Below are 566,237 nucleotides of genomic sequence, written 5' to 3'. Positions count from 1 at the left end.
TATGTAACAGAAGTGTTTTTACGAAGCTGTTACACATGCATGGGATAGACAATCAACTCAACAACGCGAGATTCAAACTGTGGGCTGCGAAGTGGACGTAGACAGCTCTCGCATATTTCTCTCTGATTCGAGCCTGAACACTACTAATGTGTCTTGTCCTCCCATGTTTGCAGCTCTTATAAAAGCCGAAACCCATCAGTAGGTGAAACCGTACGTTCTAGCAGCGCCCTTTGACCTACTTTTGAAATGACTTACGACATTTTCCTATAAGACTGTCTCCCCTTACGATGTTTTCCTGTAAGGCAGCGATCGTCTGTCAATGGGCCCTCAGTGTAATCTACTACGACTGCTACGACCTGTGTGGGACCCTCCTACGATTTTTTTTTAAACGACCTGTGTGGGACCCTCAGTGTAATCTACTACGACCTAATAGGCTTCTGCTACGATGATGGGCCCTGCTACGACCTAATAGGCTTCTGCTACGACCTGTGTGGCCCCCTCCTACGATTTTTTTTAAACCCACCATGACTCCCTACAGAGGACCTCCGTGTGTTTTATGATTGAAGAGAAGAAAAATTTTGGTTAGGAATGGAATGTATAAGAACTAAAAGTTTCCGTAGGGTGCAGCATCTGAAAGAAAAAAAATATCCTCAAATAGTGTACATAATATGATAGAAAAATAGAAAAAAAATATTTAAACATTAGTGTGAATGCAAAAAAATTAGTGTGAATGTGGTGCAAGAAATAATACGAAAAAAAAATAGTTACTTTTTTGAAACAGAAGTCTAATGGTGCGAGCAGATTTCTTCCTCGTCATGGTATCCCCATTCTCGGGTGTGGATGTTGCAGTCCAGTAGCCTCAATTTGGTGTCATGGGGATCAAGCACCACTTTGTTGATCATGGATGTACGCAACTGGTCGATGGTGCTCGTGATGCGATGTTCGGTCATGTGTTTGATGTCTTTGTTGAACAAGCACGACTTGTAATCTTCCACAGTTAGCTTTTTCGTACTCGAACGACCCACCCCCTTTGCCTTCTTTATTTCGGTCTCTTCCTGGATTTTTATGGCGTACATTTTTGCTCGCAGACCAGCAAACTCTGTGATGATGCGGCCGTTGACTTCATCCTTCATCTTCCCGATCGTCATTTTCTGGCTGTTGTCGAAGAGAGCGTGCGTGATCTTTCGGATAATTGGAGAAATCGAAATGCTGGCATTTTGATAGCCGTAGCCGGATGTTTACTACACATTTCATGATGATCTCGGAGTTCTTCATCAGCATTCTTTTTCCCTTGACCGTAGAATATACTCAGGCATCTGTCGCATACTCGAATTTTATGGTGATTTGTGGTAATTTGACTTCTTATTAATTTTGGAAGATTCTGAATTAGACAATAATGATAATTATCATCATCTTCGATCAGGAGTAATCTGATGACATGATTACTTTTAATGTTGCTATGTCTGAGAACGTAGATGGTGTTGTTTTTGTCTAATCCGAAGATGTGTACTGCTATACTTTCGTTTCTATCTGTCTTGTACTGTGTCTCAAATTTACTAATGTCTCGTAGATTTACAGGGTAATTAATGCCAGCCATAGGTTTTTCAAATTCTGAGAGGTATTCTGGCTTGTTGTAGTGGTATAAACGTTGTTTATTATTATTGGCTGGGTGATGATCGGCAACGATGCACCACAAAAAGCATCTGTTATCCTCATTTTGAATGTTGATGATGGCTTTCTTACTGGCTATTTCCGGAGGCAAATTGATGTAACTGGATGCTCCGATCGGGTTGTATCGTGCTACCTTCAAAGTTAAAGTGTGAGGCAAACCGCAAAGTGTCCAACCCGATCCACGTTTTTGCAAAGTCTCGTGCTTGTTCAACAAAGCGTCAAACATCTGGTTGAAAATGGCATCCACCTCATCGACGTCGGCGGCGTGGAGGCTCTTTACACCAGTGTAATGATGGAAAGTTTCTCGTTCTTCTTTTACGTTTTCATAAATGACGGAAACGATGAGGTGGATTTTCAACGAGCATTGCAACAAAACTTCCGTGATAGACGAAATTAAGTTGTTTTTGACCGAGCGAAAAAAGTTGTTTAGATCAGATGTTTCTTCAGATCGGAAAGTCTCCTCGGTTAAAATATTTCGAATACTTTCGCCGGCACTCTTCTGCTTCTTTCGTGGCGCTTGATCGTCAACATCGAGCTTTCTCTTACTTGATCCTTCCCCATGCACATTCTTCCGAAGTCTACTCAAGTGAGAAATGGATATATATTTCCCACAGTGGTCACATGCATGTTTTGCTTCCTTCTTCTCCATTTTTTGCTAAGATGTAAAAAAAAATGAAGTTACTAAATTGCACACTTTTAAATTTTTATGTGGTGTTATTTATATTAGACCCAAGCATAAACGATCTCTGTTTATTATTACCATAGATGAAGTTACTATTTGCGTTTTTTTTGTGGTGTTATTTATATTAGATACAATCTACCACAATCTGTTTGAAAAAAAAATGTTTCAATTTTTCTTAAATAACCAGCATGAATCTTTTTGGTTTCAGAAAGCAAACCAACATGGAAACTGTACACCACACGACAGATAATGAATTACTATCCAAACTCAACGGTCTGTTGATCATTCACCTTAACAGCATTTGGACGAAATTCGACGAGGACGTCGGCAAAACTTTTCACGTCTGCAACAACAATTTACATTTCTACGAAATTCCGATCGGTGGGAAACTTCAAATCACCGTAAATCCGGAGAATGCAGGCGAAATCAAAATTTCATCAGGGAGAAACATTTACCGAATCAAGCACGACAAGATGGATTCCGCGACCACGTACGGTGTTTCTGCAGGAGATTATCTTTACGTTGAACTTCTCGGAGATTACGACAAACTCATTCCTCTCTTCGTGGAATTGAAAATCACCTATCCTATTATAAATAACCATAAAGCCTAACGACATTTTCGGACACACGAAGCGAGTGGGCCATGCAGACGAAATTCTCATGCTGGACATTCGAGTTAAAAAGTTGAGAAGCGACCTGGTTGCTTTGCAAAATACACTCAACACCAGTCTGCAGTCGGAAATAGCCAGTCTTCAGTCACAATGTTTGGATCCCATTCTCAAAATCGATTCCGAACTGAAATCTCTGTTGAAAAATTACATCGACGTGCCTTCGTTTGATAACGTTCAAAATATACAGTTGAGCGAGGATTAGCTTCAGAACGATTAAGCTAAATTGCAACAGTTTCAAACTAAAGATTTGGAAAAATTAAAACTTGAAATCGAAGAGCGAACTTCCAACATAGAAAAAAAATTGTCCGAACTTCAAAACTCGATCGATGCAGAACAGTTACACGATGCCATCTCTAAATTACGCGAGGCCGCGATCGAAGAGGAAGAAATTCACAAGACGCTCGAAGAAAGTAAAAAAAAATGCAGATTTTGGAAGACACCATCACGAATTTACCTTCCACCGAAGAATTGCAAGTGATCAGCAAGAGCGTAGCGAACATCAAGATTCAATTGGAAGCGTATCAAGATTTCGAACACTTTTCAAACTACGATCGCTACGCTCCAGGCATCTTTGGAGTTGATCAACGAAGAGATTAGAAATATTCACGCTCAAGCAAGCACGTTGACAAGCATTCAAGACACGTTAACCACGGTTCAGCATAAGATCGATTATTTAGAAAATTTGAACGTCGAATCAAATCTCAATCATTTTCATCACGTACTGGACAATATACAGCGTGATCGCGAAACTTTGCAGACGAGCCTGCCTTCGAACGAAGATTTGGAAAAATTCAAAACGGCGGTATCCACGTTGTCCGTATCTAGCGACATAAAAGTTTCTTTGACAGCACTCCAAAACACTGTAGGCAATCTTCCCACGTCGAAAGAACTTCTCGCCGTTAAAAGAAGCATTTCGCGCATACTGAAACGATTAGAAAGCGAAGAGACGAACAAGGAACAGATTCGAGATGAAATTGCTTCGCTTCGAGACATGGTGTCCACGTTGCCGACATTGCAGAGTGTGAACGATCTCCACGCTCAGTTCACCGACATGAGAAGCATCATAAACGATCTTGGCGAGAAAAGTTCCAAATTGCATCTGCTGGAAAATCTTCAGCAGATCGTCGTCGGCGTCAGAGAACAAGTTGACGCTCTCGAGACCAATGCCGCCACTCAGGAATTCACGCTGGCCGCTTTCGGTGCCAAGTTGCAAGAACTGAACGAAAACGACAAACAGTTGAACGTCGAAGTAAAAATTGAACCATCATTTTCTTCCGTAACGGATACCATCGTCGAACATGTGTTGCCCATACAAAATACACTGGGACAGCTTCACAGTAACCTTGTTAGTGTCGATACTAAATTTGCGAAACTGCATTCTCTGGATGTCATCGAAATCAACAACGTACCGAATCAGCAGAGAATTTCCACGTTCGTTGAAGGTAACAAACTGTACATGTTACATCCTTATCATCCGTATTACAAGTTTCTCATCGATGGCACTATTTAGATAAACGAATTTTCGTATTGGTCTCACGGCAGAAAAGCTAGCGTTCCCACCATGACCTTAATACAGAATCGTGGTGTCTAGAAAGCAGGAAACATTCCTTTGGCACATTGGAACGAAACACGCAACATATATGAAATACACCAAGACGAAGATCTTACTGTGTTTGACGTGAGTGCAGGTGATAAACTCATCATTCAAAACACAAGTGAGGTACCACCTTCATTGAATCTCATCACGTTAGTCCTTCTCTTAAAACGTAATCTCAATGTCTAGGCAAGCTATCGTCGACGAATTACATAAAGCTGCACGCCGCAACTACGAACGTTTGGCTGTAGTAACAAAGGGCATCGACGACCTATGGCTGTCGTACCTCGTCGAGATGAAAAATATACATAAATTGAACAAGGGCAACAAATACCTCCTCACCGTCATAGACACATTTCCAAATTCGCATGGGCTCTACCGTTGAAAAAAAAACAGGAACATGCGTCACGGAAGAATTCAAAACTATTTTCGGCGAAAGTAAGAGACGACCACGATTTCTACAAACAGACAATGGGAAGGAATTCTACAACACCGTATTCCAAAAGTTTATTCATAAGCACGACATTCAACATTATTCGACTGTCAGTCACTTGAAAGCCAGCATCGTGGAACGTTTCAATCGGACCTTGAAAAGACGCATGTGGAAACGCTTCACGCTTCAGGGCAACTACAAGTGGGTCAGCATGCTCGTCAAGGACTATAATCATACGGTGCACAGCACCATAGGCATGAAGCCAGCTGAAGTTACGAAATCTGACGAGCAGCGTTTAATTTCTACCGTTTACTGCAGCAAATATCGGCACGCGACAAAAAAGCCTAAATTCAAAATTGATGACCGGGTGCGTATCAGTAAATTCAAACGTACCTTCGAAAAGGGCTTTACTAGAAATTGGAGCACGGAACTTTTCACCGTAGTTCGAGTCTTACCCGGAAACCGTCACACGTATATAATAAAGGACAATCGCAACGAAATATTAAAGGGTCGCTTTTACGAAGAAGAAATTTCTAAAACTAAATACCCGGACTTATCTTATCCAAAAAGTGTTGCGTAGAAAAAATAAGCTGCTGGTGAAATGGCTGGGACTTTCGGAAACGAGCTGGATCGACGCGAACGAGGTGATTCTTTGAACTTAACGTGGAACGTTGTAAAACGTTTACCCGATTCGGAACGCGAAAAAAAGACAAACGGCGAGTTATTACCCGACAGCATCCGTTGCCTAATCGTAGGGCCTTCAGGGTGTGGAAAGACGACACTGCTCATTGATAATTTTCTCCTCGCACCCGATTGGTTAGACTAGGAAAACAGGCATCTCTATGTATTTTCAAAAAGTCTCGAACAACCAAAATTCAGGCAACTTATTCATTTGTACGAGGGACTGGGCATTAGTACGTTCTCTTCCGAAATCATTCCACTGGACGATTGTCTCGATAATTACGTTATCATGTTCGACGACATGATCCTGGAAAATCAAAGTGAGATTCGTAATTTTTTCACTCGAGGTCGTCACAAAGGATTAGATTGTTTTTACCTGGCACAAACTTTTTCCAAGGTTCCGGAACAACTGCTACGCGTTAATGCTAATTTCATTTGCTTATTTCGTCAAGACCATACGAATTTAAAACATGCACATGATGATTACGTGGGAGCTGACATGAATTACAATCAGTTTTTTAAATTTTGCTCCGACTGTTGGGACCAAGACGATTTTGGTTTTGTTACGATCGACATGACACGAAAACCTAATGACGGAAAGTACAGGAATAAAATCAACGTTTTTCTAAACGTCTCAACGTTATAAATAACGTCATATGAAACGCAAATTTCAAGAAGACACAAAACAAAAAAATCAACTGTCGCAACGTGTGTATATATATATATATATAACCTTAATATCGAAAAGTGGATCATCTTAAGTTTGGTGACGACATCGGAAAGTATATAGGTTCAAAAAAATCAACGTATATAGAAATAACCATAAAAAAATGCCGAAACGCAAATTTCAAGAAGAGGAATCTCAAGTTGCGGGATTACTTGGTGAAACGATTCAAAGGTTGGAAGTCCAAGAATCGCGGATTCTACGAAGAGAACAAGCGCGAAGGTCAACCTATCATCGACGCCATCAGCGGTCTCGGCAAGGAGATTAAAAATGTCACGGAACAGAACAAGGATCTGATCACAAAACTCGTACCTCTTGCCGCTCGAAATTATGAAGATTTTCCTCCGACGACTCTCTCCAGCTTTCACACTCCTCTGGAACTTAGACAACCGCCAAGACGTCAAGCCATAGGCAGCACTTCCTCGGAGAAGATCGAGTTGGGTCCGTTGGCACAAAACTACCTGAGCACGGGGAAATTCGACAAGGACGAGGTGTTCGGATTATACCCGAGCATGGAAACCAACGAAGGCGTCGTGTGGAAGATTGGAAAATCGAAAGTCACCTTCGAAGGCAACGACATTAAAATTAATTTAGGTGAAAAAAATAGTTGGTCCAGGTATCCAGGTACAGTGGGATTGTGGGAACTTGTTGCCAAAAAATATCCGAAAGATTACACGGACGAAGATTACCAGAGTTACAGGGAAATTTTAATCATGACGGATGCCATGTATCAAAATAATGATGCCACACAGAATAGGGTGAAATCGAACAGCGGAGAGAAGTACAGGAATCTTATCAAACCGATATTGAACGAGGTGAAAAGTGGAAGCGGCGTCAAACGCTACAACACGTTACCGAAAGAATTCGTTTGGGTGGACGACGTGAGAAAACTCATTGACAAATTGTTAGTGATAGCCGGTGAAGAAAATGCCGGTAATCGTAATTTCTACAACGAGAAGATGGGCATCGTGGAAATGATCAGCACCAAACTTTCAAACTTCATCGTGAACGACGACAAAGCTATCGGGTACCTCATTAAAATTATCAACACGCTGCCTCCAAGATTCTGGAACGTGGCCGAAGGAAAAGGTCTCGTGGACGACATCATCAACAAGTTACCTTTCGAAATGCATTTACCAGGTTACCAGTACTGCGGCCCCGGTACCCAAATCGAGAAAAAATTGGAAAGAGGAGACAAAGGAGTGAATCCGTTGGACGCTGCATGCAAGGACCACGATTTAGATGCACGTCACGAAGCAGACAGAAAATTTTGGGACATGCAGCTTTCAGGAGACTCGTCAGCAGAGACGCATCCTTGGGTGAAAGAGTTGCAGCATTGGGCACCACCGTCGCCATGAACGCAAAACAAAAATTTGGGTGGGGTGTATAAATATCATACAATATGTCGAACTGCTATGTAAAATATTAAAACACACTTTAAACGGAGATTGTGAGGATGTTGAGAAACTTGTAAACATAGCAAGAACAACGCTGGAATTTCGTATCCCATGTGAAATGGTTTTCAAACACCATCTTCGGGAGATAAGTGGCATGAGGTGCAGTGATCTCGACACTCTTCTTTCAGCTGCAGGGGAAAAATTAAACGACAGGATGGACGAACTTCACGAGGCGAGGCAGGGAAGAAGACGATACACGGATGATTTGCGCAAGTCTAAACAGGAGACCGATGATATCATCAAGCACATCATCGCGTTTTCCAAAGCACGAACTTTCTTCCTCTAACACACACAAAAAAATATATATAAATAACACACACTGTGAAAAAAAATAATTCTTCGACACATCGTGAAAAAAAAATATTCGATATGAGTGACGTCCAAGCATTAAAACAAATGCTAAATTTGTCAGTCGAGTATATAAAAATGCAGGAATTGGAAGTGGACAAATCTTACACGGTAACTTCCGGTGAAATTGTTGCAACCCAGTATGGTCTCAAAGTACGTCTGTTGCTAAACGGACAATACAGCCTATTTTTACCAGATCGATACGCTAACATGTTATCTGATCAGAAGCTGTATATTTTAATCGAGAACAAAACTCGAATCGTGTACAAGGGGACAAAGGAACTTCCTGGTAAGAAAACGAAGCACGTAATAGAATTTGTTTAACAGCTGCGGAAAAAAAATTCAGAACATATATATAAATAACATACCGTGAAATAATCTACGGTGAAGCCCAAGGGTGTCGTGTACCAGATACCATATTCGAATCTGAAAACGCTGGGTGCCTTCGATGGGTTACTCACCAAGAAACAACGCGAGAAGAAACATTCTTGCTTGACGAAAGGTCATGGAATGAAATTGCTGATCAGCACTCCACAATTGAGAAGGTTGCAGCGTTCACGGAAACAGCAAAAGGCAGGAGGTTTCATATTCAGCATTCCGGCAATTTTAGCGGCTTTGGGGGCTGTTGGAAGTTTGGTAGGGGGTAGCGCCGCCATAGCGAAAACAGTGATCGACTCGAAAAAAACAAGGCGGAATTGGAAGAACAGAAACGTCACAACCTGGCCATGGAGAAGAAGGGGAAAGGCGTCGTGACCAAGTTTAAAAAAAGAAGAAGCACTCACCATCCACGACATCGAATCTCTAATCAAACCATTACAAATCAAACACTTCAGAGGCGTTTTCATGACAGATTCATTACCTTCAACTGTTAGAAATAGAGAATGTGGCGTAGTCAACTTGGACAGTCACCAAAATCCAGGCACGCATTGGATATGTTACCACTACGCAAATAATAAAGCATTTGTTTTCGATTCTTTCGGAGGTGTTTCACCTACAAATTTAGTCAATTATCTGAAGACGAACAACCTATACTACAACGACGAACGCATTCAAGATTTCGGAGACGTGAACTGCGGTCATCTCTGTCTCTCCATGCTCGCGTTTCTCTCTAAAATAAATAACCCTACGATCGAAGATTTCCAGAAAGCACTGTGGAACCTGAAACAAGATGGAAGTGTTTCATCTCACGAGCGAGACTTCGGTCTTGAAACTCACGTTGTACGACGACATCGTCTATCCTAAATCCATAGCTTTACGTTCATTCTACAACATGTACCTCATACCTAACGTCACAGAGCACAATAACAAAATTATCATCGGAAGTGAAAATATCATCATCACACCAGGTCAATACAATCTTTCTACTTTGCAAGCTGAGTTACCTAGAGGCACACCTTTCTCAAAATTCCGTCACGCAGAGAGTTGAAATTGTGTCCGCGACGGAGACGGTGGATCTGGGCACGATAGGAGAACTATTAGGTTTCGAGAACAACACCAAACTCGAAGCTGGCATCAAGCACACAGGAGCAAACATTCCTAAATTTCTAGTCATCGAGACGTTAAACATTCACTGCAACATGGCTGAAGGCATGATCACGAAATCTGAAGGGTTAGGAAGACACAAGCAGACGGGAATCATCGCCACGTTCAAACCCAGTTCCGAGTTCATGGAACCGATCATCTACACACCCTCTTCGCCGATTTTTTTTCCAGTATGTTGCAATCGCATAGATCAGTTAGAGTTAGTGGTCACGAACGAGAAAGGAGACGTGGTGGATTTTGCAGGTGCCACAACTACGGCCCTCGTCGAGATCAACGTATAATAAAGAACCGTACATCATGGAACAGATTGAAAGTTACGAATTGCAATCTTTCCCTCCGAACCGTCGCACGTTTGCCAATCCCAACGAATCGAACCGCGAAATCGAATACGATGTGGACGTAGGCGACGGGTTCGTTCATCCTCACAGAGCGGACCTTTACGTTCAATTCAACGTGGTGAAAAAAAAGCGGAGAAGTTTTCCCAGCCGCAGCAAATTTAAAACTCGTGGACAACTTCGTTCCTTACCTGTTCTCGCAGGTCGAAATCAGGAAACATGGAACGGTCATCGACAGAATCGATTATCCAGGCATCACGTCAACGGCACTAGGAACATTGAAATTATCCAAAACGGATGCAGCATACTATCAGGCGGGGGGATTCGAAGCGGGAAGGAAAATATCGACGAAAAGTCACATGGTGCTGTTTCCCATGCGTCTACTCCCGGGATTCTTCTCGGACTACAAGGAGATCATGTGGAAAGGAGGACTGAGAATCACATTTCGCAGAGCGGCCAACGACAACGACGCACTGATGCGATACAGTATCTTGAACGCAGACGGTACGCCAACACACTTCCGGAAGCCTCCAAGTGCGTCATACAGAGCATGGAATTGAGAATGCCGGTGGTGGAATACGAAACGAATTACGCTCTCAAGTACAAAGCAGAGATCTTGAAAAATCCACAGATACCGATTCACTTTCACGGTTACCAGTGCGTGCAGAAAATAGCGTCAGGAAGTCACCTGGAGTTTGACGTCACGACGCAATTCAATAATATACAGTACGACATGCCAGATTTTGTCGTAGTGCTCTTTCAGACCGGGAGGGACAACAATCAGGAAAAAGATTCCAGTAAATTCAACGACTGCAAGATCAAGAACGTTTATCTCAAGAATGGTAGGAACGAAATGTTCCCGCGCAAGAATTACAACCTCGACATGACAAAAGATGATTATCTCAAACTATACGAAGCGTACTCCGCTTACAAGCGCGTGACCGAGGGAAACGTGGACGTATACTACACACCCAGCGAATTCAAAGCACAAAGACCCATGTTCGTCATCAACACGACGAAGAGGAAGCAGGTGGTGGTCAACGATCGCACCAACATCAAGGTCGTCTGTGAGTTCCACCACGCACTGCCCGAGGACACCGTGTGCAGCGTCATCCTGATTGCAGAGAAATCCTTCATCTATGACGTAAAGAACGAGAGGGTGACGGAGCAGTTTTAAATATTGCAATTTCCGCTCGCCAACAATAAGCCTTCGTCGAGCAAGAATGGTTTTTCTACAACCCATTACAAAACATCTTGAAATTTTAATCTAAAATAACTCACTAATCGCTATCTCTTCAATAGGTTGTCCTTTTCGAATTAGGATCAAAACTAACTTGACAAATCGAATTTCTTAAAAAATTGAGCGTATCTCCGAAACTTGAGGGGGCGCTTGCTAGTTGAGTAGTTATCATCAAAACCTATCCAACAAACCCACAATCATCATCCTAGCTCAATTAGGAGCCGAGAAAATCAATGTCTTGGAAAAAATGTCTTAAGAAAATTTTCTTGGCAGATCGGAAGTAACATCTTGACAGACCGGAAGTCGACTTTCTTAAAGATTAAGATGTTTTACAAGACATTAAGTATCTCGACTACTATGCGACCTACAACAATATAACTTTTTGGTCTAGTGCTCACGGACCTCCCCTAACTCTCGCCTTTGGATTCAGAACAACTCGCATATGTGATGTGGTCAGTACCACGCAACTTTTATGCTCTTCGGTCATTTTTGTTTGCGAATGTCTATTCATCAATTTTTTATTAGCCAAGAGACGCAAAACACAGCAGACAGAAACAACCCCCCCTGCAATCATAGTCACACAATACTTTAGCCTTGAGCTGAAGAAAAAAATACATTCAGCACAATAATCATAAAAATCTATAGTCGGCACACTCGACTATTTTGTGATTTACGTAGTACCTCAAGCCATAAGCTGAGCATAAAAGTTAAAACAGAAATGGGCCTACAGTTTTTTTTCTTTTCTTACATTACAGGATGCAGTTGATCTCCAAAGAGAATGGGGCACTTAATACAAAGAACACTGAAAAATCTAGGCAGTACCTCAAACTCGGCATAGTAGTAAACAACATCAAAATTATAAATAATAATTCCCGCTCCAGTAGTAATTCAGCAACACTAACCACGGAGGGTGGGTGCAATTATCTAAAACAATACCGAATCTAAGAATACGATTAACGTCGTACCCAGAACAAATAATCTTTTAACAAAAAAAAAAAAAACAAATAACAAACTATATGCCAAGGTAAGAAGGTGAGAACATGGATTCTGTGATTCAACAATTCTCTCCCGAAAAGCACAAAGTACGAATACATTTCAAAGAGGTGACAAAGTTGTATAGAGGCAGTTTAACGTCTTACCCAGGACAGTAACCACATGTTACAACTTAGAGCATGTAAATTCAAAACGTTAGATAACAAAGAGGGCAGAGCTCAAAAATGTCTGTCCAACTACACCAGATACGATAGGAGATACAGAAAATATCCCGTGACTTTGAACAACATAAACATATTAAGAAGAAATTCAAGGATTACGTTGACATTCGTATTCTCTTGGTAATATATCTACTTTGCATGAGTATCCGCACCTTTCGTCACGTTCGAATGAACTACTAGAAAACTTACAAGCTTTAGCATAATTTTTGCATAAACTGAACGATATTTGTAGTTTATGATAAAATCTTTAGCATGCGCACTTAATAATTCAAGGTGCCCGCAGGGGAGCACGCGAAACAATTTAGAATTGTTTTTTGCACCGTACAACATTAGAACAATTGAATAATAAAAAATGTTTGCAGGTGGAAACGAATTCACTTTCGAATTTTCTCTATTCTTGATTTGATCGCCTGGGGAAAAATGAAACTATCCGGGAGCAGAATGCCATCTCTGATAGAAAGATCGCATTCATTAGACATATCTAATATCGAAAATAATATTTGTTTCGTTATTCTGAAATTAGAAATGACGTAATTGTCTGTTTCGGTTTCCAACACATCTATTATCTCTAATAAGTTATAATCATCTACTCCTTTTTTCAGAAAATATTCTTGCAATTTGTGAGCTAAAAAAAATTTTAAATTTCTAACAGGACATAACCAGATGCATCGAAAATGATGACATTTGAAAACTCCGGAAACCAAATTACAAAGAAAACGTACGTAATCACATGCCCCTTATAATGAGAAACTACCTTATGGGCCTACAGTTTTTTTTCCTGAACATGAATAGACGTACAGTTTTTTTTTCTGAGCATAAAAGTTAAAACAGTTAAGATCCGAACCACTTCCACTTTGATATCAAACGCAATAAAAAAAGCCTAATAATGTGTCCCGCACACACATTTTCCTATCAACAACGGTACACTATTTTTCACAAACAAAATCCATGCTAAAAAAAGAAAATGTGTAGTTCTGCGAGTGTATTTTCTTCCACAATACGTTAAGACCTGTTAGGCTTGTTTCATGGGAGTCCATTCCAGAACAAACACCATAAGAAAGCATATCATGCAAGCTACGAATCATAGTTACTTACTTTTCTCTGGAACACACTCAACAGGAAAAAAAAATATTTTGTGTTCTGCAAGTGTATTTTCTTCCGCAATACGTTAAGGGGTGTTAGGCTTGTTTCATGGGAATCCCATCCACAATCCCTTAAACGTCTGTTATAATCAACTCGCAGAACAGTCGCTCTAGATGATATGGCAGAGCTTCGGATTATAAGGGATGAGAGGAGTGATATGTTGAGCAAGGATAATCCGCATCAGAAAAATAGTCCCCATTTCAGGTCGCATTGCTTTTGTCTGAACTGAACATCGATGAAAAACCAGGAAGTACCCTTCCGCTCTCCTACTGTTCACTGAACACGAAGATTTTTCCCCCTTCACACAGCACAGTCGATTTCAAATACCAAAAAACTATTCGCTATAATACCATTTTTGCATCATGAGGAGAAATTTACAGAAAAACATCGTAGCAGGGGCCCAAAAAATCGTAGGAGAGGTCCCATTAGGTCGTAGCAGGGGGCCACATGCTAGGAGGGCCCCGTTAGGTTTAAAAAACATCGTAGGAGGGTCCCATTAGGTCGTAGCAGGGCCCATCATCGTAGCAGAAGCCTATTAGGTCGTAGCAGATTACACTGAGGGTCCCACACAGGTCGTTTAAAAAAATCGTAGGAGGGTCCCACACAGGTCGTAGCAGTCGTAGTAGATTACACTGAGGGCCCATTGACAGACGATCGCTGCCTTACAGGAAAACATCGTAAGGGGAGACAGCCTTATAGGAAAATGTCGTAAGTCATTTCAAAAGTAGGTCAAAGGGCGTTGCTAGAACGTACGGTTTCACCTACTCCCACCAAATTGTTCATATTCAGGCCTAAGCAATCGTAAGTATTCAAAATTTTCTGTCAGAGCTTCCGCAGTCTTCTCATATATCGGCATGAATACAGCTGGATCGCGAAACAATTAATGCACAGTTAAAACCCTTCCGTTTCCAACATCATCACATTCGTCTCCGAGTATGATCAAATGCTTACTCATTTATCTACAGTGACGTGCCCAAGGGAGGGTTGGTGGGGTAACCCCATTTGACCCAGTATTCCGTTAAAAAGGAAATAACGTCAAAGACAGGAAAAGATTCTAAAATGAGAACTGATCACCTAAAATAGTATGCGTAACCCCTCTCCCTCCGAAAATCCTGGGAACGCCACTCTTTATCTCGGACACACTTTTTACAATCAACTCACCAGAAGTTTTTATCATTTCGTATTGGAGACTGAAGTAAGATGCGTTCTTCCTGTAGGTTTGGATATGATCCTTTAGTCAATCAACAGCAACGTTTCACACCGTACTATGTAGACATTTTAGCGAAAAATCAGTGGAAGTCAAGGGTGGCTCGGTGGCTCATTTGGTAGAGCAATGGCACGGTATGCCAGAGCCCCAGGGTTGGCATGTTTAAAACAAAAGTGTTTAAAACAACTTGTTTTAATCGTTTACAACACATGGCTTGTTTTTTTACATATGTTTAAAACATTTAAAACCATGTGTTTTAAACATGTTTTTTCAGACTTGTTTAAAACACATTTTGATACTTGACGTTTGATAGTTTGTGGTTATTTGCGTGTTTTGTAACTTTGCATTTTCATTCATTCCGTGTCATTTCGTTTATTCTGCACAAAAATCTGTTGAATGGCTGAAAATGTATCCACACATGGCTGTTTCGGCAATTGAAGATGCCCTCATGGGTGAATGAATGATGCCTCGTCCGTGAAAAGCACATGGCGCAAAAAACGGGGATCGTCGGTACAAAACTGCAACAGTCGTTGACAGAATTCCACACGTCGTGGGTAATCCCAGTCAGCAACGCGTGGACTCGCTGTGTATGATAGGGATACAGCAGATCATCATGAAGGATACGCCACTGTGATACTCCCACTGCACGTGCAATGCTACGGGTGCTAGTGGACGGTGTGTCGTCCACGCGAGCAAGTACGTCCTCCTCGACCGCCGCGGTGCGCACATGTCTTGGGTGACATACATCATTCCCTGCACGTAACACACCCTATTCACCAAGAGTACGGTGCACATTCAAAAATAACCTGCTGTCGGGGTGTCGACTGTCCGGATACAGTTCGCGATACAGGCGTGCAGCTGCTCGACCATTGCCATCTGCAAGGCCGTAGACAAAATGCGCATGGCCCTCAGTTCTACCAATGTGTAGCGTTCCTTGGTACGGTGAGGACAGTGCCAATTATAGAATACTGTACTCCAGTGCACAGGTGGCACACACACACACACTGGTCACAACGGCTTCGAAACAACGTACTTAACTGTCGTACGTCAAGCACACCACCACCGCACCGGCTCTTTCACTGACACGCTCCCTGACGCTGCACTTCCAATCTGGCACTGTGTACGCAGAACAGACGCCTGCAGCCCACACGTCCGCACGGTGCTGTGGTACAATCAGCTGACGTTCCCGAGCCACCCGTGCCTGTGCTCTTCACTACCTGACCACTGCCGTCAGGTGGAGCCGTGTACTTTGGGGGCTTGTCATCGTGGAACACATGTAGCGTCCTTCATTCTTGATCCATTCACCCACAACACGTACTTCGTCCGTCTTGCTCGAGCCGACGGGGAGCACTACGTACGATCGTGTGGTGTTTGTGTACACCAATGTAGGGTGACCCAGCAGTTGAACAGACGTGCATACCCCCACGTAGCTTCATTCCACGGCTGTCCCACGCAGTTTGTCTGTCCAGCCTCGCTCGGCCCGGTCTCGCACCCACGCGGCAGTGTGCGGCTTTAAATTTCTGAAGTTGATTTCAAGATGGCTGCCGACCATGCAGGTGACGTCAATGTGGTTCCCCCTTGGCCAGGCAACGATTGGTCATCGCCATTTTCACGTTCCATGCCGCAGTGGCCTTGTACTGGGGGTGTTAAGTGGATTAATGAGCCACCCTGTATAATCTTCCCGGAAATAGTTAACAAGCTTCACCAGATATTTTTCTGACTGATATGAAGGCTCATGTAAATTCTCGGAATCAATTAACCGTCTTTACCAGATGGCTTTTAGGGATGGAAACATTTGATTATTCAAGGGGTCGCCGATGCGACCTTAATTGTCATACAGTGTATGTGATTACAAATTCGGAATCTGCGCGTCAAGAGCTTTCAAATGAGTGGTCGCAAAGGGGTCTACGACCAGAAATAAAGGAGGTGGGAAACCACTGGTCTTAGAACGATGAAACCAAGTTCATCGGAAAGAGGACTTGATCACAAGTCCAATGACCTATCAACCGTCCTCCTAGCTCAATTAGAAACGAAGATATGGCGATTAATAATAATAATAATAAAATGATAAAAAAAAAACCAGCCCTGACCCGAACAGGACCCGGATCGGATCCGGACAGGGTTGACGGATACCGATCCTAATTGAACACTGTAGGTCCTATCCCATTGCTATTATTGTACAACCGGATTTCGTATATTTCTGTACCGATCAGCCTCAGTGCATAAAACGGTTCAGCCTCGGTGCATAAAACGAATTTCTAACATCAAATTTCAATCCGTCATTCGATCAATCGATCGGACCCCTAAGAAGGTTCCACATTTTCTTCCATGCCGTCGTATATTTCTGCTCCGATTAGCCTTGCTGCATAAAACGGATTTCAAACATCAGTTCAATCCGCCAGGCATTTCACACTTTGGGTTATATTCATTTAAGTGGCATCACTTGTTCCTCGCTGAAGAATTTGTACCGACACAGAACAAAAAAACTCCTGTCAAAATCAGACAAAGAACTGTTATGCCTCACACACACATAGACAAAAAAAACGTTCTGATCTCATATGCAGACTTCTAAAGTACGTTGCAAGCAATAATTAATATGATTGCAGATAAGGAAGTGGATAGATTCCTTTTGCAGAATCCTACCCTCCAGTTCATCTCCTCTTCATCTGTGTAGCAGAATGGATAACCAAGATTTCTTCCGTATTGTAAGTAGCCCTTTTGCATTTTACTTTGTATTCTGTGTCTTTTGACTAATTTGCAAAGATGGGATAAGTGCTAAATAGACATTCACAACCACACCTGAGCAGAATCAGGGACCTCTTTTATGGAAACATAGTTAATTCCTGGATTCGAACCCTGGGTCTCCGGCAACATTCGTAACCATGCCTGAGCGGGATTCGAATCCAGGTTTTCTTTATGCAAACAGAAAATTCCGGGATTCGAACCAGGGGTAACAATCATGCCTGGCTGGGTTTCGAATCCGGTACCTCTTTCATCAAAACATAGTTCATTTCGGGATTCGTACCCTGCTTCTTTGGCATTCTAACAAAATACTAGTTTTAAACAAACACAATATTTTTCTGTACAAAATATTTTATTAACACATTGAAATTCTATAGAAACATCGCAAGTTTTTATAAATATAAACTGTTTTATTTTACAAAAATGGTTACATACAGATGTCTGTTTATCGACACAGTGAATATCTATAGAAGTGTTACAAGTTGCTTTTACAAAAATATCCGCAATATGCCCTATATTTATTTTCTATATACAACATATTAGTCAGTGTTAGATGTTAGTGTATTAGTATGTGCTAGTTACTCGTTCAGTTTTCTTTTTCTCAACATCTCCATCATTCATGCATGCATATTTTCCCCTGTTTCTCCTGTCTTCTTATTTTCGGCCTTCTCATTTCTCACACCGTTAAATACCTCCATCAATTCGAAACATATACTTAAAGATGTATATTTTCCATAAATTCGCCAAACACTGGCGCATCTCGTTTTTTGTCAACAATGTAAGTAAATATTTTGACCAAACAGTCCACCAATACCTCGATATCTTTACATATCTCTTCTATTTTCGACAATAACTCTTCCGCCAGTCCATTTTCTTCACAGAAATTCACATAATTGGCGATGTGTTTTTCAACCTGTCTTCCGTGTATTTTACTCCATAAGTTCCTTCTTTCTTCCGGACCTGCTGTCGTCTCCTTAATATCGCCATACACCAAACTGAATCCAAGGGGGAGTGTCGACATCTGAAAATATACACAGATTATGTTAGATGTATATATTGTATGTAAACCGTGATTACAGTTATACATTTTTTGTTTCAGAACCGGGGGCTGACTCTTTTCGAGGCCTTCCTGCATTATGTGTCTAGCGCAGGAATTCAGGACGAGTGTGAAAGACTACAGACGGCACTCCGTCATATCTGGGAAACAACAGAGGGGATAGACATGGAGCAGCGGGCCGCGAACCATCGTCTGGGTGGTGAATTGGGTGGTATTGCGCAACGTCTGACGGAGATATTCGTCCAGATGTTCGCGGAACACGACCAATTCCTGAACAGACGAAGTCAGGCTGAGCGGGAATTGGAGGCGGAGGTCGGAGGGTCTAACAGGGATATCGAATATTAGCAATTTAGAATTTATACTCGCCGGTATTCTTTTTTTGTAACCTATTGGTTCTTTCGATGCGAAAACTGTTACCGGATATGCGAGACACGTTGTTAGACCTGGAAAGCGCTCCATATACCCGTACATAAGATTGATGTCAACCCTACGTTCCCGTTTCCTCGCACCACCACCGATATTGTCTATCCCGCCATCTTTAATCTCGTCATACTGATGCTGTTCATTGTTTTTCGCTTCCCACATTGTCCGAACTTGTTGTTCCGTCAACAGTCATTCTGAGAATTTCATAACCCTCTCCTTAATCACCAGACACATTACCATTCCAGACACCCTACTTCCCAACAAACACGCCACACATATCACTCAACAGTTACACAAATTCAATAACACTCACACACCATCTGCTCTCATCCATTAACAACCCGGAAATCCTATCACCATCCCGAAACCTTATCTCCATCCCAATCTATCACCATCCCGACAAACACACCACACACTCAACCCTTCCAAGAATTCCGTAACAGACAAACACCATCTGTTCTCATCCATTAACAGTCTGCAAACCTTATCTCCATCCCGACAGACACGCCACACTCCCCGTTCCAAGAATTCCATAACAGTCACACCATCTGTTCTTACAATTTCGAGAACAACATCACGCTCTCAACCGTCGCTACTGATACCGATACCCTCTCTTCCTCCTCCCTAACAACCAACCCAAACACACCTCACAAAATAAACCACACCCATTTTATGACGTCACATCAATCAAAACAAACCAACCCATGACGTCATCACTCAAAACAATACCCTTGCTTGCCCATCAATTGATCTTTGATCGATCTTTTGCAATCAATTGATTTATCGACCTCAACGCGGGTACAGAACTACTGTAACTATGAAATGTAAAAGTATTAATGGAAAATAGTTGTGCTGGATATTCACTCGGCTTGTGGATAGAATAGCATGATAATAATAAACAACAACAATAATAAAATTCGAATAAAATTTATTTAATTAGGTAGTGGCGGCGATTAGGGGGCAGTTCCCCCAACTTTTCGCCACTTTTGCCCCCGCACTATGCTAAACCTTATCTACAAAAAAAATACTGTATTTGCCCCCCCCCCCGCAGTTTTGGCACCTTACCCCCCCGGTTTTGGAACCCAATTTTCAGCAACTGTTACTTTTTATTAGTGTATAACAATAATTTAAGGTCCTGGGTTGTGATCACATCACCCCCACTCACGACCGGATCAAGAAAGTGTAGGCTGTTTCCCCCAGACCATCTATACGCCTTCATGGCGTAGTGCTAAGCACAGGGGAGCACTTTACCTTTACTTTAACAATAATTTTAACCGTAGTAATTAATATTATTTCTTTTACTGTTGCGATCATTTCAACTTTGAGAAGTATTAGTAGGTGGAACCGCCGATCCTAGGCCCATCTTTTGACCTACTTTCTCGCCTTAATGGATTTCTCGCGTAAGGCACGAGCAGTGTTGCCAACTTCTTACTCGAAAAATCACCAAGGTTTTTGTTTTATGCACTAAACTAACCTACAATGAGAGAAAAATGGAGAGAAGAAAAGCTCTGCCATTACTTTTTAAGCTATTTTTTATGCTAACTCGTTTTTTGACCCACATTTGAAATGACTTATGATATTTTCCTATAAGGCTGCCTCCCTTTTACTGTAAGCCCCCCCCCCTCTCTCCCCTTCCCCCCCTTTTTTAGTGTAATCTACCACGACCTGCTAATAGGCTTTTGCTCTCAGCGTAATCCGTTTTACGGGGTAAACTAACCTACAATGAGAGAAAATTAGACAGAAGAAAAGCTGTGGCATCAGTTTTTTTAAGCTATCTTTTACCTTCTGCAAATCTTGCTCTTATGCTACCTCGCTTTTTGACCTTCATTTGAAATGACTTACCTATAAGGCTGCCTCTCTTTTACTGTAAGGCCCCCCCTCAGTGTAATCTACCACGACCTGCTAATAAACTTTTGCTCTCAGCGTAATCCGTTTTACGGACTAAACTAACCTACAATGAGAGAAAATTAGACAGAAGAAGAAGAAAAGCTCTGGCATCAGTATTTTAAGCTATCTTTTACCTTCTGCAAATTTTGCTCTTATGGTGCCTCGCTTTTTGACCAATATTTGAAATGACTTGCGACATTAAACAAAAATATGTTCACTCGAATATGGAGTAGGTTACGAGAATGAGCAGGAAATTACATTGTGTTGGTTTCGAAATACCGGCTTTTTTATCTCTAATGAAATTCTAAAGCTTTTTATTACAATGAAATATCTGTAATGCGAAAGGGGATTTCACATGCTATGAATATTGACGCAATAAGGTAAATTTGACAATAGGTAGGCCTTGGGATGACGGAAGTATATATAGTAATGTCAGTTAGCGGCATAGATGCCAGTGATGCAAGTCCTCTTATCTCTAATGAAATTCTAAAGCTTTAGAATTTCATTACATTGAAATACCTGCAATGCGAAAGGGAGATTTCGCGTGCTATCAACATTGACGCAATAATGCAAATTCAACAATGGGTAGGCCTTGGGATGACGGAAGTATATATAGTGACGTTAGTTAGCAGCATAGATAGCAGTAATGCAATGCGATGTATTATTCAAAATGACGTGGGTGAAATGTGGGGGAAGAATCTTCTAGAGCGGATTGTGTCGGATTTCTATTGGTCCACGTTGCGTTGGCTAACATTTCACTTTTGACCTTATTAGAAAACCGTATAAAACTTAAAGCAGTGGTGTAGAAAGTTCTGTTTTTATTTTAAACGATAGTGAAGAGCATTTCTGCAGTATTTTCCAAAAGTAAGTATCTTTGTTTCTTAGCTTGCATGAGTTGCTTTTGATTTATAAGTATGCTTTTGCATTTGTGAGTTGATTTTTGAAAGTGGACCTACAGTTTTAAGAACCACTTGTACCTCCACCGGGTATCGAGCTCTTAATTACAAAACAACGATGTTATCACTGTACCATCGCAGAGGCTAGTGGAAGTACTAATTGATTTGATGTTTTAAGTCCACTTTATGCACAGTAAGACGAATCGGGGGTGGACCTACAGTTTCAAGAACTACTTGTGGGGGTATCGAAGCCTTGATTACAAGGCAACGACGCTACCGCTGTGCCATCGCAAAGTCTAGTGAAAGTACATAGTTATTCGAATCTTATTTATTTAAAATATTTAGTTTTTATGCATGCTTATTGATATTAAACCTCAAATTAAATAAAATCTGACAACTATATCCAATTATACTTATGGCTACAGAACGAGCATTCGCAAAAAAGTGGTTTGAGATTTTTTTACCACGTAAACAAAATGGGGGCGACATGCCAAATATGAACAGGCTATATAGATTTGAGAGAGAGATGGATAGGAAAAAAATTAATTAAAATTTAATTTCATGATTGCAACACGCGGAACTTAATGATTGATTTATTGATTTAGTTTATTTTAATTCGCGTTTTGCACCTTTGGCTAATTTGCGAAGATTGGGGGTGAGTGATGAAATGGATGAATAGATATTCACAAACAACCAAGCCCGACTGGGATTCGAACCTGGGGCTCTTGGCGTCACAGCGTGATGTGCTAACCACTCGGCCACAGGGTCGGGCAAGTGTTGGTATATACATAGATCAAAGTTACATGGTTCTAGGCCCCATAGGAGCCGAGAAAATCAATGTCTTGGAAAATGTCTTAAGACAAATATCTTAATCTTTAAGAAAGTCGACTTCCGGTCTGTCAAGATGTTACTTCCGGTCTGTCAAGAAAATTTTCTTAAGACAATTATCTTAAGACGTTTTCTAAGACATTGATTTTCTCGGCTCCTAATTGAGCTAGGATGATGATTGTGGGTTTGTTGGATAGGTTTTGATGATAACTACTCAACTACAAGCAAGCCCCCCCTCAATTTGTTTAAGAAATTCGATTTGATCCTAAAAAACATTCTGCATCCTATTGGAGTGCTTTGGATGTGTTTTTAGATTAAAAATTTTGTAATTGGGGAATGTAGAAAAGCTATTCTTGCTTGTTGGCGATATTTTTTAAAACTGCTCTGTGACCCTCTCGTTCTTCACATCGTAGGCGAAGGACTTCTCTGCAATCAGGATGACACTGCATAGGGTATCCTCGGGCAAGGCATCGTGGAACTCGCAGACGATCTTGATGTTGGTTCGATCGTTGACCACAACCTTTTTTCTCTTAGATGTGTTGATGACGAACATCGGCCTGCGGATTTTGAATTCGCTGGGCGTGTAGTACATGTCCACGCTTCCCTCGGTCACGCGTTTGTAAGCCGTGTAAGCTTCGTAAAGTTTGAGGTAATCGTTTTTGGTCACGTCGAGGTTGTAATTCTCGCGCGGGAACACTTCGTTGCGTCCATTCTTCAGATAAACGTTCTTGATCTTGCAGTCGTCGAACTTGCTGGAATCTTTTTCCTGATTCTTGTCCCTCCCGGTCTGAAAGAGCACTACGACGAAATCTGGCATGTCGAACTGTATGTTGTTGAACTGCGTCGTCACGTCGAATTCCATGTGACTTCCCGACGCCATCTTCTGCACGCACTGGTAACCGTGAAAGTGAATCGGCACCTGCGGACTTTTCAAGATCTCCGCTTTGTACTTGAGGGCGTAGTTCGTTTCGTATTCCACCACCGGCATTCTCAATTCCATGCTCCGGATGACGCACTTTGCTGCTTCGGGTAGAGTGTTGGCTATCGGCGTGGTGCCGTCCGGACCTAAAGTAGCGTATCGCATCAGTGCGTCGTTGTCGTTGGCCGCTCTTCGAAACGTAACGCGCAGTCCTCCCTTCCACATGATCTCCTTGTAGTCCGAGAAGAACCCCGGCAGCAGACGCATGGGAAAGAGCACCGTGTGACTTGTCGTCGATATTTTGGTCCCGGCTTCGAATCCCCCGGCCTGGTAGTACGCTGCGTCTGTTTTGGATAATTTCAAAATTCCCACTGCCGTCGACGTGATGCCTGGATAATCTATTCTGTCGATGACGGTGTTGTGTTTCCTCACCTCCACCTGCGAGAACAGGTGAGGCACAAAATTGTCCACAAGTATCAAGTTTGCTGCTGCGGGAAACGCGTCTCCACTTTCTTTCTTCACCACATCGAATTGAAGATAGAGGTCCGCTCTGTGAGGATGAACAAACCCGTCGCCTACGTCCACATCATATTCGATCTCTCTGTTCGCCTCGTTCAGATTGGCGAACGTGCGACGGTTGGGAGGGAAAGATTGCAATTCGTAACTTTCGATTTGCTCCATTTTTTTTTTCACTATGTATGTTATTTATTATACGTTAATCTCCACGATGGCAGTGGTCGTTGCACCTGCGAAATCCACCACGTCTCCTTTCTCGTTCGTCACCACCAACTCTATGTCGTCTATGCGGTTGCGACATACTGGAAAATAGATCGGCGAAGAGGGCGTGTAGATGATCGGTTCCATGAACTCGGAACTTGGTTTGAAAGTGGCTATGATTCCCGTCTGCTTGTGACTTCCCAGTAATCCGTCCGAAGATTTCGTGATCATTCCTTCCGCCACGTTGCAGTGTACGTTCAGAGTCTCTATGGCCAAAAATTTAGGAATGTTTGTTGCCACGTGCTTGATGCCAGCTTCGAGTTTTGTGTTGTTCTCGAAACCTAAAAGTTCTCCTATGGTGCCCAGGTCCACGGTCTCCGTCGCCGACAGGATTTCCACTCTGTGCGTGACCGAATTTTGAGAAAGGTACGTGCCTTTGGGTAACTGAGCTTGCAAAGTGGAAAGATTGTATTGTCCTGGCGTGACGACGATGTGTTCGCTTCCGACGCTAATTTTGTTGTTGTGCTGCGTAACGTTAGGTATGAGGTACATGCTGTAGAATGCACGCAGAGCCACGGATTTAGGATAGACAATGTCGTCGTGCAGCGTGAGTTTCAAGATTGAAGATTCGCTCGTGAGATGGAATACGCCCATCCTAGTGATGCTGTTTGAGGTTCCACAATGCTTTCTGGAAATCCTCGATCGTAGGGTTATTTATTTTAGAGAGAAACGCGAGCACGGAGAGGCAGAGATGACCGCAGTTCACGTCTCCGAAATCTTGAATGCGTTCGTCGTTGTAGTATATGGAGGTTTTGCTTGTTTTCAGATAATGAACTAAATTTGTAGGTGGAACACCTCCGAAAGAATCGAAAACGAATGCTTTATCATTATCGTTTTTGTGGTAACATATCCAATGCGTGCCTGGATTTTCTTGACCGTCCAAGTTGACTACTCCACATTCTCTTTTTTTCACGCTTGAAGGTAACGAGTCGGACATGAAAACTCCTCTGAAGTGTTTGATTTGTAACGGTTCGATCAGAGATTCAATGTCTCGGTTGGTGAGTGCTTCTGTTTCTTTTTTTTATATTTCTTCAAAGCATCGAGGTTGCTTTTTTGTTTTTTGGTTATACCTTTCCCCTTCTTCTCCATGGCCAGGTTGTGACGTTTCTGTTCTTCCAATTCCGCCTTGTTCTTCTTCGAGTCGATGACGGTTTTCGCAATGGCGGCACTTCCGCCGGCCAAACTTCCAACGGCCCCCAATGCTGCCAGGATGGCCGGGATGCTGAATATGAAACCTCCGATCTTTTGCTGTTTCCGCGAACGCTGCAATCTTTTCAATTGAGGTGTGCTGAGAAGTAATTTCATTCCGTGTCCTTTCGACAAGCAAGAACGTTTCTTCTCGCGTTGTTTCTTGGTGAGTAACCCATCGAGGGCACCTAGATTTTTCAGATTGGAGTATGGTATCTGGTACACGACACCCTTGGGCTTCATGTTGACGCTCTATGTGTTATTTTCACGGTATGTTATTTATATATATATTCTGAGATTTTTTTTTGTGTAGTTTTTTACGGTATGTTATTTATATATTTTCAAGGCTTCGCAGTCGTTACACAAATTCTATTACGTGCTTCGTTTTCTTACCAAGAAGTTCCTTTGTCCCCTTGTACACGATTCGAGTTTTGTTCTCGATTAAAATAGATAGCTTCTCGTCAGATAACATGTTAGCGTATCGATCTGGTAAAAATAGACTGTATTGTGCGTTGAGCAACAGGCGTACCTTGGGACCATACTGGGTAGAAACGATTGAACCGGAAGTTATCGTGTAAGGTTTGTCGACTTCCAATTCCTGAATTTTTACATACTCAACTGACAAATTTAGCATTTGTTTTAATGCTTGGAGATCACTCATTTTTTCGGTCGTCATATCAAAAAAAATTTCAGAGTGTTAGAGAGAAATTTAATTGCTTTTTTTTTTTCACGATGTGTGTTATTTATATATACCGAAGATTATTTTTTTTTCACGTATATATATTATTATTTTTTTAACAGAGGAAGAAAGTTCGTGCTTCGGAAAACGCGAGGATGTGCGTAGTGATATCTTCCTTCTCCTGCATAGACTTGTACCAATCATCAGTATACTGTCTTCTTCCCTGCATCGCCTCGTACAGTTCGTCCGACCTCTCCTCCAATTTTTCCCCTGCAGCCGAAAGCAGAATGTTGAGATCATCGCACCTCAGGCCGCTGATCTCCCGAAGAAGATCCTTGAGAACCATTTCACAAGGGATGCGAAATTCCGGCATCGTTTTTGCCATGCTTACAAGTTTATTAACATCTCCGTTAACTACTTTCTTGAATATTTTAGATAGTAGCTCGGGTGGCAAATTAGTTATGTAATCCATGTTGTTTTTTTACGGTATGTTATTTATATACCCCACCCCAATTTTTGTTTCGTGTTCATGGCGATGGTGGTGCCTAGTGCGGCGACCCGTTCACCCAGCGATGCGTCTCTGCTCACGAACCTTTCGAAAGCTGCATGTTCCAATTTTTTGTCTGCTTCGTGACGTGCATCCAGATCCGTCTGCGTGGTGTTGTAGGCGATGTCGTGATCTTTGCATGCCGCGTCCAACGGATTCACACCCTTGTCTCCTCTCTCCAATCTTTTCTCGAGTTTGGTACCCGGTCCGCAGTACTGGTAGCCAGGTAGATGCATCTCGAAAGGTAACTTGTTGATGATGTCGTTCACGAGTCCCTTTCCTTCGGCCACGTTCCAAAATTTCGGAGGCAGCGTGTTGATGATTTTGATCAGGTAACCTATGCCCTTGTCGTCGTTCACGATGAAGTTGGAAAGTTTCGTGCTGATCATGTCCACGATGCCAACCTTCTCGTTGTAGAAATTACGGTTGCCTGCATTCTCCTCGCCGGCTATCACCAACAATCGGTCCACGAGTTTCCTAACGTCGTCCACCCAAACGAATTCTTTGGGTAGCGTGTTGTAGCGTTTGACGCCGCTGCCCGTTTTGACCTGGTTCCAAATCGGTTTGATGAGATTCCTGTACTTCTCGCCGCTGCTCGATTTCACCCTATTCTGCGAGGCGTCGTTGTTCTGGTACAAGGCATCCGTCATGATCAGAATTTCCTTGTAACTTTGGTAATCTTCGTCGGTGTAATCTTTCGGCTGCTTTTTGGCGACGAGTTCCCACAGTCCCACCGTACCCGGATACCTGGTCCAACTATCCTTGTCGCCTAAATTGACTTTAATGTCGTTGCCTTCGAAGGTCACCTTCGATTTCCCAATCTTCCACACCACACCGCCGCCTTCGCTGGTTTCCATGCTGGGATACAATCCGAACACTTCATCCTTGTCGAATTTCCCCGTGCTCAGGTAGTCTCGTGCCAAAGGTCCCAACTCGATCTTATCCGAAGATGACGACGTGCTGCCTATGGCTCGACGTCGTGCAGGTGCATCCTTCAGTTCGAACGGTGTCGAAGGAATGCTCGAAATGGGCGTGGGTACGGTGTAACTTTTAGCTGCGAGCGGTACGAGTTCATTAATCAAATTTTTATTTTGTTCCGTGACACTTTTAATTTCTTTACCTAGACCGCTGATGGCATCGATCACGGGTTGATCCTGACGTTTCTTCTCTTCGTAGAATCCGCGATTCTCGGATTTCCAACCTTTGAAGCGTTTCGCGAGGTAATCGCGAAGCTTGAGATTTTCGTCTTCGATTTTTCGTTTCGTCATGACGTTATTTATATACGTCGTTTCTCACAACGTTGCAACGTTTAGAAAGTCGTTGATTTTGTTTCTGTATTTTCCGTCGTTGGGTTTCCTCGTCATGTCGATCGTCGCGAATCCGAAATCGTCACCGTTCCAGCAAGTAGAGCAGCCTTCCGAAAATTGATTGTAGTTCATGTCTCCGCCTACGTAGTCATCGTACGCGTGCTTGAGGTTGGTGTGATCTTGACGAAACAAACATATAAAATTAGCGTTGTCGCGTACTAACTGTTTTGGAATTTTGGAAAACGTTTGAGCTAGGTAAAAACAATCCATTCCTTTGTGACGACCTTGCGTGAAAAAGTTGCGAATTTCATTTTGATTTTCCAGGATGGCGTCGTCGAACACGACGACTGAATTTTCACGACAATCGTCGAGTGGTTTTATTTCCGAGGCGAACGTTGCAATGTCCAGACCATCGTACAGTTTCATCAGTTGCTGGTATTTGGATTGCTCCAAACTTTTCGAGAACACGTACAGGTGCCTGTTCTTCCAATTTAACCAATTTGGTGCGAGGAGAAAATTGTCCACGAGCAGCGTCGTTTTCCCACACCCCGAAGGACCTACGATCAGACAGCGGATGCTGTCGGGAAGCAACTTGCCGTTCTTTTTTTTTCTTGTTTGACTTTCCGGATCCGGTAGACGCTTCACCACGTTCCACGTACTTACAAGATCACTTCGTTCGCGTCGATCCAACTCTTTTCTGGAAGTCCCAGCCATTTGACAAACAGTTTGTCACCTTTCCTACGCAATACTTTCTCGATGAGGTACGTGTCAGGGTGTTTTGTTTTAGAGAGTTCCTCTTCGTAAAATCTTCCTTTCAAAATCTCGCCGCTACTATCTTTTATTATATACGTGTGTCGGTTTCCGGGTAAAACTCGAACCACCGTAAAAAGTTCCGTGCTCCAATTTTTTGTGAATCCCTTCTCGAAGGTGCGTTTGAATTTGCTGATCCTCACCCGGTCTCCAATTTTGTATTTAGCTTTTTTTGTCGTGGGTGTGTACTTTGGACAGTAAACTGTAGAAATTAAACGCTGCTCATCAGATTTCGTAACGTTAACTGGCTTCATGCCTATCGTTCTGTGTACTGTATCATTATAGGTGTCAACGAGTTCCGGCAGGATGTCGACCCATTTGTAATTTCCCCGAAGCGTGAATCGTTTCCACATGTGTGTTTTCAAGGTTCGATTGAATCTTTCCACGATGCTGGCTTTGATGTGACTGAAGCTCGAATAATGTCGAATGCCATGTTTTTGAATAAACTTTTGGAATACGGCGTTGTAAAATTCTTTACCGTTGTCCGTTTGCAGAAACCGTGGTCGTCTGCCGCCGCTTTCGCGAAAAATTAATTTGAATGCTTCCGTGACGCACGTTCCCGTTTTCGCCTTCAAAGGTAGAGCCCATGCGAATTTCGAAAACGTGTCTATGACGGTGAGAAGGTACTTGTTGCCCTTGTTCAATTTATGCACGTTTTTCAAATTGCCGCTACTCATCTCCACGAGGTCACTTTGCCAGAGGTCGTCGATGCCCTTGGTTACCACAGCCAAACGTTCGTAGTTGCGGCGTGCAGATTTATGCAATTCTTCGACGATGGCTTGCCTAGACATTTTTTTAGAGATTACGTTTCAAGAGAAGCACAAGCGTGATGGGATTCAAAGAGGGTGGCACTTCGCTCGTGTTTTGAATGATCAGCTTATCGCCGGCACTCACGTCGAAAACGGTGAGATCTTCGTCTTCGTGTATTTCATATATGTTGCGCGTTTCGTTCCAACGTGCCAGAGGAATGTTTCCTGCTTTCTGGACACCACGATTCGATATCAAAGTCATGGTGGGAACGCTAGCTTTTCTACCGTGAGACCAGTACGAAAATTCGTTTATCTGAATCGTGCCATCGAGGAGAAACTTGTAGTACGGATGATAAGGATGTAGCATGTACAGTTTGTTACCTTCGACGAACGTGGAGATTCTCTGTTGATTGGGAATGCTGTTGATTTCGATGGCTTGCAGAGAATGCAGTTTAGCGAATTTAGTGTCGACGCCGAGCAGATTACTGTGAACTTGTCCGAGTTTATTTTCGATGGGCAGCAAATGCTCGATTATGGCATCCGTTACGGTAGAAAACGACGGTTTGATTTTCACTTCCACGTTCAACTGCTTGTAGCTTTCGTTGAGTTCTTGCAACTTGGCACCGAAAGAGGCCAGCGTCGATTCCTGCGTTGATTCCAGCACTCCAACTTGATCTCTGATGTTGACGACAATACTCTGAAGGTTCTCGACTTGATTCAATTTCGAGCTCTTCTCGGTAAGATCGTTCACGATGCTTCGCATCTCGGTAAACTGCGTGTGAAGATCGGCAACGCTCTGCGAAGTGGGCAGCGTCGACACCAGCGAACTAATTTCGTCTCGAATCTGTTCCACGTTCGCCGTTTCCGTTTCCAATCGTTTCAGCATTCGAGATATGTTCCTTTTCAAAGCGTGCAATTCTTTGGAGGTGGGGAGATTGGCCACCCTACTCTCGAGTTCGCTCAACGAACTTTTGACGTCGCTCGAATCGGATAGTGCCGTCACCGCCGTTTTCAATTTTTCCAAATCTTCGCTCGAAGGCACGCTCGTCCGTAACGATTCCAAGTCACCCTGTATGTTGTCGAGTACGTGATGAAAATGAGCGAGATTCGTTTCGACGTTCAAATTTTCTAAATATTCGATCTTCTGCTGAACCGTGCTCAACGTGTCTTGAATGCTCGTCAACGCTCTCGCTTCAGCGTGAATATTTTTAATTTCTTCGTTGATCAATTCCAAGGACGCCTGAAGCGTAGCGATGGTGGTTTGAATGTGTTCGAAATCTTGATAGGCCTCCAATTGAATTTTTATGTTCGCGACGCTTTTACCGATGACCTGCAGTTCGTCCGACGATGGTAGGTTCGTCATTGTATCTTCCAAAGTCTGCAACTTGGATTTAATTTCTTCCAACGTGCTGGTGAATTCTTCTTGTAATTTGGAAACAACAACATGCATGCGTTCTGCGTCTATATCGTTCACCACGGTTTGAAGTTCGGAGAAATTCTTTTCTATTGCGGAAGTTCGTTCTTCGATTTCGAGTTTCAATTTTTCCAAATCTTCATTTTTCGATTGAAATTGCTGTAATTTGGCCAAATCATTTTGAAGCGAATCCACGCTCAACTGTATATTTTGAACGCTGTCGTAAGAAGGTACGTCGACATAATTTTTTATCAGCGTTTTCAGTTCGGAATCGATTTTCAGAATGGGGTCGAGACATTGCGTTTGGAGCGTAGCGATTTCCGACTCTAAACTTTTGTTTAAGGTTTCCTGCAAAGCGATCAAATCGGTCCTCAACTTCTTAACTCGAATGTCCAACATGAGAATCTCTTCTGCGTGGTCTACACGCTTGGTGTTGCCGAAAATGTCGTTAGGCATTTTTGGTTAACGGTTATTTATAATAGGATAGACGATTCGTAATTCTACGAAGAGAGGAATAAGTTTGTCGTAATCTCCGAGGAGTTCCATGTAAAGATAATCTCCTGCAGACACATCGTACGTAATGTTAGAAAGCATCTTGTCGTGCTTGATTCGAAAAATGTTTTTGCCGGTAGAAATTTTGATTTCGCCTGCGTTTTCCGGATTCACGGTGATTTGAAGTTTCCCGTCGATCGGAATTTCGTAAAAATGTAAATTGTTATTGAAGACGTAAAACATCTTGCCCACATCATCATCCAATTTCGTCCAAATACTGTTGAGATGAACAATCAGTAGACCATTGAGTTTAGTTAATACGGAAGGTAGAAATTCATGATCTGTCGTCGTGCGGTGTACAGTCTCCATTGTTTGCTTTCGGAAACCAAAAAGATTCATGTTGGTTATTTAAGAAAAAATTAAGAACATATCTAATATAAATAACACCACAAATAGTAACTTCATCTATGGTAGATTATTTATGGTTTTGGGGTCTAATATAAATAACACCACAAATAGTAACTTCATCCATGGTAGATTATTTATGCTTGGGGGTCTAATATAAATAATTACTACAAATAGTAACTTTATCTATGGTAGATCATTTATGGGTTTCGGGGTCTAATATAAATAACACCACAAAAAAAAATGTGTGCAATTTAGTAACTTTATTTTTTTTCTTAGCAAAAAAATGGAGAAGAAGCAAGCGAAACGTGCATGCGACCAATGTGGGAAATATATAACTATTTCTAACTTGGGTAGACATCGGAAGGATGTGCATGGCGAAGGATCAAGTAAGAGAGAGCTCGATGTTGACGATCAAGCGCCACGAAAGAAGCAGAAGAGTGCCGGCGAAAGTATTCGTAATATTTTAACCGAGGAGACTTTCCGATCTGAAGAAACAACTGATCTAAACAACTTTTTTCCCTCGGTCAAAAACAAGTTAATTTCGTCTATCACCGAAGCTTTGTTGCAATGCTCGTTGAAAATCCACCTCATCGTTTCCGTCATGTATGAAAACGTAAAAAAAGAGCGAGAAACTTTCCATCATTACACTGGTGTAAAGAGTCTCCACGCCGCCGACGTCGATGAGCTGAATGCCATTTGCAACCAGATGTTTGACGCTTTGTTGAACAAGCACGAGACTTTCCAAAAACGTGGATCGGGTTGGACACTTTGCGGTTCGCCTCACACTTTAACTTTGAAGGTGGCACGATACAACCCGATGGGAGCATCCAGCTACATCAATTTGCCCCCGGAAATAGCCAGTAAGAAAGCCATCATCAACATTCAAAATGAAGATAACAGATGCTTTTTGTGGTGCATCATTGCCGATCATCACCCAGCCAATGATCACAAACATCGTTTATACCACTACAACAAGCCAGAATATCTCTCAGAATTTGAAAAACCTATGGCTGGTATTAATTACCCCGTAAATCTACGAGACATTAGTAAATTTGAGGCACAGTACAAGACAGATAAAAACGAAAGTATAGCAGTACACATCTTCGGATTAGACAAAAACAACGCCATCTACGTTCTCAGACACAGCAACATTAAAAATAATCGCGTCATCAGATTACTCCTGATCGAAGATGATGATAATTATCATTACTGTCTAATCCAGAATCTTCCAAAATTAATAGGAAGTCAAATTACCACACATCAACATAAAATTCAAGTATGCGACAGATGCCTGAGTATATTCTACGGTCAAGGGAAAAAAAATGCTGATGAAGAACTCCGAGATCATCATGAAATGTGCAGTAAACATCCGGCTACGACTATCAAAATGCCTTCTCATGACATGATATTTTCCAATTACAAGGCGTTACTCTGGCATCCCGTGGTGATATGCGCCGACTTTGAAAGTTTCCAACTTCCACTCGCCACATGCGAACCGAATCCCAGCACATCGAGCACCACCGAAATTCTACATCACGAAGCCTGCGCTTTTGGATTAATAGTCAACAACACGGACAATCTTATTTTACATCGTGGCAATGATGCTCCACAAATATTCGTTCAAACCTTGAAGCGGATGGCCATACAATTCGCTCCTCTACTAAGAGAAGACAAAGCAATGGAGCCTCTTACCCAGGAAGAGAAGGAAGCATACGACCTTGCCTCTCAGTGTGGTGTGTGCGAAAATAACTTCACCCTCGAAAATGTCAAAGTTCGCCACCATAACCATCACACAGGAAAATATGTAGCCCCCCTGTGTAACAACTGTAATCTACAAATCAAGAAACCGAATTTTATTCCAGTATTCATTCACAATTTGGAGGGCTACGACGCCAAAATCTTCATAAAGGAGATGGGATGCGACGCTCAACCCATTAGCGTCTTAGCTCGCACCAACGAGAAATTCATTTCATTCAGCAAGAAGGTGGACGTTGGAAATGGCAATCACGTAGAAATTCGCTTCTTGGACTCCTACAACTTTCTGTCTTCGAGTTTGGCGACACTCGCGTCTCAACTCACCGACGATGATTTGATCGCCACCAGGAAATGTTTCGGCGACCAACATTTAGCACTGTTGAGACGCAAGGGTGTTTACCCGTACGAATACATGACGGATGCTTCCAAATTCTCAGAAACGTCGTTACCACCGAGAGAAGCATTCTACAGTCGTCTTAGCAACACCCGTTGCAGCGAAGAGGACTACCATCATGCTCAGCTCGTGTGGTCTACATTCTCTTGTCAAACCATGGGCGACTATCACGATCTGTATCTGAAGCTGGATGTTACGCTATTGAGCGACCGTTTTCATCTCCATCGCTCGAGAGGAATGGCAGCATATGGTTTGGACCCCGCTTTCAGCTACACCACACCGGGTTATTCTTGGCAGGCAATGTTAAAATCCACGAAGGTGAAGATAGAACTCATCAAGGACGTCAATCAACTTTTGTTTGTCGAAGAGGCAAAACGTGGTGGAATCGTCCAGTGTCCCCTTCGATACGTCAAGGCCAACAATCCATATGTTGGCGATTTCGATGCAGGGAAACCGACAAACTTCTTGGCATACTGGGACATGAACAACCTGTATGGTTATGCCATGTCCGAGACTCTGCCCATCGGAGAATACGAATGGATGAGCGAGCAGGAACTTCAAGATTGTTTGGAATGGAGCGAAGATCATGAAAATGGATGTTTCCTGAAAGTAGATTTGGAATATCCTGCATCGCTTCATCGAGAACACCATGGATTTGCGATGGCACCTGTGATGGAATCGACTCCGGAGAAGAAGCTGATGCTCACCTTCAAGAGCAAAGAGAATTACGTGGTGCATTATCGTCTCCTACAATTCTACCTCCAGCATGGATTGGTTTTGAAGCGCGTGCACTCGGGATTGAAGTTTAGACAGACCAGGTGGCTAGCGCCCTATATCGACGGCAACACTCAACGTCGAGCATCAGCTTCTTCTTCCGCAGACAAAGACCTATACAAATTAATGAACAACAGCATCTACGGCAAGAGCATGGAAGATGCGAGGAAAAGAAGAAATATCAACTTGGTCTCCGACCCGAAGAAAATAAACAAGCTCGTCGCTCAGCCCACGTACAAGAACTTCACGATACTGAGCGACACGTTGGTATTGATCGAACGTGCTCTCCGCCACATAACATTTGACAAACCAATCGCCGTGGGAGTCGCGATCCTCGAGTTGTCGAAGCTGGCCATGTACAAGTTTCACTACGACATCATGAAACCACGCTATGGAAAGGCGATCGAGGTGGCGTACACCGACACGGACAGCTTCGTGTACAACATCCACACCGATGATCTATACGAAGATCTGAAAAACATGAGCCAGCATTTCGACTTCTCTAATTATCCCAAAGATCACGCTCTCTTCGACAACAGCCAGAAAATGACGATCGGGAAGATGAAGGATGAAGTCAACGGCCGCATCATCGCAGAGTTTGCTGGTCTTCGAGCGAAAATGTACGCCATCAAAATTCAGGATGAGACCGAAATAAAAAAGGCAAAGGGGGTGGGGCGTTCGAGCACAAACAAACTGACCGTAGAAGATTACAAGTCGTGCTTGTTCGACAAAAAAATCAAACGCATGACCGAACATCGGATCACGAGTACCATCGACCAGTTGCATACATCCGCAATCAACAAAGTGGCGCTTGATCCCGACGACACCAAATTGAGGTTGCTGGACTGCAACATCCACACCCGAGAATGGGGATGCCATGACGAGGAAGAAACCTGCTCGCACCATTAGACTTCTGCATCAAAAAAGTACGTATTATTTCTTGCACCACTTTTGTTTTTAAAAAAAACACAATCATTCACACTTATTTTTGCATTCGCATTTTTTATATTTTTCTATTATTTTTTTAAAAAAACAATCATTCACACTAATTTTTGCATTCACACTTTTTTTTTATATTTTTCTATCATATTATGTACACTATTTTGAGGATATTTTTTTATTTCTTTCAGATGCAGCACCCCCTACGGAAACTTTTTTAGTTCTTACACATTCTATTCTTAACCAAAATTTTTTTCTTCTCTTCAATCATAAAACACACACATTACACACGGAGGTCCTCTGTAGGGAGTCATGGGGGGGTTTAAAAAAAAGAACCCATGAAACTCTACAAAGGCATGGCTTTGTTAGCCGTGGCCATTAGAACTGTGTTGGGCACCACGCACCCCTGGCGGGATATTTTCTTTTTTTTGGGGGCCAGGGATTTCCTTAACAAAAAATAAAAATTTTGATTATCACACATACACATTGTAGAAGATTACACCTGAGAGTTTTAATAACAAAACATTGTGGCAGATTACGCTGAGAGTGCAAGGTGGTGGTAGATTACACTGAGGGGTCTTACAGTAAGAGGAGACGGCCTTATAGGAAAATATCGTAAGTCATTTCAAATATAGGTCAAAGAACGATGTTAGCAAAATTTGCAGAAGGTAAAAGATAGCTTAAAATACTGATGCCAGAGCTTTTCTTCTTCTTCTGTCTAATTTTCTCTCATTGTAGGTTAGTTTAGTCCGTAAAACGGATTACGCTGAGAGCAAAAGTTTATTAGCAGGTCGTGGTAGATTACACTGAGGGGGGGCCTTACAGTAAAAGAGAGGCAGCCTTATAGGTAAGTCATTTCAAATGAAGGTCAAAAAGCGAGGTAGCATAAGAGCAAGATTTGCAGAAGGTAAAAGATAGCTTAAAAAAACTGATGCCACAGCTTTTCTTCTGTCTAATTTTCTCTCATTGTAGGTTAGTTTACCCCGTAAAACGGATTACGCTGAGAGCAAAAGCCTATTAGCAGGTCGTGGTAGATTACACTAAAAAAGGGGGGGAAGGGGAGAGAGGGGGGGGGGCTTACAGTAAAAGGGAGGCAGCCTTATAGGAAAATATCATAAGTCATTTCAAATGTGGGTCAAAAAACGAGTTAGCATAAAAAATAGCTTAAAAAGTAATGGCAGAGCTTTTCTTCTCTCCATTTTTCTCTCATTGTAGGTTAGTTTAGTGCATAAAACAAAAACCTTGGTGATTTTTCGAGTAAGAAGTTGGCAACACTGCTCGTGCCTTACGCGAGAAATCCATTAAGGCGAGAAAGTAGGTCAAAAGATGGGCCTAGGATCGGCGGTTCCACCTACTAGTATTTTCAAAAACGAAACTGATGGTAGAAGATCAACATTGCCTTGGAAAATATTAGTATTGTCCCTTATATCTGCATCCAAACGATCCGGGAAATTGCCAATCTTTTCGAGGTACCTATGTTTCTGTACATCACTCAAAAATTTCAAGTGACCCATTTTGTTTCCGATCTTTTATAAGAAAATAAGCTCGGTGACGATCTGTATTCCACTTATTTACATTGGAAAATTCGCCAAACCGGAAATTCTTCTCCCGCCATCAATAATCGAATTGTCTGATCGATCATTTTTTGTTTACTCAGGAATAACACCGATTAGCATCTATTACTTTGTTGATGAACAGTTCTTTGCCTTTTTGTACTTTTTCATAATGCACAGATATCAAGCAGATACCACTTAATCTATTCTCCTTCATAGTACCTCTGATCCATGTTTTTACATGCCTAATGGTACTGTAAAAGTAGTAATAACTGAAAATGACGGGGTGTGAATTATCGAGGTCAGATCCCGACTTTTCGTAATCCCGAACAGCCGAGAAATTACAAAGGATCTTATTTAAAAGATTTTGATATTTTGTGCAAGATAAGTGTCTGAAATTTCTTGAAATTAACACTTTTTTATTCCAGAAGTGCAAAAATAATCGCTTGAAGAGGAAATAGTGTGTACAATTTGAGTTTAAGCCCCATCCAGAAATTTCGAAAAATTTCCGACGTGATCGGAAAACGGATTATTTTTTTGTCTCGAACGTCAGAATTATTAATATTTCATTCCAAATCCCGAACCGATCTATTTTTTTCCGTGCTGCACACCCCTACAGTGCAGAAGGAATAACTTGGCAGTGACGTCATCTCCGACCTTCACCTCTCCTTCCAGAAGCGAAGGCTTATTCGTTAGAGCAGACGACAAGGTGACGTGCAAACCAATCGAAATCATTCCGAGAGGGGTGATGCAGGCGTGCAAACCCCCCACACTGCTGTATTAGTCTTTCGAAACAAACCGCAGCTACGAGCGAGTGATTAGCAGGCTATTTTGTTTCTTTGTTAGTGAGGTGTTGTTTTTTTTTGTTTTTTTTTTGCTGGTTTTGTCATTGTACAATGAGCAGTGGCGATGCAAGAGAAATAGTTTTCAATGTGTATGGGCGCTATTCACCGGATGTTTACATTTCTGTGCTTCCTTGGCGCCGGCGGGGACTACACTTCCGGTTTTGAAAAGAATAACATTGAATTCAATGATGTAAAGGCAGTGTCTTCGGAAAAGGCGACAATATTCGTGTGACATTTGGTTTCAACATGATAGAGGGAACAAACAATTGTTCTCAGGTATCTTTGCATGGTTTTTAGACAGACCCAATATTGAAACATTAGTGGATTTAGGCATTAAGGCGAAAAGATTGGACACAAACACGTGGGAGTAGGCTCTGCATTCGGCACCTCATCAAATCAAATGAAAATATTTTACATGTTTCGAAAATTTTAATTGTCTAACGCACATGTGTTGAATCACTGAATGTGGCCGCGGTGGCTCAGTCAGTAATGCGTCTGACTACCATGCTAAAGGTCCCGGGTTCGATCCCCGGCCGGTTCAAATCCGGGAACTTTTCTAACGATGGAAGCGGCCCCGGCGCCCACCCAGCGTCGAATAACATGGGTACCTGGGGGAAACCCTGGGGGGTAAAGGCGGTCAGGGGCGTGGTGCTGATCACATCACCCCCACTTACGACCAGATCAAGAAAGTGTGGGGCGTTACCCCCACACCTCCTATACGCCTTCATTGCGTGATGCTATGCACAGGGGAGCACTTTACCTTTTTTTTTACCTTTTTTACATGTGTTGAATAAATTTAAAACTTGAAACTATTGATAATCTTATAACGCATTTGCCTTTTGGTTGTTGATAAGCGACTCCATGGGCGTCGGTAGGTCAGTCGACCCCTCCTCCCACCCCCTCTGGAAATTGGCATCCTTCATTTCAAGTTACAAAAAAGCAGGAAGTTTATTAGTTTTATTGTTAATAACAGAAATAAAGTTAACTTGGTTAGTATTCGAACAGAGTAATCAATGTAAAATATGCATTAGATCGTAAAAATGAGTGAAAAATACAGGAACCAGGATATTTTTTCATGTCTACCATTTAATTCAAAGAATAAATGGTGCCACAGTTTTCAGAATTCGAAAAATTATAATTTTAGATGAGGTCACACAATATAAACTTTGTTCTAACTTCTAAAGTCCTTTCTTGAACGACACTTGCAAAAGTTAATAGCAAACTACAATATGTGTGTATTTCAGTATAGTAACTATGAAATGTAAAGTATGAATGGAAAATAGTTGTGCTGGATATTCACTCGGGACCGAATAGCATGATAATATTAAACAAACAACAACAATAATATAATAATTAAATTCGAATAAAATGTTTTTTATTAGGTACTAGTGTATAACAATAATTTTAACCTTAGTAATTACTGTTATTTCTTTTACTGTTGTGATCGAAGTATTTCAATGTTTATAATTAATGTAAGCTTCATTTCAACCTGGAGAAGTCTTTTCAAGAACAAAACTGATGGTAAAAGATCAACATTGCCTTGGAAAATATTAGTATTGTCCCTTATATCTGCATCCAAACGATCCGGGAAATTGCCAATCTTTTCGAGGTACCTTTGTTTCTCTACATCACTCAAAAATTTCAAGTGATCTATTTTGTTTCCGATCTTTTATAAGAAAATAAGCTCGGTGACGATCTGTATTCCACTTATTTACATTGGAAAATTCGCCAAACCGCCATCAATAATAGAATTGTCTGATCGATCATTTTTTGTTTACTCAGGAATAACCCCCATAAGTACTTTGATTGCGATGAAAACAAATCCACATCTGTTCACAGAACGTCTGTGTGGAGAATTTTGAAGGAGAAAGACAAAAGTGTTGCGAGTGCGAAATATTTTTCAACGCCGGGCAAAAACCGACCGAACGCCCAGCAACGTGCCACAAATCTGGATTCTTTTGATGAAGCAGTCGTGCGCCGAACAATCCATGATTTATATACGAAAGGCATTGTTGTCACCGTGCATAAACTGATGAAGAAACTGCAAGAAAATATTAATTTTAAGGGTTTGCGTTGGTCGTTGCGTATGATAAGGAAATTAGGGCTCAGATTTAAAAAGCACAGCGTAAGCAACAGGAAGCTACTCCTTGAACGAAACAGCATCGTTGCGTTGCGGCGATCATTTTTGAGTGAATTTAAAGAACTGCGTAGAGAGCAATCCCGCCGGTCTTTCATTTACATGGATGAAAGTTTCGTGAACACACACCACACCATCCCCAAAGTTTGGCTGGATTCCAAAGATTCGGCGGGGTTAAAAGTGCCAACAGGAAAGGGTCCCAGATTTATTATTGTGCATGCCGGTGGTGAAGGTGGATTTGTGGAGGGGGCGAAGTTAGTGTTGCTTTCAAAAACAACTTCTGGGGACTACCATGGGGAGATGAACACTAACAATTTTATTTTGTGGTTCGAATAACAGCTTATTCCCAATCTGCCCCCAAACCCTATTATTGTGTGTGACAATGCTCCGTACCACAAGTTAGTGGAAGAATCCCAACATCAAACAGCAGGAAGGATGAAATGAAGTCGTGGCTGTCATCTTACAATAATGGTTTGCTGAAGCCGAATTATATGAAATAATTAAAATAAACAAAACATAAAATAGACATCTAGCAGTGCTAACATTAAATTGAAGATTGGTAGTTTGCACCACGATCTTTACTGCGCATACTCTTACTCGTGCCATGATTCCTTTTATAGTAGTTGGCAACGCTGACCTATCAGGGAGTGACGTCACTGCCAGGTTATTCCTTCCCGGCTGTAGTTACGGCAGTCAACAAGATTCTAATGTTTGTGGTGAAAACGTTCTTTCGTTACTTTGTTGCATACGGTAGTTAGTTGCTGTAACTGACAGCCTGTAAATCGCAGAAATAAATATTTTTTGTAATAAAATATCGCTACAATTTCACCATTTGAATTACATGAATTCTTTCCAGATATCTGTGGGGAGGGGAGGGGCAAGTCCTTTTCTGGCGCCGTTGGTCCACTCAGTGGCGTATTTGCAGGGTGGTATTTAAGAAATTTCCAGTGGGGGAAATTATACTGACTGTCTAGGGACAGCATAAGATAATGACTTTATGCCATACAACATTCCCCCATGGATAAAATTTATCAAGCAGAGATGGGGACACAAGTACCCAGAGGGGGAAATCCCCCCTACCCCTCTACAAATACCATTGTATTTGATTTCATTTTGGGAAGTAGTTTTCTTGTGTGTGTGTGAAACAGTCAGCAAACTAAACTATTACATTGTGGTTCTAAATACTTTAGAACATTGGTTCTAACCAAGATCATTAAATGTTACTTAATACATTTATGGCGTAATGTAGAAACGGTGTATTTACATTTACTAAGAAAACCCATACTTCACAAAAAGGGCTATCGAACCAGTAACACCGAAAACTTATAACTTTTTGTCCATTTAACCCCCTACAATTTTCTTATGATCGCTTTAATACATATTCGGTGAGGTTGGTAAGATGCAGAATGGTCCTCCTTTAATCCACAAGGCTAATATGTCAAGCATTGTTTCCATGTTTAATAAAACACTCAAACACTGACCACGGCAAAATTTATTGTAAAAAATATACTATAGACGTAACGTTTCCACCCTCTAAGAGGGTCTTCTTCAGAGAAAGATTCCCAATAAATTCACTTTTCTATTCTCAAGGCTGCATACTTTTCGCTGCATGAAAATCTTTGATGAGCAATCAATTATTGGACACGAATAGGCTTTCAATTGTGTTTGTTAGTTAAGAAATGGTGTACTGTATGCTTTCAATTCAATTTTCTTTGAGGGGGATAAAGCATCCCTGGCGGGGATAAAAATAATTTTATTTTGCGAGGATAAAATGTTTTGTGGGAGGAAATCCCCGGAATCCTCCCCATTAATTCGCACACCGCATGTCAGTATAATCTGTCTGCAGCGGGCCAGTCTAACAATATAAATCAAGATAATCCATTACAGTCTTCTGGCCTTTCGGAGTCCCTTTACCTCAAAGGCACCACCCCGGCTGCCCCAGAGAAGAAAATAAAATAAGAAAGATTAGCGCGAGGTATCCAGGCCCGTAGCTAGAATTGATCTCAGGGGGGATCACGGGTTATCAGGGGGGCTTTGTAAACCAAGTCCATTTTTAAAAAAAATATTAAATAAAGGTAAATTATGTGTGTGTGTGGGGGGGGGGGCGCTCATTCATTTATAAATATCATATACTACACAAATACTACATTTTCTTACATCTTTTAAAAATCTCTTGAAGTGTTAATTGACTGATACTGAAATTATCCCTTACACACGCCATACTATTTTAGATGATACAGATATGTATATCACACACAACAGGGACAGTGAAGGTACAGATAAAGAAGCTCCCCTATGAAAGAACTTTCTGAAGTCTAGAGAATATTCTAAATACTTGCAGCTACTTCTGCTCATAAACAAACTGAGCTAATGTAATAGATACTGTTCATATTCTATGGATTTATCCTTAAAGTTGTGAGTTGTCTACATTAACACTCTTCACTGCAAACAAATTATGCAAAATAGTTTATCTAATGTAAAGGGGGGCTGATAGCAGTGCCAGGGGGCTGGCGGCAGTTCCAGGGGGGGCTGAGCCTCCCCTGGCCCCTGCCTGGCTACGGGCATGGAGATATCTTAGAGAAGCACTTCACACAAGGCCAGATCGATTGTATCAGAAAGAAATAGCTTCAGGTAAACCAGCGTTCCTCTGATGAGAGTAAGAGCAAGAGGTCTCCTGCCCCTCCCCCCCCCCCCCGGTTCTTCTTTTTACTTCCATATCCCTATCTTCATCCTACGTGATTTTAAGGAATGCAGTTGTGCTGATGCTGGCGTGTTTAATTTGTCAATTCCTTCGTTGGCGTTTTATTTTATTTCAATGCTTATTACCTTGCCTTGCATAACATTAAAAAGCGAATGAAGATGTCAATGGACAATTTGCCTGGTAAGTTATGCTTTCCATTCTACTTCTTACTTTTGCGAATCGATTCATTATGGTGATTCGTTGAAATGAATCTATTCATAAACGACGCGTCACGCCATGTTAGTTTTTGACCAGTATAAACAGGCACAGTTAAACACCCTCTACATACATTAGTTAAACCCAATCAACAAGACGGGTACAATGCTATTGGAAATTAATGTATTTCACAAGACGCAGCCTGTTTAAATTTGTAGAGAGATAAGTAGTGTTCGTAATTTTACTGAAAATGTGAATTTATGCATCTCACGGTTCATTTGGTGAGTACTTTTAAATATTGCAAGAAGTTCATGGTGCACAGACTAGAGGTTGACATGATCATTGCGTTTGATTAACTTGTAACACGTAGTGTGCATGTGCATTGCATTCATCACCTGATAAAGGTATTACTAGTAATAAGAAAGTAAATGTAGTGAAAAATTGTAATTATGTTAAGTTCTAAGGGTATAATGTAATAATTGTGAAAAAAAACCCTACCATGGTTTAAATTTTTCAAGTATCTACCTGTCAACGTATTTTATAATACATGTGACAGACAAGCAGTGATTTATATTCAGTGTGTAATAGTGAAGATGCAGTCGATTAATAGATGTTCGATAATCAGTGGACATTTCGTCTTAGATTAGTCAAAAGAAGGGCCAAGTTCAGTTTGTTTTATTGCGATTTCATCATGCTACGAATGCAATTTTTACTTGCTTCGATTTCGATGAACGTCTGTTAACACATACTGCTGAGTTTGAGCGATTACTTAAGGTTTTATTCAATATATGCTTTCATGGTTAGGTTAGGCAGGTTAGGTTTGGTTCCCTTAGCATAAATGTAAAGTCCCTAAATGCATTATACTAAGGTTCCGATTTACTTCTACATTCATTCCCACGCTTCTACGATATTCACTGTTGCTTGTAGACTGCGAATATCTTGTCCATGAGAAGTGCGTAAGGTTTTCAAGTTGTTTTGGTACTACTTTACTATAGGGGAGACACCTATAAATAATTTATTTCACATTTTTTTACATAGTACTAACGTACTATTCTGCATTGTGGAACATTTCTTTAGGTGAAATAATGAATTTCTAACTAAAATAATGTTCACATCTTACATTGAGTACTTACTGTTCTTCCTTATTTCCACACACAATATGGCGATAGCTTACTCGTTCATCGCACGTTGTGCCAGTGTTTTGTCGATTTGGAGTGTGCATGCAGTGTTGCAACCTTGTTCACCGAAAAATATCTAAATTTTTTTTAAAAAAATTAACACTTCACAAAAAAAAGTTCAACTTTTGACATATGAAACCATTGACGTTAGCCCCAAAAATTCACGATAGCCCCACGAACCATCACGGGGATGTGGTTAGGTTAGGCCTGTTGGGTTAGGTTCCATTAGCACGCATTTCGTTCAATTTATCTTATACGGACAACATCGGTTTTTCTCGATGAAAGAAAATACACGGAATTCTTTTGAATTTTAACTTTCGACGTTCTGCATTCCACTACTTTCTTCAAGATTCCGTGTTGAATTACAAATTCCATGGCATCTTCCACACCCGGCAACAACTTCACGACGCATCCTCGACACCTCATCTTGTGGTGATAACACGGCGTGGTTTGATTACGGGGTTTACATTATCTAACACACAGATCATTGTGCTCTCGTGCAGAAAGCAAATGGCGACAGCAGCAATAGCACATCGGAAAGAGATTTTCGTACAAAACCACATGCATTTGCATTAAAATGGATCAAAACTACATTCCCGAACTTCAACAACGCTACAGAAAATTATTTGCGTAAGTACTTTCTCCTGTAAATTTGAAGAAAACCATCTCGCCTATAGTAAAGTGTTGTCTTGGTACTAGTTTACTATTGTTCGGACAGATTTCTTCATTTCTACAGAAGAAACTACTTACCGTAATAAGTTCCTGTAGTATTGTCTAACATCGGGAAGGTGTTTTGTGTGATGTGGGAATGTTTCATAGCGGATATTCATGTTCATTGTTGAAAATTAATTCTCTGACTGACAGTAGCCTTTGGCACGTACACCTTCGTACATCATCATGTGTCGTGATTGTGTTTTGTTCATGTTCATTGGATATCCAGTATTTTGAACTGTCTATGTTTGCAACGAAAGTGCCGTGCCATGGATCCGTGGTGAAATTCGTACCGGGTGTGGAATATCCAGTGGATTTTTTAAATTTAATTGAATGCGGGGTCGTGAAAAAGGGAATGTCGAAAATGTGGCAGTGAATGTAAGCTACTCGTTAGAAGGAATGGGCTGTGGGTATATGCCTAATATGACGTGTCGTGGATACGTGGTGAAATTCAGGCAAGTTTTCCGTATCCTGGAAACTGATTTCTTCAAATTTAAAAGTTTGGGGCTCATTTGGGGGCAGCTGACTCCGGCCAATTTCTAACATGCTTTTAACAGGGACTCTATAGAGAAAGCCAAGGAGCCGGAGTGGAGGCGGGTCCGCGTTAGTGGTTGGGGGCGGTAAGTCACTTACCCCAGGGGCAGAGCCCGGAATCAATGGGAGATTTGGACTCAAGAATTTCAAACTAAAATTTTTTTTTAGTTTAAATTTCCCACCGATTCCGGGACGGATAGCCCCGAAAACTATTCACGGAAAGTGCCACGAAACATTACAATTTTCTTCGTAAAACAATGTGAAGGATAGTAAATTTTTACCGGGCAGGCACTGAACGAATAGCGGGTCGTGCGCCTGCGACATGAATCCATGATGGAAGCCATGAAAAACATATTGATGTTACGTAGGTAAGGAAATTTAATGTTATAAAAATGTAAGTTTCATAGCATGTAGACCTCTAAAAATTACCTTCCGCACTTGTTTGGAATAGAAGAAACTTCACTTTGCACGAAAATATTTTGAAATGTGCTTGACATCGAGGGTGGGTGATGTCACCATGGAGCCCTCTTGACCCTCTGTACCCCCTAGAGAAAGTGAAATGTTTTGCATGGTATGTAAATATTTTGTTGTTTATAAGCGTTTTCAGTTGATTTTAGTTCTTGGAAAAGGTTTTTCTGTTGTTATCCCACCTTTTAAACATCTTTCAAATTTCGTCTAGGTTCCAGTCTTTTCTATTCAATTTCTTATTCCTTTCCTTGCATATATTAGCGGCCTATTTATTTGTTGATTTTCCCTTCTAATGACCTCCCTTTTCATAATATTATGTTTTTCTATGATGTGTTCAGATAAACCTGTTCTGGGTATTTGATCCCTAATATCCTTATCCTGTTCCTTCCACCACACTTCCATGTTTCTTCCCATTTGCCCAATATACTCCTTATCACAAACACATCATATTCTATATACACCCTTCTCTTCCTCCTCATTTTTCTTTTCCTTTCCTTCTCTCTTGTATCCGTGAAGTGGTTTTTCGATATTGTGTGGAGCCCTCATACCCCATTTTATGCCATATTCCTTTTCTGTTTTTTCGATCTTTTCAGAAAACCCTTTAATCCCCATACTATTCCTGTTTCCCACATTCATTATCCATTTCCCTCTTCAATCAATTCTTCCTTATGATTGCATAGCTTTTTCACCCTAATATAGAAATTTAAAAATACATTGTTTTTTCTTCTCTTTGCGTGCACAGATTCTTTACAAATGTATAGGTCTCCTGCCAATGCCTTGTGAAATACACCTGTTCTAATTCCCTCTTTTGGGCCTCCCCGATGGCGCAGTGGTAGCGTCCTCGCCTTGTAATCAAGGGGTCCCGGGTTCGATACCCGGTGGAGGCACAAGTGGTTCGGATTCCACTTTAAACTGTAGGTCCAGTCCCGATTAGCCTTACTGTGCATAAAGTGGACTTAAAACACCAACTCAAACCAAACTAATTCCCTCTTTTGTACTAATAATCTTAAGGTTCAGAAAATTAATTTCATCATTTTTCATTTCCTCTTTTGTAAACTTGATGCGGTCTTCCTGTTCCCTTAAAACTTTAAACATACTATTTAACCCTTTTTCCCCACCGATTATCAGTGTGTCATCAACATATCTCCAAAAATATTTGACCTCCTCTTTCACTTGTTCTATGGCCACCTTCTCAATGTAATGCAATGCTGAATACGATTCCGGAGATCAGGTTACCCATGGCTAACCCTTCTTTTTGTACGTATATCTAGTTACTAAAGCAAAAGTAGTTATATCTCGTAACTAGATGAAACCACATGACGTATTCCCATGCGACTATGATGTCTAAACCTTTTTCCATCAGTCATCTTTGCAAACAGTCTGCCGCTTTATCCCTAGGAACACTCAGATATAAGTTTACAATGTCAGAACTCATGATTTTATTGTTACCAGGTGTGCTGGTTAATAATTCTTAATTTCGTCTCTGGATGGCGCTGGAAGCAAGGGTTGGTGCACAGTCTCAACTGTTATGTCAGTGTGTTGCCAGGACAGTACCTGTCAAAATGCCGTGGATGTGCAACCGAGTGATCGTGATATTGGGTTTGTGTGGTAAACATGTCGACCTTCAAACTAAATAAGGAACATGCTCGTCCTGCTTTTCTTGTTCAATCAAAAGAAAAACGTGAGTGAAAACCATTGTATCCTTGTTGAGACGTTTGGTGACAATGTCCTAACGCAAGACGCACGTGTTTGTTGGTTTCGATGATTGAAAAGTGGTGATTTCAACTTGAAAGACACGGAAAGTGATTTTGCATCATGACAACGCCTCACCACACACAGCGAAAAGTGTCAGAGACATCATTTCTTCACTTGGCTGGGAATTCTTGCCCACCATACACACCAGACTTAGCCCCTTCGGACTACCACTTGTTTTCATCGATGTTTCACTCACTTTCCCAGCAACACTTCAACGATTACGAAGATGTCGAACAATGGCTTGCTGACTGGATCACCTCAAAATGTGAACGATTTTTCTGGTAGGGCATCCATAATTTGATGGACAGATGGGCAAAATGTATAGCTAGTGATGGGACATACTTTGAATAAAGCATTTGTTACCTTTCTTTCCAGATACACTTGTTTTCTTTTGGATCAATTAAGAATTATTAACCGGCACACCTGGTAGTTGTTATATCAAGCTTCTCTATTCCTTTTTTGCTCCCTTCAATTAATTTCGTTTTTACAGTCCTCACTAGGGTGATACTTGTTTCCACCCCTTTCTTAATTTTGTTAATTGGGGTTTCCTTTACCACTTCATAATCTTTGCTGCAAAAACATTCTTTAATTTTTCTTTTATACTCATCCTTACTTATAACATCCATTTTTTTCTCCTTATCAGATTGGATCAAAAATACATTATTTTTTTTATCCATGCTTTAGCATTATTTATCTTCCTCTTATAATTGCTGTGTCTATTTTCTCCATCTCTGCTCCCTCCTTTATTTCCCTTTTCTTTAAATTCTCTTTTCTAACCTGTTCTTCTATTATATCATGAATTCTTTGTTTAGCTTCTGTTTTATTGTCCTTATCATCTACCATTACCCCTACTCTTTCCGCTGCAATTATGAATTCCTCTTTTGCAATCTTTTCGTCCCCTATGGCAAACTTTTGTCCCTTGCCCATTACATCTATTAATTCTTCCGGAAGTTCGTATTCCGTTAAATTTAACAAATTGTCCTCCTTGCCCTCCTTTTTCCCCTTTCTTTCCCCCATTGTTCTTCCTATCTTTACTAATTTATTTTTTGTTTTGTTACTTATTTTATTGTTATCTGCTTTGACGTCTTTAAAATGTCTTTCCTCAATTCTGTCCCATGTCACCCTGTCCAATAACCCGCTCAGCTCTAAGTGCATTTGCAAACATTCTTTATTGAGTTTATCAACCATCCCATACGCTTCTCTGATGCATTTTCCTAACATTCCCATTTGTAAATTATTTTTTGTGTTCAACCCCTTTAATGCTCAGAGGTTTATACTCCTGCTTTAGGGAATTTGGAATTAAACCTGACTTACTGCATTCCTTAAGAAACCAAATCCTATTAATAGTATTATTCAACCTAATTTAATTTTCTGGACCTTAAGATTATTAGTACAAAAGAGGGAATTAGAACAGGTGTATTTCACAAGGCATTGGCAGGAGACCTATACATTTGTAAAGAATCTGTGCACGCAAAGAGAAGAAAAAACAATGTATTTTTACATTTCTATATTAGGGCGAAAAAGCTATGCAATCGTAAGGAAGAATTGATTGAAGAGGAAAAATGGATAATGAATGTGGGAAACAGGAATAGTATGGGGATTAAAGGGTTTTCTGAAAAGATCGAAAAAACAGAAAAGGAATATGGCATAAAATGGGGTATGAGGGCTCCACACAATATCGAAAAACCACTTCACGGATACAAGAGAGAAGAAAAGGAAAAGAAAAATGAGGAGGAAGAGAAGGGTGTATATAGAATATGATGTGTTTGTGATAAGGAGTATATTGGGCAAATGGGAAGAAACATGGAAGTGTGGTGGAAGGAACACGATAAGGATATTAGGGATCAAATACCCAGAACAGGTTTATCTGAACACATCATAGAAAACAACATAATATTATGAAAAGGGAGGTCATTAGAAGGGAAAATCAACAAATAAATAGGCCGCTAATATATGCAAGGAAAGGAATAAGAAATTGAATAGAAAAGACTGGAACCTAGACGAAATTTGGATAATGATGTTTAAAAGGTTGGATAACAGCAGAAATAACAAAATAGGATTTCATGTCTTGCTGGAAGTAAACTGCGCAGCCCAGGAAACACGAGATTTCGAACTGGACATGACGTAAGCATAATGTGGGGAGGAGGGGGATATCCACAACGAACTTCCTGTCTTCAGCTGGAAACCACCGGGAATGAACACAGACATGCGAGTAAAGTGGGTTTTTACAGTTTTAAGTTTTAACTTTCATATGTTTCCGGGGGTTTTACATGAGGGAAGAAATAGAAATAGAAGACAGAATGCTTCATTTAGGCATGTGCAAGTTTTCAACTATTTTTTACCAAGTGAATCATTTTACCCTATTCCTTATTCGACATAATTGACGTGGCATGGAGTACTGATACATGCCAAGAAAAAGCGTGAAGAAGGCAGCAGTATGACCCCCGAAACTTCACTTTTATAAACGGAGTATACTCACTATGTTGTTAATTTCTTCCTTAGTCCTTATTCTCCAGAAATTATTTTCGATGATCGGTCCATAATTTTTGCGTATCATCCTTCTCTCAAATCTGTGCAATGCTTCCTCTTCTGTTATATTCATTACCCATGTCTCAGCACCATATGTTAATATTGGTCTGATTAGTGTTTTGTATATGGTGATTTTAAGTTCCCTGTTTATTATCTTGCTCTTTAATAACCACATGTTTGCATAATATGCTCTATTGCCCATGCATATCCTTTCCTTTATAATTCTGCCTTTTTGTGTTGTTTATTTAATTTATAGTCAAACCTAGGTACTGAAATGAGCTGACTCAAATTCCTTCCCATTCATTTTTATCTCTTTCTCTCTATATTTGTGTGATAATCATGTATTTTGTTTTATTGACATTTCGTTTCTAATCGTAACTTGTTTGCAGCTTCTTCCAGCCTTTGATATGTATTCTTCAAATCAATTCCTGTTCTTGCTATTATTGCAATATCATCCGCATATGCACATATTTGAGTTCTCTTTGTGAAAATTGATCCTCTCTTATCTACATGTAGTGCCAATATGAAAAGTGTAGTTGATAATCCTTCTCCTTGTTTGATTTCTCTATAGTAAGGGAATTCTCTGCTTGTTTCGTTCCCTATTTTCACTTTTGTGCTGGTCTGTTTGTCATTTGTATTAAGTTTATCAATTTATTAGTGATTTCTAGTTCTTGCACGACTTTAGTGAGTTTGGTTATATTTTCTGAAACTCTACTATTTGGTAGTCTTCTTGAAGATATGGAATCCTGAGAAATTGTAGCTTCCTGTGTGGCATAGTTATGGAGTTTTTGGGGCTCGAAAATACAAAAAAATTGTCGATTTTTAGTCTGCGCTTGACTCTTTCATGGATAATTGCTCTTACCCTAATTGAGGTAGAGAGCTGGTTGTAGTCTTGTTTGAAAGGACATGAAATAAGCTTTCCAACAGTGTATCACGTCACTATATTTAGAATAAAATCTTTTCTAGGTCATCCACTTTGACCTTTGGACCTTGAACTTTTGAAGATGCATATCTGCGATTGCCTTGGAACTGAAATATATTGTTAACACAAGGTTACACTGTAACATAACCAAATTTGAAGTTGGGACGATTAATGGATAATTAAAGAAAAACAATTTAATTAGTATAAGTGTATTTTTTCAGCCGGTTATTTCTAGTGGGAGTTTGCAATACTGCACTCTTGCATTGCAGACTTGCTAATCTGCAATACTTCTGCAACTAGAAAGTGAAGAATGTGTGCAGCAGTGTTAGTGTGACAGTTCTTATATGAGCTGACTTTTTTTTTATTTTTTTTTTAAGTAAGATACCTTGACCACCAGCATCATGGCATCATCCAGATTAGAAAGCCTTGAAGATTTTGAGATCCGTGGAATCCTTTACAGTCAACATTTTGAAATTAATAAGTATCACCTGGAAATTAACACCAAAGCAGGAACAAACAGTGGATATCCACAGACAGATCAACACTTGAAACCTCAATGAAGTCTGCAGAATTCGTAGAAATTCTAGTTGAAAAAATGTGCACCTGATCGGAAATTCTTTCATGCCAACACGTTTAATTTCTCAAGCATTTAAAAGAAACAGTTCTTGATAGGCACTACATTGTACTTTGTGATTTTGCAGAAAATTACTCCTGTGTGTTGCAAGATGCCTCGCAAGGTTTTCATTGGAACAATGGTCAAGCAACAACAATACGTCCATTCACTATTTATTATGGAAATCACAATACCTCGACAATCATAACTGAAAATTTGGTTTCCATATCAGATAGCATGATAAAGCATTAGTTCACTTACTCCAGAAAGTACTTATTACATTTTTGAAGGATAAATTTGGTTCTGACAACCTGGTCAAGATATTTTACTTTTCTGATGGAGCAGCAGCACACTACAAAAATCTCAAAAACTTCATTAATGTTGCCTACCATGAGGATGATTTTTCTATGTTGTGTGACCAATTTGCTAAAGTTAATTCCATTCCAGGAATCAAAAAGGTTCATGGAGTACTTCCTTAGAAAGATGTCATGCATATGAAATGTTATTCTGCATGTGATGAATTTATAGAACATCATTTCATAATATGTTAAAATGCCTTAGAATGCACAGATATTACTGGATATTTTACTTGTGTATATAGTAACAACTGGTAGCTAGTGTGTGTTCAGAAAGTGTCTGAAGACACCGGTGATTTACAAATTAACTTTCTTCAACCTCATGGACCATCAGGATCATTTTTATGTTCCCATTTGGTTCAACTGGACATTTGTTGGGTCCCAACGATGCAATGTTCTAACAAAAGTGGATCCTTCCACTGCTACAAGAAGAATGTACACTTTAACAACGGACGAAAGCCAGCTTGCCATGCAAAGACTGAATGAATGAATACTGAAGAACAACCTGTGAACTATGGTGTATGCAAGTTATTTCTCAGGAAACAAAAATTCTTGTCCATTTTTCACTACTGTAGATAATCATATTATTCTTAAAAGTAAATAACAACAGTGTTGCAAACTCCCACTAGAAATGACGAGCTGAAAAAATACACTTATACTAATTAAATTGTTTTTCTTTAATTATCCATTAATCGTCCCAACTTCAAATTTGGTTATGTTACAGTGTAACCTTGTGTTAACAATATATTTCAGTTCCAAGGCAATCGCAGATATGCATCTTCAAAAGTTCAAGGTCCAAAGGTCAAAGTGGATGACCTAGAAAAGATTTTATTCTAAATATAGTGACGTGATACACTGTTGGAAAGCTTATTTCATGTCCTTTCAAACAAGACTACAACCAGCTCTCTACCTCAATTAGGGTAAGAGCAATTATCCATGAAAGTCTCGAGCGCAAACTAAAAATCGACAATTTTTTGTATTTTCGAGCCCCAAAAACTCCATAACTACGCCACACAGGAAGCTACAATTTCTCAGGATTTCACATCTTCATGAAGACTACCAAATAGTAGAGTTTCAGAAAATTCTGAGATGGTTGGGTTGTGAACTTTGTTGATTTGGCATGGAATGACCCTACTGTCAAATGCTCTTTGGTAGTCAATAAATAAAATCAGAAGGTCTATTGCATGCTCGTAGTGTTTTTTAATTATCTGTTGTATTACAAATAATTGATCTGTTGTGCCCCTTCCTAGTCTAAATCCACATTGATGTTCTATTATGTCTTCAGTGTATTTTTTCAATCTTTCATTAATAATACCGGTAAGGATTTTATAGAACACATTTAGCAGCATTATTGGCCTATAGTTAGAGCATTTTGTCCAATCCCCCATTTTATGGATTGGACATAATATTCCCATTTTCCATCCTTCGGGCATTTGTTCTACTTTCCAAATCTGTTTCGGGAGCTCATGAATTCCTATTTTCATTGGCGGGCCTTGCATCTTTATCATTTCTATTATCATACCATCTTCTCCTGTTGCTTTGTTGTTTTTCATTTTCCTGATTGCTGTTTTTGTTTATCTTCTCTGATTATTTCTTCTACTTCTTTTAAAGTTCCCTGTATTTTCTCCCAATGTCTTTGGATTGAACCTCTCTCATCTCCTGTCCATCTTTGTATTTTTTGTGCTAGACCCTTTTGATATTTTTGTCTAGTTTCTTCTTCCATTATTTCACATTCCATTTTATTTTTCTCATTTGTTCTGTTCATTTTATTTTCTTGCAAACTTTTACTTTCAGAAGGAAATGGTCCGAGTCGCAATTAGGTCATCTGCAACTTTTGACATCTACGACTGAAGAGGAGTATCTCTGACATACCAGGACATGGTCGATTTGGTTTATTGTTGTTCCATCTGGAGATGTCCATTTCCCCAGGTGTATATCTTCATGTGGGAAACACCATTATCAATTTTCTTCTAATTGCAAACTAATAAAGTAGATTACCATTGTTATTGCTTTCTCTATGTAAAGAGTAAGATTCACTTATTCCTTTTCTGTTATCCTCTTGAACAATTTGGGCATTAAAATATCCCGTAACGATAATTAAGCTTCGGTGATTCTTCTAATGTTTCCTCTAACTTATCATAGAATTCCTCTTTCCCTTGGTCATCCTTATCTTCCGTGGGAGCATATGCTGTTATAATTGTTGTATTTCTAAAATATCCTTTAATTCTGATCTTGCATATTCTGTCACATAACGGCACAAATTGTAGTACACATTTTCTTGCTTCTTTAGTTATTATCACTCTGTCCTGTTTCTTGTTCTGTTCCACTGTAAAAACAATGTGAAGTCTCTTTTGTCCAATCTACCTGTTCCAGGCCTTCTTAATTTCTTGTAATGCTGCTATCTGTATACCTTTATCTAAAATTTCTTGTGCTATCTCCTGCATCTTCCCTGGGGCTAGTATTGTCTTTGTTTCAGGTGGCCATATTCATGTCAGTTTTCCATTTGGCTAGTCTGTCAACATTTTTATCCACTTTCTGAGGCACATGTTGGGATTTCTAAACAATTAAATTTTCCGGATAAGGTTGTCAGCCTCACGCCAACCCTCGACCTGGAGGACCGGCCTATTTTCTGTAAGGGTCTTCTTCCCTTAGCCTTTATAGATCCCTCTACTAACTACAAGGCAGCAGTGTTTAGGACTAGGTAGGTATATTAGGATAGGACACGGTACAGACGGGACATTGCAGAACGCCTTATTCTGGCTTCTCTTCCGAGACCTGTCCAGCATGGGTGACCTGGCCGGTAGAAAATCTACCACTGGCATAGCTCTCAGCCTCAACAAAGCATGCAAAACCCTCTGCCTGCACAGTCAGTGCTATGCTAATGTTGCATTCCCCGGAGGGGGTGTGAAGTATGTAAGTGCATTATAAATGCATATTTTTAAATGTCTAATTTTATCTTATTTCTGAGGAAAACTTCTGCTTAACAAGATCAAGATGTTGAATTCAAGCATTTTTCACCACATAGGGCATGCTAAAACTTTATTGCATTGATGTTATAATGAAGAGCGTTGTACCACAAATGAATGAAAAAAATATATCTGCATTATATTTTGCAGGTGTGGAAGATGCAGTAGTGATGCACGAATATTATGTCTTGTTTTAAATATTCATCATCATATGTGAACTTACATGGCCACATACATTGAACTTCAATACTGTAATTTAAATTGAATGCATTCAACATGGGAGCAGGAAAGTATGAATGAAGACTCCACAACTGAAAAAGAAGAATTTATACAAGGCGTGATGATATCAAATCTGCCCTTGCTGTTTGCTAATGGCAACCCAACATCTTTGGAGAAGATAACATATGTAAGTCCACTGCATTGATTGATTGTAAATGTTCCAGATATAGACACTTAGCCTTATCTAGTGCTGTTAATCAGAGTGATCCAGTGTGTTGATCAACCATGGCATGGTATTAATAACCTGAAAACCTCCTCCATTGGTGTGTTCCTTATTCTTGGTGATGACATGTAGTAGCATCTAGAAATTAGTTAATGTTTCCAGTCCAAGCAGATTCCTTTTTTCATAATATATCAATCAGAATTTGCAATTTCATGTATTCTTATATTTCAGAAGTCAGAAATTTAATTGTTTCAAATGGCCATTTTAGAGGTGATGTGATTGGCATCATACCCCACCTGCCTTTAATCCCAAAGGTACCCCCAGGTACCCATTGATTTGAGGCTGGGTGAGCCCCAGAGCCACTTAATGCAGGGACAAGGCTTAAAAAATTGTGACCTTAGATCAATCACCCTGGGAATGGAACCTGCTCCCACATGGAAGTCGGATGCCCTACCGACTAGAACACCACAGCTCATGTATATTAAACATCATGATGCATTACTGCATCAGGTTTGAATCCAGCCTGGACATGGCTTTTCGTTCTTTGTGAGTGTCCATCACTCATCTCATCTTTGGGATTAGCCAAAAGTGGCAGAAAAGTGAAGTAAAATAAACCCAATCAAATCAAAAGCATTACTGCATTTCACTGCAGAAGTACAAATTTTGATTTCTTTGAGTTCTTCTAAATACAGCGTTATCAATAGAATGTTCATTGTTTGAGCTAGCCAAGACATTTTGTATGTGCAGCAGGGAAGTGGCAAAGTAACACCCGAGGAAGGACAGTAACATGGGTGCATTGCACTTCCATCATTTTTTTTTTAAATTGGCCCACAAAATTCAAATAAATAATATATAAGTGCCACCTTGTAGACATCATGGCACAGAAAACGTGAACTTTTGATGTTGCAGTAGTTGGAAAGTAGTTCCTTCAGTGTTGTGAAGTTTTTTCAATTTTTTTCAGTATGCACATTGGATTTTTTTTTCATTCATGCATGTACTCTTCGCAACATCTTAATTGACCGCCCTGAAAAATTCAAAGTCCTGAATTCGTAAATTTGGCACAAATAGTATCAAACTTAGCAAGAGTTTTTCTTTCTAAACTAAAACGCTCTTGTGAATTTCTTTCATTCTTTCACATTCCATGAAGTTAGAAACCCTAAACCAGTAATATAATATGCAATTAAACAAAAATCGTAAATTGGAAATAGAAATGTGGATTTTTTTAAAGACTATTCATTCTGAAATAGAAAATAGGGGAATTTATGTGAAGTTGGAAATACTGAAATCGTTCTCTACCACCTGGAGAGAATTGAAATCACATATCAATGCAATGAAGCAAATTTCTCTTGATTGTAGGCAAAATTACAGTAAAGATAAATTGCACAATACCGGACGATTCTACAAAGTGCGTCCTTTCCCTGATCTGTGGCGAAACATGGTTTGGAACTCCTTCAAAATGTTATTTCAACTTAGATCAACTTGTTTTACAGGTTTCACGTTAGCAATTCCCAGGAGCAGTTGGTTAAGTGGTCGTCTCGTTTTGCTTTTTCGTCAAGAATGAAACATCGTAGGTTTTAATCTCACCCACTCCTGATTCTTTTTTTTTTATTGTTATTTATGTAGTACAAGTGTTGTAATAATGTAATATAAGATTACATTAAATCACTGTAAATATTTATGCGATGCATACCTCGGAAATGTTTCTACTCATCTTCTGATTTTTCAGTGATTGGCAGGATTTTTGGCAAGAACTTTCTTTTCATTTAGCTGCTAAAAAGCTATGTTAACACACATTAAGAATGAATGTATAATAAATACATGTTCTTAATCAGCATGTTGTAATCAAGGTCTCCCCGTTTTAATATCAGGTGGAGGCTCATTGCACAATGGTTTGGATCCCACTTTAAACTATAGGTCCAGTCATGATTAGCTTTACTGTGCATAAAGTTGACTTAAAACACCAAATCAACCAATACATCTCCTTTCAGAGTGGGCCTTCTACGATACTGTAGTCGGCCAGCATCCGAAAATACACTTCTGCTACGCGTACACCAGAGTATAATAATCATTTAATATTGTGGCTAATTTTACTTTAAAACCACAGATTAAAGCGATAATAGTGTCCAGAAAATGAACCTCAAAGTAGTCTTCACACAAAGTATTTTAATCCATTGCCAAACATTTCAGTTAAGAATGATATTATGCTTTTCCATTGACCGTATTTTCAATCCATAGTGAATTTGCTAAAAGGACCGTGTCAAGAAATCTAAATATGTAAGTTTTACTAGTAAATGCATTTAAAATGCATGAAACAACAGGGGAGGAGAAAAATAAACCTCAAAAAATAAGTAAAAAATTCAACAAAAACTGTTAAGAATACTGACAAATAAACTAAAGGCTGAAAATGCAAAAGAAATGTAAAATAGAAAGTTTTTTCAGACTCTAACTGAAGGGAAACGGACATGATATCAGGTTTGGCATTGTTTTTAAGGGTCAGAAAAAAAAGTTGATTTTTCTTCAACTTCCGGACCCTAATTACTAATTATGACCATTGAAAAAGTTGGAGGGAAGGAGTCGGCTTACTTAAATTTTTCTTGCTGAGCTATCGTATCGTCCCATATCTCCACTTTCTAATACAGAAAAAAATCAAGTTCATATTTCGAAAATGACTTGCAGTTTTCCACCATGAAACTATGTTTTCATAGTTTGAAGTTCGTTAGTATTATCTTGCAGGGTTTCCATTGGTTTATTTTCACATATATTTTATATTTCATACGTTGAATATCCCTTTCCTCTCTCTTTTCATACAGTCTTTGGAACAAAGCTGAAGTTTCTTGGCAACCGGGTTCTGGTTCAAATTACTCCTTTTCGCTCTCCTGTTCCTCTAACTAACTCTCTAGCCTTCTTAAACCCGAAGGTTCATGGCTGCAGCAACACAGGCCTTCCATCTGTCCCTATCTTGAGCAAGATCTATATACTCTTTTCCATCCCTACCGATTTCCTTTAGGTCCATCTCAACGTTGTCCCTCCATCTTCGTCTTGGCCTTCCTACAGGTCTCTTACCATCAGGTTTCCCAACAAGAATCCTGTAAACTCCTCTTTCCTCTCCCATTCGTGCCACATGGCCTGCCCACCTACCTTAAACAAATAACGAAATACTTCGTAACTAAACAATTGCTTGTTCAAAACATGGAATTTTTACACAATTTACAAAATATGACAAAACACCAATAGACATATTCATCATCTTTCCCTTTCATAGTTTCTCGATTTTTTCTGAATTCCTTTCCTCATGAAAATTGCCATGAGGAAATTATAACTAGACATGACATTATGTGTGAATTAGTTTCTTCAAACTGGTAGCTAATCATAACATGACCTACCTGGAGGAAAGGTAGCATGCTTGATTCTCACGAGGGATGTTGTAGGTTCGATTCTCCACCTAGGCAGGATTTTTATCAGGAGTTTATCATTGGGTGTAAAGTTTATCCACCATGCTAAGAAGTTAACATTGGTCTCTGTATTTCACGAGGTAAGAGGAAGTTATTTCGGTGGTAGGAGGAAGTCACGTGCACATGCACAGAATCAAGTTACGTAGAGTTAAGTCTGTAATGGTGGTATCGAATATTGCAAAGTTAGTGGGGAAAGTTTGTTATATCTGATTCTCATACTTTCTGTTCAAAGAAGACAAACATTTTAGATACAAAGGCAGTGACGAATTAACGATCATTATGAGGTTTTGAATTTTTTCTTTGTCACTCACTATATAAATACTTATTAGTAGTTTCTTATCAAATCTGTCTCCGTCACAATAACCATTTACTTATGTTAATTGGCGATTTACTATTATTTTTAGATGCATGGTAAGATGGTGGTGAGGGGATTGACAACACTCAATACGAAGGAACGGACATAAAATTACCAATCTTAGCAATTTGAACTCATTAAACCCTCTCCTTCGTTACAGTAATGCACTACATCAGTACTTAACATAACTGTATATGTTTGTTTTAGTATATCAAAATCAAATAATCAATATTTTAGGTGTCAGTAAAGAACAAATATACATATATGTGATTTATGAATTAATCATGATGTGTGTGTTAACACAACATATGAACAATAACAAAAAAAAAATAACTTTGAAAACTGGAAATCTACAACTTCTAAGGGGAAATATGGGCAGAAGTGATGTCCCTCAAGTGTGAATCGGATTCATTTTTTAAATATTCTAATATCAACGGTCTCTGTTCAGCAAAAAAAAAAATATATGAGGATAGGGTAGGATTTGAACCTATCACGCTTGATGAAAACTAAGCAAAGCAGGGTATATGCAACTGCTCTATGTTAACTTCATGACGTAATACCCTTAAAAACATGTGGACGTTTATGAAGACTCCCACCTTCCCGTGTTCCAAGCACATTGTCTCGACAAGTCGTGAAAAATATTATTTTTTGAGAACTGTTCGATATTATGCAAGCTATTGTAAATAAAATGTCACATAAACTTCTCACAAATTTGCTTCTATCTGCACAAAGTTGATGGCGATATCCTCCAGGTGGAGATAAACTGTATTCAGTGTTTCAAACCCCTCTAATTTCAAGTCGAGCAAGCAGAATCGTAAAAATTCCTCAAGGTTCTTTTTCCAATTTATTATTTCTGTTTGATTGTGTATTATAATAGCGGTTTATAGTTTCTAAGTTCATGGAAAGTGCGAAATTCAAAACCTCTCACCACAGCGTTTTTCGTCTAGTGGAAGGACCAACTCAAAGTTGGCTACTCTCACTTGGAGCCGAAGTGCAATGTTGCTAAGTTTACGAATTCGGAACTTAGAATTCTTTCTGGGCGGTCAAATAAGATGTTGCGAAGTGTACATGTCAGAGTTGGTAACTTCAATTTTTTCTGTATATTTGTCCTTCCATTCTTAAAGAGTATGTTTCAGTAAGTACTGTTGAATGTATTGCAGGGGGAGCTCCAGAATTTCATCCCATTTATGATACAGTGCTCCTTAGGATACGCAGCAGGTGATGCCAATGGAACTGAAAAACCAAAGTGGTGGCCTTCTGAGATACCATTTAGTAAGCTCTCACCATGCGATAAGATACCAGCAGTAAGTTGAGCCAGTAATTTTATGTAGTATTTTAATTCCCTATCCCTCTGCATGATAAATTTGTTTTGATGAAGGATAATGATCTGTTCAGGAGAAGATAGACTATCAGCTTGTAAACCTAAAGACTTCCAGGTGGGTGGGGTGAATGCAGAATTTTTTCTGTAATATTTGCTTTGTGTACGTTAAATGACTTCCAACAACAGGGCCAAGTGAGGCTTCCTTTGAAAATGAATAACATCACACCACTTTTGAGAACAATGGATCATAATTCTGTTGTGTATCAGAGGTAATAGTGTCTTTTCCAAAGGCAAAGTTGTAGCAAGTTGGGTCATCTGAAAAGTTGATTTATATGTTGTGAGACTGTCACTTGGTTGGCAGTCGTTCACAAGGAAGTGCAAATTCACATGCATTTAGTATCTGCTTGATTACTTTCAGAGTAAATGTTCAAGAGCATGCACTCATTTTAATAGGAGCCAATAGAATCTTGATGTTTGAAGTTGAACGCAGGTATGCTTTTTTAACTTTCCTGTAAGCATGACCAGAGAAACCAGCACATTCTTGAAAGGACCAAGAATTGTATTGCTTCAAGCAGGTTGTGCGTGTCCTGTCATCTTTGCTAAATGCCTGAATTTTGTTTTGGGTAATTATATGTGGTGGGGGATTGCTTTAAAATGATCTGAAATTTACATTGTAAAGAACAAATGGAATGTTCAGTGGATGTACATTTAATATGGTTGGTGAATAATTGTTAACTTTCCATTGTTTCTTTTTAGGAAAACTGGGAACCTTTCCTAAAGAGTTTGGTATGTCGGTGCTACACTTACCATGGATGTGAGTACCTCCTGCATTTTTGTACTCAACTGGCCGAGCACCCCACTTCTGACCTCAAATTCCATGATAATTGGGATGGTACAACATCTATTTTTGAAAAGGGTACAGGGAAACTGTTGGTCACTTTCAAGAATGAGAATAGGGTAAGTCTACGTGCTAGAAGTTTCAGTTGCAATTTGCTGATTATTTTGTGACCCAACAAATTTTAATTTTAAATAAAGTGGCATTGAGAGTTGTTCATGTTAGAAGTGACTCCATTGCTTCTTCTCATGTTGTAAAATAAAAAATGGGTGAGAAGGGGCATGGTAATCATTCAAAAGTCATTTTGCATTGATCTACAACACAAAACCATACTTGCAAACAAATGGCTGTATGTACGAGGGTCATTCAGAAAGTAACTTTCGTTTTGGTATAAATGAAACACCAGGACATTGTCAGAGTTTTTATTATATACAACTGAAAGAGACAACTTTAAGCTATTTTTCTACATAAGCACAGTTTCTGTTGAGACACTTGTCATATCGGCGAACAAGGTTTACAATACCCATGTCAAAGAAATCTGCTGCCTGTGCATTCAGCCATGCAGTAACACTGTCCTTGAGCAACTGTGTTTTGGGACAGAAAAGACATACTGTTGGTGGAGTTCCTGAAGCAAGGCACAACAATCAACACCCAAGTGTATTGTGAAACTTTGAAGAAATTGCAACTAGCAATTCAAAACAGGCAACGTGGTGGCATGTTGAGTTCTGGCATTGTTCCCGTGCATGAATGCTCGCCCACGTACTGCTGCTCGAACCAACGACCTTCTTTAACATTTTCAGTGGGAAGTGTTTGACCACCCAGATTTGGCCCCTAGCGATTATCACCTCTTTCCAAAAATGAAGAAGTGGCTAGGGGCACATCACTTCAACAATGACCAGGAGCTCAAGGACAGTGTTATGCATGGCTGAATGCACAGGCGGCAGTTTTCTTTGACATGGGTATTGTAAACCTTGTTCGCCGATATGATAAGTGTCTCAACAGAAACTGTGCTTATGTAGAAAAATAGCTTGAGAGTTGTCTCTTTCAGTTGTATACAATAAAAACTGTCACAATGTCCTGGTGTTTCTTTTATCCCAAAACGGAAGTTACTTTCCGAATGACCCTCGTAGCATGAGGCACAGACTAGTTCAATCAGAATTTTAACTTCTCGGGTGTGCTGCACATTTGGTTTTTGAAAATGCATTTTCTCCCTTACATGGAAAAATATCATCATGACATTTTAGTGGATGCACAAGACATTTTCAAGTTTAAAATTTCTGAAAATGAACAAAATGGTTTGGGGGTGGTTTATGGTATTCAGATTTCAACATTTATTTTCTGCTTTGTGCAAGTATGTACTGTTTTCATTTCCTGTTGCAATGTGTTAGTTTTTGAATGATTTTTATTTTATTTTTTTAAGGTTCAAAATACAGTAGGTAGCCAAGGAAGGGGCTCAGAGTTCTAGTTACTTAATTTTGTGTACAAAGAATTGTGCTTATTTTATTTCATGTTTCAGTTTTTCTTCTTGTAATTAAACACATATATACTCGATATGATCAACAGTGTTGCAAAATAAGATTTGAAATGCTGAATGAGAGCATAATGAATGGGTTGTCTATTTTTGAATGCATTCAATGTGAAGATTATTGAAATAATGTTTTGTGTTCATATACCTTCAAGGGGGTGTAAGGGGTGCTCCTTCCACGTAGTGCACCCAATAGTCAACCTCACTTCCACATAGTACACCCTGGACTGCAGACTAACGAGGCTCTGGCGACTGGCTCCGTGGCCAGTATAATTTTGTTTGTGTTGTCCTCTATTTTGTCCTTATTTGTGCTGAGTGCTCCTTTACAGCCTCAGCTTTTAACGAAAGTCAGAAGATTTTATGATTTTAGTTCTGCAACGTTAGAGTTGTTATGTGTAACGATAAGGGGCTGGACCCCGTATAATGTGACGGGTGCAAAATACCCTTAGTGCTGACACACCCAAAAATTTTAAATTCAAATCAAATCATATACCTTTAAAGAGTAAGAGCTTTCTGAATTACATAAATTTTTGTGTTCAAACTGATTATTATCATAGGTACATTATTTGTGATTTCAGCTGTATGACATGAAAGTAGAACAACAAAGAAAATCATTATTACCAAAAGCTGGGCAGTCAAATGTCTCCGCTGAGACTATGGTTCAACCTCCATTGTATGACATATATTTATGTGACAAATGTGATGCAGAGTTTACTACACTCAATGAAGTAAAGGTAATGCATTTGTTAGTTTATTATGTTGGTATTTTTTATATATGTTAATTTTTTATTATGGGCAATTCAATTAATGCATTACTGCTAAGCATTCTCATATGAAAACATCTACTTTGGAATTATTTTATTGTGTTTGATTTTGCATTAATTGCAGATTATATATATATATATATATAAACCAACTTAACCACTTCCGTTCCCTAAAATTCACCTGGACGCACTCCCCCAACCAGATCACCTTCCTAGATGTGGACGTGCACATGGAGGGAGGACACCTGACTACCTCCATCCACATAAAACCCACCAACCACATGCAGTACCTACACTTCTCCAGCTCCCACCCGCTCCACACCAAAAAAGCCATTCCATTCTCTCTGGCCCTCAGGGGACAGCGCCTGAACACTTCACCCACCTCCCGCCAGAATTATAACCTCCGCCTACACCAGGCCCTGGTTAACCGTGGATATCCCTCCATCCTGGTCACCAAACAAATATCACGAGCTGCCTCACATACCACTACCACCAAGAAACCTGCTGCCACCAACCCACCTGCACTCATCACCCAATATCATCCCCACCTCAACAAAATCAGGCACACACTGCACTCTCTTCTCCCAATCCTCCACAGTGATCCCGAAACCAAAAACATATTTCCCGACAAACCCAGGGTGGTTTTCAAACGCCCCCCTAACCTCCAAAACATCCTGGTCCACAACACTCCTTCACCACACATCCAACACCCCCCTGCCCATAAATGCAACTGACCCAGGTGCAAGACCTGTCCCATCCTCATCACTTCTCACACCCTCCAGGTGCACACGGCCACTGGCAAATTTACCCTCCATCCCAAAGGGACCTGCCATGCCTCAAACCTTATCTACATCCTCACCTGCAACATCTGTGGTGATTTTTACCTGGGGGAAACATCAACGGCCCTCAACCTCCGCATCAATAACCACCCACAGCCTGGACTTCACTGTCGCCGTCCACACCAACCACCACAACATCAGTTTCAACGACTGCTTCCGGGTAGTGATCATCCACCTCCTACCCCAACCAGCCAACACCTCTGTTCGCAAAAGATGGGAGAGGGCCTATATATTGGCCATGAGTGCAACCACTCCACCTGGCCTGAACAAGGCCACCCAGTAATGCCCAACCCTCACCCACCCTCCCGCCCTCCCTCCCAACTCATCCTACACACTCACAGTTTACGACGAGCCTGGTGACGAAACAGTGTTTTTTTCGTTCTACGCACCGCTTCTTCTTCAATGGGGACCTGGCAACTCTGCAGGACCCCAACTTCCGGTTCCGTCTTCTGTTTCTTCTCACACCGATGATGCTATAAATTAGCGAAAATTTTGAATTTTCCTACTGTCCGGTGAGTGTTTCCTTTTACCTTATTTGATTTTTACTTAGCCCTTTTGGCCCTCCTTGCTTTTATCCATTATATATATATATATATATATATATATATACACAAATTATGAAGGAGACAGTAAACACTTACCACACGAATAGAAATAATTCAATATTTCGCGATCTGAGTCGCATTTTCAAGAAGGAAGATAAAAGATCGACGACACTTTGAGTAGAGGCACAGAATACTGACCGTAGCATCTCTACGGTCAGTGTTGCCAGAAACAGTTGAAAGGAAACACGAAATACTTTAGCCAGTGTTTACTGTAAGGTGGGTGGGTAGTTTCGGGGAGGAGAGGAAAGAGTTACTGGTTGGCTAGGTTGAGTCCGGGGGGTATAGTGGCATGCATGCCTGCTATATAGGCCCTTTCCCATCGCCTGCGGAAAGATGTGTCAGAGCGGGGGGATAAAAGATGGATGATGGCAACACGGAAGCAGTTATTGCAGGTGGTGTTATGGCTGTTGGTGTGGATGGCAACTGTGAAATCTGAGTTTTGGGTGGAGGAACGGTGATTATTTATCCTTAGATTCAAGGGGGTGGAGGTTTCGCCTAGGTAGAAGTTGCCGCAGATTTGACAGATGAGGGTGTAAATTGGTTGGATGAGTGGCAGGTGCCCTTAGGGTGAAGGGTGAACTCACCTGCTGCTGTAGGGATCAGGAGGGTGGGGGAGGTGATGAGTATGGGGCAGGTCTTGCATCTGGGTTTGTTGCACCTGTGGGCTGAGGGAAGGGGTGCGGAAGGGGTGGGGGTGTTTCGGACCAAGATGTTTTGGAGGTTGGGGGGGGCGACGGAAGACGACCCTAGGTTTATCCCGAAAGATGTCTCTGGTATCAGGATCACTGTGCAGGATGGGGAGAAGGGAGTGGAGGGTATGTCTGATTTTCATAATGTGAGGGTGGTATTGGGTGATCAGGGTTGGAGTGTTGGTTTTGGGTTGTTTGGTGCGGTTGTGGGAGTTGGCTCTAGTGATTTGTTTGTTGATGAGGGTGGAGGGGTAGCCACAGTTGGTTAGGGCTTGGTGCAGGCGTAGGTTGTAGTTTTGGCGGGAGGAGGGGGATGAGTTGAGGCGCTGGCCTCTGAGGGCAAGGGAAAATGGGATGGCTTTTTTGGTGTGGTAGGGGTGTGAGCTGGAGTAGTGGAGATACTGGAGGTGGTTGGTCGGTTTGATGTGTATGGATGTTTCCAAGTGGTCTCCCGCAATGTGGATGTCCACATCTAGGAAGGTCACTTGGTCTTTGGAGTGGAACCAGGTGAATTTGAGGGTAGTGAACTCGTCAGTTTAGGAATGTAGTGAGGGAGGGTTCGCCATGTGTCCAGAGGAGAAAAATGTCATCAATGAATCTTAGCCAGAGGAGTGGTTTCAGTTGCTGGGAGTCAAGGAATTCCTGTTCCAGCCTGTCCATGAACAGGTTGGCATGGCCATGCGGGTACCCATAGCTGTGCCACGTATCTGCAGGTAATGTTGGTCACTGAAGCAGAAGTTGTTGCAGGTAAGTACAAGGTTGGCTAGTTGTATCAGGAAGTGAGTGCTGGGATTGTGGGGTTTGGGTCGGCTGTTAAGGAATGATTCCGTGGCACGGAGGCCATGGGCATGGGGAATATTTGTGTAGAGGGATGTGACATCAACTGTTGTGAGAATGGTGTTGGGTGGTAGGGATGGTAAGTTTTGGATGATGTTGAGGAAGTGGTTGGTGTCACGGAGGTAGGAGGGCAGGGCTTAGACGAGGGGTTGGAGGTGAGTCTAGAAAGGCTGAAATGCGTTCAGTGGGTGAATTGTAGCTGGACACAATGGGTCTCCCGGGGTTGTTCGGTTTTTGAATTTTAGGGAGGAGGTAGAAAGTGGGGGTGCGGGAGTTGTCAGGTATGAGTGAGGAGATGGTGGAATTGGATAGGCCTTCAGGGGGTCCTCGGGAGAGGACAAAATCCCGAATTTTGTCTAGGTGTGTGGTAGATGAATCAACCGTGGTGGGCTTGTAGGTCGAAGAATCAGAGAGTTGATGGGAGGCTTCCACCACGTAGTCAGAGGAGTTCATGACTACTGTGGTGGACCCTTTATCTGCGGGGAGGATTTTGATGTCTGGGTTGTTGCGGAGGGATCGGAGGGCTTGGTGCTTGGCTGGGGTTAGATTGTGGTGGGAAGAGGGGTTTTGGAGGTATGTACTGTCGGAAACATTGTTGACAACAGAGGTGATGTATCTTTCGAGGGGGTGGTTGTTGGGAAGGGAGGGGGGATCATGGGGGAGGGGGCCAGAATTGGAGGAGACTGGGATGTATGTCTGAGGGATTAGCAGATGATGTGGTAAACCCCGAGTGTCTTCTGTTTGCCCCACAATAGATGAATAAAAGATAGTGTAGTATGCAGCAGTGGGACATTCCTACAACCATGCAAACTTTCATTGAAAACAGGCTGATTCTTGTGTATAAAAATAATAAACATGTACAGTGCCTTTCTTGGCCTAGGTAGCTGTGGAGTGGCGACTAGCATGCCAGAAAGTAAAAGCGCATCTGCCAGCATTTATACTTGCAGCTGTGTGCTGACCTTGGCACTGGATGCATCAGTACTTCATTATTCAGATAGCTAGTGTCCAGTTTGCACCTGTGTGTGTGTTAAGGTGTTAAGAAGTGTTTCAGATTGTTTTGTTTTAATTTACATATTACTGGTGCTCTTTTTAGATTGTTTTGTTTTAGTTCACATATTATTGGTGCTTTTCTGCAGTCTAATAATGCCACACTATCTGTAAACAAAAAAAAATGAATTTTTATATACATCTCTTACGTCATTAGTAATGATTCATTATGAATTCTTGTAGGGAAGTTAGAATGTGTTTTGCAGTAGAATTTCCATATGTTCCTGTTGCACAAATTTAGAGAAACAGGGTCTGTTCTTGATAAGATGTAAAGTGTAAAACAGCATGTGCTTACTGAGAAGAAAGTAGATGACGAAGGAGCACGATTGGAATGTACTCCTCAAAAATCCCTCTGGTGCCTTGCGCAAGAAACAGACATATTCATGACTTCTGGTGATGAACTACCAAGATTTTAAACCTGAAAACATTAGAAAAATTGAGAGAAAATGCAGTTGGCTCTTGATTCAACAACCCTCTTGAAGTAACGACCCTTTTCCTGGGAACCATGAAAAAGTTGAAAAATTGAAGGAAATCGGCCGAAAAATAAGTTTGTTGCACACATTTTATTCACACTCATTCCCTTCACGAGCACTCGACTGGTCGCAAGTGGGTCTGATCTAAAAATACACACCACCACACCACTTTTGAATGATATCCAATAGCACTTGACCTCTACCCTCATCTCCCCCAAGCATGCCAATGTTACCCCACACCAGACAGCCGCTACCCAATGTGCCAGGCTTGTTTTGCCATTGTGATTCGATTGTGCTTGGATGTTATTTTAAATCGACCTTGAATTGTTTCCTTGTCCTAAGAGCTGCTGATAACTCATGGGAGGGGAGGGAGAGCAACCCGAAATGCAGTCTTTGTCAATGTGTATGGCAGGTAAAGCTCTTTCATCGATAAATGCACCACCTTGGAAATATTCACCAGTGTCACATAGAGAAATGCGAGATAAGATCGCAGGAATGTTCCAAAATACAGATGCGTGGCATCTGGAAGTCTCTCCCATCTTTCCAGCTCTGACCTAGAGTTCAGCAGGTTCCCGTGAGCGAGCAACTCTTGGTCTTGTAGCAGACAACTTCTGATAACAGCTTTCATTCCAAACATGTTCTTTGTTTCCTGTAAAACTTCATAAAAAAGCAAAACCGTTAACACTTAGAGTGCTAATCACGTATATATATGGAGTTCCCGAACTTCGCTAGTGTGCGGATCACTTATATATACGGATTTGAATTCAAAATTTATTTCAACGGTCATTTGCCGTATATATACGGAGTTAGCAATCCTGAGTAATGTTTGGACATTGTACTTCCTCATACTGCCACTATATGGTGGGCAAATGCTCATAACGGTTCTGTTCACACGTCGTTGTCTGATAGCGATATACTTGCTTCCCTTTTCTACAGTGCTGGGGATTAGGGGGAGGGGCAAGGGGGAAGTTTGCCCTGCACAATGCTAAATCGTATCTACAAAGGGGAATATACTGTCTTTGCCCCCCCCCCCCACCCAGTTTTTTGGGACCCAATTGCCGCCACTGCACAGTGCCTGCGATTAGGGGGGCGAAATTTTTGCCACTTTTGCCCCTGCACTATGCTAAATCTTATCTACCAAGGGAAATATACTGTTTTTGCCCCCCTAGTTTTGGCATTTTGCTCCCCCAGTTTTGGGACCCAATCGCTGCCACTGCATGTCATATATCTTGTCAACTTTTTATTTTTAGTACATTTCATATCATTTATGATGAAACATTCAAGGTAGCCATGTGGTTATATTGTAACATATCATATATCAAAATAAAGAGGAAGAATCAAACTTTTCAACAGTGTATGATACATATACTTTACATTTTTAGTTTTTGAGATGATTTTTTAAAAAGTAGTGAAAATGGTCAGCATTCTTGGGATGGAAAGCAACTTAGAGGTCAGCACTGTAAGTGTTAAGAGATAATCAAAGCATGTAGGCCAAAAAAATTGTCAACCCGCTTAATATGTTGTCATCCATGTTTCCGTAAAAGTTACTTCGATATTAATGTGCATCATAACTTCCATTTCCAATTTCATACGTTTTCCTAACTGTGCTGATGCCAAAAAAGTGTTCCGTTGGCTGAGTGACTTCTCAATCTTTTCCTGTCAGCAAACGTGCATCCAGTTTCCTGGCAGACACGCTAGTCATCACTCCACTGCCTATTTGGCCGAAAGGCACTGTAGAAGAGCAGCAGTGTTGCTATAATGGAGCCATTGTACTAACAGAATGGTAATTTTGACAAAATCCAGTTTCCCTAATGGCTGCTTTGGTGAGGGGAAATTTTAACATCACTTCGTCCCCAAGTGGTGGGTGTTATTGGCTGTTTGACCACGAGTTCCTTCACAAGTAAATGCTGCAACAGAAGGTCACTACCATAAAGGTGGTCTCCATGCTGGTTCCTGACCGGGTGCACTTATAGCTTATGGAAACAATTTCAAAAATTCAACAGTAACAATGGATATATTTTATGACAGTAGAAAACTTCTTACATCACATGCCGGCAACATATTTGTTAAAACACTAAAGTGACACAAACAGCACGATGAAAAACAATTAGGAGTTCTTCCGAGCTTTCGACTCCTTCACGGAGTCATCTTCAGGGCTGGTTGAGGGAAGACTGAGTGGATGCGGTTGTAGTTCCACTGGCGTTACTTGATGTGTCTGCCGGCAGATGTCGTTCCGGTCTTGCAGTGTTGGTAAGTCTTTGTATGTTTGGATTGATGGTTGGGGGGAGATGGATTTTAAGTTTTACTGTGTTGTACCAAGATGAATAAAGATTTCCACATAAATTGTCATTGAGGTTATTTGTGTTTTTGATCATGTGTACCCCTTCCTTAACATCCCGTTCTGTTTTTCCTTTCACATGTGCAAGGAAGGAAACACAATCCTGTGGAAGTAGGTGGTTGGTTTCTATAATATGTTTGGATAAACCAGAAGAACTTTCTTTCCTGCGTATGTATCCTATGTGGTCGGTGAATCGATCTTTGATGGGTCTTTTGCATTGTCCTATGTATTTTCGGTTGCATTCGCATTTGATGCTGTAGATGACAGAGTTTGTTAAGAGATCTTTGTCATAAGTTTTGAAGCCTGCTAGGTTTTGTCCTATGGATTTGCTGGGTTTATATGCTATTCCGTAATTCCGTTTTTAGTTTTTCCAGGATGTGTTGGGAGTTTGGTGGATAGGCCTGGTACAAATGGTATCCCTAGCCATAATCGGGGATCCTCTTCTTTGTTTGTAGGATGGTGGTTTCAGTTCTTTCTCCTCTCCTTTCACTTTTAGCAGGTTCTGGTCTATTACACTGGGGCTGTAGCCATTGAGGGAGACCTGTTGTCTTAGAATGTTATTCTTCTTGTAGCACTTGGTTGTTGGAACTTAAGTGCAAGACACTTCTGACAAAGTTGTTCCAGATGTTGTCTTGTGGCCTGGTGGGTGGTTGGAATGTTTATGTATGAATCGGGATCCTGCCGTGGGTTTGCGGTAGATTTTGGTTGAAAAACGATCATTTTATCTGAATATGGCGATGTCGAGGAAATTTATGGTACCGTTCTTTTCTTTCTCTGTGGTAACTTGAATAGAGTCACATACCCGGTTCCAGCTGTCGACGTAATCTTCGAACTTTTCTTCATCTTTATATATAATGAGGAAGTCATCTACATATGGGTGGCAAACCCACGGCAGGATCCCGATTCATACATAAACATTCCAACCACCCACCAGGCCACAAGACAACATCTGGAACAACTTTGTCAGAAGAGTCTTGCACTTAAGTTCCAACAACCAAGTGCTACAAGAAGAATAACATTCTAAGACAACAGGTCTCCCTCAATGGCTACAGCCCCAGTGTAATAGACCAGAACCTGCTAAAAGTGAAAGGAGAGGAGAAAGAACTGAAACCACCATCCTACAAACAAAGAAGAGGATCCCCGATTATGGCTAGGGATACCATTTGTACCAGGCCTATCCACCAAACTCCCAACACATCCTGGAAAAACTAAAAACGGAATTACGGAATAGCATATAAACCCAGCAAATCCATAGGACAAAACCTAGCAGGCTTCAAAACTTATGACAAAGATCTCTTAACAAACTCTGTCATCTACAGCATCAAATGCGAATGCAACCGAAAATACATAGGACAATGCAAAAGACCCATCAAAGATCGATTCACCGACCACATAGGATACATACGCAGGAAAGAAAGTTCTTCTGGTTTATCCAAACATATTATAGAAACCAACCACCTACTTCCACAGGATTGTGTTTCCTTCCTTGCACATGTGAAAGGAAAAATAGAACGGGATGTTAAGGAAGGGGTACACATGATCAAAAACACAAATAACCTCAATGACAATTTATGTGGAAATCTTTATTCATCTTGGTACAACACAGTAAAACTTAAAATCCATCTCCCCCCAACCATCAATCCAAACATGCAAAGACTTACCAACACTGCAAGACCGGAACGACATCTGCCGGCAGACACATCAAGTAACGCCAGTGGAACTACAACCGCATCCACTCCGTCTTCCCTCAACCAGCCCTGAAGATGACTCCGTGAAGGAGTCAAAAGCTCGGAAGAACTCCTAATTGTTTTTCATTGTGCTGTTTGTGTGTCATTTTAGTGTCTTTACGAAAATGGATAATATTATTTTGTAATTCAGATGTGTCATACCTGAACAATAAATATGTTGAGTTTTCAAGAAATAGCACGTTAATTGTTGCCACGTGGTGCTGGGATATATACTGGGTGATTAAAAAATCCCAGGATACCTTTTTTCTCTAAAATGGATGCGGTGATGACAGATCCAACTTCACCTAGGTACATCCAGGTAGGAGCCTATGTGCGAGGGGGCTTCTGGGACATGGCCACCATATTGGATCAAGGTCAATTTTTTCAAATGGAAAGGGAGCCATGTGGGGTATCAAAACATGTTTGAATTTCCCAAGAAATGCAGTGCTGTAATTAGTTTTGTGATAGCTGTAATGGTACACTGAAATATGGCAACCATATGCTGGTACATTTTAGAAGGTAACTCTTGTTACATTTGCATTACTTTTCAGTATTCAAATGAACATCAATTTTGAATTATGTTAGGGAGGAGGGGAACTAGATGACCAGCTCGACCTTCCTTTGCCAACATGTGATGATAGTGTTATGATTATTTATTGAAATAGATGAGTAAGTAAAATAAATGTAATGTTGTTGAATTTTCCAGGAGCATGAGAAATTATGTTCTTTAGAAGATGAGCCCTTGTCTCGTCCTGCAAGCCCAGAAGAAGAAAAGTTTTTTACAGACCAAGTGAGTAAAGCTTCCTTACTTCTGCATCTTTATAAAAATGTCAGATTGTACAAAAATTGAAAACGTTAAAAATGTGCAGTCAGTGGATATTGAGGAAAATTGTTTTAATTTCAAGGTAAAATGAACCCATTTGTAGCATCTAGTTCAATTTTTTGTTATAATTTTTTTTTTTGGAGAACATGTGCAAGTAACCCTACATTTTGTTTATATTTTTTTGGTATTATTGTCATTCACTAAATGAATTTATAAAATCCAATAGTTATTGGTAGAGGCATGCATATTTAGTTTTTGACGAAAACACTAAATGTGAAATAACACATTGTAATGTTAATTTTTCATGTTTCTGAAAGGTGTAAGGTGCATTTTCCTACCATGTTTTGTCACAAAATGATGTGAAATGAACTTCAAAATGCGAAAAAGACTCTTAAACATGAAATTTACCATTTATATACTGATGCGACAGCAAAATTTCATTTTATTTACAGCTTTTTAACCTGAAATTGACTCTTGTTTTTATACTGAAATTTTGCTTTTTTATTTACTAAAAATATGTGCCTCTAGTTATTGGTGATGAATGGTGAATCAAAAGAAGGAAATTAATTCACATGTAAAATTATGGAAGCTGCAGTGTATTCAGGTTTCACATGCATGTACAGTCAGGAGAAAACCTGGCTGAACAAACAACAGAAGGGCTTTTTTTGTAAATAGAGAGCATGGCAATAAGAAAGTTGAGATAATTCATGACATCAGTCACATTTTCAGAATGTACAGAATGGTCACAAAGTGGGTGTTCCCCCATCCCCTTATTTTCGACACTATGATAGTTTTGGTTGAATGCTTAATATGCACACGTACCTGATGGTTTGAGTCCAGAACAATGGATGGAGACTGCCATATTTGTAGCACAGCTGAATTCTGCACCATGTTCTGGCAGATGCTTTTGCGGAGATTAATACAGGATCACTTACATGAAGGCATCTTCCACAGCTGCTCGTAACTCGTGTTGTTTGATAGTGGTTATTTCAAACTCTGTCATTGATGATGAAGAACTCCCAGAGGTGAGGTCTGGACTTCTTGGAAGTTGAGGTTAAGGGAGCTGTGTAATCTTCAGAACCTCTTGCCCAAGAAAGGTCTTAATTAGGTAATGACACACTTGCAATGCAAAGTGTGCCAGAACATGGCACAGAATTCGACTGTGCTAAATTGACTGTCTCCATACTGATGTTCTAGACTAAAAGTAGTGTCGAAAATAGAGGGAGGTATGCCCACTTGTTGATCACAGATGGTATACTACAAAATAACACAGTAAATTGTACTATTAATTTTGCTATTAGTCTTCCTGCAACATTTCATCCTGGTTCCATTGAATTTTTTTCAAGCTTGCACTACCAAAATGGACACGTACACACAACCTCATATGGCTAGTAGCTACACAAAATAAAATATGAAAAGTTTTTGTCCTCTTCAGATTTGCTCCTGGGAATACTTGATTTTGCTGCACCTTCGGTGTAGTCTCACCTGCTTGTTTCTCCTCCACTCCATCTCTTCTTCCCCCCCCATTCAACTGTTGTCCTGAAAATTGAAGGTGGCTCTGGAAACTTAACTGATTTCTCTTTCACAAGCTTTTCAATTAACTCTACCCATCTTGTTCCAATTTCCCCTAATTTTTGTTGATTTTCTCTCCCTTGTTCATGCAAATGTGTTTTGTTTCTTTCACTGTTCTCTCTATTTCATTCTCCCTTCTCTTTCATTTGCACTTCCTTCATCCCTTTTCATACATTAACATGCTCACTTCTTTCTGATGTCTCCTATGTTCTCTAATTCTTTCTGATAATTCTCCCATATTTTTGTTTCCATCCACTACATGCTAATTCACAGATCCCTGCCATTGCTAATTTATTTCTTTCCTTCTATCCTCTACTTGTTAATCCATTTCTGAACACTCTTTGGTGGCTTGAAGGCTGCTGTCAGTCTGTAATTTTGATAGATGTCTCCTAGCTGCTACTCTGTCCTCCTTCTGGTAGGTGCACACTCATACTTCACATCTTTTTTGTACGCCCTTGTCATTTTCTCATTTTCCCCTTTTTCCTAAAGTAAAGAATTTTGCATTTTCTTCTCATTTCATGGCTTAAATGATTTCTCCCACTTTGCATCAATTGTATTTTGCTACCTCCAATATCCATTTCATTTTATTCTCATTGCTTGTTTTCTTGTTGAATAATCTTGGCTGCTGTCCACACAAAATTATCTGAAATGCTATATTTTTTTATTGTGTTCAGAATCCTTGTGGATATACTTTAGTTCTTAACCTTTTATTTGTATGGATGTGTCCAAGAGCCTCCCTGATGGCATGGTATTACGTCATCACCATGTAATGAAGGGGTCCCAGGTTTGATATGGTGGAGGCTTCTGTACTGTAGATCCAGTCCTGATTAGCCTATCTTTGCATAAAGTGGACTTGAAACAAAAACTCAAAACTGAAGATGGGCAAGAAAATAATATTTCCATTCTTCATTTCCACTTTTGTGTACTTTTTCTTTCATGACCCTTGTCTAAAGATTTCTTCTGTAGTTTCCTTGACATTATCTACATATCTCTTACACAGAATCACCTAATATTTCAAGGTTTCAATTGCTTCTCTATCAAATGTATGTGTATGTTCACTGACAGACATGGTTAGGTATTCCCCACAGCTAATCCTCCTTCCTCTTGAAATAGCAATACTCCAAAACAAAACCCATTGTAATTTATGCATACATCCACCCATCTTATTATATTCCATACTATCACTTTTTTTCTCATCCATTTTCCAGGGGCATCCAGAGCCATTTCCGTTGGAACTTTTGATGCAACTCTTTTATATCAAAACTCACTGGATGATAATTTTCATCACATTCTAGTGTTTTCAGAACATTGGCTAAGTGTTTGAATTCTGTGTTACAAATTTTGTTTTTGATGTCCGTAAATGATGTGTATTAACAGTGTAACTTTCTTTTGTAATGGCATCATTTATTTTTTAATTATAGGCTCAGTACATGAAATATTTTGCTCTTCAATCTGTAAACTCTGAGAACAAAGAACCATCCCCTCAGAAAGATGTTGCGAGTTCTCAAAGGAGAAGACATTTTCCTGGACTAAGTTTAACTCGTTTTCATGGCATACCCTTTTCTTCACCAATGGGCAAAGAGCTTCAGAAAAGGTCACGCATAACAGTCACCCCTCAGTTGCATTTAGATCGTTATGAACGCTACTGCAAACCTGTTACTCCAAAGCCTCGTATTGGAGGTACTCTCAGTGAGAGAATGCACAATGAGGTGTGGCCTGTATCATGGAAACAGAATTCTAGAAAGAAGGAGGAACCGTGGAGCCACAGCTACTGTTTCTCAAAGAGAGAAAGGAGAGATCGTTTTCTTCATATTACCACAGGTGAGGTGAACATTTTGAAAATAATGCTGGAAAGTCAAAGATGGTCAATGTATTAATGAACATAAAACATTTTTGTTAAAGAATTGATGTCTCACAATCCAAATGGGTGACAATTTTTAATCAAAATAGTACAAAATGTACTGGTATAATTGGAAGTAGGTGATTGGAATCATGCAGTACTGTGGCTTGCAACCAACGGGACCCACATGAAGTGCCTGGTATCTTTCTGTGTGTGTGGATGGAGGGTTAGTCATTATGTAGAGCACACAATAGTGATATATTTTGCAGAACACAGTTGAAACCATGATTTTTCTTTCCTGGATTGCTTTCCCATATTTTATATTTAATATTCTTGGTTCCAACATAGCAAAATGTTATAAGGACAGTATATTTCCTTTGTATATAAGGTTTAGCATAGTGTGGGGGCAAAAGTGGCAAAAATTTGGGGGGGCGACTGCCCCCCTCACCCTCCTCCTAATCGGTGCCACAACTTTGGGGAAAGAAAGATAGTATGGCATTCAGAAATTTTGCATAATTAAGGAATTTTGCTTCTAGTGTCAGCCCTATGAATGCTGGATGGACCAAATCTTGAGGGAAGCATGACAAAAGATCACTCTATATTAGGATATGTAATTCTCATTCCATAGCTTTGGGAAAAAATGGAAATTACAGCAAATGGAAATTTGCCCCCATTTCCCCCCCTGGACCCTTAATTGTCAGATGTTTCTTAAAATGTTGCTTTTTGTTCATTCTTACATTAAGAATTTAAAATTTTCAAAAATTCTTACATTAATAATTTAAATTTTTCAAAAAGATGCAGTGGTTGTGCAGTTATAGCCTTTTATCTTCAATTTATCCCATAGTAACAAAAGGGAAACAAAGTGCTTTTCTTCAGAACCATGGTAAAAATAAGTCACAGTATTCAATAATTTGTTTATCTGTAATTTCGTTTTGCACAAGAAGAAAGTTCTGCAACTTCTCTGTCTTCAACAACCGTATCATCTTTAAATATGATGATGATAAGACACAGCGGAACCCCACCCCCCTTTTCAGGCTGCTCCATACTCCCCCTCCCTTTCTTCAGCTTGTTTGTAATGTTTACGACAGGCGGGGAAGTGTGGCGCCAGTGACTTGTCTGACAGCTTGAAAGATATCAGTTTCCGATCTGCTTTAGGTGCAGATACGACTTGCCCAACATAATGCAAAGAACAAAAGCAGGATTACTTAGCATAGGCCAATCTGGTTCAAGGGTGCATTGCCCATTCCCTGCCTTCTGATGCAAGCAACATAAATAGAATTCCAAGTAGAGTCTGGTCCCCTGGTTGCAACTGATAAGAAAACCTGTAAGAGAATGGGTGGCAGATGTTATCATCATGGAAATCTTAAACTCCAAGAGCAGCATTCTTTCCAGCAAGCAGAGTTTTAAAAATGTATAACTGAAGTCTTTTCCTTGTTGGGACTGAACTCGTTGAACGTATAACTGGAAAAATCGCATATCTGAAAGTTGTGTAACTGAAATATAGGGGAGAGGTGGGTAGTGACTGACACTAAAGGAAGAAACACAGTATGTGGCAACTGAGATAACAAAATCAACGTAATTGTTTCTATTTATCGGATATAGAACATGATTTGTACATATACTGCTAAGCTGGAATCAATAGTTGAAATGCAAACTCAAACAATGGGTTAGAAAATAGTTCTTGTTCTGTTACATGAACAATAAGTGGTGGGTAACCCCGGACACCAAAAAAAAGGTTGCAAAATCATCGTTAATTGGTTACACAAACATCACAAATAAAGTAAATATCAAGTGGCTCCACTCCAGCCTTTACATTGACAACATTGAATCCAGTCTTCCTCGAAGGTTTCTGAACAAATAATGCATACTGTCTTCTCCACCTGAGTGACTGGTAGAGTTGTGCTGCTTTTTCCTTTCTTCTTTTGTAGTTTGGATGGGCCGAGATTGGGGAACAGTTCACAGGCTTACCATTCCTCCTTGCTATCTTCTGCTCCAATGCCACCTTATAAGGGCTTGCTGTTAAATTTCGCTCCTCTTGAGATTTCCTTTTCTTGCACGTTCTTCTCTTTTTGCGGAGTTTCTTGTCCGAGTTTTGGTCGCATATTACATTCATTTCCACTTTTGATTTTTTTCAGTCTGTGTTGAATAGAACTATTAGCCACGCTAAAATACTCTGCTGCTCCTCTTACACTCATTCTCGACTGTAATACATGATCCACTGCCAGTTTCATGATATCCTCGGACCACGAACCCCGGGTTGTAGTTCTTCCTTTGAATTTTGGCATCTTTCTTATGTTCAGTGGCTGAAAGGGACATAAAATGAACTGTTACTGTAGTAAGTCTAACTATAGGCTAAATGCAGCATTGTCCGTGGCTACCCCTTTTCGCCCTGTCCGTTGGTATCTGCCATGCACGTTTCACATTTAACGTACTCCGAGCCTAACATGACGTCACTACAGAGTTACGTCATACGGCATTTTACAAACATATATCATACCTTGTAAACTGTTACTGTCTAGTAGAGTTCGACTTACCAAGAGAGCTGTCAGATACTCGTAAATGTTATCTGTGTAGGTTGTAGTCTTCAATGAAAACACAAAATGCACTGGCGTGACCTCACCTATGACGACATTCAACTCAACTGAAACGCCACGTAATCTCTAGTGGAGGGAAGTCTCACAGTGATAAGTAGGTGTTGCCATCTCATCGCAATTCACGAAAACACATACTATACGCAGCTACCCTCTATCTGCGGGTACCCACCTTCCCCCTAATAGTACACAACCTTAAGGGAATTGGCAGGGACTGCCAGAAAAAAAGCACTATCGTGAAACGTATAATTACGATTTCACTGTATTAAAAAAAAAAAAACTGGCTTTTTTGCAACTACTACTTATGTCTAGCTATGACTTCCATGTTGGTAGTTTAAATTAAATTTACACTCTCTCTCTCATATATAGCAGTAAAAATCAATAAACTTTTATAAATCTAGGAGTTTTTATGATGGCTCGTGCACTACGTGATTATTTTTAGAAGTCACTAAATTCTCCTCTCCTGCTGAAAATTTTTCAGATGTCACACTTATCATAATTACTATCACATCCTTTGAATTAATAGTTTCTGTGAATCAAACACACTAATGGGGAGGTCCTGGGTTTCATTCCTTGTGGCAGTACATTGCACAGTAGTTTGGGTTCCATCCTGTTAAATATTGCATGAAACAGAACACACAAGCTGCACTTGGCTTTCACAGCTGAACAGATGTATTTAGTGGACAAGACACAGGCCTGTGTATTACTCAATTTCTTACATTTTCTGACATATGCACATAATTGCTTGTCCTGGAGTTTTGTAACTCTCTCCGGACTCATTAATTCTCACAGCAGTAATTATTTTCTTTCATTCTTTTAGGATTAAACAAGAGAAGTCGCCAGCTACTTAAGAGGTGCAGAAGGCTTGTAATTTTATTGCAAAAAATGACTCCAGAAGAAATAGAATGCCACACCCAACCAAGTTCTTCCCAAGAGGACTCAGAAGTAGAGTTCATAGCGGAAGTAGTGCTTCCACATAGTGCATCTGTGCTGCAGAAGACATGCTTGAATTCTGCTGTGGCAAGTATTCATCCTCGAAAAAACTACTTGAAACCTGTAGATAGAGAGAAGAGTGACTCCTTTGGTATACCTGTAGTTGATTTGTGCTCTTCAGATGAAGAGGAAGTGTCTTTCAGAATTCCTTCCGACATGGATGTAAAGAAGTTCAAAGAATTTGCAGCTGCCGAGTCTGCAGTGTTTGACCTAATGCAGAAGCGCGAGTTGGAGGAGGAAGATGAAGAAGGTTGTATAAGAAATTTTGTGATAATTGGGCCGAGTGATGTTGACTCTGTTTGCAGTGGAAGTGATTCTGATGATATTTTGCATCAAAAAAACGGGCATAGCCATTGGCCGCATATAATGAACGGTCCCGTTCCTTTCAATAGTGCACAAGAGAATGCGGATCTTGCGGTCAATGGCAAATTAGGTGATGATTACTCTCGTGCACAAGATGTAACTAAACATGTACTCTCTCTGGTTACTAATTGCAATAGAGGTGGGTTGCAGAGTGCTGGACAATTGGCTGTAGAAAATAAGACCAGTGACAGTAAACACTGTTCTTTGAGAAAGAACTTGATACGTCCACATGGTCAACATGCTCAAAATGAAAGACAGCCAATAAAGAATACTTTTGCCTGTTCTACAAAGAAATTTTCCAATAATTCTGGTGTTAATGTCTATAAAAAAGACAGTAGCATAGGTGTGAATGAGAATTCATATTTTAACTTGAATGCAAGAAGTATGTTATGTATGCAGGATAATTTCAATTATTCTGTTACAAAGCCAGATGTACCTGATTTGTGTGTGTCTCCTTCAAAATATGAAGTGCAAAACATGAGGAAGAGAACTGCTTCAACAGTGACATTTCAAGAAACAAATATATGGAACGATATAAAGAACTGCGAGACCTACAGTTGGAGAAAAAAGGGAAAGCAGTGGGATAGTGGGGTTAGTATAAAAAGTCATGTTGCATCATCTGAAGAACTTTGCATATGTTTAAAGGCCGACAAGAACAAAGTTTTTAATTCAAGTGATCCATTGTGCATGTCAAAAAGAAAAGAGCCTTTTATTGATAATGTGCAAGAAGTTATTAAAGAAATGAGAAAGGAATTCTCATGTATGGATTCCAACGAAACATCAATGAAGGGAAGAGAAAATATAGATGCTTTAATGAAGAAAGAGAATTCCAAAACAAGTAGCGATGCTAGAAACATAGAGAACATGTATGTTGTGGCAGAGGACATGGTGAATTTTGCAAGACACAGGAGAAAACAGATGTCTCAAAATCACCACTGTCTGAAATACAAGGGACTAGACGATTTATGTATGTTTAAAACAACTCGGAAGTTCCTTCCTATAAAAATATCTTCCAGCATTGAGACTTCAAAATGTAGAACTGTTAGTTTTGAAGAAACAAGTAAAAATGAAAATGGTGCCAACAGATTGGATAAATTGCCAAAGGACCTGCGACTTATATTAAAGGATGAATGTAAGGAGCTAAAAGCAAAAGGGTTAGAAAAAATAAAGGATGCGACAACGAGAGTTTTGAGAAATAGTAATTGTGTTGAAGTTGTGAAGAAAGTTTCTAAAGGAAAGTCGAGTAAACTTAAAGAAAATTCTTGTAAAAATAACATAGTACAAACTTTTGTAAAGAACATTGAGATGGAGGATGAACTCAGTGTGTCAGTTGCTGATTCCAACAAGACTACAGAGGCTGGAAATACTAGCTGTGCAGATGGTGGGAATAAACTTTTACCTAAAGAGATAAAAATGCTTCTTTCTGATGAATGTAAAGAGTTGCGACGCATGGGACTTCGTCACTCATATCATTCACATCGGAAGTTTGTAAGACATATCCATGGAAAACCTTCTTTATGTTCACGTCAGCCCTTGCATTGCAGTAACCTATATGAAGCTAAGAGGTCATGCACAATAGTTCAAGGTGAGAAAGAAAATTCTGACATTGAAAGAGCCCACCGGAATATGATAATGGATATAGGCACTATGTGTATTTTGACTTATGGTTTTCCAGTACAGTGATTAGCAGTAGCTGTTGTGATTGGGTGCCAAAACAGGGGGAGAGGGAGCAGTTTACTTTTCTTAGTAGACAAAGCTTAGCATTAACAGGTCATAGTGCTGTGGTAAGAGTGGCAAAATGTGGGGCAACTGCATGCCCCCTTCCGTAATCGCTTCCACTGGTGATTAGTTTTATACATGTACATATATTGCCCTCAGGGATAATATAGAGATGTATTTTATTTCACTAGATTTTCATTTAAAAGACAAGCACTATATCATGGGAATATTTTATGTCCATACAATTATTATGTTGCACATGTAATATACACATGTATAGTGGATGAAACAAGGGTAGGTCAGAGGGGCTAAATTAACAAATAAGAGGAAAATAGAAAAACTCACCAGACACTGGAAAAAGTTTTAAACTTTTTGGCTGCAGCCGAATTTTTGAAAAAAGTTTCCAGTGTCGGTTGAGTGTTTCCTATTTCTTTATTATTTGTTTACACACACACACACACACACACATACACATGCAGGGTGTCATTAAAATTAGGCTCAGAGACCACAGAAGCATATACAGAACATCAAAAACAAACAACTTTTCTTCTCGGAAACATTGTTGTCATTGGCACACAGTTTCAGCACTATGGATATTTTAAAAAGTCCATTTTTGCCACCCAACGTAACATTTGATCACATCTATGACATCTCCTCCTGTTGTGAAATTGCACATGCAAGTGTTGCAGAGGGGAGACACGTTCTGTGAAAAATGACCTACTACCAACCACATTGCATTTTGTAAAACATAGTGAGGAATACATCCAGTAATCCAATGGGAGGTAAACCAACAATATAAAAAGTTGTGGGAAAACAAGAAACGTGCCCCCCTTCCCCAAAAGTGAAGACTGAGATAGAGGGGGAAAAAAACAACCACTTGGCTCAAGCATGTCCATAGGCAGAACCAGAAATTGCTGGGTGGGGGAGATCACAGAGAACCAAAAGCATATTTTTTATTAGTTATTTTTCTTGTGCACCTAAAAATTGGTTCTGTTGGATTTCATCTCTCAGCATACGTGTCGTTTATTTGCAAGTAAGATGGGCTCAAACATGTCTTGCCAAGCAGGGTGGACATTTTGAACATATGCTATTTTACTTTCCCTTCTTGTTTGTTCGTAGAACTTTTGTTCATCCTCATTTTGGAGGTGATATGATCAGCACCATGCTCTGGCTGCTGTTGCCTCCAGGTACCCAGTGATTTGAGGCTGGGTCAGCCCCAAAGCCCCTTTATGTGGGGACAATGCCGGAAAAGTCTCACCTTAGACCAGCCACCCTGGGAATTGACCTGGGTCCTAATTTCACCCTACTACTCCCATTGGGTTACTGGACATGTTCCTCAGAATGTTTTACAACACACAGTGTGGTTGGTAGTATCCCATTTTTGCAACACTTGCACATGCAATTTCACAACAGGAAGAGACTCCATAGATGCGATAAAATGTTATGTTGAGTTGCCCAGCATACAGGTTGCAAAATGAGCTTTTTTGAACATTCACAATGCTGCAAGTTGAAAATGAAAGAGATGAGGAGACTGTTGAGTGGAGAAGGTTACATAATTTTGAACTACATAATTTGTATTTCTGTCCAGATATTATTAGAATAATTAAATCAAGACGACTTAGGTGGGCAGGCCATGTTGCATGAATGGGAGAGGAGTTTACAGGATTCTTGTTGGGAAACCTGAGAGACCTGTAGGGAGGCCAAGATGAAGTTGGAGGGATAACGTTGAGATGGACCTAAAGGAAATCAGTAAGGATAGAAAAGATTCGATAGATCTTCCCAGGATAGGGACAGATGGAAAGCTTGTGTTGCTGCAGCCATAAACCTTCGGATTTAAGAAGGCTAGAGAGTGAGTGAATTGGTTCATAGTGTGCCAATGAAAAAAAAATTCCGGAGAACACTGATATCCTCTGTGGGTTACTGTGGTCCCTGGGTGCCGTTTTACACACACACACACACACACAGGAATAGAATGAGTGCCACAAAGGTGTATAAGCAAAAATATGTGAGGTGTAAGACAGTAAACACCACAAATGAGAAATTATTTCTATATTTTGTGATCTTGCCACATGATCACAAAGTAAAAACACAGGCTATTGAAGATGGCATCGGTACATCAGTGTAACCAGAAAGAAGAGTAAGATGATGGGTGTTGATGTGAAGGTGCTTTTGCCAGTGTTTAGTGCATGTTAGGTGGTGGGTGAATTTCAAAGGTCAGGAATGTGTGTGTGGGGGGGGGGGGGGGAGGATACAGAGGCATGCATGGCTGATGTGTAGACCTTTTCTCATTGCCTGCAGGAAGTATTACTCCCATGCACAGACACCTTTTCCCGCAGGTGATGGGTAACGGCCTACATATCAGCGATGCATGCCACTATACTCCCGGGACTCAACGTAGCCACCCACCCTTTCCTGACAAACTGAACTTCACCCACCACCTAACATGCAGGAAACACTGGCAAAAGCACCTTCACATCAACACCCATCATCTTACTCTTCTTTCTGGCTACACTGATGTACCAATGCCATCTTCAAGAGCCCGTATTTCTACTTCATGATCATTTGACAAGACCTCAAAAGATATGAATAATATCTTATTATTTGTGTTAAGTGTTTAATGTCTCCTAACTCACATAATTTTTATCACGGACACAAATGACAGCATGTGCTTGTGAAATTCGTAATCATTCCACTTTCCTCGCTAAAACAATGGACAATTGTTATCTCTGCTGATAAATATTAGGTACACATTAATTTTGGAGAGAACGGGGACAGTGTAAAAAGAATGGCTTCCACTTCATACAGAAGCATGGATAGCATTGAGTAAAGATATATTTGTTGCATCTCTCAAATAAGCTTTTATTTATTTTATTTATTTATTTATTTATTTACAAAGATGATAACCAGATAATCGAATTGGAGCATCTTACATGCAGCGCAGGCAATTTATATTTAAATTTGTTAGAATTCCTGTTTGTAGTGTAATTTTAGATATAAGTTTTGATGATTCCTAGCTAACTTGAATTTAGTTATGTTGGTTTTAAGAGTACAAACTTGTAACAAAATCCTGTAATTTGTGGAGAATATGTTAATCTACCAACTTTTCCTGTAAGTTTTATGCTAAGAGTATGCTGTGTGTAATTATAATCCTTTTGGATCTAGAATGAATAATTCTGTTTTCAGTCTTGTTCCTTTGTAGAAAATTCTCTTCCACATGCTTGCTTAGTTTTTGTACAGGTTAATCTAATTGTATTCAGAAGTTTTCCCCAGTTTATTTGCTATGCAATATCCAGTACAAATGATTGCAAACTTTTGCAACTTATGATCAAAACATAAGTGAAGAGTAACGAAATATTCACATTTTGATGTGTATATTTTAGAATGCAGAATGTAATATATTTCCACAGATTCTAGAGTTTTTGGAACTATAGTATAGGCTCATTATCTTGAGTTGTTTAATTTCTTATGGTGGTGTGTATTTAGTCTAGGTCTTTCCATATGTAAGAAAGATTAAGTTTTTTCATTAAGAAAGAGAACTTGTGTTTGAAATTGTTTTTATTGAAATAATTTTCAATTGTGGGCCTCTTAGGGCCTCCCCGATGGTGCAGTTACAGCACCTTGAATAACGTAGTGTGGAAAACGACCCAAGAAACTGGTTTCTGAGACGATGACAACATAGATGGCAGTGCAATCCGTACAGGTACTAATTTTGTTATGAAAGTAATGCGGCTTAGTTAGTTTTTGGAAAATATTGTGTAGATTTGTTTGTCTTGAAAGACGGTAAGTGAATTGATGGAAACAGTTATATTTGTGGAGTGATTTGCAGTCACGAAATGGCATTAATTTACACAGAAAAACGTTATATATGCAACACAACATGAGCAGCAACATCACAATGTGAGGCTGGACGTCAAACGTTGGATAGTGTACACAAGTTTATTTTTGTATGCTAATAAAATCGAAATAGTGTTATGAAGGAGAAAAAATGTTTCGTGGCGTACAAATACATGCCTTCCCCAAAATTCTGTGGGTACCGTGAGGTTTTCTTTAAGCGAGGGAATGGACAAACTTTCATTAACCTTTAGTCCTCTGCCGTTGCATATGTGCAACAAAAAAGTATGTCCCTTGCAGCCGCGGTTGCATATATGCAACAAACAGCTTTAGATACAATTATCGAGGGTTTGCCACACTTATATTTGTATATTGAGGTTGAAACACTGGCAGTTCGGTCGGAAACAGGTTCTGCAATCGTGTTTTACGAAAATTCCAAATCCCCCCCCCTCCTTTCTCGGAATATGTCACGTGTTTGGGTTTTGGGCTCACGTGTTCGCTGGTCAGTTGACAGAGACAATGAATGCTTGGTATTTACGATGCTGTTTTCCTCCAAGCTTCCAATGCTGTGATTTAGTACTGATAAGGCACACATTCTTCTTTGTGTTTAGACCTGGTTATCCAGCTGAAGTAGTGGCAGGGGGGGGGCAAGGAGAGGGGGGATATGATGAGGTTTGGCGGTGTCAACTTTCTGTCGCCTCTATGTTAGAAATGCAATGAAGCTTGACGATAGTCAGAGGCACCAGAAGCGTGAGTCTATCCACAAGTAGAGACAAAACAAACAATAGCAAAAGCTTCCTTCCCTCCTCTGTTAGGAAAAACAGTTCGTATCATATAACAGCTCATCGATTTCCCTAACGCACAATTGTTGCACAATCGTTTGCTAATCGTTTCCTTCCGGACATATTTCCACAAGGACATATTTCCACAAAGAGCCGAGTCAACAGGGAAGAAATAGATTGACAGTAGCTACACAAGATGCAAGTGCGAATGAAAAAAAGCAAAAGTTCGGGTTTTCTCCCCAAAGTAGCTGGAGAAGAGGGGGCAAACTCCAACTCCCCACCCATAGACACCCCCCCCCCCCCGTGGTTGGGGCATCCAAATTTTACTTGGTTGCATGCACTGATGTTCTAGCTGCAAAACAAAAGTTATCCAAAGTAGATTGGTCCCATAGTGTCAGTTATATAACAATTTTATGAATAGTATGCAAATTGGCTAAAATTCGCTAGAGTTTTACGTTTTGCCTTATTATTCAAATTGTATTGCACCCACGAACATGAATCAAGTTTCATTCTGTTGCGGAAGGTCCATTCTTTGAAAAAAAAAGCAAAAGTTCCGGTTTTCTCCCCAAAGTAGCTGGAGAAGAGGGTGCAAACTCCACATTTTTATGTTTTTTTCATTGAAATTCAGGGAATGCAGCCCCCGCCCGTAACCACCCCATGGTTGGGGCATCCAAATTTTACATGGTTGCATGCACCGATGTATTACCTGCAAAACAAAAGTTATCCGAAGTAGATTGGTCCCATAGTGCCAGAGTTATTATGATTTTTCTCCATTATGTATACGAATTCAAATTTCGCGCTCAAAGCTTATACTGGGCTTACTTTCATCAGACCGCGCGGCATACTAAATGTCAAACTGTTCTTTGGCTTTTTTGCACTTGGTCCACACATTTCCCTGCATTTTCTCTTTCTAGGAACAGTTTTTGTGAAATAATTTGGCAAATTTGGGAATTTCGTAGGCACTGTATACTTTGTTAATAATATCCTCTCCCTTGGCAACCTTACCTCCTTACCATTTATTACATGAACAAAATCTCTGATAATGTATTGTTCATCGAAATGCAATTCACAAACACCAGCTGTGTCACAGAGTTCCTTGTCAGCTCTGGGAATTGCTCACTTCCACTCTGCTAATTTATCTTTTTGTTTGGGAACACTAAATATACAAATAGCCTTTTCTTTACTTGAACGATATCCACTAGAACAACCAGGCACAAAACAGTGGCGACAGTTTCGAGACATGGTGAAAATATAACTCAACCAACGTGTTGTTTACATTTTTCCAGTAAGCTGGAAACAAAAAGTGTCATATTTCAAGCTTGCGAGTTTTTGGGTGGTAAGTTAGACAACATGCGAGTGGATGTTAAATAGATCTTTGAAAAATAAACGAGTATTGTCTGTGTGAATTTCAATAAAAATAATGTTTGTGACAATGACAATATTAATGAACCTTTCAGGATAATGCATACACAATACTAATTCCCGCGGCAATTGTCATATTACGAGTTACGAGTAACAATCAGTTTTCTTCCATATTGTTAATAAAAAAACTCAAGGACAGGTCATGATTGATGGTTGAGAATGTTCTTTAAAATATTTTCGCGACTACTGTTCCAAATATCATAACAATTTTCTGATACAAGGAAATGTTACAAGGAAAAGAATCAGACGTTGCAGCAAAAACTCCATTTACTTCCATTATAAGAAGACGAATGCCATGCACCTGTACCGACACCAGCACCTCTAGCGGTATCATTTCTGAGTGGAACCTGCCAGAGGGGCCAGAACCGTCCGTTTTCCACACTACATTATTCAAGGCACTGTAGTGTTGCTTTTTTATCAAGGGGTCCCATGTTCGATACCTGGTGGAGGCACAAGTGTTTCAGAACCCACTTTAAACTGTAGGTCCAGTCCCGATTAGCCTTACTGTGCATAAAGTGGACTTAAAACAACAAGTCTAATTGTGTGGCCTCCCTTTTTAGATCTTCTGTTCAGTATTTTTTGCATTAGAAAAAAGGAAAATCAACTACCATACAGTGGAACTCAAAATTTACTTGATTTTAACTTATACTACAGTAGAGACTTAACTCTTCCAGTCATAATGAAGCAACATGTTACGATAAAATTTCTTGTATTTTAATTTTCTTTACCACAGCTTCCTGGAAAACATATAATCAAGTGTTACACATTAGTTTCCTTTTCTATGCTATTAGATACCAACCTACATATCTTATTGGGTGTCATTTATGAAGTTGCAAAATATTCCCAGACTGATGATTGGGACATGTAAGTTATAATTCAATTTGGTATTCACTTTGGGGTGTAAAGGATGACTCTTTCACAAGATACCCAAATATCAACCTCACTTCCACATAGCAGACTTACGTGGCTTTGGCATCTGGACCCATGACCCATAATCCTTCATGGGATGTGTGTTATGTGCTGTCCATATGTGTTTGTGAATGTCCCTTCGTTTCTTTCATCTTATGACCATTCATCCTCGTTTTCGCAAGTAGCCAGAACTGGCATAAAGGCAAAGTAAAATAAAACAAATCAATTTGGTATTGAATAGAATATAAAACCAAGGCACACAAATATATAAATATTTTCTGAATTTGAGCTACATAGGACACAAGAAAGGACCTAGGGGCTATTCATTATCCCTTTGTCATTCTGCAACTTTCAGACTTGTTTTAATTGATTTGAAGTTTGGAGATTTGTGTATTATGAAGTTATACTTCTCAATGCATTTGTGTTTTTGTTGAACTGATTATCTTGGATTCCTTCTATTTTTTAATAAGTTATTTTCATTTGTCATTTCCCCATTTGGCCTTCTTCATACAAATTTTCCATAGTCACACCGGTACAGGGTGGTTAAAGGTCCTCCCCAATGGTAGCATTGTTGCCTTTTAATCAAGGGGTCCTGGGTTCAATACCTGGTGGAGACACATAGTGGTTCGCATCCCACTTTAAACTGTAGGTCCAGTCCCGATTAGCCTTACTGCTCATAAAGTGGACTTAAAACACCAACTCAATCCACTGGGATCTGTAACAAGACTGGAACCTTTTTTCTTGCACACTTTAAATTTGGTTCAAGTTGCATATTGTTTTATTTCAATACCGAACTTGGACTGTATTTTAATTGACCTAGAAAAAAGGTTCTGGTCCACTGTAATTAAGGTTCTATATGGGTTCCAAATTGATTTCTCTGCTGTATCTGTACTGATTTAATGTTGCTTTCCAAAGGCGTCCACAAGTAGGTTTTGTATTGGAATGGCTCACACCACAGTTGCAGAAACTGTAGCATAGGGAAGCAGTGAGAGTGCTGTTCTTTCTTGGACCACATAAACAACCTCCCTTGGTGAGGGATTAACCCAATTAGTAAATCTGATGGATTATAAAATGTGGAAAATAGGAGTTATTCTCCAAAAAGCACAAGCAAAGACTAGTGCAATTGCTTCCGTATCTTTGGTTTCATGTACATGGAAATTCCAATATACAGCATATTTGCACAACTGAAAATAACTCCAAATTCACTTTCATATTGACAGAAACTGCATGAAAATGGGTCACAACACAAACACTAATCCGCTTACCTGAAGTACATTATTTGCAGCCACAACCTGAGCATATTTATTTTTTTGTGTTGGAGTCATACTCGAAATACTTCCTTACGAAATGTAAGGGAGATTTCAAAATGAAGCAACAGGTAATAAGTGGCTGAGAGAATTCACATTGAAATGACAAGTGGCATTGGCCCCTTCAGACTAAAGCAAAAGCTTCATCACTCATGCGAGAACAATAGACCAAGGCAACACGGTGGATTGTATTTAGGAAATTCCGTGTGATCAGTTATACCAGAGAAAGAGTGTATCTCACTTTTCGACTGAATCCTGACACCTTTTTTGGCCAAGACCCTCCCTTTGCCTTCTGACGTCAGCCAAAAATTGCAGTGTATTTATGCTAAGAGAACTAAACTTACGTAACAAGCCTAACCTAACAACAAAAGCATTTGATCCTGATGTGAGAATATGAAGGGCTGGGCTTGACAAGAAGGTGATTGGGATCTGTGCAATCAGTTTTGCCCATTAAGGAAATGGCCCAGTCAGAGCAACACACAAGCAACAGCTGACATTTGTTGCTTGAAGATTTCACCAATTGTGCCCCACCACACAGCTCTTCAATAATAGCCAGCGAGTTTGAACGTGAATGATAGCTGACTGCATTTGTTTTTTTTACATTAACTATTGCTCACATATCACTGTTTTAGAAATATTTCTCATACAATACGGTAATGCATATAGACCGATTATTTTTGTAAGTTTGTCTATTTCTCTCATTTCTAATCTTTCTAGATTAATGTGACAATTGGGATGAATGAAAAATTATTTACTTGATAAAAAATATCTAGCACAAAATTTAATTGAAAATGCAAGTTTCTGAACAGCAAGTTGTTCGATTTCCAGGGGGGTGGGCTTGCCCCCCCCCCCCTCTTGCAGATGTCCATGTCGGTCTTCTGTTGAAGTCCAATTGTATGTTAATCCAGCAATGACCCTTATATAATATTCTAGATTATAAGAATAAAACACTTTACATCTACTAGTGCATCTATTGGCATATTTTCCAAGCTTTGAGGTAACTTGTAAATCCACATCTTCCTTTGAAGGCTTCAAATTCCTCACAATTGTGATAAGTGTAAGAGATCAGTGTTCTTTTTTCCTTTCATGTATGGTAATTGAATCAAGCATGTGATTGAAAGCTCATCCTGGGTGAATCTCAAACTAGTAGCACTCAACTGCATACTGCATGCACCACTCCAGTCAAATCACTCTTTTTCAAATTTGTCAATTTCGTATTTATTTCTCTAGCTAGGTTTGCCCAAATTTCTCATGTGTATTGATCAGTATACATTTGATGGCAACAAATTTGAATGTCATAATGGCATTTGTCATCCTTAATTCACTCCAGAATTGGGGTAGTATTACTGGTTTGCGACCTCCACCATACTTAAGACAAGGACTGCATTTTCTTCCAGTATATAAAATGTGATTCATTCTCATATCCACAGCACACTGCATCAATATTCAGTATATCACTGTCCTTCCTGAACATCATAAGACATACGTTACAAATTTAATCCCACATCATCTTCCGATGACATAGCACTAAATGAATGACTAATGCATATTTTGCATTTTATGGATCTGTGTTCCCCGTAACTCTCCATTTCAACAGCTTGATGTGCCCTGTCACCAGCAAAAAATATTGCACTGATACAAAATGAGAAAGCCAACAATGGCATTTTCTAAATGTGGCTGTAGCCTGCTTATAAGGATCATGCTGTTTCATCACTGCCACTTTGAAAATCAACAATGAAAGGCATGAATGGCCAAACGGTGAGTAAAGTTCTTCGCAGTCTATTTTTTGGTAGTGTTGGGACAAGGTTCACAACAAGTTAAATCCAGAATATGTGTACTTAAACGCATGGCCATAAAAATAGGCAGCTGGGCAGAATTTTCCTGGTGCCACATGTGGGAAAAGCAAAGCGAGAGCAGGACAAAAGTTGCTGGTTCCCGCACAGTGTGGCATTGTCAACCGGGCTGCATGGCCTAGTTTGAGCACTTTTGTGTCATCCCTGACCTTCTGAGCAAATACTGTCAGTTTGTATCACATGGATTTCAAACACCAACTCCACAATGAGATCTTTCATTCTCTTAAACCTCCGAACACAGGGGGTTGTGCTCGCACATGGTAACAGTGTGAACTTCCGCCACTCTCCTAATTTCATGGCCATGCGTCTCAATACGAGTTTCCATATCCTTTCCATACATTTTATCATTTTAAGTTCAGTGAAGTTACAATAACATTTTACAATTCTTACCTGTATTTTTTTCAGAAATGTAAACAATTAAATCACCATGAAAATAATTTATAAATATAGTTGTTGATATAACATTTTAATGATTATATCCACAGCTTAGTAGTTCATACAAACTGAATTGTGTTTAAATTTTAATAGATTGTATTGCTGTCAATCTATCTGTTGATGTGGACAGGTATTTTTAACAAATGCTACTTGTTTCTGATGATACATTTATAGTGATTTTTAACTGCACACTTTTATTAAAAATGAGAGTAAGGGCTTTAAACTTTCTTTTGTTTACAATATTAATATGTTAATACCATTGTTTTTATTACACGTGAGATTTCTGCTAGAAAAATAGTGAGAAAACTACTATTTCTTCAAATATATTGTGTGCTTCCATATAGTTATTGGCAAAGAAAGGGAAGCTTTCTGAAGAAGTTATGTATAACCTTTTCGTTTTTATTGTGGGTTGAAAATATATTGAAATAAGATTACAGCTGTATCTTACTGATGTATGTATGTATATTCAGATAGTGGAACATTCATGAACTCTATGAAGTGTGCCTCTGTTTTGAACATGGGTGGCAAACAGCCGCTGACAGTTCTGGGTCATTAAGATCATGTTGAAAGTCAAGGAAATTGTTAAAACCTACATTTGTTTGTGACTGTACAATGAAGAATATTTAAACACACAATTGGTATGTATATAATTTGTCAAATGATTACAGTTAACTTTAGTAATTTAATTGCACCAGGTACTTGAATTAAGGATGTAGTAGCAAGCAATCTGTTAAGCAATAGTTTCCATGTTAAATAAGAAAGTTCATGTTGCATCAGTGTGAAGTTACATGATATGAACATGAAGGTTTTATAGGGTACAGAAATGTCAAGTTTGACATTATTTGTGTATTATGTAATATAAAATATTGTTTTAAAATAAATAATGTTTGTTAGGAACATTGATTTTCAATATTGATTCCTTGGAAGATTTGAAATTTAACCCAATCTTTGTCTACATTGATTCTATCAGTTTCTTTCACAAAGATGATTCCTAATTTAAGTAAAAGTGAAAAAATTACATGGTTAGACTGCAAACATGAAACATAAAACTTGTGTTGTTAAGATAATAATTTTCCACTTCAGGTTTCTACCTTCTGAGGAAAACAGCAGTTGCAATTAAAAATAAGATGATGATAAACTTTACCAAACTAACTCTCTAGCCTTCTTAAACCCGAAGGTTCATGGCTGCAGCAACACAGGCCTTCCATCTTTCCCTATCTTGAGCAAGATCTATATACTCTTTTCCATCCCTACCGATTTCCCTTAGGTCCATCTCAACGTTGTCCCTCCATCTTCGTCTTGGCCTTCCTACAGGTCTCTTACCATCAGGTTTCCCAACAAGAATCCTGTATACTCCTCTTTCCTCTCCCATTCGTGCCACATGGCCTGCCCACCTAAGTCTTCTTGATTTAATTATTCTAATAATATCTGGACATGAATACAAATTATGTAGTTCTAAATTATGTAACCTTCTCCACTCACCTGTCTCCTCATCCCTTTTAGGTCCAAAGATTTTCCTAAGGATTTTATTCTCAAATACTCTCAATTTATGTTCCTCTTTCAATGTAAGGGACCAAGTTTCACATCCATATAATAATACAGGCAAAATTACTGTTTTGTATATTTTAACTTTTAGTTTCTTAGATATTAAACGAGAAGACAAAAGTTTATGAAGAGAGAAGTAACATGCATTTCCTGAATTAAGCCTACTTTTTATTTCCTCTTTAATATAATTTTCATTTGTTAATATTACTCCTAAGTATTTGAATTTGGAAACTGGTTCAAACGAGTTGTTATCAATAATTAGATTTTGATTATTACCTAACACTTGGTTTCGGCCTGTAAGCATATATTTAGTTTTCTCTTTGTTAACTTCCAAACCTATCTCTTTAGCAGTTTTGAAAAATATTTTAGCATTATTCTTAATTGTATTCACATCATCCCCCAGTAAGTCTACATCATCTGCATATGCTAACAACTGAGTCACACCATTTAATTTTAGTCCTTCTTTAGTTTCTTTTACCTTCCTAACAGCATATTCTAAGGCAAAATTAAAGAGCAATGGAGATAATGCATCTCCTTGTTTTAACCCATCATGAATTGTAAATTTGTCAGACATATTAATACCCACACGAATTTTACTTTCTGTTTCACTGGTGCATATTTTTATCATACTAACAAGCTTCTTAGGTATTCCAAACTCTACTAATATATTATATAATTTATCTCTTTTGACCGAATCATATGCTTTTTTGAAATCAATGAATAGTTGATGGACATTTTGATTATATTCCCACTTTTTTTCAAGTGTCTGTCTGATGTGAAAAATTTGATCTGTAGTTGATCTGTTACGTTTAAATCCACATTGATAATCACCTATAATTTCATTAGCATATGGGGTTAGTCTTGTTAAAAGAATGTTAGATAATATTTTATATGTTGTTGAGAGTAGAGAAATTCCACGGTAATTATTGCAGTTCATTTTATCACCTTTTTTAAACACAGGGACAATTATGGATTCTTTCCACTGTTGAGGGATTTCTTCTTTATTCCATATTAAACAAATTAATTTATGAATTTGACATATTAATGAATTTCCACCATATTTAATTAACTCAGCTGGTATTAAATCAATGCCAGGTGCTTTGTTATTCTTTAGCCTTTTAATAGCATCTTTAACTTCAGTTAAGTTAGGTTCTGGAACTAAAGGTTCTGCTGTGTGTACTTCATTCACTACTGATTTATCTCCTACATGGACATTTAAAAGGTCATTAAAGTAGTTCTTCCATCTATTTAGAATATCGCTTGGGTCAGCAAGAAAATCACCGTCTTTATCTTTTATCAAGTTTACTTTAGGTTGCCACCCCTTTCTAAACTCATTTACACCTTTATATAAATCTCTGATATTTTTATTTTTGCTGTTTGTTTCAATTTCGTTAATTTTGCTTTTCAAGTAATCTCTTTTTTTACTTCTAAACGTTCGGTTAACTTCTCGCTTTATTCTATTATAATTGTTTAGATTTGTATCATCAGAGTTATTTAACCACCTAAGTCTAGCCTCATTTCTTATAACTTGTGTTTGAAATTGTTTTTATTGAAATAATTTTCAATTGTGGGCTCTTAGGGCCTCCCCGATGGTGCAGTTACAGCACCTTGAATAATGTAGTGTGGAAAACGACGCAAGAAACTGGTTTCTGAGACGATGACAACATAGATGGCAGTGCAATCCTACAGGTACTAATTTTGTTATGAAAGTAATGCAGCTTAGTTAGTTTTTGGAATATATTGTGTAGATTTGTTTGTCTTGAAAGACGGTAAGTGAATTGATGGAAACAGTTATATTTGTGGAGTGATTTGCAGTCACGAAATGGCATTAATTTACACAGAAAAGTAACATAAATACATTATATATGCAACGCAACACGAGCAGCAACATCACAATGTGAGGCTGGACGTCAATCGTTGGATTGTGTACACAAGTTTATTTTTGTATACATGCCTTCCCCAAAATTCTGTGGGTATCGTGAGGTTTTCTTTAAGCGAGGGAATGGACAAACTTTCATTAAATGTGAAACTATTCTTTGGCTTTTTTGCACTTGATCCACACATTTCTCTGCATTTTCTCTTTCTAGGAACAGTTTTTGTGAAATAATTTGGCAAATTTGGGAACTTCGTAGGCACTGTATCCTTTGTTAATTCCCTTGGCAACCTTACCTCCTTACCATTTATTACATGAAGAAAATCTCTGATAATGTATTGTTCATCGAAATGCAATTCACAAACACCAGCTGTGTCACAGAGTTCCTTGTCAGCTCTGGGAATTGCTCAATTCCACTCTGCTAATTTATATTTTTGTTTGAGAATACTAAATATACAAATAGCCTTTTCTTTACTTGAACGATATCCACTAGAACAACCAGGCACAAAACAGTGGTGACAGTTTTGAGACATGGTGAAAATACAGAAGGTTGTTCGGGATCTCTGGTGACGATTTTGAAAGCCGTTGTCGGCACTGTTATCAACGGCAGTCCGGCCAAACGGTGCATGCTGAGTCACGTCAGTACCGAGAACGCGTGTGCAGAGTGTTGTGCCATTTACCTACAACGATGCCGAAGAAAATTGAACCATACTGGGAGGGCTACATAACAGCCCTTTCCGATGCTAAATATAGCTATTCGGCAATCAAAGGAATGTGCAAGAAGCGTGGTTTTGTGATATCGAAGAACGGGATCTTTCCGGTATTTATCAAAAAGGGTAAAGGCCGACTGGGCCTAATTCCACAGGGAAAGAAACAGGTAAATCCACGAGCAGCTACGAGTCACACACCGGACATAGTGAGAAATGTGAAGGCCCTTGTGTCAGGTTGTAACCCTGCCCCCCAAAGGAGTATCACACGTAAGTTGGGAATGTCTGTGTCGACAGTGAACACCATAATCAAGAAGGACCTGCAACTGGAAATGCGACATAAGCGGCGAGTTCACAAGCTGTTGCCTCGTCACATTGCGGAACGTCGCACGAAAGCTAGAAAGCTCTGAGACCTATCTTGCAGGGGAGAGATGGAAAAATGTTGTGACATTAGACGAAGCATATGTCTACCTTAGTGACTGTCACAAACCCCACGCGATTTACTACCGCCCTCGTGACAAAAACAATTATCAAACATTGTATCAAGAATGCCAGGAAAGTTTTCCACGGGGTTTCATGATCATCGCTGGATACTGCTATAATGGCAAGCTAGCAATTCGCCGTGTAGCTAATAATGTGAAGGTGAACTCCACGTACTATCAGGATGAGGTTTTAACACCCATTTATAACATAGATATCCTGGCACTGGGGGGGGGGGGCTAAAAACCAGGTCTGGATGCACCAAGATAAAGCATACCAGCCATACCTCCCGTTCGACTCGTCTGTTCTTACAGTGAATGGAGGTGGAAACTGGCATCCGTGCAATTCCTTACAGCGACATTCCGGTCAAGGTGCCAGATGGGTCACCCATGGACTTCTGTGCATTTGGACTCCTAAAACGGGCCTTAGGAAAGAGATGTCCACACACTCTCAATGGCCTCTGGAAAGCCTGTCAGGAGGAGTGGGAAAAGTTGGACATGATAACTCTTCGGAAAAGTCTGTTGCAATGGAAATTACATTGTCGGACTACAGCGCGGAATGCTGGTTTTCCAATTGAGCATGATTGTTGGTGGCGACATGGGTTTTCATGAACTTATCAGCCTTCCAACATTGTCCTCAGAGATCCCGAACGACCTTCTGTGTTGTTTACATTTTTCCAGTAAGCATTTCCAGTGTCATATTTCAAGCTTGTGAGTTTTTGGGTGGTAAGTTAGACAACATGCGAGTGGATGTTAAATAGATCTTTGAAAAATAAACGAGTATTGTCTGTGTGAATTTCAATAAAAATAATGTTTGTGACAATGACAATATTAATGAACCTTTCAGGATAATGCATACACAATATTAATTCCCGCGGCAATTGTCATATTACGAGTTACGAGTAACAATCAGTTTTCTTCCATATTGTTAATAAAAAAACTCAAGGACAGGTCATGATTGATGGTTGAGAATGTTCTTTAAAATATTTTCGCGACTACTGTTCCAAATATCATAACAATTTTCTGATACAAATAAATGTTACAAGGAAAAGAATCAGACGTTGCAGCAAAAACTCCATTTACTTCCATTATAAGAAGACTAATGCCATGCACCTGTACCGACACCAGCACCTCTAGCGGTATCATTTCTGAGTGGAACCTGCCAGAGGGGCCAGAACCGTCCATTTTCCACACAACATTATTCAAGGCACTGTAGTGCTGCTTTGTAATCAAGGTGTCCCATGTTCGATACCCGGTGGAGGCACAAGTGTTTTAGAACCCACTTTAAACTGTAGGTCCAGTCCCGATTAGCCTTACTGTGCATAAAGTGGACTTAAAACAACAAATCTAATTGTGTGGCCTCTTCTGTTCAGTATTTTTTGCATTAGAAAAGAAAGGAAAATCAACTACCATACAGTGGAACTCAAAATTTACTGGATTTTAACTTATACTACAATAGAGACTTAACTCTTTCTTGTATTTTAATTTTCTTTACCACAGCCTCCTGGAAAACATATAATCAAGTGTTACACATTAGTTTCCTTTTCTATATTAGTTTCCTTTTCTATGCTATTAGATACCAACCTACATATCTTATTGGGTGTCATTTATGAAGTTGCAAAATATCCCCAGACTGATGATTGGGACATGTCAGATAAGTTATAATTCAATTTGGTATTGACTTTGGGGTGTAAAGGATGACTCTTTCTCAAGATACCCAATATTCCAACTTTTGTTTTGAAAAAAAAATGGAAAGATATTTTTGCACTAGTTAAAGGAACATGTGCAGATAAGAATTGCAGCCACATGTCTGCAAATCAAGTGCAATCCTTTGTCCTCCTCTTCATGGGCAACTCGAACAAGAGTGAAACTGAAGAATCTTAGTGCCTTGCTTGATTTTTAGCATGACGACAACATATTTGGAAATTTGAAAGAAACATCTTGTTCATGGGAGGCCAATGGCATACATGAACATGAATTTGTCCTGGAAGAGGAAAGTAAGGTACTTTTACAGGGGATGTGCCAAACGAGGCATATTTTCCCCCTAATAGTATTGTCCCTTAAATAAATAATAAAAAGAAACACACACACCTTCAATTTGAAGTTATCATGCATGCAATGCTGTTTCTTAGGGGAGAGAGACAATGTAAAATATTTTGCGATTCATAATTTTTCACCCTTGTTTAAAATCGTAACTGGCGTGGACCTATGGCCTAGAACAATGCTCTCGTTTGCTGAAGCAATAACATGTACTTTCCTCTACTTTTCGGTAGCTTCATATTTTGGATTATCACGTAACCTGTCTGCGCCACTTTGCTAGCTGTGTTTTAGTTTCGGAGCAATAGATCCCACGGACCATGCAACGCCCTTTGCGTAAGTCTTTCGGCAAGGAACCTGGTGCGAGAATCTGAGTTGAAAATATCCTTGACACACTTGAATAAGTTGGAAGCGGAAATGAAGTATCAGATCTAGAGTCTAATAAAAGTGATAATGAAATACTTATATCCACTGACTATTGTTACAATCAATTAGCTTTTCATCCTCATTTTAACATTGTGCAGACATTTTTTGCAATTTTGTTTTCTTTGGGTAACTTGATGTACGTTCTGTGATAATTGAACAACTAAATGATTTTTTGTATCTTAGTTGCATGAAAATGTATTTACAGAGCAGTTTACAAAAAGTGGACAGATTTTTGTACTGTTAGATAATTGAGTAATAAAAACCACAATAACAGAAACGGTCGACAAAAGTTTACCATAATTCCATGAAAAAGGTCCAAAATACATAATTTGTGAAAAAGTTTGCTACTGTTTCGAAAACTTATGGAAATAGTGAATTCAAGTTGGTGGCCCACGAGACCAGGCTACGCCGTATGCGTTATGGTTAAAAGTTGTTCAAAGACAAAAATGGTAATCAGGGATCATTTAAAGGAGAGTTTGCATTTAGCACTTTGCTTTCATTTGAATACGTTGATTTGCTCAAACATTTCGGGAGGGGCTGTAGTAACCGCCACTTTTGGTCATTATGTACGCCAGTAAATGGAAGTACAAAATTAATTTATTAATCATAAAATTCTATGAAATCCAACATTCTTGTCATTTCTAGGCCATGTTTGTGGATGTTGAACGTGCAAGTTTTCCAACATTTTATTCAAGAGTAAACTATAATGCTTGTTATACAGGAGATCTAGTGCTTATCTTCCATCACACGGGAGCTGCATCTTCAGTATTTGTCACGCGAGATGTGTTTTGAATTACCAAGCTAAGTGCGCACCACCAGCATTTGTCGAGCAAGAAATAATGGAGCTCAATCATTAGGGTGCCTGACTACCATGTGAGAGACCCGGGGTCGATCCCCTGCGAGGGAGAACCAGGATCTTTTCCACCTATTCAAACTGCTCCGGTTCCCACCCAACATCGTATCAAGCGAATACCTGGAGGAAACTTTGAGGCCAGGAGCATGCTGCTGATCACATCACCCCCACCTTCAGCCATGATCAAGAAAGTGTGGGACCCTAACTCCACACCCCTATACACCTTCATGGCAAAGTGCAGGGGAGCACTTTACTTTTACTTCCTCAAAAATCTGTTCCAACATATCAAACTGTCATAAAAATACATAGACCATGTGACCTACAATTTAAAATAATAGTTTAAAAGCAGAATGGATTATTAAGTTTCAGTATATTTGGCAGAAAAATGTTCTAAAACAAAAACGCGAATTTTGGGAAACGTAACACTAACAAGTAAAAATAAGATAATGCCAATTTTTGGTGCCATAATATATCTGTAACGCAAGATTGATTGATTTAAATTTTTTGGGTGCGTCGCCACTTATGGTCATTATGCACCCTTCAGTATATAAGGGGAAAATTCCATTATCTAAACTCCTTACCTTAATGCATTAAAAAGGGGGTATGGAAAATAACTTTCAAGATATCCCAACTCTCACAAAGAGGCGTAGGTCATGTGACTTACAATTTGAAACAGTAGTTTAAAAACACCATGAAGGTATAATTTCAGATATTTGCCCGAAAATGCGCTAAAATGCCAGTGCCCCGCACTTCCACCACGTACAAAGTCCCAATCGTTTAAATTAAGGGATCGTAGATAGGCTATGTGAAGCCTGATATTCAAAGTTATTTGGCTGCAAGAGGTGTATCCTTAACCCAGCAAGGGGGCTAGCCCCGTGAAATAAGAACTACACTCACGATTAACTTTAAACACTACAATTCACTGGTCTGGCAAGGGTGTGAGAGAATGAAAGACAAGGATAGAGGAACGTTCGTTACCTGTAGATCTCGAAGTGACGATCGACTTGCTGGTTCGTTGATGAAACTCTGATGAACTCTCCTGAAATAAAACTCCTTTCCGATATTGTACTACTCCTCGCTGTAACATTCGGTAACAACTATTCATGCCATAACTTATTTATGTTCAACAACTTGTATAATTCCGAGGCACTAACTGTGCACGCGATAGATTTCAGATACCGACTGATTGAAGAAATATTCTCCCGAGCTATTTAAACGAAATTCGAACTTCGACCGTTGAGAGAACGCGTCTCTCAATAACGGTGCTTTCAGCATAAAACTGTGTTTGCAGTATCTTTCTTGCGATTCCGGAAGAATTCGTATCAGCGGATTTTTACATCCGCTGAAGATCGCAGGTGGCATTTGCTTGAAAGAAGCTCTTTCCAGCTTCTTTCATACTTGGGCCCTTTTTATGAAATAATTAGACTATCGAACTATGGCACCCGGGGTCCCGGATTTGAGTCATGCCTTCGGCATGATACGGTATAATTTCAGATATTTGCCCGAAAATGCGCTAAAATGAAAATGTGAATTTTGGAAAAAATAATACTGAATAGTAAAAAATGAAAAAATACCCTATGACCAATAAAGATTGGGCATACATGGCCACCACAAATAACCACAGACCATAACCTAAGTACAAGGGCCATCAGGTTAGCTTCAGAAAAAGCTTGCGAGAGCTATTTTCCCAGAGACTTATATCCCCCCTCAATTAGAATCATGGGTAATGTTTACCAACCATTTGTTACACTCATGGGAGGGTTAGAAGTGCTTTATTTATAAAGAAACAACAATTTTTAGGCTGACAGTAGCCATCTTGAATACCAAAAACCATGTGCTCCAAATTACATATTTATTAAATCTTTTATCTTTTATTAAAAATCAAAGATAACACTTACCCATAGGTAAAATAATGCCTAATTTACGAAAAAGTAAATTCATTTGCAATTATCTGGCATAATTAAGCCAGAAAAGGTGAGAAAACACTTTTGTTTACACTTTTCAAGCAATTGATAACTCTGCCATCTGGTGGGAGAAAGTGGAACTCCCACAGACAAGGAAAAATCTCCGAGGACTCCAGCTGGCCAATGAGAAGCCTTCAAGGCTGTGACGTCACAGAGGAGACTTTCAGATTGCCTATTGTGTGTTGAGCTTGGTGTGCAAGCTCACTTGCATTCCAGACCCACCTGAGAGCAGGTCACATGTGAAGTTGCTGGCAAAATCCAGTGTGTTAATGGCCGCGTGTGCCAGTAACAAAGTATTCACAAGGGAAACAGGGATCTAAGGTCCAGTTATAGTAAATATGGACCTAAGTGTGTGTGACCAAGTGGGATATTGTGTCCAAGACAGCATCTAAGGATCCCAGTGCAAATTTCGGCAATGTAGCGAGTTTTGTGTCACTCATCAAAAGTGGAAGTTCAGACCACATGGTTGGCAAAACTGACGCCATAGCAGCATCCATGCCAGAAGAGCCAGGAAAGCTAACCCATCACTCCCCAACTGCCTTTATCACTTCAAGGAAGTACGAATTTCCTATTTTTTAGTGGTGTATACCCCAAAATTTCCCATGTCTCGGGATGTGGCTATTGAGTGTGAAATAGTGTGTGTGGCCCCCAGGTATGAAAGGTATATTGTCCAGCAGGCTGGTATGTAAGTACAGAATCCTTTTGTATATCTCTTTGGTGTGTTGTATGTACAGTGAAATGTTCATGTTTGGTGGTGGCTATGCCACAAGCGGTGTTCTTTATGAATAAATGTGTCGTTCAAAGGTGCCTGACCTGTTATCATTGCAGTGAATCATAAGACTATCAAAGCCTCCTCTAGCTACAGTTTCTGAAATTTAGGCTAAAGTTCGTCTGTTGCTTAACAGGTCTCTCAAGCGATACCTGTTATTATACAGAAAACCACACGTGGAATAGGGTCTGCGTGTGGCCGCATACAGCGTGGCTCTCACTTTTTTTTATCTTTCTGACCAAGTGTTGTTTTTGGTTAGTTTTAAAGAAGTCTCTTTTCAACTAAGCAAAACCAACCAAACCATCAATAAGATAAAGTAAAGTCAAAGTACACAAAAAACTTTATATATTATATGTTCACAAACCCACCTTATAACACCAATTTGAAAAAAAAAAAATCAAGGTCCCTACCGATTAGGCATAAATAAAACAAGAATATCAGTTGTAATTTATTGCATTAGTAACCTAATTTTCGGCATAATCACCACCGTTGTTCTGGCATTTGTCGTAGCATGGCACTAAATTTTGTATGTCCATGGCATATGTGTCTGACAGCAGAGACTGGAACTACCTCTACCACTACCTCTACCACAGTGTAGCTGTCAAATCCTTGTCTTGCCAGAAACCTCTTCAGTTGAACAAAGAGATGAAAGTCAGTACATTCAAGGTCATGGATGTACAGGGAGTGGTCCAAGATATCTCACCTGAAGTGATGCAAAGGGCCCGCGTGTACTCGGCTGTATGGGGTTGTGCACATTCGATTGGCCTTCCGTGAATTGTCTGCACAATCGTCTGACCATACTATCACTCACGACGTCCGGTCTGCACACCTCACACGATTGCTGGTGGCTCGGTGCCAAATTCTGAGCGTGCAAAAATCTGATTACCACATGTAGGCTACATTGCAGTCCGTGGGAGACTGTATGAGAGCTGCAATCTTTAACCTAGAACTGTCATAAAACGGCTGCATTGCAACTGTACCAGATTACAGCTACATGCCACTTCTTCCTGCCTGCATGTGTGTGCAGGGTGGCGACAGACCTGGAAAACCGGGAAAAGTCAGGGAATTTGATGTGTCAAAAAAAGTCAGGGAAATGTCAGGGAATTTCGTCTTCATTTTTTTATTTTTTTTATAAAGATATCGTTATGGAACTGCACGGGAACAGGAAATCTCGTTCGCAAGTTTCGGCCTCAACTTTTAGGCCCCTTTTATGCGCAACACAATCATGGCGCCAGAAACCAGTGATGGCAGGAGGAGAGAGAGAGAGAGAGAGAGAGAAATTTCTCTCGTTCGGGCTTCTCGGCGGGTATTTTAAATTCGAACACTCTTTGGAGGAAAATTGTTATAACTCGGGCACTATGGGAGCAATCTACTTCGGATAACTTTTGTTTTGCAGCTAAAAGATCGGCGCATGCAACCGTGTACAATTCAGAACGCCGGACCGAGGAAGGGGGGCTTGGGGGCACGACCCCCGAATTTCAATGAAAAAAAAAAACGTAAAAATCTGTAGTTTGCCCCTTCTTGCCTCGCTATTTTGGGGATAGGTCGCGAACTAGTATTCTTTTCAAAGAATGGACATTTCTCAAGAGAGTGAAACATATTTCATGTTCTTGGGTGCCATACAAGTTGAAATATAAGCCAAAATGTGATTTTTTTTTACGAAAAATAGGTAATTTGCATTTTTGGAGGAAAATTGTTACAACTTGGGCACTATCGGAGCAATCTACTTCGGATAAGTTTTGTTTTTCAGGTAAAACATCAGAGCATGCAACCGTGTACAATTCAGAACGCTGAACCGAGGAAGAGTTCGGGGGGCGCGACCACCGAATTTCAATTAAAAAAAACAACATAAAAATCTGGAGTTTGCCCCTCTTCTCCCACTATTTTGGGTAGGAGGCGCAAACCTTAGTATTCTCTTCAAGGAATGGACGTTTCCAAAGAGATTGATTGAAACGTGTTTCATGTTCCTGGGTGCCATACAAGTTGAATAATGAGCCAAGATGTGAAACTCTGTTCGGAAATGTGGCATTGATATGTTGCGGAGAGGAGGAGAGGTTGGTCATCGATATGAATTTCCCAGGCTTGCTCCAGACCTGTGTCAGTTCCACCCAAATATAAGAGTATGAAGGTCCAAAAAGTACATTCATTTCATAATCAGCACTATGATACCATATGGTATCATCGGGGGAGTAAAGGTTTAGTTTAGCCTCTAAATATTATGTGGAAAATGCATTGAATTATCATTTTTTCTTGTCCGTATGGGAGTAGTAAGGAGTCTTGTCAACAGATGGAGAGGGATAAGAGCGGATGGCGTCGTCCGATAGTAAGGCATTTTGTTGGGCAAACTGAAGGAACATGGGAAAAGATAGGTTCTATTGATACATACTATTTTTGTCGAATATCGCCACCCGACAAAGTATCTCACTACAACATGCGACAGAAATTGCATGGACTGCAACATCCAACAAAAATCGCATGCATAAACAAGAAGAGCTTTACACTGAAAATATGCTGCTGGAATTTTATTACTCTTCTGGCTCACTTCACCTTATTTAATGTAGCAGTGCTTACGAAGGTTTTCTTTCATCATCCTGGCGTATTACTGGTTTCGCACAAGTTAACATATGTTTACAATGGCATTGCACTATTTTTAGATATCAAGAAGAATCCAACCAAACGGGATATATATTGAATACTATCACGAAAAAGTGAAACATAAATCTGCATTGGTGAACGTTATAAAAATTGGCAAGTGCATGCTCGCAACCTCAAATTTACTGCAACACTAGTATTGCAATGAAGTTAACGCCACTCTCTGTCCAGTCTGTTTGAACTCGTGAGAGATGGTCATTAATCTCTCACTGAATAAGGTTAATGTCCAATATTATGAAATAAAATACTAATAATAAATACGTAAATATTTTAATATATTTACTCGAATCATTCAATCATAAAAGCAAATCACTTTCTTCAAGAATTGACTTTTCTCTGCCAGCCCTGCTAAATTTTCACTTTCCATCTACTGATTTATACAAGGGGTGGCCAGAAAGTAATTTCCGATTAGTAGGGAACCGTAAACGCCAAAACCGTGAAAACTGGTAATTGCTGCGAAGTTATGTTGAAGAATGTGCAGTGATGTTTGGACACATTTTTGGCCTTTCGAAATATCGAAATAATGCGAATTTGGCATAAAATGCGAATTGTTGGCGTTTTTAGCTATTTTTTAAAAAGAAATGTCCTAAAACAACGAAACATTCTTGTCTTTTCTTGGCCATGTTTGTGTACATAGAACATGCAAGTTTTCCAACATTTTACTCAAGAGTAAACTATAGTTATACTTATACGTACGTGAAATAATTCAGACAGCCACATTAAATCATGTATTTCCAACGATTTTTTCAACTTCTATCGAAACCATTTGCATCACAGAGCAAAGTGGCAGGGTTCTAACAGGAGATCGAGTGCGTATCTACCGTCACACGAGAGCCACATCTTCATATTTGTCGCACGAGATATGTCTTGAATTACCAAGCTAAGTGCGCACCATCGGCATTTGTCGAGCGAGTAATAATGGAGCTCAGTCATTAGGGCATCTGACTACTATGCGAGAGACCCGGGGTCGATCCCCTGCAGGGGAGAACCGGGATGTTTTCCACCTATTCAAACTGCTCCGGCAACCACCCAGCATCATATGAAGCTGGTACCTTGAGGATACTTTGAGGGATAAATGTAGCCAGGAGCGTGGTGCTGATCACATCACCCCCACCTTCGACCGTGATCAAGAAAGTGTGGGGCCCTAACTCCACACCCCTATACACCTTCATGGAAAAGTGCAGGGAGCACTTTACTTTTACTTCCTCAAAAATCTGTTCCAACATATCAAACTATCACGAAAGCATGGCCATAGGCAGGAAAAAAATTCGGGGGGGTTCATTCATAATTGTTCCCATGGGCGTCGCCAGAAATTTGAATAATAGAAATAATAACAATAATTGTACAATAATAATTAAAATTTCATAATAAAACCATTTTATTACTATATTATTTTAATTCAAATCATAGAGAATAGAAAAAATTAAGTCAATTTCATAGAAGATAATATTGGTAAAAAAAAGGTAAAGTGCTCCCCTGTGCATAGCACCACGCCATGAAGGCGTATAGGGGGTGTGGGGGTAACGCCCCACACTTTCTTGATCCGGTCGTGAGTGGGGGTGATGTGATCAGCATCACGCCCCTGACCGCCTTTACCCCCCAGGGTTTCCCCCAGGTACCCATGTTATTCGACGCTGGGTGGGCGCCGGGGCCGCTTCCATCGTTAGAAAAGTTCCCGGATTTGAACCGGCCGGGGATCGAACCCGGGACCTTTAGCATGGTAGTCAGATGTGTTACCGACTGAGCCACCGTGGTACTTAACAAAACCATACGTGGATCTGTATGAGTTTATTATTTCCATTTGCAAAAACATCGATTTAGTTTAGTTTGTAATTGTCAGGGAAAAATGTAAATTTTGTCCTGGAAAACCTGGAAAAGTCAGGGAATTTCATTTCTGCTTGTTTGTAGCCACCCTGGTGTGTGTCGCTCTCCAACCACTATACGGTGTACGCTTTTAGAAGGAACATGAGTTCAGCCAATACGCAGCCAGTGCTGTCGCGCTGCTGCCAAACCAACTGCTAGCGGAAGGGAAACACAGATAATTCGTTGTCCAATATTCAGCTTTTTATGGGTATAATGCATGCACGTGATATTTGAGTACAATGAAATATATAGTGAAGAATCTTACACAGGATTATATCATATCACTGCAGCATATAAAAGAAACTCGTACCTGAAAGAAGTTTGAAGGTACGTATTTATTGTAGAGGAACTGCAAAGTCATAATCATCGCTCTCGTTTCTGTTTTCTGGCATGTTTCCCAGGAGATTTGAATAGGGGTTCGACGATTTCTGTGGTAGATACTTTACACTCACGCAACACACACACTATTGCACAACAATCGAGCATAAGGGCTGTATTGCACATCACGCTACGACGCCAGGGGTTCAAATCCAGACCTGGGCATGGATATTTTCATATCATCACTCATCCCCATCTTCATAAATTAGCCAAAAGTGGCAGAAAAAGCGAAGTAAAGTAAATCAATCAATAAGGGCTGTATTGAATCCTCTCACAACTGTTCTTCATGCCGTAGCAGTAAAATTATCTTACGCAGCCCTTATGAAAATGCTGAACTCAAAACTGACCCAGACTCGCGATGTTTGTGAACACACAAGACAATGAAAGGTCATTGTGCATATTCATCCGAATTTGACACCCATAGCTTAACCAAGACACAACAACTCATCGGGGACACGTTGGCAACGAAAAAACAACAGACGGAAGGAAAATGAAAGGATCATTGTGTGCGAGTGTAGAAACATGTTGTTTCCCGTGTTTCTTCGAGAAATGATAACTCCGGCTGTAGGCGACGGAAATTCATGGGACTTGGACAGTCAGGTTCAAATTGTCGTGCCCCATCTTATGATGAACCTTAACCTATAGTCCCCCGCCGTTGCACCTGTGCAACGAAAAAAATATGTCCCTTGTAGCTGCTGTTGCACATATGCAACTAACAGCTTTAGATACAATTATCGAGGGTTTGCCACACTTATATTTGTATATTGAGGTTGAAACACTGGCAGTTCGGTCGGGAACAGGTTTGCAATCCTGTTTACGAAAATTCAAAATCCCCCCCCCCTCTCCTTTCTCGGAATATGTCACGTGTTTGGGCTTTGGGCTCACGTGTTCGTTGTTCAGTTAACAGACACAATGAATGCTTGGTATTTACGATGCTGTTTTCCTCCAAGCTTCCAACGCTGTGATTTAGTACTGATAAGGCACACATTCTTCTTTGTGTTTAGACCTGGTTATCCAGCTGAAGTAGTGGCGGGGGAGGGGGGCAAGGAGAGAGGGGATATGATGAGGTTTGGCGGTGTCAGCTTTCTGTCGCCTCTATGTTAGAAATGCAATGAAGCTTGACGATAGCCAGAGGCGCCAGAAGCGTGAGTCTATCCAGAAGTAGAGACAAAACAAACGATTGCAAAGGCTTCCTTCCCTCCTCTGTTAGAAAAAACAGTTTGTATCATATAACAGCTCATCGATTTCCCTAACGCACAATCGTTTCCTTCCGGACATATTTCCACAAAGAGCCGAGTCAACAGGGAAGAAATAGATTGACAGTAGCTACACAAGATGCAAGTGCGAACGAAAAAAAGCAAAAGTTTGGGTTTTCTCCCCAAAGTAGCTGGAGAAGAGGGGGCAAACTCCACATTTCTATGAATTTTTCATTGAAATTCGGGGGATGCAGCCCCGCCCGTAAACCCCCCGCGGTTGGGGTATCCAAATTTTACTTGGTTGCATGCACTGATGTTCTAGCTGCAAAACAAAAGTTATCCTAAGTAGATTGGTCCCATAGTGTCAGTTATATAACAATTTTATGAATAATATGCAAATTGGCTAAAATTCGCTAGTTTTTTACGTTTTGCCTTATTATTCAAATTGTATTGCACCCACGAACATGAATCAAGTTTCATTCTGTTTCCGAAGGTCCATTCTTTGAAAAAAAGCCAAAGTTCCGGTTTTCTCCCCATAGTAGCTGGAGAAGAGGAGGCAAACTCCACATTTTTATGTTTTTTCCATTGAAATTCGGGGGATGCAGCCCCCGCCCGTAACCACCCCGCGGTTGGGGCATCCAAATTTTACTTTGTTGCATGCACTGATGTTCTACCTGCAAAACAAAAGTTATCCTAAGTAGATTGGTCCCATAGTGTCAGTTATATAACAATTTTATGAATAATATGCAAATTGGCTAAAATTCGCTAGTTTTTTACGTTTTGCTTTATTATTCAAATTGTATTGCACCCACGAACATGAATCAAGTTTCATTCCGTTGCGGAAGGTCCATTCTTTGAAAAAAAAAAAGCAAAAGTTCCGGTTTTCTCTCCAAAGTAGCTGGAGAAGAGGGTGCAAACTCCACATTTTTATGTTTTTTTCATTGAAATTCGGGGGATGCAGCTCCTGCCCGTAAACCCCCCCCACAGTTGGGGCATCCACATTTTACATGGTTGCATGCACCGATGTATTACCTGCAAAACAAAAGTTATCCGAAGTAGATTGGTCCCATAGTGCCAGAGTTATTACGATTTTTCTCCATTATGTATACGAATTCAAATTTCGCGCTCAAAGCCTCGGCGACACTGGGCTTACTTTCGTCAGACCGCGCGGCGTACTAAGGGTTAAAGTGGCGAGTTTTATGAAAACTTCTTGCGCGCAAGAAAAACACAGAGCACGGTGTTTAACTCGCGTGCCGCAGTCTCCTAACTGTACAACGTTGCACTCCTGCCATTGGCTGGTCGCCACGCACACCCTCTGCGTGGCTCCGCCCAATATCGCTTCTAAAACCGTGTGTTGTATTGTGCTGCGTATAGGCACCATTGAAGCTTTTTTCAGGATGATCCTCGTATATGAACTTTCAGAAGCTTTTATTATTAGTGTTCCTGTTTTAATGTGTGGTTAGCTAAATCAGGTACCTATACAATTCAATTCTATAAATTCCTTGTGTTAAATTTCTAATACCTACATACCCTTTTCGTCAGCATTAATGGTATAACTGCATGTTGTCAGTTTCACAGTACTTCACTTGGATATACTGTACTGAATCAGAAATCCCATTGATAATGTAAGGAAATATGACACTTTCTTTTGTACAATTCAATTGTTTCACTTATATGCAACAGTTAAGTTGTTTGCTTTGCATCGAAAAATGAGTCCGCACTCATAGTTCTTGCAAGCAGAGGGTTCCAAACCTCGGTGGAAATATCAAGAATGGATGAGGAGACTGATAAATTACAATTGTATTTCTTAATCAATCACTCTTCACTCTAATCTCATTTAGTCGTAACTTTAAGAAATAATCAAGTATTTTATTTTAAACTTAATGCATATGATAAAATTCCGTAATCCTTCCCTAGCTTGTGAATTGTAATAATTTTCCAAATTCACTATTTTGCTGTTTGAATTAAAATCATAGAGAATAGAGAAATTAAGTCAATTTCATAGAAGATAATATTAGTACTTAACAAATCCATACCTGGATCTGTATGAGTTTATTATTTCCATTTGCAAAAACAACGATTTAGTTTAGTTTGTAATTGTCAGGGAAAAATTTAAATTTTGTCCGGGAAAAGTCAGGGAATTTCATTTCTGCTTGTTTGTAGCCACCCTGAATGTTACAGTTCGTTGTTGAGGATAGTGTGGTAGAAGGGATTATCACAAAGATGAAGTTGCTGTGCACTTCACGTTTTGTCCTGACGTTGCACCATGTGGAATTTGCAACTTGTGCAGAGTCAGATACCTGGAATAAAATTCACACCTACCTCCTCCATGCATAAACAAAGAGCTGAATATAATTAAAAGTATAGTAAGTAATTATTATATGTCATTATGAAAGATTAAATTTCGGTAAATAATAATAATGTGCCAAAATGTTTTAAAATTTAGATCAAATATTTGAATTAGAATTTTTTGGTCTGTGGGAAGAAAATTTAAATTACACTAATTTTACAAATCCGTGGTGTGAAAAATCAACAAATAAAAATGTCTCAGCAAGTTTCTCTTTCTGGGGGATATAAAACCTGAATCTGCAGAACTCTCTGGGCCTTGCATATTCATGGTGGTGTGGAATTGATCTTGAACTAGTTTGGTCCTGATTAGTTGAAATGAAGGAGGAAACAAAAGAGAAGTGAAGATTATATTTTTTAAATATTTTTATTGACTCAGCTGTAAGAAGCACTTGAGAGCATCGAATACAAACTCACACTCTCTGTTGCTTAAACAAAAAAGGATGCACACAGTCTTATTTTCAAATAAAACATATAATTCCTCTTGGGTGTTTTTGTTTCCTTTTCTTTTCACACACATGATTAATGTAAATATTTGGTAACATGTGACTGCACGTTAGGAGCATTAAGACTAAAATATGGAAAGATTTAACTAATAGGAATGAACTTACAATTTATTAAATATTCACTGATTATTACACCTGCTAATTATTTCCATGATCATTAAATGAGTAACTTTTGATCTTGTTCAGAGTTCTGTTGTTAAAAGAATTGACTCATTAAAACAAAACTGGATAAAAACTATAAAAAAAAAATAGTTGATTGTAAATTAATCAAGGTTGAAGTGTCAGTGTGCAGTGAAGAGAGAAGTTTCAGCAACAGCAATGATAAGAACACAAGACGGATTCCTATACTTTTCTCCATTCTTGTATGATATGTAATCAGGAGGCAGTAAATTCATACGGGTTTCAATTTCTTTAACTTATTTCCCACTGAAAAAAGTTTCACAAGCATGCATACTAATTGGCACATTGCTGAAATTCTTTGTATGAAATATTCAACTTGAAAATTTTTACACTACATACATGTAATGTAAATATCATTGTAGCTTTAATATTTGCATCATGTGTTTCTGTCATTACTTCAGAAGTTGGTTCAACTGTGAACAAGACCAAAGCTCTGGAATAAAATGCAGGTTAAAGAATGAGCAGGCAAGAAATAACTTCCCTTCTTTGTTGAATAACAGCACTGTCCTAAGCAAAAAGTCAACAAGTTACCACATTTTCCCAGTTTCACTGCATTACAAATAAAGACACTGCAGTTAACCACACATTTTTTTTTTTCAAAACTTTTTCATTATAACTATTGTCTGCTCTGCACAGGATGCAAAAGCCATGAAATTACAAAAATGTTATGGTAATAAACAGAACAAGTCACAGAAATGTCTAACTCCAACATCAATGTTTTCTTCTTGCATAATTTCCATTATGCTGTAAGAATCACAACAAATGGTATGAACTGTTGCGTTGCAAGCCATGGTGGATTTCACATGGCCTTCACAAGAACAATAGCAAGATTACACAAAAGTATTTGAAACGGCATTTAACTCAAATGTTCAATCATTCAGATGCAAGCTTTCATACAGGAAACACTGATGATTATATGGTCATGTACCCACAGGCAGTGATATTTTTTCCTTATATTATTTTGTTCTATTACACAGAAGCACTCCCTTTCATCTATGACAATGGGGCTACAATCATGATTCGAGGTGACAGAAATGCATTAGCAATTTGGACTAAAGCAGAAATAGATATTTCCTCTAAGAAGCAAGAATGCTTAGAAGTATGAAATGTATTGTTTATGAATAGAAATTAAACATCGGCACTAGTGGCAGTAAGGATTGTAATAGGAATCTTAATATTTATTTCATTCTGTGATGCATATTTTTGTTCATACTTCATGTATGAAACATCTTGCGAAGTTCATCTAGCTGTAAAACACAATACTATTACAACAAGCACTTGCTTCTGTATCCACCTACTCCTCTCATGTATAACTTGTGTATCATAGCATCTGAAATTTATTTCATTTAAAAACTTACTGTTATCTTGTAAAGACTAGCATATTGCAGAAACTGGCTCATGTATGTTGTCATTCACATGCAGAGGTAATTGTGCTGCAAAAATTTGCAATATCTTAGCTGCCAGTGCTTATTTTTTCTGCAGCTCTTTAAATACATATATGGATGCATTAAAACAAACATCCACATGCTCTCTCTCACTCTCTCTCACACACATACCCACAAAAACACATAAACATTTCATATTTTTGCTCTACTGTCATAGATGTTCCCTTGTAAAAATTTGATTGGGAATGCATTGTACACTCAATGTAGGTACAATAAAACCATAAACATATGACTGAACATGCTTTGTTTGAATGTGAAGCATCAACGTAAATCAGATCAAAATTTTAAAATCTGCTGTTTTCAGTAGGCACCTGAAGCCAAATTTCTTATGCTGAATCATAATCACAGATTTGGGACCTGAGGGCTGGTCCCTCACACTTGTGCAGACTACAGGAAGTGTTTACCAAAAGCCACCAGACGATCGTCCACCAGGAGGATTCTTAACTCGAATGCAAGCTCTTCTAGCTTCATCATTAATATCATCCGCTGTGGAAGAAAACGGTTATCATCAGATACCATAATTACACATTACAATTTTTCACAAATCAATGTGTTGTTCTCTATACTGCAGCAAGTACATGAAAATTAATATATAATCAAGTCCTCCTGCCATATGTAACACTACTCTTATCTTTTATAAAAACCAAGAAACGGCCAAATTAAGCTTTCCTGTCCCAGAATCTGCACTCAATAACAACATTAAATGCAGACATAGGAGGGTCATTTCATAAATAATGCACAATAATTCACTGCAGAGTGGATGATGCAATCCCATTGAATGTGATCCCTGTTAGTTGAAGACTTGAGGAATCGGCATGTGTGTTTGTTACTTCTCAAGTGTAAGCCATTTTGAATTGAAGGGTGTTAGAAATGTCATCTGCAGGTAATTTGAGCACTGCAATGGTTGAAGATCAAAGATCGCACAACACAATGGAAACTTTATGTGGTGAAAAAGATTGACGAGCAGCATGCAAGGAAATGCCACAAGCTGCTGAGATCCCACCAACATCAGTATTTCTAAATTTGACAAAAGATTTGGTGAAGAGAGAATGCTGTTTTCGGCAGGTCCCTCACTGCTTGACTGCTACATAGAAGCAGAAATGCCTGGACAATTCAACATTACCAGAACAAATATCTGATGCTGAAGATAAAAAGGAAAACCCTGTGTGAATTTCCGCTATTGGTTGAACATGGAATAAAGATTTTGAATCTGAGTTGAAACCAAAGTCAAAGGAGTGGAGACGTCCATCCTCACTACAACCGCTAAAATTTTGAAGAATTCAATCAAAGGTTGACCAAATTAGAATCTTTGATTATGATCGCCATGACAGAGGAAGAGTTCCATGTGGAACAAGCTTGGCAATGGCATATTATTGTGACTGGGCAGAGTTGTGATTGACTTGCTGAGAAAGTACAAGTGCAAAGTGTTGCCTCATGTGTCATACAGTCCAGACGAGTTCACCACTCTTCAACTTTGCACATGTGTGGACACTGTTATTTCTCCAGCAGTTACCTCAGTCGGTGGAGGACCAAACAAAAGTGGTACCCTCAGTGCAATAGCAACCTTCCCAAATGCTGGGTCATAAAAGGATTGTAAAGAGATACTGCCTAAAATAATACGCATTTAAGTAAAATAATGCATTATTTATGAAATGACCCTCATAATTATACTAACAAAGCATCTCCGATGTCAGCCAAAGTTGTAGCATGCTTTGAAAATGTGAAGACACTTAAACAATAACTTCACTGACAATCTCTAGGCATTTTCTTCTTTGTGCAGCATTGTATGCAGAGGTAATATGCCAACAATAAACTAAATTCCACAGTGCAATAACCCTCTGAGGGCCAAGTCCTGTCAAATGGCTTTTCATTGGCTGATGCATGGGCAGTGCACAGAGCCCCATTGCTACTGTTTCCTGGCCTTCTAGATTGGGGCTCACTACTTCTCTTGAAGTAGCTCCTCAATTGTTCTCATGATGCATCCGTGCAGAGGTTTTGAAGCTTCCACCGGGGATCAAACCTGAGACTGCTTACACCAAAGGTGAGGGTGTAACCATTCAGTTTTCTGGAGCTCTAACAACAAACATCCAAAATAATTAATGTGAAAAACATGTTTGATGTATCCAATATTTTCATCAAACAGATGAATAGGAACAACTAAAATGTACGTGAATTAAGGAGGGCAAATATTGCTTGGACAAAAGTTCCATGTCAAATCAACAAAGTCCTCAACCTTACATTTGTTGATTCATTTGAACTTTGGCATGTGAAGAGGTCACCTGAAGCAGGAAAATATGCTTTCCTTTTTTTAACATGTGCACATTGGTTTTATAACATAAAACGGAGCACAAAAGTAGAATAGTGAATAATCAGTAAAATCAGTACCGGTTGAATGAATGTGTCTGTAGAGTCCAGAATAATGTCCATCCTTAGCGAAATTACTATGTTCGATCAGTGTTGCCAGAAACAGTTGATTGAGAACAAAAAGTACTTTAACCAGTGTTTACTGTAAGGTGGGTGGGTAGTTTCAGGGAGGAGAGGAAAGGGTTACTGGTTGGCTAGGTTGAGTCCGGAGGGCATAGTGGCATGCATGCCTGCTATATAGGCTCTTTCCCATCGCCTGCGGAAACATGTGTCAGAGTGGGGGGGGGGGGGTAAAAGATGGATGATGACAACAACACGGAAGCAGTTATTGAAGGTGGTGTTATGGCTGTTGGTGTGGATGGCAACAGTGAAATCTGAGTTTTGGGTGGAGGAACGGTGATTATTGATCCTTGGGTTCATGGGGGTGGAGGTTTCGCCTAAGTAGAATTTGCCGCAGATTTGGCAGATGAGGGTGTAAATTAGGTTGGATGAGTGGCAGGTGCCCTTAGGGTGAAGGGTGAACTCACCTGCCACTGTGGGGATCAGGAGGGTTGGGGAGGTGATAAGTATGGGGCAGGTCTTGCATCTGGATTTGTTGCACCTGTGAGAAAAAACAAGTAGATTGACAGGTTCACGTGATCACGTGACTCATTCTTATTTTTCCTGAACATGGCGAATACTTGACCTCGGCAGTCCAAAACCACTCCCACAAGAGGCAAAAGACAAGAGGAAGCTTTTATTCAGATAGTTCATAACAAGGAAACAAACATTCCCTGGAATGTAACGTTGAATTCACTGAAAACGAATTCATACGATAAGATACCCGATATATTACCTGTGTAGCATATTGTGAATGGAAACCCCATATTTTTCCCTTTTCATCTCTCTAGACTTCAACAGATGGATTGCTATTATTAGAAGATTGCAGTTGGGATTCAGCTGTTCCACTGAACATTGCACCTCGAAAGCACAAGTATAAGTATAATATACAAAGAAGAATTTTAACAGCTAGTCATCCTAAACACAGCTCTTTTCTCACTGCAATATCAGCGATTTTTAGGTAAATAATTGTAGTTACTGAGTAATTCTGTTTGTTTCGAATAATAACATCTACAATCTGGGCACATCTTAACATTACAATTTGGACAAGGTTGGTTCGTTGATTTAGTGTTTTAAGTCCACTTTATGCACAGTAAGGCTAATCAGGACTAGACCTACAGTTTAAAGTGGAATCCGAGCCACTATGTGCCTCCACTGGCTATCGAACCCGGGACCCCTTGATTACAAGGTGATGACGCTACCACTGTGCCATTGGGGAGGCCCAATTTGGACAAGGCTTTTCATTCTTCCCATGTAAAAATTACACTTATGGTGCAACATTAATCGAGTGGGTCAGTTGTAGCAATCTATCTATATGTATATGAAACAAAGAGAGTGGCACATGCATGACGGAGCACATTAAAATACATCTGCTGATATTACTCACAACTTACGCATTTCATTTCAGTGGTTTTCTTCTTGAGATTATTAATGGCTGTGTGATTTATCACCCAACAATTTTCAATTCTTGCACTTTTAAATATCAAGGCTTAGCAGCAACTAAAGAAATCTAAATTCCAAGTAGTCTCGAGTAATAGTTTCAATACATATTTCCTTATTGTCACAATAACAAAGTTGCAGACTGCAAATGGTGTGATGACAATAAATTACATTATGTAGCACCCATTTGGTAAGGAAAAAAATGGAGACTGGGGAATCGAACCTAGGATTTTCGCTTGCAAAGCTGATGTTTATCCAACTTGGACACAAGCTGCGGTGCGGTAAACTTGCTTTTCAAGTAGTTGTCATTAATGTTTCATCTTTAGCTGTTCACCTGCAAACTTATAAAGTCTCTTCTCCCCAATTATATTCATTTGCAGCCAATATGCTTCATCACATGACATCTCTTTAATGTGCATGTGTCGTTCACAGAATAAATGTAAAAGTTGTGTGTGAAGTTTAAGGAAGACCTTTGAATGTTTTTGACCGGTACTGATTTTAATGATTATTCACTATTCTACTTTTGTGCTCCATTTTATGTTATGAAACCAATGTGCACATGTCAAAAAGGAAAGCCCGACAATTTTTATTTTTAAAAATGTACTGTTAAATGAGAGGACAACCATTGACTTATTGTTAAGTTTGCAGGTGTTACCTCCTCTCATGGGCCTCCCTGGCTGTGACATAAACTCTTCTTGCTTTCGGATTTGTATTATCTTTACCATCGCATATTCAGTGCAGACTTTGCGATTCTGTTTGCCAAAGTGGATGTGGAAGGAGTTGATATATTCTTCAAGCCTTCTACTGGGCTAGGAAAACACTTTTTCCGAAAGAAAAGATAAGGGATTTTTTTGCATCATTTTGAGGAATTACAACAGCACTTTTTCCACCTCGCTTATTCTAATTGTGTTTTTTTCTTTCTTTTCATTATTTAGTGTAGCTTTTCTTCCATTTTTGGCTACTTTCAATGATGAAGAGAGACTCAAAAAGAACACCCATGCTCAGGTCAAATTTGAACCTGGGGCCATCGCATTCTTTGAATCTGGGGCCATCGCATTCATCACGAATGTCAAAAATGCTTTTCTTTTTAAAATAAATTTCAGGAATATTTCACATTTACATTACTTTGATTGTAGATGTGGAAATTCCAGTTAGTTAATATTTACGCTGCAACCTTTCCGCTAGCCCTTTTCTCTGAGTCTGAGAGACACAAAATTACCTGCATGTGGTTAAAATGTTTGATAGTAAGCAACACTGCTGCTTTCCGAACACTTACTTTGGCTGTACTGCCAGACACGATCGCCTACGAAGCTGGATTTCAACTCAAACGAGTGTGCCACTTTTTGTGAACAGAAGTGTACATTAATTCGAAAAAGATTGTATTTATATGGTATTTCTTCCTGTTGGACTTTTACTTTTTAATTATATGAATTTGTCTATCAAAATATGTTATCATGCTTTACCTAACCCATCCTACCCTAAATGTAACATATCTTTGGATTCCATTGCATCCCATTTTAAAATTTTGTAGTTATCGAGTAATAGTGTATGTATAACATACAAAAACCCATTTTTGAGAAAATGGCTACCAAATTTTCTTTACACCACCTTCAATTTTTTTTTCACTGGTATAGGCATGTGCCTTTCCAATGCCATCTGAATCTTTTCTATAAATGCTCTGATTGAGGAAATATCATAATTTAAAGTTAACAAGATGTTGAAAAAAAATGTCAATCGCACATTTTGCATCCCTGTAATTTCAGAAATACAAAAGATATGGATCTGCAACTTTGCATATTTTCCTACCTCAGGTAGTCCTTTCAGTATGCCAAATTTAAATTAATCCAAAAATTCAAGGTTGAAAAGTGCCTCTTCATTGGTTGACCCACTTAGGAAAAAAACATTCTACAGAATTAAAAGGTTTGAGAAATTTCCTTAGCATACTCCAGATGTAATGGCAAGAAAAGATTTTATGTAACATGCAACACATACTACATACCTATCAATATGTACGCAGAAGGCAGAGACACTGAAGGAAACAGAAGCAACATGCAAGCAGTGAAAATTTAATTTTTAATGGGTGCAGTAGGGACGGTCAGAAGTGACAAAACAAGTGATGAGGACATTGAACAGGGAATGAAAACAGTGAAGCAACAAGACACTGAACAAGCATGGTTGAGGTGGTTTGGGCACATAAAGAGGATGGGGGCTAGAGAGACCTTCAGTGAGAGCATTCACTCCATAAAGGTATAATTAAGGTCTGCAGTGAAGGGTGTGTGAGGAAGAGGAAAAGGTGAGAAAATGGAAGGAGAGAGAGTAACAAAATGAAGAAACATGACTTCTATGCCTACCCAGCCAGAGACTAATAATAGGGAAGAATATTAACTGTTTACTCACATTCATCTAAGGAAAGAAAAAGAATCAAACATTTTGGTTTGCTACTAAATTAGAATTTTAGAAATATTTGTTAGCATGCACTAACTTTCTTATACTCAAGCATGATGTACAGAGTGGTCACAAAGTGGGCATACCTCCCTCTATTTTTGACACTACGATAGTTATGGTTGAATGCCTGATATGGACATATACCTGATATTTTAAGTGTCTAGAACTATGGTATGGGGACAGTCAATTTAGCACATTACAAGAGTGTCATTACCCAGCACTACTACTGCATAAAAAACAAATTAAAAAAAAAACAACTTGAAATAACCACATGGATAATCAATAGAAGCCCCTAGTATGATAGTTGTACTTACTGGAAAATAGATCATTATATTATCATAGTTCCCATAATTCATTAGATGGGATAGCTGGGGGATGCTTCTTTCATATAGCTAAATGAGCAACAGGTGGAGCGATGCTTTACAGTGGACTTAAAACAAAAACTAGGAAAGGCATCTAGTTGACCGTCCTCCATTCCTCATCATCATTCATCATTTTCCCTCATTCTCACAATTAGCCAAAGTGGCAGAAAGCGACTCTTCATAACAGAATAACAAAATAAACCATTCATCCTCATTGTCATGATTAGCAAAACTTACAGAAAAGCGAAGTAAAAGTAGAAGAAATACATACATTTGGAAACTATATATTAACTAAAAAAATATATAGTTTCTGCAGAAAAGTCAACAACTTGTACATACTTTTTAAAATATCATAAAATATATTGAAGAAACTGATATGTGTGTACCAGAGTGTTCTAAACGTATTATAATTTTAAAATTTGTGAACAAATATTATAACGAAAATAATTGTAATTCCGGAAAGTGTATGTTTATCATTCTTGTAACAATAATTTCTTGATGGTGAGATCCTATGTACTAACAATGATCAATGAATGCTGTTAACGTACTGAGCCATTGAATGCTGGCACTATTGCTTTGTCATTGTCCATCCATTGATCGCTCATTTTTGCACTGCAAGATGTGTTTTACACAGTAATTAATGATTTACCTGTCTCTTACAGGAGATGTTCCTGGGGTGGTGCAAATAAGACCTTTTCTTTTCAGCGGTGCAGCAGACGAGACATGTTTCTCCCCATAATAGCAATGCAGCTCAAAAAACGTAGCTGTTAGCCATAATATATTCATATATGCCAGTTTAGCTTAGTTATCTGGATATTAGGTTTATTCTAAGCTAATGAAATAAATTACGCAGATATCTATAATCTGCGATATCAAGATATTTATAATCTAGATTATACATATTTCCATGTAATAGACTTTGTCTTTATGAACCTCCTGCAAAAGTAAGTGTCATTGTCAAACTTTTCTTTGATGCTGTGGTCACATTGAAAATTTTCCTCAAAATGTAGAGATGGGAATGTAGCTGTAGCAAAATTCTACCTACAACTACAGCATATTTTGTAGCTTCGCTACAGCTACAATTTTCTAAATGTAGCACTGATACAGCTACCGCTTTAAATTTTGTAGCTAGCTACAGTAGCGTGCTATTTCCAACCACTGTCATTATCTAATTAAGACCTTTCTTGGGCAAGAGGTTCTGAAGATTACACAGCTCCCTTAACCTCAACTTCCAAGAAGTCCAGACCTCACCTCTGGGAGTTCATCATTAATGACAGAGTTTGAAATAACCACTATCAAACAACAAGAGTTACGAGCAGCTGTGGAAGATGCCTTCTTGTAAGTGATCCTGTATTAATCTCCGCAAAAGCAACTGCCAGAACGTGGTGCAGAATTCAGCTGTGCTACAAAAATGGCGGTCTCCATCCATTGTTCTGGACTCTTAAACCATCAGGTACATGTACATATTAAGCATTCAACCATAACCATTGTAGTGTCGAAAATAAAGGGAAGGGGGTTCAATTTCTGACCACTCTATACTTCTAAACTATAATGTAGGGATGGTTATAACTGAAAATTTTACTGATTATAATGAAATACTGGTACATAATTTGCCAAATTAATGATGTTTTAATTTTAGGTAGGGAAGCTGATTACTTGGAAGTTAATTTAAAAATACTGTACTTGTTAAGAGTTGTGTTGATCCAGTTGGTAGAGCATCTGACTTTTCGTGTGGCAATTTTGCAGTGTCCCTTCATGAAACAGCTGTGAAGTTCTCCAAGCCTCTAATCAATGAATACTTGGGTGGGGTTTAAAGGCAGCTGTGGTGTGATGCTGATCACATCTCCACTATGGCTGCAATTGAGAATGTATGGTGCCCTACAGCCACAATCCTCAAGTGTTTTCAGAGGATGGTGCAATGCACGGGGGATAGCTTTACTTTCTTACTGGTTCTGAGTTGTTACATAACATTCTTATAATTTACATCTTGTGCATAATATGCCTAATTGATTTATGTCTGATTCTTGTTGGAACACCTGATGGTAAGAGACCAGTAGGAAGGCCAAGACGAAGATGGAGGGATAACGTTGAGATGGACCTAAAGGAAATTGGTAAGGATGGAAAAGATTGGATTGATCTTACCCAGGATAGGGACAGATGGAAGGCTTGTGTTGCTGCAGCCATAAACCTTCGGGTTTAAGAAGGCTAGAGGGTTAGTTAATTAGTAACTGGATCAGAAGGATGATGGGCCTCTCTGATGGTGTAATGGTAACATCGTTGCCTTGTAATCAAGGAGTCCTGGGTTTGATACCCAGTGAAAGCACATAGTGGTTTGGATCCCACTTTAAACTGTAGGTCCAGTCCCAATTAGCCTATATGTGCATGAAATGGACTTAAAACACAACTCAAGCATATACAGAGGTACATATCATGCAATCATTAGTAATTGTGTGGAATTTAGAGAAAGCAACAGATCAGAGGCTATTTGATCGTAAAATTATTGGCAAATTTACTGATAAACTGTGTAGAGATATCCAGTTATCTGCTGATAATTACTAGAAATGAATGATTCAGTTCCATCCCCACTATATTGCTAAGCGTCTCATTCTCAACATTTGACAAATATTTGCAATTCAAGTACCTTTGCTGCTTCCGTTCACTACATATCTCCTAAACTATATCAACCCAAAGCTTGACCCCAAGAAAACATGCAACATACTAGGGTACTCGCCACTGATAGAGAATGTGGTGTCCTGCAGATTACGACTTCCAGCTTTAGTTGGAGGACGAGAGTGCAAATCACCAGGAGATGATGCTGCATTCACTACTTCGTGAACTGGCTTCCGTTCAGGAGCAGCCGTCCCATTCTGGGCTGGTGGCATCACATCGTCGTCTGGACCTCGTACCACTGGCTTTGGAGCTCTCTGCTGTGGAGGTCAAATTTTTATCAGCAATATTTACATATTTTTAGAATATAAAAATGAATGTACATAAAGAAAGACAAACACACCACACTGATCACAAAATAATAATCCAAGGTGGTTTTGAGAAAAGGGGACCAAGGCAACAATTGAGCAATATTGAATTGAATGTCCACATATACAGATAAGAACAGGATTGTTACATTTTGAGGCACATTGTGTAACAAAATCAACAACCATTATGTTGTCAAGTATTCCCCTCTTTATTGATAAAATACAACCAGTATTTGGAAGTAACAGCTATTTTTTTTGCAATAGAAATAACTATCAATAGCTACTTTACAGAATGGAGACTTTGTAGAATATTTGGGGGGACATGCAAGATATAAATGATTATGACTTCTGGATTGTGGCAGTCCAGCGTCAATAGGTACAACTTCTTTGCAATGACTTGCAGACAAACATCCAGAACCCATAAATTGTAAAGGTGTTGTTTTCCATCCGAGAAATGCAAGTTGTAAGAGTTCAGATAGGTAAAATTTCCACAACCCATAATTATAGGTGTGCATAAGGAGGGGGGGGGGGAACTGCCCTTCTAAAAATCAATTCTAGGGGGGCAAGGGTGGAAAACACTGCGGTAAAAGAAAGCAAGACTAGTAGAATTTAAGAGTAGCAGGACAAAAGGATACTCAAGATGGAATTAGTTTTTATGTCTTTCTTGCATTATTTCTTACAGACAGCCAAGAACACCTGCAGGGGTACACCGAGGGGCAATTGCCCCCTCGATATCAAACTTTACACAAATAAAAATACATTTCGTAAAATTTTTCTTGCTCGCTTAGCTCGTAATATCTGCATTTCTTACAGTCTTGTCAAGTTCAGAGCCATAACTAGGGGGCAGCGGGAGTCAGCCCTGGGCACCAAATGAACTAAATGAAAAAAATTGTAAATGAGAATGTCATGGCGTCCCGTGAAAATTTTTGTGTCATATTAAATCAATATTATTTTCAGTTTGCAAAAATTTGGATCTAATAATTTTCTTGCTCGCTTCGCTTGCAGTTTTATTGTTTTCTGTAATGAATTATAAATTACCCAGACTCTTACTAGTAAACAGTTTTGTTTGGAGGAAAAGGAGCACGGCACATTTCAGACAATTTATTTATTTATTTGTTATGGTGCCACTATGTTGCTGCATTATATATATATGTGTGTGTGTGTGTGTGTATATGTTTGTATGTACATACATATACCCATCAATGCAATGAAACTAAAACAGTGAGATAAAATGAGGTTTTCCTTTCCTGACTGAACTTTCATCAATGTTCTTGCCCCCCCCCCCCCCTAATCAGAGGGTCTGTGAATGCCTATGCCCATAATATGTACAGGGCATTGCACTCTCAGATTACAATCCCTTTCGTAGTCTCCAATGTCTTACAGGTTGTAAACTTTTGAAATGGTGTAAACAACATTTTCAGGTTTCTTTGGATGTATATCTGTGGGTTACTTGGAAGTCAGGGAGTACATGTGGAAGGTACTTATTACAATGATGGAAACATACATTCAATTGTTTGTTCTCACAAGAGAAGAAAAATTACCTGATAACTGTGGTAGGATAGTTACAAGGTACAAGGCGATGAAGAACTATCACTAAAATGAAGGATCACAAAGAATGTATAAACAGTGAGGTATAAGAAATAAACAATTTCAATTCACACCCAAAATTAAAAGATGAAAAAAAGGAATTCAAGCATGTACTTTTCTGAGTTATGGTGGTCTAGTCAGTAGAGCATCTGACTGTCATGCGGGAGACCCAGGTTCAATTCCAGGGGTGGGTGATCAAAGGTTGGAATATTTCCAGCAGTTATGGGACTCACCCACCCTCAAATCAATGGGTACTTGGCAGGGTAAAGACAGCTGGATTGTGGTGCTGATTACATCACCTCCAAAATGGCTGAGATCGTGAATATGTGTGGCCCTACCCCCACATCCCCTAAATGTGCCTCCATGGCATGGTGCTATATGCATGGGAAACTTTACCTTTATGTAAAGAAATTATACAAAGCTATATTAGATTTTGATCTTGATATGATTTACAAGGGTTGGATAAAAAGTAATGGCAACACTGCTGTCCCGTGAAAGGGGTGAGTCACAACGCCACAAGCGTTTCGTGGCTGATAAAGGAATGCCAGACGAGGAAGTACAGTGAGTGGGAGCGATTGTATGTTATTCAGTCAAAAACAGCAGTGCTCTGAAGCAGAGGACGAGAGTGCAAGCACCCTAACAATATGTTTAGGCAAGAAGAACAACGTCTCTCAGGCAGACGGTCAATGCAGCCTACTTCTGCACCTTCTTGCAACACCACCTTCGTCTCGCATTAAGAAGGAAGCGACGGCACAGTGTCCCATCATCCTGCTTGACAATGCAAGGTGTCACACTGCGAACAATGTGACGGCGCTCCTGCATAACTGGTAGTGGGAGGTACTGGAACATCCGCCGTATTCACCGGTATGAGACTGTGATTACGACCGTTTTGTCAAAATGAAGGAATCACTGGGCGGGAAGCACTATGACACGCACGAAGCCATCATACGTGCTATAGGGCGGTCACTGCGGGACATCGACAGAGATGGATGCGTTGATGGTGTACAATGCCTTCCATACGTGTGACAGAATGTCGTAGAGATGAGGGACGATTACTTTGAAGGAATGTAACACGTGCTCCTCTGCCAATACAGTCAAGTACCAATTATACCAGTGTTGCCATTACTTTTTATCCAACCCTTGTAGTTTATTTTACTTCACATTTTGTGCCTTTTGGCTAATTTGCAAAGATGGGGATGAGTGATGAAATGATCAAATTGATGAATGGACATTCACAAACAACCAAGCCCGAGCAGGATTCGAACCTGGAACATTTGGCGTCGTAGCGCGATGTGCTAACTACTCTGCCACAGGGCCCGGCGAAAGCTATATTAGAACAAAGAAAGGTGCTAACAACAAAGACCAACTGCATCATCTTAATATGCAGCATTTTCATCTGGTGCTGTTCTGTTTTTGTAAACACAATCTATCAACACTTAACATAATTCATATTTTTACACATGTGTAAAATCTTTAGTATTTTTCATATACTTCTTAGTTTGACACATATTTTGATCACTAAGTACTAGACTAAGTTCTCCATGGCACAAAGTACGTTTTGCGCTGCTTTTGCATACCTCCTCTCGTTCCTTTATCTGATCATATACATAGGGTGAAAATACAGGAGTAGGAATGAACTTTCCAAATCCTTGCACAGCTTTCAACTCGCCTTCATCTACACAAACCCGTCCACTGATTATTACATACTCAGCTGCACCATGACACTCCATGCCCTGCAACACAAGGGAATAATTTTGGTTAATATATAATTCTGTCCATAAATACTATAACTATGTAATACAAATGTAAAGTTGAAAACAAGATTTCTGATTGAAACAAGTGTTTGAATTACCAGCCAGGTAACATTAAATGCTAATGCCCATTTAACCTGGCTGATAACCGGAGGCAACTTGTTCACCAGGAAACTACAATTCCTACATCTAAAAAAATTATAATTATGACAAGTTGTTTGAGAAAAGTATTTTTGAAATATATACGAACAATTGGTAATTATCAAAATAAGTTCACAAGTACATGAAACAAATCACAGATAACTGCTAATAACCAGAGGACAAGATGGAAGATAACAGGAGACATGTTTCTGTGTTGAAGTGAACAGATGTCATAAATCCTTAAGTTCGTTTCTGGAACTTAAATATGCAAACATTTATGACTTTGAACAAATAAGCTTTAGTGTGTTGTATCTATTCAATTTCTCATGCATAGTCGTTACACAAACACACACCTACCTCTCCTTTCTTCCTTTATCTGATCATGCACATGTGGTGAAACCACAGATGTGGGAACAAATTTGCAAATCCTTGTACCAGAGCTAGTCCCCACCCTCTTACCAAACTGTAAACTTAATAAGCAGCAAGCTACCCTGATGCTAACAGACAATCATGAAGTTAAAAAGGTACAATATCGGAAACGATTATAAAGTTACTCTGCTTGTACTTTGTGATTAGTAGAAAATATCTGTATGTAATGCTTCTTGAAACTTCCCTGTACATGAAAGATGGAGTTTCTCTCGGGATATCTGCATTTTTGGACTCACTATTGCCAGCCAAGCCAGATCGAGTTCATACCACGTGTCCCTGTTGAGATTCTACTTTTCCCCATGGATGGATGCTGCTTATTTGATGACATGGTTCCAGTGGCTGGATGACAGATCTCATTGATGAAACATTCTGGTAACCTTCATTTTTCTGGATGGACATTCTTGGAACCTCAATTTTATGTTTTTCAGAGGACCAAGCTGAAAAAACTTAAAATCCGGGAAAACGTACAATCGAGGAAAATTTTATAACATTTTGCTATGTTGGGACCATCCAAATTTAATGTATAATGCAGAAAAATGTAAAATTGAGGAACATCAAATTGGGGTTTCACTGTAGCTGTAGTGTTCAATTGTCCTCAATGTTTATCCAATGTAGGATTTACTGTCGGTGCATGTGACATGGTAAACCCTTAGTATCCGTTGAATTTCATAGGAGTCTCCTGATTTTCAGTTGCAATCTGTGGATGAGCTTGAAATTGTGTTTTGAGATATTGTGGTTGATAACTGCAGAAAGGTCTACAATGCATGGCATGATGCCTGTATTTTGTCCTCTTGGTTGTCTCCTGTATTCAGTTTCCTGAAATGTCTTTGCATGTTTGCTTGTCATTCCTTTGTGCAAGACACACTAGTGATTTATTGAAGCTGCCTTCTGAGCAACCATTCTGCCTGAAGGGGCTGTGTCAATGATGGATATGACTCTGTCAACCAAGCAACACCACATTAAAAATGGCCAGAAGGTCACCAGGAGATGTTCCTCAGCATATTGGTGAATTCTGTTGAAGGTGTTCACACTTGTCTGTCACAGGTTGGATCTGTGTCATCAGGAGTTTGGCAAGTCTGTAAGTTGGACATCCGTTGCATGGAGGCATTGTGTATTTGAGAAGATTGTACACAGTTTGACCCCTCCTGCATGAAATACATAAAAGACAGGTTTACTCATCTCTGCACTTAAATTCCTGAAGATGAAAGTGATGTCAGCTCTCGAAAGCTCAGAAGCCTATCTGGAACTGACCTGACTGACATCCCAAGAGATTCTCTTCATCTGCGTATACATTCAGTCTGCTAATGACAAGCCTTTTGCTCCCTCATAATCAATTAGCAGCTACAACAGATTGTTTTCTGGCAAGAGCAGATGACTTCAGCTACTTCATTCTGGCAGGCCCATGCTCACTAACTCACTCTCTCTCTTTTTTTCTCTCTGTGTACCTAAATTATGCTTAAGCACATAAATTAAATGTATCCAGCTGGAATTTTCTATTGGTTCCAATTGAAATTTCAATTGGAATGAATTGGATGCCTAATATAGGTATTGGAATGTATTGGTTTCAATCGGAATCTCAAATAAAACCAATTGGAAAATCAAGACAATTTCCAATTGTAAGTTTGTATAAATTGTAGAATAAATATGTTATAAATTCATTTATTGACTCAAAGCAATAAACACAACTGAGCTACAGAGTTAAAAACGTGTTCATATATTTTAAATAAATTTGTATGTGAAAGTTTTTCTAAGTTACAAATTCCACATGCTTTACCAGAAATTTGTTTTAGTTGTTTTATATGATTTCTCCATTGCATTTACAGTTGTATAGATAAGAATTTTTCATAAGCAATATATTGAAAACAGTAAAATATTTTCCAATAGAAATCAATTCATTACAATTGACAAATCGGTTCCAATTGGCCAATCAGTTCCAAATGACCAGTCGGTTCCAACAGACCAATCAGTTCCGATAGTGTGTCTAAAAACTCATATTGGCTATCGGAACCAATTGGAAAAATTTCCAGCTGGGTAATATTACACAAACTTACCAAAAAATGCAGGCCCAACAGAACTTGGACCTGAACTACAAAGTCAACCCTGGCTTTCCACTAAGAACCGACCCAGGCTTTTCGTTTTTACATGTGAGAGTTTCCAAGTGCAAAAAATTGGGTGCCACATGCCTGATTCTTGCTCAGTTGTAAATGAAACCTTCTGCTGTTAACATGAAGGGCATGCAAAACCCATTCATTTGCTAACCAACCTGGTTTGTTCAAGGGGTCACGTCCCTGCCTTCAGCTCAGAAACAATGTTCTAGCCAGAAATTGAACCCAGAATAGTGATGGCAGGTCCTAAGTTGAGAACTTGGCATATTTGACCATAGCAACATCAATATCGGTCTTTGGTCAACTCTACCTAGCAGAAGCCTAACCCAGCATTATTGTAGCACGCTATGTACATACCTCAAAAATGTTGAAATCTACTGCTTGGTGATGAGTTTGTGCAGATATTGTTCGTGTCATATTAGGATTCCATACAACAATATCAGCATCAGAACCAACAGCAATACAGCCCTGTAAGATCAAAAGAAACTTTAATCAACACATCTCTTCCCAAAGTTTACTCATGTAACAAATGTTCATAATTCTGTTAAATATGAGCTAATGTTATGTTATGTGACTCATTTGGATATACTCTCGCACCCCATCTGCACATCCACTAAGTTAGTGTGCAATCTAAGTGGTTGGTTTTAAGCATCATCTGTCAATTCTGATTCAAGCTGGTCAGAGTATTATAGATTCACTGTAGTTATATTATGCTAGAAATAGTCAAATAAAACTATAAGTCAAACTTTATACTCTTGAGATTAACATAAGATATTAACAGTTATTTATAGTGTCCTCCAGACATGTGCATTGCAATCTGTATAAAGGTTTCCCAGTTCTTAATTTTTTTTTTTATTTTTAAAAATTCCCCATTGTGATATTTTATATCCTTTTGTTTGAATTATTTATTTTTTCATATGCTTTCATTTTTCTTTAAACACGTGTGACTCATGGTGATTTTTTTCTCCCACCCACGTATATCCATACAGCTCTTTTTACTTGTCCAATACAGATTTTATTGCACTTTGATGTAATACTGAATATTCATCCTCTACCAATTTGCAATGCTGCACATTAATCCCTCAGGTTTAATGACAATTCCTCCATATTTTTTTGGAAGTCACAAATATAAAGTTACAACATTAACTTTTATTTTGTAAAATGGTAACTACTATGTCAGATATTGCTTGTTCATCTGATGTGTTTTATTGTGGTGAAATGAAAGTATGGTTTTTACTTAAATCTGGGACATTAATATCTTCTACTTCTGACCTGCACTTTTATCATGATTTGTCATATTTTTACTCATGTTAATGGCACATGGCAGTAATTATTTTTTTATCATCATTATTATTTGAAATCTCAATGTCCATGTTTAATATATAACTATCAGTTTCAAGAGTTAGAACATACCTTTCGTGGATAAATATTGAATATTTTAGCTGCATTGGTACTTGTTACAGCTACAAAGCGAGCTGGATCCATTTTCCCTGAATGCACACCTTTCTCCCAGATAACGGACATTCTATCTTCAACTCCATTCACACCATTTGGAATTTTAGTGAAGTCATCTCTACCCCTGGCTTTTTGCTCAGAGCTGAACGTGCAGTTATCAGAGCCTGTGACTTGAAGACCATCTCTGGAGAAGCAAAAACAATTTCATCAAGATCTGTCATTACATACTTTTTAAGAGCTTAGCAATGTGGATTAGCATTTTAAAGTTCCAACTTAACCACATTTTCCTTCTTTCCATACCAGCGTATTGATATAATGTAATTAGAACTAGTTTCAGCACAAGAAAAATGAAACATTACAACTACATGGTCACATGTACGGTAATCTGAAGAGTATGATGTGGGATAGGATGTGCCATCTACTTAGGTAGTTATATTACTGTACTGTTCTGTTGCGAAATGAAAGTCAGATTTATGCTAATGTATTAAAATTTGCATTTTCTGCTTGGTTGGTCACAGGTATCATCAATTTTCATCACTGTATTCTCTATGTTAATTGGTTTATAGTCAATTTAAGAAGTACACTTGTGTCTTATTATGTTATTACTAACAGGTAAAAATATAAAATATTTAACAATGAAAATGTATTTCAAAGTGCTCATAATACAATCAAATTAGTTCCAACTTGACTGAATATGCAGTAACACTATAGCTCTTTTCAGTTGTTACGGCGTGCGCTCTAGAAGCTGGCAGGGGAAGTGGAGAGCGGGGAAACGACCTATCCAGCGCAACGAGACAGGCTGGTTAGAGAGAGAGAGACTGCAGCGTTGCCAGAGTAGGGGGAAAGGGGAGTTGAAATAGAAAGAACCCTGAAATACAGACGTCCCATTGTTCGCGTATGGCCTGAGAATGCGTATTATCTCCATCTTGTGGTCAGTAGAATACCGATAAGTGTATGATATCAAGTGTATACATTGTAGGAATTCTTTCCAACTGTACCGAATGTTAGCTAGCATTGTCCATTACAATCACTGCATCTTTGATGTTCCTTTCGTCAAGCGTATCTAAAAACTGCAATAACCACTGAAAACTAATTTACATTCCTGTAGAAAACCAGTGTGACTGGAACCTACGTGACAAACAATAATGCGCCCACCTTTACCCACGGGCACTTTTAAACCCCCTGTACCCTCTTTATTTTGCCAGATTTTCGTTGGAGCGTAATTCTGATGTATGTACGTTTCATCTAAATGAAATACCTATATAGGGCAAAGGTTCCTTATTTTTTAGAAGATGCATTTTTTGCAAAAGCGTTACTCTGGCTGTAACTATATCGGCTCTCTCCATCAGAAATCGTCTACCGTCATTGCTCTTTTTGTACTTGAACCCCATATACTTCAGTATCCTCCACAACGACGAAACTCCCACTGAAAGCTTATTTATGTTTGAAAATCAACGCGTAACTTGTTCAGTGTTGGATATTCACCCTTTACATAATACGAGGATAATTCTTCTTATTATATCTTTATCGCAACCGCCGATTGCCTTTGTGATACTGTTCCTTTTGATTCGTTTGCACGGTGATTCAAATGACATGGAACCCGACACCTCAAGACTGTCTTTGCCTTCCCTAACAATACGCTGCATAGTTCGCGTACTCACTCCACAAGCTTCCAACACTCTCTGTTGCACTTTGTGCACACTTATCAAGGGACCACTGTTTTCTGCTTCCTTTTGAAAATATCCATGAACCCTATTGATTATTTTCCTGCATTGGCTACAAACTACCTCTTTCCTGTTCGCCATCGTACGATACTTACTGCGTTAATAAGCACAAAGCCCCCTATGGAACAACGAGAGTACAAATAAACGTCACATCACATGCCACATACACGTTTATCGAAGAAACAATACAGTTAGGCAATACACGACGCGACAACAATTACTCCCACGTATGTTATTCCTACATTCCGCTCATAACAAACAGGAATCAACACTGGGGCAAAACACCATCGGCAACGCGGTGAATTGGCAACACAGCAACGTGCAGAACGAAGTTAGCGCTGCAGCTTCCTCCCGCAACTGCGTAACTCTCGGCTCCACCGCTAGGTGGTCTGTTCTCTGGTTGGTCAGCGGCATGTTCCCCGCTCCCCACTTCCCCTGCCAGCTTCTAGAGCGCACGATGTAAGAACTGAAAAGAGCTATAGTACTGCTTTATAACTTGCCATTCAACCCAAAATTTTCTTGCTTTTGTTAACAGATTATAAACATCTATTTAACTGTTTTCACTAACATCTATCCTATATTTATATCAGATTTTTCACTATTACACCATTCTTTTAATTTACTATGCAATGTTGAGATTCCAAATGAATGTTCAAAAAATATTTTATTAGGAATTAATTCTCCCACATGAGAGATTTAACAGAAAGAAAAATCAACTATGTTTGTTTGTATTAATTATACTATACATTTATGTGTGCTTAGTGCCATATCAAAATTAAAATGACTACAATGTCAAAAAACATAAAAATGTGTGACAGCAAATTTTTCATCTCCTGGTTGGTCAGTGTCTGTGTCTGTGTAGGAAGATTAAAGAATTCTATTATACTGACTTGATGGAAAGCTCTAGCATGACTAGGTAAACTATCAAATTCTTTCCTTGACGACCTAAAAACAAAGAAAGTACAATTAAGTTGCCCTACTCAGAACCCTTTGGCAGCACCATAGCTAGACTTTTGGGTGCCCTAGGAAGGATTCCACCAAGCCAACATTTTATGTGCATCCTTTGATATATTATTCTTATGCCATGGTTTGTGATATTTAGATCCTACAAATTTTGAAATGAGGAAACAAAGAAAAACTCATTTACAATAATATATTTAAAGATTCGTAATTTACATTTCTGATTAAAAACTACTACTTTGGGAAACAGAAAATTCCAGCAGTGTGTGACCAGAACATACCTCTGCCAGGTGTGAATTTTGCATATTCTCAAGGTCTTTTTCTTTAGGGTGGCATTGACCCCTTGAGAAAGTAAAAACAGCAGTAGAGGGGTTGCCTACAGTTTCATAAGTGTATTATAAAGTAAAGTAAATCAAACATGAAGGACTGAAAACTTATGAGACCAAAATAGAAGTGAAACTATTTTTAGGAGTGTTAGGTTTATTGGTGCTGATAGTAATTTTCGATGTTATCGTTAAGTTGGGAGTGCTAAATTTAATGGTGTGCACGTGTTCTCTAGCTATTTGAGTGTGCATTCAACCAGTTTTTACTAGTGAAAATTAGCAAAAGTACTCTGAGGTGGTAGGTTTTTACTTACGCAGGCCATACTTTGTTATCAAATATCTCTGTTAATTGTGTTTTCCGTGCACTGGAACCAATTTTACATTATGTAAATCATCGAAATTTGTTGATAAAAAAAATCAATGTAATTACCAAGGGAGTACAGTGAATTAACATCTTATCTGGACATTTGTGGTGGATATCCCTTCGAGATTTGTGTTGTATGGGTTCACGTTGACAGGATGCATACTGAACACTGCTGCATTGACGTAACCTCAAATTACTGGTTGTCGTTACTTCAGTGCCACATTTCAACCTGGAGCTGAAAATTTAAACTTTTTTTTCATCAGTTTATATCAGAATTTGCTTCCCTATGGTCTGCATAGCCTCTATACCAAGTTTCAGCAGAATCCGTTGCTTTGAATGGTCTCCAGAGGGCTTTGAGAAGAGCTCCTTTAATTGTGGCCAACCGAGAAGTGGATAGATAACTTTTAAATCAGGATTAAGAAACTGATGCTATTGCAAAAGCAACAAAATGTGCTAGAAAGAAGTTCACAAAAATATGAAATTAAAAACAAACCAATAGAAAAATTGATCAAACGGTGCATTCTGTCCTGTTCACAACACATCTATTTAGACAAATCACTTACGAGGACAGTAGATCCATTAAGTGTTCAGGTGTTGAAGGATCTGGACGCAGAGGAGGACTTGTAACATGAGCAGCTGCATGGCGCCAGCATTTATTCCAATAATGGCTTCCATCTGTTCCAAGGGAAGCAGCTAAGGGCTCTCCAAATACAACCAAGCCTTGGTTGCGTTTCTCAGAAATCACGTCACCTGATGCCTTGCTCATCACTCGTACAACATACAGAGGGCAGTTTACCTAACAACAGAGGAAACTCCAACATCCTTTCCACAGCAAATACTTCTTAGAAAATAATATTTGGCAAGTATATGATAAATAATATTACATAATTAATAAATTTTACTTGATATGGCAAATTGCAACAAAATGTCAAGATTAATCATATTTGGATCGACTATTTATATAAACCATATAAATCTAAATTTTAATTATTTCTTTTGCATTTTTCCACAGGCAATATGGATATTTCTGCTACAATGGCAATAAAATATTACTACAGTGTAACCCTGATTTTACGTTCCCACATTTTCCATTTTCCTGCATTACATATTCAATCTTGATGGTCCCAAAATAGGAAAATGTTAATAAATTATCCTCAATTTTAAATTTTCCAGCATTTTAAGTTTTTTCAGCTTGGTGCAATGAAAAACAAAGTCGAGGTTCAACTGTATATATCAACATTTTGTTGCTATTTCCATTATGAACACTGGTCAGTACTTAAATTCATTACAAAAATCAGTATGCATCTTCCATACACCACGACTTACGTTGCTAGTAATTCCATAAGATATTCTGGTGTTGTAGGATCTGGTCTTAAAGGTGGACTTAAAACATGCCCTGCAGCATGCCTCCAACATGTGTGAGAGATTTTTGTAGCATCCGTTCCTAGTCCTGCAGCTATTGGTTCTCCATATATTTGATAGCCTTTTTGTCGTTTCTCAACAATCACATCAGCAGCAGACTTACTCATCACATGCACTACATACAGTGGACACTTTACCTACGAAACATGGAACTCATGACATGCAAAACCTTGCAACTTACACTCGTGCAACAATACAACAAAACTAAAATAAAATAAGATCACAGAAACTCATAAAAAAACATGCAATTTGGAAAGCAACGTGTGTTTTATCTGCATTTGAATCTATTGAAAAAAAACTTGTACATGAAGCAAAATAATATTTTTCAAAGGCATAATATTGACAAGAAAGTAAACTTACTTTTGAGAACCATACTCAAAAAATTTAAACTAATAACTAAATTTAATTTGAATTCAGTTCTTAGGTTATATTTTTAAATAAATCCATAAAGAAACCAAACAGTATAAGATATCTATGTCACTGGTATTAATGTAACATGAAATAAAATTTTACTTGTAGAAATAAATGCTTTAGTAAGTAACATAAAATAATGGTGAGAAACTTGCTATGCAAAAAATAATGGTAACATGCTTGATCTCATTCTCTTATAACAAAGCATAAATTATCTAAGTGAAACAGGAAACATATTTTTATCAAAAAATGCCTTTTGGTTGGTTCATTTTAGTACCGAGAAGTACACACCCTTGAGCGAAAAAACCCGCTCACCCTCGAAAATGTCAAAGTAGGAGAATAATTTTTAAAATCACAACATTTGCTAGTGTGCTACAATATTCGTTATAAATTTGTGTTTGCTTCTATCAGAAATATTTCTAGCTTGAAGAGCCTAGTATAACAATGTTAATCAAAATATTATTTGTTCCTTACAAATATCGGAATGTCTAGTAGTTTATGTGTGTTGGAAGAAAACTATAATATACTCGACATTTTCATAAGATGATATTACTAAAGATAAAGAAAATATTAATAATAATGTGAAAACCTGTAAGATTTGTAATTACACATGCATTCTTGCTTTGACTAGATATTTGCTGTCGAGTGGTAGATTTGGGTTCAAGATAATAAGGAGGAAATATCACATGATTCATTCACAGCCTCAGGTGACCTTGAGTATTGCTGTAAAAGGATTTCCTTGCTATAACAGGAACTTCTTGCCATCAGAATTGGAAGTACAAAAAGTTACAATTCTAAGAATGTTAACTAGCTTTACACGATTTGAAAAACAACACAATCAAGAGTAAATGATAACATTAAGAAATTTAAAAAACAAATTGAAGGATGTATATACAATTTGGAAGATGCGTCAGTGGAAAAATCTATGTGAACAATTAAAATTAAGCACCAAGTGAAAACATGGGACATGAACAAAAATGTCAAGTCTATAAACGTAGTGAATGAAATGGGAACTTCTTGAAAAATATTTAGTTTACAATCCTACTGAAACGACTATTAATTACGAAATTATCTACAAAGCAGTTTATCTTATGAATTTCAACACGTCCTCAGTTTCCTTACAGAAGAAATACTCGTATTTGGAAAAACCTACTTCCAATTCTGATGGCAAGAAGTTCCTGTTATAGGAAGGAAATCCTTTTACAGCAATACTCAAGGTCACCTGAGGCTGTGAATGAATCATGTGATATTTCCTCCTTATTATCCTGAACCCAAATCTACCACTCGACAGCAAATATCTAGTCAAAACAAGAATGCATGTGTAATTACAAATCTTACAGGTTTTCACATTATTATTAATATTTTCTTTATCTTTAGTAATATCATCTTATGAAAATGTCGAGTATATTATAGTTTTCTTCCAACACACATAAACTACTAGACATTCCGATATTTGTAAGGAACAAATAATATTTTGATTAACATTGTTATACTAGGCTCTTCAAGCTAGAAATATTTCTGATAGAAGCAAACACAAATTTATAACGAATATTGTAGCACACTTGTGATTTTAAAATTATTCTCAAATGGTTTGAAACGATAGTGAAAACAATAGGGTAATTTTAATAATCATACATTGTAAACTCTACCATACACTGCAAAAAAGGGGGAAAACTATTGGCCGAGTGGAGACTCGAACAAGCGATCAAAATATCATTTTGAGTTTATAAGTAGGATGCCTTAACCAACTACTCTAGCTCTCTCTCTTCTCCCTCCCTCTCTCTCTCTCCTCAACATGCTCGTCCGGGCTTGCTCGGTGGATACTTGGCGGCATGTTTCTTCCGGCCATTTCTTGCAACTTTACATTTCGAGAGGCCTCTTGACATATTTCCCCCATAAATTATAGTTTGGTTTGTGACCATGAATATTTTTATATCCTTACGTATGATTGTTGTAGGAATGTATTCAGCTCCTACAAGCAAAAAGTTGAGTCGGGCAGACTGTCACGATGATCGACAGTGTTACAAACTGTGTAGAACTAGCACCATTTGCAATTTCATTGTCGACATGGTAGGACACGTAATTAAGAACATGTGTGTTGTTTATGTGACCAAACACACAATTGCTATTGTGTTCATTTCTGACTATCAGTGGTTGCAAATTGGGGGGGGGGAGGCAGTTGCTCCCTGCCACTTTTGCCCCCGCACTATGCTAAATCTTATATACAAAGGGAAATATACTGTCTTTGCCCCCCAGTTTTGGAACCCAATCTCTGCCACCGCTGACTATAGACTATATGCATTTTGTGCGAGTGTGTTTGTGTATTTTTTTTTTCAGAATTCATTTTATGCAAAAATTCAGCACGTAATGTTTATCAAGTGGATTGTAAATATTTTTTATTGTTTTTGGAGCCAACATACCAATTTTCTTTCTCATTTTCACAAGACCAATTCTTCAAGTCATCTGCAGCAATAGCAATGTTGACAAATGAAGCAAGAGCAAAGAGTGTATTGTGAAATGTATGAATTGTTTAATTTTAATTATTCATCAGAAATAAGTAAATACATCAATTACATATATTACATGTTGTAACATCACCAAGACTTCGATAACATCACCAATCAGATTTGGACTTTGAAATTTTCGAGGGTGAGCGTTTTTTTTCACTCAAGGGTGTACATTATTTCAATACCTTAAAATGCATACATGGTGTCCTAAAACAACTTCAACAATAACTTGTATCCGGAACCTTTGGTGGCGAGATCATGTGTCGATCATTAGACATACCTGTCACCTAGGTGGCTCTAGAATATTCATCTGTGGAGTGTTGCATTTTCTTGTATTTTGTAATTGTGTATTCAGAGTGCCCTATACAGCTCAGCGCTTGACATAAGTATGGATTATTTAGTTTCAGTTTTTAATAAGGAGTTGATCCCTGTATTAGTTTTAATGTATGAATTAATTAATGTTTAAACAACATTTTTCATTTTATTACAAGGGCCTTTGTCATTATTTTTTTTCAGTAAAGGGTTTGCCCTCGAACTATGTGAGGGACTCTATTAGCAATTATGCTAACATGCGTATGTATAATTTCCAAATAAATAAACTGTTATAACATAACAGTCTGCGTGTTTGAAATGAGGTAGCAAATCGATTTCATCAACATCTGTTGGATGTATGTCTAGCGATCATTGATATTGTATGACACTCGGAAACACATGATGGGAGACATTTTAGAATGAACAGTCTTGAATTTAAGTCTGCATTTATTGGAAATTCTTTGTCTTGGTCAGTTTCTAAATACTATAAATACTTCTCACAACATTGCAAGTATCATTACTCTTTTATATTTTGCTCAGGTAAGACTCGAAAGTTGTTTTTAAGTTGTCCCTTTTAACAAGAGACACTAGCGGCAACCCTGCCATGTGTCCTTGGAAGTGATGCCAAAGCAATCATTTGCTATGTTGGGTTGCATAAATAAAGATTAGATTTTGAGCGCTTATAAGGCAGAAACTAAGCACTTTTGAGGTAATGTTTACAAGGAAAGTTACTTATTCTTATGATATCTACTACCACTCAGCCATTGTTGAAGTTGTTTTAGGACACCCTGTGTATTATCTACCAATGATGCTGAATGAGAAACTAATACAAGCCTTGCAATGATTGTTGTCAGACATTTTAAGCTCTTCTTCTAGTGCTGATATTATCATAAATATTTTTCGGTGTACTTGAGAGAATGTATAAATTTAATCTTCAAGTAGACAGGTCTTAACATCCATAAACCCAGCGTAATGTAAATAAAGTCACACATTGTTTATGAGATAGATTATGCACAACACTTGAAATACATTACTTCAGGTTGGTGTAACCACACAAGATAGACTGCTAGTACATAATGGTTCCTGTTCATTGACTTGTGAACAGGTTTCATTTATACAGTGTAATGCTCTTAATCATATATTTGACATTTTTAGTATTAATTCTTGAAGCTTTACTGGTGGTGAATAATGAGGTTCTCTTCTGATATTAGCCAGGTCAGTTCCGCATGCGCTTCAGAGCTTTGTAGAGCTAATATCACTTTCATCTTCAGCGATTGAAGTGCAGAGCTGTGTCTGAAGCCAGTTCTAAGTACTTGGTGTAGGAGCAGTCCAGTGTAAGTGGCAGGCCAAACAGGTGTCATCTCTCCAATGTCCACACTCTAGGTTGACTATAGCCAGCCAGGCTGGGTCCAGTTCGAACTCTACATTCACTGAAACCTCCACTGAAAATCGGAAACCAACTTTGAAATCTCAAGGATGACTTAGGACCATAGACACCTGGGGTTTGCCACTCAATTGCTGTTGCAGTAAAGCCTACATTGGATAAACTAGAAGGACAATAGCAAGAACTTTCATCCACAAATATCAAGGTCAGTGGAACATTCCATCCATATGAGGGCCAGAGAACTGACCTCCCAACTAAGATCATCAACAAGTCATCCAATTACTGGGAATACATCATCAAAGAAGCAACAGCCATCCACATGGAAAGGGGAAATCTGAAGAGGGACGCAGAATCGAAATGGACCCAGCCTGGTTGGTGATAGTTGACCAGGAGGGTGGACGTCACGAGAGATGACACTTGTTTGGTGTGGCCTCCCACCTACGCCAGACTCCTCCCACACCAAGTACTTAGAACTGGCTTCAGACACATCTCTGCAATTCATTCCCTCAAGATGAGAGTGACATTAGCTCTTAGAAACTCAGACGCATCTCTGGAACTGACATGTTAATATCCCAAGAGAACCTCTTCATCTTTCAGTATTCTTCAGAATGTCTGGTGATAGAGGATGAGAAATCTGGCATACTTAACTTTTTAACTAATATAAGCTGATGGGGGGAGCAAGATGGCGGAAGAGGAACCCATGCACAGGTTATTTAATGCACTTTCTAAAATCAACCCAGCATACACCTGTTTAGATGTAATTGTAACTTAAACTCTATTCATTGAAGTTTTGTACAGAATTAGGATGCAGTTTTAAATTAACTTATCTGGTAGTGTCACACATTTGAGTTTCATTTTAACTGTATAACCTCTGTGTTCATTATTTTCACTGTTGCATTAAATGTTGATTGAATTGACATGCTTCTCTATTAAATTACATTATTCAACTTTCATGTCAATTATCTTAATTATTAATAATAAATAAATAAATAATGTAGGTAACCAGCTGATGTTAATTGGTTTTGCTTTACAAATAACAGGGTTTCAGAGTATCAACATTCCAGCTTGTGCAAATGTTTCAGAGTGACATTCCTATCTGGATCAGAAAACTTCTTGCTCCACTCCAGAGTGGAGATCAAGTAACAACTGTGAGGTGTAAATGCTCCAGAGCACTCTGTGCTTTGAGAATAAAAGTGAAAATGAAAACTAAAAATTCTCGGTTCTGAGTCAGTTGTTATTTTGTTTACGGAATTGATATGGCACGATTTGAACATCACCTGTTCAAGAAAGTTGATATTGCTGTTGGTAATATTGTTATTATAACACTGATTATTATTATTATTACTACTATCCATATTATTATTTCTTGCACCACTACAAATACCACTACTACTACTACTACTATAAGGGATAATGTATTTCAGTAGCAGGAACCTGGGGTTCAAATCTCTCACTTCCTGCCACCCGCTGGAGTTCTGGCCATAGATCCATACAACATGATTTGGTACCCTCCCCTTTTTTATTGTTTGGGCATGTGTGTCTCAGTTTATGAAATGTGGTGGTTTTACTAATTTTTTTGCCAATTGAAAGAATATGCTTGATAACATTCAAATTCTTATATTCTGATTTATACTTCCAAAAACATCTCAGTGGTGAAATACTTTTTAATTCATATTTGGATGAACATCAAATGAAAAATTTACATACAGCTCTCTCTAATGAGCCAAAACGACATTCCTGTATTATTTTACCAATGTTTAATGTGCATTAATATTATTCATAGTTAGACATTATAATGTTGTGCAGTTCAATAAAATGTGTAGTTTTAGCATTTTTGGTACAATTAAAACTATTTACTGGCAATGCATCTCTCACCTATTATACAATTTGACAAGAACTGTGGATATGAAGACTTAGTGCAACACTTTTTGAACATAGATAAAGATGTAAGTCTTAAAGCTGAGAGTGACGTTAGCTCTCGAAAGCTTGGAATGATTTCCACAACTCACCTGGTCGATAGCCCGAGAGAATCTTTTCATCATTCGTCGGCAGGAAAGCTTCAAGTCTTATTTCCAGATTATATAAATTATATCCTCATAATCAAAAAAAGTACAGCCACAACAAAATGAGAATTTTGCAGTTAAAGTTTATTTATAGAAATATAGTTTGGTAAATTTATTGATATAACATTGTGCCTATTTCTTCCAATATCAATAGATTTATCTGCCTCAGCCCTATTCTTGGACAGACTGTCTGCCTATCAGTCATATTCAACTTAGGTGCCAAAAAAACTTAATACCACACTGGAAATATACAAAGATAATATGAACCCTGCTCCCAACAAGTGTCTAATAATGGAAGCTTGTTAAACACACACTATCCAACTAACCTCATTATGTCAAGTGCATCTGAACAAAATACATTCCAAATTTTTACCAATCAAAAAGTAAGTTATGCTAAATGTAAAACCCCTATGAATAATTACCTGGTTAGCTATAACACAAGCTCTATTTACTGCTTCTGCTTCAACTTCTTCAGGACGAGACATTTCGTGTCCTTCAGGACCTGTTATGCCAGCAGCCAGAAGCTTCTTGGTGTTCTACAAAGAGGAGATTTCATGCCAACACACATTATAAATTGAAGTAAAATAGTTAATACCTTAGCAAGTGAAAATTTGTGTTTGCTACTGTATTGTAAAGAGGATATATATAATATTTTTGCTATTCAATGACAACCACGGCCAGATTAAGGGATTTCATTGCAAAATTCCAAGGCGTTCTTCAAAATGTTGTTCTTCTATAACTGATAAATGTGAGAACAATTTAAAAACCCATAAATTTTACATTCAACATAATTGTACAAGATCTCATGACAAAGAAATGCAAATTTACACTACTGTTCACAGAAAATTAAACACCAAATGAACATAACAATTAGACTGAACTTTGGGTTAATATCTCATAAAAGGAATAAAGAATTATGCTAACATCCTTTTTGCTGTTTTGAAGCAAATCCACCCAAAGTCTCCTGCAAGATTGAGATCTGCCACATACATGATGACTTCACACCCTCAACCTCAGGATCAACAACCACCACTTCTCATAAGTCAAACTACATAAACTGGCCACTTTCGTTCTCAGGCCAAAGAAGAAAGTTTCCATTCCTTCTTTTTTCATCTCTATCCCCACTTTCATTATGTAAACTAAGAGAGACATATCATTATTAAAACAGCAAAAGAAAAAAAAACTGAAAATATCTCTCAGTTGTTAAATTATTTAGTAAGATCTTAAAAGTATAAACTTTCTTTTTTCTTTCTTTACAAACTGTGTAAATTTAGTTTTTGTGAATTACTTGAGTGGTGTAGTTATTAGATCTCTTATTTCTGAGTAATGCAGATCATGGAACTTCATGAAATCATGCAAAAGCATGCACAATACTGGGCATGTTCTTTTTACACTGTGCCCTGAGAATTCATCAAAATCAAAAGTAAGTGTAAACATATATATTATACACAGTGCGGCAATTTGAAATCAAGACTGATTTTTTTTCTCGGTAGGTGGTTCCACCGTGCATGCTTTCTATGGTGCGAACAAGTAATGGGTATCTCACGAACAATCGACGCAGAGCTCGTTGACCTTGAGCGACATTGCTGCTTGTGGCATTGTTGAATGTGGGCACGTGTCGTCAAAGTGCGTCGTGATTTAAACATGGAACAAAGAGCAAACATAAAGTTTTGTGCGCTGTTGGGTAAAACTCCTGCGGAAACGTTTGACATGTTGTAGCAAGTCTATAGGGACAATTGTGTATCCTGTACACATGTATTTGAATGGCTCAGGCATTTCAGTAAAGGACGGGAGCCAATTGAACACAACGAGCATCCAGGTGTAGCAGGGACAGTGAGAACACAAAAATTGGTTGAGAAAGTGAGGATAATCATTACTGAAGACTGAAATTTCAGACAGACTGTTACTGCTGCATTTTATCTTGAAGTACTGAAATGTTTGGTGCAAGGAATAACACTGGGAGGCCCGAGAATCGGGATGATGGCAGCTGGCGTCTGCTTCATGACAGTGCCCCAAGTTACAAGACTGTGATTGCGAAGAACTTTTTGGCCCTAAATCAACTCTGTGTATTGTCACACCCTGCCTACTCACCAGATCATCTGGCTCCATGTGATTATTTTTTTTTTTTTTTCTAAACCAAAATCTGCACTGAAAGGTTCCAACTTTTATGATGTATCAACAATCAAGAAGGCTACGACATGGATTTTAAAAAGAGTTACACAAAATGAATTCCAGCAATCCTTCTATGCACTGGTAGGCATTGTGCTACGATGTGTGGATGCAGGAGGGTCCTAATTTGAATGATCCAAGGTAAGTAATTCTATGAAGACTTGTTTATTTTTTACAGCACCAGTCTCAATTTCAAATTGCCGCACTGTGTACATCAATTGAGAGTGACATTTTCATGAAGTTTATTTTTTAAGGTTCTATCAAAGTCCTTACATAGCTGCATAAACACAGTAATATTAGCAGCCATAACTGTTCAGGAAATTATTCTGTGGCTTGATTTGTAATGGCAGTCACAAAAATATGCTTTTCTAACATGACCTCTGTTACCCAAATAGACTTTACTGAAACTAAGCTGTATAGTTTTATAAATTGGATATTTAGAAATAGCAGCTGCTAAGAGTTGAGCTTCCCTTTAATTGTATGCATCTAGCCCTCTTCCCTCTCATTGCATTTTCAGATGCTTATTAGCAGTGGCGTAGCATGGACATTTCGGGTGGGAACGCCAAGTCCGAGGGAAGGGTCGGCCCTTTCTTGCTTAATAACTTACTTATGGTATTAGTCGCCACAGGTATTGTTTATTTGCCTGAAGTCAGCTGGGTTTTCAATAAAACATCATCCATGCATGTTTTTGCTAGAAAATTAGATGCCTCACTATGCCACAAATGTTTTGAACTCTGGTGTTTTATATCTTTCTGCATGACGCAAGTCATTAGAAAACCTACCTGAATCACAAGCACCTTTGAACAACAGCAGACGTCATTGTTGTGGTTGATCCAACTACTCATTGATTTGGTTTATTTTACTTCGCTCTTCTACCACTTTTGGTTAATCGCGAATATGAATATGAGTGATGATATTGATGAAGGGACACTGACAAAGAACACCCGTGCTCACGCTGGGATTTGAACCAGGGACCTCTGTCGTCTTGGCACACTGTGCAAAGCAGAGTGGATGATCCAAATATCGTACACTCTACTGACGTAACAGTGCCGATTAGTAATTCAGACCACTGTTTATTACATCTTGAGAATGCTGATAAACATTTTAAAATAATTTTGTCCAGAGACCATAAGATGTTAAGAGTTTTCAAATGAATGCAAAACATTTCCATTGACACAATATTAAGCAGTTAGATAATAACGAAAAAATACAATAAAAAAAAATAATAGTTTTGTGGGTTAAGTGGTAGAGCAGCCACAGGCTGAATTTCTACCACGAGGACTTCACCAACTTACTTCACAAAAACTGTGTTGATCTTTTAGTTTCTAATGCACTTCGCTGTTTGTGCGATAAATCATACAATGCAGTGACCATTAAGAAGCAGTATATTTTTGATTGGTAAAGTTACGTCAGTCAATATTGCGTATTGTAGCATCACATAGCACGAGTTGCATGAGAGCGAAGAACTGGGTAGGAATGCTACCACTGTCGTCTGCTTCAGAAGGCAGGAAGGGTCACATGAACCAATCACGGTAGACCTCTCGTACGCCAGCGTAAGAGAGCCCATTTACGCACATGCTGTAGAAATGGAAGCTTTCCCTCCATAAAGGCAGCAAGGAATATAGGAGTCTTGTACGCCGAACCTGCTCGGCGTCTGGCCGGGAAAGGCATTGAAAAGAGATGCCAGAACGAGTGTTGAGAGTGGAGCGTTGCAAGCGGATCGCGAAAAATAGCTATTATAATGCCATGAAGGTCAAACATATTTGAAATTAGTCACGTTTTACTTTATAATCACAGCATTTTAGCATTTTTGAAATTTTAAATCTGGGAATGCCGGGCGTACGGGCGTACTATAATGCTATGCCACTGCTTATTAGATTCCAATGCATTTCTTCTTTTATTGTACTCTGCGCTGACAATTCAAAGGAAAGGTTATGCATGAAATGTCACATTTTGAACTTCCCTGCATTTGAAGTTAATCTTGGACTTCTACCCTGATGAGCATGACGTTATCTCTCGAAAGTTTGGAATCCTTTCCACAACTCACCTGGTGGAGGCCGGAGAGTATCTTTTCTTCTTCCCAGCATTTCTTTGTTACAGGCCTAGAGCATTGACGTAGCTTAGTATTGCCTTAACCGAGACCAAGACTGTCCAAACATTTTGCCAAATTCCATTGTTCTCTAATGCAAATTTTACAAGACAAAAGCAGCCAATTTTTGTAGAGTTTTGGTATTGAAGTTGAAAATAATTGAAAACTTCACGACTGAAATTTCCTCTACAAAATTTCTGACAATGCCCATGCATATGACACACATTTGAACAGTGTATGGAGTTATAGAATACAGAAATTTAAACCTGCTTAAATTAATTTTTGTTTCCAATGGATTCAGAAAGTCAAAGTGGCCAGTTAATGTAGTTTGACTTTCATCCAGACCTCCAATTTTGCAGATGCCACCCACACCAACAACCATAACACCACATTCAGTGACTGTCTCTGGGTAGTGGTAGACCATCAACGAAGCATTTACAATTCCCTCCCCTGTGATATAAAAAAATCCTACTTACCTCTGCAATTATGTCACCATTTTCAGCATGGACTTGAGCAATTGCACCTAGTTCTCTACATTTTTCAAAAACAGCATACAAATCTGGATCATGTAACATCCATGTATCTTTGTAAGCCATGAACATTTTAAAAGAATTCACACCATGTTCCTTACATAGTTCTTCCATTTCTTCATTCACCTGTTGAAGAAATTAACTATATGTATTCATGTTATATACAACAGGAAAAAGCAAAGGCCAACTCTCAATCCTTTCAGTGTTGTTTGCAAATCCAATAGATGAGGATTCCATTTCACATGATACTTATTTTTTCAGTCTTGTTGCTGAGGAAGTCTGTTTCACGTGTGTGGAAATTACAAGTTTCAAAACTTGAACCACTTGGCACTTGTTCATAATACTGTGATATTGGAATTCTCCCCTACCCTACTACTGCATAACATTTAGGTACAAGCTTCACTATTGCTGTTAGAAACTGTAAAGTACAAGCCACTGGAATGTCACTAATTTTTCCTAAACCCATTAGGTGCTGCACTTGACCACAAATCACAGATCAGCATGGCATCAATTGCAAAGCTGTGAATGAAGTGGCTGCCATAATTTCTTATCCCTTTTTCTCCCCTGAAACTAGTATTGTGAGAAAAAAATAATTCTCACTGGAATTCATTAATTAATGTTTAAAATTTCCTGTATGGAGTGAACTGGCAGTCAAAAGAATTTTAAAATATCTCCATGGACAGATCTTCATAAAGCAAGAAACAGTGTTGAATCTCTCTCTCTCACTTTTCATGTTGTAAGCTATCAATGTAAGGGTTGCAAGATTTTGTAACCCTTTCATTGATAGCTTACAACATGAAAAGTGAGTCTTCTTGAGTGCACACTGCTGAGCTGTAGTTTACATTCCTGCTAGTATGCATTGTACCTGTAGGCAACCCTACGTGGTGAAGGTGGCTGGAGCATGGTGTTGATCACATCACCTCTGAAATGGCACAGATCAAGAATGTGCGAGGCCCTACCCACCACATCCCCTAAATGTGCCATTGGCATGGTGCTATCCCAAGTAACCACAATGTCAGTTTTTACGTGGGAAAGGTTGGCTTTACGTTGGTTGGCAAATTGATGTTGGTCTTACGTTGGGCCAATGGTGGTTGCCAATGTTTGCCCAACCATGGAAAAGTGAGTCAAAATCAGTTTTAAAAACAACTCTTTCATGCTAAGGCAACTTTCAGGAGTATGCTGTAAATTGTAGAGTGTAAAATAAGTGACATGTAACAGTGTTTCTTTTCGAATATTTCAGTCACAGCACATATTGGAAATACAGGGTGTCAAAAGTCCCTGACCACCCCTTGCAAAATGAAAGGGAGTGTAGATTGCAGCAATTGGTCATGGTAGTAACATGTTAGGCCTAGGGGGAAATTTTTTGGTGCATGTTATGACAACGTCTGACATCTTGGTGACCGCCATCTTGGATCCAGCTTAATTTCTTTTAATGGGAAGGGGGGCATGTGGGATATGGTTTTGAGCTAGAATTTCACCAGGAATTCAGTGGTGAAGTCAGATTTATGAAAACTTGAATGATAAGGAAGTTATGGGCATATGAAAGTGATAATTACATATCATTTGCAGGTGCTGAACCATGCCATTATGACGACTGGTCAGTTTCCTTGACATACGATATATTAAACGCAAACAAGTAGTTGCAGGTATTACACCCTGTAAGTACATACTTCTGCACTCGGGAGAAAAAATGTCAAGCCACTGACCCATACCCAGTCTGACGGCAAGTGATCAGCTGTTACAACTGCCAGTACTTCCTCCTTCTTATCTCGATCGAGTCGCGAGGTATGAGGAGCTCTGAGGTCAGCCACCTGTCTACTACATCACAGTGACGCTCCTACCTCAATACCTTTTTCTTTATGCTGAACTCAGTACTCTTGATTACAAAAATATTAAAATGATTCAAAATACATGAGTTAAGATCTCTATTTAGTTTAACTCGGAGGGAGCAAATCCTAGCTGGGTGTGTACACTATCGTTTAATAAGCTTACAACTACATCTACATACTTCAGCCAATCTTTGTGGCTGTTTTTACAAAAAAAAAAAAAAAAAAAAAAAAAAAAAAAAAACAAAAAAAAAAAACGCATGAGCCGGTTGAGTTTAGAATAACTTCCGTTATGATCTAAGGTTCCTGTCCCAGAGCTGCTCCCTGGAGACACAATTGGGGATGCTAGAACCTTAGTTGTATCATATTTCACCCTCCGTATTAGAGGGTAGGACCCGTAGGAGCAGTTAAGTTAAAGAAACACTAATTGAATAGTTAAGTGATTGAGTTTTATTTGGCAAGCACTCCAATAGATTATTAGGAGGGAGAAGTAGGGGAGAAGGATTAGCACCATAAAGGGGCAGATATTTATCTCTGGATCGCCTGGATGCTGGAACCCTCAGCTGGGTGCTGGTCCCATTGCTGACTGGCCTGAGGCATCTCGCCTCTAGACAGACCCCAGCTTGGGCCCCACGGCTTCTGGGCAGCCTTATAGATGATTTTCCCTGTCCGGCACTGTCGCACTCTCACGACCCGATATTGATCCTTTAACTGCTTGTTGGCTTCTCCTCCTGAGGCAGGTTGTTAACCCCATTTATAGTGCTCTCGGGAGTTAGGAAATGCTTAGGATAGGGTTTCCGGTTATGGCCACACCAATTTTACACCCAAGCTTGTTAAAGTGTACATATTTGTAAGGGTAAGAACACGGTGAGGCACAAGGACCCTTGCTCATCGCAGGGGTCCCGGTCAAGCCATAAAAATGTCAGGATATAATAAATGAACTGGCTGTCGGACAGGCACATTGACCACCATTGCACAAGTTTGCAAACGACAACTCTTGTCAAAAAAAGTGTGGAAACAGGAGGGTCTTCCAGGAAAGGGAGAAGTGATCTTGAGTGGACCAATCACAGAGCCTTCCACTTGAAACAAGGGACCCAATATCAAACAGTGTATGTTCCTGGGAACCTCTGGTGATGAGCGGGGTTCCACTCTGTTTTTCCCCATTTAACTCCATGGTTTTGAATTACCGGAAACTTGTCCCCGTGAGTTTCTGGCAATGTGTGATGTGCTTTACTGTGTTTTTACCCTTAGAATGAAACACCGTGGCGTTATCACTGACCAACCTGTGTGGAATGCCAAAATGCCTGACATATCCTTCTAGCAAGGATTTTACAATACTGTTGGCTGCACCTGACCTCATTGGATAAGCGAACAAATATTTAGTGTTAGCATCTTGTAAGGTTAGAAGAAACCTTTCTCCTTGTGAGCCCTTAATTAATGGTCCTTGTATATCCAAAAACAAAATACTTTCACCCTCGTTACAATGTTGTTTGAATATACCTTTGGACGGATGTCTACTCGGCTTCGTCCTCATACATAGTTCACAATCTCTGATGTAACTCAAAACCTTTTCTCATACCAGGCCAAAAGTACAGTTTGCTAGCCCTTCTGAGTACTTTTTCACAACCAAAGTGGCCCATATTGTCATGATAATTCCTCAATATTACAGAAACTAAAGATTGAGGTATACATATTTTCTAGAGGTTCTCAAAGTAAATATCTCTTATCAAAATTTCATTGCAGACCTTATAAAACTTTTTCCAATTTCTACACCTTTGAGGTAAACTTACATTTACACTTTCACAGTTGTTCAATCAATAATAGGTTGAAATAGCTTATCATTGTACTGTTCCTGGACTAGAAACTCTACAAGTATATCTAATACTGCATTTTTAAACTTTACATTATTGTATATGTGAATCAAAATCGGCTCGGATTCTGAAAATTGTCTGGACAATAAGTCCGCTAGACCATTGTCAAATCCTTTGCAGTATTCTGCAATGAACTAGTATCCAATTCAATATGATGTTCATATTTAGTACATAAACCAGGTTTTTCATCAAACATCATCCTAAATTCAAGTAACAAATCAAACAGTTGATTCTTTTCATCTTCATCTAGTATTTCAGCTTGCATAGCTTTTAATTTAAGATCTTCTACACTAGCAACAGTCATTTCCTCTTTTGACTTTTGTGTTACATTAAGGCAACTACTCTCTGCCTCTTCATTCACATCAAAAGTTGGACAAGATATAGGCAATATTTTAACTAACCTTTCACCTTCTTTGGTGTGTAACAATAAAGAATTTTCCTTGAAGTTTACAAGAGCCTCTACATTATATAAAAAATCTAAACCTATTAGATTTTCTACTGTCAAATCTTTGATGACAACGAACTGAACAAAAACATAGTATCTTCAATTTCTATATTTACACAAATTTTGCCAAGTACTTTCAGTTGTATTTTTTCAGAATAGTCAACCAAAATAATATCTTCTATTGGCTCTAATTTAGGTCTGGTGACTTCACTAGTGATATTTATCTATTTGTTCTCTGACATCAAACAAATTTTGCTTTTAGTATCTACTAAGCAATCACTCTCTATCCCATTAATATTTGCAAAGATAGAAGTTGTATTCTTGACTTTGTTCCTGAGGTTTACAGGTAACATTAAGTTATTGGAACTATATTTCGCTTCTTCTTCTAACAAGTCTTCATAAAAATTAATATCTACCCTATATACATACCTGTGGGGTCATGTGAAGTCAATCGTGTATGCTGAAAATATTCGGGATGTGGGTCATTTGGAGCAACAGATACTGGATGCCTGTGCACAAATCACACCCGAGATATTGCTCCATGTCCACAGAGCATGGGAGAACAACCATCTCAACACGTGCATAGCACAAGGAGGACAGCATATTGAAGACATTGTGTAAGTTTCATATGCCCATAACTTCCTTATCATTAAAGCTTTCATAAATCTGACTTCACCACTGAAATCCTAGTGATATTCTAGCCCAAAACAAAACTTTCCATTTAAAGAAATGAAGTTGGATCCAAGATAGCGGACGTTGTCATCGACATGCACCAAAAAGTTTCCCCCTCGGCCTAACATATTACTACAATGACCAATTGCTGCAATCTACACTCCCTTTCATTTTATACAGGGTGGTCAGGGACTTTTAACTCACCCTGTATAATATATTTTGAATGAAAGTGGAAGCTATTTTTAACTTGCAGTCACTCACCAGTCCTTTGTCAGCCACCATGGATGAAAGATGTGTTGGTAATTGCTTATTGTTTGTCTCTTTTGCTGTAGTAGAACAACAACATTCTTACAGGTATTATTGTGAAGGTGGTTAAGCAATGTTATGTGCAGACTAAATTCCATGAAAGGTGGAAAACCAAGTAAACTCTACAAAGTTTTTGTGCTACCACTTGAAGGTACAGTGCCTTGAAAACAATGATACCATGTGACTGATAAAGTGATGTGTATTTTTTTATTTTCATAAATAATGTGTACTACTGTTTACATTTGGTCTCACAATAAATTATATATATATCAGAACACAAACCTATCCATTCTTTAGTTTTTAGTATGTAAAATCATACGTTGGTCCAATGTAAAACCATACATAGGCCCAACGTAAAAAACACACATTGGCCCAATGTAAAAACCACATGTTGGGCCAATGTAAAAACCACATGTTGGGCCAAGGTAAAGACCACGTGTTGGGCCAATGTTGGGACCATGGCCAAAATTACCATTGCCCAATGGTAGGCTTTTATGTTGGGTCAACCATGGGCCAACCATTTTCAGTACAGTTTGCCCAATGTTGGGCCAACCACTTTTGGTTACTTGGGATATGCATGGGGAACATTACCTTTACCTTTGCTGGTATGCAATGTTAGTGATGTTAGTGAATGCTGTGGTTGCTACACATGTGAAAACTCCAGATGTTGAAATTTCACATCACTAGATCCCTAATATGCATATTGCGTGAAGTTCAATAAAAATCACCTAATGAAAATTCCATTTGTGCGTGGTACAAACTGTTTGCAGATACAGGTTGATGTACAAGTGAAAATAAATGGTCGCCCACAGAAATCAAGTGCACCTGCAGCTAGGGAACAGGTAGTACACAAAACAGCAGTGCAGAGGATTCTCCATAAGCATTTGTTCATCAACTAACACACACTGATTACAGGTACTGGCTTGAATTCTGTTTACAGTTTCAAGGCATGATGCTGGAGGATAAAAGTTGTGGAGAAGGCAGTGTTCAGCAATGCAGCTACCTTCCCCCAGGTATCCATTCAATTGAGACTGGGTGAGCCCCAGAGCTGTTTTGTGTGGGGACAAGGCTGGAAAAATCACGACTTTAGTTCACCCACCCATGGAATCAAACCCTGGTCTCCCAACTGGCAGCAAGATGCCCTACCAACTACATCACCACTGCTCCTCCCGTTACAAGTCTTTACAAGTCCATTTTTTTTAACAGTACTACTGTCATGCTCCCTTCTGCAATTAAGTTCACCACCTGAGCACAGTGCTACCAAGGTGTTGGATGGGACGCGAATCTGAAGATGACCAGAATCTGATGCTGTGGCCCCCAAGATTGCCAGACTTTACACTGCGTGCCTTCTTTGTGTGTGTGGCCATATCAAGATACCTATTCTAAGCATTATAAAAGAGGCAAACAACCTGCCTTGGGAGGAGAATGCACCCAGAAGCCGGCAATTAGATCATGAGATCTACATCGAGTCACAAGAGCATGACTGCTGCCAGCTGTGGAGAATCCACTACAGGGCTGCCAGGAGCCACAGAGCCCAAGCCAGGACTTGTCTGGAGACAAAACACCTGAGGCCAGCCATTTGGACCAGCACCCTGCCGACCATTCCAGCATTGAGGCTTGATCCAGAGACTGGAGATAAGTACCTGACAGGGTGGTCATCCTTTCACCCCCAAATTTCTCTCCTTTATATTGAGAACTAATTGGAGTGCTTTTAATTGGTAGTTAAATAAAACAGTCAATTTGAAATTGTGTTACATAATTTACTATTCTACCTCAGACACATTGCCCGTTGGTCAACCGGACCTACCCTCCCTGATAAAAGGTGAAATCCAGTGTAGCTAAGGTTTAGTGCTACCATTTGACTCACCAGGGACCTGCCCTGCGATGGAACCTTACATTGTAACATGGTGGATGACAACTGGGTTCAAACCTAGAAGCAAGCATACCATAACATTGAGGTAGATGTGATTGTAAATGAAATACATTAATGACATGGTGTGAAATGCTGTCACATAACATAATATCAATGTAACAATTATACCAAGCATAAATAAGAATATAAGCATTCATATACATCTAAAAAGCTGAAGAAAAGTAGAGGAAGATGTACATGGGGTGTGACAGATCCATGATCAAATAGGGTGTGACAAGGACTGAACTACAGTGTCGATGTGTGCTGCATCACACAGAGTGCACACATTGAACATTTGTAGGGGAAAAAGAAGTATTTCTTTCATTTGTCTCTGGTCTCATCAAGATAAATTTCGTAGTTTACCTGCAATAAATGTCTGCAACCCAGAGGTCATTTTGAAATTTGCTGCATAAGAAAATGTAACCTTGCACAATTCATTCATGCATACTCACCTTATCAGACCACCAAGTGACAGCCATATGTAAAGAATAATCACAGCACACTTTTTCATCTGCCCAGTGCCTCCATGCCTCGTAAGCATCCAGAAGACTCTCCCCTTTATTTGGTATTACAAAATCCACTGGAAAATTTAGAGCAAGTTTCATTAAGAAACTTAATTATCATTTAATAAACATTATTGTGCAGAAAACAGAATGTTCACTGTTATGGATTTTCAAAAAAATGTATATACACAGTGTCCAATGGCCATGGCAATGAGGAGGATGGCGCCACTGAAATTAATAGAATGCTAACAAAAAACAGTTGTGCAGATAAGCGAGAACTTCAGTTCTTTGTATCTATTAATCCAATATAAAATTACAAATGTTCTGGGACAACCTTAAAATGTTCATTCACTTCTTCATTAATGCGTGTAACCAGGTGACTGCAAAAGGTTGGGCCTTAGAAAATGACACTGTGTATGTACAGATTTACTTTATGAAACCTAGGTATTTTGTACTAAATTACAAGCTATTTATAGAAAGATTTCATTTGTAAAATTATTAGCAATTTTAGCAATAATCTATATATAAATATTTTAGCAACATGTCTATATCAGCTAGTAGTGATAGAGTACCAAATGACCAAATATGCAGTTCCCTAACCACTACTGCAAATACTTTGCAACACTAATTTCTTCATTTCAGTGTGTGGTTCAAGTACAGACTGGCAAATAACTAAAAGTAACCACAATTTTGAGTTAGCTCCTTAACTGGAGGATGAGTGGTAGTAAACTTAACCCTTGCTTTATCTGGTGATCAGCTAGGTAATTTGCAGTTGCGAACAAACATGCTGACTCATCGATAGACAAATTCTCAGCCTGACTGAACAAGAAATAATTCAATAACCCAAAGCAGGATACAAATATAATCAGTTCTGTATTATTATTCACAATTGTCTATTACAAAGCATCATATTTTAATTTTAAAAAATTATCTGCATGTGTTAATGGAATTAATGCATATTGCCAAATGTATTTACATATTTTTAAATATCGCTAATAACTTACACACTACTTAACTTTTACTTCAATATTTTTTAAAAAAAGGGCTGCAGAAAGCACATCTGTTCAATCTTCTGAAAATAAGACTCTCACAAACTGAAATAAATTACAACCAAAGTTATTCAAAAGCATTAGCTATTTGTAAAATTTGTAACATAAGCAGCTCAATTAATATTTAGTTGACAAGTAGCTTTGGTATATTTGATCCTTGCTATCTTAGGTGCAGTAGATACCACATACATGCTGAAAGGCATGCTACAAAGAACTGAATTCAAATAAATATGCACTATACTTAAATATTACTGCATTTATATATTCACAATAAATTAGTTTAGTCTGTTTAAATTAAATTATTTTTGGCACATACTTATCATTGTTGTTCCACCAGCTAAGGCAGCCTTGGTCCCTTGGTAAAAATCATCTACAGTTGTCGTGTCATGCCATGTTAACTGCATATGAGTGTGAGTATCTATTCCACCTGAAAAATATGCAAATGTGGCTTTACAAACTTCAGTTCAGGTTGTCTGAAATCTACTCAGGATGAAAAATCCAATTCATATACTAATTTATATACATCGCAAATTTCATTACACAACACTTTCCAATAATATGAATTACATCACATATTTATGAATGAATAACAGAAATTATCATAAAATTTCTACATAGTAATGACATTAAAAAGTGTCAAGAGTAAATTAACACTTTAGAGATTTTGCAAAATATGTGGAAATTCCAACAACTTGCACCCTATCCTGAAAACCCCCTTGCATTATGCATTATATTTTGGATGTTAGCTTTTACTATTATCTGACTTGTCTGACAGAAGGGATTATTATTATTATTATTTATTAGTTCAGCACAGGATACATCTCCCAATTATGTTGAGCATAATGAACAGTACACACGAGAAAAGAAAATACCAAATGAACATTATATATAAAATATTTACACTTTGTTATGCACTTATTCATGTATTTTTCTTCAGTGCACTACCTGTGTCCATGAATATAAAAAAGCCTACAGCTTTTAGCAGTTAATTTGCAGTGTCCTGCATTCGCATTGCAAATGAAAACTTATGCGTGTTGACTCTTTGGGTGTAGAATGATTCTATTTGTCTTGCACTGTGGCAGCCTACATTATAGGTTATAGTTTGTTTACAGATTATAAATTATAGGAATTGCAAGATGTTTCTTACTGATTCCATTATAATGGCAACATTATCATGAAAAGTTCTTCTTTTACAGTTCACATGATGGAAAGTTACACATAATTAATTGAATTCTCATTTGCTATTTTAGTGAATATATGTGGCTGCGGTGGCTCAGTCGGTAACGCGTCTGACTACCATGCTATAGGTCCCGGGTTCGATCCCCGGCCGGTTCAAATCCGGGAACTTTTCTAACGATGGAAGCGGCCCCGGTGCCCACCCAGCGTCGAATAACATGGGTACCTGGGGGAAACCCTGGGGGGTAAAGGCGGTCAGGGCGTGATGCTGATCACATCACCCCCACTCATGACCGGATCAAGAAAGTGTGGGGCGTTACCCCCACACCCCCTATACGCCTTCATGGCGTGGTGCTATGCACAGGGGAGCACTTTACCTTTTTTTTATTTTAGTGAATATGCAACCACTCATTAATGAATGTAAATATAATATTTTTTTGGGTGAAAGACATTTGAGGCAAGTCTTCAGCCCAACAGCAACCCCCTTCCCCTTAAAAAGTTATTGGGTATGGGACATACGGTGCAGGAGCCTTATCATACCAAATATTTTGGCTTAGATTTGCTTACTATTGAATTTTCTATCTTTCTCTCCCAGAAACTGAAAGGTGACATCAATCAAGAAAGGACCACTTTAGTTCTTATATTAGGAAATGATTTAACGAGTGCCCACACTTAATATATTGACATAATTTAAAACATTACAAATGTAGCCACACAAAGCCACTGAATTATGTATTTCAGTTCATCCAAATGTTTTGGAATAAATTAAAGAAACAGTTTTTTTAATATACATATAAAACTTTTCTATGCCAGGTAATTTATACAAAATATGTATCAAGTAAATTATCTGGCATACTAGAATGGTACCTCACTCCCATCAAAGTACAAACGACTGTCATAAATTTTGTACTTGGAAACCACTGGTAAACATAGTTGGCTACAAATTTAACCTGAGACATACTTTCATAAATTATGCACAATTAACTTGGCCAAGGAAAAAATAAATGCAGTGTGTGCATTAAGAACTATTTCCTTGAAATATTGCAAAGAAAATATACGTGAATTGAAATACATAATTCAATGATATCCTGGTGCTACATTTGTATTGTATAAAATTACAAATAAAATCATAACTATGCCACATCATCAATGTGATGGTTGACTTACTCATGTGAAACATGGATGCAAATGAACACTACACACAGAAACCTGAAATATCAGAACTATAACTAGATTATCTTTAAGATGGAAGTCAGAACTTCTAACCTTAACAAGTGATAATTAGGAGAGAAGATTAAATGGATGGTAACAAAATGCAAAGTAGGATAATCTTCATTCAATCTCTAAACGGAACCCAACCATATTTGATTTTTAACGTGGCAGGTAGTTAATAATACATAAATAGAAAAATATATTGTGAAGATTATGCAATATTCAGATTATCACAGTTTTGTGAGACACCACCTTGAAATCTGGTGATTTTATTGTGTGTTTTACATATTTTATGCATGTGGTTATTTGTGTGCCTACATCACCTACATTCTAGATTTAAGATTAATAAAAATAGAGTGAGCCTCAGCTACTGGATGGGTTACAGGTGGCAGATAGTGAAACTCCCCTCAGATATGAGGGGGAGCTGAGAATAAGGAAACCCAAATAAACAGTTCCAGATCGAGGCAGCAAGGCTATCGGGGTGTGGAGGGTGTCCAATGGCAAGGACATACTCAGCAAATACCACAGATACCTATAGACAGCCTTGTCTCATGGCGTATAAACACCGCCATAAAAGTGTTTGGAGCTTGGAGGGATCCAGAAAGGCTAAGGGAGTTGGAACCCCCGAGAGAAAAACAAGGGTGTACCTGAGAACCCACAGGTGGCCGGCTGCCCCACCACCCAGATGCAGGCTCCAAGAGGCTAGATTAGCAGACAGCCGAAAACATAAAAATATCGAGAAATGAAAGAGACAAGCCAGACTGGAAATTGGAAATGATGCGGGCTATGAATAGGGACATTGAATATTGGAACACTGACAGGAAGGACTGAAGAAATTGTGGATCTAATGGAGAGAAGAGGAATCAACATCCTTGGAATGAGCGAAACGAAATGGAAAGAAGAGGAGAAATGTAATTGAGGAAATACTATAAACTGTACTGGGCAGGTACTGAAGAGGGAGGGGAAGTGGGGTTGGATTTGTGGTCAGAAGTGGAATAAGTGTGGAAGTAGAAAGGGTAAATGACAGAAGAATAAAACTAGAAATGAATGTAAGTGGAAAAGTAAAATAAATAATTCAAGTGTATGCCTCACAAACACGATGTACAAAAATTCATAATTAGTTGATGTGCGAATTACTCACTGATTTCAATTCAAAAAGTATTCTAAAATACTGCTTGATTGATTGATTGAGTTGATGTTTTAAGTCCACTTTATGCAAATTAAGGCTAATCGGGATTGGACCTACAGTTTAAAGTGGGATCCGAACCAATATGTACCTCCCCCGGGTATCGAACCTGGGACCCCTTGATTACAAGGCGACGACGCTATCACTGCGCCATAGGGGAGGCCTATTCTAAAATACTATATTACTATATTAATAACCAAACCTATATCCTTGTTCCTGGAATTTTGGGAGAAAGGCATTGACGTGGCTATGGCGTACTTTTGATATCCTATGTAACTTAAGAACCTGAAGAAAGGAACAGTTGTTCTCGAAACGTCGTTCATTGGAAAACCAGATACTCACTAATCGTAAGTACAAAAGTTTTTGTATTTTAGAAAGAAGAATTTGAAGAAGACTTGGAAGAACACGTAGGAAAGGAATGGCAAATTGTGATGGATGATTTTAATGCACAAGTGGGAAGAGACAGGAAAGGGTATACGGAAATACATGGAGCAGATGGATGGGGACAGAGGACTGAGGAGGGAAGAAGGCTACTGGACTTTTGTAAGATAAACAGACTGTTAGTAGATAATAGCTGGTTTAAGAAGAAATAAGACAGCCATAAGATTACAAGATACAGTCGGAATAATGAAAAAAAGTCTAATAGATTATATATTGGTAAACAAGAAAGTAAAGAAGATAATGAACAACATTAAGGTAATACCCAGTGAGAACTTAGACAGTGACCACAGTTTACTAGTAGGAGATGTGAAGGGATTGAAAATAAAATAGAAATATCAAGAAATATTGTGAACAAAAGTGCCAAGAGATGAACCCAAGAGTAGAAACAGAATGCACAAGATTTAAAACAGAATTAGTAGAGGCAGCCGAAAAGGTATGTGGAAGGACAAGCAAGAAAAGAAACACACACCATGGTGGAATGAAAGAACTAGAGGGGCAGTGAAAAATAATGACGCATTTACAAAATCGTTTCAAGTTAAATCACAAAATGCACGAAAAGAGTACATGGAAAAGAAGAAAGATGCAAGAACAGTATTAAAGGAGGAAAGAAGAAAGTGGATGGAAGAATGGACCAAAGTGCTAGAAGAAGATGTTGATGGAACAAGAAAGTATTGTATGGATTAGTGAGAGTATTGTATGGATTAGTGAGAGAAGGGAGAAGAGAAAGAGGAGACAGCAGTAAGCTAAGGGTAGAAAGGGGAAACATTGTAGAAATTGTAGAAGAGGATGAAGAAATAAGGAGAATGTGGAGAAATCATTTTGAGAAATTGCTGAACATGAAAAAAGGAAATTAACATGAAGAAGTGGAGGAAGCACTGAAGATAATGAAGAGAGGTAGAGCACCTGGAGCAGATGAAGTGCCAGTGGATATGAAACTAGGAGCAGGAGTGATTGGTGTGGAGTGGCTATACAGAGTGTTGAATACAGTGTGGCAAGAGAGAGAAGTGCCAAGAGATTGGACAAAAGGACTAATAGTTCCCATATTCAAGAAGGGGAACAGAAAAGAATATAAAAACTACAGAGGAAAAACACTAATGTGCCACTCAGCAAAGGTGTACAAGAAAATATTAGAGAAAATAAAGTAACAGAGTTGAACATGAAAGAGGAACAGTATGAATTTAGAAGAGGCAGATCAACAGTAGATCTGATATTTACCATAAGGCAATTACAGGAAAGGCATTACAAGTATGGAAATGATTTGATTATGGCATTCCTAAATATAGAAAAGGCATACAATAGCATAGACAGAACAAAGATTTGGAAGGTTCTATGAGAGAAAGAAGCAGAGGAAGAGATAGTGTGTAGAGTGCAGAGCACATACAAGGCCAACCAGAGCTGTGTGAAGATGCCAGTGGGAAGAACAGAGTGGTTCAGTATAAGTAATGGACTGAAACAGGGAAATGTTCTTTCCCCACTGCTCTTCATAATTACAATGGATGTAATTAACAAAGAGGTGGGGAAGAAGATAGGAGAGGAAGAGATGAAGGCCATGTTGTTCTTTGATGACCTAGTAATATGGGGAAACAGTGAAGAAGAAGAAGAAGAACAGAGACAGCTTGATAGTTAGAATGAGGAAATTAGAAGAGCAGGAATAAAATTCAGTGCAGAAAAGAGTGAGGTGCTAATAACAACAAGAAACAGAGCCAGAAATGTACCAAAAATAAAGATGGACATGGAAGAGTTGAGGGTAGTGGAGAGCTTCAAATATCTAGGAAGCATAATTGAGAGAAGTGGAAGAATAGATGAGGAGGTAGACAGAAGAGGACAAATAGGAAGTGGACTCTATCAAAGTGTTTGCAGATTAATATGGAACAGGGATGTACCTATGAAATGCAAGAAGGTAATATATAATACATACTGTGTGCCGATAGTTACGTATGAAGCAGAGACTTGGACAATCACAGAGAGAGACAAAAGAAAAATGCAGGCAATGGAGATGATTTTTTTAAGGAGTATATTGGGGAAGACTAGAAGGGATAGAATAAGGAATGAGAAGATCCAACAGAGATTGGGGGTGGTGAAGCTCTAGGACAGGATAGATCAGGCACAGATGAGATGGTTGGGACACATGAAGAGGATGGATGCAGAAAGACTACCAGTAAGAGCTTACAATGCACAATGTCTATTATTCGCTGGAATTGTGATTTTCTTCTTTTATATTGTTGTTAACACATATATTGCACTGTAAAGACTCATGCATGTCTTGGTGTTCCAAAAAAAGGCATGAAAATGGCGGATTCTCTTTTCGACTTTTTTTTTAACAAAAAGAAGCATAATGACAAACAAAAGGTTGGAATTTTGTTGCATAACAATAATGCACTTGAACCTCGATTTGGGAATAGTTTGCTGGTCGGCAGCAGGAGGTTGGCAAGTACTTTCAGTTTCGGAAAAGGGGGGAGAGGAAGGGGGCATATAACAAAGGAAACAATCAAAGTGCAGGTGGAAAGAGAAATCCTTATACCCGAATGCAGGTGTAATGTGACCGGCAATGTCCAAAAATAGACTGATAACTCACTTCTAAGAAGTTCTGCAGTTCTGAGTCACTCACAATCGTGGTTGTGCAGCGAAAAGTTCTTTTAGTGCGTGGCTGTGCATTGACAAGTATTAGTGCCGCACAGACATGTCGTTTGGGTGGGGGGGGGGGGGGGGAGGTTACAAGTCATGTTCTATTGCTCATATGATAAGAGTGCAATTATTTTCTTGTTCCAAACATGCCTGTGATCATTTCCATGTGTATTTTGACAATGTCCTGTACTTTGTTGTCCAGGGAGGGGCATTTTTTTCCCCAGAAATTTTGGAATTTTCCAGTTCCTCCCCTCCCCCCACATCAACAGATACACTCAATGTGCATAAATTGTATATGGTCCGAATCTATGGTTCATTCCGCGTATAACGGTTCTTCATTCATCTGTCTAGGGCAATTAGCCTCCGATCTACAGTCATCTAAATGAAACTCTGCATTTTGCTAAAAATTGGCCCGGTCACAGCTTGCTTACTTTGCAAAATAGGCTTCGTAATCAAAAGGTTAATGATGCATTTCTGGACTGGAGTTCCTTATCTAATATTGGTACAATGGTCAGTCTTCATCCACCCTGCCAGTTTGATTCAAGATCACGGAAACACACTGTATGATGGCTTTTCCATAACACATTGACATCATAAAGCAGTGGTAATGAAAATTTGGCAAAGTTTGTTTTAAGTCCACTTTGGATGGGCTAATCAGGACCAGACTTTAGCAGAATTCTGCTTGAATTAATTTTTTGTTCCTTTTCTTTCTTGAATATATGATTTAGAATTTAGATTGTGCCATCCTTGCGTCATTGAATGAAAAAGTTGGATATTGAAAAAAAGTTCATCTTCATGCCAGAAATAATAATTATACACGTCACAAATTATTTACTCAGTACTTAATGAGTTTACATTAAATGGCTAAGGCATGATTCATGTTTTGAGTCCACAGGTTCAAATTCAATGGCCAGCCATTATGAGTATGGATTTTCCCATGATCTTCCTGAGGATGAATGAAGGCTTTGTATATTTTCTCCCACTTGCTTTTCCTTTTTAAATTCCACCTTCATGTTTAAAGTCAAAATTTGTTTTCATCCACTTAATGCACAAATAGTCTGATCTTGACTGGATGCACAATTTAAAGTGCAACATGAACCTCTAGCATGTGCTCCAATCAGAATTAAACCCATGTCCCTTTGATTAGAAGGCCCCAGTATTCACCACTTGGTTCAAATAAGAAGACATGATGAAATCATTCAATCAAAATCAACAGTACATCAAATTTAATAAAACCTAATGTAAAATTACCTCTATACCCTGCTTAGGGTGTCTCATTATTGACAACTGAACCATGAAGGCACATGTTTAAAACTAATTCCATGCAGGATATTACTAATTTTTATGTCAGAAAATATGAAATTTATATACACAGAATGCAAATGATAACTGCAACTGACTGTGAATTAAATGCAAGTACAAAGTACAGAATATGATTTCCATGGTGATTTTGGAACAAGGCATTTCCAGTTAAATTATCTTAGAAATTACTACATTCATTATTAAGTTTATTAAGAAGATCATCCTGGAAATAAATTACAAATACATAATGTGAAAGGTCCAGTCATTATAGTGATCAATGAAAGTAAAATAAACCAGGAGCACTAGATTCAAAATTTATGTTAAAGATTTCAGATATAAACTGATAGAAGTAACAAGAAGAGTTTTTCAATATTAATTTATGTCAGTGCAGTAAAGCATGTGTGTCAAAGTACGGAGGCTTAACGTTGGCTTATAGAATTCAATTTAGCATTAATCTTAACAACTGATTGGACATGCAATTATTAAAAGATCTCCAGCCTTTCTTGAATTCCAGGTAGTAACACTTTTCAACTCACAGCACTGCTGTCCACAATATATCTTCAGCATAGCTGGACCATAATTGTGTTTACCTATAGATTCTCTTAGAAAGGCTGGACTAATTTATGTTGATAATTAAAATAATAATTTTCGAGCATTTAAAAACAAATCATTTCTGTTCAGTTGTTCCTATTGTCAGTCAAATTTTACAAGTAAAAAAAATATAATTTTAGTCTAGGATGAAAATGAAGGTTCAGCTAAGTATATAATGAATAATAAGACTTTGGTTTTGGTGAATTCTCACCATATTCCAATAATTGCAAAGTAATTTGTAAATAAAAAAAATACATGCATGCTTTCTTGCACTTTGTAAACATCTACACTGTATGCATGTACCCAGTGTGCCGATTTATGAACCCAAACCTGCATTTAGTAATCTGTATCAAATTAGGTTATTTGCTGCTACTATTTCTACTCTGGTAATCTTGCGTTTCTATTGCATCTCTTTATGTTAATTACAACAATGAGGATGAATGATAAAATAGATGATGGAGCAAACACGTCATGTCTTATCCAGGATTCAAACTTAGAAACACTAGTGTTGTAGCATGCTACGCTAATCACTCCACCATGGATGCTGGATTGATGGCTTGTTTTGCATAGTAATCTAGTAACAGAAAGGAAAGTATCTGTTGAAAAATTCTAACCTGGAATGACATATCTTCCTCTAGCATCAATTGTTCGTGTACCTCCTGGAATAATTAAGTTACGGCCCACTTGCCTGTAAGAAATAAAGATGGTCTCATTATGCCAGAAAATAAAATGATTGAATTCAGTAACATAGCACTTAAACAAACTAAATATATTATTAACATGATAGAGATAAGGTCCTAATTATCACCAGCATTGAAACACTCACAAATTCCCAAAATTTACACCTTGTACTGAAAGACAACCTTTCCTGGTATATTACCATTTAAAATGTATACTGTTATTTTGGTTGTGTAACTCTAAAAGATATAAATTAGAGGAACTGTTTGTTTCAATGATTCTGCTTTGGTAGTTCTGTTGGTAGGCTGTGACTGCCACACAAGAAACCTGGGTTCTATTTCTGGGCTTTGTGATCTCAGGTGGAAATTTACTCAAGAATGCCCCTTCATAAAACAACTCTTGGGCTCACTCAGGCTCTAATCAATGGGAGGCAAATCTTGGGGGATGGGGGTAAGGCTGCTGAGGTGTGGTGCTGATCTCATCACCTCCAGTATGGCAGAGATTGAGAATGTATGGAGCCCTCCCTCCACATCTCCTATGTGCCTTGATGACATACACTATGTAGCCAAAGTCACCGGACACCCAGTGCTGTTCATTCCAAAGACACCAGTGATGTAACTAGTAAGATGTTGGACCTCCCTTCGCAATTATTATAGAATTTACTTTTCTGGGCAGGCTTTCCACTAAGTTCTGGTATGTTGTGGGTGGATTTTTTTCCATTTGTCCTGTAGCCTCGTGAATAGTTCATGGGTGATTCTTGGTCAAGTGGGTCTGGCACACAATCGATGCTACAGTTCATCCCAAAGATGTTCTATGGGGTTCCAGTCAGGGCTTCGAGTGGGCCAGCTAAGCACATCCACCTGATTGTCCTCAAACCATGATGCAATTGACCCTGCTTTAAGGACAGGGGCATTATCGTGCTGATAGAGAAAAGGGCATATACCAAATTGTTGCCACAGTGTGAGCTTCATGCTATTGTCTAAAATTCCTCATAAACACCACTGTTGATGTTGCCATTGACCAAAACAAGAAAAACAGCCACTTCACTTGGGTGTCTGGTGACTTTTGGCTATCTAGTGTATGCAAGTCACAGGCAATAGCTTAACCTTCTTTACCTTTTTCATTAATTCTACAGTCACACTAATTTTCTCCAGACTGTGATGGGTAAACACAACAATTAATTCTCCAAATACTGTACAAAAATAATCCAAAATATGGTACCTTGGTTATAGAGTGTAGATCATTCTGAACCATGTTCATAAAGGTGGAACAAAAACTTGGCTCAACATTCAGATTGGTCATGGCCAGGATGAGGAAGTGCTACCAGGAGCAGAAAAGTTAAATGCATATATAGTGTGGGGGAAAAGTAAATTCTTGGCACGTAAAATCGGGGTTCCTCTCAAATGCAGCTTTTGGGCATTCAATCCCCCACAATCTTAATATAGTACTACTAAAAAGAATGCATAATCAGGGTAGCCACTCTAGGACCATGATAAAATTCAAGTATAATTTCCAGTTTTCAAGGTGAACTTTCTAAAAATTGAAGGGTACAAGCAGATGTTTTCTCTATTCCAACCTTAGGTATTACTGCCTCTCACCACTCACACACACTCAAACAAATATATTAACAATATAAAGGGTGTGATTCCAATGTATCCAAAAATTCTAATGCAATCATTTAAATGGAATAGATATTGAAAATGTATAATTTAAGGTGCAGAGTTTACATATGCCATTTCACATACTGAGACTCGAAATACATCTACAAAACAAGTAACAAATGTTACGGGATATAATAATAAATTTTGCAATAATCTTCCATCTGCCAGATAAGTTGTTCTGCAAAGGACATTAACAAAGTAAACTGACTGAGAGTATTCTGTTTTATTTTCCATGCAGCTTTCTTTTCCTTCCTCGATAAAAATGAAAGCTAAACTGTGAAAAACTTGCCTCAGGATATTTATATATGTATGTATGTATATACAGGGTGGTGCAAAATTCCGTTTACAACTCTTGGGAGGTGAATCGCCAAGTAAAAACAAGGAAAAAATGCCATGTGAAAAAATGTCGAAATCGGCACCGTTTGCGAGTGACAGGCATGCGAAAATCGCCTCACACCATGTGTAAAGTACAATAACTCAAGAAGGAAGAAATATATCAATGTCGGATTAAAATAATACAAAGAAAGTTGTGCCTGACGAATACAATGGTGCAGAAATTGAGGCCCAGTGTAAATTGCGCAAGGGAACTCTCAAAGAAAGTGGGGAATCCCATGATGGAAAATATAGGAAATTTGCTACTATTTTCTACATAATGTTGAGATCGGAATGTAGGCAGTAAAAAATGACGACGTATGTCCACATGTCCCACTACTGCTGGGACACCCTCCCACAATCGGGAAATAGGAAATTCACCCGAAAATGACGCTATGCCGTCAGATTACGCTGAGATTGATTTCAGCTAATTTACACAGGAAGCCCCACTAGAGGCGCTGGGAGTGTAGGTCACCTGTTACGTATTAGCGTTGGTGGATACTACGTAGAGAGTGTAATCGACCGTTGTTCTTCCTGTCTGTTCTGCGTGTCGCAGCGTGGAGTTTAGTCTGGCGTGTGTGTGTGGTTGAATTGCGCCAAGGAATATTGTACGTAGAGTACGTATTCCGTGTTCTTTCTCGGTTTGCAAAAACTGCGTGGACACCTGTGTGACATTACGTGGGTGCTAATCACGGTAGTTGTGATCCGTCACTCGGAGGGAAAGTGCCCCTGTTGCTGGGCAGTTCTCGAACAGGACAATGGTGGAGTACTCTACCCACGAGCTTGCTGATATGCATCTCGTTTATGGAGAGGCAAACCGAAATAGCCGTGAAGCACGGCGTTCGTATCACGAACGTTTTCCCGGGCCTCCCCGATGGCGCAGTGGTAGTGTCGTCGCCTTGTAGTCAAGGGGTCCCGGGTTCGATACCCGGTGGAGGCACATGGCACAGTGGTTCGGATCCCACTTTAAACCATAGGTCCAGTCCCGATTAGCCTTACTGTGCATAAAGTGGACTTAAAACACCAACTCAAACCAAACCAAACGAACGTTTTCCCAATAGGCGGTTACCAGCAAATGCACTCTTTCAAAGACTTGATGCTCGACTGCGTGAAACTGGATCTCTACTACCCCGTAGGTGGGATTGTGGAAGACCCCGCACTGTGCGCACTGTGCAATTTGAAGAGGACGTATTGGACGCGATACGAGACCGACCTGGCACCAGCACACGTGCCGTTGCTCGTACGCGACAAACCCACCATAGCAATGTGTTCCGCGTTCTTCAGGAGGAGGGATTTCACCCATACAAATTGCATAAGGTGCACCACATACTGCCCACGGACTTTCCCCTACGCATGGATTTCTGCCAATGGTACGTGCAACAAACTCTTGCCATTCCGGATTTCCCAACAATAGTTTTGTGGACCGATGAGGCAATGTTCACCAGGGACGGCATGTTCAATAGCCACAATAGCCACGTTTGGGATATGGACAATCCGCATGCAATCATTGTGCGCCATCATCAACATAGGTTCGCAGTGAATGTATGGTGTGGCGTAGTAGGTGACCACTTGATAGGCCCGTACATTTTGCCCTCTACTTTGTGTGGTGGGAATTATCGGGTGTTTCTACATGACGTATTACCTGAACTTTTGGAAAACGTTCCACTGGCAGGTAGACAACGTATCTGGTTTCAACACGACGGCGTCCCCACACATTTCGACCGGGGAGCCAGGGCCTTACTCAACGATATTTTTGGCGATCGTTGGATTGGCAGGGGTGAACCTTTACCGTGGCCACCTCGTTCCCCTGACCTCACACCACAGGGTTTCTGTGTATGGGGAGAAATGAAAAGGCTCGTGTATGAAACCCTTGTGGAAAGTGCTGAAGACCTCGTTGCTCGTGTTAGTGCCGCTGCTGGGACAATTGTTGACATGCCAGAGGTATTTGCGCGTATCAGACAATCAGTACTTCGCCGATGCCATCTTTGTCTTGAAGTCAATGGTGGATATTTTCAACAAAGTCTCTGAGTATACCGATGTTTGTGAGCCCCTATCAGCACCGCATAGTGTCCTTTAGTGAAAGGTGCGAGTGAAGATGCTGGAGATCGCTGTACTTCATACCATCGATCTGCATGTGCGGAGGTTGTGCGCTTCTCAGTGGAATCCCTTCCAGATGTGCTGTGCCTGGAAATGTTACATGCCATTGTGTGCGTTTTCTCGCCATTCTACGTCTTCATTCCTTCGAGGATTACCCACTTTCTTTGGGGAGCTCTCTTGTAGTATGTACAGCCTGACGTTATGTGGCCATTGTTTAACTTTTGTTTTTCGTACTGCAAAGTAGTGTGTCAACATTAAGGGATTGAAACGTTTTTTATGATTTTGCGGTATTTTTTTCCATTTGGGATGGTGTCCCAGCAGTAGTGGGACATGCGACAACTTGGTTTCTTTTCTTGTTCGTACCGCAATAAGAACCGTGTGCAACAGGAGATTTGCAGTTATTTTCCTATTTCCCAATTGTGGGAGGGTGTCCCAGCAGTAGTGGGACATGTGGACATACGTCGTCATTTTTTACTGCCTACATTCCGATCTCAACATTATGTAGAAAATAGTAGCAAATTTCCTATATTTTCCATCATGGGATTCCCCACTTTCTTTGAGAGTTCCCTTGCGCAATTTACACTGGGCCTCAATTTCTGCACCATTGTATTCGTCAGGCACAACTTTCTTTGTATTATTTTAATCCGACATTGATATCTTTCTTCCGTCTTGAGTTATTGTGCTTTACACATGGTGTGGGGCGATTTTCGCACGCCTGTCACTCGCAAACGGTGCCGATTTCGACATTTTTTCACATGGCATTTTTTCCTTGTTTTTACTTGGCGATTCACCTCCCAAGAGTTGTAAACGGAATTTTGCACCACCCTGTATGTGTGTATGTATGTATGTATAAATTCAATGGTATTTGAATTAATAAAGTTGCTATTTTTCATGTCTATGGAGAAAAATTCACACAGAATTCCCAGAGCCAATATTTCACACAGAATTCCAGGAATTCAAGGAATTTCTGGTGATTAGCCACCCTGATAATGCATGAAACATTAGCTTTGCGGTGGCTCAGTCGGTAACGCGTCTGACTACCATGCTAAAGGTCCCAGGTTCGATCCCCGGCCGGTTCAAATCCGGGAACTTTTCTAACGATGGAAGCGGCCCCGGCACCCACCCAGCGTCGAATAACATGGGTACCTGGGGGAAACCCTGGGGGGTAAAGGCAGTCAGGGGCGTGATGCTGATCACATCACCCCCACTCACGACTGGATCAAGAAAGTGTGGGGCGTTACCCCCACACCCCCTATATGCCTTCATGGCATGGTGCTAAGTACAGGGGAGCACTTTACCTTTTTTTTGTCCATTTCTTTTAGATTGCAATATTTAACTTGAAACAGATGGAGTAGAATTATTATATAAACATTTGACTGAATGCAGAAACTAATTTGTTCTTGCCCTGCATGTGATGGAGAAAGTGTCATGACATATTTCAAATATTTAAATCACTGTGGATCCTGAAATCCTGCTCTTGGAATTGGTAATAATAATAATAATAATAATAATAAAATACTGTGTCGATTCCTGTTTGAGGAGATTATTTACTAATTTTTAGGATCTAAAACAGTCAGGAAATTTCAAATAGTCTTGTACTGATTGTTTTATTCTCAGATTTCTTCAATTTAAGTGTTGGAAAGTTCTTGGAAATTGCAATTGATTTCATAATTTCAAAAACAATTGCCTCAAGGTGAAGCAGTGAATACAATTGAAGATATTCATACACATACAAATGTATGTTAGGATTGTCTGTTCTAAAATGATAACACAACTCTCCATATACATATTATATATGCTGCTTATGAAAATTGTGAATTTGTGAAAACCCCTCCAGAATTTTTTTCCTGGTTTTACCCCTGGATCATAATTTTTAAACTATCAAATTAGATGTGCATCTGTTCGATATATTGTTTTCTCAAATCTACAATCTGAAGAAATTGGAGAGTTCTGGAATCCATGGAAAATAACTATATTCTTCACTGACAATTGTGGAAGCAGTTTTCTTTTTAGAGTACACAAGTGTGCTCATGACTTGATCAAAATTGGAGAAGAGAGCATATAGTTCATACTGAAAGCTTATTCCTCAGTATGAAAAGAAATCACATGCAGATGAATGGCTTTAAAAATTCAAATAGGACTTGACTGAAAATAATATCACTGGTAAACTTTTTTTATTTAGTAAAATCATATCCATACAAATACTTGTAGGTAATTATAACACAATGTATTTTTCATGTATCTGTATATTTTAAGATCTCTCAACAAAAACAATATTTCACTGGTTCATTATCATGTAAAACTAATAAAATTTATACTTACTTAATGATACCATCTTCAATATAAACATCACTATCGACAATTCCATCATCATTCACTACTTTACCATTCTTGATTATCAGTCTATTCTGAGCACTCTGAAATAATAATAATAATTACAAATTAATATTCTCATGAGCATATTTAATGCAGCAATTTACATTATAAATCACATATGAACAGTGTTCGGAAAGTTACTTTTAAAAAGGCAACTAGTTACAGTTACTTGCTTAAAAAAAGTTACAGTTACTCATTTTAAAAAGTAACTCAGTTACAGTTACATGTGCTTCAAAAGTAACTGAAGTTACTTTTACAGTTACTTTCTGCTGAAAATTTTCTTGCAACCAAATTACACAAATCAATCATTAATTGTAATAAAATATTTTGTGAAGACTAACATTTTTTTAATTATGTTACTGGTGTATAATACTGCCATGAAGGCATATAGGGGGTGTGGAGTTAGAACCCCACACTTTCTTGGTCATGGCCGAAGGTGGGGGTGATGTGATCAGCATCCTTTATCCCCCAGTTTCCTCCAGATACCCACTTTCTACAACACTGGGTGGGCGCTGGTGCTGCTTCAACAGGTGAAAAAAATATTGGTTCTTCCCCATCGAGGATCGAACTGGGGTCTCTCGCATTAGTCAGACACCCAAACAACTTTTTCTTTTAAGGAATACCCCTATGTGGTAGTATCCTCCGTTATTCACATTTTCTCAATTTTCACATATGTCAATTTTCTGTGTTCTCATTGGAAAAAACACAAACATCCATGTCCGAAATGAACTAGAATCTGGGACCCCTGTGCATTGTGCTAACCACTCCACCACAGAGGTTGACCTGAGCTACTGCAACTTAAACATTTGCATTTATTATCATTATTGTTCTTAATGAATGTCCATTGGAGTGGGGGGGATTCTAGAAACTGTATAGAAAGAGAGAGATGATATATATCACTCACGTAGAATATATTCTATATTCTGTTTCCCATAAAGGGTGTGTCCGAGAGAAATAAATTTGTTGTACAATTTCAAGTGGTTATGAACCAGAAAATGATAAAAATGATAATGTAGTAGACTATAATTGTGCTTTATCAATGAAGGTGAAACTGACATTTTAAACTTACCCCTTCAGTTCTCTCTGAGAGGATTACATAAACAAGCGAGAATGATCGTTAGGGTCTTCCTGATTCTTTTGTTTGCCACTTGAGTGTTGTAATTCACTCTTGTATCAATAATAATGGTGAGATCTGTCGAATCTTTTTCAAGAAAATGGGTTCTCATTAAAATCTCAAACTAATAGCACTTACCAAAATATATTACTTTTTTCAAAATGTCCAGAAATGCTGAATAATCATAAATAAGCGAATTCTAACCGGAAATATTTTTACTTCCATTTTTAAATTATCATGAACTGAGATAAATGAAATCATGTGGAAACAATTAGATTGTTTTCCATTCATATGCGCACTTGCTAGCTCTCTTTTGCTTCAGTTTCGTTCACACTACCAGTATCGTTGAATTATTTCGTAAAAACACTGAAATATTGCAGTAAGTCCCTCTTCAGCTTAATCCAATATTATAGCAAAGAAAAAACTATCGGATGCTGCTTAGAGAAGGGGGAAGTTATAAGGTCACAGGAACACCACAGAGAAACAAACTGCAGAAACAAGAGACACTTCACAGCACACAGCTGACAATTGCAAACTGTCAGCAATAGGAAGGAATTATCCTCCTATAGGCTTATCTTCCCTCTTCAGGGAAATCCACCCCTCTTCCGAGGTGCGTATATCGCTTTGGAATTCAGGTCTACCAAACGAAAGATGAAACATACGATAAACCTTGAAATTCCTGGCACCTGGCTGGAGCCTACCGACTAACCACCGCCAGGAGACAAATTTAGTACAAAACTTTCTCTTTTCCTCTTCATCTATTGTTTGCAAGAATTAATGTATCAAAGGATGAGCTTTTATATCACAGCAGAAACTAAATTCCAGCTCACTTTGAGTCCTAAATCGCAAATAATTTATGACACTTACAAAGCAATTTAAGTGTCTCAAAGTAGCTGTAAAAGAAACTGTTAAAATGTTACTTCTATCGTAAAAATGTAACTCTGTTACAGTTACAGTTACTCACTTTTAAAAGTAACTGGTTACAGTTACATTTTCTCAAAAAAATAACTGTTACTTGTAACTAGTTACTTCCAAACACTGCATATGAAGAGCTATATTGGTAATATTCAAAAATACAAATTTTACCAATATTTTCGTTTTAAGGCTTTCTTGTTAATATTTAGTGAAATTGTGCAAACGGTTTTAGTATTGACCATGAATTGGTTAAGAATTACATAAATATTATAAATTCTAGTACAATATAATGTGTACACTACAGTATCACACACACACACACAAACACACACACACAAACACTAAAGTCAGACTATTTGAAATTTCTGAAAGTGACACTGTAATTAGCATGCTATATGCAATCTTTTGTTAGAAGATAATGACGAGATACAGAGAGTAGATAAACTCATGGATATAATCCCCATCCCTTGCTTATTGTTCATTCCATAGCTTTCATGTGTGTGAACAACATATTTACATGATTTCTATTTTACAAATCTCCAATTGTAACGAGTTATGATGTAATTCTGAAGTTAAACTTTGTGTCTTTTCCTTAGGGGAGAGGTCGGAGTGGTTAGCACAGAATGCCAAGATTCCAGGGATCCCCAGATTCGAATCCCTGCCTGGCATGGGTGATCTTTGAGTGTTCCTTCATCCTCATCTTCGTGATTAGCCAAAAGTGGCAGAAATCAACCTTAGGGGAGAGGTGAGTACCTGCAGATGCATAAGCAAGTAGAGTCACTGTTGACTTTGGACAATGTAGACTGAACAAGAGCTTTTTAACTGGTGGCAGGTGAGCTGCTCTGACCTGGTAAATCCATTTCTGGACATTGTGGAATGTATGTTACTATGTAGAAAGTCTCGCCTCCCTTATGGTGTAGTGGTAATGTCATCACCTTGTAATCAAAGAGTCCCAGCTTCAATACCCAGTGGAGGCACATAGCAGTCAGGATACCACTTTAAACTGCAAGTCCAGTCCTTTGGTTTGGTTTGAGTTGATGTTTTAAGTCCACTTTGTGCACAGTAAGGCTAATCGGGACTGGACCTACAGTTTAAAGTGGAATCCGAACAACTATGTGCCTCCACCGGGTATCGAACCCGGGACCCTTTGATTACAAGGTGACGATGCTACGACTGTGCCATCGGGGAGGACCTGCAGGTCCAGTCCTGATAGCCTATCTGTGCATTCACTGGACCTATATTCAAGGAAGTCTAATATACATCATATGACGGAAGAATGCATTTCTGTGTATGAATATTGACTTAATGCTGCATCTAAGCCGGCAAGGAGTTTTCAACTAAATCTGATTCAAATCATCCGAGATTTGGTCGAAAATTACATTCATCTCCATTTCTCCAAGCTTACTTTGAAGAGAGCTTTCAGGTCAAGTAAAAGCATTGCTGCTTTTTTGCCATTCATTTTCAAATGCAATATCTAGTTCTGAGATTCTTTTGTAGCATCGTGAGACCGTGAACCTCTGTTTTGGCAAAATTATTATGTTTGCTTGTTCACCTCTCCCTTATATATTTGCTAAAGCTATATTTATGCATTCACAATTGCTAAGCTCTAAAAAATTATCAGCAAGAGAATATTCAAACTATTCTAAAACTTTTCCAAATACGGAGAAAAGTTACCAGATGTCAACGTGTTTGTTTTGTGGAGAAAACAAACAACTCGACAACAGCGTGCTGTGCTATCTCAATAGCATCAATCCTGTAATCAAATGCTTATTTTTCTGGTAGAGGTAGTGCAGTGGTTCTGATTCCACTTGAAATTATAAGCCCAGTCCCCAACAGGCTATCTGTGCATATAAGTGGACTTAAACTGCCAAAATATTTTCAATCATGACCAGATGGATGTGATAATATGCAATGATATGATGTATCTGTGGTGAGATGTCTCACACCGAACTAATACTAAAGCTGCAGCAAGACGGTCATGAGGAACAACTCAGCTTTTGCTTGCCAGTGCAATTTTCCAGGTACACAACATTCTAAGTATTCCTTGGGACAGAAATGTTGTACTTTCTACATAAAAGTAGCAGTTAACAAGGACGTCCAGAAGGGGGGAACAAGGGGGGGGCACTCAAAGGGCAGAAGAGTGACATAAAATAGAATTGAATGTAGTTGCATACGATTATGCTGCTTGCATTCGACACCATTGTGCATCATACAGGGTGTGTAACTTCGTAACAGGCTAATAGTTTCTGAATGGATGGACAATTGAAGAAACCTATCAACGTCACTGCACAAAAACACATAGGGCGGGTGGAGACGCCCCACAACGAGGATACCTCGAAAATTTCAAATGGTATAAAATATAAATTATTAGCCCCTTACAATGTTGGAGACTCACTGAAACAGTTTGAGGAAGTCCATTCGAAAACTGTTGACCAAAACCAGAAATGTTTCCTACAAAAGTTGTTTAAAATTTAGAGACCAAAAGAGGTGGCAATAGATCCTTCTTCATTTGGCACTTTCCCTCCCACCCCCTCCCTCGTTCTCGTCTGGGACTACATATGTTCACTCTCGATTCGCCCCACGTGTTTTCGTGAGGTGGCTTTGAAAGTTTTGGGCAATTTATTATCTATTCACTAACTATTCGCCTGTTTCGAAGTTAATGACTCCCCCCCCAATACACGAGGGGCCTGCTGTTGCAAGGGGCCAAGCTATTCTGGGAAGGATTTCAATCAGTGCGTCGTAGTTTCTTCGTGCTAAAACAGAGAAGTGACATCTGATAGCAAACGTTTGGTGCTCAGTTTTGAAGCGTTGGAATTGAATGTGCACTGGTGTTTTACTGCTTATCAAATTCCGTTAATTACGAGTCTGTCGGAAAGGAGGAATACCAATGATGTGGCAGAGTGGTTATCTTTTCGGGCTACGTAGCGTGGGATCCTAGGTTCGAATCTTAGCTAAAACATGGACGTTTTGTTGTTTGTTCCTCACCCATTCATTATTCACGTTCATCGTCGCTATTAACTGTGAGAGGTAAAATAACAACAAATCAACTAAAGGCGTGTTTCAAGGGAAGAAGAAGTTGAAGATTTAAGAATGAAATGTTGTGAACACCTAGTGTGGACTGCATGTGACGCCACTGGTACATAATAATAATTTACTTTGGAAGTTTAAACGTGAAGTAGGGCCTCCCCGATGGTGTAGTAGTAACGTCGTCGCATTGCATCAAAGGGTCCCAGGTTCGATATCCAATGGAAGAACATTGTGGTTCGGATACGAGTTGAAACTGTAGGTCTAGTCCCGATTAGCCTAGCCATGCATAAAGTGATCTTAAAAACTCGACTCGATATGTGAAGTATAGAAGTTATGATGGTTTCCCAGGTACAGTTCGCCTCGCCTTCCTGTACGAGTTGGCAGTAGTATGGCACCAGAGTGGTTTGCGATTAGACTGAGCAATAGCGTCTCCGAAAAGAACAGCTATCTCTTTGGTAACATTTTCTGTAAACAAAACGGAGAGTCAAAAAGTGACAACACAAGTTCCGCTATTTCATTTCGTTAGAATCGTGTGTTTTGTTAGTAGTTTTGGAACAAGTCCACAGTATGGCACAACCGACCACTACTATCTTGATAGCGCTTGATTAGCAATTACTCCGAAGATAGATAATCAAAATATTCTGTCAACTGATTGATTGACTATTAAAAATTATAATAGGTGAGGCTATCACACCCTTCTTCTAATACGGGGACATGCGCCTTTGAGTAATGAAGAACTATTGAAGGCGGTGAATTAAAATAGCAAATATTATGGGCATGAATTTCTCATCAAGGGCAATCCTCACGCCATTGTTAAACGCTAGGCTGTAAAGTGGCACTCAGCACAGAGATGAACAACAAAATAACCACACACACAGGATTATCTTGTGGGGTCAGACGCCGTTGCCTCGTTAGCGGATTCCAGGGTTTACTACATGAAGAAATGTTGAGATTTCAGTGATATCCTTATCTCCAATCAAACTTACAAACAAGAGGTTTATATAAATGAGATATTTCGAATACAGAACTATCCTTCTGTGCACCACCGATGGTGTAATGGTAATGTTGCCTTATAATCGTGTCTCACTTTAAACTGTGGGTGCAGTCCCGAGTAACCTATCTGTGCATAAAGTAAACTTAAAACTAAACTAGAACTATCTATCTTTCCATTTATATTTTCGTTATTTTGTCGCTTTTTCACTCCAGGTTAATCGCAACGGTAAGCATAGATGACAAACTGACGAAATAGGTATGGGACAAACGCGCATCACTCCTTACAAAGGATAAATCCTGCGACAGACATTGGTGTGTGTGTGTGTGTGTGTGTGTGTGTGTGTGTGTGTGTGTGTGTGTTAGTATCATCGTAGCATGACATGCTAACCACTCCACCAGGTAGGTCGATGCTGCATATCTTGCTTGCCAAATGGTTACTTCTACAATCCTTTGCGCATTGCAGTGTTTGATGTATGTGTGTAGTGCTCTAAGACATCGATTTTCAAACTCTTTTAAAGGTGAACCTTCGTCGACCGAAGTTTCCGCGGGGATCTCTGCATGCGATATCTCAGAATCTCTCCAGACCAGGCCTTCTCATATTATGTATCGTAAGCATTTTAAGAGGAAAATGTTCAGAGGCCTGCAAGAAGTTCCACTGACTGGAACATTAACCAGAGAAGGAAGAGAAAATTATGACGTACGTAATTTTTACATAAGTTAAGTTTTTAGGATTTGAGAGAAAATTAAACCTACTGACGTATTTTTAAAATATGTAATCATTATCTCGGTGGAAAATATCATTACTTTATATTTAAAATTCAGTTTATTTAATTTTGCAAGAAGTGAATGGGCACAAATGACAATTTTTAGGAGTTCGAGGGGTCTGGACAATCCCCCTAAGCTCTATGGTTTTCGCATAACGGAGCCCGAGAAATATGGTTGTACATCAAGGATTTCGAATTTTTCTACTTCTTTTATTCTGGTAATCATACCAAGGCGGCAAGAAATATTGTTTGTTTTAATACCCGATTGTGAATTGGTTTTACGAGGCCAACGGGAACATTTCTGGAAACAATGAGCTATTTCGCACCGAGTTATTTGCAGTTAACAAATGCAGCTGCTGGCGTACCAGATGCTTCTGTTAACATAAATATGCGGGGTCTTGCAATTTATCTGGATAGCCTACAACAGTTTAGAAATTTTTTTTTCTTTTTTAATTATTAAGGCATACAGAAAAAAAATGTTTTGTCACTTTTGTAAATAGCCTGATTACAGCGTAGTTTAATTTGCCAATAAGAGTCTATTATTCTGTTGTCATAAATTATAAGTACACCACATCTCTTGCGTAACACATTGAGGCCATTACTTTTGGTTCTAAAGGATAATCTGTAAATGAGTCAGAAACAAACTGGAACGTGAATGGGTCTGTTTTTATTTGGCATCGATCGGTCTTTTCCTGAAAACTTAAGCAACTCTGCATGGATTTCGCTTTTCACACGCAAATGTAGCACAAGCCCAAGTCAGTACCGTGACCAGTGTTTTCTTCAATGTATACATTTTCTATGTATTATTAAAGAAAATGCGAAAAGAAACAACATGAGGCGATGGGTTATCAGAAAATCATAATTAAAGAAAATATCGACAGTGTACTGCGGGTTTGCCTATACTTAAACGAAAACAGTTGTTGTGCGATGACACACCGGGATGAGATTTTGCACCTGACTGTTCGATGCATAAAGGCAACAGTTTTTCTTTGCTATTGAAATTCGATCTTATAAAAATATATTTTCGGTCTGTTTAATTGTTTAATGTCTTAGTCTTTCCGTACCATTTTCGCACTTCCCTACTTTTGATTTTATATCTTGTGCTGCATTTGCTACTGAAAAGTGACCCTGTGCCGAAATTCTTGGAATTTCAGAACACGAGTTTTGCTTAAACAGTTACATCTTTATTTCTCTACATTTTGCCCCTGTGGTTCGTTTAATTTTCGATTTCCATATCGTTCATTTGTAGCAATCGGCATAAATTTACTTGCTTATAAAGTTTATACATCTTGCGTACTTGCTATGCTGTGTTTGTGTTCCTTGCTTAGTTTTTATACGTGCGTCCCCAGATTGAAACAGAATACGATGAATAACTTTAGCGCTAACAGTATAATCCTTATGTGCGGTTCTCTACACAGGAAAGAAGAACATTCTATTGTCTCACAAAACAGGAGATGCGATTATTGTTTTCCACGCATGTTTCGTTGCCATGGGCCGAAATTCCCACACCACGGGAAATGTTATGTTGTAGTCTTGGGAACCTGCGGTGCACCAAAGGACCCAACTTGTAGACGTCATCCATCATTTGGCTCGTCCCGAACGGGCAACGTCGAGGGAGAGTGCCAACAGGTTTCTCGTTCACGTTTACTCATCAGACGATAGCGTGACCAGAAACTTCCAAATGGGGGCGCATTGTTCATTTTCTTCGTCAGTGCTACGTTTTCATATTTGTTTCGCCCATCCACTTTCTTTTACAGAACCTCGAAGGGTCTTCCTGGACATACAACTTCATGGGACGCCTCATTGAATATCTAAACTCTTGTTGTTCATATTTTACTGGCTGGTCTTAAATGCTATTCGGAGGTAGCGTCGCAATTATAATAGGTTCGGCTGTTTGTGCAAAATGTTACGGAGATGTCCCACAGCATTTTGGGTGTGGATGCCTTAATAGTTTAAATCCGGCTTTCTGTCTGCCTACCTAATCTTCTGGCATCATTATACACGAAGGTTTATTGTCGCAGTACCATAAAACGAACGCTCCTATCCTGGCAAGAAACATCCAGTTTACTTTCGCCGACCTCCATGGCGGAGTGGTTAGCACGCCAAGGGTCGTCCCGGGTTCGAATCCCGGTCAGGGCATGGATGTCCTTTGTGAGTGTCCCTTCATCAATTCCATCATAACATTACTCATCCGCATCTTTGCGATTAGCCAAAAGTAGCAGAAGGTCTAAGTAAAATAAATCAAATGAAATCCAGTTTACTTTCTCATCAGTTTTTAGTGGGCTCATTTTTATATTCTACAACTCTTTCCTAAGCTTCACCGGAGCTTATATCGAGGATGATTATCGTAAGACATTCAGCTTTCTCGGCTGTTCTACTTTTCTAAATCTGTTTTCCTAATACGAAAGACATCTGTTGTTTGGCATTGTGGGCAGCTTTTTCTTTAGTTTACTTTCATTTCAAATGTCATTCCCTGCAGAGAGAAACTAAGGTGCATCAGATTTCTTGATTTTTCAGGTGCGCGTGCCTCGAATCTTATCCTTACTTTGCGATTTACATCGGCATTCACAGACACCGTATCTTCATAACTGCCTAAATTCCATGCAGCTACTTGCCGACCGCCGTGGCCGAGTGGTTAGCACATCGCGCAACCTAAGGCACAACCGAAAGCGGCTTACTTCAGTTCCCGAAAGAAAAAGAAACATGGAGAGCATGATCGTCAACGACAAAATGTTGTAGGAACTTTTTCCATCGTTCGCTGCAGTTGCAGAACCAAGGGTGTGGTTCTCTTGTGTGTCGATTTCGGGATTCGAACCCTCGACCTCTCTACATCCAACCTCGCATGCTTCATTGTTGATCGAAAACGTTTCGGCTGAAGTACAAGAACATTTGTATTTAGTGCATTTCAGTTCCAAACGCCCGCAAGGTAGCCTTTTAATGGGACATCGATTAACGCAATCACCTTGCGCCCAGTGAGGACGGCAAGCTTCGGTATCTCGTATCCCATGTTAAACTTAAGCGCGCGCTCTAATAATCTAAATGTGAATGTGACAAACTCTGAGTAATGTAAACGAGTGAAAAACTTAAACATTTTTACATAGTTTTTTCTGGCTGATAGCATTGTATCATACCTGTTACTTTTCTAATATGGTTTTCCGGCAATTATTTATACAGCCTTTGAATCTATTTTAACATGCAGAATCCACTCCTATAAACTTATTTAAATTCCATGCTTTAAATACTACATTGCAGAGTATAAATTTTAAATTTAGTATAATTGAATCATTAGTACAGAGCAACAATTTATTTGACTGCGTTTTGAGTACATTTCAGAAAGTCTATTGCTAAATTTTCTCGGCTGGAAAAATCGCATGTGTCTGGTCGAAAACCAGAGTGCCATGCCTTATGCAGAATTCATGTATGAGATGGTTATGAATGTTGCATTACTGATGTCTGGTTGCAATTAAAATAATACATCTTAGAGATTTCGTTTAAAGGAAGTGTTGTCCTTCCTATGAACATGTCAAGTCGAAATTTAAAAGGTCAGATTAAATCTAGATGGCCATTTCTTAATAATGACGAAGAACTGCAGCTACATCCAGAGTAATTTTAGATTTACTCTAAAAAAAATATATCGTTGAAAAACTTGTAAAATGTTTAATAGAAAGAAATAAACTACAGAAAATTGATATGGACCTCTTTTTCGGAAGTAATTATTAAGTCAATCTGTAAGTAAAACTGTTTTATTTATTTTTTATTTTTTAAAGAAAGAAAAACCAACATATTTCGTTTTCGAAATCGTCTACTTGCTATTACTCGGCTACTGCTCCTGAAATCACTGTGTCAGGTCTTATTGCGGCAACAGTCCATCACACACGAAAGCGTTCTTACAATGCCTACGTTACTTCATTTATTTTATTTGCAGATATGATTCTAAAACAATTATAAACCTAAAATAGTTATGCCATGGCCAGAACATCTACAGATGCGTATTAACTTCCCACCAGCAAATACTTAACGCCAGTAGTAGACTCGTAGCATGTGCTAACCATCTCCCGCCCCGCCCAGGGCCATTGATCGTCTGGGGCAGAGAGATCGATGGGGAGGCGCCGCCGGTGGAGTGGATCGACGACCGCCAGTCTTCTCCCCGACCGAAGAAAGAGATCTGACAACCGTTTCGCATGCAAGGATCTCCAAAACGAGTGACAACGATCACCACGCGTTTCAGAGTTTAATTTCTAAATAATTCAGTGTGTGCTGTTGTTTAAAACTTGCTGTCGTCTGGGCTTCCCAAACATTTCCAATGCATTCGGTGGATGAGCAGGCTGAATGGCGGACCCTCGGACTCGAATCCGAGGGTTCCGAGTTAATCCCCTGACTTGAATGTTTCACTGCGCTTGTTTTTCATTTGCTTAAACAAATCACCATTCTTCCCAGTCTACACTAACCTACAGCGCCAGAAATCGACTACAATTGAAGTTTCGAAACGGCTTCTGAAAAGGTGGATATGGCCGGTCCACACGCTACGTCTTAAAATACACCTTGCTTGCGCATACACGAACTGTGCATGCAAGACGTAGCGTGTGGAACGGAAGACTGTGCAAATTTTATAACTGCGCATATGCAGAAATTGTCAACCAAAGACTGAGCCCAAGAGCAAAGATGTTCGCATACCTCAAAGGTCTGCGCAAGCAAGTCTGTGCGTGTGGATGCTCCTCTTAGTCTTTTGTCCTCTTGTTGCTGTTTTCCTTCGACCCTAATGATCAAACACTATTACCGGAGTTCGAAATCTTGATCTCTTTTTTTCTTCATAAATTTGTTTTTGTACAACAATGAAAAATCTTCGTTAATGTTCACGCGAGTTTTAGCAGAGTTCATTGAACTCTGCAAGAAATTTCCGCGTTTGTAGCGACTAAATTCAAAGAACTACAGTGACCAGGACAAGAAGAATCAGACCTATGGAAGCATAATATAAAAATACAAAGAGGTTGACGCTTCAGCGAACAGAAATACAGTAGTAAGGAAAATCAATTCCATGAGGAATGTTTACCGAAAAGAGTTGGCCAAAGTGAAAAAGCCAAACAGTTCATTCTGGCGCTGGGGATGATGATGTTTACAAGCCAATGTTAAGGTATTTGAATTTATTTGGATTTTTGACTGATCAAGAAACTACAAATTGTTTTCTGCCTTTCCACGCTAATCGTAACGATCAGATTGAATGTTGAATTTCTTGAACTGATGAAGTCTGTGATGATGCCATGATAACTCTGTCGCCATGCAATCAAGGGGCCCCGAGATCAATCTCTGTTTAGGGGCGCATCAAACAGCGGTTCGAATTCCACTTTCAATTATAGGTTCAGGCCGGATTACCCTATCTTAGTGTCTGTGGCGGAGTGGTTATCACCTTGTGCTATGATGCCAGAGGTCCCAAGTTCGAATCCCGACCTGGGCATGGGTGTTTGTGAGTGTCCATCAATTTGATCATACATCACTCGTCCCCATCTTCGCAATTAGCCAAAAATTACGAAGCAAAATAAGCCAAACCACAAATGGTAACAAGGTATTACTTTTTTCAACCCCGCAGGCAGTGCTTTTTAATAATTAACTTCCCCTCTTCCCATGGCAATACTGTCAGAGTAATGCTCCAGACAGCCAGATGTCCCAAGTTTGAACCATGGTCATGTTCGTGTATATCACTGTGTTGGTCCCATTAGCATTTAATCACTTCATCATACATTCTCATCCAAGAGGTAAAAGAGTGGCATAAAGTAATCAAAATATAAATATCTTATACATTGTGATTGATTTATTATTTATAATAGAGATATTTTTTTAAGGGAACTGAATTGTAAATACATTTGTCATAAGAGAAATCAAGAAAGGGTATTTATGTTAACTTTTGATTTTTGAACATTGTAAAGTATTCTAGGGAATTAGGAAAACTAATGTTAGTGAGCTATTGGAATAGTATTTTGGGTAGTGTTAATATAATATACATTTACAATGAAGGTTTATTTATTCACATATTTATAAGAGGACATAGGTGTTAAGTAAATAAACATAATGTTTCTCACAACACATTTCACGAAGTAAGGTCGGGCCTCCCCCATGGCGTAGTGGTAGCGTCATTGCCTTGTAATCAAGGGGTCCCGGGTTCGATACCCGGTGGAGGCACAAGTGGTTCGGATCCCACTTTAAACTGTAGGTCCAGTCCCGATTAGCCTTACTGTGCATAAAGTGGACTTAAAACAGCAACTCAAATCAAATCAAATCAAAACGAAGTACGGTCACGTGATAAAATTGGTGCATTTTTAGTAGCCAGTGCCTGTACCATCCTGAACGTCTCGTGCTCTTAAGACGTATAATTTGATTTCTTTTTTACCAGAGTAGCACTTCCTCCATGAATAGAACAAAATGTAAAGCAAGACGTAGCATGTGGACGCACCGCAACTGCAACATCTTGTCCTGTACAGTTTTGAACTGCGCAAGCAAGACGTACTTGAAGACGTAGCGTGTGGACCGAAGCGAGATGACACAGTCTCGTCTCTTTAGCGAGGACATCTGCCTCGTTTTCGGTCTCGCCTCGATTTCAGAAGCCCAGTCTCATTCTTTTTTTCTTTATTTGGAAGCTACTAGTCTTGAAAAACTACATTTTGTATCATGTAAGTGCGAAAAGCAAATTGAGACGAAATTTTCAATTTTAATTATAGTTGACTAAAATATCTTAGAGGGCCTCCCCGATGGCGCAGTGATATCGTCGTCGCCTTGTAATCAAGGGGTCCCGGGTTCGATACCCGGTGGAGGCACAAGTGGTTCGGATCCCACTTTAAACTGTAGTCCAGTCCCAATTAGCCTTATTGTGCATAAAGTGGACTTTAAACACAAAATCAATCTAAAATATATTTTAGAATATGTCTCGGCCTCCTCTAAATTTTACGAAGGAGCCTCGTTCTCGGTCTGGTCTCGAAGGTCCTGGTTTCGTTCCAGCCTTGATTTTTAAGTGTCACCCCTTGACAGGAACACCAAAAGAAATTAGGAGAATAAGTCAACAATTATCTGTTCTGTTGGGAGTCCGTACAGCATGAATCTTCACGTCGGGCATTTTCCCTAAATTTAAGAGGGATGTAACGAACCTTCCCAAATTATTTCTCTGCAAGTTCGCCGCAAATTGTTTAAATTTTTTCATTTGGTAATGAGATATCCATTTCACAGAATTCTGAGTGGTCTCAACACCAACTCCAAGCAGGTAATCCACACGATTGTAATTGAGTTTGGTTTACATGAACTTTGAGCATAGGTAAAGCTAAACTGCTTAAAGTGGGATCCGAACCAACATGTGCCTCTACCAGGTATCGAACCCAGGAACCCTTGATTACAAGGAGACGTGACGGCGTTACCCCTGTAGTAATCCATACGAAACCTTGCCCGTTGGTGGGTTTGGTTTATAATCATTCAAGAAAAATGAAGGAAATGTAAGTCAATTTATACAAACGTTTGCGCTGTTAGTATCGCTTCTTTCTTGTGCAGAGCAGCCTAACAAGGCCGGACGACCTGTGGATCTACAGCGTATGGGAACAATTTCTTATTTCTTTGAAGCACTAAATTTCTTCCGACATGATCCTTTTACACCGTATATACATACCATGTACTTTCCATACAGCGCTAAGGGAACTAAAGTGAGTCTACGAATCAAGGTTGATCTAATTTTAATATCGCCGCAAAGTACATGCACTTGCGTAAGGAGAGTTATCTGAAACAGCCTTCGATCACGTGACCAGCTGGAAAATTGAGTTATCAGTACGAGTTTCTAACCTTTGGCGTGTCAACCAAAATGGGTTTTCTACATTTGGTACTTCAAATCTTTCTTCTTAACGTCATGAACTTAAACTCTCTCTCGACGATGGCTGCTCCTTTTCATTTCATCCTCATCGGACCCCGTGTGCCCTATAGGATACACTGAACAAGTACAGTTTGTTGATTTGTTTGAAATCTTGTGTGTGGTTGATGATACGAGGTCACAATAGTTATTAGATTTCACAAAAGTGTTCTTGTGCAACTTGGAGATTTAGTGGGAAAACTTTGCTTCATATGATTCATTGAAAACACAACGCCGTACCATGACAAGTGATAGGCCCTACATAATATACTAATTTGCGCTAGTAATTTATGTTTTTTTTTCTACATGTGTAATAATTATCCCTATTTGTGTATGACTTGGGCATTACTGTAAGTGTCAATGATATTATAAGTGATGTGCCAATTTCTATAGTTTTCATTTATGTGTCCTATAGGAAATATGTTTTTCAATAACTGAATATTCCACAAAAAATACATATAAGTTTTCGTAATCACTTAAAGTGTAAAAACATAATTTGATGACAATTGGGGAAAATAAACATTTTTCGATTTTATGGTTCCTTAAGTAGTTAATCTTAGCGATGAAAATGGATCATTATTAGATGACGTAGATCAACGAACAAGTACAATAAAATTGTTATGCATAGCTGGGACCCAATCTGCCGCATTTGGTGACACAAATAGAGTTCTTTCCTACCAAAGAAACCATCCCACAGTAGTTACTTATTTACTTTGCAGAAGTTGTTTCCAGACGCAAATTATGATCGCGATAGGTGGTTGGTAGTTGAGAGACTGCCGAAAAATGGAGCAAGTATTTTTTACACGAAACAAGCTTACCTAAGTACTATGAATAATTATTTGTGTGAGTATTCGTAACGAATAATTACTACTTGCGTTCTCAATTTCCTTCGACTACTTATCCCATCAAGAGGTGATAGAAGTACACAATTCTAAATTTCTTCAACAGTTGTATAGTCCTCCCATGATTTTACTAGTATTGTAATATAAATTTGCTTCATCATTGCAAGGAGGGATACCTCTGCGGGGGAACGTGTGGGAACCAACACAGCGAGGTGTTGAGTCATTTTTCTTCAGGAATTTGTTGTGTGAAATTTCAGGTCTCCCAGTAGGACCTTTCCTCCCTCATTGTTAACCTCCGGCGGTATCCACTACTTCTGCAACGGCAATCAGGCAACTCCGAAACTTTTCCATATTTTTTCCAGTACCTGGGTCTCGGATTCTTTCGTCACGGACCGATTCTTTGTCCATTCACGGGTGTTACTAACTGAATTTCTCATTTTTCTTATCGGAGCCTTTGAAACGAACGACAGGTGTCGATTTGTAGTTATGAAATGAATGATGGAAAACGTACACTTCAAAGTGCTTCGGGTTACATATCAATGTTTCTCAAATAATTGCCGATTTCGGATCATTGTTGTGCTCTCAAAACGTTTCGGTGAGTTTCCCTCCTGTCGAGAAGCAAAAGAAAATTGTTTAGTAACTTTTAAAATAACTTTCGATAATATGCAACAATTGAAAATATACAATTATATAATGCATTTTTTTGTATTTTGGTATCTTTCTTCAGCCGCCTTCCTACTTCCTTAAGTTAATCGCGACGACGAGGATAAACGATAAGAACATAGCCGTAACACCCATATCCACACTGGGATTAGAACCCAATACCTTTGGTGGCGAGATCGAAGGGAATGACGGGTGGTTTGATTGATTGATTTGGTGTTTTTAAGTCCACTTTGTGCACAGTAAGGCTAATCGGGACTGGACCTACAGTTTAAAGTGGGATCCGAACGACTATGTTCCTCCACCGGTTAACGAACCCCGGACCCCTTGATTACAAGGTGAGAACGCTCCCACTACGCCTTCGGGGAGGCCGAATGACGATGATGTGTGAAAAATCATAACACAGCAACATTAAACATGTTTAAAAGTCGGGATGATAAGCATGTACAGTACGGACAGTTCTGGGTTGTAGTGATCCCAATGAAAGTCAATTGTGATGTTACAAGCGTGACTGTACATCCCACGATTAAATTATTTTCCTCAGAATACAAAAAGCCATCGAGCTTCAGTAATGACACGGTTAACTAATTCTGGTTCACGTTCCCAAGGATTACTCAGTGACGTCATCGGAGGCTGCATTGCGAGACAAGCTCAGCTGTTCGAATAAGCTACGACAACAAATATGTCGCCAGCTGTTCTCTGTGGGAAACTGATATTCATCTCTCTTCTTGCATGTCTCACAAAGGACAGTATGTGAAACAGATAAACTGCTAATTCGATGATAAGATAATCATAACAATGTTACATAATCGTAGGTTTGTGAATGCACGTTTTTGATTGGAAAGAATAAAGGTTAGCATTACATGCAAATACGCTAAAGATCTGTTGGAACACACTTCAAAGAACGAACAGCCGCTGCACTCGCTCATCATAATCCCAATTTGGTTGTGGTTCTTAGCCAAGAAAAGACAGTTGCGTTTCATGCCCACTTTACGGTTCATGCGACTTGTTGCCACAACCAAAGTGTAATTGAGAGAACGTAATTTTCAATCACGAGACCCAATTTGAGGCTTCCTTCACAGATGACACAGATCTAAGTGGAATGAAGTTCTTGGCTCGGATTGAAATCCAGCGAGGGTCTCTCCGACAGAGTACTGACGAGGCTGCCGCTTTGTAATTAAGGGGTCCTAGGTTCGATTCCCGGTGAAGGTACACTTTGCAGTGGTTCGGATTCCACTTATCTGAGAATGTAATGGAATTAAACTGCGAAATTCTATGAACGCGAAAATATTATTTTCTTGGTTTAACATCTCCCCGGGTTGTTATTTAAAGCAAATAATTTTCTGAATAAAAACTAAGACGTACTTAAATTCATAACCATGAGATTGTGTGATAGTTTAAATTCAAGGAAGAAAAAAATACAAAATAATAAGTAATCTGCTATTACACCGCTAGTAAGCCTGGTGTAATCCGTCAATGTCGTAAAGGAAAGAGTACGATTTCTACAGTCACATTTCCCATGCATCGGGTTTTCAAGGAAGGCTGAGCGCTAATTCTCTCGGTTGCAATACGAAGACTGAATGGAAGTCATTGTTCGACGAAGGTCCATTGGCGGTAGATGGAATAAGGAAAGAAGAAGCTAAACACAATTAGGGATAAGCAAGGAACTGAACTATGCTTCCCTCACATTTTGTTTATACCTTGTCCATGACCCCCTGCCCCCTCCCCCGAATTATCTGTTCTTGGGAAATTCCTTGCTAAAGCTAGGAGCACAACGAATGGGAGGTGCCGTTAAAACCAATCAATAGGGGTGAATGGAAAATACCATTACTCACCAACTCCCCTCCCGTACACTCATTCATGTTCGCTCATTTCCTCAAGTTCGTGTTGGTAATTGTTCACGTGGGATATAACTAAAGTACGGTCATTGGAAACAAGTATGAAGCCTAAAAGAAAAATTCTCGATAAACATACTTATCCGGAAGCAATTAATACTTTTAATAAGAGTAAACGTGCTCTAACCACAGTTTCGGCTTGGACCTTCATCTGACAAATGCTTGTGACAAACAGCAATGCAGTATCGACAACGATTAAATTATTTTGTCGCATTCGCATGTTCGTATACGTGGTCTGTTAAAAAAAGACCGGACTTTTGTCAAAGCGCGCGAACCATTGTTCGTAGGGAGTTCCGGCAGGTGACACTCTCTAGCGGCAACCTTCATAAACACACTGTCGCTTGCCGCATCACACTACGCATCACCAGTAGCCCCTCTATATTCCTTGAGTAGACCGGTTAGAGCCACCGAAGCAGTGTTGCCAGGTCTACTGATTTCGCAGGAGATTTCCTGATTTTCAGCACGGTCTACTGATCTCCTGACAAGTTTCAGGAAAATGGGGAAATCTCCTGATTTTATCCTTCCTTAAATATTTATAATGAACAATTATGTTTAAAAAATCGAAAGTTGATTTAAAATTTACATATTCAGCTGATGGAATGCAAAGACCCATGAATATTCCGCAGAGAGAGAGAGAGAGCGAGAGAGAGAGAGAGAGAGAGGAGAGAGAGAGAGAGAGAGAGGGGGGGGAGAGAGGTGGGGGAGGATGGTCATACCAGGTTTGATGATACTGGGAAAGACGCGCGGCTTCTTGAGCCCTTTGTGCATTGGGAAATATGATCTGTGATTGGGAACTCCAAGGTGGGTGTCCTAACTTTCCCCATCTGGTGAGGTTTTGTCAAAGGGGAGGCAACGGGAAACTGGTTACAACTAAATACCAATGTTGCCACCCACACATACGAACAAGTATTCAGTTTTATGGTAGTGTTTATTGCAAATGCTAGATACAGGTTCAGGTTTTTAACTCTGATAAAAAAAGGGAGTCCACATTACGAATGCAGCCAAAGGTTATGGTTACAAAAGCTCTTAGTAAACTGTCGATTGATTGGTTTGGTTTATTTTACTTCGCATTTCTGCCACTTTTGGCTAATCGCGAAGACGAGGATGAGTAATGATATGATAAAATTGATGAAGGGACAACCATGCCCAGGCCGAGATTCGATCGCGAGACGGGATCCCTGATCTCATACAGCTGTGTTAACCACTCAGCCACGGAGGTTGGCTTAGTAAACTGCTGTTGCATACTTATACTACAGTTATACGTAGGAGTTTTATTTTTCTTACTCATCTCTTAACTTAGAAATAATAGTTCGTGTTTTTATAGCATTGTTTTTTTAAGCTATTTCTGAGCGTAACTACTACTACAATTGGTCTTATGTCCCTTTATACTCAATCAATACTGTGGCGGTAGAAATTCTCTTTCCCGATTTTATACCAGGTAATCCTCGAATGCAAAAAGCTGATTTAATTAACATTTACATTGTCTGGAGTGACTGGGAAAAAAGTTGAAGAAAAAACCTGCGACTTGTCTCTAACTGGGTCCCGGGTTCGATTACCAGACTGGGCATGGGTTCTCTTTGTGAGTGTCCCTTCGTCAATTTCATATTTGCGATTAGACAAATGTGGCAGATGCGAAGTAAAATAAATCAAATCAATCAATCAATCTGTCTAATACTGGTTGGTTACCTTCCGAGATTGAAACAAAAGTTTTAATTCAAGGATATTTCGGGGGTTAAGGCATTATAGCCCTTCTCCATTACCGTTAATGCGAGTATGCTTTGAATGTGTTGTTAAAAAAAGTGTGGGCTTTCTTACATCCTGTAACTTTGGCTAGTTTTAAATGTAAGGTGTTATCAGGTATAGTATTTAAAAAACATATCCTCGAATGCGTAGTGGCTGAAGCTCTAGTCTTAGTTAACACAAAAATCACGAAATCTTTCCATAAACTTTTAATCGCCAAGTACATAAATCCACGCACAGTCACTACAATTTATTTTAGAATATTTGTGATTGATTGATTGATTGATTTAGTTTATTTTACTTCGCGTTTTGTGCCTCTTGGCTAATTTGCGAAGATGGGGATGAGTGATGAAATGATGAAATGGATGAAAATGGACATTCACAAACAACCATACCCGACCGGGATTCGAACCCGGGACCCTTGGCGTCGCAGCGCGATGTGCTAACCACTCGGCCACAGGGTCGGGCAGAATATTTGTGAGAGATGGACAGAAAATCGAGGTCGGATTTTCTCCAGTAATGTCACTGGTTTTCGCAATGTGTAGGGGCACTCTACCCCCCCCCCCCCAGAACGTTGATAATCCGCTATTATTAGTGGAGGCAATTCTTGCACCACCCTCTGCTTTGGCACCGGATCATCCCCACTGGTTTGGGGAAACTGTACTTTTACCTCAGGTGAATTAAGGGGGTGTGGTTATCGTACCCTTGAAGTGCTAATTCATAATAAAATTTGTATTAACATAACAGTAATAAATTTATCTTTTGACATCCAAAAATTAATAATTAACGTTCAATAATGATAGTAGAAAGCTTTTCCCACTCTACCCCCCCCAGAACGTTGATAATCCGCTATTATTAGTTCTTCTGATTTTTTAAGCAGATCTCCTGATTTTTCAGGGGACAATCTCCTGATTTTTAAAAATCTGACCTGGCAACGCTGCACCGAAGTAAACACGTGCAGTAACCTCTCTTCACAGCAGTGAAGATGAAGGACCAGGCGGAGCAGTGTGTTTGCGTGAAATTTTGCTATAAACTGGGGAAATCTTGAAGTGAAACTTCAGCATGCCTTTGAGCCGATTGCAGTGTCATGAGGGGTTTCAGCGTTTCAAAGAGGGCAGAACATCGCTTGTTGACGTCGAAGGTCGTCCCGATCTTGAATCTTCCTCGATCTATGAACACATCGATGCTGTCCGGTCCATTATTCGTGCAAATCGTCTTTTGACTGTCAGAAAGGTTGCTGAGGAAGTCGGCATCAGGATCAGGTCATGTCATGCAATTTTGAGGGATGCTGTGCGCAGAAAAATGCCTAGCTGTGGAAAAACACTTGTTGGGTGTTGCTCTGTGACAACGCCCCAAGTCACACATCACTGCTTGTTGGACACTTTTTGACTTTTCATGTGACAACCGTCGTGCCCTGCCCACCTTACTCCCCAGACTTGGGTCTTGCGGACATTTTTCTGTTTCCCTACTTGAAAAAAAACTTGAAATGACATCATTTTGCAAGTGTAGACGATATTCAGCAGAACGCGACAACACAGATGAGAGCTATCCCCAAAAACGCGTTCCAGGAGGCGTCCGAACAGTGGCGGAAACGATGGGAGCACTGCATTGCAAGCATGAGGGAGTACTTTGAAGGGGACAAGCACGTGTAATGTTGTAATAAGGTTTGTATTGCAAAAGTCCGGTCCTTTTTTTAACAATCCACGTATATTATTATATGTATGTTGATCCAAGCACGTGTTTCGCTTACTCTCTTCTGATAAGATTGCCCATGTCGTAGCACCCAAGTCATAGAGGAGTAGTTCATCACCACGTTCCGGCCTCTTTCATTCTCAATACGAGGTTGGGTTTGTCTGAAAGTTGTTCGAACCCCAGAATGATTAAAAAATCCACTGATTTCCTCCTGAATCTATGCTTGCAGACACCTTACCGTCCGGACTACCCTGATTACTTTTTATCTGCGTACACAGTCTACTTCCGTGATGCAATACTCGTGTGACATAAGTTAGAAGTAATTAGATTTTAAATTAATCGCATTATGAAGGCATGACTATAGTTAACTTACGCCCTTTACTAAATAAGATATGCAATGCATATCCTTCGATACGGAGTTCAATTATGCCATGAATGTTTCTGAAAAGACAATGTTTCATTCGTTATTTGTTTCTTGAAGTAATGATCTGCTCAAGATTTTAAAAATAATCTTCGATGTATAATTTTGTCTATAAGTGACGCTTAATTTTCTAAACGCAGCTAAATTTGACTGGCAGATCCATTCCTCCCACTAGAGTTTTTGTTTTTCCATTCTTTCATGGCAGCGAGTTTTGTGTTGACGAAATAAGTTACGTAAGAGACCGACTTGATTTGCGGAACTCGTCTGAAATTAGTTCACAGCTTGAACATTTGCCGAGCTATATTTGTTACGGACTTGACTCATCAGGATGGGAAAGTTTATTTCCCGCTTTGTGTACATGCAATAGCCCGTTTCCCTGTAAACGAGAAACGGAGTTCGTTTTCGTTAATCACGTTGACGAACATGGATGCTTGATTGTGGCAAAATGCCTAACCATAAATAACCTTTCGGGAGATTCGAAATGAAAACTGGACGTTGAAGTAAATTACCTCGGCTAGTAGAAAATGGTTGACGCAGAAGTGAACAAAAACATCACAAGTGACCAGGATGGTATTTGAAGGAAGCGCGGGATTCTTCCCTCTGGTTCCAATTATGCGCACATGAGCTTATGTATACAAATCTCTACAATATCCCGATGGTTTACATAACGTACTGGAATCTAGTCCCCCACTGAATAAATTCAATTTCATCTTCATTCCCATCGTCGCGATTAGCCTAAAAGGCAGAAGAACGGCGTAAAATAAGAAAAGTACACGGAGAAAGTGCACAAACTTGGAATTCACAAAGCCTCCTTGAGAAGAATCAATTCTTGCAATGGCACCTTCACATTTTTTATTGTTGTCTTAAATGTGTTTGAATATATGCCAGAATTCCTGTTGAAACTCAATTTTGGATATGATTGAGACTCCAGAGGTTGGATTCAATTGCCTACCTTGAATTCACGGGATAAAGAAAGTGGCAAATTTGACTTTATGGATATTCAGATGAATACTTGGGGTATGGTATGGTTTCTATGGGATGGAGGCGGGAAAGTTCAGTTAGCCCCCGGTACTGATTGTTTAGAGGCTGGGTGAGCCCCAGAATCGCTTATGCAGGAGCATGGTCGAAAAGATCCCACTTGAGATCATCTACCCCGGTTTTCCGGGTGGTAGTCAGAAAGAATCGACCACCGCGGCTTCTGCTACAACATTCCTGTCTTCACTTCATCTCGGCATAACAATCATTCCCAACTTTAGCATTCTATAGTCTACCAGCACAGTACTTCCGTAAGACAGAAGATCGTTCACGATTCCAAAAGAACTATTGATCCATCTCACTGCCGAGTGATTCTGGATTAATTGATTGAAGGCTTCCCCAAATAAGTCTGAGGGCGGCAACCGCATCCTGTGAACGCAACGTAAACGTGTATCGTCAACAGGGGCGGCCGCTCATAAGGACGATACGGACGCCGCACTGCCGTGTGTAACCACCACAAGTGAACAAACATTACATTAACATTTATATATTAGGAGCGAATTTACAATATAGAGAAAGTCTCCAATTTTTTTAATTTTCGGTTTACTAACTAATTTTGACCTCCTAATCACGAATCTGTTGTTAAAAATCGGGGGCGAAGTCGGAAATTTGAAAAAAAAAAATATTTTTTTAAAATTTTTATGAAGGTTTATATCCGTAGTTTTACGAACGAAATTTTATAAGTTTTACAAACGAAATGTTATAACTATGCTTGCCTAACCTAACTTAACCTAACCGAACCTTCCGTGAATGGTTTTTGGGCGAATAATCACTTTGAATACGGAATTAGTAGTTTTGTAGCACGTAAATGACGAACAATGTTTCACAAAACATGCAATTTTTCCTAAAATCAGCGGTGGAGGATTTGCGTATTTTTAGAAACGAAATATTATAACTATGCTTGCCTAACATATCTAAAGCTAACCTAACATTACCTGAAATGGTTATCCGTGAATGATTTGTGGACCAATGATCACTTTCAATTAGAAATTTATAGTTTTGTAGCACGTAACTGACCAACAACGTTTCATCAATACAGGAGACGCCATACTTTCCTGAAATCAACGTTAAAGCACTGTTGCCAAACTTACCTGTAGTTGTCCGTATATGCTAAATTGAACGAAAGGAGTGCTAATGGAACCTAACCTAACAGGCCTAACCTAACCTAGTAGGCATACCTCGTCCCCGTGATGGTTCGTGGGGCTATGTCACGTTAATAATTTTCTCTCCCGCCTAAATTATCACTTTCAACGACCAATGCTCTGAACAGTGTGGCAACGCTGTAGACGGCGCAAGGAATTTCGAACGTCATTTGTTCTGACATGGAAGATGGTGCCCGTGTTTCTTTATGGATAATTATCGCGGTAATTAACAACGTTATTTTACAACTTCTACAAATAAATATACAATTTTAACACGCGACCCCCGTCTCGTAACTCGAGATACCTCTCTAGGAGTGCATAAGAAGTAAGTATAAGAAGTATGAAGTGAATTAGAGACTTTCTTTATATTGTACATTCTAGCCATATATTAGCTTTTACATTGTCGGAATTGCAAATATTCCGTTTCTTATAGATCGTTGGTTAATTCTTCCGCGACAATTGTGAAGTTTGCACACCACCGTGCGCGGGAATACGAAACTTCGAGAGAAATCTGGCGGGGCGCCGTCCTCCCACTTTACGAGACGTAGAGCATTCTTAGGCGCGGCCGCGAGGGGCAAGAGGCGAGGGAACTGTGGGAATAACACGCGCGGGACCTGTGCATGGGAGGACGGAAGGTTTTGTCGTCGGAAACCCACCCCTCTAGGTGAAACTGGCCCTCTCCGGAGAACGGTAAACAATGAAGAGTTGCCAGAAGCAATGAAGTTAACATAAGAAAGAAAATTACCAACCGTTGAAAAAAAAATCATTTTGTATTCCATAACCTTATTCAGTTATGACATAAGGGTAGAGCAATAAATTACGCAATTTCCAACGAGGAAAGAAAATATAGGTAACTGAAAAAGTTCAGACTCTTGATTGATTTTTGTTATTTATCGTCGCTTTCTGCTACTTTTCGGTAATCACGACGATGAGGATGAATGATGATATAATAAAATTGATGGAGGGGCACTCACAAAGAACACCCATGCCGGGATTCGAACCCAGGACACCTGGCTTTGTAATGCGGTATGCTAGCCACGGAAGTCGGCATCGACCCTTGTCGATTTCTATGCCATATGATGGGAAAGAAATTTCGCAGATGCAGCCCGAGGAACTGTTCTTGTGGGTGGGGAGAGAAGGTGTCTCTTCATATATGCTCTTCCTGTGGGAGGAAAGAGGTGTTGCAAGCAGAGGGTTTTTCTCCCTTCCCCGAAATTGAAATGCTGCCGACTTCAGTTAACAACTTGAAAGTTAACATTCTTGGAGAGGCAGTGTCTAAAGGGAAATCCCCACACCGCACTTCACAGGGATGCAATCTAGTTGAGGAAAAAACTAATCTTCCGGCCTGAGAAATTATATCTTCTTCATGTCTGTCAAAACAGCTATATAACTTGCTTACCGTTACCAGATCTCTATTTAAATGAACCAGTTTGCAAAAATTGACATTGTACGGAACTGTGAAAGTAGGGGCATCATTAAAACATCTTCAGATTTTGCGCCTCGGTCCGTAAATGTCAGGAAGGATCGTTTGTTATTTTGTTAAGATAATCAATTATTTTTAATGCAGCATGAAAATATTGCCCGTATATAGTGATTTCATTGTCGACTGTTACACCTTTCTCATGCGTGAACGTAAATGCAATTGAAAGTAATTCTCTGAAACTAAACCAAAACAACTCACAATTTTTATAAATTTTAAATTTTATACACGCGGGCACAAAAAAGCTTCATGAGGCACGGTATGATTAAATTGATTAAATAAAAGTTCGTTTTTTATCAGTGATGCACAAGGATATATAGTTTCCCCCCTTTAAAAAATTTGCTACTTTTATATCAGCACACATCTAAACGTTTGCTAGCCGCTAGTGGAGAGCTGTATTTTTATTAGTTACTCTACGGTAAGCAAGAGTATGCTACATCATTTTCTGGATCTATATCTAGGAATAGTAACCTGTAGAGTAAGGTTGTTCTTGGCAAAGTTTAAGTACACTTAATGTTCTAATAGGCTAATCGTGACCCGAGCTACAGTTTAAAGTAGAATCCTAACCACCGTGCAGTGTGCCTCCACAAGCCTATCCTCGATTAGCCTATCTGTGCATAAAGTGAATTTATAAACAAACTTCTGTAGGAATGAATTCATTTTACTATTAAAGAAGGTAAAAGAAACGCAAAATCCCAAGAGACATCCACGAGTAATTCGATTTCGGAAAAGAACGATCTTGCAATGCAGAGGTGCCTGCCTACAAACAGTGACATGGCCAGGATTTTCGTAAGGAGTGATACGACAGTAAACGATTTTGATTTGATTTAGTTTATTTTACTTCGCGTTTTGTGCCTCTTGGCAAATTTGCGAAGATGGGGATGAGTGATGAAATGATGAAATGAACATTCACAAACAACCAAGCCCGACGGGGATTCGAACCCGGGACCCTTGGCGTCGCAGCGCGATGTGCTAACCACTTTTTTTTATATATATATAAAGGAAAGCCCCCTAAGCGGAAGCTTCCCCATCACATTCACTCATATCATTTCATTCACATTTCTATTTCAGGACTTTTTCAGGACAGACAATCACAAATACCCATGCCTTACCCGGGACTCGAACCCGGAACCCCTGGCGTTGTAGCGCGCTCTGCTAACCACTTCGCCACGGAGGTCGACTCAGCCACAGGGTTGGGCTGATACGACAGTAAAGGCGGTGGTTGTGGAGGAGGGGGTTATGCCACGTTTTTTTAGCAGCCAGTCCCTTACATAGATTGTTGCCGCCTCACTTTATCGAAATTCGCAAACTTTAAGAAGCTATGAAACTACGCAGCAAACCAGATAGAAACGGCATCTTGTTCAAATGATATGTAGGATTTCTAACTAGCGTTATTTAAATTATTGCTCGTGAAAAATTAATGATATCACACACACTTGGAAAAGTTACGAAGTTGGATCTGTTCTTGCAAGATGCAAACGTCGTGGATATACGCGTCTCTTGTGAAAGGGCATTCCATTCGACTTGCTGGGTGTCGGTCGCCAGATTCTTTTATTAGCTCTGATTGTTCTTGGGCGTTCCCTTTATAGTCATGTCCAGGCAATTGGCCTTCGCATCTCATCGATTCCAGATTATTGATCCATTCTATAGAGGGAGCAACTTCTAGAACGGTTGACGTACTTCTTACAGTTTGATTATTCCAACATTTTTGACGATCCCTGCTCAACGATTGCTACTCCATTCAGTTCAAAGTTATTTTCGCGACGATAAAGATGAATGATGAACCGACGATGGGGCTAACACAATGATAGATTAATGCCTTGACCAAGGATCTAACCTGGGACCTTTGACTTAGTAGCGGAGTTGATTCATATTAAGTACTGAAAATATCTCAATTAAGGGACACATTTTAGATCACAATTCGCGCAAGCTAAGATTCGCTGCATTTATTTCCAACTACTCTCTGCAGTTTTGTTTAAACAAACCAACACCACAAAGGTAAATCGAGTTCAAGGACCGCCGGGTGATAATGCAATCAGCTGGCCTTCAAGAGGGAAGAGTAAAGAGCCGTCGCCGCTTGTCGACTGCGAGCTTTAATGGGATGTTCAGGTAAAGCAGATGGCAGTGACGTGCGGTGACGTCGACACTTGGGGTAGCAGTCAGTGGCGTGCTCAAGGGGGGGGGGTTGGTGTGGGTCACACCCCTCCTCCCTTTAGGGCCAGTATTCCTAAAAAAGGAAGAATGTCAATAACAGGAAAAGATTGCAAAATTATGAATGAGTACCAGAAAAAAGTACACGTAACCCCCACCCACATTCGAAAGTAAAAAACTATTTGATTTGACTCTAAGCCAGAGATCCTGGGTTCGAATATCGGATTGGCCATTTGTGTTCTTTGTGTGTGTTCCTTCATCTATTTTGTTGTACCAAAGGTGGCGGAAAAGCGAAGTAAAATGAACCAAATTGAGCAATCAATCAATGATTTGATTTCATTTTTGTTACTTAGTGTCGCTTTTTTGTCACATTTGGTTAATTGCGAAGATACGATGAAATTGATGAAGGGACGAGCACAGGGAACGCCCATGCCTGGGTCGGGGTTCGAACCCGGAAATCCTGGTGTCGTAGCGCGCTTTGATAACCAGTCCCCCACGCTTGGTTGATTTGGTGACAGGTAACAAAACACAACACACTTTTTTGTAGTTTCTTCAATGATATTCATTTGACTTTTTGAGTTCTGAGATACATTTTTTATTCCAAATTATTTCATTATTCACTGCAACACATAGGACAAGAATGCGCACTCATCACGAATCCTGGCCTGGATTGTTCATATGAGGTCCCTTAACCAATTTCATCATATTATCACTCAATCCTCATTTTCGCGATAACCAAATGTGGCAGAAACGCGAAGTAAAATAAACCAAACCAACAACAATATGAACACGCGTTCTCTTGCCCAAATAAATACATCCGTATTCATGACTGTTAGAGACCAAGAGTAGTATATTTAAATAAAACACTACTAAAACGAGAGTCAGATAGAGCCTGAGCATATATTTGTAATTTAATCATTATATATTCCATATTTGTAAAAGAAAAAAAGAAAGAAAGCATAACATCATTGTCTGCACATAACACGTTCCCATTTCATAAATAATAAAACTACATCCCATATTATACATACGCACATATTGTACAACGTGTAAAAGGTTGTGTAAATACAGAGAACATAAGTACTGCAGAAAGTTTTACCCTGAGTTCTTTACAGGATTTACAAAAAATCTATGAGAAACCAATCCCCTATCTGTCCTATAGGAGATAGACTGGGGGACCTGAAAGCCTGGGCTTTCAACCATTGCAGCGGGGGGCGTGGGGGCAAGGGAAGTAGAGGTAGAAATCTTCCTTTTCCTTGGGCTGGCCGTTTCTACCTGAAAACTGGTCTGGCGGAAGAAGAGCGAGCTAGGGTATCCAGCCAGCTTTGCCCGCGGAGAACACCGATGGACGAGAAGCGCGTGGAAAAGAAAGTGTTGCGTATGAGCTGTGGTGGCTTTAACAAGACAATAAATGTTGTGATTTGAATATAATTCGAGATGTGAGATTGATTGATCTATCTCTGCTAGACTAGCTACTCCTCAGTGCACGTCACTGGCAGATGGCGAACTGTTCTCTCATTAAAATGTATGTTGGTATGGGTACTGTTATTTTAAATTACACGTTTAATTTGATTTCAACACGAGTAATTCTGCAGGAGAACTATAGTTGAATAATCAGTGCTTCAAAACTAGAACTGGAAAAAAGAGGATCTTCAACGACAGGTCAATAATGGCCTTGCTTGCATTATATTTGTTTATGTCACTTGCATTTTCTCAATTTAAGCGCTTTATTATTGAGAGTTGGTGCGTTTAACATTAATAAAATAATTCAATGCGTCGATTCTTTTATTTTCATGGTTGTTGTCAGTTCAAAATGGTGCATTTTTTAAATGTAAATTTCTAGAGAAGCATAGTTGTAAAACATTTTTTCTATTGATCTCGTCCCGTATGCTTTAGGGCGTTCTGAATATCAGCTGTTACTACCTCTTGCTACTGTGAATACAAAATTGAATCAACTAGATCAAAACAACCTAGCAACCACACTTTGTAAGTAAACAAAACAAAATCAATATCCTGATACAGACTCTTATGAAGCCGTAATTCTAGAACAAAATTATTCAAGATGAAATAATATAATGCTTTTGTATCTCTGTCTACACAGCTGGAAACGACCCACGTGAAAAGTGTTCTTTTTTACAAAATCACAGGCTACCCTGTCGGCTTGGCTGGTTTCATAGTTTACTCAATGCCACATTCACCACAAAGTTTTACGCAACGATTTAGGTAAAATAAATTCCAAGTTCGGCCAAAACAAAAAAGAAAAAGACGTTTGAGTAACACACAAGCACGCCCCACTGTAAAACATATGGCAAGAAAAAAAGGCGAAGCTTTCATCGGACAGAGCTACGCTGGCGCCGCCATCGAAACAATAGCGAACGGCCTCATCCCGCGGTCGTAGTAGAGTCCAGCGCAGATAATTCTGCCGTGCAATGCGCGACAGAACTAAAGAAGCAGTGTTGCTAATGGAGCAGATAGAAAAATCGCTGCGGTGCGCCGATGCACAGCTGTTACGTACAACAATAAAATTAGAGAATTCAGGTCTATCTAACGTTGAGTTTTAAACGTCATGCATTATACCAGGACTAGGATTAATATGTACTAACAAGTGGCTTTGTATGTAGCTACATACATATGGACTAAAAATTCGCAAAATATGAACTAACACATAAGTACAATTACCAAAAATTCTGCAAAGAAGACTTCTTCATACGATTCCTTATTTGAGTGATTTCAAACAAAATAAAAAAAATATATACGTATATATTATTTTTCATTGCATTAATGCACTGGTGGCGTTCTAACTTTTCACTCCCAAAACCCGTATACACTGGTATGGAACTGCAACGGCAGATAATAACATGCCAACGTGTTAAACCGCTACAATTGCACCATAACACTCCTCCTCAAACAGTATTATTATTTCCTCTCTGAGATCTGTGACAGTCGGTTGCCTTTGTTGTACATTTACAAAGGATGCCGGCTTCGACAACAATAACAAGTACATATACTGCCACTAGATGATAAGCTGCGCGGCTTTTTCTTTTGTTATGAACCAGGGCCGGCGCTAGTCATTTTGCCTCCCTGGGAGGTGGCAGTAGATGCCGCTCTATTTCGACCCCCCCCCCCCCCGGTCATTACGCAGCAACGGAAAATTGAAAATCAATATATTCCTAACTAAAACATCAAATATAAAATAAATAATGAGACTTCTTATGCTATTTCAATACTATTCAGCGCAAAAGAATATCTCGCTCGATCACAGTTTTCAATAGGCTTATTTTTTTCTTCTCTTCAAATTTTGCCGCTCGGTTCGCCCTCCCCTTCCGCCGGCCCTGCTATGAACTTGGTCACCCATCAAAGCATGGCAATTTTAACACAGAAAACAATATGTATCGCATTAAGCAGCAAAAATGACAGCCTCCTCTATGTAATTTCTACAAGAACACCTGCCGGAGCCAGAGTTGAATTGCTTAGAATTTCCCGAGCTTGGCTATGCAAGGTTTTTGATTTCAACTTCGACAGAACTGGAGGCATTATGGAATTTAACGTTCATTAGCAAACACACACTTTTACATACACACACGCAATACACGCACACAACGTCAAACCGGTCAAATACTTAGTATAAAATAAAAATATGGTGCTTCCAATCCAACAAAACTCACCGCCACTTTACCTGCTTTCCCCTTCCGTGACAGAAATAGTGCTTCATTATTACAGTTGGCAACACTAGTTACTAGCTAGCCAATGAACATGCACTGCATAAAAGAAGCAACGACTACGCCGTGCTATATTGCCACATTGCCGTCCCTGCTGACCGGTGGGAACCGCGAGCTGGAGCGCTGTTCAATTGTTTTCAATGAAGTTTGCGCGAGTGTGTCCAGGAATGGAATGACAATATGGCAACAATAGCGAAGGTTTTCGAGCAGGGTAGAACACGTGATGCTAAGAGAGAGGGAGACGAAACGAAAATTCGTTTCTACGCAACGGCAAATTTACGTGTGTGGCACTCTATGACGACGTATCTTCTATCGATATTGCAATATGCCTGGAAAACCTAGAACAGAGTATTATCATTTCCGAAGGAAGTCCGTTATTCTAGGAACCCCCCCCTCCCTTTTATCACCCACCTAATATATTAGAAAATAAACATTTTACAAATTAAAACTTGCTTAAATATTTTATAAAAGTTAATTTTTCCATTGCTAAGAAAGTAAAATTTTTTTCAAGTTGCATTAACTCTTGTTATCAGCTATGTAGCGCGGGTTTTTGCGACCCGTCGCACAGTGGGATAGAATCGAAAAAAGCTGGCCATTGGGGAAAAATCGAAAGTCCCAGTTTAACGTTGCCTTGTGTACCGACCGTTAGTTGGAACCCCAAAACACAAGGAAAACCTGTTTTAAAGTGTTTGATGCCACTCAGCAGTGAGTCAGGTCATTTCAAAGTTCAACGTGCAAGCGGACGCGTCTAACAAAAATACAGCGTGTATATAAAGTGCCGGAGAAATAGTGCGCTATCATCGGCATAATATATGATATTAGTATAAATTGTTTCGGATTCTTTTCTGCAAGGTATGTGTAATACGATAATTAAATCCAAGTTTATTCATAATTAACTGTAAATTAGTTATTAATAATTAAAGACACTCATGTTTTTTTCATTTTATTGAGAACATTTTTATAAACATTGAGCAAAAAGTTAACCACTCGACTTCACTCGATCGATGATTCTCACTGGAAAATGTTTGTTGAACCCTTAACTTTCGATATTTCAAAGAATTGGCTGCTACAACCTGCTACCCTAGTATTAAGACTAATTGTTTAAACAATGTGCAGTCATAAACAAAATATAAAGAGAACGTACGTGGGTGGAAAATCGGTTAGATATTAATGAATGTTGTTGAAAATGGATACTCGGGGGTTTTTGAGGTCGCTGATTACGAATCTGACAATATTTTTCCCAAAAACAATATGGCGGCCAAAAATTCACAAATGTTGATAAATATTAACGAAAATTGTTACCCGGGGGTTTTCGGGACCACTGATTACGAATCTGACAATATTTTTCCGAAAAACAAAATGGCGGATCCAATATGGCGGCCAAAAATTCACAAATGTTGATAAATATTAACGAAAATTGTTACCCGGGGGTTTTCGAGACCGCTGATTACGAATCTGACAATATTTTTCCGAAAAACAAAATGGCGGATCCAATATGGCGGCCAAAAATTCACAAATATTGATAAATATTAATTTTGATTATAATTCTTTATAATCAAATAATAAATTGAAATAATTATATTCATATCAAACCATGACATCGACATCAGTAAATTCAGTAAATACTCCTACGACACCGCCGAGCTATTCGTCCATTTGTATCCATGGTATCCAATGCCAACATCAGTTCACAAGCTGTTGATTCATGGATCCTCAATCATCGCTTCAGCTTTGTTGCCAATTGGTCAAATGTCTGAGGAAGCGCAAGAAGCGAGTAACAAGCTAATAAAAAAATATAGACAAGATTTCTCCAGAAAACATAGCCGAGAAGCGACAATGAGCGATTTATTTAATCGATTATTACTTAGCTCCGATCCATATGTTTCAAGTGTTCGGTAAATCCTCCCAAAAAATAAAAGATCACTGTTACTAGAAGCACGTCAAATGATAATTAATGATACCGATACCGACACCGAAAGTGAAGTAGAGTCATCAGATGTTGGAGATGGCAGCAATTACGAAATTGAAAGCGATTAAATGTATTAATAATTTATTTACTTTAAATCATTTAGTAATAAAAATTAAAAAACATTCCTTTGTCATTTTAAAATTATATATATATGTAATAAAACCTTTCGCTTAAATAAATTTTCATGGTAGAAACTGTATACTGCAATAAAAATCGTTTTTAAAAATTTTTTTTTAAATTTATACACTTTTAAAACCCACGAGTAACGATTTTCGTTAATATTTATCAATATTTATGAATTTTCGACCGCCATATTGGATCCGCCATTTTGTTTTTGGGAAAAATATTGTCAGATTCGTAATCAGCGGTCCCGAAAACTCTCGGGTAACGATTTTCGTTATTATTTATCAATATTTATGAATTTTCGGCCGCCATATTAGATCCGCCACTTTGTTTTTCGGAAAAATATTGTCAGATTCGTAATCAGCGACCCCAAAAACCCCCGAGTAACGATTATTTTCACGATTTTTCAATTCTGTCTCGAGTTATTTGATGATGACCACCTTTTTCGAATTTTATCCCACTGTGCGTCGCTAGAAAAAAAATAAGGGGCTGCTAAGGAAAGTAAGCAACGATGCCAAAAAGATGGATTCACCGTAGTCAGCGCAAACTCTCAAAATGGCGAAAAAAAATCAATTCAAGGAGTTTACAAAAGGTAACGCGACTGATCCCCAGAAAACATGTTGGATCATCACTTAGTTATTGTGTATGTAAGGCAAGTAGCTTTCCAAAGTTATTAGAATAAAATGAAAACTTCACACACGGGTGCGCACACGTTAAAACCAAATTACTTTAAAAATGGTGTTCCTTCCACCGTACGTGGTGGTCGTCCTTATCTTTCAAGGATAGAGTCCTGAGGACAGCACTCGTCAGTAATGCGGAAAAACGTGGTCAAGTATAAAGGAAACTCCAGAATGTACGTTGGAAATTCATCTCATGTGTAAAATAGATAAATGTGATGTGTGGGGCAATGAAAAAAGGTCGTCCTGTTACGAAATGCCTGTGCACACTTGTGGGCGAAGGCATCGGATAGAGGAAGGAAACATGTGGCACATGGCCAACGGAGTTGAATGTCCAGGAAGAAGTGCGCTGTTCAATTTACTTCCCCTTGTCGGTTTTGTTCCACTGGTTGTTACATTTTTTTCAACTGAACCTCCTGTGAAACAAAATACTTTCATACAAATGAATCGACGCGAAACAACTCAAGGCGTCGTCCCTCACTTATTCCCGATGCGCTTCTAATGCTGATGTCTTGTAATCAACATGTCCTCGATTTGATTCTGGACTGAGGCGCATTGCGCACTGGTTCGGATCCCGCTTTAAACTGTTTGCCCACGCGTTTTGCCTATCTGAACAGAAAGTATATTTAAACTAACTATCTTATCTATCTCTCTGTCTCTCGGGATGTGAGCAACCAGGCAATAAAGTGCCTATGCTTTCCCTGAGCAGGATTTCCCGAATTTTCTTTCCGATTATTCAATACACAAAAATGAGAGCAGAATCCTGTAAAGAACTATTCCTGCAGGATGATGAATTTTTTCAGATTTCTTACTGTTAATGTACGAATAAAGATTTTCCCAGACTTTCGGCCTGGCATGCCTTTTTTGTCACTATGCAATTCTGATAATGAAAAATTTACATGTTAATTCGATCATTAAAAAAACAAAACACCAGCTTGGACCTAGATGTTAATGGTCGAAGTGTAATTTCAAACCCTGCTTCGGCATGTTCGTTGAAATTATAGTCTCTTGAGCACAATACGTTTTATGGAAAGTTCTGACTTGCATTTATTTTGTGGCTACAGCAAACATGACATTGGTAAGTGAGAACTCGTACAAAACTTTACTATGAATGCAGTAATTGTAACGTCCGCCCCAGCCTCACCCAGGAAATTCCTAATAATTGGACGGGAGAGTCTTTCGAGTCGGAGCAACACGTTTCAGCATTCTACGAAGCGTCGAAGCGAAAATGACTTCTAGTGCCGGGCAGTACATAATGAGTAGCAGTTTAAATAGCCGGCATTAATGATTAATTTACATAGTTATTAAGTTTAGCATTTATGTCTATGTATTCTGTTTAGTGCTGTTCCAAAAGAGCACAAGAGCGTCATTGGAAGCGACAAAGTTTTGTCGGCAAGCAGCACATGTGTAGTACGCGTACATACGTCCTTTCAACGCACGTGTTGTTTCGGAAAACGTTTCTTTCAGTTCCTTAGCCCTCCAATATCAAAGCACTGTAAGTTTTGGAAATAAGGACGTTTTAACCTGTTTGGTGTGCAAGCTACATATATCCAATCATTCACTGACTGGCTTGGGGGAATTGTAAATATTAGGGGAGCATAATTGACTAAAAAGTAATAGGAAAAAATTCCAAATTCAGCGTTGTAACGTATACTGTGAACGCAATGCTAATGTGAGCAAATTGAAACAACATGTAGGAATTTATTGCAAAGACTTAAACTGTACGTATTTCAGCAACTTGTAAATCGGAGTTTGGCGTTGGGGTTGTAAAAATATAAATTCAGTTAATGGAAATATTCTTACATACTCCTCTTCCCCGTGTTATTGTAAGACTGACAAGAATGCAGTTGTGCATAAACAAAATGCCTTTTTTGCATAAGGTTACAGACTTTCAACAAACAACCGGAAAAGCCTTTGAATAACTAATTAGGAGCTAAGATACTGGTAGTTTATGTTTGAGGGTTGGCTTAGTTCTTCGCCCTTGAATTACACAATATGTAACCGAAAACTTCTAACCTTCCGTTCTCTATCATTCTGTAAACCGCTAATGTTGATGTTTATATATTTTTTTATTGCCTGAGCACTTAAATATGTTCACCGTTTTTAACTATTTTCAACACTACATACTTTGTGCATATATCAGAATTTATCATTTTCTTCCAGTTTTAAACGAATTCCTCTACAACACACACGACTCAATTTTTATCCATGTTAACGCACCTACGTTTGTTCTACATAGCACTATAACATTACTTTGATGGACTAATTATGTACCCATTTCTTACCATCATGGTCCAACAACAATTCAGTTTCATTGTGGAGCACTTAAAAGTTGCACGATGTGATGTGTATACATTAGGTTCATTGTCTGTTGAGCCGGTCCTCAACCGCATATGCTAATCAAGTTTACGCTTCTGCGAACAACCTTCCCGCACAAGAACAGCGTCCCTTACCTGTGGCCATTTATACCATGCACGTTTTACGTATTGTACAGCCAACGGCAAAGATAACATTAGGCAAATTGTACATCACTATTTTCATTCTCTTTAATTTTACATTGTACGTTGTTTTAAGGCATGGAATTCTTTGGATTCGAGGTCCATATTGTACTCTGCTTATTGACGTTTTATTTCAATCCATAGTCATTACGTTGTGGAAATCAGACTGAGTGAAAAATGGTGATGAATAATTTGCCTATTTCTTTTGCTGTTGGGTGTACCACGAGCTGATACTTGTAGCATATCATGCTACGACGCTAGAAGTCCCGGCCTGTGCATGGGTGTTGTTTTTGGGTGTTCCTTCATCTATTTCATCACTCATCCTCATCTTCGCGATTAGCCACAAGTAGTAGAAAAGCAACGTTAAATAAAATGAAATAAAATAAAATCCTTAGAAAAATATTTGTAGTGGAGAAGGTTACATAATTTAGAACTGCATAATTTGTATTTATGTCCAGATATTATTAGAATAATTAAATGAAGAAGACTTAGATGGGCAGGCCATGTGGCACAAATGGGAGAGGAAAGAAGAGTTTACAGGATTCTTGTTGGGATATCTGATGGTAAGAGACCTGCAGGAATGCCAAGACGAAGATGGAGGGATAGCGTTGAGATGAACCTAAAGGAAATCATTAAGGATGGAAAAGATTGGATTGATCTTGCCCGGAATAGGAACAGATGGAAGGCTTGTGTTGCTGCAGCCATAAACCTTTGGGTTTAAGAAGGCTAGACGGTTAGTTAGTTCATATGAAACTTGACCACTTATCACTTTTAATATACTACATATTCATACTCAAAATTAATAAATCGTCGCGGCAGCTTTAATATATTGACGATCAGTGGCGGCTCGTGGTGAACCAAAGTGGAGGGGCGACAGCTCAAAAATTTGATCTACTTGCAATATGACCCCTTCCGTTCCCTGTGTGGTTAAATTCTGCTGAGGTGACAACCCTATCGTGATTAACCTGCAAATTATATAAATTGATTTTAGATGACTCTACGTTAACCACCACACCACTGCCTTAATCAGTCTCTTAAATTAAACGTGATTTAACGATTTTAGGACACTATTTAAAAACAACTTTTTGCAAATCACCATCGAACAGATTAATTTCGATGCAAAAAGTTAATGACATGTCTATAAATAAACTACAGCAAGAAATGAGCAAAGCCTCAAACAAAAAAAATCAGTCGTAAGACACCAACATGAACATCCAGACTTAGAATGGCTTTTCTCTCCTGTTGGCACAGGCGCGGGGCGTGGTTTCGTGGCTATCACTCTTTCACCCTCACCGATCTCTAGAAGTCGATGCGACTTCGCATTTGTGCTACACCCAAAGGTTGAGCATAGCGTAGTCAACTCGCACAGACAGTTAATAACAGCCGCTTAACGGTTTTTGTTTAACACTATCCCTAGCTCCCTGGAAGGGAGAAAAATCATTAAATTCCGCAATGACGCATAATTACCATATTCCGTTTCGGACAAATTCTTTCACTGTGCCGTGGAAAATAGAAAACAAGTCCATTGGAGTGTCAGGGCGCAGGCCATGCAAGTGGTAGCAACAGGACATAAACTGATGTGCGGCTTTGTGAGTGGGTTGGGAGGGGAGGGGAGTAGACACCAATTTCCGTGTCTATAACTGAGCGCATCGAATTCTCGACTCAAGATCTCGTGGTCGAAGATCCTGGGTTCGTGATCCTACCGGTGCATTGATAATGTTTCAGTGCTTTGTCCCTTCGCATCATTTATCCTCATCGACGCTATCAACTTCAAGAGGTAGAGAAGTGACGTTTCGTACACAATTAGTTAAAGAAACTAAACTGGTGCATCAGTCCTTTGAGGGCCAAGGACTGCCAAACGACTTCTCACTGGGTAACGTGTACTTAGCGTATCGAATCCCATCGCCGCTGTTATCGGACTTCTAGAACGGTGTCCGCTAGTTTATATTTTAAAGTAACTCCCAAATTTTCTTCACGACGCTAGGTCGACAATACCGTAAATGTTGAAGTTTCCACTCGAAATCGAACCCTGGTCGCTCGTGCCCAAAGCGGGACGGCTAAGTAACCAAATAAGATAATAACGTTTAAACCCATGAAGGGCTTGGGAAACGTCAAGAGGTTGCACGAGTAAAAATACAAGAGTTCAACTATATAAAATTTTGCTTTGCTTTGAAACGTATACAGCAATCTTACTTTCACTTCTAATATACAGGGCTTTTCAAAAAGCTCTGTACATTCTGTAGCAAAATTCATTATGGGATCATCTGAAAATGTGTTAAATTAATTCTTTGAAGATCTAACAATGTTTGCCAAATCACTCGTCGAGTCTGGGTGGATATAAACCACCTAAGATCCTGGAATGTTCCAATTGCAAAGCAAAAATCACCGATTCTGCAGGATCTTTTGTGTGTTGTGTGGTTATTGGCAATTTTATCCTCCTTTCCGGAAATGAACATTTCATAAAATAAGGAAGCGCCAAAAGAAAAAAAAAGAAAATGAAAATTGGTATTCATGTATGGGAAAAATATGGATGAAGTTTATTCTGTCGTAGGCTATCTAAACGTGGCTTTTCGCAGTAAATTTAGACAAATGCTTGTTTGGTAATTTTTTAATAAAGGCAATGGACGCTACCTTTCACTCTTGGTGCTTTTTTAAATTCCTTTCAGAGATTTTGATCAAATTATACGTAGAAATATATGACAAATAAAATTCAGTTCGAAAATCCAAAACAAGTGGGAGATACCATATGATTTGGCGCACATGTACTAAGTAGAAATTTAAACGAACAATAAAAGACTCGAACGTAGGTCCCTAACATACCGTCCCACTCTGAACCAACCGAGCCAGCCTGGTTTCCCTATACGCTGGAAGATACTAGACGCAGTGGCGTTGGTTTTTGAAAGGCAACAGATCCCGTTGCAGCAGAAATGAAGACAATTTCGCACAGGTAAAAAACGGAAGCGAGATATCAGTCGAAGCCATGGCTGACTCGCTAGCTCTATCTTCGTGGTGGAGTGGTGACGCCAGGGATCCCCGGTTCGAATCCCGGTTAAAACACGAATCATTGTGTTTGTCGGTCCTGAATGAAACGTAGAAGATAAAGTTCAATTGATATGAGATTGTTGTGTGGGGAAAACTTCCACTTAGGAGGTTTCCTTTTTAATACTAAAAACAAAGTTGCCAGAACAATAGCAGGAAATGCTCAAGTCCTGGCCGAGCGTAGAAGCAGTGGCCCAAAAATGGATTCTGGACAACTAGTGCTACACACTGTTCATCATAAATGTACTAAGCATGTTCGTACGTAACCTGTTTGTAGTTTTCCTAGGCAAATTCAATTCTCGGTCCGTTCTCGTAGAGGGAAACATTTTTCCTAGCAGATGCTACACAGATGATTCAAAAACCTTAACAATTTCGAAAGCAGACACTGCTTTTCGAAAGAGCATTCCCGTCACTAATGTAAGATTCCAATTAGCATTTGTGAGTCGTAGTAGTAATGTTGATAATATTTACCTTCATATCTCCATCTCGTAAAAATGTTACAATAGCATGTTATTACATAAATTTCCAGTTAATTGTTTACACTGTCTCCTGCTGTAACATCAGTACATTTATTTAGTTTTCCACCGAACTCTTTCGTATTTGGCTTCAAAATGTTTCTAAATCAAAATTGTGTGTTGTATTGCGAATCGAAATGCTTCTTGTATTGCCTCTCTATATTATATTTAAATGTGTAATTTATATTTGATAATCACAAATACTAATCAGAATCACACATTAGTGATGAGAAGTGCACTTTCTTAAAGAAGAGTCTGCTATTGAAATTATAATTAAGATTTTTGAAGCATCTGCTAAGGAAAAAATGCTTCCCCTAAACAAATTCAATCCATCTGTAGGAAAACTGCAGACAACATAGTTCGCTCGCGAACAGGGGCTGTTACGAAGTTCTTCCTCTCGGACCCCTCGCACTTAAAAATAGCAAATGGACCGAGATTTGGAAAATCAGGAAGAAGCTTCATAACGGCAAACTCCTTCACTATACAGTGCTGCGGCGGCTGCTGCTTAGGTAGCATTTTGTGACCATCACTTAATTATCGGACTTTCATGTATAATTTTCAAGCTCTAAAGTTTGGTGAATATCGGTACAGTCACCGGCAATAAAAGTGGGATACTTAGATCCTGAAATCCTCGCTCCTCTGCAAGGCGTTATGTGCGTTGCCTAACTGTACGGCGGTGACAGAAGTTTCAACTGAAAATTTGCTATTAAAATCCACTTATCCCAGTAGAGTTAGGCAACACACATAACGCCTTGGGGGAAAGCGAGTTTTAGGATTTAGGTGTCCCATTTTTATTGCCGGTACATAACACTGTACATAATTTTTTTAAAGAATGTAAATGTGTGATCCCAGCCGTCCTCAAGGGACATACAGCTGCTACTCCTGCCGTCCGCTGAAGGTATTTACGGAAACAACCACACTATCGTTGTATGCAGAGGCACAATACCATCTTCTACTATTTCTTCTCTCCGATTAACTTCGAGATTTTTTCCTTATTTCTTTCTGTCTTTTTCTTATTGAAAACTTCTCTTGCGAGCCCCTCAGAGCCATCACCATCTCTTCTGCCAAGGGTCCCGGGTTCGAATCTCGGCCTGGGCATGGTGTTATTTGTGAATGTCCATCAATTTCAACATCATTACTCATCCTCATCGTCACGATTTGCCAGAATTGGCAGAGAAGCGGCGCTAAATAACGAAAATCAAATGAAACCGCCATCTCCCTCCAAACCGAGCGATTGAAGTTCAACGGGGAACAGCCCAGCAGTTGCCTTTTAGTTTCCCGAGACAGAGTGTAGATGCAATATGTCCCAGCAGTCGCAGCATCTGTGCTGCATCTACAAACCGCAAAACCCCGCAGTGCGGGGGGGGGGGGGGGGACAAGTAAGCCCCTCAGCCATTGACATAGTAGAGGGTTCGTATATGCGCATATCAAAAATAAACGTAGTTACTCAGAGGTACAGAAACGAATACAATATACACAGGTAAAGGTAAAGTTGAAGTTTCCTGTGCAAGTAGCACCGTGCCATGAAGGCACATTTAGGATATGGGGGGTGGGGCATCACATATTTTCGATGCCGGGCATCTTGGAGGTGATGTGATCTGTACCACACTCCGGCCGCATTTACCCCTCACCCAACGGGTACCATCTGATTTGAGGCTGGGTGGACCCTGGATCAGCTTTTTGCGGGGACAAATCCGGAAAAATTCCGACCTTAGATCAAATCAGGCTAGAATTTCAGGAGATTTGCTGTGGTGAAGGTTTCTTCAACCTATCTTTAATTAGGATAGAGCTTTGACTGCACGATTGTAACAAATGTATCATTCTACAGGTGTAAGAATATATATATATATATATATATATATATATATATATATATATATATATATATATATATATCACATCACCACCGGCGCCGAAACCGAGAGGGAAGGGCAGAGGGGTCCAGGCCCATCCAGTTCTCGTTTGACCCCCCTATAAGGGGCCCAATACATATCTTCCAACATATTACATAACTTTTGAACACAGAAAATTCGCACACAACAGGTGGGAAATTACGCAGGATTCTGCTCTGAAATGGGCAGAATCAATAATGTGGGACTATCAGTCAGTTTGAGGGTATTTCTTGTGCTTGTACGTTTACTATTTCAGTATTTCCTTTTTCAAACTGACAATGAATTAAGGAAAACGCATAGCATATTATGAATGAATATGTGCGAGAATAGAAGAAGCATGGGAATACTGTAGTCTTCATGCTCTTGAATCAGCCAGTCCATTGCAAAATAGGCTCCTTTATTTCCCTTTGGAAAAGTCAAAAATCGGCCTCACCCAGATGGAAATTTTATCTTGGGCCATCCTTTTTTATGTAAATATGTGTGAACATATTAAACTCCTATAAAGGATTTTTAAGAATAAGTATTATAAACAGAATATGATAAAAATTCTCAGTCAAAAGTTACATGTAAAGTATTATCACAGTCAAAGGTGTGGTATTATGTTGTATAATTACATAATCACAGTAGTGCAGTGAATGTTTTGTCCAGCTAATAAAGTTTGATGTACCCTGATATATATATACGTATATGTATATGTTTTGTTGTCAAAGACAGTTATTGCAATTACTGTTTTCCAAAGGTTAATTCAAGTGTATTAGGTCCCACCTTAAGGAAAAAAAATGCTCCTCTTCCCGCAAAAAGAAAGAAATCAGTATAGCCTATGGTTTACTTAGCTTTGTCTTCCACAATCTCTTAAGAAATCGGCTCCTATGCACATCCCCCCTTCCCATTTTTTTAAAAAAATGAGTTGAATTTAATATGGCGGGCACTAATATGGTGGACGTCCGCTTGGAACACACCAATGTGGTTCCCCCTAAGCCTAACCTGTTTCTATCATGACCAATGGTACCCAGCCTAACTCCTTTACTTTTTATAGGAGGTGATAACGGAATTTTTGAATCACCCTGTAGGCCCTTGTGTGTGAGTTTGTCAACATAAAATTACACACACAGATATTATATATGTGTAATACATATATATACATATATAATGTGTGTGTGTGTGTGTGTGTGTGAAGGTAGGTAGATAGGTAATATTTTGCGGGAGGGCCCAAGTTTTGTAGATCCGCCATTGCGCAGCATGTACTATAGTATTTCAGCCACTCGGTAGACAGTTTTCCACGCAGTACAGGTAATAGTCAATGACTGAACACTTGAGCAGCCTTATTCATTGTCAATATCTAAGAGTTCTAGGAAGCATAGATATTCCGTATCTTCCAGAACTTTTGGAGTAATTGTGCAACTGTTCTCGTTGGGGGCGTCGTTGTTCAAAATCATTTGCAATGTCACGTGAACTTCTCTCCCCAGACAGCAGTACGATCTCGATGCGTTCCTCACACGTTAGGAGCATCCTGGCACTGTTTTCTCACACCTGGAAAAATGAGGAATTTCTTACAATAATGCAATCATAACTTTTTCCTGATTAAAGACAGGTTGGACAAAACCTCACCATTGCATTTCTAGTGAAATTCTAGCCTGATCTGATATATCACACCATGCACTTCTGATTTAAATTCAATATGGCGGACGTATGCTTGTAATACACCAATGTGGTTCTCCCTAGGCCTAACCTGTTTATATCAAGACCAATTGTACCCAGCCTAACTCCTTTACATTTTATAGGGGATGTTTAAGGATTTCTGAATAACCCTGTACAATGTACGAAGTACACTGCTGTTTGTGAAAATTGCAACACCCAGAAATAATGGCCCAAATGAATCCAAACTCGGAGGATGTGTAGAACAGTGTACCAGCAATAAGTGATTAGGATTGCAGAGAGATGGCGTGCATGTAGGCCCAGCAGCGCCCTCTCTTGTTTGACCGGAAAGGTCAGTGCAAAGAGAATGGTCAGTGTTACACCAAGCTCAGTCAGTGAAGAGCCGTCAAAGGAAGTGGAAACTTGAAAGCAAGTGCTGGTATGCCTCGTCGACGTCAAAGGGCGCAATATCAGCATGTGAGTGAGTTCGAATGGTGCAGAACGATCAGTCTCCTGGAAGCGGGTTTGTCATACCATGACATTTCGGCTCGTACAGGGAATGCTGCTACGACAGCGATCCGTGTGGGGAGCCAGTGGATAGAAGAGGGTCGTACACAGCGACGGGCAGGTACTGGACCACGCAATGTGACCACAGCACGGGATGGCCGCCATCTTGTCCGCATGGACTGTACAGCTTCATCCATAGTCTTGGCTCAACGCTGGAGCACTGCAACGGCTGTGGACTTGTCTGAGTCGACAATTCAACGCCGTCTGCTGCAGGCTGGACTGGTGGCACGCATGCCATTGCGTCGGCTTCCATTCTCCAGAAACCACAAATGCCTCAGACTGAAATGGGCACGTGAACGCCGTCGCTGAATGGCAAAATGTAGTGTTTTTAGACGATTCTCACTTCAACTTGTCCTACAGTGATGGCCGCATACGTATTAGATGCTACCGTGGTGAACGCAATCTGGCAGCCTGCATTGTTGAGCGGCATAGTGGACAAACGCCAAGTGTGATGGTTTGAGGTGCCACTGGATACAACATGTGATCTAGCCTCCTACGTATTGAAGGCAATCTGAACAGCAACCGCTACATCAGGTAGGTTTTCAGGCAATTCCACATGCCATATTTCAGCAGGTCAATGCCCGACCACATGTGGCGAGGAATGTGCAAGCCGTCTTTGAAGAACGACGGGTACCACTACTTCCCTGGCCTGTACGTTCGCCTGACATGTCACCCATCGAACATGTCCGGGATATGGTTGGTCGGCAACTTATTCGTCATGGTCCTCCAGCAAACACTGTTGATGGTTTGTGGACTCGCATACAAACTGCGTGGAGGGAGATTCCCCAGCAACATATCCAGGCCCTCCTTGATTCCATGCCACAATGTACAGAGGCTCTGTTTACAGCACATGGGGGTTTCACACCATACTGAATTCTCAAGGTCAGAGACCATGTACAGGTCTGTAACCCTAATCATTTGTGTATTGGCATGTACCTAATCTGTGGTATAAAGTTCAGTTCAATCATACGTTTCCTTCTTGGTGTTGCAATTTTCACAAACAGCAGTGTATAATTACCTTGTGTTGGTGTTTTAAGTCCACTTTGTGCACAGTAGGGTTATCGTGACCGGACCTACAGTTTACAGTGGGATCCAAACCACTATGTGCCTCCACCAGGTATCGAACCCGGGACCCCTTGATTACAAGCAACCATTGCGCCATCGGGGAGGCCCTAAGCTTAATTACCTTTAGTATAATTTAATGTGTGCACCATTTACAGCCCTACAGCCATCAAGCCGATACTCCACCTCAGTCCACCCTTAGGTAAGCATATGTAAAGGAATATCTACAGGGAGGTTATTGCAGCATGCCACCGCTTCAGCATCGGCCGCTTGCAGGTCAAGTCATGCAACAGGTGCCGGCAAATTGCGTAACAGATAGCCCGTAACAGAAACTGCTTGTTTTGTAATGTTTCCACTTTTCACAATTACAGTTACAATTACAATTGAAATAAGCACGTACCTTGTCGCACGGATGCAGGAAAAGGTGTCCTCCCAAATACAAATATTTCTGGCACCTTATTTCTGACGTCTAATCTTAGATTAGTCATCGCTACTTTATTCTCAGTTGTCGCGACAGCGCCTGCAGCTTATCGGGGGTTGGGTGAGTTGTCAGCCGCGAGATGGCGCTTCATACTGCACGTGTCGGCAGTGATGCCAACCGTAGGGACATGTCCCTACGCATAGGGACTTTTCACTAAATTTCGCCCGCGTAGGAACGTAGGGACAGATTTTGCCAAATGAGGGAAAACGTAGGTACTTTTTTCAATCTTGGTAAATTACATTTTATGAATTAGTTTATCTGGATACTTTAGCAAGGAGGAGAAAAAAGAACTAACTAACAGATCTCCATCAGAATTTTGGAACATGTTATCGGTTACCAAAAACTTTCAAGGCAAGTTCCTTTTTGAAAACATTTCCACTCTCGCGAAAATAGTGCTAACATTGCCGCATTCTAACGCGGAAACGGAAAGAATATTTTCAATGTTAAGTGATACAAAAACAAAAAAGGGAAATAAAATGGGACCAAAATTGTTAAAGAATGCAGGAAATACAGCATCACCAACCAACATCTATCTCTTCACAGCAGCAGCATGTATGACTTCAAATAACATAATCAACAGTAAACGACTCAACGTTATTCATTAGGGGTGTGCTGGATTCTTTACTTTAAAAAGTCGTTAATTCTCGACGTTTTCTGCCTTGTAAGTTTCTGGAACTTATCGAAAGTTGTAAGTTTTTATTCTAGAAATGCAAAAACAATCACTTAAAGTGAAAATGACTTGTAAAATTCGAGATTTCCAGTGCTTCGGGAAATTTCGAACATTTCCCGTCCAGAAAATTTTCCGACTTGGTCGGGAAATTGCAAATTTTTCAGTCCCGAATGTCGGGATTTAAAAAAATTACCGTCCCGATCCCGTCCCGACCCAAAAAATTCTGTCCAGCACACCCCTATTATTCATTAAGGCAAGAATTTACAATACCGGACCCTTCTGTAATTTCTATGCTACGTCTTATACTCACGAAATAATTATTCGTGATTATTTATCTCAAGTTAACATGTTGGGGTGAGGGGGAAAAAATGTTCATTAACGTGTAGAAGTTGTAAAATAAGCTTTTCAATTCTCGCAATGATTCTCCGTATACAAGTATGGTAGCCATATTTGTTGATATGAACAAATTAAAATTAGTTACGCTGTCTACAGCGTTGCCACACTGTTGATTTCATACTTGGAGAGCATGGATCGTGTAAGAATGGCGGAAGAGAACAGTAAAAAAGTTGTTAATGTTGTACAGATTGTTAGGTGGAGTGTGCAGGAGGATGGCTGTGGGCTAATTAATAAACTTATGGATTTCAGTATATTGCCCAAAGAACGTGCTTACATGTGACAGCGACAATCACGATGTAGAAGAACTGATTTGATTACAGGTAAATTTGGCAACAGTACATCAATCATAAAATTGCAGGATACGAAAATGGCCTTCGATGATGAACGTTTGCCGTTAAAGTGCTACGAAAATAATATTTTTTATCGGTTCGTAATCACAATTACCGCAAAACCATTCAGGAATAGCCCCACTGACCATTCTCGGTAAGTTTAGGTTAAGTTAGGTTAGGCAAACATAGTTAAAATTTGGGCTCGAAAAAAACATGCACGGGTAGCCCAACAAACCATTGACGGATAGCCCCACGAACCATTCAGGTACGGTTAGGTTAGGTTAGGATAGGCAAACATAGTTAAAATTTGGGGTCGTAGTAATATCAGGAATGTATATTTCGTTTTTTAAGTATTGGAAACACAAAATCTTCCGGTAAATAATAAGCAATCGTGCCGATCGCGGACCACTCAATGTCACTTATTTTGCAATTTCTACACGTGACCCCCCAAATTTTAACTTCAAATTCGTGATTAGGAGGCCTCAATTAGTGAGTATGCGAAATATTACAAAAAATCGGGGAGAGGTCCTGTATTGTAAATTCGCTCCTTCATTAATTGTGGAAGCACCGAGCAGAAAGATTTGGTAAGTAAATGTGTATATTTTATCTTCTGTTTGCATGCTCATGAGGTGTTTTTTTTTAGTCACTTTACTTGGCGTAGGGACATTTGGTCAGTTGTAGGGACATTTTGACTACGTCTGTAGGGACATTGCCGAAAAATGGTTAGCAACACTGTCGGCTACCAGACAGTGAGTCTACGCTCATTCATGTTCACTTCTGTTCGCGTTTATCAGCACGCGTTTTGTTTATACTGTGTTATTGAGTTGGTGTGCTAGTGCTTTATTGTGTGTTAATTGTTATTCATTCATTACTTATGTCGTTAAACAAATATAGTCTTGAACATAGAGTTTTTATGTACGATAATTACGTGAAAACGAATTCTTGCAGAAAAGTGGTCAGGGATTACGATAGACAGGATCTCTTGAACCTAAGAAACGTGTTGTATTGCTGTTGAAGGAAGTCATTTTCAACATCTCTTATAACACAGGAGGTTAGTGATCATCATTATTATTACTTTTAAATATCATTTTACGCTTTCGGTTTGCTTTATGCGCCGGGATGCTGTCTTCCCTTTCTGTCAACTGAGGATAAAGTAGCGATGTCTAATCTAAGATTAGATGTCAGAAATAAGGTGCCGGAAATATTTGTATTTGGGAGGACACCTTTTCCTGCATCCGTGCGACAAGGTACGTGCTTATTTCAATTGTAATTGTAACTGTAATTGTGAAAAGTGGAAACATTACAAAACAAGCGGTTTCTGTTACGGGCTATCTGTTACGTAATTTGCCGGCACCTGTTGCATGACTGGGCCGGCAAGCGGCCGATGCTGAAGCGGTGGCATGCTGCAATAACCTCCCTGTATATGGTTGTGGTTATTCTTTGGCGCAGTTAGTTTAGTGACTGGATGTTTTCATAACACATGATGTATTTTACATATCCCGAAAAGGAAAAAAAATCCATTAGCGTCAAATCGGTACTTAGCGGTGCCCAAGGAAGGGGACATGCTCTGGCTATCCATTCTTCTGCGAATCGGTTGCAAGGCGTCTACGAACTGAACAGCTTAGCCCGTACAGCTATGTGACGTTGCTGCTATCTGGTGGGGAATGCATACTTAAAACTTGGTGTTTAAATTCACGATTACGCTCGAAACACCATTGTATGCTGCAACAACAAAAAAAATATACTCGTGCTTAAAAGCCAGGAGTTCTTTTCGGACACCCTGTATAGCTTGATTTTGAACACATCATTTTTGTAATTAATTACAATGAACGTGGCACATCAGAAATTAACAGAAACAATAGTTTAGCAATTCTTGGCTTTCAACACATTGTACCCATTCCTCTTACGTAATAATACCAAATATTTTTTATATATTAACCATCTGTACTTCATATTCATAACAGATGTAATACAATAAAATACTATATAGAATCACTGGACGAAAAATGAGTGCTTAAGATTATAATATCCATGGGTTGTATTGCACAAATTCCTCTTATAAACGTGAAACACACTCACTTGACTATGGGAGTCAAAGTTCCGCCCCTTCTAGAGATTTGCAACGACATTCTAGTTCCACAACTAACATGTTTTTAAACGCAGTTCAAAAAGATACATTTCTTTGTTATCACCGATGTTCAGATATTTGCCAACGTTTCCCAGGATGGGGAGGGAAAGTGTGTTTGTATGACAACTTTCTGGTACAAGTACTTATTAGTTTTCAAAAAAATGAAACGAAACTTATTGGAGTATGTAGTACTACTTGAGTTGTATTTCTCACAAAAAGTCCCAAAGAATCATGCGGGTTTCGGAGATATGACGTCATCAATATGGCCGCCGTCGGAATTTGTAGTGTAATCTCGAAACGCGTATAACTTCTCAAAGAGTAGTGATAGAACCTTCGATTTTGCACCAAATGAAAGAAAATAAATTGGGAAATTTACGAAATAAAGTATATTGTATGTATTCCACACATTGCCTGGAATATGTTAAAAAAAAACTAGAGAGAATTAGATTTTTCATGATTCGTTTTAAAGTTTTTTCGTAAATTACGTAATAATTATAAGGTACTATTAAGCATTTTGACATTATAATTGTAGAGAGTTTTAAGGACTTTACAACTGCACCTGATTATTTCCTGTACCATTAACCATGAGGGAGTTATTCGATATAATGTGGTGGTTGTGTGTTAGCTGATATACAACCCTACTAGCACCGTTGTAACGTGAGGAAAAGTGGTAGATTATTTCACTTCTCTGGCGGAGAACATGCCTTTTGGGGAGGACATAGTATATTCAATCCCGAATGTAAAACGTCCCAAACTCTTAAGTTTTTAAGCTCTTGTTCGTCGGTAATGACGTCATCAAAATGGCGGTCATGACGTATAGTTCCATTCCTGAACCATGTTATTTCTTTACAGCTATTTATCATTCATGGAATGTAATAATAATTTCATGCAACTTGCACTTTAAAACTCTATTATGAAAATAAGAAATTAAAACGATCCACTTTATCACATAACATTAATGTTGGTCAATATGGCTGGCAAAATCTAAAAATAAGCATTTCACCTATGTGATCAGGTTTGGAATCGTTCCCCGTATTTTGAAGGTTCCAAAATTCAAGGTGGCACCAAAATTAGTACCAGACTAAGTCCGTGAAATAATAATGGTTGTTTTTTGACAATCTCTATGTATACAGGGTGATTCAAAAGTCCGACATTATAGACCATCTCCATTATGAGAGCAGGTGGCGAAAAATGGAAAGTTAATGGAAATATGCGTTTTCCAGTCAAAGAGGCATCTGAAATAGTTGACCACTGTCAGATTTTACGGAACTACAGGTGCCTACTGGGGGAATGATGATGCGATGCGTTTTGCCCAACTTTACGGCGGCGATAGAAGTTGCCACTGAAAGTCCACACTTGGGCACCACACGCAACGCCTTGCAGGGAAGCGAGATTTCAGGATCTGGGTGTCCCATTTTTATTGCCGGTTACTGTACGTAATTTATACGTTGTTCGAGAGAAGCACTAAAGTCAAAAAATGCAATTTTACAGCAGACAGTTATTTGTGTTAGTTCTTTTTAATAGCAAACATTACAGACAGATATTCATGTTGGATCATCACCGTTTAGAATCTTTACACATGCACAATATAAAAATTATGACGTTTTCTTTAATTGAATCACTGAGACTTAAATGAGAGCAACAGAAAATCCAGACTTCTGTGCCTTTTCCCGAACCCTAGATTTAGTTTCGAGACAAATTACTTCTCGAGCATATCCCGTTGCTTTCCTACTCGCGAGAGGTACATTCTCCATTTCCTTGGCCTTACCCCTGTCTTTCGACCAGTTCGCGTCTGGAGCGCAATCCCTGGAGAAGCTGGGGAAGTGAGTCGTTGCTCCCATGAAAAGTCGTGGTCACCTAATCCTTTCTGTCATTTCAAAGATTAACTTCTTTGTATAAACTTCAAATGTAGTGTTGAATACAGACGCTTTCTGTATCAAACTTCACTATCAAAACGGAGGATAATGTAAATTTGTTCTTATTTTAATTTTTCATTAAAAAGGGACCGAATCAGTGCTTAATATTACGAAAACGCCAGAAAGAAGTAAAATTTACTTCTTTTCCATAGGCAACGTAAACGATGTAATGTACTCAAGCCAAAGCATTTTTTTTTCAACTGTAGCAGTAGTCACGAGAAACTGGAGCAGCCTGCCTCTGTGGTGTAGTCGTCATCATAATGCGGTTTCGAATACCGTGTAAGATCCATGAAACGAAATTTTAAAAAACTGCCATTTTTTTCATAGCTTTAAGGATGGTACCGAGACAAGAAGACACGACACTGTCTAGTCTGTCCTCGTGAATAAAAAAGCCTGCCTAGTTCTGGTCTCGAGTTCGAAGAGAAAGTCTCGAATCTTCTTGAAGCCGACCCCCGCGACGGAGTGGTTAGCACACTAATTAATGAGGTGCTGTCCTGGATTTAGTCCTAAAGTGCTGAGTTATATTAGAAGGTCTGCACAGCTGCATAAAACGATGGGAGAAGGGTGTGACTCTGGATGCTAGCTGTGTAGGAGGACTAATGTGTGCGAACTTGCGTGACCCCTAGCCTACGGTTAGTGGGTCAGAGAAAATATTCATTCCTATGACCAAGGGTAGACAAAACTAAACATAATTCAGGCGCCAGCCCCTTTTTCCCCAGGATCCTGTTTTTATTTTATTTTCTTTTGCAAATATGCAGTAAGAGAGCCATGAATCTGACTAAGAAAATACTACACATTTTTAAATGTAGCCTTAAAATATTTATTAATACAAGATTGGATTAAAAGTAATTAATTCTTACACCGGAGTGGCCTTCCTAAAGAAGGCTCTACTGGTAACAACACAAATAAGTATGGTCGAATATACCATATGATTGCAGATTTGAAAATTTGTCTAGCAACAGTGCAAAAATGTATTATTATTTTTCTGATTTAATGATACACGTGATACAGAAAACACATAAACACGAAAAACATATACTGTACTCGTAATGTTTGTAAAAAAAAAAGTAATGGAAATTTCCTTAACTTTAATTATTTTTTAAAAAATAGAACTGGATTTGAAAATTTTCAAGTGCCATGTATAAACACATAAAGAAAAATTCCTAGCGCGGTAGTTTGAAATTAGTCAATTTCGATTAATAATTACACTTGATTTTCCAGCTTTATCGTGAAACTCACTTGCTTTCATGGATCTGCGGTAATTGATTCCACAATACCTCCTACTACGCCGTCTGTTTCTTAGGAAAGGCAGGGAGAAAGTGCAGATACAGACCAGTTACCGCAGTTCAAATTATGTTAATATTTGAACAATCATTTCTCTCTCGCCGACGGAGTGGTTAGCACATCACGCTACGACGCCAGGGGTCCCGGGTTCGAATCCCGGTCTGGGCCTGGGTGTTTGTGAGTATCCATTCATCAAATCATCACTCATCCCCATCTTCTCAAATTAGCCAAAAGTGGCACAAAAAGCGAAGTAAAATAAATCAATCAATCATTTCTCTCTCCTGAGTATCGATCGTTTTGCGAACAAAAGTTTCATGTCTCATGGTAAATAATGATGATTAAAAATTAACATTTCTCTTTTACAATAAAATGTTTCTGTAAATACGTGAACTTCTCTCTCCGAAATGAAGCTTTCCATTTGGACTCGACTTTACCCGATGGCGTAGTTGATTGAACCGCCATCCATCGCCTTGTAATCACGGGGTCCCGGGTTTGATACCCGGCGGAAGCACATGGTGTTTCAGACTCCACTTTAAACTGTATGTCCAGTCCCGATTAGCACATATGTGCATAAACTGGATTTAAAACAAACATATCGTACAATCGCCGGTAATAAAAATGGGACACCTTGATCCTGAAATACTCGCTTCCCTGCAAGGGCGTTATGTGTGTTGCCTAACTCTACGGCGATAAGTGGATTATAATAGCAAATTTTCAATGGCAACTTCTACTACTGCCGTCGAGGGAAGGTGCAAGAAGGAAGAAGATGAAATCAACTTGTACATAGTTGGTCCAAATAGATCTAGATGCCCAGTTAAGGGAGTTCCGAACATCTGAATGGGAACTGAACCCGGGAACCCTTGAATATGAATGAAAGTACAAATGAAGTTTCAAAGACCCTATACTGGCAAAGTCTGAAACAGATTTTGTAATATATTCTCTGACCCCACTAAGTAAAAGTACAGATCTATTGCAGAAACAATTTGAACAAGATAAAAATGTTCCCCTACTGCAAGTATTTTTGTGTTGTGCTCATTCCTACGCACAGTAGTTTTCCATGATAATTTATTCAACAAACGGCTATTTTAAGTTGGATATATTGTACCGATTTAGACAGATAAAAAAGACTAACCTGGAGATGAATAGGCACTTTCTTCACTGGTGTCCCCATCGAGAATCTGTTGTTCGACATGCACTAATAGAGTCGGATTTGAAGTAATTTTCTAATGACCGCGTTGTTGCCTGGTATCGCAGAGGTCACTGTCGGCTCGTCTTACGCACTATTCACACAACACTGGCAAAACCGGCTTACGTGAGGGTTTCTGGATGTGAACCAAACGCAGAAACAAAAACCACCATCAGAAGCTCCTAGCACTTGTTACACAGTACACGAACAGTAAACGAAAATGCCTATATCTCTTGCACGTTTCCAAACCTTCGATAACAGGCAGAACGTTTTTCAAAATCAGCTAACCTTGCCTCGCCTGCATCTGGCTCGATTCGCCGTTAGCATACGCATGCGCAAGCGTGCTCCTGCCACAACCGACAGGGGGCAGCAGCGTGCGGGGAGAGGGCGCACGCAGATCGAAGGCCCGGCACCGAGCACAGACCTCGCAGGCGGATATATGATCTGTATCGCAGGCTTCCCCCGTTCACCGTATATTATGGCGCACATTTGTAAAACTGCATGCTACCAGAGACGTGAATTCTAAAATTGCTCATACAGTAGCAGAATACTTTTCGATGCGTAGTTACCCCAAGGTTCGAACCCGGGACTTCTGGGTTCTCTACGCGTTACGCTAACCACTTCACGGAAGCCGGTAGTGGATGAATAATTATTAGAAGAAACTGACAAAGGGTCACCAGCAAAGGAGCATAAAATGATGTCCACTTTGTGCATAGATAGAATAATCGGGACTGGACCTACAGCGGAATACAAAGCACTGTGCAATGTGACTCCTCCGAGTTACAGCGCCTTGAATAACGTAGCACCCAAGAAACTGGTTCCGCCGACGGATGAGAAACGTAGATGGCAGTGCTATCAATGTCGGTACTAATTTTCTTATGAAAGTAATGCGGCTTAGTTAGTTTTTTGAATATATGAATATGATGTAGATTTGTTTGTCTCGAAAGGCGGTACGTGAATTGATGGAAACAGTTATATTTGTGGAGTGATTTGCAGTCACGAAATGACATTAATTTGGAAAGAAAAGTAAAATAAAATTAATAAATAAATAGCATGCGTGCGTAACACAAGAAGAAACATCGCAATGTGATTCCGGACGTCAGGTCTTGGACTGTGTATTAGAGTTTATTTTTCTATGTTATTAGAATATAAATAGTATCCTGAGAGATTCATACCCAGGTGACAAACCACAAGTGTCGCTTGAAAGCGAGCAGTCGGAAATCAATGCAGCCTTTCAAACCGTAGGGACACAAGCTCTGACTGCACCGTTTCCTCAAGGAGATTTTAGACCAAAGCGACACGCGACAAACGATACGAGGATTTCACACCAAACCGACACGGGTCATTCGGTCCAAGAAAACTTTCATACCGAAGCGACACATGTTGCTTGGAAAGGAGCCAATCAAGAGCAACATTTCACATCGTAGCGGCATGACGGGAACCACAGGCCAGCGTTCGGTTGGTGAAATCCTCAAGAGATAAGTGTCGCGTGCCGCTTGTCGCTTTGGTGCGTAATCTCACTAAAGCAAGACACTCATTGCATCGCGTATGCGCGAACAACAAACCACGGCAACATGTTGCAAGCTATTGAGGAAATGGCCGAGTTTGAGCGACGCAGAAGCGACAAAGCGACACGTGTGGCTTATCGTGTCGCCTAGATCTGTTGTTGTAATGTGCGGTTTATCGTGTCGTCTATCTGTTGTTCGCAAGCAACGCTTGCTAATAGACTGAAGGCACCATGTCGCTTGTCACTTAGTTGGGAACTCCCCCTGTAGCGCGTCGCTTCGGTCTGAGTATCCTTCCTTTAAGGAGCTTTCCGACCGAAGTAACAAGTAGCACGCGAATACGCCATATGAACGTGTCGTTTGCTGTTGTTGGACCCTCATGTGCAATGAATGCTATTTTACAGTCTGGAAGTGTGTGTCACTAGTGTGACAGTGTGAACATCCCGTGTCGCTTGTCCCATTGCTTTGAAAGTTGCCTTACACTCATGTCGATGGCACTAAGAAAGTTTTGTGGGGTTCCCCTTGTCGTTTCATGCAATCATCATTATCATCATCGCCGCGATTAGTTTAAAGCGGAAGAAAAGAGACAGTAAATATCCGAAATACAAATGCTTCAGTGTGTATATCTTTAAAATAAATGATGATGATGATAATAATGAACCTAATTCATACACAAAAATTTAGATGCCAAGAGCATTCCACGCGTATTTTTTTCTCCCGTATTATTAACGAAAGTATGACGATAACAAGACGTGGTCGACTGTCTAGAATGTTCGTTAATATCTTCGCGACCACTGTACCAAATATCATAGCAATTATCACATTCATAGAAATGCTTCATGTAAAAGAATCAGACGTTGCAGCGAAAACTCCATTTACTTCCATTATAAGCAGTCGAACACCAAGCACCGGGGTCAACACCAGCGCCTCTAGCGGATCATTTTCGAGTGGAACCAGCCAGAGAGCGCAGAACTATGCGCGTTTGCCACACTACTTTATTCAAGGCGCTGTAACCGAGTATCGAACCGGGGACCCCTTGATTACAAGTCGACGACGTTACCACTACGCCATCGGGGAGGCCCCACTCTGGCCGTACCCGGAACCCAGAACCTTCGTAGGTGAGATCGTCAGTAGTTAGTCGACTACTCATGCTTTCGGTCACCGGGGCGGCGCAATATTTCTTTATTATTATTATTATTATTATTATTATTATTATTATTATTATTATTATTATTATTATTGGCAACTTACTGCAGAGGTACACAGGTGCTATTCCGACTCCGTGCACACTTGCAGGGTGGTATTTGAGAAAGTCCCAGTACAGGTGTGTGCATTCCAGTAGCTTCTCTTGAAGCATCGGGGTATTGTATAATCCCCTCCACAGAAGATTAGCAGTCAAAGGACCCCCACCCCCATCACTCTCACACCCACCATAGACCAACGATATAGTTAAACACATCAAGATACAACTTACCTATAATGAATTACATGCTGACTGAAATACAGGGGCGGATCCAGGGGCGAATTTAACTAGTGTGCCTCTCCTCACCGAGAATCAATTGTTAAGTTACATTTGCATTTATATATAAGATTAATACTGTAAACAGGAACCAAGTTGACTTCCATTTTTTAGTGATTAGGGTATTACTTTCGAAAAATAGAATTGAGGGCTAGAAGAAGGTTATTATTGTATGCCGTTTTCATAATTTTCCATGTTAAATGAACGATCAGATGAAAGGAGTAAAGTGAATAAACAAAGAAAACAATTATCTTAAGGGTCTTCCCCTTTTGAGGCATATTGCACAGTGGTTAGGATCCAAATTTACACTGTATGTATAGTTCCGATGAGCATAAAATGGGCTTAAATCAAACTTTAAACAATTTCCTCGAGCCTGTTAAGTTTGGAGATTAGGCACAATAACATATCGAAAAACTAGCAGTTGGAAGGGCACACCCCGTGGATCTGCACCATAGATAAAAGCAGACAATACGTTATACTAGCCCATAGCTTGACAAGCAAAAAATTAATATGCATTATCCTACGTCAATAACATTCAATGTCCGTGAGAGAAATATATTCAGCATGTTTTCGTTGTTCTCCCAAACACACCGAGCATTAAATATTAATAATCAAAACGGAATCACTTATAGTGAATAAATATTCTTAATTACATTGATTTAAATACTCAAAAGAAGGGCTATCTAAATAAGGTCATGATTACGCAGTTGCCTCGGGTAATTAGAACATGTGATTTTTTGGCATAAAGAGAATTATTAGGTGTTAAGTGTTCACACGTAAGCGATCACAACTGGGTCATCCACTCTAGGCGTTTCATTTGGCCTTTCTGCTTGCCCCTAATTAATGGCTACAAAAGCGTTTGTAATGTAGGTCATGTTTGAACTTTTGGTATGAAAATATCTTATTTTATCGTCGAGAATTAGGTATAAACACGTACTTTCGAAATGTTTGATATTGTATAATATAAGTAAAAAGTAAATTGTTAAAGGTACAATGCCTCTTTAGATAATATATTTTTCTTAGATTGGATTCACAAAAACTAATTGGAGACCTACTTGAAAATGTTGTCACGACTCTATAATAGATTTGCAGTGTTAGAGGCTACTTTTCCAGATTTTCATCTGTCCATATTTTTCAGAGGTGGATAAAGCAATTTTTCCTCTGTGAAGAATAAATAATTAACAATGAGGACTGACATCTGAACGAATTAATTTCGAGTAATCAAAAATATTGGTATGATTAACCACCATCGATTATTCATCATTTTCATCAAAGCGGTTAGTTTGGCTACTGGAATAAAAGCATCAATAATAATAACAGTAATCCTTGATATAAATATTGTCATGGGTTTGCGAACATCAATTTTATAGGCGAAGCAAAAATATATATATATTTGAGTGGGGTAATGTTGGTTGGAATCAATAGTTGTACTACAGGATTTTGTCTGAAGATGCAGGCAACATGCATCCAGTGATTGACTACGTAATCGCATGAACAACCATAAATTACAATTATACTTTTAACTGTAAAGTTTGTTGCACTTGACAACCAATAGAGTATACACTCGAGTACAGAGATATGTCTCCCTTGATTCTAGATTTAATGGTGAAGGGGTTTAAAGCTAATCCACGACAGACAGACAGGTGAAACCAAGAACACTTTCAGAAGTCGTACTTCAGAGCAAATGTAAGGTACCTGAACCAGTGGCGTGCCCAGGATTTTCGAAAGGAGGGGGTTTGGTAGTCAGCCCTCATTTCGCTATCTTTTCCTGCATTTGATGTTCTTTCTTTTAGGAATACTGGGCCAAAGGGATGGGGTTGTATCCCCCACCAACCACCCCCCCTTGGGCACGCCACTGACCTGAACCCAATATGGCCTACCTAAGGTTCGCGATTGTTTCTAAAGGTGTACAAAGTCAGAAAGGTTGCACATGTCCTTTACGATATATTTCTGTGTAGGCCATATTGAGTCTACCTTCTTACGCAATGTTCGTTTTTCCTTCCTTTAAAACAAAACTTTAGGTTGAAGTCTAAACTAAGTACAGTGTTGTAAAGTACAAATTATGAGCTATCATAATATGTACAGTGGGATCCATGAGTATTACCGTGCAAACTGTAAATGACTATTTCCATTAATTTTTCTCTTACATCCTGTGTGTTTTAAGCGATGGATTTTTATGTATTCTGGTGCAGAGGTTATCCACAGCTTGTTTTCAGTTTTCTCTTAATTCTTGAAGCTCTTATTGGGTCAAATAAAGTGCACGAACATGGTGATGGACAATTATGGAAGATATAGTAAATAATAACTTACATAGGCAATATTACATCACACAGAACACAACCATGAGTTCCAGCTATTTCGCTTCTTTGTCCTCAAGTTACTGCACTCCCTATGTACAGCCAACAGGTTCAATCACGTCATTCGGACAGTCTAAATGACATACTAACGTCATCTGTCGAATTCACCACGTAACTACTTGGAAAGAGCAAATAGGCTATATTGGGTACTGGGCCATATTGGGTTCAGGTATGTACCTTATGATTTCACATGCGATTGTATGGCCAGTATCGGAGCACGCGTTGCATACGTCTGCGGACAAAATTTGGGACCGTATGGGTACCAACCAAGATCATATATTAATGAAATATCACTCTTCTGTATTGTTCCCAAACATAGCTATTCCCAAATCCATCAAGTGCTGCACTTGGCTCCTATTGCTCGCGATACGTCGAATTATAACCCTGATATTATTTCTTATCTATTTTTCTAGACCGAAATCGACATTCTGTTTGTGTGTTTAGGGGTGGCGCACATTCTGATTTGTGCCATTAATTCATTTCTAGAATTTGGTGTGTGGAGTAAACTGGCAATAAAATATTAAAAATATATATATCAATGCACGAGGATCCGCAAGGCGTAAATATTTCGTACCTGGTGTTATAAGCGACTAAACTTAGGGTTGCGACACTCTGTACTTGAGGCGTGATGTATTTGAATTTATTGTTATTAACTACTCTGTGGTCTCCTGCATTCTTCGAGTATTAATATAATTTTTATTTTTGTGCTCGAATGTTACTGTTTTCAAAACAAAAACATTCCTAGTTCTCTTAAAGTCCACTTCCATTTCAACATTTATATCCATTGTTATCTAATAATGAAACGAATTAATTTTTAAAAATCACACTATATCATTCCTACTCGTAACTAAAAATTTGTTTTCTTTTTATGCTTACTTCCTCTAATTAAATGAAGCTGTCACACGAACGGCGTTTCAACCAACAGAGATGTAAAGCGGAAAAGTGTTGTTCGTAGTTTAGAGAATATGATACTGTGGTGACATACAGTCAGGAAGGTCAATATTGCTGCTGTCATGAAATCAGCAACACATACAATAACATTCTTATAATTTATATATATATGCAGACAAGCCAGGCGAAAGTAAAAATCAAAAGGCAATGCACAATAGTAGTGGTAGAGCAGCCACAGGCTGAACTTCGCCCATCAATAAAGAATTTCTAATTTCTAATGTAAGGTTGTCTCGCAGGAGAGGGATTCAGTGTGTTTATCAACAAGTCCCCTAACAACGGCAGTTTTCTCTTAATTGTGCCTTTAATGGATACACAAAAGTCTTCTCTGCGACGCGCAACTTCCTCTTGGAACAACAACTTGTTACAAATGCAATATGGCTGAATATAGTGCCGTTTCTGTGGAATTTTCTGCTTGCTTGTTACAATTGTTCGTGTAACCGCTTCAAATAACTCTAACCTTCAAATGTATCGGCACTTGTCCCACTGGAGCCCACATCCGACACCCGATGAACTTCACTCAGTCCCGCCGTGGTCCGAAAGCAGCAGAATACCGAAAGCGTCTGTGAAGACCGCAAGTGTTTCCACTGATATATACCCCGGCTGTTTCCAACAGTGAGTATTTCCCATAAACACGGAGGAAATGACATCCTGTTCATTATCAACCTGTAATTCGAATTGAGGTTACATGAATTAGTGAGACGAAATGAACAGGTATGAGAACGGTTGAAGAGAAGAGAATTTATTATGACTTCTTCGTGTCCGTTTGAGCGTTGCTAAATAATGAATTGTTCACATCAATCGACGAGAGGAAAATCGAAGTTGAACGCATATGCTCAATCGATGTGACACGAATTCGAAACGTTTATGGAAAACTGTGCTTGCAAACACAATCGTATGCTTCAGAGGCAATTTATAACATGGAAAAATTGTTCATTCAATTAAAATGTCACGCGGTCGAAGGCTGAATATATATATTTCCCATATAAGCAAGTGTCGAATATAAGAAATAATATATGCGTACTATTATTAGCAGATAGTAGTAAAGCTTCACAAAGGCTTCCGTGGCACTTTTTCTACTGGGTACAACGACGAACGAAAATGGATTGTAATCATAAACACACCAATGGTTTTTTCCTCCAAAAATATATCTGATAAGAAAATGTAACAAAATTATTATATTGGTTTATTTTCTTCAGAAAAATTAAGTCCAAAGGGGGGATTCTAACGCCACTGCAATTCCCCTTTTGCGCTCATTGTTGGACTTCAGACGAAAAGAATAGGCCTGCAGGAGAGTGAGCGATGAAAAAATTAAATTTTCGCACACATTTCAGGGATTGTTCGGGATTGGAGGATTTTGTAGCGGGCGTATTTCAATCATGTATGCATTTATATACTGCGTAAATTCAACTATGTGTGTGTGTGCAATGTACGACACTTTACCTTTCTTTTCATACTCACTAATTTGAAGGGGAAAAAACGTGCAATGCAAGCTGACCACCGACTCCCTAGATAGCTACTCCTGGGTACATTAGGTCCTGGCCTGGTTTATACTCGTCTTGAAACTAGGCTAACTCATTTCTTATCTCAGTTGCTCTGCAGAAAAACTAATTAACTGAGACTTATATCTTTATCTACCATCATAAACATCAGGTTTTGCCCACCCACTCAAAACGTCTATGCCTAGAAATGCATTTGAAGGCAACCATGCTCGTAGTTTTGAAATACGAAATAATCTACAAAATGTTTCGTTTCTAGAATGGTTATTTTACGTCGTTTTCCATCTTTCGGGTTAATGACGACGATGGCGATGTGATGGACGGGTGGGATTGACGACAGAACAAACACAATGATGCATCCCTGCTTTGACCAGGGTTCGAACCTGGGACCCATGGCCTCGTAGCGCCTGATGCCACCACGTAGGCCGGCTTGCACAATACGTACGAAGCCGGTCTGTGTGGCGGATTACGATAGAATACCAGGTGTTTATGTTTAAATCTTAGGTAAGGAATGAATAGGTGCGTGTTCGTGTCCCATCATCAAGTTTGCGCAATCCTCATTCATCGCCGACATTATCCTAGAAAGGTAGAAAGTGATGTCAAGGAAAATATGAATAGAGTGAGTATAACGAAGGCATTGAAGTTAAATTTCATTATTTCGTTTCTCTCAAGAACGAAAATAATGTGATATTTTATTTTGTTTCGTTGGATAGAATAGAAAGATCTTGCAGGAATGTAGTACTTAATTACAACATAAGTGATAAGTTCGTTTGCATCCCCATTGTAAACAATGTTTTTGGGAGGTTGAAAGAAACTATTTTCCTTTCTTTCCTTTCGGTGAAGAACAGCACTGGGTGCTTGCTATTCGTCCCACCCCGAGACACACCTCACAGCGCCGTCGCCACTCTACATGCGGCAACTCAGTTGAAGTGAGCAAAGACTGGTTAGGCTAGGGTATCGTCATCGCTGGGTGTATTTAAAAATGTTCGTTATTTTGTTGCTGTTACAGGTGTATTTTACTGTCAAACTGTTTTTTCTCAAATGCATGTTTCGCGTGATAGAGTGCCGGTACCATGAAGTGAACACGCAGCAGGATTTGTAGCTTGAGCCAATGGTGGGTCGTCGAACGACGTGCAGAGAATTTTCACAGCCGAGAACAGATAGGTAATGTTTATTATTTTTTGTTCTTTTGACTCTATCATATTATATACTTCTGTGTAGAGTAGTGTAGAACACGTTACCATTATTACCTTATGTGACATTAACTACAGAATTAAAGTTTTAGACTGGCTGACAACTTATTTTTAGTCTAATACAATAAGAGGTTTCAGTCCCGAAACATGCATTAGTTTCAAAACTGAAGAGGTGAATTCGAATTTCATGTCAACACTTGCACCCCACAATATCAGCCTGCAGTTAGTAGGGAAGATGAACACATTCGGGTACCTTGGCCTCCGTACGATCGCTAGTGAAACATTTTGTGTAATTTTTGAAGGTTGTGTTCCATATGAACAATTTCTGTTGCTTTTTATCTCGCAGAGATGTGTTATAGTGTAGTAATGAGAATTTTCCTTGTGGTAATATTTATGGCAATCTTGACACTCTGTACACCTTCGACGTAATTCTGGAGGGAGTACAATCTGTCAAGAGCCCCTATATTCGTTGATGCAAATTGTTTGTGTTGTATTCATCCTGACAGGTTAATCACAATGATGATTTTTATGACGTTGCATTTCTGCCTCTGGGCTAATTGTGATGATGGGGACGAAATTTATTTGAACCTTTAAATCCACTTTATGCACAGATAGGCTAATTGGGACTGAAACTACAGTTTAAGTGGGATGCGAACCCGTGTGCAATGTGCTTCCGCAGGGTATCAAACCCGGGACCAGACGAAATTCATGAAGAGACAGTAGCAAAGGAAAACACCTGCCCAGACCAGGCTCGAACACAGAACCTTTTGAGTGGACCATTCGACACGCTCAGATATCGACATAGGAAATCCCTGATGTGGATTTTGGTTGTATTTTGTTGTTTAACGTCACTTTTCCACTGCCTGTAAGTTAATCGCGACTGTGAAGATGAATGCTTATCTGATGACATGCGTGGAAGAACCGAGACTCGAACTTACTATTTTCTATGTCGAGATCGTCAGTCAACTATTTGACGATCTCCCTCGTCAAGGCAGATATTTTGACATTTGTCTAAAGCTTGATTATGTCTACTACGTTATTTCCTATCACTTTCAGGGTCTTGCTAAGTAAACGTAAATTCTGGCTTTCGGCTGGTTCGCATTCTGCTGCTGTATTTCAATTTGCTAAGTTTAGGATGCTTACTAGAAAGTTATATGAACAGGAGGGCCGTTTCCAGGTAAATCCCAATTGGCTAAAGGGGCCCTCCGCAGGGTCTCGATGAGCACAGTATATTGTTTGAACGTCGATCAGTGGCTTTGCCAAAATTATACAATAGTAACTTAAAATAAAACTGGAATTTGAAATATTGTCTAAATTACTGACAAATGGTCACATCTTTCTTGCAGTCTTTGTATTTTGTAAACTTACAAACGTAAACGTTATACAAATATTGCAGGAAATCTGTTTTTCTTTTCCTAGGGCACACAGTGCTTACACAGCCCCACCCTTTGATCATTCTAACAGGCAAATAAATGCGGAAATCCACAAACCTTCATCCCCAAAATTAATTCCGCATGTGGAAATTAGGGGTGACGAACATACTATATATTTTAAGGATATAGCGTAACTATTTTATATTTGTGCACATTAACTGTTTCTAAGCTCTATTAGGAGATTGGATACATTTTTAGTTTGCCATGCAGCTAGCAGTGGCTCCGAAGCTAAGAGGGCGCCGAACGGGAAAAAAGTAGGAATGAAATTAAATGCGGCGCTCTTTGTAAATATTGGCGTTCAAGTCGAATAATATTGTAAATTTGTAATGAAAGAGATTTAGTAACAACTTTCTTGCTAACTCCGCTCCACTAACAAACTTTCTATAAGAGTCAATTCAGATTTATACCGTATTGGCCCGAATATAAGCCGCACATTTTATCCAAATTTCAATTGTGAAAAATTAGGATGCGTCTTATATTCGCGACCTTAAAAAAAATATGACGTTTCGTCAAATCATATGTTGTTAAAAATGTGCTGATTTCTCATTTTGAAATAACGATAATGCAACAATAGCAATGTAGAAAATGGCCGCATTGTAGATACCATAACGTTATCCAACAATAGCATTGTTTGTTTCTAACTGGAACAATAGCATTGTTGTTTCTAACTGGGCATTGTAAAAACTTGATAACGTACTCTTTGATTTTATTAAGATTGTGTTCGTTCTTCTCTAAGCCTATACAGCTATTAATTTCTTGAAGCGGATCTACAGGTTTGTGGCCAATATGAACGATCGTGTGGAGAAGAAGACATCATCAAGCCTGGGAATAAGGCGTAGTTACGATGCAAATTTCAAACTTGCAGTTGTTCGTTACGCTAAAGCCACAAGCAACAGAGAGGCCGGAAGGAAATATGGACTTGACGAATCTAATGTGCGACGTTGGGTTGCTGCTGAGCCGAAACTGAAAAATGCACTTTCAACGAGAAGATCTTTCAGGGGACCAAAACGTGGCAAACAGTGATTTATCCACACACCCCTAACACCCCCAACACCCTCCCAAATTTTGGTGAACACACCCTCAAGCAGAAAAGTTTAACACCCCCCGCAGTGATTTATCCACACACCCCTAACACCCCCCCAACACCCTCCCAAATTTTGACGAACACCCCCCCAAGCAGAAAAGTGGAACACCCCCCCTGTAGGGGGGTGTAAGTATGGATTTTTATATCAACAATAGAATTGTAATAGAATTACAATACTCCAACATAAAGGAACCATTTGTAGCTCTACCAGAAGTGTAGTCCAATGGACCTGGAGGGTGGAATGTTCAGCATGGTCATTTCCTGGAAACACCAGCTTCCTTGACAAGGCTTTGGAAGGAACACTACCATCTGGAAAATATAAAACTGACCTCTCACCCTCCTTCCAGGGAGACATACCGCACACAGTGTTGACAGTTCAGCGCTTGAATACCTAAATAAATATTTCTTAAATACGTTACAGATTTGTAAATTGAACCCCTGAGTCAATGAAATTTACATTTTGTTGCATTTTCCTTTCGATTCGTTCATGTGAAAAATGTACGATAAAAGTAAGGGAAGATATTCAAAGATACAGGTTTGACTTCTTGTAGTGAATTGTGTTACTATGGTTAGCAACACTTTTTTCTTGTAACTTGGGCGAGATGGATGATTTTGGAGTGGTAGAGAAAAGAATGGTCAAATGCCTTAGGCCTTAGGTCAGAATCTCAGTGTAGCATCTCAGTTCGTGTGTTGTCGTTCTGCTTAGTGTAACTGTCTGAAACTTTATTGCAAAAGTGGTTGAAGAAGATACGGGATTTTGACAAAGAGAATGAAATCAGACAGAAAGAAACTGAAAGGGGTGAGTAGAGAGGCAGTGACACTATATGGAGGTATAATTTCTCCCAATGGATATTCATAAAGTCCCGGGTTCGATCCCCGGCCGCTTCAAATCCGTGAACTTTTCTAACGTTGGAAGCGGCCCCGGCGCCCACCCAGCGTCGAATAACATGGGTACCTGGTGGAAACCCTGGGGGGTAAAGGCGGTCAGGGGCGTGATGCTGATCACATCACCCCCACTCACGACCGGATCAAGGAAGTGTGGGGCGTTACCCCCACACCCCCTATACGCCTTCATGGCGTGGTGCTAAGCACAGGGGAGCACTTTACCTTTTTTTACCAATATAAAATTTACTGACAGAGTATTCGATATAAAACGGCAAATATTTCATGAAGAGCCGAAGTGATTCATTCACGTCTATAGTTGATGTATTGACCATTTTTGTAGCTCTAAGAGTTCTTAGCTCTGTAAAAAAACTATATATTAGAAAGAGAGTTGTAAAAAAGGGGGGGTTCGCACGGGGTGGTTGCCTGGGAGTTAAGTACAAATGGGCTGTCGAACAAGCAAAACAGATAAAAATAGAAAAGCGTTAAGGTCGTGGTGACCTGTGAATTGACTGGCATCCTATTAAATTAAAGTTATTGTCGGTTTGCAAAGATATATATTTAGTAAAAATTGTCTTCCTCTTTATATGTAGGCTAGTCGGTTCCCTGACATAATGACATATTTAATTTTTTGCAACTTTTAAGAGGAAGCAAATGAAGTATAAGGAATTAAACATAAAAACAAATTTAATTTACATTAAGTCCCAAATTTATATCTGACCACAGGCGCACCAGTGGGGGCACGACGGTGCTTGCCACTCACTACCTGCTGGAAAACGTAGAGATAAAAATTTTGTTTGGTTCATTGTGCTCTTTGTGCTGGAAAGTGAAATAAATGCTATTCAATTTTTAAATAATTGAAAATAAAACATTACTTCAATTTAGAAGTGAAAATTCCTTGCCTTCCCTTTGCAGCTAACATGCCATACGTTTATTTGCATATGTTTTTTAGTTTTCTTTTAAGGCAGAGATACACATGACCAGGCGCGTGCCCAGGATTTTCGTAAGGGGGGGGGGTTATGAATCCAATACATTTTCCAGTTCACAGGTCAAATTTCTTGTAATAAATTAGATAATTAATATACTTGGATTTTACCCCAATGAACGCAATCAATGTATTTGCTATGGATGCTTCATGTTTTTATTGCATCATATAAAAGCACCTGCTTGAATATTTCCAAATTATTAATATTTTATATTTAATTGCTCAAATATAATTTTTAAACAAAAAATATGTACACTCAACATTGTAACAACATTAAAGAGATTAAGACTACTTGATGTCTTAAAGACAGTAATAAATAAGGTACCATAGTTCAACAATTTAAATTCTGAAATTTAGGCATCGAGTTATCTGTGCGAGTTCTGACAATATGTCATCACAAGTAACTTTTATATCCCGGTGAATGTTCAGAGCAGCTAACCCATTTAATCTTTCTTCGCAAATGGTATTTCGAAGATAGGTCTTCAACGTCTCAAAGTTGAGAATGATTTATCATTTGATGTTGTTGTTACCGGGATTGTACATAATATGCGCAAACGTGTGTTTACCCAGGGAAATATTACTTCACTGCATATATCAATTGCTTCAAGAGCATTTACTGGACGTGTTTGCATTGCTGCAAGATGACGATACCACAGTTTCATTTCAGTGTTAGCGTCGTCGCCTTGTAATCAAGGTGTTCCAGGTTCAATACCCACCCGGTGGAGGCTAATAGTGGTTCGGATCTCACTTTAAACTTTAGGCCCAGTCCCTATTAGCCTTACTGTGCATAAAGTGGATTTAAAACATCAATTCAATCAACATTGTACTTGTTGTGGAGATGGATTTGCTAAATATTGTGTACATTTTTGGCATTGTATTATTATATTATTGGTCAAAACATTTGTTTGACAGTCGATAAACAAATACGAACCCCTTCAGTAATTAACATTTTCTACTACAGTGTCATTAATGTGTCATATTCATTTTCATATTAGGTCTATGAAGAGGAATTGTGTATAATGTTAACGTTATGGAACTGCGAAACCAACTGTTGAAGGGGCCACTCCCCCCTTCCCCTCCGAAGCCCAGTACCGCACCACAGGATCTGTCACTGAGCCCGACAAAATCTTGCCAGACAGTGCTCGAAATAGAAATTCGTAGCCGAAAAGGGAGGGGATATTTGATCGATTTTGGAAATACGATGGGGTACATCCTTGTATGGATCAACATGGAGACAATACAGTAGGTGGAGGATGATCAATATGAAAATTATTCTAATTGGGGGTATGATTTGTGAAACTTTCTTAACTGGAGGCAGCTTCGACCACTGATGCCAGAAAAGATGCTTTCAGAAAATGAATTTATTACTGCACACGTATATTACTTATTGTATTTGTTGCGTTTGTATAAGAGAAATATTCAGAAGATTTGTAAGGAATATTTACAGTTAATAGGATGCCTATCTAGTCTATCCCGTGTCGTAATACAAATTTTATCCCTTTCCTACAAAATAATAAAACTGATTTTATAATGTGGTTGCATACATATACACTGTATAGCAGCACCAAGCTTTCTGGGACCTCGGAAAATACGTGAACCACAGGCTTCCCTGTGACTTTAACTAGCGACACTAGTGCCACTGCTCCGACGCCAGGGTTTCAAATGCCTTGGTGGATCTATAAGATAGTAATATCGTTTTTGGAGGGTTCGTGAACAAAACAAAAAGTAAATGATTGTAAAGTCCATTTTATATTCAGATACGTTAATCGGGACTGGACTTAAAGTTTAAATCGGGATACGTACCACTGTGAATGCACCTTCACAGGGGATCAAACCCAGGACCTCTTTGATTACACCACCATCGGTGAGGCCCCTGAAATCATTGAGGGAACACACGCGGGCACCCCCCTCCCCTGCACACACACGATTGTATGCTTACAGCACATGCTGTGCCCTCCCAGAAAAACAATTCTAAATCCGTCTATGGATATATCTGCTATCAAATAATGAACGTCACTTACCTCGACAGTTCCTTGACATAATGTTGCAACAAGGTTTGCAATATCTTCTGTTATGCCTTCTTGTTGAATATCAAGAGTCTGAAAGTTCGCACGTTTCACTCTCGCAATTCGGATGGAATTCCTCTGAACTTAAATCGACCTTTTCTGACGTTCTATTTGTGGAAGGTGAAGCTTCAACTTCCATTTTTTGTTTCTTTTGGAAATAATCTAATACGTATTTCTCCTCTTTTCTCTATCCATCTTTAGTTCCACGTCAAAAGTCTATTACACACGCAGAAACGTAACACACAACACAACCACTTCAACTTGCTACCTTGCAGACTGCAACTCGCTACAACCCCAGAGAACACCAGGACTTGGGACAAAGATACCGGGCGGTCGAATGTCTGAAACATGCATCCAACTTGGTCCAGCTCAAATTACGTCACCAGTGTTGACAGCAACCAGTAGTGTCAGTAGTGTTGGCAACTGCTAAATTATTTACGCACAAATTCAAGTGAGATCTTTCACACATGTTACAAGAAAATTCAATAAACTGAAGGCTGGAAATTGGTTGAGAAAAAAATATCTAATTTGTAAAGAGCACAAGAGTAAAACGTATAACATTTTGGCATATTAATTGCTTTTATTTTGTTTATGAAACTGACTGGGCCAGTTGCGCTATATAACGCATCCCTCCCTCCCTCCCGGCATGCTATTGTACAAAACATCGCTTGCCTCCTTCATAAAACCATGCCTCGCTACTGCCTGCAACAATTATTATTATTATTATAATTATTGATATTTTGAAATAAATATGCATCCAGGTGCGAAATAAGATTTTGACTTACTTTGCCTACTAATTGTAGTGATTCAAATCTCACAGAACTTTGCTCTGCTGGCATAAATGGTATAAGAAGGGGAAAGAAAGAAAAGGGAAGTTAGCAGCACTGTCGTAACAGGAAAGGGAGGGTCATTCTCCTAAGAGGGTCATCGTGGGTGGGAGGAGGGATTCCTTCAGTTCGCATTCCAAGGGTTGCGGCTCTTTTCTTGACCATACTGAGAAGGAAATTCTACTTCCTTTTCAGTGACTAAGGAATGAATGAATGCTTGTGCATTGCTGTAACTCAACTCCAATATTATCAAAAGTAATTGAAGAAGCAAATACATTTCTCATTGCCAAATGTAAACATTTTACAATATTGGCGATTTATGAAATAAAATGTATTTCTGCTTTGAATTTTTTTAAATGACGAAACCAATGGGGGGGTTTTAACCCCCACCAACCCCCCCCCCTGGGCACGCCACTGCACATGACTCCTAATTCCCTAGAGTCTCTCGTCCAGTATTTGAAAGATAAACTCTGAACAGCGTGAAGAGTATTTTCCAAAGTTTTGTAAGGGTATAGGACTTCAATATGAAATTCCTTGACCGATTTCGTTCAAAAGCAATACCAAGCATATATGAACTTGCATTCCAACTTCCGCGACGCCAAGGGACCCGGGTTCGAATCCCGGTCGGGCTTGGTTGTTTGTGAATGTCCATTCATCAATTTCATCATTTCATCACTCATTCCCATCTTCGCAAATTAGCCATGAGGCACAAAACGCGAAGTAAAATAAACTAAATCAATCAATCAATCAATAAAGCATCCCAACTTCCCACTATATTTTAAAGTCTTCATAACCATGCTCTAAATATATACGTAGTTTCATTACTTTATTTCAGTTTGTGAACCATTGTTTAAATAGAGATTTGAAAACAACAGCAGAATTTGTAACTCACTCGCAACATAGAACTATTAAAATTATATATATGCATATTTTCTAACTGAAGCTAAAACAGGAGGGGCCAGGGGGCATGTGCTGAGCTAAAGATGGCGCCGAACGAGCAAAGCAAGATTGTAAAGAGTAAACATCGTGGGATACTGTGAAATGAAAGTATTGTCGCTATGTTTAATTAATAATATCCATTATCAGTTTGCAAAGAAATAGTTCTAAAAATTTTCTTGCTCGCTTCGCTCGCAGTGTGTTGATTTATTAAAGAGTCATATTATATTTGTATTCAGGCATGAAAGCGCGTACACACCCATGCAATGCATTTTCACTGATATTTCATCGATGAATTGGGCACCCCCTAAGATGAACTCCGTCTTACACCTACGAGACAAGAAATATACAAATAAAGTTAGAGAATATTGCGCAAGTGTTCCTAATTTCTTTAAAAATAGCTTAAGAATTGCATGAAATGGTTTCTGGTAATAATATGTTTAAATTTTGTGTTTTTCAATGTCATCTCTTGTCTTTTGCAATGTCATCCCTTGTCTAACGATTGATTAAATCAAGTGAACTTTAATGGAGAGCAATACTCGAAACGTTAGACTGAAATGTTAACATTATCACAAAAATCTATTTTCCATCTTTTCCTGCATTTGACATACAGTGAGTGTAAAAAGTGTTTGGACACCATTGATGGTACGTAAACAAGGGATCCGCTCAGGGTTGTGGGTGCAGGTAGGCGAATGAAATGAAAACCACATTTTTCTACCTCATATACTTGTTTATCTGATACAACAGGAAAATACAAAATATAAAAAATAAACCATCTATAAACAATAATAACGAAAATATCACATATTTTGAACACAAAAAGTCTTTGGACACTTGCCATTCTTATCCATATTTTCTGCAAAAACAAAAGCATTTAATATTTTGTTGGATTTCCTTTGGCACGAATCACTGCCCGGAGCCTGTCTGGTACAGATTTAACCAGATCTGCATTAATCTGAGGTGAAATGGCATTCCTTTCTTCCTGCAATACTAATTTTAGGTCGGATTTGTTGGATATGTTTCTTCTTCTTATCTCTTTCTCTAATACACTCCATAAATTTTCTATGGGGTTCAGATCTGGGGATTGAGGGGGGGGGGTGAAGTTGTTTTGGGGTGTTATATAACAGCCACAATTTTGTATTAAGGGCGGTATGCTTAGGATCGTTGTCCTGTTGAAACAAGTAACCATTACCCAAGTTCATTTTAGCCGCACTAGCGCTCAAATTATTCTTCAATATATCAATGTACATGTACTGATCCATCGTCCCCTCTATGAAATGCAAACTTGCCGACCCCAGCAGCACTCATACAACCCCATAATAAGAGTGAACTGCCACCATGTTTGACAGTTGGGATTAAGTTTCGCGACTCCAACTCTATATTTCTTTGCCGCCATACCATATGCCTACCATCCGACCCAAATAAGTTGAATTTGCTTTCGCCCGAAAAAATGACTTTGTTCCAGAAGTCTGCATCGTAATTGCGGTGGTATAGGGTAAATTCGAGGCGTTTCTTTCTGTTTTTTGCACTAACCCAAAATTTCTTCCTTGCCACTCGTCTATGGTAGGCATTTCGTCGGCATATATTACGAACTGTACTGGAAGAAACTTGCTCAGCTCGGTCTTGAAAGCTTGCAGCCAACGTCGGAGCACTAGCTTTGGGGTCTTTTTTTATAGTTCGCAAAATAAACCGTTCGTCTTGCACAGAAAACACTCTTGGTCGTCCAGTCCTCAGCTTATTTTCTACTGTTTTTCTTTCGCCAAAGCGATCTATGATCACGTGCACTGTTGATTTAGGAATTCCAGACAAGCGTGACATTTCCCTTACTGATTTGCACTGATTGTGAAGCCGGATAACTTGCCGACGTTAAAAAACTGAACTCTCTCCTTCCGGAACCCATGTTGCACTATCGTGTTCAATGACGCAGAGCTACTGCCGGTACTGAGACTTGCGAACTGACAACTGCGAGCCCAAAGGTTGAAGGGGTTAGTGGTATGTATATGGTAGTCCAGGTTTATTGATCGTGTTTCACAGATGTCCTTTTTAATGTTTTTTTTACTAAGTGTCCAAAGACTTCCTGTGCCCATAATTTGTGGCATTTTTGTTATAATTGTTCATGGATTGTTTGTTTTGATATTTTTATTTCGTTGTTTTGCCAAGAAAAAAAAATTGAGGTAGAACCATTGCACTTTTATCCCGCTTACCTAGCATCATCCAGAACGGCAAGATAATACATTATTAACGTAACTACTGCAGTGTCCAAACACTTTTTGCACTCACTATATCTTTTCTACTGAAATGATACGTGAAGGGAAGGGGGGGTTGATCTCTGGAAACATCTATGAACAAATTGAAGTAGAAACGGTCCAAAATATTTACTTAACATCCCCAAACTTACACCCCCCCCCCAAAGTTTCCAACACCCCCCAAGAGAAAAATCCTGGATAAACCCCTGACCCCACCCCCACAGGGGGGGTGTAAATATGGATGTTTATATCAACAATAGAATGACAATACTTCAACATTAACAGAAAGGAATCATTTGTAGCTGAAGAAGCGTAGTCCAATGGACCTTTCGATCAACTAAAACCAAAGTGTCAAGGAAGGAGGGTGGAATGTGCAGCATGGTCATTTCCTGGAAACACCAGCTCCCTTGACAAGGCTTTGGTCAGCTCTAAGGAAGGGACACTGCCATCTGGAAAATGTCAAACTGACCTCTCGCCCTCCTTCAAGGGAGCACATTCCGCGCACAGTGTTGACAGTTCAGCGTTTGAATACCTTATATATTTCTTAAATACGTTACAGATTCGTAAATTCAATTATTCAACCCCTGAGTCAATGAAATTTACATTTTGTCGCGTTTTCCTTTCGATTCTTTCATGTGAAAAATGTACGATAAAAGTAAGGGAAGAAATTCAAAGATACAGGTTTGACTCCTTGTAGTGAATTCTGTTACTATGGTTAGCAACACTATTTTCCGTAACTTGGCGTGATGGATGATTTTGGAGCGGTAGAGAAAAGAACAGTCAAATGCCTTTGGCCTTAGGTCAGTCTCAGTGTAGCATCACCGTTCGTGTGTTGTCGTTCTGTTTAGTGTATAACAATGCCTGAAACTTTACTGCAAAACTGTCTGGAGAAGATAGAGAAAATTAAAAACCAGACAGAAAGAAAGAAACCGAAAGTGGTGAGTAGAAAATCAGTGACACTATATGTAGGTATTTCCTTCCAACCGATATTCATAAAGTACCAATATAAAATTTACTGGCCGAGTATTCGATATGAAATGGCAAGTATTTCATCATTCATTCACGTGATTCATTCACGTCTATAGTTGAAGACCATTTATGTGGCTCCAAGAGTTCTTACCTTTGTAAAAGAAATTATATACTATTAGAAAGAGAGTTGTAAAAGGGGGAGGGTCCACGTGGGGTGCTTGCCTGGGTGCTAAGTACCAATGGGGTACCGAATAAGCAAGACAGATAAAAATAGAAAAGCGTTAACGTCGTGGTGCTCTGTGAAATTACTGGCACCTAATTAAAGTTATTGTCAGTTTGCAAAGATATAGCTTTAGTGAAAATTGACTTTCTCTTTGTATCTAGTCGGTTCCCTGACATAATGACATGTTTAATTTTATTCAACTTTTCAGAGGAAGCAAAGGAAGTGTAAGCAGGCCCGTAGCTAGAGGGGGGCAGAGGGCAACTGGCCCCCAGAGAGCCTGCTTTGCCCCCTCCCCCTGTGAAAAATACAGAACACCTGGAATTCTCACTAATCTTTACAATTACTCTAGCAACATAACAAAGACACTTATTGATTTTGTGATTTATGAAGGTGTGTGGGATTCAGTATAATATCGTATCAGGATTGGGGGGAGGGGTAATTCCCTTTTTGGTAATAGTGATTCGTGTGGTAGAGAGAGGGAGTGGATATTTGATTTTTATTACTTAGCGTTGCTTTTATGCCACTTATAGCTAATCGCAACAATGAATGATGACGTGAAATTGATGAAGACACACTCATAAATAGTGCCGCAAACATCAGGGCGGCAGGGGGCATCGTCCCCCCAACCCTCCCGACCTTGGATGGAAGTCCATTCTAGGGGAAGCAAACATTGAAGTAAAAAAAAAAACAAGACTAGGAGAATTTAAGAATAGCAGGACAATTGGATACTCATGATGGAATTAGTTTTTACGAGTTCCTTGCATTTTTCTTCGAGACGGCCAAGGGCACTTACAAGGGGCAATTGCTCCCCTCTCGATTTCAAATTTTATACAAATAAAAATACATTTCGTAAAATTTTCTTGCACGCTTCACTCGCAATGTCTTCTATTCTTATAGTCAAAGTTCAGAGCTATGGGGCTGTAAGAGTCGGCTCTGGGAGTCAAACGATCTATATGTAAAAAAAATGTTAAACAGAATACCATGGCACCCCGTAAAATTATTTGCTATGAAACTTAATATGAAATATTAATGATGACACTGTAATCCAAGAAGTCATTGATGAATCAAGGTATTCCTATTTGTTTGTCAGGTGTCAGAACATGTATTTCAACTAGAATATAATACAATTCACACAATATTTTGCAAAGTGGTTAACGTAACCAGTAGGCAAACATTGTTTGTAGTCTCTTCCCTTTGAAGGAAATAGAATCCGTGGTGACTAAGGAACCCATGTTTTAGCAAGTACAAAACAATTTTGCAAAATATTGTGTGAATTGCACTATATTGCTAGTTGAAATACATGTTTTGACACCTGACAAACAAATAGGAATACCTTGATTGATCAATGACTTCTTGGATTACAGTAGGCAAACTTTGTCTGTAGCGATGCAAGAGTCTCCTCTTTGGAGGAAATAGAGTCCGTGGTGGACTAAGGGACCCATGTTTTAGCAAGTACAAGAAAAATGTATTACACATTTTTTCACAATTCATCAAAGTGTAGATAATATGTAACCATTATTATTTAATTAATTCGATTTTTCTTGTATAACACAACACAATGGTGTTGTTGGATTCTCGTTAGATTCCTTTGTGCGGAAAAATCTTGCATACTGGAAACTAAAGGGAATCATTATGAAGCATGATTTATAAAGGGCTCCCATAATCAGTTCTGCAGAGAGGCCCAAAGCTGTTGGTACATATTAATCGTCTATTAACATTTTCGACCTGTAAATATCAAGTAGATACAGTCCCTAGCCTATTTATGTTAAACTTTATATTCTTTGGCAATTTGGAAAGGTCATTATTGAAAAAAATGCCATTTGATGTTGCTCGAAGTTTTTTCTTTTTTTTTTGTCCGTTGCAGTTTCAAGATATCATCCCTTTTCTGTTACTTATCTCTTTTGGGGGAGGTGTCAAGTGCCTCTGTGTACCCTGCTATATCTACCAATGCGACACAACATATTAAAAATTTGCCCCCTCTAGGATTGACTTTGCCCCCACCCCCTACAAAGAATTCCTGGCTACGGGCCTGAGTGTAAGGAATTAAACATAAAATAAATTTAATTTACATTAAGTCCCAAGTTTATATCTGACCATTGGCGCACCAGTGAGGGCACGACGGCGCTTGTAACTGCCTGCTGGAAAACGTGGAGAGAGAAAATTTGTTTGGTTCATTGTGCTCTTTGTGTTGGATAGTGAAATAAATGCTATTCAATTTTTAAATAATTAACTCAATTTAGAAGTGAAAATTCCTTGCCTTCCTGTTGCAGTTAACGTGCCATGCGTTTATTTGTACATGTTATTTCGTTTTCTTTTAAGGCAAAAAGGCACGTGACTCCTAATTCCCTAGAGTCTCTCATTTAGTATTTCAAAGATAAACTCTCAAAAGCGCCAAGCGTATTTTCCAAAGTTTTGTAAGGGTATAATGCATATGCATATTATTAATTATACATAGCGACAGTATCCCACGATGTTTACTCTTTACAATCTTGCTTTGCTCGTTCGGCGTCCTCTTTATCTCACCACATGCCCCCTGTCCCCTCCTGTTCTAACAGTTGGAAAATATGCATATATAATTTTAATAGTTCTATGTAGCGAGCGAGTTCCAAATTCTGCTGGTGTTTTCAAATCTCTGTTTAAACGGTGATTCACAAACTGAAATAAAGTAATGAAACTCGATACTTCATGGCCATGAAGACGTTAAAATATAGTGGGAAGTTGGGATGCACGTTTGATAGATACCTGATATTGCTTTTGAATGAAATCGGTCAAGGAATTTCATATTGAAGTCTTCAACGAACGAGCAAAGCAAGATTGTAAAGAGTAAACATCATGGGATACTGTCGCTATGTTTAACTAATAATATGCATAATTAGTTTGCAAAGAATTAGTACTAAAAATTTTCTTGCTCGTTTCGCTGGCAGTGTCATAATTTATTTAAGTCATAGTATTATATCTGTATGTATTACTACTACTTCAGACAGGCAAGTGCGCGCACACCCATGCAATGCATTCTCACTGATATTTCAATTGGGCACCCCCAACTCCGAGTTACGCCTACGGCAAGAACGATACAAATACAGTTAAAATATTGCGCAAGTGTTCCTAATTTCTTTAAACTAGCTTAAGAATTGCATGAAATGATTCCTGGTAATAATATGTTAAAATCTTGTGTGTTTTAATGTCATCCCTTGTGTTTTGTCTAACGATTGATTAAATTAAGTACTGAACATTATCGGAAGGAAAGCAATACTCGAAATGTTAAATTGAAATGTTAACATTAATCTATTTTCCATCTTTTCCTGTATTTGACATCTTTTTTCTTCTGAAATGTTACGTGATGGGAAGGGAGGGGAGGGGGGTTAATCTCTAGAAACATCCATGAACAAATTGAATTATGGCGAACATTTTTAAAACTGTCCAAAATATGCACTTTGCTTCCCCAAACTCACACCCCCCAGAATTTTCCACCACCCCCCCACCGCAAGGGAAAAATCCTGGATAAACCCCTGGTGGCAAATATCCGGAACTTGAAGGTAAAATTATATCCTAGAAAAGATGGGATGCCTATTTTACGCGAAATAATCCAGCTGAAGGCCTTGGAAATTTCTAGGACCTTAAACATTTCGCAGACAGAATTCCATGCGAGTATCAGTTGGTGCACGGCCAGCTTCATTACAGGCCGGAATCATGAACTTTGGCAACGCTGTCTCGCCGGCCCAAACATCAAGGTACATAGCATGGACGCGAATAGCAAAATTTATGTTGACTTAATGAAACGAGGGAATTTGTGTAAAATGTTTTTCTTTTTCCAAACCTGGACAGCAGATTGACATTACGATGTAAGTAGAGAACATACATTAACAATAGAAATATAAATTTTCCGTCAAATAACTGGAAATGTGCAGAAAATGCATGGCCAACTTTACATTTCATACGCAATATGGAATTTTCCAATAAAGTGTAGTTTGCCCTTATTTTACTTGCTAGCATTTCGGAATGACATTCGAACCTCTTTAACAACTAAATATTTACATGACCTAACACAAAGTAAGACGTACAAAGTAGTTTTGGATGTGATAAACAAACATCCCATGTATGTACAGTCACGGACTCTGCCGGGTTGTAATGAATACATTGACTTTCTGTACAAGGCTAAAATAATGCCGAGTGCTTGGTGACTATGTACTCGCTGCGAGAAAGTGGATAATTTTGCATGGTTTAAAAATTAGAAGGTGTTACATGTCCGTTGTTTTTCTCTTGCGGACATATGTATGTGGTTACAGTGAAGGAATTAGTGTTTTTTGTGTTCTACTGTTTTCGTTAGGTTAGGTCACTCTAGAGGTTTGTTTGGGTTTGTATTGTTTCCCCAATTCTTGTGCGAGTGTTGTAGTTTAACCCTTGTACGTACAAGTAAAAGCTTAGCGTGTGGTGCCTCATGCACACAACTTTTCTCAGCGTGGAATTTGCTTTTTGCGTAAACATGTTTTAAGCCTCTATGTCTTGGTTATAGCTCTTCGATGTCGCTAATTTATTTTGCATATGATAATTAAGAATATTAATGACATCAATATTTGATATTTATTATACTTGGTGATTCACCACATGCGAAACGTACGGGATGCTCCGTGAAATGCTAGTATGCTGCTCAAAAAATGTAATGTATATTTTTCACAACTTAATAACATGGTGCTTCACTTATGAAAAAAATAACGTTGAATACACCAGCGAATACAATTAGGGCGAATGAAGCTATTACAGAATACATAGGCTACATAAAATTATAACTTTTTTACGTCTGTAAGTTCATTCTCTAATGTTTCTTCCGAGTAACATTGGCCGGCTGACGTCAAGGTCTACAGGGTTGCCAAATTGAAGGCTCCGGCCTCCCTCGAATAGATGGCCGTCGTGGTGCCGTCGGTTTATGTGGAGAAATGGTCTTGCTCTCCGGCGAAGAACCTCATTAGTACAGAAAACTGCCAGCACATTTTGAAGACAAACTGATGAATTTCCAACGGTATGTCATCCAAATGCGGCAGCGTCACTCATACCCATTACAACAAATAGGCAATGCTGATGAAACGCCCGTATTTTTTCGACATGCCAAGCAATACGACAGTAGACGAGAAAGGGGCGAAAAGTATCACAATAAGAACCGGCAATGAGGTATTGAGGATAACGGTGATGTTGGCCGTTACGGCCAATGGAGGAAAGCTGCCCCCCCCCCCCCATGTTATTCTGAAACGAAAAACTTTGCCCAAAGATGGCCACGGAACTGATGACTGACTGACTGGTTGGCTGGCTGGCTGTCGTTTTGAACTGCAGACCTGGAGCTCTACTTGCTAAGAAAGCCATGTTAGTTTTGGATGCTTTTAAGGGTCATCTCACACTAGAAGTGAAACCCAAACTTGCTGTACAGAAGACAGACGTCGTCGTCATACCTGGTGGCATGACTTCAAAATTGCAAGTGCTTGATGTCGTGGTGAACAAGCCGTTCAAAGATCATTTACGAAAACCGTATTCAGAGTGGCTTCTGAAAGGTGATCATGCCCTCACGCCATCTGGTAAAATTAGGAAGCCGTCAGTTACACTTTTGTGCCAATGGATTTCAACAATATCATCAGAGAGCATCATCAAAGGTTTCAAAATATGCTGTTTATCGAATGCACTGGATGGTAGCGAGGACGACGTATTGTGGGAGGAAAGCAGTGAGAGTGATGGAGTGAGTACCGGAAGTGAAGTGAGTAGAGACAATAGTGATGGCGGTGAATAGGTAAATTTTGTTACCTAATAAGTACTATGCCGGTAGTTAACAGAAAGCTACCTTTGAAATTTTGTTGCCTAATAAGTACTGTGCCGGTAGTTAACAGAAAGCTACCTTTGAAGTAAGTATAACACACAATTGTAACCTTAATTTTTCAATAATGATACTGTATTTTGTATGTACTGTATTTATGATAAAATAAAATATGTACCTACCTAATTATATTTCCTTGAATCTGCCGGTAAATAGTTACCGGTATTTTCTTTTCTTCCCTCGGTTTATATTCGGGTATCATCTTTTATTTCTTTTCGATCCTTCAAATTTTAGGGTGCGGCTTATATGCGAGGGCGGCTTATATTCGGCTCAATACGTACATATATATATATCTATATATATGCACACACATACATACAGGGTGAGTCACCTAAAATTACCACAGGAAATATTTCGAGAACAACAAAAACATATTGAAAAACTACTTTCGTAGATATAAAGGTATGAGAGGGGCTCATGAAATTATTGGACACAATACGTTCAACTGCGTAAGGAAGTACGATTTTCAACACAAACTTACGTTTATCATAATGGAAACTCCATATTATTTTAGTGCAACTGAAAGTAGGGGAAAATAAATTAAGAATGGCGATTATTACATTGTAATACGTCAAATAGTTCTCAAGTAATTGAAACGTGAAGTTGAAGCGTCGATATCGTAAAAATATATTTTAAAAATATAGACTCTACATCGAAATATATCACAATCCTACATTTGAGATATTCGTTTCAAGCGTCAACTTCACGTTTCAATTACTCGAGAACTACTTGACGTGTTACAATGTAACAAACGCCATTCTTAATTAATTTTTCCCTACTTTCAATTGCACTAAAATAATATGGAGTTTCCATTATAAAAACGTAAGTTTGTGTTGAAAATCGTACTTCCTTACATAGTTGAAAGTATTGTGTCCACTAATTTAATGAGCACCTCTCATACCTTTATATCTGCAAAATTAGTTTTTCAATATTTTTTTTTTGTTGTTTTCGAAATATTTCCTGTGGTAATTTTAGGTGACTTACCTTGTATATATGTATTGCTTGAAAATAGCTATTATGTGACATACAACATACAAAATAATGACTATTAGTATGTGCAGGAGTTTTTAGAAAATCAAACTATAAAAATTTTGCATAGGAACACGTAAAGTAAGTCGTGAAGCTTTCCTGGCGACGAATGATGAACAGATTCTCTTGGGCTATCGACCAGGTGAGTTGTCATTTGAAGCTGCATTTCGATGCATAACAAATACTCTTGACTGAATTAATAATATCAATTACAAAATAATTCTTCATTGCATAATTTCTATAATTTTCCTCTGGTCTAAATACTATTATATTAACGATAATATTTGCAAGGCACTAGACTACATTGGACCACAACTGTGCATTACCCAATGGATGAAAGAGGCGAATAAGGCCTAATACGCACTTATGATTTTTTTACGCAGGACAGTTTTGTCTTACGTGAGCTTTTCTATAGTTGAGAGACGCGAATACAGGAGACAAGATTTCAATTACTTCTGTACTTTTGCTTTAGATCAGCATGAGGATTTGATGTTTGTGCGTTAGTATAACAAAGGAGGTTGAGAATAAAATTTGCATATAACTAGCAGGGGCATATTCCTCCGTCAATGGTAGAAATCCCGAGCTACAGATATGGCTACATGCAAGGTCGTAAGGACAAAGGGGTACGTACTTTTCGAAAGTGTTCTCCACGTCCTGCAATCTTCACTAACCGCAGCGTCACTTTTGCTAAAAGTATTTCACTCTCTCATTCGGAAGAGCAACATCAGTTCCTGGACTCGCAAAGTTCAGTAGCTACAAATATTTTGATGAAACGCATCACGAATTAATGAGATGTCGCATAAATTTATTACTCGAGAGCAGCAGCATCCTGAGCTATTTTAACAATTTTGTGCAGGGCCGGACTGAAAGTGTTTCTAAATGTAAGTTCTTTTCAAGCAGACAATATTAACTTTAAAATATCCCATTATTTTCACGGCGCCCACCTTTGTCTCAGCGCCCAGGGCGCTCCCTCTGCCTATGGCTGTGCATGAGATAGAAACCCCTATATCTGTGATCGGACGGATTAAGAACAGTAAGAGGAAAAGCTCCGAATACCTGTTTTAATGGTGCCGATAGGGATTTTGTCCTGTGTCTTATTGGCTCAGCCCGGCCCTGATTTTGTAAAGACAATGAATCAGAAGGAAATAAACTTTTTCCTACTCAAAATGGGCAAACTTGAGTTAAATGGGATGGGACTGCCGAACTACCTTTAGAAGTTAACTGCTATCCAGATGATCAGAGCCACGTGGTCGGGAACTAATGCTAGACCCTATATATATTGTTGGGCTACGACTACAGTATGGTATATACTGTGGTACCGTTTTTATATATAAGTAACAACGAATAACGAAAATACATGAAGAGGTTTCGAGTATCACGGAAGACATGCATATATATTTGCTTATTTTATCACATCACCCATCCTTATCGTTGAGATTAACCTGGAGAGGTAGAAAAGAGACAAACAGCTATTTTCTCTTTTGGTTATTTCCGTATCCTTTCTACCTCTCGGGTTAATTGTGACGATGAGAATGACCAGACGAAATAGATGAAGCGGGAGACACAATAATATATCCCTCTGTTGACAAGGATTCGAACCTGGGACCTCTGTATTCTCAGCGCGTAACACTGACCAGTACACCATGGAGGCTGGCTACTTAAAATAACACAAATACAAACAAGACAATTATTATTTCTGTAAATGTGTGTTCGGTAGAGAACCAAAAACCCAGTGAAGTTAATTGCCTACAAAACTCGAGGAAGCTAGATTATTTTGTGACGTTGAAAATCATGCATTGGGATCTCAAGTCATTTTATGTAAAAGAACAGAAAATAATCTGGAATTAAGCTACAAGCATGGGCCACTTTGAGACTTTTCAAGACGTTTAACATTACAATTATTGTAATTGTTGGTTTCATTGAAGAACGACAGATGGCAACGAGGAAAGTTTCGAAAATATGAACTCTACTTCACATGATGTTAACTTAAGTGCCACGTGGTTCATGCAAATAGCTTCCAGGATTCACGAAGCATGAAACAATGTGAAGTGCTCCAGCACTGTTTCATGCGTGACAGAATTCTAAAGGAGCATCTCTCCATACCAATACAGGTTCTTGCTCTCGTGTATTGCGGGGTTCGTTCTTGGGGAGACAAAAATTCAGCCACATTATATGTGGATAATAATAGTTTGCGCAGCAATTTTTATTAACAAATATTTATATCTCTACAAGACTAGACATAATCTAATTATTACTCCTCATGATGATACGATAATAATTTATTTAATAATATTTAATTTCAAGGGTAAATATTAGTTAATGTATAAAGTTTTTTTAAAAACAGAAAGTATTTACGAGTAAAATTGTTGGGATCAGGGCATCAACAAAGGTTGGGAATCACTGATCTAGTCAACGCGAAATTAAATTCATAGAATTTTTCCACTTCCCTCGCTCTAGTGCAACATAGCTATACAATGAGCCACCTCGGTGTCCGAGCGCGTCGGACAGCCGACCCACGATCCCTGCGCCAAATGATCCGGATTCGAGTCCCGTCCTGGTCATGTCTGTTCTTTGTGAGTGTCCCTTTATCAATTTCATCTCAAAATCATTCCTTACAGTCGCGATTAGCCTGAAGAGAGAAAAGGCACGTAAATAAGCAAACCTCAATACAAATATAAGGCATGATGTATAGAAGGTTTCAAGTAATTGCAGAACGTTGCTGGAATTCATAAAATATCCATTTCGTATCTTCTACAGTTCTCATCCCTAACCAAATCTTTGTGTGTGCTGCTTCTGGGAAAGAAGTCTTCCGTCATTTCCATCGGTACTAACCTTGGCCGTCCCTTTTGTTTACGGTGCCCAAAGATAGCGGCGAACGTTACACAGGACACGCGCGACGAGTAGCCAAAAGAGCATTTTTCAGCCGACAAAGTTTCCTTTTGGAGGATGTTAAGAAACGAGGGGAACTCTTCGGAAGAAACTCATCTAAAAATATCTGAGACAGCACGGGGAGATATGTTTAATGAGGCGGATGTCTACGGTTCACCCTCGTAAAAAAAATGCCAAGAACGAGACGTCTGACTGGCTGTTGACGTTAAAACAAAGTGGAGGGAAGCACTTTTGAAAGGTTTTGACAAGACCCACGCGATATAAACAACCGGCTAAGAATGACCAATTCTCGTCATATTTAATCGTTTGGTTTCTATCAAAAATAAAATTTATCTCGTCATAGCAACTGTAGGTGATATGAAACCTGGATGGCGAATGAATTATAGTAAAGTTCCAAATTCTTGTTCTGTATTAGAAGTACGACTGTAACTATCAGCATATACCACGAAAATGTGTCGTCATTCTTTTAGTTGTCGAGGTTTTTCACGTGCTGTTTTGTTACTGTGTCGCTGGAATAGCGAAACATGAAATAGTTGAGGGGGGGGGGAGACATAGTGTCATGTAGTACTTGAAAGCATAAACAACCTGTGGTTAAATGTGAAGTTGAATACAAACAAAACAACCGTTTTGGAAGTAACGCAGTTACACTTATATGTAAGTTACTTGTAAAGTAACTTTAACTGTAACCCAATTGTTTGAAATAACGAGAAAAGAAATTAACAGTTTTTCTCTGCTGTCTACCAAATATCTTGAAGCACATGCTCGGCTGAAAGAATGGCCGAATTCCCAAAGTTCAAATAGCGTCATGTGTTTAGAAGACAGAGCTATTTCCCTTCACGTGTTTCCAATAACATGTAACATTCATTAATCCCCACCCCATACCTTCTCCGAACGCAGCTTGACCCAGACGTACATTCCTAATGAGTTTCAAAAATCTATTTGAATTAATTTATCTTATTTTTAAAAGTTCAAAGTAGAAAACTCTAATTTTTTATAAATTTGGATCATAATGTTTTAATCTTTAGGCTGCAAGCATTGATAATAACTAGCGCTGAGAAGGGTCCAAAACATCGGAACCTGGATCATGAAAGAACCTCGACCCGATCCCGACTTTGTGAAATGAGTTCCTGATTTTCTAATAGTCAGTCAATTTAGAATCGTTTGCGAAGTTAGAACTTTCGGAATAGGAACGGCTTTTGGAAACACAAGTATCCAAAACTTTTCAGGAACAGTAGTTTCGTAATTACGTAATGAAGAAATATCCTGCAGAAAGCAGGATTCTGGAAATGTCGAACATATACTGCTCCCATAATTCAAAAGTCGACTGGAAAATCCGAATATTTTCTTTTCGTTTCTCTTCCCAACCAAAACTTTTCCGTCTCACATATATCTAAAAATAACCACCTTTGAATATTGTTTGTTAAAATTGAGCAAAATATTATATTTCTATCTTCACTTAGGGTGGGCGCAGACAAACACGCCGCTTAACACATTGAACCCCATGCTCGTGCTATGCACGAGCATCCTGAATTTGGCGAGTTTCCCATGCACTTGCATAGTACGGGCAATATCACTTGAATGTTGAAGTTACGAAGAGCCCCCCGTGAGAATCTTGAAGAGCCTCCCACCCTAAAAAAAACTCCTATGGGCGCCCATGCACTTGACCAATGTGTTTACTTGAAATATCGAAAGAAATGGAACATTTATTTATTTACTTGTAATGAGTTATTTACTTGCACACCGCCTGCGTTTCATACTAAGGGTTATTGGCGACGATTAGGGGGGCGGAGGGACACTTGTCCACACTTTTTGCCACTTTGTCCCCGTTTTGAACTGCAAGACAGAAACCAAGTCCTTTCATTGTGGAAGATTGTGACCAAAGTTTATTTAGAAGTTGGAGCGATTTCTTTCATGGTACCTTCAAACCAAAGTGCCCGTTCCTTACAAGACCAATCCGTGAGCTTTAGATTGTACACACTCAACCTCAACTTGTATTACACAGGAACACATATAACGGCGCTTGGTCTTCAAGTGTGATAACACTTGAAAAACGCAAGAGAAACATCTAGCCTTATTTAGAAGAAGGTGAATTTGTGTATCCATCAAGAAAATATGATATGGCACTTCCAATTTCTCTTGAAAAATATAAAGACTTGCAAGACTTGAAGAAATTCTGTGGACAATATGCAAGAAGGTTCTATGAAGAACTTCCTCATAGTGACAAATGAGTGACTTCATGCATTTGCATTTTGTTCGTGTATTTCACAAAGCATTCATATTCTTTATTAAGGTATTTTACAATACAAATGGACATTTTTGTCTTGCGTAGTAGTTGTGCTATCTAATTTGTTTGTGTTTGTCTTGTGTAGTAGTTGTGGTGTGTAGTTTGTTTATGTTTATATTGTGTAGTAGTTGTGGTGTGTTTGTGTTTATATTGTGCTATAGTTGTGATCTGTTTGTGTGATTCTTGTATAGTAGTTGTGCTGTCTAATGTGTTTGTGTTCGTCTTGTGTAGTACTTCCTCCATTTGATTTGATTTGATTTAGTTTATTTTACTTCGCGTTTTGTGCCTCTTGGCTAATTTGCGAAGATGGGGATGAGTGATGAAATGATGAAATTGATGAATGGACATTCACAAACAACCAAGCCCGACCGGGATTCGAACCCGGGACCCTTGGCGTCGCAGCGCGATGTGCTAACCACTCGGCCACAGGGTCGGGCTACTTCCTCCATTCATATTGGGGGTTAGGCGTAGAGCTGACAACTCTGCACTGTAAAAAAAACAATGTCAAGAAACAGCAATATAAGGCCATGGATGTTCCCAAGGTAAAATATTCCGGAGGTAAAATAGTCCCCCGTTCGGATCTCCGGGTGGGGACTACTTTGGGAGGTCCCTGGACTAAGGATAAGATCTACGTTAGGAATAAGGATATTAAATTAGGCATCTGGAATGTTCTGAGCCTTTACCGGCCTGGGGCATTTCAGTGTACAGTTAATGAGATAGTTAAGTATAAATTAGATGTAGTAGCTGTCCAGGAAGTTAGGTGGCCAGGAGAAGGGAATTGTAAAACTAAAAATTATACTTTTTTCTATGGTGGTACTGAAAATCATAATTTTGGAACAGGCTTTTTCATAAATAATAGAATTATCTCGGCTCTTAAAACAATAGAATTTATTAATGATAGGATATCATATGCAGTTTTACAGGGTAGGTGGTGTAAAATTATTTTAATAAACATACATGCACCAACGGAAGATAAAGATGATAATACTAAAGATGATTTTTATACAGAGTTAGAACAGGTCTTTGATAAATTTTCTCAGTATGATATGAAAATTCTGTTAGGTGACTGTAATGCACAGATTGGCAAAGAAGGGACATTTAAACCCACGATTGGTAAAGAAAGTCTTCATGAATTAAGTAATGATAATGGTATAAGATTGATTACTTTTGCAACCTCAAAGAATTTAATTGTGAAAAGTACCACTTTTAAACATAAAGATATCCATAAATATACCTGGTCTTCTCCAGATGGTAAAACTCATAATCAGATAGATCATATTCTCATTGATAAGAGAAGGCATACTAGTATAATTGACGTTCGTACACATAGAGGTGCTGACTGTGCCAGTGACCATTATTTAGTAATTGCTAAATTAAGAGAAAGACTCTCAGTGATAAATCATAAGCAACAAAATCTAAAAGTTCTAAAATTTGATACAGGAAAGTTTACTGATGAAAGAATTAAGAAAGATTACCAAATTAAACTGTCAAATAGATTTGATGTTTTGCAGGATTTAAATGATGATGAAAATATAAATGAAACAGACGTAAATAAGAATTGGGAGCACATACGTAATGTAATAGAATCAGCAGCTAAAGAAAGTATAGGATACCATAAACCGAGAAAAAGTAAGCCATGGTTTGATAATGAATGTCATAATCTAATAGAAATAAGAAATCAGGCTAGACTTAGGTGGTTAAATAACTCTGATGATACAAATCTAAACAATTATAATAGAATAAAGCGAGAAGTTAACCGCACGTTTAGAAGTAAAAAAAGAGATTACTTGAAAAGCAAAATTAACGAAATTGAAACAAACAGCAAAAATAAAAATATCAGAGATTTATATAAAGGTGTAAATGAGTTTAGAAAGGGGTGGCAACCTAAAGTAAACTTGATAAAAGATAAAGATGGTGATCTTCTAGCTGACCCAAAAGATATTCTAAATAGATGGAAGAACTACTTTAATGACCTTTTAAATGTTCATATAGGAGATAAATCAGAAGTAAATGAAGTCCACACAGCAGAACCTTTAGTTCCAGAACCTAACTTGACTGAAGTTAAAGATGCAATTAAAAGGCTAAAGAATAACAAAGCACCTGGCATTGATTTAATACCAGCCGAGTTAATTAAATATGGTGGAAATTCATTAATATGTCAAATTCATAAATTAATTTGTTTAATATGGAATAAAGAAGAAATCCCTCAACAGTGGAAAGAATCCATAATTGTTCCTGTGTTTAAAAAAGGTGATAAAATGAACTGCAATAATTACCGTGGAATTTCTCTACTCTCAAGAACATATAAAATATTGTCTAACATTATTTTAACAAGACTAACCCCATATGCTAATGAAATTATAGGTGATTATCAATGTGGATTTAAACGTAACAGATCAATTACAGATCAAATTTTTCACATCAGACAGACACTTGAAAAAAATGGGAATATAATCAAAATGTCCATCAGCTATTCATTGATTTCAAAAAAGCATATGATTCGGTCAAAAGAGATAAATTATATAATATATTAGTAGAGTTTGGAATACCTAAGAAGCTTGTTAGTATGATAAAAGTATGCACCAGTGAAACAGAAAGTAAAATTCGTGTGGGTATTAATATGTCTGACAAATTTACAATTCATGATGGGTTAAAACAAGGAGATGCATTATCTCCATTGCTCTTTAATTTTGCCCTGGAATATGCTGTTAGGAAGGTAAAAGAGACTAAAGAAGGACTAAAATTAAATGGTGTGACTCAGTTGTTAGCATATGCAGATGATGTAGACTTACTGGGGGATGATGTGAATACAATTAAGAATAATGCTAAAATATTTTTCAAAACTGCTAAAGAGATAGGTTTGGAAGTTAACAAAGACAAAACTAAATATATGCTTACAGGCCGAAACCAAGTGTTATGTAATAATCAAAATCTAATTATTGATAACAACTCGTTTGAACCAGTCTCCAAATTCAAATACTTAGGAGTAATATTAACAAATGAAATTTATATTAAAGAGGAAATAAAAAGTAGGCTTAATTCAGGAAATGCATGTTACTACTCTCTTCATAAACTTTTGTCTTCTCGTTTAATATCTAAGAAACTAAAAGTTAAAATATATAAAACAGTAATTTTGCCTGTAGTATTATATGGATGTGAAACTTGGTCCCTTACATTGAAAGAGGAACAGAAATTGAGGGTATTTGAAAATAAGATCCTTAGGAAAATCTTTGGACCTAAAAGGGATGAGGAGACAGGTGAGTGGAGAAGGTTACATAATTTAGAACTACATAATTTGTATTCATGTCCAGATATTATTAGAATAATTAAATCAAGAAGACTTAGGTGGGCAGGCCATGTGGCACGAATGGGAGAGGAAAGAGGAGTTTACAGGATTCTTGTTGGGAAACCTGATAGTAAGAGACCTGTAGGAAGGCCAAGACGAAGATGGAGGGACAACATTGAGATGGACCTAAGAGAAATCGGTAGGGATGGAAAAGAGTATATAGATCTTGCTGAAGATAGGGAAAGATGGAAGGCCTATGTTGCTGCAGCCATGAACCTTCGGGTTTAAGAAGGCTAGGGAGTTAGTTAGTTAGTTAATGGACATTCATCTTTCTTTGCTTTTTTTCTGTGCGAATAATGGACATTCTTCATTTTTCACCTCCAAAATGTGCATTAAGAACGAATTTTGCCAAAAATGTGTTCTTCGTCTTTACATTATTAGCAGAGCTAGGAATTTTAGGTGCTGCACCTTAAATTTTTTTGTGTGAAAATGGGTAAAGAAATGACTCATCCCCAAAATAAGCATGTATTGAACTCTACTCATGGTGTTTCGGTTGCACCTTTTTGCACCTTTTTCACAATCTCAGAACCTTTTCCACCTTTTCACAATCTCAGAACCTTTTGCACCTTTTCGCCCATTTTGCATCTTTATCATTTTTTTTAATACAACTCGCACGCTGTTTAACGCCACCCACATTCGAGGCACGGCTTCTTGGCACGCGATTCTTGTTTACCGCACAACAATGAATCTGCTTTCTTCAGTTCTTGGACGTTAATGTAGTAAGCACGCGGACTTTAAACAGTGCCAACAATGACGCGTTACAATTGCTATAAGTTGTGCTCTTTTTGTCCTATGCTGTATTGTTTACGAATTGTTGTAGGAAAGCTGTTTTGGTTTAGTTTCCTTCTCCCGTCTCAGTGAGCAAGGTAACTGCAGTCTGTGATCGACTGATCGATGCATCGGATTTGCTTGTTCACCATGCCAAAACATAAAGTAAATGTTGGGAAACTGCAGGACATTGTTAAACAGTTTAGCGGTGATGGCATTCAGAGTGATGGATCTGTTCTGAGGTGTGATATTTCTATTGCTGTTGATGACAAACACCAACGCACTCGGGTTGTGCAGCATCTACAAAGTGGGAAGCACATTAGGAATAAAGAACTACGAGATGGTAAAGGTTGGAAGCGACAGCAATTCATTGGTGAGGCACTTGCATCTTCGAGTTCCAGAAATAAAAATGAATTTTACAGTGAGACAGCAAGGACATTTATAGCGAAACTTAACAATCCTGTCATGAAATCATATTTGCAAAAATATACTGGGAAGTCAGTTCCAGATGAGAGCACCTTAAGGAAATCTTAGCTTCAACCTCTTTATGAAGCTCAAATCTTGCAGATCAGGCAAGTAGTAGCTGACCATCCAGTCTATTTCATACTAGATGAAACCAGAGATAGGCAAAAGAGGTAAGTTTTGAACATTTTAGTAGCACCTCTCAATGGACATCAAGTGAAACCCATGCTTTTAAAAACTTATTTTCTCGACAAAACAGATAATGCAAGTGTAATGCAAAGTTTCAATGATGCATGTTTTGTATTGTGGCCGGAGGGCGTAAAATATGATAGAGTGTGGTTAGTTCTTACAGACCAAGCATCTTACATGTTAGCTACATTTTCTAATCTGAAGAATATGTATCCTAACTTAAAACATGTGACCTGCATTGTTCATGCTTTGCATCGAGTTTGTGAAGCTCTTAAAGATGAATATACATATGTGAACGAATTTGTTTCTAGCATTAAGAAAATACTGAAAAAGGCTCCTAGAATACAGAAGTACGTGCAAATTACGAAACTTCCACTACCACCCTCTCCCATCCTCACTAGATGGGGTACATGGTTAAAAGCTGCAGTGTTTATTTGCAATCATTTCCATACAATATCAAAATTTTTAGATGCTTTGCCTAGTGATTCCTCAGCTGTAGAAAAAGCCAAAAAACTTGCACTTAAACAGGAATTGCAAGATGAACTCTATATTGTACATGGCTTCTCTTTCCTTACTACTGCAATCACAAAACTGGAGGAGCAGTGTCCTGAAAAGGAAGCACAGTGGGCTGTTTTGATGGATGTGCAATGAGAGCTGCAAGGGGTCGGGAAAGAGAAGTTAGAACAAAGTTTAGCCAAAACCCCTGATGTTCAAGAAGTCGCAACCAACAAGGATGTAGATTACCGGTTGAAAACAAAATACGCACCACTTGTGTCTGTTGACGTTGAACGTTCTTTTTCAACTTACAAGTATCTGCTTAGTGACAGTAGATGTAGCCTCATTCAGAAGAACATAGAAATTTTGAATGTAATCTATTTTAACAGTTTTCTAGATGACTAATTCTAAGCAAGTAAGAAGAAGCATGTTTTCCTTTATGTCGCTTTCTAATGTATTAGAGAATTTTCTGTGCTTAGTTATATTAAACGATTTAAAACCAGAGAATACTCTATGTGTTTATCCAGACAAGTTGAATCATATATGTATGTACTGCTCACAATAAATTTTACATCTGAAAATTATCACCTATTTTAGCACCTTTTTTGTACAAAAATTGGCACCTTTTTTGCACCTGTATTGGCAAATTTTTGCACCTAAAATTCCTAGCTCTAATTATTAGACACACTGTTATATCATTAGTTAAACAATATAATGCTTCAGATTATGTAAAACTTTCATACAGTGCTAAGCCATATTGTAGATCTAAGAGCGTTTCAAACATTAAAATTCATTTAACTCCATTCCAGTTTCTTGTGATATTCATCTTTTTTTTCCCTATACCCTTCATATATATATATATTTACACATTTTATGCACCCAAATGTTTTGCATGCTTTATTTCGAATTCCCCCCCCTCCCATATTTTCATGTTTAAACATACGAGGCTTATTATAATTTAATTTTGGCATTCCTTAGTGATTATTTCAGAAAAGAACAATCCACTTAACGGTTCATAGAAGACTGTTACTAGAGTTATATTTTTTTTGGAATAAATTAACTGTAAAAGTTAGTTTTCAAGAAACTATAACTGAGAATACTTCACAAAATAAGTAACTGTAACCGAATTCCTTTCCGAAACTAACCGTAACCGATGACTTTAAAAAAGTAACCTCCCGAAGACAGACCAAACGTCATAGCAACATAAGAGAAAAACGTGTAATAAGTACGAGTGTGAGTCAATAATTATGCTCAGTGCAGTTCGATTTGTGGTTCTATTGAAACGCCTTTTCGAGCGCATCACCAAGAATAGTTTCTCACTGCTGTGAAGGTTGCAAGTAGCTCGGTTAGTTGCATTGTCCCTGTTTCGATAAAGCTGGTCTTTCCGTTTCCACCAAAGAGGAGCAGCGTTCAGTAATCCGTGTTTTGTTATCTGAAGGTGTATCAGGGCCGAAATCCATTGATAACTTTCAGCACAGAATCAGAATGTTTTTCTGCAATGGAGTGTCTACGAATGGATTGAAAATTCAAAAATATTTGGGAGTCCATGTGTGAGCGTCTTGTCGCTTCTTCATGCGAAACACGCCTGTGATCATTTTTTAACATCTTAATCTGTATAACAATACATAAACTTATTTTTTTAAAGAATTTAAAATATAATGACAATTCACATGATTACAAAAGAAACAGGTATTGTTGTGAAACATACCTTTCTACGAACGTTGACTCCTGTTCTTCTGCTCAGCAAATTTTGTTATTACTTTTTCGTTGAAGCCCTCTATGTTTGAAATGTATTCTATCTCTATTGTAAGCAAGTGCCAAGGCATTTGGTCTGTCTTGTCCCATTGCATTTCTTAAGCAGGTTTTAATACGCTTCAATGTGCTGAAACATCGTTCAGATTCAGCTGTTGCCACTGGAGTTATTAAAACTATGTTTGTCATTTTTACTGTTTTTGAAAAGGTACCCTCTAAATAATTTTAAATAAAAAATGAATGCAATCTACTGATAGAGTTTATGTTTTTCAACTCTTCACTACAATAAAGAACACGAAGTTACCTCTTCTATGAAGGGATAATAAATCTGGGAAGATGCCTCTGTTTAAAGATTGTTCTCTTTCATTATGTCCTCGTAGAGCAAGTTCATGTCGACCACAGAATTTTAAGCAATCGATAATTTCACATGGCCATATCTTCGTTCCTATGTGCAGTAGATGCATGAGACCAACGGCGTTGTGTTTCTCTGCGTGTGCTCTTTTATATTATGCATGTTATTGTATATCGTTCCATTAAAAAAAAATATGACTTTGCTCCAGATGCCCCATTTGTCGATATTTTTCGACCCACCCCATACCTCCGATTTACGAGCCTCATTTGATATTATTGTTTCCCGCAAACCTCACATCGCTACTGTTTCTGGTTTCTTCGCTATTTCAGGTGGTACTTTTAGGTGCCTCACGCGGTATATAAAAAAAAAAGTGGTCAGTGTTACGGCTTCACGATCTAGAGGATGCGTGTTCGAGCCCGGTCAAAGAACCTTTTTTTATTTTGTAGTTACCAATGAAGCTCCAACATGTGTGTGTTCGAATCCGCATTTTGACGTAACTTTCTTTTAATCTTGTGTAACAATGCATATTCTCGAATACATGGAATGTGGGAAGTGGATACGACTTTTCTATCCATAATTTGACCCGCTAATTTCTAAAAACGTCTTACATGTTTTCTTTTTCACAAAATAATTTTACACTTGGAAACCAAACATGGGGCTGTTAGACCATACCTACTTTTAGAGTGACTGTAAATTAGGATGACTCTACATTTTAAACTAAAGGTGATTTCGAGTTTGTTTACATAAGTTGGCATTGTCACCTATTAATATGTTTAATTTAATTTGTATCTAAAGAGATATTGTTCTGGAATCCTAGAATAAAAATGAAACAGACTGTTATCCTTTAACACAACGTATGCATACTACAAATGTAAATCGGGACGATACTGATTGGCCGAAAAGCGATGTGCTAAATGTGGTCGTAAGATCATTCGTTTCGCTATTCTTATACATAGACACAGATTTTAAAACAAATTTATAATGACGTGGTTGTTAAGGATTTTCACATTTAGTTTTCAACACAAAGCAAGAACTATACTGAAATCAATTCCATACACAACAATATGCTCGTATCAACTCTCTACGTCTTTTTTGTATTTATGGCTCGTCCACATGCCTTTCCACATTTTCTAATTAATTTAATGTCAAGTAGTAGTTACTCTCAAAACCATTACATTTTTATTAAAAATAACAGACGTTTCTAAATGTGTAATTAATTCCATTCTAAGCATACACTAGTTGGCACTGCACTGTAAAAGTCTACCATTGATGAGAAGCGAACCAGGGACCATTTAGCATGTTGGTAAATTATCATACCGACTTGACTATAAAGTTATATTTCCACAGCATTTTATTGCCCACTTTGACTTCTGTAGATAAAAAAACAACATATTATTAAAGAGTGCTGCGGGTGACGACATTGTTTCAATTTTTAAGGAATGTTTGTGCGTAGTTAGGGACTGATAAATGTAGTGATGCAAAGTCGATATTCTCTTCTCTCACTAGGCATGCACACAATGCTTAAAATTACACAATTTTTCAAGGTGTAAAACAAGATAAATCATTTATCATTTTGATGGAAAGAATATAAATGGCAAACTGCAAGAGACATCAATTTATGAAATGAGAGCTTGCCACGAGGTTCCTAACAATTCCAACATTAACGTTTGCGTCTGTGCACAGATTTAGAGACATGATTCAATAGCATAGCTATAGCAAATAATCTGATGCAAAACATTAGATTCAAATTATAGACTACACTTAAGAGTTTATTTCATGGCTTCAAATTTATTAAAGTAATTTGGTATTCAGCAGTCTAAAAAACATTTGCAATTTGAATAAAAATAAGATCATTTGTCATCAAATTTACAATTAATATTTTACAGACTTACATTAGTTTTCATTTTATCGTATAAAAAAATACCCTCTGACTGTATTGCGACGAAACGCTACAACAAAAATTTTAATGATAACCACTACTTTCTGAAGGAACGAAATGTTTTCATTTTTTTCACACAGTATTTCAGATACTTGCGGGAAGAGCCTGTGATCTTCATCTTTGTTTCACAACGAAATCTTCCTTTCTAGTCATAAAAGAAAAAAATGCACTGGTATTGACAAAACTACCATTTCAGCGCCATCTGTACTCATCAATATCGGAAAATTTCTTCCTTGCCACATTTATATTAGCTGTACGGTTATCCATTGAAATTTGGGCCTATGCTTTGGCATGGCTTTAGAATCCCCTTAATCAGAAAATTGTGAAGTGATAGATAGGCCTTGAGCCAGGCAACTTGTCGGTACCACTCGGGGGGGATGGGCTCTCATATGATTTTTTGGTAAGGTTAGGATGCCTAAGATGGAAAATATGTGATAGCATGTCATAACTCTTTATTTCTGTGTGTTATCACTCCATTCCCAAGATACGTTGATGTAAATGGAAAGTTATCGATAATTTTTAATATTATGACTTTTACTATTAGAAATAACAATTACAGTAATTTTTATATAAATTATTAATGTTCATGATAATAATTATGATTATAACAATTACAACAATTAAAATATATCAATATTTTAATAATTTAATTAACAAGTTGGACGGGATTTAACACCACTACAGGATTCCACTGGCTATTTGCTCATCATTGAAGTCTTTATACCTGACTTGACAACTGAAGTGTGCAGCTGTGAGAATGACACTAGCCGTCTGAAGACAGTGTAAGAATTCATGGAGGAACGAGGGCAAGTGATTACAATGCCAGAATCGATGTCATGGGAGACAGGAACGATGGAAGCTGGACAGATGCAGTGAGAGCCCTTGGAGTGTATCCTGAAAGTGTCCTTTCCCGCCTGTAGATTCAGTTCGAAATGACGGGAAATGAGCAATGAAGGTAAGGCCAAGACCATTTGTGAGCAACAACAGCAAAAGACGACGAGTACCTATTGTTAACAACCCGTTGAAACAAATGACACAATGCAACGAAACTCCAACATGCCCCTCTCACAGCAACAGGGTGCAGGTGTCATCTCAAACTGTCTGCAATGACCTTCGTGAAGATGGCCGCACAACACCTTGAAGTTTTCAGCCCGTAGTAGAAACTTGGTTGAAGATCATCGCAATTGGAGCCACACCGAATGGAGTTGAGCGCTGCTCTCCGATGAGTAGGGGTTCAGTTTCCAGCCTGGCAATAAACGTGCCTAATCTGGAGGGAATGTGTAACATGCAGAAATCCTGCTTTTGTGTAAGAAACATTCCAAAATGAAGGTGCTGGACTGATGGTATGGGCTGGAATCAAAATTGTTGGATGTATGGACCTCTACATTATCCAAAATGGCAGTTTGATGGTCTCTAGTGTATATAGACGAGATTCTCAGTCCTTTTTCCGTACCGTGCGCAAATGAAATTGGTGATCGTATCCTTTTCATCGACGATAACGTTCGTCCTCTGAGAGTTCTGTTAGTGCACAACATGCCAGATGACAAGGGAATTGAGAGTATGGAGTGGCCAGCATGATTACTAAACTTAAATCTTATTGAAATGTCTGGGATGAGCTTGTTAAAAGCATTGCAGGTAGGCCGACACCTCCCTCAAACCTTTTAGAGCTGAAGGTTGCCATAAGTGAAGAGTTTCGAGGAATCCCCCAAGCACTTATCGATCACCTCATGGAGTCCATGCCACGCAGATGTGCAGCTGTGTTGGCCATTCGAGATCACACACCGCACTAGGGGCGAGTTACTGCTATGACCATGTCCGTTTCTGAGCTGCTCTATCATGATGCACATCATGTGATCATTGGGCCAAGCGACTGCAGGGTTTTTCTGTTACCTCTTCTAATCCATATTGTACTGTATCTCCTCTCTGAATGTTCTTTCAGTTGCATAAACATGTGTTGTATATGGTTTTCGTCAAGTTATTTCTTCTTTTTCTCTTGAGCCCTCAATTGTTTTGGCGCAGCGTGCTTTAAAATTGTGAGTCTTGCCAATAATCCACCCACTAAGAAGTTTCATGGCCCAGAGGAAATGAATAATAAACCATGTGTATTATATCCAAGAAGAGGGCAGTGGGCAGCAATGGGAAGTCAATTTATCAGACGAGGCATTATTTGGTTGAATTATTGCGAGAGGACAGAATCCGAATCTTAAAATGGATCTTCTCTTAGAATCTTTACCACGGGTTTAATAACTCCAGATGGTCTGTTATGAAAGACAAATAAAGTTGCTTTAGAGACATACTTGCAGAAAAATGTTATCCCTACTGAGGAAGTGTCTGGAAATTCAGCCACGGCGATTGGTGGTATGGCTCTTCTTCAGAGAGTAAAAGATGAGGAGTCAAACTTTCGTGATGGTGGTTATATCTGCCTTGTCCATGGCTTTGCGGGAAGGAAACAAAAGTCCAAGAATCAATGTTGATTTTGATACGTACAATGAGACGTCCATAAAGAACAACAAAAGGACAATCAGAAGGGAAGAAATCGGGCACCAGTCACAGAGCATCTCATCTTCCCAGATTGTCACAAAGTGAACGAATAAAACTACTCTCATTGTATTTCTTGTTAACGAGTGTAGGAAACCATAGCATTTTGTAAAACTTCTGAATAAAACACTGTTCGTAAACTGTAGAGATACATGGTGCAAAATCACATCTGAAATGCACCCAAAATCTTCCGTACATTATGTGAATGATTTGGAATGTCATCTATTCTGTGCAAAGAAGAATGAGGTAGCTTCCACCTTGGAGGAACTGCCTCAAGAAACATGCCTAACGTGTGAATTATCAAAGCACTATAAGAAAGAGATGTCTTCTGAATGATCCATGTACACATAGTCCAACTGGGAGAGGATGGCATTGAAATAACACGATGGAATATAGCAGCTGGTAACAGATTGGACGAAGTGGCAGACAGCACCTCAAACTGTGTCAGATCAACTAGCTTACAACAAAACTTGGAACTTCAAACTACCAACGTGTGTCTACTGTCTAAGTAACATCAAGTGCACTGATAAGCGCAGACTTCCCTAGTGTAATAATCAATGAGTGATGACACCTTGTCACGGTATCTAGTGACATGTGAAACGCAGTTCGATATAAATTATTTTTTGTTTATTGATTCATTTTATGTTCAAATATAAATGTGTGGGGTATTTTATTTTGTGGATAAACTTGTATCCGAGCCAGACGTCGGGAGTTGGAGCCGGGTTTTTCTTGAGTGACAGCGGAACTGCCTTTTTCGGCTTAGAACATGACATATTTGCACCAACACGGAGATAAGGAAAGATTATTTTCGCCGCTACCGGGCTCGAGTCGCAGCAGGCGTTCGAACCCATCTTCACGTATGACCAGAGAAATCAGCTGGAGCCCAAGCCTGAAAGGATCCAGGACGCGTCGCCGACCGCGCCTTTCAAGACAATGGACAGAGGTCATTTCCATCCCCTGAGAAAGCGAAGCGAAGCCACCTTAGCGTGGGTTTCAACGGACGAATTTGAATCTCTTATATATATGCGGTGCTACCACCCCAGAGACAGTTTTTACCCGGATTTCACCGAGAGAGCATCTCCGCGCTACACTCTCGCGTGATTATTGTTTTGTGTCCTTGGACTTTGTTTCCTTACGTACCGCGAGCGAGTTGCAGATAGGGAGTTACCAGTGTGCGCCTTATTTTGGTGAAGATTACGCGGTGATTTGTTTTTTGCCAAGCGTTAACTACATAATCATGGGCGGCTAAAGGAGATTGAGAAGGGAGTCTGTCGACTTCCCTGACCCCGCAACGAGGCATCGCCATCTTCCGATGAAGCCAGTCAGCCAACGCCAAAGACGACATCAAAGCCAAACACTGCCCAAAGCCCGAAGGACGTCTTCAGAACGACGCCGATCGAAGCCCGTCACCAGAGAGAGAGATTGAAGGACGACTCCAGAACGACGCCGATCGAAGCCAGAGGGAGAGATTGAAGGACGACTCCAGAACGACGCTTCCAGAACGACGCCGAATCGAAGCCCGTCACCAGAGAGATTCCGAACCGACGCGTGACCACGTACACCCGATGCTAGTGACAAGAGGAACGCCCGAAGTACTAAGGAGGTGCAAGTACACCAGATCGTCGCAATTATTCTTCGTCGCGATCGACCTCGGAGGACAATTTCGCCACAAAGGAACCGTGTGCAAGTCCCGCGTCCAGGAGAGATGAATGACCACGCCATGTAGCAGAGTCTGGTACAGTATACTTCAGAGGGTCTCATGTCCATGTAAACGTGCGTCGTCAGTATCAACACCGTACAGTTAACGCCGAAGTCTCACTTATTCGCAAAGTTACTCAGGAAACCCCGAACCTAACCCCCGCGTCTGATAATTTTTGGTATTGTTATAAAAAAGAGTTATTTCATGTTCAGATGTGCTAATTTAATTGTCTGCATTCAGGGTTAGAAGCTCCATTTCATTTCTTTAATATTTAGTATAAATTGTCAAAGTGTGCTCCATTTTTTGTGTAACCGACCGCCCCGTCGCGCCATTTGATTTGTCAATACTTGACTGACGAGTCCCTTTTAATTGTGGAAAGTGTAAATTTTATTGCAAGGTCGTGCGCATGAAGTAGTATTATTTGTTGCATAGTGGTTTTTAAGGTAATTTTTGCTCGCGCCGACGATTGATTAGTGTATTCCGGCAGCTGGAGCCAATTAAGTTTTTGCATCACTATGTAATTGAGTAGTTGTTCTCATTGGACGAGAGAGGCTTGTGTGTAATACCCCCTTCCGAGAAACTTGTATAATGTCGTGCTTACGACTCGATGCACACGTTCATTCGAACGAAAGATTTAACCACGCCGACCCAATTGTCTTAGTTAACCGCTTTCCGAGGGCTGGCACTTAAGTTAATTTAAAAGAGCACGGGAGCTGGCAGACAAATGCCCTAAATTCATATAAAGGCTTAAAAAATTAAAAGGAATGATATGTTAATGAGATCCATGATTTGTATCCATACTTCACATGTAAAAATACCTCATGTGTGTGAAAGAGAGATAGCGTGAATGTTGTGAGAGTGAGGAGGCTTTGTAAACAGTTGTTGATTGCAATATTTTTTTGTTGTTACAATATATATTCACTTTTTACCGTTCGTCAGTGTTGTTATTTGACGTTTTTCAGGTACCGGATATTATACTATTAGTGTTTTATGATTGTTCGAATCTACATACCAAAGGTAAACCAAAACGGTGTAATATTTCAAGGTATCTATCCCCGCCTCGCAATAGTATGACAATAAACGACCGTCTCAGTACCGAACTTGAAAACCTGGACCGAGAGTCACGACCGGTCTCCCGTACACATAACGACGTTTGGCCCCGTGCCGGGGTATGATTGACACGTCATTTCGGGGACCGTGAGTGCACTCGTTACAACCTATTCAGAAGATGGTGATGAATGAAAATAATGAAATTTTGCTTATGTTCAGTAATAATTAGGGCTCGGAAGTTGAGGAAATATCCTTTTTTTCCTAGTGTCCGAAGACGAGGCCCAACATAATATATGTTCATTTTCGGTCATTGTAGGCCAGAAAAAAGTGGGTTTTATTTGTCCTTTTTTTGCCTTTTTCGGCGTTTTTGGCTTATTGGTCCTTTTTTAGGTCTTACGGCTTTTTTCTGCAACCACCTTCTTTCGACCACGTTTTCACTGCCCATTCTCAATTCGAATAATCATCAGATCATCACCATCACCTCTTAAACATACTTTCTGTAGTAAATAAATAAATAAATATATATATTTGAACCATCCCTGAAACGAGAGAAAAACATTTTTGGACGACTGAAGCAGGTACGGTACAAGGTCCTTTAACCTTAACTTGTCTGGAAGGTTGCGCTGGAAGTGGCAACTTTGTCTTGTTTTGAAGCTTTCAGCACTGTGTATACGACTATACGTATACATTAAATATGTAATTAAAACTGAAGTTATTAATTAATTGGGATCACATTTATACGTCCTTTTTTCCGTTTTAAGGTCCTTTTTTTATATTTTTAGGTCTTTTTATAGGTCTTTTTTTTGGCAATTTATAGGTCTTCAACTTCCGAGCCCTAGTCATAACATAACATACATGCGTATACGTAACTATTATTATTGAAAATTGTAAGTAAAAGTTATGCATTTAATCTATGTCAGTATATAAGGAATACCATAAAGTTTTCTTCTTATTATAAGGGTTTTATTAATATTATTGCACTTAATAATTATGATTATTGTAAAATGATATTCAATGTAATCAGTCTGTTGAAATTAAGTATATTGATTCAAATATTGTGTTCAATTTATATGCTTTTTATAAAAAATATGAAAAACCATTATTTTTCGGCTATGGTTACTAATTCAATAATATTATATAAAAAGCAGAGTTATGAGATACTATCACCCATTTTCCATCTCTAGGCATCTAGATATTTAAAAAAATCATGAGAACCCGTCCGCCCGAGTGGTACCGAACGCCTAAATTTGAGGTCCTGGCTCATGGACTAAGAGCCAATATATGAGGTTGTACACTGTTAGTAGTTACCTTAAAATTTGCAATATTTTACGGTAAATATGCAATAGTCTGCCTGTTAATTAGAAAAATGGGACACAACCGGTTTATTATGATCATAAATTGTAGTCACGTGCAACATAGAAATATTAAAAAGTGTGCTATTAGAATTACATTAATTAGATTAAAATATATAGCATGTTGAGCCTTCCGTGGGTGTATGTTTCAAACAATGTTTATTTATTTATTTACGACTTTTGTTTACATGGCGAAGTTAAGGCATTAATACCTTCTCTTCCACTTAACCATTAATTACAGTAATGTTATATAAAATTATATTATGTTATATTGTATATCATGTAACATTCAGACAAATTCTTTGAAACACACACCCAGAAGGTTGAACACTTTATTTAAAAATATGGTCAACTGTTGGTACCGCAAAATGATTGAAGCGGTACACGGCATAACCTTTGGATTCAAAATGCACAAAATGAAACTGATGTCCCCCATACACTCACTAAATCTGCAATTATACACATGTTGCTAGGCATGCATTAAAACATTTACTGCACATACCTCGTCATAAGGCAAGGCTTCTTCTTTACTAGCTCTCTCTGCTTGAATTTCTTCTGTTACTATCTCAGGTTCACCTTGATCTGAAACAGTAACCTGCAAAAATAAATTATTCATAAATACTAATATCAATGAGAACTTCAAGCTTTATTGTAGTATTCTAAACACATTTGTAAATATTCTACTCTTTGGTTAAACCCAAATTTTAATTGGCTAGGTTATTTATGGGACACTGTGTAAAGACGGGCATACACAGCAGTAAAAACACGTCGAAGTCATTAAATTTTGCACGCAACGTAGAAATCCGACAGTATTTTGGGAACTACGGATGATACGCAGCGTAATTTGTGGACGCACAGCACCAAAAAGTTTAGGAGGCCTTAACTTTGAACCGTATACGCATCCGTAAAGGAAGATTTTCAGTGGAGATAATTGCCCTGCTGGTCCCTCGGTCAAGACTCAAGACAAAGGTTGAATATTGTTTTTAGTTTTGTAGTCATCGAAAATTACTTCTTTTTGTTTGTACCTCCAACATGTATCTTGACAGGAAAGTTGAACTAATACTATAAAATGCATACAGATTAACAAAAGTTAATTATTCAGTTTCTAAATTCAAATATTTTGGAATGATAATAACTAATGAAAATGATATGATTAATTAAGGTTTAATTTGGAATGAATGTTTTAAAATATGTAAAATACCATAGAAAAAAGACATTGTGGGTCGTACGGACTTCATTACCACAGGTGTTTTAAATACATGGGAAATTTGATGCTGAATGTGCTGCTGTTATATTAAATTGTAACTTTAATTTCATCTTCATCTCCGAAATTATGCCGGAACATGATCGATTAATAATCAGTACTGCAAAACTAGGATTTTAAAGAAAATATGATCATTAACCAAAAAAGAAAAACTGAACTAAAAAAATACACAGCATTTGTTTACGTCAATTGTAATTTAACAATTTAAGTGCTTTATTGTTTTGAGTCAGTTAAAGAAAAATTCTGGTTCAAATCCGGGAACTTTTCTAACGATGGAAGCGGCCCCGGCGCCCACCCAGCGTCGAATAACATGGGTACCTGGGGGAAACCCTGGGGAGTAAAGGCGGTCAGGGGCGTGATGCTGATCACATCACCCCCAACAACGACCGGATCAAGAAAGTGTGGGGCGTTACCACCACACCCCCTATACGCCTTCATGGCGTGGTGCTATGCAAAGGGGAGCACTTTACTTTTTTACTTTTTTTTAATTACTTTACAATTTAAGTGCTTTATTGTTTTGAGTCAGTTAAAGAAAAATTCATAATTATTCTGAGCGACTCTATTAATAACTGACGCTTTGATTTTTACATATCACACTTTTCGATAGCTATAAATATGACCCTTTGTTTTATATATACGCATTTATGGAGAATAGTTATTACAAAAAGCATCTTCGGTTTCATGTCTCGCAAAATCTAGGGAGTTCTTATTTACATGAATTATAATTTTGATAGTGTGGTAACCAAAACAAAAAAGATGAACGGAAGTACGAATGCAAAATGTCTACTTCATACAAGGAAAACATACATAACATTAAATTATCGGATAGGGGATAGAGTATAATAATAAATATCTTGCGCAAAAGCAGCAATAATTTCAGGAGTTTCTCCTATTCTACATACTCATACTCTAAAAGCGCAGAAGAAATTATGTATTATCGATCCATGACAGGTAGAGCGACGACCTGGATGACTTCAAGTTTATTTATCCCGTTCGAGCTACCCGGCCATTGCGCTTTATTATATTAATTGTTACATTCAGGAGAATGTAATTTTCGGAAACTTATGACTTGCTACATAATCTTAAAGGTTTACTAAGCACATTTTTATTGTAGATTTAACCAAGAAACTCTTTTGGGGGGAGGTGTCAAGTTCTTCTGTGTACCCTGCTACATCTGCCAATGCGGCACAATCTATTAAAAATTTTCCCCCTCTAGGATTGACTTCGCCCCCCCCCCCCCCTACAAAGAATTCCTGGCTACGGGCCTCCGCCTCCGGCCGTGATCAAGAAAGTGTGGGGTCCAAACTCCACACCCCACATATGCCTTCATCGCGTGGTGCAAAGCACAGGGGAGCACTTATGTATGTATAAAGTCTGACATACACAAGAATGTTTTGATTGAAATTTACTCTTGATGAAAGCATATTATCATCGTCTATCAAAAAGTAATGATCAGAAGAAAAATCTTCACTTCTATAATTTCAAGGGACACTCGACACACTCATGGGTATACGGAGGATTCATTTGGTTTATTTTACTTCCCTTTTCTGCCTCTTTTGGCTAACCGCGATTATGAGGATGAATGACGATATGAATGATATTGATGAAGGGACACAGGCCAGGGTGATGTGAACAGCACCACACCAATGTTCCCCTTTACCCCCCAGAGTTTCCCCAGGTACCCACTTCATACGACGCTATAGGTGGGCGCCGGAGCTGCTTGAAAACGTGGCAAAACTCCCAATCGCTACCCCGCCGGAAATCGAACCCGGGTCTCTTGCATGCTAGTCAGAAGCCATAACGACTGAATTACCGCGACTCTCTCTCTCTCTCTCTCTCCATCTCTCTCTCCCCCTCTCTCTCTCACTCTCATATATAATGTATGTGTGTGTATTTATTAATATAATAAACATATACAGGGTGATTCTAAAGGTAGGGTACAAACGAAAACCACAGATACCTCCCATGAAATAGAGACGAAAGTTCCCCTTCCACTTTGCCGAGAGATGCCTCCGTGAAGAGCTAGACAACGCCGAAAACGTGTGAAAATGAACTTCACACCACTGTACAGCCAGTACCAGTGAAGATAGAAAGGCGGAACAAAAGAAGTCAAAAGGAACACCAAAGTCGCCCATCCGAAAAACACCAGGCGGCAGCTGCGCAACGCATGCGCATGAGGTTCCACAAAGGAGTGTCCCGCAAGACAAGTGAAGGGAAAGGGTAGCGATCGACAACGGTAGGGAGAAAAGAAGTAATGAAGCATGAAGTAACAATTGCACAGCGGGAAACAAACACCATGACTGAAGCAGTGAAGTCGAGAAAAGTAGTGCGGGGTTGCACAATCAGGGGAGGACGACGTAGGAAGAAGAAACACACCGAGAATGCAAGCAAAGTGGTCCGTGACGCTAGACAGGCAACAGACGCGTACATGGTTCGGGGCAGAAATGGCGGCGCTGGCGGTGCAGCGCATGGGGAGTCCCCAAACACAGTGGGGAGACACCGCAGCAAGAACAAAGCACGGTGCAACAAAAGAGAAAGACAACCGGACGGGGAATGGTACCTGCCAAGGAGACAACAAATGCGGGACGAGGGATTCCCCGTAGCAGAACCGAGGGGATGTCACACAGGTCGTGCGCCAGCAGGACAAACACAGCAAATACGGGCACAGGAGGTTATTGCCAATGAAAGGTGCATGTACAGATAGCACCACGTAGCCCGTACAGACGTTGTTACAAAAGTTGATCAAATTGACGACCACCACATTCAATGCAGGCATTGCAGCGTCGCAGGAAATTCTGGCGAACCCTGTCAAAAATTCCTGGCATGGTACATCCTCGGCCGATGCTGCAAGTATCCGCGCTACCAATGTTTCCTGGTCAGGCACCGGGGTCTCGTAGACGAGTGTTTTCACATGGCCCCAGAAGAAGAAATCCATTGGTGTGAGGTCAGGCGAATGGGCGGGCCAGAGGACGGGGCTCGTTCTGCCGATCCAGCGCTGCAAAAGGTGCAAAAGAGTTCGCACTGTGCCATCAAAATGTGCAGGCACTCCATCCAATTGAAACCACATGCGATGTCGCACGTTGAGGGGTACATCTTCTAGCAGCTCTGGAAGGACTGATGCAAGAGAGGTGCGATAAAGACGGCCATTTAAACGTGGTGGCAGCAGGTATGGGCCGATAATCTGTTCATCGATGATACCTGCCCAGATATTCACTCCAAACTGGGTCTGATGGTGGACCTCGACTGCTGCATGTGGATTTTCATAATCCCACACATGGCTGTTTCGGCAATTGAAGATGCCCTCACGGGTGAATGATGTCCGTGAAAAGCACATGGCGCAAAAACAGGGATCGTCGGTACAAAACTGCAACAGTCGTTGAGAGAATTCCACACGTCGTGGGTAATCCCCAATCAGCAACGCGTGGACTCGCTGTGGATAATAGGGATACAGCAAATCATCATGAAGGACACGCCACACTGTCGACTGTGATACTCCCACTGCACGTGCAATGCTACGGGTGCTAGTGGACGGTGTGTCGTCCACGCGAGCAATTACGTCCTCCTCGACCGCCCCGGTGCGCACATGCCTTGGGTGACTACATGATGGCCTGCACGTAACACACCCGATTCACCAAGGGTACGGTGCACGTTCGAAAACAACCTGCTGTCGGGGTGTCGCCTGTCCGGATACCGTTCGCGATACAGGCGTGCAGCTGCTCGACTATTGCCATCTGCAAGGCCGTAGATAAAATGCGCATGTCCCTCAGTTCTACAAATGTGTAGCGTTCCTTGGTACGGTGAGGACAGTGGCAATTATAGAATACTGTACTCCAGTGCACAGGTGACACACACACTGGTCACAACGGCTTCGAAACAACATACTCAACTGTCGTACGTCAAGCACACCACCACCGCACCGGCTCTTTCACTGACACGCTCCCTGACGCTGCACTTCCAATCTAGCACTGTGTACGCAGAACAGACGCCTGCAGTCCACACGTCCGCACGGCACTGTAGTACAATCAGCTGACTTCCCCGAGCCGAGCCTGTGCTCTTCACTACCTGACCACTGCCGTCAGGTGGGGCCATGTACTCTGGGGGCTTGTCATCGTGGAACACATGTAGCGTCCTTCATTCTTGATCCAGTCACCCACAACACGTACTTCGTCCGTCTTGCTCGAGGCGCGGGGAGCACTACGTACGATCGTGTGGTGTTTGTGTACACCAATGTGGGGTGACCCAGCAGTTGAGCAGACGTGCATACCCCCACGTAGCTTCCTTCCACGGCTGACCCACGCAGTTTGTCTGTCCACTCTCGCTCGGCCCGGTCTCACACCCACGCGGCAGTGTGAGGCTGCGGTGGTGTGAGACCACAGTTGATTTCGGAGCGGAAGGCTGCGGCCGAGGAGGAACTCGAGTTGTTCGGCTGGGGTTGGGCTCGGAAGCAAGCAGCCGCGTCAAGTCTGGGGACGGTGGACCTGGTGATCGGGCTGGACACTTTCCGACCTCGTCCAATAGTGTCGTCCACCGTACGGAGTGGTGGGGTCCGTACGACACTCCAGCACCCTTTCGCCCCCTCCCACCCAGCGATGTGCCTCCGGCTTCATTTCTAAGAGGCTGATTGGGCCCCATCACGACGTTTGTAACAACGTCTGTACGGGGTACGTGGTGCTATCTGTACATGCACCTTTCATTGGCAATAACCTCCTGTGCCCGTATTTGCTGTGTTTGTCCTGCTGGCGCACGACCTCTGTGTGACATCCCCTCGGTTCTGCTACGGGGAATCCCTCGTCCCGCATTTGTTGTCTCCTTGGCAGGTACCATTCCCCGTCCGGTCGTCTTTCTCTTTTGTTGCACCGTGCTTTGTTCTTGCTGCGGTGTCTCCCCACTGTGTTTGGGGACTCCCCATGCGCTGCACCGCCAGCGCCGCCATTTCTGCCCCGAACCATGTACGCGTCTGTTGCCTGTCTAGCGTCACGGACCACTTTGCTTGCATTCTCGGTGTGTTTCTTCTTCCTACGTCGTCCTCCCCTGATTGTGCAACCCCGCACTACTTTTCTCGACTTCACTGCTTCAGTCATGGTGTTTGTTTCCCGCTGTGCAATTGTTACTTCATGCTTCATTACTTCTTTTCTCCCTACCGTTGTCGATCGCTACCCTTTCCCTTCACTTGTCTTGCGGGACACTCCTTTGTGGAACCTCATGCGCATGCGTTGCGCAGCTGCCGCCTGGTGTTTTTCGGATGGGCGACTTTGGTGTTCCTTTTGACTTCTTTTGTTCCGCCTTTCTATCTTCACTGGTACTGGCTGTACAGTGGTGTGAAGTTCATTTTCACACGTTTTCGGCGTTCTTTTCTGGTCGACATTTGTGGAACACCCGGTATTGTCTCATCACTGACGCATGCAGGTGGTTCGTTTTGTTGCTTGGTCGTTAGACCTGAGAGTATTGTAGGCTCACTGGTTATCACTTCTTCTGTGCTGTTCAAGTTATACGGGATGGGTCGGGCTCTTCCTGCATACGAATTGTCACCCACTCTTGCTGATGATCGCTGTCGATTGGGGCATTGATTGAAGAAGTGTTCCTGGGAATCGCACGCCGAACAAGTCTTAGCTTGACCATTATGTGTGACCCAGTACCTCCCTCCACTTATAGACACGTAAGAAGGTATTGAACGGGTCAAGGTTTTTTCTGCCCGTACGTACTGGATATATATGATCTTCATTATACTTCTCATCTACTAATGTATGTATGGTTCCATATTGGTTCAAAACTACTCGTATCGGGTCATCGTCAAATTCACTTGGGATCACATGAAGTCGCACTATTACTGTTGCACTGTCTGCCCATGTCATCAAAACCTCATGGGCACCTTCCGAATCATTATACACATAAGATCCATTCGATTGATTCAACAACCGTTCACACAGAAGCTTCGAAACTAGCTTCAGATACACACATTTTCTAAAGTGATCTAACTCGATACTCACGATCTGATCCGGTGTTAGTTTCAATGTGTCGTTTATCCATTCGTGTAATTCCGTCGACGTGGGTTTGTCTCTGATGTTGCTGAAATTTATTTTCAGTGTGTTGACCCTTTTAATCACCATTTGCCGTCTATGCATTAAACTTCCACAAGACACTTACGTAAAGCACTGGCTACGCGTACACGTGATCGGGAGTTGTACGAGCTAGCGTTCGCGCAACTTCCTTGTATCTCAGCTCTCGCCAGACAGTCCAACTTGGACACAACCCGCGGTGCGCTAAACGTGTTTTTCGAGTAGTTTGTCTTTAAAGTTTCATTTTTAGCTGTTCACCTGCAAACTTATAAAGTCTCTTCTCACCCATTATATTCATTTGCAGCCAATATGCTTCATCACATGATGTATCTTGAATGTGAACGCGTCGTTCACAGAATAAACGTAAAAGTTGTGTGTGAAGTTTAAGGAAGACGTTTGAAAGTTTTTGGCTAGTGGTAGGTTAGTGTTTCTAACCCACAATAATTATTGTGCTCTATTTCTTTCAGCAGAGCAAATTCTGCTATGTGCTTATGAAGCGTATTGACGAGCGTATTCCCGAAGGATGGACATTATTCTGTACTCGACAGAGACATTCATTCAACCGGTACTGATTTTACTGATTATTCACTATTCTACTTTTATGCTCCATTTTATGTTATGAAACCAATGTGCACATGTTAAAAAAGGAAAGCCCGACAATTTTTATTTTTAAAATGTACTGTTAAATGAGAGGACAATCATTGACTTATTGTTAAGTTTGCAGGTGTTACCTCCTCTCATGGGCCTCCCTGGCTGTGACATAAACTCTTCTTGCTGTCGGATTTCTCTTATCTTTACCATCGCATATTCAGTGCCGACTTTGCAATTCTGTTTGCCAAAGTGGATGGGGAAGGAGTTGATATATTCTTCAAGCCTTCTACCGGGCTAGGAAAACACTTTCTCCGAAAGAAAAAATAAAATTGCGTTTTTTCTTTCTTTATTTTCGTTGTTTAGTGTTGCTTTTCTTCCATTTTTGGCTACTCTCGACGATGAAGAGACTCAAAAAGAACACCAATGCTCGGGTAAAATTCGAACCCGGGGCCCTCGCATTCTAACGAATTGTGATAACCACTTCGTCACGAACGTCAAAAACGCGTTTAGTTTTCAAATAAATTTCAGGAATATTTCACATTTACATTACTTTGATTGTAGACGTGGAAATTCCAGTTAATTAATATTTACGCTGCAATCTTTCCGTTGGCTCTTTTCTTTGAGTCTGAGAGAGACAAAATTCCCTGCATGTGGTTAAAATGTTTGATAGTAACACTGCTGCTGTCCGAACACTTACTTCGGCTGTACTGCCAGACAGGATCGCCTACGAAGCTGGACTTCAACTCAAACGAGTGTGCCACTTTCTCTGAACAGAAGTGTACTACGACTTCTTAGATGTCCTTGTACATTCCTGGAAAGTACAGGACTTCTCTTGGCTTGCACTTTTCGATTCTGAAGTGAGCTTCATGGATTAACATCAGCATATCCTTTCTCAATGTGTTCGGAACAATAATTTTGTTGTTGAGGAATAGTCCCTCTTCTACATGTAATTCATGCCTTAATTTGCAGTAATGTTTAATTTCAGGGTCACTAACATTTTTTACATTAGGCCAGTTTTCTTCACGTCACAAAATTGCATATTTTCTTCAGGATTACATCATTTTCAGTTTGCTTTTGAAATTGCATAATTCTTCTTTCACTCATAATCAATGATGTGATTACTGAATGTACTACATTTAGCATATCTTCATCCAATTCCTCTGGATTTGTTTTTATGAATGCTCTTGATACTGACAGACAAATGATACTGGATGTCCATCTTGTATTAAAGAGGCACCTAGTCCATCTTTGCTACTGTCACACTGGATTGTAATGTTCTTGCTACTATCAAATGGCTTAAGTACTGGAGCATTAGTTAATAAAATCTTCAGTTCTGCAAACGGTTTTGCATGCTCTGGATACCAATGAAAGTTTACATTTTGCTTAAGTAACTTCCGTAAAGGAGCAAGTAGTGGTATTGACTGTACTATAAACCCGAGAAAGTATGAACTCTCCTCAAGCAGGTTTGGCTATACTTAAAACTAGCTCAACATGGCCATATGAGTTTTTTGCTCTAGTGTGAAACCCCGTATAATCTAAGATTTTTGTAAAAAAGCCCTCATGGATTCCATGAGAAAGTATGACCCCCTCAGATTGATGAGGCTACACTTATAAAAGGCACTTTTGTGAGATTGTTGTCCATAATTTTGTTAAAAATATGCCCCTCTTGTGGCCACACTTAAAACTAGGCCACCCATACACACACACACATATTTATTTCTGGTTTAAGTTCAATTGGATACCAGCTTCAATTTGTTTATCTAATATTAAAACAATGTAATTCTTCTAGAATTGCTCCGTGACTCTCTCATTTCTTACGTCATAAACATATGATTTTTCACCTATAAGAATAACACTACAAATGGTGTCTTCAGGTAATGCCTCATGGAATTCACAGATAATTTTAATGTTTGTCCTGTCATTAACCACAACTTGTTTCCTTTTTGAAGTGTTAATTACAAACATGGGTCTCCGTGTCTTGAATTCATCTGGTGAGTAATACATATCAGTACTGCCAGTAGTGACACGTTTGAAAGCCGAAAATGCCTCATATAATTTAAGAAAATCATCCTTGGACATGTCTAAATTGTAATTTTCTCTAGGAAATACCTCATTTCTGCCATTTTTAAGATATATGTTCTTGATGTTGCAGTTATCAAATTTACTTGAATTTTTTTCCTGATTATTGTGTCTTCCAGTCTGAAACAGCACCACCACAAAATCAGGCATGTCATATTGTATGCTGGAGAATGAATTTGTAGCATCAAACTCATAATATGTGCCAGATGCGGGCTTCTGTACGCATTGATATGTGTAAAATTGCAGAGGAATCTGTGCATTTTTTAGGATATCAGCTTTGTATTTAAGAGCATAGCTGGCTTCATACTCAACAACCGGGATTCTTAACTCCATAGTCTGAATAATGCATTTGCCCTCATCAGGTAGGGTATTAGGCAGAGCTTCTCCTGTAGGGTTTATTGCACTGTACCTCATCAAAGCATTGTTATCATTGGCAGCTCTTCTAAATGTAATTCTTAACCCACCCTTCCACATGATATCTTTGTAATCTGAGAAGAATCCTGGCAAAAGGCGCATGGGGAACAGCACTGTGTGGCTCTTGGTTAATATCTTATCACCAGCCTCAAATCCACCTATTTTGTAGTATGAAGCCTCTGTTTTGGATAATTTTAATGTGGCCAAAGCTGTGGAGGTAATGCCGGGATAATCTACTCTGTTTATAACAACGCCATGCTTTCTGATCTCAATTTCAGAGAACAGATGCGGCACAAAATTGTCTACCAATCTTATATTTGAATTTGCCGGATAATCTGTTCCATCCAGCTTTACAACATCAAATTTGATGTATAGATCTGCTCTGTGAGGGTGTATAAAGCCGTCCCCTACATCAAGATCAACCTCTATTTCTGTGTTGGGTTGATTTAAATTTGCAAATGTCCTCCTGTTTGGGGGGAATGATTGTAGCTCATAACTCTCAATATTTTCCATTGTATGTATTTTTATTTAAATGTTAATCTCTATGATTGCAGTTGTTGTGGCTCCAGCAAAATCAACTAATTCTTCTTTTTCATTAGTGACCATCAATTCAATGTAATCTATTCTATTATGACACACAGGAAAATATAATGTTGGGGATGGATTGTAGATGATCGGCTCCATGAATTCGGAATTAGGTTTAAATGTTGCAATGATGCCAGTTTGTTTGTGAGTGCCTATGCCATTTGATTTGGTGATCATACCCTCGGCCACATTACAGTGAATATTCAGAGTCTCTATGGCTAAGAATTTGGGTATATTCATAGCAGTGTGTTTGATGGCCGGTTCAAGTTTTGTGTTGTTCTCAAAGCCTAACAGCTCTCCTATAGTACCCAGATGCACTGTTTCTGTAGCAGAGACAATTTCTACTCTGTGAGTGACAGAATTTTGACTTAACACTATACCTCTGGGTAATTGAGCATTTAGAGTGGACAGATTATACTGCCCTGGAGTGATGACAATTTTTTGATCCCCTACTGCAATTGTGTTGTTGTGGTGCGTAATATTAGGTATCAAGTACATGCCGTAAAATGCTCTGAGAGCTATTGTTTTGGGATACACTATGTCATCATGCAATTTGAGTTTCAATATTGAATTTTGGCTGGTGAGATGGAATACCCCCATGATGTTTCAGATACCACAAGGCTTTTTGAAAATTTTCAATTGATGGTTTATTTATTTGAGACATATATCTGAGAACAGATAAACACAAATGTCCGCAATTAACATCTTTGAAGTTTTGAACACGGGCATTATTGTAATAAAGATTAGCTGATTTTAGATATTTTACTAAATTTTCAGGTGGAACACCTCCAAATGAATCAAACACAAATGCCTCATTGTTTAAATATTTAAGATAACAGATCCAGTGAGTGCCCTGATTTTTGTACTCATCCAAATTAACAATGCCACACTCTTTGTTGAGTGGTTGTTCCGGTAAAGAATCAGACATGTACACACCTCTAAAATTTTTGATGCCCAAAGGCTTGATTAAAGCTTCAATATCTTGGTTTGTAAGCGGCTCTTGTTTTTTTTAAACTTATTCATGGCTCTCTTAACACCTTTGCCTTTTTTCTCCATGGCCAGGTTATGGCGCCTCTGCTCATCTAATTCTGCCCTATTTTTCTTGGCATCTATTACTGTTTTTGCTATGGCAGCTGATCCCCCAGCCAAGCTCCCAACAGCCCCGAGAGCAGCTAAGATGGCAGGGATGGTAAATATAAATCCTCCCACATGTGATTTTTTCCTGGATTGTTGTAATTTTTTTAATTGGGGGGTGCTAAGCAACAATTTCATACCATGTCCTTTTGCAAGACAAGAGCTTTTTTTCTTGCGCTGCTTTTTGGTTAAAAGACTGTCAATAGTTTTAAGAGATTTGAGACCTGCATAAGGTATTTGATACATAACACCCTTGGCCTTCATTGTAGGTTTATTATATACATATTCACAGCCCCCACCCCAGTTTTTGTTTGGTGCTCATAGCTATGGTGGTTCCCAATGCTGCTATTTTTTCACTCAAAGAAGCATCTTTGCTTACAAATCTACCAAATGCAACCTCTTCTAATTTCTTGTCTGCAACATGTCTCTTGTCAAGATCAGTATGTGTGTTGTATGCTATGTCATGGTCTCTGCAAGCAGCATCTAGGGGATTAACACCAGGGTCCCCTCTGTTTAATCTATGATCCAATTTTGTGCCTGGACCACAATACTGATAGCCTGGAATATGTAGTTCAAATGGCAACTTGTTTATAATGTCATTAACCAACCCCCGACCCTCAGAAATATTCCAAAATTTAGGTGGTAGAGTATTAATAATTTTTATAAGATATCCAATCCCCTTGGTGTCATTCACTATAAAATTAGACAATTTTGTGCTTATCATGTCCATAATTCCAATCTTTTCATTGTAAAAATTGTGGTTGCCAGCATTTTCCTCCCCAGCTATCACCAATAACCTATCTACAAGTTTCCTGACATCATCAACCCACACAAATTCTTTAGGCAGGGTGTTGTATTGTTTGATTCCACTGCCAGTCTTGATCTGTGACCATATGGGTTTGATTAAATTATTGTATTTTGCTCCACTGCTAGACTTGACTCTTTTTTGTGTGGGATCATTGTTCTGGTATAGAGCATCTGATTTTATTAATATTTCTTTGTAATAATCATAATCTTGATCTGTATAGCTGCCAGGCCTTTTCCTAGTCATCAGTTCCCACAATCCAGGTGTTCCGGGGTACTTAACAAAAGTACCTTTTTCTCCGAGACGAGATTCTGAATAAACAATTATATCATCCCCCATAAATGTTACTCTGAAATTGCCAATTCTATGTATGATGCTACCATCAAGCTCTGTGTCAGCATATAAGCCAAAAACCTCATCTTTATTGTCTTTAGGTGTGGTTAAATATTTTTGAGCAAGAAGACCCAATTCAATAGGATCCTGAGTAGCTTCAATTCTTCTAGGAGCAATAGGACTAGGTGTATGAATACTGGAAAGTGGGGTGAATGGATAATCTAATATGTTCCTGGCAGCTACAGGTACAAGCTCCGTGATCAAATTTTGATTTTGCTCTGTAACAGTTTTGATATTTTTACCTAAATTATTAATAGCATCAATTACAGGCTGTTCTGTTTGTTTGTGTTTTTCATAAATTCCACGGTTCTGTGATTTCCATCCCTTAAATCTTTTTACAAGATAATCTCTTAACTTAAGATCATCAATAACTGGCCTTTTCATGGTTGTTTATTTATGTCTCAACGTCTAGAAAATCGTTGATTTTATTTCTGTATTTACCAGTATTAGGTGTTCTTGTCATATCAATAGTGACAAACCCATAACTGTCCTGGTTCCAGCACCTGCTGCAAAACTTGGAAAAATCATTGTAGCTCAAGTCCCCACCTACATATTCATCATGTATGTGTTTGAGGTTGGTATGATCTTGATGAAACACACATATAAAATTGCTGTTGTCTCGGATCAGTTGCTTCGGTATTTTAGAAAAAGTTTGTGCCAGGTAGAAGCAATCAATGTTTTTGTGTCGGCCCTGTGTAAAGAAATTTCTAACCTTGTTTTGATTATCCAGTATAATGTCATCAAACACAACAACAGAATTATCGAGACATTCGTGAAGTGGCTTAACATCTGGTTCAAAAGTGGCTATATCCAGTCCATCATATAGCTTCATCAGCTGCTGATATTTTAATTGTTCCAAGCTCTTAGAGAAAACATACAAGTGCCTGTTTTTCCAGTCTAACCAGTTGGGTGCCAATAAAAAATTATCAACCATTAGTGTAGTTTTACCACAAGCAGATGGCCCAACAATAAGACATCTAATATTTTCAGGCAGCAATTTGCCATTTCTCTTATTCTGCTGTTCAGGTTCTGGCAGCCTCTTTATAACATCCCAGGTGCTCATATTATCACTTTGTCTGCATCGATCCAGCTGTTTTCTGGAAGTCCCAGCCATTTGACAAGTAACTTGTTGCCTTTTCTGCGGACGATTTTTTCTATGAGATATGTGTCAGGCTGTTTAGTTTTACTGAGTTCTTCTTCATAGAATCTGCCTTTGAGAATTTCTCCTCGGTGATCTTTTATTATATATGTGTTAAGGGTCCCGGGTTTAACTTGAACCACTGTAAATAATTCGGTGCTCCAGTTTCTTGTAAAGCCTCTCTTGAATAAGTGCTTATATTTGCTGATTCTTACTTGATCGCCCACCCTGTATTTGGCCTTTCTTGTTGTTGGCTGGTATCTAGGATAATAAACAGTCCTGATCAATTTTTGCTCATCAGATGAAGTTACTTCAGAGGGTTTCATGTTGATTGTGGAATGGACCGAGTTGTTATATTTATGTAAAAGTTCTGGAAGAATATTAATCCATTTATAATTACCTTGCAGGGTAAATTGTTTATACATAAGATTTTTTAGGGTTCTGTTGAATCTCTCTACAATTGAGGCTTTAAGATCACTGTAACTCGAGTAATGTTTTATTGACCGGCTTTTAATAAATTGTTGAAACACAGAATTATAAAATTCTTTGCCATTATCTGTTTGCAAATAGCGCGGTGATCTTCCACTCTGATTGATGATTGTCCTGAGGGCTTCTGTAACACATGCCCCAGTCTTGGATTTGAGTGGCACAGCCCAGGCAAATTTTGAAAATGTATCTATGACAGTGAGTAGATACTTGTAGCCCTTGTTGATTTTGTCTAAGTTTTTCAACTGCCCACTTGCCATTTCAATCAAGTCGCTCTGCCATAAATCATCTATGCCCTTTGTGACTACTGGCAGTCTCTTATAATTATGTCTGGCTTGTCTGTGTAATTCATCAACAATAATTTCTCTAGACATAATATGAAAACAAGAATATTGCAACTATGGGGTGTTCAGCAGCTGATACTGCAGGATTTTCTAAATATAATTTGTCCCCTATTTGTATTTTAAATTCCAGAGAGCCATCATCTTCAGTATAGACTGTTTCTAATGTATTGGGGTCTGTAAAATCCTCCAATTCTACACTGGTGATTTTTGGTTTGTTGTCAGCATTTGTTATTGATAAGGTAGGGTAGTGGTGTGCCTGTGGTTGAAGCCAATATTTGATCTTGATTGGTCTCAGTGTGCCCCCAACAAAAAATTGGTAATAAAATTGTGCAGGGGACAGCATATATATTTTGCCACCTGGTGTAAATGGTGAATCATATTCTTTGTTGGGGATGCTGTACAATTCAAGAATTACTGTATGTTTTGGATTCTCGATTATGCCTGTTATTTCCTTTTCTGCTGTAAGCAATCTGCTTGTTACAGATTCAAGGTGCTCATTGATGGTCCTAACAACATCATCGTGGCCTGGCTTGATTTTTATGTCCACAATAAGTTTCTTGTATTGTTGCACAATCTCTTGAAGCTGGGTGGCAAAAACAGACAGGGCATTTGCTTGATTGGATTCCATGGTCCCTAGCTGTTGCTTGATATTAGCTACAATTTGTTGCAAATTTTCAACAACTGCCAATTTTGAATTTTGAGCAGTAAGATCATGGACCTGTCTTCTGATATCCTCAAACAAGGCATGCAGTTCATTAATATGTTGATTAGTTGGTAGAGTGGCCACTGTCTGAGTGAGATGTTTGATCTCTGCCTGGATATTCTTGATATCTTCTGATTTCAATATCCTATTCACTGCCCTCTTAATATTTTTAAGTTCCTGTGATGTAGGTAGATTTGAAACAGTATTTTGCAAAAATTCAAGTGCCAATTTCACATTATTTAATTCAGAAGCATCAGCCACATTTTGCATAGCATTTTGGAGCAGGGCTATATCTGCCTGAGAGGGTGTGGATTGTTGTAAAATTTCAAGCTTTGTTTGGATATCATCGATCAAGTGATGAAAATGAGATAGCTCAGATTCAGTGTTGAGGTTTTCAAGCTTTGTGATTTGGTGCTGGACACTGACAAGGGTATCTACAATCCCAGGCAATCGGGATTCTAGTACATTTGCCAAATCATTTTGCACTGCTGCTATTGTACCTTCAAGATGGGTTATGGTACTTTGAATTTTTCCAAAATCTTCATATGTTTCAAGTTGCAGCTTAATGTTTGCAACACTCCGAGTTATTGCATTCAAAGCATCAGAAGATGGCAAGTTGTTCATAAAATTTTCAAGTGTCTCAATTTTTTCTTTAACCTCGGCTATGGCATTGTGCAGAGGGTCCAGGTTAGGTATCTGGAGTGACTGAATCTGTTCTTTTAGAGTGGAAATCACTGGATCAAAATCTTCTTGTGATTTTATGCTTTTGACAATTGTTTGGAGCTGTGTCTGGACATTATTTATTTGCTCTTCCAATTGCTGTTTCAATTGCTCGGAGTTGTTAGCCTGGGTCTTAAATTTGGCTTGAAGAGCTGCTACAGCTTCTTCTAAACTTTGAAAATTATCCAATGTTGCAAGGTCAGTATATTTCTGAAGCAGCAATTTGAGTTCAGAATCAATTTTAAGAAGAGGGTCCATGCATTGTGATTGTAAATTTGTAATTTCTAATTGAAGACTGGCATTGAGTGTGGTTTGTAAAGCTTGTAAATCACTTCTTAATTTCTTGACTCTGACATCAAGCATCAGAATCTCATCACTGTGATCTTCATGTCTTGTATGGCCAAATATATCATTAGGCATTTTTATTTTAATGGTTATTTATTATAGAGTATCTGATTCTTAATTCTATAAAAAAAGGTATAAGCTTGTCATATGACCCAGGGACCTCAATATATAAGCAGTCACCAGCAGAAACAGTATATACAGTGCCAGAAATCATGTTTGAGTGCTTAATTCTATAAATATTTCTCCCTACTGAAATTTTAACATCACCCTCAGGGGTTGTAATAAATTGCAATTGCCCACCTACAGGTAATTGGTAATGATTTAAATTATTGTTAAATATGTACAATGTTTTGCCTGTTTCTTCATCATTATCTGTAAATATGCTGTTCAGATGAATAATTAACAAGCCACTCAGTTTAGACAGCATATCAGGAGAGGGTTGTGGTGTTGGCAGATCCATAATAGCCTGTTTTTTGAACCCAAATAAGTTCATAGGCATGTTTATTTATTTCAAATCATGCTCTGTAATTGGGCATTGTTTCCCACTTTTCAAATCACAATGCCCCCAAGGTAGAGTATGTATGCAACATGATAAAATGCATCTCTTATCATCATGTGGGTCCAGGGCCACTTTTCTTACAACATTTGAAGTCAACAAGTGATCCTCACTCTGAATTCTATTTTCTGATGTTCTGATTGAATTCTGGGATTTGATGCAATTTTTATAATCTTCAAATACAAGATCTTTTTCCACAGTAACTCTGCCAATACCCTTGGCCTTTTTGACAACAGCACTACATGTTTTAAAACTGTACACCTTGGCACTTAACCCAGCAAATTCCACAATAACATCACCACATGTCTCATCTTTTAACTTGCCAGGCACCTTTTTGTTGTGGGGTTGAATTCTTGTATGTTCACTGGTATCAAAGTATTGAAACAATTCAGGCTGTGACATATCTTGATAAACATCTTCTGTTTGAATATCAAGAATAAAACTATCCGTGTCCATGTACAATAATTTTACACGATCACCATAAAAAGGTTTCAGCACATCATAATACAATATTAACATATGTAATTTGGACAATTCCAATATCACAGCCCCTACATAAATAGGTTTATCAAACTTAATCTTTGTTTTTATTATGTTGAAAAGTGCCATGTGCTCATCATAAATTCTTCTATAATTGAAGTTGGGCTTTGCAACCAATTTTTTGCTCCGGCTGGGGTCAGTAATTATTTTAACATCGGTATGTTTTCTGACATTTTCAATTGTTTTGCCATACACAGAATTCACCATCAATTTAAACAAGCCCTTATCAAATTGGCTCTTTGCAGATGTTCGAAGCTCTGTATTTGTATCAATGTATGGTTTCAACCATGTTGAGTGCCTGAACCTCAAAACTTTGCCAACTTTGGTCACTTGGACACCATGTTTCATCAGGAACTGGAGGTTTTTGTAATATATGACATAGCCTTGTTTCGGCTCCAGAGTCATCATGAGCTTCTTCTGTTTAGAGCCAGGTGAGCACTGAACCTCGGGAATTGGGGGCAGATCAGAAAATTTGTTGTGTACATTATCAGGAAATGTCAGATCAACCTCTAAGAAGAGGCCACAGTTACTGTCATCAAAATCCTGAAGATCCTCAATATTGAAATCTTCAACCCATTCAAGCCCTGCATATGGCAGTTTTTGCATCATAGCGTGACCATAGAGGTTGTTTGCATCTACATACAGTATATAATTTGATGGCCGTGCTGGATCATAATCAGGCATATGCTTGTTATTTGCTCTGGCATATCTCTGGGAACATTGCACCATCCCTCCTCTTATACATTTCTCCATAAACAGATACATATCTTGATCGTGGATCAGATCCAATTGCTTTTTGGTGTTGAAAAATGTTGCGGCCCATGCTAGACCCGGGGCACTGTAAAAATACACTGGGTCCAGTCCATAATTTTGCATGGAAGATTTTCTGAATGCCTGCAATATATCAGCTAAGAGGGTGACATCAAGTTTCAAATATGCCATGTGGTAATCACCAAATGTCTTGCATTTTAAATTGTTCCACATCAACTGAGCATGGTGATAATCTTCATCAGTGATTCCAGATCCTCTGATTTTGCTGTAAAACTCTTCTTGTGGTGGCAGGGAACACTCATCAAATTTAGAAAAATCTGTGACATAGTCATATGGATATACACCCTTCCGCCTAATTAATTTCAGGTCCTGATTTGGAAACAATGCACGTGTGATTTTTAATTTATCATCAGGTAATTGAGAGGCCAGTGTAGCCAGGCTAGCAGATAAAAATCTGTAAGAATCAAGAAATCTTATGTGAATAGGAACACCATCAACTTTAATTATCTTGCTAATAGATATATATTTCTCATCATTTTCAGCTAAAATATTTAAATTCTGCTTCTCAAACCCCTCGTACCTGATCAGATGATGGAAATCATAATTGGATGCTCCATGGCAAAATATGGGGATAAATCTTGGTCTCTTGATCTGAATATTACAGCTATTACACAGGGCCTGTTTATATCGACCATCTGTATGAGAATGGTGATGAACCTTGATATTTGTATCTGAAAATTCAGAATCACATACCGGGCATTTTTCTGCATTGTTGAAATCCTCAATCTGTTCCTCTGTTAAAGGCAACATAGGTTTTGATTTTAATAAGATGTTATATGCTATGTCACGGCACTCATTTTCTATTCTATGTGCAAATATTTTGATGGCATCTGGTCCCATGTATGAAAATTCTTTACTAACAACACCATCCTGTACAACCACATAACAAAAGCTGGAAGGTTCATGCAGCTGGTATGGTGTAATTGAAGATTCTTCGGGATCTGGATTGCAGAATGCAAGAGATTTGAGATTTGATTCGGAATCCCAGACAATATATACTGGGTGTTCCAACAAGGCTTCATACTTTTTGAATTTGCAATTTTCACTTGGATTGGGCATCACCATATGAACAGGTTTATGGTTCCCACAGTATTTCAGATGCTCAATTAACTTGTTTTTAGCAATTTCTGCACTCTCTTCCCGAACCCCCTTCACCATTTTTTGACCATAAAATACAGTTAAACATCTTCTGCACAACTTGAATATTGTATGAGTTTTGTCTAGTTGTGTTCTCACTAAAGCTTCAAGATTATGTATCAGAGTGTAATGATATGTACCATCCTTTTCAATTAAGAGCAGATCAATCGGAATTGCAGATTCATCATCAAGTGTACTGATTCTGAGAGGATCTATCAAGCAATTGCCAGTGGAACAAGTAAATACATTAATAGATAATTGCTTGCCATTGATGTGCCTGGCCTTTTTTTCAAATTTATCAATATTCTGAACTGACATTGGATATTCCAAACCCTCCATTGCATCGTCAAAAATATGTTCATGCTGTTTGTAATAACTTATTCTCTCAGGATGCCTTGAAACTAGAAACAAAGCAGCTAATATACACCACAGAAAACATTTCTGGTCGGTATTTTCTATATTAACCACGGCTCTTTTGTTTTTGATATTAGCAGGTAATGGCACATATGTAGATCCTTGTAATGGGCTGAATTCAGAAATATTAACATATAACTTGTGCGGAGAGCCGCATAGGCTCCATCCTGACTCTTTTGCCGCAAATTCAGAGTGTTTAATATTCAATTGATCCATCAATCTGCTTATTATTGTGTCTAAATTTGCATTTGAATATACCGGTACAGTTTCTGTTATGTGGGGATGTATAAATTTTGTGCCATTTGGTTTCTTATATTGTACAAACAATTTGAGGGACAGCTTATAAGAGCTATTTTGTGCATTTAGAATTGCCTGCACTTTAGGATTTACACTGTTCAAGAAATTCTCAATGCCACATCTTGGCTCTGATACAAACCGGTGATCCCTTAATTGGCCGTTAAAACTGCTACGGATGGGTTCATAGCGTGGCTGCTTTGCTGCTCTGGCATTAAGAGGTGCTTCGTGCCTTCTTTTCAGACCAGATGTGGATGGTTGTGCAGAGCAAGTATTTTTATGTTTATATGTGAAATATTCCATGTTATATTTTCTATTGCATTTGGGGCAAATTTTTGTGGGAGTTCTGTATTTGTCCGGGTTACAAATCTTTTGATGCTTGGCCCAATTGGGGCTGGATATATTCTTATTGCATTGATTACAATATTTTTGATTCGGCATTTTTGCTGTTGTTTATTATATACAATTTCCTGGGGTTCAAATCAAAGCTCTATGCTGGATCAATTGGGCTTCAGCACTGTACTTTGTGTGTGTGTATATGTGTGTATGTGTATTAATATTTTTGGCTTTGGTATTTATATACAATTTCTTGGGGTTCAAATCAAAGCTCTATATTGGATCAGTTGGGTTCAGCATTGTGCTTTGTATGTGTATGTATATATGATCTTATTTGGGTTATTCTGCCAAATTATATGCTTCAAGTCTCCTATACTTTGGTGGAGCCTGTTCAGGTTCTGCCCCCCCCCCCCACTTGTGGGTTCCACTGCCAATCCAGCAATGGTGAAGAATCTGCACTGTGCCCTGGCTTTTATAGTTTTACAGAGCCAATAGAAACACTGTGGGGGTGCATTCAGAAACATGAGCTATTCTCTAACATTTTTGCCGAAGTACTTTCTTCTGAGTGTATCCCGTTTTTCTGCTGAGCGTACATGCAATCCATACCGCAGCGCCTCCCCAGCGAGGCGAGCGGAATTGTCTGGAACTAATCGATCAGAATAAAACTGCCGGAGCTCTAATAAGACTCAATGCAGGCAAATAGGACTGTGCACCGTGCAATAGAACTATGCACCGTGCGGAAAGTATCGATCCTACCGCTTTGGGGCCGTCATGCGCACATATTGTTCAAGTATTGATCTTATACTCTCTCGGTGCTTGATTTTATATATGAACAGATTACAACAAAGAAACTGAATGTAACAAATGCAAAATATCCCAGTTTCAATTCAATCCATTTATCTGGATTGAAGAAACCAACAATTCACATATCCCCATATCATTGTATGCTTGTCCTATTGGTACCTCTTTTGCTGGTGTGCAATTTTCTTGAAGAGGCAATTTTATTGAACAAACCTAATAGAACAAGATACAGCGGTATGAGAAATATGTGAATTAAAGATATTTTAGTAATATACGACGTCTAAGAAAGGCATATTCGGCTCCAAAGTACTTTGTTTATTGCTTATTACCATTCCCTATTACTGGCAAAAAGAGTTAAAAATATTGACATAATGAAAAAAAATGGACTTGTTCCCAAGTGTTCACCAAGTTCAGGCATTTGCACATAGATGGCTCTGTTGTTGGCAAAAAGAGTTAAAAATATTGACATATTAAAATAATTAACTTGTTCCCAAGTATTCACCGAGTTCAGACATTTGCACATAGATGGCCCCTGTTGTTGTTGCTTATTTTTTTGGAATATCTCTAAAACAGGCAAATTTTGTTTACTGTTTTCTACAATTGGCAATACTGATATGTATTAGATACCATTTGTAGTGTTATTCTCATAGGTGAAAAATCATATGTTTATGACGTAAGAAATGAGAGAGTCACGGAGCAATTCTAGAAGAATTACATTGTTTTAATATTAGATAAACAAATTGAAGCTGGTATCCAATTGAACTTAAACCAGAAATAAATATGTGTGTGTGTGTGTGGGTGGCCTAGTTTTAAGTGTGGCCACAAGAGGGGCATATTTTTAACAAAATTATGGACAACAATCTCACAAAAGTGCCTTTTATAAGTGTAGCCTCATCAATCTGAGGAGGTCATACTTTCTCATGGAATCCATGAGGGCTTTTTTACAAAAATCTTAGATTATACGGGGTTTCACACTAGAGCAAAAAACTCATATGGCCATGATGAGCTAGTTTTAAGTATAGCCAAACCTGCTTGAGGAGAGTTCATACTTTCTCGGGTTTATAGTACAGTCAATACCACTACTGGAGCAGTTACATCTGACACATTTGGTATAAATTTGGATAGGAAAATAACAATTCCCAACAATCTTCTTAGTGCTTGTTTATCCTTTGATGGTTCCATTTCAACAATTGCTTTTACATGACTTGGATCTGGTTTTATACCTGTTTTTTTTATTCTGACAAAATACCGTACTTCATTCACTCTATACTGTATCTTAATTTAATTAAACTTGACGTTACAATAAAATCTATACATGCTTTTAAACCTAACAGTGGTATTGTTTCATTTTGCACAATGCAAAATTCAACAGGAACCTTTATACCTTTCTTTGTTTTACACTTCATAGTAGTGATACCTTCAGGTTTTATTGTGTGACCTCCATATGACACAATCAACGTTGCGGTTTCTTTCAACGGTCCAATTCCTTCCTTGCACTTTGTTTTGATAGTACCTCTGAGGCAATATATTAGTTTCACTACTTGTGTCTAGCTTAAATTCTATATTTGTATCTTCCACTTGCATTTCCTTTTTCCATGATTTCAATTGACTTGGAACATTATTCGATTTCTTACCTGTGCTTACATGAACATTTTTCTGCACTATATCAACATACAAGCATGATTCCTGCTCATCACTTTGTGTTTGCACCTGATGCACTTGCCTTTTCTTATTAATTCTCGTCACAGTGCACCCCACTGGAAAGTGATTTTTGTCCTTGCACTTATCCATATGCAAACACTTACCTTTCACATGAAATTTACCACACTTTTTACACTCATATGGAGTACTTTCTTCTTTGTTTCTTCTCACCTGTGCTTCGGATCTTTCTTCCAACAAAGTCCACACTTTCTGGAATATTTTCATTACTCTGCAAGGTTCTGAACTGCTGCTTACTTGCTTCAGCTGCTCGAACGTATTCTGCTGCTTTCTCGACTGTCAGAGTCGGCTCATTCAGTAACCTTTCTTGTAGAACAGCATCTCGAGGACCTAGCACTATTCTGTCCCGAATTAGACTGCATTCTTGGTCTCCAAATTCGCATGTGGCTGCTAACGTCTTGAGCGTCGTTAGATAACTGTCAAATGATTGGTAAACTTTTTGGCTGCATGAGAAGAATTTGTAGAGTTCAAATACTACATTTTTACGTGGTTACGGTATTCGTCGAATTTCATTACTACAATTTCAAAATCGTCTTTGTCTTCTTCATGTTCAAATTTAAATGTGTTAAACACTTCCAAGTCCCTCATTTCCTATGAGATTTCATAATATTAAGACTTTTATCTTGTCCGGCTTCTCATTTTCTCTGACGCTATTAAATACTCCCTCTGTCCCATAATTATAGTCCGGTATGCCAAAATGGTAGTACAGGAATGACAGACGAAGAGGCAGATGGAAAGCACAATTTGTACTGATCCATGAGTAATAAAGTTGTATGACTCATTCCTGTGTTTCATGTTGTTCTTCTGTATACACCAATGTCACAGTTTGTATATCGGACAATTATTATGACACAACAAACAAACATGTACCGGACAATAATTATGGGACAGAGTGAGTAATTGTTCAACTTATTTCTCCATTTTTGCCAGTTTTCACCAACGTTTGCAGAGAACTGCATGACCGCTGGCGTGTTGAACGTTTCCATGTTTTCGACGATAATATCAAGTTTCTACTTAAGTATTTCAACGCATCCACTTACATTAACAGTCGAACCCCGAGCCTGACATCATGTTTCATATACTAACGTGTTTATAAATTAGTAATAAACAGACATTATCCAGTAGACTATTTATTGGACACTGTGTAAGAAGCTTACTCTACATGTCAGTCGCCATGATCATACGATGACGTCACTAACTAATGTTGCCAGAACATATTTGTTTCATCATTATAAAGCCCATATGTTACAGTAAGGTTGTTTTTAAGTGAGTATAAGGGCAAACTTTGTGCCAAAATAACAATAAATTGGGCTTTTGAAAGTGATTGGGAGGTGCTGGGTGTACGTGGATAAATCAGTACGAGAGGATTCACTACCAGCCTAAATGCATTCAGAGATAATGTAGTGTGTAACACAATCGCTTTGTAAACAAAGTGTATATTATTCTATAAACGCGTCAGGTGGACTTGAAAACCAGTGGTGCTTAACTCCTGCTTAAATGGCAAAATTGTGCAATCATAACTTATTTCTTGACTTGCATGAATAAGTATTAAACTTGTAGCGAATAATAGGTACTTTGAGAACAGTTCCTGTTGTTTGTCCATTAGCGATAGCGAAAATCTTATTTACGTGTGTTAGTGTACTCGATTCCTACAACTGTAATAGGTTATTGGAGCCCTCCGTATCCTTTCAACGTGTTTCTGGCGCTAAATCCGTCTATCCTGGTGTAAGGAATTCGGTTTGTTGCCGAGGTGGTTACCACTTCGCTTTGGGAGCAAATTCTACGATATTTTGGAAAAGTGGGCCGAAGAAAATCACCATAGTTTCCAATTATGATAAAAAGCCAGATATTGTTCCACTTTCAAAAAACGTTAAATACGTTAAAAACGTAATCTTCTCGGTCTAATCCTCAAATTTTACTTACGTCACCAGTGTCAAAGCCTTTCCAGGTCCACCTGGAACAGATTTTTTGGATGTACGTCGAACCCACCCCCAGACAGTTGATAATGACAGGTGTGGCAGCACGTGGAATCCAAACCCGGTGTATATGGGGGCACACGTTTTCATGCTGAAAGATCACACCTTTCGGCTGCTCGCTCGGAATGGTACGGCACAAGCGTCGGAAGGAGCGTCGCTGCAGTTGACGAAGGTACCCCGGTTCCAGTCAGTCGATGAGGATGATGCCCTCCGTGATTATCCCCTGCTAGGGACTATGAAAAAGTGTAGATGCCATTTCGCGGACAGTGAAGACGCGGAAGCAGTTGTCCAGTCGTAAGGGCAACGCAGACCCAAAAATTGGCTCCATGAGGTCTGGAAAGCTAGCTGCACCAGTGACGTAAGTGCATTCGACTCCAGGGGAATATACCGAAAAGCTGGGCCTATCTATCGACCTCTAAGTGCCCTGTATCTTTAGGAATAACGAAAGTGTATATGAATATAGTTTACGCCCCTCATGTATATGATATATATTTTGGGGAAGGAATTTATGTCATTGCTCGATAGAAATACATTTGAAATTAACATCCGTTGGCAGCATACACTATTGTTGCCTCCGCTGTTCCTTTTTCTGGTTAATTGTATCACGCGATTTCTGAGTTTCCACTCGGCGAGTAGTAATAGATCTAAGGAACCCTAGTACGGAAAGCAAAGTTTTCAACTGGTGATGTTTGACAAAGTTTTAGAACTGAATGTCGCTCACGGAAAGTCATCAGAATGGAACGGTGAAGTGGGCTAGAAAGCACTTTAGAAACAAGTTGTGGTACAGAGAGTAAACACGATAGAACAGTCGGTGCAAGAAATGGTATCGCTGTTGCAATAGTGATCAGGCGTTCCGGTGAGAATATTATATTGCATCTTAACACATGTCAAAAGATCATTCACGGCATATAACATAAACCCATTGCAACCAAGATAGCAACAACAACGGAAGGTACAAATCAAGTATACTACAGAGAAACAAATCAGGGTTGGCACATCGATGCCTAAATTAAACGATGACCAAAAAGCATGGCAATGCACTGTTCGACATTGTGTAAGGAAGTACATATTCATTGTGATTTAGTACCACTGGCGTACGCAGAGAGGTGCTGAAGTAGCTGAATTCTAGCAGTGTGTTACCAATCGGAACAATGGTCGAGTAACACCTTGTATGTTTTCCTAATTTCTTCGTAACATATTCTTACTGTGTTATCTTAAAAAACAACAACCTGAGATTAGGGCAAGTGAGGACCCCTTAAGAAAAGAAAAGTCACAGTGTGCACGTCATTTATTTGAGAAGAAAAAAACTTTTACTAGGCTACACGTAGAACAGTTATGAGCATTTTTATCCATTTCAAACACAAAAAAATAATTAACTTCTCTGTTAAAAATGAAATAAGTTAAGTCTGCATGTGGATGTAATTTTCAAGGGAGCGCACAACTGCTTCACACACAGCCTCTCCAGCTACCACGACACCAACTACTTCTCGCGGGGTCATTTCCTGTCGTCATCGGCTTGTAATCAAGGGGTCCCAGGTTCGATAACCACTGGAGGCACATAGTGATTCGGATCCCACTTTAAACTGTAGGCCCAGTCCCAGCCTTGCTGTGCGTAATGTGGATATAAAACACAAATTCAACCAACCAACCAATTCATTTCCTGTTGTGGTATACAATTCTGCTAGGGTGGACGCACTTGCCCAACCTGCCTCACTTGCCCCACCCTCCCCTATATCAGATAATATTGCACACACTGTTTCCACATACTAATAAATAAATCTTATCATGATGCATAAACGAGCTCAAGAGTGCAGTTAAGAAACCAGCGGAGGAAGTTGAATTATTTCTTGCACATGTTTTTAAACTGTTTATTTAAAACCGTCACCTTCGCAGGTTTGATAGTATCTTAAATGTGTTTGGTAATGTCCGCAGCGTTTCTGCCCGATACGTATTATCAACGATATTTTTTTCCGGAGCCCGAATATTAATTTTGTTGTTTCTGCTGGTCACTCCACGTATTGTTCCCTTGGTACTACCTATTGCTGTATATTTTGTGTCTGTCTTTTACTTGCACGTTTTCTACTATGTCCCTATGTTAATCGCGACGATGGGAATTAATTATGAACTAACAGAAGATATCAAAAGCCAAAATAACATCTCTTCTAAATCTAAGACTTTAAATTCACAACCTCACTACACAACGGAGAAAAACAGTTTTGCTGATCGCTGTAATTCTTCTGATATTCATATGGTTTCCCAAGCCTGTAGTATTTCCCCACTTGTTTGAGTAAAGCAACATATGTAGGGGTGCTCCATTCTGAATGATACCTCCATATTTCACTGCATAACCATGGATCCTTCAGACCCTCTCTTGCAAGCAATTTCTGGTACTTAACACACACTGGAGAACTCTCCATCTTGAAAGTCCTCCAGTCTGGCACTTTATATGGCGCATGATGGCGATCGTGCTCTCGATCTCCTCCCATGACTATGCTTTTTTTCGTTCCAACTTTTAGTAGTACAAAGCCTAAGACTGTTACCACAGATCATTACATCTAAAACGTCTTGTACTTTATCACAGAAAGCAAAATGGTCATAAGCGCTCAGATAACGGAAATCTAATTTTCAATCCCTGAAACTTCACAAAATACGAAAATGTACACTTCTGAATTCAAATAATACGGTGTAAAAATAAATCATTGTGAGTGTTATTGAGTGTTTGAGAAGAAGCATAATTTATCTTGCATAATGCAACATTTATTGAACTAGGGCAGTTATGAGGATCTAGAATCATACGTTCAATTCATGCAAGCATTCAGTCACTTACTTCACAATAAACCACAATAAGCTTTTGACGCTTTTGGTACGGATTAACGTACTTTTAAATATCTCGTATGAATCTGTTTTTATGTCGAGAGTTCCATGTATATCTTGTTTCATTCGTGTGGATCTCAACCATAGTTACGAAGGAACGAAGAAATTATGTTATTGGAGCAGTGTGTAGATAGATATCTATTCAGGTCCCCAATTCCTTGGTAACACTGAGTCCACTAACATCCATCTGATTTCTGATAGCGAAGCCCTGCCCCCCCCCCCCCCCCCCAGCAAATAAAATTGAATCGCCGCCAAGCACTAAAGCAATTCTCACGAAAATGGAATAACCAATCCAGCGGTAAGATTCAATACCAGGCAGTGAGTAATCCATTTCCATCAACGGTTTGGTTACATTACACAGTGTTGTAATCGAAAAGTGAAAAGCCACTTCCAAAGATTCTCAGCCGAAAAGGGTTAAATGTAGAACATGCAATGAACATCTCGTGCAGCACTTTTCCCTCATTCTTATTTCAGTAATGTTAAAATGGTCCAGTTGCATTACAGTAAATAATTGTCATTACTATGCAATGTATTTTCGTGTGAAGAATGTCCATAATTTGAAATCTTCATGAATGAAACATTTAACATGTAAATGTTAAAATGTCATTTTCAATCTGAAATTAAACACAAATATTGGAGAAACTTTGAAGAAAATACACAATGCTAGATTGAAGCACCATTGTGCATGAGCGATTGTGCTGCCACTTAGAAAACGTCCATGATATTCGTGCACTAAGGACTATATTATTAATGTAAGAAATTCTAGCAAATAGAATGCACTAAAATACCTAAGGGTGTTAGTGTCACGCGAAAAGAAAAATTTTAAAATACCAATTCAGTAGGAAATACATGTGAGAATAATTATCTACAGGCATAATTAACAATTCCTTGTAGCTGTATGCATGTACAAAATGAGAGAAACTGATGATGTATGAATTAGAGAAAAGAACCAACGTGCTATAATCAACACACTACTCACTTCAAAAATGCAGAATAATCGTGCAACTGCACCCGTAGTTTTCAATCATGCAATTAAATTCATTTAGTTAATGGTGCAGCATACTTTCATGCTTTGAAAACAGACCATTTGGTGATCGAATCCCACACTCACCTTGAGCATTTCTTCTTTCACATTAGCCATCGTATCCTCTACTTCTTGTCTTTGGGCGGAACTAACCGGACTAGACACGGCAGACGTCTCCTGTGGTTTTGAAAACAAAGGACGGGACTGTTAGTGGTGTGTGTTTCACTTGCAGCTATCACAGTATTTAGGTCACAGACACGTAAGCATGATTCGAACTTCTCCTTATCAAAGAATGAACTTTAATCTCATGCCATCCAACATAACCCCTTATATCACTAAATTGCCCCAAGGGACCTGCTTGAATTATGTGTACATTCTGTTAAATTCCGTCTGTTCACAAGGTTTTAATGACAAAATAACAACCATATGTTATCCACTAACTGGAACACACTTCCACTTTCATAGTTCGCTTTGGAAATAGTGCCCTTAAGTGTTTTCCGGAACTGGAATGTTGCCCTAAAATGGGATGGTCAACACTCTTGCAATTTCAGCTCTGCATAATATTTCTTTCGAAGTTGATCTAGTCGTAATATCAACTATGTAGCAAAATAAACCTGTTTCTAGATATAACTCCGAATCTGTGCATAGCATCAACACCAACACAGTCAATGTTCAGTGTTTTTTGTTGGAAACATTCACACTTGCTTCTTTGAAATATATTTTTCGAAATATACTGAATTAAAATAATTTCTCTTTTTACAATAATAATAATAGTTTCCCTTACTACTAGGTAAATAACTGAGTAAATTATTCATCAAATAATAACCCTCAGTTTTTTCTTAAGTATTTCCTATTTGAGTTCATGACTTATACTCAACGAGTTTTGGAAGAATGAACAGCAACAGTAGTTAAATTAAATTTGGTCAAAGTCAAATTTATATCTTCTAAAATTTAGTACTTTTGATCGGGACGTGGGTCTCTAGTGGTTCCTCGTGAATGAAGTCTTGTTCTGGTTGGGAATTCTAGCTGCAAACAAAGTGATCTCGTAAAATATTCTTGGTGCCGCACACTGCCAACACACACACCTCGCAAAACTGTATTCGGTGTAAGCGAAAAATGCTGGTACGATCATTTAAATAATGTGTGTGCCCTACAATAAAACGAAATATATATATATATATATATTTCGAGGAAAATGTGGCAATTCTACTAGTTCTACTGAAGTTTTTTGTCCAACGAATCTTAAATTCAATCAACGACGTGGTTTTGGATTTGATTAGATTGCATTTCGTTTATTAAAATATTGCTATTTTTAACTAACAACAACTTTATGCAATAATCATCTGTTCTCAATTCCACAGTAGTTGGAAGTAATGTGAAATTTCTACTTAACGACATTTGAAATCAGGAAGAGTTATTCGCTTCATGAACTGATTTGGAAGCGAAACTGAAAATCGAATAGAAATATTTGTTACAAATCAGAATATTAATTTAAAAAGGGGAATTGCCTTGGTAGGGATGCAATCTGACTTTTGATTGTAGTGTATACGTTGTTCAATGGGGCATCCGCAGCATGTCGTTAATCTAGAAATATTCCACAACGTAAACTGCGCTCAGTAAACCTCTGTTAGATCTGGTGGCTGTTATAGTGTGAATGTGTGTCCAGCAAAAGCCAAAATTCAACCACGTGGGCGACTACCCACATACCTATGCAGGTGACTCATACAAATGTAAGACGACGAATGAGACGATGCAAGAATACAATAGGTCTCAATGTTATAAAACAACCAACGGCGACTACTGCGTCATAAAGTTCGATGCGTGATGCCTGTTAACATCACCAGTTGTAGTGGGGGCCTTATCATCGGAGGGAGAAACAGCTCAAAATTCAGTCTGGTTTTACAAAGCAGTAAACAAGCCAATGGAATGGATGCAATTTTCTATTTACCATTGGATACATCGTACGTGTTGTATTGTTTGGAATTCATTTTTTCATTTGAAAAGGCGAGCCTACTATCCATACATCGATTACCAAACGCCTAGAGACATGGAGCTACTCCTCACATTTGAAAATACATGACCAGCTACAAAGGGGATGGAGTTGATTTTTTAGTGATAATTTCTGAGTTCATAAAAACTTTAAGATGTAATGAAGTAATTCTTCTTAAATAGACAGACTGATGAGTAATCAAAGAAATGCGTCGCGTTAAATTTATATTTGCAAGATCTTTAAAGTTGGAATATTTTAGATCGATCGCTGACTCTCGTGGTCAGACGGTCGATCTAGTGAGTTTATATTGCATAGTCATGAGGTTGACGCCCTATGCTAAAGGAGAAATATGATAATTGAAGACTAAAATTGGTAAACGCTGTGTGTGCCACAATAATTCAAACACCGTTTTCCACGTTAAACTGTGAAATGTGCCATGCTTTATAATGTGGTAAACGTGAAAAGTGGCTGGTAGCCCTCTTTAAGTAGTTCAAAGGGCGTGTAAAAAGGCACTAGTGTAAACGTTCGTACGGGCTGATGTGCTGAACGATGCGATATCCCAACACTTTTACTTTTGGCACTTACAACGTTTACAACTTTTAGTCCTCAATTTCAAACTGAATGGGTGCTTTTTTTTATTTTTAAGATGCCATGCAATTATGGGGGTAAATATGCCCCCCCCCAAAAAAAAATACCTTGCTTCCTCTTCCCTGAAAGGAATTCTGCGATCGTTTGCGATAAACTTTGATTTAGTGATAGAGAGAAATCTACTTTCTGTCATATTAATTTCGATGCCGCGCCAACCACAGAGGTTCATAGCACTGTTGTCCCGATATCATTGGGTCTCTGTATGGCAAATGGACTTCGATTTGAACTTGACGAACGCTCTTAACTTGACAAAAACAAACTACTAAGTACCATTTAGAGTTTTGAAGAGAAATTTATTTTCTCAGATGCTTTGGCTCAGGATTAAATCTACTTTTTTCTATATAAGGACTCTGGATCTAACAAACGTTCCCGTGCTCATACAGTAACCACTGCAATGGAGTTATTCGAACCAGGGGTGCCCACAGGGGGGATTCATGACGCGTCTTACATTTAATTTCAAATATACTGTACTAAGAATAATATCGAATACATACACAATTAGTGTAGTTGTGAGTGTTCAATGCTTTTTTCTGTCTCAAGAGATCATTAACAAATCTACATCATTACGCACAATAAAAGTAAATCACGAATGCAAAACAATAATAACTATGAAATCTAATTGATTTATATTAACATAAAGCAAAAAACTTAATAAAAACTTACACATAATAAAACCACTTCAACTATTTCATAATTTATTAACATCTTTAACCAGTTAGTAAATGACGTAGTTTGCTACTTTATAATATTTGATTTTTGGGTAATTAATAATAATAATAATATATTTTTAACTTAGTATTTTATTTTTACTTTTAATAACATTATAAATATGTATATCGTATAATTTATATATATATGAGGTTTGTATATTAAGATCTTTCTCCCCCACCAGTCTTAAATTATTTCGCACCCTGGGGGGGGGGGGTGCGCTGTTCGCATATTCAAGCAGACAAAATGTTAAAAATAAGGTTCAGCACATTAACAATGGCAGTGAGCCGAGGAAGTTTTGTACGTTATGTTAGGAAACATGAATGAACTGTGCTTCTTGCAATGAAAGGTTTCGATTGTTGGCATCTCGGCCAGTAGTAAACAATGTCTGGTGTTTTTCGGACACTGCAGACTTCAGTCTTAGTGTTGGATGATTTCAGGCACGATTTGTTTCACTTGCAGTGGCGGAGATTGGGGGGAGAGGGCGTGGGCGAATTCCCCCCCCCCACACACTTTTTGCCACTTTTGCCCCTGCACTATGCTAAACCTAATGCACTAAGGGAAGGTAAACTGTCCCCCCCAGTTTTGGCACTTTGCTCCCCTACTTTTGGAACCCAGTCGCCGCTACTGTTCGCTTGTTGTGTTCCTGTGCTACGACTGACTGGATAATTGTATAATACTGTCAGTTTTCTTTGTCTAAAGCTTACTTTTATTGACTATGTAAATTGAAAGGGGAACATTCATTCCATAGAGTCTTACAAGACCGTTCAAATACGCGTACATGTGTGTGGAGTACACGTGTAATACCATTCATCGCCAAGATAAGTGGAAAAACACTGTGAACTTAAACATGTATATAAAACTAAAAATAATCTTCCCATAAAGTACAAAACTGTGGAAGTTAAATTTGGAAGTGGGCCTTGGAAAAATTACACCGATGATGAAAGTGCTTCAGGTTCAGGTGCGGGACCAGGTTAACAAAATCAGCCTAATGAGATGAGCCACGAGAAGCATGACAGGTAATTATTTTAAAAGTTTTTTTATGCTATCCTTCCTGTTCACGTGGTTTGATTGTAGTAAAGTGTTTCTGAAGCCTTGCAATGGAAAACATTATTAATATTGAGTTATTTAACGTCACGTTTTTACCTTGTGGTTAATAGCGATGGGGAAGATGGGATTGAGAAAATTAGAAAGTTCAGGTACACACGACATGACAGGTTCTGAATAAGTTATGGATTTATAGAAATGGGTTAACCATACCGTGTTGTTGTCCAGTTGTCGACCTTTTCAAATTTGCAGGTATTATATAAAATAAGTTGACAAATTGCTCTACAGAACGCACAATGAGTGTAATTAGAGCCATTGAAAACAGACTACGTTCGTGTATGGCTGATGAGTGGTTAATGCCTAACTTAATTCCATCCTGTGAGTCCGATATTTTAAAAGTGGAGCCAATTGAGGAAATTATCAATAAGCTTGCTGCAACAACGTCAGAAATTATTACCATTTGCGTAAAATGTTATTTCAATCGATGTCAAAGTAATATACGATATACATGTAATTATCTACATTGTAAACAATACCTAAAGTAAACACATATTGCCTAAATATGTCTGTGTTACACTGTTCCGGAAATTTTGTCTGAAGAAAATAATTTGAGCAAATGATTCGGCATAAAGGGGGAGGGGGATGTTCTACCCGTTTGGGGGGGACTGCGTCATAGGTCTTGGGAGGAATGGGTACCCCTGATTCGAACGAACATCAAGCGGTAATTCTAATAGGAAAGGGACAAAACAATGTAGACAAGTCTTTGAGTCTCATTCGTTGATTGATTGAATTTCGAGAGGCAGATTTGCTCTATCGTGCAATGTGATCCGGGTGTTTCCTTTTGTTTATTTTCGCTTCAATTTATTATTATTATTTCCACATAATAATAGTAGCGAATTGGAGTAAGTGAGCCTTACCGATGACGTAATGGTAACACTGCCACTTTGTAATCAAGGGGTCCTGGGTTCGATCCCGGTAGAGGAACATTGAACATTGGTTCGGGCCACACTTTAAACTGTGGGTCTAGCCCCAACTGACCTTTCTGAGCATAAAGTGGACTTAAAACAAACTTTGACAAACTTTATGATTTGGAGCAAGAGTAGTAGTAGTATTATGTTCCTCAAGTGGACTGATCGAAACCAAAGAGTAGCAGCATGAATTCAAACCATCAAGTACTTTCGAATTAAAAATACCTACTCCAAAATTTGGAGAATTATCTATAAGTATGCTGTTTGCTGCTTAATACCCTGTCCTGTGAGTCCACAGTCTTCCAAGCGTGATAGCAGAAGCAGCGATGCATCGAATCTCCCTCGCATGTCATCACTTATTCTGTCGTTCAACACATCCGCTTTAATGAAGAGACAAGAGAGGATGCAAACTACGGTGTGCGTGCGTGCGTATTTTCGGACAGGAAATGACGTCAAGAAACGCATCAATAGAAGTTCGTTAGAAGAGGCAAACATGGACAAACGCGGACCATTTGCGGGTATCTTTTCCAACTGCAAAGACAATGGATGAAGTCGGATGGTCACCGGCGAATTCTCAATATCTTTGACACGATTTTTCTTCTTTGTAAGCTATGTAATGCGCGTTCAAAACAATATTATGAAAATAAAATATGTGTGTGTATCGGAGCTAGGCACACAACACACTTCACCACCAAGGCTAAGGAAAGGCTAGAGAAGAAAATAAATCCCTGGTGTATATAAAATCAGAGATTTCTTACCTTGTTTAAAGTAGCCAGCCTTTCTGGTCAAGGGTGTTTATCATTTAGCTCCGATTGTTCTGGTTTGAGTCCCGACCAGGACTAGGTGATTTCAAATTTTGAAATTAAAAGTATATATGAGAATATAAGTAAGTACTCATAATACTAACTCCCAGTTCTTGTTGGAGAGCTGGTAATAAAGACTGGAAAAAAAGCAAGAGAATTATCTTCTGGTGTCCTGAACATTCTAATTAAGAATCAATCGTTTTGATAAAAATCACCATAGCCCTCTCATTAAGTCATCAATTGCTCTGGGGTGATTGAAACGTTCGTGGCCTAGGTAGAAGTAGTGGCTCCATCCGTGAACGTACTTTCTTCAGATTTCAGAAAGCGGTCCACAACTGCTATAACGATATCACGTGTTGAAAAATGACGATTCTCAGGCACCGCATTCAACTTAGGGAATATTCTATATAATAGGAGGAGCCAATTGGAATACATAGTTATGAATACCAGCCATGGCTACTGTCCAGTGATTTATCCATACACCTAGCACCCCCTAACACCCCCAAAATTTCTTCAACACACCCTAAAATTTTCACAAACGTCTAAATTCTGGTCATTTTAGCTCTAAATTCACCCTTACACCGCCCAGATGGAAAATTCTTGATAAACCTCTGCCACTGTGAACTGGTGCATTATTCTCATGGAAGAGCACTCTGACGTAAATTTTCCACTCCACTTCTCTTTGATTTTCCTGCGTAACTCGTTCAGAAAATTACATGGGATGTGGAGACCCTTTCTACAGACTCCATGGCACCATGACATCAGCATCCCACAAAACGGGAAGGAACCTTGCTTTCGGGTCGTACGTGTTTGACTTTTTGTACGGGGATACTTTGTAATGCCTCCATTCCTTTGATTTTTTTTTTTTTGTCCCTAGTCTAAAGCCATGAGCCCATATCTAATCCAATGTCAGCAATAGCTTGAGAAATCTCTCTACATGAGTTTCATTAACGTGAAGATTCACTCTTGACAAGTTGACAAACTTTCCACGCAGGTCAAACAGCGGTAGGCCAGTCCAGGACTGGCTCGGTACCTCAGTTTGTAGAGCAAAGGCGATAAGCCAGAAACTTCGGGTTCGAGTCCTGGTCGAACCTGAATTTTTCGATTAATTTCTTTGATCCAGGCCCCAGACGTTTCTGTACCAATCTCGCTGAAACCTTGTTCCTGTGGGGTTCTTGAAGGACAATGAAATTCCAAGCACGGCATTTCGGAAATAAATTAAACGACTTAATTAGGTTAGATGTGCCACCTCGAATGCCTAGACCAGTGGTTCTCAACCTATTTCCTATCACGACCCCCTTTTATCACATCCTCTTGCCAGCGACCCCTATATGTAGTTACTGTTTTTACAGGAATCCAATCCCCAACTAACTGATTTTTTACCTCTGAAACATGGCTGCTTCAGCCGGCTTATCTGGCCGACATCTTCACTCATCTAAATGACTTAAATTTGACCTTGCAACGACGGGACAAAGCCATTTTATTTGTTCAAGACAAAGTAAATGCTTTTCAGAAGAAATTAGGAGTTTGGGCATCCAGAGTCAAAATCCACAATTTTGGAAACTTTCCTCCGACTCAAGACTTTATTTCAACTTGCGATTATTCTTTTGACTTGAAGACGCTGTCCAGTTTAATGTGCAAACATCGAGAAGGGCTTCAAGAGCAGATGGTAGAATATATTCCCTTTGATGAAAATGCCAGTTCAAGATGGATATTAAACCCCTTCGTTGAAGAGGCCATCAAATAGCCAATCTAAGCCCACAACTTCTTGATAAACTGATAGAAATATCGTGCGACAAATCTTTGCAACTGGCATTCTGTAATGAAAACATGGACAAGTTCTGGCTGAAGAGAAGAATATCCTGGTCTGGTATCTGCTGCTTTAAAAATCACAATTCCCTTTGTTACATCGTATCTGTGCGAAAGTGGTTTCTCTTCCATAGTAAGCATTAAAATAAAGACCAGAAACCGCTTGTCAGTTGAGAATGACTTGATAATGTGCGTCACGAAAATTCAACCGGACATTGCCATCGCACTGGTGAAATCACACCAGGCTCAGGTTTCACACTAGCCTTCATTTTGCATTGTATTGCAATATGCAGTTTTTGTTGTATTTTTCTTGTATTTCAATATGCAGTTTTCACTAGTTTCATACCTCATTTATTTGAATTGTTTTTTAAACGATTCTTCATCTGTTAAAAAAAGGTTTAATATTTTTTGCTATATTTAACAATAAGTATAGAAATAAAAATATGTCTATCAAAATAAATTCAAAATAATTTAAAAAAATATTTTATCCGCTAGACCCTCATTACATTTATCTTTTTCGCCTCCCTTCGCAACCCCCGTGAAATCCTCTCGCGACCCCCAGGTTGAGAAACCCTGGACTAGACTATGCAGTTTATGCATACGTGTGTTGTGGTTGAGCGAGTCAAATACTTTAGACAGATCTAAAAAAAACGTGCTTGGAATTTCATTGTGATCCAAGGCTTCAGTAATTATTTTCATAAATTGTACAGTTGCTAAATTTGTTGATTTGTCTTTTTGAAAACCGTGTTGATATTGATTTATAATATTAAATTTTGAGCAAAAATCATGAAATTTATTGCAGATTATTTTCTTTCTAGTATTTTGGAGAACGGTGATGTAATTGCTATTGGTCTGTAATTTAAGGGATCTGTTTTAGTCCCCTTTTTGTATATCGGTTTTATGACACACACTTTTAAGATCTTTGGGAATATGCCATTCCTTATTGATGAATTTATAGCAAATTGCAGAGGCAGAAGTAGAGAGTGTGTACAACTTTATTATAGTTGTCTAACCAACTATCAATGTCACATGACTTCTTGATATTCAGGGAATTAATAGTTTTTTCTAGGTCGTTTATACATATTTCTTCTAGAATGATAAAGTTTTGAATGGTATTTGTGTATCGGCCAAAATTCTTAGCGCATTTCGTTTTCAATCTAGTATTTGGGTTATCGTTCGAAAGAGTGTTATTGAATATTGTTGCTACAGTTTGTGGTTCTTTTACATCGGTACCATTTATAGATAGTGAGATATTTTATTTAGCTTCTTTGTTATCTTTCCCTCTTTGCTTGTTCAGTATATCCCAAATGATTTTAGACTTATTGCTGTTACTTTTTATTTTTTCTGATAAATAGTGAGCTTTCTCAGATTTAATTGATATATCATATTCGTTTTCCTTACTTTTATAGATATCATTATAAATTTTCTCTCTGGTAGGTATGAATTTGTCATGGATGCTTCTTACAAGGGAGGTTATCTAAGTGTCCCCATCCGATTTCCACGAAACTTGGCAGGTGTATAGAGGGGCCCAAAGGAAGAAATACGTGTTTTTTTGTTTCGGCTAAAATACTTTTATAGGGGGCAAAACCCCCCTCAAAAGTCAAGATGAGGACAAATTGAAGTGGGGGATCTGACCCCTGTCTCCCCCTCCGATTTCCATGAAACTTGGAAGGTGTATAGAGGGACCCAAAGGAAGAAATACTGTTTTTTTTGTTTCGGCTAAAAAACTGTTTTAGGGGGCAAAACCCCCTTCAAATGTCAAGATGAGGACAAATTGCAATGGGGATCTAACCCCTGTGTCCCCCTCCGATTTCCATGAAACGTGGCAGGTGTATAGATGGGGCCAAGGGAAGAAATACCTGTTTTTTGTTTCGGCTAAGAATTGTTTTAGGGGGTAAAACTCCCCCTCAAATGTCAATATGAGGACAGATTGAAGTGGGGATCTGACTCCGAAACCACGTAAATCTGGCATAGGAAGAACACGCTCATATAATTATAATTGAAACACACACAGCACAGAACTGTAGGATTGTCGGTACCAAACGCAGTGCAATTGTAGAGAGATGCCGAATTTATAGACACCGTTGTTCCCGGATAGGCATGGGCATTACAGGCTAAGCTGTTCAGTTCGTTGAAGCCTTGCAACCGATTCGCAGAAGATTGGATAGCCAGAGCAGGTCCCTTTCCTTGGGCACCGCTAAGTCCCGATTTGACGCTAATGGGAATTCTTAGATATTGACAATATATAAGGCTGCTCAAGTGTTCACTCATTGACTATTACCTGTACTGCGTGGATAACGAGTGGCTGAAATGCTATTGTATTATACATGCTGCGAGTGTTAGGACGTATTGCATCGACATCAGTGGCGAAGCGTGCTGTCTCTGGAAGGGTAGGCACAGGACGGAGCAGGGTTTGGGGGGAGGGGAAGATGTGATTTTTTTTAACAGTAGTATGTTAAAATAAAGCCCCTAGATAATAATTGATAACATATTGCCTGAATCTCGTCTACTTAAGTCGGGATAGTGATTGTAAAGGATAATGTAGTGATTAACGCTCTCGCCTTATAATCAAGAAGTAGAAGGTTCGATTCCTCCTGGAGGCATTGGATCAGATTCTACTTTAATCTAGTCTCAATTAGATATCTGAGAATAAAGGCGCTTCTGTCTCGAAGGTCAGAAAACAGTGACGATGGGACTCGATGTTCTGGCCACGCGTCACCCAATGAAAAAGCCGTTCTGTCAGGCCCTAGCCATCTTACATTTGTTAGATTAAAGCTGCTCGTAAAAATTATTTGCTACTTCAATAACAGTATTGTAAATGTTTCTCGCATTACAGAAATGGTTGGTTCACTTGATTGTCACTTAGCGTTTATTTCTTTTTAATGCTGACCTCCGCGGCAGATTGGTTATAACAGCGTGCTACGACAAGGGCCTCAGGCACCTGGGCATTGGTGTTCTTCGTGAATGTCCCTTCGTCAATGTCATCATATTATCGCTCATTCTCATCTTCCCAATTAGCCAAAAATGGCAGAAAGCCAAGTAAAATAAACTAAATCTATCAATCAATTATTTCTTTTTAAGTCTTTTATGCATATAATTCTTCTTCAACAGGGGACTTTTTAAAAAATATATAATATGATTTAGAAAATGATGAAATGCTAAATGAGAACACGGACTATGTAACACACCGACCAGAAAATTTCAGTCACATGGATTTTCTCTATACGTTTGCATTGTACGTACTTTGCCCCATTTTAAAAGTAGCGCGTTTTCAGTTATGTCACTAATCATGAAAGGAAACTTCGCCTCAATATCCCTTTCCTCAAAGAAATAATATACTTTCCCTCTCTGAATCGAGATTGGTGTGGGGCACATCCAGCAGCTAACACTTCGCGAAAAGCGGTTCCTCAAAAGAGCTGAAAGCACCAAACTTAACACTGGTAACCAACTTGCATGCATTATTTGCAGTTAGAATTCTAATAATGCCTACTTTGATAGGTGAGGAGGCCAGGATTAGAGGTGTTAGCAACACATTTTCGCTACATGTTAGCAGCTGGGTGTGCACCGCTCCCGGCACAGCTCTGAATCTTCCATGGAAACACTGCTTCAACAAGCTCTGTACGTCCACTGCCTGCTTCGTCACGCGTTCGTACACGATCGGCACTCTTCGGAAGTCAGGGAGAGGGGGTGAGAGAGAGAAAAGAGGCCGGCCTCTCAGGTTACATTACAGGCGAACGCACCCCTGAAATTATGCTTTCCCGCACGAATCACATAGGTTGTTATGGGACCAGCTGAGGCACTCTCGGGCGGGCCTCGCTGAATGCTCAGATACGGTTCCAGGCAGGGTTGCAAACTTGCGGTAATTATCGGAAGACCAAGAATTTCAGTTTTCTTTTATTAAGCGTCGTTTAATGAAATTTATAAGTAATAAAATAATCCGTTATATAGACAAATATATTAGGGTAGGCCCGGCCTCTGGGCCTCATAGGACGCTTCGCCACTGATCGACATTCTGTATGGGGAAACTAAAAGGCAACTGCTGGGCTGTTCCCCGTTGAACTTCAATCGCTCGGTTTGGAGGGAGATGGCGGTTTCATTTGATTTTCGTTATTTAGCGCCGCTTCTCTGCCAATTCTGTCAAATCGTGACGATGAGGATGAGTAATGATGTTGAAATTGATGGACATTCACAAATAACACCATGCCCAGGCCGAGATTCGAACCCGGGACCCTTGGCAGAAGATATGGTGATGGCTCTGAGAAGTTTTCAATAAGAAAAATACAAAAATAAATAAGGAATAAATCTCGAGCTTAACCGGAAAGAAGAAATAGGAGTAGATGGTATTGTGCCTCTGCATACAACGATAGTGCGGTTGTTTATTTATTGAAATTTCCAGTACAGCAGAAGCCATTTTAAACCGGAAAGAAACAACAGTAAAACAGTCCACTAGTGTTAAAAAACACACACAAAACAAGATAAAATAAAATAAACAAAATATAAATATAAACAAGCCAAGACAGTACCAAGGTAAACAGATTATTTTCACAATGCATTACTTATGTACAATTGTTTTCAAGTTGGTGATAAAAGACCAATGTGAACTGAATATATCTACTTGGTTTGAGATGATATTGAATTGGGTCGGTAGCCTATGCAATAATGAACGTTGTATGAATGAGAGTCTGGGAGTTGGAGAGTGGAAAGTTTCCTTGCTCCGTGTTTTATGTCTGGGCACTCGAGGGAGAGTTCGTGGAGTGGGATGCTGCATCTTACATTTCCATTAATGATCTTATGTAGTAATTTCATATCTCCAACGTATCTACGTGATTCTGGAGTATTTATGTTTAAGTTTACAAGCAGATCTATCTTAGGTAGGTGTCTCAGGGCCGGCACTCTATATCGAACGATGGAGAGGAAAAAGCTGAGAACACGCTCGATCTTGGAGGTATGAGAAGGGGCAGCCATGTTCCAGATGGGTGAACAGTATTCTAGAATGGGGGACACAAATGTTTTGAAGTAAATGGAAAGTGCTTTCGGGTTATGGATTTCGGTAAATCTGTAAAGTAAGCCTAGCATACGCATTGCCTTTTTTGTGATGGTTGATATGTGATTTTCGAAAGTTAGTTTAGAATCTATGAGGATACCTAGATCTCGGTGTTGTGTTTCTTTTGCTAGAGGGATGTCCGTGAGTGTATAATTACCTTCAAGAATGTCTTGTATCAATGAAATTGTTAAGAAAAAGCATTTCGAAGGGTTTATGGACAGTTTCCATCGCTTATACCATTCAGAGAATCTGTTTGTCATTTTGGAGAAGTTGCATGTCTGATGGCTGTTTTATTTCTCTCACAATCTTGCAATCATCGGCGAACTTTAGAATTGTGCTTGAGATGGGGTAATTAAGAGATCTGTGAGATCATCCAGATATAATACAAGTAACAGAGGACCAAGAACGCTTCCTTGCGGCATACCAGATATAACAGGAAGCAGTTAGAAGGAGTTCCAGGAAGTATAACACGTTGTTGTCTATTTCTTAGATAGTCTTTCATTATTTTTAACGTGTTTACAGTTATGTTAAATCTGTTAGATAATTTATGCAGTAAATAATGGAGATCCACTGAATCAAAAGCTTTGGACAGATCAAAGTACACAACATCCAACTGATTATGATTAGTAATGGCGTTTATGGCATAGGATTGCATAGAAGACAGATTGGTAAGGCATGAAGAATTTGGAAGAAAGCCGTGTTGTGCTGGGTTTTTTAAAGTCTTTTTTTCAGAATTTTTTCACAGACAATAGCAAGTGTGCAAAGGAGAGAAATTGGCCTGTAACATGTAGTATGGTTCGCATTGCCAGATTTAAAAATAGGAATGATGTTTGCTTTCTTCCATTGAGTGGGAAAGTAGCCTTCAGAGAAGCACCTATTGTATAACATTGCAAGAGGAGTAGCTAGTGAGTGAGCTGTTTTTTGAAGGAAAATAGTAGGAATATTGTCTGGTCCAGATGCTTGGTCAGAAGAAGGGAGGTAAGGAAGTGCAATACTTCACCTGGTTCTGTAAAGACGGTAGAAAGAGAGTGAGAGCAGATAGATTTGATAGGCGGGTGATCTAAAACACCATGGAAAACAATTTTCTTTAAATGTTTGATTGAATAGTTCAGCTCTATCATTACCAACCGCTGAAATGCCATTGTGTGTTACTTCCAAAGGGATGCGTTTAGTTTGTCTCCGTGAATTTATCAATGTCCAGAATATCTTCGGATTCGTAAGGAGGTCATTTGTGACTGTGTTTACATATTCTGTGTATTTCTGTTTCATAAGGTCTTTACTATGCTTAAATGCCTTCGACGGACGGCAGGAGTAGCAGCTGTATGTCCCTTGAGGATGGCTGGGATCACACATTTACATTCTTTTAAAACATTATGTACGGTGTTATGTACCGGCAATAAAAATGGGACACCTAAATCCTGAAAAACTCGCTTTCCCTCAAGGCATTGTGTGTGTTGCCTAACTCTACTGGGATAAGTGGATTTTAATAGCAAATTTTCAATTGCAACTTCTGCCACCGCCGTGCAGTTAGGCAACGCAAATAACGCCTTGCAGGGGAGCGAGGATTTCAGGATCTAAGTATCCCACTTTTATTGCCGGTGACTGTAGAGATGAGCTCGGGATCGAGAAGAATGGAAATGGGGAGGGAGAGTAGAATTGGAATGAGATAAGACCAAACAATAGACCTTTTAATTGACATTAATGGGTTTTTTATTCATTTTCGAGGGGTGACGCTATTGTTAATTAATCTAGCGCCACGTGTCGTGGGTGGAGGAGGAGATGAGTCATCGATGACTCATGCACACGTGTGAGTTTGAAATTAATGGTTTTCCATTAGTGCACAAAAGACACTATTATGTATTCCGTTTTCGGCCTAAGCTAACCTTTTGTTGTATATTATTAATGCGTTTCTGCCGGATATGAGTCATGGGTGCTTTAGGCACACGTGGGAACTTGGAATTAATGGTTTTTCCATTAATGTACAAAAGACATTTTCGGCCATTTTGGCGTCGGTGGTGAGTCATATTTGGTATAATTAAGGATCCGGATTTACCCGTATTCAACCGGTGCCGACGCGTTCGATCGGAGGTAGAAGATATTATAACACATGTTCGCTTTAAAGGCGAAGAAATTGAACGATGTATCCTATATGAAAACGAAGTATGCGAGCAGAATCCATGTTATTAATATTAACCTGTTACGGAAGAACCTGTTATGTGGTTGCATTCATCGGCACCCCCAAACCGCGCGCGTTCATGGACACGTGAGGGGAAAAAAGGTTCTCTATTGTTACGGCCCCCATCGCTTGGTCTTCTTCCGAAGTTGAATGGAAGTCAAGTGTCGCCAAATTTTTACACACGAGTATTGATTTTCTTTGAGGTTCCAATTTTATTTGGTGGAAGTAATCTACGCGGTATTTCTGCCGCCTTTCGTAACATTGCAAAGACTATTTAACCAAATCCGTAAGGAATTTGGCTGAACTAGGAACATTCAGTTCCAGTATCTACAAGTTAAAGTGGAGGCGATCCACTATTTGCCCTTATTTCGGGGTTGCGAACCACAGTCCATTTGATTATTGCCTTATAAACATCAGGATTCACGTAAAATTGACCAGATGTTTTTACTGTTAGAGACAATATTTCGCATTTTTTGTGTATTTTTACTCAGAAAACGCTATTTGAACGATTCAAGCAAGAGTTCGCATGGGAATTTAGACACACAAACTGTGTTTCTTCAACTTTAGCTGAAATTTAGGTTTATTTTTTTACTCTAATATCACAATTTCTTCTATTCAGGCAACATTTTTTATTAAATTTTGGACTAACAAAGACATTTTTCAACTTTTAACTTGTTATTTTAAAAGTTTATTTCCATTTTTTACTCTAATATCACAATTTCATCTATTCTGGCAGGAGTGTTTATTGCAATTTTGACTTGCAAAGATAATTTTTTCAACTTCTTTTATTAATTTTTCTATTTGTTGCCTTTTGTATCTTATATTTTTTAATTCTTAACTTTGAGTTTTGTTCTTTATTTAAAAAATTTCTCTATCACTAAGGAAGAAGTACTTTTAAGTAAAACTGTACCCACAAACTTTATTATTACTATTATTATTAGTATTATTATTATTATTGTTGTTGTTTTTGTTTTGATGTAGTTGTTGAATCTTGTTGTTGTTGTTAGGGTTTATTGACTTCCACTACGCTATTTTTGGTTTGCTTCGTAGGAAAGTTTGTTTATTTTAGAGTTTCCTCGGTATTTTCTTACTGTTAGGGTAAGTAAAGTTTCCTAAATATATGAGTAGGGTTCCATATATTCTTGTTCTTGCATGTTTTTCATATGATGTGATCACCACAACTCTCCAAGTGCTTTTACTGCATGTTTCCATTTTTATTGAGGCTTGGTGGGTCCTAGAGCCACTTTATGCATGAGAGAAAGCTTGAAAATTTTGATCTCAGATAGCCGTCAACCTTATGTCAGAGTATTTTCGAGTATATTTTAGTCTTATTATGGCCCACTAGAATATCATGGCTTGCTTATTTTTTAAGTATGTTGCGCAGTTATTGTATTTTTGCTTTTGCTTTCTAGATAAACTGTATGGAATGTTTAATATTTGTACTTTTTTGCACTTATAAGAGGCCAAACTTTTACTGTAACTAAAATTATTATGTCTCTAAGCACTGAAACCCCTTTACCAAGAGTACTATAACTGAATGTTTATTAATATTGTTTCTTTCATCCCTTAAATATAACAATTTAACAATATAATGACAAATCACAGGACAAGTCGATGTTAGCAGATGACTACGTGGCTCTTAAGTCCACCTGCCAAACTTTTCTTACCATGCTATTTACCTTTATAGTCTTTTATTCGGGTACGTTTCAAGTACTATTGACTTTTTGAGTGTTTGATTAATACCAGGGGTTATTTGTATCTGTTATGCTGTATTATTCGAGGCTTCTATTTTTTATTCTACATTCACTATATGTCCCTGAGAACTAAATTCCACTGACTGAAGCTTAAAGCTTAGGCTCTACAGCATGTTGAATGGTTAAGCACTGGTCAATATGAATTTTACAGAGGCTAGTAGGAGGCATAGGAACACATGCCAGAGCATTATTAGCGTGCAAGAAGCACTTTCAGGGAGTACTACGAGGAAACGAAGTTGATTTTTTGAGGGCTTTACCAGTTACACAGCCAATATTTGCTATTTCAAGTAACTACATGTACCAAAACATTTTACAGCCCAACACTAACTAGACTTCAATTTATATTTTATTAGGTGCTAAATGTAGCAAGAACACTGATTGTACATACTTTTGAGAATCCAACTATTTCAGGATTTTTTCTATGTACGCATATTTTTATTGATTACTAACTTTAACAGACCAATCAGGAAGACGCCAAAATTCACTAAACTTAGTACTATAGTGTATGTGATTGCATGAAAAGTAGAAATTATAACAACCACAAGATTTCGCTTTTTTTGCTTTTGGGACTAATCGTGACGCTGAGGATGAATGGATGGCCAAAAATTTTAAGGACTGGATGTATTTTACCACTACAGACGCCTATGTAGAAACACTAGAGTACTGTTAGCTTTCAAAATTGAGGTTATACTGTACTGTTTTTTAAATATTTCGTATTTGGCACGCTTAACAAGTTACATTTATATCCATTTCAGGACAAATATTGCTAAAACTCTCAAATTAATGTGTACAACTTTATATTTCTGCTATCAAAGGAATTAACAACCCTATTTTACAAACAAAGGGTATTGTTTACACTTTATTTACTTCAATCTGAGACTAATATTTTACAGTAATTGAATCATTCAGCCCTAGTCAATATTTTACTGCATCAGAAAGTTTGTTATTAATCTAATAAGTATCCTATTTTGTGCTATTCTAACGCAAACGTTGTTTAATTCACTGGTTATAATGCAAACCTTTGCACAAATTCGATATATTCACTACCTTCAAACCAAACAATTGTACTTATTTAGCGCATTTCATTTATATTTCTTGTAATTAACTTATGTTTCTTATAATTAACAATCTAAACTAATTACTTTGGCATGTTAAAAACCTTATTTTTTTACTATTTCCTATTCTATCAGGTTCTATATTGCTGTTTTTATCAATTTATGTAAGACCACACTCTGGTAAATGCCTATATATTCTCTTTTATACACACGCACGCACGCTACACACACACTCACACACACACATTTACACACTTATACGAACATACATCTGACGTTTTTCAATATTTTGCTATGAAGTTTGCATCCACGCTATTCAATCAAGGGCAGGCAATGTAGTATTTATGAGTATTAGTAATCCAAAAGTGGTGTTTTTGGTGTCCAAGTTCAGATGAGAGTCTGCTATGTGCCTTTTGCAGGGGATTGCATGTGAAGTGTATCCATATTGAGCATTATTGAGTGTGTATGCTTCCAAGTTTTGCTGTTATTTTCCTATAATTCTGTGAGACTGTAGAGAGTTCTCCCTTTTCAACCAGTTTTCTTTCATTGATTGGATACTTTTTGGGAACTTAGCAGTTTTTTATGTTATGAAGCAGATTGTTGTAGAATATTTTGCATGGTCTTTTGTGATATTGAGTGGCTGCTGTAACGGTAGTAAGTATCTTTCCTTCTTGTGTTGATGTTCTCGTGTAGGTTTCCTATTTTCGGTCAAGTTGCAGTACTTAGAATAATCGCTATTGTCTTATTGATCTACGAAGCTCCTTTGAATAATCATTTGCATGTGACCCTATACTCCACGCTGTACTTTGTTCTGGGAGCTATCTTTTGAAGCCTTGGCATTCTGCTAGTACAGCATTATTATCGTAGAGGTAAATTAGTTCGTGAAAATATGTATTTTTCTGATTAACTATAGTCGCTTAGTTGTTCTAGCAGGTATAAGTAGTTACTGGTGATGTTGTTAATTTTCTATTCGCACAGGCTATGTATGATGAAGCGTATTTGTGTTGCCTGTCCCTTTTTTATTCCTATGTTGTTGAGTTTCTCCATAAGCATGTCCTGTTTTACTCTATTCTATGCCTTGTTGCTGCTAGATATCTGAGGTATGTTGCTGGTTCATATCTGACTTAGCTTGTTTGACTATCTATTATTTTTGCTATGGCTGTGGCTATTGATGTCCCTTTCTGAATTCCATGTTGGTTTCTGTTTATCCTTGTTGCTGCTTGTTATCTGAGTTAGGTTGTTTGACTTCAGGACTATCCTTTTTTAACTTTATTGTTGATTGCTTTTTTGTTTATTTCCTTATTTGTTTTTATTTGTTTACTGAATCTATTTGTTTTGTGTCTTGTAATATTATTTACTATAGTAACAAAATTATTTTTAAAAATTGATATTTATCAACATACTTGTATATTTCTTGTTCAGTATTTGTCAAAGTTTAATTTATTTTGTCCGCTATCTTTAGCAAATAACACTATTTTGAAATTTAATATATAAATTCCTGAAAATTTACTGTAATTTTATATCAACTAACATATTTATTTTAACAAAAATAACAAAATTGTACAAAAGTTCAAATAGCAGAAGAATTGTACTCTTAAATTATTAACTTTGAAAGAATAGTATTTTTAAAACATTAACTTTGTAAAAATTGTACTTTTATAACATTAACTTTGTAAAAATTGTACTTTTAAAACATTAACTTTGTAAAAATTGTACTTTTAAAACATTAACTTTGTAAAAATTGTACTTTTAAAACATTAACTTTGTAAAAATTGTACTTTTAAAACATTAACTTTCTATAAATTGTACTTTTAAAACATTCACTTTGAAAAAAATGTACTTTTACACCAGAAATAATCAAATATATGGGAAAGAAGGAGAAGTTCTGTTGCTCAGAATAATAAATGTGGGATGGAAGGAAAATAATTTTGTTACTATAGTAAATAATATTACAAGACACAAAACAAATAGATTCAGTAAACAAATAAAAACAAATAAGGAAATAAACAAAAAAGCAATCAACAATAAAGTTAAAAAAGGATAGTCCTGAAGTCAAACAACCTAACTCAGATAACAAGCAGCAACAAGGATAAACAGAAACCAACATGGAATTCAGAAAGGGACATCAATAGCCACAGCCATAGCAAAAATAATAGATAGTCAAACAAGCTAAGTCAGATATGAACCAGCAACATACCTCAGATATCTAGCAGCAACAAGGCATAGAATAGAGTAAAACAGGACATGCTTATGGAGAAACTCAACAACATAGGAATAAAAAAGGGACAGGCAACACAAATACGCTACATCATACATAGCCTGTGCGAATAGACAATTAACAACATCACCAGTAACTACTTATACCTGCTAGAACAACTAAGCGACTATAGTTAATCAGAAAAATACATATTTTCACGAACTAATTTACCTCTACGATAATAATGCTGTACTAGCAGAATGCCAAGGCTTCAAAAGATAGCTCCCAGAACAAAGTACAACGTGGAGTATAGGGTCACATGCAAATGATTATTCAAAGGAGCTTCGTAGATCAATAAGACAATAGCGATTATTCTAAGTACTGCAACTTGACCGAAAATAGGAAACCTACACGAGAACATCAACACAAGAAGGAAAGATACTTACTACCGTTACAGCAGCCACTCAATATCACAAAAGACCATGCAAAATATTCTACAACAATCTGCTTCATAACATAAAAAACTGCTAAGTTCCCAAAAAGTATCCAATCAATGAAAGAAAACTGGTTGAAAAGGGAGAACTCTCTACAGTCTCACAGAATTATAGGAAAATAACAGCAAAACTTGGAAGCATACACACTCAATAATGCTCAATATGGATACACTTCACATGCAATCCCCTGCAAAAGGCACATAGCAGACTCTCATCTGAACTTGGACACCAAAAACACCACTTTTGGATTACTAATACTCATAAATACTACATTGCCTGCCCTTGATTGAATAGCGTGGATGCAAACTTCATAGCAAAATATTGAAAAACGTCAGATGTATGTTCGTATAAGTGTGTAAATGTGTGTGTGTGAGTGTGTGTGTAGCGTGCGTGCGTGTGTATAAAAGAGAATATATAGGCATTTACCAGAGTGTGGTCTTACATAAATTGATAAAAACAGCAATATAGAACCTGATAGAATAGGAAATAGTAAAAAATAAGGTTTTTAACATGCCAAAGTAATTAGTTTAGATTGTTAATTATAAGAAACATAAGTTAATTACAAGAAATATAAATGAAATGCGCTAAATAAGTACAATTGTTTGGTTTGAAGGTAGTGAATATATCGAATTTGTGCAAAAGTTTGCATTATAACCAGTGAATTAAACAACGTTTGCGTTAGAATAGCACAAAATAGGATACTTATTAGATTAATAACAAACTTTCTGATGCAGTAAAATATTGACTAGGGCTGAATGATTCAATTACTGTAAAATATTAGTCTCAGATTGAAGTAAATAAAGTGTAAACAATACCCTTTGTTTGTAAAATAGGGTTGTTAATTCCTTTGATAGCAGAAATATAAAGTTGTACACATTAATTTGAGAGTTTTAGCAATATTTGTCCTGAAATGGATATAAATGTGACTTGTTAAGCGTGCCAAATACGAAATATTTAAAAAACAGTACAGTATAACCTCAATTTTGAAAGCTAACAGTACTCTAGTGTTTCTACATAGGCGTCTGTAGTGGTAAAAATACATCCAGTCCTTAAAATTTTTGGCCATCCATTCATCCTCAGCGTCACGATTAGTCCCAAAAGCAAAAAAAGCGAAATCTTGTGGTTGTTATAATTTCTACTTTTCATGCAATCACATACACTATAGTACTAAGTTTAGTGAATTTTGGCGTCTTCCTGATTGGTCTGTTAAAGTTAGTAATCAATAAAAATATGCGTACATAGAAAAAATCCTGAAATAGTTGGATTCTCAAAAGTATGTACAATCAGTGTTCTTGCTACATTTAGCACCTAATAAAATATAAATTGAAGTCTAGTTAGTGTTGGGCTGTAAAATGTTTTGGTACATGTAGTTACTTGAAATAGCAAATATTGGCTGTGTAACTGGTAAAGCCCTCAAAAAATCAACTTCGTTTCCTCGTAGTACTCCCTGAAAGTGCTTCTTGCACGCTAATAATGCTCTGGCATGTGTTCCTATGCCTCCTACTAGCCTCTGTAAAATTCATATTGACCAGTGCTTAACCATTCAACATGCTGTAGAGCCTAAGCTTTAAGCTTCAGTCAGTGGAATTTAGTTCTCAGGGACATATAGTGAATGTAGAATAAAAAATAGAAGCCTCGAATAATACAGCATAACAGATACAAATAACCCCTGGTATTAATCAAACACTCAAAAAGTCAATAGTACTTGAAACGTACCCGAATAAAAGACTATAAAGGTAAATAGCATGGTAAGAAAAGTTTGGCAGGTGGACTTAAGAGCCACGTAGTCATCTGCTAACATCGACTTGTCCTGTGATTTGTCATTATATTGTTAAATTGTTATATTTAAGGGATGAAAGAAACAATATTAATAAACATTCAGTTATAGTACTCTTGGTAAAGGGGTTTCAGTGCTTAGAGACATAATAATTTTAGTTACAGTAAAAGTTTGGCCTCTTATAAGTGCAAAAAAGTACAAATATTAAACATTCCATACAGTTTATCTAGAAAGCAAAAGCAAAAATACAATAACTGCGCAACATACTTAAAAAATAAGCAAGCCATGATATTCTAGTGGGCCATAATAAGACTAAAATATACTCGAAAATACTCTGACATAAGGTTGACGGCTATCTGAGATCAAAATTTTCAAGCTTTCTCTCATGCATAAAGTGGCTCTAGGACCCACCAAGCCTCAATAAAAATGGAAACATGCAGTAAAAGCACTTGGAGAGTTGTGGTGATCACATCATATGAAAAACATGCAAGAACAAGAATATATGGAACCCTACTCATATATTTAGGAAACTTTACTTACCCTAACAGTAAGAAAATACCGAGGAAACTCTAAAATAAACAAACTTTCCTACGAAGCAAACCAAAAATAGCGTAGTGGAAGTCAATAAACCCTAACAACAACAACAAGATTCAACAACTACATCAAAACAAAAACAACAACAATAATAATAATAATACTAATAATAATAGTAATAATAAAGTTTGTGGGTACAGTTTTACTTAAAAGTACTTCTTCCTTAGTGATAGAGAAATTTTTTAAATAAAGAACAAAACTCAAAGTTAAGAATTAAAAAATATAAGATACAAAAGGCAACAAATAGAAAAATTAATAAAAGAAGTTGAAAAAATTATCTTTGCAAGTCAAAATTGCAATAAACACTCCTGCCAGAATAGATGAAATTGTGATATTAGAGTAAAAAATGGAAATAAACTTTTAAAATAACAAGTTAAAAGTTGAAAAATGTCTTTGTTAGTCCAAAATTTAATAAAAAATGTTGCCTGAATAGAAGAAATTGTGATATTAGAGTAAAAAAATAAACCTAAATTTCAGCTAAAGTTGAAGAAACACAGTTTGTGTGTCTAAATTCCCATGCGAACTCTTGCTTGAATCGTTCAAATAGCGTTTTCTGAGTAAAAATACACAAAAAATGCGAAATATTGTCTCTAACAGTAAAAACATCTGGTCAATTTTACGTGAATCCTGATGTTTATAAGGCAATAATCAAATGGACTGTGGTTCGCAACCCCGAAATAAGGGCAAATAGTGGATCGCCTCCACTTTAACTTGTAGATACTGGAACTGAATGTTCCTAGTTCAGCCAAATTCCTTACGGATTTGGTTAAATAGTCTTTGCAATGTTACGAAAGGCGGCAGAAATACCGCGTAGATTACTTCCACCAAATAAAATTGGAACCTCAAAGAAAATCAATACTCGTGTGTAAAAATTTGGCGACACTTGACTTCCATTCAACTTCGGAAGAAGACCAAGCGATGGGGGCCGTAACAATAGAGAACCTTTTTTCCCCTCACGTGTCCATGAACGCGCGCGGTTTGGGGGTGCCGATGAATGCAACCACATAACAGGTTCTTCCGTAACAGGTTAATATTAATAACATGGATTCTGCTCGCATACTTCGTTTTCATATAGGATACATCGTTCAATTTCTTCGCCTTTAAAGCGAACATGTGTTATAATATCTTCTACCTCCGATCGAACGCGTCGGCACCGGTTGAATACGGGTAAATCCGGATCCTTAATTATACCAAATATGACTCACCACCGACGCCAAAATGGCCGAAAATGTCTTTTGTACATTAATGGAAAAACCATTAATTCCAAGTTCCCACGTGTGCCTAAAGCACCCATGACTCATATCCGGCAGAAACGCATTAATAATATACAACAAAAGGTTAGCTTAGGCCGAAAACGGAATACATAATAGTGTCTTTTGTGCACTAATGGAAAACCATTAATTTCAAACTCACACGTGTGCATGAGTCATCGATGACTCATCTCCTCCTCCACCCACGACACGTGGCGCTAGATTAATTAACAATAGCGTCACCCCTCGAAAATGAATAAAAAACCCATTAATGTCAATTAAAAGGTCTATTGTTTGGTCTTATCTCATTCCAATTCTACTAGGGATGGAGGGAAGTAGGATCATCCGCACCAACAGAAAAAAATGATTAGGCCTAAGATTTGCATTCTTTGTACACTTCTTTATTACCCAAATAAATTCTGTGGCTGAAAAAAGTCATTCGAAATGCCATGTGCATAGATTAAAACTCTTAACACGAGTACTGAATGTGCGTTCATAACATTACATAGTTCGAAGAACTTTAAACGGATCGGTTCGTTTAATTTAAACACGACGTCGCTTGAACACACTAACACTTGTGTGTAAAATAATTCACCTGGGAGAGTCTTGCTGCACGCTTCGAAACCTGAGTTAAATGCATTCTTCGCCACCTAATCAATCCTGCAAACCCAACTCCTTGGAGCTTTATTTACAGCACACGCATCGACGGAACCTCGTTCGTTGGGCGAATGTTGTCATTTTGTGCGTTGGAAGTTTCAATTCGAAAAAACTGATGGACCCAATTGTTTTACAGGAAGGGGATACGTAACTGGGTGTGTGGAAGTTATTATCATGAAATGCCTGTATAGAAGGTTGTATTTCTTACTTCACGTCGCTTTCCTGAACCTTCAGTCTGATCACAACAGTAGAGATGAACGATGATGAAAGGTCACTAATAAAGGAACTCATGCCCAGGCTAGAATTGGAAGTATAGAAAATTATTGTATGCAAGAGATATATAAAATATATATTATAGATATCAATTAAATTGTTCAGGGGAAAAACTTGATAGGTCCAATTTTCTCTTGTCGATGGCATTAAATAGCTCCGTTGGTGTAGTTTTGTATCGTGTCACTGGGCAGACAAAAAACACGGTAAGTTCTGAGAAATGTGGAAGTTTAAAAATGGTATAGAATGGAAAGTAGTGTCTTGTACAAACAAGAAAATTTGACTTGTTCGGTTCTTCCCCATGACTCTTCAATTATAACATTTTCTTCTACTGACCATAAATTCCATGGCGCAACGGTCGTATGCCAAAAAGGCAATTCATTGGATGATGCGTTTCCATCATCCCTCTCTTGATGGGAGCATAGCCACCATAGTGGTCAAAAAAGGAGGCAAATGAGCAAGAAAAGAAAATGATGCTGCGCCCCGTGAAATTATTGGAACCCTACTAAATTAATATTGCTGGCGCTTTGCAAAGAAATAGATTAGTAAAAAAATTCTTCTTGCTTTCAATCGAAATAATTATTTCCTACAGAAGTCACAATTAAATTACTACATTAAGTTAAAATGCTGACATGCAGTATTTGTTGGTTATAAACCAATATTTGGAGACATGAAACGAGACTGACACTTGCCCTTTGAGACTGAGACAGACAGGCGTTTGTATGTAGAGATGAGACCGAGACAAGCATTTAAACCTTGAGAGGAGACCGAATCTCCGTCAGGTCTCGTCTCGTGTCTACCTAGGTTTACCATTACTACTGAGCGAGGACGCTTGATGTTGAAACGTGTATGAATAAAACAGCAGCAAACTTAACAAAGAATATGAATTATATTTAATTTTATATACAGTATTATATTATATAGATATATGTATTACATATATATATATATAATATAAATTATTTAATTCCTTAATGTACACGAATAGGCAGAAAATAACAGTAAGTAGGAGCAAATTTGAATTTTTAAGAAAGAAACGTTTCTAAGTTATTAATTATGTATATCTACAACTTAGCATAACGGCATAAGAGATTCACGCTGAACTAATTTGCGTTTAAAAGCCTCATCCATTGAAACTTTTACCGGCATAAGCCATAAAGAACTTCTAGGAAGAAAATAAATGACGCACAAACAGGGATTATAAACACACATTAAGTTAGTTTACCTGTGTGGCAAAATCGCGAGGTTTTGTGTCTGGTCTATGTGAAACTGGTGTTTTCATGTATCAAATATATTTGCGTGTAAATTACAGAGAAAACTATGAACGCTTTACGGCTCTTCGTCGGAATATATGGTAAGCACATTTGCATATGTTGTTTGAATGTTAATTTTATGTGTTTGCAGTGATTTCAAGGTAAATATGCATTTTAATACATAATTTTTCATTTATCAATCGCCGAATAACGTACACCCAGCGGCATTTTCATTCCGTCTGTTTTCCACCATGTGATGACGATGAACTGAAAAAAAAACCATAAGCAGAGGGCAACATCTGTTTGGAATCACCAGAATTCCGTTCCTTGAAGCAACGTAGGATGTAGAATAAATAGAACTAAAATAGCAATGAACGATTTGGCTTCTACTAGCCTATTTATTACCTTTGCCGTTGGTGTCTGTGACGCCCCAGATGTTGGAGCACACATGAAAGGAAACTGGTCACTACTAATTTTGCATACGGTGTATTTTTTTTCAAGAAAACTTGTTAAGTATGTCTTAATTGCATACCTGAGTTTAATTGTACACGGTGTCCACATGAAACATCCCTGATTTCAAATTACAATTATGACGAAATTATTCGACATAGAGCCTTGAGGTGTTCGTCATCATGTAAAGCAACTCAAAGTTTTTAATTATATATATATATATATATATATAGTGCACGTCTACGTGGGTTCCTTTCGTAACCCTTAAAATGTCTAGGCGAGACTCAATCTCGAACCACTGTCGACCTGACTGTCGGTTAAAACTCCCAGTGGCTAGGAACTTGTCTCATGAAGCCTTAATTGTCTTTACGTCTTGTGGCTTCCGTTCAAACGAACGTCTGAAATGTCTTTGGACTGAAATTGGCGATTTCGTTTCCGCATACCACACCACGCACTGCGTTCTCTCGTGCTATCGTCATCGTTGCTAATTACTCAGCACCTAAAAAAGTTGTTGCTTTACATGATGCCGCAAACCGCAGGGCTATATGTCGAATAGTTTTCTCACAGTTGTAACTTGAAATCAGACGTTTCATGGGGTTACACTGTATTTCTTTATTTCGTTTACTTACAACGATTCAAAATGTGGCTGTCTCAAACCGGACACCCTATATCAAACAAATTTATTTCCGTTACAGATTCGTTGATAATGTCTTATTCATAAAATAAATCGCACCCACTGAAGATAAATCCATTGAACTCCAATGTTCGTGGAAATCTCTTACTTACCCTGGAAGTCCTTCTCGATGACCTTTCGGACGGCATATCTGGAGTCTTCATAGAAAAGGCATCAGGAACATAACCAAAGAAGGCTTTTCCAAGCACTCGAGGTTGAGGTCTGTTTTCTCCGAGGCCAGGAATCCAACCTTCTTCATCTCCGCTGTCTTGGTAATGCTTGGGCGACGCCATTGCAAACTACGGGTAGAAAACATCTAGTGTTTACTTACATCTGAGATTGATAATTTTGCACTATTATAACAAGCAGAACTGCAACTTTGAGTACGAGCTACTGGCACATTTACTGTGGTTCACGGCTGTTATACCTCACTGCCACTTTTTGGCAAAAATTTACAAAAATATATAATTGTGAAAAGGTGGTAAGAGAGGACGTACTGAGTCATACGTCTACTCCACCCCTTCTTTTTTACCCCCATAATAATTTTTTGACAGCAACAGCAATGATACAAACTTAATAATTTCCTTTAAGGGGGAGAGGGACAATTTCCCCTAGGTCTTTCTCGCTGGGACAGCCTATCACTGTTGACAGCTTCGCTCTTTTGGAGCCAGAACTGGCTCTTTCGTGCACTCGTTTGGCTGTGAACTGTGGCACCCGCCCTCTGTCGCACTATGATGCCACCACTGGCTCCGGCCCATAAAGACCAACTTTTGCCATGAGTGTACATTTTGCACGTGACGTGTTATTCATATATGGACTGCGTCACCCACCCCCTCTTTACTCCCCAGCTATTTTTATATATTGCGCCGTGTATAAGGTGAAGATGACAATATTGTTATCCGGGAATCCTTTATTTTCGATTTAATATGAACATCACTGGATTATTGAGATGGGTGATGCCGCCAAATCTAGACGGTGAAGACTAAGAATAAATTAAAGCAAACGGTAATAGCAGCGCCCCCACCCCTCTGACACCTAAAATTACCCTAGGAGTCGCTTTATGCAGTCTTGGTTAATCTAGCTCCTTGAAAGTCATCTTTAGCTCTATTAATGATGAAATTTAGCTCTTTTATGCACATCAGGTTTGGCAACACTGCCAGGATGACCTTAGGAGGCAAGGAGAAAAGCATTAGGTTTATGGGACCATTATTTTATTCGTTCTCTCGGGAATATCAAACATCCAATGACGTAGAAAAGTACATGGACGGAAAAGGACACGTTGAACTATGTCATAGTACAAGGAAAAGTCGAAACTTCTATTTGATTAGCCGTAACCTGAACTTGAAGTTGATTTCCCCTAAGGAATACATGGGATTCTATAAATACTTATGAATCATATATTTCAAACATCGTGTCTAGCTTACTAATCAACTTGAGAAACAGTTTCCACTTGCAACATGGAGAGAAATTCATACTATCTTGCATACTAAACCCTTTTTTAAATAGCAGTGTCCAATCTGACGATATTGAAATAAATGCACAACTGGTGCGTAATTGTCCCTCTTCGCCTTAATATTCACTTTTGTATAAACACACCTTTGAATATTTAGCACTTGCATTTGTGTGCCTATTTCCTGGGAACACAAAGCGTTGCAACTGTATAACAAAATACATTCAATTGAGGCAAGGTGAGATAAAAGTAGTGTCACGGACAATTCTAGGTTGTAACGAACCCATTCAATGGCATCGGAATCGTTAGAACCCAGAAGTGTCAGTGACTGTACATCAGTAGAACAATTTCTGCTTGGGATCACCGTCCCTGGAATCGAACACCGACGTCCCGCATGGATGTTAGATATCTTACTGACTTTTGAAAAATATCTTTGGGTGTATTTTCCATTTCCGTGGAAAACCTAACCTAACCAAACTGCTAGATGACATTTCTCATACCATGTTGCACGACAGATTTTTAAATGAATTTCTTTCAAGAGATGCATCACACACACATTGTTGTTCCAAACGTGTTTTCATAAAATTACCACAAAACGTTCTTACGTAATCCTCTCTTAACAGAATTTCATACGTAAGCCGAACATCGCTTGGAATTACGGCAAGGGAGGAGATTTCAAGACATCATATAACTTGGTGTTATAGTTTATCCACAATATAATCAATAGCAAATATAAGATATTGTTTGTACATTCAGCGCTACAAACTGCTAGTCCTAAAGAGGCAATTTATTGATCACATTGAAGCAAAAACGAAGAATTTTGATTTGTTTGAAGAAGATCTTTTGACCAAGACAGGCACCAACTGTGCCGGTCCCGTTTGCATCAGTGAATTCCCAGTGGTCGAAACCACGGGAGAGGAACATTCACATCTGGACGACAGACTTCGTGAATTCCAGACACGACCCATCAGGCTTCAGGACTTATTCTCCCATCTGGTTATCTCCCTCTCTCTTTCTCTTTCTCTCTCTCTCTCTCTCTCTCTCTCTCTCTCTCTCTCTCTCTTTCTTTCTTTCTCTCTTACACACACACACACACACACACACCCCTCGCGCCCATATAACTGCAAAATCCATTCCAGGCTCAGGCTGTGAAATATGCGCGAGTGAGAGAGACATTTTCAAATAAATATTTTTTTTAATATGACCTTAACTTTTCACTGGCTGGCTGGAAGGAAAAGAAATAGGCCTGGACAAATAACAAATATGGTCAGTGTCTGTAATGAACATGAGTTTATCATAATTTCTCACTTAAAAGTGTCAAATTGAACGATTAAAACCACGTCATGTGTCCATCCTGCGAAACTGATTTTCATTAGGAGACTCGAAATACGTAGTAACTTCCCGATGACCACGAGATTCTGGTTCAACACCGACATTTTGGAGTTTCCACCAGGATCAAACCTGGGACCGTTCGCTAATCATTCGGTTACACAAAAATCCTTTGCTGGAAGTTTATTGATGCTAAAGGAACGAAACCTGTGGAAAACGTCATTCGTTTAATAAATTTATCAAAGCTTGTGGCAACTGCATCTCTGGAAAGAGCCCCTGTTCCGTTGAGAAATTGATTAGAAGAAAGATGTTAGATTAAGTTTCAGGGGCGGCGCCGGGGTGAGCGCGAAGGGGTGCTTGCGCACCCCTTAGTTTTCTTCCGCACCCCCTTTCAGCACCCTCTATCCAAATCATATATAGCTTAGTGTCAGTTTTTGTGTTTTCCTTAAACACGGTTTTGTTGTCCGCCTACTTGTTGTTCATCTTTTCTTCAAGTCGCATTGGAACAAAAATGTCAGTTGCTTTCAAGTATTATCAGGTCGTCCTCGGGAAATTATTTAACGCGATTTGTATCGTGACTGTAGTTTCCTTGTTAAATCGTTCTGTTTGGTCTAGTAAATGTACCATTTCAGACTTTTTCAAAGACTGTTACGAAGAGGCCAAAAATTCGCAAAAAAAATGTTAGTTTGTTGTTGGGGGACAGTGCGGCCCAAGGGATTTTAACTAAGAAGTTGCTGTGCACTTAGCGTTTAATCCTCACACCACAGCATCTGGGCAGACTGAAGGTAGGGGCAGACTGAAGGTAGACTATGTATTATGTAAAACGAACGCATATGAAAAGAGAGTTAACAAAGCAATGGAACATTTTCAGAAAAGTGAAGCAGTCCAAAAAAAGTGAATTGATAACTACATGATTTTATATTTATTGTTTTATTTTCTTTTTCAAATTGCAGAACTTTAGGTTGCATAGTAGCGTTTCTTTCTTGTAGCCAACGCACGCAAACTAAACACTCAGACGTTGTTGTCACCTACACAACGTATTTGACATTTGATTAATAACTGAATTTTGGACCTTAATTGGCTGTGCCTTGTAATCAAGGGATCCCGGGTTCGATACTACTCGGTGGAAGCACATAGTGGTTCGGATCCTACTTTAAAGTGTAGGTCCAGTCCCGATTAGCCTGTATGCATAAAGTGGACTTGGCAATTGATGTCAATCTAAAATTGCCCATTTCACTCAACGTGATTATGTTAATTATTATAAGAGAGTGTTGCAGGAATTTCAAAAACAGAAGGATTTTTTTTAGAGAGAGTGAGCAACACTCTTAGGGGGGGGGGGATATACCTCGACCACTCTCCGTGAAAAAAATGCCTTGCCTTGCTTGCCTCTCCATGGAAGAGAACCCTCCAGTCGCCCACATTGGCCTCCTTTGAGCAAGCTGTTATTTTCAAATTTTCAAACCAAGGGTCCCGGTTTCGAATCCCGCTCAGGCTTGCTTGTTTGTGAATGTCCATTCATCAATTTCATCACTCATCCCCATCTTCGCAAATTAGCCAAGAGGCACAAGACGCGAAGTAAAATAAACTAAATCAATCAATCCATCAAATCAAATTTTCAAACGTCGTTGTTATGCTAAAATCAGGCAAAAATGAAGCAAGTCGCTAGTATTATTGAGTTTCATTAGCATATTATCATAGATGCAGTAGCGGCGTCTGCCTATTCGCACGTGCACACCCAAGTAAATCTGCAATGGAATTAATTTTTATTATACTTATTCACTGTACACTATCTCCTTCAAAACATCAAACGTTCCGAAGCCCAATCGCCCCATCGGATTCGCATTACCAGCGGCTGCCGCTGAGATATGTTCGCTCAGAACACAAGTCGCCCTGTGCTCGTTGTTTGCAGCACGCAAGAAAAGAGAAGGGATTCCTTCTTCTAGATCGCGGTATTATGGGCTTCACGCACACTGCTAGCGTTGTGTTCACGATACAGCAGTGTTGCAATCCCGTTCCATTCGAGATCGTGTAGCGGACTAGAGGCAACCCACAAATCGAGGGATTTTTTTTGGAAAAGAGAATTTCTATGGTATCTTCGCCCAACCTGTTCCCAGCATAACAGGGGCAAGAAAGAAGGGAGAGCTGAGAGCAAAACGCGAGATTTAAACAATGTCTTGCATTGTCTTTGCTTAGTGCAGCTTGGTCAAAATAAACTGCCCTTGTGGCGCTGTAGTCGAATTATCAACCCGCGCAGGGGAACCGTGGATCAGTCAGCTGTGCCTGCTCGTGTGTTGCAAAATTGTTGCACTGTCAAAAGCTCGTTCCTGTTTCAGTGGAAAATGTTTGCTTTCATAATGAAAGGAAAAATTGTACATAGTGAAAGCAGAGACGTAATATTTAACGTTGTTGATTTTTTGGAGGGAAATTAGCTAGAAAGCGTGCAGCGACTGCAATAATAATACTAGGGGTGTGTGAGATCCCGAAAAGTCCGGACCGGGATCGGGAAAAAAAAATTCCCGTCCCGATCCCGACTTCGGGAAATTACTTCCCGACTTTTCGGGATCCCGAACAGTCGGGAAATACCGAATGGTCATTTTAAAAAAGTTGTTAATTCTCGACGTTTTCTGCATTGCAAGTGTCTGGAACTTATCGGAAATTGTTTGTTTTTATTCCAGAAATGCAAAAACAATCCCTTAAAGTGAAAGTGACGTGTAGAATTCGAGATTTTCAGAGCTTCCGGAAATTTCGAACATTTCGCGTCCCGAAAATTTCCCGACTTTGTCGGGAAATGGCGAATTTTTCCCATCCCGAATGTCGGGATTAAAAAAATTTCCCTTCCCGACCTAAAAAATTCTGTCCCGCACACCCCTAAATAATACGGAGAGCGGAAGGGAAACGAAAAGTTTGAAGTACGAAGAGGGCAGTGTGGAGTGAGCGGACTGAGTGAGTACTGTTATTTTCTTTAATATTTATTATTCTCTTGATTTCGCTTGCTTCTGTCGATCATTAGAAATAAACAACTGAACTGATTTTCTGCATGTGGTCGTTGGATGCCACCTTGTTTGAAGGAGTGGCTCGAGATAAAAATTTTCACCAGGGCGAGGTGGAATTTTGGCGCCGCCTACTTTCCACATTCCTCCAATATAATTAAATCATAACCATGTTATATATTTACGGTTTTAATGACGAAAAATAATAGCCATATTTTAAAAATACTTTAATACTGTTGAAGAACACGTTTATTGTAGATACGTGTTTAATTAATACCTACATGATGACATCAAAACAACAAAAATCTGTTAGCTTAAATTGCTACATGATTTTGCAATACACTTATTAAGTTATTCAGCAGTAACTTCAATTAATCCTTGCCAACAATAAATCCAACTCTTTCAAAAACAAATAGCCACGGACATGGTGGAGGCACATAGTGGTTCGGATCCCACTTTAAGCTGTAGATCGTTTCTATTTGCTTTTCTGTGCATAAAGTGGACCTAAAAAATAAACTAAAACAAAGAATCAAATAGCCACGGTTAGGATTTGCCTTGAATCAAGGAGGATCCTCGATATGGCGCCTCGGATAATAATCGCCTGACCCTGCTTGTTTGATGTATGTAAACGATGTTATTCTTCTTCACTATTATCAGTAGAGCGAAGGAGAAATTTTTTACTAAATATTTTGCAAATCGACAATAACATTGAATATTGTAGATCGGTATTTTTATATTTATACTGATTTTGTCAGGTTATCGAATGTTGAATTATTATCTATACCCAATAACATCACTCTTCTCGTGATCGACGGAAAATTCACCGAAGTATTTCCTATTTATATATATTAATATTTTTTATATTTTTCATGAAATAAGACTCTCTCATAGCCTCATTTTCATTAAAAGGTGGTTATAACTTCGGTTGCCAATACATTTAGCATCATTATGTACGCAAAAATGGGTGCGAGTATTTGAGAGGGTTGGTAACACTTCTTCTGGACAGGGGTCTGAAGTGCACACCCATAAAGTCAGAACACGAGCCGCCACTGTATATATACCAACCAAAAGTTTATTGATATTTGATTAAGGGACAAAAAGTATTTATACTTTTTTTTTTTCAACAAAGCACTCCCTAAATTTCATTCCGCACCCCCTCAGCACCCGTAGATGATTAATCCTGGCGCCGCCGCTGATTAAGTGAAACCCTACTGTGTGATCGCACGCAAATAAATATTAGTAAAAACCAACGTATAATATTTAAGCTTGATTCACATCTACGCTCCAGTAACGCTCGGATCACCCTCCCCCCATGGTCCGGTCAAATATCGTTGAATGTTTTTTTAAAGAGAAGGATTCACACCTGGCGCTCCGGTCAAGGTTCGCTCGATCGCGCTCAGCTCGGGGTCCGGTCACGATCGAAAGGAAAGAATATTTGACCGGAGCGTGAGGAGGCGGAGCTTGACTTTGCGAAGCTCGATCGTTGATGTGAACGTCTGATACGGTTCAGTAGCAGTCTTCAGCCCCGTTGCAGGGGATACGTAACCCAGTTTTGTGCGTAAATGATGAGGCGTCAGAAGGCAAAGACCTATTGAAACACAGAAAAAGGCGAGTAATGATAAAAATGATTGATGGGATCATTGAGCAAAAAAAAATCTCACAATATTTTCCTCCCAATTTTGTTTGTAAAGCCGGTCAAAATATGCGATTTCATGAACCCGAGTAAAAGAAATTTAAGAAAAAACTGACCGAAACAACCAAATTAAAATTATAGCCAATAAAATCAAATCAATAGGGACTAACCACAAATATGATCCATAAACACTAGTTGTAACGACCTTTTTCCGACCCGTTTCATCAATTAAAATCCTTCAATCAAAAAGCTAACGTATTTTCGGTCATATTTTCCCGGACAACAAAATTGTCATTTTTGTGTGTGTAAAGGGAAAGGAGGTGGTGGTCGACCCTCTGCCAAGGGAGAAATCATTCTTGATATGTAGCCCCGAATCAAGATTAACAACAATTATTGTTCTGTTGTCCTTATGTGTGCTGAGTGCCCGTTCGCAGCCTCAGCTTTTATCAGAAGTCAGAACATTTTAAGATTTTTAATTATGCAACGTTAGAGTTGTTCTTTGTAATGATAAGGGGCTGGCCCCCGTATAATGTGACGGGAGCAAAATAGCCTAAGTGCTGACGCTCCCACAATTTTAAAATCAAATTCAAATTAAAGATTAACAACGAACTTGCTATTCGTTTACGGAAAACTATACAAAATTACTCCCTATTATTATTATTATTATTATTATTATTATTATTATTATTATTATTATTATTATTAGGTCGAGGGAGGCCACGCTTCACACGATGTGCGTAACAATCGGGTCCTTAAAACTAGGCTTACAATCTGATGTATATTTGTCACGTGTTGTATCGGAAGCTTTCTATTTTCATGTCAAACCTAGACCAACAAAGTAGTGTTACCATTGTTGACATTTACAGTTTTGCACAGTGTAGTTGCAAGTAAACGTTTGCCGATTTCAAACCAAAAGTATAACATCAATAAACAACATTATATTTATAAGAGCCGATCTCCTGTCCGAGTGGTTAGCACAGCGTGCTACGACACCAGGTTCGAATCCCGGCCTGGGCATGGATGTTCATCGTGATGTTCCTTCATCAATTTAATCATCTTACCATTCATTCTCATCCTCACGATTAGTCAAAACTGGCAGAAAAGCGAAGTAAATGAACCAAATGAATGAATCCCCTCTTTCGCAATTCTTTTTCTTCTTTGTCATTTTCTTCTAATTAACGCCAGTGCTGCAACAGCTAAGTCCGTCGTTGAAAATCTCTTAAACATTGCAGTTAGCACAATCGGCAGGCTTTTTATACAGAATAATCGGTGCACTCTGTGAAGAAACCAACACCCGACTCAACGTTGATCGTACATTGACCGTGGCGAAGCTTCACCGCTAGTGTGGATACCCCCTGACCGTTAGGGGAGAGATAGAGTGTGACCTGATGGTTGCTTGAGCGTAGACGTGAATCAAAATACGTGCACTATGTCGCGTGCACTTTTTCGTTGCCTCTCCTATCTCTAGGACATTCATTCCCAGTGGGGGTACATTTCGTTGGTTTCGATTCCACTTTCGGAACTGTAGGTCCAGTCCCCGTTAGTCAATCTGAACACAAAGTAAACCTCCCTCTCTCTCAGGTAACCTGTTGGTTTGGACTATGCAGCCAAAGTTTGAATTGAGGAAAATGCAGAAGGGGGGAATCAGAACTTTCTTTTTTACATTTTCAGGTTTTGTTTAAGAGTGCGAGTGCGACAGTGACGAATGTGCTATCATTCGAGTAGGTTCTTACATTTCGGTGTATAAATGATGCTTTGCAGCATGGTTTCCTTTCTTTGACAACTTTTCAGAAACTTTTGTCACAGGAAAATCGTCCACTTTAGGTAGTTGGAAGTGGTCGGGAGAAAACTTTTGATAAAACCTTTTTCCGCAGCTTTTTGGCTTGGCTCTTTTCAATTTTTTTCCCCTAAGTGTTTCAAATCAATGAAAATACATTGTTTGGCAACATTTTTCTTGTTCGGCGTAGAAAAACTCATTTCTAAATTTAAAATGCAACTATCGACATGGAATTTATACCTACATAAGCAATAGTTGCAAAAGAGACTTGATTATCTTCTCTTATCTTCATATTTCAGTAGGCTGATTAAATATATCTACATAATATATACACAATCACATAACTAGAATACATTTTGTACACTTTGAATTTGCTGCTTCTAAACATACAATAAAGTGCATCCATAAATGATTTAAACTGCAATGACTGTGTATCCTGAACGCAAGCTCGAATGTACGACTCAAACAGTGAGTGACCCTGTCATGCTATCACAAATAATAATATAACATATATATACGTATAATATAATTTCCCTGGTTGGGAATGAAAATATAAATGTAGAGCCTGGGATGAAAAAGTAGAAGGGAGGAATTCCCTGGCTTCGCTCTCTTTAATGCGAACACTGTATGCAGCTGATCCCTATTATCGTGGTTGTTACTAATTGTGTACTTAATTGTCATAATAGAGTTAACCTTAGCCGACTCGGTCCCATTGCACACCTTACACGGAACAAAAAAAAAAATGTATTCGGTTGAGTTGGTTCCTTTGCTTCCAGCGAATTGCTTTAGCAGCCCCATTCTGCCATGAGTCACAGCCTCGTTGACTAGCAGCGTAATGCGTGACTCATTCGTTTTTGAACATCGATCCCCACCGAAGGCTGATGTGGCCATCTTACGCCGCTCAATATTGTTATCGCGCCGAGCTGTTTGGTGCTTGCGTGAGGGAGGGGAGAGAGGGGGCACTTCCCTTGGTCCACGATTGATTTGCAGCTTAGCAGAGAACACAAGTGCGGGTGGGGCCACGTGCCTTGAAGAATATATTAATACGTTCTTTTTAGCATTTTGTTCTGGAACGTACGTACGAAATCCTGGGGGGGAGGGGGGCAAGTGAGTTTCTCCCTACCAATAATATTGTCAAAAAAATCCCCCACAAAAACAATTTCCAAGGGGGCGGGGAGAGTTTGTTATAAGAACAAATATAAGAAATTAGTTTTGACTTCAAATATACCATGCGTTCGTTTTGTCTCTGGGCCGAGATTGCGCGTGAACAACTTTAAACAACACTTATAACACAGGTTAGTACTCGTCATACAATATAAATATAATTGTCTACATGCTAAAGATATGTGCGTAATTAAGCGAGACGTTACGGGACGAAATTGCCGGCATCTGTGCCATGTCACGCGCTATCTCGGCCCACAGCCAAGACGAACGCACTGTACTTCACTAGCACTACACAGAGTAGAGCGAAGGATGTGTCTGTCTGTTGTGTGTTGCATGCTTTCTCTCTCCTTTTCAAGAGACAATTAACAGATTTGCACGAATAATATGTTTAATAAAAGTAGAACAAAAAGGCAAGACAATATAAGCATGAAATGTAATTGATTTATAGTAATTGACTTTTGAAAGCAAAAACTAGACAAAAGGTTATGCATAACCATATGCGGATCGAGAATATTTTTTTCTGGGAGGGGCACAGAATATGCTGGAAGTATAGAACAGGATTTGTATTTTTTTCACATTACACACAGGCCTATATAATAGGATAGTCTCCTTATTTTCTGCTGAGCGAAGTTTTTTGTTGAATGGGTTTGGAAAATGTTGTTTTACGTCCACTTGGTGCTCACATAAGCTAACAGGAATTGGACCTTCAGTTTAAAATGGAATCGAACCAGCGTGCATGGGTCTTTACCAGGAAACGAACCGCATCCTCTTGGTTATGGTGTTCGTATTAACAAGGATTAAAAAAGAAAGGCATACGCTTGAGCGTTATATTCTTAGGAAAGATTCGTCCATTCATGTAAAATTACGTACAATGTCTTCCACCATGTTATTCCTTGAAGTGTAGTATTCGCATTATCCTCCTTCATTCAAAATGTTCCGTATTCAGTTTCTCGTGGCGGCACACTTGTGTCCAGTCCTGGTTAGCCTACTTGTGCTAAACTTTTCTTTTTGCCTGTAAAACTATATTACTCATTATAAAACTAATATATTACTTATTCTTGACATTTTTAACCAGTTGGTAAAGGAATTAGTTTGCTACTTTATATGTATCTGATACATTTTAACGTAACAAATTAATTCCTTTATATACATGATGAATGACTCGTTGCGTCAACCTCGTCATTTATTACTTTCCGAAGTGTTCTTCGATCTTGCAGCTCTAATGTAGAATACGCCTTTGTATTTGATTTACCTAAGAAATTTCTTCAGAACGCTTTGGATGATTTACCTTGTCTGTATCCGAAGGTCTTACATATGAATAGTACAGTACCTTGAGTGGTTCCGTGTTTTGAATTTCTCTTCGTTGCCTAAGATAATTCCGGTGTGCGATTGCTAATTACATGATTTGTGTGTTTTGCAGACGAGTTAACGACCCTGCTGGACCACAGCCCAATCCACGGCCGAGGTTAGTACCATACCTTTTCGTTGTAGCTTGCTTCATTTTTGCGCTGTGAAGATTTTGTGTTCTTACAACTACCACGTAACGCCTAACCCGAAAACCGCAATTTGTTCAGAAAGGAACTACATTGTAAGTGAGTAAACTCGAAAGTGGCTGGTGTGACACCAGTGGTCTCGGATCTGCTCTGCTTCACCTAGCGTCAGGTAGCACAGCCAGCAGTGCGTTTCTTGGTGAGGACGGTCTCACTCTCGCAGCATAGTTTACCAAAAATGGAAGGAGCAGAGGATGAAGGAGGCCACAGCCGGAGTAAGGTAGGTGCAGAACTTTAAATTTCCATTTCATATATATTTCTTCGTCCTTCGATGTATCCGCAGGGAGCTCCTGTATTGGAAGACTGAAAACTGGGAATTACTTGTTTGTTTGTGTAGTACGTTTCTTCACATGGATGTTGAAGAGGAAGGAGCCGGAAAAAGGACGGATTGTCATCAGAACTTCAGGAACTGTTTGGTGAATGGATGAGAGGTGTGCACATATAAAGATAATGTTTATCGGTGTTCATTTTTGTTTTCTGTGTACTTGAAGTCATCCTGCGTGAAGTGCATTATTTATTTTGCAAGATCTTTCTCCTTTCTTCGTGAGAGGTTTAAACGCACAAATATAAATTACTAGCTGATTGCCCGGCGTTGTCCGGGTATTTATTTATCCCAATCTCCTATTAGACAGGAATATAATGAATTGTAACTATATAGGAGTGTCGCTATTCATCTCAGCGGTCCCGAAAACTATGGATTCCACACTAATATCGGTCGTTTTACATGTCACACCTTTCCCACCCCCACTCCTCGGGGTGCCAGGGGTGTCTTGGAGTTGAACGGCATTGGGAGTCACTATTCATCTTAGCGACCCCGACAACAATGGATTCCACACTAATATCGGTCGTTTTCGATTATTTTTACATATCACCCCACGGGTGCCAGGAGTGTCTTACCCGCACAGTATTTCTTTCCAGATTGTAAGTCATATGTGTACCAAGTTTAGGCATCGTGAATGTCGCCAATTAGCTTAGAGACTCCGAAAACTTTGGATTCACCACTAATCTAGGTAATTTTTGACATTTTGTTTTTCACCCCCTCTCACCCCCATCCCGATAGGTGATGAACTTGTAGTTGAAAGGCATTGGGAGTGTCGCTATTCATCTCAGCGACCCCGAAAACTATTTATTCCACACTAACATCGGTCGTTTTATTTTTTACATGTCACCTCCTCCTACCCCCCACCCCTAGAGGTGCTAGGGGTGTCTTACCTATAGTTGGAAGAGGTAAAAAACGGCTTTCTTGGGAGAATAAACCTCAGGTTTTTTTTCCGGGGCTTTTTTGGTTGGTCTTTTTTCACAAAAGTGTGTCAAATCAATGAAAATACAGGAGTTGACAGAATTTTTCCTGTTCCATGGTTTTCGTTTATCTCCCTACTGTAAAATGGACACTCGTTTCTAAATATAAAATACAATTTACAATATGAAATTCGTAGCTAGACATAAACAGTCTTTTCAAGAAAGCTGGCTTTTTTGAATGGGTGGTTCTTTCCGAGTGTTATCTTCATATTTCGGTAGGCTTATGTAGTATAAACAGATTCACATAACTAGAGTAGTTTTGTATGAGTTTTTAATAGAACCTAATAGTATGATATAATTTTCAATGTTTGAATTTTGTTATACGAACATGTACATGAAAAAAAAAAAAAAAGATAAAGTGTTCCCCTGTGCATAGCACCACGCCATGAAGGCGTATAGGGGGTGTGGGGGTAACGCCCCACACTTTCTTGATCCGGTCGTGAGTGGGGGTGATGTGATCAGCATCACGCCCCTGACCGCCTTTACCCCCCAGGGTTTCCCCCAGGTACCCATGTTATTCGACGCTGGGTAGGCGCCGGGGCCGCTTCCACCGTTAGAAAAGTTCCCGGATTTGAACCGGCCGGGGATCGAACCCGGGACCTTGAGCATGGTAGTCAGACGCGTTACCGACTGAGCCACATGTACATGAAGCAAAATATAATATCAAATCTCTTTACATTAAATTTTGTGTTCAGTAAAATATATATTTGTATCCTGGCTTTCCAGTACGTCATGTATAATTTGGTTAAATGGCTGCTAAACCTGGTCACGGAGTAACTAGTGATGTATTTTGGCTGCTTGTTTGCAGTGGTTCTCAACCTTTGTGACACCACAGGCCAGTAAATTTATTTCTTACATGTCGGATGCCCTAATCCCAACAATTTCACTCATAAATACATTTCTGATCTTTAAAGTTTATATGGAAATTAATATGCAACCTTAATTAATATTCATATATCAAGTATGGCATAATTGTAGTTTAATTATGTATAGACTTGTTGTCAAATATAAAATTAGATTAAAAAAATTAGTCGTCAACCCCTGGGTGCAACGGACCGTTTGCGACCCGGCGTTTGAAAAACGCTGGCACTGAAACTGAAGTAGAAGCAAATAAGATGGTGCAAATGGCGAAAAATAATCTATTAAAGATATGTGGACTGAACCCAAAGTTTGAAATGAGATCCGAAGCACTCTGTTTCCACAGAGGATTCAACCTTAGACCTCTTCTTATTACAATGCAACAGCATTACTTTATTCCTCTCCAGGGGGCCATTCATGATTATAAAAGGAACCTTCTATCAAAAAGCCAGCCTTTTTCCATCAACAGTACTTGCAATTTGTTCTCTTGTGATTTACAGGCTAAATTAGATCTTAATCTCTGATGAAGAAGCTAACAATCTTGTTAAGTATAGAGAACATTCAGAACGAAGCAACACATGACAGTGGAGGGTATCACATTGAAGTGACAAGGGCACCTTCAGTCTAAGCAAACATCCATGCACAAACAAGACCGAGGCTACATGATGCGAGCTTTCAGACTGAAGTTACAGATGCGGCACGATACACACCATTGAGAAAACAGTATAGTCCGAGCAACATGCAAGTGACATGTTTAGCTTGTTGTCGTGCTTCAGTTCAAAAGCTTGAATGGATTACTGACGGTCTGCTTCCAAGTCACACATGTCACTTGTTGCTTCGGTCTGAAAATTCCCCGAAAAAAACTGTACAGGCCAAGTGACAAGCGACACTTGCAGCTTATGTTGCTTTAGTTCGAAAGGTTGCATTTACTTCTAAGGGTTGCTTTCCAAGAGCCACGTGTCGCTTCTGTCTCAAAGCTCCGTTAAACAGGATATATACACACATTCACGTAATACGTATGCTTCTGCATATGTGTTGTGAACAGTAAGGATTTTTAATTGTACCGAAACATCGAATATTTTGATATTAACATTTGTTTCATATTTTATGACAAAGATTTATATTGAGACACAAACATGTAAAAGCTTGTTTTAAGTCAATTTCATGGTCGGATGTGCTCATCAGGACTTCATGTTTAGTTCTAACCCTAGATACTGGTGCCGTACGAGAAACTTACATACCAGGTGGCCCACACTTTTTTTATCACTAAAATTCAAGAAAACATTTTATTATTGAATCACTGCTTCTTTTCCTGATTATGTATGTGCAGTTATTTATTAATTATAATACAAAAATTAATCATTAATAAAAAATAATAACCAATGAGTGTGTGCCATATATTTTATCATTCACTAAAAGTCACAAAATCCATAATATTTTTTATTAATGCTTTTTAGTTTGCAGAAGTGTGGTTGTTTATTAAATATATTAATTACAATAATTACCATCATTACCAACCAAGTGTACACTGTCACTGGCATGAGTGTCTCGATTGAGACACATTCAAAGATGGCGCCTGATATGCGCACCAAGTTCATTTTGCCTCCTAATTACATTACATTCATTTTTATGAACAAATGTAATAAAGAAATATTAGGAACACCCTAGGAAACAATGTAATTTTATTTTCAAACAGTTGAAAAATCTAGAAAATAGAGGTGGTGGGCCTGATCTCCCCCCCCCCCGCCTCCCTCTCGGTAAGCTATCTGAACCATTATGCAAAATGCATCTCCTGGGATTAGCTAATATCTGTCTCTTGGCTGCTACATTATGTCAATTTCTTTTAGCTAGTTCTAAAATATGTCACTACAAACCTGTAAACTCATAACAGTAACTTGAAGTGAAATAGGTTAGCTGTAATTGGTAAAAAGCAAAAAAAATCCGTTTTTAAAAAAAAAAAAAAAAGCCGGGCTTTTTATCGAAAAAAAAACGTCCATTCAGAAAAGTTTGCTTTTTTGCAACTCTAGTCTTACCCCCACAATACTTCTGTCCAGATTATAAGTCATACGTGAACCAAGTTTGGTTGAAATCGCTCCAGGCGTTCGAGAATTATGCCGGAACAAACAAACAAACACACACATATACACACATACATCCATTTATATATATGTATATATAGTAGATAGATAGATAGATAGACAGATACATTTAACTATGTCTACGATAATGCTATAATATATAATAAATAATACATAAATAATCGTATTGAACAAGTGCCATTCCTTTTAATGATTTCTTTAGAATTATTACTTTATTTATATTATCTGTGTGTATTATACATAATTTGCATTATTCAATCCGTAGAAAGTATTTGATGTCTAGAGGGGCAAACTTCCGAGTGACGTCGTGACAAGCAAATTCACGATGAGATTGCCTTCAGAGGACATTTACGACAGTTCTACAATGCTAGCACCTCCTTCGTAAAGGAACATCAATGATTACTCCAGTGAGTACTCTAGAAACTAGATTACTCAAATTCCATTGTTCGTTTAATCTTTCATATTTGTTGCATCTTGCCTAACGTTGTATGTGTTGCTTTCTGTGTTATATCCATTGGAAAACTGTAATTCGTCTATGTTGACGTTACCCTAAAGAACCAGACGGGTAATAATAGGCAGTGCGACAAATGTATAGTTGAGCTTCCCGAAGAATAGATAGCCTACTATATCATGGGCATCAGGACGATTGAACTGGGACCATACATTTGGTCTAGGGACGGGGAAAATGCATTGAGAATAGAACAAACAGATGTGAGTAAAAGTGGGCACATTGTATTTTTTACTTTGAGGGTAATTACTAGATTCAATTATATGCAAGAAATTTATGTATTTACAGGATAATTAACTCTCTAAGAGGAGATAATTTAACACAACTATTACAAAACATTACAAAGTTGGCGAATCATCCGAGGAGTCGTACCTTTCAAGTCTTTACTTTTCAACTCTTGATCTCTTCAATTATATATTTTTTATTCACGAATTTCTATTACATTTTAAGCTTTCGCTAGCCGAGAAACAGTCGCAGTACGCCAGCAGCAATCGGAGGGCTAGCAAGTCGAGTAGTGCAAGAGCAAAGCCTTCGCCATTGAGGCCTGTAGTAGTAATGTGCAGTCTGCACGCCTGGGGGACTTGAGCCAAAGACAACGCTAGCAGCCTTCTCTTCGCTCTGCTCGTAGAGGTAAAATAGTTTTTTCATTCTAGGCGAGTGTAGCGTGTCTATTTAGCAGAAAACTCTTACATGCTCTCGTAATGTCGTATGAGTTTAAAGAGCCAAAACGGTATAGACACTTATTTCTGGAATTACTTTGCTCTATTGGTGGTGGAGATGTTTTTCTATTATTTTATATTTTTAGCATTCAACCGCTAACCAGCATGTTCTTTGTGTTAGTTTTAGGCATGTTAGGCAGTTAAATTTAGGCGTTAAGCAGGTACGATCACGATTTTCTCTTATTACCTGAGATTGTCTCTCTCTTTTTGTAGGCTATACATATGCACATTGCTCGTAAATATCATCGTTTTCCCTGTTCAAATGCATTCGAAAAACCAAGTACACTCCTGACACGAATGCACTCTTCTACATTTTGAAAGAGCTGTTGTGTTTTTAACTTACTTATGTGATGCTGTCATTGGCTCCGTGTAGTTCGCTGCACTTTTTGACACTAGGAGTAGTGCAGGTGTATCCCGGTGTCAGGCTGGTGCAAGGAAATGACGTTCAACCAAGTAGACAAATAGGTTCAGAAGATTCAACAAATGCCTGTCTGTTGCTTTAAACGTTCGTTTGATTAGTTAGCACGCACCATGTGACGGTGTGACCACACAATACACCGCTCCAGAACGTAGTGCAAACGGTGCAGACACCAAATACACTACTTGACACCAAATCAAATCGTTGGTGTTGCACCGCGTAACCAACTAGACATGAGTGCAGAGAGGCATAAAGTTCAGCGAATAGACGAGTCTTAGCAGCCGGTTCGTTATCGAGCTTTCTAAGTGGCCGACGTTGGATCTCGCCACGGCAATTTCCGGGTTGGAGTCCCGTCCTTGCCTTAGTTGTTCTTTGTAAACGTAACAAATAAATAACATAATCCGTGGCTCTACACCCCTGGAAGGGCCTTGGGCTATCTCCCGACTGCCAATCTCCCTCCCACAATCCTACCTAAAGGTGTGGAGATATTCAACCAGTAATGGGGTAACGTGGGGTCAGCACGTCGAACCCTCAACCGTTATACGAGATTTCCGAGACCAGGTTACGCTACTCACTCGTAGCTCCCCGAATTCCTCAAGATGGTGGGTTACCACCGGTCCTATACACAGGCCGAAAACCCAGAGACTGAATCCAGGCGGACTCGAACCCATGCCGTCCCGCAGTTGGAGTCCATAGCACAGCGACTTGTCCCTTCATCAATTACATCTAATCATCATTCATACGGAGCCTCTCCGATGGCGTGGTGGTAACGTTGTTGCCTTGTAATCAAGGGGCCCCGGGTTCAATACCCGGTATAGAAAAACATAGTGGTTCGGATCCCACTTCACTGTAGGTCCCGTCCCGAATATCCTTTCTATGCAGAAAGTGGACTTAAATTCAAACTCAATTAATCCAACTCAATCATCATTCAAACCTGAAATTTATTTCTCCTAAAATTCCAATGCACTATCAGCAGCTTACATTCTAAAAAAATCAACGTACTAAAATGTATGGCCCAAATATGGCCAGGCCTATCTGGTAAAATGTTCCAGGAATGAACTTTGCAGGTTTTCTAATTGCCAAAAGTAAATCACGACTCTGTAAGAAAAAGAAAACCCTTAACCTATTTTAAACGAAATTTAATCTTGCAACGACAACAAAAAGTATGCCGTGACTTGAATTACTCAATACCCTTGGCCTTCACCAGTAATGGGGTGACGTGGTGTCAGCACGTCGAACCCTCAACCGTTATAGGAGATTTCCGATACCGGGTTACGATACGCACTCGTAGCTCCCCAAATTCATGCTTTGGACTCCTACTGCGGGACGGCATGGGTTCGAGTCCGCCTGGATTCAGTCTCTGGGTTTTCGGCCTGTGTATAGGGCCGGTGGTAACCCATCATCGTGAGGAATTTGGGGAGCTACGAGTGAGTAGCGTAACCCGGAGTAGAGGTTGAATGAGCCAAGGCCTGTTTTCTCCATGGGTGGTCTTTTATTTGCACGTACTTATAACTAATTTGCACGTACTTATAATTAATTTGCATGTACTTAGAACTAATTTGCGCGTACTTAGAATTTATTAGCAAGTACTTAGAATACTTTACATTTATGTATTTGCATGTTTATAATTTTTAAGAATATATAATTATTTATTTTATGAAAAATATGTATATAGAAGGTAATTAGAGGTACTAAACGCTATGCATATGTTTTTATATTCATTACTGCAAAGTATGTAATGTATAAAATGTTAATATTAATGTTTATAATATTGAAAATAAGAGTTTATGGTTTATGAACCGCTTTGAATGGTGGTAATGGGTGTAGGTACAGGTCCAATTACGATTTGGGACGGTCCCGGTACTCGAACCTGCGATATGTAATATTATTAATTAGTACTATGTAATAATGTATGTTATTATGGTATGAAACACGGTGGTGCAACACGCTAGACAGAAGACGGTGAACTCCGCGCTGAGGGTAGACGAGAAAGGAATTTGGGGGAAGAGCGGTCAAGGTCAAATGACGTCAGAACGTCAGAACAAAGGAAGAAGCTGATTCACCAATCAGAGAACGCGGCGGTAGATTTTCAGAACCGGTTTTTTTCCCAAGGTTAACCAGTACGCAAGAACAGGGGAAAGCTATGCAATGCCGTAGGGCAGGGGAGGGATTCAACCAGACAACAAAGAATGTCTGGAAATGCGCAGCAAGGGTCAAATCTCTGAAGCTATGCGGTTTCCGCCGCCAATTAATATTCCGCTCAGGTTTGCCTTCAAGGCACAGGACGCTTTAGCGCAGGTTTTTTTTATCTGTACTATGAAGAAGGGAGAGCTATTAGGGACGGGGCCTACAGTTTTCACCATTTGCTTTTATCACAGGGTAACGAACCTAGGACCCTTTGATTATTGATTTAGGTAGTAAATGTATGTTACTGTGTGCTATTTAACTTAATTTTGAGTTTATTTTTTTACCAAACTTTGACTTTATGTCAAACATTTTCACAGCTTATCCTTATTTTTACAAAAATAACACTATTTGTACTATTCAGGCAACATTTTTTATTAAATTTTGGACTCGCAAAGATATTTTTACAACTTTTTAACTTATTATTTTACAACTTTATATTAATTTTTTACCAAAATAACACTATTTGTACTAATCAGGCAACATTTTTTATTAAATTTTGGACTCACAAAGACATTTTTTCAACTTTTAACTTATTATTTTACAACTTTATGTTAATTTTTACCAAAATAACACTATTTGTACTATTCAGGCAACACTTTTATTAAATTTTGGACTCACAAAGACATTTTTTCAACGTTTAATTTATTATTTTACAACTTTATATTAATTTTTTACCAAAATAACACTATTTGTACTATTCAAGCAACATTTTTTATTAAATTTTGGACCCACAAAGACATTTTTTCAACTTTTAACTTATTATTTTACAACTTTATGTTAATTTTTACCAAAATAACACTATTTGTACTATTCAGGCAACATTTTTTATTAAATTTTGTATTTACAAAGAGATTTTTTCAACTTTTAATTCATTATTTACAAGTTTATGCCTATTTTTTACTCAAATAACACAATTCTATCTGTTCAGGAAAGACTTTTAGTTACATTTTCGACACACAAAGTGTGTGTTCTCAACTTCTATCTGTTTATTTCACAAGTTTAGGCTTATTATTACCAAAATAACACAATTCAATCTGTTCAGGAAAGACTTTTAGTTATATTTTCGACACACAGAGTGTGTGATCTCAATTTCTATCTGTTTATTTCACAAGTTTAGGCTTATTATTACCAAAATAACACAATTCAATCTGTTCAAGAAAGACTTTTAGTTACATTTTCGACACACAGAGTGTGTGTTCTCAACTTTTATTTGTTTATTTTACAAGTTTAGCCTAATATTTACTCAAATAACACGATTTGAACGTGTTTTTATTACATTTTGGACTCTCAAAGACACACACACACACACACACACACACACACAGAGAGAGAGAGAGAGAGAGAGAGATATTTTTTCCAAGTTTACAGGATTATTCTCCACGTTTACTCAAATAACACAATTTAGATGTGTTTTGAATTATATTTTGGATGCAAAAGTATGTTTTGACAAGTTTTACCCTTTTATTTTACAAGTTTAGGCTTAATATTACTCAAATAACACAATTTAATCCAGTCAGGAAGGATTTGTTATTATATTTTGGATGCACAAAGAGATGTTTTCAACTTTTTTACTGATTTTTTGCAGGGTATGTATTAATTTTTATTTATTTTGTTTTGTATTATATATACATTTACAAATTTTTAACTTAGAGTTTAGTATTTATTTAAATATTTTCCAAAACACTAAAGAAAAGTACTTTTAGCTAAAATGTAAGCCACAGAATATATTATTATTATTATTATTATTATTAGGGTTTACTGATTTCCACTATGCTATTTTTGGTTCTGTATTTCTATATGTATTTATTTAGGTCAGGTTACGCCTGCTACGTAGGAAAGTTTGTTTATTTTAGAGTTTGCTGAGTATTTTGTTACTTTTATACTAGGTAAAAGTTTTCTAAATATACCAGATAGAGCTCTATATACTTTTGTTTTTGCTGTTTGGAGATGATGCGATCAGCATCACTCTCCATCTGCTTTTTATTTTATGTACCCAATATTATTTTGAGGCTTAGTGAATTCTAGAGCCTATTTATGCAGGAGAGAGGGCTTGAAAATTTTGATCTCAGACAACCCACAACTATTTGTCAGAGTATTTTAAAGGATATTTTATATTTATTATGTGCTACTAGAATATCAAAGCTTGCTTAATTTTTATGTCTGTAACGCTGTTATTGTATTTCTAGCTAAGGCTTACTGGATAAAGTACACGAAATGTTTATCATTTCGACTATTTATCTTTATACGAGGGCAATTTTTTAGTGTAACGAAAATTATGATGTGTCTATGAGGTCTGAAATCCTTTTACCGAGGGGTCCATATTTGGACGCTTACTAATATTGTTTTTTCCCCTTACATATAACAATTTAACAATATAATTACAATACGAAGTTAACAGACGGCTTAGGGGCCTAGGTCCACTTTCCAAACTTTTTTCTATGCTAGAAGAATAATTTAGCCTTATAATCTTTTTCAAGGTATTTTTTAAGTATTACTGGATTTTTTGGGTGCATCAACATTTGGGTTATTTTCATTTGGCTTATTATACGAGGCTACAATCACTATTTGAACACTGAAATTCTCTGATTGAAACTAAAAGCTTAGGCTGTAACTAGGGACTTAGTATGTATATCGACAATTTATAGGAAACACGAACCTTACAAAGGATTGTAGGTGACGTAGGACCATACGCCAGAGCTTTGTTAATCTGCAAGAAGCACTTACAGCTAATATTACGAGGAAATGAGGTTAATTTTTACTGTTTCACAAGAATGCTATCTTTTATACACCCAATATTTGCTTTTTCAAGTAACTACTTGTACCAGAAGCACTTACAGGCCAACTCTAACTAGATTTTGATTTATACTATCTCAGGTGCTAAATTTATAAAGAACTATGATTGTGTATATTTCTGAGGAAGTAGGCAAAAGCAGATTACCCGATTAAAGTATCTGAAAAACAGATTTTTCTGTGTAAGTATATTTTTATTGACTGGATTATTTAACAGATCAAACAGGAAGACTGCAAAATTCATTAAATGTAGTTCTATCGTATAGGTGGTTTCAGAGATATAAAAAGAACAAATATAAGATTTCGCTTTTTTTTGCTTCTGAGGCTAATCGCGACGCTAAGGGTAAATGGCGAGGAAATGTAACGGAGGAGAAACACTCCCAAAAGTTATGGGCTGCATGTAAGTTAATACCACAGAGATATTACAGTAGGTGGGTGTAGGTTCTACCACCAGAACTTTTCTATTATAATAATACTGGTTATGCTGTACTGTTAGCTAAAGATGCTGATATTTGAGAAACTTAAAAGCTTATTTGCAAAATTTTAGATAAATGATAATCTGTTAGACTGTAAACATATTTTATATCTATTCTGCAAAAGATCCGATGACAAAATTTAAAAATTGTAATCGCCCAGACAGGGACTCGAACCCTGGACAGATAGGTTAAAAGCCTAACGCTATACCAACTAAGCTATCTGGGCACAAGGTATTTTTTTCTTGAAAAGTTAGTTATGTTAAGAAATATATTGAAACATTTGAGAACACTTTTGGTCTGGTTCGACAGAGAAGGAGACAACATTTCCAAATTTTTACAGACTAGGTGTATTTTTCCACTATAGAGGCCTTCACTATATGTAATTCGAAACGCTAAAGTTCAGCTAGCTTCCAAAATCCAAAATTGAGGCAAAGATTGTGTTTGACGAGATTAACAAGTTACAATTATATCCAGTTACGGACAAATAAAGCTAAAACTCTCAGATTTACTGTACTAGCCAAGTTTTAGTAACATTTTCTTCACTTTAGTACTAATACCAAAGAAATAGGTATATTTTATTTATAATTTGACAAAATGTACTAGTATTTAATTCACAAAGTTAGGTAAAAAAACAGTATTTTAAAAAAATATTGTTACTGCCTTCAAATTTTATGTTATTTAGCCACTAACAACTGGTTTACACTGTTTGACATCCTTTAAATAGCAAAAGAAGGAATTATTTGTTTAGTATTTTTACTACTTTATATTTATTTAAGAAAACAATTCTACAGTTTAACTTAATTTTAACAAATTGTTACTAATTTATATATCAAAGTTATGTTATTTAGAGTGTATGAAGGCGTATAAAGTTAATATTTGTACTTATCAGTTCAACTAACAATTATATTTTACACACAAAAGATAATGTTTACAGTTAAATTACTTGAATCAGAGAATAATATTTTACAGTAATTGATTCATTCAGCACTAGTCAGTACTTTTATGCATCAGAAAGTTTTTTTTTTTAATTTTCTATTACGCATGCTATTTTGGGCTATTCTTAAAATGTATTTCTAAGGCAAACTAGTTTAATTTTCTGTTTATAATGCAAAGTTGACAGTTTTCGCACAATGCATTGTACATTTGTTATATTCTCTACTTACAATCCAAATATTATGCTTATTTAATGTATAACTAACTAACTCTCTAGCCTTCTTAAACCCGAAGGTTCATGGCTGCAGCAACACATGCCTTTCATCTGTCCCTGTCCTGAGCAAGATCTATATACTTTTTCCCTTCCCTAACAATTTCCTTTAGGTCCATCTCTACATTATCCCTCCATCTTGTTTTGGTCTTCCTATTGGTCTTTTACCATCAGGTTTCCCAACAAGAATGCTGTATACTCTTCTTTCCTCGCCCATTCGTACCACATGATCTACACACCTAAGTCTTCTTGATTTAATCATTCTAATAATATCTGGACATGAATACAAATTATGTACTTCTAAATTATGTAACCTTCTCCACTCATCTGTCTCCTCATCTGTTTTAGGCCCAAATATTTTCCTAAGGATCTTATTTTCAAATACTCTATTTATTATATCTTTTTCTATCAGCTTATTTTGAAATTAATATTATTAGGTATAGTCTTTGATTTATAACTATATTGCTTTCTTTATCAATTTATCTAAGAGTACACGCAGACAAACACATGTGTACACACTTTTATGTAAATAGATATGCCTTTTTTCAATATTTTAGTATGAAGATTGCACTTTAGCTATTTAAGCAAGGGTAGGAAAGGTAGGATTTCTGAGAATTTGTTGCAGGATTTTGTTGTCCAAGTATAGATGAGAACTGAGCTGGGAGACTGTTTTGAACCTTTTCATGAGAGTTTGCATGTGAACTGTATGCAAATTGAGCACTATTGACTGTGCATGCTTCTAAGTTTTGCTGTTATTTTACATCAAGTCTGTGAGACTGTAGTCAGTTTTCCCATTTCAAGTAGTTTTTATTGATTGTATTTGTATATGTTGTGGGGACTTAGCAGTTTTATGTTATGAGGCACTTTGTTGTAGAATATTTTTACATGATTGTTTTGAGATATTGAGTGTCTGCTGTTTTACTTGTAATTATTTTCCTTCTTGTGTTGTGTATTTGACTATATTTTGTCCAAGTTCGTATTATTTAGAATAATTGTTATTGACTTGTAGATGTAGGGAGTAATAATCCTTTGCAAGATGCCCTATACTTTAGTCTGAACATTATTCTTAGTGTTCACTTTTGAAGCCTTAGTATTCTGGTAGTATTATTAATGTAGAGGTAAAATAGGCTGAAACGTAGGCATTTTTTCTGATAAATTATACTCACTTAGTTGTTTCAGCAGGTAGAAGTTGCATGATGGTTTACTGCTGATGATGTTAATTTGCTCTTCTTATGTACTACGTATGATGTAGCTTACTTGAGTAATTGGAATTTTCTACTGAAAAAAGGATTGCTTGTCTATTTTATTCCTATGTTGTTGAGTTTGTCCATAAGCAAGCCATGTTTTTACTCTATCCTATGCCTTGGAAGAATCTAGATATATTGTGTTGGCAGTTTTATGTTTCTCTAAGGTTTCAGCTATGTAGTTTTTTAAACTGTGCTATGGGTGTGACTATTGATTTCTCTTTCTGGATGCCATGTTGGTTTCTGTGTATTCCTCTTGCTGCTTGAATTTGACTTAGGTTGTTTGCTTTTTTTCTTAGATCTTTATTTGTTTATTTGTTCAGTATTTTTTATTTTTTAATATTCTTTTACATAAAAAAATCAAAGTACATTGATAAAGTCAAAATGTGTTAAATGTATTTTTTGGATTTTAATTATTTTAATTTTACATTAACTAACATATGTTACTTTAACAACAAAATAATTTGTTCTAGTATAAAATCTTCTACTAACAAAAATATACTATGATAACTTTTGATTTTAGAAAATTGTATTTTTAAAATTTTAACTTTGAAAAATTGAATTTTAACACATTTTGACTTTATCAATGTACTTTGATTTTTTTATGTAAAAGAATATTAAAAAATAAAAAATACTGAACAAATAAACAAATAAAGATCTAAGAAAAAAAGCAAACAACCTAAGTCAAATTCAAGCAGCAAGAGGAATACACAGAAACCAACATGGCATCCAGAAAGAGAAATCAATAGTCACACCCATAGCACAGTTTAAAAAACTACATAGCTGAAACCTTAGAGAAACATAAAACTGCCAACACAATATATCTAGATTCTTCCAAGGCATAGGATAGAGTAAAAACATGGCTTGCTTATGGACAAACTCAACAACATAGGAATAAAATAGACAAGCAATCCTTTTTTCAGTAGAAAATTCCAATTACTCAAGTAAGCTACATCATACGTAGTACATAAGAAGAGCAAATTAACATCATCAGCAGTAAACCATCATGCAACTTCTACCTGCTGAAACAACTAAGTGAGTATAATTTATCAGAAAAAATGCCTACGTTTCAGCCTATTTTACCTCTACATTAATAATACTACCAGAATACTAAGGCTTCAAAAGTGAACACTAAGAATAATGTTCAGACTAAAGTATAGGGCATCTTGCAAAGGATTATTACTCCCTACATCTACAAGTCAATAACAATTATTCTAAATAATACGAACTTGGACAAAATATAGTCAAATACACAACACAAGAAGGAAAATAATTACAAGTAAAACAGCAGACACTCAATATCTCAAAACAATCATGTAAAAATATTCTACAACAAAGTGCCTCATAACATAAAACTGCTAAGTCCCCACAACATATACAAATACAATCAATAAAAACTACTTGAAATGGGAAAACTGACTACAGTCTCACAGACTTGATGTAAAATAACAGCAAAACTTAGAAGCATGCACAGTCAATAGTGCTCAATTTGCATACAGTTCACATGCAAACTCTCATGAAAAGGTTCAAAACAGTCTCCCAGCTCAGTTCTCATCTATACTTGGACAACAAAATCCTGCAACAAATTCTCAGAAATCCTACCTTTCCTACCCTTGCTTAAATAGCTAAAGTGCAATCTTCATACTAAAATATTGAAAAAAGGCATATCTATTTACATAAAAGTGTGTACACATGTGTTTGTCTGCGTGTACTCTTAGATAAATTGATAAAGAAAGCAATATAGTTATAAATCAAAGACTATACCTAATAATATTAATTTCAAAATAAGCTGATAGAAAAAGATATAATAAATAGAGTATTTGAAAATAAGATCCTTAGGAAAATATTTGGGCCTAAAACAGATGAGGAGACAGATGAGTGGAGAAGGTTACATAATTTAGAAGTACATAATTTGTATTCATGTCCAGATATTATTAGAATGATTAAATCAAGAAGACTTAGGTGTGTAGATCATGTGGTACGAATGGGCGAGGAAAGAAGAGTATACAGCATTCTTGTTGGGAAACCTGATGGTAAAAGACCAATAGGAAGACCAAAACAAGATGGAGGGATAATGTAGAGATGGACCTAAAGGAAATTGTTAGGGAAGGGAAAAAGTATATAGATCTTGCTCAGGACAGGGACAGATGAAAGGCATGTGTTGCTGCAGCCATGAACCTTCGGGTTTAAGAAGGCTAGAGAGTTAGTTAGTTATACATTAAATAAGCATAATATTTGGATTGTAAGTAGAGAATATAACAAATGTACAATGCATTGTGCGAAAACTGTCAACTTTGCATTATAAACAGAAAATTAAACTAGTTTGCCTTAGAAATACATTTTAAGAATAGCCCAAAATAGCATGCGTAATAGAAAATTAAAAAAAAAAACTTTCTGATGCATAAAAGTACTGACTAGTGCTGAATGAATCAATTACTGTAAAATATTATTCTCTGATTCAAGTAATTTAACTGTAAACATTATCTTTTGTGTGTAAAATATAATTGTTAGTTGAACTGATAAGTACAAATATTAACTTTATACGCCTTCATACACTCTAAATAACATAACTTTGATATATAAATTAGTAACAATTTGTTAAAATTAAGTTAAACTGTAGAATTGTTTTCTTAAATAAATATAAAGTAGTAAAAATACTAAACAAATAATTCCTTCTTTTGCTATTTAAAGGATGTCAAACAGTGTAAACCAGTTGTTAGTGGCTAAATAACATAAAATTTGAAGGCAGTAACAATATTTTTTTAAAATACTGTTTTTTTACCTAACTTTGTGAATTAAATACTAGTACATTTTGTCAAATTATAAATAAAATATACCTATTTCTTTGGTATTAGTACTAAAGTGAAGAAAATGTTACTAAAACTTGGCTAGTACAGTAAATCTGAGAGTTTTAGCTTTATTTGTCCGTAACTGGATATAATTGTAACTTGTTAATCTCGTCAAACACAATCTTTGCCTCAATTTTGGATTTTGGAAGCTAGCTGAACTTTAGCGTTTCGAATTACATATAGTGAAGGCCTCTATAGTGGAAAAATACACCTAGTCTGTAAAAATTTGGAAATGTTGTCTCCTTCTCTGTCGAACCAGACCAAAAGTGTTCTCAAATGTTTCAATATATTTCTTAACATAACTAACTTTTCAAGAAAAAAATACCTTGTGCCCAGATAGCTTAGTTGGTATAGCGTTAGGCTTTTAACCTATCTGTCCAGGGTTCGAGTCCCTGTCTGGGCGATTACAATTTTTAAATTTTGTCATCGGATCTTTTGCAGAATAGATATAAAATATGTTTACAGTCTAACAGATTATCATTTATCTAAAATTTTGCAAATAAGCTTTTAAGTTTCTCAAATATCAGCATCTTTAGCTAACAGTACAGCATAACCAGTATTATTATAATAGAAAAGTTCTGGTGGTAGAACCTACACCCACCTACTGTAATATCTCTGTGGTATTAACTTACATGCAGCCCATAACTTTTGGGAGTGTTTCTCCTCCGTTACATTTCCTCGCCATTTACCCTTAGCGTCGCGATTAGCCTCAGAAGCAAAAAAAAGCGAAATCTTATATTTGTTCTTTTTATATCTCTGAAACCACCTATACGATAGAACTACATTTAATGAATTTTGCAGTCTTCCTGTTTGATCTGTTAAATAATCCAGTCAATAAAAATATACTTACACAGAAAAATCTGTTTTTCAGATACTTTAATCGGGTAATCTGCTTTTGCCTACTTCCTCAGAAATATACACAATCATAGTTCTTTATAAATTTAGCACCTGAGATAGTATAAATCAAAATCTAGTTAGAGTTGGCCTGTAAGTGCTTCTGGTACAAGTAGTTACTTGAAAAAGCAAATATTGGGTGTATAAAAGATAGCATTCTTGTGAAACAGTAAAAATTAACCTCATTTCCTCGTAATATTAGCTGTAAGTGCTTCTTGCAGATTAACAAAGCTCTGGCGTATGGTCCTACGTCACCTACAATCCTTTGTAAGGTTCGTGTTTCCTATAAATTGTCGATATACATACTAAGTCCCTAGTTACAGCCTAAGCTTTTAGTTTCAATCAGAGAATTTCAGTGTTCAAATAGTGATTGTAGCCTCGTATAATAAGCCAAATGAAAATAACCCAAATGTTGATGCACCCAAAAAATCCAGTAATACTTAAAAAATACCTTGAAAAAGATTATAAGGCTAAATTATTCTTCTAGCATAGAAAAAAGTTTGGAAAGTGGACCTAGGCCCCTAAGCCGTCTGTTAACTTCGTATTGTAATTATATTGTTAAATTGTTATATGTAAGGGGAAAAAACAATATTAGTAAGCGTCCAAATATGGACCCCTCGGTAAAAGGATTTCAGACCTCATAGACACATCATAATTTTCGTTACACTAAAAAATTGCCCTCGTATAAAGATAAATAGTCGAAATGATAAACATTTCGTGTACTTTATCCAGTAAGCCTTAGCTAGAAATACAATAACAGCGTTACAGACATAAAAATTAAGCAAGCTTTGATATTCTAGTAGCACATAATAAATATAAAATATCCTTTAAAATACTCTGACAAATAGTTGTGGGTTGTCTGAGATCAAAATTTTCAAGCCCTCTCTCCTGCATAAATAGGCTCTAGAATTCACTAAGCCTCAAAATAATATTGGGTACATAAAATAAAAAGCAGATGGAGAGTGATGCTGATCGCATCATCTCCAAACAGCAAAAACAAAAGTATATAGAGCTCTATCTGGTATATTTAGAAAACTTTTACCTAGTATAAAAGTAACAAAATACTCAGCAAACTCTAAAATAAACAAACTTTCCTACGTAGCAGGCGTAACCTGACCTAAATAAATACATATAGAAATACAGAACCAAAAATAGCATAGTGGAAATCAGTAAACCCTAATAATAATAATAATAATAATAATATATTCTGTGGCTTACATTTTAGCTAAAAGTACTTTTCTTTAGTGTTTTGGAAAATATTTAAATAAATACTAAACTCTAAGTTAAAAATTTGTAAATGTATATATAATACAAAACAAAATAAATAAAAATTAATACATACCCTGCAAAAAATCAGTAAAAAAGTTGAAAACATCTCTTTGTGCATCCAAAATATAATAACAAATCCTTCCTGACTGGATTAAATTGTGTTATTTGAGTAATATTAAGCCTAAACTTGTAAAATAAAAGGGTAAAACTTGTCAAAACATACTTTTGCATCCAAAATATAATTCAAAACACATCTAAATTGTGTTATTTGAGTAAACGTGGAGAATAATCCTGTAAACTTGGAAAAAATATCTCTCTCTCTCTCTCTCTCTCTCTCTCTCTCTCTCTCTCTCTGTGTGTGTGTGTGTGTGTGTGTGTGTGTGTCTTTGAGAGTCCAAAATGTAATAAAAACACGTTCAAATCGTGTTATTTGAGTAAATATTAGGCTAAACTTGTAAAATAAACAAATAAAAGTTGAGAACACACACTCTGTGTGTCGAAAATGTAACTAAAAGTCTTTCTTGAACAGATTGAATTGTGTTATTTTGGTAATAATAAGCCTAAACTTGTGAAATAAACAGATAGAAATTGAGATCACACACTCTGTGTGTCGAAAATATAACTAAAAGTCTTTCCTGAACAGATTGAATTGTGTTATTTTGGTAATAATAAGCCTAAACTTGTGAAATAAACAGATAGAAGTTGAGAACACACACTTTGTGTGTCGAAAATGTAACTAAAAGTCTTTCCTGAACAGATAGAATTGTGTTATTTGAGTAAAAAATAGGCATAAACTTGTAAATAATGAATTAAAAGTTGAAAAAATCTCTTTGTAAATACAAAATTTAATAAAAAATGTTGCCTGAATAGTACAAATAGTGTTATTTTGGTAAAAATTAACATAAAGTTGTAAAATAATAAGTTAAAAGTTGAAAAAATGTCTTTGTGGGTCCAAAATTTAATAAAAAATGTTGCTTGAATAGTACAAATAGTGTTATTTTGGTAAAAAATTAATATAAAGTTGTAAAATAATAAATTAAACGTTGAAAAAATGTCTTTGTGAGTCCAAAATTTAATAAAAGTGTTGCCTGAATAGTACAAATAGTGTTATTTTGGTAAAAATTAACATAAAGTTGTAAAATAATAAGTTAAAAGTTGAAAAAATGTCTTTGTGAGTCCAAAATTTAATAAAAAATGTTGCCTGATTAGTACAAATAGTGTTATTTTGGTAAAAAATTAATATAAAGTTGTAAAATAATAAGTTAAAAAGTTGTAAAAATATCTTTGCGAGTCCAAAATTTAATAAAAAATGTTGCCTGAATAGTACAAATAGTGTTATTTTTGTAAAAATAAGGATAAGCTGTGAAAATGTTTGACATAAAGTCAAAGTTTGGTAAAAAAATAAACTCAAAATTAAGTTAAATAGCACACAGTAACATACATTTACTACCTAAATCAATAATCAAAGGGTCCTAGGTTCGTTACCCTGTGATAAAAGCAAATGGTGAAAACTGTAGGCCCCGTCCCTAATAGCTCTCCCTTCTTCATAGTACAGATAAAAAAAACCTGCGCTAAAGCGTCCTGTGCCTTGAAGGCAAACCTGAGCGGAATATTAATTGGCGGCGGAAACCGCATAGCTTCAGAGATTTGACCCTTGCTGCGCATTTCCAGACATTCTTTGTTGTCTGGTTGAATCCCTCCCCTGCCCTACGGCATTGCATAGCTTTCCCCTGTTCTTGCGTACTGGTTAACCTTGGGAAAAAAACCGGTTCTGAAAATCTACCGCCGCGTTCTCTGATTGGTGAATCAGCTTCTTCCTTTGTTCTGACGTTCTGACGTCATTTGACCTTGACCGCTCTTCCCCCAAATTCCTTTCTCGTCTACCCTCAGCGCGGAGTTCACCGTCTTCTGTCTAGCGTGTTGCACCACCGTGTTTCATACCATAATAACATACATTATTACATAGTACTAATTAATAATATTACATATCGCAGGTTCGAGTACCGGGACCGTCCCAAATCGTAATTGGACCTGTACCTACACCCATTACCACCATTCAAAGCGGTTCATAAACCATAAACTCTTATTTTCAATATTATAAACATTAATATTAACATTTTATACATTACATACTTTGCAGTAATGAATATAAAAACATATGCATAGCGTTTAGTACCTCTAATTACCTTCTATATACATATTTTTCATAAAATAAATAATTATATATTCTTAAAAATTATAAACATGCAAATACATAAATGTAAAGTATTCTAAGTACTTGCTAATAAATTCTAAGTACGCGCAAATTAGTTCTAAGTACATGCAAATTAATTATAAGTACGTGCAAATTAGTTATAAGTACGTGCAAATAAAAGACCACCCATGGAGAAAACAGGCCTTGGCTCATTCAACCTCTACTACCCGGTCTCGGAAATCTCGTATAACGGTTGAGGGTTCGACGTGTGGTAGCTCAGTCGTTAGGGCTTCTGACTACCATGCCAGAGACCCGGGTTTGATCCCCGGCGGGTAGTGTTGCCCACGGGACGAGACGGGACAGGCTTTTAAAAATTCGAGACGAGACGAGATTGATCATGTGTCCCGAGACAAACGAATATTTTCGAGACGAGACAGCATTTCACAGAATTTTCACGAGACGAGACAGGCCAAAGTCTCGTCTCGTGGGCAACACTACCGGCGGGGAAGAACCGGGATTTTCTCCCACCTGTTCAAGCGGCTCTGGCGCCCACCCAGCGTCATATAAAGTGGGTACCTGGAGGAAACTCCAGGGGGTATAGGCGGCCAGGAGCGTGGTGCTGATAACATCACCCCCACCTACGACCGTGATCAAGAATGTGTGGGGCCCTAACCCCACAACCCCTATACGCCTTCATGGCGTGGTGCATAGCACAGGGAAGCACTTAACCGTTTTTTTTTTTGTTTTTTTTTTTTACCACCTTCTGACGTTTGAGGGTTAATGAAAATGTTTAATAATGTTTCGACTGGCACCTTGTTCCAAATTTACTTTTCTAGCCAGGTATTCCGTTGCAGGGTTGTTAAAGGTCCAGGAATTTTAAATAAATTAAATTCCGGTCCAGGAGAGAAAATCAGCAAGCGTAAATGGGTTCTGGACCGTAAAGAACCTTTTTATCTGTAACGTATTTCAATTCGGCCCAGAAACCTTTTTTCCGGATCAATTTAAATTCGGTCCGGGAACCTTTATTCCAGGTTCAATTTCAATACGGTCCAGGAATATTTTTTCCCGAATTAGTTTAAATAGGGCCAAATTTCCGTATTGAAATGAACAATACGTAACTTGGATCGATTACAGACCTGACGATAAACAATTGTCCACTTGTGAGCATGAAAGAATAATCCAGGTGTTGACTGCCTCGAGAATCTAAGGTACAAGGTAGAAATGGGCGAAACGCAAACGCTGCAGTTACGTTACCCCTCTCCATTTAGCCCCATTCTCTCGCGCGTGTTCCTTCACTTGGTTGTATCAACACCTCTGGAAACACTGCCTGTCTCTGTTATGATATCTGCTGGGCGGCTCCTATTGGCTGCAGTTCCTGGATCGGATGCCGGAGCAACACGTAACGGGTTTGAGCTCAATGTGACGCCACGCTAATATAGTCCATTGCGTTATGTACAGTAACTCTTCGACAAGGAAGTTTTTGAACTTGGCCCACGAGAGAACAACAGCGTTATTATTTATTCCCTGTGCTACGCTTTCTATAACACCAGCGTGACATTCCAACGTAAAACGTACTTGCGGACATTTTTAGAAGGCAACATTTAATCTGTCAACCCTGGACCAGGAATTGTAAATAATTTCCAATTCCGGACTGGGAGAGAAAATCAGCAAACGTGTATAACCTTTTCATATTTAAAGCATTTCAATTAGGTTCAGAAACCTTTTTTCGGATCAATTTAAATACGGTCCGGGAACCTTTTTTTCCGGATGAATTTCAATTCGGTCCAGGACCTTTCTTCCAGAATGAATTTCAATTCGGTCCATGAACCTTTTTTCCGTAAGAATTTCAACTCGGTCCAGGAACCTTTTTTTCCACATCAATTTAAATACGGTCAGGAAACCTTTTTTTCAGGAACAATTATAATACGGTCCAGGAACCTTTTTTCAATGTAACAATACGCAAGTTGGACCGAATTTAAAGTGCGAGAAAAAAGGTTCCGGTCCTGCAGCGGAACCCAATAAAACCCATTAGAATTTATTGGTTCATTGACCTTTAACAACCTCCGTTGTGCGGTTCTTCTCCAAGAGAACACAAACGCCAATCTCTCTCCCTGATACTGCGTTGCAGAAACTCAAATGCAATGGGAGCTAACAGGGTTTGCAACCACTGCAATAAAATTGAGAAAAATGAAATGTTATGATGTTTTTTCCATTGCGCTTTCCCTTCAACTACATTCTTTGACTCCCGCTTTTTCTTCATTACTTGCACTGAAGCATTTTAGCGATCTGTTTCTTTTATTTTCGAAATGGTCAAATATTCTCAAATTTACGAGAAAGTAGTTCTCCTATCACGTATAATATGAAATCATACTTCGAATTACCAATAGATAAAGCAAAGCCTTATTTTACCTGTTTCTTAGATTGATTGATTTTGTTTATTTTACGTCGCTTTTGTGCCACTTTTGACTCATCGTGAAGATGAGGATGAAACATGATATGATGCAACTGATGAAGGGACACTCACAAAAACACCAGGATTCGAACCTGTGACCCCTGGCGTCGTAGCGCGCTGTGCTCATCCTGCGTAGGTTCGTTTCAGCTTTGTTCGTTTTAATTAAAAACTACTCTTACACGATCCTTAATTCAGTCCTCCATTCAGAAACCAACGACAGCCTGACACTTGCATGCGATGGTTTCCATCGCCAATGAATCGTGCTGTCCCGCACGATCCTCTGCATTTGAGCCTTAATTCAGTAGCGACAGCATACATCAATGTATCGCTTGTATGCATGACAGCTCAAATTTCATTTCAAGATACATGCAATTCTGCAGTAATATTTGTACATATTGATATTGCAGAGCTTCGTAGCCGAATCGTTAGCACTCCGTCTTTGTTGTGAGTTGTCCCGGAGTTTTTTCCCGGTAAAAACTACAAAATGTCGGTGTTGACCTATCATCGTGAATTGCGGAGCTTCTTGAAAGTAAAAGTAGAGGACTACGATCTTGAAAGCTAGAAAACAGCGGCTACAGAACTCGATGCCCTGACCACGCATCACAGAATGAAAAAGCCGCTTGGCACGCCTCATAGAACTGTTGTACCATGTAATTTAGTTTGATATTACGACACACTGTAATATCTGTTTTCTTGAAATATAGAATATAACTGTTACATGTTTGCCCTTCACCTTCTCACTACAATTTAAAAAAATGGCATTGTGAAATAGGTAAATTTTGCAATAATATATTCAACAGGAAAAATGCTCACTATCATCTGACTTCCAATTTTAATAAACCTTTCACTTTTCATAAAATACTTCTTACTTTTAAAAAAGTCGTTATTTTCTAATTCGTAAATTTAAAGGCCTTTCTCATGCTACGTATGCTTAATATATTACATATATTTTACCTCGACGTGTCTCAAATTAAGAATAAAATTTGAAATAATACAAAACAGCTTGTTCTGAATGTTATGATAAATTCCACTTCAATTCAAAGACGTGGAAGACATTTAGAAGAAAGAAAAAAATATGCCTGGGTAGCGAACAGAGGTGAGGTGTTGGTCAAGAAATAAACTAATGAAAATTCTAAAATGAAACACATTCTTGAGTGAAGAAACCTAAGTTACATTATCGCTCGTGCTTGGTTCTTATCCGGATTGTGGGGAAATCATTTTCTCATTCCTCAGAGATCAATCATAAAAGCTTATTTGATTGAATTTAAATATGAGTGTGCATTCGCAGCAGACACAAATATTGCATTTGCTTGTCTTGATTAACCGATTGTTGGAGCTTAACAACATAAGAAAAATGTCACGTGCTTTGCCATTCAAAACTGCGTGCATGATACGTATCAACGGACAGGAATATGGAAATTTGAAATCATTGAAAACCATCGATCACGTGCGAATAACGGAGTTCCTCTGAATACAAAGAACTCCAGATAATGCGCTTTTGTGGATCGATTTCCGTTCGACTCTTGAGTTTTTCCTTGTCGTAAACCTAGATTCCTGGACACCGTATCAATCTGGAAAGATGCCAACGCAGCAAACACGAGGCTCGCACATTTTGAGGGAGAACGATGCGAACGTTTCATTTGAATTCCTACGCCGGTGTGCTGCGGCAACGACCAACTACGTGAATTAGGTAGCGGACGCCTGTGCTAAGCTCAGCAACACCTCTCCTCCGGATGCTGCATGGAGCAGCCCGCCGCCATCTGCCGCTTGTTGCGCGAGGTTAGGGAGATCAATATGCCGCAAGGGCGTAGTCGCGTCGCAGGATGCGAGTGCTAGACTGACCTCGAACCTGGAAAGCGACAGAGCTTTGCCTTTTCGAGCACGCGAGCCAGGAATAGCGGTCGCTTCCTGTGCGGTAATCTGTCCACCTAAAGAGAGAATCTTGTCGGAATCGGACCGACGAAGGGGACAAGCCAGCAAGATGCGAGTTGTTGTTGTTTTAAGTCCACTTTATGGACAGTAAGGCTAATCGGGACTGGACCTACAGTTTAAAGTGGGATCCGAACCACTTGTGCCTCCACCGGGTATTGAACCCGGGACCCCTTGATTACAAGGCGACGACGCTACCACTGCGCCATCGGGGAGGCCCTAGCAAGATGCGACTCTTGTGACTTACGATACATTAGTTCGATTTTTGTCTCGAGTGTAAAAGTACATGCACTCACGTGGTGGAAATCAGTTTTCATATTTGAAGCATTATGCAAATTGTCCAAGCAACAACTTCGTTTGTCCCTTACAAGTTTGTTCATCATTTATTGTGAATAATTGTTTAGAGTAATCAGTCTTCTAGTCTTGATATTTGTTTACTGTACCTTTGTTATTGTACTACTACATAACTAAAATTACTTTGATGGTTGTAAACGGAATGTCAGGAACGTGTATTTTGTGATTCTAGTTAACTGCCACAAAATGTAGGGTCACCGTACGAAGATTTCGATTGTCGTAAACGCTCTACAATTGTTACATTTTTTCTGTCCATAAGATTGAAGCTGCTGTCAAATTATCTCGTTTGCAATCAAGAGGTCCTGGATTCGATATGACTTATTTACATGCAATAATTGTATTCATTTTGGTATTCGATTTTTTTCTTATTCTGCATCGCCCTTCTGCCTCTTTAGGAAACGTACGATGATGGCGATGGATGAAAATGATGGCGGTACACTCACAAAGAAACGCCCAGGACATGACTCGAACATGAAAGCTGGCGTGATCGTGAGTAGGTTTTCGGTCACCTTACGCAATGATCGCGACTTCAGATATAGAAAGGACTGATTTTTCTATTGCATTAAAATTTGAATCATATGCGACGATCATTTCTGCGACAATTATTCCATAATATTTGATTGAGACCTCTTACGTACAGTCACGGACACTTCCGGGTTGTAACGATTCTATTGGAAGTCAATGGCATCCTTAAAACCCAGAAGTGCCCGTGACTGCACAACGCATTTTTTCGGTTTGATGAATCAATCAATACATTTCTGTGCAGAGCATGGAAACCTTCTTAAAATTATAGAAGTTAATGTGATTAAGGTTCTTCTTTTAAAATATACCAATTTCAGTTGCTAAACATGAACTTATTAGTTTAATCTGAGGAGATTACTGTCTTTCGTACTGCAAAACAGTAGCAGACCGCCACCCAAATCCACTTGCGACAGAGCCTGGCCCGCACAATATTGACAAATTGCCATCGCATCCAGTCATTGGTGACGGAAAGTATTTCTGTAGGTGGAGATATTTTACCAATGGTTTAAAAGGGATGGGGGGGGGGGTGATATCTCACTCAAATTATAAATATATATATATAATATTATACACCATCTCATCTGCCAAGGGTCCCGGATTCGAATCTCGACCTGGGCATGGTGTTATTTGTGAATGTCCATCGATTTCAACATCATTATTCATCCTCATCGTCACGATTTGCCAGAATTGGCAGAGAAGCGAATCTAAATAACGAAAATCAAATGAAACCGCCATCTCCCCCTCCCTCGAAAGCGAGCGATTGAAGTTAAGCTGGGAACAGTCCAGCATTAGCCTTCTAGTTTCTCGAGACAGAGTGTAGATGCAATATGTACCAGCAGTTGCAGCATGTACTATAGTATTTCAGCCACTCGGTAGACAAGTTTTCCACGCAGTGCAGGTAATAGTCAATGAGTGAACACTTGAGCAGCCTTATTTATTGTCAATATCTAAGAATTCCCATTAGCGTCAAATCGGGACTTAGCGGTGCCCAAGGAAAGGCACCTGCTCTGGCTATCTATCTTCTGCGAATCGGTTTCAAGGCTTCAACGAACTGGAAAGCTTAGCCCGTACAGCTATGTGACGTTGCTGCTATCTGGTGGGGAATGCATAATTAAAACTTGCTTGTTTAAATTCACGATTAAGCTCGAAACACCATTGTATGCTGCGACAAAAAGATATACTCATGTTTAAAACCAGGAGTTCTTTTCGGACACCCTGTATAGCTTGATTTTGAACACATCCATTTTTGTAATTAATTACAATGAACGTGGCACATTGGAAATTAAAAGAAACAATAATTTAGCAATTTTTGGCTTTCAACACATGAGGTAATAATACCCAATATAAAATAATTCCTTATAAAGGGAATAATTTTTATATATTAACCATCTGTACTTCATTTTCATAACAGATGTAATACAATAAAATACTATATAGAATCACTGGACGAAAAATGAGTGTTTAAGATTATAATATCCATGGGTTGTATTTTTTTTTTTTTTTTTTTTTTTTGTCCTCGTTTTCCATTTAGAAGGGTACACCTTCTCTTTGGTAAGTGAATTGTTTCCATAAATGTTTTCCCTTGCAAGGTGATGGTCTAAGTGTTTTCAGTAATGAAGTGGTACATATTTACTTATTCTGAGGGTAGTTCACTTAGATCTTATTTATGCAGTAGTGGGAAAATTACTTCTGTTAGGAAAGTAATAATTTGCTATGGTGCGGCATGTGTTGGATATATCACGTGCCGTAGTTCCGGAGGATGATGCATATTATACAGCTGGTAGTCAGGATGCTGTGGATCTATCAGGAAGGTGTACATGGTTAAGAGATGCTGTAATGGTGTGCAGTGGTATGTGGGAAGGCAGTCGTGTAGAGCATCTTCGTACATTGTGCTAAGAAGTTGTGGATGGTGCGAGTTCATTCGACCAGTTATATATTTGTGACGGATGGCTTCGATGTGGGTTGTGATTTCGGGAAAGGTTATTCGCTCGTACAGTAGTCGTGTAGGACTTGGTAGGACTACTCTGAAGGCCAAACGAAGAGCATGTCTTTCCAGAACTTGTAGTTTGTGATAGAATGAGTCTGGGGCTGATATCCATGCAGTGTGGCCGTAAGTAATTGCTGGTCGAAGGAAAGCCTTGTAGGTATGTAGGACAACCTGGGAGTTGAGTCCCCAGGATGTTCCAATTAGCCGTTTGAGCAAGCTCAGACGATTTGTAGCTTTTTGGACGATGTTGAGCAATTGAGGTTTCCAGGTTAGCTTGGAGTCAAATATGACTCCCAGATATTTTGCAGTGGTGGCAGGCAGAATTGGAGTTCCCCGTATTTTGATGTTTAATAATGTTGGGTTCCTTTGGATCTTCGAGCGACAGCCTGTCTGCAGAAACACCAATGCTTGTGTTTTGAGAGCATTAATTGTGAGACGCCATGTGTCACACCATCTTTGGAAGGAGTTTATAGCTGGTTGGAGAGTTTTGTTTATAGCTTGGATGGTTGAACAACAGGCGAGAAATGCGGTGTCGTCAGCGAATTGGTAGATAGAAACTTGTGGGGGTTTTGGCATATCGGCAACGTATAGTATGTAGAGTAATGGTGAAAAAGCAGCACCCTGTGGAACGCCAGAGTAAGGGAAAATGGGGTATGACATCGCTCCATTTACAGTGACATAAGCGACCCTATTTGTTAGAAAGCTGTGTACTAATCTGACATAGCAAAGCGGTAGTTGGAATTTATGGAGCTTGTAAATGAGTCCAGTATGCCATACTTTGTCAAATGCTTTCTCCAGGTCGAATAGTACTAGGCAGGATGGTTTGGATGTGTTGAAATGATTTGTGATGCGAGTCGTTAGTTTTAATAAATTATCAAGGACACTGTGTTGAGGTCTAAAGCCTGCTTGGTGCGACGGAAGTAAACTGTGTGCTTGTAAGTGCATGTGTATGCGTCGAACAATGATGCGTTCGAATATTTTGCTAAAGGTTGATGTGAGCTGAATAGGTCGATAGTTTGTTGGGTTGGTACTATCTTTGTTTGGTTTTGGGAACATTAGAACCATTGAAATCTTCCAGTCTGTCGGGTAGTGTCCTGTGCGGAGGATAAAATTGTAGATAATGGCCAGAAAGGACAGCAATGCAAGCGGGGCCTGTTTAATCAATACGTATGTGATATTGTCCAATCCGGGAGCAGTGTTTCTCTTCCTACGCACAGTATTGATAATATCGTCTGTTGTGATAGGAACAGTTAGAGCATTTGTAGGATCAATAGTGTGCGTATTACTGGGTTGCAGTTGCCTGTTATTGGGGTTTGTGACTCTGTCAATTTTGGTCTGGAGGCGGAGATTTGGAGCTAGTTGCGGTGTCGGAGTGAAAGTGTCTTGCAAGGCATTTGCGAAGGCATAAGCTTTTTCAGTGTCTGTGTTTAGAGCTGCGTCCTTGATTGTTATCGGATAAGGAGTACTACTGGATTGTCCAGTGAGCACCTTGAAACGTTTCCAGTATTTTGTGGGATGGCTTTCGTCACTCAATTGGTTGCACGTTTCAATCCATCGACGTTGTTTATAAGCTTTTATATAGTTATGAACTGTACGCAGCCATTGACGGTGTAAGTTAAGGGATTCAGGATTTCTGGTCTGGAGATAGTCCCTGTATGCTCGTCGTGATGCTGTGATTAGGTGAAGATATTGCGGAGGTAGCTTTGGTTTGTAACTATTGAGAGTGGTCGTAGGTATGTTAGTGGTTGCCGCACTGGTAATCTGAGCAGTAAGATGTTCCACCGCCGTATCGAGTTCCTCTGAATTGTTTGGTTCTGGATGCGGGTGAGAAAAAGCATTCTGTAGCTTTTCACTATATGCCTCCCAGTTCGCTTTGTTGTAACACCAGATTTTTCGAGGTTGTATTGTACTGCTCGTATTGCGGTTACCAAGATTTAAGGTAATTTTCACTGGGTCATGGTCACTGCCGATGGAATCCAGCACAGATATGTTCAAGCAGGCACTTAGAGATGTTGATGTTATAACAACGTCAGGGGTAGTGTTACTTATGGGACGTGTGGCTCTGGGCAGTACATGGAATTCTGCTGTAGTGTTTTGGTCCAGAAATTGTAAAAAGTTTGTTTTGTCTTGCATGGTTCGGCTATGATAATTGATGTCCGCTGCTATGATATAATGTTTGCTAAGGGTTTGGATATGTTGAAAGAATTGGTATGGAATAGTCTCCCCTGGTCTTACATAGATGGTAGCAAATGTAACGACCCGGGATGGAAAGTAGATTGTACTAGCAGTATGTTCTGGCAAGTGGAAGTGTGGTGGGAAGGTAACTGTTCGATATGGTAATTTTCTATCTACTCCAATTGCTGTGCCGCCGTTTACTCTTAAGCCCGGCGGGCCATCGTGGCGTAAGATGTTGTATGGTGGAATATGACAGATCATTTTTGGAGCAAGATAGGTTTCGTTTAGCGCAAAGCAGTGAACAGATTCTTCCAAGAGCAGGTGTTGCAATAAAGCTTTTCGTTTAGAAACGGATCGGATATTTAAAAATAGAAAATTATACATATTCCGTACTGCCATATTCAAAACCTTAAACCGCAGTTTCCAAGTGGGATATGTGGAAATGCACGTGAGGACCAGAGTATGTTGCATGGAGTTGCAAGTTGAAAATGGTTTTTGCCGATGCCGTTACTTGGGTTAATATGTGCGTTCTTAAAAATGGGTGCACATTTTGGAGAGTCAGTGTGAAGAAACGTATTAGATCTTCCACTGTTACAGGATGTCGTAGTGAGTTGTCAGGTTCCGTAGCAGTGTCATTGGTGCGCAGGGGGACTGTTAGGTCGGGGTGTTCAGGTATTGCTTCTGGCTTGGCTTTGCATTTGTAGCTGTATGTAGGATGGTTTTCCGTACATGTGACACATTTTGGTGGAGCAGTTTGGTTTTGACATTCTTTGGTTGAATGGGGTCCTGAACAGTATCCGCATTTATCTCGGTTTGGACATGCAGCGGTAGTGTGCTTGTTATATTGTTGGCATTTTTCGCACCGCAATGGAAGAGGTTGTTGAGAACGGGATGGTTCAACTTTGTACCTGCGTCTGTATATGTATGCTCCACTGTGTAGTAGTGTGTCTACAGCATTTTGTGAGTCTGTTAGGACCCGCACCATGTATGTGGGTCCGTTGTTATTGCGAATACGGATACATTTGCGGATTTGTACACCTTCGCATTCCAGTTCCTCAAAGATCTCCTCGTCTGTTAAGACAGGTTCTACACCCCTGATGACTACTGATAGTAGTGGGGATTTATGTGGTGGTGGTGGTTGTTTTTGAGTGGAAGCATTCAGTGTTTGGATGTTTGCTTTGGCTCCATAAATTTCAAAAGAAGCTTTGTTTCTAATTAGTTTTGCAAAGTCTGGATCTGGTGATTTCAATATGATGCCATTACGGGTGAACAGTATTTGTGCAATTTGTGCCCTTGGTACATACTTAGATGTTTGTTGGAACACATGTTTTGCTGTGTTGAATTTGGTGTCGTAATTGGTGAGCAGGAAGTTGTATAAGCTATTATCCTGTTGTTTGGATTTTAGTTGGGTTGCATGAGCTGTATTTCCTGTATCTCGTTTAATTGGTGATCTAGATCGTTGACGTTGAGGTAGAGGTAATCCTTCATAGGTATTGCGACGTCGGTGTTTTGTGGAATAGCTGGACGTTTGCATTGGATCATTGGTACTTCGTGAATCGAGCATCGTCTCGGAGTTTGGACCGTCAGTCCGTTTAGTACCTCCGGTGAAGGTTTTCACCCCTTCTCGCTGTCGTAGCAGCGTTGCAGGAAGACCATGATGCATATCAGAAGACCACAACCGTGAGTTGTTTATATGATCCAATAGAACAAACGCAAATCCTATGGGAAAAGAGGCACAAACTCAAACCAACTGACAACTCAATCCAAAGAAGCGAATCCAAATTCCAAACTAATTGTAGAGCCCAAGACAAAGAAGAGGAAGGATGAGGTAGTAAGGGAAAACAGTTTCAAAAATATTGCAAGTCGTATGTCTGCTCCACTCAACGTGTTCAACCAAAAAGGTTCCTCGCAATCACCTAACCACCGTATAGGCACAATTGGTACCGTTTGTCCGTTCCAGACTTACGGCTTCCACCTGGAATAATTGGCCCACGATGCGTGACACAAGAGAGACCGACTTACGATTACCTATACAATCAGGGCTTCAGTTGTCACCGTTAGGTTTCCACCTTGATTCTCAGGGATTGGGCCTCCCCGGATGCCATGATGGGTTGTATTGCACAAATTCCCCTTATAAACGTGAAACACACTCACTTGACTATGGGAGTCAAAGTTCCGCCCCTTCTAGAGATTTCCAACGACATTCTAGTTCCACAACTAACATGTTTTTAAACGCAGCTCAAAAAGATACATTTCTTTGATATCACCGATGTTCAGATATTTGCCACCGTTTCCCAGGATGGGGAGGGAAAGTGTGTTTCTATGAGACTTTTCAGACACAGGTACTTATTAGTTTTCAAAAAAATGAAACGAAACTTATTGGAGTATGTAGTGCTACTTGAGTTGTATTTCTCACAAAAAGTCCCAAAGAATCCTGTTGCGGGTTTCGGAGATATGACGTCATCAATATGGCCGCCGTCGGAATTTGTAGTGCAATCTCGAAACGCGTATAACTTCTCAAAGAATAGTGATAGAACCTTCGATTTTGCACCAAATGAAAGAAAATAAATTGGGAAATTTACGAAATAAAGTATATTGTATGTATTCCACACATTGCCTGGAATATGTTAACAAAAACTAGAGAGAATTGGATTTTTCATGATTCGTTTTAAAGTTTTTTCGTAAATTACGTAATAATTATAAGGTACTATTAAGCATTTTGACATTATAATTGTAGAGAGTTTTAAGGACTTTACAACTGCACCTGATTATTTCCTGTACCATTAACCATGAGGGAGTTATTCGATATAATGTAGTGGTTGTGTGCTAGCTGATATACAACCCTACTAGCACCGTTGTAACGTGAGGAAAAATGGTAGATTATTTCACTTCTCTGGCGAAGAACATGCCTTTTGGGGAGGACATAGTATATTCAATCCCGAATGTAAAACGTCCCAAACTCTTTAAGTTTTTAAGCTCTTGTTCGTCGGTAATGACGTCATCAAAATGGCGGTAATGACGTATAGTTCCATTCCTGAACCCTGTTATTTCTTTACAGCTATTTATCATTCATGGAATGTAATAATAATTTCATACAACTTGCACTTTAAAACTCTATTATGAAAATAAGAAATTAAAACGATCCACGTTATCACATAACATTAAATATGATGGTCAAAATGGCTGGCAAAATCTAAAAATAAGCATTTCACCTATGTGATCAGGTTTGGAATCATTCCCCGTATTTTGAAGGTTCCAAAATTCAAGGTGGCACCAAAATTAGTGCCAGACTAAGTCTGTAAAATAATAATGGTTGTCTTTTGACAATCTCTATGTATACAGGGTGATTCAAAAGTCCGACATTATAGACCACCTCCATTATGAGAGCAGGTGGCGAAAAATGGAAAGTTACTGGAAATATGCGTTTTCCAGTCAAAGAGGCATCTGGAATAGTTGACCACTGTCAGATTTTACGCAACTGCAGATGCCTACTGGGGGAATGATGATGCGATGTGTTTTGCCCAACTCTACGGCGGCGATAGAAGTTGCCACTGAAAGTCCACACTTGGGCACCACACGCAACGCCTTGCAGGGAAGAGAGTATTTCAGGATCTACATATATAGGTGTCCCATTTTTATTGCCGGTGACTGTACATTTCATTTTGTGGGTCATAATAATGTAATGCACAAATTCCTGCTTTATGGTAATTAAAAAGAGGACATCAACTTTATGAAATGTGGAAATCAAATTGATTATACAAATTCAAAGATCCTCAAGCACCCCGAATTCCAAATACCCGAAAGCCGACTGGATCTGCCCCGGGTTATGACTTGTTGTGACTATGTAATTTCTTATAACGGTTGTCATTGTGACACTTCTGGATTTTAACATTAACTTTCGATGGGATAATTACGTACAACCTGGAGTGTCCGTGACCGGATGAAATTTCAGGACCTTAAAAAAAAGGGGGAAAAAAAGAAGCACAGTCACGTCTAGAGATGGAAGTATAATCTCTTCTTGTCCTTTGAGAACCTCTGTATTATTTTGTCAGCACTTGCAATTGTATCAGTGGTTCAGTCCTGTGGTTCGCTCTTCGCCCATCCGGGATCTTAATCAAGCTTCGAGATGTCAGAAGGCGAAAACGCTCCTTTCAGCTATGGCAACAATCACAGTGTAGTCAACAGTTGAAGAAGGCAGAGTATACTCGGGAAACAGATATCATATTTTCTTTATTTTCTCATTGCTTCCAAAGCTGTTTAGGGCAGGAAGACATTTTTCTGCAACATCTCTCGGAATAGTTTGCTCTCACCCACTAGATTCTCATTCTGAAGCTTCTCTCCAAGGAAGGATAGTTGACATTCAGCAAGTCTCTAACCTTTCTTGTTTGTAAACACCATTAAGCCGAGAGGTGCCCTGCGTTGTCAGCGAGTTAGAAGGGGAGAAGGTCGAGTGCTACGTAGGATCATAGATTGTTGATTGTTCGGAGGAAACAAAACATGATGAAGAAATATGAATGAAAACTGGAGACTGCTCGTATTTGTTGAAGATCTCGGGTGTAGGGGATCGCCCCCGTCACCTCCCATGGGCCCACTCCTGTCATAACCACCCTATCATGATTATTTTGGAGGCGCCGAAAAGATTTCAGGGGGTCCAAGCTCGATATTTCCCTTAAATATGAAAGACATACACAGTTCACAATTTTAGATCGACATTTCAAGAAAATTAGAAATAATTAAAGTCGGACAAGTTACATATTTACTGGCTTGCGAGTACTGAATTCGCACTTTCTTGTTGGAATGCAACAAATACAAGAACACAACTTTCTCTCTTGCGTAAACTAAAGTTCAACCGAGTGTTTGTCGTTCTGAAGCTAGGAACTGGGTTCGATACGCGAATTTCCAATGTTTATTTTAATGCTACTTTATGAATTTAATACGAAATTAAATTTCGTTGTTCAGACATAAGCTTTGGGAAGATTCGGATGGAGATTCATTTATTTCTGTATCAAAGCTTATTGTTTTTTTTTTGAGAAAGGGAGCAAATTGTAAGGCAAAAATGCGGTTGTTATTCTGCCAAATCGTGCATTTTCACTTGTTTATATGGTATATCTCTCTTCGTAGATTTATAATTGAGCAATCTCATTCCTTATTGTCATTCATTGTGACCACGTAAACAATGCGACTCGTGTAATTTACAAAGATGAATGTAGTAGTAATATGTAATGTATACAGCCATCATGCACCCACTTATTTCCACATATTGGAAACTTGAATAGGGACTTTCAAAATTAACGATGAGAGTATAGATTGGACGAAATCATCGCTACGTACTTAACAGCAAGAAACTATTAGATTTCTAACGCCTCTGGTTGTAAAACGCAGCACGTCGATCAGTTCCTTCGACTGAAATCATAAATCTCTCCTCTCTCTCTCTCTCTCTCTGTGGGGTGTTTGAAACTTTATGGGTTTAATTAAATTTAACGAACTACTGACGTTGTCGAGCATTCTCATGCGGACTGAGAAAGTTAAAGAAGTAATTCGTAAGAGAAACAAATAATGCCCGGTACTCACATAACTTTAACTTCAAAATAATAAAAAATTGTTTGTGTGTGTTGTTTATGACAGGTACATATGTATGCAGTTTTTTATCTTTATCTCTACTTTCCAGTAAAATATTTTATATTCAATTTCTTGTTGCATATGTAAGACAAAGTAGCAAAATATGAAAGTGTCCCTCTGTGCAACACATGTCCAAACGTACAAAAGTAGATGAAATTAGTTAATTGAAGTGATACAATCACAAGAGGCTCCGATTTTTTTTGAAGAGATCCAGGTTTGATACAGGATAATGCTCGAAGTGAGGGGGATGCTATCCCGGTTATAATTATCTTCTGGCATTCCCCAGCAAGGATATTTGCATACGCACACGCTCCTCTATTCCCAAACTCCATCAAGCATCCCTCCGGCTAGGAATTTCCACTTCGAGCACTGATATAGGAGGATTGGGTATTTTCTGTTGTACTTAGATATCATGAAAAGTTCCATCCTTTACATGCATCTAGGTAAACGTAAGATGAACTGAGAGTATTTTTTCGGTAGTATACACAAGAGCAGAGGTACCTCCCTGATAGCGTAATGGTTAACCCTGTCGTCATGCAATCAAGGGGTCTTGGGTTCAATTTCCGGTGGAAGTACATAGTGGTTCGGATCCCACTTTAAACTGTAGGTCTAGTCCCGATTAGCCTATATTTATAAAGTGCACTTAATACAAGAAGAAAACAAACAAGTGTTAAAGCAGACCGTCTCCTCCCGTAAAAAAAGTAACTTTACAAACTATGGTGGCCGCAGTGGCTCAGTCGGTAACGCGTCTGACTACCATGCTCAAGGTCCCGGGTTCGATCCCCGGCCGGTTCAAATCTTCTATCTTTTCTAACGATCGAAGCGGCCTCGGCGCCCACCCAGCGTCGAATAACATGGGTACCTGGGGGGGTAAAGGCGGTCAGGGGCGTGATGCTGATCACATCACCCCCACTCACGACCGGATCACACACCCCCTATACGCCTTCATGGCGTGGTGCTATGCACAGGGGAGCACTTTACCTTTTTTTTACCTTACTATGTTGGCGATCCATTACAATATAACATGTGTACAATGTGAATTTATTTCTAAAAGAAATTACTTTAAAATGGGTGGACGGATTATGGGTAAGCTGGATGGCGATATCCTCCAATCTCCCCAACGAAATATCTAAAATTAACTATAAATCGTCAATGTAGTATATACAGTAAAAGATACGACATCCGTCTGATGTCTGAAATCAAGTGATTCACTTAGGGACGACGTCCAAAACTGGCAAGGAACTTAAGTGAAGCTAGCGAGCGGCAGGTAGAAAACGGGACACGCGCCCCCATGAGCCATTGGTGTTTGCACACTAAGGGATTTAAGAAGCTGAGAAATAGAGACAGAATACTCAGATCGCATGTTATGTACACTTCTCCAAAAGTTCCCTGACCACCCTGAAATATTTCTAAGTCCTGAAATTGTTAATGTGGCAACGTAGCTCCTGAGTACCATCAGAGGGTAGGCAACTTTATTAGACGAGAAAGACTGTGATGAAATATTTACGTCCTCGCTTATAACTAGACCTCGGATTTTTAGGTTCTAAAAAGTGTGCTTTTACGTTCTTAAAATAGGTTCTAAAATTCTTAAGTTAGGTTCGAAAAATCCTGAAGTAAGTTGAGAAAAACTTAAAATAGTTCAAATGTTTTGAAAAATACTGATTAGGTATAGTCCCCGGCAATGAAAATGGGGCACCTATATCCTGAAATACGCACTATCTTGCGTAACGTTATGTGTGTTGCCTAACCCTACGGCGATGGCAGAACTTACCATTGGAAATTTGCTATTAAAATTTTCTCTTCGCCGTATATTTAGGCAACAATCTTTTTTCATCTTCTGATCTTCTTTCATGTGAGGATCATCTTATATGCTGAAAATGGTCAACAACAAAAACAGCCGGTGGTGCAAACTTCGATGCTGAAATGTTAATTTGCAAGGCGTAAATGCCACAAAGGCACCAGTGACGCGAAAGTGAGCAAGACCACACGGATCAGACCACTTTGGATTGTACAGTCACGGACACTTCTGGGTTGTAACGATCCCTTTTACTTGCTATGGGATTGTTACAAGCCAGAAGTGTCCGTGACTGTACAGGTAACAGTGGCACCAGACATTTTGCTTTGTTTAGAGTTTTAAAAATCACCATGGACTTGGAGCAAGGGAAATCGACAGGGAGTACGTTTCAAACAAGTTCGTCAATGAATTTCTTCGTGACCAAAGAAAGCAAATGCCTTTGTGTGACATAAAAATCCTGTAAAACCTCTAAAATATATAAAAACCTAAAAAAAAAGGCTCGATTTAGGCGCATAAACCTAAATAGCTTCTAACAAGCAAAATAGTTTTTTAAGATATTATAAGACTTCATCAGTTGAGTTTTTTAACGAAACGCTGACAGAACTTATTGATTGATTGATTCATTTGCTTTATTTTACTTTTGTGCCACTTTTGGCTAATTTGCGAAGATGAAGAGTGATGATACGATGACATTGATGAATGAACGCTCACAAACATCCATGCCCAGACCAGGATTCGAACCCGGGACCCCTGACGTCGTAGCGCGACATAACTTATTATTTCTTACATACCTGTAAAGGAAAAAATACGTTAAAACCCTAAAATCCGAGGTCTACTTATAACTCGAAGACAGACAAGCGACTACCTAAACTGTCGTAATTCTTGCCCCTTTGTGTTCAAACTTGACTGCGATTTCCTGCAGGTGAACAACATCACAACAGTTTCTCTGCCTCCAATTTTAACACCCTGAATCACAAGTATTCTCTAACATCATTCCTCACTCCTAAGTATTCCGTTTTGTTCTACGTAGGTATGTTGGGTGAAAATAGTTTTGGACTTCAGGTTATAAGCAACAACGTTAATCTTTCATCACACTGTTTCTTGTCTAGTAAAGGAACCTGTAACAAAGTTGGCTTCTCCTTGCTGGTACTCAGGAGCTACGTCGCTACATTAACTATATCTGGACTTTGAAATATTTCAGGGCGATCAAGTAACTCTTTGACAAATGTACGTGCACAAGTGGGAAACAATCTGTGCTAGATCTTACTTGGAAAAATCTTTGGGGTTTTCCAAGTATTCCTGCAAAATGAGGGTACAACCAAAATATCAATAATTGCAACATTTTTTGAACTTTTTTCTTATGATTTCCATTTTTGAATTGAATGTGTAGCCACATACGGAGTGTGGAAGTAGGGTTCCACATATTCTTGATCCAGACCACATTAGAGACGATGTGGTCAGTAGCACGCTCCGACAACCCATCTCGCTCCCAGGGTTACCCCAGCAACATTGATGAGATGAGATGGTGGATGATCCTCGGAAATTACCTTCCTGTGCTGTGATGCAGTATGGCACCCTTCCGATTTTATTTTTGAAACACAAGTCCCAGATCCGAACTCTGAACCTTCAGTGGCGAAATTCTGACAAAAAACTAACGAAATATGCAATTTTATCTGCGCTCGTAAATAGGTATACTATCGTCTCATCGAGATATTAATCACGATATGTCCAGTCTCTTCTGCTGGCTTCAAAACCAGTGTGCGAATTAAACGGGGGAGGGGGATGGCGAAGACCCCGCCCGCCACCACCACCAACACACAAGCATTTTTATCCCTGGCAGAATATTTCTTTAAAAAAATCCCTGCCAATGATGTTTTTATCCCCCCAAAGAAAATTGAAAACATACAGTATACCATTTCGTAACTAGGGAAGAAACACAACTGATAAATCTTTCGGGAAACAGTTATTTAACCTTTAAAACAATTGCATCTGAAGTTCCATATTTAAATAGCCCATTGATTACCTGTTTACATTGTCGTCGAGTCCAGAGGACATACGAAAAGATACCCGACTTGCGCCATTGGTCTGCCAAAAATATGCCGTCATGGCAAGTAGAGTTGTTCGTTGAAGGAAAATCACATTTCTCGCCACACACCGTCATTGAGTTGAAATAGAAATTTGGTCAATAGAAATTTGGTCCAGTTGCTAGTTCAGTAACTCTTTTTGTGTATGAGCTTGAGTTTTCTTACAATGTAACTGTTTCTAAATTACGTCTAAATGTTATCACAAAATTTAATGTCCTAGATTAGAACCACTGGTCTAAGGTACTTAGAATTGCAATCAATAGTTTAGTTTCCCAACTGATAACATATACACATTTGCATACCTAAAAAAAAAAAACCTACCCTCCGAAATGAAATCACAAATACGTCACTGAGTGGGCATCTCCCCGCAAGCAAGAAACTGAATTCGCACACTGTTCATAACCAATTTTACCGTAAGTGTTCTACCCATTATTAAGTATGGTTCTTGTTCGAGTTTGTTTTAAGTCCAATTTATGTACAGAAAGGCTAATCGGGACTGGAGGTACAGTTTAAAATGGAATCCGAATCACTGTGCCTCCACCGGGTATGGAACCCGGAACCCCTTGTATTTGGGCCATGACTTGCAACAGCAGTACAAAGAGAATCAACAAATTAGTAAATTTATTCATGAAAATAGTTAAATACAGATGCCTACCCTTGCAAATTTTGAAACATGACATTTTCTAATCGTCAAATATACTTTCTTTCTATTCACTGTCAAGTTCCAGATCTCACATTTCATGCACAGAATCATCAGTGGTCAACTATTCACTAATAATGTCTTGCAACTTTTCGTATCCGGAAATGTGACATTTTGTTTAGGACTTATTTATGAATTAACAACAACGCATTTAATTGTGGCCTTTCTGAGCAATAAAGTATGCATGTCTAGAAGAACGAACAACTAAGGCAAACATTCCTGGAAATTTGCTGTAATGCGTATTTTGCTTCCGTGTGAATATTAATAAGGATGATATTGTACAGTCACGGACACTGCCGGATTGTAATGAATACATTGACATTCAATGGAATCGTTACAACCCGGCATGTCAAGTGACTGTACACATCAAAATTGCTTAATAAAATTGTCATGCTTGCTTGCTCTGTGCAGTATTATTGCTCCCGCTTGCGATTCAGCTAAGCAATGCACTGCGAAGACCAAGATGTCAGCCTTTGGAAAATTGCCACAGCTTCTAACAAACGCTAAGAATAACTTAGAGTAGAACATAAACAGAGCTTTTCTAGGTAATGCTTTTCAGGGTGTCCACGTTTACTAAGTGGAATTTGTTCAGAGGAGTTGATAACAAACTGACGTTGTTTAAAAAGGTCGAATTTAACCACCGTGTGGTTAACAGAGAGTAAAATGTTACTAAGATTTTGGCACTGCTCGTAATAAAGGAGACGTACGTATATATTCACACTCAAGTGTTCGAGCCGTCCCTTCCGGGCCAGAGGTTCGGTTTGAAGGTCAATTTGAGAGAGGATGAGATGTTTGGAAAGAAGGTGTACTGGGCCCCTGTTTATAAATCCTCATAAAATTTTGACACTATGTGCTCGACACCCGTCTTAGTAGAACACAAATTTGACAAGTTGTCACCTGGTAGGATAGGAACATCGTCGACACAAACGACAACATATCTGGTATGAAAGTTTGCGTGTGTATTGAACCACGAGAGGGGATGTTGTTAACCTCGGCGCTTGATACGCTGGTAGCCATCTTAGATCAAATATGGCGTGTTTTGATGTCTTGAAACTAAAAGGCAATTTTAAAATAAAATCGCTGGAGGATCTGGGCCGTCATGGGTCCCATATGTACTCTGGTAGAGAAATAATGGAACTTCTTTTCGCACGGAGTACATTTTCGAAAATGATCAACTGGATTGCGTAAAACGGAGTCTGTCCTAGAGGGCAACTATGGCTCTCCGGGGTCCCAGATCTCATGAAATCACTGAACAACTTTGATGCTTATAAGCTTAGCTTCTAGACCCCGCACTCACTGGCCAATCTGGTTAATATTTTTTTCTTCGGCAGTTTGTAATTAAATTCGAAAAAACCTGGGACATAATGTTTTACCATACAAACTTATAGTAATTGTGTGATAGTTTGCCTAATAATTAGTCTGACAGTCTAATTATTTTGAGCAGTAGTCGCTTCTAGAACTAATTGCTCAACCATGTATTATTCTTTTTTGACGTGCTCACGCGGTAGTACACTGAAAGCACAGTGAAGTCAACAGCTGCAATTTCTTGGACTTCGCTAATCGCTAGTGCGGAACCTGTCCGAACGATACGATTAATTGCACAAGTACGTGATTTCAGGGCCAATGGTTTGTCGTAATAATTGCAATTCACTTGATAAATTGCTTTTCATTTTTCATGTATTATAATTTTAGTTTCATATTATTAATTCTCATGAAGCATTAAAGTTAATTATCGAATTGGTCGCGATGGCAAACTAAGACAGATAATAAAGAACATAAAATAATTGTCTATTAAATAATATACTACTGTTTATTATATTATTACTGTATATGAAATAGTTATATAATAACTGAGAAACTAACATCTATTAGTGTGAATAGTTTTGGTTTTGGTGCAAATAATTTGTCCCGGGAATCTCTGGAGCGAGCGAACGAAAGCAAGCATCTGCGCAAGTAGCGACTCGAGAGGGCTTGACCAATGAACGCGTGAGAGGAAACGGGATTGCGTGGAGGGGGAAAGCGACTGCAGCCAACAGCCGTTTGCAGGAGCGTATTCTGCTTCGCTCCGCCCTCTCACTCACTTCCACACTCTGCCGTTATGCGCGACATTGCTCCAGAGATTCCCGAGATAGAGTATACCTAGGGACGCTTTGGCGTAAAATATTATTTTTTCATTGCATGTTCAGGGACATCGAAACATCTAGTTATGACTCGGCCAAAAGTGGGACCGATAGCGAAAAGTGAAATTTTCCTACATAAATACTGTATTTTACAGTATGCAAAATTTTCTTAGGAGTTTCCTTTTCTACGTTCGCTCGAACAAGAATAACTTGTCTTCTTTTGATATTCATTCGATAGAGAATATTTCCTAGAGAAACTGGGGGTAGGGAGGGGGGGGGGGGGTTGCTCAAGAATGGAGGTTCTACACATGTGTCCAAAGAGGCAGATCTACCTTTTCGACCATGCCGGCAAGGGATCTTCAAGAAGAATCCTCTGAATCGTCAGCTTTGAGGATTCAGTGGTTTACCTTCAGGATGGAGATGGAAAGACAAATGATGAGATAGGAAATGGGAAGAACTCTCGTTAAATGCATCCTCCTGTACTTAGATAGCGACAAAAAGTCAGACGAGAGCAATAGAAAATTTCGGCAAGACTGCAATATGTTACATAAAGCATATCATCGGAACTAAATCGAATATAACTTAAGTATGAACCAAGTTAACAAAGCAGTCATGCGAATATGTTAATTTTAGAATAATAAGGATTCTTAAATAAATAATACAATGCACATATCTTGAAATTGGGAAGAGGTCAAGAACGTATTTACAGGATCCGACCCCCCCCCCCTTTCCTCACCAGCTTATTAAGTACGAAAATTAAATAATGAAAATATACTCGTTTAGCATTTGTTGCATAATTTTCTCTGAACTTATTGGAAGGCAAGGATTATATTGGGATCATACTGCTTTGAAGGACAGGTATGACGTATTTAGAGGATCCAGGGGTCCGGACCCTCCGAAAGACTTGCCAAGTACTAAAATTAAGTAATGAAAATATTAGCATTTGTTGCATAATCGATGGTTATTAATTTCCTTTGAACTTTTTAGAAGGCAAGGATTATATTGGGATCACACGGCTTTGAATGACATTACAAAGAAGATCCATGTAGCCACACTACTACTCAAAATAATGTGCATAAAATATTAATCAGAAACTTACTTTTCTCCATCTACATGTAATATCATTTTTGTTTTTCGATAAATATTCAATTATTTATTTATTTGACATTAATTTCATTGTCAGAGCACTTGTTTTTGTGTGATCTTAACTACAGGTAAGCTACGTAATGAATAAATATGCCTTGTTATATCTCTATTCTTATACAGTTTTTTTTACCTACTTGGGCCTCCCCGATGGCGTAGTGGTAACGTCGTCACCTTGTAATCAAGGGGTCCCGGGTTCGATACCCGGTGGAGGTACATGGCGCAGCGGTTCGGATCGCACTTTAAACTGTAGGTCCAGTCCCGATTAGCCTTCCTGTGCATAAAGTGGGCTTAGGCAATAAATAAATAAATAAATAAATCTTTTTACCTATTCGTGTAATAATAATATAATATTAATTTATGTGTTGTAATTAGTATTAATTTGATTTAATATAATTATTTTCATTTATTATTCCTGAGACACTTGGTTCGGACACCCCAAAACATATTTTTAGATACGGGCCTGGAAGAGGTAACAATCTATTCTTGAACATTTAACAATTGTTTTGTCTAATTTCAATTTTCTCACTTATATAAAAAAAAACAATGAAGGCTTCTGTCGAAACTTTGCAAGTTCACAAGAATTTATAGGAGAATATAAAATTCTACAATTATTTCCTGGTAAGAAAATGCAGTACAATGAACACTGAATAATTGAATGATGAACACGTTTAAGAAAGCCTTCTCGTTATGACTTTTATGTTTATTTACAAGTATTTAGTCGGAGAGAGAGAGAGAAAGTGAGAGAATGAGTAAATGATTTTTGACGATAACAACCTTGTGTATTTTAATTTATTAAGTAGTTGTAAGGTTTATGAGAAATACAAATAATATTGAATTGAACATTTGGTGTTTTAAGTCCACTTTATGCACAGTAAGGCTAATCGGGACTGGACCTACAGTTTAAGGTGGGATCCGAACCACTATGTGCCTCCACCGGGTAAGTATAAATAATAGCAGAGACGATTTCACACAGGTAAAACAGCGACAGCGAAAGATCACGCGAAGTCAGGCTGGCTCGGTAGCTCAGTGTTAGAGCAATGGCATGGTGTGCCAGAGACCCGGGTTCGAGTCCTGGTCGAGCCTGCAATTTTTGCTGAAAATTCTACGTAATACATCGTCTGCGTGTGCCAAATCTTCATGCAAGAAACAATAAAGTTGTGCAGTGCACAATTCACAGCAACAGTGCTAAATGATCAGATTTTATTGTTATAGTCTCCATGTGTACAATTTCATAGGTTACCCCTGTGCCGATGGTGTTTCTGATGTTAAACTGTAGTGACAAAAAGACCGAATCTTAAAATTTTCGATCGACCGCGTGCAAGTAACTGGCGGCGTAGATGACCAGAGCAACACGGAGACACCGACTCTTTCTTTCTCTGTGCAGTTTGAAGCAAGCTACTGGAGGGGAGGGGGTACGTTGAGCGGTTGTTGCAATGTAGCATATTAGCGTGAACGTCGTAATGAAGTTGCAGTCACGTGGTGTGTCAAAGGTCACCTACCTGAGTGGCAGCTGGGATGACTGTGGAAGTTTCTCGTTGTCACCGTCAGATGGAGACACGAGACTCGTGGTGTTCCTCGCACGCACACGCCGCGACACAAGCGTCTCACCGGCTGGATTCACGTGTCGCCCACTACGCTCTTCGACGGTGTACTTTTAGCAGGGCCAGGGGGAAGGGGAGATTGGTGAAGAGAGAGAGAGAGGGGGGAGTTGATGCGGTGGAGGAGCAGTCTATCCTCGCTCGGGGGCCTCCAAATCAGCTGGTCTCATCCACTGCGATCGATGTCTGCGTCGCGCAGTGGTTCAATATGGCGACGACGCTGGCGATTCTAAAAGAACGTCTCGTTGGTTTACGATTAAAAGATGGTGCATACAAAAAAGTAAATGTTATATTCTAAATATTCTACGAACAAACAATCAAGTTATTCACTTTAATAAGTAAAGGTGTGTTCAGTTTGTTGTAATGTGTGTGTGTGTGTGTATTATGCACAAAAAGCTTCATATATCTTTTATTTAACACCTTATCATATAAGATGATTCATTCTTGAAATATTTGATCAATATTTTCATTCAAACTCACTTAAAAGAGTCAAAACTCGAGAAGAGGGTTATTTTTTTTGTAGAATTTTCAATCGAGGAGGGAGGTAAGTTCCTTTTTAGGGTGCCGTGAGAGTAAATTACTGACAAAATGACAATTAAAAGGCCCTTTGTGGCAAAAAAATAGGGAAGCGTAGTGGAAATTGTGGAGGGGAGGCAAGTTTGGAGTTGTCAGTAAGTCACTTACAAAAAGGATTTTCGACTTGGTATGTGTATGGTATGATGGAATTGATAAAGGGACACTCACATAGAACACCTATGCTTAACCGGGACTCGAACCTGAAATCAGGGTTGTTGAAGGTCCAGGAACCCATAAATTCTAATGGGTTCTCTTGGGTTCCACTGCTGCACCGGAACCTTTCTTCTCGCACAATTTAAATTCGGTCCAACTTGCGTATTGTTTTATTTCAGTACGGAACTTGGACCTTTTTTAAACTGATCCGAGAAAAGGTTCCTGGACCGTATTTAAATTGATCCGGAGAAAAGGTTGTTTACGGTCCAGAACCCATATACTCTTGCTGATTTTCTCTCCTGGACCGGAATTGAATTTATTTTAAATTCCTGGACCTTTAACAACCCTGCCAGGAACCCAGACACGCACTGTGAAGTACTATAAAGGCTATTTCCATGGAATCTAGTCGCTTACTCCGCCTGATCAATTCTGCCACAGGCATGGACGTCGGGAGGATTTTCTTTCCCAGGGAGGTAGGGTCGCCCCCTCAAAAAACACTGCTTCAGTTTTAAGTTATGTTTCTTCGACACCCTTTCAATAATTGACATAAAGTAATGTGATTGAAATGAAAATATGTGTATGTAATATATATATTTATGGTGACATTCATTTTCCGGGGGGGGCACGGTCCCCCCTTGTCTCCCCTATCCGGACATTTATGGCCACAGGCGCGTGCGTACTTGTGAATGCAGCGAGTGTAAAATGCCATTGCAATTCAACTACGGAGAATTATAACCGCATAAACTTTCCCATCAGTGTGTTCCGTAGGAAGTAATATCGTAATATCCTTCGATGGTACGCATTTGGTATATTTAGACCGTATGGACATCCGCACGATTTTTTCCAGGTGGGCAAAATCTTATATTATTTTCAAAGTCTGCTTCAGTTTAAAGCTACCGCATTCCTGCGACGATCGGTACTCAGCATTACTTGTAATTATCAGCCCCTTAAAAAAAACGCAAACTACTGTGTATCATAAGTAGTGTTGCCCACGGGACAGGCTTTTAAAAATTCGAGACGAGACAGCATTTCACAGCATTTCCACGAGACGAGACAGGCCAAAGTCTCGTCTCGTGGGCAACACTAATCATAAGACGTTCCCTGTGTGAAATATCATTCCAAGTGGATTCGCGAGTCCCCTTGGCCTGCCTAACGGACGCCTAGTGATGCCCCTTTGTCTATTAATGAATTACATTTTGCCCAAGGTGTGTATATTTACGGGCCGCGTGAACTCTAAGATCGTAATTTATAATACCTGATGTGTATGCAACACAAATAACATTTTCTCTGCGTTGTTTGTTGCACCTCCATTCTCCTCGAGAGATTGAGCATTTATAGTACGGTCTGAACGCCGGAAAATATTTCACTTCCGGTGGAGAACGTGCCCTTTGGGGGGCGGATACTACATTAATTCTTGAACCCAAAACGCCCCAGACCCCAAGTTTTTAAGCCCTCGTTTGTCTGTAATGGCGTCTTCAAAATGGCGGTCACGACGAAGATTGTATTCCTGAAACCTGTTAGTTCATTGCAGTTATTTATCATTCATGATAATAAGAAATTAAAAATTCACACTCTCTTATTATGTATATAGTCTGTGTATTTATGGGTGGATGGATGCGTACATGTATGTATATGTATGGGTCATTCAATGTTAGAACAAGCTTCATAGTTTAAAATTTTAAAAATACAATTTGCGTAACATTCTTTGGCCAATAAATCAATAATCACAATAAAATCAATTTTTCAAGATAGCTTTTATATGTTTTGAAAATACTATGCACAGCTCGCAAATAGATAAAGCTCTAGGCCTAATTCTATCGTTTTGTAACTATTTTAAACAGTTTTTACTTCCTTGTAAACTTTTCAAGTGAGGTAAGAAGGTCCCCGATCGTTTTTATTCTTTTGGGTAGGTACGTGATGGTAGACAAAATATCTTTTTACGTTCAACTACTAAGATAGGACAAAATCGAGTCCTTATCGTTGATTGATTGATTCGGTGTTTTAAGTCCACTTTATGCACAGTAAGGCTAATCGGGACTGGGCCTACAGTTTAAAGTGGAATCCGAACCACTATGTGCCTCCACCGGGTATCGAACCCAGGACCCCTTGATTACAAGGCGACGACGATACCACTGGACCATCGGGGAGGCCTCGAGTCCTTATCAAACCCTTTCTCTTGAATTGAAAAGGTTATCTGGTAAATCGTATGTAGCGGAAAATAAGTGTACTCAACTAATGATTGCACCATCCAAGGTTCCTAGTTCGAGTCCTGGCTAGGCCTTTGGTGTTCCCCTTGTGTGTATTCATCAATCTCATCGCCATTCGCATGCTCATCGTGGCGACTAGCCCAATGTGGAAGAAAAAGGTCAAAATAAAAAAAATCTTATACATTACGTGCAGCTATACTTCCTCTGTCACCCGAGAGTGGCTCTCCTTTCGAGATACGCTCAGGTCCGTAGATAGAATTTCATTTCGAGGGGTCTCGTCCATTATCAGCAGCCACCATCTAAAGGCGAAAAACTGAGGGGGTAGAAGCTCTGAGGATGAATTTCTCAGCACGTTACAACTTTTTATCCTGCTAAAAGTAAAGTGCTCCCCTGTTCTTTGCACCACGCCATGAAGGCGTATAGGGGGTGTGGAGTTTGGGCCTCACACTTTCTTGATCGCGGCTGAAGGGAGTGATGTGATCAGTACCACGCCCCCGGCCGCCTTTACCCCCCAGAGTTTCCTCCACGTGCCCACTTTTTACGACGCTGAGTGGGTGCCGGTGTCATTTGAACAGGTGGAAAAAATCCCGGTTCTCCCCCCTCCCCTAAGGATCAAACCCGGATCTCTCGCATGGTAGTCACCAAGCTCTCCCCATTTGCTACGTGCCTGGATATGCTTTACCTCCCCTTGACAGATATATTACACAACAAAGCTTGTGTGCAAGAATTGGCAGCAAAACAATTCCTTTCTGTCTCAAAATTTTCTTCTGTCTCCAGGAAACAGGCCTCTGTGGTACGGAAATAGCCTGGATGGATGTCATAATCTTGCCAAAACTTGCCAAGGAACGTGTCTGACCAACACCTGAGGAGGAAGGATTTCAACGGTCAGTGACAGAAGTTGAGAAGAGGAGGGGGCGAAACACAGACCAATCGTTTCAGTTGGTTGTATCCATGGGCGTACTTGGGACAAAATTGAGGGGGCGGAAGAATCGAACTTGGGACTTAATTGGGGGGGACAGAATAATAGCGTTCTACCCAATAAAAATAGTGTCTAAAACTATCTTGCTAAATAACTGTTACATTTGCGAAATCATAAAAAAATAATCTTCATTACTTTGCTCCTCAGGTCCCTGAAGCTTAACAAAAGTTCCATTAACTTGCAAATTTTAATAAATCTGAAACTTTTATGGGGCGAGTTCCCTCCTTGCCCCCGCCAAGTTACGTCTATGGTTGTATCCTAATTGAGTACACGTACAAGTCAAAAGTAATTCCCTCCTAATTGCGAACCACTTAACTAAAACACTTGTTTTTAAAAACAAATAAGAGCAGTGACCCAGGGCCAACCTCATCGACCAACCGTGATCTCCTGATTTTTAAATGCCTCCATGGTCACCCTTCCCGTCTGTCTTTCAAGTGCAATTGCTTTAGAAATGGAAATCGTCGAGATACAGAAAGGGAAGTATTTTGCTTTGTTCGAAAAACCCTTCCTTGCTGCCAAAAGAGATGTAGAACTGCTTCAACGGGAGACACTGGACACATGAAAGTAAAACTGCAGTGGAGAGATGGAACCACAAATTGAACAGTGAGTTAGGTAGGGCACATCCTAGAGTGGCAGGACTTGTAAAATGCACAAGATTCTAATTTAATGATTCTTAGGATGGAAATGAACCTGGAAGGTGTAAAGCTGTATTGGACGACAAGACAGCGAGGGGCCCTAACAAGTATGAGGAGAATGGCGATATTCCTAAACTTTTAAGAATAGTGTCATGTTTTAAAATTAGACCAAGTAAAATTAATAATCGTATCATTAATTGTCGACGTTAAAAATTGTACTATTAATTGACGAAACTTTTTTCAGTTAAGAATTGTGTACTTTGTAATCGTATATGTGTATATACGATAAAAATATGTGTATATATATATAGTATATATAAAATATTTTTCTCAAGACAAGGCACTCAGATGACGTGCACTGAGGAGTAGCGAGTCTATACTGTATATACACCCTGTCCCTTCCATTTAATATAGCGTTATTCGTGTTCGGGTAGCAAGTGTTCAGCTCTGAGCCTCCCCGATGGCGCAGTGGTAGCGTCGTCGCCTTGTAATCAATGGGTCCTGAGTTTGACACCGGTGGAGGCACATAGTGGTTCGGATCCAGCATTAAACTGTAGGTCCAGTCCCGATGAGCCTTATTGTGCACAAAGTGGACTTAAAACACCAACTCTACCAACCAACATTTCAGTTTTGTTGGAGCTAGAGAGGGAGGAGAAACTTTTCAGGAGGTCGACTCCTTCATTGCATTGACATGCGGTGACCTCGGCACTTACGGGGAAGAGATTACCATATTTAACGTAATACCAGAGCGTATAGAAGAAATAGTGTGCGCACTCCCTGAGTTGCCGTGGTCCACCGCCTAGATGGCAGTGGTGACGTTTGAGACGGCGCGGAAGATGCTCGCGTTGCTTACATAACTAACTACATAATAAACAAAAATGCATGTTATTTACGTTTGGAGAAAAGCTCAGCAGCTGGATAGTTTGGAGAATTTCCGAGATGATTTTGCTGTCTTCGAGGCACTTAATTCCTTTCTTATCTCCTTGGTGCGGAAGAAAAATCGACATTTCAGATAGTGAAATACGAGTTTAGGTAGCGTACGCAGCACATGATCTTCACAGCATCCTAATTGCGAAGTTTTTACAGCAATTATGTTTAAATTGTCCAAACACTCAAAAAATATATCACCCCATAAACTATTAGCACATGATATTTTTTCTGCAACAAATTCTTCCACTCGTAACAGCACATCATAAACACTTTTCGATGCATAGGTAAGGTATTTACAGCCGTCGCTCGAACCATAGTCTTGGATTAACGTAAGTGAAGCAGGTACATTAGTTGGTTCCCCGTGCAGAAAAGTTGTACACAGTTTACAATCCGTCACTTTGGAAATATACCGCACTATGTATCCTGCCAAATGATACACCAAGTATTCTTTACCAACACTTTGTTCATTTAAGTTCGGTATGTTGTTTTCCCAGTCCGGTATTTGAATTTCATCTTCAACAATGGCAATTTTTTCCCTTATTTTATTTTCAGCTTGCTTCTTCACAGAAATATTTTTATTTTCGGTTGCTCTTGCCAGAGTTCGCATTTGATTAACAAAAGACATCAGAGGAGATTCAGTCCTGTATTCACAGTTTCCGCCCGCAAATAAAGCAAGTTTTGCTGGTACGTAAATTGATTGCAGCATATGTAAGTGCAGAAAATCCACAGTGGAGGGATGATCATCGCAAGTGAACGACCGCAATATACCAAAATGGCGTTCTAGGGGATCTTGATTAAATTTTCCTGTCAAAACGTACTTGTAATTGTTCTTCCACAAATATTCGGACACTTCTAAAGTACTTTCTAGAGTCACTCTCAAGGACTCTAGAGTTTTTTCTGAAGCGAAGGAATTTCTATTATCTCTAAGCACAGCATTCCATTTTATTAAAGTTGTATGTGCTTCTGATCCTTTATATAGTGCCTGTGCAGGAGTGAATGAATTTAATGCGTCAACCAGGCAGTTTAGGTCCCTTGTGAAATTTTCCGTTGTTTCACTGCCTTCTAACCCCTCTGCATTAATACTCCGATAAAATTTTATTCCATTAGCCACAGATCTGCTGAACAGCTGCATTGCGAGTCTTACATTCATTCGTTGGAATGAATTAGGATCCAAATGAGCAGATGTCACTTTGTAGCAAGCTTTCATACCGGAAAGTTCAGTAGATGAATCATGTTCATACACTTTTCTGTAAAATGAATAATCAACAATATCACCATTATAGTACACCTGCACTTTATCATGGAAGTTATTCCTTATGCATTTAAATATATGTGGTGCGTCTGAAAATGCCCAAAGCTTTCTACTAGGGTCAGCTGGATTGGATGTAGAGCACTTAAGATTGTTTCTGTTTCCGGAAATTCCTAAGCATTTCCATAACTTTTTGTTAGATTGGCTACCGTCAGATGTAAAACCAATAATTCTCACCCCTGCTTTTTCCAAATGTATGATTACCTGTATAAGTATTTTTGTGAGAATGTCACCAGGGGTGGCATTCCTGCTAGCATATACTGCTATGGGTTGAATCCAATTATACAGAAAAGGAACAAACATAAAAACTAGAGCATGATTTGCTAATTGATTCTTGCTTTCGTCTGGAGTAAGATTTCCCAAATCAACAAAGCTGTCCGTCTATTTTTAAGGAATTCGAGTTAAACTGAATTGCTTCCCTAAGTTTAACTTCATCAAAAATCAGCATTCCGCTACGCTCATTCTCATTCTTTCCACTAAAAAAATGTGTTATAGCGTCGATGGCATGGGAATTTACGCCGTAAGGACATTTAAGACCCTTCACAAATTTTCTCAAGTGAGCTTCAGAAGGCAAAGGTAGCAAATCGTGATGCAAACAGTGTCTATACCCCTTGGGGGACTTAATTTTTAATAGAAGAGAATCCAGTATAAACTCAGAACTGTATCTCATTCCTGTCTTACTTTTCAGTTGGCATTTCTTTAAGATTGTATCAATTACAATTTTTTGATTTTTGCTAAGAGACGCGAACTGTTTTGACTGTGTGACCGTTGTCTTTAATTTAGCATCTTTAATGACTTTTACAAGCAAATTTATTTTAGCCTGTGCGACCTTTAGTTTATTCTGCGTTCTAATTAAATTGCGTTTCTGATTCTTAAGTTTTTTCTTTACCAATGCTATTGTATTGCTAGCATCCGCAGTGTGAAGCAAATCATCCTCTACTGATAAGCTTAATGATACATTGCGACGAGTACTTACTTTATTATCATCTGTCCGCAAGGATTGCCTTTTCATGGGAGATTTTCGCTTCTTAACTGTCTTAGAGAGGTATTTGGGCAGATTAGGAAATATATGAGGAACTGCTTCTGGTTTTAATTTCCACCTTTGTCGTGGAATTTCTACTGTTTCGCCATCCACTATGAACGAATCCACTTTCACTAAAAGGTCAGTGGAAAAATGAATATCACACACATAGCAATTATGACTTAGTTTTTTATCTTTTCTAGGGATGGCACTCTCCCATTTTGAGAGACCATTACTGTCTTTAGGTGGCCTAAAAAAATGTATACTGCCTGAAGAACAGCAGTCATATCCAGATCTACAGCCGGGTACGAAACACGTAGGCATCTTGTAGTTTTCGCTCGCTGCTGTCTCAAGCACAATAATAATGCGTTGAACACAACACAAACTAGTCACAACGGATCAATCACAAATCTAACGACACTAAACTCAATAACGTAACAACGTTGTCATTAATAAAAGTACACAATGTTATTCTAGCACAACAAAACACAACGCTCTACGTAAAGCGCGGCCGCACTGCAAGCAGAAGACGCTCGCAAGCGAAGGTGCTGCCAGTGTGTGTGGTACGAGCGCTCATGGAGATAGGTTCACTAGGAAAAGCGATACATATCCGAAGGAGCAGCAATTCGCGAGTGATTGGTTCAATTTCTTTGTACTTATCATCACCGTTAATCTCACATAGCGAGTAGTGCATCGATTGGTGTCCATTTCACATTAGTGTTCAATCTTGCCATCGACCCATTAGATCACCGTGGAATCCGGCGGGCAGCCTGTTCCCACCCAGGATGCAGACATGTTGGACCCGAGGGAGAGGACGGCAGCGGAAGGATTAGTTGACCTTTCCACAACAGAGTTTACATTAACCCAACATGATGATGACGTATCAATGATTGACTCTGTGCACCGCTCAGGTAAAAGGACTCTGGACGAGGTGAGTGAAGCAGACCGCAATCAAGAGAAAATGTTTCGCCACTCCCACCCGGAACAACGACCCCCAAATCTTTGGTATTCGGCCGAAGTCACCGGCCCCTATGTGGTCCTATTAGAAGGGCAGAACCAAAACATCGGTAAACTGTCAAGTGGTAGCCTAGGTAACAAATTCCGGAAGGCAGACATTCCCGTGTGCCTAGTGGAACAATGTGGGAAAAACAGGGTAGGGGCCACTTTCCAAACAGCAGACCACGCAAACGCTTTCGTTAGGAACAGTAACTTTTTGGACTCCCTTGGGGTCCGAGCAAAAATACCGCATAGCTTGATCCAAAGGGAAGGGCTAGTGTATGGAATTGAACATGACGTGACGGAACAGGATGTCCTCGATGGCATCGATTCACCCTTTCGGGTTACGTGCGCCAAACGACTAAAGAAAAAAATCTGGCAAGGAGATGGCACTTTTAAACTCGTGGACACAAAGTTGATTTGCCTCACCTTCCACGGCAAACATTTGCCCGAAAAAGTGTTGATAAACAGGGAAATATTAACAGTCAAACCGCGCGTCAGATCGGTCTTACAATGCTCTGCTTGTTTCCGATATAATCACTCCCAGGCCCAATGCAGGTCCAAACCCCAATGCGCAAATTTCGGCCAAGAACGACACGGGGAAGGATGCTCCAACCCCCCTCATTGCAGCAATTGCAAGGGCCCCCATGGGGCACGTGACCGGAAATGCGATATCTGGCAAAGAGAACAAACAATTCAAACTCGCATGGCGGAAGAAAATATTTCCTACTATGAAGCAAAGGCCAAACTTCTTGGCAACTTCCACCCGCCCTTAACACGGGAAGATATATTGAATCCCATACTAAACAAACGTGACTTTCCCAAATTGCCCCCCACACCAATACCGACCCCATCGAACGGAGCACGTCAACTTGGCGTATGGGATAACCCCTTTCACACATTACAGAATCATTTTGCTTCCGAACCTCCCACCCCAAGCGGTCGACAGACCGACAAGCCTCAGGCAGTGGCGACAGTTCGTCCAAAAAACAAAACTCATCCCCGCCGCTGGACAGGAAAGCTTACTCCCCCCGTGCCCCATTCCACCACGATGGAGCAGCATGCAGAGCTACAAGTAACGGCACCAAGACCCACAGTTGAAAAAACAAGATCAACATCTTGTTCATCGACATCGGACGAAGAATTTACCCCTTCTCCCCCCATTGGGCGTAACGCTCACCCGACCCGGAGGGACCCCCCGGACACGGTCTCATCGCCGCCTTCGGAAACACTGCAAGCTCAGCACTCCGACCACCAAATGATCTACAAATCACTAATGGAACTCATACCGACCTTATGGGCATCCGTGCAACAAATATCAAATATACGAGAACAAACGAAGCTCATCCAGCGAATTCAAGCGCTCACAACTAGAGGCCTGCATAGTCTGCCTTTTACCTACCCACTGCCCGCTTGCCCGCGAGGACAGGTATACCTGCTCGCCTGCCCACGGCAACGAGTCGACTTGCGTCTTTACCCGGGTTCTTGGTCTTCAAGGCGCTCTGCGTTTACAAGGTAACTGGGCATTCAACAAGACCCGGGCGCCTGCAAAACCTGCTGGAAGGAAACAGCCCTCCGGCAGCGTGTCGCTCCAGGTGTTTCATCACCACGTGGACGGCTGCAGCCAGTGTTGCCTACTTACGTAGCTACTAAATCCTACGAAGTCCTAGGAGGAGCTCTCTACGCTAAGGAGAATTTATATACTTAGCGATTTCAGTTCAGCGTAAGCAGTTTTTATCTTATTGCCAGGAAATGCACGCAATATTACAGCTTCATTTATCTAAATGAATGATCGAGCAAACAAAAATCTCCTCACTGAAAACTAATTGTTTTTCATTGCATGGTGCCTTAACCAGGCACGCAGTGGCGCAACCAGAGGGGGCAGGGCGCATTGCTCACAACCTTGGACGGAAATTAAGTCTAGCGGAGGTGTCAGGGTGGGGGTCAAACATTAAAGTACAAGAAAAGACAGGCTAGCAGAATTTAAGAGTAGCAGGGCTAAAGGGTACTCAAGATGGAATTAATTTTCATATTTTTCTTGCATTTTCATTCCAGATGGCCAAGGGCACCCCTTGATTTCAAATTTTACGAAAGTACAAATATATTATAAAATATTATACAGTCTCATCAAGTTCAATGCCGTAGCAAAGGGGTAGCGGGAGTCGGCCCTGAGCGCCGAACGATCTAAGTGAGAAAAGTTTTAAAACAGAGAATGCTATGGCGGCCCGTGATATTATTTGCTATTAATGTTGGTTTGTTACGAGTTGGATGAATTGATTATGTAATACGTCGCTCCATGTGAAAAGAAAATATTGTAGATGGAAATTTTACATGCCATATGTATGTACATTCGGAATGCATTTATCATGCACATTCTTTCTTTCAAAAACAGTTTGTATGCTTGTTTTCCATTATTAGCTAATGTGAAATTGACGTGTTGAAAAAAAATATTTCTAATCCTCTGTTTCAACACAAATACGTGACAACCGACTTCTACCCCCTTTTTGCGTGATTTATGAGGATAATAATGCCTTTCATGCTACTTTATTACTATTATTGTGATTGTTGTTGTTGGCACGTTTATCCAAGTACTTGAACCCCCCCCCCCAAACGAGGGTAACGGCAATGCCCCTGGCTGGCTACGGCCCTGGTGTTCGCAGTAGAACAGTGTGTTGTTCGACTCGCGACCTCAGCGTCGAATGTGACATGTTTCAGTCCTGCCCTATATCACTATATATACGTATATTGGTTGTTTACGACATATACTTATGGATCCTGTGCCACGGAAAACCTATTTCAATGTGTGTGTGTGGGGGGGGGGTAGCAACATTCGTAAATCTCATTTCATTGGTGATGTGGCTTACGAAGCTTTGAGTTCCCTTTTTTAAGTAGTGAAAATCTATTGCAGTTGGCAACACCGCAGAACGGTGTGGGCCCGGTGCAGTTCCTACTAGAAGCAACTACGTCATGCAGAGGGAGGGGCCTGCAGTTGATGGAAAGAGCGAACTGAGACCTACTAGGTATCGTAAGACTGCGGGTACCCGGCGGGTCTACAATGCCTGCCAGGAACGATCTGGGCAGGTGGGCAGACAAGCTGCTCAAGCGAGGGTGTTGCGCAGGTTGCATGGCATTTCAGGAGCGATGTCTCGCGAACGGGTCTGCTCCAGGTCTTGTGCAGGCCTCTGCTCACAACCCATCTGTTATCAATACTAGCAGGTTGATTACCTATCCTTTGACACCCAGGTGTTCCTAACACATATAGTCTTCAACCAAATTTTCACCTTTAGATCTTTTTCGGTCTTTTTCCCTATCGACAACATGAATATATTACAATGGAATGTAAACAGCTTTTTCGCGGGAAAATTGGAACTACTGGATCTCATAACGGACTATCGTCCAAAGATCCTTTGCCTTCAAGAAGTAAAAGGAACGCATTCAGAAAGTTATCGGGTTGGACACTACAATATGTATGGTTCCCCCAATACGAATACCGGTACCGTACTCTTTGTGCACGAAAGCGTATTTCACTCACCTGTACAAATTCCACCTCGATTAACGTTAATTAAAGACTTTCATGTAGATATTTCCGCAGTTCGCGTCCGGGCCTGCCATTTACACATAACAATAGTCTCCATATATGTCCCATCGCACCATAATTCCCAACGTATCACGCCAGTCAATTTACAAGAACTTGTGAACGACTTACCGAGCCCCATCATCCTTATGGGTGATTTCAACGCCCACTCACCCTTATGGGGGGAGGGGACAAAGAGGATCGCCTCGGGACCGCAGTACGAACATGGATTCAACAACAAGATTTTATAGTATATAATGACAACACGCCCACGCACTACCCGAGAAATGGCAATCGGCCATCCAGCATCGATCTCACCATTTCCTCCCAGGAATTATTTACTCACTTTTACTGGTATAAAGATCCTGACCTTCGGGGCAGTGATCATAACCCAATCTTTCTACTCAATACTCAGAGCCTCCCGCATACTCCAGTACCACAACGTAACAAAGTTCCGGTGAAAAGATGGCGGACAGCCACAATTAAGTGGGATTTATTCGCACCAACGTTCGAGTCTCAATATCACCACGACGATGATTTTTCCGAATCCGAAATATCTTATGCGCAACTTATCACCTCGCTAACTACCACTCTAGATATCTGTGGGCAGCGCCAATCATTCATCAAACGCGAAACATATCCCGATATTCGATGGTGGAACAGCACTTGCGCACAAATAAAAAATTTGAAAAAATTCCGGTGGAAAAATTACGGTCGGGCCCCAACACAAGACAAGTGGATCGAGCTCAAAAAATTACAAGAACAAGCACAAAAAACATATTTGAAAGCGAAACGGGAAGCGTGGAAACGTTTCTGTCAATCACTCGATCGCCGTGAAACCATTGGAACAATTTGGCGAAAATTTAACAACTTTCGCAAACCTCACATAGTCAAACAAAACAATCTCACACGAGAGTGGGAAGCGGAATTCATGGATATAATTACACCACCTTTCGTGACCTCGCGACCTATTTCTCGCACACCCACCGATGCCAACTTCACACCAGAATTTCCCGCAGTAACAATTTCGGAACTACGATCCCTCCTTCAATCAGTTAAAAATACTGCTCCTGGCTACGATGGAATTACATACGAAATACTTCGTAATATACCTGACTTTGGCCTGGAAATCATAGCCAACATATACAACAATATATACCGCGGCAAACAGATCCCGGTGGACTGGACAAAACATCTCGTCATTCCCATTCCCAAACCCAACAAACCCAAGAATGAAGCTAAATCTTATAGACCAATTGTTCTTATACCAGTCCTAGCGAAATTATTCGAGAAAACCCTACATTCCAGAATTACTTGGAACTTAGAGAAAAGAAAATACTTTCCCCCTACTCAAATGGGCTTTAGGCTGGGATTGGGCAGCCAAGACGCTATCACAACACTAACAGTGGCCGTGCAGAATAGTCAGGTAACACGCGATTACTGTTTCGGTATTTTTCTAGATATTGAAAAAGCATACGACTCCGTACCCATAGATCTCCTCTGCACACACATCGCCCAACTTCACATCCACCCCAATCTCGCACACATTGTATGGCAATTATATCATGCGCGCAATTCAGTCTATTGGTTTCAGGACAGACTGGCTGGCCCCCGACTACAAAGTCACGGGTTACCGCAGGGATCCCCACTCAGCCCATTACTTTTTAATATTTACACACAACGATTACACACACCGATGCTAGGGCAATTCCAAATCCTTCAATTTGCCGATGATTTTTGCTGTTATTTAACCACTCCCGATGCCACACAGGGCTTACTGGCCACTCAACACCTCCTTCGTAACTTAGACAATAAATTCCGCAATTTGGGTTTGACAATTTCTCGTACCAAATCTCATATCATCCTATTTAACTTACGACCTCGATCTTGTTATCCAAACACCATAACACAGATCGGGGACATATCAATCGTAGAAACCGGCACATATTTGGGGGTCCGGTTTGATCGAAAATTAAATTGGCACGTCCATATCAACTACCTTGCACAAAAAGGACGCCAAATCAATAACATTTTAAGATGTCTTGCTACTACTCGCTGGGGGAGTCACCCCTATGTGATGCTTTTATTCCACAAATATTGTTTTCGGTCGCTCTTTGATTACGCAACGGCCGCATACGGCGGGGCACACGTCAAGCAGCTACAACGATTGGATACCTTGCAACGTCAATCGTTACGAATTTGTCTCGGCACAATGAAATCAAGTCCCAACATTAGCGTCTATCTGGAAAGCCACGAAGTTTCACTCATGCACCGACGTCAATCGCTTACCACCCAATTCTTATTAAAGACATGGGAAAATCACGTGCACCCATTCAAAAAGGCATTTGCAATACAGCGACAATGGGAAACCGCTCAGGTTCTCACAGCAGACGATCCTTCATATTACTTCCTGCATTGCTATGACATAGACCGGGAGGCCTATCACAAATCGTTTACATTCACACAACACTTGCTATACCAGCTGTCAGGCCCACCAGTCACACCCCCGGAAATTCATTATATAGATAGAGGACCACATCATTCCTATCGGGAACGATGGCCCACGGCGAATTTTATTTACACCGATGGATCCAAGAGCGGCAATGAAGTGGGCTGCGCTTACTATGCAGTGGAGACGGATGATGTCCATCAATATCGATTGCCATCCGACACGTCCATATTTTCGGCGGAAAGTTATGCCATATTTCGCGCCTTGATTTACGCCCACACCCAGGGATACCCACACACTCTTATTCTGACGGACGCACTCAGCGTCCTCCAAACCCTAGCACGTACGGGAGCAGCGTCTTACCGAATGACTGTCTTCATTTTCTTAATACTACAACAAGTCTCAAAAATCTGTTCCCAGGGCCGCAGGGTGACGTTTACATTTATCAAAGGACATAGCGACCTAAACGTCCTCCAAGATCGAATAGACGCCTACGCGAAAAGGGCTCGAGAGGCAGAGCAAGTAATACAACTGCGATTGCCATACACCGACCTACTCCCACGCGTACGAAAAAAAATCCAATCAAATTGGGATGCTTGGTCTGTTCAAGAACTAGCCCAAACCACCACCTACAAAGGGGTAGCACAACTCGGCACCAGGAACCCCTGGTTCCGTTCTCTGAACTTGCCCAGAGAAGTAATAACACTTGCACTTCGCCTACGCACAGGCCATGTACAAACACGACAACACCTGGCGAGATTACAGTTAGCACCCAATCCTTCGTGCGGCTGCGGCGCAGATATCCAAACTATCAATCATATCTTTTTCCAGTGCCCGTTACGCGAGCAAGCACGAACCACACTTGATCAGTGCCTGGCTAGAATAGGAACACCATTCCCTTTGTCCATTTCGACTTTACTACACAACCCCAGTCCTGCAGTCCTGTGGTTTCTATACGGATTCCTCCGTAAACACAACACCAGGTTGTAAACACACATTTATTGATCAACATTGCCTACCCTCAAGGCCGAGTGAACATCGAAAAGCAAGCAGACCTCCGGAGCGTGTCCGCCGGGAGCGGATGGATACGGATCTTGGAATAAGAAGATGAGGGACTTGGAACAGATCTCTTAGTGCGGGTTGTCAGACATGGTCTGTCCAACCCTTCAGTACCGTTGTCCAAGATCGCCCCAGTTCAGGTGATAAGGGACATAACCAAGAAGAAGAAGAAGAAGTGCTGCCAGTGTTTCGGTGGGGCACCGCTCTATTCACTTGGCTTACGGGAAGAAAACAAAGTGCACACACTTTCTCTTCTATACGCTCTGGTAATACTACTAAAACCAAAAATATAGGGTTTTGTTTTGTTCTTCGCGTATTACTGAAAACAAATAAAATGTTATCAGTAATTTATCCGCATACAAAATAGGCACTTTCCCATTTCCCATAAGATTTAGCTCTATATGAATCGTGTTATTGCGGTGTATACACGGTGTCCCATGTAACTTGACAAATCGAAATATCGCGAGAAATATGCATCGAACGAAAACATCCCGCCAACCCCGGGGGAGGGGAGGGGCAACCTTGAAATGTTAAAAGGGAACCCCTATTTTTTATTGCAGATTCAAATTCGACGTCCGAAAATTCATAGGTTTTGTCTGACACATTTTGTTCCATTCGTTCCATTGTTTGTTCCATTTGTTTGCCCCCCCCCCTTCTTCCCGCTATGCGCGACTTTGATCGAGAGAGAGCTGGGACAGGGTATAGACTCGCACCTCCTCAGTGCACATCTGAGTGCCTCGTCTTGAGAAAAATATTCCCGATTTTGAGCGACAGCCATGCTGGTCTCTGCTGCATAGTCTCGCCTTGTTGGGGTGCGGTGGAAACTTGCTTGATATCTTAACGTTCACTCGAGAATAAAACATTAAAATGCTGACCAAGGCAAACTTTTTATAGTATAAAAAATATACATAAAAACGTAACGTTTCCACCCTCTAACAGGGTCTTCTTCAGACGAATATTCACAATAAATCGATGAAAGATACAACCATCATCTTATACAGGGTGAGGCAAAAAGATGTTAATACTGTGTGGGAGACTAAATATTTTTTTGTTTTTTGCAGATTAAACCATGGCGGCCCGATATTCCATTGAGGAACGAAGGAAGATAGCTGCCTGGATGGAGGTCTTCCAGTCTCCACGCATCGTACAAGAAACATTCAAGGCCTGGACCGGACGGGATGCACCATCGCGCCTGACAATTGGTAGGATCTACGAGAAGTTTGTCCGGACGAGGTCCGTTCAAGACGATTGCGAGGGGAACAGCGGTAGAAAGAGATCTGTCCGAACGGAAGAGAATATCATCTGCGTCCAGGAAGCGATCTTAGCCAGTCCAACCAAGTCCACGCGCAGGCTTTCTCTAGAAACTAACATTTCGCAAAGGTTAGTGATTAGAATTTTGCATCGTGACTTAGGAATGAAGCCATACCACTTGCAGATTGTGCAGCAGCTCACAAACGCGGACAAGCAAGCACGTGTGAAGGCTGTAGGAATTCTCTTGGAAATGGTGAACATTAAGCCTGACATTCTGTTCATGTTTTCTGACGAAGCAACATTCCACGTCAGCGGTCGTGTGAACAAGCACAACTGTATCATATGGGCGACTGAGCACCCGAAGGAAGTTCGAGAGCACATGCGGGATTCCCCTAAGGTGAACGTTAGGTGTGCCGTGAGAAAATTTGGAGTGATTGGACCGTTCTTTTTTGAAGAACAGACCGTCAGGGGAGAGAATTACCTTTCCATGCTCAGCACGTTCATGGAGGAGAACGTACCACTTGCCATTCTCCAGCGAGGGTACTTTCAGCAAGACGGCGCCCCTGCCCATTACAGTCTGCTGGTTCGGAATTACCTGAACGACACGTTCGGTAAACGCTGGATTGGTAGAGGTGGTCCTCTCCCATGGCCAGCACGTTCACCCGACCTGACGCCATGCGATTTTTGGCTGTGGGGCATAGTCAAGGATCGGGTCTACGCCAGCAAACCTCGTAACCTAGACGACCTGAAACACCGCATCACTCAGGTCATCGCTGGAATTCCTGCCCAAATGGCCAAGAGGGCCTTACAAACAACAATGAACAGACTCAATGAGTGCGTTCATAGGGATGGGTGCCAAATTGAAACCCTGTAACCAAATCCCTGCTTGTAATTGAAAGTGATTAAACACCCATTTATTGTTGACATCTTTCTGCCTCACCCTGTATATACACTCCCAGTACAGGGTCCATACACAAAAGCAAGATGATGGTTGTATCTTTCATCAATTTATTGTGAATATTCGTCTGAAGAAGACCCTGTTAGAGGGTGAAAACGTTACGTTTTTATGTATATTTTTTATACTATAAAAAGTTTGCCTTGGTCAGCATTTTAATGTTTTATTAACATGGAAACAAGGCTTAACAGTGTTATCATTCGACAGAGTGAAAGTGCATTTTTATTGGATTGCTGCAATGGTCATATGATTATAATTGCTACATCCCAAGAAAAACCTGCGGAAAACAATTCACACCTACAAGCTTTTCAGTTACAACAAAGATCGAACTCGGCCATTTGTATTTGTTGAACGGTTCTTAAATGCCGTTCGCTATTAGGCTTTGAAGGTATTTTTACTCCTTTAAATGCAGAGGTCGCACACGAGCAACGAGAAAATTGACATGCTGGTTATTAATGGTATAATTGATTGATTGTTTTAAGTCCACTTTATGCACATAAAGGCTAATCGGGACTGGACCTACAGTTTAAAGTTGGATCCGAACCACTATGTGCCTCACCGGGTATCGAACCCGGGACCCCTTGATTACAAGGCGACGACGCTACCACTACGCCATTGGGGAGGCCTTAAAGGTATAAGAATGGGACGAAAGGAGAAACACTCGTTTCTCCATTTTTGCATGTTTTTGTATTTTTAGTGTTCTTTGCTAAGAGAGAATATGATTTGAGAAATCTCTGCTACGAGTATAGTTATGTCAAAGATTTAAAAAAATAGGTACACGTGACGTCTTTTCCAAATGTAAAGCACTATAAACATTTCCTTTTTTTGGACCGGCCTGGTGAAGTGCTTTGGGCGAGTGGCCCTGTTGTCTCCCCCTCCCCCCCAAACACGAATCTGTTCTGTTATTTGGCATAGAGTATACCATTTTAATCTTTTAAATTTCTGTGGTCCTCGCAAATTGATAGTGACTGTAAGTATACCTTCATATGCCCATCACAACTTTTAACTTTACATTTTAATTCTCGGGTATTTTCAGCGAGATCAGTTTATCATGAAACCTATATTTTTCCATAGGTTACAATTGAGGAAAGTAAAGTCTGAGAATCCGATTTAATAATAACTTTGTCTCTGAAGACGGACATCCTCATACAACATAAGAGCAATAAAATGTGCTTGACACCTCAAACAGCTTGACGATGTCACTGGTGTGCATCGCTCCGTGTATTTGCAAGAAAAGCCATGTTGATTGTAAATACCGTGACAGTCTGTGTTAGGTGCAGTAATGTTGAATGGTTTCACGCTGACAAAAATATTTTCGAAATTAACACAATATATGAACAGTATTTCGATGAAATTCACGAGAGATTTTCTTACATTTTTTTTCTGCAAAAAGGATCATTTTGTGTTCAGGACTGCCTAAATTTGTTTAAAGAGCCTTTTGCAGTTCACCACTGCTCACTACAATGAAGACTCGTAAAGAACCGTAAACTGAATATTTATTGAAAAAACACAAGGAAAGCAAGCTTACATATACAATAATCGATGGTGGGTCTCGGTAGCAACAAAGGAGAACAAAGTGTTCACAGGAGTAGTATCTCTCGGATTCAGTTACCGTGCGTGCGTAGGAAATGTAACATATTGATCAACTTTCTGGCTTTCCATATGTGTAACTGCATATAATATGTATGCATGTGTATATTCATATATTATATATTACATATATAATACTATGTTACATACATATATATAGTTCTATTCATTCATTTTGACTATGCTTAGTTGCTCATTTGTATTTTTTTGCTTATGTTTTTTTGTTGTTGTTTCAAAAAACATAATCCTTCTAATAACAAACTTACCACTGAATTATAACTATGTAGGCTTTTGAGAAGGTGATTATAAAGTTCAGTGTTTTTTTTTATTGTGTGTAACAAAATGGATTGTTATGTCGGGGTTTTGTTACATATATATATATATGTATGTATGTATGTAATATTATTTTTAAGTAGACAATACTTGTGTTCAGAAATAGTTATTTAAAGTAGTCTATGTGAAATATCGCATGCTATTAACAGAACTTGCAAGAAACTTATAAAGCATACTAAAATACAGCTTGTGAAAGAAAATGTGGTTTCTGTGCAGACTATAAACGAACAATATTGAATAGACTTGCGACCACCACTACAAAAAAAAAAAGATGCCCTTCCACACCAGAGCTGCTTCTGCCACACTGGAAACTTGTTACACTGTAAGCAAATTGATCACAATATCATTTCAGGAGCAATAGTTCCACGCTGTTGCGGTTCTATTCAGAAGGCGTCTCGTAATCAACCTTGTATTTTACCTGCCTGGGTTATCGGGACAGTTTGTGTACATTTCCGTGTTTCTCGACACGAATTTAGTAGCAGACACCCACAACCACAACACACAAACTTATTTGATTTTCTTACGAGATGTTGAAATTTGAACATGGATTTATATCACGTGGTCTAGTGTTAGCTAACGCACAATGGAGATAGCTGCGCTCTCACCGAGTTGTTGCGAAACCTTCTGCTCGCAGGAACTCTCGTTTGGAATTGTGAAAAAGGTAAGATGTTTCGTTAATTTACTTGAAACACGTGACATGACATAGAGCAGATATTCTCGAAGTCCGTTGGGCAATTTTGTTGAAAAGTTGCAAATCGTATCAAGGATCAACCAATTTTATCCCCTAAAAAGTCAACAACTGTAACTCGGAAGTTTGATACTTTGGTAGGCGTCACCAGCGCCTGAAGTGGAAATTGTTGCGTGGGGGTGTTTGTTCCTGCTTTGGGGATAGGCTAGGTGGTTTTCTATGGTGGAGAAGCTTTGCGTAAATTTTCCTGCAAGGGGAAGGAGGGGTCGCATCTGCCCTTAATCCCCTCACTTAATCACAAAATGATATTGTGATTTTCACTGAGACGCGGAGAAACGCGGCAACAGAACTTCTGTTGCCTGCTTCTATTGTAATCAAATTGTGTAACGCCCGCTACAGGGAAACGCGCGGAACCGAAGCAGGAATTTCCGTGCCAGAAGTCTGTAGGTTATCTTAAAGGTTATCGCTCACTGAGGAGCCGGAAACGCGTCTGTTGCGTTGTGTTGCAGCGTTTCTCCGCGTCTCGGCGTCATGCTTTGGGTTCTGGCTACGAGACGCGCGTAGGTTCGAGTCTCCTGGGGGAAGCTTAACGACTTTTCTCCTGAGATTTCGGCCCGTGTATGGGACAGTGGCCACCCACCATAGTGAGGAATTTGGGGAGCTACGAATAACTAGCGTAACCCGGCCACGGAAACCTACGACGACGACTGTGGGTTCGTCGTGCTGGCCACACGTCATACTTGGGAGATGAAGGGAGCGCCACCAACCATAAAACTAGCCCTGCGTGCAAGAATGCATTTGCCTCACCTTCTCCCTGTTTACTGTAAGCGAGAACCTCATTAAAACGATCCAAGTATTCCTACTCCTTAATGCTACGCAAAGAGTGTTTTGGCATCACACTCACGCACACTGTTAAATGTGTTTATCAAGCCAAGATCTATTCCCGAGTTCTCGTTTTATACTGAAGCTATGAGGAGTCATTATTTCCATTCCTCCTAGACTCTGGTAAAGATTTGTCAACGTTAATTGTAGGAATTCCTAACAGTAGGCCTAATTGGGAGCATCTTCGGGGATAATGCGTGGAAGAGAGTGAAATAGAAAAACGGAGGACAGCGACGTAAGTGACTCGACCACTGCGCTCTCCAAATTGCGTTCTCTTTTCAGGAAGATAAAGACGTATGTACCCCCCCCCTCGCTCCCTCCCTCCCCTCCCCTCTCTCTCTCTCACTCCAGATTTTCCTCTTATCTTTTGTAGGAAGCAAGGATTTCATCAAAGTTGATAATCGTACCCAGCAAGTCGTCTCTCTTTCACATTACTTTGGCTAGAAGGGTGACCTCTCCGAACACTCAAATGCCAACCTCTCTCCTGCGTATTACACCCTTGAAACTGCATTCTCGCAAGCCAACACGTCTTTGACACCTGCAATTAACACATTCAGAATAATCCTTTGAATGTTACTGAAAAATGAATGGAAAAGGCTCGAAATCGGATGAAAACTAGTGCAACAATTGCAAAGTAAGGTGACTTTGTTGCCTAAAAATGAAGGATAAAGACACGAAAAATGATCAGAATAAGTGTGTGGGTCTGTGTTTTGTGTGTCCGTGTGTTTGTGTTCGTCCCTTCATCACTTTCATCTAATTGCCATTCAATTTCATCGTCGCCACAGCCAAAACCAGCAGAAAAGCGACTTAAAATATAACAATCAGTTGAGTCTGCCACAGCTTACTTTTCGACAAATGGAATTTCATTACTTCATAGCACTTCAAAAGTTAAGGTAAATGGTTTAATCTTCTTGTATTTAGTCCTGGTGTATTCTCCCTCTTAAATGGACGCATCTCCTGTTGTGATAAAATGACATGGTTGATGTGAGTTCTTCATGTATAATTTCTCTCCGATGGCATAACGTTGTCGCCTTATAATGAAGGGGTCCTGGGTTCGATCCCCCGGTGGAAGCACAATGCACCCTGGTTCGGACTCCACTTTAAACTGTAGATCTAGTCCCAGTTAACCTATCTGAGAATAAAAGTGGGCTTTAAGAAACCAACCAACACACAAAATCATCATACGATTATTTTGTGACAACTTCTTTTCTATTCAGCAGCATCTAGAGATTCTGTTGACATCTTTCTCTGAACCTCTCATGCTTCTAAAGTCTGAATCTTTTAATCGTGGCTGATTAAGTCTCTGACGCTCTCGAGTCAAGCTTTCCTTCCATTCCTTACCTCTCTTTTAAATCTAAAGTTATCATAAGAAAAATCACATAATTGTGTAACTGGTAGAGTATGTTGAAAGAGGCCTTCCAAATAAGATTAGCCACTCATTACAAAAAAAGAAAAAGAAAAAGTAAAGTGCTCCCCTGTGGATAGCACCACGCCATGAAGGCGTATAGGGGGTGTGGGGGTAACGCCCCACACTTTCTTGATCCGGTCGTGAGTGACCTGACCGCCTTTACCCTCTAGGGTTTCCCCCAGGTACCCATGTTATTCGACGCTTTCCCCAGAACTGTTATATTAAAATTTAGTCACCTCGGTATTGTAGTGATTATTATGATTGCTTCGGGTTCTTATTAATTACAACTAATATCAAATTGTTATTTTAGATACATGTAGTTATTTGAAGATGGCAGTTATATGAAAATTATGTGATGAAATAATGAAAGCGACACGTCAAATTACCCATACCTTCCATGGTATTCCAATATGGACTCAATATAAAAAAAAGATCGAAATAATTTCAGCTGGAGGAAGCCACGAGAGGAAGAGGTTTTTATTTGTTTATTAGTAGATTACTTTGATTGTAGGCAAGTCGAAATTTATGTGGAGGCCCGGGGCTGACATCAATAACACCCCTCTCCCATTTATACTCTGTTTCAGTTGTAATTTTTACGCCAAGTTATATAAGATGGTTGGTTACACTTTTTAATATTATTCCACATTCCAAATATCTCTTTTCCATTGTGTGATACTTTTAATTTTTTTTTCAGTGATCATACACCACACAATTGTGCGCGTCCCGTAAAGCCTCCTAGCCCTGCGGTTGCTTTTAATCATGGAAGTTGCATCACATTTTTAAAAAGAACTCGGGTAATACCTTTCGCTATTCAATGACAAAATTAAGGAAATCGAAAGAAAATCTTAAATTAATTTAATTCAACAAGATATTTGCTCTAATTTTTGTAAACTTCTCACTAGATAATTGTTTCGCCAAATAACAGCAAAGCTTATTATGGTTTGAAACTTTGGAACTATTCTGTTATCGATAACATCCACAAGGAAAAATGCATGGAGTGAAGTTCAGAATATCCTTTTTTATATTGAACCATTCACACTTCTAAGTGTGTATATTTATTCTAGGGCAGAGCCGATACCACTTTGAACCGATACTTATACAATTCCAATTTAAAATAACAAAAAGTATATATAATATGTGTGTGTGTAATTATTATTATATTTTATACGTATGCACGAATAAGAGAGGAAAGAGGAGTTTACAGGATTCTTGTTGGGAAACCTGATGGTAAGAGACCTATAGGAAGGCCAAGACGAAGATGGAGGGATAACGTTGAGATGGACCTAAAGGAAATCGGTAGGGATGGAAAAGAGTATATAGATCTTGCTCAGGATAGGGACAGATGGAAGGCCTGTGTTGCTGCAGCCATGAACCTTCGGGTTTAAGAAGGCGAGAGACTTAGTTATACGTATGCATTTCTGACGAGGGGCGATGAATAAATAAACCCACCAAACGATGCTCTCTTGAAACGATACATCTCAACTTTACAGTCTTTTTTAGATCAGTGGCAATCGATCAGATGTTTCAAATATGAGAGAAATTTTAAGAGAAGCTAAGAACGAGATAATCATGACGTCGTCGTCCCTCCTCCCAGGGGCGATTCCTCCATGTAAGAAGTGAGGAACTTCCTACAGTTCATTTATACTTATTTCCAGTTCCGTACTTTTTAAGTTTAATGCGCGTTATAAAATTATGAGTGCAATGTAGGCTTGCTACTAAACTGTCAAGAGTCAATCTGCTTGCTATCACTCGCTCGCTCCAGATCTGCTGCCGAAAGACCGTCTTTGCCTGCCGCTGAGGAAGGTTTCTCGTCATACTATAACCAGATGGGCGAGGGGCAGTGCAAGGGAGGGAGGGTGTTGCCCAGTTTTACGAGACCGCGAGGAAGCTCTAGCAGTTTCCTCAAGCAGTGATGCCAACTCTAGCATAATAGTTCTAAACCTAGCAAAATTTGAACTTCGTAGGCACCTAGCTCTCTTTGTTTGGCATAATGGGAAAATCCAGCATGACCTCAAAAACGGATGTCCCTGGAAAATAGAGAAATTGTACTCTAATGTAGATATTTCGAGAAGATATATATTTTTAAAAAAATCTCCAGATCTTGATTGTACTTTACCAGCGGACCTGTTTCAAACAAAAGGAAGTATGCCGACCAAGGGACAAGCTTTTACAGTCCATGGTCCATCCTCTTGTTTTCATCTTTTAGTTATCCTCCCCGATTTAACAACTAAGGAACATTTTATAAAAGGAAATCGGTAGAAAGTTAGAGGTCACAAATAAAATAAACGGACGCCGTTATTAGTCGTCGAATTTTCTTCAACTTTTTTCAAGCACTTTACTGAACTCATGTTATTGAATGGTCCAAATTCCTAATGTTGCTTAACTACAATAAATAATCAATATCGCAGTTCACAGCTCCAAAATAGCTGCATAAATTGAACTTGAAACTATTACAGTCATCAGAAAATGATAACGACAAATTAATAATAATAGACCCCTAATATAATTTTATCGCATTTAGCGTAATCTAAGAGTTCAAACCAGAGATGGCCATTTGACTTCGGCCTTGCGAGGCCCGGCCTCCGAGTTGAAGGTCGGCCTCCTGCATCGCACGGCCTCAGCCTCCGACCTCACATGGCCTCAGCCTCCGGCCTCACAGGGCCTCAGCCTCCGTACTCCATCTCGGCCTCCGACCTCACATGGCCTCAGCCTCCGTACTCCATCTCGGCCTCCGACCTCACATGGCCTCAGCCTCCGAACTCCAACTCGGCCTCCGACCTCACATGGCCTCAGCCTCCGAACTCCAACTCGGCCTCCAGCCTCACAGGGCCTCAGCTTCCGAACTCCAACTCAGTCTCGGCCTCAGACGGCCTCAGCCTCCGAGCTCCAACTCAGTCTCCGGCCTCACAGGGCCTCAGCCTCCGAACTCCGCCTCAGCCTCACACGGCCTCAGCCTCCGAACTCCGCCTCGGCCTCACACGGCCTCAGCCTCCGAACTCCGCCTCGGCCTCAGCCTCGCAAGGCTTCTGGAGGCTGAGGCTGGGCCTTATGAGGCCCGGCCTCCGGGGGCTGGACGAACTGACAAGAAGTTGGCCAATTTCTTCTACAGATCATGGGAAATCCTGTGTGTGTTAAGAGAAGGGGCTAATGATTACACAATATTAAATTTAACATAGAATTTTACGAGGTATGGAACGTGTCTATATTTTCACTTTTTTCAAAACATAAGCACCTCAGTTATAGTCTGCTATCCTCGCGTTTCCTAACAGAGATGGTGAACAGGAGCGTACTTTCCTTTCCAGGAGGCACGCGACAACGACTGTACAATTTCTGGATGTGGTTCCTAGGTCCAGAAGTTACGGACTTTCTTTCCAGAATATACTCGACATAACATCTGATAAAAGTAAAACAGAGAAAAAGAAATGCAATCTACCCTCGAGGCCAAAAATCACCTCTGGCATGGCTCAACAACAACTGGTAGAAGGTGGGTTTCCTTTCTGAAGGACAAGGACAGTTTCACAATGTCCGAACTTCTTAAAAATTCCAGTAGTACAATCCATTGGAAGCGAGATGCAGATCGGATTCTGCTTTGGTGTAGTGAGAGTTGTTCATTGGATTTGCTTGCGAGGCCCAACCTCCAGCATCGCAAGGCCTCAGCCTCCGAACTCCATCTCGGCTTCCGGCCTCACACAGCCTCAGCCTCCAACCTTCAACTCGGCCTCGGCCTCACATGGTCTCAGCCTCCGAACTCCATCTCGGCCTCCGGCCTCAGCCTCAAAGCTCAAGGTCGGCCTCCGGCCTCACACGGCCTCAGCCTTGCAAGGCTCCTAGAGGCCGAGACTGAGGCTGAGGCCCGGCCTCCGGAGGCTAGCCATCTCTGGTTGAAATAGCACTTTTTCTTATCAGGAGGTTGTTATTGGCAAAGCTGTAATCAATCCACACATGATAGGCAGCTAACATTACAAATGCAATCGCTAGTCACGGACACTTCTGGGTTGTAACGATTCCATTGTTACAACCCAGAAGTGTACATGACTGTACAAGGTACAAGCGATACGTGTCACTGTGAAATTGAACGCATTTTCGAAAACGTCTCTCGGTCTGTTTAACAGAACTCCCTACATCCAAGAAAATCCACGAGTCGCCACTGCCTCCCCCTCCCCCCCGGCCATGTTGGAAAATTAGATCATGCCTCTAAAACAAAGGGATCACTCTTCCCAAACTATCCGTGAACCCAAAAATAATTGCGAATTACGAATTGCGAAAACCAATCTCGTCTCTATTTTGTCCTTTAACAAAGAGAATAAAAATTAGTAAACAAAATGTAAGGAGAGAATGAAACTTACCAGTCTCTTGCTTTTATATCAGGCGATTGACTTCAGTACAGTGATATTCCGACGTGACTTTACTTTCGATATATATACTATCGTCAAGTGATTTCTAAAAAAAATACATACTTTTTATCGTTTGGCGTGGAAGGAAATCCAAACCCATCACTACACTTTCCAGAAAGTAACTGCCATCATCTGTCGTCGTTCAAAGATAAATATTACCCTGCCCCGTTCCCTGCGCCGAAACACGCCTGCTGAAACCCAGTTATCCAGGTCGGTCGGGACAAACAAAAGTCTAAATTTGGAAAGGAAAAGGGAGATTAGCCCAGGTATTTGAATTTCCAAGAAAATTATATGTACTATGTCTGAGACACGTCAACCACTTTCATGGGCGATGATCTTTTTGACTGCGGGAAGTCTCTAAAGAGAGATGTCTGCAAACACCAAAGAAAGCGGAAGGATTAGCTATTGGTGCACCGATGTTTAGTTCAAACAGAACTAAACAGAAGCAGCGAACTCCTATGGGTATAATTTCGAATTGAGGTAAAACTGGAAACAGTAGAAATGGCAAGATTAAAAATGGCAAATTCAATATACCTATTACGATTTTACATGAAAATTGAGAAATTGTGTGTCTTGCATTTCACAGTTTGAAATTAAAATTTAATATCATTTTGGTGTATTTTAACATTAATTTGTCTTTAAATGGATACATTTTATGTGATGTTTCCAAAAATTATGCCCTTTATTTCTTTTGGCAGGAGTTACTGCCCCTATAGAATCACATGCTAATAAAAGGTAACCTTTGTAAATAATTTGAAGCATGTGTGATTGATGAAACTTAAGGGGGGTGCAGCATAGAATGGGTTTTCATCTTGACTGAAAACAAGTTTACGCTTTGCGCGCACCTGCTGACCAGTCACACATGTTTGTTACTAGTAGGACTTCAAGTCAGCCTTATCTAACCCCCTCGCACTAAGAGGGACGAACTTGTTTACTTTTTAAAAATGAACATTGTTAAATCTGGGAAAGCTGGAGATAAGCTCTTCTTTCTACAACAGTCTGATCTGAAGAATGTTATAAGGTGGAGGAACAATTTCAAGTGTCGAGAAATTCTAAAAACAAAATTATTGATCGCCGCGATCACCCATTTTTGTGTGAAGATATATAGAATTGATATAAAATTTTGTCCCCCCCCCAAAAAAAAATTCCCATGACGCGCAGGCGCGTCATGAAACTCCCCTGTGGGCACCCCTGGTTCTAATGATATGAAGATTCGAAATTAACATCCGTGCAATCCAAGTGAACCTAAAACACCAGAAGATTCGATTTGGATGATATAAGAGAACATTTCGTACAATATACTTGACAACTGCCAAAGAAGAAATCTAGGATAATTTATACCGACAGTGCTAACAAAAGAACAATGCAGCATTTCTTACGAGGAGTAGCACATAACCTAAAGTTGCAATGCATGTAAAGTGACGATATCAAAGGTGAATAAATAATGTTAGCTAAATACTGTAAAAGGTGACGAAACCCGAGGTGAATAAATATTGTCCTGATTAAATACGGTATTGTAAAGTGACGAAATCAAAGGTGAATAAATACTAATTTTGCTAAACTCAGCATCAATATTTTTCTTCTTTACAATTTACATATGGATTATTTATATCAATTATTTATCATTTGCTTTTGCTTTCTGTTTGTGATTTCTACTTTCGCCATTTTTCCATTTGCAATTTTCACTTTGGCCATTTTTTCCATTTGCCATTTTTTCCTTTGGCCATTTTTACTTTTGCCATTTTTTCCGTTGCCATTTTTTCCTTTGCCATTATTACCGGACACCATAATTTCACGTTACCCTCCATTTGCACGTGTGTTTGATCTGCGTATGGATCTTTGTGTCATGTACTTGCTGTTCACGGAAACTTGACTACAGGTTCATTTAACAAATGTACAACTATTTTTATTTTTTATTTCGAAACCAAAGGTAAGTTGGGACAGGTGAACGAACATTTGAAAAGGAACAAATTTTGGTTTTGGCCGCGCTTCCAGCGACTCAAAAACAATAGTATCGGCTGGTATCGGTGCAAAAATATCAAGCGATACTTACCGATACCCCCGGCATCGGCTCAGCCCTAATTTATTCCATTTGTTCAGGTGGAAAAACGGGTGTGAATAGGAACTTTTGCGAGGGCAGTTGACCCCCCCCCCGCCCCCGGGCGCCCACCTCTGTCCCCGCCCCTTCCAAGGTTACAAAATTTGGCGGAGAGAGGTACGTGGCTGTCCCCACATTCATCATAACTTTTAACTTGTTACTGGATAAAATTGAAAGCATAGTCAAAAAGTGTCGTGAAATTTCAACATTTTCCGTCCCGAAAATTTCCTGACTTAGTTAAAAATGGGGAATTTTTCCCTCCCCGTCCCAACCAAAAGAATTTCTGGAATAAATATTTCAATTTCCAAGGATTTTCAGACATATATAATCAGTGTGTGGAAGTAACTAGTTACAAGTAACAGTTACTTTTTTGAGAAAATGTAATTGTAACTAGTTACTTTTAAAAGTAAGTAACTGTAACAAAGTCACTTTTTTACAACAGAAGTAACGTTTTAACAGTTACTTTGTGGCACTTAAATTGCTGTGCAAGTATCGTAAATTATTGGCGATTTAGGAGTTAAAGTGAGCCGGAAATCAGTTTCTGCTGCGATATGAAAGCCCATCCTTTGATTCTTGGAAACAATAGATGAAGAGGAAAAGAGAAAGTTGTTGTACTAAATTTGTCTCCTGTGGGTGGGCAGTTGGTAGGCTCCAGCCAGGTGCCAGGAATTACAAGGTTTATCGTGTGTTTCATCTTTCGTTTGGTAGACCTGAATTCCAAGGCGATATACACACTTCGGACGAAGGGTGGATTTCCCAGAAGAGCGGAAGATAAGCTTCTAGGAGGAGAATTCCTTTCTATTGCTGACAGTTTGCTATTGTCAGCTGTGTGCTGTGAAGTGTCTCTTGTTTCTGTAGTTTGTTTTCTGTGACCTTATAACTTCCACCTTCTGTAAGCAGCATCCGATAGTTTTTTTTCCTTTGCTATAATATCGGATTAAACTGAAAAGGGACGTATTTGCAACATTTCAGTGTTCTTACGAAAGCAAAACTGTACTGGTACCATGTACAAAACTGAAGACGACTAGAGCTAGCAAGTGCGCATATGAATAGAAAACAATCTTAATTGTTTCCACGTGATTTCATTCCTGATAATTTAAAAATGGAAGTAAAAATATTTCCGGCTAGAATTCGCTAATTTACGATTATTCAGCATTTCTAAGAATTTTAAAGAAAGTGATATATTTTGGTAAGTGCTATTCGTTTAAGATGTAAGTGAGAACCCATTTCCTTGAAATGACAGATATGACCACTGTTATTGACATGTCAGTGAATTACAATACTCAAGTGGCAAACAAACGAATCAGGAAGACTTTTCATCCATCATTCTCGCTTGTTTATGTAATCGTCTGAGAGAGAATGGATAAGTTTAAAATTGGTTTCTCACCTTCATTGATAACGCACAATTATAGGCTACTACATTAGTATTTTTATAATTTTCTGGTTCATAAACACTTGAAATTGTACAACAAATTTATTTCTCTCTGCCTATTCAGTGGAACTCTGTATTTTTGTTAGAAATATTTTTCGGTTCCAGCATACGTTCTCAAGTAGCATTAGCGAACAAATATCATTACTAAAATACAAAATAATCTATATTGATTCATTCTCTTGATCAGTTCCAAAACAAAAAAAAAATGATTGATTGATTTTGGGTTTTAAGTCCACTTTATGCACAGTAAGGCTAATCGGGACTGGACCTACAGTTTAAAGTGGAATCCGAACCACTATGTGCATCCACCGGGAATCGAACCCGGGAACCCTTGATTACAAGGCGACAACGATACCACTTTTTTTTCTTTTTAAATTTTCTTTATTGAAAGAAGCTATTACTTACACAGATTTTACATTTGGACGTGAATTTCAGAGGATGACATGTAGGAAATTTGCATACAAGGCTTTACATATTATCTGATCATTGTAATAATATTGTTCGCTGGCCTAGAATTTGAATGACAGTTTTTTTTACATGAGGTTGGTTGCCAAGCACATAATAGACATAATGTCCTATGAGAAATTGCACTGCACGTGTTCTTGTGAGAGGAAAATACTGAAGCTCTGGAGCTAATATGTGGTTCACCGTGAACTCGTTCGGGGAGCGGCGGCATATGATTCCAAGTAACTTCTTAAGGTGTTTCCAATGTTCCACGACTGTCACACATGTCGTCAGTCGATGCACTGAGGTGTCGTCCTCTGCACATTTGGTACAATGGGAGTTGTCTGCCATAAGGTATCTCTGCAATCGTACTCTAGTGACGATAGCATCGTGTACAGTTAAGTACCATATGGAGCGCACTCGATTGGGGAGGTGGGTCGCCGCTATGTTTCTCCAGCGCACATTGGGGAATAATGGGACAATACGCGGAATATGTTTCATCCGGGTTTGCAGCATTTTTGATAGAGATTTGACTGTTATATCAGAAGGATCCACACTTGGAAGGAGCATCGACATGTAACAAATTTCCACTATGGTTGTTCGTAAATAGAGAAATTTAGTGGGTATAACACTGGCTAAATTGGGGCACATAGTTCCACTTCATCCAGCATGGAGCGTAGCACACGAGCCGTGATGCTATCTTGATGCTGGACTATCATGGTGATATGGCGGTGCAAAAATAAGGCTTGCGCTTGTCGGTCGATACTGAGCAGGTTTAGTCCTCCAAGGCGAGTTGGTAGGCATAGTGTGTTATGAGCTACATGGAACATGTGACCGTGCCAGAGAAAGCGTGTGATCATTCTCCGGATTCTCGCAGCTGTTTGGGTAGGCACGGGTAGTATTTGCGCCACATACCATAGTTTTGAGAGTGCATAAATGTTAACATATTTGATTCTAGCGCTTAGTGACAGTTGGCGGAGTCGGTTGAAGTGTAATACTGCTTGTATTTTAGGCACTATGGTGTGAAATGTGTGGTTGGAAGAAGTCTCGACCAGGTTTCTCGAGAAGTAGATCCAGAGTACTTTCAATACGTCCGTCACGGTCATTGGGACAGATTCTGTCCAGTTCCATGCCATTGTCCACAAGGATAGTATTTTTCATTTTTTCAGGTTCAGACACAAGCCTGTATTTACTCGTAATTGTTCCAAGATTTCCATTAGGTTAACATAATCCTGGTGATCACGCACCACCACTGTGACATCGTCGGCGTATGCAAAAACTCGGTAGGTCATGCCATATGCTTGTATTCCTCGTAGTCGTTGATTTGTTTGGTGTAGGAAGGGGCTAAGAGCTCTACAGAAGGAGAGGAGTGAAAAAGGACAACCTTGCCTAACAGAGCGCTGAAGAACAAACGGCGAGGATAATGTTCAATTTACACACAAATGTACCCGAGCCTGGGTGCATAGGCTCTTTATCGCTTCTACGAAGGATTCTCCGCATCCAACGCGAGTTAAATGCCGAAATAGATAGTACTGATACAATGAGTCAAATGCTCCTTTGAAGTCCAGGGCCACTAGAGATGCTTCCGAGTCAGGGGCTTCATTCATTACAGTAACGATGTCTCGTATGCTGGTGAGGACGGTAGTTATATTACCATTAGTTCCGTGCACACATTGATGGGGGCCTAGTAGGGTAGCTGCATGGTGTTGTAGTCGGCGCGTTAATACTCGTGCCAATATTTTATAATCGTCACATAACAAAGTGATGGGGCGATAATGTTCAGGTGTTAAGGGATGTATCACTTTTGGGATTAAGACCATGGCACGTGACGAGCTTCTACAACCTAGCTTCTTCTGCGCAAGAAAGGCATTGAGCCACCGCATAAGCAAGTATGCCATGGTAGGCCAAAATGTTTGAAATAATTCAATCGGTAGTCCGTCCATGCCCGGGGTTTTTCCTTTTTCAGCTTGTTGGTTGGCCGCTTCCACTTCTTCCTTGGTAAACGGTTGATTTAAGATGGCTTCATCTTCCCCTGATAGCGTGGGGATATCGGGGTATGACACGTGTTCTTCTTCCGCCTGGGATGCCTTAAATTGTGCTGCTGCAAAGTGTTCATATAGGCATGCACGAATGTCTGAGGGTTGTGCGAGGCATTCGTCCCCTTGTTGCAATCTAGTTATGAGTTTCCTTTTCCCACTTCGCTGTTCTGCGCTTACATGGGCAATACTGGCTTGTTCTTGGGGGTCAATTGTTGGGAGACGACTTCTCACCACGAAACCTGCCATTTGCTCGTGGTGCATCCTCACTAGGACAGATTCTATGCGTTTCAGTTCCTGCAGGACTGGGTCGCACTGTATGAGTGGTGTCGTCAACTCGTGGAGTACGCGGTAATAGAAGTTGTATTGTGCATCATAAGTGTGTATGCTATACAAAAATGCTTGATTGACGGCTTCAGGAACGTGTCCCACCATGTAATGATGTCAGTTTGGCGCCTGCTCATATTTTCCCACTCCTTCCACTTCTGTTTGAAGGCTGTTCGAAATTGTTCATCTCGAAGAATCCCACTATTAAGTTTCCAGTATCCCCGTCTCCGAACCGCAGTTTGGGCGTCGATTGTCATGTCTAGTTGCACACTGAGGTGGTCGGTGAAGCAAGTGGGAAAAATCTTTATAGATGGCACTTTGGGTAATAAGTTGGCACTTAATAGAAACGGTCTAATCGACTGGCCGAGTCTGGACGTATGAAGGTGAATCCTTCCAGTTGTTGGTGCTCGGTTTCCCAGACATCTTCTAGGCGAAAGGCCGCGACCAGAGTAGAGAGACTAAGGGATGAGTTAAACCCTGGATATTGATCTTGTCGTCGTAACACACAGTTAAAGTCCCCAGCAAGGACAATATGTTGGTGATTGCCCCCTAAAGCTGTCGCCACTTCTGTTGCATAGGAAGTGTTTCGTGTCTCGCGGGCCACTGATCCTGAAGGCGCATAGATAGTACAAAACCACATTTTACCTATTTCGACGCACGTAATTCGCCCAGAGGGAAGCAGGAAAGTTTTGTTAACAGGTATACCTTGTCGTACCAAAATGGCAGTACCTGTGGCGTTGTATGTGAAATTATTATATATAGTGTAGTCGTGGCCACATGTAAAGTCGCCTGTACCGACCTCTTGAAGGAAAAGAAGATCGAAAACACTTTGCTTTATATAATCAGTTAAGACATGGTGTTTGACTGTAGAAGATAGTTTGTTCAGATTTAGTGTGGCAAAATGATACACGGGAGCCGCGATATAAAACCACTAATGATATAAACAACCAACACATTACATGTACTTACAGGTTTTCTAAAGAATCAGTATTTAGAGTGTTTGTCATCGTGGGGTTTTCAAAGGGTTGGACACACTTGGGGTCATACTTCACTGGCTATGGTGAACGCTGTTCGTTCGTTTTCTTCGCCGGGTGGGTGTGATTCTGGTCTGTGCTACGTGGCTTCTTCCTCTTCTTATTTCCCAGTGTTGGTGAAGCTGGGGTCGGCAATGATGGGGGTTCTAGAGTCAGGTCCATATTTGGCGTCTGCGAAGGAACTGCATCTACTGGTGGTGAGTTTTCGATGGTTTCCACAGGAGTCATCTGCGTAGTATGGACACTTAGCGGCATATTGTAGTCTCGTCATTGGGAGATACTGGAATCTCCATGGGATCGACAGAATTTCTAACACTAGGCAGGGTGCTGTTTTCTTCGGTCGGCGTTGAAGGGACATCCTGTATTGTATCGGAACTGGCGTCTACAGTTGATTCAGTTTGCGTCTTGGTTATTGTAACTGGAAGTACTGTCTGATCATTGTGTATCACTTCTTCAGCGCTGTTGAGGTTGAATGGGGCGGGTCGCACTCTCCCTGCGTACGAGTTATCACTGTTGGCCTCTGGCGACTAGGGCATTGGTTAAAGAATTGATCGACCGCAACACAGAAGGAACACGTACGCTCTTGACCATTGTACGTGACCCAATAACGGCCGCCACTGATCGTAACGTATGAAGGTATCGCACGGGACAAGTTCATCTTCACCAATTTTCTTCCGGTTCTCACTGGGTGTATGTGGTCTTTTGAGTACGTTTCGTCATCAAGGAAGATCACCTGTCCGTAGTTAGATAGTACAGAATATAATGCTTCATCTGACATTTCACTCGGCACGACGTGCAGCCGCACTATCACATGATTTTCATCTGCCCACGTCATTATCACTTCATGTTCGCCGTCATCGTCATTATACATATACACTCCTTTCGACTCGCGTAATAACAGCATCCGCCATCTAAAGGCGAAAAAGTTGGATGGTAGATGTCCTGAAGGTGAATTATTTCAGTATATTACAACTTATAATACAATATGTTTAATCCTGCTAAGGAAGTCAAATTAACTACCACGACACACTATTTAAATTAGATATCTGTGTGATTTCTGGGGGCTTCTGCCCCTGAGCCACCTGGTTACGTGCATTTTTACGCATCATTATCCATAAAATTAATAGATTTAATACGTATTTCATACCATATTTGAGATGTTCATTAGTGCATCACATAATTTTTAAAGTTTATAATATAACATTTCTCAATGTTAACTTCATTATAATAATCACCCAAAAATCGAAAACTAGACAGGAAAACAAGAGTTCCCGATAACACGCATCTACATCAAAAGCAAATTCTACCGAAATTAAATTTCCGAAGACATGCTGTGACTGACTGACCTACCTGTATGTATCCAACTTGGCTTTGAGCAATATTTTATAAATCAATTCGTGACGTCATTACGTGCTTATTATCCAAGGTGGTGTAAAATCATATAAAACATTTTTTTTTCTAAATTGATCTTAAATTACTAATATATCCCTTGATTCGTTCAATTTTCCCATTTATCATTGACAGGTTTTCTTTAATTAATCCATCCACCATCCTGAAAGAATTCTCTCATGTTTCTTGGCTGAATTGTTGAACACGCTCTCAACCAAACCAAAGCATTTGACTTAATAAGGATGTTAAGGTTTTCTTGTTGCATTTAGAACTACGGTAATATATCGATCTTAATATTTTCAATGTAATATTTAAGTGTTGACTGTTTGAATATGCTCTGATATGTAATAATGAGAAAAGGACTAAATTATTGAAGTAGCTGCATACCTGATAACTCGCCTGAGATCAGAATATAATATAATACAAGAAATTGATGATGAGAGGAATGTAAGTATTTTGAAAAACCCTATCCAAATGGCGAAATTTGAATTATATATTGATATTGGAGAAGATGTAATATTAATAAAAAAAATCTTGATGAAATATTTCCTTAATCTAATATCTTGCTTTCCAACCTTGGACAGACAGCAATTATACATCAAAATAAAGTGAAAATTACAAATTAGAGCACTCAAAAACATAAAAAAACAAAATCAAACTAATGTCAAATTATTCCAAGGAAATTACTTGTTCCATTGGAGAAATTATTGCATGGACAAAGTGTAAGTAATGTTTCTTCACATGATCGATCAGAATTTATGCTGCATTTATGTGCAGCAGCCAGTGGCTCAGCCACACCCACTGAAAAAATAGTATTATTGTTATTATTATGTAAGTTCTATATATTAGTTTAATTTGAGTCTAGGCAGGAAAGAGAAATGGTCAAAAGTCTAATGGAACCAAAGCTAATGTAGTCTAACCTAACCATTCTGTGTCCTCACCCAACCTATTGTAGCCTAGCCCATCCATCGTGATTAATGTCAGAAGTAGATAAAGCAACATCAAATAATAGAAATAGTAACCTAACCCACTTATCCTAACCTCATATAATCTAACTTCAATGTAATATAACGTAGTTATCTATAACTCGATCCAATTTAATGTACCAAATGGAAATAAATCTGTTCAACAAATTAAGTATATTACCTCATATTGATATGAAAAATCTATGTAGTGAATACATGCCATTAACACGCAGGTATACATTTAAAATGTTGTTACATGACACTCTTGATCTCACATGGAACTAAACCATTGTTTAAAGTTTTTAAGTCTACTTTATGCACAGAAAGGCTAATCGGAAATGGGCCTACAATTTCAAGTGGGATCCAAACCACTATGTACCACCACCAGGTATCAAACCTGGGGCCCCTTGATTAGAAGGTGATGCTGTTACCACTACACAATTGGGAATGTCCGGTTGATGATCATGTTATAATACGGAAGAAGGTCATACAACTAAATTGACTATCAATTGTTTCTGCTTGTCAGTGGAAATTATAGCTCTGGTAAATTTTACACTTGCTGACACTGCTGGATGTGCCACATCTATGTCCAGACAATATATTCTATAAAAACATATGTAATACATTTAAATGATGTTTTAATGCAATTTTGTTAAACTGCATGAAACTTGGTATAACCATAGTCTTTGATATACCTATATAACCATGAAGAATGGGATAAATAAGAGGGAAGAAATAGTTAACATTTCTGTACTACTTTGTTAGATGATGTATCAAATTCAAATCTGTCTTGTAGATTGTAAATAGCCCTACATGACATGGGCGTTGGCAGGGGGGTCGAACCAGTCGGTAGTAGTAGTAGTAATAATAATAAATTACAATTTAAAATACCGATAATGCAATAATTTTAAAAATGAAACCATCTTTGACAAACTTCTACATATGCCACTGGTCTGTATCAGAATATTTTTGAGGGGGGAGGGGGTGTCCTCGACATCTTTGATTCGACCCCCCCAGGAAAATTCTGGCGACACCCATGCTACATGATGGTTGATTAGATGTGAAATGTTCTCTCTGTACTTTCTGGACAGCAGTAACACCATTTTTATAACAAGTTGTGAAACAAAAATTCCTTCTTCTTCGGTTAACATTGTGTAAACATAGATTTAGTAACACTAACACACATGCCAACGGGTCTGCAAAACTGGGGGGGTGGCAAAGACTGCATACTTCCCTTTGTATATAAGGTTTAGCATAGTGCGGGGGCAAAAGTGGCGAAAATTTGGGGGGCAACTGCCCTCCCCCCTTGCTGCCACTGCTCAGGACCACCAACATCGTGGCTTGTTGTACTAGCCACTCTACCACACAGGTCTGTGTAGATGCAAATGTATTATGGTATATTGGTGTTTCTTATTGATGTACTTTCATTCCTATATCCTTCAGAAGAAAGTATTCTATGTGTATAAAAGAAAATATTTTTACTGCAACCTGAAGTGAAATATCCTAGCAGGGGAGGGTGCTTGATAGATTTTGGGGATGGGATGTTTGCATGGTTCAACATGCAACAAAAATAGTCAGAACCAGCCTAAGTCATGAAAACCTCTCTCTTTCTAATGTAACATTTGCAAGACTACTTTTGTTTTCCCATGCTTCAGTAAAGGTTCATAGTTTGTTCATAGATCTCGTCCATTTATAGTTGAAAGTGTAAATTTTCATCCAAACATGAACCTGAAAGAACACTTTCTTTTTTTTAAATTTGACTTATTTCTCATGCAATACTGAAATATGGGGCACCATTAACACAGCACTCTGAAAATATTTGCTTATCACTTGTGATTTCCAGCACAGAAACTCTAAAAACTTGATTTAAATTTTAGGTTTAATGCCCTGATGTGAGAGAAGAAAATAAGAAATTCAAGTATGGAAAGCCCATTGAAAATTGAACGCCCAGTATATGATCTAAATAAAGTTAATTCAGAGTTTTCATACATGAAACCAGTCAAAAAAGGTAAGCTTTCACCATTTTTTATTTAATCTTTCCGACTAGTGGAACTTTCGATTTCTCTATCTATGTATATTGAAATTTCACCACAGAGAGCAAAACTGAAGAAAAGTTTTGACTTTGCAGCTTTGCATGAAGCATCAACATTATGTATTATGTAATGTTCCCATTTGATGGAATGGAATGTGATTTGTTTTGTTTTGCAGAAGTGCAGTACTCGCAACCATTGGCGCCGACTCCATGGGGCTTGGGGGGCTCAAGCCCCCAATGTTTACAATGTGGGACAGAGCCCCCCAAATAATTTTGCTGAAGAGGATCTGATGTATTATTTTGCTTCTCTTGTAACGTTTACTCTGAATTGTGCCACACGAACTTAACTTTAAATACACATTTGAAATGTTCTAGACCATCAAATTTGAGGGGCTGAGACCACCAAACCATCAACTTGGAGGGGGAAGGGGGCTATGACCGGAGACAGCAAAACACATGACTTATTACTAAATACCAAGTATATAATTATTATTTACTATTATACATATATTAATCAGAGACATAATGAACTTAGCCAACGACTTGTTAAAGACTGTTTGGGAATCCCCTAAAAGAATGCAAATATTTAGGAATATTTTTGATGTGAATGAGAAGGATGGCCATACTGGACTGCGACCACTTTGCCCTCGTTGGTGGACGTAGAGAGCCTCCAGTATGCAACAGATCTTAAGGAACTATGAAAACCTTCTCAATTTTCTTGAGAAATTTTCTGAAGAAGATTAAAATGTGCTGGATAGCTGAAAACAATGCTTCACTTCAAGACATTTTTCTTTCTCTCCCTCTACTGCCATGTGATGGGCCCAATAGAAGAGGTAAACTATAAGATTCAGTTTCCACGCATAGGTGCTACAGAAGTGGAATCAAAACTAAAATACTTGACTGACATCTTTCAAGAAAAGCGAATGGGTTTTGAGCAGTTCTGGCAGAAATGCACAGAGGGCAAACCCAGCCTCATTGATGAGCCAGAATTGCCCTGGCAATGTCACGTCCCTAAAAGACTTGAAAATCCTGATGCTGCCAAAACTCACAAGTTCTACACTCCAAAATAGCATTATACATCAATATACACTGACGTCTGTGACACAGCAAAATCACGTGTTAAACATGGACATGAATCTACAGGACTACAAAAAGTAACAGCCGTAGAGAAAGAATGCATCTCAGCTGTGAACAGTTGCACAACAAACTTTCAGCAAACGCGAGAATTCTTTCGCCAAGATTTGGATGCCAATAGGCCCTCCTTACACATATCCATGCTTGGTGATATCGCGAAACTGAAGAAAGTGGTTCTAACTACCATGCGTGACATAAGGAAGTTTATTTTGGAAGACAGCACCCTCCAGGAGCTTCTGCCTGAAGTTGCCAAATTCATGATGGTCCTCCGCACTGTGCCAGTAATGACAGCCCGAGCCGAAAGGTTATTCAGTGCTATTCACCGACTAAAGACATATTTGAGATCTACAATGGGGCAGAAGAGACTAAGCACCTTAGCGGTACTCCACATACATCAAACTGTGCTTGATAATTTGGACCTGAGACCGCTCGTTAATGAGTTCATAAAAAAATAACCCAGTGCGTAGAGCAACTTTTGCTTTATTTTTAAATCATGTTCAAATGTTTTTGTTGTGTATGTCACTTTATATCTTAGTGTACATGCTATTTTTTTTATTATTGCAAAATTAAATTTAAAAAGTAAAATATTGTAGCAAGAACAAAAAAGTAAAACTATTTCCCTGCGATTTGCGTTAGCATTTATGTAAATAATTAAATAAAACTGTTAAATATTGTAAATATTCGTTATTTTATGGGTACGTCAACACTAAGGTTATTTTCAACCCGTCACATGTCTGTTGCGGACATTAAAACACACCAGTGCCCTCGCCGGGACTCGAACCAGAGACCTCTGGATCAAAGCAAGTTGAGTCGACCACCCAACATGCTCGGCTACCAAGGCTGGCATATAACTGTTAGGTTGGCCTCGTTATGTAAATGCATACTTTTCAATAAAAATATTAATTATCTAAAAAACAACAACAAATGAGCAGACACAAAAGACATAAAAAGACTTTGAAACATTTTCTAAATGTTTCTCATGTTACATTTCATTTGCATGAGGAATATAATACCTGCTTAAAAACTCCTATACGGAGACGTAATTTTTATTTTTAAAAAAAGGGAGGGAGTGAGTCATTCATTCATTTCAGTGATCAAGCCCTTCCCCCAATAATTTTGACAAGTCTGCGCCCCTGCTCACAACTGTACTGTGTGTGTATGACACATGGATGGTTTCAAGATGGTCAGTGAGAAAATTCATTTGTTGACTCTACACTTCCTACAATTCACTTCAGACAAATCTCCATAAATTCTCAACTTTTTCATGTATAAATTGGTACCAACATAAGTGACAGAATAGTCTTCTAGAAAGATGTTCTTCAAACTATCTTTCTCCATAACGATTCACTGTATTTATTGTTATTCTTTAATATTGAAGAGCAGTAACAAAGACCAATACTGTCCAGTGTCCAATTTTAGGTATGGCAGAGGAAGATCAATGAAAGACAAGCAAAGGAAACTTTTACTGAAGGTGTGTCATGCAGACAAACAGGAAAGACATCTCTGTAGTGAGAGATTGCCCATGATATGAAATCACTGTGCTTTTGACCCAGAGCTTCTTAGAGCTCTTCTTCCCTGCAACTTGTAGGGAACAGCGATTACCTAGAACATTTTTGTTGATGTGAAATATATGCCACTGACACAAATCTTGAATGGTGACTGAAGTAACTTGACTTGTCAGCTTTGTCCAGACGTTTGTATGTCATAAAATCACAAAATTGATAAAATAACACCATCACATGCATGCAATGGAAAATAGAGGCAAAGTTTGTACAACACATTACAACTTCTCCATGACTACAAGAACAATAAGCACATTTGCCATCCAGTATTCAGTTTCTTTCCTTACATCTCTGAAATCTTTAGGACTGATTATGAATAAGATCAATTTTTCAATTAGAAGTTAGTTAAAATGTCAGTTAGTTATTTTCAATTCCTAAGCAATATCAGTGTAATATTTCATCTTATGTCATTACATTATATTTTACAGAACTAAAAAGTTACATTAAATGCCAGAAATGTAACATTGGCAACCATTTGTACAACATGATTCCCATCCTGAAGTGGCTGCCTGAATATTCTGTAAAGAATGACCTTCCTAATGATCTGGTATCTGGAATTACTGTTGCAATCATGAACATTCCACAAGGTGAGCTAACTCATATTAGAATAAGCTATAACTAACATGTTCACAATGTTCTCCTCCATGGCTGTGTGGTCTAAGGCAGCGTGCTTTGGGCTCCGTCTGCAGGATGGCATGGGTTCGAATCCACCTGGGTTTAGTCTCTGGGTTCTCAGCCTGTATATAGGACCGGTGGCCAACCACCATCATCAGAAAATTGGGGAGCTAAGGGTAGGGTGACCATAATATTTTGACCTAAAAATGGGACGTCTCAAGGAAGTCAGTTTATCCCCTTCTGAAAAATTGGCAATCATGAAACTATTATTATTATTATTATTATTATTATTATTATTATTATTATTTAAACTAGAAAATATGTTATCATTCACTAATTCATTAGAATTTTCTTTTGAGTTTGTGTTGATACACAGAATTTAGATTCATCATGCAGGATCGCATGAAAACAACATGTACACTTCTTGGTCATACTTATTCACTGCTCTAGAAATAATGGAACCCATAGAAAACAAATATAAACCGCAACACGGTTAACAGTAAACATCTGCCTGCTCGAGTCTTCATAACGAAATTGTTGCATTTGGATTGTCATGTGCAAGTAACCAAAAGTGGCAGAAAAGTGATGTTAAATATAAAGAATAACAAATTTCTTTAAATAACTTGAAACAGTGTTTCCATGACATATGCCATCGACTATATTTTAGGATGAAATGTCTCAAATTTAGATATAATTTTTGAACTAACTTCTAGATTTTCAAAAAATGGGACATATTGAAGATTTTTAAAATATGGACAGGACGGGATGACCATGACATGTCTCCTAAATGGGACTCTCCCAGTCAAAACGGGATGTATGGTCACCCTAGCTATGGGTGAGTAGCATAACCCGATCTCAGAAATCTCCTATAACGGCTGGGGGTTTGATGTGTTGACCCCACGTCACCCAATTACCGGTTGAAGATCTCCACACATCTAGGTGTGGGAGGGAGACTGGCAGTCGGGAGATCGGTCTAGGCCCTTCAAGGGCTGTTGAGCCACGGGATTTTATTTAACTGGTTCACAATATGAAGGAACGGGGGAAAGTATGGATAACAGGAGTCTCCATCCTTCATAATAGTTAGTGTACATTTTTCTATCCTGTCATGAGTGATGTGTTCTTTATGAAAATCAAATATTGAAATACTGTATGTACCACAAAATTTTCTTTAAATTTCTTGAATTTGCAAATAAAAATCTGAACCAGTTATTATTTGAAATGTGACTTGATTATATGTATGTGTGTATAATCAGGAGATAATTATTGTTATGGAATCACTAAAATTCAGCCCAAAATTCCTAAAATTTATATTTGATTTTGACAGACTCCTAGTAATGGTGAAAAATCATGAAGAAATATAAAAAATATCCAACAGTATAATTATAATTATTATACTTTGATTTGCATTTTTTATGTAATGTTGATTTTCTACCTCTCTATATTTATCATCTGGACCAGATTTAAGTACAGGCATCCCTAAACCTGTGTAAAATAATTTCTGTATACTCTGTCTCTTTCTTTGTCTTGTCTCTTTGTGTGTGATATATTTTATTTATTTATTGTATTGATCAGTGGAAAATGCTTATGCTTCATAGCATCTTTTCAATTACAGGTTTGGCATATGCTTCACTTGCAAATGTTTCTCCAATTTCTGGCCTTTACATGGCTTTCTTCCCTGTTCTCATTTACTGTCTGCTAGGAACATCACGGCATATATCAATAGGTAAGAATTAAACATTCATAACATGATAGATCAGTTTGATTAATTATTTTGTTTGAACATAGCACAAGAACAGCACAATAAGAATGCACGTAAAAACTGATTCCAAGCTTTTTACTTCCCCTTGGAGTAATTCTCTTGGAGCTGGGATCAGTTACATGATGGAGCAACAATGTTAGCCAGATGTGAAAGAGTGAACATCCCTACGTAATTTGCAGTGTTAGTGCAAGTGTAAAATATGGTTCCAACACTGCTGAAATATAAGTGATAAGGCCTTAAAGATTATTGAGTTTCCTGGATTTAGGTGGCAGAATAGCCAAAGGCTGGATCTTACCTTTTAATAATGATGAATTTGAACCTTGAATCTAGAGAGAGTCTCATATTGCAGGCAAATGAGTAAATCTTGCTACTAAGTGTCTGGTTTGTAGGCAGCAATGTTGCTCATCTCAGTGTTTGAAGGAATATATGAATGATTCACTACAGTGCAACAACCAGTGACCACAAATATACATTTCAAAAATAGTTTCATTACAGCTAAAGATATTCTTCCAAAAATGTAGCTTCGTTACTTTTGTTCTACTTTTGCATAAAAAATTAAACAACCACATGGATATTCAAAAGAAGACTTTAACAGTTATACTTACTAGGTCATAGATTCCCTTACTTATCATGATACCCATCATTTGGTAATTTTGAACTGCAGATGATACCAGTGTTACCATCTGTGACTTGAAAAACAATATATGGTTATTTTAAGTAGTTATTATTTTATTTCCCTGTGACATTTCATCCTGGTTTCCCAGAACTCTCTCAAGCCAAGATAACCCCCCCCCCCACACACACACACACACGACACACAACCTTACATGACTAGTCAATTCATGCTTATAAGGAATATATATTTGTGTCCTTGCTTCTTCCTAGGAAACTGGTTTTCCTACCTTGCTGTACCTTCCCAGGTGTCCTCCCTTTCATCCTGTGACCTTATCTTCCCTCCCCTCCTCCTCCTCAGGACACTGTCCTTCACTTTTTCCTTAAACTACTCTGACAAGATAAAATCTTCCACTTTTGTGCTGAAAATTGAAGGTGGATCTGGAAACTTAACCCATTTACTTGTGCTCTATTATCATCGCCACCCATTTTGTTCAAATTTTTCCTTCATTCTCTCCCCTGTTTATGCAGATGTGCTCGGTTTCTGCCACTTTTCTCTATGAGAAAGTTTTTGGAAACCAGAATGAAACATCGCAAGACTTACCTCAAAACTCCATGAAGAAACGTAGCTGTAGCAAAATTGTTGGTACAAGCTATAAGATCTTGATAGTGAAGCTACAGCTACGATTTAAAAAAATATAGCCCTACTGCAGCTACAAATTTTGTAGCTAGCTACGATACAATGTTAAATCCAACCATGGCAAACAACATACTAGTTAACTGCACTTCCATGCATGCAAGTTTTTATTCTTTTGTCAGATATCTGGCAGTGTCAGGAAATCCCAATCATTTGTAGCCAGTTATCAAAGATCAAAGGAACAGTGATATTGCCATAAATGAGGCAAAGGTGGCACTAGCTCACTGTTAAGCCCATTCTTCCTTCGTACCCAAATAGCTCGGAAGAAAATTTTTGAGGTATGACAAAAATTTTCATAACATTTTAGTGTTGACAGGATAACTAGAACATAGCAATTGAAGGAGAATCCATCTTATAATGTTTTGATCAAAACTCTTGTGTGTACCCAAACAGAATTCTCTGATGATGCTACTGCAAAGGAGTTCAGAAAATGGTGACAACCTTCTAGTTCGTTTCTGGTGACACTAGAAAAGCTATTCCACAAGAAGTGTAACAACATGTTCTTCATACACACAATAATAATAATAATAATAATAATAAGTATTGCTGAGCTCATTATTTCCTTCTATTTCAGGATCTTTTGCAGTGGTTTGCATAATGACTGGAAATGTTGTAACAGCACATGGTGCCTTATCACATGAAACTCATGCAAATAACACTATTAATGCATCTTCATCTTCGAGTTATGAGCCAATAGAAGTTGCAACTGCTGTAACACTTTTGGTTGCAGTTATGCAGGTAATTTCCATAAAACTTGTGCATTTTTGAATAATTATTGAATGTTTCCTGAAACAGAATTAATATTAGATTTTTGTTATTTATTTTCCATACCTATATAAAAATGAAAATGGATAAATTTTCTTCAGAATTGAAGCCATTGAAGTACATGTAGACTTATAAAATGATTTCTTGTAGATAGGGAAAACTGAAACCATGTCACATTTATCACATTCTTGAAAACGAAAGAAAATGCTAAGGCTGTGTGTAGATATAATTGAAACAGGGTCTATTTTACTAAATGTTTCTCAAGTTTGAAGAACATATGGAACTTTCATTCCACTTGACCATTTATAAGGGCCTTCTTGACACTATTAGTCCACATCTATGCAACTAACTTATTTCTCGCATGTTGCAAACAAACTTACTCAAAATGAGAATTTCTTGGTAGTAGAACATCTGAAGTTTTCAAGATGTGAAAACATCTATTTATTAGTAATCAGTAAATAGGGGGCATGTGTAGTCAACACCAATGGAGTGAAGTTTTGTTTTGTATGATGACTGATGGATTCCACATACCAAACTATAGTGACATGTGGTGACCTTTGCCACTGGGAGTAACAGTTGATGGTGGGTACAAATTCCATGATGCAGCAGTCCTTGAAGTGGTCAAGACCTGGTGCCAAGTGACTTTTCATTTGGTGACATGTGGTCACTGCATCAAGACCCATTGTTCCTGTTCTCTAGCTCTCAACAGATTGCTACTATTTTTCCACACTTTTTGTCCTATAGTGCAGTATTGACACTGAAGTTTTGGAACTCCTGCTGGGGCATCAAACCAAGGACTGGCAGAAAAATATTTTAGTGATTTCGTTAGAAATAATAATTTGGTACAACCTGAATTTTATGTATTCTTATCTATATGCAAGATAGTGGTGTATTATAAATTATGCCCCTCCCTCGTAGTAACTTGAATGTAATGGCACTAATGCTTGACTGTCCTTTCCTCATCACTTATATGACTTCATCAACCATATACAAAAAAGAAATTAGAAATAGATGTTAGATACATTTGACACATTTTCAATCCAGTATTCATTAACTGCATTTTCTATCTCATTTCAGCTTTGTATGTACCTTTGTAGGCTTGGAGTAATAAGCATGCTGTTATCTGATACCCTTGTCAGCGGATTTACCACAGGAGCAGCTGTACATGTATTCACATCCCAGGTGAAAGAGATCCTAGGATTATCTGTAACTCGTTTCCATGGGCCGCTCAATATTGTCTATGTGAGTATTTTCAGGCAGATTATTTTTTAATGCAACTGCATTGGAATGAAATGATTCAGCCACATACATTCTATTTCAAGGTGTTCATTAGCTATGGCTAGGGAAGGGACCCTGATCATTGCTTACACATAAAGTATTTGTATACATATGAATATTCTTCCAATCTTCCTTGAATTGCAATTATTTGATATCCTTGAGAGATTAAAGAGCCATGGTAGCTCAGTTGTTAGGGTGACTGACTACCATGTGAGAGACCAGGGTTCAAGCCCAGTGGGGAAGAACCGGAATTTTTTTCCACCTGTTCAAGCTGCTTCAGTGCCCACCCAGCACCATATGAAGTGGGTACCTGGAGGAAAGTCTAGGTGGTGAAGGCAGCCAGGAGTTGGCGCTGATCACATCACCCCCACCTTCAGCCAAGATTAAGAAAGTCTGGGGCCCTAACTCCACACCCCTATATGCCTTCATGGTGTGGTGCAAAGCACAGGAGAGCACCTTACTTTTACTTTTTACTTTGAAAGATAAATAGATTTGCAGATCTCAAATTTCGATGCAAGATCCTAGAATTGTAGATAGAGTTGCGTAATTTAATGGACATTTCTACTCAATTTTTTACAGCAATTTTAAAAACTACACCTGGAAAAATTACCCCTGCAAGTTCTCGCGTTTCTCTGCATTGAGTTCAAGGCAAACACGAGACTTCCAAAGTTGCGAGGCTAGCGTTGCCTCAACACGCCTTGCCATATTAATAAGTCACTACTTAGAGATCATAGCCAACATTGGCTACGTTAGAGATCGTTTGTTGTCTGCTCTTGAGCATGTTTACTGGGGGTAGCCATGGAGAGCCAACATGTGCAGCAGTTTTACAAATCTGTACAGATTTAAATAACCCTGCTGGAAATTTCTACTGTTTTCAAATGTCTTCTACTGTGTACTGTGAAATGTACTGAAATCCTATTGTAAATCTACTGTACAGCTACTGTACTCTACAGTAGGACTACCATAGTGTGCTACTGTACTGAAAAAATAATGTAAATAATAATGCATAATACTCGCTACCATATATTATAAAATAATTTATTGACTCCCAAGAATAGACAAATTCATTCTTGACACTATATCTTCAGTGATTTTGAAGTGAATTGGAAAAACAGTACATGAACTGAATTTCTACTGTTTTTCTAATGAAGACTACTGAAGTCAGATATATCTTAATGAATCAGTCACTGTAATTCTTTCTTAAGAAATAACACAACCTCAAAACAGCTAGCAGTTGGAATACATGATCACGCAGTTGATTTTTTTTCAGCATGGAATTTCCATAGTTATTATTATATCTGTGTAATGCAATTGCAGAAAGGATCCATTTTTTTATCAACCTAGTCAACAGCGTTTGCTTGTTTTGATTTTTCAAGCATTGAGGGTCAGGTCTTCATTTAAACTAATTTTTGCTGTTTTCATGTGAATTTGAATAACAATATGTTAACTTATGTATAAGAGAGTATGTTTAACCACAATGAAGCTACACACTTAAAAATGTGTTCACTTTATATGATTTCTTTGTTGTGTGAATGCATTCCTAAGTAGCAAGTTACACATATGCTTTACCATACATTTATTTTAGTTGTTTATACAATTTTTCCATTGCATTTTCAGTTGTATAGATAAGAAAGTTTCCATTACTGACAAGACTACTGTTTTCAGACAGCAATATGCTGAACACAATAAAATATGTTAGTTGTACAATCATATTACTGCAAATGTTACGAATACAGTTCAACTACTTAAGATAGAGGAAACAGTTGGACTACCAAAAACAGTAGAAAACATTAGCAGTACAGTTCATTTACTGAAAACAGTAGAAACAGTTGAGCTACTAAAAACAGTTGAAAACATTAGCAGTACAGTTCAGCTACTGAAAACAGTAGCCTACTAAAAACTGTAGAAGACAGTAGCATTACCGTTGATCTACTGAAAACAGTAGCCTACTAAAAACAATAGAAGTACAGTTGATGTACTGAAAACAGTAGCCTACTAAAAACAATAGAAGACAGTAGCATTACAGTTGATCTACTGAAGACAGTAGATGTTTTAAAACACCCATTGATCTACTGAAAACAGTAGACAGAATTTTCAGTAGGGAATGGAAGAAGGAGCGATAGCAAAAGGGAAAGCTATGCTTTGTAATGACCATTCTTCTATTAAATAACCCTGCTGCTCATGTGCAAGATAAATAAAAGAGTTCTGCTGCAGGCGTGTTCTCAGGTCATGCGAAAAAAATTGCTTGTAAAATTGGTTGCTGACCAAATTTTAAAAAATATATTTTAAACTTATATTTATCGAAACTTACCATAACCTATGAGGTAGTGCAAAATAAGAATTTTCACTTTCACATTCTTCACTTTATTTATAATGCATATTTTACTTTATTTTCCATAAAGCAATTTCAGTTTGTGTTTAATTTCTTTTCGGAAATTGATGATAAAAATTTTTTGTTCAGATAAGAGAAAATACACTGAGAAGATTACATCAGTTGCACAGTACATTTCAAAGATTAGTTTATGTGTAATTATTACAAGGAAATAATGTGTATAACATTATATCACATACTGAAATGGTACAATATATTTTGAATTTTGTGCGAAAAAAGCTGCCTCATCTCTTTACCACGAACACATTAATTGGTTGGTTCACAACCTCACCACTAGGGATCCTATCGAGACGAGACATGGCAGTCTTGGTCTCATTCTCATTGAAAGTTGTAAATGCCTGTCTCGTGTTTATTTGTAAATGCCTCGTTGACGGTCTCATCTTGTTCTTGTCTCTCTTTCGGAGGGCAATTCTCGTTCTCATCTCAAGTCTCGAAAAATATAGAATTAACAACGTATGCAAAGGCTTATCATACAAACTTTCACAGTACATAGAGATTATAAAGACAAAAAACTTTCCTCAATGATTTCTTTTGTTTGACTCCTCGTTCCAATGCTACAAGCCCTCGAAAACTGGATATTATCCTGCTCATATATACAAAACCAAACTGTCAATTCAGAATTACCATGAATGAACTGGCGTTATAATTCTTATACACAAAATTCATGATATATCTGAGGAAGTTGCATGTTCTAGGTTTGATTCTCGACCTGGACATGACTCTCTGTGAATGTCCTATCATTGAAGTGGAAATTATTTGGTGGGGGAGGGGGGTTGTTGGAGACTTTGGGGACAGCTAGGGAGATGCTTCTATGCTTAACGTTAGTGTTGCTCATGAGACAAGACATTTCCCATCTCATCTCATAAAAGGAGACAGGACAAGTGAATGTTTTCGGAATGAGACAGAGACCAAAGTCTTGTCTTGTGGGCAGGTTGGGTGATACTTAGAGTCTGCTGGTTGGTGGTGGTGTTAGTGGGGGAGTTTCTTCTGCTTGTAGTCATTCATCTTTATTGTCGCAATTAGCCAAAAGTTTGAAATGTGACGTTAAGAGAAGATACATATAAATTAACCATGCATTCTCATCATTGCAGTTAAACAAAGTGACGGAAAAGTGACGTAAAAGGATAAATACATAAATTTGCAATATATATATATATATATTAACTGAAGAAAACTGTCATTTACTGCAGGAAATTTAAAAACTACACGTACATTTTTTTACCGTATCACCTCTTATATTGAAGAAATTGGCATGTAAACCCGAGTGTTCTAAACTATTGTTATTTTAAAATTTGCGAAGAAAATATTATGACAAAAATAATTGTAATTCCAGAAAAGGCATGGAGAACCTATGTATTGGCAATGAACAAGGCTATTCTCGTGTTCAGCCATTGACTGTTACCAGTATTGCTTTGTCTTTTTGCTGTCATTTTCGCGGTGCATGCTAAGTTTACGGGACGAGCAGAAGCCCTGCCTGCACGGATTTCTAAATGATGACATCAGGCCAATCAGAGGACGTTTTGAATTCAGTTAAGTAGGAGGTGACTTTCAGCTGTGTTTGAAGGCATGTTTCTCAAGAATCAAAACAAATATCACCAAGCTATTTTGCACATCTCATTTTGGTGTCATTATCAGTAAAATGAATAGATTTAAAACTTTTTCATGTCAGAGTGGAAATGTCCATTATAGATGTGTGAGTAATTGAGAGCCCCAGATCAATGTGTCATTGTTCAATAGAGATGCTATGTTTTTCTCCTAGTACCCCTCATTTGCTTCTGCTTTTTGTAATGCCAACAAAAAGAGTTGAGGAGAATCTATTTGATTTTCCTTGATAGTTTATATTATTGCTCATAAATTGATCTGGTTATTGCATTTCATTTCATTTAAAATTTCATCGCACTTTGGAAAATAACCAGTCCATGAACAAACCCACCCCCATCAGATTCATGGTCATAAGACTCTAACCTACTACAAAATGCCAGACTGTACTTAATTTATGCAGCCACGAACTTACCACTGCCCATATGGATGTTTTATCCAAAGTCTCACCTTCTTCCCCACAACTCCAACTCCTCCTAACCAATCCCATCTGCTTTTTGACATCAACACTTTTTGGGCAACCCTCCCCCATCACAACCAATGAAACTCACCCAAACTGCCTCCTATTTTGCCTCCCCCCCTCCTACCAACCACCTCCTGAGAAGTTACATGGCCTCTGACAGCTCATTTTTAGATAGCCTCTACAACAAACCAAACTGTAACCCTTCCCAACAAAAGCTCTTATAAACCTCCACCACAACCGTGTCATGAAAATTCTCCTGACTGACAAGGGGTCCACTGCAGTGGTCATGAACTCTCATGATTACCTGGCAGAAGCCACTCGCCAGCTGGTCAGCTCCTCCACCTACAAAACCACCAAGGTTGAACTATCAACCACACACCTCAACAAAATCCAGGACTTCGCCCACACCAAAGACCCCCTGAGAACCTGACAGCCTCCACTATATCCATGCTCATCAGAAACAACCCCTGCACCTGTACTTTTTACCTGCTGCCCAAAATTCACTAACCTGGCAAACCCTAGCAGACCCATCTAGTCCAGCAACAACTCACCCACCGAAAAAAATCAGCCTTTGTGGACTTCCACCTTCAGCCTCTCGTGAAAGCTCCCAGCCCCCCTCCTGCCTTTGTGACACCAACCACTTCCTCCAGAAAATCAACGTCCTTCCACAATGCTCCCAAACACCATGCTTGCTATCATTAACATCACTTCCTTTATACCAACATACCTCACTCTCATGGCCTCTGCTCAATGGAATTCTACCTCAACAGCAGACCGAACCCCACAACTCTAGCACCAATTTTCTGACCCACCTAGCCCACCTTGACCTCACAAGCAACAACTTCACCGTTGAAAACCAAGTTTTCCTACAGATCCATGGCACAACCATGAGCACCAGAATGGCCCCATCCTATGTTATCCTCTTCATGGGCAAACTCAAACAAGAGTTCCTCGAGACCCAACCTCTAAAACCCTTCTCCGGCTCTGTTTCATTGATGATATCTTCATGCTCTGGACACATGGAAAAGCATTCCCATCCACTTTTCTGGAAGAACTCAACCACTTCTGCATATCAAGTTCACCTGAAACCACTCCACCAACAAAATCACCTTCCTGGATGTTGGCATGCACATTGATTTGATTTGATTTGATTTGGTATTTTTTAAGTCCACTTTGTACACACAAGGCTAATCGGGACTGGACCTACAGTTTAAAGTGGGATCCGAACCACTATGTGCCTCCACCAGGTATTGAACCCGGGACCCCTTGATTACAAGGCAACGACGCTACCACTGCACCATCGGGGAGGCCAACATGCACATTGAGAAAGGTGATTTGATAACATCCATACATAAGAAACCCGCCAATCACATGCAATATCTATACTTCTCCAGCTCCCATCTATTCACACGAGAAAGACATCCCATTCTCCCTGGCCTTCAGGGGACAATGCCTCAACATTTCACTCACCCCCTGACAGAACTACAATCTCCACCAAGCCCTGGTCAACTGTGGTCACCAAACAAACATTCCAAGCTGCCTCATAAATCACCCTCACCTCAACAAAATCAGGCACACCATATGTTTCCTCCTCCCCATTCTCCACAGTGATCCCGAAACCAGAAACATAGCTTCTGACAAGCCCCCTACTTCTCCCAAATCCTGCCCCATTTTCATCACTTTCCACACCCTCCAGATTCACACTGCCACCGGCAAATTTACCCTCCACCCCAAAAGGAACCTGCCATACCTCAACCTAATCTACGAGGTCTGTCCGGAAAGTTCATGAACTTTGCAAATATAAGTAATTTGCACACCTAGTAGCCCAGTCAAATTAGACATATCGAGGGAAAAAAATCCAAGAGTTTTGAAAATTGGTATGGTTGTTCATTGGTACCTACAGTACAACATACTAAAAGTCCTGGAGGGTGGGGGGCGAGCGGGCTGTGGGGGAGCTGTTTAAAGGTGACTTTTCCTCGTTTTTTTGTTTATATCTCCGTAACTATCAACCCTACGGAAAATTTATCCACATACAAAATTCAAGTAGACAAAATTTCCTACAAGAAAGGTCCTATTCATTTTTCTCGTAGGAGGCATATTTTCAAAGTTATAGGGTAGACAAAACATAGGCATTTTTTAAAGAAAGCCTTTATTGCCATTTCATAAGTAAATTTACAGAAAATGTGTATTTGAATGAAATTAGGACAATTACCGAGCACCATATTTATATTATACATTAAACTTGAAGTAAAATCAAATAGTTTTTGTGGAAACTCATTGGTCTGGGTCTTCGGCTACATCTTCATCGAACTCCTCTTCTTCTGGTGGAGGGCTATTCGTGCAGCTTCCCTCACAATTGCCACAGACTGCAGCTCCTGACTCAATCATGAAAAACATATTTTGCAAATGTACAACTGGTTGTGGGGTACGATGCGGATGTCGTAAGGCTGGGATAACATGCACTTCAGTCTGTGGCAATCACCTTTAAACCTTTAAAGTCACCTTTAAACAGCTCCCCCACGGCCCGATCGCCCCCCACCCTCCAGGACTTTTAGTATGTTGTACTGTAGGTACCAACGAACAACCATACCAATTTTCAAAACTCTTAGATTTTTTTTTCCTCTATTGCCATCTTTTTGTCTAATTTGACTGGACTATAGATCATCGATCTAGACATGGCAATGCTGCAGGTCAAAAACTTCCATTTCCACCATCTTTTCTACAACTGATGATGTGGCTTGCGGGAATGTTTCCTCTACTTATATTTTATATTTATAAATTTAATAGCTATATTGTGCGTCTGTGTGTGCGTGCGTGCGTATGCATGCTACACAGATGAATAAAGGGTAAACCTCTTAAAATAACACCCAATCTCAACCCCATTCTCGAGCATATAGAAACCATATGGGGGACTTCAAATACCACCCCAGTAATAATGATGCCATTTTATATATTAACAATCAAAATATTTTTTTCTAAAGACGGGGGCCACTTGTTTCTCTGTGAGGGGGGGCAGAACCCACCCTGGTCCCCCTTTAGCATAAATACTGTTTTCTCAGTTTCCCCACAATATATTGAAAACTTATTTGTATCTTGAAGCTGATGAGCTCTAGTGGGGTCATGTCTGACTGTCACACAGGAGATCAGGTTCGATTCCCAAGGTAGGTGTGATATAAGGTTGGAATTCTACAGCTTTGTCCTTGCATAAAGTGGTTCTGGGATTCACCCAGTCTCAAATAAATGTGTACCTGGGGAGTTAAGTAAAGAAACAGTGATATGAAAGTTTGATTACATATGCTATTGTAAATGAGCAGTAGAAATTCCTGCAACTTGAAAAATATCAATCATCAACTTCCTGTACTCAAAAAAGTTTTAAAAGTGGTAGAAATGTATCTAAGGAAAAACAACTTTTTGTCTTGTCATGTGTGTGATGCTGATTATGTAAATAGACTGTCTGGTTTATAAGTCCTTTGAAATTGTCGATATGTGGCAGTGGCGTATGCTGGGTTTAAAACCTGGGCTATCTCTTTTTATCATAATGTTCAAATGGGAGGCTCTTTTTCGTTCAATTTCTTGGATTTTAAGGTGATGTGACATTGCCATTAAAATACATACATTACAATTTACTAATTATAAAAATATCACTGTGTCATTAATATAAAAACAATAAGGAAAACATTTCAAATATTTCATGATTATTTATAAAATATAGAGGCCCATATTGTGAAATATTTATGTAGGCCTACGTTCGAGAAAAAATTTCTTACCTTATTTAATTTGGACAGGAACCCCATTCTTCTCTTGGCAACCTCTGTGGTAAAATGGTTATTAGCACAGCGCACTATGACGCCAGGGGTCAAATCCAGGCATGGACATGGGTATTCTTTGTGAATGACCCTTCATGAATTTCATCGTATCGTCACTTATTCTCATCGTCGCGATTAACTAAAGTGGCAGAAGAGCAACGCAAAATAACAAATCAAATCCATTCTTCTCTTCTTTGCGATGCCAGAGGCCTGCATATCCTCACGATTTGAAGTTTATCCTCATGCAAAAGCAGAGTAAATTGTTTCGGCAATAGTTCGTTAATTATGCCATTCATTTTCGTTCACTACACGACGCAGCACAGATCATTCAAAACATATATACGTAATTCACTCACTCAATACACGTAAGAAAATCCACACAGTAAGAAACCTAATTTTCTTAAACTTCCTTCAACGCGATTTCCCCTCGCAAAATGCCCTTTGTCATCCAGTCAGTCTACCTCAGCCAGTCATAAACAAAGCAGCAGAGGGGTTGAAAACGTCGTTGGTTGAAGGTCAGCGACCTGTGAGTTCTGCATGTGTTCGAGGGAAAGTGTTGTTTTGGCCTACAGGACAAATTCCCTATCACATGCCAGCCACTCTTTTTCCCGTTCCTGTAATAGTAGTTTAGTTTCAAAATTTCCCTTACCTGGGATAATCGCATGCTGGTTAGTGCATTGGCATCACTGTAAGGTTTTACCACCGTTGTAAAACGAAGAGTTCCCTGTCTAAGAAGCCACTACAAATACGTCACCGACCACCCCCAGGCGCTGGTCGGCGAAGAATGTAACCGCTGAAGTTTGGTGGTAGTTTTAAAGCAAAGGAGTCCATCCCCATGTATAGAGTGATCCTGGCGTAGCCTTTTCTTCCTTTGAGCTCGGGCCATAAGAAAGCATGGTCCACTCTCCCCCTCCTCTCGTCGCTGGAGCGGTGCACAGGAGTCGCGGGTTTTATGCTATCATTTTTTCCCGCGGTCGTTGTTTGAGAGTGAAGCATCAGTCACATTTGATAGTCGATTATTTTCTGTATTTAATCTGGGCTTCGGCGATAGCCTAGGTAGCCTAGAATATACGCGCCTGATATGTGGGTAAAAGGAGATTGTGTTTTGTCTTGTATAAATGGAGTTCATTATAGTTTGTTGAATGGTAATTTGTGGTCAATTAAATAATGTTGAATTATGCGTGCATATCATTTATAATGTATTAGACATCTTGTGTGAGATCTGCATGTGTTCCAAATACACAACAGGTCTGCACACAAATGCAAACTACAATATTCACCAAAGAAACCAAAGTGTTCAGGAAATATCAAACCATGCTCCACAATCTGGAAGGATCGGGGTATCTTTGTCATGCACGTAAGGTTTCAACATTCTGAGATTGACAACACTGGACTGCCTGCAACCACCGGCTGCCCACACTGTGATAGGCAGAAAGGCAGGTAAAGCACCCAAAATGTGTGTAAAATGATAGAGAGGCCTCCAATGCTCTCTTGAAGTGGCAGTAACAGTATGCCACCATGCAAAAGGATGGAATTTTAATCCATTACACAGGCAAACAGCAACAGAAAATGCTCGGGAAGTAATTTGCTTTATGATTACATCATGTAGCTATTATTCAATACACAATATCGATGCAAGTCCAGAAATATGTTATGTTTGTGCCACTTTGTCACCTAAAGGCACATCCCCACTATGCCAGCTGCAGTGGCCGCACCAGGATTAATCATCTGGGGGTGCTGAGGGAGTGTGGAATAAAATTTAAAATTTAGGGGGTGCAATGTTGAACCACAAATTTTTGTCTGAGGGCCAAGTACCAAGATAATCATGCCAATAATAATAATAATAATAATAAAAATAATAATAACAACATTATTATTATTATTATTATTATTATTATTATTATTTGTATAGTAGTAGTAGTATCATCAAAGACTTTATTATTCTTGTAAATCATGGAAAAAAGGGGAGAAGATGGTGCTAAAGCATTTGTGTTGGACAAACAATTTGAAATATTTCTTCAACACGTTAAATTTCACATTAGCTAATAATTGAAAACAAGCACACAAACTGATTTTTTGAAAACAGAAAATGCATGATGAATATAATTATTTTTTTACATATGACATATATAACTTTCATGTACAACATAGTACGTTTTACACATAAATGCAACACTGAGCGATGTAAAAATAAGAAAATACATATGAAACATGTTAACACTAAATTGTGTACGTATTCAAAGTTTCTTTAATGCACATAACATATTATTTAAATGCAATACATAATCAATTCATCCACCTCTTAACAAACCAACAGCAAAAATGATATAAATCTCTCAAATGTGCGCACTCCTTTTCATTCAAATAAGTGTTCATGCATTTAAGACCAAACTGCTTGGCAGCAACAGTCTTAACTCGGAAGTTCATAGTTGGTCTTACTTCTCTCTCTGGTAATTTACAATGCATTACAGAAAATAATGATATTGCTCACTTCGCTCACAAGAAAGAAGATCCAAATTATTGCAAACTGAAAACAATATATGAATTCAATAGGGTGCTGCATTCTCTCTTTTATAACGTTTTAATTTATATTGTTCACTGCCCTCTAGCTACGGCTCTGAACTTTTAAACAGGCCATTTAAAACAAAAGAAGAAACAATTCTTAACAACAATACTGATGAAAGAAAAGACAATGGCCTCTGATCTTTATAGAGACTGCCGACAGTACAGCCAAATATTGAAAGAAAAGCCGCAATACAATATCAGTGATCTCACTACAATACCTAACATTCGGGCACTCAATGTGATTACCACATATAACACTGTAAGAGATAATGTTTTCAACATAGGTACAATAGAGGTGCTAAAGGGGATGCAGAGGAAAATTAGGGGGTGCACAAGTACCCCTTCATGCCCCCCTGGCCAGCTGGCAAGGCCATGAGCAAAAGCTGCACTGCTTTGCCAATATCGAAAAATGTCCCTACAGCACTGCAGTGTGGAGATGTGCATCAGTCTGATTCGATAGCTTGTTGGCAGCACACGTGAGATACTCTGTGAAAATGTATGATGAGCACAGCTGGCAAAATTTGTTTTTTCAAAAAGAAAGCAGTTTTTTTTGTTTTAAACATGTTATAATGAAGAACAAAAAAAACTGTTTTAAACAAATGAAATGTTTAAAACTACTAAAAAGACTCATTTTCTAAGAATGATTATTAATAAGGAATCTGTTAATCATCCAAAGGATGATTTTCTAGTTATAAAGTAAACACTTGATTAACTTCTTAAAATACCTATTTATGCTACTCTTAAATCTTTCATGTAAGCTGTTCGAGAAGGTTCACCTAATTCACACTATCCACGTGCTAGCTACTCTGTTTTCTGAAATACATTTTATCATGTATGCACAAAATATTGACATTAAGAACTATGTCCAGTGTGTCAAGTATGGAACAAAGCTGTTTCATCGATAGACTATTTAATTTTATAAATGTTTTAAATACTTGTAAACAAAAAAAACAACATAGCCAGGCATTTTAAATGTGCCCCATGGGTAATAATTATGATATGTTTCTTTTGTTAACTGAATATATATTTTCAGCCACTGACCAGACTTCTGTGCACAATAAACAAAATGACACGGATTCAATGAAAAGACAAAGTTACAAAACACACAAATAACCAGAGTATCAAATATCAGGTAGCAAGATGGGTTTTAAAAGTTACAACACTGTGTTTTAAACGTTTTAAACATTTGTAAAAAAAAAGTCGTGTGTTTCAAAGGCTTAAAACAAGGTATATATTATATATGTTATATACTTCTATAATGCTATAAATTGCCAGTCTGTCCACTCCACTCCATGATCAAAAGTTTCTCAACCTGTGTAGACATGCTCAGGGCCACTTGGTGCATCCGCCAGTTCAAGCATTGGCATGATTTCCTTTGAAGTAAACTGCAACTAGTGAGCTTGGAATCAGCCTGGCAACTGCCCTGTCAACACAGGCCAAAGACATGAACCCACTTGCTCGGCTTTTGTATGCAGCCTTGCGAATTGGCATAGTGGGGACGTGCCTTTAAGACAAGCTGCTGCTGATGGGTGTGCAGTTATTTGAATTATTTTTGCAAGGAAGATAATGTAGAAAAATATTTGTGTGTGCACGCATTTATCCACTAAAAACAAAATTCTTTGAATGGCAGCAACTGGTGTGTGCTTCAATTATTTGAGGGGATACAATGTGGATCCCTGTTCCCCTTGTCATTAATACCGATGATTATTTTATCTTTATCTTATTATTTATGATCATGTGGCAGTTGTACTATGTTCAAATACTTGTGACTAATTTTTAAATACATTGTTTTGTATCTTTCCAGACATATGTGGATATATTTTCCAAAATAACAAATTCAAATGTGGTGGCTCTTGGGATGTCTGCAACTGCAATAGTTATTCTTGTGATAAATAATGAATTCTTGAAGGTAATTGTGTAAAAATAGTTTATTAATTTCATACAATTTTAAAAAAATGTTATTTTCTTGAATAGAAGCAACATAACTGATTTCATTAGAAGTAAGTTATGGCAACTCAAACTTTGTTTTATTATGAGACATGAATTGAACATATGATTTTCCAATACATTAGATTAGATTTATTATTGTCCATGAATTGCATGTTTGCACATGCATGCCATGACATTGAGCATATCAAACATTACAATCTAATTTTCCTAAATCTAAAATTTCATTGTAATTCCTTACCATATTTTTAGATAATGTGATTTTCTTGTCTAAATACATGGATGGATCAGAAAAAAATATTACAACAAGCATTCTGTGAATGCACGAAATATGAGGTAAGTAATTGGTTTACCTGGAGGTGCAACAGATTGTGTCATATATGTGTGGCGAGTTGCGACAACTTTACGTTTACCGTCAGTGGTTCGTAGCCAATGCAATGGTGAGATGATTGCAGAATTGTCTGGTGTGGAAGTGCGAAGTGTCATACGCTTCTTGTGGGTGAGGAATGTTTTGGCAGCAGATATTGTGCCATGTTAATGGGGTTACGTGAAGCCATCAGACTCAAACGGCCAGGAATGTTGAGTGAGGTTGTCATCTTCATTCATCACAATGCAAGAGCCCATACGGCCTGGCAGACTCTACAATTGCTGTAATGTTTCAGGTGGGAAGTGTGGAACCACCCCCATACAGCCCAGACTTGGCCTCACTGACCTATTTCCTTTTCCCCAGTTGAAAGTGCACTTGTCTGGAACATGTATATTGTAGCTTAATATGTAAAACTCCTATAATGTGAAGAACCACAAACTTGCCTGTATATGTGTAAGATTGTGCATGTTGGTCACCCAAACTGTTAAATAAATAAATAATTGATACAATGAAAATTATAACTTAACTGTTATCAGTTATAACCAGTTTACTGACTCTTCAATCAATCCCTGTACACAAAGTCTAATGACATGAGATCTGGTGAATGCATAGGGTATTCTCCTAAACCTCTTCTTCCAATCCATCCGTTGGCACATCTTGTCAAGTACCACTCACAAAACTGCTCTCTACAGTCTGGATCATCTACATTAAGAGAACAGACACTTCATGGAATACAGGGTGTATCATAAGTGATGGTCATAAATCAAATCAAAGATACATCGCGTCAAACCCATATGAAAGTTCCTCAGTGTCAGAGCTAGACACCACCGAAAGTGTGGGAAAGTACAGTTCACACCTCTGTACATAGGAAATGGGGTTCCCTGTAGAAAGTGAAAGAGGTATATGAGGAAGCAGGTGATGTCAATTACATGATATCCAGATACCAATCACAATTACGGAAACACAATAGACAAAACCGGGATAATTTTAGCATGGTTGCGTTGCCAGAGGGGCAATGGGCATAGCAACACTGACAGTAAATGCAAGCAAAATGATCGTTTGCTGACGAATGTCATGGGAAAACAGTGTTTAGCTGTGGTTGGTAGTTTGTAAAAGATGGAAAGAGTATGACGTGTGAAGGAAGTCGACTAAGGCCTATGGAAAAACCTCCATCCCACCCACATAAGAAACACCCATACAAAGAAGAGAATACGTAAGATGAAAGAAACAATACCAATACCTACAGTGGTAAAATGAATTTTGTTTTCCGATGGTCACGGGAGTTGAACCCTCAACCTAGTGAATGTAAACCAAACACTTTACAACTTGGGCACTGTGACACAGTAGTGTTGTGGTGTGAATGCAGGATGTAGGCATGATACCTATGTACATATGTACGTATTGTTAATCGAAACTAAAGATGGTACTGAGCCCGAGACCAGTCTTGTCTCTAATTCGAGACCGAGATTGAGATTGCCTCCCTGCAGACGAGACGAGAACGAGACCACCACCATTGAGATGAGACCGAGAACGAGATAACCCTTTTAAACTCAAGACAGAGACCAAGGAAAGTCTCTTCTCATCTCAATACCATCCCTAATTGAAACGTACATGAGGTTATTGGAAATCACTGTACTTCATACTGTAGGTGCATTTGAATCATGTAAAAGGTACGACGTGTTCTACTAGTATTACGTAATACCTAATTTGCATAGTTCCTATCCTTACCACCAGAGGGCAGCGTGACTTGCATCAAGGCTATACCTGCTGCAAAATAAGTTTGGTATTGACGCTTGTGAAGCACATGGAGGAAAGGGGTCTACGTCACTGCGGGAGGGTGGGTTACTGTCATGCGAGCCAATCAAAATCTTCCCAATGCTTCACCAAAGCCCTGGATACCCAGCAACAGAAAACGTTTATCACGGTGTTGCCACTTATCAGGCAATTGTTCTTGCAATCAGATTTCATGTTGTGGGAGAGGACGTGTTGTTTGTTTGTTGTGTTGCGGTACGGTGACATTTTAACCGGTCCATTTGTTTAGTGTTTAGTGAATTTAGTGTATTCTTTGTTGTATATAATGTGTTGTTTTAGTGTTATTTTTTTGTACATAATTTTCTGTGTTCTGCTCGAGTGTGTGTCATGTGATTGAGTGAAGAATGTCAAACACAGGAGACAATACTCGAGATGACAATGTACCAAAGAGGCCATGCACTAAAAGAAATTCCTCTCAAAGGCCAAACGCGGGAGATGGTTTGTTCTGTGCACAAATATTTTGAGCAAGAGAAAAACAATGGGGGTCCAATCATATCTGTAAATAAAGTTCTGGACAGGACAGCTGCAACTGTCGGCGTGTCTAAGAACACCATTGTTACCATAGGGAAACAAAAATATAATATGGTGGAAATAAATCAATGCGAGGCTTCAAAATTGGAAACCCCAGGAAAGAAGAGGACTATCAGTAAACGCATGACAAATTTAGATACCTTTCAGCAAGATGCTATTCGTCACCATATTTACTCTTATTATAGGAGAAAAGATCATCCCACTGTTGGGAAACTGCGCATTTCGTTGAAAGATTCGGAACTTTTTCAAGGTGGGGAAACATCTTTAGGGACAGTCATAAAATCTCTGGGATTCTCATACAAAACAATTAATGAATGCAAAATACTGAAGGAAAAACCTTACAATTCTGCATGGCGATGTAGATTCCTCAGAGAAATTTTGTCTGTCAGTGAAGTGCATGTACTTCGCGGTTCAAATGGAATGTGTGTACACTAACGAAGAATATGCGGACATGCATTTCTTCTATGGAAAGCAGACGGCAATGCAGTGGAGGCTGCATGCCTGTACCAGGAAGCTTTCCCTCGCCGACGGGACCCTGATCGTCACGTGTTCATAAGATTACACCAACGCCTCCGAGAACATGGGAGTTTTGAATATGGAGAAAGAAGCGGTAAGCCATCATGTATCACAGTGGAAGAAGAGGAAAGCATTTTTCAACGTGTTGTAGAAGCACCAGGGATGTCAACTAGGAGGATCACGGCACAGGAGCGAGGCGTTTCTCACAGCAGTGTGTGGCACATTTTACACCACCAGTTGCTCTACCCATACCATCTCCAACACGTACAAGGTCTCCAAGCAACAGATTGCGAGGCCAGGGTTAGGTTTTGTGAGTGGATGCTGCAAAAACTTGCATTACAACCTCGCTTTTTAGGTGACATTTTGTTCACAGACAAAGCTAGATTCACTCGTGACGGAATTGTGAACATTCATAATACTCACGTGTGGTGTGACAAAAATCCCCATGAAATGTTTGAGTAACAACATCAGCAACGTTTCACCTTGAATGTGTGGATGGGTGTAGTAGGTGATTTCATATTGAGACCTCACATCCTGCCACCCAAACTCAATGGTCGTGGGAACCTTCAGTTCCTACGTAATCATCTTCCACGCCTCCTGGAAGATGTTCCCCTTCACCAGCGGTTGTGTATGTGGTTCATGCACGATGGGGCACCAGCAGATTTTGCTTTACCTGTGCGTGCGGCGGCACCTTACACAATGCTATGGTCGGCAATGGATATGTTGTGCGGGGCCTGTATTGTGGCCAGCACGGTCACCTGATTTAAATACATTGGATTTTTGTATTTGGAGTCACATGAAGAGCATGGTGTACAGCTCTCCTGTCGATAATGTTGCCGAGTTAGAGGAACATGAGATTGATGCATGTGCACAAATACGAAATACACTGGGGATATTGAAAAGATGTGGAATTCACTACACCGATGGTTGCGCTGTTGTGTGGAAATTAATGGAAGTCATTTTGAGCACTTGCTGTAACTTCTCGTACAGTTTTCTACCTGTGAAGTAAAGTGTATCATACATGTTCAGGGTATTTTTTTTAAATACCTTCCTTGAAACTGTTTCCCATGTGAGGTCACATTCAACCACAATGTTTTCCCATGACATTCATCAGCCAGCGAGCATTTTGCTTGCATTTACTGTCGGTGTTGCTATGCCCATTACCCCTCCGGCAATGCAACCATGCTAAAATTATCCCGGTTTCATCTAGCGTGTTTCCGTAATTGTGAATCGTATCTGAATATTATGTAATTGACATCACCTGCTTCCTCAGATACCCCTTTCACATATTCTTTCTGCAGGGAACCCCATTTACTATGGGAAGTCCCTTCCGCATAGGTCCCACAGATCTCCCATGGTGCGTTTCTGGTAGAGCGCATAAGATTCCTTTATGATTTCTTTGGAACCACCTTTCTAACTGCCATAGTACTCGTCCTACAGATGTGTGAACTATACTTTCCCACATTTTCGGTGGTGTCTAGCTCTGACACTGAGCATCTCAGAAAAGCGGAAGAGAAACTTTCGTCTGGGTTTGATGCGATGTATCTCTGGTTTCATTTATGACCACCACTTATGATACACCCTGTATAACTCTTCCAATGCCAGTGCTTCAAAATACGATGGATGCTTGTTTTGGAATTTCCTATCTCACGAACCATTTGCCGCTCAGATTTTCTAGAACCTGGCGATACGTATCCATCAACCTTTCTTTGATGTTTGTGATCTTCAAGAATATTTCCTGTCGACATTCTGAATAGTTCCATGTGCTTCATTTCAAGTGACGGTAAGTTGTGAAGATGGATCTGATTGAAATTCTCTCCTAAACTGTCTTTGCACTTCAAATGCATTTTGAAACTTCAATGGTGTACATTTACTGTATTTAAGTTCTTCAATGAAGCACTTACAATGAAGGATATCTGTTGAGAAGAGTATTTTTTTTTATTTCAGCCTAAGCTAAACAAAGTCTCAAGGATACCTTTTCCAATAGAACTTGTGATGCTTATACTTGGGATAATAACATCACATTACCTGAAACTGAATTCAAGTGAAGGATTACGAATTGTTGGAGACATTCCTACAGGGTAAGTGAAAAATGATAATATGAGGCAAAAACTTAGTATGTATTACATAATGAAGAAATGTTCAATGAGGTTTTCAATAGCCATTGGACAGCCCTAGGATTTGGATTCCAGAGTTGCATATCCATATGTAACCCATGACTTCAGTCTCCCTAGCAGAAAACCTATTTTTATCACAAAGACGTGTATCTTATAGTTTTCTGCTGCATTGCCATTTTTGCCATCTTGTCCAGGTAAAGAGTGTGGCAAGTTTCATGTTCGATTCTGTCATTTCATATCTGAAACAACATTTTAACTAGAGTTTAGAAAACTACCTTTCAGCTGTCACAAAACTTACAGGTAGCATTAGATACAACTGAATTATGGTGTACAATCAGGTAAACTGATAGATACACAATTATTGTCAACAAATTTTTTTCTAGATCTTGGATGGATAATATTTTGTTTCTTTCCATTTTGAGATTATCTGATCAACCATTTGGAGATAAATCCTATTCATACTTTATTGCACTTCTACACATGTGCAGAAACCTGGACTCTACAAAGAAGGGAGGGGGAAAAGTGACTAGAAACTATAGAAATGTGGCTGTGGCAAATGGAGCATGTGAAATGGACAGACAAAGTAAGAAATAAAACTGTGTTGGAAAGAATTGGTGAAAGTCAAAATATGCTGGGAGTTTTCCAGAAAAGAAAAAGAAACTGGCTGGAACATTGACTAAGGAAAGGATATGGGTACAAAGAAAATATCACATGATAGATAATGTACATTAAGTGGATCATATGTTGGCATGAAGCGAAAGGGGCAAAATCCAAAAGCCTGGGGGTTGCAGTGAAGAACCTGCCTCTTAAGGCAGAAAACAATGAATGAAAATTAATTAATATGCATTATATTTTGAAGGAAATTCACAGTTCAATCTCGTAGGCCATTGGATACCTGTCTCCTTTATAAACATTTATTACTGCTGACTTCATCCTTTTAGATTTTTATTATATATGGTCATGCATGGGAAAGGTTTAAAACCTGTAAAATGACAAATGTCACTTCTTATACAAACACAAACTCTTATTTACCTGGCAAGACTGATGAATTAGGATTTTGCCCCTTTCGCTTCATGCCAACATATGATCCACTTAATGTACATTATCTATCATGTGATATTTTCTTTGACTAAGGAAAGGATATGGGTACAATGTTCCAGCCAGTGTCTTTTTCTTTTCTGGAAAACTCCCAGCATATTTTGACTTTCGTCTACATTATCTGTCCAAGGAACAAAAGATGGCAAATCTTTAGCCTATTATTGCATAAAATTTAAAGCAAATCTCTGGGATCAGCCCACAAATTTCCTAAAACCATGCCAAAAATGTGTGGATGCACGAGAATAACATTTTGAACATTTCCTGTGACAATTAACGATTACATTTTAAAACCTCCTGGTGCCATTTCTGAGTGAAATTTATGTTTTATAATGTTCTTTTGTGCCTGTTTTATTCACAAGTGCTTCTTTTGAAGATAACTGCTTTTTCAGTGTCTAATCCATGAAAATGATGCAAAATATTCATAACATTTAGTGCCTATTTTGTATTTTGTTCTGATTTGCCTGCTTATTTTGAGAGTTTTCAGTGCTTATAGTTTGACCACAAGGAAAAGAAGAAAAAAACCTTCCGTCAAAAGCATTCGCGCATTTTCCCTGCTGTTGTCGGTGCTCAGGGCAGTATTGCCAGGTCAGACTTGAAAAAATCAGGAGATTGTTCCTTGAGAAACCAGAAGATCTGCTACAAAATCCAATGATCTAATAGTAGCAGATAAACGCCATTTTGGGGGGGGGTGACATAGGCGTGTGCACTTGGGGGCAAAGGAACGTCCGCAGATTTTTTTCAGCGAGGGGGAAACAATGTTGTTGTTTTTTATCAGGCGGGTAAACTGAGCATATTAACCTGTAATAGCATTGCCCTCTCAGAAAACACCACTTGAGTTTGAAATTACCACGTTCTTATTATAATAATGGATGTAAATTACTGTGACTGAAATAGACTCATAGGTCTGAAATAATAGGTACTTTTATGTCAACATTCATTTTCCAGAAGGGAAGGAAACGATATACGTTGTGAATAACCTAGAGTCGCCAAGCAAAGGGTCACAATAAAAGCCCCCTGCTGCAGTGGCACACGTTGTTTAAGGTGTAAACATCACAGATACTTTTGTAACAATGGTGCTAAACCCAGCACCCTGTGTTTGGCGAAAAGAAACCGAACATCTCCATTTCAGGAGTGGACGTGTTTCAAACAAAAGAAAGTAAACCGTCCGAGGGACCCGACCAATGTTTTTCATCTCTTCCGCATCTTCCGGTGGTAAAATCTAAGAGGGTGCAAGGAAAAAAAACCTCAAGTTTGCCCTTTCTCAGCACCGACACAAGTGTTCTGCCATGCCTCTATTTTCGGACAGTAAATCGTAGAAAATTGTGTTTACAAATGATTTTCCACAATCTTTCAAGTCGAATGCTAACAATAACAAATTAATTTGCCTTCTGCTGGTGTTCGGTGTACAGGTATTGTTAGGGGTTGGCACACGTCCTGCACCATAATGAGAAGATGAATTACGTATGTGAAATATATTGGTGAATTATACAGCATGTCTTCCTCAATAATTGAAGATAACAACGCTTATGCTAGGGTTCACCTATCCTCCCCACCTGCTAGAAATAAACACACACACACACACATATGCACTCACACACATGCACACACACACACACACACACACATGTACAAAATAATTTGCCCACGCTACGAAGTTAGAGGTTCTACCTAGCAAGGCATGGACGTTTCACTGTGTTTGTGTCACTTCATCCATGTCATCACTTCACTAGCGTTTGACATAATTTCACGGCTGAGTGGAGTTCCACTCCACATCTCTCCTCCATGCTCAAGTAAGATGAGCAGGAAACGTGTTTTTGAGCTGGCCGTTAGAGGTTCCATAGCAATAGTTTATTAAGGAATTCTCCCAAGAATTCAATAGGCCTGGCAATACTGACGTGAGCCACGCTGAATGTTCCTTCCCCCTGCCCTTTCCCGCACCCGCCGGCGCGATCTGCTGCTGCACAGGCTTTTTTGCTTGTGGTTCCACTATATCAATCTTCATCCTGTTTATAAGCCCTAATTTATCCTCCCTTACTTTTCTAATAGCAATGTAACCATGGATGGTGTAAATAATATAGGACACTGAAAAGTATCATATAAAAATTATGTAACATTTTAAAAATTGTTAGTAATTAAGTTTGTGAGAATTATTTCAGTATATAATGATGAAAACTCCTGTTTTCTTAATCGCAGAGACTTTAATTCTAAAAAAAAAATATAACAAGCAAATTATTGGGTGGGCTCGAGCCCTATAGGCTCATTTAAGTTGGCGCCACTGGCAGTGTCCCCTATTCTTGTTTCACTAAACTACAATAATTTCTTTACACTGAGTGTACTTCTGGCTTCATGGCAACACTGGTGTCAAAAGCATAGGGACAGTAGGGCATGGCCATTAATAATTGAGAAAAATTATTTTGGAAGGTGGCAGATCGGACTCTCAGAGATGCCAATTTTTACTGTAATGGCCTACTATGTAATGATAATTATTGCAAATTCATTCCTGCAACAAATACAGTTACAATAATTAAAGTGTCAATTACAATTACAATCAAAATAAGCACGTACCTTGTCATAAGAGATGCTGGAAATGATGTCCTGCATCCACACATTTCTGGCATCTTTTCAGGAAATTTCCATTTACACGCAACAGTTCAGTTTCTGAAATTGCTTCAGTTTCTCTCCTGATATTCTCTTTCAGTTCTTCTAATGTATGGGGGTTTGTTGCATAGACTTTATTTTTCAATTTCCCCAAGAGATAAAAATCGCATACAGTGAGATCAGGTGACCGTGGGGGCCACAATCCTTTGCTAATCACCCGGTCTTCAAAAATTTCCTGAATGAAATCCGACGACTCTTCAGCTGTGTATGAGATAACAGAGTCTTGTTGGAAAAACCCTGACTGGCATTCAATTTGTTAGTTGTTTGAAGTATGGTGGGAGCATGTCGTCTCTGTATCTCTGTGCAGTTATGGTATTTTCATAAAATACGGGCCCTATAACTCTATATGCATTTACTGCGCACCAATCACAGATTTTCTGGTCATGCAAAGGAGTTTCGTGTATAAAATCGGGTTTATCTGAGCTCCAATACCTGTTATTCTGTGATGCAACATGTCCCCTTAAATGGAACCATGCTTCGCCAGAGAAGAATATTAAACGTCGATCAATTACCCTACCATTAACATTCCCCAAAATCCAGTTACAGAAATTTACCAGACTCTTGTTACCATGTGGTAGCAGGTCCTGGACAACAGTGACCTTGTACGGTTTCAGTTTTAACAATTTGGTAGCTTGCCATGCTGTTGTTATGGAAATTTCTGTTTCCTGTTCAAGTTGTCAGAGCAATTTTTGTGGAGTATGTTCTAATCTTTCTCAGACTTCATCCAATTTCTCCTCTGTAAGTACTCGCCATTTTACCATTTGCTTTTTATCGAGAATAGATCCTGTTTCCCTGAATTTGTTCACAAGGTTTCGCACAGTATTTCTGTGTGGGACAAGCACACCTAGAAATTCTGTTGAAAATCGTCTATGAACATATCTGCAAAAAATGTGTAATCACATACAAATCATACATAAAAACTTTTTGATGTAATGTGTACGTATGTGCTATTTTTTAAACTATAGTAAAACACAAATAACACTTGGAACACTAAACACTTAACAAACACTTTACAAAAAAAAGAAGAAAATAACAATAACACTTGTAACACGTAACCACTTTAAAAATACGACTGAACTAAAATCACAAAGTTACTGAAATGAAATGGGGTTAAGAAAGAAATTCACAAGGTGTGTGCAAAGCCATGTGTTTCAGTTGCTGCTCTAGCGCTGCGAGCTGTTAGGAAACTAAAGTGCCCTTTTAGCGTGTCTTGTTACCAAAGCTCCATGAAATTTCCTAAAACCATGCCAGAAATGTGTGGATGCATGAGGACAACATTTCCAACATCCCCCGTGAAAATTAACGTGCTCATTTTAAATGTAATTGTAACTGTAATTCTGAGAACTTGAAGTCATTTTGAAGCTAGCGGTTTCCATAGCAGAGATATCACATGCAATTTGACGGGAGTTGCCATCTGGGCAGCCGCCAAGCAGGCCGCCTTGAGGTGCACAAGGGACAGAGAAACACACTGTACTTATGCTAGAGTATGTAACTTCCAACCATCCCATTTGGGCACCCTGGAGTTTAGATACCATCTTCTTCCTCTGCACTGATGATGTGACTCTGTTGCAAATACGTGATTTTTATTTTGCCTAGTGTTTGCTGTTTCCGCCTATTTTTTTTTAAATTTCTTAGCTGTTCTTCCGTTTTCTTCCCTTACTAATATATATGGGATGAGTGGTATGCTGAACTGAGTCCAGAAGATAGTAATTGCAAATTTAAAATAACAACGGTGTTGTGTATCAGTGCTTAATGTTATTTAATCTAATTTTATCTTACATTTCTTTTCATCAGAATTCCAGAACCACATATACCACCATTTTCCATATTACCAAATCTGATTAAAGATTGTGTAATGATTGTGATGGTTTCGTATACTGTTGCCATGTCAATGGCACTAATGTTTGCTAAGAAGTTGAACTACAAAATTAATCCAAACCAAGAGTTACTAGCGATGGTAAGTGTACAATTTTCTACTTCTGTATTCAAATTCATTTTTCTAAAAGTTGATTAAAAGATTTAGGAAAATTCTGAATTTGATTATGTTTACAAAAACTGTTGGCTGTTGATGATGCAAAATTGGAGAACAATAACAACCTCAATTTTTATCCTTATAGGGGGGCAACACAATTATACTGCAAACGTACCACGTTGCACGTACAGAGCAAACAACTTTGGAGAAAGTTAGTTGTAATGCTTTTTTTCTTTTGCTGAAGTGGAACTACTTTTTATGTTAATTGTTAAAACAGGAAAATTACTTTGATTCCACTGTGGGGTTAAAGATCTTCATTGTCCACCTGTTGTCTTCAATCAACGGTGGATGGCTACCAGCATCTACTGCATGTTTGCAGCTGTGAACATGGGCATCAGAAGCATGGGTGGACAGGGAATCCAGAAGCATTTATTACATGCAGGGTGTTTGTAATTGATAACAAAATGATGAAATTTTGAGTGCCACTGCATGAAAACACATTGGTGAGTTGAAAGGTGATGTTTAAAACTTTAGTGGTGCATGAAATAATTATTTTCATTTCAGTAAGCAGATCATTGCTTAAAATTAATGCATTTGGTTTTGAGCTTTTATACCTCTGTATATCATACTGCATTTCAAGAAAAGCAATTGTAGTACCACAATTAGAAGTCTAAATCAGGGTTGTTTTTATTCTAGGGAGCAGGAAACCTTTTAGGCTCATTCTTCTCATGTTTGCCAGTTTCAGCTTCTCTGTCTCGGAGTCTTATTCAGGAAGGAACTGGAGGAAAAACTCAAGTAGCAGGTCTCACACAATCATCAATTATTCTAGTCATATTGCTTTGGGTTGGACCATTGTTTGAGCAGCTTCCAAGGGTATGAAGTACACTTTTCACACTGACAATTTACTTATTATCCTGTAATGATAAAGTTAAGCATATTTTAACATATACTGTTGGTTACTAATGCATGAGACTAGGTGCTATTAATATTACATTGTATTAACTAATTCGAACTAACCTGGAAAGCCTGGAAAAGTTGGAGAAATCCACCTACAAGGTTCACCCATAAAAACAGAACTTTTTTTTTAGGAAAGAAAACAAGTAATTGCCTTCAAAATAATCACCAGAGGAGGCAATACACTTTGACTAGCATTTGTACGGGTCTTGGAAACACTGTTGATAGTCATTGACAGTAAGTGTTTGCAAAATACGCGTAACATTTAATTTAATGTAATGCCATCTTAAGCTTGGGAAAAAGGAAAAAAAAATCAGCAGGCGATAAGTCTGGAGAGTATGGAAGGTGATTGATCACTGTCACTGAATGCTTAGCAAGGTATTGTTGTAAAGACAATGCGGTATGAGGTCGAGCATTATCGTGTAACAGAAACCATTGGCCAGATTCACAGAGGTCCCTCCTAACCTGCTTCATCCTGTTTCTGAGTCGACCAAGCACTTCCTTGTAATACCACTGATTGATTTCTTTGCTGATATGAAGCATGTGACAGTTAAACATCTATAACCTCTCACCAGTGCATGAAATTTCTCCACATTGTCGTCATTCCCTGACGTTGAAACCCTTCTGATCTTGGTCCATCCTCGACACTTTCATGTCCACCTTTGAAACGATTGTACCAGTCATATACCTGGGTTCTTGATAATGCTGCATCACCATACACTGCCCATATCATCTGTAATGTTTTGGTAATCGATTTACCCAATTTGTAACAAAACTTTATGCTGTAACGTTGTTCCATCTTGGTGCAGGTATTTTGTACGCCACCTGCACATGACCTGCATCTGACGCATGCTTGCCCCGATACCGACTGCCTGTAACAGGTTGAAACATGCACTGACGGAAGTTTAGATATAGCTCTTTGCAGTGTTGTCAGAATTTTTTTATTTGGTTTGGTTCTTGTTTTTTATTCTTTTACAGTTCGGTTTCTTTATGGGCGGACCTTGTATGATGAAAAAGTCATGGAAAAGGAAAAGAAGATTGAAAATATGTCAAAACCTGGAAAAACCAGGGAAATCTAGATTTTTTACTTATCAGGGTTTGGAAATTAATATAAATTGCATCTTTTTCTTGAACCTGGTTTTTGATTGAAGATATTCTGCAAAAAATGTTTCTTCATACTTTATCTTTGTTCATTTATTTTGAACAGTCCTAAATAAACTTTATTCTCACAATTAGAAAGTGCAGTTTGGCACTTGAAACTTGTTTGCTATAGCATGTTGTTTGTCATGTTGTAGCAACAGAGCGTAGTCTGAAATAGGAAAAAAAAATCCTGCAATATTTGGAATTTGTTTTTGACAAGTTAGTTGGAACCCTGTTATGTTCTGCATAAAGTTTTACCTTATTAGTTAAAGTACATACAATCAATCCTACATTTCAACAATATAATTGGTGTAGTGTAGTTACAGCCTGATGCATCCTTAACTATGTTTTCAGAAGCTTAGAGAACTTTGTTAAATCTAAATAAGTAATAAGTTAGTTTAGTTTGTCTTACATTCTAGATATGAGGTGTTGTGGATATTAGGGACAAACCAACAAAATACAAGTTGCTGGAATCAGCAGTTTTTCAAACTTCTGCCCTATTCTACAGCTCATGCATGCACTGTTCTATTATGAAGCAAATTTAAGATTATTAGAGGCGAGGCAAACTCCTGTCATACATTACATAAATTCCTACAATAATTATTTAAAAAATCGACCTTTGTTGAGTTCACCCTTAATATCTGCAGTGCCTCATATATATTATTGCACTTTACTGTACATTAAAGTAGTGGCATTTTGCCAAAGATACAGAACACAGCAGGATATGCTGAGTGAGTAATATTTGAACTTTAAAAAACAGTCGCAGATAAGGTCAAATACAATTCTGAGGCTCTCTTCAAATAGTTTCTTGTACGAAACAAAGCACCAACAAAGCAAACAACTTTCTCCTATCCTATGTTGACATAAATGTGTTGCTGCAAATTTGTAGAATGTTGTTTAGAACCCTAGCTATTGCTAGTCCTCCTATTTATGAGCACCGTCGCCATGTAATCAAGGGGATCTGGATTTAATACCTGGTGGGAGACACATAGTGGTTCGGATCCCACTTTAAACTGTAGGTTCAGTCCTGATTAGCCTTACTGGGTGGACATAAAACACCAAATCAACAATCAATCAACCCAATTATTACCAAAATATCTTGACAAATTATTTTCAAATTCCTTTTGAAAATAATATGCAACACTGGCTAATGCTACAAAATCCTGCAAATACTGGGCCATTTGACCATTGCGAAAGAAAGGGAATGCAGGCAGTGTCACAAGTATGATCAGGGCTCTTTCAGGAAAGCAAGGGGGGTGAGGGGACTGCTGCTTCTGATGACAGGAGAGGATTCAAAGTGATGATCATAGATTTTTCATGATATGTGAAAGTGGGAAAAATATATTATTAGTTTTTTCACATTGCTGTGGTTACATATTTGTACCTTCTCATTCAAATGGTATCGCTGTTTTCAAGGTACCTTCAAGTGGCAGCACTTGTAATCAAGGGGTCCCAGGTTTGATACCTGGTAGAAGCACATGGTGGTTTGGATTCCACTGTAAACTGTAGGTCTAATCTTGATTAGCCTATCAGTGCATATAGTGTACTTAAAGCAAAAACACCCTCAAGTGACAGCAAAAAACACTTTCTAAAGAGTTTACTTAGTTTTACACATTTCAGAGTGTTTAATATATGCATAGCTGTGTTTATGAACTTGATACAAAATCATCACACTGTCTGGCACACTATGCCTTGGGGATCCCACTTTAAACTTTAGGTCCAGTCCTGATTAGCCTTCTGTACATAAAGTGGACTTAAAACAACAATTCAATCAACACAATGTCTTGACTTCTTTTTAATATCTGATTTTAGTAATGAAGAAATGTTGACAGCATGTTACAGCAAGTATGTACTAGAACTATTCTTTAAAATTTTGTAGGATTTCTTACTTTATATTTGCTATAACTTATAAAATAATTTGTATCTTTTCAGTGTGTTCTAGCAAGTATTATTGTGGTAGCCTTAAAATCTATGTTTCTACAAGCAAAAAAATTGCCTGCAATTTGGAGAAGATCTCTTTTTGATGGCCTTCTTTGGATTGTAACTTTGTTGTCATGCGTTATATTGGACATTGACTTTGGACTTATAATTGGAATATTATTCTCAGTTGCTCAAATAGCAATTCTTGGGAACAAACCCTACATTTGCGTGCTTGGGAAAGCGTCAGATACAGAACTGTATTTTGATGTTGAAAAATATCAAGGGGTAAGTGTTTCTCAAAAATCAAATCTCTCCATTTTATTTGGATATGATAACAGCTAATGCAGTTATTATGTTGGCCGCGGTGGCTCAGTCTGTAATGCAACTACCATGCTAAAGGTCCCGGGTTCGATTCCTGGCCAGTTCAAATCTGGGAACTTTTCTAACGTTGGAAGCGGCCCTGGTGCCCACCCAGCGTCGAATGACATTGGGTACCTGGGGAAAACCCTGGGGGGTAAAGACGGTCAGGGGCATGATGCTGATCACATCACCCCCACTCACGACTGGATCAAGAAAGTGTGGGGCATTACCCCCACACCCCCTATACGCCTTCATGGCATGGTGCTAAGCACAGGGGAGCACTTTACCTTTTTTTTTTAATGCAGTTATTATATGCATGTATATGTCGAAATATGATATTGTGGCAAATTCAACTCTGATATTTACTTTACTTTTAAGATCAAAAGTTGTGATGAAATTATCAAATTTATATTATATCATTAAATCAGAAAATAAATTAATATGCTAGTCCAGCGGTTTTTCAACTGTGGTCCGGGGACCACTGGAGGTCAAAACCCTCCCAGTGTTCCACAAAGCTTCAGAAAAATACTAAGACAAGAGCATTTACTCTTTAATGATGCAAATTCCAGACTTTAAACTTTGAGTTAATTCTTGGGGCTCCGCGAAGGCGAGTGATTTCTGAAGGGGTCCGCGATCTAGGAAAATTCAAGAACCGCTGTGCTAGTCTGAAAGTTTTCAACTATTTTCCAGCACTACTGAATGGTGTAATTGCTTTTTCATTTTTCTCTTTGTGTTTAACCACATTCAAGTGCAAGTGTGTTAAAAGGAGCACTAATGAATATACATTCTAAGAGACTGAAATGTCCTAATTATGTTGGTGAGTCACAGTGCTCCATTTGGTAATATCAGACTGCATAAGCAGTTCCTCTCATCAGTGGACCCCTGAAAGGGAGTATGTGAGGAGGTAGAGATGGCAAGAGTGCAGTGCAGTTAACACCATCTCCACTATGCTGAAGTTGAGGAGATGATGGAACCGTACATCCCATGTATCGTCATGCCATGGTGAAATTCACAGGACAACTTCATGTTAACATATTTACGTGGGAACCTGGGACAGAATGCAATATAATTGTTGAATATTAATCTAGATACAATGTTTTATGGTAACCGGTGGCGGTGATTAGGTAGGGTGACGGGAGGGTGGCAGTTGCCTCCCCCCACTTTTTGCTACTTTTGCCTCCACACTATGCTAAACCTTATGTACCAAGCGAAAGTAAACTGTCATTGTCCCCTCTCCCACTTTATGCATTCCCCCCCCTTTCCCTTCTATTTTTGGAGCCCAATCACCGGCACTGATGGTAACTATAAAACCTTCTAACTTACAAAATAAATTCTATTGTCTTTGAAATTAACAAACTAGAATATACCCATTCTTCAACTGGCTTTGAGCAAAAAATGTTCCATTCTCACTTGTTTCTCTTGTCAATGATCTGAATTTCTCTTTTGATCCTATTATTTTATTCATAGTCCATTCTGCCCCATTCCACAAGATGACATAATTGCACAATTTGCTGGGGAAATATGCAAAAATGCATACGTTTCACTGCAATGCAAACTACGTCTTTCAAATAAACATTAGGAGAAGCATTTGTTAAATGGAGTAGTTTATCGTACCATGGAAATAGACAAGAGAAGTTTACAGCAAAATGCACAAATTCCACGAGTGTCATAGACATGAAACAACTTGCTCAACATAGCATGAACTGCTATCCAACACCTTGCTATGAATAGTTTATCTTGTTTTATTTTATGGAGAAATTAATTGGCGAAATTCCATTCTACCATGGGTTTTGCTGTCTGTTATGCTAAAATAAATCTAGTCTTTTGGTTTAGTACCCTCATTATTGTTGACTGTTTACATGGATGAGGAATTTAACACAAAACAAACAAACAAAAAAAATATTAGCTGTGTTGGTGGCCAATCACATTGAGTGGTGGTGTGCCTCTGAAGGTCCCAGTTTGACTGAGCATGAGTGTCCATTCATCTGATCATCCATCATTCATACTTACCATTGCAATTAGTCTAGAGGCAGAAAAGTGATGTCAAATCAACCAGTGCATAAACCTTTGATGTCATGGATTTGGCTAAATTTTGGTATACATGTTTCTTATCATCTGAAATATAGAAAATGTTTTTTTTTTTACTTTTCATGTTGTAGGTTTTTGAGTTATTGAAATTTGAAAATTGCCAAAATTGCCCAAAAACCGCTCATCACTGAAACTTTAAATACAATTTGCAAGAGACAGACTTGTTTTAAGTACAGGGCTGTGCATGACCTCGTTTTAAAGCTTATGAAGAGGGCTTTCATTTGATATACAACATGCTTGTTTTTTTGTGAAAAACAAAGTTTGAAATGTTTTTCAAAATTTTATTTTACCATTTCCGAAAAACGAAATTTTCAAACCTTTTCAAAAATTTTACACATATTGGTACAAATGTACTGAAGGTTCAGTCAAAATTTCAAGGTGGTATCTCTTTGGTATCATGAGTGAGAGACAGTTAAAGCTCAAGTGTGAGTCATCCCATTCCTGCAGCGACTTATTTATTCCTGCTCTCCTATGCTTCTTTGTCCAACTGGATCAGTTGTGGTGTAACTGTCAGAGTGTGTACATCTCAAAGCTTTTAGATTTCTTAAAAATTGATTGTCTGCCAAACTTACAGAAAGTATATTACTTCCCTGATGGTTCAGCAGCGCAATAGAAGAACCGCAAAAACTTTCGCAAATTTGTGCAACCATCATAGAGATTTCCATGGCATTGTGGCTGAATGGAATTTTTATGCAACAGCATATGGCAAGGGAGTGTGAGATGGTGTTGGAGGGATAGTACAGAGGCTGGCAGCCAAAGCTAGTCTCCAGAATCCTCTTTCAAATCAAATCATGACACCACTCCAGCTATTTGAGTGGGGAAAGGAGAACATTACATCAATAACTTTCTTTAATGTGACAAATGACGAATATTTGGAAGAAGAGAAACTTTTACAGACACAGTTTGGTGAAGCTGTAACAGGGACTCGGCGGTTTCATGCATTCATACCAGTAAGAACAGAAAAAGTGGAGACTAAAGTGTTTTCTGCATCTGGTACATTGTGTTAAAGTTAATGCAGTTGTTGAAAATGTACCCTTTGAACACATCACAGGTTTTGTAGCGTGCACTATGATACCAATTGGTTGGTGGGATGTGTACTTTCGAAAGATGATGTTGAACATGAAGTGCAAGTGTCTTTCTTGCATCCTTGTGGTCCAGCACAGTCATTTAGTTATCCAAGGTGACCAGATGTTCTTAAAATCCCAAGACACACAGTCCTTTGCAAAGTGGACCCTGTAACAGCCACCGGTAGAACATACCAGCTGAAGCAAGAGGAGATGACACAAGCATCATACATTTTATCAAAGAAAGACTTTCTGTATCACTAAGCAGTTTCTTGGTATGTATGCTTCTGTATTTATAATGTGGTTAGGTATGTAAAATATGTTAACTTAAATCATCACATGATCTTAAAAGGAATTCACTTTTCATATGATACCAAAGAGATACCACCTTGAAATTTTGACTGAACCTTCAGTAGATGTGTACCAATGTGTGTAAAATTTTTGAAAAGTTTTGAAAATGTTTTTTTTTTTTTTTAAATTGTAAAATAAAATTTTCAAAACCTTTCAAAATTTATTTTTTGCAAAAAACCAAGCATGTTGTATATCAAATAAAAGCCTTCTTCATAAGCTTTAAAATGAGACCATGAAACAGGTCTCTTGCAAATTGTATTTAAAGTTCCAGTGGTGAGCGGTTTTTGTGCAATTTTGTCCATTTTGAAAATTCAATAACTCAAAAACCAGCAACATAAAAAATTTAAAAAAATACATTTTCTATATTTCAGATGATAAAGAGGTGTATACCAAAAATTAGTCAAATCCATGACATCAAATTACAAAATTTATTTTTTCTTGGTTGATTTGACATGGAATTACCCTGGTATAAAATAAGAAAAATAAAATTTTAAATATATTGTAATAAAATAATATTCATTTGAGGTATAATTTAATGTTGTTAATAAAAGAAATATTTTTAGTAATTTAGGACCTATTCTTTTCATTTGTCTTGCAGGTTAAAGAAATTTCAGGTACAAAAATAATTCAATATGTTGGTGTTCTTAATTATGTTACACAAAACTTTTTTAGAGAAAAAGTGTACGAGTTATCCAAAATTGATTTGAAAAATATGGAACCAGAGCACTCAAGTCCTGTACAACAAGAGGTTCCTGAGGAAACAATTGAGCAGGTAATAATAGAATTCCCATAAACAATTTGAAGTATGATGAGCTTTCCTGTTTATGAAGAAATCACATGCACTATATTGCCAATGATGACCAGACACCTGTAGGGATGTGCTTACCTGGAGCTGGTCTGGTGTCAGTATGGGGAAGATCCATATTCACCACTATCACAGCCTCTACCCTTGAAGGCAGTCTTTCCACCAGGTTGTGATAAATGTCAGTCGGTAGTCTCTTCCATTCCTCCTGCAAAATAGCGAACACCTCAGTGGTGCTGTGTGGGTGTTTTGGCTTGGATCAGAACCAGTGCTCTGAGGTGACCAGTCGAGTTCCTTCACTCCCATTGTTATGGCCATTGCTTAATGGAAAGGCACGTTGTCATGTTAAGGGCAACTTCCGAACTGTTCTCATATTGCGTGACAGGCTTACATGGTTCCAGGCACCAAAACTGGGGACCAAAACCATACCACGAAAAACGACCCCATATTATGATTCCACCCTCACAAAATTTCACAGTGGGAACAATACACTACGGTAAGAACCCCTTCCCAGGCATTTGCCACATCCATCAGATCTCTACAACATATAGCGTGATTTGTCACTCCACAGTATGTTTTTCTATTGTTCTGAGGAGCACTGGCGATGTTTTTTGCACCACTGTAATTGATGTGCCACACATTCTGGGTAGTAATCATTCGCTCTCCCATGGGATCCCAGTGCCACCATCTCTCCACGGATGGTACGAGTACTGGCATGCATCATTTCCCAATGCCATTTGCAAGTCTGTGGCCACAGTAGCCAATGAAGCCTGCTGGTTTGACTTCACCACACATTGGAGCACTTGTTGATATCTATTGGTCTTTTTTCTCCCTTCCCAAGTTGCAGTTGTGGTTTACCACACCCTCACATTTCCATTTCACCATTACATCACTGACTGTTGTGTGTGGTATCTGGAACCTGTCCGAAATCAGGGGGCACAGATTCCCTGTTCAGCCTCCCTCAGCTTGCATCATGTGCTCATTTTGACTCATTGCAGCAGTGTACGCTTCTACAGTGCACTCACCATCCTTCATGAGCCATTCTAGTGACTCATGATGTGAATTGATGGCGTATCGGTGATTCTCCTTACAGTTCAGGAGGTGTTTGGTCATTATTGGCAATATAGTGTATTACAAAAAAGTTTCTGTACACACTAATGTGTACAAGTCAGTCTCCTTGTTTGAGTGGCTAGTGTAGCTTGCTTGGTTTGAATCCTGAATAAGACATGGACATATTGTTGTGTTTGTCCAGTCACATATTTAATCAGTTGATTGCTCACCCTTCTTGTCATGATTCACACATCAAATATAAATGACAAAAAATAGAAATATAAAATTGTGTCACTGTATACTGCAGACAAACTATCAACAATCGGTCAGAGAATCATTGTTCCAAATGATATATTAGTGGACTTAAAAATAAAAACCAAGCTCTAGCCAATGTTATTTTATTTTTGTCTGACAACATACTAACACTATGGAAATAGTATCATGCCAATCAGGTGAAGTTGCTGTCTTACACTTCACAACTCAAACATATACACATATATCTGGATTATTTAAGTCTTTCTCTGGTGTACTAAAGTTTTTAGTATCCTACAAAAATTGTAATTGACAGTGGCAACTATGAATCTGTACCTCACAATAATTGCAAACAGCAGACAAAGCAATACAATCTTTCCGATAAGAATTTTTCTACTTGCTTTTTTGTATGTTCTAATGATTGATTTTTATTCAGTGTATGGAAACTTCTGAAGAATAAAATAAAATGCTTATGTTGTTCTGTAAAGAATTATTGTATTTGAAGCAGGTGGTGGTGACACTGCCATATGTAATCAACAGGTTGAATCTCCAATGGAGGCACATTGCACAGTGGTTTCCCCACTTTAAATTATAGAATCAGTACCAATTTACCTATCTGAGAACATCATCATCTTCCTTCACTATTTTCTGCCTCTGGCTGGGTCAGCATAGAAGTCAAGCCTCTCCATTTTCTTCTTCTTTCCACAGTGCTCCAATGTTGTCCTCTTCTCCTAACATTCTAAATTATCTGCTTTTTCCACAGGCATCTTGGTCTCCCTTCAGCCTAATTCCCACTCCTTATGCATTGTAAGCTCTTACTGGTAGTCTTTCTGCATCCATCCTCTTCATGTGTCTGAACCATCCCATCTGTGCCTGATCTATCCTGTCCTGAAGCTTCACCACCCCATATTGAGGACATAATCGACTTAAAAGATACTTTGACAAACTTTTTAATATATTTGAAGCTTTGCACACCATGTGATTCTTTGTTTCCTTACCAAAACTGATTGGAAAATTATAAAATTTTGGTTAATAGAATATGATCATGGTTGCTTTTCATAAATTTATTTGAAAGGAAAGATTTATTTTTTATTTTTTGTAGGTGCAAGCATCAACGAAGTATTATGGGACATTCAAGGTAACTAACTATTGACTGATATTTTCTGCAAAAATAGACCAGAGTTAATTTGCGTGAAACATATTAACATTGTTTCATTTGTATACATTACAAAACATTTGGAAATATATTTAGGTTATGTGTGATTAATTTTCAATCATGGTCAGTGATGGGAAATACGAGGGCGTTTTTGAAACATTTTGCCTCCTACACAATAACGTCAATAATATGCAAGATACTTACATGAACAATATGTCTTCTTAAATCTTATAGGGTTTCACTACTTTTCCACATTGTCCACACACAAATGCCAACGTCGGACAAGTTGTTGCATCCCGTCCGTGAGGAAATCAGGCATCTTCTCCTGGCACCAGCAATGCTTGTACCTCCGCATCACTAGTGTAACGGTGTCCCTTCAGGTGCTCTTTCAGGCTCTAAAAAAGGAAAGTCACAACATGCAACATCTGGGCTGTGTAGCAGGTGGGGTAATATCTCGTGGAATTTGAGATGCTGCAATGCATCCTGTGTTTGGCGACTCGTGTGTAGGCGAGCATTGTCATGTTGAAGAATTGCATTCTTGCCAGGCTCAACTCACAGTAATCGTGGGTAGAGTTTCTCCAAAGCCTTCTTGACAGTACTCACATCCACACAGGCATCGCCATAGATAGCACTCATTCGTCAATGCGGCACAGCACATTGTTTCAACAGCACATCCATGTATGTTGCCATTTTACTCACTATTGTGTGCATGCGTGGTGTTGCAGGTGAATGTTGCTAGATGTTGCAACAGTCAGTGAATCAGCGATTATTCTCGCACCAATTTCGCGTGCCTAGTTATTGCATAGGAGGCAAAACTTTTCAAAACGCCCTTGTACCAATACAATAATTGTTATTTATGTTCAAAATTGTATGGTGGTGTTCTTTGGAGGATCAGTCTGTGATATGCATATATTAACAATAATTTCCACTAGCATTTTCTGATAAATTTAGAAATTTAAAAATAAATGCGAATTTGTTGGAATCCTTACACCACTCTTTTTTATTTATATTAAATTAATTCTTATGCAAGACTTAATGATCTTTCATTTATCAGATATCATCATTCTTTTCAATGCAGTAACTCAGGAATATTTCAAGTTTGATTAATTCAGTGAAACCTTGATTATGTGTTTTTCAAGGAATTGTGGTTAAGAAATTTATAATCAGAGAAGCTGAGAAAATGTTGGGACATTTTGCTTCCTTCATTAGGACCAGACAGGCAAAATATATAAAGCAGGAACATCTAAAATCTGAGTACATAAAATTAGCATTCAACTGTAAGTGGATTATTTAGCACCAAGTAAATTCCAGATTAGTTAATTTTTGATTGAGCATAAAACACTTTCTTGTGCATTTGGTATTACTATGATGATACATATAAAGCCAGGTAAGTATCTGCCCTGATGCCCAAATTTGTCCCCTCAGTTCTCCAGTCCATCAGGGGTTGTAGTTGGGCAGTAGACAGTGGAGCCTATGACATAGGAAGAAGCAGTGTGCTTGCCATGCTGTGGTATGATTTTTGTTTTTTGATATCTTTGAGTAATTTTGCTCATCGATCTAAAGTGTCACAGTGGAATCATCATCCAAGGTATATTAATGAACACTTGCATTCATATTAGGGCTGAGCTGATGTACAAGTATCGAAAAGTATTGGTTGGAAATAATCTTCCAATACCAGCTGATACATTTCCGGCATATTGGTCTTTCATGGAATCTGCACAAATCCTGTGTGACACTTTCGCGGAATCTAATTATCCTGGAAATTATGCAAAATTCATACTTTTTCATTTTGTACCAATTTTACACGAAAAACTATATTTTGTGATTATATAATAAGTATTTTAATATTTTGATGCAATACTTGAACATTCTAAAGCTAATTTCTTGGTAGATTGATGCATATAATTGGAGAGGAATATTTACACCCCAATATTGATCAATATTTTTGAACAAATTTTAATTATTGCAATTTTCAAGTATCAATATTGGTGGGAATCTGTAAGAGTATCAGCATTGATTCAAAGTAGTATCGGGCCTCCCCAATGGCGCAGTGGTAGCGTCATTGCCTTGTAATCAAGGGGTCTCGGGTTCGATACCCAGTGGAGGCACAAGTGGTTCGGATCCCACTTTAAACTGTAGGTCCAGTCCCGATTAGCCTTACTGTGCATAAAGTGGACTTAAAACAGCAACTCAAAGTAGTATCAGCTCAGCTCTAGTTCATATACCTGTGTTTTACAATGTATACTTGATTATCATGTTCTCTGTTTCTAGAAATAGGTAGAAATGTAAGATCGAGATGCTAGTGCTATATTCATTCTCCACCAAAGGTTCTATATTCGTCCTTGGGAAGGAATATGCAATGCTGTTTCTAATCACATTTCTTTGGATTCTATTCTGTCCTCAGTGGCAAAGTGTAAGATTTTTATGTAGTCATCGCAAGACTTGCTAAACGTCATGGTAAACCTTTCAACCAGGGAAAGGGGGGCAATATTTCTCCACGGTAAATCCCAAGGATATGCGATATGTTATGAGATTCATATTCTGGTATTTGAGTGATAACATAGGTGTAACTTGGCGGGGGCAAGAGGAGGTACTTGCCCCCCCCCCCCCAAATTTTCAGGTTTGTTAAAATTTACAAGTTAAGGATGCTTTTGTTAACACCCTAAGACCTGAGGAGCTAAGTAATAAATAATAATATTTATGATTTCACAAATGTAACAGTTATTTATCAAATAATCCTGGACACTATTTTTATGGGATGACAAAATTTTTGACTGCTCCCCAAAAGTTAAGCCTCAAGTTTGTACCTGCCCCCCAAAGTTAAGTCAAAAGTACAGCGCCTTGAATAAAGTAGTGTGGAAAACGGCATGCTTCTGCGCTCTCAGGCTGGTTCCACTCAAAAATGATCCGCTAGAGGCGCTGGTGTTGACACCGGTGCTTGGTGTTCGACTGCTTATAATGGAAGTGAATGGAGTTTTCGCTGCAACGTCTGATTCTTTTACATGAAGCATTTCTATGAATGTGATAATTGCTATGATATTTGGTACAGTGGTCGCGAAGATATTAACGAACATTCTAGACAGTCGACCACGTCCTGTTATCGTCATACTTTCGTTAATAATACGGGAGAAAAAATACGCGTGCAATGCTCTTGGCAACTAAATTTTTGTGTATGAATTAGGTTCATTATTATTATCATCATCATCATTTCTTTTAAAGATATACACACTGAAGCATTTGTATTTTTGATATTTACTGTCTCTTTTCTTCCACTTTAAACTAATCGCGGCGATGATGATTGCATGAAACGACAAGGGGAACCCCACAAAACTTTCTTAGTGCCATCGACATGAATGTAAAGCAATTTTCAAACCAATGGGACAAGCGACACGGGATGTTCACACTGTCACACTAGTGACACACACTAGACTGTAAAATAGCATTCATTGCACATGAGGGTCCAAACAGCAAACGACCGAAGCGACGCGCTACAGGGGGAGTTCCCAACTAAGTGACAAGCGACATGGTGCCTTCAGTCTATTAGCAAGCGTTGCTAGCGAACAACAGATAGGCGACACGATAAACCGCACATTACAACAACAGATCTAGGCAACACGATAAGCCACACGTGTCGCTTTGTCACTTCTGCGTCGCTCAAACTGGGCCATTTCCTCAATAGCTTGCAACATGTTGCCGTGGTTTGTTGTTCGCGCATACGCGATGCAATGAGTGTCTTGCTTTAGTGAGATTGCGCACCAAAGCGACAAGCAGCACACGACACTTATCGCTTGAGGATTTCACCAACCGAACGCTGGCCTGTGCTTCCCGTCATGCCGCTACGATGTGAAATGTTGCTCTTGATTGGCTCCTTTCCAAGCAACATGTGTCACTTCGGTATGAAAGTTACCTTGAACCGAATGACCCATGTCACTTTGATGTGAAATCCTCGTATCGTTTGTCGCGTGTCGCTTTGGTGTAAAATCTCCTTGAGGAAACGGTGCAGTCAGAGCTTTTGTCCCTACGGTTCGAAAGGCTGCATTGATTTCCGACTGCTCGCTTTCAAGCGACATTTGTGGTTTGTCGCCTCGGTATGAAATATCTCTCAGGATACTATTTATATTCTAATAACATAGAAAAATAAACTCTAATACACAGTCCAAGACCTGACGTCCAGAATCACATTGCGATGTTTCTTCTTGTGTTACGCACGCATGCTATTTATTTATTAATTTTATTTTACTTTTCTTTCCAAATTAATGCCATTTCGTGACTGCAAAAAACTCCACAAATATAACTGTTTCCATCAATTCACGTACCGCCTTTCTAGAGAAACAAATCTACACAATATATTCCAAAAACTAACTAAGCCGCATTACTTTCATAACAAAATTAGCACCTGTGCCGATCGCACTGCCATCTACTTGTCATCGTCTCGGGGAACCAGTTTCTTTTGTCGTTTTCCACACTACGTTATTCAAGGTGCTGTAGTCACAAGTTATGCCCATGAGTGATAATATCATCTCACAGTGCTGTAAGCGCATGTCCACAAGAAAACGAAAAATTCTGAAACTGTTCACCATACATTTACATCCAATGAGAAGTGCCAAAAATTGAAAGAGCAAATCCCATCAAAAATACAAAATTTCAGGTGCATACATTTTTTACTATAATATTACAAACTTGATTTAAAATCCAAATTACTAGGAATGAATTACAACAAAGAAGAGACTGAAAAAAGGCACCATTCCTACATTGGTAATGATGATAACAGTGTTCATACATGACGTGTGAAGTATGGATGGATAAATCCGGATTTTTTTTTCTACAGAATACATGATAGTAAAATGAGGAAGATGAAACTTTGATAATAAATTCTACTTGAAACAGAAAGTTTGTTAAACCTCTCTCTCTCTGAAATTTGGATTGCCTCTGAAATCCAGGCAGTAAAATTTTCGAATAGAGATTTTAAATTTTCCGGAAACCTGATATTTTTGGCCAAACTCTAGTGTGAAGGTAAGATATGCTAGGGAAAAGGTTCTGTCTGAGTATGTCTGTCACCTGGAGATCAAAAAAATCTTGATCAGTCTTGTCATTTGTGAACATAGTAAACATGCTGGCCTCCATGGCAGAGTGGTTAGCACAGCATGCTACGACATCATGGGTCCTGGGTTCGAATCCCAGCATGGGTGTTTTGAGAGTCCCTTCATCACTGTGTCAGCACTCATTCTTATCTTCACGATTAGCCAAAAGTGGCACCAAAAGTGAAGTAAAATAAACCAAATCACTAAATCACATAGTAAACACAATACAACAGGAAGTACAAGGTAACCAAAAAAGTTCTTGCCGTTCTAGAGCAGTGATAAACAGAGCAATACAGTGGACGGTACATTCCTTTAGGTTTCGAAGTAATCTCCATCAGCATCCAACACCTTTTGCCAATGTTCCTGCAGCTGCACAATACCCTGGTGATAAAACTCGGTGGGCTTGGATGCAAAGAAGTCCGTCAGTGTGTTCCGCAGGTCTCCCTCATTTGCGAAGGATCTCCCACAAAGGTGGTTGTCGAGGGAATGAAACAGGTGGTAATTTGTTGGTGCAAGGTCCAGTGAATATAATATGGTGGATGGCACAGTGTCTCCCAGCCAAGTTGCTGAAGGGTCTCCCGGGTCCTCTTTGCCACATGTGGCTTGGCATTGTGCAGGAATAGCACACCCTTGCAATTCATCAATGCCGGCTCCTTCTGCTGCAATGCATGGTGCACCCTTTGCAACTGCTGAGAGCAGAGGTCAGCAGTGATGGTCTGACCAGGTGGAAGGAGCTCGTAATGCACCACTTGCCAACAATTCCCCCATACAGAGAGCATGGGTGCAGAGGTGGTCTTGAGGTGTGAGGAACAGGGTCACGTGGCGACAACCAATGTCTGGCATGCTTGGGAGTGTCATAGAGGACCCACTTTTCATCACCAGTGAACAAGCAATCAAATATGGGTGTGTTCAGGTGCCAAGTCAGCAAGGACAAACAGGCTGTCACTCGTTGTTCCTTGTTGCCTGCCGACAATGTGTGGGGTACCCACTTGCTTAACTTGTATGAGTTCCCTATCCCATGCAGGTGCAGTCTGACTGTTTCATCGGAAACATGGAACCTTTCTGCAAGTTCATCACATGTTAGACCACTGTCCTCCTCGATGGCTGCTTTCAGGGCCTCGTCATCCAACACATGTGGTCGTCCACTCCGAGGTTCATCCGAAAGGCTCACATCTCCCAAACGGAATTTCTGGAACCAATGCCTGGCAGTGCGTTTGTTCACGGCATTCTCCCCAAATGCCTGGCAAATGTGGCGACTTGATGTGGCAGCTGACAGGCCCACTTTAAAGTCATACAACAAACACATGCGAACAAGCTGCTTCGATACCTCCATTTCTCTTCAACACTGGACGAGCTATGACTGCTGTGTGTGCGCAACGTGCCTGTATTACTGACAGTCGATGGTCAGGCTAACTCCCGATCGCTTGGCAGGCACATGCATTATTTCGTATCCTCTCTGTGAGCGCATGATTAATGGGACGTCAAAAACGGCAAGAACTTTTTTTGATTACCTTGTACTTCGTGTTTTGTAAATCAAGAATATTTTTTTCCGAAATTGATATTTGAACCACGGGACCCAAGAAAATTAAAAGGAGAAATACTATGAAGGAAATACAATGGATACTGAACTGCTCATTTTCCAGTTATGTGCAGCACTAACCGTGGATAAATTTATGCTTTTGCTTACTTATATTTTTTTATGCACCTTTACTTTCATGTATTCTGTGTAAATTGTGGAGCGTTGCATGCTTTACAGGAATAGCAGACACTCGGAGAAGTTTCATCTTGATGACGTCACAGAAACCTGCAGTGGTTGTTAACATAGGGGCTGAAAAAAGTCTTATGCCAAGACCTTCAAGAGCAGGGGACACGAGGTCGAAGGGCCTTGGATTCACACAATTCCTGTGATGGCCCAAGCTGCCTGACACCACTGCACTTGACAGGAAATGTAGTGGGATGGTTGGACACCGGGGGTAGAACTGGGCTCTCTTTTTGATGTGCTAAACTTAGAGAATCTCTTGCATATTTCTAGCTGTTTCATGGTGTCACGTGACTACTTTCATGCAAATATGCGAATATTCCGACTTACTTTTTCACTTCTCTAAAATATTTTAAATACAATATTTATATTACTTTCCTTTGTCATCGCCAAATCTCCCAATGACCGGATGCCTCACCTCTGGCTGCCCTAAATAAACATTTCTTGTTTTTTGGGGGTGGCAAATGCAAAACCTGGAAGAATGAAGAGATGATCGAAGCAATAAAGTGTGTATCAGGTCAACTTCTTTCTTCAGTATTCCATCTTGTGGTTCTTATTGCTGCAAAACTAATGCTGAGATTCTGTCGCAAATAAACTTCCAGGCGTTTGTGAGGCTTTAAGAAATATTTGAGTTTCTTGCAACTAGCTGTTCCATGAAATACAAACATTCAGACACTGTGCTGTGCGTGAACTCTAAATTGAGATAGGAGCATGTGTTCTGAGAGTTTAAAATTTACTAAGTGACGACATGTCTTATGTCTATTTCAGGGAGAAGGGATTGACAATGGAAGCTACACCAGTGATACAGGAGAGAGATGCAGTGATGAGCTGAGAGTCGAAGTTGAACAGACAGAACAGGTCAGTTTCTTATGCACAATAAAATCTACCAGTGGCGATGCCAGAGGGGGATAAGGCAGGGAATGAAAGCCCTCCTGTTCGACCAGTCTATTCCCCCTTCTCAGCAGACAAGAAAAAGTAGATAAATAAATGCAAATTTAATTGAAATATGCATTTTTTGTATGATATTTTGGTACATACTAAAAATTACTGCACCATTCCAGAAAATATTCTTGGAACACCTTCTCTGCCTCCCCACTCATGTTTTCTGGCACTGTCACTAGGATCTACATAACATAGCAAACAACAATAATGTATAGAAGAGAATGACAATGTAGAAGTATTCACAAAAGAAAAACACCTTTGATGATAAACTCTGTAATACTTGGAATATATACTTAGTGTATATATTTCTTGACAATAATTTCAACTGCTAATTATCCTTGTTTTCTAAATGTAATACCAATGTTTATTAGACCAGTAAATGCAGTTATTGATTAATTTTGTCTGCTTTTAATAATATCACCCACAACCTGACACAAAGATTTGTCTTGACCTTATAATTTGGACTTGGCAATTCTTCTTCCCATTCAAATATTACTGATCATGTTGTGAGTGTTCATCCAGTCAGTCGCTTGTATCTATATATCTATATATGAAGCAAGGGGAGTGGTACATGAATGACGGGACACACTAAAATACATTTACTGCTGTAACCCAAAATTTTCACACTCAATTTTGGTGTCATTTCTTTGAAGAATATTATTGTTTCATATGTTCTGATGTGTTTATAGCATTGGGTGTTGCAAGCACCGTTTCAACACCGTAAGGTAAAAAATACACTCCAAGCTCAAAATTGTCACAAGTAACTGTCACAATGTCTGAACATGTAAGAGTTTAAATAATTGATTGAGTGAGAGAAAGAAGGAGTAACTCTTTGTGTGAACAGCAGTGTACTACAAAATTACTATTACTGATATTTTTTTAGGGAGTTTATGAAGTGTTGTGAATCATTTTCTGAAACTGCATAATGAGAGGCAAAAATGATTTATGTAGAGAACTATAAATTTGATACTGATTAATATATAATGGTGTACCTTGTCTGCTTCAGGAACAAGGGAATGACAATGGAAGCTGCTCCAATGATAAAGAGGAAAGACACAGTGAAGACTTGAGGATTGAAGTTGAGCAGGCAGAACAGGTTAGTTTCATATAGACTAAAGTCTATGTACTTATATACTGATCTTTTTATGTAACATTTTAGATACAGTACTGTCTTCAATGTTCACATGACCACCAGAGGTAATGAAATTCTAATAAAGGTTTTTGTACTTACAGGTGGCCTTGACTTTAACTTCTTTTTTGGTCCAACATTTCAGACCTATTCTGGATCTTTCCTCACAGGGAAGTCCCAGGAATTACAACATTAAATAAGGTATAAAAAGTTAAAAAAGATGGATTTAAAGAAAGAAACTGGGGCTCATGCAAAAATGTAAAGGTTTGGCTGATCATGATATGAGGTCCTCTCGGTGGAGTCCTGTTTCAAACCCTAAATTAAGTTTTCTGAGCAACATGGGACCATTTCATGTTTTCTTATTGTTGAATGCTTCCCTAATTTCTCCTGCATCACCGAAGGTAAATGGAATTCACTACTTTCAACAAAGTTGACAAAAAACATTATAAATTTAGATACAGTACCCTAACACCTTTTTACACTAAAACTGTAACAAGCATAACTTCAGCAAAATAAGATGATACTTAAAAACAATACACTATGGTGATTCAAAAGTTCTCCAACACTTATAAACCAAACTTTTCTTAAGACAAAGCAAACAAAGAAACAAATTAGAAGTGCGACCAACAGCTATGGTTTTAGCCTATCTTTTCTGCTAATTGTTGATTCTGAAGCAACAACACTTCACTGGTTTGGAGGTCTCCCCCAATGGTGCAGTGCTTTTGTTGTTGCCTTGTAATCAAGGGGTCCCAGGTTCGATACCCAGTGGTTTGGATCCCACTTTAAACTTTAGGCCCAGTCATGTTGACATGTTTGTGAATCTGGGATGGTGCATGAGTTGTCTCTGAAAGGTGCCCCAAGAAGTGTTATTGCAAATCCTTGACGAACAAGTATAATTAATTTCGGCAACACTCCAACATGTTTTGTCTGACCCTTCTTCCATTGATCTGTTCACAAGTATGAAAGAGGTAAGATTTCTCTTTAGGTCCACTTCATGCTCAGATAGTCTAATCGGGACTGGACTTGGAGATATAAACAGAGCCAGACTGGCCCACCGGGACAACGGGCAAAATCCCAGTATGCCCTCTTGTCTCGGCACCCTTCTGAAAACCCAAATTAGGTCTCTTTTCTACTGTTCACAATCGGTAACAGATTTAGCAGTGGCGAATAAATCTTTTCTTTTCTGTTCCCTCATGGACTTACACAGGGGTGGCTTATGGGGTGAGCGACCCGAGTGACTGACTGGGGCACCGCCCTCGGCAGGGTGGACTGCCATATTGGGACATCCCCTTTGCTTGGTGCCCAAACCTTATTTCTGATAACTTAACGGTGTTTGTTTGAGTTTATTTTTAAGTCCACTTTATGCACAGAAAAGCTAATTGGGACAGGTCCTATTGTTTAAAGTGGGATCCGAATCAATATGTGCCTCTACTTGGTGTGTGGCTGAAACAGTTGGATTAATTGAAGTTACTGCTGCATAACATATTAATTATATTGTAAAATAACGTAGCAATTTCAATTAAGAGATTATTGTTATTTTGATGATCATGTGTTTTTGGAGAAAATTTTTAAAAATGGGAGGACCAGACTGGAGGGGTCCCAAAAAAATCCATCTTGCCCTGAGCAGCCTGGCGCCTACTAACTAGAAACAATTACTTTAAAAGATTAGTAATAATCATGAAACAGAGAGAGCCACAAAAGTAGCTCATGTCAATTGTAGAAAGAGAAAATTTTCGAAAATTCAGCCCCCTCCCCTCCCCTGGTCATCTTCTGCTTCTGGTACCATCATTTTTATGGCCCTCGCGGCAAAAGTAAGCAAAGGTCGAGTATAGTGCTGTATGGGTCATTCCATGTCAAATCAACCGGGGTCTAAACCTTGACATCTCAGAAATTGATAATTTTTGGTGAAGTGGTAGTAGCATACCAGTAAAGTTGACGAAAACTGCCTAATTTCAGATATTTTCTGCTCTTAGTTTTTGAGTTATTGACTTTCAAAAAAGCAAAAATCCCAAAATTTGATGACATTTTGAAATCTTTGAACAGCTGTAAATCAAAAACTATTTGACCTAGAGAGCTCAAATTGGAGTCATTCTCTTCTGCTTTTAATGAGCTTTAATTTGAAATACAACATAACTGTGGTATTTCCATCTTTTAATTTTTAAGAAACTTGAAGAAGTTTTTTTTTGAAAATCTCAAAAACAGTTTTTAATTTTTTTTGAAAAAAAATATATGATTTTAAGACATCAATTGACTATTTGTGTGCAAAATTTCATAATGGGATGGCAATGGGTTCCTATGGAATTTATTTTTTTGTATTGTAATGTTTGCAAAATTTGTTGACTTCTATGTCATAACCACAACTATATGCTGTTATTCAATGACTTCCCTTGTACATTTTTCAATTTGCTTACCTAATATTAAAAGTGATAAGTTTTAGGTATTTTCATGTTATTTGTAGTCTATTTTATAATTTTTGGACTACAAATAACATGAAAATACCTAAAACTTATCACTTTTAATATTAGGTAAGCAAATTGAAAAATGTACAAGGGAAGTCATTGAATAACAGGAATTTTATTCTAAACTTCATGGAGATTTATGCACAATGAAAATTTGTGTTTCGGCACCCAAAAAGGTTCCTTAGTAACACACCATAAAGGTGTCGTGACAATTGAGCAGTATGTGCCTGCGCAGTAGCTCGTACAGCATGGCCGCTCTACTGTTGACTTGCACTGTAGAAGAGCTACGAAGTGTTATTCGTTTTTTGTGGTCAGAGGGATTGAAACATTCTGAAATCCATAGGGTGGGCAAGAGGGGGCAATAGTCATCTCTAATACTCTTGGTTACGAATTTAGTGCAGAGGAAACTTATCACAGTTATTAAACGATATTATGCTCTTTACATAACTAAGTATTTTCAAGCAGACGAAAGTACCAATCAACTATATAAGATGCATTATTCCCTATGTAATTGAACTATCCAACTTTGTTCTCTATCAAATTTCTTGTTATTAACACTCGCATACAGTATATTCATTAGTTTTGTTACCTATGTGTTTCCAAGAATAAATTGTCCATACATTAAAAATCTGTAGCAGCAATTGCATGACAAAGTGGGGAGGGGGCAAGGACAGTTTACTTTTTCTTTGCAGACAAGGCTTAGCATTAAGATACTATAGTTTAGGGGCAAAAAGTGAGGGAGCAACCCCCCCCCCCTAATGGCCATCACTGTTGGAAATGAGCATATTATGTGAAGTTGATTTGAATCTGCTGTATCAAACCATGTTCCAAATTAGGGGGAATAATGGAGGGGGGCAAAGAACATCGGTGCCACGGAAGTGTGTATTCTTCTAATACAGTTATTTTCAGTGGTTCCAGACCCACTGTATATACGCCCCTGTTCCATACCCATAATACAATAAAACAGTTGAGATGAAATGAGGCTTTTCTTTCTCCAAATTAACTTTCATCAAGGCTCCCCCCCCCCACTCCTCCTAATCAGAGGGTCTGCACATGCCTATGCTGAAATCTACAGCAGAATGAAGGTTCAGTACGGAGACAATTGTTTAAGTCAAGGGAGAGTGTACTAAATTAACGGATTTGCTGATCTATCTGCTGTTTCACTGCCTTAGTTGCCACGGAAACTGGCCTCCCACTCTGGTGTTCATCACTGACATTTAGTCTTCAGTCACTAAATCTTTCCACTCATTTATAAATTCTCCCCTGACTTAAACAATGACTCCATACTGAACCTTAATTCAGCTCTATATTTCACAAGGTTTCACTCCATCTGACCACAAAAAACGAATAACACTTCATAGCTCTTCTACAGTGCAAGTCAACAGTGGAGCAGCCATGCTGTACGAACTACTTCTCGATTGTCATGACACCTTTGTGGTGTGTAGATTTTCAGCGAAAAATGCAGGCTCGACCAAGACTCGAACCCGGGTCTTTGGCAATCCGTGCCATTGCTCTACCACTGAGCTACCGAGCTGCCCTGGCTTCCCCTGCATTTTCGCTGGCGCTGTTTTACCTGTGAGAAATCGTCTCTGCAAGTGCCACTGCAACGGGATCTGTTGCCTTTGAAACACTATAGACATCGATGTTGCCTGGTTCCTCCCAGCGTAGAGATGTCAATCCATTAAATTAGGTGGGCCTCCCCGATGGCGCAGTGGTAGTGTCATCACCTTGTAATCAAGGGGTCCCGGGTTCGATACCCGGTGGAGGCACATAGTGATTCGGATTCCACTTTAAACTGTAGGTCCAGTCCCGATTAGCCTTACTGTGCATAAAGTGGACTTAACCCTTGTGCAAATTAATTGAAACAAAGCACGAATTTAGTAGTTTATTGTACAAAACTCACCTACACGTACATTAGTAATGGATAAGCAGCATTTGAACACGGTTTGGCATGGAGTCTACTAGTTTCGAACAGTCACTGTTGATTTTCGGATCCCTGTAACACACTTGAATGAGCTTCTCCATAGTCGTAGAGTCCACAGCACGGAGGCAACTTTTGCATATAGCCCACAAATTCTCAATGGGATTTACGTGCGGAGAATTCCCTTGCCAATCAAGTACCTGTAATTGCTGCTCTGTCATGAAATTCTTCACCACTTTCGATGTGTGACAGGAGGCTAGGTCATGCTGCAATATCCCAGTACCGTCAGGATACCTCGTTTTCAGCTCTGGAATAGCACACTTTCGTAAGGATACCTCGTTTTCAGCTCTGGAATACCACTCTTTCGTAGAACCTCAATATATTGTTGCAAGCGCATCATTCCTTCTATTGGATGCAGGCTTCGGACACCATAATAACTGAAACATCCCCAAAACATCTATTGTGGGTGCTTGACAGGCTGATCGATGTGGCAATCACGAAGCTTCTCTCCCTGTGACATTCGAACATGCTGACTTCGCTGACCCTGTACAAACAAATGGCTTTCGTCGGTGAATAGGACTTTTTGCCACTGGTTTTTCGTCCATTCCTTATACTTTTTTGCCCATTTATACCGATTTCGTTTAATTGTTGTCATTAAAAGCTGTTTCTTGTCAGGTCTTCTGGCTTTTCATCCGACCGCAATAAGGCGCCTGCGAACTGTAGAGGAACTAATTTTGATTCCTTTCTCCTGCAAATCCGTTTTCAGTGCGTCACTCGTTTTGCGGGGATCCTTTTTGCTTTGTCGAAGCAAGTATGCATCATCTCTAGGGGTTGTTTTCTTCAAACGCCCAAACTTTCCTTTACGTTTAGGAGAAACCGATCCGGTTTCCTCCTGCGACTTGATGACACGACTGACAGTTGCCAAACTCACACCAACCACTGACGCAATCTCTCTATACGTTTATCTGTTTGTTCGTGCAAAGTTACGATCTTCGTGCGTTTCCTAGGTGTCTCATCCATCTCGACCTGCTTTCGAATCACATCTGGTGAGGTTTCTAAAATCTGATGCAATACTGCAGCTGCTTACGTCATGATTACATCAGTCAATGAACACTACGGCGATCGGACAGGATTCTCAAATCTGATGCAATACAGTAACCTGACGTAATGATTTCATCAGCCAACAAAACAAATGATCTAACTTACTTTTCGTGTTTGTTTTGAGTACACGATTACAAGTAATGTAGAAAACATGGTCTGTTTCAATTAATTTGCACAAGGGTGTAAAATACTAAATCAACCAACCAACCATTAAATTAGGCACACACAGGAGATGTACTATGTAGCGAAAAATTAATTAAACAGTGCCAGCAAAAATGCAGGGGAAGCCAGGCCGGCTCGGTAGCTCAGTGGTAGAGCAATGGCATGTATTGCCAGAGACCCAGGTTCGAGTCCTGGTCGAGCCTGCATTTTTCGCTGAAAATCTACATAGTACATCTCCTGTGTGTGCCTAATTTAATGGACCTTTATGGTGTGTTGCTAAGGAACCTTTTTGAGTGTCGAAACTCTTCCCCTCGTACATTTTTCAATTTGCTTACCTGATATTAAAAGTGATAAGTTTTAGGTATTTTCATATTATTTGTAGTCCAAAAATTATAAAATATACTAATACTTATGAAAACTTCCACATCAACCACTCAACATATAGTTGTGGTTATAACATAGAAGTCAACAAATTTTGCAAATTTTGCACACATTACAATACAAAAAATTAATTTCCATAGGAACCTATTGCCATCCCATTATGAAATTTTGCATACGAATAGTCAATTGATGTCTTCAAATGGTGTTTTTTGAGATTTTAAAAAAAAAAACTTCTTTTGAAGTTTCTTAAAAATTAGAAAATTGAAATTCCACAGCCATGTTGCATTTCAAATTAAAGCTCATTAAAAGCAAACGAGAGTGACTCCAATTTGAGCTCTCTAGGTCAAATAGTTTTTGATCTACAAGTGTTTGAAGATTTCAAAATGTCGTCAAATTTTGGGATTTTTGCTTTTTTGAAAGTCAATAACTCAGAAACTAATAGTAGAAAAAATCTGAAATTTGGCAGTTTTTGTCCGCTTGATAATGTATAAACAAAAAATCTAAAAAATCTGAATCTTATAAGGTTCAAAAATCATTTTTATCGGTTGATTTGACATGGAATGAGCTGTACACGAAATGTAAAATCGGTTTCATATGTGGAATTGTTGTTCGTGTGGATTATTTCCTTCCTAGAATCAGTATGTTAAAAAAAATGCAGAGTAGGAGAATTTCCAGTTACTTCTTTCGAAGCATTATTCAATATATAACAGATCAATATCATCCCCAAGGTCCAGAGATTTACAATTGATGATTGATTGATTTGGCATTTCAAGTCCACTTTATGCACAGTAAGGCTAATCAGGACTGGACCTACAGTTTAATTTTGGATCCGAACCACTATGTACCTCCACCGGGTATCAAACCCGGAACCCCTTGATTACAAGGCGACGATGCTACCACTATGTCATTAGGAAAGCCCTACAATCGATGAAGAGGATGTAGTAACGAGAGGGAGGAAACACCCCACACAAATCCCATCCTGCTTATAAGTCACGGAAAAGCATTTTTTTTTTCTATTTCATGAATTAGAAAACTTACTGAAATTAGTCCAGAACACATGCTCCTATCTCAATTTTGTGTTTACAGACAGCACAGTGTCTGAATGTTTGCATTTCATCTTTAGCTTGTTGCAAGAAACTCAAAATATTTCTAAAAGTCTCACAAATGCCTGAAAGTTTTGCAACAGAATCTCAGCATTAGTTTTGCAGCATTAGGAACCACAAGATGGAAAAGCAGAAATGATGCCACGATAAAGATATTTGGTTGTCTGCATTACTGCACTGAAGATCATGAATATCAAGGAAGGATATATGAACGTGTATTCTGTCAGTTTGTTCCAACACTTTCTCTCATTGCCCATTCTAATTAATTCAACACAAAAGTGCAAAATGATGCCACAGCTCCTTTGAAAAAGTTTACCATTTTCAAGACAATCATTGATGCGATGATGTTTCTACAGGTTTTTTAAATTACAAATCCTCTCTCAGATTATCTACAAATGAGGAACTTGGATTTCGTTCAAGTTGGACGATATGTTTCAACTGCAACAATAGATTTGAAGGCATCAAGGACTACATTCTTGAAAATCTACCAGGCTACTAACAAGTTTGTGTCTATCTATAATGACAATATTACTAGCAAATTGTGCTGTGAAAATTCTGAAAACAAATGCTTTCTTTCACTGTAAAATATCATTTCAGATCTGATTCGTTTTAATAGAAAAGTGTTTTCAAAAGATCTGTTTGCTTAGTACATACATAACAGAAGTATAATGTATTTTAAGGAGAGAGATTATACCAGAAAATAAATTTTTATGTGATGATGCACGTTGCGAATTTGTACAGTATATATATTCATGCATCACGATATATATAAATTCAGGCATAGAAACAAAATAGCTTTTGATGAATTTTACTTTATATTTACTCATAATTTTAAGTATTTGAAAATATACTTGCATTTTATTATGTGAAACAGCGTGGCACTTGCTCTTTTGTTATCTGATTTTGAATTTCTTATGTACACGTAAAGTAGGTGTCAATTCAGCCTTTACTGTAATTATAGGCAATTGCAATCAATGATTTCTTAGGGGGGTGCCCCCTTAAGGAAAATTGCCACCACCCTCTTAGCAGTCCCAGTCTGGCCCTGGACATAAAGCGAGATCCGAATCACTGTGCAAGGTGCTTCCACTGGGGTTTGAACCCAGAACTTCTTGATTGCAAGATGCACTATGAAATGGAAAGAAGTTGTGGACAATGCTGAACTAAAAAATAGTGGACGACATGTCTGATTTCTGTGCTTGGTAAACTGGAAGATATACATCTTTCAAGAGGTCATCAGGGGTCACACACGTGAATGTAGTCATGCAACAACCTGCATACTTCCCTTTAAAACTTGCATCACATTTTGTGTGTGTGTGTGTTGGTGCCACGATACAGGGTCATGTTTTAAAGCTCTCTCTCCCTCTCTGTCTCTGGTTGTCCCGTGAGTTGTTTAAAATCCTCTTATTTTCTCCCTTTTGTAAGTTCACGTCTTAACTTCTATCTATATTAATTAATTGCATTTATTTAATTCCTAATTAGGTAAAATTCCTGATCCTTGACATATCATATGTAACTAACATTGATTCAAGTGGAGTGAGCACAATAAGAGAAATTATAGAGGATACCTCTAAGGTTAATATCTTCTGTCTCATATCAGGATGCCCAGGTAAGTCTTTTTCATATCTTACATATCTTTTTCATTATAACTGCAACATTTTCTTTGAAACTGAAAACTATAATCTCTGGTTGCTTTGAGATTCTGCAAACAAATATGTACGTACAAGGCCTGTCCCAAAAGTAATGAGACAATTTTTGGCAGGACAGTCAGAAGGGTCGGGAGTTGGATCTATTGGTCAGGGTGGTTGGTGGGGGATGTTGGGTATACAGTCTGATGCAACTCACTTGCCTCTGAGCTGTTCCGGTGTTCGGATCGCCAGCTAAGTGAGAAGCTGTTTTAGTGTCCTGTCACAGTCTAAAATGCAGCGCAGTTTGGATCAGCAGTACGCGATAAAATTGTGTGTCATACTTGGTAAATCCACTACCGACATGCTGTAAATGTTAAGATAAGCCTATGGGGATGAAACTTTAATGAAAGCACAAGACAAGGTGTTCAAAGAAGGAAGAGAAGACGAGGAGAATGAACAACGCTCAAGGCACCCATCAATGTCCAGAACTGCCGACCATGTGACTCAAGTGAAGTCTGACTGACGTTTGAGTGTGAGGTTAATCTCAGATAAAGTTGGACTGCCGAATTTTACATGCAGGTAGCCGATCGGTTGAGAAAAAGTCTCACATGTCCGCCCTGAGATCGCAGATGCCTAGTTTCTCCACCACATTTCACCATCTCACTTATCGCTGCAAGTGAGGGAATTTCTGACCAAGAAAAATGTGACAACACTTTCCCACCCACTGTACAGTCTGGACCTCGCACCAGCCAACTTCTTTTTCTTCCCAATGCTCAAATTAGGCATGAAAAGGCACCGTTTTGTGACAATTGAAAAAGTCCAAGCATCCATGACGAGTGCTCTGTAAGGCATCTTAGGCCAAGACTTCCTGCTCTGCTACAAAGAGTGACAGAAACACCAAAACTGCTGTATTGATGATCAAGGATCCTAGTTTGAAGAATATTAACTGTATTTGAACCTAATTTCAATAAAACTATTTCTCCAGAATTTCCTTTGGGATAGACCTTATAAACTGACTTGAGCATATTCAATGTATGAGAGATAAGATCAACAATTATAATAAAAGAATTAGCATAAAATGACCTTAGAAAGAGAACTGATAAATATAGAAACCAGGAAAAATATTAATTAAAGGATGAAAGAAGAATGAATCATCAAAGTAAAGTGGAAAGAGAGAGAAGCAATTTCAAACAACACAAAAAAATTAAAATATTATGGAAGAGAGCAGAGAACATATTCGAAGTATTTTCTGAGTAGAAAAATAAAGCAGTATAGAGCACTTTTCAAGAAATTCCAAACGACAGTGATTACAATTTACTTCAAGAATTTGTTTTCATTTATTAGCCTCCATTCAACTTTCTATAACCCCTAAAGTGTGGAATGTTTTGGTCAAATCACTACGGGAAAATGGAGTTTTTTTTGGGGGGAGGGGGGCGTCAAATTATTTTTGATAACTCCCTTCATCTTTTTCCAATTCAGACTCACTTTCACCACTTCAGAGGTCAACAACAAGTGCAACTCTTCTTCCAATGGCATAATGGTAACGTTGTCGACTTGTAATCAAAGGATCCTGTGTTTGATACTCGGTGGTATTCTACTTTTTAAAATATAAGGGGTTTGTGAATATACGAGGCTTGTCAGGAAAGGAAAGATACAAACACATTTGCATGTTAGGGGAAAAATGTGTACCAAAGTTGGCAACACTGGCAGTAACCTTGATCCATGCGACGACGATTGGGAGTGATTCGTCATTGCTGTGCCGAGCCTTGTGCGAGGAATACACATTGGAAATGGCAGCATCAGTACTGAATCCCACCAGATGTGAAGTATGCGCTGTGATCAGGTTTTTGCAGGCACAACGAAAACGTCCATCGGAGATCCATCGAGAAATTGTGACTGTGTACGGGAACATAATGAATCGGCAAAATGTGGCAAAGGTCGATGTGATATTCATGATGAAGAAAGGAGCGGAAGGCCATCCGTAATCACTGACAACATTCGCAAAGACATGAGGCAGAGGTTCTTGCAAACAGGTGGGCAACAATTAGAGAATAGTGTGTGATGTTTCCTGACGTTTCAAGAAATACTATTCATGAAGTTGAGTGGGTTAGGATACAGAAAGTTGTGTGCATGCTGGGCCCCAAAAAAGTTGACTGACGAACACAAAACCAAACAAATGGGATACGCACTGGACTTTCTTACGCTCTACACAGAAGAGGGAGATGCATTCCTGGACTCCATAGTGACAGGTGATGAAACATGGGTGTTCCACCATATGCCTGATTCCAAGCAGCAGTCACTGGAGTGGCACCATACCCATTCTCCAAAATTCAAAAAATTAAAAACCTCACTTTCAACCCGCAAGCTGATGGTAACCATTTTCTGGGATCGCCACGGCATCCTACTGGTGGAATTCATGCCTCCTGGAAGAAAGATTAATACTGAAACCTTACTGCCAGACTTTGAAACATCTTCGACGTGCAATTCAAAACAAACTGAGAGGCATGTTGTCACGTGGAATCCACTTTATTCATGACAACGCCCGGTCCCATTCAGCAAATGTCGCCAAGGATCTGCTTGCACATTTTCAATGGGACGTCCTTGAACATCCACCATACAGCCCCAACCTCGAACCTCCGATTACCATCTGTTCCTGTACCTAAAAAAACATCTTGGTGGAAAATACTTTGACAACAACGATGAGGTAAGGGAAGAAGTCACAACTTGGTTCCAGATGCAGGCGGCGGATTTTTACGATTTGGGAATACAAAAACTTGTTCCACGTTTGAACAAATGTTTCGACAATGGTGGCACGTATGTGGAGAAATAGCCTCTGTACCAGTGTAGCAATACAATACATTTCTTGTATATCTTATTTTTTTTTTGTTTGTGTCTTTACTTTTCTGACAAGCCTCGTAGTTCACATGGGGCCTCATATTTCTTAATGGCAGTCCTGATAAATTAAGTGTATTTGAAAATAAAATCCTTAGGGAAATATTTGCACCTAAAAGGGGTGAGGAGACAGATGAGTGGAGAAGGTTTATGAAACATAGCAGGGGTTAATTTTGGCTTCTTAGCAGGTCTGAGTGCCTTCAGGTTCATATCAGAGAGCCTATGCCTTACTGTTCTTTCAGATGCACGAACACCACTCTTTTCAAGTTTATCTTTAAGTTCCTTTGTACTCGCAAATCTATTTGTGAGGCAAATGTTCTTCAAACAACATAAGGATCTTGGAGTAAAAATTGTTTTACGTCCACATTTGTCCTTCCTTTGTGGCTCACACTGTCCACCATATTCAATGTTCTTCTTTATTCGCCTCACCGATGCTTCAGACACATCAGATCGTCGAGAAATCTCATGATTAGAGAACAATTTTGTCTTTATTAGTGCCTTAATATCAGCCATCTTTCTACGTGTCAAGTCACTTTTTTTTACCCATGACTCCCTACTGTTAATAATTAAATTAAAAAAACATACTAGGGCCTCCCCGATGGCACAGTGGTAGCGTTGTTGACTTGTAATCAAGGGGTCCCAGGTTCGATTCCCGGTGGAGGCACATAGTGGTTCGGATCCCACTCTAAACTGTAGGTCCAGTGCCAGTCCCCATTAGCCTTACTGTGCATAAAGTGGACTTAAAACACCAAATCAATCAATCAATCAAAAAACATACTGACAGTGTACAAAAACAATATCACTGCAAAATTTAGCACAAATACGATTCACTATTCGCAAGACATCCTCCTCTCAACTCAGCTTGAATTGAACTGCAGCATGTTCGTTCAACAACAAAGACGTTTGGTATTGGTGGTATTGTTTGTAACAACAATACCTCCTCTTTTCATATTGTTCATTACAATAATCAAAGTTCAGCCACAAAGGCAGTCAGAGATTGGTACTGATCCCATCACCTCCAAAATGGTCAAAATCTAGAATGTGTGGGACCCCCACATTTCCTAAATGTCCTTTCATGGCACAGTGTTGTATCCACAGGGAACCTTATGCCTAACATTTACTGACAAAGCTCATCTAGCTTAAAAGATGTAGAAATTACACATTTTTCCAAACCTTTTTTTGAGTTCGTCTTTGGATTCAAATTGCTAATCTAAGTGAAACTGGGCACAGCTGTACTGACCTGAGAACACTGTGCATTGAGCCCTTAGGGTAGCAATACCTTTCCCCCCACATTAATTTCTTGTCAAATTTCACTTTCTTTTCCTGCTGAATGTTATTGAGTTCCTGAAAGAGTTCTAAAAATCCGAAAATAAGTTCTAAAAATAAAAAAAATAGGTTCTAAAAACCTTAAATTATGCTCAAAATATCCTGAAATAGGTTGCAACAAGACTTAATTTGGTACAAAATTCCTGAAAAATATTGATTAGATACAATCATTAAACAAAAAATTTCACAAGAACCGTAATAACCAAATATTAATTTTCTAAACAAATTTTCATTTCTTTATCATTTTCAAAATTATATACAAATTATTATAATACTGCACTTGTGCTGTTAGAAAAAGTTACTCCTTGATATGATAAATGAATTACGTATGTATAATTTGCTGCATAATATCAGAGTGGCTACTCACTTGGTATTCCTTGAATTCCAGGAATTACACGTGAATTATTGGCCCCAGAAATTATGTGTGAATTATTGGCTCTGGAAATTATTCATGAATTTTGGCAAAACATGAAATAAGGTACAAGTGGATGTTTTCTCTATTCCAATTTTTTCTCTCCGTATATGTGAAAAATTGCAACTTTTATTAATCCAAATCCAATTAAATTGATACATGTTTATAAATGCTCTGAGGCAAGTTTCTCTCATTTTAGCTTTCATTGTTTTAGGAAGAAAAAGAAAGCTACATGGAAAACAAAACAAAATTTTCTCAATCCCTTTATTTTGTTAGTGTGTTTTGCAGAACAATCTATCTGACAGATGGAAGATTATTACAAAATAATATATCTTGAAGTTGATTAGGTAATTTTTTGGTACATTGGAATCATATAAACCCTTTATAGTGTTAATATTTTTGTGTGTGGAAGGGAGGGTGAGAGTCGGTAATATGTAAGGTTGGAATACAGAAAACATCTGCTTTTATCCTTGAAGTTTTGGAAAGTTCACCTTGAAAACCAGGAATTATAATACTGACCACCATGAATCTTTTTGCGTTATCCACAATCAAACTCCGCCTTTTGTCTGTAAAGATCATTTCATGTGCTGAAAATCATCTTTTAACAGAAACATAGTCAGTAGTGCAAATTTGAATGCTGAGAAATTTCTTCGCAAGGCGTGAATGCCAAGAAGGACCAAACTGACACGAGAGTGGGCAAGGCCGCAGAGATCAGAAGTTTGCACTTTGGACTGTGCAGGCAGTAGAGACAATTGGGTGCCAAAACTGAGAATGGGAGAGGGGGGGGGGGGCAAGGACAGTTCACTTTATCTTAGTAGGCAAGGCTTAGAATTGAGAGTCTATAGTGCAGGGGTAAAAAGTATGGGGGAACTATCCTCTTTCTGACGTCACTGTTACCTGCAGATAACAGGGATGTCAGACATTTTTTGTTTTGTTTAATGCTTTGATGTTTTATACTTGAAGGGAGGGAAATAGACCGAAAACATGTTTCAAACACGCCAGTAATTGAATTATATCACCATCAAACCTAGTAAATACCTCTGTAAGATATAAAAATCCTGTAAAACCTAAAAAAAGGTTTAATTTAGGAGCATAGACCTAAAATAGGTTCTAACAAGCAAAATAGGTTATTTTAGGTACTATAAAACTTTCAGTTGTTTTGTTTTTAAATGAAATGCTGATATAACTTATTATTTCTTATTTACCTGCAAAGGATAAAATAGGTCAAAAACCTAAAATCCGAGGTCTACTTATTACATAATGAAAGAAGACAGGTTTGTAACATTTTTAAACAATGCAATTATTGAAGAGAATAAAAACTGGAAATAATATGTGAATCTATGCAAGACAGAAATGGTAAATAATTCTTGAAGCTTTCCTGGCAGTGAATAATTAAGAGATTTTCTTGGGCAATCAACCAGATGGGGTTCCAGGTTTTTGAGCGCTAACGTCACTCTCATCTTCAGGGATTGAAGGAATTTTGGAAACCTATCCGGAAATTACTGGTTGATTTCCCAAGAAAACCTCTTCATAAATGGTAAAGATTAAATCACTGAAGAGGTTGAAAGCTCCGAGACAATTATAGTAGGGTTGGATGATAAACAATCAGTCAAAGTGAACAGGATCAACTGAGAGTTTGTTTGTTTGCAATTGTTGTTTTAAGTTCAGTTTGTGCACAGATAGGCAGGACTGGACACACAGTTTAAAGTGAGATCTGAAACACTGTGCAACCCAAGACCCCTTGATTACAAAATGGCGATGTTACCACTGTGTCACTGGGGAGGCCCCCGATCAATTGATGGTGAATGTGCCAATTTAAACTTGTGTGTTAAAGTAATTTAATGATGATGAGGATCTGGGCTAAAATAATGATATACTTTACTTACCTAAAATAAATTCTAACTTCTTATTAGTGTGATATCTACAGTATTCCTCTCCTAGATACCCTGAAATTATATTAATCAACTTAATCTACACTGCTCGCCATTAAAATTGCAACACCCAGAAGGAAATGAGATAGAAACACGAAACTTGGCAAATATGTAGTTCATAATAAGGTAAGAAAATGATTACAGTTAGAGCTCGGTGGTGTGACATGTGACATGTAGAACATGGTTGCATAACCCCAAGGAGCTAGTAGCGTGTACAGCCTCCACGGGCGTCAATAACTGCTGCAACATGGCGAGGCATCGACAGAATGAGTCTATCGATGTCTGCTTGCAGTATGGCATCCCAAGCGGCTTCCACACGGTGCCAGAGGTCTTCAACATTACGTGCGGGAAACCTGAGTTGGGCCAGCCGGCAACCCACCATGGACCAGACATGTTCAATTGGCGACATATCCAGTGAACGTGCTGGCCAAGGAAGCAGGGGCACGTGGTTAGCTTCCATAAATGCGAGGACATTCCTTGCAACATGGGGGCACGTGTTATCCTGTTGAAAAGTGGCATTATGCAGTGCATGGATTAATGGAACAGCAACAGGGGTGAGAACCTGTGTGATGTACCGTTGGCTGTTCAATGGCCCTTGAATGCGTACGAGACACGAACGAACACCTATGGCGATGGCACCCCATACCATGATACCCAATGAAGGCCCTGTGTGATGATGCATGATGCAGGCGTCATGAAGCCTAGTGCCATGGTGCCGCCACACACGTGTACGTCCATCATGATGTATACAGAAGCGGGATTCATCAGAGAACACTACAGCATTCCACTCCGCCATCCATGCACGACGGTCTTGGCACCATCTCAGATGCAAACGCTTATGCTCTAGCGTCAGAGGAATCCGCAACAGTGGGCACCGGGAAAAAAATCCCCGGTTCTCCAAACGACGAAGCACGGTTTGTGGGGACACTGGACGTTGTAAAACATCCCGTACTTCATGCGCAATCCTCGTTGACGTGGCCGTTCTGTCTGTAAGGGCCATGCGTATCAGACGTCTGTCCTCCCGTTCCGTCGTCCGACGTGGACAATGTGAACCTCTACGTCGCTCTACAGTGCCTTCCTGGACCCACTGGTTCCATACACGGATCACTGTGGATGCATTCCGTCCTACACGGGCACCGATCTCACGGTAGGATAATCCGCATTCACGGTATGCAACAATTCGGCTGCGATCAAACTGGGAAACATGCTGGAATCGCTGTCGTATTCGACGATGTGGCATTGCTGACCGATTTTAACACACTACACTCACGACCATGCACTTTCACTGCTCGTCTGCACCTATCTGGCCTGCTACAGGTACCACTTACCAGATAGCGTGGCAGGCGCACATGACGGCCTTGAACACCTAAACATTTCCTTCTGCACCTCTCCTCTACACACTGTGCACATTTCGTCCGATTCCGATTACTCCTTCTGGGTGTTGCATTTTTAATGGCGAGCAGTATATATTGTCCTGAGCTTTGATTGTAAATTTTACACTCACTTTTTTCACATTAATGATATCAGTTGAAATATTTTCATACTGATAATTAGGGGGTGGATTTTTATGCACTAAAAAAACAAAATATGCATAGAAATATGCACTTAAACTTTTCAAAACAACCTATTTTAAGGTTTTGTACATCTTATATGCAAAGTAAATATATCAGTAACTCAGTGAATGCAATTAGAGAAATGAAAGTGTGATATATTGTGCTATTTAGGATTAACAAAAAAATACTAATTTACAAATGTTTTTAGTTTCATGTAACAAAATACTTTTTGTATATTACATGCATTCCTTTGTCTGGAGGCTTGCTCTAAAAACTGCAATATAGCAATTATAATAATACACATATCTTGTTGGAAACACTGTTGTTTTCGTTGCATTGATCAATATCTTATTCTTTTACATTAGCATTTCAATACACTAGACATTATTTATCGATATTTTCAGCTAACAGACTCTTGCGATTATCAGAAAGTAAGTCTTTATACAAGGTCCGCCCATAAAGAAACCCAACTGTCAAAAAAAAAAATGTACCATACTCTGGCAACACTGCAAAGAGCCATATCTAAAATTCCATCACTGCATGTTTCAACCTGTTACAGGCAGTCTGTATTGGGGCAAGCGTGTGTCAGATGTAGAGTGCATGCGGCATAGAAAATACCTGCACCAAGATGGAACAACGTTACAGCATAAAGTTTTGTTAAAAATTGGGTAAATCGTTTACCGAAACGTTACAGATGATATGGGCAGTGTATGGTGATGCAGCATTATCAAGAACCCAGGTGTATGACCGGTACAATAGTTTCAAAGGTGGACGTGAAAGTGTCGAGGATGAACCAAGATCAGGACGGACGCCTTTCAATGTCAAGGAATGACGACAATGTGAAGAAAGTTCGTGCACTGGTGAGAGGTGAAAGACGTTTAACCATGCAGCAACTATCAGACATGCTTCTTATCAGCAAAGAAAGCTGTAGGTTAATTTTAACGAAGGACCTGCAAATGAGGAAAGTGTGTGCTCGCTTTGTGCCTCGCATTTTGACAGAACGAGAAGAACACACAAGGAAAGAGTGCTGTGAGGATTTGGTGGCAGCTGCGGACCAGGACAACAACTTCCTAAAGTGCATCATGGCAGGAGATGAAACCTGGTGTTTCCAATATGACCCCGAAACAAAAAGACAGAGTGTGCAGTGGCAAGATCAGTTCTCACCCGTAAAGTAAAAAGCACGGATGTCGAAATCGAAGACAAAGGTGCTGCTGATCGCATTTTTTTATTCCCAAGGACTGATCCACCATGAATTTGTCCCTTAAAACCAAACAATCAATCAGTGGGATTACAAGGAAGTGCTTGGTCGACTAAGAAACAGGATGAAGCAGGTTAGGAAGGACCTCTGTGATTCTGGCCAATGGTTTCTGTTACACGATAATGCTTGGACTCATACCGCATTGTCTGTACAACAATACCTTGCTAAGCATTCAGTGACAGTGATCACCTTCACCTTCCATATTCTCCGGACTTATCGCCTGCTGATTTTTTTCCTTTTTCCCAAGCTTAAGATGGCTATGAAAGGGTGAAGGTTTGATGACGTTGCGGACATTATATTAAATGTTATGCGTATTTTGCGAACACTTACTGTCAAAGACTATGAACAGTGTTTCCAAGACCTGTACAAATGCTGGTCAAAGTGTATTGCCTCCTCTGGTGAATATTTTGAAGGAGATAAAGTGATCGGCAAACATATTTACCTTCTTCGATTAGATACAATGCTGCTACAGCAAAGGTCTTCTTTTCATTTGGGCATACCTTATATAAGATATATAATTGTGACAATTTTCCTTATCAAAACCAGGGACCATGTTATATGCCCATAAAAACGGCATTAAATACAGTGCGTCCATTTCGATCTTCAGCCGAGAGATCGGGAGAAGCGTGGCGGGCGGCGCTGGCGGAGATGCCGACATTTGCGGCCTGTAATGCCTGCTTATTTTTATAGACATATGCAGACATTTATATCAATATTGCAAAACGAGCACTAACCTGTGTTATAATTTGTCATCTGTAATTCATCCAAGTTCTGCCCTTATATACACAAAAAAATACGCTATAGAAACGATGTTAAGAGCCACAGATAAGATAATAAAACATTTTAATCATAGTTTTGACCAGTAACGTTCTGCTAAGTTTATATCCTTGAAAGAGTTTTGTGTCGATGGGGATCGTTTGGAGGTTTCGAATGTGCAACATTGTATCAAGATTACGCTGTACACGAAACCGTTAAAAGTCAATGGTGTTCGTGAGCTTCCTTGCAATCCGAAATCTCCGAGCTCGAGTTTTTTGTTCCTTCGCGACAGAACTGTGAATATAGTGGCGAGCAGATGTAAACCAAGAGCGTGTTAATTTCGTAGTGTGCGCAAGAGTGTTATTATTGGTTACTTGTCGTTACTTGTTTGTGTTATTGCAGTGTGTATGTGTGTTGTGTCAGTAAGAGGATTGGAATGCCAGCCGCAAGGTTCACGTTACGAGGGGGGCTGATAAGTTCTCGGCCCGACCCAGAAGGACTTTAGCTACAGGCACAAAAGTTTCAGGTTATTCAACGTATTATCCCCGAAAGTCTACACACTTGGCACTTGGTGGATATCAGTCTGAACAACTCTTATAACACAGGTTAGTGCTCGTTTTGCAATATTTATATAAATGTCTGCATATGTCCATAAAAATAAGCGGGCATTACAGGCCACAAATGTCGGCATCTCCGTCAGCACCGCCCGCCACGCTTCTCCCGATCTCTCAGCTGAAGATCGAAATGGACGCACGGTATATCAATAAGTACACAAATCCCACGGACACTATCTCAGTTTCTATGGGACTGCCATCTTTCTCCTTCCAATTACTTTAATAGCACTTTTAATCACTACCACTTTCATGAAGAAAATCACCCAAAAATCATGTTTAGTCCTCACTAGTATGTTGTTTGAATATTTAGCTCCAATACATCAACAGACAAAATGGCATACAAGTTACTGTATTCTTATTATATCTGATTTAAGAATAAAATTCGCTCACAGTGCATACCTTCACCTTATGACCATCATTCCTTTTGTTTTACTTTCTTCTTATTTTGTACATACTCAGATAACAGAATGATACTTCACTAGATTATACAGCAGCATTGTCCACAAAAATTAACAAGTTTATAAAAATCATAGCGTCCAGGCCTACGCAGCAACAAAGGTTTTCTGTTACCAAAAATGAAAGCTCTGTTTGAGCATGGTAAATTTGCATTTTGGCAAATTTCCATTTAATCTACTCTAAATACCTGAAATGTATTACATGTTTAGATCATACTTGACAATAAATAACCCTGACGGCAGTGGTTTTGATTTGATTTGATTTAGTTTATTTTACTTCACGTTTTGTGCCTCTTGGCTAATTTGCGAAGATGGGGATGAGTGATGAAATTGATGAATGGACATTCACAAACAACCAAGCCCGACCGGGATTCGAACCTGGGACCCTTGGCATCGCAGTGCGATGTGCTAACCACTCGGCCATAGGGTTAGGCCTGACGGCAGTGGTAAATGCACTGTTACCTTCTACCCACTGTTGGAGCAATATGCTGTTATTTCTTCTGTCCTTCGGTATTTATTGTCACTTTTGCAGCACACGCACACACTCACAGATTTACCAAGATGCCACATAAACCGCAGTGCTGCTGGAATTTGGAAATGTGACTCACACCTGAAAGGTCGTTGATTGATGAAAGGGTGAGTTTTCTCTATCTTCGCAAGCAGACCACCTGCAATGGTATAAGATGAGTTTTGGAATGTCCTTGACCCAACTAGTGTCCATGACTAGACAGAAGTAGGCTACATTTTAATGCTGACACAAAGAATGAGGAAAATGAAGAAGACAAACTTGAAACAAACAATTACATGAAAATTACTCCCAATATATGCAAATTATATGCACATTAAGCTAAAATATGCATTTATATGCACTATAAAACTTTATCAGAATAATCCACACCAAGTGAAATGGATAAATCCGTTGAGAGTATATGAATTTTCCTTAAGGAAAAAAAAAACATGCTAATATGCAAAAATCCGCCCCCTACTGATAATATATTATTTACATGTGACAGACCCCTTTAGCATGCAGTTTATTGAAACTAAATTAACTGGAGAAAATATTTTCATTACATGCTGTCTTTCTAGGTACTGGCACAACATATGAAACTTTGGACCAATGCAACTTTTTTAGTGATGAAAATACTCATCTTATGTTTCCAACAGTCCATGATGCTGTTTGTTACTCAGTTGAAGCCACTGTAACCAATACTACTGATCTATAAATATCAAAAAAACATTTGTGGTGCTATTCTCTTTCGTATCTTATGACCTAAAATTAGAAATGTTTATGTGGACATTAGAGTAAAATTGTTTTATGTACTAGTAGTAATGTACTAAAGAATAACTTTTTGTATTAATTAGTAATAAATTTATAGTCACTGCACTAAGTTTCAATGTTTTTCTTTTTACTTTATCATTCTAAACGTTCGCAATTTATTTTGTATGTCATAGTTACTGTGGAGTGGGTGTATTTCGGGCTTAGATGTTCTTGGGGTTGGGGGGGGAGGGCACCAGAAGACTACCCTCGTTTGTCCCAAAAGATGTCTCTGGTGTCGGGACCACTGCAAAGGATGGGAAGGAGGGAGTGGAGGGTATGTTTGATTTTCAGGAGGTGAGGGTGGTATTGGATGGTCAGAACTGGAGGATTGGTTTTGGATTGTTTGGTGTGGGTGTGGAAGGCGGTTCTGGTGATTTTTTGGTTGATGAGGGTGGAAGGGTAGCTGTGGTTGATTAGAGCTTGGTGCAGCCATAGGTTGTAGTTTAGATGGGATGAGTTGAGACGTTGGCCTCTTAAGAGCTAAGGAAAATTGTATGTCTTTTTGGTTGTGGTAGCGGTATATATGTATAATTTGTGTGTGTAGATTAAGATCCCCCCCCCCCCCAACACCAGTCTTCAATGATTTCGCACCCTGCAGTGTGCCAACCAACTACTCAATGGCACTCCCTAGAATTCTATATACTCTTTGCTCCACTTATGCTACTATTTCTATTTGCTAAGGAGAGGAGACTATGTTTGCTGAATTCTACACTGGGATCACATGGGCTTTGGGACTACGAAGGCGTCTGCCTTAAATTTTCTCAGTTTCCAATTTGGTTCAGTGTATGGTATTGTTATGCTGTTCTAATAAAATGTATGAGATTCATTCCATGCATGGTCTGCTATTTTTACCTATCTACTTCACCTTTTACATTTGTGCTGCTTATGTTCATCTATCCTCTTAACATGTTAAGATTCTCATCTGCATTCACACATTGTACATTGTAATGCATGTTTTCTATAGTTTGGGAGGAATTTTCTGGTTTAGTGTTTCATAATATGCTTCTTAGTGCAGTAGCGTACGCAGGATTTCATCAAGGGGGGTGTTATTTCGAAAGCTTTCTACAAATTCACATTACCATTGTTTTATCATACCTAAATTAATTAATAATTCTTATAATTAATTAATTAATTAGTTTAATTACTACTAATAATTACTACTAATGCAGCTGCTATTTATGAAAGAAATAGAACAAAATTACATTTCCTTTGTTTCTCTGTTACAAAATAATTCTCTAGTCAACGGTTATTTGTATATGATAAGCGAGACATTTTAAGTGTGAAGAAAATCCATAAAAACAAGCAAATATATTAAATTTATTGAAATAATCGAAATATGAAACTCATTCAAGGAGCTGCGCTGGTCTAGTGTGACAACTTCATGGGATATCCGGGTTCGATTCCCGGAATTGGTTGGAATTTATCCAGCCTTGTTTCCGCACCCAGCCTCATAAAAAAAGGCTGCCAGAGCATGGTGCTGATCACATCACCTGCAAAATAGTTCGAGATCTAGAATCTTTGGGGCCCACCACACCACTACGTGTGCCTTCATGGCACGGTGCTATATGCACGGGGGAATTTACATTACCTTTACCTATGGAACTCGCCCAGGATAATGATGAAGCGCGAGAATATATGTTGCTAAATTCCACTGAGTCTATGTTTTCGCTGAAAAGTAAGTTTCTAGACATTCCAACACATTTATCACTTCTAGGTGATTCACAAAGCACTTCTTCAACATTATTTAATGATGTGGATGTAGACTCGGCATCACTTCAGAGTTCACAAGGGGATGTGAAATCAGTACCGGGAAGAACGTTTTCCCAATAAGGTCGGCACACTGCGACGAAGCAAGGAATTTTCACAATAGTAGTTGTATTGATGATATTACCAGCTCGATAAAGTATGAACCCCCCTCTGGCAGATTTGCCTACACTTAAAACTAGCTCAACATGCCCATATGAGCTTTTTGCTCAAGTGTGGAACCCTGCCTAATCCAAGATTTTTGTAAAAATGCCCTCAAAAATTTCCTGAGAAAGTATGACCCCCCTCAGATTGATTTGCCTATACTTATAAAAGGCACTTCTGTGAGATTGTTGTCCATAAACTTGTCAAAAATATGCCCCTCTTGATATTTTTTTGGCCACACTTAAAACTAGGCCAAGATACACCCATATACACACCCACACCCACCCACACACACACATATTTACTTCCGGTTTAAGTTCAATTGGATACCAGGTTCAAATTTTATATTAAAACAATGCAATATGCAGAGACCCTCTAGAATTGCTCCGTGACTCTCTCATTTCTTACATCATAAACATATGATTTTTCACCTATAAGAATAGCACTACATATGGTGTCATCAGGTAATGCCTCATGGAATTCACAGATAATTTTAATATTTGTCCTGTCATTCACCACAACTTGTTTCCTTTTTGAAGTGTTGATTACAAACATGGGTCTCTGTGCTTTGAATTCATCTGGTGTGTAATACATGTCAGTATTGCCAGTAGTGACCCTTTTGAAAGCCGAAAATGCTTCATATAATTTAAGGAAATCATTCTTGGACATGTCTAAATTATAATTTTCTCTAGGAAAAACCTCATTTCTGCCATTTTTAAGATATATGTTCTTGATGTTGCAGCTATCAAATTTACTTGAATTTTTTTCCTGATTGTTGTGTCTTCCAGTCTGAAACAATACCACTACAAAATCAGGCATGTCGTATTGTATGCTGGAGAATGAATTTGTAGCATCAAACTCATAATATGTACCAGTTGCGGGCTTCTGTACACATTGATAAGTATAAAATTGTAGAGGAACCTGTGGATTTTTTATTATATCAGCTTTGTATTTAAGAGCATAACTGGCCTCATATTCAACAACAGGGATTCTTAACTCCATAGTCTGAATAATGCATTTGCCTGCATCTGGTAGGGTATTAGGCAGAGCTTCCCCTGTAGGGTTTAATGCACTGTACCTCATCAAAGCATTGTTATCATTTGCAGCTCTTCTAAATGTAATTCTTAACCCACCCTTCCACATAATTTCTTTGTAATCCGAGAAGAATCCTGGCAACAGGCGCATAGGGAACAGCACTGTGTGGTTTTTAGATAATATCTTATCACCAGCCTCAAATCCACCGATTTTGTAGTATGAAGCCTCGGTTTTGGATAATTTTAATGTGGCCAAAGCTGTGGAGGTAATGCCGGGATAATCCACTCTGTTTATAACAACGCCATGCTTTCTGATCTCAATTTCAGAGAATAGATGTGGCACAAAATTGTCTACAAGTCTTATATTTGTATTTGCCGGATAATCTGTTCCATCGAGCTTTACAACATCAAATTTGATGTATAGATCTGCTCTGTGGGGGTGTATAAATCCATCCCCTACATCAAGATCAACCTCAATTTCTGTGTTGGGTTGATTTAAATTTGCAAATGTCCTCCTGTTTGGGGGGAATGATTGTAGCTCATAACTCTCAATATTTTCCATTTTCTTCTTGTATGTATTTTTATTTAAATGTTAATCTCTATGATTGCAGTTGTTGTGGCTCCAGCAAAATCAACTAATTCTTCTTTTTCATTAGTGACCATCAATTCAATATTATCTATTCTATTATGACACACAGGAAAATATAATGTTGGGGATGGATTGTAGATGATGGGCTCCATGAATTCAGAATTAGGTTTGAATGTTGCAATAATGCCTGTTTGTTTGTGAGTGCCTATGCCATTTGATTTGGTGATCATACCCTCAGCCACATTACAGTGAATATTCAGAGTCTCTATGGCCAAGAATTTAGGTATATTCATAGCAGTGTGTTTGATGCCTGGTTCAAGTTTTGTGTTGTTCTCAAATCCTAACAGCTCTCCTATAGTACCCAGATCCACTGTTTCTGTAGCAGATACAATCTCTACTCTGTGAGTGACAGAATTTTGACTTAACACTACACCTCTGGGTAATTGAGCATTTAGAGTGGATAGATTATATTGCCCTGGAGTAATGACAATTTTTTCATCCCCAACTGCAATTGTGTTGTTGTGGTGTGTAATATTAGGGATTAAGTACATGCCATAAAATGCTCTGAGAGCTATTGTTTTGGGATACACTATGTCATCATGCAATTTAAGTTTCAATATTGAATTTTGGCTGGTGAGATGAAATACCCCCATGATGTTTTAAATACCACAAGGCTTTTTGAAAATCTTCAATTGATGGTTTATTTATTTGAGACATATATCTAAGAACTGATAAACACAAATGTCCACAATTAACATCTTTGAAATTTTGAACACGGGCATTATTGTAATAAAGATTAGCTGAATTTAGATATTTTATTAAATTTTCAGGTGGAGCACCTCCAAATGAATCAAACACAAATGCCTCATCTTTTAAATATTTAAGATAACAAATCCAGTGAGTACCCTGATTTTTGTACTTATCCAAATTAACAATGCCACACTCTTTGTTGAGTGGTTGTTCTGGTAAAGAATCAGACATGTACACACCTCTAAAATGTTTGATGCCCAGTGGCTTGATTAAAGCTTCAATATCTTGGTTTGTAAGCGGCTCTTGTTTTTTTTAAACTTATTCATGGCTCTCTTAACACCTTTGCCTTGTTTCTCAATGGCCAGGTTATGGCGCTTCAATTCATCTAATTCTGCCCTATTTTTCTTGGCATCTATTACTGTTTTTGCTATTGCAGCTGATCCCCCAGCCAAGCTCCCCACAGCCCCGAGAGCAGCTAAGATGGCAGGGATGGTAAATATAAATCCCCCCACATGTGATTTTTTTCTTGATTGCTGTAATTTTTTTAATTGGGGGGTACTAAGCAACAATTTCATACCAAGACCCTTTGCAATACAAGAATTTTTTTTCTTGCGCTGCTTTTTTGTTAAGAGACTGTCAATAGTTTTAAGAGATTTGAGACCTGCATAAGGTACTTGATACATAACACCCTTGGCCTTCATTGTAGGTTTATTATATACATATTCACAACCCCCACCCCAGTTTTTGTTTGGTGCTCATAGCTATGGTGGTTCCCAATGCTGCTATTTTTTCACTTAAAGAAGCATCTTTGCTTACAAATCTGCCAAATGCAGCCTCTTCTAATTTCTTGTCTGCAACATGTCTCTTGTCAAGATCAGAATGTGTGTTGTATGCTATGTCATGGTCTCTACAAGCAGCATCTAGGGGATTAACACCAGGATCCCCTCTGTTTAATCTATGATCCAATTTTGTACCGGGACCACAATATTGATAGCCTGGAATGTGTAGTTCAAATGGCAGCTTGTTTATAATGTCATTAACAAGGCCCCGACCCTCAGAAATATTCCAAAATTTAGGTGGTAGAGTGTTAATAATTTTTATAAGATATCCAATCCCTTTAGTGTCATTTACTATAAAATTAGACAATTTTGTGCTTATCATGTCCATAATTCCAACCTTTTCATTGTAAAAATTGTGGTTCCCAGCATTTTCCTCCCCAGCTATCACCAATAACCTATCTACAAGTTTCCTGACATCATCAACCCACACAAATTCTTTAGGCAGGGTGTTGTATTGTTTGATTCCACTGCCAGTCTTGATCTGTGACCATATGGGCTTGATTAAATTGTTGTATTTTGCTCCACTGCTAGACTTGACTCTTTTTTGTGTGGGATCATTGTTCTGGTATAGAGCATCTGATTTTATTAATATTTCTTTGTAATCCTCATAATCTTGATCTGTATAGCTGCCAGGTCTCTTCCTGGTCATGAGTTCCCATAATCCAGGTGTGCCGAGATACTTAACAAAAGCACCTTTTTCTCCAAGTCGAGATTCTGAATATACAATTATATCATCTCCCATAAATGTTACTCTGAAATTGCCAATTCTATGTATGATGCTACCATCAAGCTCTGTGTCAGCATATAAGCCAAAAACCTCATCTTTATTGTCTTTAGGTGTGGTTAAATATTTTTGAGCAAGAAGACCCAATTCAATAGGATCCTGACTAGCCTCAATTCTTCTAGGAGCAATAGGACTAGGTGTATGAATACTGGAAAGTGGGGTGAATGGATAATCTAATATGTTCCTAGCAGCTACAGGTACAAGCTCTGTGAGCAAATTTTGATTTTGCTCTGTAACAGTTTTGATATTTTTACCTAAATTATTAATAGCATCAATTACAGGCTGTTCTGTTTGTTTGTGTTTTTCATAAATTCCACGGTTCTCTGATTTCCATCCCTTAAATCTTTTTACAAGATAATCTCTTAACTTAAGATCATCAATGATTGGCCTTTTCATGGTTATTTATTTATGTTTCAATGTCTAGAAAATTGTTGATTTTATTTCTGTATTTGCCACTATTGGGTTTTCTTGTCATATCAATTGTGACAAACCCATAACTGTCCTGGTTCCAGCACCTACTGCAAAACTTGGAAAAATCATTGTAGCTCAAGTCCCCACCTACATATTCATCATGTATGTGTTTGAGGTTGGTATGATCTTGATGAAACACACATATAAAATTGCTGTTGTCCCGGATCAGTTGCTTCGGTATTTTTGAAAAAGTCTGTGCCAGGTAGAAACAATCTATGTTTTTGTGTCGGCCCTGTGTAAAGAAATTTCTAACCTTGTTTTGATTATCCAGTATAATGTCATCAAACACAACAACAGAATTATCGAGACATTCATCAAGTGGCTTAACATCTGGTTCAAAAGTGGCAATATCCAATCCATCATATAGCTTCATCAGCTGCTGATATTTTAATTGTTCCAAGCTCTTAGAGAAGATATACAAGTGCCTGTTTTTCCAGTCTAACCAGTTGGGTGCCAATAAAAAATTATCAACCATTAGTGTAGTTTTACCACAAGCAGATGGCCCAACAATAAGACACCTAATATTATCAGGTAGCAATTTGCCATTTCTCTTATTTTGTTGTTCAGGTTCTGGCAGCCTTTTTATAACATCCCAGGTGCTCATATTATTATTTTGTTTGCATCGATCCAGCTGTGTTCTGGAAGTCCTAGCCATTTGACAAGTAACTTGTTGCCTTTTCTGCGGATAATTTTTTCTATGAGATATGTGTCAGGCTGTTTAGTTTTGCTGAGCTCTTGTTCATAGAACCTGCCTTTGAGAATTTCTCCTCGGTGATCCTTTATTATATATGTGTTAAGGGTCCCAGGTTTAACTTGAACCACTGTAAATAATTCAGTGCTCCAGTTTCTTGTAAAGCCTCTCTTGAATAAGTGCTTATATTTGCTGATTCTTACTTGATCACCCACCTTGTATTTGGCCTTTCTTATTGTTGGCTGATATTTAGGATAATAAACAGTCCTGATCAATTTTTGCTCATCAGATGAAGTTACTTCAGAGGGTTTCATGTTGATTGTGGAATGGACAGAATTGTTATATTTTTGTAGAAGTTCTGGAAGAATATTAATCCATTTATAATTACCTTGAAGTGTAAATTGTTTATACATAAGATTTTTTAAGGTTCTGTTGAATCTCTCTACAATTGAGGCCTTGAGATCACTGTAACTCGAATAATGTTTAATTGCCTGGCTTTTAATAAATTGTTGAAAAACTGAATTATAAAATTCTTTGCCATTATCTGTTTGCAAATAGCGCGGTGATCTTCCACTCTGATTGATGATTGTTCTAAAAGCTTCTTTAACACATTTTCCAGTCTTGGATTTGAGTGGCACAGCCCAGGCAAATTTTGAAAATGTGTCTATTACAGTGAGTAGATACTTGTAGCTCTTGTTGATTTTGTCTAAGTTTTTCAACTGTCCACTTGCCATTTCAATCAAGTCGCTTTGCCATAAATCATCTATGCCCTTTGTGACTACTGGGAGTCTCTTAAAATTATGTCTGGCTTGTCTGTGTAATTCATCAACAATAATTTCTCTAGACATAATATGAAAACAAGAATATTGCAACTATAGGGTGTTCAGCAGCTGATACTACAGGATTTTCTAAATACAGTTTGTCCCCTATTTGTATTTTAAATTCCAGAGAGCCATCATCTTCAACATAGGCTGTTTCTAATGTATTGGGGTCTGTAAAATCCTCCAATTCTACACTGGTGATTTTTGGTGTGCCTGTGGCTGAAGCCAATATTTGATCTTGATTGGTCTCAATGTGCCCCCAACAAAAAATTGGTAATAAAATTGTGCAGGGGACAGCATATATATTTTGCCACCTGGTGTAAATGGAGAATCATATTCTTTGTTGGGGATGCTGTACAATTCAAGAATTACTGTATGTTTTGGATTCTCGATTATGCCTGTTATTTCTTTTTCTGCTGTGAGCAATCTCCTTGTTACAGATTCAAGGTGCTCATTGATGGTCCTAACAACATCATCATGGCCTGGCTTGATCTTTATGTCCACAACAAGTTTCTTGTATTGTTGCACAATTTCTTGGAGCTGGGTGGCAAAAACAGACAGAGCATTTGCTTGATTGGATTCCATGGTCCCTAGCTGTTGCTTGATATTAGCTACAATTTGTTGCAAATTTTCAACAACTGCCAATTTTGAATTTTGAGCAGTAAGATCATGGACCTGTCTTCTGATATCCTCAAACAGGGCATGCAATTCATTAATATGTTGATTGGTTGGTAGAGTGGCCACTGCCTGAGTGAGATGTTTGATCTCTGCCTGGATATTCTTGATATCTTCTGATTTCAATATCCTATTCACTGCCCTCTTAATATTTTTAAGTTCCTGTGATGTGGGCAGATTTGATACTGTATTTTGTAAAAATTCAAGTGCCAATTTCACATTGTTTAATTCAGAAGCATCAGCCACATTTTGCATAGCATTTTGGAGCAGGGTTATATCTGCCTGAGAGGGTGTTGATTGTTGTAAAATTTCAAGCTTTGTTTGGATATCATCAATCAAGTGATGAAAATGAGATAGTTCAGATTCAGTGTTGAGGTTTTCAAGCTTTGTGATTTGTTGCTGGACACTGACAAGGGTATCTACAATCCCAGGCAATCTGGATTCTAGTACATTTGCCAAATCACTTTGCACTGCTGCTATTGTACCTTCAAGATGGGTTATGGAACTTTGAATTTTTCCAAAATCTTCATATGTTTCAAGTTGCAGCTTAATATTTGCTACACTCCGAGTTATTGCACTTAAAGCATCAGAAGAGGGCAAATTGTTCATAAAATTTTCAAGTGTCTCAATTTTTTCTTTAACCTCGGCTATGGCATTGTTCAGAGGGTCCAGATTAGGTATTTGGAGTGATTGAATCTGTTCTTTTAGAGTGGAAATCACTAGATCAAAATCTTCTTGTGATTTTATGCTTTTGACAATTGTTTGGAGTTGTGTCTGGACATTATTTATCTGCTCTTCTAATTGTTGTTTCAATTGCTCAGAGTTGTTAGCCTGGGTCTTAAATTTGGCTTGAAGAGCTGCAACAGCTTCTTCCAAACTTTGAAAATTATCTAATGTGGCCAAATCAGTATATTTCTGAAGCAGCAATTTGAGTTCAGAATCAATTTTAAGAAGAGGGTCCATGCATTGTGATTGTAAATTTGTAATTTCTAATTGAAGACTGGCATTGAGTGTAGTTTGTAAAGCTTGTAAATCACTTCTTAATTTCTTGACTCTGACATCATGCATCAAAATCTCATCACTGTGATCTTCATGTCTTGTGTGGCCAAAAATATCATTAGGCATTTTGTTTAGTAGTTATTTATTATAGAATATCTGATTCTTAATTCTATAAAAAAGGGTATAAGCTTGTCATAAGATCCAGGGACCTCAATATATAAGCAGTCACCAGCAGAAACAGTATAAACAGTGCCAGAAACCATGTTTGAGTGCTTAATTCTATAAATATTTCTCCCTACTGAAATTTTAACATCACCCTCAGGGGTTGTAATAAATTGCAATTGCCCACCTACAGGTAATTGGTAATGATTTAAATTATTGTTAAATATGTACAATATTTTGCCTGTTTCATCATCAATATCTGTAAGTATGCTGTTCAGATGAATAATTAACAAGCCACTCAGTTTAGACAGCATATCAGAAGAGGGTTGTGGTGTTGGCAGGTCCATAATACCTTGTTTTTTAAACCCAAATAAGTTCATAGGCATGTTTATTTATTTCAAATCATGCTCTGTGCTTGTGCATTGTTTGCCATTTTTCAAATCACAATGACCCCATGGTAAAGTATGAATGCCACATGATAAAATGCATCTCTTATCATCATGTGGGTCCAGAGCCACTTTTCTTACAACATTTGAAGTCAATAAGTGATCCACACTCTGAATTCTGGATTCTGATGTTTTGATTAAATTCTGGGATTTGATGCAATTTTCATAATCTTCAAATTCAAGCTCTTTGTCAACAGTCACTCTGCCAATACCCTTGGCTTTTTTGACAACAGCACTACATGTTTTAAAACTATACATCTTGGCACTTAACCCAGCAAATACCACAATAACATCACCAAGTGTCTCATCTTTTAACTTGCCAGGCACCTTTTTGTTGTGGGGTTGAATATTCAAATGACCTGGCAATTCACTGGTGTCAAAATATTTAAACAATTCAGGCTGGGAAATATCTTGATAAACATCTTCTGTTTGAATATCAAGAACAAAACTATCCGTGTCCATGTACATCAATTTTACACGATCCTTATAAAAAGGTTTCAACACATCATAATACAATATTAACATATGTAATTTGGCCAATTCCAATATTGTAGCCCCTACATAAATAGGTTTATCAAACTTAATTTTTGTTTTTTTCATGTTGAAAAGTGCCATATTTTCATCATAAATTCTTCTATAATTGAAATTAGGCTTTGCAACCAATTTTTTGCTCAGGCTGGGGTCAGTAATTATTTTAACATCGGTATGTTTTCTGACATTTTCAATTGTTTTGCCATACACAGAATTGACCATCAATTTAAACAAGGATTTATCAAATTGGCTCTTTGCAGATGTTCGAAGCTCTGTATTTGTATTAATATATGATTTCAACCATTTTGAGTGCCTGAACCTTAAGACTTTGCCAAGTTTGGTCACTTGGACACCATGTTTCATCAGGAACTGGAGGTTTTTGTAATATATGACATAGCCTTGTTTTGGATCCAGTGTCATCATGAGCTTCTTCTGTTTAGAGCCAGGTGAGCACTGAACCTCAGGAATTGGGGGCAGATCAGAAAATTTATTGTGCAAATCATCAGGAATTGTCAGATCAACTTCTAAGAAGAGGCCATAGTCACTGTCATCAAAGTCCTGAAGATCCTCAATATTGAAATCTTCAACCCATTCAAGCCCTGCATATGGCAGTTTTTGCATCATGGCATGACCATAGAGGCTGTTTGCATCTACATACAGTATATAATTTGATGGCCGTGCTGGATCATAATCAGGCATATATTTGTTATTTGCTCTGGCATATCTCTGAGAACATTGCACCATCCCCCCTCTTATACCTTTCTCCATAAACAGATACTTATTTTGATCTTGGATCAGATCCAATGGCATTTTAGTGTTTAAAAACATTGCAGCCCATGCTAGGCCCGGGGCACTGTAAAAATACACTGGGTCCAGTTTATAATTTTGCATAGAAGATTTTCTGAATGCCTGCAATATATCAGCTAAGAGGGTCACATCAAGTTTCAAATATGCCATGTGATAATCACCAAATGTCTGGCATTTTAAATTGTTCCACACCAATTGGGCATGGTGATAATCATCATCAGTGATTCCAGATCCTCTGATTTTGCTGTAAAACTCTTGTTGAGGTGGCAGAGAACACTCATCAAATTTAGAAAAATCTGTAACATAATCATATGGATATACACCCTTCCGCCTAATTAATTTCAGGTCCTGATTTGGAAACAAGGCACATGTGATTTTGAATTGATCATCAGATAATTGAGTGGCCAGTGTAGCCAGGCTAGCCGATAAAATTCTGTAAGAATCAAGAAATCTTATGTGAATAGGAACACCATTAACTTTAATTATTTTGCTAATAGCAATATATTTCTCATCATTTTCAGCTAAAATATTTAAATTCTGCTTGTCAAACCCCTCATATCTGATCAGATGATGGAAATCATAATTGGATGCTCCATGGCAAAATATGGGGACAAATTTTGGTCTCTTGATCTTAATATTACAGCTATTACACAGGGCCATTTTGAATTTACCATCTGTATGAGAATGGTGATGTACCTTGATATTTGTATCTGAAAATTCAGAATCACATACCGGGCATTTTTCTGCATTGTTGAAATCTTCAATCTGTTTCTCTGTTAAAGGCAACATGGGTTTTGATTTTAATAAAATATTAGATGCTATGTCATGGCACTCATTTTCTATTTTATGTGCAAATATTTTGATGGCATCTGGCCCCATGTATGAATATTCTTTACTAACAACACCATCCTGTACAACCACATAATAAAAGCTGGAAGGTTCATGTAGCTGGTATGGTGTAATTGAAGATTCTTCAGGATCTGGATTGCAGAATGCAAAAGATTTGAGGATTGATTCAAAATCACAGACAATATATACTGGGTGTTCCAACAAGGCTTCAAACTTTTTGAATTTGCAATTTTCACTTGGATTAGGCATCACCATATGAACAGGTTTATGGTTCCCACAGTATTTCAGATGCTCAATTAACTTGTTTTTTGCAATTTCTGCATTTTCTTCCCGAACCCTATTTACCATTTTTTGACCATCAAATACAGTTAAACATCTTCTGCACAACTTAAATATTCTATTAGATTTGTCTAGTTGTGTTCTCACTAAAGCTTCAAGATTATGTATCAGAGTGTAATGATATGTGCCATCCCCTTCAATTAAGAGCAGATCAATTGGAATAGCAGATTCATCATCAATTGTACTGATTCTGAGAGGTTCTATCGGACAATTGCCACGGCCAGTGGAACAAATAAATACATTAATAGATAATTGTTTGCCATTGATATGTCTGGCCTTTTTTTCAAATTTATCAATATTCTGAACAGACATTGGATATTCTAAACCCTCCATTGCATCGTCAAAATCATGTTCATGTTGTTTGTAATAACTTATTCTCTGAGGATTTCTTGAAACTGGATACAAAGCAGCTAAAATACACCACAAAAAGCATTTCTGGTCGGTATTTTCAATATTAACCACGGCTTGTTTGTCTTTAATATTGGCAGGTAATGGCAGATATGTAGATCCTTGTAATGGGCTGAATTCAGAAATATTAACATATAACTTGTGTGGAGAGCCGCATAGGCTCCATCCAGACTCTTTTGCCGCAAATTCAGAGTGTTTAATATTTAATTGATCTATCAATCTGCTTATTATTTTGTCTGAATTTGCATTTGAATATACCAGTACAGTTTCTGTTATGTGGGGCTGTGTAAATTTTGTGCCATTTGGCTTCTTATATTGTGTATACAATTTGAGGGACAGCTTATAAGAACCATTTTGTGCATTAAGAATTGCCTGCAGATCAGAATTTATACTGTTCAAAAAATTCTCAATGCCACATCTTGGCTCTGATACAAACCGGTAATCCCTAAGTTGGGCATTAAAACTGCTATGGATAGGTTCATAGCGTGGCTGCTTTGCTGCTCTGGCATTAAGAGGTGCTTCATGCTTTCTTTTCAGACCAGATGTGGATGGTTGTGGGGGCAATGTTGATGACTGTGCAGAGCAAGTATCTCTATGTTTATATGTGAAATATTCCATGCTATATTTTCTATTGCATTTGGGGCATATTTTTGTGGGAGTTCTGTATTTCTCCGGGTTACAAATCTTTTGGTGCTTAGCCCAATTGGGGCTGGATATATTTTTTTTGCATTGATTACAATGTTTTTGATTTGGCATTTTTGTTGTTGTTTATTATATACAATTTCTTGGGATTCAAATCAAAACTTTATACTGAATAAAAAATATAAGTTGGGTTCAGCAGTGTGATTTGTGTGTGTGTATATATGTGTGTGTGTGTGTGTGTGTTAATATTTTTGGCCTTGGTATTTTTGTTGTTGGTTTATTATATAAAATTTCTTGGGAATCAAATCAAAATTCTATGCTTAATAAAAAATATCAGTTGGGTTCAGTGCAGACAAAAAAACTGCATAGCTCTATGTCAATTAGTTCTTGAGATTTTGTATTTAGGAACCACTTTGGCGGGAATAGAACTGCCCGGGCAGGGAGTATTAATCCCACAGCTCCGCGGCGCGGGAATCTGAGAAACTGCCCCGAGTATTGATCCCACAGCTCCGCGGCGCGGGAATAGAACTGCCCGGGCGGGGAGTATTGATCCCACAGCTCCGCGGCGCGGGAATCTGAGAAACTGCCCCGAGTATTGATCCGTGCAGAGGAACTGGCCGTGCCGCAGCTCCGCGGCGCGGGAATCTGAGAAACTGCCTCGAGTATTGATCCGTGCAGAGGAACTGGCCGTGCCGCAGCTCCGCGGCGCGGGAATCTGAGAAACTGCCTCGAGTATTGATCCGTGCAGAGGAACTGGCCGTGCCGCAGCTCCGCGGCGCGGGAATCTGAGAAACTGCCTCGAGTATTGATCCGTGCAGAGGAACTGGCCGTGCCGCAGGTTTTTTTCCCCCCTCTTCCCCCCCCTGCCAAAAATTGGCTTTTATTGTATCAGTGTATATTGTTTCTATGACCTTACTTGGGTTATTCCGCCAAATTATATGCTTCAAGTCTCCTATACTTTGGTGGAGTCTGTTCAGGTTCTGCCCCCCACTTGTGGGTTCCACTGCCGATCCAGCAATGGTGAAGAATCTGCACTGTGCCCTGGCTTATATAGATTTACAGAGCCAATAGAAACACTGCTTATTTAAACCAATCAGAAAACACCACATCATCACATTATGTCATAACTATTTAATCAATTAATATTGCACAACATGATGCAATAGAAGTGGACCGGGAAGTAAATATGTATGGATGTGGGTGGGTGTGGGTGGGGGGTGGGTATAGGTGGGTGGGGGTGGGTAGGGGTGCATCTTGGCTTAGTTTTAAGTGCTGTGTTCAAAATAAAAATATAGTGGCTGGTAGCTGTATCCAAGCCTTATTATAATTTTTGTTTCTACATTCTGTCACTAATTTTGATCCTAGGATAATTATATTTATGGGGGTGACTCTGCATGGCCCCCAGAGCAACATACTGAAATTTTGAAAAAATCGATTATTTTATTTTTTCAATTTTCACTAGTTTTGATCCTAGGCCAGTTATATTCCTGGGGGTGACTCTGCATGGCCCCCAGAGCAAAATACTCAAATTTTGAAAAAATCGATAATTTTTTGAATTTTGATTATCTCTGGAACCATGAATCCTAGAGACATGGGGTTTGTTGCTTTGGCCTGGGCATGGCAAGATGCAACTTTTTGATTTCTATAATTTTTCAAAAATCTCTTGTTGTTCTCTAGATCTTAAATAACTTGCCTATTTTTCAAGATAGGAGCATGGGGGTTGCATATTTGAAGTTTAGAAGTTTTGTGAAAAAATCGATAATTTTTTGGATTTTGATTATCTCTGGAACCATAAATCCTAGAGACATGGGGTTTGTTGCTTTGACCTGGGCATGGCAAGATGCAACTTTTTGATCTCTATAAATTTTTCAAAATCTCTTGTTGTTCTCTAGATCTTGAATAACTTGCCTATTTTTCAAGATAGGTGCATGGGGGTTGCATATTTGAAATCTAGAAGCTGTTTAGAAGTTTTGTTAAAAAATCGATAATTTTTTGAATTTGAGATTTTTCAAAAACTAACAGTACTGGAGACTTGAAATTTTGTAGACATGTTCTAGGCATGATTCTCTACATTTTTTGTCTCTATAATTTTCCTGATATATGAAATATTTAAGCTGTAAATGCCTAATTTTTATAAATAGAATTTTCTGAAAAGTGCAATATTAACAAAATTTTGAAATCTATACATGCTAGGGCACTATAGCAGTTACTATACTTAAGATATCATAAAATATCAAGAGGGGCATATTTTTGACAAGTTTATGGACAACAATCTCACAGAAGTGCCTTTTATAAGTATAGGCAAATCAATCTGAGGGGGGTCATACTTTCTCAGGAAATTTTTGAGGGCATTTTTACAAAAATCTTGGATTAGACAGGGTTCCACACTTGAGCAAAAAGCTCATATGGGCATGTTGAGCTAGTTTTAAGTGTAGGCAAATCTGCCAGAGGGGGGTTCATACTTTATCGAGCTGGTAATATCATCAATACAACTACTCACAATTCTCGCGAGAGTCACTGCGCAACTTTTTGGAAAAAAAATTGCAAAATTGAACTTTGCGGCTGCTTAGATTGTGTTTGGAATGTTGAGTTTTTCTTCTTGCTGCATGGGAATAATAATTCAAATTATTATTATAATTATTATTACTGTCGCAGATCTTTGACTGTGATAAATTAGCCATTTTTAATTTTTTTCTACAGCATTTTCCATAGTATTTCAAAAGCTCAAGGGGGGGGGTTAAACCCGGTAACCCCCCTTGCGTACGCCACTGTCTTAGTGTCTTCTTACTGCTGAATGATGTCTTTGAACCAATTCTGCTTATCTCTACTTAAACCCAGGGAGGTATGCCATGCATCTGTGCCTTTTGAGTCAGTCTTTGTATTTCGCTGTTTGCTGTGGATGGCTCTCTTAGTTATGGTTGGTGGATACCCATTGAGTTCCATTGTATATATGATGTGTTCCTAGTCTTGTCCGAGTGTTGTCAGATCTGAGCAGATCTGAGTCCTTACATTCCTTTTGGTTTTTCTGATATTTTTGTTTGACATGTTCCCTACCAGGGTGGTTTTACAAAGTCCTTCCTCCTGCACCAAAGTGGAAATTGGACTTCATTTCGAAAATTTGTAAATTTTGCTTGTTTTCCTGTAAAAAAAAAATAGAACAGTCAAAACACTTTTACGTGCCTTGTTGGTCATGCCTTATGCACATCATTGTTATACTCGTGACTGATGGTGCTCTAGGAAAACAAAGTGCAAACCACATGTTTTGGTCATAATGACCAAAATGGTGTGATTGGTGTGTGTCAGTTTTGGTAATTATGACTGACGTGGCAGAGAACGTGTTAAGATGTGTGGTTTATCAACATTCAGCATCTGATGCTGTTGAAGGGGCTACCATCCCAAGGCCAGCTGACTGGGCTAGGTTTACCTTCCCTTAGTACTTGAAGATCCCTCTTCTTCCCAAGGCAGCACATCTCTCTTGATCATCGCAAAGGGGTATCTGAACCATGCCATCTGCTCTTGAGTTATCTCCGTAACTCCGGTATGGAGATATCAACTGAGCCGGCTGAACCATGATTTCTTTTAATGAGCTGTTACTCCTTCCCCTCCTTTCTCCTTCTGGCTTGGGACTGACGGTGGTGGAGTAACTAGGCATTTACTTTAGGGGAAATTACAAAAGGAGAAAAATGACTGCTGAAGAGTCCACTTTTTACGTAACTACAGTAACATATGCAAATGATTCACAACATCCGTACGTGCTGTGATTAGTTATTTTGTCAGCCTCGGGGGTACTATTATGTTGAAGAGCGAGCGAGAGTCTCAGACCGGCCAAGGTGGTGGAAGGAGCAGCTCGCCCCCTTGGGATAAGAGGAAACCACTGTCTTGTGATTGAGGGGAGGGATCCCCAAAGGTTACGAGGAGGTAAACTCTGATGTAAAACTGGAGGCAGGATGGGATGTGGAGCTGTAGTGAAAGCAACCAACCTAGGGTATGGAAATCCCAAAATCAAATGACCTGATCCTCCAGGTTGCTAGTTGGATGGGAGGCTAACAACCTCATCCTATATAATTCACCATTGTTGAGAAGCCAATAGGTGAATGCCAGACTGATTTATGGCACAACACGAAAAAGGACAAAGATTTGGATCGGTTTTGCAACATGGAATGTGGAAATTTACATAGGGCAGGAACATGGTGGAATGACAAACAGGTGGATGCACGCGCATGGCTCTCACCCTTACGTCAGAGCTCTGACGTCAACATAGTGGCCACAGCCAGGAGAGGAGGAGCTTTTCAGAGGGTGACAAGTGGAGTTTCCGGTTTTGTGTTTTTCTGTAGACCATTGAACTGAGTGTTTCTTTTTTTGTCGTCTTCGTTTCACTTCTAGTGAGAAGAATCTAAGTGCATTGCGAAAGAAAATATGCCTAACTGTGCTATTTATGGCTGTAGCAATCATTACAAAAAGACGAAAGGAACGAATATCAAGTATTTTGGATTTCCTGTTAAAGAATAATAATTTTGTTAAAAAATAGGTATTGGCTTGCAGGCGGAAGGACAAAATAAACAATTTTATCTCTCTCTCTCTCTCTCTTTATATATACATGCACACATATATATATATATATATATATATATATGTGCATGTATTATGTGCTTTCACGTATCACATTTTACGTTGCTTTTCTGCCTACTTGGGCTGATTGCGGTTGCGGTTATAAGACTTGATGATTATATGAAATTTGATCAAGGGACAAACGCAAATACTCTTACCCAATTCAGGATTCGAACCCGGTAACTTCTGTGGCAATATCGCGAGTCAAGAACCCGGTGCCCTCAATCACCGAAGCGACTCACGTATATGTATATATGCAGTCTTAGGTGTGTGTATATTCATGTATATGTATGTATACGTACTATACGTGTGTGTATATATAGGGTTATTAATGCAGTCTGTGTTATATGCTCTTTTGTGCTTCAAATTTATTTCTAAGTTCCCCGTGCATATAGTACCGTACCATGAAGGCACATTTTAGAGGTTTTAGGTATAGGGACCCACATATTCTCGTTCTCGGCCATTTAGGAGGTGACATAATCAGTACCACACTTCGGCCACCTTTAACCCCATGGTTGTCCCCAAGTATCCATTATTTAAGGCTGGGAGAGCTCCAGAACAGCTTATGCGGGTACAAGACCGGAAATATTCTGAACTTAGATCACTCACCCCGGGAATCGAACCTGGGTCTCCCGTGTACCAGTCAGATTCCATACTCACTATTAAAACATATTGTATACTCTTGTGTCCCCCATGGAGAAAATAAGGTACACGAAGATACACAACAACTTCCACTCCCCCAAATGGGAAACTGATCTGCACATTATGCACATAGAAACGTTCAGGAGGTGGACTCAACTATTTCATATCTTGGTGCAGTGACCGGATCACCACCATAGGTTCAGAGAATGTAACAAGAGGATCGAACCCACTTTCCGTATGGAAACTACCAACTTGACCAGTGAAGACTATAATATATTTCTTCGCCTTTACTTTACTTACTTTTACTGTCGACAACCAGCTTGTGCAGCTGTAATGAGAGTAACACTACACGAAAATAGATTTTCAGTGCTTGATTTCTGTTTAGATAGGAATATGATTCTTTATTGTTGTTATTTAGCGTCGTTTTTCTGTTAGTTTTGGCTAATCGCAACAACATGGATGAGTGATAGATAATTGGATGAAGTTGATGAAGGATAACTCACAAAGAACACCCATACCCAGGCCGGAATTCGAACCCGTGATCTTTGACGCCACACGCGCTGTGGTAATCTCTCCACCACGGAGGTCCGTAGGTGCAAATTTATGAAGAAAATGAAATAAACTTGTATGATACTGTACATATTTTCTTGCTATGTAAATAATGTTAAAGGGCTCTAATGTTATTTTGTACTGTTAAAGATTTGTAAAAGCTTCTCAATTTTCCATAAAATTCCTGGACTAAATTTGTTCAAACAAGCAGCAAATGTAACAATAAAAAATTCTTCAGAAAAATAAATTTAAAAGCTTAATTTTCCATTTACATATTGCTTTTCCATCGTAATTTCTAATACTTTCTCCTTCGATTCTACTCATGTGGTTGCAATAGCGTACCGAATATTTTGGGGGAAGCTGAAGCTGGAGACTATTTTACCTGTAGGAAACATTTGTAAAATTATCAAGTAGGAATAAATTTCCCCATCCTCTCTCTGCTTCTTTCCGTGTGTATTCTAGCCCTTAGAAAATCAGAAAACAACTGTAATGGGATTCAATACGCTAATATGAAATAATTAAAACTACTTTTCAAATGTAAGAGAGAGAGTCAGAATTGTGAGTGTATGGTTAAAATTTGAATTTTCATTTTCCAAAAACAAAGAAGAAGAAGTAAAGGTAAGACTATCATGACGACGAGAATTAATTATGATACATGAAATCCGTGAGTGTCCAAGTCTGGACTGGATGTCGAAGCCTTCGCTAAGTCTGACACTCAACATGCTTGGACACGAAGGTTCCTGTGTGTGTAAGACTAATAGAAAACACAGAAGAAAGCTATGCACTAGGCTCATGCTGACCAGTAAGGCTGAAAAGCGATTTATTACTAAACAACATTTTTTCACAACATTATATTTGATATTTGCAAGATATCCACATTCTTAACTATCCCCTTAATTATTTCATTTTTTTAAATTATTTTAATTATCATTTTTTTTTTGGCTCGTGCATTTGGGGGGTCGCAATCCCATCACGCCCTCCGCTCGGTACACTATTATATGGTTATTCCGCCTGTTTTGAAGTTATATTGAGTCTGTAGTTGAAATTTGTTTAACGAAGAACGCTTCACTGTAGAGCAAGCGGATGCCCTGTAGATGATGACGTCATGCGCTGAAAGGGAGAGTTTTCAGGATCGGCTTGCACCCACCTCTTTAGTCTTTTCACCATGGGGCAGGAAAGCTATGATACTTAAAATGGAAGTAGAGAAATAAAACAGATTTAACGGCAACTCAAGAAGAATGTAGGAAAGGAAAGAGTAATGGATGCCTGTAACTTCACACTGTGTTTTAGTGGGCATGTAAATATTTTATCCCCAAGTCTTATGTTGTGATGAAAAAAATATACTCCCTCTGTCCCATAATTATTGTCCGGTACATTTTTGTTTGTTGTGTCATAATAATTGTCTGATATTCAAACTGTGACATTGGTGTATACAGAAGAAGAATATGAAACACGGGAATACAACTTTCAAGGATCAGTACAAATTGTGCTTTCCATCTGCCTCTTAGTCTGTAATTTCTGTACTACCATTTTGGCATACCGGACTATAATGGGACAGAGAGAGTATCTTTAATGTTACTTGCCCTTCACTATTGAGTGTCCAATGAGAAGCAAATTTAGTATTATCCTTTCTCTGCTGGAAGGATGGTGTGTAGCATGTTCCCGTTACCTTATCCTGCCGTATCTTGAGAAAAGAAAGGAACAGATTCTGAAGGTCCCTGGCCAATGCAAAGTGGAAAGCATTTCGCTGTCTCCATCAACAGACTTTGGCAGCACCAGCAGCTGCTTTGATGCCTTTAATGCCCACACTGTCAGAGAGGAACTCTAACCATAAAAAAAAGTTCACTGCACTATAGGGTGTCTGGAAGAGAGTGGTTCCAGGCTGGGCTGAAGGAATCCGAATAAATGAGAACTCTCTGCAAAGTGTGAACTTCAGCAAAGTACAGCATCTTTAGTACTGCATGGAGTTCTGCCATGTAGATTGAACAAGCACAATGTAAAGCAAAGCTCTAACTGTGCAAGTTAACAACAAGGCACAACCCACTGATTCAACCAATATGGACCCTTCGGTATAAAAAACTAGTAAAAATGGGGTACTGTGATCAAAGATCTAAAAACAATAATTTCCCATGCCTTTGAGAGATCAGTTAGAGACAGGTTAATGGAAGATACAGGTAATTATCAGGTGGAGAGAGATGGAAAAAGTGGTGGGACACTAGGCAGATTGCTATCAACACCAAGTGCTCAGCTCATCTGAATGAACAGAGAGTGGCCTTGTGACATGAGGATGTAGGCAACACAGTCAACCTTCTCTCATCAGAGACTGTGGTTGGATGGATGGGATGGCATCAAGCACAGATGGTGGCAATAATCAAGTATAAATTCCTTGTTTATCTTAAGTCCTCCATTCTAGTTCATTATGTCTTTTCTTTTTCAAAGGAATGGAAGAGAGTGTTAGAAAAAGTTGAAAAGATGAGGAAGGAGGAAGACCCTCATATAGGGTAGAAACATAATGTGTAAAGTGCTTTCAATTTTTAATAAACTGCCTTGGTCAGCAACTTTAGTGTATTCAGATAGTCCTGCTGATAACCTGGCATGACATGTGTATTGACCCATGGACTTTGCCAGGGCTGTGCAAATTCCTACAGTGATGCAGGAGAACTCTTGGATTCTGATGAAAATCCTAAATTTCACAATATTCTTATACTTTTCTTGTAATTCTCATAGACATAGGTACTCAATGGGGCCTAACTTTGAGAGAGCAGAAGAGAACTTGGAGCTTAACTTTTGGGGGGCAGAATCTAAAAGTTTTCAAATCCATAAAAATATCATACACGACTATTTTGATAAAACTGTTTTATTTGAAAAAGAAAAAAAAAGAAATAGCCGGCCCCTGTGGTGGAGTGGTTAGCACATCACACTACGACACCAGGGGTCCTGGGTTTGAATCCCAGCCTGGGTATGGATAGGGTGACCAAACACATACATTCAAATAAGACAGAGCATGACAAAAAAGGAGGACAGTCATAAAAAAGAAGACACTGCAATAAAATGGCAACACAATTTAATCAATATAAAAATAATCTTCGCAACATTTTGCTCACAGATACTTTTCAGGTCATCTCTCTCTTAATAATAAATCTTTCCTTTAAGCAAAGAAAGCAATCTCCTAATCTGTTATTTAACAAATGACGAAGAATATCTACAATTTAGAGCACAGAATTTTACTCCTTTTCTATTCTTTGATATTAGAATGAAATATCCCCACAAGTGAATGCAAATGCAACAGGTAAGATTTGCTTCAACTTACTTCCAAAAACCGAATTAAGATTTAGGCAGTTACAACCTTGAAAAACTAAATATGCTGACCAAGGCAGTAATTTATTTTATTAAAGAACATAAACTAACGTAACGTTTCAACCTTCTAGCAAGGTCTTCTTCAGACTCTGTATCAAGTACAAAAGTAACCAGATACAACAAGAAGGGTAATATATATACACAAACATTACTCCCTCCAGACTATTTAGAAAGTTGTGGAAGAAGATGCCCCCCAAAAGAATGGAAGATGATGTTGGAAAGAGTGGAAAGGACAAGAGAAAAAGAGGAGAGGAGAAGGAAGAAAAATGAAGGGAAAAGAGTGTGAGATTAAAAAGTCCAACCACATTCTATATGGAAGTAATTGTGTTTAGCCTTTTAGGTGAAAGTATAGTTGGAAAGTGAAAGTCATCTGCTAGAAAGTTCCAACAACTTTCTAAATAGTCTGGAGGGAGTAATGTTTGTGTATATATATTACCCTTCTTGTTGTATCTGGTTACTTTTGTACTTGATACAGAGTCTGAAGAAGACCTTGCTAGAAGGTTGAAACGTTACATTAGTTTATGTTTTTTAATAAAATAAATTACTGCCTTGGTCAGCATATTTAGTTTTTCATAATCATGGAAACAAGGCTTAATGGAGTTATAATTGGACATTTTCCAAGGCTGATGAGGAAAATTAACAACTGGAAAGACTTGAAGAGGAAAGAAATACACAAAGACGAACAAGAGAAGTTTCTGAGAAAATGTTTGGAGAGAGGCACAGTGCCTAAAGGATTAAAAATAAGTAAGAAGGGAGTGGTTTGCAACACCAGGAGATGGAGGATATTGGTTCAGAAAATGGAAAAAGAACTGATATGGAATGAAATAAGGGCAAGAAGAAAGGAGATAAAGATAATAAAGGAGAACCTGACAAGAATTGAAAAAGCTATTGAAGATGGTCTCGCCATTTTTACGAGAGAATATACATTTCATGAAATGAAAATCTGGCAGGAGAAATTTAGAGAGAAAATAAAATTGAAGAAGAAAGGAGAGGGACTAGGATGGAAAGAAGAAAGAGGAGAAGAGGAAGAAGAAGAGGATACCAGAAGAAGAGTTGTGGTAATAGGGAATGTAGATCTAACAAAAGAAGAGGAAGCTTTTTTAAAACTAGGCAGAGGTTTCAAAGTTAAAGAAAGAAATGTAGATTATGAGGAAGTTATATATGACATTGAAGAAGCAGTGCTCCATATAAAAGAAGAACCAGAAAGAGACAAGATTAGAAGAAGAACAGCAGCCATACTAAAGAAAGAAATGGGAAAACAAGGAAAAGTAGATAATTTAAGTCAAAAAGAAAGGGAAGGGATGAAGAAAATCAAAACAAGAAATGATGTGGTGATAGAGCAGGCAGATAAAGGTGGAGCAATTGTGGTGATGGAAAGAGAATGGTACGAGAGGAAGTTTGAAGACCTAAAAGAAAATGGATATGAGGAGATTTGTGGAACAGGTGAAGAACAAACTATAAAAGAAAGAATCATTAAAGACTGTAGGAGGAGTGGATTCAAGAAATGCATAAAGGAGACAGGAAGACTACCAAGTTTGAAAGGCTTTCCAAAGATACACAAAGAGGAGATAAAGTTAAGACCAGTAATGAACTGCAGAAACAATATTTTGGAACCCTTAGAAAAGAAATTAAAGAAAGTTATTGACGTGTTAGTAACACAGCAAGAAAGCAGAGCAGTTAAGAACAGTGAACAAGTAGTAGACCTCATAAAAGGACTTAAGTTAAATGAGATGAAGACGACAATGTTTAGCTTAGACGTGAAAAGTATGTTCCCGAGCATCAAGAGGGGACACGTTTTGGACATTATTAAAAAGAGAATGGAACAAGAAATTATAGGAGAATGGGATAGTGAAAGGGTAGTGAAGGCGCTGGAAACCATTTGGAATAACGGTTACAGTATAATGGGAGATAAAATAATGTTAATGAGTGAAGGACTAAATATAGGTTCCAGTCTAAGCCCAGCATTGGCTGAATTGGTTATGAATGAATGGGAAAAGAAAGTGATAGAAAAGGGAGGTGACAAAATGATTCTGTTTTGCAGATATGTGGACGACTGTTTTGGCATATGGAAGGGAACGAAGAGGCAGCTTGACATTTTTGCCAAAGAAATTCAAGATGAAGAAAGAGGGATATTATTGGAACTTGAAATAGAAGAAGAAGACAAGTTAAGCTATCTAGATATATTGATGAAAAGGAAAAGAGGACAAGAAATTGAAACCGCTTGGCATCAGAAGAAGTGTGCAGCAGGGGTATTCTGCCACAAAAGAAGTGATGTAAGTGAGGTGACAAAAATAAATTTTATAAAGAATATGGAGGACAGAATCAAGAAAATATGCATGAAAGAATGTGAAAAAGAAGGCAAAATAAATAGCCTATGGAAACAGCTGGAAAAGAATGGCTATGAGAAGCAGGATAGACTGGACATAAACAGAAGAAGTAAGAAAACGGGCAGGGGAGAATTGGAAGAGAAAGAAAAAGAGGAGAGAAGGTTTGGAATAAGGAGTATGGGGAAGACCACAGAAAAGATTTGCAAAGTGCTTAGGAAAGCAGGAATTAAAACTTACAGGAAGGGAGGGAGAAGCATCTTAGGAATAGCGAGGAATGCTAACAAGAAAAAGGAAAACAGAGAAGAGGAAGAAGAAGGGATTATCTACGAAGTAAAATGTAAAGAATGTCAGAGTGTGTACATAGGAGAAACGAAAAAAAGGCTGAAAGACAGGTTGAAACAACATAGGGATGATGTACGACTTAAGAGAGAGAGAAATGCAATATTTAAACACACGAGAGAAACAGGACATGACATAGAGTGGGATGAGGCTAAGCAGATAGGAAGGGAGAAGAGAATGCTAGTGAGAAAATGGAAGGAAGCCAAGGAAATAGAGAAGAAAGGCGAAGAAGACACAATGAACTGGAATGGGGGACTGAAGTTAAACAAAGAATGGAAGAAGATGTTGGAAAGAGTGGAAAGGTAAACTAAAGGCTAAAAGATTAAAAATCAGCAACTTACGTGTGTGAGTATGAGATTTTTCATACTACGTTTCGGAGGTTACACTACCTCCTTCTTCAGGTTGAAACGATGTTTTTCAGACACCTGACATGGTGCCTCGTCGTGAAAGTGATGGTTAAGGATTTAGGTTAAAATGTTGCAGGAAGGACACTTTCTAAAAAAGAATGTAAATTACACATCTAAAACCGCGCAATACTCATAAAAAACAAAAGAACGTCCAAGGCTGACGTCGGCGAACTGCCGACCAATGCTCGGGGTAGGTGAATGCACGGTGTCAGCCCATACCTGGGGAAAGAAAACTTCTCCTCCTCAATCCTTCCGAACTGGGGCTCGGGAGTCACCAATCCAAGGTGAAATCGACTTCCACCTCGGCGGCTTTCCTAACCTCAGGAGTAACACGGAAGCCCATCTCGTCCCTATTCACTGCGGCTTTTTCCCATTTTTTAAAGAAGTTAACCCAGCCGTCTTCTAAATTCCCATCGTCCCTATTAAGTTTGTTCCAATTTTTCGCGCATATATAGGCAGCTTCATATACATTTCTGTCCAATTTATTGTTAACCTCCCTAATAACTTCCCTTTTAACAATCTTATGTCGGTTGACCAATATGTGTTCAGATAATCCTGTTTTGGGTATACCCTCCTTTACATCCTTATCATGCTCTCCCCACCTAATTTGCATACTTCTTCCGGTCTGTCCCACATATTCCTTTCCGCATTCACACACTATCCTGTACACTCCCTTCTGCTCTTCAGGGTTATTGCGCCTATCCCCCCTCCTTTTCTTATAAGACGTAAAGTGTTTTTCAATACTCCGGGGTGCTCTTACCCCACATTTTATCCCGTAACCCCTCACGGACTTTTCAATTTTCTCGGAAATACCCTTAAAATACGGAATCCCGACAAAATATGTGTTCTTTTCACCGTTTCCTACCTCAGTTTTTTTTTTTTTTTTTTTTCTCCTCTTTGTCATTTTGCGATGTTTCTTGTCTAACAATCTTTTTTGCTTTCCTAGCCACTTTTTCCAGGTCGCGGATAGTATACCCATTCTTTACCCCCACCCTCCTTATCCATTCTCCTTCTTTCTCTTTCTCTTTTTCGTCATTGCACAGTCTTTCGGCGCGAATGAAAAAGTTAAGAAAAACATTTAATTTAGTTCTATTCGAATGTTGGGATCTCTTATGGAGGTACAGCTCTCCGGCCAACGGTTTATGAAAGACCCCGGTTACGATCCGTTGTCCGGTTTTAGTGAGGCACAAGTCAAGAAAGTGAATCTTTCCGTTTGCCATATCTTCTCTAGTAAACCCAATTCTGGGGTCCTGCTTCCCCAATTGGTCGAAAATGCTGTCAAGTATGATTTCATTCCCTATGATGAGGATGTCATCCACGTATCTCCCATAATATTTTACCCAGGTATGGGCTGACACCGTGCATTCACCTACCCCGAGCATTGGTCGGCAGTTCGCCGACGTCAGCCTTGGACGTTCTTTTGTTTTTTATGAGTATTGCGCGGTTTTAGATGTGTAATTTACATTCTTTTTTAGAAAGTGTCCTTCCTGCAACATTTTAACCTAAATCCTTAACCATCACTTTCACGACGAGGCACCATGTCAGGTGTCTGAAAAACATCGTTTCAACCTGAAGAAGGAGGTAGTGTAACCTCCGAAACGTAGTACGAAAAATCTCATACTCACACACGTAAGTTGCTGATTTTTAATCTTTTAGCCTTTAGTTTATATTTAATTGTGAGTAATTCGCACATTATCAGTATGAAGAGTGGAAAGGACAAGAGAAAAAGAGGAGAGGAGAAGGAAGAAAAATGAAGGGAAAAGAGTGTGAGATTAAAAAGTCCAACCACATTCTATATGGAAGTAATTGTGTTTAGCCTTTTAGGTGAAAGTATAGTTGGAAAGTGAAAGTCATCTGCTAGAAAGTTCCAAACAACTTTCTAAACAGTCTGGAGGGAGTAATGTTTGTGTATATATATTACCCTTCTTGTTGTATCTGGTTACTTTTGTACTTGATACAGAGTCTGAAGAAGACCTTGCTAGAAGGTTGAAACGTTACGTTAGTTTATGTTCTTTAATAAAATAAATTACTGCCTTGGTCAGCATATTTAGTTTTTCATAATCACGGAAACAAGGCTTAATGGAGTTATAATTACAACCTTGGTGACAATGAAGTTCGACCAGAAAGGAATATGTGATTAAATGCACAGAGGCATAGGCGGTGGAATGGGTGACCCGCAGAAGTGACGCATGTGTGTAAGAGGAGGCGTGTGAGCAGGCAAGAATCGTGATCTCAGCATGTTGCACCTAAGGTCACGTAAAGAACGAAAACGGGGAACAATACGCGTGACATTGAACTTCGACCAGGCACCAGACCCATATGGAAAATTCCAGATAGTGGCGCATTCGACGGAAGCATGATGTCACGGACACGATAAGGGAGTCCGCCGTATATAAGCGCGTGCTGTGCACCGAGGAACCGCAGTGCATCATCACCATGGCCAGGGGCAAACCTATTGACAACACCGTGAGGAAAAGAGTGGTGGAGTTGCAACGGGATGGACTCAGTGAACGGGAAATAGGGTGCCAACTGAACTTACCCAAGTCAACCGTCCACTGCATCATCAAACACCACCAAAATACGGGTACTACAGAGCCAGGTAAGGCCCCCGGTCGAAAACGCCTGCTGAGCGTGCGTGACCTACGGATATTTAGGCGCTATATCCAGACCAACAATCATGTTTCTGTGGCCGAATTACGAGTGTGGACTCGAGAACGCTTTCACATTGAAGTGTCAACCAGAACCATTCGCCGTTACCTACAGCGATGCGGTTACCGAGTGTACAAGGCGAGACGTAAACCCTTCCTTTCCATGTTGAACAAAGGCAATCGACTACGGTGGGCACGAATGTACCGGGGATGGACATTTCGGCAGTGGAACAGGGTTTTGTGGACGGACGAATCCATTTTCAATGTTGTGTACGGGAAAATATGGAAAACAGTCATTTGTCGGAAGGAGGAACAGAATGAAGCAAAATGTTATGCACGTCGGGTACAGAAACCTGCGTCAGTGATGGTATGGGGATGCATGATGGCATCTGGGGTTGGCCCACTACACGTCTGTGAGGGCATTGTGAATGCACACGCCTATACACGCATACTGGAGCGGCATTTTCCCACAGTGCGAAGGAACCTGTTCCACAGGCGGCGTCTCCTCTTTCAACACGACAATGCCAGGCCTCATACAGCGCGGCTGACAAGAGAATGGTTGACTCACCATCACGTGCGAACTCTGGCATGGTCACCATCGAGTCCCGACCTCTCGCCCATTGAGAATGTGTGGCGTGTTCTTAAGCGACGTGTGCAACAGAGGGGACCCACGACAGTGGCTGCTCTTATCGCCTGCCTGCAGGAGGAATGGCACCGCACGATGTGGAATACCTTGAAAGACTCGTCCGCAGCATGCCCCGACGCATTGCCACAGTTATTCGCCGACGGGGCGGCGTCACACCATGGTAAACAGGATCCCCTCTAACAGTGGTCGAACTTCAATGTCACGTGTAGATTAACGAAAATGTTTTATTTTGTGTGGACACCATACATTGCTGCGTTGCAGCGGAAATTGATGTTTTCCTTTGTTCCATGTAGCCTGCTGAATAAAATATGTTCAGCATATGCATGTGTTCTCCTTCTTTCACAACGCACTCCTATATTTGTGACTGGTCGAACTTCATTGTCACTAAGGTTGTAGATTGGGTAGGGAAATATGATATTTAATGCCATGAACATTTCTAGCACACTTTCAACGGCAGGGGAAAGTGACCGCCACCTTGCACTTCATTTCTTCCATCCTTTAAAAGATGGATATTCTCTTGCAAGATCATTGTTGATAACTCGAAAAGGAACTGTCCAACCTCCATGGCAAAGTGGTTAGCACACCGTGCCACAACACCAGTGGTCGTCCTGAAGTTCAATCCCGGCCTGGACATGTGTGTTCTTTGTGAGTGTCCCTTAATAAAAATCATCATAGCTTCGCTTATACCCATCTCTGTGATTAGCCATCAAGTGGCAAAAAAGCGAAGTAAAATTAACCAATGTTGCAGCAGTCTCAGAGGGTGAAGCAACTAGTTAGAATAATACTAATGACTAGGGTGTGCAATTTTGCCTATTTTATTCCTTTGTAGTAAACATAGGCTTTAATGTTTAAAAGTTCGTTTCATGGCGTTTCTAGTCTGAAAATGCAATTTTATAGAGCCTATAAAAGCCTATTTTGCTTAATTGTGCCAAAAAAATGGCTATTCTTCAATACTTGCATAAATCAGCTTTTTTTACGTGCCTTTGGCTTTCCCTGCATTGAAGGATGTAAGGCTTTGTTGAAGGGGGTAAGGCTTATTTGAATGTTGTTTCTCCTAACAACATTCAAATAAGCTAGCACACTCTGGTACCTATTAGTTCATTAAAAGTTGACTCCACTATACCTTACGTTGTTGAGCAATGTTCACTTCACAATGTAATGACTTGACAGTGCTTTGCATGCTTAAAAAAAAACAACACTTGCAACAGTCTAGAGTAAATAGTTTTCCTACATTTTTTCATCACTGCACATCTGAGAAGCATGAGGAATTTGACAAATTCGACTGCAGTGTAACTATTAAAAATCATGTAATGGAAATTTATGAAAAGGTGAACAAAATGCTTAGTTTCATCATGAGCTCATCAAATGATTTTAACAAAAATACTCTGTCAATGTTATTTAAATCCCTTGTAAGACCCATACTTGAACATGCAACCTTAATATGGACCCCTTATTATGTAAGTTATAGCAACGATATTAAAAAAAAAAAATTATTAGATGTCTAAATATAAAAACTGAATATTAATGAGCGTCTGCCCTGGGATATTTACTCCAGCTTGCCCGTGGCGAGGCGACGAAGCACACGCTGGTCTTGAAGTATCGGCCCTAGAAAAGGTGCCAGGATGATGGTCTGACCAACAGCTACAAGTTGCAGGCCGTGGTACTGAAGATAGTCAACTCGCGAATGTACTGCGGTTGCCTTAGGCAAAAGCTTCGTCTCAGTTTCCCAAGCTGGGCTGAGACCTGAAGGGTGTTGAGGTCTTTGAAGTGGTTGAGCATGGACGTCAGGCATCAGAGCACAGAGTCCTGAGTTCGAAGGCTCACGGTCTTCCTTGAGACAAATTGGAAGACCAGGACAAGACGTTCCCTAGATTTTTCTAGAAACACTGGATAAAACCCCACCCTCTTGCGAAGCAGATGGCAAGATCAAAGGCATAGGAAAGTGAAAGTTGAACCAAATGTGACCATGTAGGCATATGACTGCTTAGTTAACGCTGTGGGAAATAAACCATTCATTGCCAATTCTTGCTTGAAGATTGTGGTCGTAAGATAGGTGGATGTTTTTAATCCCCGCCACACTAATGCCTGGTCAGGTAGTCGCGGTGTTCTTGGAAAAGATGGATGAAGGTCACTGTGAAATTAGCTTTGTTTTATCTACATTCAAGCAGGAACGGGAATCAGTTATTTATAGATATCCTCTTCACTTCTGTCTTTCGTGTTACTACTGGTATCCGTCAATAAGGGTTATTTATTTCCTCCGAAAGCCGGTCCCCGTGATGGAGTAGTTAGCACATTGCGCTACGATGCCAGAGTCCCAAGTTCGAATCCTGGCCTGGGGATGGATGTTTGTGAGTGTCCAGTCCATTCATCAATTGAAATGGCTCAAATTTGCTAGTTCATTTAATTTGAATATTCGTACTTACGTATTCTGCATTGAAAAACATTGCTGAAGGTGGCATTTCATTTATTTCATGGAAAAAAAGCTCTATTTGCGACATATCGAGTAAGTTTTCTTTGTTTCTTATTGCCTTCAGTAACACGCAAAATGGTGGTCACAGTTTCACTACCGTACTCGGCATGCAGTGTTTGCACCCCACTGCAGCCAAAAATACCTACGTAGCCCCACAAACCATTGATGCATAACCCCACAAAACATTGATGCATAGCCCACCAAACCATTTCTGGCAATGTTACGTTAGGTAGGGTCACGTATAGGTTACAATAGTTAAAAATTGGTTTCGAAAAAAATATGCGTAACCCCACACACCATTCTCACATAGCACCACAAACCATTGATGCATAGCCCCATGAACCATTGACACATAGCCCCACGAACCATTTGTGAAAACGTACCTTCTTCAGTTATAAAAACAATTGTTTGGAAACACTGACTGGGATTACGTCATCACACACAGGCTACATCCACCTGGAAGTAAATGGATGCAAGGGCTTTCGTGCATCGGTCACACATTTATATCGAAAAATAGTTGATTTACCGGCAAAATTCAATGAACGATGCGAGAAAACACTTCCCCGAACTTCCACAAGTATAAAGAAACTGCATTCGGTAAGTAATTTCTCTGTAAATTTGAAGAAATCCGTTTGTCGGATACGAGAAATTTACCTGATCTGGGGCTGTATGTCAACTAAAGGAGTTGGGAAAGTGCAAGTTATTGATGGAATCATGGACGAACATGTCTTTAATAATATCCTGAAGAATAAAGTTAAAGAAAGTGCCCAGCAAATGGGGTTCCACATGTGATCACATTCCAACAGGATAATGACTGCAAGCATACTACTCAACTCAATAGAGTTTGGTTGACTTGGAATGTACCAAAGTAGTTGAAAACAGCAGCTCACAGTCCAGATTTGGGTATGATTGCACAATATAGAGAATATCTACAATTCCTTTCTACTTCTTATACTCACTAAATATGCAGTCCTGGTAACGTATCTGGAGTTAAGATTTGGGGGTCACGTGTAAAAATTGTACACTTACGTCTGTCTATATATGTTGCAAAATAATGTTCATTCTCCATATCTAAACAGAACAACCATGTTTGATGGTACGAACAAGTGATGTTGCATTCGTTGGGTTGTCTATAACGTTGCCACACTATTCCTTCGTTACTTGCAGAGCATTAGTTGTTGCTTCGTTACTTGCAGATCTTTAATCGTTGAAGCATGGCATTACGGAGTGGACTTTGATTAGAGGTAGGTTTGGCAATGGTGTTCGAGGGTTCAAGAAAAATGGCGCTTTGCGCAGTAAGGAAGCTAGTGCTACAAAACTTATAATTTGTGACAATAGGCTATGTGCTCATTGGGAAAAGATTTAACTGATATCCCCATGAAACTATTTCCGGTAAGGTTTGGGTAAGAAACTATCTTCAATTTTGTTATTATTTGGTACATTAACTAATTTTGACCTCCTAATTAGTACACGAACCATGCACAGGTAGCCGCACAAACCATTGTCGGATAGCCCCACAAACCATTCACGGATAGCCCCACGAACAATTTCCAGTAAGGTTAGGTTCGGTTCGGTTAGGGTAAGAATTGACAATACAGAGAAAGTCTGCAATTCACTTCCTACCTCTTATACTCACTTCTTATGCACTCCTGATGACGTATCTGGAGTTACGATTTGGGGGTCGCATATTAAAATATATAGGTGGCCGCGGTGGCTCAGTCGGTAGAGTGCCACACACGTAAATTTGCCGTTGCGTAGAAACGAATTTTCGTTTCATCTCCCTCTCTCTTAGCATCATGTGTTCTACCCTGCTCGAAAACCTTCGCTATTGTTGCCATATTGTCATTCCATTCCTGGACACACTCGCACAAACATCATTGAAAACAATTGAATAGCGCTCCAGCTCGCGGTTCCCACCGTTCGGCAGGGACGGTAATGTGGCAATATAGCACGGCGTAGTGCTTGCTTCTTTTATGCAGTGCATGTTCATTGGCTAGCTAGTAACTAGTGTTGCCAACTGTAATAATGAAGCACTATTTCTGTCACGAAAGGGGAAAGGCAAATAAAGTGGCGGTGAGTTTTGTTGGATTGGAAGCACCATATTTTTATTTTATACTAAGTATTTTACCGGTTTGACATTGTGTGCGTATATTGCGTGTGTGTATGTAAAAGTGTGTGTTTGCTAATGAATGTTAAATTCCATAATGCCTCCAGTTCTGTCGAAGTTGAAATCAAAAACCTTGCATAGCCAACCTCGGGAAATTCTAAACAACGTGCACGAGTTCATGAAGGAGGAAGCCAGTCATGGTGTTAGCATCCCAATAAAGCATTTTGGCAAGAGAGCAGCGGCTGCGACTGGAGTTCCTGAAAGAACAATCAGGGCTATCATGAACGAAAGACAATCTCTTGAGATGTCAGAAGGCCCCTCCACATCATTCCACACTCCCGGGAAAGAACGACAAAGACCAGCGACCAAATCGTCAATGGACGCTTTCGATGAAAACGTTATCCGTAGGCGCATATAGGACTACGCTCTGCGTGAAAATGAAGTGCCGACATTGAAAAAATTGCATGTCAAATTACAGGCTGACATAAATTTTGCGGGAAGTCAAGAGAGTTTGCGACGTTTGCTGCGAAAGATGGGATTTAGGTGGAGGAAGACACAAAACAATAGAACCATTCTGACAGAAATGCAAGATATTCGCCTGAAAAGAACAAGGTTTTTGAGGCAAATAATGCACTACAGACGACAAGACCGACCAATAATATACATAGACGAGACTTATTTGCACAGCACCCACACCACATCGCTTTCTTGGTCGGATGACTCTGGAAGAGGGCTTCGGGTGCCTTTGTCTAAAGGACGGCGCCTGGTAATAGTTCACGCAGGAGGCAAGAATGGATTTGTCCCCAATGCCCTACTCTTATTCAAATCAAATACCAAGTCAGGAGACTACCACGATGACATGAATAGCGAAAACTTTATGAAGTGGCTCCGTGAGAAATTAATTCCAAATCTGCCGCCCAGTTCTGTGGTGATTCTTGACAACGCTTCTTACCACAATGCACAAATAAATCCTGCTCCTACTCTCGGCTCGTTAAAGAAAGACATGCAGAGTTGGCTCCAAGGAAGAGGCATTCCCTTTACACCTGATATGACGAAGCCTGAGTTATATGACATAATTAAAGTACATAAAGCGAAACATGTAACATATAAAGTGGACTCTTTGTTAAATGAACATGGCCATTCCATTTTAAGACTCCCACCATATCATCCTGAATTAAATCCCATAGAAAAAATCTGGGCTCTTGTAAAGAACTGGGTGGCATCACATAATGTGACATTTAAATTGGACGACGTCATGACGCTTGCGACACAAAAATTTGAAAAAGTCACGACCGAAGAATGGGCGTCAACATGTCGTCATGCAGAAGAGATGGAGCGTGAGTACATGGAACGTGAGGGATTAATAGACGACTACGAGGAGGTGGTAGCCCCTCTCGTCATCCATGTAGGGTCCGATTCCACCGACACCGAAGATTTATTAGGAATTGAGGAACTACTTTCTTCTGAATAACTGGAGGTAAGTTCCCAGTTGTTGTTTTTTTTTTTCTGAACTGTAGACAATTTACCGAACCCATAGCTGTGTTCAATGTTATCTACTGGTTATAATCAGGGCTAGGATTTATAGGTAAATTACATACTTTTAGTTTGACGAAATATCGCTGAAATTTTGTGATATCTGTGCGAATAGTACTGGTTGTAGTGATTTAAGGTACATTTTATTGTCAATATTTTTCCATATTTCTAACTTTAATAAATACTTACTTTTACATATTTAAGGAAAATATACTTAATTTTACATATTTCAACAGGTTTAATTCACAAATTGTTCATATTTCATAATTTTGGAATTATTCAAAATAAATAAATTTTGTGGCTCCAACATCATTTCAACTCTGGCTCCGGCACGTGTTCTTGTAGAAATTGCATAGAGGAGGCTGTCATTTTTGCTGCTTAATGCGATACATATTGTTTTCTGTGTTAAAATTGCCATGCTTTGATGGGTGACCAAGTTCATAGCAGGGCCGGCGGAAGGGGAAGGCGAACCGTGCCATCGCCCAGAGCGGCAAAATTTGAAGAGAAGAAAAAAATAAGCCTATTGAAAACTGTGATCGAGCGAGATATTCTTTTGTGCTGAATAGTATTGAAATAGCATAAGAAGTCTCATTATTTATTTTATATTTTGATGTTTTAGTTAGGAATATATTGATTTTCAATTTTCCGTTGCTGCGTAATGACCAGGGGTGGGGGGGGGGGTCGAAATAGAGTGGCATCTGCCGCCACCTCCCAGGGAGGCAAAATGACTAGCGCCGGCCCTGGTTCATAACAAAAGAAAAAGCCGCGCAGCTTATCTTCTAGTGGCAGTATATGTACTTGTTATTGTTGTGGAAGCCGGCATCCTTTGTAAATGTACAACAAAGGCAACCGACTGTCGCCGATCTCAGAGAGGAAATAATAATACTGCTTCAGGAGGAGTGTTATGGTGCAATTGTAGCGGTTTAACATGTTGGCATGTTATTATCTGCCGTTGCAGTTCCATACCAGTGTATATGGGTTTTGGGAGTGAAAAGTTAGAACGCCACCAGTGCATTAATGCAATGAAAAATAATATATATATATTTTTTATTTTGTTTGAAATCACTCAAATAAGGAATCGTATGAAGAAGTCTTCTTTGCAGCATTTTTGGTAATTTTACTTATGTGTTAGTTCATATTTTGCGAATTTTTAGTCCATATGTATGTAGCTACATACAAAGCCACTTGTTAGTACATATTAATCCTAGTCCTGGTATAATGCATGACGTTTAAAACTCAACGTTAGATAGACCTGAATTCTCTAATTATATTGTTGTACGTAACAGCTGTGCATCGGCGCACTGCAGCGATTTTTCTATCTGCTACATTAGCAACACTGCTTCTTTAGTTGTTTCGCGCATCGCACGGCAGAAATATCTGCACTGGACTCTAACGCGTCTGACTACCATGCTAAAGGTCCCGGGTTCGATCCCCGGCCGGTTCAAATCCGGGAATTTTTCTAACGGTGGAAGCGGTCCCGGCGCCTACCCAGCGTCGAATAACATGGGTACCTGGGGGAAACCCTGGGGGGTAAAGGTGGTCAGGGGCATGATGCTGATCACATCACCCCCACTCACGACCGGATCAAGAAAGTGTGGGGCGTTACCCCCACACCACCTATACGCCTTCATGGCGTGGTGCCATGCACAGGGGAACACTTTACCTTTTTTATATTAAAATTATACGTTTACGTGTAGAAGTTGTAAAATAACGTTGTTATTTACCGCGATAATTCTCCATAAAGAAACAGAGAAACCATCTTTCATGTAAGAACAAATGACGTTCAAAATTTGTTACGCTGTCTACAGTGTTGCCACACTGTTCAGAGCATTGGTCGTGGAAAGTGATTAAGGTTAGGCGGGAGAGGAATGCGGGCTTCAATTACAGGTAAGTTTGGCAACAGTGCTTCACTGTTGAATTCAGGAAAAATGGTGTGTTTCTTAGTGATGAAACATTGTTCATTGGTTACGTGCTACAAAACTAGGAATTGCTTATTGAAAGTGACCATTGGCCCACAAATCATTCCCAGATAACCATTTCAGGTTAGGTTAGGTTAGGCAAGCAAGAGTTATAATATTTCGTTTGTAAAACTATGCATATACTCCAACACTGATTTCAGGAAAAATGGCATGTTCCATAGTGATGAAACATTGTTCATCGGTTACATGCTACAAAACTAGGATTTCGTGGAGTTGATGAAAGTAATCATTAGCCCACAAACCATTCACGGAAGGTTAGGTTAGGTTCAGTTAGGTTAGGCATGCATAGTTATAACATTTCGTTTGTAAAACTACACATATACACCTATATTTTAAAAAAAATCAGCTTTTTTTCAAATTTCCAGACGGAACCCCAGATTTTTTTACAACAGATTCGTGATTAGGAGGTCAAAATTAGTTAGTATACCGAAAATTAACAAAATTGAAGATTTTCTCTATATTGTCAAATCTAGGTTAGGTTAGGCAAGCATAGTTACAATTTTGTTCGCAAAAAATGTGATACAGCTCTAAAAAAAAATCAACTTATATCGGACTTGTTCGGGATTTCCAGACGTGGTCCCCACATTTTAACAACTGATTCGTGATTAGAAGGCCAAATTTAGTTAGTATACCAAATATTAACGAAATTGGAGACATTCTCTATATTCTGCATTCGCTCCCAGATTTGAATCTGATTGAGTATTTATGGCCACTTTTGAATTGCGCTAAACAAACATTTTTAAATAAATCACCAAATATGTAATAACTACATGTAGGGAGATTGGTACTACTTTGCTATACCGGAGACACCAATCAATGATTTATTTCTCAATTTTTTACATTGCTAACATACTATTCCGCATGGCAGAACATTTCTTTAGGTGAAATAATGAATTTCGGGACGACTTGAGATGACCGGACCCCTCTCCGATTTTCTTCAAATTTGGCATACTCATCAATTGAGGCCTTCTAATCACGAATCTGAAGTTAAAATTTGTAGGAAATGTCTAGAAATTACAAAATAAGCGAAAATAAGGCGTTAGTTGTCGGAATGAAGACCCTCGATTTTCTCAATTTTTTTTTTTCACTGTTTGCCTAACCTATACCGCGTTTGGTAGAACCTGTCCCTCTTCCCGCGCTAGGGAGCGCTCAACAGTTTCCGTGCTGGGGAAAGTCAAAGCCAGGCAGCCAATTAAAATACGCAACGTCGCAACAGCGTCTACGTAAGCGCCTCTCTTCTGGCTTTCATTCGCTCCTCGCTGCCCAGCAGACGATTTTTTCCTCGTTTCTCATCGGCACCGAAACTGTTGAGCACTCCCTAGCGCGGGAAGAGGGACAGGTTCTACCAAACGTGGTATAACCACATGCCAATGGTTCATAGGGCTAGCGCCAATGGTTCGTGAGGCTAGCATCAATGGTTCGCAATTTCTAGAAGATTCCGACAAATTTTAACTTCAGATTCGTGATTAGGATGCCTCAATTAGTGACTATGTCAAATATGAAGAAAATCGGAGAGGGGTCCGGTCATCTCAAGTCATACCCCAATTTCTAACGAAAATAATGTCTATTTCTTACATTAACGAATACTTACTGCTGTTCCTTATTTCCTACAAACCATCCACGGGTAGCCACAAAAACCATTGATGTTAGCCCAAAAATTCACGATAGCCCCACGAACCACCACGGGGACGAGGTATGCCTACTAGGTTAGGTTAGGCCTATTAGGTTAGGTTCCATTAGCACTCCTTTCGTTCAATTTAGCATATATGGACAACATCGGCTTGTAGCAGCAGCAATAGCGTGTATTATGCTCTTGTGCACAAAGCAAATGGCGGCAGCAGCAATAGCACATCGGAAATAGATTTTCGTAGAAAACCACATGCATTCGCATTAAAATGGATCAAACCTACATTCCCGAACATCAACAACGCTACAGAAAATGATTTGCGTTAGTACTTTCTCCTGTAAATTCTGTCTCCGGTATAGTCAAGTGTTACCGGGAGATTGCCTAATTACTAAGGCTTCCTGTAATTTTTGCTTTTAGTTCTCACACTTCATCTGTATGAACAACGTTGCGAGTACCTGTACAATATAATGGATACATAGGCTATAATAACCTTCTGATAAGGGTTTGTGGTAAAATCTGTTTGATACTTGTTTACTATCCTTCGGACACATTTATTTATTTTTACAGAAGAAACTACTTATCGTAATAAGTTCCTGTAGCATTGTCGAACATCGGGAAGGTGTTTTGTGTGATGTGGGAATGTTTCATAGCTGAAATTCATGTTGTTCGTTGAAAATTAATTCTCCGATGGAGAATAGCTAGCCCCACAAACCATTCGCGCATGGATAGGTTAGGAAACATAGGTAAAATTTGGTGTCGTGTTAGTATCAGGATCTAGAAATCGGAAATAATTGCGAACCATTGGCGCTAGCCCCACAAATCATTGGCACGTGGTTAGGTTAGTTCTGTTAGGTTAGGAAACATAGTTAAAATTTGGTGTCGTGTTAGTATCAGGATCTAGAAATTGGAAATAATTGCGAACCATTGGCGCTAGCCCCATGAACCATTGGCGCATGGTTAGGTTAGTTCGTCTCAGGCAAGTGAAAAGGCCTATCAGAAAGACGTAGTGGTAATGTGAAAAATTGCAATTAATTTCATCAAAACAATGTTGATACACCTTCAGGAATGTTCCGCGAAGCAGATACGATTGTCAAAAATTGACGAAACGAAAAAAATTCAGGTGTCCGAAGGATAGTAAATTTTTACCATGTATTTTACATAAAACAAAAAATCAGTCGATCATGATTATTAAGCCCACTTTATGCACAGTAAGGTTAATCGGGACTGGACCTACAGTTTAAAGTGACACCAGGTATCGAACCTGGGACACTTTCATAATAAACAAAGCCTCGTACCCTACATATCTATTTTGTCCGAAGGCGTACGGTTTTGTCATTCTGGTTATTGGTTTCCCTGAAGTAGATCAACAACACCTCAAAAGATCGCTTCTGTAGCAATTACTTCCGAGTAGTTCCATCCTGGTGGCATCCATGATTGAAAAATGAATTACGAATTCAATCTGAATTTTCCTACTTACGTATAAGAGTGGAATACCTTTGGAAAAATATGAAATCACATTCAATATATTATTATTACTTAATATAGGGTTAAACTCAATTTTAAATAAGAAATTCAAGACGTCTCAACCAATAACATTACGTGAGAGCTTGTTGATTGCCATATCTCTCGTTGCTATGGTAACGTCTCCGGAAGTTGCACGTCGTATCATAGGTGCCAACCGCAGAGAAATTTTGTTAAACCTAGCAAAATTCGAACCGTAACATTAATAACAGTGTGACTGAGTGTCCCTGCTATGTTTTAATATAGAACAGTTTGGAGGATGCTTTCATGATGATTTCTGTGATCCCATTAATCATTTCTAGTCTGTGATCCCACCCACCACATTGGCATTTCAGAACTTGTCTAGCACTTTCCTAATAGTGAGACGGCAACACTGAGCGTAGATCAATCTAAGGTATAATCATTGCGTGAGTAAAGCTTTCTTAAAAAGTAGATTGTTATCCTTTACGCACAAAATGAAATTTCGAGAAATTTTTGGAATGAAGAAATCGCAGGCCAAAGCAGGCGGTAAGAATATTGCTGCCCGGGCGAATGGAAAAATCAGCAGAAAACCGCCTATGATGAAGAAGTTCCAGAAATTGTCAAAGTGGAAGGCATCTGATTTAAAAAGATATGCCACAAATGAAAGAGGTAAATATCTCGGTACGGTTCTTGGTTAAGCGGTAAGTAGGAAGTATGCAATGTTCAATATAAGGAGGGCAACTCTTCATGTGTTGTGCCGAAAGTATGGTCTTCATATACGCTTGCCTTTGAAAAGAAAATGCTGTGTCAGGATCTATTTTTCTAATTTGGGCCCAAGTTCTGATTGTTTCATCCAGAGGTAACCGTTCCGATTGTTTTATAATTTCTCCTAGCACAAAGACTAATTATCGTAGAATTTTGAAAATCATTGTCACACGAAATTTGAACATTCCTTAAAGTAATGAGCACTGTTTGGATTCTAAAAAAAAAGTTATTTATGTTGAAACAAAACAAAAAAAAATACTTGAAAATTACCTTACGCACTTCTCATGGACAGGATATTCTCCGTCGACAAGTTGCAATAAATATCGTAGAAGCATGTGAATGAATGTAGAAGTACATCGGAACCTTAGTAGAATGACATTTTTTTTTATTTGAAAACTATTTTCTTTAATTATAAAATAATATATCATGTGTTAGGTGGAATATGGTTTCTTCCTTATTTATCTTCAGGTGGTTTAATTAATAGTTCATTTGTTATAGGCAGTGGGTATATTAATGCATTTAGGGACTTTATTTTAAAGCTAAGGGAACCAAGCCTAACCTAACCACGAAAGCATATATTGAACAAAACCTTAAGTAATCGCTAAAACTCCACAGTATGTGTTAACAGATGTATATCAAAATCAAATCATGTAAAAATTGCATTCGTAGCATGATGAAATCACAATAAAACAAAAGGAACTTGGGCCAATCCCGATTTCATCATGGTACACAGGTATGTTTTTCATCGTTCGATTTCATATTTATGTCTGTTAACATATTCATGGGAGTTTTAGCGATTACTTCATGCATGTTTGCTTGAAAATTGTTTTTCACTTCCGTATACTTCTGTATGATTCTTCTCCTGAATCCAGCCATTCCTTTACTGTCGTCTTGATTATGACTGTTGCTTCCGCCATGTAGTTCCCAAATGTTGGTGTGAAGGGATCTAATAGTTAGGTTATACGAGTCAGGTTTAAGGGTCTTAGTATGCAAATAAATTTTAGTTTCTTCACGTCCAAGGACTTCCGTCTGTGTACAAATAACAGTACATGATAATATGGGACATGTCTATACATTACAGTACTACATTAATAGATCTTACACATACAAATGCAAAATACAAAAAAAAAAAAAAATTGGGCTTTTCTTGATTGTTATATCAAAATCACAAAAACAAGCATAACATGAAGATACGGAGCAAATTTACAGTACCGGAAGTTTCTCCAATTTGTTTGAAATTCAGCATACTCACTAATTTTGGCCTCCTAATCACGAATCTGCAGTTAAAATATTGCGCTCATGTGTAGAAATTTCAAAATGAGTGAAATTGAGTGGTCCGCGATCAGCACAATTGCTCATTATTTACCAGAAAATTTTCTGTTTCAAATACTTAAAAAATGATATATACACCCCTGATATTGCTAAGACCCCAAATTTTAACTATGCTAACCTAACCTAACCTAACCTTACCATGAATGATTCTTGGGGCTATCCGTCAATGGTGTATACACCTGTGCATGGTCTTACGACCTCAAATTTTGACTATATTTGCCTAACCTAATCTTACCTGAATGGTCAGTGGGTCTATCCGTCAATGGTTTTCCGGTAATTGCGACAAGGAACCGATGAGAAATCTTATTTTTGTATCCTGCAATTTTACGATCAATGCACTGTTGCTAAACTTACCTCGAATGAAATCAGTTCGCATTCCATATCCTCTTCTACATCGTGATTGTCACTTTCACTTCTGTCGTTTTCGTCCTCGACGCATTTCTCTGTGGGATCGTTTTGGGCCGTAAGTTTCTTAATTAGCCCACGACCATCCTCCTCCACACTACACCTGATATGTCCAACATTCACAACTTTTTTACTGCTCCCTTCCACCATTCTAACACGATCTGTGCTCTCCAAGTATGAAATCAACACTGTGACAACGCTGAAGACACAGTAACTGATTACGAACGTCAATTGTCCATATCAACAAATATGGTTTCCATATTTCTATACGGAGAATAATTGTGAGAATTGAAGCTGTTTTCTTGCAATTTCTACACGTGAGCGCCAAATTTTAACTGCACATTCGTGATTAGGAGGCCAAAATTAGTAACTATACCAAATTTCAAACAAATCGGAGATACTTCCGGTATTGTAAATATATGCCAAAGATACAAAACAATACTACTAGGTGAAGCTAATTACCCAGGTTTCTTTTGACATTTAAATTTGCAAGAATAATATGTGATTGTACTACATTAGAGTTACTCACATTTTGTCGTATGTAAGAGTCACTTCCATGTGTTCAGCTATATATTAAAAAAACATATTTTAGAAGCATGGATTTTTACTTGTGCTTGAATGTGATCAATTTTGTTTCTCCTCATATCTTGTGGTAGTTTTTCAATGGAAGAGTTTAGGGAACCTTTTTACATCTCTTAAGTGTTTTGATGGTTAGGTTAGGTGGGCCAGATTTAGGGCTTTTAGCATTACAATAATTTCTCTAAATTATTTTAACATCTCTGGTCAGTGGCATGCCCGAGGGAGGGAGGGGGTTTGGGGGTCGTAAAACCCTGTTTGGCCCAGTATTCCTTAAAAATAAGAATGTCAAATGTAGGACAAGATGGCAAAATGAGGGTTTACTATCAAAAAGTGTACGTATCTCCTCCCTTTCAAAAATCCTGGACATGCTTCTGTCTCTGGTGCTGGTCTCAAGCATGATACCAATTTGAGCCTCATGTCAACAGTATTCTGAGGATTGCCTTGTTGATGGGAAGTGGGGATATTTGCTTCAAGTGCCTTTCACATCATCTTTTCACCCATAAATATGCGCAGGATATTTGGGAACTGCAAACAGTGCTAATTGCTTTCACAAAGCATCAAACTGACTTCCACAATCATTTACACTACACTCTCTCTTCCTTCTATGGATGAAAAAAGCCTTGTCTGTGGGAAATGCAGATGCTTGCATAAGGTACTGTTTACGTGTTTTTTTTTTCCCGCTGATAAATTGCACTTTTCCAAGCAACCATTCTGTAAATTACCACTGTCTAAAGTGCTCCTTTTGCATGGAATGCTTTGTGTGCATATGTAGGAGATAATGGAGAAAGAGGGAATACTAAAGCAATCCTAACCTTCTTAAAAGTTACAAATAGTAGCATGGTAAGCCTGTGGGAATGTTATTATATTTCTGAGAGCACAAAGCACAACTAACTTAACCTACTATAGGAGTGGCGTGGGAAAAAATCATTGTGCACCAAAAATTGTGCTAAATATTGAAGAGAGATTTTCGATATGTGCTTATAGGCATGTATGGAATTCAATTCATGTAGAAAATGGATGTATATTATGTTCCAAACAGTATTTGTTTTTTTGTTTCTTTTTTGTGATTGTGTATGATTTTGTATGCTTGGATTTCTTCCATTGTTCTGTGTAGTTTAAAAGAGCCAATAAGGTTTGAACTTTCAGCCCTCCCCCATGCGACGAGGGAGGAAGTATAAATATGGCCTCTGGCAGAGGACAGGACAGAGAGTGTTTATGAACCAGGTAGCAGAAGGGAGAGTGATCTTCGGTCTCCAGTGGCCTCCCATGAGAAAAAGCATCCCGAGGCAGTTCTGCCGATGCTTATTTATTTATTTATTTATTTACTCAGAGTTTCAGATACAGTCTTATTTGGCCATTTTACACTGAAACAACATAAAGTAGAAACAAAAAATAACAAAAGATAAAAACAATAACAAGATGGGATAGATTTACATGTTCTTCGTCAGTAATATACAAAAATTACGTTCAGGAAGGAATATATCTACATTCAGGGGAAGTTTGTTGTAGATTTCTGGGAGCCTGTAAAACAAGGAGCGTTGTAGAAGGGATAGCCTAGTGGTTGGGTTGTGGAAGAGTTGCAGGTTGCACGTTAGCTTTTGGGGTACCCTAAGTGAGAATTCACTGATTAGGAGATCTGTTCTGATTTTGCCATTTATTATTTTGTATAAAAATTTCATGTCAGCTAGATCACGACGAAAGGATGGCGTGTGAATATTCAGAGCAGCCATGGTGTCTGATTTGGATACATGTCGAAAGGAAGGTATTCTATGGCGAACAATTGCAAGAAAGAAACTGAGAACAGAATCTATTCTGGTGAGATTAGTTTTTGAGGCCATTGCCCAAATTGGGGAACAGTATTCGAGGATGGGCGAGATGAAAGATTTAAAGAATAAAGCAAGAGATGATGGGTTTTGAATTTTGCTAAATCTGTATAGAAGACCGAGAAGGCGCATGGCTTTTTTAGTGGTAGCAATAATATGATAATTAAAAGTGAGTTTTTCATCCATGATAATACCTAGGTCCTTTTGGGTGGAAACGTTTTGGATTGGATTGTTTTCAATAGAATAAGTAGACACCACTTTGTTCTTTTTTAGGGAATAAGTAAGGAAAGAGCATTTCTGAGGGTTTAGTTCTAAATTCCACTGACGACACCACTTAACAAGTTCTGTGAGAGCATTTTGAAGAATCATCATGTCATGAATCGATGAGATCTCCTTAAAGAGTTTACAATCATCCGCAAACAAAAGTATATTGATAGGGAGGGAGGACAGTTTTTCAGGGAGGTCATCCATGTACAGAAGGAATAGGAGCGGCCCTAAGACACTCCCCTGGGGAACTCCAGACAAAACGGGAAGAAAGTTAGAAGAGGTACCTGAAAGAACAACACGTTGCTCACGCTCATGGAGGTAGTCCTGGAGTAAAGAGAGAAATTTGCCGTGGATGTTAAATCTGGATGGTAATTTATGAAGGAGAAATTTATGATTAATTTTGTCAAAGGCTTTCAAAATGTCCAAATATATAGTGTCAAGTTGGGAGTTATTATCAATAGCTCTGGCAGCATGCGAAAGTAAGACGGAAAGATTTGTTAGGCAAGAGCTGCCTGGAAGAAAACCATGTTGTGCTGTGTTGATATATGGTGAAGTAAACTGAAGTAACCTGTTTTTGATGATTTTCTCACAAATAATTGATAGTGGCGATAGAAGTGAGATTGGTCTATAGGATTTTACACATTTTTTATCTCCAGTTTTGTGAATGGGCACAATGTTGGCCTGTTTGAAGTTTTTAGGAAACACACCCTTAGAGAAACATTTGTTGAGTAAGGCAGACAGAGGAAGAGCCAAGGAGTCGGCAGTTTTACGAAGGAATATTGTGGCGATTTCACCTGGACCTAGGGACCGGTGGAGGGGCAATGAAGCGAGAAGGTATTTTACTTCCTCGGGGGATGTTTTGATTGAAGATAGTGTGTGAGGACAGACAGCATTTAAGTGGGGGAGAGGGTCGGAAACTGAGGGAGGTGAGAAGTTCTGATGAAAAAAAACATTGAAAAGTTCGGCTCTTTCTTCTCCACTAGCAATATCAGTATTATGAACAATTTCTTTAGGTATACGTGGGCTTTGTTTTCTTGAATTTAGTAAAGTGAAGAATCTCTTAGGGTTTGTAGTACATTCGGTTGTTATGTTATTTATGTGTTCACTAAATTTTTTTCTGAGTAGGTATTTTGAATGACGTCTGATGTCACAATAGGTACCGTGAGTGTGAACATTAGGGTGCTGCTTCCATAGGTACCAAGCCTGTTTTTTATTTTTTAACACAAAGAGAACTTCTCTGTCGAACCAGACGGGGTATTTGGTAGATCTCGGTCTCGTAGTGGGCACGAAGTCTTTTATCGTGGCATGCAGAATTTCGACAAAGTTCTCAACGGCTTCGTTCACTTCCTCTTCCATCAACAAAAACCAAGGGTAGACATTGAGCGCCCGTTGGATGGCATTCCATGGAGCTTTTCGCCATAGGTGGTGGGGGGGTTGGTTCTGCTTGACGGATTCCTTGTCTTTCTTCGTGGTAGGCAGGTGCATTGTGACGTCGAGTGAGTCATGGTCGGAGGTTAGAAGATATTTTCCTGTAGTTACCTGCATATTAGGCAGGGTTGCCAGTACATAGTCAAGGTTGCTGTCACCACGTGTTTTATGCAAGTTGAACTGGTTTAACCCTATTCCATGAATGAACGTATCAATAAACCACTGATCATTTTGGCATTTTATAGTTCCCGTATTTGGGCTTTCCCAATTGATGGACAGGTTGAAATCACCAAATAGCATAATATCACCACTTGTCATTGCTGCTAATACCGAATCCCTGCAGGCTTCGAGGATGGAAATGGGAGAGTTCTTATGTGGGCGATAATACGATCCAATTAGAAGTTTTTTGTTTTTTTGAAAATTGAGTTCTATCCAAATAATTTCACAGTCCTTGATTAGATCTCTTCGTATTTTACAATTCCATTTAACATTAACGCAGATCATCACTCCTCCACCACGACGACTTGCACGGTCATTTCTAAATACATTGAAATGCTTTAAAAATTGTAATTCACTATCCATCACCGTGTCGTTTAGCCAAGTTTCGGTGAAAACTAAGCAGTCATATTGCAATAGCTCGCTTAAGTGAATGTCGCAGTCAGAAAGTTTGTTTTTTAAACTTTGCACGTTCTGGTAATACACGAAAAAAAACAGTATAATTTCCTTGGGAGGGTCCCGGGTTGACATGGATGTCACCGCACAAGAGCACGAGGCACAAGAGTTGAAAGTAACCGAGAGTGGATCGCGGCTGCGGTCAGGCCAGAAGAAGTTACAGCGGCCGGAAAATGAAAGTTCCTATATCCTATTTTCCACGTCTCCAATAATGATCCACTGTTGACCATAGATACTTCAGAGTTCTGATTCACTCGTACGTGGTATTGAAAAACACAAATGAAGCACAACACCAAGAAAATAAAACCACAATTTGCAGAGCGAAGAAACAGGCTCCCAGTACTATCCGCCATCTTGTCTTGTGTCCTTACTTTTACTTCCACTTGGCAGTTCTGCCGTGGGGCTCAAGTTAGAGGAATGTAAATAATGTAAATTAGAGAATTATTGGAAGAATCCGAGCCTTGTTTTGTTGAATTGTAAATAAATGTATAAAGCCCATTTCTGCTACTTTTCAGCAATCACCCTGCAACATTAATTGAGCTAGTTCTTGGCTGTGATTGATTCTTTGGTTCCGAGCACTCTGGTGAGGAATGGGATGGGAACCCAGGACTAACGAGCCTATTTATACCTGCCGCAAAATTAGTTTGGTATTGAGAGCTGAAGGAACACGCGTCACGGTGTTGCCATATCATGCGGTACGGTACGGTACGGTACGCAGTGCAGCCGTCTGACGCTGTGTCGAGGAAAACGTGTTATGAAAAGGAACAATGATGAAATGTGTTATTGTTTTTCGAGGAAAACGGAATAACAATGATGACAACAATGATGAATGTGTTATTGTTTTCTCTCTTCATTTCCATATCCCTTACAACATGAACAAATTAACGAAACGAGCATTGTTTACAGGTTACCTTTTCAATCCATTCTGTATATACACTTTCAATAATCATTTCTTTCTGAAGTCCCCGTTAAAGTCTGCCCATCTTTCAATTATACCGCAGCTGAGTTGGTGGGGCGTCTGACTTTCACGTGTGAGACCCTCGGTGGTTTGTGGAACTTTTTCAAATATCCCGAGCAGCTCCGGGGTCGACTCAGCCCAAGTGAGTACCTGGGGCAAACCTGCGGTAAAGGCGGTTGGTGAACCACATCACCTCCATAATATGGCCTAGGTCGAGGTCGAGAATGTGTGGAGCTTTACCTCCACATCCCCATATGCCTACATACTTTACTTTATTTTGCGTCCATTATTTTTTTTGTATGAGAATCCCAGATATTTTATGACTGTCCTTAAAGATGTTTCCCCACCTTGAAAAAATGCCGAGTCTTTCAACGAAACTCGCAGTTTCCCAACAGTGGGATAATCTTTCCTCCTATAATAAGAGTAAATATGGCGACGAATAGCATCTTGCTGAAAGGTATCTAAATTTGTCACGCGTTTATTGATATTCTTCTTCTTTCCTGGGGTTTCCAATTTTGAAGCCTCGCATTTATTTATTTATTTCTACCACATTATATTTTTCTTTCCCTATAGTAACAATAGTGTTCTTAGACACGCCGAAAGCAGCAGCAGTCCTGTCCAGAACTTTATTTACAGAAATGATTGGAGCCCCATTGTTTTTCTCTTGCTCAAATTATTTGCGCTCAGAACAAACCATCTCCCGCGTTTGTCCTTTGAGAAGAATTCCTTTTTCTTTTAGTGCATGGCCTCTTTGGTACATTGTCATCTCGAGTATTGCCTCCTGTGCTTGACATTCTTCACACAAGCTCACGACACACTCAAGAACACAGAAAATTATGTACAAAAAATAAAAACTAAAACAACACGCTATATATAACAAAGAATACTCTAAATTCAATAAACACTAAACAACGGACCGGTTAAAATATCACAGCAACGCAACAAACAAACAACACGTCCTCTCCCAACAACATGAAATCTGATCGCAGGAAGAATCGCCAGATAAGCGGCAACACCGAGATAAACGTTGTCTGTTGCTAGGTAACCAGGGCTTGGGTGAAGCACTGGGAAGATTTTGATTGGCTCGCATGCCAGCAACCCACCCTCCCGCAGTGCCGTAGACCCGATTTCAACACGTGCTTCCCAAGCGTCAATACCAAACTAATTTTGCGGCAGGTATAGTTGTTTATTTGGGCTTTTTCTGCCAGAAGCGGCCCTGTAAGGGACAATTACGAAGGCAGTTCAGAAAAAAAAAACGCGGTTTGGTTATCAATGACAGGCACTTGTACAGTTGGGAGCTGAGAAGACTGCAAGGCTGAGGAATGCGAAACTGACCTGCCTGTTGTCGCCGTGCGCAGCCAGCTCGTCTTCCCTTCAGGGTGGCAGCGACATAAATAAAAAAGGCATGGTACGAAACCGAATTGCAAATGAATGGAACATATTACATAGTAACAAGTGAAAGCAATACTAATAATGGAATGAAACTTCACAAATCAAAGCAATCTGCTTCCAACGTGACTAAGAAAGTAAGGGTGTGTGCGTGCTTTTTGTGTATTTCCTAGCATCTTGTTAATGCTTCTTTCCTGGACATGGATCAATTAATTTTAACTTATGCAGGGTAGTACATTTTCTCCCTCGTTTGTATTTACATTTTGGTATGTAGCATCGCTTTTCTGCAACTTTCGGATTATGGAACATGAAGTTGTAATGTCTCGGCCCCATTGATTTATTCACCAACTACGCCCTAACACCCATGGGCGTCCGCAAGGGGGGGGGGCAAGAAGGGGCCACGCCCCCCCCTGGAAAATGAATGTGTACATAAAAATTATATAATTCACACATAATGTCATTTCAATCACAGTAATTTATGTTAATTATTATAAATTCGTTGAAGAAACATGATAATTTCAGACTGAAACAGTGTTTTTTGAGGGGTCATCACTATTTTAGATGAAAATATGTGTCCTTTGCCCCTCCCTGGAAAAAAATACCTTGCTTGCCCCTCCCTGGAAAGAATCCTGCGGACGTCCATGCTAACACCCCACACAATTTTTATAAAAGGACAAATTTATGGTCATTTTGGCTCTAAGTATACCTTTTCACACACATAAACACAAACTTACACCCCTCAAATAAAAAAAAAATCTGAATAAACCTTTGCTCAACCCCCGAGTCGGCTTTCCCTCTTTTCGTTGCATGTTAATTCTATTGATAGTTAACCTTCAGCGACCCAGTTTACTAGATATAGTCTGCTCTATACATATACATTTACTTATACACACACGCCAGAACATTCATTCGATTTTTAAAACAAATTCATTTCGGAAAACACGGAAGAAGTGTGAATTCCTATGCCGTTGCTGGTCTTTGAGATGTCCCGTGGCTGACATCATCCGTGGAGGTTCAAGAATAGTTCCGAACTTTTCCGAAGGCCAGACTGCACCTCACACTGTAAGTTCCGATTCCATTATCAGATTCTCACCCTTTCCTACAGGGACTTCTGTATGTCTGGAAACACTGAAAAATTGAACACCCAAGTCGAAGCTTCCCTCTCCACACTACCTCCCCGTTCACCCCCGAACCTCACCCCGCACTGGCAGTCTTCTCAGCTCCCAACTGTAGATACAGAACTTTTATTATACACATTAGAAAAGTACAACATTACATTACTTTTCGACATAATCACCATTCAAGTTGAGGCACTTGTCATAATATTTTACAAGGTTTGAAATTCCTTCTGCAAAAAAAAACCTCCTGCCTGGGAACGAAGCCACCCTCTAACAGCATCGTGAAGCGCATTGTCAATGTCAAAGCAGTGTGACACAAGCCACTGTTTCATGTGCCTGAAGAGGTGGTAATCGCTCGGCACCAAATCTGGGCTATAGGGAGGATGATCAAAAAACATTTCAATGGAACTGTTCGAAAAGTTATTGAGTGTGAATGAGCGTTATCATGAACCAACACCACACCGGAAGTCAGAATGCCCTAACGCTTGTTCTGGTGGCTCATGGGAGTTGTTGTAACGTTTGATAGTAGACTTCTGAATTGATGGTTGAACCACACTCCATGAACTTCACTAACAGTACTCCTTTGGCATCCCAGAAGACTGTTGCCATAACCTTTCTGGCAGACAATGTTTGCCGAGCTTTTTTGGGTTTCTTTGGTGATTGCATATGACCCCACTCCATTGATTGCTGTTTGGTTTCAGAGTTCACATACGACACCCACGTCTCATTGCCAGTCACAATTCTAAGAAATTGTTTCATAATGTGAGAGAAAGTCCAAAGCACAACCCATTTGGTGTTTTTTGTGCTCCTCAGAAAGGAGTTTTGGAACCCAACGAGCACAGAACTAGTGGTATCCCAACTTTTCTGTCACCACTTCATACAAAACAGTCTGAGAAATTTGGGGGAAAGCAAACAAAGTTCAGATATCGTGAACCAATGGACTTCACGGACCGTTTTGTCAATTTCCTGCACGAATTCATTGCTGACTACAGATGAGCGACCACTTCTTGCCACATTGTGCACGTCAGTTCGTCCATCTTTAAACATATGACACCTTCTCTCATCATGTTTGGTTCATAAACATTACACAGTTCACCATGAATCGAAGCTGCCGAAAGTTTTTTTGTACACAGAAATCGTAATACTGCATGCTTTTCACATTTGGTGGGATTTTCTATTGGAGTGTTCCTTTTCAATTGTTATAGCGGATGAGTAAACTGCAACACAGCCTTCTCCTTCCACTGCTCACTGCCTACTGAACTACTGTGCACAGCACCACCGGAATGACGTTGCTATCCCCAGCTATTTCTCGCACATGCGCAAATGGAGGTTTTTTTCCGAATTGCCCTTGTATGATAATATCAGAATTATCCAATCGTAATGTACTTGGGTGGAATTAAATTCTAGGCACATATTGGAAGATACATCTTGCTGTCTGCATCTTCTGTACAGGCTGTCTTTACCATCCCTAGTGAGCAGCCATTTGCTGTCTTGTCATCTAGGATATGGATTGCTACTGCCATCTATGAGACAGTTCTAAAGTCAGTTTGAATAATAAATGTAAAGGTTCCATTTATATCCCCACCTGGTGACTGCATGACCTTGTAGCTGGTGGCGAGGCTTGCACACTCTGATGATCCAGTATGCTATACTGGTGGCAACATTGGTGTTCAGACGAATTGTCATTTGTATTAATCTTGCTGCCATGCAGTATGCACCTAAACTAGTTTTTACTCACACTTTTCCTTTTAACACAATAATAACCATTTATACCAGCCCTGGACACCTTTTTTGTGAAACAATACTCAAATTTCAAGAACGTGGAAGTATGCTTGGTTTCTTTTTACAATATGATATATTATTTATATAAAACAGTTCAAGTTTAGGTTCGAAAGGCTTCTCAGTGAGGTAAGGTACCCGACTGAAATTCATCTCCCCTAACTTACTTCCGGATCAGTAGTGTTACTTACACATTTTGCCTCCCAAACCAAGTTTCAGTTCATTAAAACAAGAGCTTTTTTTTTTTCTAAAATATAATTCACACCTATGTCTATATTGGGTGTATAAGGTTAAGACAACAGACAAACTGTAAAAAAATAAATTATAATGATATATGAAAATACTGGGTGCACTGTTTCTATAAAAAGTACAATGTTGTTAAATGCCCATTACCAGTACCCTGCTAACAAGTCTGTGATGTTGAGAAAATTCCAACAACTATTTTGTGTGTTCGTTACATCTTCTCAATGTCCCCTGAGAGCCAAATTACAGGTGGATAATCTTGTTATTACATCCAAAATCCATTTAAAGATTTTGCCCCACTTATCCAACCATTGGTGCAATATTGTTTGAACATCTTTATGATTTTTCCAGGCACTATATGTTACACATGCATTCATGTGAATTCGGCACACTTCACGTTCGATTTTTAACTTAAACCCTTCCAATCATTAAGTGTTTATCGAACCTATAGGCAAATAACCTGCATGGTCCACGATAAACAGATCTCCTAATCAGTGAATTCACACTTAGTGTACCCCAAACTCTGCTAATGAAGGTTTTCTAATCTGGAAATCCACCTTCTACTTTTCTAGGGATTAACATTTTCTCTTTGCAGTTGTTGGGTCATAAAAATATCTAATATGTTTGGCTGAAAATATATTTGTCACGTCCTGGGGTGAGACAGAGGCACCACCTGTGTGGTGGGGATCGTCGGCCGGTCACTCTACTCTGCCTAGCTTTCCATATACGGAGTTCAGGGGAAGAGTAGGAGACATACCTTTCTCTGATATGCCTACGGACTATTTTAGTGCAAAAAGCTATAAAGTTAGTGACTTCATTATAACAACATTAAGGGGGGGGGAATGTGTAAGTGCGAGAGGTATTCCTTAATGGAAGGACAAAAGAGACTGAAGTGTCTGTGTGTGGGAAATACTTACATTAAATATTATTATCCCAGATGTCTCTCTCTGCTCTGGTGGCAGGAGTGCCTTCATACGCACGACTGCTCCAGGTATTCTTAGCTCTTCATCTTAGGGTAAACCTTTAGTCTAGTACTTTAACAACAGTCACTGTACTCAGATGATATTGAAAATCATGGGGAATAACAGTAAAGCGAATCGTTGGATTTTATAGTTTAATAAGCAACGAAACAAATAAAGAATAAAAATAAGATGTGATACAAGGATCATGACCTACAAGCTTTTAAGGCGTAATGATGATTACAATATTATTACATTGACCCCTGGGGGTTTTTGTGTTCATTACATTTTAAGACACTGTGCTAAAGGAAATGAATCCTTCAGTTTCTACAGTGTAAACGACAACATAAGGGCAGGCGTACAAATATGGCCCTTCTGACGTTAGTTCGCTTGATCCAAACATAGCTCTCCTAATAACGGAGGTGTGTCATTATACCAACGAATTTACTAATTACAATCCTAGCTAATTCTGGGTGTATGTGTTAGTGTAATGTATGGGCAGAGAGTGTGCCATACTTGGAATATAGAGGAGTTTATCTCCTGGAGGAGTAAGTTAGTTACCATACTAAGTATTCATTAAATAGTTACAAAATATCATTCTTACCTTCGTAAGAAGGGTCTGTTACCACCGAAGAATCTCAGCGATCGTCTCTGGTGAGGGTGTCGATGAGGGTAACAGACTGAATTCAAACGCTTCGAGCATGATGTTTTAAAGTCAGATTATCATCAAGTGGGAGGTTCCTTATTCTGTGCAGTGCTCGCCCACGGGTCAAAAGGAGGGAGGATAGTGGCGGAATGGAGGGCAGAACCACAAAAGGGAAAAAGGGGGATTTAAGCCATATGTGCGTTGGTGACGCCATATCCTATGCTTGGTAACAAGGTTCCTGTTGTGCCCTATGTGCTTACGCCGGGGAGTTATTACTCTAGCAGGATATCGGCGGAACCAAAAGGGTATCTGTTCCATCTGATTTATATGTCTGGGGTGGTTAGACATCAACTAACCTTCAACCTTCCTAGTACGGTGCTGACAAATAATCCCTTCATTCAAAGTTCGTATTACCACATGTGCACAGGCTGGGATCTAACAGGGGTCCTATCATGATCAGTATTCAGTTCCAAAGTTCTTAGAAATTAAATATGGCATGCTCGGATATAAGTTGTAGGCCCTGAAACAAAAATCTACCTAGGGAGCGTACAGGGTGATCACTGCCAGAGAGGACTCCGTTTGCAATTTAGAATAAAATGAGAAAAGAAATGTCCAAATTTCTGGAGGTGACATATTTTAATGCCAATTTAATTTATCTTCTTACTGCACCTCCGAAGCTTGTGCATCTTCCTCCCCCCTCCTGCACTGTGGGGGTGTTATTTACGTCCCTGTTCTGGATCCACCACTGACTCACTGCAGATATAACCAAAATTGTTTGAGTGGTTAACACACTTTAGCTCAATTCACATTTATGCTCAGATTACCCTCTGCTAATGGCGCAACCTGCAAGTCTTCCACAACCCTACCACTAGGCTATCCCTTCTACAATGCTCCTTGTTTTACAGGCTGCCAGAAATCTACAACAAACTTCCACTGGATGTAGATATTTTCCTTCCAGAACATAATTTTTTATGTATTACTGACCAAGAACATGTAAATGTATTCCATCTTGTTATTGTTCGTATCTTTTCTTATTTTTTGTTTCTACTTTGTTGTTTCAGTGTAAAATGGCCAAATAAGACTGTATCTGAAACTCTGAGTAAATAAATAAATAAATAAATAAATAAATAAAAAATACTTTACAGTTAAAAAAGTTCTTTATGGTCCAGAACCCATTTACGCTTCCTGATTTTCTCTCCTGGACCGGAATTGAATTTATTTAAAATTGCTGGAACTTTTAACAACCCTGATTGCACTACTGTTCAGTTGTGTGTATTTTATCCCCAATTCTTATGTTGTGATGAAAGAAAAGAAAATCATCTTAGATGTTACTTGCTCTTCACTATTGAATGTCCCAGAACAGTATGAATGCTTATGTTTGGAGAGGTGACAGAAATGTACATAGCACAATTATTAAGTTTACAGCAGGTGGAAAATGGTCAGTAAAATCAGTTTTTCATCATAGTCAGTAATTTGTCAGTATATTTCAAAATTGTTCAGTAAAGTAAGTATTTTCTTTTAATGGTTATTAAAGTCAGTACTTTCTGTTTGCACAACTGCAATTTGTTTTTTAATGGAACTTCCGGTTCCATCTTTCTGGTGATGCAGCGATAGTGTCTGCAAACATTCAAATTTTTTCCACTGTCTCGTGAGTGTTTCCTTTCTCCTTCTTTGCTTTTTATTTAGCCCTTTTGGCCCTCCTTTCTTTTATCCATATATATATTTGGTATGAGATTATACAAAATGCAGTTGCAATTTTAACTCTTAGATGCCGAGGCTGATTTTCCAGGTATTTGCACCAACGGCAAGTGTGTTTTCAGCGGGAAATTTGAAATTCTGCATGTTTCTAATGAAATTTTGGAACTAAGAACATTAGAGGTACGTACAAGTGACACCTCATTTTGTTCAGTCCACTTTGGGCTATAATCCTGATGAGAAAAAATAAATTTTCCGTAATCAGTTAGAAGGAGGAAAGGGGGAAGTAACTATTTTTTACATGAAATTTGAAATTCATCGAACCCCCACACAGGATATGCCAGGATGTGAATCTCCAAAAGGTACCCTCATAATGGGCACCAGGAATGTCAGAAGGTTGTGTGTGTATTGCCAAAAGTGTGTTTTGAAACACCAAAATTGAGAAAGAAGCAATGTTTTTGAAATCAATGAAATAAAAATATCACAATTTTTCGGACATCCCCCCCCCCCCAATAGTACAGACTCATGCAGAACTCAAAATGTGTATATCCGAATATTATCTGAGACACAGTACGGTATGTCAAAAAGTTGCATACTACGAGAAAATGCTCCTTGTGACAATATGTCACAAGCCGGCATTGGTGCAAATACCTGCTGTGATAATATGTCACAACCTGGCATTTAGGGGTTAATACAGTTTAAATGTTAATTTCAGAAACTGGAAAAGATGAGCAGGGCAAGCGAGTGAAGTTTGATGATAACAAGCTGGTGGAAGTGCTATCATTTGTGGCTTCAGAGAGTGGTAAGATAATGTTTATGAATATAATTTTATCAGTAGTTTTTTATGTATGTTCTTGGGAGTCCTGCGGATAAAAAAAATAATGCCAAAAATATATTCTGGTAAATAGTTTCAGAAATTTTCTTGAATTAGAACCAGAAAGATGGGGTAATATAAAATTTCTATAACATGAAATCAGAGTTCCACTGTACAGTACATGCAAAATGTACAATGAATATCATGTTTACGATTTTCTGCTGCACTCTGCCAGTGTATGCTGATAATGGCATATTTGTACACCAGTTTGCCAATAAAATTTGTAGAGAAATCATTTGACTTAGGAGTCAAATTCGACTGCAGTGTAACTATTTAAGATCATGTAATGGAAATTTATGAAAAGGCAAAGCAAATGCTTGGTTTCATCATGAGGTCATCAAACGATTTTAACAAAAATACTCTGTCAATGTTATTTAAAACCCTTGTAAGACCCATACTTGAACATGCAACCTCAGTATGGACCCCTTATTATGTAAGTTATAGCAACAATTTTAAAAAAGAAAATTTATTAGATGTCTAAATATTAAAAAAAAACTGAATATTAATGAGCATCTGCCCTGGATATTTACTCCAGCTTAAATAAAGATGAGGACTTGTTGACCATTCCCTTGACAGCTTACAGAGTAGAAGAAAACAAACTGATCTACTTCAGTTTGTCTACTTTTTGCATACAAATGTTTCAATGGCAAAATGGATTTGCCAGATATTTTGAGAAATTTATCATTCCAAGTACAAAATCATGATACCAGAAGTAAGCCTCTGCTCAGCACTTCATTCAGTTTCAACAATAAAGGTTATGGTATGTGAATGAATCTCATAGCAAGAGAGAGAAATTCATTTCATGATCAAGTAGACATTTTCGGATATGACCTCCTAAGCTCAAAAAATATATAGTATATATACAAATTCATTTCTTTACTTAATGTAGTAATTAGAGGAGACCTATAATTGGGCAAATAAATGCCTATTGCTCACCCAAACTCACGTAAAGAAATAAATTTGTTTTAAGTGGTAGACTTTTGATCTTGCCACCAAAGTTCCTGTGTCCGAGTTCCAGCCGGGGCATGGGTGTCATTTGTGAATGACCCTTCATCAATTTCATCTATCATCACTGGGTATTACATCCCCTTGTGGTTAACAAAATTATATCTAGTAAGTCTTGAAGCTTTCCTGGCGACAAATTAAAAGATTATCTCAGGCTATCGACTGGGTGAGTTGTGAAAAATATTCCAAGCTTTCGAGAGCTAATGTCACACTCATCTTCAGGGTAGAAGTAAATCTCCCAATTTTCATCAAAATTATATCAATTTACTTCAGCACATTCATTTGTTGTAAAAGTGCATTCACATTATTTCCACCATTAAGTTGAACATAAGGATGTCCAGGATTTGTCAGGTTTTTTCCAGATTTCTTTAATTTCTTAATATTAGGTTGTGCTAGATAAATGGTATGTTATTGAAAATCCAAAATTTTGCTTCATTTGTGTATTTTTATTACTTTTAGTGGCATCTTTGATGAAAGCTGATGGTAAGGATTCCAGCAAGGAAATAATGTGTTGTAAGGTGAGCATGCAAGGATTCTCTTCCAAGGTATTTTTTACATGTATGTTCATGGTAGGGGTCTTCAGTACAAATTTTTCACTTTTTTTTTCAAAATAAATAATAGAGTGGTCAAACTCTATGTGCAAAACTTAAATGTAGTTTTAAGTTCTGACCATTGGTTTTCATTCATTGATAGCAATATTGACCAAAATTATTTTTTAGTCTTCCAGACAAACACCACTTGATGAAACAACCAAAGGTTCCTTATTCATATTACCCTCTCAACCCTTCAGATTCACACAGCTACCCCAAACTCTTCTCTGCACCTTCCGCTTCATTTACATCCTGACCTGCAATATCTTTTCCTGAAGAAAGCACAGCCCTCAACCAAAAATCATCATCCACTGCTGTTGCACCCAAACCCATACTTAGGGATCTTCATTTTGTACAAATGCAATAACACCAAAAGATGTTAATTGTTGCATAAAAATGTTTATGCATGACATGTGCTGGATACTTTTTTCATCCATTCAAAATCATGAAATAGCACAAATTTTGCATGAAATGCAAATTGTGTCCTTTTCACAAATTTTAATGCACTTTGTGCTTAAAGAATGAAAAATTATGAAATCCCATTATTCTTGTGTCTTGGATTTTTTTAAAAAATGTACCATATGTACATGTACATAATGTGCATGTTTTCCACAGTTCTATCCAAAAGAAAACTATGGTGCATTTCATACATGGAATAATTCCAACAGCAACATGAAACCACATGTAAATGTATGATTCCCATATATTTCCACAAAAGCTTGGTTAAAGATAGAAATATGAATATTTGGAAAAATAACATCGAAAAGGAAAAAGAAAAGACTAATTTTTTAAAAAAGTAACACTGAAAAATTAAGGTCCCTACCTGTACTGTTGCCATCCTCAACAATTACCATCACACCACTTCTTCCACTCCTACCAAGTGATACCTCTGTGAGGGAACACTGGGAAAGAGCCTGCAAAATGGCTACCTCCTGTTGAAACCATTTATTAACCATTCCCTTCTGCCTCCCATACCCACTCAACTCTATCCAAACTCCTGACAGCACCCACTCTCCCTCTCGCTCCTCGCCTTCCCTTCCAGCTCTCTACATGGAGCCTTCTGGCTGATGGCCATTTCATTCCACCGCCTGCTCTTTGGATACCATGACAACAATGCGATTGATGCAGATGGAAGCCCATATTTCTTTATCTGGTAAGTGTTTTCTCTTCCACTATTAAACACACACACACACACACACACACACACACACACACACACATAGAGAGAGAGAGCGAGAGAGAGAAATGAGTCATATCTGGTCAGTTGCCAGCCAGAGATGTGGTAGGAAAACCTTCAGTTTTAATCTTTTTAACCCTGTTCATGGCACAATGTGGTGCTTGACCATGAGGAAAAACCCCACTGACACTGTTGTGGGACTGCACCATCAGTGAACAACATGCTTTCTTCCAGTAAAAGTAGGAGATTGAAACCTTTGTTTATTAAATGTTGCACTGTGAATTAACAGAGAATTTGAGGAGGTAAAAAGGCTTAAAGCAGGACAGACAAGTTTAACCAATGAAGAGGCCCAACAACATCATGCACAGAAGCACACACTGAGACATTGATCAGAGAAGCCTGAGAGATAACTGTGCCTTAGTCAGATATACAGAAGGTTGTTTCACGTTGATGGTAACGATTTCGATCACCAGGGAGCAGCACGTAGGCACAGCACAGAGCACCCAGAGCCAGTAGGACGGAAGTACTGTGTGTTGACTTGCAAAGACTATGGTTGGTGTGTAAATTAGTGTTTATTAGGCACCAAAAATTCCAGTCCTTTGGGAGGGGTACATCTGTGCCCTTTCCGACGTTGGTTATAGTTATAGCCAGATAATTAAACAGTGCCACATGAAAGCATTCCATGTGTCAAAGAAGGGCATCAATGCAGTGTTGAATCGCCATAAAGCTTGCACCGTACCTGTTGCTGGAACCAGTCAAAGTGGGCCTCGGACATATCGGAAGCCAAAGCGTTCCTCCGATGTTGTGCGGAAAGTGAGACCCTTGGTGCGATGTGAAAACGCTGCAACGCAAAGAGTGATTGCACAGGCAGTACAATGTTCCCTGCAACTGTAAATTGCATCATAGCCCAAGATTTACAACTTGTGCGGAAGCACAAGGCTCAAGTTCATAAGTTGCATGCCACACATGTCCAGGAGAGGAAGACCACCAGTCGGAAGCTCTACGAACGCCATCTGGCAGGGGACCGCTGGAAGTATGTGGTGTCCCTGGATGAAGCATGGGTGTATCTGTCGGGATGTGGTAAAAATAGGGTCATCTACTATCGTCCACGTGATGCAAGAGGTCGATCTGAGTGGGTACGTGAATGTGCTGAAAGTTTTCCAAGCGGGTTCATGGTTGTTGGTCGTTACTGCCATAACGGCAAACTTCCACTGCGCAGAGTGGAAAAAAAGGCTAAAATAAATGCAGCCTATTACCAGACGAATATTTTGGATCCACTTTACAGACATGATATCCCATCTCTCTATGGCAGCGACACATCTCGCGTTGTCATCCACCAGGACAAGGCATCCAGTCATACGGCCAAGTCCACGCAGGCATACATGGATCGGATGGCACGTGAAACGGGCATTCATGCAATCCCCTTTACAGACATCCCTGTGAAATCCCCCGATGCCTCTTCCATGGATTTTTGTGGGTTTCCGTTGTTGAAATGAGCCTTGGGAAGTAGACGGCCCCGCACAATTGAGGGTCTTTGGAAAGCTTGTCAGGAGGAATATGATTGTTTGTACCAATGTGTTCTTCAACGAAGTCTCCTCCAATGGAAACTCCGCTGCAGGGCCATTGCTGCAAGACAGGGGTATCACGTGGAGCACCACCGCTCGTGGAGTCACGGTTTTTCTTAAGGTGAGGTGGGTTCTAACTTTGTTACCATGGACGTGAAACGACCTTCTGTAAGCTCTGTATCTCATTTGCCATAGCGCATGATGTTTTTGGTTACGTAAAGTTTGTGCACGGTGAGCTCTTGCACAACTTACTGAACTGGATAGTAAATCCTCTCTAGGATGTGTGCTGAGTGCTCCTTTATTATTATTATTGTGTTCAGTACCTTCCTAATGAACCCTTCTGAGTGCCACAGCCTTGAATGGGCTATCAGTTAGACTTGCGCTCACAGGGCTGTAGAAACACTGGCTGGGTAAAGTTCACCTAACGTGCACTCATTACTTTCAGTTTGGTATTTCAACAACTTATTTTTTTCTTGTTTTTATCAACTGTGTGATTAAATTCAAATCTTCAAAATTAATAACATTTTATTAATGAATGAAGATTTTATTAATTACATGCTTTAAAACAATTAAAATTCAGACTTAAGAAGCAATTTTCTTCTGGGTATATTTTACCCAGCATCATCCTGCTGGGTAAATAATGGCAAGAAAACAACTTGCAAACTGAACAAATATGTCAATCAAAATTCCATCAAAATATGCTGGGAATGTGTGAATGCAATTGGCCACCACTTTGAACAACTCTTATAACACAGGCTAGTACTGCAATATAAATTGTCTGCATCCTTAAGATATGTGTGCAAAAATGAGCAGGATGTTACAGATTGAAAATGCCACCTTCCCTCGCCATCTGCAGTCATATGCTATCTTGGCTCCAAGCCAGTTTTCATATTGCAAGCAATCAAAGTTAGGGTTATAGGAATTTTGATACAGTCTGTAGAACTAATAAGAATAAAACTAAATTTTAAAAATTGCTCAATATTTTAACATTTCTCAAGACACCTCTGTAATTGTTGTGATAGACATATGTGAACTATGCCAAAACTGTTGGTCATTAAGAGAAATTTAGTCACTGCAAGCTAGGGATGGACTATATGATTTTTTTCCAATACTAATAAAGTACTGATACTAATAACTGATATTCTACTAATCTGAGTTATAAGTGTTTCTTGAAGAGCATGAAGAGTTTGTCAACCTTCTGAATTAATTACACTAAGTAATAAAGACCAGTTTGGCATGTACTTACTTGATACTCAAGCTCTCACCACACCATGTAGCTTCCTCAGGAGATGGGACAAGTGTAGTAAGGATTTAACACATGGGAAGGTAAGTTAAAGGTTAAGATAAGAAGACTATAAAAGGAAAAAGACACTCCTTCCTACTTCAGCTGTGGCTGACAACTGACTACTTGACTACTTAACTCTTTACTATACTTGTCCTATCTCCTGAGGAAGATGCATGATGTGGCGAAAGCTGAGAACAAAGTAAGTACATGCCAAACTGGTCTTTATTACTTAGTGAAATGATAACATTTTGTAGGTTTGTTGCGTATTACTCACAAATCCAGAATATAAAAAAGGGAACGTTAAAATTGTACTTACGTATGTGAGTATATTGTTTCCACTGTAAAACGACGTTTCGGAGATTGATTATCTCCTTCTTCAGGTTCGTATAAAAAACTAGGTACTTAGCATAGTATGGCGTCGAAATGTAAAATGAGGATTGTGGATAAGGGTTGGTTTGGATACATTTAAAAGTTATGTTTCTGTACTAGAGGAACGTGAAAGGCTAATCGATCACTAAAAAGACTTGCACATTAAACCTATTCACAGGTAAAAAAGTTAAAAATCTAAAAAACCTGCATGATTCACTAAACAACTTGCAGGTTCGGTCATTCCTACCCAACTGTGCATCCTAATCCACACGATGGTCAGTTTTCCACGGATGTTTCCCCTCTCCCCTTTATTTTCTCATTTCCCCTTATTACGTCACAAATCCAACGTAAATTCACGTTCTTCCTGTGCCGCTTGTATAACTTCCGGAGTGACGTGGAAACCGATATTGGGTTCAATCTTCCAGGCCTTGTCCCATTTTTTGAGGAAATTGATCCACCCTTCTTCCAAATTTCCTTCGTCCCTATTAAGATTATTCTTCCCCCCCCCCCCTACAAATATTCACTGTTTCATACACGTTTCTTCCCAACTTCCTCCCCTCTTTTCTAATTATCTCTTTTTTTGTGATTCTATGCCCACTTTCCAAAATGTGTTCTGAGAGACCCGTTTTGGGAACTTTTTCCCTAATATCCTTCTCATGCTCGCTCCATCTTTTACCCATATTTAGGCCCGTCTGTCCTATAATGTTCCTCTAGTACAGAAACATAACTTTTAAATGTATCCAAACCAACCCTTATACACAATCCTCATTTTACATTTCGACGCCGTACTATGCCAAGTACCTAGTTTTTTATACGAACCTGAAGAAGGAGATAGTCAATCTCCGAAACGTCGTTTTACAGTGGAAACAATATACTCACATACGTAAGTACAATTTTAACGTTCCCTTTTTTATATTTAGTGAAATGATGGCGTGTGGTGTAAGTTATGCCTTATCTTCTGAATTAATGTTTATAAATACATAGCTGCAGTTGGTTTTATCTTTATGAAACCACAATATATGAATTCAACATTTATACATTCCCCATA

The 566,237-nt window shown here is 39.0% G+C and overlaps 3 protein-coding genes and 2 non-coding genes across 15 annotated transcripts; 4 read left to right on the top strand and 1 right to left on the bottom strand.

Annotated features, from left to right (window-relative positions):
- The first annotated feature begins 43,477 nt into the window (after window positions 1–43,477).
- On the top strand, window positions 43,478–84,647 carry LOC145983855 (uncharacterized). Of its 2 annotated transcripts, none has more exons than XM_083116912.1 (8): window positions 43,478–43,639; window positions 55,541–55,796; window positions 60,800–60,943; window positions 61,717–61,917; window positions 63,899–64,054; window positions 73,346–73,429; window positions 76,456–76,855; window positions 80,286–84,647. In XM_083116912.1, exons 2-8 carry the CDS (start codon window positions 55,656–55,658, stop codon window positions 82,502–82,504), a joined length of 3,345 nt encoding a protein of 1,114 aa, XP_082973038.1. In that variant the 5' UTR covers window positions 43,478–43,639; window positions 55,541–55,655; the 3' UTR covers window positions 82,505–84,647. The 2 variants fall into 2 exon arrangements, with proteins under 2 accessions (XP_082973038.1, XP_082973039.1); XM_083116913.1 differs by lacking the exon at window positions 43,478–43,639 and adding an exon at window positions 43,683–43,762.
- Window positions 84,648–112,515: 27,868 nt separating this feature from the next.
- On the bottom strand, window positions 112,516–389,116 carry CRMP (Collapsin Response Mediator Protein). 5 transcript variants are annotated; one of them, XM_083116907.1, is made up of 16 exons: window positions 388,976–389,116; window positions 331,806–331,991; window positions 304,163–304,252; window positions 275,019–275,111; window positions 171,957–172,051; window positions 165,441–165,514; window positions 156,610–156,720; window positions 155,194–155,321; window positions 147,656–147,835; window positions 143,344–143,457; window positions 136,149–136,381; window positions 131,410–131,635; window positions 130,354–130,464; window positions 127,148–127,303; window positions 123,728–123,935; window positions 112,516–114,784 (listed from the first exon to the last, which is right to left on the bottom strand). In XM_083116907.1, the coding sequence occupies exons 2-16, from the start codon at window positions 331,983–331,985 to the stop codon at window positions 114,699–114,701; spliced, it is 2,085 nt and encodes a 694-aa protein (XP_082973033.1). In that variant the 5' UTR covers window positions 331,986–331,991; window positions 388,976–389,116; the 3' UTR covers window positions 112,516–114,698. The 5 variants fall into 5 exon arrangements, with proteins under 5 accessions (XP_082973033.1, XP_082973035.1, XP_082973034.1 ...); XM_083116909.1 differs by having other exon boundaries at window positions 123,740–123,935; XM_083116908.1 differs by lacking the exon at window positions 136,149–136,381 and adding an exon at window positions 135,386–135,618.
- On the top strand, window positions 234,579–561,941 carry LOC145983853 (prestin-like). 6 transcript variants are annotated; one of them, XM_083116900.1, is made up of 20 exons: window positions 234,579–234,835; window positions 343,456–343,500; window positions 428,066–428,196; window positions 431,345–431,503; window positions 433,144–433,254; window positions 435,174–435,337; window positions 436,442–436,606; window positions 449,272–449,376; window positions 454,588–454,721; window positions 460,308–460,470; window positions 461,182–461,358; window positions 464,512–464,784; window positions 468,961–469,134; window positions 471,569–471,604; window positions 479,231–479,320; window positions 480,411–480,500; window positions 489,140–489,266; window positions 559,040–559,126; window positions 560,663–560,721; window positions 560,923–561,941. In XM_083116900.1, the coding sequence occupies exons 3-20, from the start codon at window positions 428,109–428,111 to the stop codon at window positions 561,067–561,069; spliced, it is 2,349 nt and encodes a 782-aa protein (XP_082973026.1). In that variant the 5' UTR covers window positions 234,579–234,835; window positions 343,456–343,500; window positions 428,066–428,108; the 3' UTR covers window positions 561,070–561,941. The 6 variants fall into 6 exon arrangements, with proteins under 6 accessions (XP_082973026.1, XP_082973027.1, XP_082973031.1 ...); XM_083116901.1 differs by lacking the exon at window positions 343,456–343,500; XM_083116905.1 differs by lacking the exon at window positions 471,569–471,604.
- Window positions 388,489–388,559, top strand: TRNAT-GGU (transfer RNA threonine (anticodon GGU)). The gene has a single exon. It is a non-coding gene; the product is annotated as a tRNA-Thr (tRNA).
- On the top strand, window positions 486,309–486,379 carry TRNAY-GUA (transfer RNA tyrosine (anticodon GUA)). Its single transcript has one exon. It is a non-coding gene; the product is annotated as a tRNA-Tyr (tRNA).
- Window positions 561,942–566,237: the final 4,296 nt, after the last annotated feature.

The sequence above is a fragment of the Lepisma saccharinum genome, chromosome 2 (genome assembly GCF_977018435.1).
Source record: "Lepisma saccharinum chromosome 2, izLepSacc3.1, whole genome shotgun sequence".
Taxonomy (NCBI): domain Eukaryota; kingdom Metazoa; phylum Arthropoda; class Insecta; order Zygentoma; family Lepismatidae; genus Lepisma; species Lepisma saccharinum.
This window is presented reverse-complemented; position numbering and strand designations above follow the sequence as displayed.

Excerpts from the sequence above, each read along its gene's own strand:
- LOC145983855 (XM_083116912.1), top strand. The coding sequence starts at position 55,656 with ATGCATTCAACATGGGAGCAGGAAAGTATGAATGAAGACTCCACAACT. Across the intron at positions 61,918-63,898 it reads CTTTCAAGAATGAGAATAGG|CTGTATGACATGAAAGTAGA; the intron begins GTAAGTCTACGT and ends TTGTGATTTCAG. Across the intron at positions 76,856-80,285 it reads TTTTCTTCATATTACCACAG|GATTAAACAAGAGAAGTCGC; the intron begins GTGAGGTGAACA and ends TCATTCTTTTAG.
- LOC145983853 (XM_083116901.1), top strand. The coding sequence starts at position 428,109 with ATGGAAAGCCCATTGAAAATTGAACGCCCAGTATATGATCTAAATAAA. Across the intron at positions 435,338-436,441 it reads TTTTGGTTGCAGTTATGCAG|CTTTGTATGTACCTTTGTAG; the intron begins GTAATTTCCATA and ends ATCTCATTTCAG. Across the intron at positions 560,722-560,922 it reads AGGAAATAATGTGTTGTAAG|TCTTCCAGACAAACACCACT; the intron begins GTGAGCATGCAA and ends ATTATTTTTTAG.
- CRMP (XM_083116907.1), bottom strand. The coding sequence starts at position 331,985 with ATGGCGTCGCCCAAGCATTACCAAGACAGCGGAGATGAAGAAGGTTGG. Across the intron at positions 156,721-165,440 it reads AGGAAGATATGTCATTCCAG|GTGGAATAGATACTCACACT; the intron begins GTTAGAATTTTT and ends CATATTTTTCAG. Across the intron at positions 143,458-147,655 it reads ATGGTGACATAATTGCAGAG|AACACCAAGAAGCTTCTGGC; the intron begins GTAAGTAGGATT and ends TCCTCTTTGTAG.